This window comes from Lithobates pipiens, unplaced genomic scaffold, assembly GCF_037356315.1.
Source record: "Lithobates pipiens isolate NorthernLeopardFrog02 unplaced genomic scaffold, aLitPip1_a1.2 Scaffold_16, whole genome shotgun sequence".
Classification (NCBI taxonomy): Eukaryota; Metazoa; Chordata; class Amphibia; order Anura; family Ranidae; genus Lithobates; species Lithobates pipiens.
Genome location: NW_027507748.1, coordinates 291388542 through 291842206, shown reverse-complemented (window position 1 = coordinate 291842206; position 453665 = coordinate 291388542). Strand labels below are relative to the sequence as shown.

The 453665-nt window shown below is 43.5% G+C and overlaps 2 protein-coding genes across 4 annotated transcripts in view; one reads left to right on the top strand and one right to left on the bottom strand.

Moving 5' to 3' along the window:
* The window catches only part of LOC143982644 (putative helicase MOV-10), a 178313-nt gene extending 127955 nt beyond the window's left edge, over nucleotides 1-50358 (bottom strand). The window contains exons 1-6 of the mRNA XM_077481542.1: nucleotides 50103-50358; nucleotides 29580-29673; nucleotides 21773-21903; nucleotides 21437-21675; nucleotides 12946-13195; nucleotides 8466-8594 (exon numbers count right to left, since the gene is read on the bottom strand). Coding sequence (XP_077337668.1) covers nucleotides 8466-8594; nucleotides 12946-13195; nucleotides 21437-21675; nucleotides 21773-21903; nucleotides 29580-29673; nucleotides 50103-50233 — 974 coding nt within the window. The 5' untranslated portion in view covers nucleotides 50234-50358. The remainder of the gene's footprint in view (nucleotides 1-8465; nucleotides 8595-12945; nucleotides 13196-21436; nucleotides 21676-21772; nucleotides 21904-29579; nucleotides 29674-50102) is intronic.
* A 50983-nt stretch (nucleotides 50359-101341) lies between these two features.
* Nucleotides 101342-368237, top strand: ST7L (suppression of tumorigenicity 7 like). Of its 3 annotated transcripts, XR_013274492.1 has the most exons (18): nucleotides 101342-101535; nucleotides 129920-130002; nucleotides 162720-162882; nucleotides 167933-167987; nucleotides 198424-198539; nucleotides 201972-202050; nucleotides 215784-215938; nucleotides 225242-225339; nucleotides 230308-230422; nucleotides 241796-241868; nucleotides 242220-242322; nucleotides 280181-280331; nucleotides 284617-284709; nucleotides 314209-314348; nucleotides 336207-336562; nucleotides 337159-337315; nucleotides 338497-338554; nucleotides 367846-367901. XR_013274492.1 is itself a non-coding variant. In XM_077481540.1 (16 exons), the coding sequence occupies exons 1-16, from the start codon at nucleotides 101346-101348 to the stop codon at nucleotides 368049-368051; spliced, it is 1878 nt and encodes a 625-aa protein (XP_077337666.1). In that variant the 5' UTR covers nucleotides 101342-101345; the 3' UTR covers nucleotides 368052-368237. The 3 variants fall into 3 exon arrangements, 2 of the variants coding, with proteins under 2 accessions (XP_077337666.1, XP_077337667.1); XM_077481540.1 differs by lacking the exons at nucleotides 336207-336562; nucleotides 337159-337315 and having other exon boundaries at nucleotides 367846-368237; XM_077481541.1 differs by lacking the exons at nucleotides 336207-336562; nucleotides 337159-337315; nucleotides 338497-338554 and having other exon boundaries at nucleotides 367846-368237.
* Nucleotides 368238-453665: the final 85428 nt, after the last annotated feature.

Here is a 453665-nt window from a genome sequence, read left to right as displayed (position 1 = left end):
TTCTTTCCATCTCTATCCACCACCTTCTTTAACATTTGTTTTAGGGTTTTGTTGAATCTTTCAACCAACCCATCTGTTTGAGGGTGATACACAGATGTACGCAATTGCTTCACTTTGTACAACTTGCATAATTCTTTCATAACCCGGGACATAAAGGGTGTACCTTGGTCCGTAAGCAGTTCCTTACAAATACCCACGCGGCTAAAAACAAGGGATAGCTCTTTGGCTATGGTTTTGGCCGAGGTATTTCGGAGAGGAATTGCTTCCGGATAACGGGTGGCATAGTCCAATATAACCAAAATGTACTGATGCCCCCTAGCAGACTTCATTATCGGACCTACCAAATCCATTGCGATCCTCTCAAAGGGGACCTCAATGATAGGAAGAGGTACCAGTGGGTTACGGAAATGTGGCATAGGTGCCGACTTCTGACACACAGGGCAGGAGGAACAATACTTTTCTATTTCCTTCATGACCCCAGGCCAATGGAATCTCTGCAATACCCTCTCTCTGGTTTTCTCTGTCCCCAGATGACCTCCCAGAATGTGTCCATGAGCCAATTCTAACACCAACTTCCTGTAAGGTTTGGGCACTACAAGTTGCTCAATGGTTTCTTCTGCCCTTTGAGCCACTCGATATAGCAGGTCCTTTTCCATAGTGAAGTAAGGATAAGGGCAAGTCTTATCTGGGTTCACTAACTCGCCATCTATTTTCACCACATTTTCCCGTGCCTTTATTAGGGTGGGGTCTTTTAACTGTTCTGTGGCAAAATTTTCCCTGTGAACCTCAAGATCCGAAAACTCCACAGACGGCATGTTTTCATCTGAGGATGTGGGCTCCTCCCCAGTTTCTCGAGTTTCCCCCGCCAATACCGACAAGGGAAATTCAGGAGAGTCCTCACCACTCCCAGAGGAATTCTGGTCATCTTCCTGGTTTATAGGGGCACCAATGGGGGCCTCAGGACAAACCCAGAGTTCCCAGAATTTTGGAAAATCCCTTCCCACAATAGCATCATGTGGTAAGTGAGACACTAACCCCACCTGATGAGAGAGGTTACCTTTGGGGGTCTCAAAAAACACTGAAGTCACAGGATACTCTCGGGTGTCCCCATGCACACAAATAACAGCCACCCTGTTCTTCCCAGAGACCTCTATAGTAACTAATTCAGCTTTTATCAATGTTACCAGGCTACCTGAATCTAGCAACACATCAACATGTCTACCATTAATACACATTTTACATAAATGTTTCTCAGGTCCCCGAATGGCAGTGCATGCAACTGTCGCAAACAGCGACTGACGTCTCTCCCTTATAAAGTCACATTGCATAGGCTCATCCACAACTGGGCAATTGGCTGCAATATGTCCCTCTTGCCGGCAGCGGTAGCAAATAATCTTTTTCGCTGCCTCTTGCAGCCTGGGCTTCCTGGGCTGCTCCCGCCAGACCTTAGGTAGAACTCCCACCCTCTCACTCTCTCCACCCTCACCCCTTGGAGTCATCTTACCCGCCACTGGGGATGATCTGGTCTTAGGGGGGAAAGTCCGTGAGTCCCTGGAAGAGGTGGTCAAGTTCTCTGTAGCCAAGTACCTCTCAACCAGATCCACAAGTTTATCTGCATTTTCTGGGTCTCCATGGCTTACCCATTTTTGGATGGCAGTAGGAAGAGCTCTCAGGAAACGATCCATAACCACACATTCCACAATGTTTGGTGCGGTCAAAATCTCTGGCTGCAGCCACTTCCTGCTCAGGTGAATGAGATCATACATTTGAGACCTGGGAGGTTTTCCAACCTGAAAAGTCCAGTTATGCACACGCTGAGCCCGGACTGCCAGGGTGACACCCAGCCGTGCCAATATTTCTGCTTTTAGCACCACATAGTCTTTTGCTTGTTCAGGCTCTAGGTCATAATAAGCTTTCTGCGATTCCCCAGTTAACAGAGGGGCCACCAGTCCAGCCCACTGCTCCTTAGGCCACTTTTCCCTTTCAGCAGTCCTTTCAAATGTGGTCAAAAACACCTCCGGATCATCCTCTCCAGTCATTTTTGTCAGTAAACGGCTCACACCAAAGGATGCGGTATTATTGTAACCACTTGCTTCATTGGTCTGCGGACGTTGCTGTATCAATGTCTCTATTTGCTGTTGAAAGCTCTGCTCTTGCTTCTGCAACAGGTCTATGAAGCGGGCTTCAGATCGCTGCTGGGCTTGTTGCTGAGCTTCCAAACTCTGCTGCAAAGTTGCATTTATCTGCTGCTGATTTGCATTTGTCTGCTGCTGGGCTTGTTGCTGAGCTTCCATACTCTGCTGATGAGCTTTCCGCTGGGCTGCAAGGCTCTTTTGTAAAGCCGCATTTGTTTGCTGCTGATTTGCATTTGCTTGCTGCTGATTTGCATTTGCTAGAGCCAGCTGTCTCAGTATCTCCTCCATGCTGGCCCTTTAAAAAAATTGAAAAAAAACTGCCAAAATTCTCCACCAACTGTGAGGGGTTAGCTCGGTAGCGGGTGTGTGTGACCCCCTGGATGGGTTCACAACACAAAGTCAGGCACAGCAGACAGCGGTGTAGGTGCAAAAAAACAAAAGATCCGGTTTATTTAGGCTACATGCAGTGACATATAACAGCCAAACAAAATAAAACAAGAAAATAAATCCTGGTCAGCTTGACCTCTAACTACACACGTAGACTCCCTGTCTAACAACTGGGTGCAGCCTTGTGTTGCCCCAGTCCCTGTCTCTATTGTAGGGGTTTGCCACACAGGCGTTAACTCACCGCACAGAACAGATCTCAGACTCCCCAGTCTATACACACAAAACTGGTTCCAGGATGGAGCATCTCCCTATGCATGCTGGGGTTTTTTGTAGAGGTCTTAATGAGCCCACTTACTACAGCTGGGCTCATTAACTCTTCCCCTCTAATTGTAAAAGTCTGCATAAAGCCTGAATCTAGGACACACATATTTCCCATCCTGAATACAACCAGGTGATTTTACCTGCGTGCTGCCACAATATATATATATATATATATATATATATATATATATATATATATATATATATATATATATTAGTGTAGGGGGACAAATGTTTTGTTAACACAAGATCGTACACGGTCTCAGCGTCCAAGTGGGCGTGACCAAGCAGCTGTACGTCATCGCAGATGAGAGGGTTTGACTGTTTGCCCGGGACCTGCCGTGGACGCTGAGACCGTGTACGATCTTGTGTTCTCAGGACTGCGGTGAGACAAGCCTGATCGCACTGCGAATGACACTAATGATGATAATGATTTTACAATTTTAAATTGTGTACGTATGTTTTTATCAGCGCGTGAGAAATGTATTAAATAAAAAACGGTTTGCACTATGGAATATGTTTTTCATCTTTTCCTACATGTGAATTCGTGTTGAGTGGAGTACTGTAAATCCAAAGATATTGTTGTAAGGAGATCAAGGAACCTCTAACTATTGATGTTGGCAACCGTTTGGTATTGGTTATATTGAGAAGCATCTCTAGAAGGAATCCGAGGAACCAATAATAATAATTGTTTATGATGTGCCTGTAACCCTTTGAGTTCTGGTGAGTTTTTTACCATAAGGGGTGTCACCGATTGTGAAGCTTCTATGCACTGGTGTCTCTGGCTTGGCGATGGACTTTCTTCTCTTTTTCATCACCTTGTGAACACTGTAGTGGATAGCTCATATTCATGTTTTTGGGCTTCAAAAAAACTTTTTTGGTGGATTCCTTGAAAATTACGAACTGTCATCTTTTTTATGTATATTTGTTTTGAAATTTATTGGATATTTAGCGCTGTCAATATAGCATATTTTATATGATGAAGGGTTAACGGATGGTGTATACTATATGTCTATGTGATTTATGATTTTAATTTATGATAGCAGCTTACAATTGGATTCTGATAACTTCCTTTTATTTGAGCGCTGGGATCAGTGAGGAATATTTTTATATATTGTTCAGTGATAATAGTACCTGATAATTTATCACTGCTTAATAAACGGACATCTGTGTTTCAGTAAATTTCTGGTACTGTAATCTCATTATGTCTGACGAGATTCCAGTACCAGGAGCCGTTATCCACTGTTCAAAGCATTTGTAGATCGCTTCACTCCTCCAAAGGTGAAATGATCTACACCGCTTTATAATCTCCTCTGTGAATGCCAAAGAATGGAGCAGTAAAAAATGTTCGCTGCTTTATAAACAGACACCTTTGCCCCCCTGCTTGTGACTCGACAGTGAAGAAACAGCAGTTCACATTTCTATGCACCTTGCTCTTCCCTGCTGTCAGTCTTTTCCTTGTTGGTGCATGTGCATTACCATACCTGACTGGCTTCTAGTGCTGCAGCTTCCTGTCATAGTCTAAAGCAATTGGCCTGAGGCCCTAGATCCTAATGGCTCAGCCAATAGATTCTGATTATGATCCAATAGAAACCTCAAAGAGATAGTGGAAGCTTGAAATACCCTGAATTAATCCAGGCAGTGTGAGAAGAAGCTCTGGAGCAACTGCCAATCCTCAGAGCTAGGAAAATACTCATATCCCTGTTATTGTATTATGCGCGCAAGGCCATCACCATGAGCTGGAAACAATCGACTCCCTGACTCTCAACTTCTGAAAAACCTGGTGAACGCCAGTTTGCCCCTTTATAAAGCCACCTACTCGGGCAGGGGTTGCCCGCAAAAAATTTAAAAGGTGTGGACCTGCTGGTTAGACGATGACACTATGGCAACTGATGCAGTAAATAACCCCTAGTTTAACATTGTGATTTTGGTATGCTGATAGTTTGACCCAAATACTCTCATGTCACATTATCCTGTCATTATAACATTGAGCACAGAATCTCCTGAGCTAACCTCTGCCCACATTGGGGTATAGATAGGTAAGGTTAAGTTTGTGGTGTTCTGCCCTGTTGCAGTCTGTTGCTGCCTCAGAGGTGGACTGTTTGTTGTATGATGTGTCCTGTTGTGGCCCGTTGCCGCATCAGGAAATTTACCCCTGTGTGGGTAATGTTTTGGCCCCTATGTGGGTAAGTTTGTATGCTAATGAAAAACTCAATAAAAAAGATTTTACAAAAAAAAAGAAACCTGAAACCAGAACCTTATGCTGAGGTCGATTGATTATTGCAACTACTGATGACCCAGAGACAGAGCTCTTGAAAACCCAGGTGTTGCAAATTGTGCAGATGATGATGATGCTGCTTGTAGCCAGTATCACAGCCTCCAGATAATGAGAGTGTCTCAGAGCCCAAGCAGACTTCAAACCATACAGTCGCTCTTGCAGAGAAGTCCATCAAGAAGGGGGACAGAAAGACAGACTAACCACACTACTTATCGCAAATTCCCTGTTGTTCTAGTGGCATCTTCTCCTGGACACCCGGGCACAAGTTACCCTTCTGTACCGAGACTTCTACAACAAACATCTCAAACACTTGCCCTTGTAGAAGTTGGAGGAATTAGAAATATGGGGCATTGAGACCCAGAATTTCCCCTACGATGACCTATGACCTACCAGTCGAGTTAACCTTTGACCCCTCTTTGGCTGTAAAAACAGAGATCTTCGACACACTAGCTGTGGTATAAATGGTCCTCGCCCCCCGGAGCCAACAAGAGTTTTCTGATCATAGAAACCAATACTGATCTTGTCAGAAGACTGCTTACTCCTCTTGTATTTGAGCCTGATACTTCAACCAAGGGTATACACCACATGCTGGGATAAGCATACCAGCGCCTAGTCCAAGAACAACCCCAGCTAAAGGATTGGGATATGGCATTTAGATTGATGTGAGAAGGTACTACAACTTGGAGGAGTGGCATGGTTACACAGGAGTGGAGGTAATCACAGAATTGATATCGACTAGGGCTTTGCAACAAAGCCACGGGAAGATTTCAGTTAGGGTCCGCAATGTTACAGCCCCACCAGTGAACTTTCAGGCCCAAATGTTGCTAGGATAAGTGAACCCAGCCATTCCAGTCTCACTGTCTGATTTGGTGGGGGAGAGAAGTATGGGATTCTCACAGAGAAGTTCTATCCACAAGACACTCCACTCTCACCTGAGTGTAAAGAAAGTCAAAGCCCAGCTCTGGAGATGGCAGGATATGTTTTCAAAGAATGAGTTTGATGTGGGGTGTGCAAAAAGTTCAACACCGGTTCCGCCTTTAGGAAGACAAGCCATTCAGGAAAAGAGTCTGAAGGATCCCTTAGAAGAACCTAGAAGATTTATGGGAGCAGCTGGCAGAATTGAAGTGATCATACATCACCAGGGAGTCTAGGAGCCCTTATGCCTCCCCCATAGTCCAGAGACCGATCGGGTTCATGTCCCCCACTGTCTTCTCCACTAAAGTGCTGGTATACCTAGATGATATCATAGACTAAGGCAAAATCTTTGAAGAGCATTAAGAGCATCTGGAGAAGGTCCTGAAAAGACTCCATGATGAGGGGTTGAAGCTGTCCCTGGAAATGTCAGTGTTACCAGCCTTCAGTTAATTACCTTGGCCATGTTGTCTCCGCAGAAGGAGTGGCAATTGACCTCCAGAAGCTGTCACCTTTTGGCCAAGGTCTACCAATGTGACTGAGCTTAGGTCGTTTCTGGGGTTTTGCTCACTCTACAGGAGATCCGTTGAAGGATTTGCTAGAATAGCTTGCCCCTTAATGAGTTACTGAAGAATGACAATAAAGATGAGGATCCAGACCTAACAAAAACCATTAGACAAACCAGAGAGCCTAGGAAGCCTTGGGAATCAATCAGAGAGCAGTGTACTGACCAGTGTAGGCAAGCTTTCCATCAGTTGAAGTGGAGTTTAACGACTGCTACTGTCTTAACAGCCAAACCATATGAACTGCATGTTGATGCCAGACAAGATGGGGTAGGCAGGGTTTTGTATCAAGAACACAACATACACCTGCGGCCTGTCACCTATGTGAGCAGAAGTCTTACCTCTGCTCAGAACTACTACCCTACACACAAGTTGGAGTTCCTGGCCTTGAAGTAGGCGGTGGTGGATAAGCTGAAAGACTACTAATATGGTGCAGACATCATAGTTAAAACTGACAACAACCTACTCGCATATATACTCACCCCAGCCAAACTGCATGCCCCTGGGATTCTGCTTTAGCTTAACCACTCAAAGACTGCCCACCGCATATATACTGTGGCAGCTCTATTGCGCGAAACATTGCACCTGTACGTTGTTTCATGCAATAGATAGTGTGGGTGAGCATGCACCCGCTGCATGGAGGAGGAGCCGATGCGTGTGTCCGGTGGACCCAATGTCCGCCGGCCACCCGCGATCGCTTCAGAGAGAGGCAGAATGGGGATCTGTCTATGTAAACAAGGCAGAGCCCCGTTGTGACAGGGGACAACATGGAGATCTGCTGTTCCTAGTGGTTAGGAACAGCGATCTCTATGTTGTGCCTGTCAGCACTTCCCCCACACAGTAAGAAAGCACCAACAGGGAACACATTTAACCCTTTGATTGCCCCTGATGTTAACCCCTTCCCTGCCAGTGTCATTTATACAGTAATCAGTGCATTTTGTTTAGCACTGATCACAGTATTGGCGTCACTGGTTCCAAAAAAGTGTCACTTAGGGTCAAGATTTGTCCGCCGCAATGTCATAGTTCCGCTAAAAATTGCTGATCACCACCATTACTAGTAAAAAAAAATATATAATAATTAAAATTCCATAAACCTATCCCGTAGTTTGTAGACGCTATAACTTTTGTGCAAACCAATCAATATACACTTATTGTGATTTTTTTTTTTGTTAAAGCAAAAAATATTGTTGTTTTTTTCTAAATTATTGCTTTTTTGTTTATAGCGCAAAAAAATAAAACCTGCAGGGGTGATCAAAAAAAAGATTTAAAAAAAAGAAAAGAAAGCTCTATTTGTGTGGGGGGAAAAAAAAGATATAAAATAAATCTTGGTACAGAGAGTAGCGCAGTGTAGAATAACAAAAAATTGCCTGGTCATGAAATGGGGAAAACCTTCCGCAGGGCAAATGGATAATCTTTTACTGATCCATGGGCACATTGCTACCACTACGTAGTCAGATAGAGGATTTCTCTGTTACTTTGTTGGAGATGTGTACATAAACCCCAGCAAACAAATTGAAATGCTATTAAAAGAGACACTTGGTATTAAAATATATTCAAGAAATGGACCCGAGATTATCTGCAAACAGTAACCCAGAATACTGAAAGAAGATGGGACCAGAGGTAGTGGTTGTGTAGGGATGTTAGCAAACTGTTTATAGAGACATAGGTGCAACAACTAGTCTTCTATTATTACTAGTTCTGTCAATAGGTTATTTTAAAGCTTGCACAATGTAATGCTCATCCCAGTGGAACTACATGGTTATGATTCAATTTCCCGTTCACCATTAAAGCAATCAAGGCTAAGCCATGTGTCCAGCATCTTGACTTTCCAACATTTCTAACTCATGAAAACTCCCTTTAAAAACGTACCTTTGTGCTGTGGGATTCCTTTTCATTCTGTCTTTTGAGAACATTCCTGCACTTATGCTGTCCTGCAGATGTAAAGGTGGAAGGAAGTAACCAAGAGGAACTTCCCTTTCCAATTCATAACTTGAAGACCTAGACACAAATATATTTAAGTCAAAATATGTTTTTATTTGGATTTAGATTATATGGGTTTAAAATGTGTAAAAAGTATCTGAATCTCCAGCAGAGATTGCCATTGGTCATTAATCCCAGATACAGTAGGTTTTAAAAAAAACACAATGTCACATCATACCTAATATCAGGTCTCATATTTTCTGAGAAGCTCTTATATCAAAAAATAGCTCCTGATCAATTATCTGAGTTTTGCATTTTGCTCGACATAAAATGGCTAACAACAATAAACTATAATATAAAAGCAATTAAAGCATTGACACACATCTCAAGTCTCCTGCATTACGGCTGTGGCTCCCTGACAACCGCATGTGCCGCACGATTTCCTGGCTGCAGGGCCAATGTGCCCTGTCACACTCTGCCATGGGAGGAGCGGCATATGGAAGAACCGATGTGTCCATTTCTCTCCTGCCGCTACTGAATGCCCACTTCTCCTCCTGTCTCTCCTGCAGGCATCCAGCTGAATTTTTTAATGAATTCCAAATTTTCGGAACAATTAAAATTTGGATCGGTCTAAAAATGAGCGACCGACTCTAATTCTGTGTGAAGAATAGCGGGTTGTTAAAGAGCGAGCCAGGAAGCCGGCCGCTGCATCCTTCACCGATGACTCAGCTGTCAGCGGGCTTCCCCAATGAGAACTGAAATGTAAACAAAAGAATGCCGGTAAAAGAAAAGTCAGAAAAAAATAGCATGGGGTCCCCCCAAAATCCATACCAGCCCCCTATCCAAGCATACAGCACGGCAGGTCAGGAAACCATACCAGGCCACATGCCCTCAACAGGCCATGTACATGCCCATGTCAGATGGAGGAGCAGGTAGTCGGCAGGGAGGCTTTGACGAGGCTCAAGGTGTTTTTTTTATTTTTGCAGGTCCATGTGTGGTAGGCAGTGATTGAGGATGGATCTACATCAGGGGACATTGTTTATTATTTTTTAATAAAGTAATTGTCCAAAACGCATGTACGGTCTTTATTCACTTTTTACACTTTTTTGGTGAATGGGTAGGGGTTCTATACACCCCCTACTCATTAACATGGGGGGCTGGGATTTTTTTTTCCAGTTCCGTGTGTGGCGGGCAGTGATTGAGGATGGATCTACATCAGGGGACATTGTCCAAAACTCGTGTACTGTCTTCATTCACTTTTTGGTGAATGGCTAATATTCACACGGGGGGGAGGGATCTGAGGCCTGCTTGTTAAAGGGGGCTTCCAGATGCCGATAAGCCCCCTGCCTGCAGATCCCCACAACCACCGCCCAGGGTTGTGGGGAAGAGGCCCTTGTCCCCATCAACATGGTGACATGGTGGTTTGGGGTTGGTGGGCGGAGTCCTGCCTGCCCCAAAGAACTCCTTCTCCATGTTGAGAGCCTGTGGCCTAGTATGGTTCAGGAGGGGGTGCTCGCTCATTCACCCCCCTTTCCTGACCTACCAGGCTGCATGGTCGGATAAAGGGTCTGGTATGGAAAAATTACCAAAAAGGTATTGTTTTGATTGGTCAAAGGACAAGTCGCACTCATCTCAATCGGATCAAAATCGGATCCAGTACATTAACCTCTTCACACCTAAGGGTAAAACAAATCGAAATACCTAAGCTCAATTCTGCAACTTGGACATGTGTTAGTAAAACTGTACATATCGTCACAACTAGTGTATTCAGGTACCTAAAACACGGACACTGATACCAATTTCATTTTTTTTATTCTACCCAAAATATGCTGACCACGACCTTTGACCCTAACAATAACCCTGGCAACCTTGATCTTGTTGTTTTTTTCTTTATTTTGTAATTTATTATTTATTTTTAATTTATTAGAATTTTTTTTTGGGGGGGGGGGGGGGGTGTTTACAATTCCTCTGCTGCAAAAAGAAGAAGATACAATGTATCTTTCTCTTTACTCAGAAGAAGAGGAAACCCAGGGGCTTGTGCACAGTGACTGATTACTCTGATAGTCAATCAGGTGACCTGGAACGGACTGTGCTGGGAGCTGGCTGTGCGCCATGCTCCCAGCACAAAGGGAGGTACGCATATATGCGGCCCCAAGGAAAATAGTCCACTTCTGTGAGGCTGCATATATGTGTGCGGTCAGCCCAAAAGGGTTAAAGTTGCATGGAAGTCAGATCGATGTTGAACCGAAGTCGCAGGGCTTGATGTGTTTTAAAGGTTTCAATCTTGTCTCCCCTTTCCTTTCTTTCCTCCAGACTGTACATACTAAGTTCCTGAAGTCGCTCTCCATAGGTTTTATCTCCTAAACTTTTCACCATTTATGTTACCCATCTCTGGACTCATTCTATCTCATCAATATCTTTTTGAAAGTGAGATCTCCAGAACTGAACACAAGATTCGAAATGGGCTAGGTTCACACCTATGAAAATTGGATGTGGGTTTAATGCATCCAATTCGCATTACAGGAGAATGTGACCGCCTCTCTACGGAGCCGATTCACATATCTCCGGGGCAGCTGCGTCTTGTCTCAGTTTCAGTCCCTAAAAACGTTCCTGTGCGATGCATGGATGTTTTAGGTGTGAACCCAGCCTAAAGATCTATATAGGGGGGATCAGGACCGCCTTCCTCCTGAGGGTGACCCCTCTAGTGATGCATTCTACAATTCCATTTGCTTTTTCCCACTGCCTGGTCACACTTTATTTGCACAGTTCATTTGAAATAAGTACCCCAAAATCTTTTTCCTCTGTAGTGCTAGTCAACACTGTACCCCAAATGTCGTACTCTTTCAGGGGATTCTCCGCAGGTGCATTATTTTACATTCAGACAGACCATAAGCTCCTGCATTGTGGTGGTATTAGGCATTACAACTATGAAAAACAAATGTTATTGTTTTAGGTTAATTGGTATATACTTAAAGTGACACTAACACCCCTTTCACACCAGGGCGTTTTGCAGGCGCTATAGCGTTAGAAATAGCGCCTGCAATCCGCCCTAAAGAAGCTGCACCATTGTCTGTAGTGTAAAAGCCCGAGGGCTTTCACACTACAGCGGTGCACTGGCAGGACGTCAGAAAAAAGTCCTGCCAGCAGCTTCTTTGGAGGGGTGAAGGAGCGGTGTGTTTACCGCTCCTCCACCGCTGCTCCCCATTGAAATCAATGGGGCAGCGCTGTAATACCGCCGGCGAAAGGCCGCTATTGCCGGCGGTTTTAACCCTTTCGCGACCGCTAGCGGGGTAAAAGCGCCCCGCTAGCGGCCGAAATGCGCCGCAAATCCAGCGGTAAAACGCCGCTAAAAATAGTGTAGTTTTACCGCCGGCGCAATGGGCGGTGTGGTGTGAAAGGGGTCTTAAGGTTTGAATTTATTGTTTTAAATAAAAAAACATGTCATACTTACATCCACTGGGCAGCTCGTTTTGCACAGAGTGGCCCCGATCCTCATCTTCTGGGGTCCCTCTGCGGCTGTCTCAGTTCCTCCCCCCTTCTGCTAACCCCCTCTAGGAAGTGCTGTCCCAAGTGGGCTACCTTGCAGGCGCGCTCCTCCTAAGTCCTGTGTTCGGCGTCCATAACCGAAAACTACCGGACTCGGCCCCACCCCCCGGCTCTTGCATCATTGGAGTTGATTGACAATAGCGTGAGCCAATAGCGCTGTGCTGCAATCAATCTATCCAATGAAGAGCCGAGAAGACCGAGCAAAGGAAGATCGCGTTGGCGATGTGGGACTTTCCAGGGCTCAGGTAAGTAAAATGGGGGGGGGGGGGGGTCATTGTAAGATTTTTTTTTCCTTAATGCATAGGATGCATTAAGGTGAAAAGACATGAACCTTCACAACCCCTTTAAGCTCTTTACTTAAAGCAGTACTAAACCCAAAAATGTAATATATTGCAGCTTACCAATCCTTATATGTGATGGTTGCATTAGTTTTCTTTTTTTGACTCTTTCCCCTTCTGTTTTCACCTATTGATCTAGCCAGTAACACACCTCATGTATTAGAGTGCCTATACTCTGGAAGCAGACACAACAGAGATACCTTTGGACAACATCATTGATAATCCTGGGGAAGGGGAGTGTTAGATGCACTCTTTAAGCAGGTACTGCAACAGTGTTTGGTACTTTTGAGATATATATTTTATTAAAATAAAGAAAAGCTGGCCATTGTAAGCACCCCTGTCAGTGGTAGTTTGTCTCAGCTCTAATTGCTACATCTGCAGGGAAACTTGTTATGCTGAAAAACAACAGACTTACTGGCTGGTTATAAGTAACCCTAAAAAAGAAAAAGAAAATGGATGCAGCCACCACATCTAAGAACTTGTAAGCTGCAATAAAGGTTTGCTTCTATTTGCAGAAAAAGAGAAAAGTTCAATCAGGCACTGACCCATTTGGTGGTATGCCATCCACTTCTATCCTCTCTACTTCCTTGAGAAGATCTCTTTGATAAGGAACATATTTGGAAGTTGGAGCCAGATCTTCTGCTAATGTGCTGGTAGACACAGCAGATATAAACCTTACAATAAGAAAATCATCTCCAGTTTCACCATTTCCTTTCATGAATTCAAACGCAAGGGTTACAGGAAAATATCCATGGAAAGCTGTTAAGGCGCGAACCTCAATGTCATACACAGCTCCTGCAAGGAAGGAAAAAATAAAATAAAATACTTGATACAAACCAAATACACATTTACAGGATGCTTGTTCTGGATCTGTGGCGCAATAGTCATTAGGCCAGATACCATCATTTTCTGCTTGCTGTCCCTAATGCCGCGTACACACGATCGGAATTCTCATCGGAAAAAGCTCTGATGGTTTTCCCGTCGCAATTCCAATGGAATTTCGCTCGAACTGTCTCGCCTACACACGGTCACACCAAATTCCGACGGTCAATAACACTGCAACATACAACACATTCGACGGCGCTATCAAAGGGAAGTTTAATGCTTCCAAGCATGCGTCGAATTGTTTCCGAACATGCGTCGGAATTTTGTGTGTGGGAATTGCATACACATGATCGGAAAATCCGATAGAAAGGTTTTCCGTCTGAAAAATTAAGAACAGGCTCTCAATCTAAAGTCCGTCAGAAATGCCGACAGAAAAAGACAGATGAGCATACACATGGTCGGAAAATCCTTTGACAAGCTCCCATCAGACTGTTTCCATCAGAAATTCCAGCCGTGTGTACACGGCATTAAGGTTTGTAAGGAGCAGTTTTTTTAAAGCAAAACTTCACTCTTTCAATCAACATTGACATAACTCCCAACATTTTTAGATGGGAATGAGGTACACTACTAGAAAATGTATGTAGGCATAGGACACGCCCCTGCCACACCCCCTTAAAGGAGAATTAACACAAAAAAAGGTAATTAAATCCACAAGGGCTTTTTTTTTAATTATTATTATTATTATACAGGATTTATATTACGCCAACAGTTTACGCAGCGCCAGCACTACTATTCCTTTATTTTGGCTTTTAAAATTTACAAATGCAGCAGTTTAGAATTTGGATGAAAGCTTTAGCACTGGGAAACACTTTTTGAAAGTGCATTTTATATACAACTCTATAGATCAGACCAAAATGAGGGACAAATGAGGAGGAAAATAGGATTTTTATATACAGCTTACCTGTAAAATGCTTTTCTTGAGAGTACATCACGGGACACAGGAGCTTCATTACATAGTGGGTTATATAGGCACCTTCGGTAATTAGACACTGGCTAACGCCAATTAAGGAGAATTCCTCCCCTATATAACCCCTCCCATATGGGAGGCGCCTCAGTTTTGTAGCAAAGCAATAAGAAACCACGTAAAACCCAAGAAGAGCGGGAGCTCTGTGTCCCGTTATGTACTCTCAAGAAAAGGATTTTACAGGTAAGCTGTATATAAAAATCCTATTTTCTTGATCATACATCACGGGAAACAGGAGCTTCATTACATAGTAGGATGTCCCAAAGCAATGCTCAGTTTGAGGGGAGGGGGACACAGATCAGAATTATAGACCGCCATGGACCGGAGGAACTAAACTGCAGCCTGCAGTACACTGCGCCCAAAGGCGGTATCCTCTTGCCCTCTGACATCCACCTGATAAAATCTGGTGAATGTATGGACTGATGACCAAGTCGCAGCCTTACAGATCTGAGCCAGGGAGGCCTGGTGATGCACTGCCCAAGAAGCACCTACAGCCCTAGTTGAGTGCGCTTTCACTTGAAAAGGAGGACTCTTCCCAGTTACACTATAGGCCTGAAGAATAACTTGTCTAATCTATCTTGAGAGACTGGATTTTGATGCTGCCTGCCCTTTTTAGGGCCTTCTGGCAAAATAAATAAACAATCAGTCTTTCTTATCTGAGCTTATCTACCTCTGTAGGCGGTGCGCTCCATTTTTACGTACATTTGCGTTCCGGATATACGGAAGTGACGTTAGAACATCTGCCTCACTTCCGTCGGTGGATGACGGCCTTCCTGTTTATCGGCGCCGCATCTGGGCGCCGATTGGCTGGATGCATGTTGTACCCAATTCAATAATGCTTGCGCCAGCCCCTTTCTATTTCTATTGGGATTGGCCATGTTTGATGACTTAACCCGGAAGTGGTTTTTCCACTTTCCGGATAGAGCGTGGTTAGTTCGTGTAACCTTTAGATACGATTTACGCCAGATATGACAGAATGTCAAATTTTAAAAAAGGTCCAGCACTATTTTTTATTGGGGATCAATATATGATATAACAATAGCTGGATTAACCCCTCTTTTTCAAATAAATTATAATGAGGCATGGAACGCACGCCGGTGGCCATGTTGTGATACCGGAAGTAAGATGCGGTGACACGGATGGACTGAATCTATGCCTAATTGGGGGTCCAGCTATATAAGTAAGTGGGCTGCTGTGGAGTAGTACCCCAGATGACGTCTTCTATGACGAAACGCGTCGGGACTTCACTGAAGCCTTGTTTTAAACCGAAAAGCGCTTAATCCTCTGTACACATGTGAGTTTAATATTTTTTTTATTACATTTTTTATACGAAACGGAATTACACTATTGTGGTCCCTGCTTTTCTTTATATGTGCTCTACTATCCCTGTGGACCTGTATGGCTGGAGATAAATTACCTTTTATATGAATGGAGTAACCATATTTGAAATCCCTCTGGAAAACGCACTGTTGAAGGAGTCTGCATATATACATGAGCCTATGTGATCCTCCAAATATAAGTTTGAGTGGATCCACTAAATTCGGTAAGCGTCCATTTCGCTTGGTGGAGGGAACATCACGTGGTGATTGCACGATTCTCTACGAAGGAGGCGTAGGATCTTTTCTACACATTTGTGGATTATACACGGACACTATATATAAGAGACTTTGCTATTTCCACATTTGAATTTTTTTTCATATTTTTTTTCATTTCTTGATTTAATGTTTTCTTATCTTCATAGAATTAATTTTCAACTATATAGTTGTATATAGTAAGCAATACGTACATGAGATTTTGTATGGTGTGTGCACTATTTCTCACTGGAAATATTTACTGAATACACATATATCTTTATAAGGTTGGTGGAAAATACGCCACATTTTTGAAGCGCTACACTTTTATTTAATATTTATCTGAGCAGTTGCCTGGAGATAGATACTGATTGCCCTTACCACATCTAGAGTGTGCAAAGACTCTTCTTCTGCGGACTGTGGATCTGGAAAAAAGGATGGTAGGATTACATCTTGATTCAAATGAAATCCCGAAACCACCTTAGGCAGAAAAGACCTATTAGGATGGATCACTACTCGGTCCTTATGAATAATTAGATAAGGTTCCTTGCTTGAAAGAGCTGCCAGCTCTGACACTCTTCTAGCCGAGGATATGGCTATCAAGAAGACAAATTTTTTAGTCAAAAGAACTATCGAAGTCTGATGGTTCAAATGGTTGTTCCTGCAATGTGAGAGAACCAAATTCAGATCCCATGGGCATACTGGAGGTTTGACTGGCGGCCTTAACCGCATGGCCCCCTGAATGAAAGCCAAGACAAGAGAATGTGATGCAAGTGGCTTCTGGAAAAACACTGACAAGGCTGAAATCTGAACCTTGATAGTGCTTACGGCCAAATTCATTTCTAGGCCTGACTGGAGGAAAGCCAAGATCCTGCTAACGACATACTTTCTAGGATGCCATCCCCTGGGTTCACACCAAGAAACATATGCCTTCCAGATTTTGTAGTAAATAAGCCTGGAGGCTGGCTTTCTGGCATTGACCAGAGTAGAAAGGACTGACTCCGAGAGTCCACGGTCTTTCAGAATGTGGGTCTCAGCAGCCAAACTGTTAAATTCACACTGTGTAAAGCAGGATGGTAAATTGGACCCTGCGAGAGCAGATCTGTCCAGAGAGGAAGGAGCCAAGGCCTGCCTACTGCCATTTTTATGATCTCTGCGTACCAAGGTCGCCTGGGCCAAGCCAGGGCTACCAATAGAACCGACTATTTCCCTCTTGACTCTTCCCAGGAACCGTGACAGAAGCGGGTATGGCGGGAAGGCATAGATTAGATTGTACCGATCCCAGGGAATTGTCAGAGCATCTGACCCCTGAGCAAGTACGTCCCTTGTCCTTGACACAAACTTGTCCAGCTTCCTGTTGAATCTGGACGCAAACAGGTCTACGTCTGGAGTGCCCCATTTGTGACATATGGTCTGAAATATGTCGGGGTGTAGAGCCCATTCTCCTGGGCATAACTGTTGGAGGCTTAGAAAGTTCGCTTGCCAATTTTCCACTCCTGGAATGAAGACTGCAGAAAGGCATGGAACATGCCTCTCCACCCAAGCAAATATGCGATTCACCTCTCTTTGTGCATCCAGACTTTTGGTGCCACCCTGATGATTGATATAAGCCACAGCTGTGGCATTATCGGACTGTATTCGAACAGGGTGATCCTGTAGTCTGTAGGACCAGTCCATGAGGGCCATATAAACTGCCCGAATTTCCAGAATATTTATGGGCAGTAGCTTTTCGGTCGCAGACCATTTCCCCTGCCTGAATACCTCTTCCAACACTGCTCCCCAGCCTGTCAGGCTGGCATCTGTAGTTACAATCTTCCATGGAAGGGGAAGAAAAGTTTTGCCTTTCAGCAGATTGTTGGTCTATAACCACCAAATGAGACTCCTGCGTATCCCTGGGGATAAACACATAGGAAGATCCAAGGCCTGGGGCTTCTTGTTCCAAGCCGCAACTATGCATCTCTGCAAAGGCCTTGAGTGAAACTGGGCGAATGGAACGGCCTCGAAGGAGGCGACCATTTTCCCTAAGAGTCTCATACACAGCCGAATGGGGGGGAAGTCCTTCTGCTCAGTATTAGGCAAACCAGAGCCCCTATAGCCATGGCCTTTGGCCTTGGTAGAAACGCCCTGCCCTGGGCGGTGTCTATGATCATGCCCAGATACTCCAACCTGGTAGCAGGCAGCAGGGACGACGTTTCTAGGTTTATAATCCAACCTAGGTGTTTCAGGTGTTCTAATGTTTTGATAACACTGTGGTTCAAGAGCGCTACTGTCTGCTCTACGAGTAGCAAATCGTCTAGATAAGCTATCACGGTTATGCTCTGAGCTCTTTGCCAAGAGAGGGTCTAGAATCTTTGTGAAGACTCGAGGCGCTGTAGCGAGACCAAAAGGCAGGGCCACAAATTGAAAATGTCACTGACCTACCGTGAACCTTAGATATTTTTGGTGTGTGGGAAATATTGGCACGTGAAGATATGCATCCTTGATATCTATTGATGCCATAAGCTCCCCCCCCTTGCAGGGAAGATACCACAGAGCGTATTGACTGCATTCAGAAAGATCAAATGTGCAGAAACCGGTTCAAATCCTTTAGATCCAGGATAGGTCTGACATCTCCATTTGGCTTTGGAACGGTGAAGAGATTTGAGTAAAACCCTGAACCCTGTTCTTTTGGGTCCACTTCCACTATCACCCCCTGGGATAGTAAGTGATCTAAGGCCAGAAGTAGCGGTCTTTGCTTTACTGGATCCTTGACCTTAGGAAGCGAGATGGTGGAATCTCCTGGAACTCTAGTTTGTAGCCCAGAGATATTGAGGAGGTTACCCATTTGTCCCCAATCTCTTCCCGCCAGGCTTTTGCAAACTGCAGGAGCCTTCCCCCCACTTGGCCGAGTGGGGGCGCCCCTTCACAAGGAAGCTTTTGGGCTCTGCTTGGCAGGCTTTCGCCCCCAAGTCTTTTTCTGCCCCTGGGCGTGACCTTGGGCCTTTCCTCTAGAGGGAGGTTGGGAAGGCCTTCACCACTGCTTAGAGTTTGATGCTCCGGGAGAAAGAGAACACCTAAATGATGGACGTTTGTTCTTTTTGATTGGAAGGAGAGCAGAATTACCCCCTGTAATCTTTTGGACAAATTTATCCAAGTCCTCCCCAAATAAGCGTTCCCCTTTAATCGGGAACCCAGTCAAATATTTTTTACACGATAGCTCAGCTGCCCAATTTTTTAGCCACAGGGCACTTCGCATGTGTACCAACAGGAGAGACAAATAAGATGCTTGTTGGACAGAATCCGAAATCGCATCAATCATGAAACACAGAATTTGAGGAATTTCTGCATAATTCTCCACTTCCTCACTGGGAAAAAGGCCAAGCATCTGCTTAATCTGTTCCTTGAGGAACTGACACAACCCCACAGTTGCGACTGTAGGTTGCACTACAGCGCTAGCCATGGAAAAGGAGGCTTTCAATAACGTTTCCAGCTTCTTATCAGTTGGATCCTTAAATACCTGAGCATTATCCAAAGGACAGGTCAGGTTTTTATTCACACAAGAAACAGCCGCATCGACAGATGGGACCCACCCTTTTCTTGGTGAAACTTTCCTCCAGAGGATAAAGCATAGAAAACCTTTTAGGAGGAGAAAACAGTTTATCGGGATGTCCCCAATCCTCATACAACAATTTATCCATTAAGGGATGAATTGGAAAGGAAAAGGCAGTCTGTGGAATTCTCCTGACCCCCAGGGAAGAAACAGAGGATGTAGCGGCCTCAGCAGCGGGCATTCTGAAAGTGGTACGCACCAATTCAGTGTTGAACCTGCTTTCTGAGTGCCTGGGAGGAGGGGACTCTTTCCTCTTCCTCTAATTCATCCGACTGCTCTTGATCCCTATCCCATGATAGGGATCTCTCCTCATTGTCAGAGGTGTCATCTGAAAGAGGAATTTCAGCAGAGGGATGGGATCTACCCCTTTTTCTGCTATTTTTCAGGGAAAAATTATAGACTCATTATTTCTTTGTAAGTGGGCAAACTTATAAAATCTGCAGGGGATCAAATAATTATTATCTCCACAGTACTTCTCCTCTAAAAATAAAGGAGTTCTGTGGTCACAGTATACACTTTCATGTTATATCATCAGCATTGATAATCACAATACAAATAGTTATTTTTGACAATCCAATATAATGTTATTTGAAAAACCTCCTTTCATGTTGTGAGTTCTGTCTGTCTGCTGGCTATTACTTCCCACATCTTCCTGGATTCCCTGCATGATTTACAGCTTCCCTAGTTTACATTTCATTTCTAAGGATTTCCCATGGTACCTTACTGCCTGCAATCAGTGATTCCTGCACTGACTTCACCTCCTGAAACTCCTCCTCTCAGCACTTCTGTAGTTCAGAAGACCGACTCTGTGAAATGTGTGGCACAGCAGTGCCTATTTGCAAGGCATAGCGAATATGTGTCACAGAATTTAAGAAAGTAAAATGTGTGGTGATCTTCAATTTTTAATGTAATGTGGAAATAAAATGATTTTACATTTTGACTATAGATATAAGCTATTAAACTAATCGTGTTTTTTTTTAATTATACATAGTAAATGTCAAGTCATGTCATCACTGCTGCCAGAGTCACATATTTACAAGTTTCATTTACAACCCTGGGCATAATTGCGTATACATAGAAGGATAGATTACCACACTGTTTTGCAGATATAATCATACAAAGTCAGTATGACTGCAAATGCATTATCTTTATGATGGAAAAATCACTGCACAGAGTGTAATATTATATTTGGGGCCCTCACATGATGGACTTATGACTGTACTGTTTGGGCAAGGCAAATGTATACAGAATACTCAATTCTTGTTAGAGTTTTGAGAGGATTAATTAAATTATAAAGCATGGCTTAGTTTTACATATGTTGACAGAATGGGTGCTTCCAATACAAACATTTTCTGAGACTAATAAACTGTGAAAGATTATATTGAGTTGATGTGTAGGTAAAGTAGGGAGGGGCTAGAATGTCTGCCAGGTTTTGTATGGATAAGTCCCCACTGCCAAGTTTCCCCCTCATTTCCTACTTTAGTGACCACAATAAAGTAAGTGCAAGAACCCCAATAGCAGACTGCAAGAAAATACAAGATTTTGGTAAGAGTTTGGTACATGTAAAAAAGAAAATCCAGAATGTTGCACTCCTCAATGTCTTTATTGGAAATATCACATGCACATCACCCACAGTATGGGGACAATGAAAGTTAACACGTTTCACATTATAAACAGCACTTATGTATGGTTCTGAGTAAGTTCTGTTTATAGCACGAAACACGTTAACTTTCATCGTCCCCATACTGTGTGTGATGTGCATGTGATTTTTCAAGGAATATCATATTGCAACGAATTCCGGATTCTCTTTCTTACATGTATCCACAGACAGGCTGTGTTTAGCACACTCAGAATCTGCTCACAGTAAAGGAAATCTAGACATGTTCACCTGGAGCAGCACAGAACTTTGGGTTAGAGTTTGCATTTAGCTCCAGCACAACGCTACAGATATTTTAACAAACTTTTTCCTACATTTAATGGGTTAAGCCTTATATGAGTCTTTTATAAAACCATAGCACCGTTCTTACCTGGACTTAGAAGTAACGTTTTAGAAGCAGATACACTGCACTCATCATGGAAGGAAAAGACGCCCATCCCACGTAAACATTTGTACTGGACAAACGTCACTGACTCATTAGACATGTTCTTAATAGAAATAGGAAATATCTTTTCCTCATTTGATGGTAGAGGAAACCTTATTCGACCATCAGAGATGTCATGCTCTGATTTAATCTGTATGCCATTTTTGTCACAGATGAATTCTCGTCTAAAAATGAAAACATTACATATTGTCAATTTGCTATTTTATTTTCATGCTTTTTCTCGCTTTAAAAATAGAGTATTTCAAATGATAGGTCAATCACCTGTTACGCTTCAGCTGCTGAATAATTTCACGTGCCTGTGCTCTGGAATAGCTCTGCTCACCCTGAGCGGGGTTCTTGCCTCTGCGACTGGCTGACCACTGATCTGGTGGCACTGAATTTTGCCAGGCATTCTTTAAAAAAAAAAAAAAAACAAAGAAAAAAAAAAAAAACAGGTTAGCAAATATGTCAGAACTGTTCGATCTAACTTTTAATTAGCATTAATTAAATTGCCACCAAGAAAATATTAATGGTGGTTCTGTCATTCACTTGCCTATCAGGGAAGTTTTAAATTTTTTTTGCACAAGTGTTAAAATCTGAAATTTCTGCTGGGAATTACTTTTTTTTTCAAGTATTACTGGGAATTACTTTATCCCCCCCCCAAAAAAAGTATATATTTTCTGAAAGTAGAGACCATGGAGAATTTATCAAACACATATTTTCAGGAAAATGCATTAAAACAAATATTAGTGCAAACAATATTATATCCGATTTTTTGGTAAAATCAAGTAAATAGATACCAAACATGTCAAAGTCTTAAAGTGGTTGTAAAGGCACAAGGTTTTTTACCTTCATGCATTCTATGCATGAAAGTAAAAAATATTTTGTGTGTAGCAGCCCCCTAACACTTACCTGAGCCCCCTCTTGATCCATCGTTGTCCACGAGAGCCTTGCCTCTCCAGGGGCTCACACTCCTGATTGGCTTTTGGCAGCAGCAAGAGCCATTGGGGCTTGCTGCGGGGGCACCCGGCAGGAGGGAGGAGCCAAGAGCGCCGGTTGGGGACTTAAGAAGAGGAACCACTGCACAGAGCAGGTAAGTATAACATGTTTGTTATTAAAAAAAGGAATCACGTGTCAACAAACAGGCATCATGGACAGTTCAGTTCTCATTGCAGCAGAGTTTCTCTCTCCTTACATGCTGAATTAGTGTGAGCAGAGGAGAAATCCATGCCCATACAGTGCTCATCAGTGCCAACAAAGCTACATCAGTGCCCCCTACAGTGCCCTGCAGTGGCCATCAGTGAGTGCTTATCAATGCACATCAGTGAGGGCTTATCAGTACACATCAGTGCCCTACAGAGCACACCAGTGCTCATCAGTGCTACTACAGTGATCATCAGTGCCCTACGGTGCCACTACAGTGCTCATCAGTGCCTGCTGGTGCCACTACAGTCTTCATCAGTGCCACTACAGTGTTTATCAGTGCCGCACAGTGCTACTACAATACTCATCAGTGCCATTACAGTGTTCATAGGTGCCCTACGGTGCCACAATAGTGCTCATCAGTCCCCTACGGTGCCACTACCGTTCTCATCTGTGACCATTAGTGAGTGCTTATCAGTGCACATTAGTGAGAGCTTATCAGTGCCATTAGTGCCCTACATCACATATCAGTGCCCTCAGTGAGTGCTTATCAGTGCCCTACAATACCATGAGTGCCACTACAGTACCCTATTAGTGGTCATCAGTGCCACTACAGTGTCTTATTAGTGCTCATCAGTGCCCAATAGAGCACATAAGTGCCCATCAGTGCCACCCTATCAGTGAATCCCCATCAGCGCCTGTCAGTGCCATAAAAATGTGTTAAAAAAAAAAAAGCGTTTTCATTTTCTTTTCACATTTTCCAACTTGTGGGAAAAAAATTACATATTCAAAAGACTCATTATGCCTCATAGAATATACGTTGGGTTGTTTGCTTTCCAAAATGATGTAATTTTGTGGGTGTTCTCATTGTGCTGGTGCTCCAGGGCCTTCAAAAGTGTAATAGGTTGTCAAGAAGTTAGATGTGTAATTTATGCTCCTAGAACACCCGACGGTGCTCCCTGCATATTGGACCACTCGGCTGTGATATGCCATTGCCATACTCAGGAGGAGTAGCAGAACGTGTTTTGGGGTATAGTTGCAAGTATGCATATGCCATGTGAGAGAAATAACCTGTTAATGTGTTAACTATTAAAATTTTGTGGAAAAAAAATCTTAATTTTGCAAAGAATTGTGGGAAAAAATTACAACTTCAAAAAACTCACCATGCCTCTTACTAAATACCTTGGAATGTCTACTTTCCAAAAAAGGATTATTTTGGGGGTATTTGTAATTTCTTGGCCCCTTTTACACAGGCTGTCCGATCAGGTCCAACTGTCAGCTTTTCAAGCGGACCTGATCAGACCCTCCATTCAACCGTATTGTGTGGTGCTATCTGATCCAATCTGCCAAATCCAGGCAGATAGTGATCCTATTTTCCATCTGCCTAGCGGATCAAATTGGATGGGAACTCTGCACAGTAAGCCCCTGTACACACGGTCGGAGATTTCCACAACCAAATCCGTCGGATTTTGTCCGTCTGATCTTGTCCGAAACTGTTGCATACACACGGTCGGACAAAGTTGGCGAAAAATCCGATCTTTCAGAACATGATGACGTAATTTCGTTACGATGGGACTACATTCAGGCTAGTAGCCAATAGCTTTGATGTAGGAATTTGATCTGAGCATGCGTGGCACTTGGTCCGATCAAAATTCTCTACACATGATCGGAGTATGTCCGATCGGCCCAGTTGGTCGGGAATATTTCCAACATGTTGGAAAATTGGGTCCGACGGATATTCCGATGGAATCAGTCCGATGCATACCACACACAGTCGGATTATCCGACGACACGGTCCGATATGACACATTCCGACGGATTCTCCGACCGTGTGTACAAGGGCTAAGAGGAGATGGACCTGTCATCCGTCTGCTCAGTGGAGATCAGCGGAGAAATTCTTGCTGAGCAAGAGGAGTCCGTCAAACCAATCCACCCCATGTGAAAGGGGCCTTAGTGTCTCAAGAAATGAGATAGGCCATCAGTACATCACTTTTCAATGATTGCACAATTAACTTGTAGACTCTATAACCTTCACAAAGACCAAATAATATACCCTGATGTGGGTTATTTTTACCAAAAAAATGTAGCAGTATGAATTTTTGTTAAAATTTATGAAGAAAAGTTACTAATTTGCAAAATTTTATAACAGAAATGAAGAAAAATGTTTTTTTTTTAAACAAAATTTTAGGTCTTTTTTTTATTGATAGTGCAAAAAATAAATAAAAAAGCCAGTGGTAATTAAATACCTTAAAACAAAGCACTAGGGGCCCGTGCTCTCTGTCTTTTTTTTGTATTTTGGTGATTAAATACCACCAAAAGAAAGCTCTATTTGTGTGGAAAAATAGGACAAAAATGTCATATGGCTACAGTGTTGCATGACAGAGTAATGGTCATTCAAAGTGTGAGAACGTTGAAAGCTGAAAATTTGCATAGTTAGGAAGGGGGTGTACCGTAAGTGCCCAGTGAGCATGTGGTTAAGGTATAACTAAAAAAGGAAAAACTTTTTTTTTTCTTTAGTTTTGGGTAGAGCAGACAGAAATGAGAAAACCTGTCGTTTTTTGTTGCTGTTTGTTATTGCTTGTCCTGTTTACTGTTGTTATCATAAAGACTGAAATTAAAAGAAAATGACAAATTTTTGGTTGACATCAGAACACTAAGGCCGCGTACACACGCGGGGACTGTTCGCTCAACTTTGTCCGTCAAACAGTTTCGGCAAACAGTCCGCTCAAAATTAGCATGGACGGACTTGCCCACACACGACGAACGAACAGTCCGCTGAAACCGTGTGCGATGACGTGAACGGCACGTACGACGGGACGAAAAGTACGACGTCCTATACACTGCAATACAACTTTCGGCGTGTAAATCCTTTCTGAGCATGCGCGGAACTTAGTTTGACGAACAAGCCTACACACGAGGGGACTGTTCGCTGAAACAAAGTTTCAGCGGACAGTTTTTCGGATATTCCGAAAAACTTTGTTCAGCAGACTGTTCGCTGAAACTGTCCGCTGAAAGCCCACACACGAGCGGACTGTCCGCCGAAACACTGTTCAGCGGACAAAGTTGAGCGAACAGTCCCCGCGTGTGTATGCGGCCTAACAGAAGGGGAATCTTACAATGGGGACACTAGTTCTGGTGACCCCAGTAAAAACCTTCTGTGTGCAGCAGCCCCCCTAATACCTACCTGAGGTCCCTCTCTGTCCAGCGTTGTCCATATGTGTCTCAGCTGTCCGAGATTGTCCCTCCTGATTGGCTGAGACACCATTAGCTGCCACTGCGGCCAAGCAAATTCAGATATCCAATCGGGGAAGAAAACAGGCGGAGTCCGGCGGGGCTCTGTGTCTGAATGGAGACAGGGAGGTGTGACTTGGCTCAGGTGCCCCCATAGCAAGCTGCTTACTGTGGGGGCACTGAACAGATGGGAGGGACCGGGATCACAGAAGAGGGACCCAAGAAGAAGAGGATCTGGGCTGCTCTGTGCAAATCCCCTGCAACAGAGGGGGTAAGTATAACATGCTTGTTATTTAAAAAAAAAAAAGAGAGAGAGCTTACAATCACTTTAACTTTCATTAAACCCAGACAATGAAAAAATCTCATTACATGCATACTCACAAACCCACTAAAGAACGTTGGATGCAGATGTCATCTGCACAAAATGAAAGCTAGTGTCAATCATCTTTGACTTCACCTACACCATACATTTGATGTTCAATAAAGATTTATTGGGATATAAAAAAAATTTTTTTTATTTGTATAATTTTATTTGAATTGATTTTCTGAAACTGTTTTTTTTAGCCATGTGACTGCCACAACACCAATCAGGGCTGGCCAGACACAGACACACTGTAGAAAGCAAACAGCAGCAGATTAATAGGAGCCCCTCCCAAAGATCTTCCTCCTAGCAATCAATGATGTCACATGTCTGCCCTGCCCCCTGCTGCAAGCTTCTCCTCCAAGCTTTGGCTCCTTCCTGCCTGGCTAAGCTATAGGGACACATTGGTCAGGTAGACTGGGCACTCTGATGTACTCACTCTACCAATCTTTAGGTGTACTCTGATGGGGCAACTGATTCATGGGTTACATAGTTAATTTGGTTGAAAAAACAACACAAGTACATCCAGTTCAACCCACAGAAAAAACACACACACACACACATAACACAAATTGAAAGTCGGATCAGCATACAGACGAACGATTCTCCAGATAGGAATTGAGTCCGTCGGACAGATTTGAACCATGTTCTATTTCTAGGTCCGTCGGATTTTTATAACGAAAAAGGATCGGATTAGCCCACATGCGATCGGATTGTCCGACGAACTGATCCTGTCGGACCTAGTCTGCCGGAAAGTCCAGTCGTGTGTACACGGCATAAGGATCATTAACCACTACTCTCTGAATTCTGTCTTTTAGCCGGTTTTCTATCCAATTACAAACTGATTTTTTTCAAGCTTTTCCAAGACTTTACCTTACACATTAGCTGTGTGTGGGGAATAGTGTCAAACACTTTTGCAAAATATAGGGGTACTACATTCACAGCCACTCCTTTGTCTAGGATTTTGCTCACCTCCTCATAAAAAAAAAATCAAATTTGTTTGCTAACTTCTGTCTTTCATGAATACATGCCATCTGTTGCTTAAAATATGATTTTATAGCAAAAACTCAAATGGGGTCTTTTATCTCTCCAGTATCTTCCCAACTATATAAGTTAAACTAACAGGTCTATAGTTACTTGGTAAAGAATTTGATCCCTTTTTAAATATAGGCACCACATTGGCCTTACGTCAATCCAATGCTACTTTGCCAGTCCCTATAAATTGATCAATCCTGATATACTGACAGTACCAAATACCCCACAAATGCCCCCTTTTTAGAAATTAGACAGTTCAAAGTATTAGGTTAGAGGCATGGCAAGTCTTTTGAAATTGTAATTTTTTTTGTCACAATTTATTGAAAAAGAAGAAATTAAATAATATTTGGGGGGGTTTCCAACACTGTCCTTGCGCAGTGTAGCATCATCATATGGCTGGTGTGACTGTGACCAGGGATACTGACTGAAGACATTATGTTAAAAAAAAAATGTGTTTCTCTTTTTTTACATACTATCATAAGAGTAGTTCAGTGTCACTATAGTGACCATGGTGATACTACTTCTCTGGGGGTGATCAGAAATCTTTTTTTTTTTTTTTTTTTTACACCGATTGCTGTGATTTTGATTTCACTCTTAGTGATTCTAGTATCCCAGGAGGCTGCAGGATCAGGGACTTGTCATCTTGGCCCAAGCCAGAATAGCTGCGGGGGTGGAGTGTTAAATGAAAGTAACTGCCGTTTGAGAGTTAAGTTCCGCTTTAGGCTATGATCCAACATGGAAGTCACACGATTTCCGATTCAACTCTGCCATGCGACTTCATGTCCAACTTTAATTCAACTTCAATGAACGGATTCCGACTTGGATTCAACTTTGAGATGATTTTGGCTTGTACGTTGACCAATCAAAACAATTTATTTGCTTCTGGTATGGATGAAACCTAATGCAAATTTATAAAGAAAAAACAGTGTGGGGTCCCCCCCAGATCCATATTAGGTCTTTGAGTCTGGTATGGATCTGGAGGCGGAACCCCAAACTGCCCCAAAGCACCCCCCCCCATTGTAGAGGGTATGGTCCAGGAGGTAGGGGGGACCCTCGCTCGCCCCCCCCTTTTCCTGACCTCCCGGGCTGCATGCTCGGATAAGGGTCTGGTATGGATTCTGGGGGGCTTGCCATTTTTTTTTTTTGTTGGCGTGGGGTTTCCCCTTAAAATCCATACCAGACCGAAGAGTCTTGGGTGGGGCCCCATGCTGTTTTTTTTTTAATTTTGGTGTGGTGTTCCCCTTTAAGATCCTCAGAGCACAAGTTGCATGCCACAAGTCGTATCAGTTAAGATGATGATCCGATTTGGATGCGACTTTCATTCAAGTCAATGGGCTTAAATCATGCCCAAGTCAGACCAAAGTAGTACAGGCAACTTTTTCAAAGTCTAACCAGCTTAGACGGCTCTCATAGGGGACCATTGATTTTGACATGTCATGTGACGTGTCACATTCCATATTCCTGGGATATGAAATCTTGTTGAGATTGCCCTCATACATGTGTTGTTGACCTGTATGGCATACGGGTCCAGTAGCAAGGTGAGCACACATTTCACCAGGTGCTGGAGCACTGTGTTGTGGTGAAACACAGAACGGATTGATTACATGGGAGATAATGTTAGAAGATGCACTAAAAAAGCACTTTATTGGACACTTGGGACTCTAATATACTTTCTTATGTACCTGTTGCCACATATTTTACCCTTATATAGATCAATTTCACTTTTGGCACAATTATTTATATTTATGAATTTTTTAGCTATTTGTTATTTACTTTAGATATTTTTTTTTTATTTGCTATTTTTATGTATTGATGTATACATTTACATATATATTGTTTACGTGGGTACAATTATTCTGCAGCAGCACAATCACATGTTTATTTATTTATTTATAATTATTGTGGGAACCACAGTTAATGGTTGCAGCAGCTGATATCTAGGGGAGGAGGGTTTGCACTTATTGGCAGCGTGCAACATTTATATTATTTTATTTCCTAATTTTTACGGTTAATTTTGTTACAGCCCTGTAAACCTACTATAGCAGATTATGCAGCTGCTTTATATTGATCATCAAGTCCTGTTATTTCTGCTATAAACAGATAACCATGAGCTAGGAGTTCCCACAACACATTTGCACTGTACAATTGAACAGGTTCTGAAACACAATGTCAAGGCAGGAAATTACTGGTACAGTATATGTTAAGAATCACCCAAACAGTTTTTTAGGTTATTTAAATACCACAGGGATATTAAAAAATAGAATAAACACTCATTTCTAAACAACACAGAAGCAGACTGGTAGAAAACAGAACACATACCTTGAACAGCTCAATTGTGTTACCATATGCCAAAGCTTTCCTTTTCATTTTAAGTCCAAAGATTGCTTTGGAAAAAGCTGTTAAATCATTACGCCTAAGACAAAAGAAGAAAAAATATATATTTTGTTTTCACAGGAAACAGATTTTTCAACATTATAGAAGTAGAGATAGAAAGGATAGAAGGAAATACATGCCCATTTTTAATATCATTTGTATAACAAAATCCTCTTTTTCAGTTACACAACTATTAACTATTGACAGATAGGGATGAGGTTTGGGTTCGCCACTACCATGGGTTCCAACGATTCCTACGGGTTTGAGATTTTTGGTCACGGAAAATGCTTATGTAGATTTGCCTAGGAGAATTTTTTTAAACCATCATGCCCTGCTTTGGCTTTGAACTATATCCAGCTAGCTTAGAAGGACCAATAACAGGGATTTTGGATAAAGCACCCCCCTCACTATAAGGGAAGACACAAAGTAGCCATAGTTTCGGCAAACTCAAAGCTGTTGTAGGGAAAGTTGACTAACTGCATTCACTCACATTTAGCACATCCCCCTATCCCCAGAGATAAAATAAAAGTTAGACATACACCAATTAGGCCTATTTTTCCTTAATAAAACGGTCCTGCTGCTGCTTCATTTTATACTGCAGTTTCCTCTCCATTGTACAATTTCTTGTAGAAAAAGCCCCAGCCTGTGTTTTTTTAGCAATAGTAAATTTGGACATAGCCTTGCTATTTAAGTGTTCTTGCATAGCAAGACTACTTACTGTTATCTCACATATATATTATTATTATTATTATTATTATTAAAGCCAAATTTACCACCCTAACTCCTCCCACAGCTTTTACACTACATAGACAGTAATATACCAAAACGTGCAGATTGTTCCCGATTTCTGTGCTATTACTTTGTGGAACGTTTTGCCAAATGGTTCACAAAATATCGTCGCTTTTGCAGTGAAATTTGTCCCATAGGAATGAATGTCAAAATGTTCAAAACTAGAGTGGAAAGTAACAAAACCTGACAACCCCATGATCAGCCAAAACATTATGACCCCCCCCCCCCATGATCAGCCAAAACATTATGACCACTCCATGATCAGCCAAAACATTATGACTCCCCCATGATCAGCCAAATAATTTATGACCACCCCATTATCAGCCAAAACATTATGACCACCCTATGAAAAAAAAAATGTTGAAAAAAAAACATTTTTGAAAAATAAATCATATTTGAAAAAAATAACATTTTTGAAAAATAAAATCATATTTGAAAAAAAAAACATTTTTGAAAAAACAAATTTGGAAAAAATTATTTTTGAAAAAAAATGTTTTAACCACTTGAGATCCGCGCTATAGCCAAATGACGGCTACAGCGCGGATCTCCTTTTCCGGGACGACGTCAATAGACGTAGTCCCGTGTACGAGCGGCCTGCGCGCCCCCTGAGGGGCGCGCGCGGCACGCTCTGTGATCGGCGAGTCCATGAGACTCGCCTGATCACCGATCCGTGCAAGGGGTCGATCCCGACCCCTTATCACGTGATCAGCTGTCAGCCAAGGACAGCTGATCATGTGATATAACGGAGCCGGTAATCGGCTAGTATTCCTCCTCGCGCTGACAGCGCGAGGAGAAAAAAAAAAGCCGATCACCGGCGGCCGTGATCGGGACATCAGTCCCGATCACGGCCAGCAATGCAAGCGACCACCTGCCCCCTGCAGTGCCATCCTGAATAAAAGTAAGTGCCCCCCGTCAGTGCCACCCAGCAGTGCCCATAGTGCCACCCAGCAGTGCCCACAGTGCCACCCAGCAGTGCCACCCAGCAGTGCCACCCACAGTGCCCACAATCTGCCTCAAAGGTGCTGCACCCCAGTGCCGCCCATCAGTGCCCAGCAGTGCCGCCCATCAGTGCCCAGCAGTGCCCAGCAGTGCCACCTATCAGAGCCACCTATCAGTGCCACCTATCAGTGCCCATCAGTCCCACCTATCAGTGGTACCTATCAGTGCCCATCCGTGCCACTTATCCGTGCCACCCATCCGTGCCATCTTATCTGTGCCCATCTTTGCCCATCAGTGCCGCCTTATCTGTGCGCATCGGTGCCGCCTTATCTGTGCCTATTAGTGCCGCCTTAACTATGCCTATCAGTGCCCACCAGTGCAGCCTATCAGTGCCCACCAATGCAGCCCATTAGTGCCCACCAATGCAGCTCATCAGTGCCCACCAATGCAGCCTATCAGTGCCGCCTAATCAGCGCACTTCAATGAAGGAGAAAAATGACCCGTTTGCAAAATTTTATAACAAACTATTAAAACATGATTTTTTTTTTTTTTGCATCTTTTTTTGTTTGTTTAGCAAAAAATAAAACTCCGAGCTGTAACTAAATACCACCAAAAGAAAGCTCTATTTGTGGGAAAAAAATGATAAAAATTTCATTTGGGTACAGTGTTGTATGCCCGCGCAATTGTCATTCAAAGTGCATCAGCGCTGAAAGCTGAAAATTGGTCTGGGACTGAGGGGGGTTTAAGTGCCCAGTAAGCAAGTGGTTAAACAAAAATTTATTTTTGAAAAAAATGTTCAACTCTTTCAGCTAATGATGGGAATTCAACTTTCTTGTGTACTATTTATACTTTTTAAAATATTAAGCTTTTTAACACTTTTCACAGTTACTCCAGCCACACAACAGTTACTCAAGCCACTCCACCCAGTTACTCCGCCCACTCCAGTAGCTTTTCTAGTTAATATTATCCTCCTGTTGACCTATTTTACACTGATGTTTGATCTGCAATCCCTTAAAGCAGAACTTCACTCTCTGTCAACATTTGTAATCCTTATTTTGCTAGCATTATTAAATAGATGGGAAAGAATATTATATTTACTTATTTTAAACTTTTTTTCAGTTTTTTCAGTTACTTCCTGGTTTCCAGGCCTAGGTAAATGATGTCAAATGTCTCAGGGGTCTTCAGAAAGGGAGGAGCTTTCCCAGCTAAGCATACCCTCCTGCCTGCATATCTGAGCTAAGGGCAGATGGATTCCAGGAAGTAACTGCTACATGAATCATCTGCCCTTACCCAAGATGGGGACAGCCAGAATTTCTAGGGGGTATTTTTCAAAGTGATTTCTCAGCAAAATAAAGCATGGAGATATGGATGGATGGGTACATTTGCTTTAAATATTAAAAGAACGCAAAAGCGTTTTTGGTTTATGGTGCTCAGATGCAGAGTAGTTCTACTCAACCAGTTCCATTCCCGGGCCATAGACAAATGACGCCAGCAGGAACACATCCTCCGGGTGGACGTCATATGACATCACTTGCTGCTACTGCGGGCTCCGGGGTGATTTACTGTGACATTTACTGTGCCCAGTTTGCCCCCAGTGAAAAAAAGAGGACCTGTCAACAGATCATCCGAGTACCTGTCTGTGAGCTCATCAGAGTACCTATCATCCAATCTAAGTACCTGACTGTGCGATCGTCAGAGTATCTGTCATCCCGTCAGAGTACCTGTCATCCCATCAGGAGTACCTGTCCCGTGAGCCCATCAGGAGTACCTGTCCCGTGAGCCCATCAGGAGTACCTGTCCCGTGAGTCCATTAAAGTACCTGTCTGTAAGCCCAGCTGTGCCTGTCATGCAACCCAGCAGTACCTAACATGCAGCCAATTACTACCTGATGTGCAGCCCATTGCTACCTAACGTGCAGTCCAGCAGCAACTGACGTGCAACCCATCACTACCTGTCCTGCAGCCTATCAGTGTCACCTGTCATACAGCCACCATATCCAAAAAAGTTTACACTCCAGAAGAGGCATATCAAATCCTAAGCCAGCGGGGAGCTCTCTTAGCCCCAGTACAGTAAAGTACAGTTTTGATTCCAGTTCCGAATTCCAATTCAGCAGTACATCAACGCCCGAATTGGAGGGGGAAGCAGTCCGTCCTAACAGAAGATGGTCTGAAGACCAGGCAGCTACCAGCAGCGCCAGACACCCCAATGGCCAATCAGCAAATGCCAAAGGCGTGAGACCCCAGAAGGAAAAGCCCAATATAAGCTTTGGAATTTCATGCCAGACTCAAAAAATTAGCGAAAAACCCATCTTCCGGATGCCTTAGCAAACCCAATGTGGGTGCCTTCTAACACAGGGTCAGCCACAATCCCCCCCCCCCCCCCCCCTTCACAACACAGCAAGGTGTGCAAGCCAACATTGAAATTATTTCTGAAATAGATTTCTTTACTTTATTTTTCCCTAATAAGTTACTTCAGAGAAGACCAAATAAATCTTTTTGCCCTTCAATATATAGAGAACAACCTCAACTCAAGCTAAGCGCCCTTTCAAATGGAGACCCCTAACAGTGGAGGAGCTTAGATTGTTTTAAGGCCTTACTATTAACATGGGACTTACAAAAAAAAAAATGAAGTGCATGCATATTGATCTACCAACCCCATCCACCACATGCCAATTGTTTCAACTGTCATGTCCTAGTCCCGTTATGACATGATAATGCACTTTTTGTATTTCAGTGATAACTCGATAACCCCCATTCCCCCCCCCCCTGAAATCATCCCAACGTTGATAAAAAATTCACCCCTAATTGATTTTTTTCGAAGAGGTTTGCTGAACTTTATATCCCTGACCAGAACATCGCTGTTGACAAATCCCTGGTTCACAGGCCGGCTGGAATTCAAGCAGCATATGCCCAGTTAGAGGGCCAAGTACAGATTGAAGCTCAGCAAGCTCTGTGAAAGCTCCACTGGATACGTGCATGCCTTTCGCATGTACGATGGCAAAGATTCCCAGCTCCAGCCCCTTGAATGTCCAACCTACCTGGGAATAAGTGGGAAAATTGTCTGGGAGTTGGCATTCCCACTCTTCCAATTATCTTTACAGGACAATTACTATACCAGTTTGCCCCTTTTCCGCCTTTTCCGAGAAAACTTTGGCCTGCGGTACAGCATCCACCAGGTTACAAAGGGAGGAATTGGCAAGCCTGAGGAACGAGGAAGTGTTGGCTGTGAAGTAGAGGGATAGAAAAGATGTGTACATCTTGAATGTGGACATTTAAAGTGGTTGTAAATCCTTTACAACCACTTTAACCTACAGGTAAGCCTAGATTAAGGCTTACCTGTAGGTACAAGAAATATCTTCCAAACCTAAAAGGTTTAGGAGATATTTGCAGAAATAGTGGCACCGCTGTCTATTGCACACGAGTCATAGACAACGGCGTGCAGGCGCACTGAGCATGCCATTGCTAACGGCGATTATGCCATTAGTGGCGGCACCCCCGCACATGTGCGGGAGTGACATCATTGTGGCTCCGGCCAGTCACAGCAAGGGAGCCGCGATACCCGGAAGTCACTACGGGATAGATGGCAGCGTCGGAGGAGGGGAACGAGGACTGCTTTGGGGGCTTCGATCTCAGGTTAGTAATTCATAATGAGCTAGTATGCTATGCACACTAGCTCATTATGCCTTTGTCTTGCAGGGGTTATTTTTTTTATTTTTTATTTATGAGGCTTTACTTCCTCCTTTTATGATGATACACATTTATTTATCTCTAATTCTCCCTTTCCCGCCTTCTTTTTCTCCTCTTCTGGGATGCCATAGCATAGTATAATTTTCCTTTCCCATCTCCCTTTCCCCTTTCTTTTGTTTCTCCCTTTTTCCCTCCCTGGTATATTATGTAATTTGTTTTCTAATATTTCTACGATATGTAATGCTTTGTTCCTTCATTGATATCATTGTTTTTTTTTTAATATGTACACAAATGTATCTTTATGATTTTTTGACAACATTGTGCACCTACTTGCCATTTTTGCTCTCTCTGGTCATCTGTCCCACTTTGAAGGTCTGGGTTCCTGCCGCTACACCCCCGATATGATCCCGCTCTTCCTGTTGGGGGTCAGGGCCCATTTGCGGTCATATGGATGCCCAGGGCACTGAGGGGCATTGTTCCCCATTTGATGCCCGACTCGCACCATTGCCGCACGCTATTACCCCACCCCTTGGGGATTTCCCATCCTCTTGGTGTCCATCTCCCCATCTCTACACTGTGTTTCATCTTTTTGGGTATTTTTCCCTCCTTCCTCTTGTTCCCTCTTTTGCCTATGGGCTTTGCGGAGGGAGAGGGGGGTGGTCCTTTGGATGCAGTGTTCGGCTGGTCTCCTCCTCCCATATCTGCACCCGTGGCCGCACCCATTTCGACTTGCCCCGGGGCATTGTGCTTGTTGTAGTTTGAGGGACCAGGGCGGGACACTTGTGCATGCGCGGTGCTGTCATCACGTCCGCAATTGGTCTTTTTATTGTGTCCTCAAATGGAGAACACAATAAAGCCAGCTTCTCAGGCAGCACCATTGCCAGAGACGGAGGGCGACTGATGCAATACCCTGTGCTGCTTGAGGTGGGATCATTATTGACCTTACACTTATCTTTATTGTAGTTTCATCAACTATTTAGGTCTGTGTTCACTATTCGATTAATCAACTAATTCTTTTGTTGCTCTGTAGTTCTTTATTTACGATACAGTGCCATTATATTAGGCTTCCTTACTATATATTTCATACCTGGTCTTACTCCCTGTCCTTGTCCATATAACAAACATTTAGTTTGTTCATATTAATCCTTATTTCATTCCATTAGTATTATTGAGACAATTTTCCTGTGCATTCCATATTTTGAATGCACTCCTAACGTCGTTTTTATTATATAATATGACTTTCCACTTCATATATATCATTTCCAAATTAATTTAAATCTCCCCATATATCCCTTATTGTTTCTCTATAATTCCATTGACCCCTTTTAAATTTATCTATGTTCATAGGCCCTTACCTTAACAAATGTAACCGATACCTGTTTTCCATTTTTTCTCTTCCTTTTCCCTTTTTATTCTTACCTTTTCTATCTCTTTTTCCCTACCACAGCGTTATTCTATTTCTTTTATCACATTTCTTAGCTTGGTCCTTTTGTGTCCTCTGTGGTCACACAGGGCTCATTTCCCCTTTTGGTTGGTTGATACCTTCTGGCGGTGGCCCTTTTCAGGAGATTCGAGGTGGTAGGTTCCCCCTCCTTTGAGGAGAGCAATTGTTGTTAATTTTTCCTTTGTGCATAATGTTATATAACTTTTTTGATTTATTACACTCATTCTGTTTCTTTTGTGTATTTTTGTATAGTTCAGACATGCTGTGATTCGTATATCCCCTGATGAAGCTATTAGGCGAAACATGTCGGGTTAATATACGAATATGAATTTCCTGTTTCAATTTGAACATCTGCCTTATGACCACTTTCATCATGAAAAATTGAATACTATTGAACATTTGGGCTTGTTTGGTTTTTAATTGTAATCTTATTAAAATTATACCTTTTTTATAAATTGGTTTCCATTATTATTTGTAAACACTGTGATAATCCCTTCTTCCCTCCCCACTTGAAATATTTTAACTATTTTGGATGAGGTGTCAACTCTTCCGGTGTTTTTCCTTCAGTCGGACATTCATAGAATAAATGCGTACATCAGGGATATGCAATTAGCGGACCTCCAGCTGTTACAAAACTCCAAGTCCCATCATGCCTCTGCCTCTGGGTGTCATGATTGTGGTTGTCAGAGTCTCGCTATGCCTCATGGGACTTGTAGTTCTGCAACAGATGGAGGTCCGCTAATTGCATATCCCTGGTGTACATCATGTCCACCATCCACAATGACTCCTTGATGGAACTTCACAGAAGATGCGTTCTCGTTCAAAAGCTGAAGCCCTATCTAGCATCGCGAAAGTCCCTCTTCTGGTATAAAAAGTCGCAATTTACTTTCTCCATTTGGCCATTTATATGTCATCTATCAAAGAGCATCTTAGAATTGTTGCCTATACTCCATTTTATTTACAAGCTTGTTTTATCGGATTTGCTGAAAGTGTAGACACCCTTTTTTTTACCATTAAATGTCAAACAGTGTCAAACTATGTGCGGCTCATTTGTTTTTGATGCACACCATTTGATGCGATTCATCTCATGTTTTGAAGTCCATCATGGATACCTGACCATTCCCATTCAACATTGGGTGGAATCTTTCTTATCATTGTTCCAGTGGCAGGAGTTCCTGTTTGAGGTCATTCCCACAAGAGTGCCTGTTTGACCCACGTGCTATACGGTACGTGTGACTATCAAATCTGGTAAGCATGAACACTTTACCATTATGACTGTATTTTACAGATTCATCCCGGATTATCCAAGAAAGACCTTTTCACTTTATTTTAAACTTAAATGGACCTTCCATAGATATTTTTTATTCACTTTAGAATTTTATGTTTTGGTTTTGTTCACATTCATTTTTGCATTGCCTACCTCACCTTTTCAGATTTACACGCTATTTACTTGCTCCCTTAGCGCCACACTTTTTTTTTTTCTATTTCCATTTTTCACTGTATGTCTAGTGACATTTTGGCAGCTTATCTTGTTTTCTATGCACTATTTGTTTCCTTTTTCACAAATGTGAGGGGCTCCAGAATAGTGTTCTGAGTTGAAAAAAAAATAGGATTTTTGTAATAACTGTAAAATCCTTTTCTCTGAAGTTCATTGACAGACACAGTAGCTCTTCTTGACCTTAGGGTTATATTGTCCCTTTAGGAGAGGACTAGGCATAAAGTGTTAAAAACAGCAACACTTGCACAGTAGGGGGACGGTCCTGCTGGCTATAACCCCTCACACTGCATCCAGCAGCTCAGTTCGTCAAAAGCAGTACAAACAGAAATAAGAGGGGTGGGTGCTGTGTCCATCAATGAACTTCAGAGAAAGGGATTTTACGGTGAGTAGAAAAATCCTATTTTCTCTATCGTTCATTGACGGACACAGCAGCTCTTCTTGACCTTAGGGATGTCCCCAAGCAGTGTCAAAGAAATGAGAGGTGGGAACAGCAAACAGCAATAACTCCACCCAAAATAGCCAGAGCTCCTCAACGGAGGAGTTGCAACCTTAAACAGCCGCCTGCAAAACCTTGCGGTCGAAACAAGCATCTGAAGATGCACTCACATTATCCTTGTAAAATTTAGTAAAAGTGTGAACGGACGACCAGGTTGCCGCCTTACACACCTGAGAAACAGACGCTTGATGTCGGAAAGCCCAAGAGGCACCAATCGCCCTGGTAGAATGTGCTGTGACAGGAAAGAGCGAGCCCATCCCCTTATGGCATAAGCCTGAACTACAGTCTGTCTGATCCACCGAGAGATGGTGGCCAATGAGACCGCCAGTCTCTTCTTTAGACCAGCCACCGATACAAACAGCGAGTCCGACCTCTGAAAAGGAGCAGACAGATACACCCGCAGAGTCCGGACCACGTCCAGGGAATGCAAAGCCACCTCTTTAGGGTGGGGCAGCCGAGGACATAAGGATGGAAGCACAATGTCCTCATTTAGATGAAAGACCGAGCCAACCTTTGGAAGAAACGAAGGCTGCGGATGCAGCAATGCCTTATCCTTGTGGAGGATCAAGTAGGGAGACTTGCAAGACAAGGCCGCCAACTCAGAAAACCTCCTGGCAGATGTACTGGCCTTTAGAAAGACCACCTTCTGAGAGAGTGTCAGTAAGGGAATCTCCCTAATGTTTTCAAACGGCGGTTTCTGAAGCACCGAGAGGACCAGATTCAAATCGCACAGAGGTAGCGGTGGCCGGATCGGAGGGGCCACATGTCGAACCCACTGAACTCACCAATGAATGAGCCGCCAAGGGTCGCAGAAAAAAGACAGCCAAAGCTGATATCTGCCCCTTAAGGGTGCTTAATGCAAGTTTTTGATCCACTCATCGCTGCAAAAACAGCAGGATCCTGGAAAGTGAATATGTACACAGACGCCACCCCATCTCCTCACACATGGAGATGTAGGCCTTCCAGGTACGATGATAAATCTTCCGACTAGATGACTTCTGTGCCCTCAACATAGTGGATATTACCGAATCTGACAGACCGCGGTCCCTTAGCACCTGGCTTTCAACAGCCACGCCGTAAAAGCCAGTGACGGTAAAGCAGGATGAAATATTGGATCTTGTGACACAAGATCCTCTCACATCGGCAGTCGACAAGGAACATCTGCCACCATTCATACTATGTTGGTGTACCACGGACGCCAAGGCCAAGGGGCAATCAGAATCAGTGGAAGCCGAGGGGAAGCGAAGCAGACGTGGTAAAAGTTTGAGTGGGGGGAAGGCATAAATCAGCCGATAATGCCCCCTTGGAGCCACCAACGCATCTGCCGCGTCCGCCCAGGGATCCTTTGACCTGGCCACAAACCTCTGTACCTTACAATTGAGTCGAGAAGCCAGGAGATCCATATCTGGCATGCCCCACCTTAGGCAAAGGAGCCGAAATACATACGGATGTAGTGACCATTCCCCTTGGTCCAGCATCTGACAGCTTAGGTAGTCCGCTTGCAAGTTTTCATGCGCCGCTCTGCCCACCGCAGGATGTGAGTGACCTCCAGCGCTGCAGCCGAGCTCCTTGTTCCTTCTTGATGGTTGGTCCTATTTACCAGTTTCAAACTGCTATAAAATCTGCTGTCTCTTAAATCCTAATGAGAAATGATTAAACACTGACCAGCGGCAGGACCGTTTGCATCAGCAAGAACAAGGGCAGCCACAATGTATTACTGGCCAATATATATCAGCCAGTAAAAGTAAGTCTATTATAATTTGATGAAAATCACGTCACTGCTAAAGCTACCTAAAAAACACAGTTGCAGCGCAGTTGTGAAGCAGCCCCCTTCACATCTATGGAGTGTGTTGGTAGGGAGTATCACCTGCCAAAAGTGATATACCATCATTTTTTGGTTGCGCAGCAAAGGCAATGTGTATGGAGCCAACCATGCGGTCATTTGCAGGTTTTGACAGGCGGCTGAGGCACGTAAAAAAAAAAGTCCTTCAGCTGCCTAGTCTTGCTGCAGCGGCATTTCTATGTATAAAGGGCAGAAGCATGCTCTTTGATGTGGATATGCCAACAACATACTGAAGAGAGAAAATGATGACAGCCTGCCATTAGGGATGAGCTCGATGTTCGAATCGAATGTAAGTTTCACTCGAACATCGGGTGTTCGTCGAACAGCGAATATTATGGGGAATTCTTGGGAAATTTGACTACCAGGAAACGCCCCATAATGCACTGCAAGATCGCTCTATGATAATTGGCCAAAGCATGCACCTGACCTGCATGCTTTGGCCAATCACAGCGTGCTCTGCTGAGAGAGCCATAAATCATGGCTCAGGGGGACTAAGGGCGATAGATTAAGATAGATTAGGCAGGTAGGTTAATTAGTGGCAGTGTATTTGATATACATATACAGTCTAGTATATACATTATCTCACAAAAGTGAATATGCTCCTAACATTTTTGTAAATATTTTATTATATCTTTTCATGTGACAATGTGTATAATAGTGTAAATTTGCTGTCCCCTCAAAATAACTCAACACACAGCCATTAATGTCTAAACCACTGGCAACAAAAGTGAGCACATCCCAAGTGAAAATGTCCAAATTGGGTCCAATTAGTCATTTTCCCTCCCCGGTGTCATGTGACTCGTTAGAGTTACAAGGTCTCAGGTGTGAATGGGGAGCAGGTTTCTTAAATTTAGTGTTATCGCTCTCGCACTCTCATACTGGTGACTGGAAGTTCAACATGGCACCTCATGACAAAGAACTCTCTGAGGGTCTGAAAAAAAGAATTGCTGCTCTACATGAAGATGGCCTAGGCTATAAGAAGATTGCCAAGACCCTGAAACTGATCTACAGCACGGTGGCCAAGACCATACAGTGGTTTCAACTCAGAACAGGCCTCATAATTGGTCAACTAAAGAAGTTGAGTGTACGTGCTCAGCGTCATATCCAGAGGTTGTCTTTGGAAAAAGACTTATGCCAACATTGCTGCAGAGGTTCAAGGGGTGGGGGGGTCAGCCTGTCAATGCTCAGACCATACGCCGCACACTGCATCAAATTGGTCTGCATGGCTGTCCTCCCATAAGGAAGCCTCTTCTGAAGATGATGCACAAGACAGACTGTAAACAGTTTGCTAAAGACAAGCAGACTAAGGACATGGATTACTGGAACCATTTCCTGTGGTCTGATGAGACCAAAATAAATGTATTTGGTTCACATGGTGTCAAGCGTGTGTGGCGGCAACCAGGTGAGGAGTACAAAGACAAGTGTGTCTTGCCTACAGTCAAGCATGGTGGTGTGAGTGTCATGGTCTGGGGCTGCATGAGTGCTGCCGACACTGGGGTGCTACAGTTAATTGAGCCATGAACCATGAATGCCAACATGTACTGTGACATACTGAAGCTAAGCCTAATCCTCTCCCGTTGGAGACTGGGCCGCAGGGCAGTATTCCAACATGATAACGACCCCAAACACACCTCCAAGACGACCACTGCCTTGCTAAAGAAGTTGAGAGTAAAGGTGATGGACTGGCCAAGCATGTCTCTAGACCTAAACCCTATTGAGTATTCTCAAACAGGTGGGGGAGCGCAAGGTCTCTAACATCCACCAGCTCGATGATGTTGTCATGGAAGAGGACTCCAGTGGCAACCTGTGAAGCTCTGGTGAACTCCATGTCCAAGAGGGTTAAAGCAGTGCTGGAAAATAATGGCAGCCACACAAAATATTGACACTTTGGGCCCAATGTGGACATTTTCAGTTAGGGGTGTACTCACTTTTGTTGCTAGCAGTTTAGACATTATTGGTTGTCTGAGTTATAAATAACAGGCAGTTCGCCTGTTAATCCATGCTCTTAACCTTGGATACCTGAGATCGCATGCTCCAGCCAGTACACAGTAAGTTACCTGGGGAATTAATCTTACCTGAGTCTTGTTGCAGCACCTGTTTTTCTGGGTTACTGACCATAGACCTTCCTCACTTTTGGCATTGTTTCTTTCTTTCCCCCTTAGGTGACTATGGCACAGGTGGATAGGCTTAATTATGCCCCCACCACATGCCATCTGGCTGCAGCATTGCACATTGTGGGTGCAGGCTGACAGTTTTCCCTTCAGCCGCACCACTCCTCCTGGTATCCCTAAAAGTTATACATCTAAATTATCAGGTATCGTTATGTCCTTCACTTATTTTTAATTTCACTTTTTTCTCCCCCCTCATCAGGTTCTTCCCAACATGTTCTTTTTCAACTCACTCACTGCTGGTAATTTAAATGGTATATCCTCTTACGTTTTCACCATTTATCCTTATCTCACTGTTTGTTCCACCTTGCTCCACCATATCCTTCACAAATTATTTCACCTTTCACTGGTCCACTATTTTGTGGCTCTGAAAGTTTACACTACATCTACCTTTTGTCCCAATTTACCTTTCTAGATTTTGGTCCATCATGGTCTGTAGCTCCCCCAAGTCGCCGTGGGAGACCCCCTTTTTAGGGTTTTGCCCTGTGATCGGGTCCTGTTGGGACTAGGGTAAGCAGTCCTGCTCTTTTTCCCCCCTCTTATGCGTTAATTATTTGTTTAAATGTTATTTTACATTCCTTTTATTGTTTATGCCTGATGGCAATTATTTGTTAATTAATCCAAAGATACTCTCCTGATGAAGCGGCTATTGTCAGCGAAACTAGTCGAGTTTTATTCTGCGATGAATTGTGCCACTGTGATCCCCCAATCCGGGGTTAACTGTTTTGGTGACATATATGAATTATTGTCATGTTTTTATTTGTAATTGACCATTATTTCTGTATTAATAAAAATGTATTTTTTACAATTGTATATTTGCTACATATTTATATATCATTGTCTTACTGTAGTGTGATAGTCCAAATTGCCCATATGTCCTTTGTGGTGACCTGGCTGGGGACCATCTCAAGAAATCCTGGGCTGATGGTATAAGTCTACCTATTTCTATTTTTAGGAATCTAACTATAGAGACCACACAAATTCTTGTATACTGTAGCAAAGTGTAATTTCTTCAGTGTTGTCACATGAAAAGATATAATAAAAATGTAAGGGGTGTATTCACTTTGTGAGATACTGTTATATATATATTCTGCATTTAGCATAGACTAGATATTCAGTGTATACTCTATCTCTATATTCAGTTTATATAACACAGTGTATTGAAGTGGTTAAGGGGAAACCTGCAGCAACATTAAAAACAAAATGGCATGGGGGTCCCCCCTAAAATCCATACCAGGCCCTTTAGGTCTGGTATGGATTTTAACGGGAAGCCTGCACCAAAATGTTTTTAAAAATGGCGTGGGTGTCCCCCCCAAAACCCAGCATACAACCTGACAGGAAAAAATCCCACCCCTCATGTGAATAAGTATTGGGTACATTATCCCCCTACCCATTCACCAAAAACATTGTAAAAAAAAGTAAAAACGACAATTCCTTTATTAATAAATAAATAAAATGAAAAAAGTGTCCTGTGATGTAAATCCATCTTCAATCACGGCGCCGACAGTCCCGAGAAAAAAAAAAGAAAGGAAAAACTCCACCTCCATGGGAGGCTTCCCGCTGACTACAATCTTATGGGGACCCCAAAGCACCCACTCCATGTGGCCTGGTACGGTTCAGGAGGTGCTCTCTCACCCCCCCCTTTTACTGCCAGGTTGCATGCTCAAATAAAGGCCTGGTATGGATTTTGGGGGGATCCTCACGCCATTTTTTTAACATATTGGCGTGGAGTTCCCCTTAATATCCAAACCAGACCTGAAGGGCCTGGTATAGATTTGGGGGGCCACGCCATTTTTTTTTACATTTTGGCTTGGAGTACCCCTTAATATCCATACCAGACCCGAAGGGCCTGGTAATGTATTGGGGGGGGGGGGGGACAGGACTTGGAAGATTTCCCCTCTATTACTTTTCTATTGCTTTCACTTTTAATGATAATGGTAAACCGGACCAATAGAGACGGGTAATTCTCCCTAATGGGGACACAGCAATAAAAACTGACGGGTGTTCTAATCCATCTCCCCTCTATTCAATACCAAGGTTTTGCTTTTAGTTATACTTAAAGTGGAAGTAAACCCTGATGGGTTTACTTCCTCTTTGTCTCCCTGCAAAGGTAAAGCATAATGGACTACTATGCATCGCATAGTAGCCCATTATGTGTCACTTACCTGACACAGGAGCCAGCGAAGTCACCGCTGTCCCCTGTAGTCCAGAGCATCCATCTTCTTCCGGGTATCGCTGCTCTGGCCACTCACAGCGCCGGAGCAGCGATGACGTCACTCCCGCGCATACGCATGGGAGCCGCCACTAACGGCATATCGCCGTTAGCAGCGGCATGCTGCTAACGGCGATAGTGCGCCTGCGTGCCGCTGTCTACGGCGCATGCGCCGTAAACAACTGTCTAGGGCTGAAACAACTAATCGATTAATTGACAACTATTCAATTATGAAATTAATCGATTACTATTTTCATAATCGATTAATCGGCCAGTAGCATAATGGGGTTAAAAAAACTAAAATGAGCCCTTTCTAGTACAAAAATATAATCACTACTGTAAATATTACTTTCACTGTTCTACAGTAAAAAAAATGAACCCCTTCCAGTGGTGATTATCTGACTTTTTGTACTATAAAGGGCTCATTTTAGTCTTTTTAACCCCATTATGTTACTAAACATCTTAGGCCTGGTTCAAATATATATATTTATTGGTGCTTTTTGCAGAAACGCACTACAGTTCATTTTCATTGGTTTCCTATGGGACACGTTCATATCTGTGTGCTTTTTTCAGCCGCTGCATATTTGGAAAGGGTCGGGGACTTTTAACGGTGCTTTTATGGTTCAATATACTGCAATGGAAAATGTGCAGAAAAGTATGTAATGCGTTTTTGTAGCAATTTGTGTTTTTTAATCTGCCCAAAAAAAATGCAAAAAACGCAAATTGCAGTAAAATCACATGCGCAAAAATCAAAACGCACAGCAAAAAGCACTGCAGAAACAGATGAAAAACTGCATATTGCCTTATGCTGGCCACACGGATCAATTTTTCAGGTGAGAATATTCCGATGAAAAATCTTTGTACATTCGCTGAATGAAAGAATTTTGTTTGAAATTTTCACTTCATTTCTGAACAAAAACCACATACAGAAGATTCCTTTGACCAAGAAGTTTTCTATTATTTCCAAATTTTCCCGTCACTGTGGTTGAAAATGAACGTCAACTTGACCCACTTTTTTTTTTTTTTTTTTAAGAAACAATAATCGGCCAACTAATCAATTATGAAAATAATCGTTAGTTGCAGCCCTACAACTGTCACTGTCTTTTAGTAAATATCTCCTAAACCGTGTAGGTTTAGGAGATATCTCTTGGATCTACAGGTAAGCCTTAATCTAGGCTTACCTGTAGGTCAAAGTGGTTTATAAGGGTTTACAACCACTTTAAAGTATAACTAAAGGCAAAACTGTTTAGTGATGGATGGAGTAAAGGATTATAACACCTGTCAGGTTTTTATTGTTGTCTGTGCCCCTGTTATAGAAAAAAGCCCCAAAATACAAAAATTTGGGATTGTTACTAGAACAGTAATAGGGGGGAAATCTTCCAATAGTGACATTAGTTTTGATGACAACCTTCATTTTGGATTCATTCTCGTTGGAGACATCCCCTCTCGCACATCTTGTTTGGTCTTCTGGACAGTAATTGAAGAGAAATTTCTCCAGTGGGAGATGTAAAAAAAAAAAAAACGAAAACTGACAGAGGTTAAAAAGCCACTCACTATAAAAAAAAAAACATTGTTTGCCTTTGGTTCTAAAAGCGATGCTCTCGAAGCACGAGCGCTGCAATAACCACTTAAGGACTGTCTCACGCCGATATACGTCGGCAGAATGGCACGCTGGGCACAAGCACGTATAGGTATGTTGCCCTTTAAGTGCCCAGCCGTGGGTTGTGCACGCGCCGCCGGCGGCACACTCGTGACCTGGTCCTGAGCTCCATGACTGTGGCCGCGGGACCCGCAGACCCGATCGCTGCTGGTGTCCCGCGATCGGGTCACAGAGCTGAAGAACGGGGAGAGGTAAGTGTAAACAAACCTCTCCCCATGCTTCCTAGTGAGCCTGTCACTAATCGTCTGTTCCCTGTCATAGGGAACGACGACCAGTGATATCACACGCCAAGCCACGCCCCCTACAGTAAAAAAACACACACTCAACCCCTACACTGCCCCCTAGTGGTTAACCCCTTCACTGCCAGTGACATTTTTACAGTAATCAGTGCATTTTTAATCGCACTGATCGCTGTATTAATGACAGTGGTCCCAAAAATGTGTCAAAATTGTCCGACATGTCGCAGCCACAATAAAAATCGCTGATCGCCGCCATTACTAATAAAAAAATGTTTTAATAAAAATGCCATAAAACTATCCCCTATTTTGTAGACGCTATAACTTTTGCGAAAACCAATCAATAAACACTTATTGCAATTTTTTTTACCAAAAATATGTAGAAGAATATGTGTCCGCCTAAACTGAGGAATTTTTTTTTATATTTATAGATTTTTGGGGGATATTTATTATAGAAAAAAGTAAAAAATGTCGATTTTTTTTCAAAATTGTCGCTCTATTTTTGTTTATAACGCAAAAAATAAAAACCACAGGGGTGATCAAATACCACCAAAAGAAAACTCTATTTGTGGGGAAAAAAAGGACGCCCATTTTTGCACATGCGCAGTAATAGCATGTAGCAGCGCTGTAAACGCCCTGTTGTTATGGCAACCTAGCCCTGGGCACTGCCCACTGACTCCTGGGAAATGGTAACACACATCTTCTAGGAGCAGTAGCGAGCAGAGGAAAGTGACGTCAGGAGCCGCAGTGAGGAAGGGTAAGATTAGAAGGGACCACGTAGCAACAGGGAGTAAAAGGTAAGTAAAAAAAAAAATCTCCAAATGTCATTTGTTATGTTATTTGCACATTTATGTAAAATAATTTTTATGGGCGGAACTCTGTTGACTTATAATAGACGCTCACCTGTCCCATGGCCCAGCCTTGGTTCTCTCCCCCGCCTCTCCCCAGCATCACTAGTGTGGGTACCCTGCTGTGACAGCTTGTGGCTTCACACCCGGGTGTGCACTGCTCATGCGCGACCTGAATGGTCAGGCAATCTTCTGGAACCTGTGACTAGTCCCAGAAGATTGCAGGGAGAGGAGAACATCCGCTCGGGGCGCCGTGGCACTCCAAGCGGAAGTGGGAGCTGAGTACTGTACCTGTCAAAACTAGGTATCCCCCTAAAAAATGACATGCCAAATGTGGCATGTCAGGGGGTCAGGAGTCCTTAAAGTGGAAGTTCCACTTTTGGGTGGAACTCCACTTTAGGCAGCTAATGATAGGGCACCCGTCATTAGAAGTGATTTATTTTTACTGTGTAAATGTACTACAATCGCTTTTTGATATACTCCAGCTTTAGGTATTGCTTGTATAGAAAGCTGCATGTATGGCAATTACAGTTGCTCACAGTAGTTTGATGTAGGTACATATTAACAGTAAGGCCACATGCACACTGGCCATGTAGCCCTGGTTCATGAGGCTCCAATATTTAGCTGCGGGCAGAAGGCACAAGTGCACCATCCGGCAGCCTGTCAAACTCCCATGAGAGGCCGAAAGTTGCTGCCAATGGACGGTGCACCTATAAGTCCTTACATTTAAGGCAGTATGTGCCAGAGATGAATGCCCAGAATGCAGACCACCATCCACTTACACCTAAATGCCAAAGCCTCATGTATTGGTGTTGGAATACAGACTACAGACTTGTGTTATGTGCCATTCTTCAGCCAGTAGATGGCAGTGTTTATAAATTTGGAGCTACAGCTATGCATATGCTCTTTTCTCTGTAATAAAGTTTCCTATTAGCAGAGAAGCAGAAGAAAAGCGTGGACTATGCACTGTCTGTTCTGTAGGACTATATGCCCAGGGGTTGATTTACTAAAACTGGAGAGTGGAAAATCTGGTGCAGTTCTGCTTAAAAACCAATCAGCTTCCCGATTTTTTTATTTTTTTTGTCAAAGCTTAAAGGATAAGTTCACTTTTGTGAAAAAATAATCAATGCAGATTTTTTTGCAGGTAAAAAAAAAAGTGCATTTATTTATTTATTTGGAGCCTGTACAGGATTGCACCAGTAATCAGAAGATCACTGGTGCTATGCAGGTCTTCAGCAGATCTGCCAGTGTATCTGCTTCCCCATCACCATACATCCCGTACAGTTATGCAGGCCATACACGGTCGAATTTCGAACAAATTTTCTTTTCAAAATCAGAAAATTCGTTTTTTTTGTGATCCGATGATGCCACCATTGATTTTCGAAATTCGGCCGACCAAGCCTTCAATTTCACCTCATGTTGCTACAGAAAAGAATTTTCTTGGCTGGGAATCTTCTTTTCTCTCCGTAAATTTTCTTTTATCTCTGTACATTTTCTTTTCTTATTACGTTTCTCGCACGATTCTCCCATCATTGATTAGAAAATCGTTCGTTTTTCGAAAAATTTCCAACATGTCCGATTCCTCAAATTTTATTTCCGCACGAAAATCGGCTGTTCCTGCAGCCCACTAATGGTGTGAAATTCATACGAAAATTCTTAGATACGATTTTCGAAAGATAATTTTTTCGAAATTCGAACCGTGTATGGCCGGCATTAGGCAGATACAACCTGACAGAAAGCACAAATGAACTACCACGGTGCTACACCGCAAAGGTGCTGGACCTTGTTGTTTTCCATGGGCAGAGCCCTGTCAATTAGTGACGTGGCTGGGAAGGCAGAGCCCCGCTAGGCCACTTTTATTTTAAATTGTAACAGATACAACAAGAATAAAAGAGACACATTCACTTTTAATTGTTCTACATGATATAGGAAAATACATGCTTCGCTGAAACTGCATTGGGCCTATCTAACCTCTAGTGCCCATGTTTTTTGGGGCTGCTAGAAGATCCCCAAATTCCTTCACACACCAAGAAATTATTGCAATCATTATATTTTTATGTCAAAATTACAATTTTTCTTTTTACCTGCAAGTGATCCTCTGATCCTAGAGTTTGGAAAATGTGATTAACTGCCATTCCCCTATACAAAATAACATACTCCAATAGGAGATCGCCCAAAAATTTGGGGCCCATGGTCTCAGTAAGGGCTTACAACATAGACTGATGATGGTTGGAACCAGGCATGCCAGGAATCTGCCCTCCTGAAGGAAGATATAGTTGAATATATAGGTGAAGATGGATGCAGGCCTGCAGCGGGTATGCGATGCATACTAGCACATTATGCCTTTACTTTGCAGGAAGGAAGAAAGAAAGAAAAACCCACCAGGGTTTACTTCCTCTTTAAGAGAAATTAGTCCTATAATGTATGACATGATGGGGCTTATCCTTTTAAAAACTGCCATACGCTCGCTTTGATTACTGTTCTCTAAAATCATAGCGCTAGCATGTCAGACCTGTCTAGTTCTGCCCAAAAAAAATCACATGCAATTTAAAGTGAATTCAGTAACTATTAATGATACAACTAACTGCTCTTACTGCTGCTGGTGATAATAACAACAACAATAATGATAAAAATAATAAAATGCTCTTACGTCTTTCGTAATTCATTATAGATTTCTCTCAGTTCTTCTTTGTCTGTAATATTTAGCCTGTCTGTTTCTTCCAGATGTTGTAGAAATGTATTTCCAGATTGGACACCCGCTTTCAGACTTTTTCGTGGCATTTTTCTTCTTTGTAGTTGGTATGCTCCAGTGTAGTGGTGAAATTGTAGATAGTCTGTGTCCCTGAGAATCAATGGACAAAGAGATAATCTGCAGTTTATATATACAATGCAGGTGTGGTTTAGAGAGAAAAGGAGAGGCTTTATGGCAGCACTGTGCAAGAGAAATGAAAGTGAAACTTTTTGTAGCAGAGTCATTCTGTGTTCATGGTCATTGGGCTTGTGTTGATGCCTCATGCCAGGTCATGCCTCAAGCACACTGGGGCTCTTCCAATCGCTTTTCTACTGCCAGGAGAAAAGCAGCTGCAAAAAAGCCCCAAAGTCGTGTTTTTTTTTTATTTAAGAGCGTCAATCTCTTGGGCATTTATTTATTTTATTGGCCAAAATATTAAATGTATCCTGCCCTTTGAAATTAAAAAGCACTTACTGGTAACGCTTTAAGCGTTACCACTAAGCTTAGAGTAATTTACCCGCGTTTAAGCACATCAGGTGTTTTATGCTCAAATTTTCCTTTACTGAGTGCACAAGTGATTTTTTTTTGTTTGCCTCTAAACTCCTGTAAGGCTCCGTTCACATATATGCGTCTTGATCCGCAACGGATTTGCATAACATTTGAACTGGCAATCTCCTTAATGCAGCTGGTTTACACGTGTGTGGGGCGTCCATGGTGTGATTTTCAAAAGAGTCCTATGCATTTTCCAGCCCAGTTCAGATGCGATTTCAGGTAAAAATTTGCACCTGAACCAGTGAACAGAACCGCACTGGACTCCAATGCTGAAACCGCGGCCACATACTTATGAGCCCAGCATAAATAGTGTGCATGGACACATAGGTTAACATGGAGGGGCTTTCAGAGGCAGAGAAAAAAAAAGTTCAAATGCCTGTAAAGCCATTTATGGCTTCTCTCTGTTTTATTAAGGAAGAGCACAGCATACAACAAATATGATATGGAATGAATAAAGGGATGGTACTAAAAAAAGTTAATTTGGAAATGACATACAATGTCTGAGATATGTGGGATCTAGGTATCTACAGATATCTGTTGGTAATGATCATGCAGCTGGTGTTAAGCCGGTGTTCTGGTATATTCAGTCCGGCCATCGGATACTGTCCACCCCATACTGCGCAGGCGCAGCGCTTGCGCAGTACGGAGAAGAAGGATCTTTAGAAAATCTCCGAAGATGAACGGCGCCTGCGCTGTGAGTGGAGGTGGTAGCCCCACCATCCAAGTGAACATAGGGCTGCTGATATAAAGGGGCCCTCGCGGGCTCGCTTCGCTCACCACGCTTCGGGCATGGCCTTGCTGCCCTCGGCTCTTTTATATTCTATCTCTATGTTCACTTGGATGGTGGGGCTAGAACCTGGACTCACGGCGCAGGCGCCGTTCATCTTCGGCTATTTTCGGAATATGTGTGTGCTGTGTACTGCACATGCGCAGTACACAGCGGACACTTTTCGATGGGGGACACAATATGATAGGACACTGGCGATAGATAGTTCGAATCTTGGGCGGTTCAGCAGGAACCAGCCGAGATTTGAACCATGTATGAGTAGGCTGAATGTACCTAAGCAGGCTGAATGTACCAGGGCCCTATGAGCCATTGCTGTTCCTGCCTGAGAAGGTCTGCATCGTTGTGTGACATCAGTGGATTGTCTGTCCCTCCTGCTGGCGATCGGTGGACCGGGTGGCGGGTGCCAACCCGGACCTCTGAGTTCACATCCAACTGACCTACCACATCCATCCGTGCACTGGCTGGGGTACAGACCCTAAATCGCTTTCTATGTATGCCCACTACCTTCAGGATCTGGAGAGCGGGCTTATGTTCAAATTACCCTCTCATCAGTAACATACAGCACATGGACACTGCATGCAGATATCTTAACCTAGATTACAAAGGAACTTGCCACTTTTGCTATTCCCATTATTTGCTTGTTGACTGCTTGAACCTTCTCTCCTATTCTCTTCATGAGGATTTTCCTTCCTGCCTTCCATGTGCCATAGTGATCCATCCTTCCTGCCTTCCATGTACCATAGTGCTCCTTCCTTCCTTCCTGCCTTCCACGTGGCATAGTGATCCTTCCTACCTTCCATGTACTATAGTGATCCTTCCTGCCTTCCATGTGCCATAGTCTTCCAGCCTTTCATGCACCATAGTCTTCCTGCATTCCATGTCCAATAATCCTCCAGCCTTCCATGTGCTATAGTCTTCCAGCCTTTCATGTGCCATAGTGACCCTTCCTGCCTTCCGTGTGACATAGTGATCCTTCCTGCCTTCCAGGTGTCCTAATGATCCTTTCTGTCATCTGTGTGCCATAGTGATCCTTCCTTTATTCCATGTACCATAGTGATCCTTTTGCCTTCCATGTACCATAGAGATCCATCTATCCTTTCTTCCGTGTACCGTAGTGATCCCTCCTTCCTTTCTTCCATGTACCATAGTGATCCTTCCTGCCTTCCATGTACCATAGTGATCCTTCCTTCCATGTACCATAGTGATCACCCCTTCCTTACTTCCATGTACCATAGTGATCCTTCTTTCCTTTCTTCCATGTACCATAGTGATCCTTCCTTTTGGCCTTCCATATAACATAGTGATCCTTCCTGTCTTCCATGTACCATAGTGATCCCCCTTTTTTCTTTCATATACTATAGTGATCCTTCCCTCTCTCTCTCTCCCCCTAAGTGCCGGTTCACATAGGGGTGACCTGTCAGGTGACTTGTCAGCCTGACAAGTTGCACTCCACTCAGTACAATGGAACCATTCTAATAGGAGCGACCCAAGTCCGATTTAGAAAAAGGTTCCTGTAATACTTGGGGGTGACTTCAGAGCGGCTTGTATTAGCTTGTAAACAGAAGTCGTTTTGCAAGCCACCTGTGTACGGGGCGGCTTTAGAGTTGGACAAATTCAGGTGCCTTTGAAGCCACCCCAGTGTGAACCGGCACTAAGGTTTGGTTCATACTGCAGTACTTATTCTTGGATTCCATCCCATGTTCCTCAGGTCCTTCATAATCCTCTATAAGCTCTCTGTCTAATTTCAGTGTATACAAAGCCAGACGTATTGGAAGTATTTTCTAAATGATTGTGTTGAGATTTATATGCAGTGGTGGCCCGTCCATAGAGGGCATCGCCCCCCTTATCCATGCATCCCGCCCCTGATCTACATATCAAGGCACTGGACTATGGATTCCAATGGGGGAGGGTGTTTTTTTAAACACCTGATTAGAGCCAGAGGCTCTAATAGGCTTCAAAAAAGGGTGGGCTCAGGGCGCAGAGCATCCAGTTGTGTGACGATAGCAAAAAAATGTCACTGTTTACACACTAAAGTTCCTCGCCGCCAATCAGGAGGTAGGTCGTGAGACCTGTTTTCCAGTTGTGGAAAGCGTCAGGTGATCCTATTGGATGCCCAGCTCTTAGGAAAAACAGAGAGGAGACACACGACGGAAGAAGCCGCGGGAGGAGCGGACACCGGAGCCGCTCCCTGCACCATGGAACATGAGGAAAGGACACCAAAGCCCCCCGGGAGGCTGGTGGAGGGGTTGTCAGTCCTGCGGTGCCGGTCTTCCAGAGGAGGGGGCGGTGTCAGTGCTGCGCCACAGGTGCTCTCAGTTCTGCGTTGCCAGCCGCCCAGAGAGGGGGTGCTTGTTTGCCGCCCCCCAAAAGAAAAACCCACCAGCCGCCACTGTTTATATTTATCCCTGAGTAGAGATGAGCTTCGAGTTCGAGTCAAGCCCATGTTCGACTCGAACATCATCTGTTCGGCCGAATTCCGAACATTACGGGCCGTTCACGCAAAAATTCAAGTGGCATGCTCCAGGAGGATGCCCAGCATTTTGAAGGCTCTGATGATGGTACCCAGCTAGAGGAAGGCAGTAACGTGAGCCCAGGGAGAGGGGGTGCCCAAGAAGCACAGCAATCTGGCAGTCATGTTCCTCCAGCTGCAGCATACTGCCAGGCTTGCTCCAGTGATGAGGAGGGAGGGGATGATGAGGTCACTGACTCCACGTGGGTTCCTGATAGGAGAGAGGAGGAGGGGGCATATCTCCAACGAGGCAGGATGTCCTCCAGGGGCCATCTTAAGGGCAGCACACTGACTGCATCACACCGTAGAGCTCCGCATGTGCAGGACGCTGCTGTCTCTGCACCTTATTCCAAAACGTCTTTGGTGTGGGCCTTTTTTGAGATGAGTGCATCAGATCGCACCTCTGCTATTTGCAACATATGTCTCAAGCGTATTTCGCATGGCCAAAACATCAGCCGCTTGGACACCACATGCTTGACCAGACATATGTTGACCTGCCATGCAGTTCATTGGCAAGCGTACCTAAAAGACCCACACCAAAGAACAAAGCCGACGTCTCCTTGCTCCTCATCATCTGGGATCTCCAACCCTACTATACCTTCAGCCCTCTCTGAAACCTGTACTGTGAGGAATGAAGGTGTAGAATTAGGTGTGTCACAGTCAAGTACTTGCGGGCAAGCTGCTATCTGTACACCATTGTCAGATTGTACCAGGCAAATTTCCCTGCCCCAGCTGCTGCACCGCTGAAAGGAGTTCACTCCCAGCCATCCACATGCCCAGCGGTTGAATGCTAGCTTGGTTAAATTGCTAGCACTTCAACTGCTGCCTTTTCAGTTGGTAGACTCTACCCCCTTCTGTGAGTTTGTGGAATGTGCGGTTCCTCAGTGGCAGGTTCTCAAAAGCCACTTTTTCTCACGGAAGGCGATTCCGGCTCTCTGTGGAAGGCAATATCTTGGCATCGCTGGACAGGGCAGTCAGCAGTAAGGTGCATATTACCGCTGACTCATGGTCCAGCAGGCATGGACAGGAAAGTTACCTATCTTTCACTGCGCATTGGGTGGCTCTGCTGGCAGCTGGGAAGGATGCAGGACAAGATGCAGTAGTGTTGGAGGTTCTTCCGCCACCACGCCTCCAAAATGCTACTACTGGTGATTCTGACACACCTCTCTCCTCCACCCCCTCCTCTTCTTCTTTCTCCATGGCCTCTTCCTGTGCTTTTCCCTCGGAACCAGAGGTGCTCCGTAGGCATTCAAGGGGCTACGCAAGTATGCAGGAAAAAAGATGCCATGCGGTGCTTGCGCTGGTGTGCTTGGGTGACAGGAGCCACGCTGGGGCAGAGATTCTGTCATCTCTGCAGGGGCAAGCTGAGAGGTGATTAACGCCACGCCAGTTTAAGCCAGGAATGGTGGTTTGTGACAATGGCACCAACCTCCTCTCCGCTCTCCGACAGGGACAACTGACCCATGTGCCCTGTTTGGCCCTTAACTTGATGGTGCAGCAGTTCATGGGCAGGTACCCGGGCTGACAGGATGTCCTGAGGCAGGCCAGGAAGGTCTGTGTGCATTTCTGCCAGTCATATAATGCCAGTGCTCGGCTGGCTGACCTCCAAAAGGAATTTAACCTGCCCAAGAACCGCCTAATCTGTGACATGCCCACCAGGTGGAACTCAATGTTGGCCATGCTGCAGCGGCTGCACACGCAGCAGAGGGCCATCAATGAGTACCTGTGTGACTATGGCACCAGGACAGGGTGAGGGGAGCATGTTTTTTTTTCCCCATGCCAGTGGGCCATGATCAGGGATGCATGCACTGTCCTGTCACCATTTGAGGAGGCCATGAGGATGGTGAGCAGTGACAGTGCATGCATCAGTGACACTGTCCCTCTTGTCCACCTGTTGTAGCATACGCTGTGTGGAATAATGGACAGAGCACTTGAGGCAGAACAGAGGCAGGAAGAGGAGGACTTCCTTACCTCTCAAGGCCCCCTTTATCCAGACAGTGTTCCTGCTGGCTCGCCGATCACACAGGAAGAGGAGGAGGAGGATTGTGTCAGCATGGAGGTGGAGCCTAGCACTCAGAATCAGCAGCAGTCTTTAAGGGATCATTTACAGTCCCAAGAAACCCATGGACTTGTACGTGGCTGGGAGGAGGTGGCTGCAGATCATGTCGTCCTTAGTGATCCAGAGGACTCCGGACCAAATGCCTCAGCTAACCTACGCTGCATGGCCTCCCTGATCCTGCAAAGCCTGCGGAAGGATCCTTGTGTTCTTCGGATCAAGGAGAGGGACCATTACTGGCTGGCCACTCTCCTTGATCCACGGTACAAGGGTAAGGTTGCCGACCTTATCTTGCTGTCGCAGAGGGAGCAGAGGATGAAACATCTTCGGGAGGCCTTGCAGAAAGGTCTGTGCAATGCGTTCCCAGAGACTGGGCGGTTACAAATTCCTGGTCCTGGACAACGTGTTGCTGAGGCTTCGGTCAGTCACAGAAGGAGCCGTAAAGAGAAGGTGGCCGTCTAACTGATGCGTTCAGGCAATTTTTTCGTCCGCAGCCCCAAGGTATGATCGGTTCCAGCAACCATCGCCAGCGTCTTATTTACGCTAGGGGCAAGATCAGACATGGACACCTTTCCCACCGAAAATCCTCTGGGTTACTGGGTCTTGAGGATAGATCACTGACCAGAGCTTGCACAGTATATAATTGAGCTACTAGCCTGTCCTGCATCCAGCGATCTTTCGGAATGCACATTCAGTGCTGCTGGAGGCTTTGTAACCGATCACAGGGTGCGCCTGTCCACCGACTTGGCTGATCAACTGACCTTCATAAAAATGAATCAGTCTTGGATCACCACCAGCTACCAAGCAGCTGATGCTGATGTAACCGAATAATTTTTTTTTGAAATGTCAGATCCCTTTAAGACTGCCTATGCTGATGCTGAGTGACTATCCTGTTATGCTGAGTGACTATCCTCTTCCTCCTCAATGATCATGCTGATAGCTTGTAAGAACATTTTTGGTTCTGGGCGTCGCCACCAGTGGCTAAGGCCCAATTTTTCAGCCCGTTTAACAGGATCATGTAATTACAATTTTTGATGCAATACTTTGCAGCAGGGCTCATTCCTGCGCTCCAACTAGAGTATCTGTGAGGGGTTGCAGTGTTGTGGCACCAGCACCAGTGCCTACGGCCCAATTTTTCAGCCCCTGTTTAACAGGGGCGTGTAATAGCAATTTTTGATGCAATACTTACAGTGTTATGGCAACACCACCACCAAAGGCCCAATTTTTCTGCCCCTGTTCAACAGGTGCATGTAATTACAATTCTTGATATAATATTTCACAGCAGGGCCGTTCCAGTGCCCACCAAGAGTAACTGTGAGGACTTAGAGTGGCACCAGCACCACCACCACCAAAGGCCCAATTTTTATTTTTTCTTTATAATTTCTTTATTCTTCTTTTTACCATTTCAAACAAGGACAAGGATAGAAAAGCCTAAATAAACACTTGTTCCATTACTTAACAGTATATTCCTTAATATATATAACCCAGGATAAATCAATATATTATATTCTCTTTATATCTGAACTTCCATAAAGTTGTATCTAATCTGTTTTTTTAGTTACAGCTGAGTTAGTTAGTTTAAAAAAGAAGAAGGGTTGAGAGGGTGAAAACGAGGGGGTAATCTCCCTCTATGCTCCAACCCCCGTACTGTTTTAAATGCCTGACCCTAGGGTGACACTATCCCAAGATCTGGCCAAGATTTAACTACTATCTTCCACTATTCCACCTACCTCCTTAATACCCTTTTATTTATATTTCCCCTTTCCCTTCCCCTCTCTCATCCTCCCCCCTCCTCCCATCTCTCCTCTATATTACATCAATCTGCCTTTTTCCTTCCTCCGAAGAGATATAGCAATTAGGGCTGAAACAACTAATCGATTAATCGACAACTAATCGATTATGAAATTAATCAATTACTATTTTCATAATCAATTAATCGGCCAGTAACATAATGGGGTTAAAAAAAAACTAAAATGAGCCCTTTATAGTACAAAAATATAATCACTACTGTAAATATTACTTTCATTGTTCTACAGTAAAAAAAATAAACCCCTTTTTAACCCCATTATGTTACTAAACGTCTTAGGCCTGGTTCACATCTATATGTTTATTGGTGCTTTTTCGTACTACAGTTCATTTACATGGTTTGCTATGGGACACCTTCATATCTGTGCTTTTTTCAGCCACTGCATCTTTGGAAAAAGTCAGAAAAGTATGTAATGCGTTTTTGCAGCAATTTGTGTTTTTTAATCTGCCCCAAAAAAAATGCAAAAAACGCAAATTGCAGTAAAATCACATGCGCAAAAATCAAAACGAACAGCAAAAAGCACTGCAGAAACAGATCAAAAGCAAAAACTGCATAGGTGTGTACCGAGCCTTATGCTGGCCTCACGGATACATTTTCAGGTGAGAATATTCAGATGAAAAATCATTGTACGTTCGCTAAATGAAAGAATTTTGTTTGAAAATTCCTTTGACCGAGAAGTTTTCTATTATTTCCAAATTTTCCCGTCACTGTGGTTGAAAATGAACACCAATTTGACACACTTTTTTTTTAAGGTTATTAACCGATTAATCGATTAATCTAAACAATAATTGGCCAACTAATCGATTATGAAAATAATCGTTAGTTGCAGCCCTAATAGCAATTCCACGGTGTCCAAATTGCTAAGTAGATTTTTCTTTTTTTCCTAGCTGTTCATACTCATCCTGTTCACTCCCTCTACTTTCTTAAGCCACATACTCACCGTCGGTGGTTGTGTCTGTTTCCATTTAAGTGGTATGCAAGCCTTAGCTGCATTTACTAAATGACACAGGATAGAATTTCTATACGTTTTCCTCGGGATCTCTGACAGGTGTAAAAGAAATAACGCTGGGTCATTGCATATTTCTTTCTCACAAAATTATTACTTTATTCGATATCATAATGGTTACCCCCTTCATTTTAGAATCAGGGTTATTTGCATGGTACACCATTGGATAGCTCTTATTTCTTAACAAAGGAAGGTTTTTTTTTTTCCCTAAAATGTGTTTCTTGGATAAATGCTATATCTATTTGTAGTCTCTTTAGGTCTTGAAATAACATTTGCCCTTTTTCGGGGATATTTAATCCCTTTACATTAAAATACATTATTGTTAAGGTTTCCATCCTCTTTTAACCCCTTCCCGCCAAGCGTACGCAGATGTGCGTACTCGGCTTCCGGGGGGTTATACTGGGATGATGCCCACACCTGCAGGCATCATCCCAGTACTGATTTTTAGAGTGGACGATTGGCTTTATAGCCATAACAACGGATGCGTCTAAAAGCCGCTCGGCTGTTATGCCGGAGGAGCGGGAGGGGACGTCCCCCCTCCCGTCGCCTCCCGTCGCTCTTACTGGGGCACCCGTTCAATCGGGAGCACTGATGAACAATCCGATGCCTCTGGCGGCTAGGGAGGGACTGGAATGAAGCCATAAGCGGCTTCATTCCAGTCTCCTAATTGTAAACACAGAAGCGACGTCATGCCGTCACTTCCGGTTTACTCGGCTGCCAATGGCGCCGGATTTAAAAATATATACAGTATTCAGAATCGCCGAAAACGGCGATCTGAATACTTTGAAGTGTATGGAGGGATCGGGGGTCTAAAAGACCCCCGATCCCTCCTTTAAAGAGTACCTGTCACCACCTATTACAGTCACAAGGGATGTTTACATTCCTTGTGACAGCAATAAAAGTGATCAAAATTTTTTTTTTAAACTATTTATTAATTTTAAAATAAATAAGAAATTTTTTTTTTTAAAGCGCCCCCCCATCCCCACAAGCTCGCGCAGCAAAGTAAACGCATACGGAAGTCGCGCCCACATATGTAAACGGAGTTCAAATCAACATGTGAGGTGTCGTCACGATCGGCAGAGCGAGAGCAATAATTCTAGCACTAGACCTCCTCTGTAACTCTAACCTGCTAACCGGAAAAAAATTTAAAGCTTTGCCTATTGAGATTCTTAGGTACCGTAGTTTGTCGTCATTTCACGAGTGCGTGCAATTATAAAGTGTGACATGTTTGGTATCTATTTACTCGGCGTAACATTATTTTTCACATTATGCAAAAAAATTGGGCTAATTTTACGGTTTTGTTTTTTTAAAATTCATGAAAGTGTCCCTTTTCCCAAAAAGTTGCGTTTAAAACACCGCTGCGCAAATACTGTGTGACATAAAATATTGTAAGAATCGCCGTTTTATTCTCTAGAGTCTCTGCTAAAAAAAATATATATAAATAATGTTTGGGGGTTCCAAGTAATTTTCTAGCAAAAAATTTGGATTTTAACTTGTAAACACCAAATGTCAAAAATAGGCTTAGTCATGAAAGGGTTAATCCTTCTCTCAGTTTGCAATATTTGAACGCAATGGATAAATTCCCCCAAATCAGTACCTCCCCAACAAATAGAGTATGCAGGAGGAGAGTGGAAGAGGAGAGAGAAAGAAAGGAAGAACCCCCCCCTTATATCCTACCCCCACCCACTGTTCCCCCTATTGGTCCCTGGGCCAGTCGTTGTCTACAGACCTTGGCCTCCCAAGGTTCCCTAAAGCTACACTGCTTTTAAAGAGGAAGTAAACCCTGATGAGTTTACTTCCTCTTTGATTCCCTGCAAAGGTAAAGCATAATGGACTACTATGCATCGCATAGTAGTCCATTATGTGTCACTTACCTGACACAGGAGCCAGCGAAGTCACCGCTGTCCCCTGTAGTCCGAGGCATCCATCTTCTCGGTGGGTCTCGCTGCTCCGCCACTGTCATTTGGCGAAGCCGCGGTGGCGTCACCCCCGCGCATGCGCACGGGAGCCGCCACTCGTGGCATGCGCTGTAGACAGCGGTGCCTGTCTTTCGCCAAATATCTCCTAAACCGTGTAGGTTTAGGAGATATTTCTTGGACCTACAGGTAAGCCTTAAAGAGGAAGTAAACCCTGATGGGTTTACTTCCTCTTTTTTTCCTTGCAAAGGTAAAGCATAATGGACTACTATGCATCGCATAGTAGCTCATTATGTGTCACTTACCTGACACAGGAGCCAGCGAAGTCGCCGCTGTCCCCTGTAGTCCACCGCATCCATGTTGCTTGTGGCGTCTCGCAGCTCCGACGAATCACAGCGGCGCAACCGCGATGACGTCACTCCCGCGCATGCGCACGGGAGTCGCGCCTCGCAGCTCCGCCGCTGTCATACGGCGAAGCCGCGATGACGTCACTCCCGCGCATGCGCACGGGAGTCGACAAATTTGGCAAATCCATTCTTGGATTTGCCGCATTTAGTGCGCCTGCGCGCCGCTGTCTACGGCGCATGCGCCGTAGACAGCGGTGCCCATTTTCGGGCAAATATCTCCTAAACCATATAGGTTTAGGAGATATTGCTTGGACCTACAGGTAAGCCTTAATCTAGGCTTACCTATAGGTCCAAGTTGTTTGGAAGGGTTTACTTCCTCTTTAATCTAGGCTTACCTGTAGGTCAAAGTTGGTTGTAAGGGTTTACAACCACTTTAAGCACTCAAATTCTGGTTCTCCAGTTCTTTGAGTGTTTGGCCTATTCAGGGTTTGTAGTTGAGCTCAGCTGCCCCAGGCCGAGCTTCCCAAGCACATTCCGCCAGTCTATTGTAATGTCTTACTTCAGCATAACATATTTCACATATATTACATAAATTACAAACTATATACAATACGGGTCCCCAGAAAGAAAGAAGAAACAGAGAAAGACGGGCACTCCGTCTATATTATTATCCCATCTAGTACACCTATTCACACATTCCCCACATCTTCTCATCCCCCCCCCCCCCCCCCTACTATATATTTCTCCTCTTTATTCCATGGGGGACCACATCGTATATCTAAATTTCATTTGAATTTCAGTATATTCTTCATTTCCTTTCATTTCGATAATTCATTATAATCCATTATTCTCTTTCATAATACAATATCTTTATAATACAAAACAAATATTTCTAAAGCCGCGTACACACGTAGCCGTCTGTCCGACGTACTTAGTCTGGCGGACTTCCCGCCAGACTGTCCGTCGGACTTTCCGAATGGGCTACTTGCCCACACACGGCACTTTTTCAGCGGACTAATACGGCGTACTAAGTCCGCCGTACTATCCGCCCTACTTTTAAAATGAACGGACTCGCCCACACACGCGGAGGAAAGTCCGCTCATTTCGAGCGCGTCTCCAGGTAGGCGGGGCCCGCAAAGGATACGTCGCTGGACCCGCCGCCTGGTATGGACTTAAAGGGGAACCCCAACGCCGAAAAAAATCGAGTCCGAGCATGCTACCCGGCCGGCCAGGAAAGGGGGGACGAGCGAGCGCCCCCCCCCCCTCCTGAGCCGTACCAGGCCGTGTGCCCTCAACATGGGGGGTGCCTTGGGGAAGGGGGGGCCCCGCGGCCCCCCCACCCCAAAGCACCTTGTCCCCATATTGATGAGGACAAGGGCCTCTTCCCGACAGCCCTGGCCGTTGGTTGTCGGGGTCTGCGGGCGGGGGGCTTATCGGAATCCGGGAGCCCCCTTTAATAAGGGGGCCCCCGGATACCGGCCCACCACCCTATGTGAATGAGTATGGGGTACAATGTACCCCTACCCATTCACCTGTAAAATAAAGTACAAAAAAAACACAACACACAAGGGTTAAAATAGTTTATAGCACAGCTCCGGGGGTCTTCCGTCTTCGGGGGTCTTCTCGCCGGACTCCTCTGCTATCTTCTTGTAGCTCTTTTGCTAGCGGAGGAGCCCGGCTTTCTTCCGACTTCCGAAGGACAGAAGAACGGAAGGCGGCGGCAGAAGACCGGGCCACCGCCTGTAAAAGAGCTAGAAGAAGGCGCGGTGGCCCGGCAGAAGAACCGAAGAGGGGGACAAGACCCCCGAAGTCGGAAGAAGAGGCCGGCGGCGAGGAAGAAAGCCGGGCTCCTCCGCTAGCAAAAGAGCTACAAGAAGATAGCGGAGGAGTCCGGCGAGAAGAAGACCCCCGGAGCTGTGCAATAAACTATTTTAACCCTTGAGTGTTGTGTTTTTTTTTGTACTTTATTTTATAGGTGAACGGGTAGGGGTACATTGTACCCCATACTCATTCACATAGGGTGGGGGGCCGGTATCCAGGGGCCCCCTTATTAAAGGGGGCTCCCGGATTCCGATAAGCCCCCCGCCCGCAGACCCCGACAACCAACGGCCAGGGTTGTCGGGAAGAGGCCCTTGTCCTCATCAACATGGGGACAAGGTGCTTTGGGGTGGGGGGGCCGCGGGGCCCCCCCCTTCCCCAAGGCACCCCCCATGTTGAGGGCACGTGGCCTGGTACGGCTCAGGAGGGGGGGGGGGCGCTCGCTCGTCCCCCCTTTCCTGGCCGGCCGGGTAGCGTACTCGGACAAGGGTCTGATGTGGACTTGGGGGGAACCCCCCACGCCAATTTTTTTCGGCGTTGGGGTTCCCCTTTAAGTCCATACCAGGCAGCGGGTCCAGCGACGTATCCTTCGTGGGCCCCGCCTACCTGGAGACCCGCTCGAAATGAGCGGACTTTTCTCCGGGCGGGAAAAGTCCGTTAATTTCAAAAGTACGGCAGACTGGCACACACACGGCCGGATTGTCCGCCGAAATGCGAGTCCGGCGGGAAGATTGGAGTGTAAAACTACTTTCTAAGTCCGCCGTACTTTCGGGTCAAAAAAGTATGCCGGAGGCTACACACGGGGGGATTGTCCAGCGGACTTGAGTTTGCCGGACTTTTCCACCCGCTTGTTTGATCGTGTGTACGCTGCATTATACATCATTTCTTCAGATTTATTCGAAAGAGGGAGTTATAGCTTCCAAACCCACCCCATCTCAAAACTGCGTTTATATATTTGTGATTGGTGATTAATTATGTTTGGAAAAAAAAAGGAATGGGATATATTATTCCCAATTAGGGTGTTATGTTAACCACTTTCAGGCCAGACCATTTTACTGGCTTAAGACCAGACCACTTTTTGCGATTCGGCACTGAGTCGCTTTAACTGACAATTGCGCGGTCGTGTGGCGTGGCTCCCAAACAAAATTGATGTCATTTTTTTCCCACAAATAGAACTTTTTGGTGGTATCTGATCACCCCTGCGGTTTTTATTTTTTGCGCTATAAACAAAAATAGAGCGACAATTTTGAAAAAAACGCATTATTTTTTAATTTTTGTTATAATAAATATCCCCCAAAAATATATAAAACAACATTTTTTTCCCTCAGTTTAGGCAGATACGTATTCTTCTACATATTTTTGGTAAAAAAAAAAAAAAACGCAATAATCGATTATTGATTGTTTTGCGCACAAGTTATAGCGTTTACAAAATAGGGGATAGTTTTATGGCATTTTTATTAATTTTTTTTTTTACTAGTAATGGTGGCGATCAGCGATTTTTATTGTGACTGCGACATTATGGCGGACACATCGGACATTTTTGACACATTTTTGGGACCATTGTCATTTATACAGCGATCACTGCTATACAAAATGCAGATTCCTGTGTAAATGACACTGGCAGTGAAGGGGTTAACAAGTGGGTGGCAGTGTAGGGGTTAAGTGTTCCTAGGGGTGTGTTACTAACTGTGCGGGCCTGGGCTTTGTTTTAGTGAACACTGATCTCTGCTCCAATCACATGGAGCAGAGATCAGCGTCACTTGTTGCTAGGCAGAACGGGGAGATGCTGTTTACAACGGCATCTCTTTGTTCAGCCGCCCGTGAGACAATCGCGGGTATCCCCGCAGCGATGGAGTCCGCGGGACCCGCGACCGGACTCACGGGGGTACCGACCGGGACAGGGGGGGAACGCCGCCAGCTGCGCCCTCGTGATGGCAGGGTGGCATTAAAAACTGGACATACCTGCAGAGGCGTATCTAGTGAAAATGGCACCTATGGCAGGCACTGAAACTGCGCCCCTGTCAAAACGTTTAAAACCCATCTTTCAGATAACCTTAACAGAAAAGACAGCCAGACAATAAGTATTTCTAGACAGGGGTCAGGTCGTATTTCTAGACAGGGGTCAGGTCAGCCATGGCAGCCCTGTAACAGCAGAGAGCCATTTACTTTATATGACCAGCCCCCCTCCCCAGTATATGTGAGCATTTCCCCACCTCCATGGGACTACAAACTCCAGCATAGTAGGCTGTGCTCTTATTTCTCTGCTGCTCTCCAGTGCCCCACACACAGTGTGCCTGAGAATGACTGCACTAATATACAAAAGGACACTCTCTCTCCCTGCCTGCTGCACATACACAGCCACTGCCAGAGTCTGTGCCCCCACTCCCATCTTACCAGAGACCAGGGCCGCTGTTAGATATCATGGGACCCCCTACAGCCTACCTCATGGGGCCCATGACCCCACCCCTGGGGCCATCCCTGAACCTATCCTAACCTCAAAAATAATTCAGCTGTCTTCAAGTGATATTTATCATCCTTGTGATACCTTGGGTAGTGACATATCCTATGGAGAAAGTTGGTATCAGTCAGGTAAATGCAGAACTGATAGTGGAAGTGATGAAATCTTCATAACTTATGGCCTCAGTTGTCACAGAGGAGAGGGAGAAACTGACGTTCCTCCTTCTTTGTGCACTGCCAATCCGACCAGATGGCATAGGAGAGCCTGGGAGAATGGAGGGAGGGCTGTGGCTGAACACAGCAGGGATCATTTTTGCTATGCAAAATGCTTCATGACCACAGCATATATTATCCACCCTCGGCTGATTTGCAAAATAAGGGGAAGTAGTTGGGGATAGTAAAAAGACACACATGATGTTTTTACCACCCTCCCAAACACAAGTGTGAGGTCACATTCACACAGGGCACAGGCACCCAAGTCTCATGCAGAGACTTTTACCAGCACAGTGTTGTGTACATACTCATGCCGATGTTCCATTTCTCAAGACATATAGGGACACAGTCTGTGTCCATGCAGCCATGTGTCCCAAAATAAATGAATGGGACACTGACATGAGGATGCACACAACACTGCGCTGGTAAAAGTCTGTGCATGAGAGATGGATGTCTGTGCCTTGTGTGATTGAGCCCTAAATGAGTGCCAAGGATGCATTTCACTGTCCCATCATCATTACCATGAGAATTACACACACAGTACAGGTCATGTGGCTTAAAGCACATGTACTTTGTGACTATCATGATAATAATAATTGAAATATATAGCAGCCAAATGTGATTAACATGATCAATGAAGATGATCACATTTAGCTGTGTATAATTCAGTCATGGGCAACAAGCCATGGCATGGGTGAAGGGGGCTTGAGTCTTGACTGTACCTTTTGAGAGAAAAAAAAAATCCTCTGAGATGATGATGATGATTGATGATTATGATGATGATTGATGATGATGGCCACTACTGCTGATTCCCCCTCAATCCAAGCCCTGTCTTCTCAAACTTATTTGCTGGAGGAGTCAGGCAGTGAAGTGCTATTCTGATATCCCTCCGCCTGGCTGGAACTTTATTGCCATTAACTGCATACAAGAGGAGGAGTTGATATTCCAGCAAGCCGATTTAGAAAAAATAATCCCTCCATTCTACAGCCTCTTGGGCCCCTGTGATCGATCTCATGGGGCCCAAAAAATATGATTTAGACTACACAGGAACCATGGCCTGCAGGGAGAGGGGAATGCATGAACAAATTGCCTGCAGCTTCATCAAGAGGATCAGTGTCAGCATAACACACCAGTACACCCCTCCCTCCTGCTAGGCATGTGGCTGGGCTCTGCTTTTGCATTGATAGGCCCCCGAGCCAGAAGGCCTGCCAGAGACATCTCCTGACTCCACAGTCCAGGTGTCCTGTCGAGAAATACACCACCCGATGCCACTGCTATAGTCCTGGCTATAGCATTCCTGACAGCAGGCGGCGGAGTGATATTCAGCTGTCAGGGCTGCTGTAGCCGGAACTATAGAGGTAGCGTCGGAAAATGTGGCCACTTGCCTGCTCACTCTGCTACCAGTGACTGCACTCACAGGAGTAACACAGCCAAATGAGAAATAGTCCCACTCTCAGCGCTTCCATTGTCCATCAGCAAAGGTGCTGAAAAGGAGATCCTGCCTTGCTGCCCAGGCACTCACCAGCGCCCCCTTCATATGGCGCTCATGGCACTTGCCATGGCTGCCATACCCTAGATACGCCACTGCGTACCTGTACGCCAATATGCCTGCCCGTGCCATTCTACCGACGTACATAGGCGTGCCCCGGTCGGAAAGTGGTTAACCGTGTTCCACTTCCCTTCCCCCTACACCCTCCATACACCCCACATATTCCCTACCCTCTCCCTGGTTAAATAGACATTTTTATTTTTATTTATTTTTTATTGCATTTTAGTGTAAATATGAGATCTGAGGTGTTTTTGACCCCAGATCTCATATTTAAGAGGTCCTGTCATGCTTTTTTTTCTATTACAAGGGATGTTTACATTTTTTTTTTTTTTTTAAAACAGTGTAAAAATAAAAAATAAAAGGTAAAATAAATAAGAAAGAAACATAACATTTTAAACGCGCCCCTTCTCGCTGAGCTCGCATGCAGAAGCGAACGCATATGTGAGTAGCGCCCCCATATGAAAATGGTGTTCAAACCACACATGTGAGGTATTGCCGCGATTGGTAGAGTGAGAGCAATAATTCTAGCCCTAGACTTCCTCTGTAACTCAAAACATGCAACCTGTGGAATATTTTAAATGTCGCCTAGGGAGATTTTTATGGGTAAAGGTTTGTCTCCATTCCACGAGCGGGCGCAAATTTGAAGCCTGACGTGCTGGGTATCAATTTACTCTGTGTAACATTATCTTTCACAATATAAGTAAAATTGAGCTAACTTTACTGTTGTCTTATTTCTTAATTCAAAAAAGTGTATTTTTTCCACAAAAAAGTGCGCTTGTAAGACTGCTGTGCAAATACGGTGTGACACAAAATATTGCAATGACCGCCATTTTATTCTCTAGGGTATTAGAAAAAAATATAATGTTTGGGGGTTCTAAGTGCTTTTCTAACTTGTAAACAACAAATCTCAGAAAGAGGCTCGCTCCTTAAATAGTTAATGTACCAAATGTTTATACTAATGTTGAAATAAAAAGTTGATTCTTTTTTGCTGTTTGACTTTTGCAGACTGTAAGTACATATTTTATAAGTGAAAACTATTCATACCCCTTCAAATCTGTATTAAATCTAGTTGCATACAAAAGTATTTGGTTGTGTACACATGCAAGTCCTTGAGTAGAAAGTGTAATGTGGGGAGGGGGAAGAAGAAAAATCCCTGCTCCAAGGGACTAGGTAAACCATGAAATATGTCAACTAAATGTGAATTCTCTCTAAGCACCAAGTAAAAAAAAAATGAAATTGGCGCAGGGTCCCCCCCAAAATCCATACCAGGTTCTTTGGGTCTGGTGTAGACTTTAAGGGGAACTCCACACCAATTTTTTTATTTAAAAATGGAGTGGGGTCCCCCCTGAATCCATGCCAGGCCCTTTGGGTCTGGCATAGATTTTAAGGGGAACTCCATGCCAAAATTTAAAAGAAAATTGGTGTGGGGTCCCCCCAAAATCCATATCCCTTTTGGTTGAACTAGATGGACTTGTTTCTTTTTTCAACCTATGTAATTATGTTATCTGGAGAAAAAGGAACATTGGGGAAACCACATAGGTGCAGTGGTCCATGCCTAATAACAGCACAGTGAATGATGCCACCGTGTATTCCCCTTATAGACTGATGAAAGGGAAGCCCACTTGCCTGTTGACCTATCCTTTAGGAGTTCCATTGACCACACTTCTCTAACTTCTCATAAGAAGGCTTCCGGCTATCAAATTCTCCCTGAGGGAAGGACCGGTCCACTTAAAACATGGCATAAAAATCATCTGTTGCCAATTTCTGAAATCATTCTGTTACCCCAGCCTAATCTGCTTGGTCCCTTCAACTTGAGACCCAGAACACGTCAGGCACACCCAAGTGCCACCTTGAGGGTAGAGGAAGAAGAGCGTGATAAAGAAGGAATGACACTTGGCTGGCTGTGGGTTCCTCCTTCAGAAGATGTCAGTAGGACTCCTCAGCCTGAAGAAGTAGAGTATCCAACTTCATAATTAGAGGGCCCGTTTCACAACTTCCAAATGAAGCAGTAGAGACTAAGTCAGAAACAGCTGACATCCCTGTGGAGGAAGATTTCAAGGAAATTTTCATCCCCCCAGCCCATGATGCAGTAAGAGACACTGCCATTGAATGTTCAGAACCAGAACCTTGCTGCAACACCTCAGAGCTAACCTGCAAATCCAAGACCTCAGTTGCTGCGATCTCAAGACTGAGGCATGACATCCACCCACCCAAAAGACTGACCTAGAACACACTTGAAGAAAGTTCTGATGAACTCATACTGCTCAACGTTCAAGCCAAGTTCCAGACCCTCCCACCATATCTTTGGTGGAGGAAGAGCCTGAACTATCCTTTGACACTACTAGGTGGGCCACTAACATTTTACTGGCCTGTCACCAGAATGACTTAACCTTATCTGATGGTTTGTACAACTTGATGAAGAATCCTTCTTTAAGTCAATTATTTACTGACGCATGTTTTGGTTGAAGTTTTTCACAGCTAGTTAATATCAAAATATGTTTATTAATTAATTGGCACCCCCCTTCCAAGAACTTTATTCTAATGATTTTCAGTGGGGGAGGATGTAGCCAGCTGCAGGCTACCATAATATGAATGCAGTGGACATTACCTTCATTGCTGTATACTTTTCCAGTTTCCCCTCTAGTACTGCATTCAGACAGCTGGCAGCACATTTCTGAGGCAAGAAACAAAGGACTGTGGGACTTGTAGTCATGTGTTCAGCCATAACTGGATTCCTGTGTCTCTTTCAGACTATGTCGCCCAACAAGTTTCTAATTAGGAAGGAGATTGTGGGAAAGGCTATTTAAAGAGATGTTTCCAGCGGGGCCCCCTCTCTTCTCCCCAGACTTCATCAGTAACGCATCAGAGCTGCCGTCCAGCTTCTAGAATCGCAGCCTACCAGGACCCTGTGAGCCATTTCTGTACCTACCTGAGAGAGTCTGAATTGCTGTATGACAAGAGGGGATCATCTGTCCCTCCTGCTGCGACAACTCGAACCACTGAGTTCATATCCAGCTGACCTACCACATCCAGTGCAAGGTTATTTCTTTAGCAAAATTCCTGAAGCTTTAAAGCTGAAATGTTATGCTTGCAGAAGGTTCCCCTTCACACTACAAGGGTAACTACTTATTTTGGCTAGTGCATAAAAATTAAGGTAACATACTTTTAAACTTTGCTTCCTTGGCAGCCAGTGCTCTCCTCCACTGTCTGGGTTTTTTGGCAATCTCAAGTACAATGCCAAACTGTTGGTCCTGTATTGTATGGGATGACTCCAGAAAACTAGGATGAGTTAAGAAACATAGAGAAGCAGCATCAAGGGACAGTTCCTACAGCACAGAATAAGAACATAGAATAGGAATGAACATAGAATAAGGTATGTATATCCCCTTATTCATCATCCCCTAGGTAAAACAATCAGGTAAAGTAGTTATAAAGGCTCTTATTTTTTTTTAAAGAATAAAACATAGTATACGTACCTTCTCCGTGCAACGAACTTGCACAGAGCAGCTGATTACTTCCTTTTCTGGGTCTCCCACTGGCGCTGTCCACTCCTCTTTTACGAGTAAGCTGGGTGCCAAGAGGACACTTGTGTGGACGTGTTTTTCCAAGCCAAACTGTGTGCATCCAGAGACTCACACAGCACTGCTCAACCATACCCCTGCTCCCATCCCACAGGATTTGACGGACAGCAGCAGGGGCCAATGGGTGAGTCCTGGGTGGAGATAAAGAGAGAGCAGCAGTACAGCAGCCGGGCATAACTCTGGTTCGAGAAAAAACTTTAGAGAGGGAGGGGGAGGAACAAGTAGTGGGACATTTTTTACTTTAATGCAGAGAATGTATTACCATAAAAAATATCTGTTCAGATCCAAAAATAGGATTGCTAGGGATCGTATAGGAAAAAAAATTCTCCTGGTTGAAATGCATGTAATGTGGCTAAGATCTATGTATATAGCCCGTAAACTTATAATACAAAGATGGATATCAAACTCTCCGCCAACAATAGATCAATGGCCCAAAACGATTAATCTTAATATAAAATGAGAGTAATTGACATATAAACATAGGAGAGTCCCTAAAAATGTTTTGAAAATGTGGTCTCCAACTTGTCTGAGCAATCAGTTGAGCATACCAAAGATGCTGAGGAAAGTAATAATGAGATACAGTAGGTCTTTGGAGGGGGATAACTGTATATGCATATATATATCGTTAAGGCGTAGCAATTAAACTGAACATAAAGGTTAGTTTTATATTGTCGTTAACCTTATGTAGGAAGAATATAATTATTAAATTTGATGTGATAAAAGTAATTTTTTTTTCGTTGTTGTTTGGTGGGGTTGTTCGGTAGGAATGCTCCGTGTGTTTTGAGTTTTATTGTAAATTGGAAAATTTAATAAAAATTACTTGATTAAAGAAAAAAAAATGTCTGGACTTTAAACCCACTTAAACCCCACTTTTCAGATCACTAATGGCACCCACCAGGGCTGTCCCCTCCCCCCTTTGCTGTTTGCACTTTGTGTGGAGCCCTTGGCGGCGGCCACTAGGGGCAACCCGGACATCAGTGGGGTTTCAGTCAGGGGTAAGGAATTTAAAATATCCCTGTTCGCGGATGACATCATCCTGACACTGACCCAGGATCTCCTTACCTAACCTTCATGCCGAGCTAGACAGCTACGGGGCGCTCTCGGGGTATAAAACAAATGCGACAAAATCCACGGCCCTTCCACTGAACACCACTGAAGCAGGTCAAACACTTGCAGTCCACCTTCCCCTACAGATGGGAACATACCTCCCTTAAATACCTAGGGGTCTTTATCACCCCCTCTTTCAGCACCTTGTATCAAGCCAACTCCCCCCCCCCCCATGTATAAGTCGATTCGAGAGCTTATTCAAAAATGGAAGCCTCACCAGATCTCCCTCCTGGGACGGATTACTTCCATTAAGATGGTTATCCTCCCAAAGCTCTTCTACCTGTTCCAGACACTGCCCATCCCAATTCCCTATGTCCATCTTCGCAAACTCCAAAGCGACATCCTGAGATATGTCTGGAACTACAAAAAACACAGAGTACAAAGTTCCATCATGATAGCATCACGCGCAGGCATTCCCAAACTTAGTAAAGTACTACTAAGTGACCCAATTAAGGGTGCTAAACTCATGGTTCCCCCAGAGGTCCTATAATAAATGGACGGAGATAGAAAAAATATGGATAGCCCCGGTACACCCAAACAGCCTTCTTTGGAACAAGAATGTGGAGGTGTCTCCCGACTGAATGCTCGGACCAATGTCTCAGCTACGGCAGCTCTAGCGCAAATTATTCCGCTCCAGTGCACTCCAATCTGAATGCTCAGTGATGAACTCCTTCACCTGTAACCCCAAAATACTGTCCAGCCTTACCTACCAGATGTCCTGGCCTTGGACCTCATGGAATTTATTCCATTTTGGTCACCCGGTGAACCCCAGAACCCGCATGCTGTTGACATTCTCGGAGCTCCAGACCAAACACGATTTGCCACAACAGATGTTCTTCAGCTACCTACAGATTAGATATTTTGCCCAGACCATAGCCCCACACCTGCAATTTTCTCCACCCTCTCTGTTTGAACTGATCCATACTGGAGGGGCGAAACCGCAGGGGTCTGATATCGGACATATACCGGCTTCTAAATGCATACCCGATAAGTACGAAAGGCAAACATGCTTACATGATGAGATGGGAGAGAGAGTTGGGAGAGGAACTCCCAATGGAGGCATGGCAGGCAGTCTGGAGGCAGGCAGCCAAGAGTTCAATATGCACTCTCTATAAAGAAAACTCAAATAAGATCCTTTACTTTTGGTACCAGACCCGAGCAGTACTCCACAAAATTTACCCCTCCACCTCTGACCGATGCTGGCGATCTATTGGACATGTCCTCTAATACCCCCAAACTGGAATTCCATCCAGAAATTACTGACCCGTCTTCTTGAGACTCCTATACCCCTTACACCAAAATGTTTTTTATTTGGCCTCTCTCAACCAAAAATAGCCAAACCATGTAAAAAACTGTTTAGCCACATACAGCAGCTCGCTGCCAAATTGCCCTCAAATGGAAAAAAAACACTCCCCCATCCCAAGAGGCCTTGTATACCAGGATTAAAGACATTGAACTTATGGAAAAAATTACGGCCAGAATTAGGGATAAGCTGGACAAACACAATGCAATCTGGGACCGTTGGCATCTACGGAAGGACAAGCAGTGAGCGGGTAGGGGAGAGGGCGGTCTACCACCTGTAAGGATCAAGGTATGTGGAAACAAAATGGTTGACAGTATGTTATACTAAATACTTGTCTCTCTCTATCCTTCTCAGTAAAATAAGGACTCGTCATCATCTTTAGTCACGTACGCATAAGGAGAGGCCGCATCAGCCCTAAAAAGCAGTCTACGCCCAGAAGATTGTCTTATCAGCTGATAACACCCGGAGAATTGCCTTTTCTTTGCAAAATGTTGTTTTTTTACATTGCTGATGTTTGCCTTTTTCTGTCTATAAAAGAGATGTAATACAGAGCCTCAGAGTCAGAGTTAAGCACGGACTTCTGAGCAGAAATACTGAATACCTCCGTGTCTCTTTGCTTAGATAAGAACTCTAACTAACAATTGGGAAACGGTAACATAACCTGACAAATAGGTGACTTGTTGAGGTCACACCTAACATTTCTGGCGCTGCCGAACAGGGACCTGCAGAAAAAAAACTACAAGAGGCGAACGAACATAAGGACGGAACAAAAAGGCCGGGCACATCAAGAACCACAGACAAATCCTGCGCAGGTAAGAAAAGCTTTATTTTCTTATAAACTCTGTGCTTCTTAGATTTGTGCCCACCTGATCTGTCTGAATTGTTCTTCAGGTAAACACCAACCTCTGTAGTAAGCGGGTCTTGAACTTAATATTTTGGCTTATGTTACCGTTGTTTCTTGTCTGTCTACTTGTCATCTGTCTGTTGTGACTGAGATAAGCCCTGTTTGTATGGTGTGAATTGAAACATATATCATCCCAATGGGTAACGGAATGCGCCCTTAACTCGTGAGAGTACTTTGGGGGTCCGACACTTAAGTTTGATATACGCTTTTTGATTCATGAGCCTAAAAACGGGTTGAAAGTATAAGTCCTGACTGCCTCGATAAAGCAGGAATAAGAAACGAATGCTGAGAGATTCCATGGTAATGGGAAGGGAATAAAGGTCTCCACAAAGTCCCGGAGACCTAGTCATATGTGTTTGGCCACCAAAAGGGAATGCTTGTATATGTTGTAGCCGTCAGTCTGGTCATAATATTTGTCAGTTGGCTAGCATATAAAGTAATTCGATTTCAGAAATCTCATCTAGGAGAGGTTTTTTAGTATTTTGGCACCCTAGGAGGAGAAGGCAACGAGACACTTAATAAGTGATCCAAACGCCACCTAGGCAAGACTGTCAAAATGGGCCAGACACATGGTAAACCCCAGGAGGAATCTCAGAAATGTTATGCTGTTAAAGACATAATTACAATGTTGTATGGGAAGGATAAGGCACAGGGCACGAATAGGATTCTCAAGAAATTGGGGATGGATGGAGAAAATGGATTAAGTGTAGAAGGTTGGGAAGAAATAAAGAAAGACAGACAGGGAGAGATATTGCAGAACAGATGGGTATCACAAATACAATGTTTAATTAAGGTTTCCAACAGGGCTGAAGAGGAGGGATGGGAGTATTGTCAGGAAAAGGGTGGATGGGATATGAAGGTCCGACACAAAAGTCTTCCTTCTGCTCCCGGCGATAGGGTAAATACGGGAGATACTCCACCTCCTTATAACACCACCACACCAGGTAATGAAAGACCAAAACGTTATCCTTCCTTAAGAGGAAGAGGGTGGGTATGCCGAGTATGCGGTACCCAGAACCCAGACTGGGCACAGGAATGTGTGCATTGCGGCGCTCAAAGACCAGAGCCCGTAGCTCCAGTCCATAGTCGGACTAGGGTAATACAAGTAAATAATCCAAATGCGGGTCAAGCAGGACAGCCACCTACAGTGACCCGACAAGTCGTTCTGAGGACATGGACACCTTGGTCGGCTGACACTCTTATGGCATTAATACAGAATGCTCCTGATCCCGTAGCAAAACCTGCCGCATTCTGTAGATTCGTGACACAATTACTAGACACACATGAAGCAGCTTGGCAAGATGGGGAAGATATATGTAGACATAAAATGACACTAACGATGTTTAATCAATTTATGAATGAAATTGCTCCACATAGACCACAAGGGGATCCTACCACGGACCCGCCAGGAGTACACCCCCGTCATATAGACTCTAGACCCCTGTTTATTGCTCAGTTACGAGAATTTTGCCAAGGGAAACAGCAGGAAAGGGGTTCGACAGCGCCCATAAAACAGGCCCCAGGTCAGACTGTTACAGAATTTTACCTCAACATGGAAAGCATGATGGCTGACGAAGGTCTAGATTTAGCCTTACCCGTCACCATTAGGGCTTTCAATCGACAGTTTATGGAAGGACTAGTACCCCAAATAGGTGACAAACTGAAGGCATGTACTCCCGAATGGAGAGCCATACGGGACAGAGGAACATTGTTGCAGAAAGCACAAGGCATAGAGGCTGATTTAGCAGAAACTAAACCCAGAAGGACACCGGGAGTTAACACTGTTGCCCGGGTCAATGAAGGAGGGAATTCCTCCCGTAAACCTCTTACCTGTTATTACTGCAACAAGGTGGGACATATAAAAAGAGACTGTAGGAAAAGGATAAAAGACGAACAGGAAGGAAACACGGACAGAGACACGAGGGACTACAGACAGAGGCGTACCAATGATAGGGACGATCCGACCGCATGACTTGCCCCAGTCCTAGCTGAATCAGAGAACAAAATGCTCCACATGTTGATGAAGGTGGAAGGTAAACATATTCCTTGTTTGGTTGACACAGGAGCGTCACGCAGTCTGTTGTCTGATTCAGTAGTCCCTCCACACATGACGTCCCGTGACACCATACCCATAAGTGGTTACGACGGACTCCTGACTGATGCCCCGCTGACTAAACCTTAAAAAGTAAAAATAGGGGGAATGGCAACCGCCTGACACTTGTGTATTGTTGCAATATGTAGATGACCTATTGTTATGTTGTCCGGATAACGATACTTGTTTAAAAGCCACTCTATCATTGTTACAATTCCTGGCTGAAAAAGGGTGCAAGGTGAATAGAACTAAGTTACAGGTATGTCAGAAAAAGGTTGTCTTTTTGGGCCACTGTATATCCCAGGGTACTCGACACCTCACTGAAGAACGAGTCCAGGCCATAAGACAAATGAATGTCCCACGCAACTTTAAGCAACTTCGTATGTTTCTGGGAATGGTGTCATATTGTAGACAATGGATACCACATGCCAGTTCTCTGATGCAGCCATTATATGATTGCTTGAAAATAGTACCCTATGTACTCACAGAAGCAGGTCATGAATCTTTTAGCACCTTAAAAAGGTTACTAATTTCGGCACCTGCGATCGGGATCCCTGATTATACCAAAACATTTCATTTGTACATTGCTGAAATCACGGGACACGCAACAGGGGTGTTGACACAACAACACATCAAACAAAGGCCGGTAGCATACTTCTCGGCGGCTCTCGATCCTGTCTCTAGAGGATCACCGTCCTGTGTACGAGCAGTTGCAGCAGTGTCAATTATCATTGACAAATCCTCAGAAATTGTCTTAGACAATCCTGTAGTGGTACATACCACACATGACATACACGCCATCTTGTCACAGGTCCAGCCAAAACACATATCAATGGCAAGGCAGCTGCGTCTACAATGCACCTTGCTCCTACCCCCCAATGTTACCTTTCAGCGATGCACTTCTTTTAACTTAGCACAGCTTTTACCATTACAGACAGATTTGACAGGGGGGAGTAATGATGATAATGGTGTAGACACAGCACAAGATACTCAGGATTCTGACACACTTTCGTTTCAGGACATAACATCTGATGAACACGATTGTTTTCAACTTATGGAACAAGAAACCACGGGGTTCCCACATGTCACAGACATACCCATTGCAAATGCAGAACACACACTGTACATAGATGGTAGTAGATTTGCCGATGACAAAGGTAAATATCACACAGGTTATGCTGTGGTAACGGACACACAGGTAATTGAGGCAAAGTCACTACCAGCACACATGTCGGCACAAGAAGCGGAACTAACCGCTCTAGAGAAAGCCCTAGAACACTTAGAGGGACAAGAAGGGAACATTTACACTGATTCCGCATACGCCTACGGTGTGGCACATGATTATGGCCACATATGGAAAGCTAGAGGTTACCTTACAGCAGCAGGCACACCTGTTAAACATGGTGAAGGAATCAAAAGAGTCCTGAACAATCTTCAAAAGGTTATAAGAGTAGCCATCATGAAGATAGCGGCACACACGAGCGCAAAAACAACTGAGGCAAAAGGAAACGCATTTGCAGATTTAACTGCAAAGAAGGCAGCTCTAGGGGAAGTAAGCCCTGAGACCTTAGCCACGGTACAGGTGAGTATGCCCGAAACCACATGGCAGCAGCTAATCGAACTACAGGAACAAGCAGGGGCTATTGAGAAGGACCGTTGGGTTAAGGAGGGAGCTGCACCAGGCCTTGACAATGTATGGAGAGAAGGAGACAAAATATGTCTACCCGCTTCTCTATACCCCGCAATGGCAGCGGCTGTCCACTTACCCACTCATGTCAGCTCCAATTCTATGTATAGGATTGTAAGCCAAGGATGGCTAGCCCCTGGATTCAGTAGTACTGCAAGGAACTACTGTGCTGCATGCCAAATCTGTCTGATTAATAACCCAGGACAGAGAGTGAAAACCCCACGTAAACATCAGGTCCGGGCCCAATATCCCTTTCAGAGACTGCAGATTGACTACATACAAATGCCTAAGAGCGGCCCCTTTGAATTTGTTCTCGTGTGCATCTGCCTATTTTTAGGCTGGCCCGAAAGTTATCCTGTGAAATCAGCTACGGCAAAAGCCACCGCCAAGAAACTGATTACTGAGCTGATACCTAGGTTTGGTCTCCCAGAAACAATAGAATCAGATAGGGGGACACATTTCACGGGAGAAATAATGCACAATGTGATGGCAATGTTAGGGGTTCAACAAAGTTTTCATACTCCTTACCACCCACAGAGTTCAGGATCAGTAGAAAGAGTAAATGGTACAATCAAGCTGAAAATACAAAAGGCCATGCAGGAGTTGAACAAACCATGGCCTGAGTGCCTACCCTTAGCTTTGTTCTCTATTAGGTACACCCCAACAGGAAAAACCGGGTTATCCCCATATGAAATACTGTTTGGAAGTGCACCTAGATTAGGTTTATATTTTCCTCAAAGTATGCAATTGCAATGTGATAGGTTAACTACGTATGTAATACAGTTGCAACAGCGTCTGACTAAAATCCACAAGAGTGTGTATTCTTCTCTTCCAGACCCTAATTCTGTCACAGGTACTCACGATCTACAACCAGGAGACTATGTGTATGTAAAGAAACATACCAGAAAGACACTGGAACCAAGGTTTGAAGGTCCTTTCCAGGTGCTATTGATTACAGCAACCTCAGTGAAATTGGAAGGGAAACCTACCTGGATCCACGCTTCTCACTGTAAAAAGGAGCCAGTTGGCAAATGACAACATGTATCTTTTTATTCTTTTTGTTTCAGTAATCCTGGCTAATAGTTTGGTTACCTCACAGAATAAAATACACAAGGATGAAGGATTTTCTAAAAAAATGTTATTACTGAAGTTTAAATATGCTTATGCCCAGAAGTCAGGATATGAGAAATGTTGGATTTGTAGCAAATTACACCCCAGTACAGCAAGTATACCACTGATGGCAGTTCCTATAAACTATACTGATCTTGCTAACAGTAACATTAACATAATTAGAACAAATACCAGCGAGACAGTAATGTTTAAGTCAAATGGCCTCGCCTTTTCCCCTGATTGGTGTTTCAACCTAGGGAAAACAACGGGAGGAAATGGAGAATGCCAAGACAGCAAATTTAACTTGTCCATTTTCATACCAAAAGCTACTCCTGGGAAAAACACGGTCTTCTACCCTAGTATAACCCACACACACCAATCGTTAGCTGAGTTCCTCGGTAATATTTCAGACAACAACACCAGGTGTTTAGTGAGTAACCTATCTCTTTATGGATACACCTCCCTTTATAGAAATAATATCGGTAATAGATCAGTAGCACTGGGAAATAGTATATATATCTGTTGTGAGGATAAATGTTATACTTGGATACCTAGAAGAGCTCAGGGATGGTGCTATCTCGCAAGTTTAGTACCAGTAATGGGAGTAGTAGGTGATGAACGAGGTGATCACCTATTAGAAGCTAGCATGCACCCTAGATATCCCCTCAGGTATCGTAGTAAAAGAGAAATATTCCTGAAGAAGGACATGGCATGGGCTTGGTTCCCGTCCTGGACAGGATGGGGTATAGACTTAATGAAAAGACTAAATAACTATACAGGAATTATTAATGATGTTTTGGAGAAAAACTCTGATGACATTACTAAGTTAAATCTGGAGACCAGAGCCATCAGACAACAATTAGAATTACATGAATTAGCAATTGAAAGTATGAGTGCAGCACTGACAGGACTCTGTGAAACTACTGAGGACTATGAGTGCTGTACTTGGATACATAACACCAGCATTGAGGTACCTGACTATTATGACATCATTGCACAACACCGTACGGAAGTAAAGAATTTACAAGAGAAGGCCCGAAATATTGGTCGCGACTGGGATCCGTTTGGTGGAACTTTTAGTTTCTCAGGGTTATTCTCTTGGGTTAAGAAGGCAGCAATGACGATTATAGTGGTGCTCTTATTCGTATTTTTCTTTTATGCATGCTTTAAACTGCTCATGTGCTTTTGCAAGAAAGCCAAGGTAAATGATGCGGAAAAGATGTAACTTTTGTGAAGATAGGTGGATTTAGATCCTTGACATCACCCATCTGTCAGAAAAGCCACTCTTCCTGAATTTTAGATGTTGGTACTGTCCAGGGGGATGGGTGTATACCCCTCTGACAACTCGCGGTCAGGGAGAGTACTCTGGATATAGGCTGACTAGAACTTGTTCAGGTGGACCCAGGGCAAGAGGGAGGGGTGATGTCAAAGGGGGAAATGTAAGGATCAAGGTATGTGGAAACAAAATGGTTGACAGTATGTTATACTAAATACTTGTCTCTCTCTATCCTTCTCAGTAAAATAAGGACTCATCATCATCTTTAGTCACGTACGCATAAGGAGAGGCCGCATCAGCCCTAAAAAGCAGTCTACGCCCAGAAGATTGTCTTATCAGCTGATAACACCCGGAGAATTGCCTTTTCTTTGCAAAATGTTGTTTTTTTACATTGCTGATGTTTGCCTTTTTCTGTCTATAAAAGAGATGTAATACAGAGCCTCAGAGTCAGAGTTAAGCACGGACTTCTGAGCAGAAATACTGAATACCTCCGTGTCTCTTTGCTTAGATAAGAACTCTAACTAACAATTGGGAAACGGTAACATAACCTGACAAATAGGTGACTTGTTGAGGTCACACCTAACACACCTTATCTATCCCTCATTCTTCCCCCCCCTTTTTCTTTTCCTCCCCTCTTCTTTCTTTCTCTTCTCTCCTCGTGCCACATTCCCATCTTTCTCATTCTGCAGACTATCGCTGCAAGGTTATTTGTGACATTAGTTTTGGATATTGTTCATTGAGACATTGCTATAAAATACAGAATACAAGTGATAAGGATTACATGCATAGTTTGTTATGCTATTTCACTGAGTACAGACTGTGTACAATGTTCATCTTCAATCCTGATATTGTTGATTCTTGCACACCTGTGTATTGTTAACCTTTTGAGATGAGATTACTAATAAAAACTGTTAATTAAAATGAAAAAAAAAAAAAAACATTTAATCCCTTGAAATGCAGAGGGGGACCCACGCTTTACCTGTCCGGCAGCTGTCCATTCATGACTACTGTAGGGGGCAGTATGGTGCACGATTGTGTCAGCGCATCACATGGCTCCCTTTTTTTCTGACAGAACTTCATTCATGTCACTATACAGCAGAGTGATGCACTGCTGTACAATGACATACCATCCTGTACAATGCACTGTGCTAGGGAAGACTAGGAAATGGATTGTGACTTTGCAAACTATATGAGAAAACTATTAATGTCAAAGGAGGTTTTGTCTCCAAACTCTCTTACAGGTCAAGATATACCAACAAAACAGGACAAGCTAGTCCAACCAGGGGATTGGGTTTGGATCAAAATAATCAAGAGAAAGTAATGGTCAGATCCAAGGTGGGAAGGGTCATACCAGGTACTATTGTCTATACCCACAGCCGTTAAAATAGCAGAAAGAGTACTCTGGATACACCTCTCACATTGCAAAAAGGTAAAAAATCTAGGGTCAGACCAGGGAGCGCCCACAGAGTCTTGAGTGCAAGTCTGACTACAAAGGGGGGTGACTCCAATAGGGACCACTCGTCTCAAACCCGATGAAGATTAAATGGCCCAACATAGACTCAACTCATAGGGGCAGTAAAACAGTTCAGGGAAAGACAACAGTTAGAACCAGGGTACTTTAGCAAAACATGAACAGGCAGATTTCTAATAGGGATAATGACAGTGGGAAGTATTGTTGCATTGGTACTAATACTCTTGGATCTAAACATCAAGGCCCAAAAAACAGGACAAACCAGTACATAAGAGAGAGCTGACAAAAATGCCCAATGGTGACCTAGTTATCACCATAATTGAAGGACTCATCACAGCAGTCCGATTTGATATCTGTCAGGTAATAGAATGCCCACGTAACTGGGAACTTACATATAGTGATTACGAAAAGTATATGTGTGTAACTGCCACCTGTTCTTCGTGGTTTGAGGTACGGTGGACTACAGATTTGGATGGTTACTTAACCTCCTCAGCCCAGGTTCACCAACAAAAGAGATAAAGTTGCCACAGTTGAAGAAACAACATTTCCGAATAAAAAAGGAACGCATCGCAGGGATCGCTTGACAATCAAGTCTACATTGATTCCATTGGAGTACCATGAGGAGTCCCTAATGAATTCAAAGCACAATACCAGATATCCACCGGATTCACCTCCATCTTTTTGTGGATTCAACCTAACAAGAATGTCGATTGGATAAACTACATTTACTATAACCAGCAAAGGTTTGTGAACTATACCAGAGATGCCCTTAAAGGAGTAACCAGCCAACTGGATACAACCTCACTGACAGCCTGGCAGAATCGTATTGCTCTTGATATGCTGTTGGCAGAGAAGGGAGGGATGTGAAAGATGTTCGGCACCTATTGTTGCATTTTCATTCCTAACAATACAGCCCCCGATGGTAGCATAATGAAGGCCCTGCAAGGATTGCAGGGGCTGTCCGAAGAACCGGCAGGAAACTCTGGCATGGAAGATCCTCTGGCTGGACTCTTTGAGACACTGTCAGTAAATGGGGTGAACTGGTGAGAAATATGTTAATCTCAATAGTGATGGCAGCCACAGTACTGACCCCTGTGTGGTTGCTGTTGCATTCCCTGTGTCCGAGGATGCCTTCAACAGTTCATTGACACATCCTTGACAAAGACTATGTTTCTTGAACTCTATTATGGACTTCATTCTGAAACAGATGAGGACGAGTATAAGAACTTTACCCCTGACTCTCATGTGTGAACTATATGATGGATCTTGGTGAAATCCTGAAAGCTGAAGTACTGAAAGAACTGTCATAAATGAGTATAAACAGGGGGGGAAATGTTAGAAAAATTACATACTTATTTTATAATCATTTATAAATGCTTGTAAAATATTGCTTAGAAGTAGAATAATTTCAAGTTACACACAGTTGTTTCAAGTCCTTGAAATGCATATAAATCACAGAGATAAGATAGTTAATTTTTAGTTCACAAATTAGAAGAAGAGAAATAGTTTGACAGCAGTTGAGCTATAGCTTGATAAGATAAAACATCTTATACAGGTGGTTTAAAAATAATATGGGAAAGTTATGTACAGTACATTACGATTGACAGGGTCAAACAAAGATCTGCTTGTGCCCTCATTAAAACTGTTAAAATACATTGAATAAGATAACACTGATGTGTATGTATATATTAATAATTAGATAAAATGTAAATAATACAGTACTTTTACACATAGGACTGTATAGTGAAAAACAATAACACATAAGGTGGGGGTTATTGCAAGTTAATTTTCCCAAAGTCGTAAATCTGTTACCTTTGAGTTGGTAAAGTCTTATCAGGATAAGGAGGGTTTGATTCAACACAGCTTGGTGCCATATTGTCTCTACATAGGTATTTTAATTGGACAAAGCCAGTTATAAATCACTTTAATGAACATATCGGAATTCTGGGAATGAATAAATTTGTCTTTAGAACAGGTGTCAGATGTATGGTTAGTTACATTGACGTACCTCTTAGCAACCAATCATATCTAGGAGAGATGGCTAAGGCTTGTAAAGGCTTGTAATGGTATATAAATGCAAGTTTTACAATTGTTAGACAAGTCAGATAGGAGCCCATAATAATGAACTATATGTATGCTGCCCTATTGCACGGGTCATAGAGATCAGAACCAATGGGCAAATATCTGTCCTTTTGTTGTAACCTGTCTCCTCGTATGAGTCAAATAAAGAAAACGTCTTAACTTGATCCAGAGTCAGTTTAAGGTGAATTTCCCTCACATCCTCCAAGACAGACAAGGGGCGGACCCGACCAGAGGAGGCATGGCACCAGGTTGAAGGTCAATTGTGCAATCATATGACAGGTATGGAGGCAAAATACCGACTTGACCTTTGCCAAAGACATTGCTACATTTGCGGTACTCCTCTGGCAATAAGGAGAGTGAAGATGTGCACAAGTCCTTAACCACTTTCTGAAAACATGTTTAACTGTATTGTAGCGCTCAGGAAAGAACCTCAGCACAATGCCAATCAAAAGAGGGATGGTGCCTTTGTACCCAAGGATAACCAATGGCCACTGGGTAATGAGGTGAGGAAATGATTTGAAATTGGATTATCTCATGGTGAAGAGCCCTTACGTTCATGGTCAATGGAGCAGTCTCATGAATCACATGGGCAGGCTGTAAAGGTCTCCCATCAATAGCCTCAATGGTAAGTGGAGTGGCACAAAGCTGCAGTGAAATCAAGTGCTTAGACACAAAGGCACTATCTATGAACGGGCCTGCAGCCCCAGAATCAATTACAGCCTGTGTATCAATGGATGACTCAGACCAAGAAAGGGTAACTGGAACTAGAGGCTTATCCTTCAGGATAGCTGGGGATGCAAAAACGCCACCTAAGGTCTGTCCCCTACAGGTGTGGGCATTTCCTGGATGGGTAGGACAAAACTTCAGAGTGACCTGCCTGGCCACAGTAAAGGCACAATCTCTCCCTTCTCCTAAAGACACTCTCCTCCGCAGAGACATGTGAAGCCCAACTGAATGGGCTCTATTTCACTGGTGAACTTGGTACCAGGAGGTATGGGAGGTGAGGGAGGCAAGTGTGGGAATGCAAAGCTCGGAGCCAAACGTACAGGAGGCTTCCACAAGTGCTCCTTTAAGGAAGGCTCTCTCAGAGTCTGGAGTCAAGAATGGCAAACATGATTAACTTCTAGGTATGTCTCGGGCTGCTATCACATCTTAATGTTATCCAAGAGACCATGAGAAAAATAAACCATGAGGGCCTCATTGGCAGCAGAGGTTGCTTGGAACAGAGTACAGAATTCAATTAGGTAATCTGCAAAAGTTCTCGTACTCTGTTTTATAGACATGAGGCTCTTGGCAGCAGAAGTGGAGCGAGCGGGAACATCAAATAGCCTTTTAAAGGAAGCCACAAACTCAGAGTAACTCAGGACAATGGGTTTTTGTGTCTCCCATAGAGAGTTTGCCCAGGACAAGGCTATGTCGGAAAGCAAACAAAGGATGAAGCCTACTTTTCTTCTGGGGCACCATCTCAAAGTATATCCAAACCTTGTTGAGAAACCCTCTGCATTGAACTGGATCGCCCCCAAAACGATGGGGAAGTGGAGCTTAACCAGACATACCTCTTACAGAGGTAATCTTTGAGGCAGGTGCCCGCACAGAGACTGGAGCAGCAGCAGGGATGGCCTGCAACACTGGTTGTACCGGAACAGCCACAGTGGGAGGATCCAGTTCAGCAGCTACGTATCAGGAGCGTCTGTAATACTGTAATAAGGCAAACTGATCCATGCTGTGATCTTGCTCATTCGATCTAGAAAAAATATTACCACTAGGTGAAATGCCTTCATCTTCTGAAATTATGGCCTTCGCCTACTGACAGGAACCATGAATCAGACGGAGACAAAAAATGCAGTAAAAAAATCACACCTTTAATGCAATAGTAAAAATGGTACAGAGAAGTAAACATAGTCAAATCATAAGCCAGCAGTCAGAAGCCAAAGAGGGTAATTAGACAAGCCAGTAATCAGGAAACCAGAAATCAGCATAGCCAGAGGCAGAAGAACAGGATCAGGAACCAGAAGGGACATCAGCCAGGCAATGTCTTTCTCAGGAACACAACAGAGATACTCCAGATATGTTGACCAGGTGAAGGCACAAAAGGAATGAGCACGGCAGTTCAAATAGCCAGAAGGGGCTGGCTGTATGTGGGACTGACAAGCAGGTAATGATAACCAAGTGAGCCACTGTGGAAACAATGAGTGCTGAGAATTATCCAACAGCTGAGCAGCCTGAGCACAGACGAGCAGTGTGAGTGTATTTTACACTGCATTATATAACATTTAGTGCTGTATACCTCCCCCTTTTTTTTTGGTTGTTGCATGTTATTTCTTTTTTTTGTCCCGTGCCTGCCCCTTTTTTGAAAAATTGCGAGCCTCCATTTTTCTAACTGCAGTGCTGTTGTTCCCCTTTTTTTATACTTTTGACATTTCTGTCAGCGGCAGTTGTCAAGTTAAAGTGCACCAAACACCAGTTTCCATTGACTAGCATCCAATTACGCATTTCTACGTCTCTGTTACATTTCGGTAATAATCATGTCTGGGAGGCTAACAAGGAGAGGCAGACGTTCCCATGCCACTTGAGGAGGCCAGCAGCATATGTATCCACAGGCAAATGTGGATATGGTCCATTCCTCAGCCAGGGCACCATTTTCTCTGTTTAGTGATGTTGCCCATGCTATCCAGACACCGCAAGCAGAGGAGGTGATGGATTGGCTTACTAAACCATCCTCATCCTCCTTATCCTCTATCACTGAAGCAGAGACTAGTGTGCAGTCCACCACAGCTGCCAGGGTGTCTTATTCTGCCTTCTTGTCCACAGCTACTCCTGCCATTTCCCATCATGCATGGAGAAGTCAGCTGAGTTATTTGAACACAGTGTCAGCCACTTGCTCCTTGATGATGCACAGGCATTACTTGATTCTGATGTTGGTTCTGAGGTTTAGGAAGGTAGGAACATGAATCTACAGAGAGGGGAGAACACTTATAAAAAAACAAATTGGCAGTCATGTTCCCCCAGCCACAGTGTATTGCCAAGTTGGCTCCAGTGATAATTATGATTATGAGGTCACTGACGTGACTTGGGTGCCAGATAAATCAGAGGAGAAAAGTGAGGGTGAGTGACAACCCCAATGAGGCAGGATATCAACCAGAGGCAGACATCATGGAAGAGTAGAGAACAGCCAGCCTATTCTATCAAATTGTGGATCTGTTATCTCCTGGCCCACTTCCCACAGCTCAGCTGCCTTGGCCTTTTTAACATATGTGCAGCCGACTGCACTGTTGCAATTTGCAAACTTTGTCTCAAGCAGATTAAGCGTGGCAAAAACAGCAGCCATTTGGGTACTACATGTTTGACAAGGCATTTAACCTCCCACCACGCAGCCTGACACCTGAAAGCCACACAAAAGTGATGCAATTCTACTCCTCAACTTTCAGGTCTACCCCCCTAAAGCTCATGACCTCTCAGCAGCCTCCACTGACAGGAATGATGGTATAGGGAAGAGCGTCACAGATCCTTGCAGCACGTCTGCCAGCATCACACCACCAGTTGTAGAGTATAGCAGGCACATTTCTTTGCCCCAGGTGCTGCAGGAAAAAAATAAAAATACAATCCCTGCCACCCACATGCCCAATATCTAAATTCCAGCTTGTCCAAACTGCTGGCTTTACAACGCCTGCCTTTCCACAGGGCAAGGCAGTTGGTCAAGGCAGTCAGCCGCAAGGTCTATGTTACTGCTGACACATGGTCCAGCAAGCATGGTCAGGGACAATATATTTAGTTCACAGCACAAGGGGTAACTCTGCTTGCAACTAGGAAGGCAGGACAGGGCTCAGTGCTGGAGCTTATTTTGCCGCCACGTCTCCATACAGCTGGTGGTGATGAAGCAAGATTTGCCAGCTCCACCCCTTTCTCCTCCTCCTCCATGTCCTCCTCTGCTGAATTGTCCTATGAACCACCAATACCCCCTAAGCATTCAAGGGGTAATTTTACCAGTCAGGCTAAAAGATGCCATGCAGTGCTTCAGCTGGTCTGTCTAGGGGACAGGAGCCACACCAGAGCAGAGATTCTTTCAGCTCTGCAGGGGCAGGCCCAGAGGTGGTTCATGCCACACCAGCTTTATGGCTCCAACCCCCTGTCCGCCCTTGGACAGGAAAAATTGACACATGTGCCATACTTGGCACGTCTTCAATTTGGTGGTGCAGCTTTTCTTAAAGGGATGCCCAAGGTTGCAAGATCTTCTAAACCAGGCCAGAAGAGTCTGTAGCCATTTTAGGCAGTCATACAAAGCCAGAGTTTGGTTGGATGAAACTCAGCGGAAATTCCACCTGCCCTGCAGTTCTAGATATTGTAATTCTCGGTGACCCTGAGAACTGTTCTCATGCCTTTGCAAACTTGTGGTGCATGGGCTCACTTATTTTTCAAAGCCTGCGAAGGGACCCAAGAATTTGTATCATTATTGGTTAGCAACCCCCCTTGACCACCGTTAGTGGGACTTTAACCACTTGCCGCCTGCCCATTGTCAAATGACGGCGGCAAAGTGGTTTCAAAATCCTGACTGGACGTCATAGACCGTCCTCGGGATTTTGAGCCGCTGCGCAGCCCCAGGGGCGCGCATTGCAGCGATCATTGTTGCGGGTGTCAGTCTAACACCCCACAACTAGGATCTCGGTAAAGAGTCTCCGACTGAGACTCTTTACCATGTGATCAGCCATGTCCAATCATGGCTGATCACAGTGTAAATAAGAAGAGCCGGTGATCGGCTTTTCCTCACTCGCGTCTGTCAGACGCGAGTAGAGGAGAGCCGATCGGCTGCTCCTCTGACAGGGGGGGTCTGTGCTGATCGATTATCAGCACAGCCCCCCCGAGGATGCCCACACTGGACCACCAGGGACGCCAGACCACCAGGGATGCCCAGCACCAGGTATGCCACCTTAGACCACCAGGGATGCCAGCCAGTGCCCACAATGGATGCCAATCAGTGCCCACAATGGGCATCACTGATTGGCATGCATTGTTTGGCACTGATTGGCATCCATCAGTACAATACAATGCCGCCTATCAGTGCCCATCCGTGCCACCTATCAGTGCCCATCCGTGCCAACTATCAGTGCCCATCCAGGGACGCCAGACCACCAGGGATGCCCAGCACCAGGTATGCCACCCTAGACCACCAGGGATGCCAGTCAGTGCCCACAATGGATGCCAATCAGTGCCCACAATGGGAATCACTGATTGGCATGCATTGTTTGGCACTGATTGGCATCCATCAGTACAATACAATGCCGCCTATCAGTGCCCATCCGTGCCACCTATCAGTGCCCATCCGTGCCAACTATCAGTGCCCATCCATGCCACCCATCTGTGCTGCCTAGCCATGCCCATCTGTGCCACCTAGCCATGCCCATCTGTGCCACCTATCCATGCCCATTCGTGCCACCTATCCATGCCAATCCGTGCCAGCTATCCATGCCAATCCGGGTCACCTATCAGTGCCAATTTGTGCCTCCTATCAGTGTCCATCCGTGTCGCCCATCAATGCCACCTATCAGTGCCACCTATCAGTGCCCATCAATGCCACCTCATCAGTGCCACTTCATTGGTGCCACCTCATCAGTGCCGCCTTATCAGTGCCCATCAGTGAAAGAGAAAATGTACTTATTTACATTTTGAAACAAAAAAAAACTATTTTTTTTCAAAATTTTCTATCTTTTTTTTATTTGTTTAGCAAAAAATAAAAACCGAAGAGGTGATCAAATACCACCAACATAAAGCTCTATTTGTGGGGAAAAAAATGATAAAAATTTCATTTGGGTACAGTGTAGCATGACCGTACAATTGTCATTCAAAGTGCGACAGTGCTGAAAGCTCAAAATTGGTCTGGGCAGGAAGGTGTTTAAGTGCCTGGTATTGAGGTGGTTAAGGGAAAAGTCTCGGAAATCATACCGTCTCCACAGAGGGAGCAGAGGATGAAATAACTTGGACACTTTAAAGAGGAGATTATGTGACACCTTTCCAGACTCTAGTAGGATACAGTCTCATGGAAAGACTAGTTTTGAGGCTTCTGTTAGTCAATGGAGGAGTATTGGAGAAGGGGGCCACATCAGTGATCCTTGGCGCTCAGGGCTGTCAGCTTCCACATCCCATCGGCAGCGTCTGCACCATATGGTGGAAGATTATCCAGGGGCAAAAACAGACATGGAGAGCTTTCCAGTTGGCGATCCACTGGGTTACTGGGTCATGGGAATAGACCACTGGCCAGAACTTGCCCAATATGCAATTGAGATGCTAGGCTGCCCTTCATCCAGTGTGCTTTCTAAATGGGCATTTGGTGCTGCCAGAGGTTTTGTGACAGATAAAAGAGCGTGTTTGGCCACAGACTGGCTGACATTTATCAAAATGAATCATTCCTGGATTAGCAGCAGCTATCAAGCCCCTGATGTCGATGTCGCCGATTGAGTGTTTTTAGGATGTGGAATCTCTGCAAGACTGTCTAGGCTGCCTAACTTTGTGGGTGTTGAATTTATATGGAAGAATTGTTATATAGGTTTCATGGGCACAATTAACACCAAAGGACCAATTTTTCCACACCTATTTGACAGGTGTATATAATCATTTTTATTTTTTTTACAGCAATGGCAATTCTTACTTTCATCAAGAATACCTCTATAGGGTTATTGTGTGAAGGTACCACCAACACCCAAAGCCCAATTTTTCCGCACCTCTTATTTTTATCCAAAGTCACCAGAATTTAGCTAAAAAAACTCGACTGTTGTTCTGAGTGCACTAAATTGTTGCCTCGTTATACAGACTGGCTCCCCAAGACATTGTTTACTAAATTGAAAAAGCATGCAGGGAAATTGTCTTTTTTTCCCTTTATACAGTAAATATCAGTTTTGCTGCTGCAGGTTCTATACACGGTACAGATATGCCACTTTACAGGCAGACCACGGGGACCCCCCCAGGCACTATATTTAAAGCTTTTTTTCATTTTTATTGTTTTACTTTAAGCATCATTAAATCACTGTTAATTTAAAAACGATATTAAAAAAAAAAAACTTATTGCATTAATACATGTCCCCCAGGGCAGTATCTGGACCTCCATACCCTTTGTATGCCCAATAACTTGCATATAAGCCTTCAAAATGGGCATTTTTGATTTTTCCAGTTCGGGTTCCATAGACTTTAATGGGGTTCACAAACGCAAACCTTCACAGTAAATGTTCAGACTAGGAAGCCTCCTTAGATGTATGCAGAACTTAATACACTGAGATCAATATACAAAACTGTTTTTTTTTCCTCTTAACACTGCACTTTATCTATCTCTTACCTCTTAACAACATACATAATACAATCTGACCATACCTATTTTTTACAATCAACTATAAACTCACCACACACAAACTCTGAGGCCGCGTACACACGGGCGGACTGTTCGCCCAACTTAGTTTGTCAAACAATCCGACAAACAGTCCGCTCAAAATTTGCATGAGCGGACTTGACCACACACGATGAACGAACAGTCCGCTGAAAGCGTGCGCGATGACGTGAACGGCACGTACGACTAGAAAAACGACGTCCTATACACTGCAATGCAACCTTCGGCGTGTAAATCCTTTCTGAGCATGCGCGGAACTTAGTTTGACGAACAAGCCTACACACGAGCGGACTGTCCGCACTAACCAAGTTTCAGCGGACTGTCTTACGGGAATTCCGAAAAACTTTGTTCGTCAGACTGTCCGCTGAAACTGTCTGCTGAAGCCCACACACGAGCGGACTGTCCGCTGAAACACTGTTCAGCGGACAAAGTTGGGCGAACAGTCCGCCCGTGTGTACGCGGCCTTAGTGTGAAATCTCAATGTAGATGTGGTATTCCTCCCCGTTGAGCTTTATATTCTGACAGCGAGGAGACATTTGCCTGCCATCAGAATACACTGATCAGCATTACTGGCTATAGCCTGCAGTGCTGAACTAGTGGGGAAAAACAAACAGAAGTTGATCAATACATTGACTTCTGCACAACCTCCAGGCCCATACATGGATCGAGATAAGGCTGGTTCCTGCTGAGCCAGATGCATTTTGATCCATGTATGGGCAACATCTAAAGTTCATTATACAATGATTGTGTGATCAGATTGTTATGTGTATGGTTCTCTTAAAGCATTTACACTACACAGTACAGATGACAAATCTGCCGTACTAGCTATTGAATTTTGACAGCCAGTGCAGATGGTTGTCAGAATACCCAAAAAGCAACTGCATCTGATTGGATGCAGCTGCTGTTTGACTGTTTTCCACCTGGCTTCTTGAATTTTTAAATTTAAAGATGACAGGTGGGTGGGCGCCAACAAGGCCACCCACAAAGCAAATTTGCGCTGGTTCAGAAGAGACCTGGCAAAATTTGCTTAGTGTATGGTCAGTTTTTGATTTAACCACTTAAGGACCGCCGCCTGTACATATACATCGGCACGGACAGGCACATGCCTTCCAGAGGGTGGGAGGTCCAATCAGACCCGCCCTGTCGCGGTCCGTTTCACTTCAGGAGCGATCCGTGATGAGGAGGCGGCCATTGATTTCTGGCCACCCCCTCGTGATCGCTCCTGAAGAATGAGAAGCTTTCCCTGCCTGTGAACTGTAAACACAGGCAGGGGGAAGTGATGTCACTCTCCTCGTGTCCGTCTTTTTGACCGGAACGCCGAGGAGAGAAGACATCATAGTAAGTGTACAACACTACACTGACACCAGGTACACATAGGCACACTTTCCACCCCCCAGTCACCCACTGTCACAGTGTCACTGATTGCAGTGGTCATTTATTTACTGATCACTACATTTAGTGTCATTTGTGACTGTAAAAAGTGTCAGGGCAGTTAGCTTTAGGCCCCTTTAGGTCCAGGGTAGCCCCCTAGCCCCCCTAATAAAGGTTTAACCCTTTGATTGCCCCCCAGGTAACCCTTTCCCCCCCTTTTGCCAGTGTCACCAAGCAATCGTTTTTCTGATCGCTGCATTAGTGTCGCGGGTGCCGCTAGGTAGCCAGTTATTTTTTTAGGTTCTCCGCCAGGTTTTTATAGCGTTAGGTACCCCCATATACAACCTAATAAAGGTTTTAACCCCCTGATTGCCCCTAGAGTTAACTCTTTCGCCAGCGATCACCGTATAAGTGTCACTGGTGATGTTGGTTAGCCAGTTAGTTATTTAGGTTCCCCGTCAGGTTTTTATATAGCGTCAGATACCCCCATATATTACCTAATAAAGGTTTTAACTCCCTGATTGCCCCTTGTTAACCCTTTCACCAGTGATCACTGTATAAGTGTTACGGGTGACGCTGGTTAGTGTGGCTTCTGTAGATATATATATATATAGATATATATACATCCAAAGAGGTTGTTCTCCCCAATGGACGAACATATGCTCCGCTGGTACAAAAAAGTGTCTGTTTACTTATTTCAATTGGCTTTGCTGAATGCTCATATGCTATACAGAGCTTAAGGCGGGACTTATTTATCTTGACAGCAAAAGCGTTTGCTCCCACGATACATAAAGCCGTGACTCCAGTGCTGTAGGAGGTGATTTCACCACCACGTTTTTTTTGCGGGAGGCTGCCCCCATGCTTCGGCATATATATATTTAATGCACAGGTTGCGTTCAAAAATGTTTTATTTTTTACTTTTTTTTTTTGGTATTTGCTTTGTAGGTATGGTATGGTCTTACTGTTATACTGTAATGTTACTTTGTTTTAATGTTAACCATAATTTTCTTAGCAGGTACGCCATTCAGTTGCAGCGCGGATTTATTTATCTTGACAGCAACAGATCTTTGGAAAGATCTAGGGTCTAATAGACCTCAATTAAAAAAAATTTAAAAAAAGAAGAACACCTGTCACTACCTATTGCTATCATAGGGGATATTTACATTTCCTGAGATAACAATAGAAATTATAAGAAAAAAAAAAAAAAAAAAAAAAAAAAAAAAAAAAAAATGGAAGGAACAGTTTAAAAATGAAATAAAAAAGCAAAATAAATAATAATAATAATAAAAAAAAAATCACCCCCGTCTCCCCCTGCTCTTGCGTAAAGGCGAACGCAAACGTCGGTCTGGCGTCATATGTAAACAGCAATTGCACCATGCATGTGAGGTATCACCGCGAAGGTCAGATCGAGGGCAGTAATTTTAGCAGCAGACCTCCTCTGTAAATATAATGTGGTAACCTGTAAAGGCTTTTAAAAATGTATGTAGTTTGTTGCCACTGCGCGTTTGTGCGCAATTTTAAAGCATGTTGTGTTTGGTATCCATGTACTCAGCCTAAGATCATCTTTTTTTATTTCATCAAAAATTTGGGCAATATAGTGTGTTTAAGTGCATTCAAATTTTTTTTTAAAAAAGTGTTTTTTTCCCCAAAAAAATGTGTTTGAAAAATCGCTGCGCAAATACTGTATGGAAAAAAAATGCAACACTCACCATTTTAATCTGTAGGGCCTTTGCTTTAAAAAAAATATACATAATGTTGAGGGGTTCAACGTAATTTTCTTGCAAAAAAAAAAATGTTTTCATGTAAACAAAAAGTGTCAGAAAGGTCTTTGTCTTCAAGTGGTTAAAAGAGTAGGTGATGTATGACATAAGCTTCTAAATGTTGTGCATAAAATGCCAGAACATTTCAAAATGATCCCATTTTGGAAAGTAGACACCCCAAGCTATTTGCTGAGAGGCATGTCGAGTCCATGGAATATTTTATATTTTGACACAAGTTGCGGGAAAAATATTTTTTTTCTTTTTTGCACAAAGTTGTCACTAAATGATATATTGCTCAAGCATGCCATGGGAATATGTGGAATTACACCACACAATACATTCTGTTGCTTCCCCCGAGTATGGAGATACCACATGTGTGAGACTTTTTGGGAGCCTAGCCACGTACGGGACCCCAAAAACCAAAGCATCGCCTTCAGGCTTTCTAAGGGTGTACATTTTTTATTTCACTCCTCACTGCCAATCACAGTTTCGGAGGCCATGGATTTCCCAGATGGCACAAACCCCCCCAAAAGACCCCATTTTGGAAAGCAGACACCCCAAGCTATTTGCTGAGAGGTATGGTGAGTATTTTGCAAATCTCGCTTTTTGTCAAGTTTTGAAAATTGAAAACTTTCTTTCTTCATTTTCAAAAACAAATGAGAGCTGTAAAATACTCACCATGACTCTCAGCAAATAGCTTGGGGTGTCTAGTTTCCAAAATGGGGTCATTTGGGGGAGTTTTGTACTATCTTGGTATTTTATGGCCTTCAAAACTGTGATAGGTAGTGAGGAGTGAAATCAAAAATTTATGCCCTTAGAAATCTTGAAGGCGGTGCTTGGTTTTCAGGGTCCCGTATGCGGCTAGGCTCCCAAAAAGTCCCACACATGTGGTATCCCGTACTAAGGAGAAGCAGCAGAATGTATTTTGGGGTGTAATTTCACATATGCCCATGGCATGTGTGAGCAATATATCATTTAGTGACAACTTTGTGCAAAAATAAAAAGTTTGTAATATTCCCGCAACTTGTGGCAAAATATAAAATATTACATGGACTCAACATGCCTCTCAGCAAATAGCTTGGGGTGTCTACTTTCCAAAATGGGGTCATTTGGGGGGGGGGGGGGGGGTTGTGCTATCTTGGCATTTTATGTCCTTTGAAACTGTGATAGATAGTGAGAAGGGAAATCAAAAATTTGCACCCTTAGAAATCCTGAAGGCGGTGATTGGTTTTCAGGGTGCCGTATGCGGCTAGGCTCCCAAAAAGTCCCACACATGGTATCCCCGTACTCAGGAGAAGTAGTAAAATTTATTTTGGGGTGCAATTCCACATATAACCATGGCAGATTAAGGCTTACCTGTAGGTCCAAGAAATATCTCCTAAACCTACACAGTTTAGGAGATATTTACTAAAAGACAGCTGCATGCAAGCGCGCTATCGCCGTTAGCAGCGTCTCCCATGCGCGGGAGTGACGTCATCGCTGCTCCGGCACTGTGAGTGGGCAGAACAGCTATACCCAGAAGAAGATGGATGCTCCGGACTACAGGGGACATCGGAGACATCGCTGGCTCCTGTGTCAGGTAAGTGACACATAATGGGCTACTATGCGATGCATAGTAGTCCATTATGCTTTACCTTTGCAGGGAGACAAAGAGGAAGTAAACCCATCACAGACCCACTCTCCGATCAGTACGGGGTGGCTGCTGGCCCAGCATACTGTGACGCAGACATCAGTAGCCCGGTCATATGTGTGCCCTGGAGCAATTACTCCAGCAACCAGCAACCACCTCTGGAGCTGAGGCATGTCGTGGCCGACCCAGCGCGGAGCTCTGGTCTGCACACGCTTGCTGGCCAGGCTGAGGAGACTACAAGGATAAGAGTATCCAGCCTGTCACCCAGCCAGCTGTTGATAGCAGATCACAGGATCATTAATCTTGTGCAAAGAGCAAAGCTTCTGCCAAAAAATCCATGGACCTATGGGCCCGCAGGCAGGGGCGTACTAAGTGGGGGGGCGGGGGGCGTGCTGCCCTGGGTGCCACACACTGGGGGGGGGGGTGTCAGGCCAGCGCCCCCCCCCGCAACTGAAGTGTCAGACAGCGCCGTGCCTCGGGTTCGCAGCCCACACAGAGAGCCGTTCTGATCAGTCTCGGCAGCGGCTGTCACTCACAGCCGAGCAGAGTGAAGCCGCCTCCCCCTCCTCCATGCACAGCACTGTGTAGACATAAAGGAGGAGGGGGAGGCGGCTTCACTCTGCTCGGCTGTGAGTGACAGCCGCTGCCCGAGACTGATCAGAACGGCGCGGCGTGAGTCACGCGACCACAGAGAGAAGGGGATTATTGCGCCGGGTCCCGGATCACTGAGCCGACAGGTGACACTTCACTCGGGTGCTGCCCACACCTCCCCCCTGCAATGCCGCTGCCTTGGGCCCAAGGTACACTATGGGTCCTTAGGGGAGGCTGTGCACTGTAGGGGGGGTTCTTTACTGTGGTGGGTCCTGCACTGTAGGGGGGTCTGCACTGTAGGGGGGTCCTGCACTGTAGGGGGGTCCTGCACTGTAGAAGGGGTCCTGCACTGTAGGGGGGGGTCCTGCACTGTAGGGAGGTCCTGCACTTTAGAAGGGGTTCTGCACTGTAGGGGGGTCCTGCACTGTAGGGGGGGTCTGCACTGTAGGGGGGGTCCTGCACTGTAGGGGGGTCCTGCACTGTAGGGGGGTCCTGCACTGTAGGGGGGTCCTGCACTGTAGGGGGGGGTCCTGCACTGTAGGGGGTCTGCACTGTAGGGGGTCTGCACTGTAGGGGGTCTGCACTGTAGGGGGGGTCCTGCACTGTAGGGGGGTTCTGCACTGTAGGGGGGTCCTGCACTGTAGGGGGGTCCTGCACTGTAGAAGGGGTCCTGCACTGTAGGGGGGGTCTGTACTGTAGGGGAAGATTCGGCACTGTAGGGGGGTCTGTAGGGGATTCTGTACTGTAGGGGGGTCTGCGCTGTAGGGGGAGGGGTCTGTACTGTAGGAGGGTCTGCACTGTAGGGGGGGGGGGTCTGCGCTATAGGGTGGAGGGGTCTGTACTGTAGGGGAGGATTCTGTACTGTAGAGGGGTCTACACTGTAGATGGGGGTCTGTATGGTAGGGAGGGGGGTCTGCACTGTAGGGGATCTGTGTAACATGCAGAGGGTCCAGAGCTGTGAGGGGCTGTGTAATGTAAAGGGGTGCAGAGGTGCAGGGTGCTGTATAATGTAAAGGGGTCCAGAGGTACAAGCGCTGTGTAATGTAAAGGGGTCCAGAGGTTCAGGGTGCTGTGTAATGTAAAGAGATCCATAGGTACAAGGGCTGTGTAATGTAAAGGGGTCAGGAGGTTCAGGGTGCTATGTTATGTAAAGGGGTCCAGAGGTACAAGAGCTGTGTAATGTAAAGGGGTCCAGAGGTGCAGGCTGCTGTGTAATGTAAAGAGGTCCTTAGGTGCAAGGTCCTGTGTAATGTAAAGGGGTCCAGAGGTACAGGGTGCTGTGTAATGTAAAGGGGTGCAGGGCGCTGTGTAATGTAAAGGGGTCAGGAGGTTCAGGGTGCTATGTTATGTAAAGGGGTCCAGAGGTACAAGAGCTGTGTAATGTAAAGGGGTCCAGAGGTGCAGGCTGCTGTGTAATGTAAAGGGGTCCAGAGGTGCAGGCTGTTGTGTAATGTAAAGGGGTCCAGAGGTGCAGGTTGCTGTGTAATGTAAAGGGGTCCAGAGGTGTAGGCTGATGTGTAATGTAAAGGGGTCCAGAGGTGTAGGCTGCTGTGTAATGTAAAGAGGTCCTTAGGTGCAAGGTCCTGTGTAATGTAAAGGGGTTCAGAGGTGCAGGGTGCTGTGTAATTTAAAGGGGTCCAGAGGTGCAGTTGTGGAGAGGGGGGGTACACAGTAGTGACAAAAAGATATTGAAGGATGCAGAGGTATGCAGGGGACACGGTGGGTGTTTTTACATTTTATGGTGGGGGGGGGGGGGTGCCAGATATAGGATCCGCCCCGGGTGCCAAATGCTCTAGGTACGCCCCTGCCCGCAGGGTTCTTGATCCTTCTCCTTCACTAGATAGAAAAAAAAAACTGAAGCTGCAAGGCAGGCTGTGGGGTTGTTACCTAAGGGACCGCCCCTTGGGTGCAACAGGAAAGTTCTAGTTTTTATATTACATGTTATCATGTCATGCCTAGTCCTCTCCTAAAGGTGGTGTAACAAACCCAATGGTCTAAGAGAGGAGCAGTGTCAGTCGGTGAATATAAGAGAAAATAAAAATAGACAAGTGGTTAACCACTTCAACCCCGGAAGAATTTACCCCCTTCCTGACCAGGCCATTTTTTGCGATAAGTCACTACATCACTTTGACAATTGCGCGATGTTGTAACCAAACAAAATTTATGTCTTTTTCCCCCCACAAATAGAGCTTTCTTTTGGTGGTATTTGATCACCTCTGCCGTTTTTATTTTTTGCATCGCATAGTAGTCCATTATGTGTCACTTACCTGACACAGGAGCCAGCGAAGTCACCGCTGTCCCCTGTAGTCCGGCGCATCCATCTTCTCGGTGGGGCCGACGCTGTCATTCGGCTAAGCCGCGATGACGTCACTCCCGCGCGTGAGCCGCAGCTCGCGGCATATCGCCGTTGACTGCGGCGCACTCAGTGCGCCTGCGCGCCGTAGACAGCGGTGCCTGTCTTTCGGCAAATATCTCCTAAACCGTGTAGGTTTAGGAGATATTTCTTGGACCTACAGGTAAGCCTTAATCTAGGCTTACCTGTAGGTCAAAGTGTGTTGTAAGGGTTTACAACCACTTTAAAGTTATAGCATCTACAAAAAAGAAGGGATAGATTTATGGCATTTTTATTTTTTACTAGTAATGGTCTGCGATTTTTATTGGGACAGCAACATTGCGGCGGACAGATCAGACACTTTTTTTGAAACCATTGACATTTCTACAGGGATCAGAGCTATAAATGACCATTGATTACTGTATAAATGTCTCTGGAAGGGGTTAACACTAGAGGTTGATCAAGGGGTGTGTTCCCTGACTGTGTTCTAACTGTAGGGGGGTGGGACTGACTGGGAGAGGAGACCGATCGGTGTTCCTCTATACTAGAAACACACGATCGGTCTCCTCTCCGCTGACAGGATGTGAATCTGTGTGTTTACACACAGATCCACTTTCCTGCTCTGTCACGAGCGATGGTAGGTGCCCGTTGGACATCGTGGCCGCTGGGCACGCATATTGGCTCCTCAGTGACTTGGTGGGCACGTGCTCCCCTTTACCAGCAGGAAGCTGAGGATGTCATAAGACCACTCCCAGGATGGGAGATCCCATCTCCGGCATCATTTGACAATACGTGGGATATGAAGTGGTTAAAGAGACATTTTTTTTGCGCATATACACAATTTTTTAAAGCGTATGCAAGCTCTTGGATGGGAAGTAAAGGTGAACAGATGTTCAGACAAAAAAAAAAAAAAAAAAACACACCACACACTTCCTCTGTCACACATGTGTGGGCATTTCCAGTGACACCTACAAGGCCAAAAACCTTCAAAAAACAAAACACAACCCTCATGTACCTTTGCCAGCATAGAGCACAGCCTGCATTGAGATTAAAGGCATCCTTACTGCTTAAAGCTACTGCGCAGGCACAAAAACGCTCAGGTGTGTCCTTCTCACCGCAGACCCCTAGAGCGGCCAACGCTCTCCTGTCCTCCTCACCGCAGACCCCTAGAGCGGCCAACGCTCTCCTGTCCTCCTCACCGCAGACCCCTAGAGCGGCCAACGCTCTCCTGTCCTCCTCACCGCAGACCCCTAGAGCGGCCAACGCTCTCCTGTCCTCCTCACCGCAGACCCCTAGAGCGGCCAACGCTCTCCTGTCCTCCTCACCGCAGACCCCTAGAGCGGCCAACGCTCTCCTGTCCTCCTCACCGCAGACCCCTAGAGCGGCCAACGCTCTCCTGTCCTCCTCACCGCAGACCCCTAGAGCGGCCAACGCTCTCCTGTCCTCCTCACCGCAGACCCCTAGAGCGGCCAACGCTCTCCTGTCCTCCTCACCGCAGACCCCTAGAGCGGCCAACGCTCTCCTGTCCTCCTCACCGCAGACCCCTAGAGCGGCCAACGCTCTCCTGTCCTCCTCACCGCAGACCCCTAGAGCGGCCAACGCTCTCCTGTCCTCCTCACCGCAGACCCCTAGAGCGGCCAACGCTCTCCTGTCCTCCTCACCGCAGACCCCTAGAGCGGCCAACGCTCTCCTGTCCTCCTCACCGCAGACCCCTAGAGCGGCCAACGCTCTCCTGTCCTCCTCACCGCAGACCCCTAGAGCGGCCAACGCTCTCCTGTCCTCCTCACCGCAGACCCCTAGAGCGGCCAACGCTCTCCTGTCCTCCTCACCGCAGACCCCCTAGAGCGGCCAACGCTCTCCTGTCCTCCTCACCGCAGACCCCTAGAGCGGCCAACGCTCTCCTGTCCTCCTCACCGCAGACCCCTAGAGCGGCCAACGCTCTCCTGTCCTCCTCACCGCAGACCCCTAGAGTGGCCAACGCTCTCCTGTCCTCCTCACCGCAGACCCCTAGAGTGGCCAACGCTCTCCTGTCCTCCTCACCGCAGACACCTAGAGCGACCAATGCCTGTCCTCACCGCAAACAAATAGAGCGACCAACGCCTGTCCTCACCGCAAACACCTAGAGCGACCGACGCCTGTCCTCACCGCAAACACCTACAGCGACCGACGCCTGTCCGCCTTACCTCAGATACATAGAGCAACCAATTCCTACACCACAGATAGAGTGAACAATTATTTTATTCCCCCCCCCCCCGCACGAGGTGTAATCTGCCTCTCCAGAAAAAGCGACTCTACCTGTAGCAAGAACTAGAGTGCTGAAGATTTTAGCTGACTAACCAACCACCTTTCCTCAGTAATCCGTTACTAGCCGTCTGTTGCGTCAGCAGTATTAATATAGCCATGAAATGCCCGCCAGTCTGTCCCCACCAATCCCGTGCTCCGCTCCTCCCATTCCTCACACTGGCACATCCCAGCCCGTATGAGGTTGGGAAAGGAAACAACAAACATGGCGGAGCACTCCAGCCCGGTCGGCGCTTCCTTTGCCGTTCGGCTTAAAGTTTCCCTGCGCCGATACGGGTCCTACGTGTGGCTGTTGCTGCTGCTGGCGGGCCTGCTTCTTCTCTACCATTTCCGAGCGCCGCTCCGCCTGTACGAGACCGTGCTGGCCGGTGAGTGCACAGCCGCTTCGTCCAGGCCCAGGCCTTTGGCTCTGCTCGGTTGCCTAGCAACGGGGATTCAGGTGTGTCGGCTGCTGTTTTGCTGAGCAGCTGCGATACAAACCCATCATAGGCAATGCTCGGAGTGTTGTGGTACTATAAGCTGCATCCTGCCTAGATTGTGTGTCTACAGGGATACAATATGTAGACAATTCTACTTACACAGCGACACAAGGTTAAATACTTGAAGTGAAACTTGAGCCTGGGTTCACACTTGTGTGAACACAGACATTGTATGTAATTCGCACTGCATTGCTGTCCCGATCACATGCCATGTCTGTGCAATGCGAGTTCAGCCTTACGCTAGGTTCACACTGCTGCGGTGCGAATTTAGCGCCATTTTGATCTGATTGCGTTGCGAATTTGCATTGCAAATTCCTTATGCGTTGTTACGATTTTACTGCAGATTTTGCAGTCTATGGAGCTGCAAATCAACTGCGGGTTCCCGCATCGCACTCGACACGCACGGCAGTTCACACTGCCATATGCTAACTATTGGGGAGTGTCATTATATGTTAACGACACCCCCATTTCAGCTCACATATCACACTGCCAACTGACAGTTCGGATATAAATCAGATCGCATATGTGTGAACACACATGCGATCCGATTCTGGTCCGAACAGAAAAAAAGGGTCCTGTGCGTGTTTGGACCGAATGCGGTGCAATATCAGCCATACTATCTGTATGGCTGACATCGCACCCGCACAGACATCGCATGTAATGTGAACAGCAGTGCGCTGCGAATTACATGAGATGTCTGGCATCGCAAAAGTGTGAACCGGCATTGACAGGACAATTTTTAAGGCTAGGTTCACACTGCTGCGATGTCCGAGATCGGATGTGATTCGCATGCGATCTCTGTGCGATGCGATTTCAGGCATACAGATAGTATGGCTGAATTCGCCACGCATCCGGCCCAAACATGTACAGGACCCTTTTTTTGGTCCGCAGCAGAATCTGATCGGATGGGTGTTCACATGCGATCCAATTCCTGTATGAGTTTGTAGATTGCACTGCGATATGCAAACTGATTTGGAGGTGTCATTAACTTTTAATTGACACTCCCAGCAGTTCGCATAGGGCAATGTGAACTGCCGCCGGGAGGCATGCGATGCAGGAAACCGCAGTAGATTTGCAGCGTTCCCGCATCGCTGCAGTGTGAACCTAGCCTTACACAGCTTAGACTCACAATGCATTGATGTGAACGGCACTCATGGAAAACTATGTTATTAAAATGATTTGTGAATTTGAGTGATTGCAACGGCTCAAATTCACAATAGAATTTGCAGCAGTGTGAACCTAGCTTTAGTGCCGGTTCACACTAGTGCGATGCCAGACATCGCATATAATTCACAGCGCACGGCTGTTCACATTACATGCGATGTCTGTGCGGGTGCGATGTCAGCCATACAGATAGTATGGCTGATATCGCACCGCATTCGGTCCAAACACGCACAGGACTCTTTTTTTTTTCTGTTCGGACCAGAATCGGATCGTATGTGTGTTCACACATATGCGATCCGATTCATGTCCGAACTGTCAGTTCGCAGTGTGATATGCGAGCTGAAATGGGGGTGTCGTTAACATATAATGACACTCCCCATGAGATCTCATATGGCAGTGTGAACTGCCGTGCGTGTCAAGTGCAATGCGGGAATCCGCAGTTGATTCGCAGGGTTCTCTCGTCGCACTAGTGTGAACCGGCACTTACAGTTGTATGGCTGAACTTGCATTGGATTCGCATTACTTTTCCTGCACTGGATTCGATTCGCATGGGTGTTCTCACCTATGCGATCTGCTTCCTTTCCGAATCCACTTTTCGCACTGCGATCTGTGAACCAATCTGGGGGAGTCATTAACGTATTGACACCCGCAGCGGTTCACAGAGGGCAGTGTGAGCTCCCTATGGGAGAGATGTGATGCGGGAACTGGTGCTGGAATCGCACTGGTTCCCATATCGCTAACTTAGGCTTAGTCAGAAAATAAAGTCCTGCTAGATCACTTCAGGCTGGCCCCTTTTAGGTGTAGCTGTGTGAAACATTAAAAATGTCTAATACTGTTTAAAATCCAGTAATACCTCTCTGATGAGGGGAGGGCCCTCAACAGTGAAGATGAGCTGCAGCAGGTTCGCACACTCCACATGCAGAGCCTGCCAGGAAGTTGGCGCTGCACTATTCATCGGCAGTGAGACATGTCCCGATGCACAGCTGCAGAGATTAGGACATGTCTCACTGCCTGTGTTTAGCGCAGCACAATGCTGACTTCCTGGCGGGCTCTGCCCATATGTGGTGTGCGAACACGCCAGAGCTCATCCTTACTCAACAGAAGTATCTCAAAGACCGTGCGTAGGTTCCTACCTCTGTTGCCCTGAGCCATCGTTGCCTCACCCTGTACCTACCCGTTCCCCCCTCCTCCCCCTTCTATTCTGATTTCTCTATTCTATATTTTGTTCTCTCTTTTCTTCTCTGCTAATATTTAAGGAAAGTGGAAATTGAGCCCAGGCAGCCCCCCTTTTTTATTTGTATTTTTCAGTGATGATACCTTAGTCGCTACTGTGCCAATTGACATGAATGGGTACGCCACTATGCAATTCTATGTACCGATACTTACGTTTACTGTATATCTGTCCATTATATAACTGTTACACATGGGCTGTGTCCTGTGATTGAAATTTCAGTTACCCTTATGTCACTGCTGTAATGTTGGGTTTCGCCCCTTAAAAAAAGTAATACACTGTTTCACCCTGTTCTGCACATGTTGGTGTTGCTCTCCATTTTTTAGGCAATGCCGAATTTGTAGTGTTCGGTCTGCTTTGGCCCCTTTCATACTGTTTTTCAAGCGCTACAGCGCTAAAAATAGCGTATTAGTATTCACCGCTCCTACCCATTGAAATCAATGGGGTAGAGCGGCTGTACCGCAGGCAAAGCGGCACTCCATCTGCCCTTTGCAGGTGGTTTTAACCCTTTTTCAGCTGCTAGCGGGGGTTAAAACCTCCCTGCTAGTGGCCAAATATCGCCGCTAAAACTACGGTAAAGCGGCACTAAAAATAGTGCCGCTTTACCGCCGATACCCTCACCGCCCCAGTGTTAAAGGGGCCTTAAAGCGGAATCAAACCCTCCTATCCTTCACAGCCAAGGAAGCTGCTTCTGTTTGATCTGCAACTGTCAACCATTTGACAGTTTGGTTGAGGACACAAGCAAATGCGACAGTTAAGCCCCATACACACTATTAGATTTTCAGCTGATTTTTTTTTTTTTTCCTTCAGATTTACCAAAACCATATAATATGAGGTCAAACCTTAGGATTTTCAATTTATATGCAATCAGGCAGGCTCTTGCACTACATGGTTTTGGTAAAACCGAAGACAAATATCAGCAGAAAATCTGAAAGTGTGTATGGGGCTTTAGACTACTTTCACACTGGGGCATTGGGGGCGGGGGGGTAGGGTTGCCACCTCATCCCTTTAAACCTAAACATATTAATTACACAGGTTCTGTGGGTGATTAACCTATAGAGATCCGCGCTATAGCCAAATGACGGCTACAGCGCGGACCTCCTTTGCCGGGACTACGTCTATTGACGTTGTCCCGTGCACGAGCGGCCTGCGCGCCCCCTGTGATCGGCGAGTCTATGAGACTCGCCTGATCAGGGATCCGAGCAAGGGGTCGATCCCGACCCATTACCACGTGATCAGCTGTCAGCCAATGACAGCTGATCATGTGATACAACGGAGCCGGTAATCGGCTATTATTCCTCCTCGCGCTGACAGCGTGAGGAGAAAAAAAGAGCCGATCACTGGCAGCCGTGATCGGGACATCAGTCCCGATCACGGCCAGCCCTGCCAGTGCCCACCTGCCCCCTGCCAGTGCCACCCAGCGGTGCCCACAGTGCCACCCATCAGTGCCCACAATCTGCCTCAACAACTGTGCTGCACCCCAGTGCCACATATCCGTGCCCATCAGTGTCATCTACCAGTGCCCAGCAGTGCCACCTATCAGTGCCCATCAGTCCCATCTATCAGTGGCACCTATCAGTGCCCCTTAGTGCCACCCATCCGTGCCACCCATCCGTGCCATCTTATCTTTGCCCATCTGTGCCTATCGGTGCCACCTTATCTGTGCCTATCGGTGCCGCCTTAACTATGCCTATCAGTGCCCACCAGTGCAGCCTATCAGTCCCACCTCATCAGCGCACTTTAATGAAGGAGAAAAATGACCTGTTTGCAAAATTTTATAACAAACTATTAAACATGATTTTTTTTTATTTTTTATTTTACCCTTTTTTTATTTGTTTAGCAAAAAATAAAACTCCCAGCTGTAATTAAATACCACCAAAAGAAAGCTCTATTTGTGGGAAAAAAAATGATAACAATTTTATTTGGGTACAGTGTTGTATGCCCGCGCAATTGTCATTCAAAGTGCATCAGTGCTGAAAGCTGAAAATTGGTCTGGGCAGGAGGGGGGTTTAAGTGCCCAGTAAGCAAGTGGTTAAGGTGGTAATTAAACTCACTTGGTGCCTTATCAGCTTTTAATTAGCCTCAGAACCTGTGTAATTCATATGTGTTCGGGTTTAAAGGAATGATGTGGTGACCCTAGTCGGCGGTAAAGTGCTGCTATTTTTAGCGCCACTTTACCGTTGTTTTTGCTGAGGTTTTTGTCCGCTAGTGGGGCGCTTTTAACCCCCGCTAGCGGCCAAAAAAGCCTTAAAACTGGCCGCAAAGCCGGCGGTATTGCCCATTGATTTCAGTGGGCAGGGGCACTTTAGGAGTAGGGATGAGCTCCACCGTATTCACACACTCCACATGCAGAGGCCAACAGGAAGTTGGCACGTCGCTGCGTTAATCACAGGCAGTGAGACATTTTCTCGATGTGCAGCTGCAGAGATCGGGAAATGTCTCACTGCCTATGATTAGCGGAGCGCTGTGCCGACTTCCTGCCGGCCTCTGCATGTGTGTGAACACGCCAGAGCTCATCCCTATTTAGGAGTATACACCGCTCCTACAGTGCTGCAAAGATGCGGCTTGCAGGACTTTTTTTTTACCATCCTGCGAGCGCACCGCTCCAGTGTGAAAGCACTCAGGCTTTCACATTAAAGTGAGAGGAGAGGCTCTTTCAAGGGACTTAGCAGGTGCTTTTTTTTTTTTTTTTTTTTGTAAAGCACTTTAGTGTGAAAGTAGCCTTATCAATCCCGGCATTCCAGGAATGTAGCTGTTTTCTTTTAAACCATTAAATTGATGAATTTAGTTCTGCTTTATGATTTACTGCTGTTCAGGGGCTCTGGGCAAATTGGCAGCCTCCAGCAAGAAGAAACAGGAGCACAGCTGGAAGCAATTGACAGCACACACTCATTTTGGTGGCATGATTATTAATATAGAATAAATGTTCCTTGCTGAAGAACATTATTATTTATCAAGTTGTTGTGGATAAAGTTACGCTTTAACCACTTGCCGACCGCCGCACGACGATGTACGTCGACAGAATGGCACGGGCAGGCATATGGGCGTACCTGTACGTCCCTGCCTTCCCGCGTGCCAGCGGCGGTCGGTATCCGTTCAGGAGCGATCCGGGATGAGGGGGCGGCCATTCGTTCATGGCCACCCCCTCGCGATCGCTCCTGACGAATGGAAGTGAGGCGTGACATCACTTCCTCTCCTGTAATGTAAACACAGGCAGAGGAAGTGATGTAATCTCTCCTCCGTGTCGGTATTTTTCGTTCTGGCACCAAGGAGAGAGGATCGGTGAGTTGCACCAACACTACACTACACAGTAGAACATGCCAGGCACACTCTCACCCCCCCTTCACCCCCCGATCACCCCCCCAATCACCCCTGCCCCCCCAGTCACAGTGACACCAATTGCATTTTTAATTTTTTTTGCATTGGTGTCATTTGTGACTGTAATAACTGTTAGGGCAGTTAGGGTTAGCCCCCTTTAGTTCTAAGGTACCCCCCTAACCCCCCCAATAAAGGTTTAACCCCGTGATCACCCCCCGTCGCCAGTGTCACTAAGGCTGGGTTCACATTGCAGCGGTTTATGAGAACGAATGTGATTCGCACCGCACTGCAGTGTAAATCACATCCGATCTCTGTGCGATTCGAGTTTAGCCATACAGATAGTATGGCTGAATTCGCGTCGCACCCGCCGCAAACTCGCACGGGACCCTTTTTTTGGTCCGCAGCAGAATCGGATCGCATGGGTGTTCACACCATGCGATATGCGAACTGATCTGGGGGTGTCATTAACATTTCACTGACACTCCCAGCAGTTCGCATAGGGCAGTGTGAACTGCCGCCGGGAGGCATGCGATGCGGGAACCCGCCGCGGATTCGTGGCGTTCCCGCATCGCTCCAGTGTGAACCCAGCCTAATAAGCGATCATTTTTCTGATCGCTGTGTTAGTGTCACAGGTGACGCTAGTTAGGCAGGTAGGTATTTAGGTTCGCCGCAGCTTTTTATAGCACCAGGGACCCCCATATACTACCGCATAAAGCCCCCTGATTGCCCCCTAGTTAACCCTTTCACCAGTGATCACCATATAACTGTTACAGGTGACGCTGGTTGGTTAGTTATTTTTTTATAGTTTCAGGGCACCCGCCATTTATTACCTAATAAAGGTTTAACCCCCTGATCACCCGGCGGGTGATATAAGTTTGAGGGTCAGATAAGGTCTGCGTCGCCCCAGGCACCGTCAGGTTAGTGCCAGTACCGCTAACACCCACGCACAAAGCATACACCTCCCTTAGTAATATAGTATCTGATCAGATCTATATTAGCGTCGCCAGCAGTTTAGGTTTCCCAAAACGCATTGTTAGCGGGATCAGCCCAGATACCTGCTAGCACCTGCGTTTAGCCCCTCCGCCAAGCCCAGACCAGCCCACCCAAGTGCAGTATCGATCGATCACTGTCACTTACAAAACACAACACGCATAACTGCAGCGTTCGCAGAGTCAGGCCTGATCCCTGCGATCGCTAACAGTTTTTCTTGTAGCGTTTTGATACAGTCGCTGACAGCCTAGGTGCTTTTTTACCTGTGAGTCTCACTAGTGTACCCCTAATTTTAGGGGTGTCTACTTTCCAAAATGGGGTCATTTGGGGGGGGGGGGGGGGGGTTTGTGCCATCTTGGCATTTTATGGCCTTCAAAACTGTAATAGGTAGTGAGGAGTGAAGTCAAAAATTTACGCCCTTAGAAAGCCTGAAGGCGGTGCTTGGTTTTCGGGGCCCCGTACGCGGCTAGGCTCCCAAAAAGTCCCACATATGTGGTATCCCCGTACTCAGGAGAAGCAGCAGAATTTATTTTGGGGTGTCATTTCACATATGCCCATAGCATGTGTGAGCAATATATCATTTAGTGACAACTTTGTGAAAAAAAAATAAAAGTAAATAAAAGTTTGTAATTTTCCCGCAACTTGTGCCAAATATAAAATATTCTATGGACTCAACATGCCTCTCAGCAAATAGCTTGGGGTGTCTACTTTCTAAAATGGGGTCATTTGTGGGGGTTTTGTGCCATCTTGGCATTTTATGGCCTTCAAAACTGTAATAGGTAGTGAGGAGTGAAGTCAAAAATTTACGCCTTTAGAAAGCCTGAAGGCGGTGCTTGGTTTTCGGGGCCCCGTACGCGGCTAGGCTCCCAAAAAGTCCCACATATGTGGTATCCCCGTACTCAGGAGAAGCAGCAGAATTTATTTTGGGGTGTCATTTCACATATGCCCATGGCATGTGTGAGCAATATATCATTTAGTGACAACTTTGTGTAAAAAAAAAAAAAAAAAAAAAAAATATTTTTTTTTTTTGTCATTATTCAATCGCTTGAGGCAAAAAAATAAAATATTCAATGGGCTCAACATGCCTCTTATTAATTTCCTTAGGGTATCTACTTTCCAAAATGGGGTCATTTGGGGGGGGGTTTGTACTGCCCTGCCGTTTTAGCACCTCAAGAAATGAGATAGGCAGTCATAAACTAAAAGCTGCGTAAATTCCAGAAAACGTACCTTAGTTTGTAGATGTGACAACTTTTGTGCAAACCAATAAATATACAGTTATTGACTTTTTTTTTACCAAATACATTTTGGCCTAAATGTATGACTAAAATTGAGTTTATTGGATTTTTCTAATAACAAAAAGTAGAAAATATCATTTTTTTTCAAAATTTGCGGTCTTTTTACGTTTATATCGCAAAAAATAAAAATCGCAGAATCAGTCAAATACCTTTAAAAGAAAGCTCTATTTGTGGGAAAAAAAGGACGCAAATTTTGTTTGGGTACAACATTGCATGACCATGCAATTACCAGTTAAAGCAGCGCAGTGCCAAATTGTAAAAGACCTCTGGTCATTGACCAGCAAAATGGTCCGGTCTGAAAGTGGTTAAGGTGCCTTTCAGTTGGGACAGACTCTACCAGTTCAGCAGGGAATCTGTCTGCTGATCCCTGCTGAGCATAGTGGTCATAGACACAGCTCATTCCCCTCTATGGGCAGTCGATGTAAACGGACAGGCCGTCCGTTTTACACCTGACAACCATCCAATCTGATCCGCTAGATGAATGGGGAACTGATCCCCATTCTTCTGTTTTAAGCAAATCAGATCAGATGTTATTAGTTATTACACATGTTCCATGGAAGATAATGGAAGGTCCGATCCGGTCCACCTCGGAAACTGACAAGTGGACCTGATGGGTCTATCTGTGTGACAGGAGCCTTAAGAGGATCTGACTTTTAATAAAAGTAAACTTACCTGTCCAGGGATCCAGCGCTGTCCTCACCTGGACTGGTTCTTTGCTGGCCTTGGGGTCCCCGGTGCCAGCATGTTTACTTATACCGCATACACACGATTGGACTATACGGCTGACTTAGTCTGGCGGACAAACCGCCGGACTTTGTAGCGGAGGTCCGCTGGACTTTCTGAACAAGCGGACCTACCCATACACGACCGGACTTTTGAAATGAATGGACTTGCCCACACACGGAGAAAAGTCTGTTCATTTTGAACGTGACTCCAGGTAGCCATGACTAGTGAAGGAAGTCAATGTTGCCACCTTCATTGGCGAGATTGACACCTCACTGGCCCCATCACCTGGTATGGACTTAAAGGGGAAGGCCAGAGAGAACGTCGAGTCAACATCTCAAGGAGGAAGAAGAGAAGAAGGCGACGGCAGCGACAGAAAACCGGGCCACCGCTAGTAAAAGAGCTGGAAGAAGAAAGCTGAGGCCTGGCAAGAAGAACCAAAGAGAGGGACAAGACCCCTGAAGTCGGAAGAAGAGGCGGCGGCGACAGAAGACCGGGCCACCGCTAGTAAAAGAGCTATAAGAAGATAGTGAAGGCCCGGCAAGAAGAACCGAAGAGGGGGACAAGACCCTCGAAGTCGGAAGAAGCCCCCCGGACGGCAGCAGCGACGATGAAGAAGAAAGCCAGGCTCCTCCGCTAGTAAAAGAGCAGAAGATAGCGGAGGAGTCCGGCGAGAAGACCCCCCAAGACGGAAGACCACTGAAGCTGTCCAATAAATTATTTAAAAAACGTGTTTTGTTTTTTTTCTTTACATTTTTTTTTCACCAGGTGAATGAGTAGGGGTACATGGTACCCCAATACTCATTCATATAGGGTGGGCAGCCGGTATCTGGGGGTCCCCTTATTAAAGGGGGCTCCCGGATTCCGATAAGCCCCCCGCAGACCCCGACAACCAACGGCCAGGGTTGTCGGGAAGAGGCTCTTGTTCTCATCAACATGGGGACAAGGTGCTTTGGGGTGGGGGGGCCGCAGGGCGTCCCCTTCCCCAAAGCACCCCCCCCCATGTTGAGGGCACACGGCCTGGTACAGCTCAGGAGGGGGGGCCACCCACTCGTCCCCACCCCCTTTCCTGACCGGCCAGGCTGCGTGCTCAGATAAGGGCCTGATATGGACTTTGGGGGGGACCCCCCAGCAGTTTTTTCAGCGTAGGGCTTCCCCTTTAAGTCCATACCAGGTTACGTGGCCAGCAAGGTGTCAAGCTCACTGATGGAGGCGGTGACATTGACCTCCTTTGCTAGTCCCGTCTACCTAGAGCCGCGTTCAAAATGAACTGACTTTTCTCCGTGTGTGGGCAAGTCCGTTCGTTTCAAATGTTCGGCGGACTAGCACACAGACGGCCGGATTTTATTTATTTTTTTTAGTCAAAACTTCTTTCTAAGTCCGGTGGACTTTTTCTTTCCGGCGGACTCTGGTCTGCCGGATAGTCTGATTGTGTGTACGCGGCATAACGCAAACTAGCTGTGATGCCTTGTGGCTTCATAGCCAGCTTCCCACTGTGTCTCAGAAGGCTTTGGGCAGGAAAGGGTGGGGTGAAAACCTGTACTCAATCACCTAGGTGGTCAGAGCGCAAGTGGGAGAGGGTACTAAAACTAGGTACCCCCCTACAAAAAAAAAAACCTCCAAACGTGAGAGAACAGGGGGGGAAGGAGGTGTTAAAATGTAACTACCCTTTTGAAGGCCAGTTCACACCATAGAAACGCAGTCCGGATGCCTTCAAGATGCTTTTCTGAATGCGTTTTTGATGCGTTCCAGTGCGTTTTTCCCCTTTTTTTTTTTTTCTTAACCTTAACTAAGGACATGTATTCCAGTGTGTTTTTGATGTGTTTTACAGCATTCCAGTACAGTCCAGTGCAGAAAAAAATGCAGCATGTTCTACTTTTTTTTTTCTGGAACTAGAGTGCATTGGACCTGCAAGCACTGGTGTGAACTATGCCACGGAAAACCATAGAATCTACTTTCCATGCGTTTTTGATGGCGAAAAAAAAACACTGGACTGCATGTGGTGTAAACTGGCCCTTAGAGTGAATTTCTGCTTTAACCACAGACTTCTTTTGTGGTAATGCTAATATTGTTCTCTATCGCCTAGTGGTATTGAAAGCCCAGTAAAAATCCTCCCTTGAAGTGGGGCAGGTCCTGCCTATTTAGGTCTAGGGGGAGTGGAAAAGCAGTTTTACTCACCCAAGCCCCTGATCCCCACTAGATGGCACACCCCCATTCTTCAGTGGTGGACTGTTCCCCTGCATTTTTGATGTTAAGTGCATGGCTAGGGGCCCTGCATCGCTCTTGATGCAAAGGCCAGTCATGTAGCACTAATAAACCATTGGGAACAGAGGATCAGGTAGATAAATGTTTTTCCCGGTCCCGCGGAAGTAAACAAGAATTTAAAGGATAAGTCTACGTTCACACCATCAATAAAGTGCATCCATAAGTGATTACTGTGCAGCGAGCAGCACGTAGCTGCATCCACTGGAGACCTGTCATTATAGTGAATGGGGTTGGCTGCAGCAGGAATCTGATTTCTGCCGCTACTATTCACAGTGGCCCAAATCACCAGTGTGAATGTAGCCTAATGCCTCATACACATGATCAAACAATCCGGTGGAAAAGTCCATCGGACAATCCGCCCGCGTGTAGGCTCCGGCAGACTTTTTTTTCCCAAAAGTCCAGCGGACTAAGAAAGTATTTTTGCACTCCAATCTGTCCGCCGGACTCGCATTTCGGTGGACAGTACGGCCGTGTGTGTGCCAGTCCGCCGTACTTTTGAAATGAACGGACTTTTCCCGCCCGGAGAAAAGTCCGCTCATTTTGAGCGCGTCTCCAGGTAGCCGGGGCCAGTGAAGGAGGCTTCGCTGGCCCCGTCACCTGGTATGGACTTAAAGGGGAATCCCTGTGCCGAAAAATCGGCGTGGGGGTCCCCCCCCTAGGTCCCTAACAGATCCTTATCCGAGCACGCTACCCGTCCGGCCAGGAAAGGGGGTGGGGACGAGCAAACGCCTCCCATTTCTGAGCCGTACCAGGCCGCGTGCCCTCAGCATGGGGTGTCTTGGGGAAGGGGGGGCCGTGCGGCCCCCCCACCCCAAAGCACCTTGTCCCCATGTTGATGAGGACAAGGGCCTCTTCCCGACAACCCTGGCCATTGGTTGTCGGGGTGTGCCGGCGGGGGGCTTATTGGAATCCGTGAGCCCCCTTTAATAAGGGAGCCCCCGGATCCCGGCCCCCCACCCTGTGTGAATGAGTATGGGGTACAATGTACCCCAACCCATTCACCTGTGTAAAAAAAAAGTAAAAAAAAAACCACAACACGGGGTTAAAATAGTTTATTGCACAGCTCCGGGGGTCTTTCTTCGGGGGTCTTCTCGCCGGACACCTCCGCTATCTTCTGCTCTTTTGCTAGCTCTTTCACTAGTGGAGGAGCTCGGCTTTCTTCTTCGCCGCCACCCTCTTCTTCCGACCCTACTTCAGGGGTCTTGTCCCCCTCTTCGGTTCTTCTTGCCGGGCCACCGCGCCTTCTTCTAGCTCTTTTACAAGCGGTGACCCGGTCTTCTGTCGCCGCTGCCGCTGTCTTCTATTCTTCTGTTCTTCTGTTCTTCTCTTCTGGAGATGTTGCCTCGTCGCTGTCTCCGGTCACAATGACAGGCACGCGGCATGCAGCGACTTATATAGGGACATCACCGGATGATGTCCCCGCCCATTATGATGTCACAGTCCTAGAGGATGCGGAGACTGTGACATCGTAATGGGCGGGGACATGATCCAGTGATGCCCCTATATAAGTCGTGATTGTGACCGGAGACAGCGACGAGGCAACATCTCCAGAAGAGAAGAACAGAAGAATAGAAGACGGCGGCAGCAGCGACAGAAGACCGGGCCACCGCTTGTAAAAGAGCTAGAAGAAGGCGCGGTGGCCCGGCAAGAAGAACCGAAGAGGGGGACAAGACCCCTCAAGTCGGAAGAAGAGGGCAGCGGCAAAGAAGAAAGCCGGGCTCCTCCGCTAGTGAAAGAGCTAGCAAAAGAGCAGAAGATAGCGGATGAGTACGGCGAGAAGACCCCCGAAGACTGAAGAAGACCCCCAGAGCTGTGCAATAAACTATTTTAACCCTTGTGTGTTGTGTTTATTTTTATTTTTTTACTTTTTTTCACAGATGAATGGGTAGGGGTACATTGTACCCCATACTCATTCACATAGGGTGGGGGGCCGGGATCCAGGGGCCTCCCTTATTAAAGGGGGCTCACGGATTCCGATAAGCCCCCCGCCGGCAGACCCCGACAACCAACGGCCAGGGTTGTTGGGAAGAGGCCCTTGTCCTCATCAACATGGGGACAAGGTGCTTTGGGGTGGCACCCCCCCATGTTGAGGGCATGCGGCCTGGTACGGCTCAGGAGGGGGGGGGCACTTGCTTGTCCCCACTCCCTTTCCTTGCTGGCCGGGTAGCGTGCTCGGATAAGGGTCTGTTATGGACCTAGGGGTCGATTTTTCGGTGTAGGGATTCCCCTTTAAGTCCATACCAGGTGACAGTGCCAGCGACGCCTCCTTCGCTGGCCCTGGCTGCCTGGAGACAAGCTCAAAATGAGCGGACTTTTCTCCGTGTCTGTGGGCGAGTCCGTTCATTTCAAAAGTACGGCGGATAGTCCAGCGGACTTAGTACGCCGTATTAGTACGCCGCAAAAGTACCGTGTGTGGGCAGGTAGCTCGTTCAGAAAGTCCGCCAGACTAAGTCCGCCGGATAGTCTGCTACGTGTGTATGCAGCATTAGGCAGCCCATGTATTAGTCCTTTTTTTATTTTTTATTTTATCAGTGGGTTGAATGAAAAAAATTACCAAATTCCCTCATCCATACGTTTGAGGTGGATGGGGGAAATCGCTCCCACTCTACCTCTGTATTCTGACAGTGGGGAGATGTCCCTGTCATCAGAATATATTGTTCAGCGCTGCTAGCTATACCTGGCAGTGCTGATCATGTGGAAATTTCCCAACAGTCTGATTGTACAGAAGCTGACTTCTGTATAACCAGTCTGCCCATACATGGATCGAAATTCGTCCAGTCCAGTCCCTACTAAACCGGCTGAATTTCGATCCATGTATGGCTGGCTTAAATTCATGCTAAATGTTACACCCATATTTAAGGTGTGAAATGTTACTAGGCAGTGCCCTCCAATTTTGCGGTGTGACAGCAAGTGGGGGTTTCTCTTATATTCACTGACCAACACAGCTCCTCTCTTAGCCATTGGGTTGTATACCTTACCTCTAGGAGAATACTAGGCAAAGTTGTAATACAACACTCAGAACTTTCAGTTCCGTCCATGGGGGCGGTCCCTTAGGTATCAACCCTCCTGCCTGCTAGAAGAACTTTTTTTTTTTTGCCTAGTGAAGGAGAAAGACCTAGGAACTCTGCGGGCCCATAGGTCCGTGTGTTTTTATGCAGAAGCTTCGCTTTTTGCGCAAGATGAATGATCCTGTGATCTTCTATCAACAGTTGGCTGGGTGACAGGCTGGTTCACTTATCCTTGTAGTCTTCCCAGTCCTGCCATCGAGCGTGTGCAGGTCGCAGCTACGGCTCGGCAGGCCACAACATACCTCAGCTCCAGAGGTGGTTGGTGAGCTTTTATGCTGCGGGGCATACATATGACCAGGCTACTGATGTCTGCGTCACAGTATGCCGGGCCAGTAACCTTCACTGTACTGATCAGGAGTTGGCTACAATGGAATGTCTCCCAGCTCTTCAGGACTGGTAAGTACAGCTCTCCCTGTTCTGTCGGGGCTGAGCAGCTGGGCATTCCCTGAGAGGTCGATTTGGGGGCCCCCTCGCCTGCCTATCTTCTCTCCCCTGTCCCTATCTTCCCTCCCTCCCCCCTTCAGGGGAGAATGCTGCATGTGACTGCTGAGCGGTGTGTGTGCCGATATATAGGGGCTCTCTGTGGGCTCTCAGCTGACATGGGGGGGCCTGGCTGAATGACAGTGGTCCTGGGGCCTGTATGGTATGCCCCTGAAAGGTGCCTGTGAGGGTCTGCTGGGAATGGTGCAGCGCTGTGGCTTTGCAGGGGATTTTTTATTTCTACCTCATGGCGATGTTTGGTGGCCATTTTAGGTGTGGGCAGAGCAGGCTGACTGTTTGGGCTTCAGTGGCCATTTTCTATGGGATTCCTATTTAAGGCACTGGCGGACATTTTCAGGAAGCCTGAACATATTTCAGTGTTCCCTGACGGCAGCATGGCTCATGTGCTCTCACAGCCTTTTTCCTGTGTTTCTTGTCTGTGTACTGGACGCTGAGCGGCCATTTTATTGAAGCCTGAGCATTTTTTCTGATCGTTTTAGCGATCGTTCCAGCGGTTATCACAACTCAGTTTTTGGTTTTCTCTGTACCTGGGCGCACTCAGGGACTACAGGCACCACTCGTGGACAGCGCAGAACTCCCCAGGGTGGTGAGCCCGGCGGGAATGAGCCCCTCAGTCAGCAGCAGCAGGGAGGGTGGGACTCTCACTGTCCTAAGTCCCCTTCGGGTGGCAGACAGGATAGGGTCAGCATGGCTCAGAATCTAGTGTTTCTCCTCTCGTCTTCCAGGACAGCCTCTGAGACACAGGGCTCCTCCCTGTGCAGCCGCAAACCGGGAAATGTCTCACTGCCTGTGATTAGTCAGCTTCCTGGCGGGATCAAGCATGTGAGATTTCGAACACGCCGGGGCCCATCTCTAGTAAGGTGTCCTAAAACACGCCTAATCTGCTCTGCAAAAAAATAAAGTAGAATTCCAGGGACCACCTAACACGGGGATCTCCAAAATATGGCCCTCCAGCTGTTGTGGAACTACACGTCCCATGATGCTTTGTAAAACTCTGACATATATAGATATGATGGGAATTGTAGTTTCTGAACAACTGGAGGGCCGTAATTTGGAGACCCCTGACACCGGCTAGTCAAAATTGGTGTAAGGAGGGGGAAGGGAGCATTTTTAGGAATAGATGGTGGCTTGAATTCCACTTTAAGGCTAGGTTCACACTTCAACGTTTGGCTGAGAGTGGGGGAATTGCAGTAAAAACGCACTGCTTTCCTGAAATGTGCGGGAATCGCTTGGTCAAAAATACTTTGAAAAGGTGCATGGCAGCCCGTTCATTTTGATAAGCTGCCGTGCCCACGCAAATGCGGCATGCACAAAATGCATAGATGATACACGATGCAGCACCAATTCTGCTGTAAGGATAGAGACTTTAAAGTGATTGCAAACCCCTGATTGTCACTTTTACCTATAGGTAAGCCTAGAATAAGTCTTACCTACAGGTAGTGGAAATATCTCCTAAACAAACCATTTGGGAGAGATTTACCTTGTAGTGCGCCGATAACATAGTTGGCGCACGCGGTGTGAAGAAACCGTTTCTTCACTCACAAGTGCCATGACTGATGGCCCCGAAAGGAAGAAGGGCGAAGATGGATGCGGTCACCAACTGGGACAGCGTAGGCTTCATTTGCATGTAAGTGGCACATAATGGGCTGGTACGCAATGCATACTAGCCCATTATGCTTTTACTTTACAAGGGTGAAAAATAGGAAGTAAAACCCATCAGGATTTACTTCTTCTTTTATGCACTGTCACTTTGTAAAATGTGTTGCGGTGGAGGGCCATAAACTGTTTATTTTATTTTCATTACCTGATAAAAAGTTCAAATGCAGAAATTCTAGTGAACTCAAAGGGTGGCAGTTTTCAAGAATTGTGCCAAACTGTATTTGAAGTGTGTAATCTGCTTGTATATTGCTTAATTTCACACAGATGTGATACCATCTACTAAATGATTTCTGTGCAAATGTTTGTATGCTTTACAGCTGTAAAATGTTAAAGTATAACTTAGGTGAAGCTTTTTTTATTAAGTTTTTGGACAGAATAGAGAACTTTGTTTTTATTGCTGTCTGTGTCCCCTTTAAAGGAGTTCACCCTCTCTGTTTGTCCTGTTTACTGTTATCACTGAAAGTGGGGGAAAAAAGTTTAAAGTTTGGGTTGTCACCAGAACAGGAATAGAGGGAAATTCTTCCAAAATGGACACTAGTTTTGGTGTCAATCAGGGATTCCCTCCCTTCAGGGGAATTTCTTTGTGCTTCTGTTTCGACTATGGGACAGGAAGTGAAGGGAAATCTCCTCAATGGAGCAAAATGAAAAAAAATATATATATATATATATATATTGACGGGGCTTATAACCATCCGTTACCTCTGTCCAAAGAAAAGGTTTGCCTTTAGTTCTATTCTCTCAAAATTGCACACGTTCCCGATGCGGAAGGCAAATGCGCTGCTCTTTAGCAGACATGCAGGGGTGCCGATAATTCTTCATGGCACCCCCATGCATTGGCAAAACGCCTGCAAAATAATTATAGTTAGTAATAATTGTATTTTTAAAATTGCATAAAAAAAATTGCACAAATTGCAGTAGCTCAAGAACAAAATATAATTCTGATTGAGTGTAATCTGTACTGTAGAGTAAATGTGTTTTTATTAATATTGTACTTTTTTTACTTCTATGTTATGTTCCCAAGGCTTCATTCACAGCATGCAGGTGCATGCATGCTTTGGTGAATCAGGTTTAGCGCAGCCCATTCATTCATTTTAATAAGCTGTTCTTTGATGTGAAAATTACTCCAAAGATATGCAAGCACCTTTTTTTTTTTTTTACTTGTGCCACACCAAAACACATGGGGTTTGATTTATTAAAACTGGAGAGTGAAAAATCTGGTGCATCTCTGCATAGAAACAAGTTAGCTCGTAGATTTTATTGTCAAAGCAAAACCACCTCCCGCCTGCGCTATAGCCAGTTGACGGTAGCAATAGATGTCCTCTTGTGCATGAGCTGCCTACGCGCTCTGTGATCAGTGAGACGGTGAGACTTGGCTGATCACAGATCGGAGGATTACCTGGTCCCTCCCCACGTGATCAGCTGTCAGCCAATGACAGCTGATCATGTGATGTAAACAGAAGATCAGTAATTGGCTTCTGACAGAGGGACATCGGTCCCAAACAGGGAGAGACACTGCTACTATGCAGTGGCCCCTACAGGTGCATATCAGTGCCATCTGCAAGTGCCCACCAGTGCCACCTATCAGTGTCCATCAATGCTGCCAATCAGTGCTGCTCTTACTTGCCACCCATCAGTGCCACCTTATCATTGTCCATCAGTGAAGCCTATCAGTGCTGCCTCATAAGTGCACATGAATGAAGGAGAAAAATTACCTGTTTTCAAATTTTATAGCAAATTATGAAGCGTTTATTTATTTTTTTTCCAAAATGTTTGGCCCTTTTTTTTTTTTTTTTTGCAAAAAAATAAAAAACCCAGCAGTGATTAAAGAAACCAAAAGAAAGCTGCCCAGTAAGCAAGTGGTTAATTGAATAAGTTGAAATTAGAAGCTGATTGGCTACCATGCACAGCTGCACCAGTTTTAGTAAATCTCCCCCATGGCACTTTGACACCCCTTTCACACCAGGGCGTTTTGCAGGCGCTATAGCGTAAGAAATAGCACCTGCAATCTGCCCTAAAGAAGCTGCACCATTGTGTGTAGTGTGAAAGCCCCGAGGGCGTTCACACTACAGCGGTGCGCTGGCAGGACTTCAGAAAAAGTCCTGCCAGCAGCTTCTTTGGAGCGGTGAAGGAGTGGTGTGTTTACCTCTCCTCCACCGCTGCTCCCCATTGAAATCTATGGGGCAGCGCTGTAATACCGCCGGCAAAACGCCGCCATTGCCGGCGGTTTTAACCCTTTCGCGGCCGCTAGTGGGGGTAAAAGCACCCCGCTAGTGGCCAAAATGCGCCGCAAATCTTTTTTAAATTTTTAGCGGCGTTTTACCGCTGACGCAATGGGCGGTGTAGTGTGAAAGGTGTGGTCTTAAAGCATGCCTTTATATGAGAGTTCACACGCATGTTAGCAATGTGCGTTGAGTTGCCACTAGGAATTTATGACACTGTCATGCAGCTGCAAAAGCGATGCACATTTTTTTGTGCCTGGCGGAAATATGTGCAGTTGCATGTGTATCAACATCTATATCCATGGGCTTGTATTGTGTATTGTCTTTTTTTATTTATTTTTAATTTTTTTCAAATATCATTTTATTGATATTTTTAAAAGGTAATTGTACACAGCCCATGCATTGTATTTCACTTGCAGTATTATGGCAAACATTCAGCTGGTACATACGTAGTGTTATTTCAAAGCAATCTAGTTAGTGGTTATAGATGCTCGACAACTTGCTGAAAGTATTTGACATTGAGAATAGTCTGCCATCGACTGTCTCCAGTGCCAAAGAAAATCGGGGGGGCTGGTCGAGAAGAGAGGTTGACATATGAAATGGAGAGCAGGAAAAAAGAATAGAGAAGAAAGAGGGGGGGGAGGGGGCAGAGACGGGTGTCCGTCTCTCGGCTCAGGGCGGATCCTCATGGTGAAGCCACTCCCCCCAGACCATGTTGTGCATTTCCAACCTATCTTGCAGTCTGGCTGTCATCCTTTTCCATGTTTTCCAAATCTTTGATTCTTGCATACACGTCTTCCAGGGGGGGGGGGGGGGGGGGGGGCTGTTTGTCGCTTCCAGTGGAGCGCTATTAGGCATCTTGCCGCTGTAATTATGTGTCTCAGTAATTTTTTGGAGGGCTTAGAGATCCATAGGGGCGAGACTCCTAGTAGAAAAATTTTTTGGGGACGGGGATCTGGGTCCCCAGGAGACGTGTCAGCAGAAGCTGGTTGTCCTTCAAAAATGGTGCTATTTTGGGGCAATCCCAGTATATATGGAGGAGGGTACCTCTGTCACCACGGCAGCGCCAACATTTGTCTGAGCTAGTTTGATATATGGCATGTAGCACATCTGGGGTCATGTACTAAAAGTACAGAATTTTGTATGCATTTCCGGGATCTCCTCTCGCAGCGCCCTCACCCATCGGAGCATATATCCGTGTTTGCCCTGACTGGTTATAGAGTGGGCGTTGAGCAGCTGGTAGATATCAAATATCAAGCCTCGACGTGCTGTTCCTTCCATAACAATGCTCTCGAAGGGGGATGGCGCCGAGAACCGGAGGCCTGGAGTTATGGACTGGGCGTAGTGCCGTATTTGCAGATAGCCATAAAACACCTGGCGAGTTGTTTGGAGTTGGATGAAGGATAACAATTTACGGGATCTAGGGTCAATCAGGTGACCGAAGTGAAAGAGGCCCCGTGTGATCCAAGGAAGAGACATCTGACGCGTAAGGCCAGCTGGTAAGTCAGGATTATACAGAAAGGAGGTTAGAGGTGATTGCTCCGAGCCTAGCTTATAGGTCCGTGAGAGCTTGCGCCAGAGAGATTTAAGTAGGGACCTCGATCCCAGGAGTCTTTCTGGGTCTATCTCTGCCTTTGCACTCCAGAGCAAATTGTTTGGGTGTGTGGGAGCCAGCCAAATCTTCTCTAATTCCGTCCATTTATTAAACGATTTCTGGGGGAACCAAGAGGTCGGGGAACGCTAGTCCCCCGTCCTGGCGAGAGGCCACCATCGCCGAGCGAGGTATCCTATGCTTCTTATCGTTCCAGACAAAGCCCATCAGATACTGTCGCTATCCTGCCTAGAAGGCAAATATGGTGTGCTTTCCATCTATGTAAGAGGTCCCTTATGTGTTTGAAGGGGGGGGGGGGGAGTTAGGGACGAATACGACGGAGTGATTTGGACCCTTAGGTATTTAAGGGCTGTGGTCTTCCAGTGGTATGGGAAGCATTGCTGTAGGTGTTGTCTTTCTGCGTCAGGTAAGTTAAGAGCGCCTCTGATTTGGACGTATTGATTATATACCCAGATAGGACTTTGTATTTATCCAATTCAACATGCAGGTTGGGCAGTGATATTCTGGGCTGGGTGAGGGTAAGAATGATGTCGTCTACGAATCATGCCAATTTGAATTCCCGCCCCCTGACCATCACCACGCATATGTCAGGGTTCTGCAGATGGATGCCGCCAGTGGCTCCGCGCAGAGAGCAAATAGCAAAGGGGATAATGGGCACCCTTGACGGGTCCCATTGGTTACTGAAAAAATCCAGGAAAGGGCAAAGAGTCTTGACCTGGGTTGTGGGATTTGTGTACAGATGTTGAATGGCTCGCATAAAAGGACCCTGGAATCCGATGTGCCTTTTTTTTTAAATCAGAGAAAGTTTATTAAATAACAAAGTACAACTTGCAGCTTACATCTCAAGCATAGATTCTTGTCACAGCACATAAACTTATTCACCTCTACAAAAGAAATATTCAAGCTTTTTTTTCACAACTTCTCATGCCATATCGTCCCAACCACCTTAGATATTGACACCGTGTATCCTAGCTGTGCCTCGATTCATCCATACAAAATTGCCTACAGTGGGTGTCTTAACAGTTAGTGCCCCCCCCAACTCAAATCTCTCTTCCCATGCTTTTATCTCAGCAGTCTGTCCATGACCAGATCGACCAGAGAAAGGCCGGGAGTATCCAACCAGAGTCCCCAGAGTTTCTCAAACCCTCTTTGTCCCCCTCTATGTTGAAAAATATACTTTTCCATCCTAATGGTGTCCCCCATTTGGGCAATCCACTCCCCCAGTGCCGGAGGTTCGGTCGCTTTCCAATGCCAAAGAATCGTCTTTCGTGCTTGGAACAGGGCCCTGGCCATGGCCTGTCTACTATTGTTCCCCATGGAAACGTCGTCTAGGATCCCGAGTAGACACGGTTTCGGGTCTGAGGGTATGGTAGTCTGAAACACTCTGTTAATAGTGTCCAGTACCCCTGTCCAGAATAGGTGCAGTTTGGGGCATCTCCACAGCAGGTGGATCTAATCCCCGTAATCTCTCGCGTTTCTGGGTCAGCCTGAGTCCTGTCCCACCCCCATCCTAAACATTCTGTCAGGAGTATAGTGTACTCTGAGCACAATATATAATTGGGATAGCCGCTGGGCCACATTTACCGAACAATATTGTACTGCCTGTAGTGCCTCCTCCCATTGCTCATCCTCAAATGTACCAAAATCCCTCTTCCATTTAGTTAGTGCCGTCTGCGGAGAGCCTCCGAGGCAAGCAGTAAGGACCATAGAGTAAGTTCTAGAGATAAAGCCCTGGAACTGTGATACGTTAGCCATAGATCGGAAGATCGGGGTCGGTGAAAGAGTCCACGGGGTCCCCCCAGCCTGCGCCTTCACTGCATGTTGAAGTTGTAGGTAGTAGAAGAGCATGGACTGTGGGAGGTGAAATCTCTCCCTCAAATCGGGGAAGGGAGTAAGCCTCCCTGCTGTAAAGATTTGTCCCAAATGCGTAACCCCATATCTCTTCCACCGAGCGCCACAATCCAGCAATAGTAGCTCCTCACAGTGCCTATTCTCCCATATTGGGCTGTACTCAGTGAAGCTCTCCACCCCCTGCAGTTGTCGAAGTTTATTCCAGATTTTCTGCATAAGAGCGTAAGTGGGTAATCGTTTGTTTGATTTTTGCGTAAGCCAACGCCTCCATACCCGAGGGTACATCGCCATGGCCAGAAGCCAAGCACATCAGGGCGCTAATTGGTTCCAAGCAGATCACTTAATCACTCCTTGATTTTTTTTTCCTGCCTTGACTATCGCAACTCTCTCCTTAATGGCCTACCCTTACGCAGGCTATCCCCCCTTCAGTCTATTATAAATGCTGCTGCTGCTAGACTAATACACCTCACTAACCGATCTATGACTGCTGCCAATCCCTTCACTAGCTTCCCCTACCTCACCGTATAAAATTCAAAATACTAACCACAACATACAAGTCCATCCACAAAATTGCGTATAAACAAGGCCAATGACAATCGCCCCCAGCTAAATCACTGACCTCATCTGCAGATATCGCACAAATTGCCCCCTCCGCTCCTCCCAGGATCTCCTGCTCCCTTGTTACCTCCTCTCATGCTCGCCTTCAGGACTTCTCCAGAGCCTCTCCCATCCTCTGTAACTCCCTGCCCCAGTATATCCGATCAGCCCCTAACCTGCCCACCATTAGGAGATCCCTGAAAACTCACTTATTCAGGGAAGCCTATCCCACGCCCACCTAACAACTGTCCCCAAGCCACCCCCATCAAATCATTCCCTGCATCTATAACCTTTTATACCACCACCCCTCCCTTTTAGAATGTAAGTTGCATGAGCAGGGCCCTCCCGTCCCTTCTGTATTGAACTGTACTGTAATTGTGCTGTCCACCCCTCTACATTGTAAAGTGCTGCGTAAACTGTTGGCGCTATATGAATCGAGTATAATAATAATAAAAAATCACGGACTGCATTGATTCCCAAAAGTAGTTTCTGTACTACTTTTGGCGATTTTCAATAGAATCCACACAGATGTCTCTGAAATCGCCCCTGAAGTGGGACTGACATGTGGGAATGAAATGTTGCGAGTTCGGCTGTCAGTGTGAACCTAGGCTAAATGCTACATTGCAAGTAGCAATTCCAAAAGTGAAGGTTAGTAAGCCACTTAGGATACACTGTCCCAAACGAAACAAAAGATCTGACTGAAGTTTCACTTTAAATAAAATTCAGATTCTCGCTGTTTTATCTGACACTTGTGATTCAACTGTGCAAACCTGCTGGGGTAACTAAATTATGTGTTTAATTTTCTCTATGCAGATATATCATTTGGGTCCTATGTTAAACCAACATCATCAACAATTGTATTTCTTTTCCTATGAAGCTCACACAGAAGTAAACTACTTTGTTCATAAGTGAAAGGTTTTGAGCTTGGTACTACCCGGGGCTGTGCTGGCAAACCAGGAACTCTACTCATTGTTCAATGAGCTGAAGTGTTTAACCCTTTCACTGCCAAGTGCATACACCATAAAGACCTACAGAAGTGCCTGCAGGTGGCCAAGTCCATACGGCATACGTACGTCATTTCTCCCTGTGCTATAAGCTTATGGTCACTTCAATGACAATAAACTTACATCGGAATTGTACAGCAGACTCTGTTGAACAATTCTAAAAATCTGATCAGCCAATTACAACCGGCTGATCAAAGTTATTAACTCCTAATGTGACCGTCCCCTGCCACTCCCCGCTGCTCCCTTTCATCTTAAACTGCCTCCCTTTCCTCTCCTATCCCCTTCTTCCCCCCTCCCCCTCCACTGGATCCCCGCAGCGAACATCATTAGGCGGCATCCTTCCTCTGCTGCTCCGGCCGGCTTCAGGTGCTACATGGGGTTGGGGGGATCCAGATGTGTCCCCCTGCTGTTCAGATCACCCCCCCAACTGCCCCGCACCCCGATCCATGGCCTCTACAAACGGCATCTCTGTTTCCCCTCCCGTCATCTGCAGCTTTTCCCTGTACAGATCTCCATGAGCTGCCAGGCTGGGGAGAGGGGGGGGGGGGTGAAATTCGGGTTGGGAGGCGCTCCCCCCTACATTCAGTGTACCTTTACAAGGATGCACAGGTGTTCCCTGCGTCTGTGCAGGCAGCCCCATCGATGGAATGTAGCACCTGCACGAACAGAGCCATTGCTCCCAATTTTACATCCATGTAGGTCCGCATGCATGTCCCTGAGCTCACACTGCCTGTGTTTGGGGTTATGTACCCACACCCACATGGGTATCAGATTAACATCAATGGGACTGCCTGTACGGGGATGAATGGAACACCACTGCATCCCTGTGTGGGTAAACATGGACCTCTGTGGGCATACACTTTAGTATGCCACATGTGAATGATGCTTTAGTACCAATTTAGCAGGAATTTTGTTATGTTGTGTTTATGTGCACTATTAATGATTTTAGTGTATTTTTAGAGAAAATATTGTTTTGATAAACATTTGCGCAAATATCGTGCTGTCTTAAAAATCAGTAGCACCTTCTTTTTATTCTACTGGCCATATACTTTCAGAAAATGTATTGTTTGGGGGGTCCTTTACAAATTCTGAAATCTGTAAGTAAAAAAGGAAAACCCAGATTTTCTAAAACTTTTGCGTACCTCTGATTTTCACTATTTCTCAAAAAGGCGCAATTTAAAATTTACAAATAATTATTTATTAACTTAATACAGGTTAAGCTTTTATATTTAGTAGGGATTTAGTAGCAATTTTGTAAAATTATCTGTGTTTTTATCTGCTAATAATGGTTTTAGTGTATTTTTTACAAATATATTGGTTTGTAAAAAAAAAAAAAAATTGAATTGTAAAAAGAGCAAATGCCTGTAGTCTGCCTAAAAAGAAGCTCATCTACTTTTTTGAGTTTTTGGCATTTTTTCAAGCATTTTGCTTCAGGTGACAAAACGCTCACATGTGCACAGGTGCCATTGAAATGAAGGGGATTTTGCTTGTTGGGTGTTTTTCAGGCATTTTACAAGCCTTTTATAAACTGAAAATGCTCAGGTGTGAATGCAGTCTCAACGTATCCAGATCCCATGAAAGGCGCCTAAGCCTTTTATGGCACAGTGAAAGAAAAGGTAGTGCAGTGATGAACTCCTCTGTCACTCAGCTTTCCCTTCCTATCAGCATGTTTCTTATCAGAATGTGCACTGATTAGCTCTTTGTACTGCTCCTTCATTTGACACTTCAACTCTTCTATACAGGGACTGCCAAAAGCCTTATACCAGGTCAAATTTAGTACTTACACTGCTTATATTTTTAACAATGTATTTAATTATAATAATGATTATAGAGTCTCCAAAATGTGTAACTTTTTTCTTATCTGCCTAGATTAAGGGCCAACTCACATTATGTGTGATGACCAATGTTTTACTGCATTGTAAAATGCAGATCACTGCAAGGACACACAGAATAGTTTCATAGTTTCATAGTTAGTAAGGTTGAATAAAGACACCAGTCCATCCAGTTCAACCTGAGCGAGTGTCTACCCCTTTGCCTGTACATTGCACACTCACATTGGTGCCCACAATCTAAGGTCCCCATTTATATACTAGGGCCAATTTTGGACAGAAGCCAATTAACCTACCTGCATGTCTTTGGAGTGTGGGAGGAAGCCGGAGTACCCGGAGGAAACCCATGCAGGCACAGGGAGAACATGCAAACTCCAGGCAGGTAGTGTCGTGGTTGGGATTTGAACCAGCAACCCTTCTTACTGCTAGGTGAGAGTGCTACCCACTACACCACTGTGCCACCCAGAATATTATTATTGTCTTCTGTGTATCCTATTTACACGGCAAAGCAGCGCAGACATTTTATTGCAGCGTGCTGTACAGAATCGCAAGTCTGTATACAGCAGTGCATCGCACAGCTATACAGTAGCATGAATAAAGTGTACTTTCGTTAAAAGAAAAAAAAAAGAAAAAATGTGTGATGCACTAACTTATGCACAATACCGCCCCCTACTGCAGACAGGTAAAGAGCTGCGGCTTGCTCTTTGGCAGCTGTTCATGCAGTGTGAATGGGCCTTTATGTTAGGCAGCTTCAGACTGGTATAATTGTACGTTTACACCCCATTCACACTTGTGCGACAAATCGTATCCCATGTTTTCCAATGATAACCATTCATATATGTGCAACCTAAAGTTGCAGCAAAGTCAAAGTTGTTCATGCACTACTTTGGTCTGACTTTCATGCAATTCGAGGGTCATAGACTTCAATGTTAATCCTCAAAAGTTGCATGAAAGTCGTACCCAAATGTTTTACATGCAACAGTGGGTCCGACTTTGCAGTGGGACAACAAGCTACATTCAAGTCGCACCCATCCAAAGTTGTACCAAAGGTTAGAGGTCGACCGATATGGGTTTTTCTCTGGCCGATGCCGATATTTAGAAATCGTGGCGGCCGATATATGATGCCGATTTTCTTGGGCCGATATGTTAGGCCGATTTATTTATTTTTTCCTTTTTTTCCCCTTCATCTCATACAATGTAAGTTGGACACCTTTCACACTGGGGCGTTTTTCAGGCGATTTTGGGCTAAAAATAGCACCTGTAAATTGCCTTCTAAACGGCTCCCCTGCAGTCTGTGCGAAAGCCCGTGTGCTTTCACAATGAGGAGATGCACTGGCAGGACGTTTAAAAAAAATAAATAAAAAAATAAATAAATCCTGCAAGCAGCATCTTTGGAGCGGTGTAAACCGCTCCTCCACCACTCCTGCCCATTGCAGCCGAATAGCGGGGCTAAAATGACGGTAAATCGCTGGTAAAACTTGCAGCGTTTTACCGTCAACGCCTGCCCGATCCAGTGTGAAAGCAGCCTTAATAAGTGATGCAGAAACTTTTTTACACATTTATTAAACAAAACAAACCTCCAATCAGTTCACGTGTATGTATAATTTAGATTAAAAAAAAAACTATTTATTAAATACACAAAAACAGGTATTCAAAACTTTTATACAAAAAAAAAAAAAAAAAAGTGTTAACTTGCGTTTGAAAGACCTCTGCGCAAATACCGCCTCACATAAAATATTGCAACAACCGCTATTTTATTCCCTAGGGTTTCTGCTAAAAAAATATATATAATTTTTGGGGCTTCTGCGTGATTTTCTAGCAGAAAATACTGGATTTTTACTTGTAAGCAACAAGTGTCAGAAAAGATTTAGTCTTTAAATGGTTAAACTGAGAACTTCTACACAGGGAGTTCAGCCCAATGAAGAAGAAACATTTTATCTTTTCTTGGCAGCCTGCCCAGAGAGGAGGAAAGTCCTTCACTGATGTCTTCAGGCAACTTACATTGACTTCTATTACAGAAGTCTTTTGCAAGTTGTGCTGAACATGTAATCGGCTTTTTTATCAGCACAATCTGCCGATGCCGATTAATTAAAAAAATGCCAAATATCGGACGATATATCGGTCGACCTCTACCAAAGGTACACTCTAAAGTCCTGCAACTTTTGGAGCTGTACAAGTGTGAATGGTGCCTAAAGCCTTGTACACACGATCGGATTGTTGGCCAACAGAGCTTTAGACTTTTGTCCGAAGGGTGTGTGCCGGGAACTTTTCTTGCATACTAAAGGCACACAGTGGTCGGCCAACAAACATGAACAAAGTGACGTACTACGTGGAATTTCAGCTCTTGAGCGCCACCCTTTGGGCACCTTCTGCTAATGTCATGTTTGGTGAGCATTGATTCTGAACATGCGTGTTTGTACTTTGGACTTTGTGTGACTGACTTGTGTACAGACAATACGAAAATCTGACAACAGACCGTTGTCCGCCAAAAATTTACTAGCCTACCATCAAAAAGTTGTTCAACAATTGTCTGATGAAAAATATTAATGGTCAGATTTTAGGCAGTCTGTCATCACACAATTGCCAGATGAAAATCCGATCGTGTGTACGAGGCTTTACACTATGCTCCGAGGATCCACTTGATGCACTGTCCACAAATATACTTGGTTGATTTACTAAAATTGGAGAGTGCAAAATCGGATGCAGCTGTGCTTGGTAGCCAATAGGCTTCTAACTTCAAAAGCCTGTAAGCTGATTGGTTTCTATGCAGATCTGCCCCAGATTTTGCACTCTGGTTTTAGTCAACCCCTTGGAGTCCAGACATTTAACTGATTTGTTATCCGAATGTAAAATCTGTAATTGTTACTAATTAGATTGCTTTATATTGTTCTTCAACACTTCATTATATAAATAATGCCTATAAATGTGTCTTGTGTTTCTGTTTTAGTGTCTGCTTTTATCAGTACATTGACTCCAAAGTTCTATGTTGCTCTTACTGGCACATCATCCCTGATATCTGGACTAATACTGGTATGTATTGTAAGTTATTGTGTACAATATGGCCTGAGTTTAAAGTCGTACACTTGTACATATTTAAAAAAAATATAGTCCAATGAATATTCAAACATATGAAGAAAAAATTCAAGAGAAAAAAACGATATCCAACTTGAATCCACTTCAATCACCACTGTGAGATGTTATACGAAAGGTGAATCCACCACCCTTGTAGATGAGCCTCTTACCTCACTGCCAAGACACCTGTATTACCAGTAGGTCTCGCCACGCATTTTTCCCTCTCTGAGGATGAAGAAAACATGCCTAGGCACTAGGTCTGTGTGCTTTTACTTCCTGAATGCATGCTGTGGGGATTGGAAATCTATCAACCTATCTATCTATCCATCCGAATAAGAGGCAATGGAGACAGTAGCTGATGTGTGGTGAGACCTACTGGTAATGCAACGGTCATGGCAGTGAGGTGAGAGGCTCATCTACAAGGGCGGTGGATTCACGTTTTGTATAACATGTCACAGTGGTGATTGAAGTGGATTCAAGTTGGATAGCTTTTTTTCTTGATTTTTATTTTTTCATATGTTTAAATATTCATTGGACTATTTATTGCACGTATTTTTGTGTTTATATATTGTGTTCATTTCTTTGAGAGTTGCGCTACATTTTTTGGTATTTATTTAGTATAGTATTGGTATTTATTTAGTATAGTATGTTTATAATCATTTATGGGTGTCAGCCAGCAACTTTTCTAGCACAAATTTTAGCACTTATTTTTGTTGTGGTTCACATATTATTGGATTGCGCAGATTGAATTCTGAAACACTTGTACATACTACTTCCTCCTTCAGTTGCATTTTCTTGAACCCATTCAGCATTTATTTCCAACTAAACATAGACATGGATGAGACATTTTCTGATTATAGCTCATCACAGGTTGAACAAAATTATATTTAATCGAAATTTTCAACAAAGACAAAAATAGCCATTTCCGTCTCTCTGTCCCCCAATGCGTCTGCACTGAGAACCGAGCAATCGAACACTGATGATCACTTGGTTTTCAGAGATCCTTGAGCAGAGAGCTGCAGACTGTCAGTCACAGCTCTCTGCTCTTCCCTTCCTCGCTCACTAGAGCAATGGGCTGTGGAGGGGCAGGGGCAGCCAGCTCAGGCTCTCAGCGGTTCGCCAAGAGGCTGAGCGGGGTGTCAGTCCAGGCACCTGGCTGATCCAGACTTTATTTTCTGGGTGCCTGGACTGACATTTGTGACTTCAGCAGAGAGCGGACTCCAGCACGCTCTCTGGTGAAAAGGAGTCACAGTGCAAAATGAACTGCACTCCTGTCATCCACAGGAGAAGTACAGTCAAACTAGCTTTGGCTGGACTTCTCCTTTTAAGGGTCAAGTCTTTGCTCTTGCTATCATGTTTTAGAGACTGTTGACTTCTTATTCTTTGATTTAAGGATAAGTGCACTCCAAAACAACATTATACCTTTTCTTTTCCTACATCAGGGGACACAGAGCCATAGTAGTTACTATGTGGGTTAATAGGCCAACTTTAGGTGATGGACACTGGAACGCCCTAAGACCAGAAGTGCGCTCCCTATATAACCCCTCCCACTACTGGGAGTACCTCCAGTTTTTTTGGCCAGTGTCTAAGGTGTTGGTCACGAGTAAAGATGTGCTGTGCTTAGCTCCACTAACGCAGTCCTTGCTGGGGCTAGCCATGCTGAACGGATCTGGCCAGAGTGTCTTTTAGTGGGCCTAAGGAATGGTACCCGGCCTCGTGTCCGACGGTTTTGCTAGCGAATGCTTCTCTTTTTAGAGAGCTGGAACCTGGGATCCAGTACTTTTTGGTATTAGGTCCATAAAGTTTTTACTAACAGGGATAACTGCATCAGACACTGGCTACACGTGGAGGAAGTTTTTAAAAGAGCACTGTGTGTGTTGCTGCTGGCTGTGGAGGGACACATGAGCAGAGGTGGCTTACTTCAGGTTTGGTGACACAGGCATTCCCCTTTGACGCATTATTACTTTACCAGGCTAGGCATTAATAGCAGATTTGTAGTGCTGGACTATACCCTAGCAGTGTACATTCTTTTTGGTAGTGCGTCTGCTTTGGCTTCAGGCTATGAGTGGAAGAGGGACCAGGAACTCCTCAAAGGGTTCTAGGGGCTCAACAGTTTCACAACAAGCTAAATCCATCTCCAAAAGAATGTCATCCTCCTCTGAGAGTGATGTGTCAAGGGAGACTGATGTTGCAGCAGCACTTGACACTTCAGTCCCTATATATATCACACAGGAGGTTTTTTCTTCTACCATTTGTAATTTGGAAAAGAAGATTGATGCTATGATCACTCTATATAGTGGGTCTAAACGTAGCAGATCCCCCATCCAGTGCTCAGGACCCTCATATTGAGGTGCAAGGAGGAGGGTATCGGGAAGATCTTCGAAGAGATTTGGAAGATACTAATGTATCCTCTTCCGAGGAACCTAATATAGAGGGAGCAGCATCACAAGACAGGTTGCTGATACACTCTCTTAGTAAATTGGTTCGTTCAACCTTTTTGCTGCCCATTTTATCCTCCCAGAAAATGTTCTACACTATATCCTATGGAGGAAGAGTTCTATAAGAAATAGGGGGTTCCAGCAATTGATGCTGCAATCGCCTCAGTGAACAAGAGTCTCATCTGTCCGGTGGATAATGCACTGATGTTGGTAAAAGTTGGAACTTCTTTCTAAAAGCAATATGTCTTTAGCAAGTTCAGTAGCGCATCCGGTTCTTGTGGAAATTGGTGTATCTCAGTCCGTCAAGGAACAGTTTGTGGAGATACTTAAGATTCTGCCTGATCAGCAGGCCCAGCAATGGGCTGGTGTATCAGACACACTATGTTTCACAGTAGACACTATGAAGGATTCTAGTGCATTTTTGCAGAGTCCTGTGGCTGAAAAATTGGTCAGCCGAAGCACTGTGTAAGAAACTCTTGGCCAGTTTCCCCTTTCATGGTGAACGGCTATTTGGGGACGATTTGGATAAATACATCCAAATGATCTCTAATGGGAAAAGCTCTCTTTTACCAGTAAAGAAGAAGTTTAAACATTTCTCCTTTTAAGCGTGCTTCCTCACCTGTGCCAGGGGCATCAGCTTCTAGGCAGTCTCGATGGCCTCCACCATCAGGTTCAAGGGGAAGACCCCAAGGGCAGCACCAGGGTCAAAAGAGGTCTTGGGGCAGAAAGCGCACAAAACAGAATGCTAAAGCCTCCTTATGAAGGGGCACCCCAGATGGGTGGCTTCCTCAATTTCTCTGGGTTACAAACTAGAGTTCTGAGAGTTTCCATCTCCTCGTTTTTCTAAGATCAAACGTTCCCAGGGATCCAGAGAAAAATAAGTCTCTCTCTTTCTAGCTCTGGACCATCTTTTATCCCAGTTGGTGATATCAGAGGTTCCCTTGGAGGAACAGGGCACAGGTTTTTATTCAAACCTTTTCACGGTTCCAAAACCAAATGGAGAGGTAAGACCCATTCTAGATCTCAAAGATCTGAATTGCCACTTAAATATCCGGTCCTTTTGCATGGAATCAAACCGAGCGGTTGTTTCCATCTTTCAAGGAGGGGAGTTTTTAGCATTGATCAATATCAAGGTTGCATATCTCCACGTGCCAATATTTCCCCCTCACGAGAAATTTCTACGCTTCAAGATAGAAAATCCTAATTTTCAGTTTGTGGCCCTGCCATTCGGTCTAGCCCCCCCACTGCGGGTGTTCTCAAAAATTCTGACACCTCCTTTAGCCAGATTAAGGGCTCAGGGCATAACGGTCCTAGCCTATTTAGACAATCTACTTTTAATAGATCATTCAGTCTCTGGTCTAAATCAAAGTTTAATCACAGCTGTAAACTACCTGGAATCTCTGGGTTGGATACTCAACCTAGAAAAATCCTCCTTAAAACCATCAAGGAGATTACAGTACTTGGGGCTGGTCATAAATAATGTACAGAAAAAGGTATTCTGACCCCAGACAAGAATCAGTTCCATTATAGGACTAATTCAACTGGTCAAAGCAAAGAAAAATCCTTCCATTCGGCTGTGTATGAGATTGCTAGGGAAAATGGTGGCCTCCTTCGAGGCCATCCCTTACACGCAGTTTCACTCAAGACTGCTAAAAAACACCACCTTGTCTGTCTGGAACAAGAAAGCTCATGCTTTGAATTTTCCAATATGCTTATCCCCCCATGTACGTCAGAGCCTAAATTGGTGGTTGATATCCAGCAACCTACAAAAGGGGAAATCGTTTCTACCAGTGTCTTGGAAAATGGTGACAATGGATGCCAGCCTTCTAGGCTGAGGAGCAGTCCTGGAAGAGGATTCTGTCCAGGTGAGATGGTCCAAGTCAGAAAGGACCTTGCCCATCAACATTTTGGAGATTCGGGCAGTGCGTCGGGCCCTAGAGTCTTGGACGCTCAGGCTATGGGATTGTCCTGTCAGGATTCAATCCGATAATGTCACGGCTGTGGCTTACATCAATCACCAGGGGGGCATGAGAAGTTGTGCAGCCCAGAAAGAGGTGAATCATGTTCTAGCCTGGGAAGAAAACAACATTCCTTACCTATTGGCGATTTTTCATTCCAGGAATCGAAAATTGGCAGGCAGACTACTTGCGTCGCCAACAGTTATTTCCGGGGGATTTTTCTTCCAAGCAATATGACAGAGATGGGGTATTCTGGACGTGGATCTGTCCGCGTCCAGATTCAGCAACAAAGTCAACAACTTTGTGTCAAGAACAAGGAATCTGCTGGCATGAGGAACAGACTCATTAGTCTGCATTTCCTCCAGTTCTGCTACTTCCGCGCCTTCTCTGCGGGATCAAGCAGGAACGAAAGGAGGTGATTCTGGTGGCCCAGAAGATCTTGGTTTGCTGATATCGTAAAGATGGTGGTAGGAGTCCCTTAGACTCTGCCATTGTGGCCAGACCTTCTCGCACAAGGTCCGGTATTCCATCCTACCTTACAGACGCTAAATTTAATGGTTTGGCTATTGAAACCCACATTCTAAAGGACCGTGGGTTATCCCCTTCAGGAGTGTCTCCTTTGGTTAATGCCAGGAAGCCGGCTTCCAGAATCCTTTACTACAGTGTCTGGAAGGCATATGTTTCTTGGTGTGGATCCAGGGGTTGGCATTCCAGAAAGTATGTCATAGGTAGGATCCTTCATTTCCTGCGAATGGGATTATAAATGAAGCTGGCCTTGAGTACTATCAAGGGCCAGATCTCGGCCTTGTCAGTGTTTTTTTTTTTTTCAACGGGCTCTTGCTTCTCAGTCTCTGGTGCGTAGTTTTATTTAGAGGGTAACACGGATTAATCCCCCTATCAAGGCACCTCTAAATCCTTGTATGGGTACATTGTACCCCATACTCATTCACATAGGGTGGGGGGCCGGTATCCGGGGGCCCCCTTATTAAAGGGGGCTCCCGGATTCCGATAAGCCCCCCTCCCGCAGACCCCGACAACCAACGGCCAGGGTTGTCGGGAAGAGGCCCTTGTCCTCATAAACATGGGGACAAGGTGCTTTGGGGTGGGGGGGGGCCGCGCGGCCCCCCCTTCCCCAAGGCACCCCCCCATGTTGAGGGCACGCGGCCTGGTACGGCTCAGGAGGGGGGGGGGCGCACGCTCCTCCCCACCCCCTTTCCTGGCCGGCCAGGTAGCGTGCTCGGATAAGGGTCTGGTATGAATTTGGGGGGGGGCCCCACGCCGTTTTTTCGGCGTAGGGAGTTCCCCCTTGGAATTCATACCAGACCTAAGGGCCTGGTATGCTCTCGGAGGGGGAACCCACGCCAATTTTTTTTCATAAATTTGGCGTGGAGTGCCCTCTTGAGAGCTGATAATTCTGTCAGAGTCGCCTCCGTATAAACGGAGATCCGACTTGGAGGCGACCTCCATTGAAATCAATGGGTACCGGTCGCCTACAAGTCGGATTCAAGTAGTACAGGAACCTTTTCTGAAGTCGGAGCGACTTCAGTAGTTATTGCATTAGTGCATTAAGACGGCTCTCATTCACTTACATTGCTTTTTAAATGTTGTCCGACCTGAGGCGACTAGGGGCGACCTGAAGTCGGATCGGAGTTGCCCCTGTGTGAACGGACCCTTAGGGTGTGCCAGAGTCCATCACCTAAAGGGGGCCTATTAACCCACATGGTAACTACTATGGCTATGTGTCCCCTACTGTACATAAAAAAAAAATAAAAAAAAGGATTTTACAGGTAAGCTGTTTTAAAAATCCTGTTTTCCCCCCTTTGTCCTGATCTAACTGATCCCACCCTCCACAGATGCAGACTTACCAAGATCTGATCTGTTGTATCCCAGATTCGCAAGATTGCCACCTGTTGTCAGTTTATACTTGCTCCTTTTTTTTTTATGTTTACAGACTTTTATAAAATAGAGACATGACAAAGAAATGTCACAGCGTACTGTGAATGTACACAAAAATAGAATAGCAAAAACCATTAGGCCCCTTACACACTTGCAGGCTCCATTAGATTCCCTGCTGAGCAGGTAGACAGTTGGTCTGTGTCCACTCCGCTTATGCGTAGCGGACACAGACACAGCCCGCTTTTCTCTATGTAAACATACTGTTTGTCTGTTTATACCCAGCTGCCATCCGATCCTGTCCGCCAGATGGATGGGGGACCAGATCTCATCCATCAGTTTTTAGTGAATAGGATGTCGGCATGTTGTTGACATCTGCTGCTCTATAGAGGAGACTGGAGGTTGCAGTCAGGTTCACCTGAAAAAGTGATAGGCCGACCCAATTTGTCCGCCTGTGCGAAAAAGGCCCTTAAGGTCACATACAGTTTATAACAGCTGTGATAAATATAATAGAAATACAATTCCAAAGAGAAATACAACATGGGGGGGGGGGGGTGTTATTTACTAAAGGCAAATCCACTTTGCACTACAAGTGCACCTGGAAATGCAGTCGCTGTAGATCTGAGGGGGACATGCAAGGAAAATAAAAAAACAGCATTTTTGCTTGTACATGATTGGATAATAAAATCAGAAGAGCTTCCCCTCAGCTCTAAAGCGACTGCACTTCCAAATGCACATGCAGTGCAAAGTGGATTTGCCTTTACTAAATCAGCCCCAGAGGGTAACAATTTTCATCTCAAGTGAAGTGAGAATTGTCATATACTTACGAAATTCACATACAGACAAGAAGGCATACAATATAAAATGAACATTTGACCATCCTGCTGCAGAAATGATACATTTTTAGAATTTCAAAAAAGTTCTTGAAAAAGAAATTTGGAGTCATTAGGTGCATTAGCTAACATGACTGGTGGGCAAACATCCAGGGGTATTCCTTGTATCGGAAGGTTAGGGAGGGTAGGAGAAGGAGAGGGGTGTGTCTATATAGCAGGAATGATTTACGGGTAGAACAGCGGAATGACATCCGTGATGAGACAAGGGGGGAGGTGGAGTCCCTATGGGTGGAACTCCAAAGGGTGGAAGTAAGTGGGAAATTACTAGTGGGGGTTAGAGGCCCCCTAACCTGAGGGAAGAGGTGAAGTTGGATCTCCTTCCACAATTAGAAATGGCAGCAAGACAGGGAAATTTCATCAAAATTGGAATGCTTTAGGAATATATTAAATAGGGATGCACTGAAATTTCGTCCACCGAAACATATCGGCCAAAAATAATGCTTTTGGCATTGCCGATAATGGGGGCGCGCCCCCCCCAGTGCTACCCATCGTGGGGGCATCCTCCCTCCTCCTCTCCTCCCTCCCGATAGAGTGGCGATCTCTGTGAGTCACGGAGCTGAATTGCCTGGGTGGCTGCAGTAACAATGTCCCGCCTCCTGTGACAGACGGCACACTGATCCAATGGCGGGGCATTGAATCAGCGTGACATGATTACAGGAGGCGGGACTTTGTTACTGCAACCACCCAGGCAATTCAATTCACAGCTCCAGGAAACACGAAGATTGCCGTTCTAATCTGGGCACGGGTGAGGCTGCATCCAGACACTGGCAAGCTGCATATGACGAGCATTGGCAGGCTGCATCTGAGGGGAACTGGCAGGCTGCGTCTGAGGGGAACTGGCAGGCTGACTATCTCCTGTATCAGATGGTTAGAGACTAGGGACATGATACAAGAGATGGTTGGAGACTGCGCACTGAATTTTCTTGAACTTTTCTCGCACCAAAGGTTGCAATAATGGCCAGTGATGATTTCATATTAATTTAAATTGATGATATTAATTAAAAAGTCAAATATAATACAACTGTATATAAAAATATAAATATTTTTTTAAAAACGTTATTTTCTGCCTAGTGTATTTTTCATTTTCAGTATCGGTTTCTGCACAAAGGTTAAATCTGGGTGGCTGAGCCCAAAAGTAAAATGTCATATAAAGGACAAAAAAAATTGCCTTTATTAAGTAAAAGCGGAGGGGGTCAGTGTCAGCATTCAATCAATACAAGGAATTCAATGTGAGGTGTAAAAACGCAATTAGGGCGGCTAAAAAATAATATGAGAGACATAGTGGAGTAAAGCAAAAATAATCCCAAGAAGTTTTTAAAATATAAGGTGAGGATGGAACACATAGGCCCCATAAAGGGACGAGTGCCGTCCGATTACAAGCAGTGAGAATCTCCTGTTTACTTGGTGGCCTGTGTAATAGGAAGTCCCATCTCCTGGGAAGAGATCTGAGATTCTCACTGTATGTAATCTGTCGGTGCTCATCCCACCCCCCTCCCTGTCCCCTTTCGGCTGAAGATGGGCATCGATCAGACTGCACTGATGGCAATGATGAGGCTGCTGCACTGATGGCAATGTGGAGGCTGCTGCATTAATGACACTTGAGAGGCTGCAGATGGGCACTGACCCTTATTTGGCTTCAAAGTTCCTTATTTAAAATGTAAGTTTGTTTTTTTCCTGAAACTTCCCTCATAAAATTAATGTGCGTGTTATACGCCAATAAATACGGTATTTGAGGGGATGATAAGGGACCATATCCAGGAATTTTCTGATGAAAACAGTATCATTAGCAGTAATCAGCATGGGTTTACGAAAGGTCGCTCTTGCTAAACCAACCTATTAACATTCTACGAGGCAGTGAGCTGCCATCTGGACAAAGGTAGGCCGGTGAATGTGTTGTATCTGGATTTTGAAAAAGCATTTTATACAGTCCCCAACAAATTCTTAATCTACAAGTTGAGGTCTGTAGGCAAGAACCATAGGGTCTCTACCTGGATAGAAAATTGGCTATGAGGGTGGGTCCAAAGGGTTGCGATAAATAACATGTACTTAGAGTGGTTCCTGGGACCAATTCTGTTTTATTTATTTATAAATGATATAGAGGACAGGATAAATAGCTTGATCTCAGTGTTTGCTAACAACACAAAAATATCACATGGCAATAACAACACAGCAGGATATAGAAACTTTACAAGAGGACTTGTAGAGCCAGCAGAATATTAGCATGTATTAAAAAGGGAATTTACTCCAGAGATGCCACTTTATAAAACTCTGGTTCAGCCACATCTGGAGTATTCTGTCTAGTTCTGGTCACCAATCCTCAGAAAGGATGTGCTGGAGCAAGCCCAAAGAAGGGCTATTAAATTAATATGGGAACTGGAGGACCTCAATTATGAGGAATGTGGGGTATCCGGCGCTACCTAATATTAGAAATAAGTGCCACCCTTCTTTCCACTACACACAATATTACCACAAGACGGTAAATTATTCGTTATAAATTTGTTGAAAGCAATCAAATTTTTATCCCTATTGTGGGGTCACCAGTATGTTATTTGTATATTGAAATCATATCCCCTCTCAAGCGTCTCTTCTCCAGAGAAAATAAGTTCAGTGCCTGCAACCTTTCCTCATAAATAATATCCTCCAGACCCTTTATTAGCTTTGTTGCCCTTCTTTGTACTCGCTTCATTTTCAGTACATCCTTCCTGAGGACTGGTGCCCAGCACTGGACGGCATACACCAGGTGCGGCCGGACCATGGTCTTGTAGAGTGGGAGAATTATCGTTTTATCTATGGAGTTGATCCCCTATTTAATGCATGCCGATATTCTGTTTGCTTTGTTAGCCGCAGCTTGGCATTGCATGCCATTACTGAGCCTATCATCTACTAGAACCCCCAGGTCCTTTTCCATCCTTGATTCCCCCAGAGGTTCTCCCCCCATTGTATAGATTGCATTCATATTTTTGCCACCCAAATGCATTAGTTTACCTTTTTCTACATTGAATCTCATGTACCTTATTTTGTACATTAAACGTTTATGGGGAACTGTGTCAAATGCTTTTGCAAAATCCAGATACACCACGTCTACTGGCCTTCCTTTATCTAGATGGCAACTCACCTCCTCGTAGAAGGTTAGTAGATTGGTTTGGCAAGAACGAGTCTTCATGAATCCATGCTGATTACTGCTAATGATACTGTTCTCATTACTAAAATCTTAATCTTAATGTACACTATAGTCCCTGATCCCCTCCAAGAGTTTACATACTATTGATGTTAGGCTAACTGGTCTGTAATTCCCAGGGATGTATTTTGGGCCCTTTTTAAATATTGGTGCTACATTGGCTTTTCTCCAAGCAGCTGGTACCATTTCAGTCAGTAGACTGTCGGTAAAAATTAGGAACAATGATCTGGCAATTACTTGATCAAGTTCCCTAAGTACCCTTGGGTGCAAGCCATCTGGTTCCGGTGATGTATTAATGTTAAGTTTCCTAAGTCTAATTTTAATTCTGTCCTCTGTTAGGCTGCTTTCACACTGGGGCGGTATTCAGGCGTTACAGCGCTAAAAATAGCGCCTGTGTAGCGCCTGAAAAAAACCGGCCCCTTTCTCTCCAGTGTGAAAGCCGGAGGGCTTTCACACTGGAGCGATGCGCTGGCAGGACGGTGAAAAAAGTCCTGCTAGCCGCATCTTTGGAGCGGTGAAGGAGCGGTGTATTCACCGCTCCTATACCGCTCCTACCCATTGAAATCAATGGGACACCGCGGCAATACCGCCGGAAAAGCGCCGCTGCAGCGGCGCTTTGCGGGCGGGTTTAACCATTTTTCGGCCGCTAGTGGGGGTTAAAACCACCCTGCTAGCGCCTGCAGACCGCCGCTAAAACAACGGTAAAGCGCCGCTAAAAATAGCGGCACTTTACCGTCGACGCCGCTCCCGCTGCAGTGTGAAAGCAGCCTTAACCATGGAGGTGCTTCCTGTGATGTGTCATGAGGATAAACACTGCAGTTTTGTTTACTGAAGCTCTCCGATTCCCTTGTGAAGACTGAGGAGAAGATGGCAGATACCTCTGCCATCTCCCCATCCTTTGTAACCAGATGTCCTTCATATGGGGCCAATTTGGTCTTTCCCTTTTTTACTGTTTACATACTTAAAGAATTTCTTGGGATTTTTTTTGCTCTCCTCCGCTATGTGTCTTTCATGTTCTATCTTAGCCGTCCTTATTGCACCCTTACATATCTTGTTGTATTCTTAATAAATTCTGAATGCTGATGATGATTCTGCAACCTTGTATTTTTTGAAGGCCTTCTCCTTTGCTTTTATAGGCATTTTTACGTTGGAGTTAAGCCACCCAGGACTTTTGTTTTGAATGTATTACTCAATGGGATGCTAATGCTCTTAAAGCAAACCCATCTCTCCTCCGTGTTCTTTGTTCCTAAAATTTTATCCCAATTTATGCCTTCTATTAAGGTTTGTAGTTTAGGGAAGTTTGCTCTTTTGAAATTTAGCGTCTTTGTATTCCCTTTATGTTTCTTGCTTGTTTGATTTATACGGAAGGTTGAACACTGGATGGACTGTTGTCTTTATTCAACTTGCCAACTATGTTACATGCAAATTAGCAATAGTCACTTCATGACCTGTTATCAAACCCTTAAGAATAAAGAATCTGCTATCTTTATCAGGATAAACGCATTGTACTTCAAATGGTAGAGAGTGGTGGATAGAGATGGCACACCCCTACTTTTAGAGGCGTGTAGTGTGTTAAAAATATGATTACAGGGGGTTCCCAGGTTACAAACAAGGTAGGGACTGTAGGTTTGTTCTTAAGTTGAATCTGTTTGTAAGTCGGAACAGGTAAATTTTTTAAGTGTAGCTCCAGCCAAAAAATCTATTTTTAAGCTTTTTGGATAACATGGGAAGGGTTATCACCCCTGTAACATTTGTTTAGCTGTCTGTGCCCATGTACAGAAGATTTCACCCCACTTTCTGTCCCAATGATAATTAGATTTTGAAAATTTTGGGCTGTTACAGAAACAAGGATTGGTGAGAAAGCATCAATAGAGACACCTTTTTCCCCATATTAACTCTTCCTAGAGGTAGATTTCCTCTTACTTCCTGTTATCTCCCTCCGTTTGTAAGTAGGAGTCATTTGTAAGTCGGATGTTTGTAAGTAGGGGACCCCCTGTATATGATATATAAAAAAATTCTGACAATTGGTGCTAGCAAAATATGTTTCCTACAATAAATTTATTTTCGTACCAAGTGGTTATCTTGCAGTAAGACTTTTTTCCTTTTATATGGGAAAATAAATCCCTGAACGTTATGGTAAGTACATGTTGTAGCCATTTGTAGTTAATATTAGCAACAAGGGTGGAGAAGGGAAGAGATAAATAGGTGGAAGGAATAGATTGCTTCCTAAAAGCTACAAGTATTTTCAGGGGAGATGGGGCCATCCACAACCACCACACAACATGGTACCAAAAATATATAACGTTGACAGTTCAGTAGTAACCATAGAATTATCTGAGGTAAACGCTGGTATCCAATAGTTCCCATAAACATAAACAAGTCTTGGTAAAAAAGAATAGTAGAACATTTTGAAGAATCAACCATAAAGAAATAGTGACTGGATCAAAAACTCAAAGGTCCCAAAATCAAGCTCGGTTCACACTACCGCGACTTGGGATCTGACGTGTCAGACCTGAAGTCGCTTGACATCAGAAATTCCATTATAGTCAATGAGAGCCGTCTTAATGTACACTACTGAAGTCGCTCCAACTTCAGAAAAGGTTCCTGCACTACTTCAAGGCGACTTCTAGGTGACTTGTACCCATAGAATTCAATGGAAGTCGCCTCCAAGTCGGATCTCCATCTATATTCAAGCAACTTTACAGGAAAAGAAATTACACTACCTGCCCGCGAGAATGTGTTTCCAGCTCGATCCCATCACGCTGGTTCTTGGTGACAGGGTACTGTACATCTGTTGCTGGCTGCAATAGGAAAAACACATTTTTCTACTGCAGCGAGCACAAGAAAGAAGAGACAATGTCGCCTCTCTAATATAAAAAAAAAACGGCATGGGTTCCCCTCCTACCAGGCCCCCCTACACCGAAAAATTGCCTTGGGGTCCCCCAAAAATTCATACCAGACCCTTATCTGAGCGTGCAGCCTGGCCGGTCAGGAAAGGGGTTGGGGACGAGCGAGTGCCCCCCCCCCCCCCCGAACCGTACCAGGCCACATGCCCTCAACATGGGGGGTGGGTTCTTTGGGGAAGGGGGGGCGCAGGGCCCGGTATGCTCTTGGCGAAGTGTCAATCTCGCAGATAAAAGTGGCCAGATTGACACAATATCACGGTCTTAGAGGGAGGCAAACCCCTCCCTCCCAGAGAGCTGATTATTCTGTGATTGCCACAGCCAAATTCGCCTGGCCTGGGGGTGACTTGAAGTTGCGTTGTAAGTTGCTCAAAGTCGCGTTGAAGTCGCCTTGCAAAGTTGCGCTGTAATTTGTGTTGACCCAATGTGAACCGACCCTCAGTCTGTGTCTGACAAAAACAAAATTATAAAACAAACTTCTCAAGCATCAAAACTAGGCCCATGTGACTGTAATAATTGAACATAAATTTACCACTGAATGAGTGAGGGAACATTGCGTTGATGCAGAGGGACAGTGCCTGAAAGTGATATATTGTTCCCCATGCATGCCTGCGATAATTTTTAGGTATTCCCCCAGGACCAGAAAAGAGAAATCCTAAAAAAAATAGATGAATAAATAAATGCGGCGCTGCCTAAAAAATATATAAAGTGCAATAACTAAAAAAACTACAAGTGCAAGAGTGAATCTGTCTCACTACAGTAATAGAATATGCATCAATGAAACAATGAGTAAAGTGCATCTAATATGCAATATAATAAGTAATCATATACGTGCAGAAATAATCAAAATTAATAAGTGAAATAAATTCCAAGGTGTAAAATTACAAAATATAAAATGCCAAATAGATAATAATGTGCAAAATGCAATTATAAACAGTGATCATCAAAAGAAGTCCATGCATATAATTAGTGACCATAAATTAAAGTCCATGCAAAAAAACTTTTGAAGTGATTTCCAGTATGTGACAATCCACTGCAAACTTCGCGGCCGAGACCGGAAGTTCGTGTCTGCTACGAGTCTGCTGTCATTTTTTTACATGTAAGTGAGGATTATTGTTCTATTAAAGCTGTGTTTTAAATACTACACATGAGAGCCCCCCTTGTTTTTCTTCCATCCCATATGTACCACCAATTGTAACTGGATATATCTGGAGAAATTGGGAAAGCAATAACTGTATATATACAGCGGTATATAACTGAGGCTGGATGGATAAGGATGGAGTAACATCTGGGTATATACAGCGCTTTTTTGCCATATACTTGAGGTGAGAGGCTGGGGGAAACTGGTGGTGCACAAGTCGGGCACTGAAGTTTGCAGTGGATTGTCACATACTGGAAATCACTTCAAAAGTTTTTTTGCATGGACTTTAATTTATGGTCACTAATTATATGCATGGACTTCTTTTGATGATCACTGTTTATAATTGCATTTTGCACATTATTATCTATTTGGCATTTTATATTTTGTAATTTTACACCTTGGAATTTATTTCACTTATTAATTTTGATTATTTATGCACGTATATGATTACTTATTATATTGCATATTAGATGCACTTTACTCATTGTTTCATTGATGCATATTCTATTACTGTAGTGAGACAGATTCACTCTTGCACTTGTAGTTTTTTTAGTTATTGCACTTTATATATTTTTTAGGCAGCGCCGCATTTATTTATTCATTTTTTATATTCTATGCTGGTGTAGAGATCACCATTTCGTGCTGGCTGCCTCCTTAGTATATATCAATTTTTAGATATTTATTAATTAGTTAGGTGGAGCGCATTAGTATTTTCAGTTATACTAAAAAAAATAGAAATTCATTTTTAAATAGAATTGACAGTTCTGTTTTGTGATGAACTGCTTACTGTTCCCATGAAAAAGATAAGAGCAAGAGTTCAGTTACACTACTCCAAAAAGAGCACAATATTCAAGAGATGAATAATGTAGAAGCAGAGCTGAACAACGTTCAGAATTTTTAGAGTTAAAAAATATTCTTTAACATAAAGAGTAAATAAAAGTACAAAAGTCAACCAATTTCATGACAAATACTATAACCTTCTCTGCGAGGAGAAGGGGTGCTCCAGATATGGGTAGGACATGGAGTGGAAGGATGACGAGATAATGCTTTAGCTTCAAGGATTCCAAGCTTAATTAAAATGTCCCGACCTTCTGGGATGTTAGTGGTGACATAAGTGGAGCCATTATTATTAATTTTAATTTAATTGGAAATCCCCAGAAATATATGATATGTGATGCACAGTAATCCACCTATCTTGTCCCTATTCAGTAGTGACACAAGCAACTTCTTGTTCTCGGTCAGATGCATGTCTGGCCATTTTTCTGTGTTGCATCATAAATGCATGATCATTTTATGAAACAAACACATCTTTTCCAGCATGGTGAGCTCTCTTAATATAAATAATAAGGAAAGTCTGTGTAAAACAATTTAAAAAAAAAACTTTGACAAATAGGAATTAACCTCTAAAAGAGAACTGCCTGTCTTACAATTAAAGGCTTGGCAAATGACACAATATTAAAAGACACATTCCTCACATACAGTAGTCAATTAATAAATCATAAAATCATGTAAATACAAACTTGAATAAAATAAAGTGACCGGTGCTGAGTGATGGTCCCAAATTAAAGTGCAAATCACATATAACATGAATTCATATACAGTTCATCATGATCTTCAAATAGCGCATGCTTGTGATTTTCTATAAAAGTAACAGCAGTGAGGAAAAATGTGTGTGTGTGTGTATGTGTAATATATATATATATATATATATATATATATATATATATATATATATATATATATATATATATATATATATATATATATATATATATATATATATATATATATATATATATAAAATTAGTGGTGTCCCGGTGATAGAAATACACCCCAAATCCATGTTGACAAATGGGATCCCACCACACTTACCAGAAAGATGTTACCCCTTTTCTTAAAGGAGTTCAGACACACTTGAGGTAAGTGTATCTCCAGATGGGAACTGTAATTAATCCTCCTTTGATGATCTGAGTAGTTTAATGCATCAGAAGTGGCTCTCCTATATCCTTAGTAACTTGTAGGCAAGGGGAGACATAAATAACTCCCACATAGTGTAGTAGTTTAAAAGATTTATTCTAAAATGTTCAAAAGCGCACAATGTGATGGATAAAAAAACAGCATCAATAAAAACCCAGAATGCCGCCTTGCATTCCAACGAGCAGAAGTGACGTTCACCGGAAAGTCCCTCCTTATGTGTTTTGTCAGTAAACCGCTGACGTTATCAGGGGTCCTCTTACTTTTACCTGCACTAGATTGAGGGACGCAGGGATTGGGAGATATGTAGTTTATTTACAGGAAATGTTGATTTTTTTTTTATGCCGCGTACAGACGATCGGACATTCCGACAACAAGACCGTGGATTTTTTTCAGAAGTATGTTGGCTCAAACTTGTCTTTGCAAACACACAATCACATAAATGTCAGAAATTCCGAACGTCAAGAACGCAGTGACGTATAACACGTACGAAGAGCTGAGAAAAATGAAGTTCAATAGCAAGTGTGGCTCTTCTCCTTGATTCCTGTGTGGACTTTTTTTGTGTTGGAATTGTGTACATGCTCGGAATTTCCGACAACAAGTCTTCTTGTCATAAAATTTGAGAACCTGCTCTCAAACAGTTGCTGTCGGAAATTCCGGCAGCAAATGTTCAATGGAGTGCCTTGCTGCATGTCTCATGTTTCCTATAAACAGAAATTTTGATGATTTACTACACTATAGACTGTCCATACAGGCAAATACATAACACCATGAAACTCCATAATCGATACACTTCCTCTGGGGGTGAAAAAAACACAAGGTACAGGTAGGAAGGTTTATAAGGCCTTTAAAAATGATACAAGTAGCATTAATATAGTACATGCATTAACTGAATTCAAGATCATGTCGCGTGCAGTCAATTTGGGCACTGTTATGATGGGCCTCAAGATGGCGCCATGTAACTACTAATACGGTACCTACTTTGAAAAAGTGATTTTATTTTAACATTTGATGCTGTCATTGTGTATTTTCATGTTCTGTTGCCCATACATGTCAATCTGGTCATTCCATATTTCAAATTTGCAAGCAAATTAGCACATTTTTCATCACTTTCAATATTTTTCTGAGGTTGAGTTGAAAGAGAAGCAATCAAACAGACTGTACACATTTTGTCATTGAAGTGTTTGTGATATATGTAGCATTGCACCAGTTTTTCCTCTTCTTTTTTTTTTTTTTTATGTTATGTCAAATTTAAGATCTAATAATATTGATCAAAATTACAATTAGAATTTAGGTTGATCGTAAGACCCTTTTCACACTAGAGGCGTTTTCCAGGCGCTTTAGGGCTAAAAATAACATCTGTAAAGCGCCTGTATACACAGCTCCTAAAGCACCCCTACCCATTGAAATCAATGGGCAACCCCTCAGCAGCAGCGCTTTATGGGTGCTCTTAACCCTTTATTCGGCCACTAGCGGGGGGTTAAATGTGCCCCGCTAGTGGCCGGAAAGCACCTCTAAAACAACTGTTAACATGGCAGCGCTGTCAGTGTGAAAGGGCTCTAAGAAAAGAAAAAGTAGCATTGTGTGCTAATTGAAAAGGAAATACTTCTTCCTAAATGCAAAAAGAACAATCTATCCGTGATACTTTTTATTTGCACTAACATCCAAATTATCAGGACAAGCTTTCAGGGTGAGTCCCCTTCTTCAAGGTCCAAGCAGTACTAGTACAAAAAGTTTTAGTTGAATGTTGAGTAAGACAACCTTTGAGGGGAAAAACCTCCCCACAAATGCAGCTTTTCACAACTCTTCAGGCTGAGAACTGGCTGCTAACATACCATTTAAAGCAAGGCAAGGTCATTTGCGACAATGGGACTAACTGTCTGGCTGCCCTTCACTAGGTAGAATGCAAACGCATACCTTGCCTAGCACATTGTCAACCTGGTGGTACAGCCAGTACTGTGGCTTCTAGGAGGTCCTTGGTCGAGCCATAAGTGTTTGTCGCCCCTTTAGACAGCTATGCCCTGCCAGTGTTCGCCTGGCAGAAATGCAGCACCAACACAGGTGCCTGTATACCAACTAATCTGTGAAACCCCTAGGGGGTGAAACTCGGTGCTTGCCATGCAGCAGAGGCTGCACCAACAGCAGTGTACCACCAAACATTACCTGAGCAAGTATGGTAAGAGGACAGGCTCTGGGAGCTCTGTTTCTTTTCACAGCGTCAATGGCTCTGCAATGCATCGGCATTTAGGATGTGAACAGCATCTATGCGCCTTTCAAACAGGCAACCGGAATGGTGAGTCACAATGAGGTTGGAATTAGTGATATGATACCTCTTGTGTTCTTCCTGCAGCAGGCACTTCATGGCACTTCATGGCCTGATAGACCATGTGATGGAGGCAAAGCAGCAGAAAAAAAGGAGGGCATGCTGCAGTTTTTAGATTGGCAGGATCCTTTACCTACTACCTTCATCACTGTAAGGCACAGGCAGCAGGAGGGATATGAGGGGAATGAGAAGAGTTTAGGTTCTGGCATTGAGAATGAGGAGGTGGTAATGGGGCAGGATTTATAAGACATGTTAAACACTGCCAAACCCTAGGGATGAGATTTTTGAGGAAAATATTGTTCTCAGCGACACTGAGGGCCACATGTTCATTTTGGGGTGAAAGGGCTCATTTATGCTCAAATACCTATGTGGACCCCAAATTTTGGAACATGAATGACAGGGACCACTATTGGCCAATAAATGGAAACGTTGAGAATACCCACTGTGGCCAGTGTCACCAACTCATAGTATGATGCTGTCTTTCTAACCCTTCATCGTAAACAAAACAATATAGTATCACCACAGACAGTGACAGGAAGCTAGTGGTTAATGTAGGGACAACCATGGTTTTCACTAGTTTATTTAATCGTCTAGACAAATGCAGTCCAAAAAGAAACCAAAAAATTGGTAATAAATAATAACAACCCTAACCCTCCACTCACTTTAAAAATGATAACATTGTCATAGAAACACCTACCTTGATCCAGACCACATACCACCACTAAACCAGTGAGGCAGATATCTACTTATAGTAAAAATTGTAGGCCATCGGTGACAATGCCGAGGTCAGTGATAATCACTATAAAAAAATGTCCTGCAATGCTGTAATGGCCGTATTTACTTCTGATGGCAGGATACACTCTTATGACCAACATGCTTCAGCTTTAATTACTGAAAGAAGTAGCAGTTTATCTACTATAGTGGACAGGCCTGGCTGCAAGCAGCACTCTTGGGTAGCTCCTGAACCACATAATTGTCCCAATTATTACCATATTATGTTATACCTTGAGTACAGCAATAACATGGTACAAACGGTGGAGTTTGCCTTTTAAGCAGCTGGACCTTAGTTGCTAAGTTTCAAATGTTTGCCACAGGGTAAATACTGCTTTGTGTCTCAAATTTGTGGCCTATTCCATTAGTTAAGGACAGTAAAGGTGCCACACAGTGGGGTTAATTTACTAAAGGCAAATATACTGTGCACTGCACTCCAGTTCTTAGTAAATGAGTTAAAGCTTAACTTTGCAAAGAATACCCAATCACATGCAATGAAAATAAAAAAAATGCAGCATTTTTATTTGCATATGATTGGGTGATAGTAAAGGAGTAGAAGCTGTGCTGATTTCTAAGATCTAAAGCAGCTGCTTTCAATGCACATTATATTTGCCTTTAGTAAATCAACCCCAATATTTCTGCAGCTGGACCTTAACTACCAGTTTTCTAATGTTTGCTGCAGGGTAAATGATGCCGTAGTTTGTTACAGGGCCCTAGCACTCAAAGATGAAACCTGCCTCTTCTCCCCTTATACAGTACTGTAGCCCCAAAAAGCTGGCTGCATACTATTCAGTGACTATACAATATTTGTGGCTATTATTTGTGGCTATGGTCTTTCAAATAACACACTAATGTATATTGCAAGGTGAAACCTGCCTCATCTCTTAAAGTGCGACCTTAAGCTGATTATATACTTTCCAGAAATTGAACAGTATGTTTGTGGCTATTGTCAATGAATACACTCTGATGTGCTGTATACTTCAGCTCTGGAAGATTTTACCCCCCTAATGACCGAGCATTTTTTGCAATTCGGCACTGCGTTGCTTTAACTGACAGTTGCCCGGTCGTGCGATGTTGTACCCAAATAAAATTGACATCCTTTTTTTCCTCCCACAAATAGAGCTTTCTTTTGGTATTTGATCACCTCTGCACTTTTTTATTTTTTGTACTATAAACAAAAAAGTGCAACAATTTAGCAAAAAAAGCAATATTTTTTTACTTTTTGCTATAATAAATATCTCCACAAAATATATAAAAAATAAAAAAATTTCTTTCTCAGTTTAGGCCGATGTGTATTCTTCTACATATTTTTGGTAAAAAAAAAAATCGCAATAAGTGTATATTGTAATAATTAATAATATTGCAATACGTGTATATATCCTTCACGGTCCCCCCCCCCCCCCGTGACTTCACCATTACTATCAACAACACAATCATTGGTCCCTCCACACATGCCATGGTCCTGGGTGTAATCCTTGACTCTGACCTCTCCTTCAGCCCCCATATCCAGTCACTGGCTAAATCCTGCCGCCTTCACCTCTGCAACATCTCCAGAATTCGACCCTTCCTGACTAATAACACCACAAAGCAACTTATTCACTCCTTGATTATTTACCGCCTTGACTACTGCAACTCTCTCCTTAATGGCCTACCCTTAAGCAGGCTATCCCCTCTTCAGTCTATTATAAATTCTGCTGCTAGACTAATACACCTCACTAACCGGTCCATGACTGATGCTCCTCTCTGCCAATCCCTTAACTGGCTCCCCCTACCCCACCGTGTAAAATTCAAAATGCTAACCATAACATACAAGGCCATTCACATCGCCCCCATCTACATCACTGACCTCATCTGCAGATATCGCACAAATCATCCCCTCCGCTCCTCCCAGGACCTTCTCCTCTCTAGCTCCCTTGTTACCTCCTCCCATGCTCGCCTTTAAGACTTCTCCAGAGCCTCTCGCATCCTCTGAAACTCCCTGCCCCAGTATACCCAATCAGCCCCTACCCTGTCCACCTTTAGGAGATCCCTGAAAACTCATTTATTCAGGGAAGCCTATCCCACACCCACCTAACTGTCCCCGAGCCTCCCCCATCAAATCATTCTCTGCAGCTATTACCTTTTGTATCGCCCCCTCCTTTTTAGAATGTAAGCTCTACGAGCAGGGCCCTCCTGTACCTTTTTGTATTGCACTGTACTGTAATTTTGTTTTCCCCCTATACATTGTAAAGCGCTGCGTAAACTGTTGGCGCTATATAAATTGTGTATAATAATAATGATAGAAAATAATATTGATTGGTTTGTGCAAAAGTTATAGCGTCTACAAAATAGGAAATAGATTTATGGCATTTTAATTATTCTTATTTTATCAGTATTGACAGTGATCTGCAATTTTTATCGGAACTGCGACATTGCAGTGAACAGGTTGGACACTTGACACTATTTTGGGACCATTAACATTTATACAGCGATCAGTGCTAAAAATAGCCACTGATTAATGAGTAAATGTCACTGGCAGGGAAGGGGTTAAACACTAGGGAGCGATCAAGGGGTTAAATGTGTTCCCTCAGTGTGTTCTAACTGTAGGGGGGATGGGCGACCTAGGACATGACAGAGATCACTGCTTCCGATGACAGGGAGTGGTAGATCTTTGTCATGTCACTAGGCAGAACAGAAAAATGCCTTGTTTACATCGGCATCTCTTCGTTCAGCCTCTCCTCATTGTGGTCCACCGGGGCATGCTCCCACAGCAGCAGAATTTTGCATATGAAGTTTCAAAGAAGTTTTGTGAATGTGGGGTTGTAGTTTTGAAATGTTTTATGCACTTTGTTTTGACAGTTTATTAAACTTTTAGTATAATGCTAAGTGGTACTGCAAAAAAAAAAAAAAAAAAGAAAGATGCTCACAAACTATAATATTAAACTTGTGCCACTGGCCAATCTCTACAAGGTGAGAACTCTGTGCTTATGGAACACTGGAATTGTCAAATGCGATGGCTTTCTGGAAGCCTCTTGCCTTCTTTCTCAATCAGGTATACTTTTGGTATCTAAGTGTAGGGCACTTTTGTTAAAGTGCTGGCCTATCTATTTTGATATGCATTCCCTTTGAGGGGCAATATCTATTCAGACCAGCACTAGATGTTCTCAACAAGGGTGTTTGCTGGTCATTTCATCTCATCCTTTTTAAAAATTCTCATGATAAACTCCAGTGTTTTGGACTGGGGGAGTCTTGGCCACCTTGCTGGTGCAGGAGACTTAGTAATCAGGAGCATTGGGAAGCATCTCCCAATAAATGTCTTGGTGGTTCAGGAAATTTGGTTGTTCCTTTCAACACTAGACCAAATTGTTGGTGGGCCATCAAGATTCAATTTGAGAACGCCATGGCTGTTGTGTACTTCAACCATGCTGCTGCCAGAAAAGTAGAGTGTATCCTGCTCTGGGCAGAACTGCATGTTCTAGCCTTGTTTGTTGTGTACATCACAGGCTTAGATATTTAACAGGCAGATTACTTCAACCGGAACTTTCAAGCCCCGGAAGAGTGGTCTCTACACCTGAAAGTGTTTCAGGACCAGGTGTCACAGGTGGGGGTGTTGGATGTGAACCTCAAAACCTCTAGGTGCAACATCATACTGGAAAGGTTTGTATCCACTGGCAGAAGTCAGTATACTTCATGGGCGGACTGACAACTCATGGGGCCCCCGGGCAATAGGGGATCATGGGGCCCCCTTTGTCCCCACCCAAACACAAGCCACATCCTCACAAAGCACCACGTATATATTGCACTGGTGCATCATATGCATTGGTGACAGAATTTCTCTACTGTATGTTCAAAATAAAGGTTTAAAGAGTTAAGAAAATAAAGAAAAATAAACTCACATTAACCACGTACATTTACTGCCTGGCTGCGTCTCCTGTGAGCAGAATCACATACAGGTACTTGATTCTGCACTTGCGGGTCTGCGCGCTGTTTGATTGGACACACCAAGAGCTAATCAGCGGGTCCGGCGGGCCCCGACGATTGTTTCCAACAAAGGCAGAACGGGGGTCTTCCGATGTAAACAAGTCCCCAGAGAGCCCCCCTTTACATCAGGGTCCCCAGAGAGCACCCCCTTACATCAGGGTCCCCAGAGAGCACCCCCTTACATCAGGGTCCCCAGAGAGCCCCCTCCATACATCAGGGTCCCCACAGAGCCCCCTCCATACATCAGGGTCCCCACAGAGCCCCCTCCATACATCAGGGTCCCCACAGAGCCCCCTCCATACATCAGGGTCCCCACAGAGCCCCCTCCATACATCAGGGTCCCCAGAGAGCCCCCTCCATACATCAGGGTCCCCAGAGAGCCCCCTCCATACGTCAGGGTCCCCAGAGAGCCCCCTCCATACATCAGGGTCCCCAGAGAGCCCCCTCCATACATCAGGGTCCCCAGAGAGCCCCTTCCATACATCAGGGTCCCCAGAGGGCCCCTCCCCATACATCAGGGTCCCCAGACTTAACCCCCCCCCCCCCGAGGTTCCCCTGTACCTGGCTGTGCACCTCCAACCCCCAGCATGGGGAGGTGAGGGGGCGATCGGCAGCTCTATGGTGCCTGTGGACCGCGGAATCTCCCTGGGGTTTGTATTTCTCCTGAAACTGCTTCAAAAGATTGTGATGAAGGGCATTCTGGTGAGCTTCGGTGCGGTTTGTTTCAGGGAGCAGGTTCCCCCTTTCCTGGTTAGGCCCACTTTACTAGATCTGTGAGCTCCTCTTGGACTTTTTGGCATCAGGCAGCTATTTCCCAGATTTGAAAGGCTGCCAAGTGGTCTTCTGTTCATATTCACCAAGTTATAAAAGGGGGACATATCTGCTTCATCTGATGTTAGCTTTGGGCGTAAGGTCATTTAGGTGGATTTTTGAGCTAAAAGCAGTCCCCGGTTTTTGTTTATGCTGGGCTTGTTAACGTTCGTTAACAAACGAACACAGGTCCCTCCTCTCTGTGATTATGGTCATGCTCTTAGAACTACTTTATTACAAAACTGAGCTTTGCTGGTAGTAGGTGGGTTTGGCCTACAGTTTTTTGCCAGCGTCCAATCTGCCTGCAGACGGCAGTATAACTTGAAGATTTAGGACTTCCTGTGCCCTTCAATGTAAGGATTTTATGGTGTGTACAAAAAATCAATTTTCTTACCACACATGCCTTAGAATAATGTTTGCCCATTACTACGATGGCTGATCTTATGATTAATCTTAGTATTAGTATGAGTAATCTTATTACTAATATTACTATGATGACTGAAATTGCTCTGGACTCCTTTTCAAATCGCACTGCAGATGGCCTGCACTTATGTGAACAGGCTATTAAAATTCAATGAAACGCACATGAAAATGTATGTGAAGTGATGTCAGTTTTCATGTATTTATGGTGTGAACGAGCCCTAAAAAAGCTGTCACGTGACACTAAAAATAGGTAATTGGTACTGTAGATTACATAAGAAAAAGTATTGGTACCTCTACTCTGTCTTGATAAAAACTGGTATCGGTGCATCCTTACTTAATAGCCAATAGTAAGGTGGAGAGGATTGGAGTGAGCAACCGTAGAAGCTGATTAGTAGGTTCAATACAGGGAACCTATGGTAACTGGGGATTAGAGGTGGCATGCAGACACCCAGAAGAGTCTGGAACTTTACAGTTTTCTCTCTTATTTTTTACCACAGGGCTGCATCTAGTATAACAGCTCCTGAATAAAGTACGGTATGTATTTATATTTCACCACTAGAGGGAGTAGCTCACAAAGAAAAGTATGAGTGCAAGTAAATGTGCCTCAAATCCTAATCCTGTTGACTTTGTTTTACTGCATCTCCCTACCCTTGGTTTTGTGGGAATCTGCATTGATTTGCTGTGGTGGAATAATTAAGTCTGCAAAAGTTTGTTTAAAATTTGGTCACATCATTATGACCGTATAAGGGATGCCATTATATTTAAATGTTTAAGAGGATTATTAGGAGTTAAGATGATCGTAAAGAGAAAATACTGCATGCTTTCAATAATTCACAAAATTCGCTTTTAGGCCTCATCTATACAGGGTTTCTGTTTAGCTGCTCTGAACACCAGAACTCTTGGCAGGGCTAAACCTACTTAAAAAAAAAAAAAAAAAAAAAAAAAAGGTGCTGCCGTGTATTGCACATTTATTTAGATGCATTTTGGCCAGAATTTTAATTTATTCTGACCATTAGTATGTATTAATACTCAAGTGCTAGATGCATCTAGTGTTTAGGCATGTTAAGCATCTTTTTTCAGCTCCTCTCCTGAAATGCGCCTTCGGTGGGTTTTTTTTTTTCTTTCCTGCCTGCAAACGCCCCTCTTCTAATATGCCTGTAAAAAGCTATGTGTGCATTGAAACATAGGCTTACACACAGGTGCTTTTACAGGCTGAAAAAAAAATCCAAATGCCTTTTTTAAAGTGGATTTTTTTTTAAGCCCAATGTGCATGAGGCATTATTGAGAAATTACTGCTTTTCTCATTTGGAAAATCCTCTACATTTAGAACAACAGTAAATTAATTTACTATTGCTTTATATTTCAGATTAATGCTAGTAAAAACATCTCGATCTCTCGATCTCTCGATCTCTCGATCTCTCTCTCTCGATCTCTCGATCTCTCTCTCTCTCTCTCTCTCTCGACTTTTACTTTGCCCTTATTTGATAAGCATGTGAAGATATAAAGACAATGCAAATGTCAAAAATGAATGTTGTTTTTATCAGTAATTAGAGTTGACAAAAGGAAAAAGGTTAGCCTCAATGATTAAGCCTACTATGGGGCGAAACACATCTGAGGGTTATCTCCTGCAGGTTGAGAGCAGAGGTGAAGCCATCTTCAATTTCCTGATTTCGTTTTGGTCACAATGAGTCGGCACCCTGTGTGCAATCGGTTGCCATTTTTCTGTAGGACAAAGGTTAGGCTATCTTTTAATGTAATAGGGGAAGATTCTGTAAGGCTAATTAAAGTTACTGGCTAAAGCGGAGTTCCACCCAAAAGTGGAACTTCCGCTCATTTGTCTTCTCCCCGTTCCCACTTCCGGGAACCACAGCCGAGGCTGTTGCTGTTACGGCTAGGCTCCCTCCTCCTTCCCCTGCCGCCGGGCAGGTAGGACAGTGGAGGGGAGCCTCGTACAAGAGTAGGGGTGCACCGAATGGAAATTTTGGTGCCAAAACTGAAAGTGCAGGATGCACTTTGCCGAAAAACAAACAATGACAGTGTTTAAAAAATATTTATATTTTTATATATAATTGTATTGTATTCAACTTTTTAATTAATATCATCAATTTAAATTAATATGAATTTATTGTTGCCCATTATTGCCACCTTTTTTGTGCAAGAAAAATGCAGTCCACAGTCTCTAACCATCTCTTGTATTGTGTCCACAGTCTCTAACCATCTCTTGTATCGTGTCCGCAGTCTCTAACCATCTCTTGTATCGTGTCTGCAGTCTCTTACTTTAACGTTTAACACACTGCTAATAGTATTAGCAAAATTTCCATTTGGTGCACCTCTAGCAGACATGATACAGGAGATGGTCAGAGACTTCAGACCCGATACAAGAGATGAACTCAGCCTTGCCAGTGCCTGTGGGATGCAGCCTTGTCAGTGTCCCGATCAAAGTGGCGATCTCCCACTGTTTCACAGAACTGGATTTCACATCACACTGATTCAATGTCCCGGCATTGGATCAGTGTGCTGTCTATCACGGGAGTCGGGACATTGTTACTATGGCCACACAGACATTTCAGCTCTGTGACACGGGAGATCACCGCTCTGCAAGGAGAGGGAGGGAGGGGAGGACAGCACCTTGAGCCGCCAGGATGACATCACGCAATGGGCGGCACAGGGCAGGGCGGACCATGCTCCTTTTCAGCGCCATTATCTCCACCTCTTCTTCTTTAGGCCGCATGCTGAAAACTGTTTTCGGCCAATATGTTTCGGTGGCCAAAATTTCAGTGCACCAGTTTAGAGGTCAGTAGTAGGTAGAGCAGTGTACAGAAGTCAGTAAAATGTAGGGCAGTTTACAGAGCTCAGTAGGGCAGATGACAGGGATGAGCAGGAGAGAGACTAGCAAGGCATAGAACAGGGTGTCTTCAAGGCAAAAGGCAAGGGGACAGCAGGTTAGCAGGGCAAAGAAGAGGGGGGCAGCAAGGCATTCTAAAGGGAGAGGGATCAGAAGGGCCTGGTATAGGAGGATTTGGAGGGCATGGTACAGGGAGGTCTGGAGGGCACTTTCCAGGGATGTCTGGAGGTCATAGTACAGTGGCTCAGGAAGTCACAGTATAGAGGAGTCTAAAGGGGGAGGGGTCAGAAGGGCATGGTACAGGAGGGACTGGTGGGCACATCCCGGGGGGGGGGGACTGGGGGGCAGGGTACAGGGGGGGTCTGGAGGGCATGGTACAGGGGTATCTGGGCACCGTACCAGGGGTCTGGTGGGCACAGTGTAGGGGGTTCTGGAAGGCATGATGGTATGAGGGTCTGGAGATCACAGTACAGTGGGTCATAAGGGCCTGGTATAGGAGGGTCTGGAGGGCACAGCCCAGGGAGGTCTGGAGGTCATGGTACAGTGGGTCAGGAAGGCACAGTACAGAGGAGTCAGGAGGGCATGGTAGACACATCACGGGGGTCTGGAGGGCACAATGCAGGGGGATCTGGAGGGCATGGTACAAGCTGGACTGGTGGGCAAAGCACAGGAGGTTCTGGAGGACATGGTACAGGGGGGAGTCTGGAGGACATAGCAGAAGGGGTCTGGCAGGTAACTCGTTCTGTTTATGTAGCAGTGCTCTTATTTTATCTGCTTGGTTATCATAGCCACTTTATTTTATTCTGTAACTTATTTTCTAGACATGAAATAATATAAGAACTTTGTTTCCAAACTACGTGTAATGTTGGTTTAATAAAATGGATCTAGCATTTTAGTAATGAATACAAGTCAAACAAATATCACTTATAATATCACCTAATATCACCTTTCTATGGCAACCTACTAAAGTGTGACTGTTTGCACACAACTTTCATGGACTGTAGAAAATGTTTCCTTTCATTTGGAAATCAAGGTCCCAGAGTCCGGAGGAAGAGTGGAGAGGCCCTGAATCCAAGTTGCATGAGATCTAGTGTGAAGTTTCCACAGTCCGTAATGATTTGGGGAGCCATGTCATCTCCTGGTGTTGGTCCACTGTGATTTATCAAGTACAAAGTCAGCACAGCCCTCTACCAGGAAAAATCTAGAACATGTCATGCTGCCCTCTGCTGACCAGCTTTATGGAGATGCTGATTTCATTTTCCAGCAGAATTCAGAGATACTGAATTTTGGGTTTTCAGTAGCTGTAGGCCATAATAATCCAAATTAAAAGAAATGCTTGAAATATGAGTATCACTTTTTGAACTGAATTACTGAAATAAATGTATTTTTTGATGATATTCTAATTTTATGAGATGCACCTGTACATAATGCAGCAATTTTATTTACTGCATCCATAAGGGCAATAAGTCCATAAGGTCTCCAGGCATGACCTTTCCAGAAAACCCAAAAAGGCTCCTAAAGCAATTCCTCAGATCTACCACACATCTACATTGCAACAATTTGCGCCTGGCTGCCTCAGTTAAAGTGTATTTAAATGCACCTTGTAAAAAGAATCCAAGTTGCATGAGGTCCAGTGTGACGTTTCCATAGTCATTGATGATTTGGGGAACCATTTCATGTGCTGGTGTTGGTCCACTGTGTTTTATCAAGTCCAAAGTTAGCGCAGCCCTCTAGCAGGAAATTCTAGATCACTTCATCCTTCCTTCTGCTGACCGGCTTTATGGAGATGTGGATTTAATTTTGCAGCAGGACTTGGCACCTTCCCACGCTGCCAAAAGTACCAATACCTGGTTTATTGATCATGGTATTACTGTGCTTGATTGGCCAGCAAACTCGCCTATCCTAAACCCCATAGAGAATCTGTAGGGTATTGTCAAGAGGAAGATGAGACACCAGACCCAACACTGCAGATGAGCTGAAGGCCGCTATCAAAGCAACCTGGGCTTCCATAACACCTCAGCAGTGCCACAGGCTGATCACCTCCATGCCACACTGCATTGATGCCGTAATTCATGCAAAAGAAGCCCTGACCAAGTATTGCGTGCATACTATACTGTACATGGACATACTTTTCAGTAATCCAACATTTCTGCATTTTTATTGGTCTTATGTAATATTCAAATTTTCTGAGTTACTGAATTTGGGTTTTTTACTAGCCATAAGCCAAATCATCAAAATTAAAAGAAAAAATGCTTCAAATATATCACCCTATGTGTACCACATCTATATAAAACGAGTTTTACCTTTTTAAATTGAATTACTAAAATACATTTGATGATATTCTATTTTTATGAGATGCACCTGTATAATTTAATGGGACATAAAACACTCAAATCAGTAGAATTAGGGGTAGGTGTGGGGATCGCTAACCTCATGCACAGATGAAAAATAGTAATACGTTTAAATTGGGAGCATGCAGTGGGTGGGACAGGGTCGAATATCCAAAACATAAGGGCTTATGCACACAGGCATATTGGGGCATATAACAGTAAAAATTACTGTATTTTGGCACTCGGGCTCCACAGGTGTAGGATACAGTTGCCTGTGAAAATGTATTATAAGATATTGATGTATGCAGGTATGCACAGCTCTGAGGGTAGACAGGTACAGACGTAAGCTCCTGGGTACAGCTTTTTTTCATCCAGGTGCATACTGTATGTCCATACATCTACACGTTTATGCTTAGAACTGTGACTACCCTCAAACAACCGTATCCTGTAAATCAGTGGTTCTCAACTCCTGTCCTCAGGACCCACTAACAGGCCAGGATTGCAAAATAACTGAAATACATCACAGGTGATATCATTTGCTCAGTAATTGCAGTATTCTAGTCTGCATCTCCCCAAGGTAATACTTAAAATCTGGCCTGTTAGTGGGTCCTAAAGACAGGAGTTGAGAACAACTGCCGTAAATCATTTGCTTAGGTGGCTTTACACAACACCCATGACTCCCAGATGCAGAAATACAGATCTGTTTCATGTTATATGCCCATGTGCATGAGCCCTAAGAGATAATGTTTTTACACATTTTCTTTTTTACTACACTGATCATCTATAACCACTCACTATAACCGTTGAGGTAAGGAGTCCTCTAGATCTCTGAAGATTTGCTGTGGTATTTGCCATCAGTAGCAGATCCTTTAAGCCCTGTAAGTTGTGAGGTGGGGTCTCCATAGATTGGACATGTTTCCCTAGCACATCCCACAGATTCTAAAGTCAAATCTCAAATGCGTTGTTTTCCTCAAACCATTCTTGAATTCATCAGACCAGTCCACCTTCTTCCATTGCTCTGTTGTCCACTTCTGATCCTCACATGACCATTGTAGGCACTTTTAGCTGTGAACATGGGTCAATATGGACACCTTGACTGGTTTGCGTCTCCGCAGCACCATACACAACAAACTGCAAAGGACTGTGTTCCGATACATTTTTTTTCAGGACCGGCATTAACTTTTTTGAGCTACAGTAGCTCTTCTAATGGATCATACTACATGGGCCAGCCTTTGCTCCCCACATGCATCAATGAGCCTTGGCTGCACATGACTCTGCTGCTGATTTGCTGATTTTCCTTTCTTGGATCACTTTTGGTAGGTCCTGACCACTGCAAACCGGAAATATCCCACAAGAGCTGCAGTTTTGGAGATCCTCTGACCCAGTCTTCTAACCATTACAATTGGCTCTTACGTTTACCGACTGACACAGCTGCTTTCTTAGACCATTGGGTTGTTACGCCACCTTCAGGAGAGGAATAGGCAGAACATGTTATAACAAAACCAGAACTTTCTAGTTCCGCCCAAGGGGCGGTCTCTTAGGTAATAACCCCCCAGCCTGCTTCTTGCAGCCTCAGTGTTAACATCTCTGTGTCCTAAACCGACACATCCTAAAGAGATGGCTCTACATTCCCTGGACGTGGTCCGGGCTATAAGGGTATATCTGTCTGCCACGGCTGCCTTTCGGAAGTCAGACTCTGTTTCGGTAGCTGGTCCGAAAAAAGGCATGGCGCTCTCGTCGGCCACCATTTCCAGGTGGATCAGACAGATTGTGGCTCAGGCCTATGCCTTGAAGGGGCAGGTGCCCCCCTTTCCTGTCACGGCCCATTCCACCAGGGCAATTGGAACCTCTTGGGCTTTCCGACATCAAGCGTCAGTAGCTCAAGTGTGTAAAGCGGCGACTTGGCCGCCTGTTCACACCTTTTACAAAATTCTACAAGGTAGATGTCAGTGCATCGGCTGATGCCTGTTTTGGCTGCAAAATTTTGCAGGCAGCCGTGTAATTTGCAATTGCATTTAAATTTTTGCCTGGCTTTTTGGTAAAAAAAAACATTTACTTTTAAGTAAATGCACTGTTGCATTTGTTACCTCAAGTTTTTGAGGAGGTTTGTAAGGTAGTGACTCCCAGATTGAGGCACACTCTGTTTTTTTGTGGGTAAAAGTTCTATGCTGTTCCCACACTCTGAGTTTTGTGGGCGAAGTTTTATACTGTTTCCCACATGCCATTGTGGGTGAAGTTTTTGTGCTGTTTTCCCACTCATCTCTTATGTCGATGAACATAAGGAAAAATAGGATTTTTTGTACTCACCGTAAAATCCTTTTCTCTGTAGTTCACCAACTGACACAGCACCCTCCCCTCCTATTTTGTACGTTATACTGCTTGTTGACGTACTGAGGCTGCAGGAAGCGGGCTGGGGGGTTGTTACCTAAGGGACTGCCCCTTGGGCGGAATTAGAAAGTTCTGGTTTTGTTATAACATCTTAACATGTTCTGCCTAGTCCTCTCCTGAAGGTGGCGTAACAACCCGATGGTCTAAGAAAGGAGCTGTGTCAGTCGGTAAACTACAGAGAAAACGATTTTATAGTGAGTACAAAAAGTCCTATTTTTTTCTGCTTCTGATAATCTTCAGGGACAACATGTTCACCTGCTGTCTAATATAATACACCCCCTTACAGATACCATTGTAATGAGATAATCAATGATATTCACTTTACCTGTCAGTGATCATAATGTTATATCTGGTGTATATAATGCTACATTCAGTTGATGGGTAAACCAGAAATAAAAATAGTCAACTGTATTGTAAATTTTTGTTTACCTGTTTCTTATATTTTAGATTTTTGAGTGGTGTTACTTCCGCAAATATGGAACATCTTTCATTGAGCAAGTGTCGGTAAACCATTTACGGCCGCTGATGGGAGGAATCGATCCAGGAGTCTCTGCAGATGGTTTCTTTTCCAACACTACAGGCAGCGAAACCAGCAGGCAAGCTTTGTCAGGTGACTGATAGTGACTGGAAATAGCATAAGCATTTCCAAAATGATTACATACTGCACATGAATGGAACAGTTAGTGACAGGATCATGTGGCATCACTGAATGGATTGAAAATCCTCAGCAACATACACTGACTGGACCTAAAAAAAGCAGAAGTTCCACAGTCTGGTTTCCATTTGACTGACTCAGTTAGGGTCACGGGTGTTAGATGAACTTTAGTGACTCAGTGTAATGCTTAGTGAGTGCACATCATGTCAATGTTCTTCTAGACACAATGGAATTTGCAATTTCATTATGTGGCATAAAATATTTATTTCTATATTTTTCACTATAAATTCCTAGTATCCGAATAATGCTTTTTACCACTTAAGGACAGAGCCTCTTGAGATTTGTTGTTTTACAAGTTAAAAACGTTTTTTTTTTTTTTTGCTAGAAAATTACCCCAATTTTTTGTTTAATACTGTGAACGAAGAAATATGTTACTTTTATTCCTACTACAAGGAATGTAAACATCCCTTGTAATAGAAAAAAAATCTTGACAGGACCCCTTAAATATGAGATCTGGTCAAAAGACCTCAGATCTCATATTTACACTAAAATCCAATTAAAAAAAATAAAATAAATGTCATTTAAAAAAAGGCCCTTTAAGATCTATGGGCAGAAGTAACGTTTTGATGTCGCTTTCACCATGCAATGGTATGGAGATGGGTGGGGGCCATCTTCCCCTCACTCGTCACCATATCCAGCAAGGGACAACACCCAATCGCTGCCGGCGGCTCAGATAAGCAGCGGAGGGCATCATAGTGCAGTGGGAGGGGGTGAGGCGCTCTCTCCCGCCGCCGATAAAAGTGATCTTGCGCAGCGTAAACTGCTTTTATCTGAAAGCGGACTGCCAGCCGAAGAAGATGATACCAGGGTTAGGGCAGTTAGCTGCTCCCATAACAATGACATTCCTCTTCAAAGTTAGGACGTATATCGGAGTGCGACAGGATGGTAAGGGGTTAAAAACCTTAATAACATGTAGACATTATTTTCTTTATCATACATCACAGGACACAGAGCAGCCATAGTAATTACTATGTGGGTTATACACCACCTATAGGTGAATGGACGCTGGCACACCCAAAGACCGGATATTCCCCTCTATATAACCCCTCCCATACCAGAAGTACCTCAGTTTTTTCCGCCAGTGTCTTCAAGGTGATGGTCATGGATTACATGTGCTCTTGGAGCATACTTGGAAGTCTGGAGGATTCTATTAGGAATCATGGACTTCAATCGTATCCGTTTGAAAAAGCTGTCAGCCAGCAATGGATTCTACTCGAGCCTCATGGAAAGGAAAAGACTATTCCTTGAGGTTTTTGCCTGTAATACAGTCCAGAAGAACCTGGTATGCGGAGATCATAAGGCTGACAGTAGGGAAATCGTGGACTCTTCCATTCCGTTCAGACTTGCTTTTGCAAGGACCGGTGTTCCATAATGCCTTACATTCGCTAAATTTAACGGTTTGGCTCTTGAAACCCACATTTTAAAGGATTGGGGCACTCTGGCTCAGTGGTGACTACCCTGATTAATGCAAGAAAGCTGGCCTCATGGATCTGGAGGTCCTATGTTTCCTGGTAAGAAGCCAAGAGATGGCATCCTAGAAAAAATGTTATAGGGAGAGTTCTTGCCTTCCTACAATTGGGAGTACAAATGAAGCTAGCCTTGAGTACCATCAAGGGTCAGATCTCGGTTTTGGCAGTATTTTTTCAAAGACTGCTTGCTTCACATTCTTTGATTGGGCCTTTATACAAGGGCTAACTCGTATAACTCCGCCAGTTAGGCAGCCATTGTGCCCAAGGGATTTGAATCTAGTTTTATCGGTCTTGCAAAGACAGTCCTTTGAGCCTTTGCGCCATATTCCCTTGATCCTTTTGACAAGGCAGTTGATTTTGTTGGTTGCAGTAACTTTGGCAAGGAGAGTGTCAGATTTGGCAGCTTTTTCCTGTAAGGAGCCATACTTAATTATTCATAAGGACAAGGTGTTGTTATGTCCTCATCCAACCTTTTTGCCCAAGGTAGTGTCCAGTTTTCACTTGAACCAAGATGTTTCCTTGAATTCATTTTTCCCAGAACCGCGCTCTACGGAAGAAAAATTGTTGCATTCTCTCGACGTGGGGAGAGCTGTCAGGATCTATCTGAAGGTGACAGCTCAAATAAGAAAGACTGATGCTTTGTTTGTGCTGCCAGATGGGCACAGAAAAGGGCAGGCGGCATCGAAATTGACTATTTCCCAGTGAATTCATCAGGTTATAATTCTGGCTTGAAAAGAAGGATTCCACCTTTTCAAATTAGAGCGCACTCTACCAGGGGAGTAAGTGCTTCATGGGCAGTGCGTCACAAGGCCTCTATGGCTCAGGTTTGCAAGGCCGTGACTTTGTCATCAGTACATACATTTACAAAATTTTACCAGATGGATGTAAGGCAGCAGGAGGATGCCGCTTTTGGCCACAGTGTACTGCAGGCAGCAGTATAGGTTCTCATGATTGTCAAAATCGCATGCCAAATCGGTGGCTATTGCTAGCAAAAACACCTTCCGAATCGATGCAACGCTGACTTTGCGGCGCTGCACCGATTCCCAAAAGTAAGTTCTGTACTACTTTTGGTGACTTCGGGTGCGATTTCAATAGACATCTGTGCAGGAACCCACACAGATGTCGCTGAAATCGCCCCCAGAGTCAGATTGATGTGAGGGAATGAAATTGTGCGAGTTCAGCTGAACTCGCACGTTTTCAATTCCACAGCAGTGTGAACCTGGGTTAACAGCTATTAAAGGGGTTGTAAACCCTTGTGTTTTTTAATGTGTGTCTTTTAATGCATTCTATGCATTAAGGTGAAAAAACGTCTCACTGAGTAGCCCCCCAGACCCCCCGTTTTACTCACCTGAGCCGGTTTGTTCCCTTGCTGGAGACGTGCACACCCTCTCTGCCCATTGTCTCGGCTCTTGATTGGATAGATTGATAGCAGCGCAGCCATTGGCTCCCACTGCTATCAATCAAATCCAATATAGCAGGTGCCAGGGGGCAGGGCCAAGCCTGGCTTTCTATGTCTATGGACGCAAAAGCTGAACCCGCACAGGTACCCCCCCTGGAGAGCGCTTCTCCTAGGTGGTTTCCTGATGTGGGGAGGAGCTAGAAGTGCTGCTGGGGGACCCTAGAAGAGGAACATTGGGGCCACACTGTGCAAAATGAACTGCACAGTGGAGGTAAGTATGACATGTTTGTTATTTAAAAAAACAAACAAAAAACAAGGGTTTAGTAATCCTTTAAGCAGTTAGGCATTGAGTTTTTTGTGGCTAAGCTCTTCCTCCTCTAGGGGGGTCAATCAAAAAAACCTTTACATTTAGTGCAATAAAAATTTAGAGCATGTACTTAAAAGTGAAAGTTACATACAGTAAACATTACTTTAAATGACATACCAGTACAGTAAATAAACATATGCACTTTTTAACCACTTGCTTACTGGGCACTTAAACCCCTTTCCTGCCCAGGCCAATTTTCAGCTTTCAGCGCTGTCACATTTTGACAATTGCGCGGCCATGCAACACTGTACCCAAATTAAATTTTTATAATTTTTTTCCCACAAATAGAGCTTTCTTTTGGTGGTATTTATTCACTGCTGGGTTTTTTATTTTTTGCTTTTAAAAACGGGGGAAAAAATAAAACCAAAACTGTTTTATAATTTGTTAGAAAATTTTGAAAACGCGTAATTTCTCTTCATTAATGAGGCTGCACTGATGGGCACCGATAGGGGGCTCTGGTGGGTGGTGGGCACTGATGAAGCAGCACTGGTGGGCACTGTTGACATGGCACTGATGGGTGGCACAGATGGCTGGCACTGAAGGGCATTGATAGGTGGCACTGATAAGCACTGCTAGGTGACACTGAAGGGCAGTTACTGATAGGTAGCACTGATTGACAGCACTGATTGGCATTGATGGATGGCACTAGTGTGCACTGATTGCTATGCACTGGTGGGCACTAGCAGGCGGCACTGGTGGGCACAGATACTCAGGTGATGTCTCACCCTCTTTGGGACTGCTGTCCCTCTGACACAAGCCGGTGATCGCCTTTTTTTTTTTTTTTTCCTGCTCACACTGTCTGCACAAGCAGAAAAAAAGCCGATTTACCAATCATATGACGGCCTCCTGGTAATTAAAGAGGGATTCCACCAAAAAAAAAATATTAAAAGCCAACAGCTATAAATACTACAGCTGCTGACTTTTAATAAATGGACACTCACCTGTCCCGGGTTCCAGCGATGCCGGCAGCCGAGGCCGATCGATCGCTCGGCCCTCGGCTGCTGCCGCCACCATTCTAGGTGAGGGAATCAGGAAGTGAAGCGAATCGGCTTCACTTCCCGGTTCCCTACTGCGCATGCGCGAGTTGCGCCGCGCAATAGGAAATCTCTGCGCTGTCACTGGGACCCGTGTGTGTCCCAGCAGACAGCGCGGCAGGGCAGGAAATGGCGTAGACTCCCACGGGAGTCTATGCCCGGAAGTGGGTGTAAATACCTGTCTTTGACAGGTATCTCCACCCCCCTCCCCCCTGAAAGGTGTCAATTGTGACACCGGAGGGGGGGAGGGATCCGATCAGCGGAGGTTCCACTTTAGGGTGGAATCCCGCTTTAAGGCCCACGCTGTAGCCATCATTCAGTTGAAAAAAAGGCATGAAGAAGATAACTAAAATAAGTCCAGTTATACAGGTTTTATTTTACTGCCAATATTCATCTAAAAAAAAATCACTCAGGTTGTTATATCTTTTGAGTAGCTGAATTCACTAGAGGTAGATAACTAATAGCGTTTTTAGCTATGTGAATAAGAATATTGTATGCAGAAGCATATGTGAGCTTGTGGGTTGAAAACAAAACTGTTGTTTTGTGGTGCATCAAGCATGTCCTTGACTTCCCATCATACACTACTGAACTGTGCAACTCAATACCATTTTTTCAAGAAGTATGAAAACTTGTCCTTTACTATCAAATTTTACAACCAATAATTTTACCTTTTCAGAGTGCAAGGTGTGGCGCAACCCTTTAAATCTTTTCCGAGGAGCTGAGTACAACAGGTAATTATTATATTTAGTTTCACAATCGTATAGTTAATCCCCCAAGCAATAATATTTATACAGTCAATACAGGGTTGTGACATGTAATGAGAAATGTCCTTCATTTCGTAGTTTTTTTTTTTTGGATTATTGGTTTTCAGATCTTGGCATAAGAGTGTGAGCTTTCATTGTTAATAGTTGAGGTGTTGAGAAGTGCTCCGTTCTATTAGTTACTTTAGTGTTAGGGTTTGGGGACTATTTCTTTTGTAAGATATGTTTTATTAAGTATTTTTTTAACAATCATAACACATCAGGAAATGCAATTAAAAAAAAGAAAAAAAATAACATGGCTAAGGACTACAGTGATATATAGACATATACAGTCCAAGAATGTTTACATTTGGTATAAAATAGCAGTGTAGGGAGAAAACATTAAGTATTTTAACATTAAGGTCTGTATTCATATATCATTTTTTTTTTTTTTTTTTTTTTTTTTTTTTAGCACTTCATCCAGTGTAATTACATTTGTTCTGTGTGAATGGAGCAAAAATTATTTATTAGGCTGTTTTCTGTGTTGGATAAATGTTTTTCGTTGATAAGAAATACTGTTGTTGGTCACTAGATGGCTCTAAGTATTATAGGTTCATGTTAAAGTTGATCTCCAGGTTTACTGTCTCTTTAACTAGTTTGTTGTTTGGGCCAAGCCTAACCATTTGTGTATCATGCCATTTCTAAACGTACCTTGGTAGACAAGTGGTTTAAGCAGAACTCCAGCCTTACCTATAGTCTTGCATAAAGAGTAACCACTTACAAACCACCTGCCATCGTTATACATTGGTACTTTGAAAAGGGATGTCGTCGTTGTGGCAGCAGCTAGCTGCCATAACCACGCTATCCTCTTCTTCATTGGGCGATCCGCTTTCAAATAAAAGTGGTCTCTGTAGCGGATTTGCCGCAAGATCACTTTTATCGGTGGCGGGAGTGGACAGTCATTCCCCTCCCCCTTTGGTTATGCCCTGTACACACGGTCTGAAATTTTGACGGAAAAGGTCAGTTTGGATTATATTGTCGGAAAATCCGATCATGTGTGGGCTCTATTGTACTTTTTCTGCCGGATCTCAAATTTTCTGACAAAAAAATCCAATCTGACTTTTTCCGATCGTTTTGTAGAGAATTACGATTGGACAAAGTGCCACGAATGCTCAGATCAAATTACGAGACCAAAGCTATTGGCTACTAGCCTCAACGTCGCAACGAACGAACATCATTGTGTTCCGAACGATCAAATTTTCCGTCAACTTTGTCCGACCGTGTGTATGCAACACCAGTTTCGGACAAAATGCGTCCGAAAAAATCAGACGGATTTTGTGGTCAGAATGTCCAACCATGTGTACAGGGCATTCAAATCACCTCCCAGGGAACACAGTTAACCCCTCGAGCGCCCCCTAGCGTTGTCCCCTTCACTGCCAGTGACCTTTTTACAGAATCCATGCAATTTTATAGAATCGATCGCTGTATTCATGCCAATGGTCCCAAAAATGTGTCAAAATTGTCTGACGTGTCAGCCATAATGTTGCAGTCCCAATAAAAATCGCTGATTGCTGCCATTACTAGTAAAAAAAAAAATATTAATAAAAATGCCATAAAACTATCCCCTATTTTGTAGATGGTATAACTTTTGTGCAAACCAATCAATATACGCTTATTGCGATTTTCATTTTATTTTTTTATTTATTTTTTACCAAAAATATGTAGAAGAATACTTATCGGCCTAAACTGAGGAAAAAAAATGTTTTTTTAATATATTTTTTTGGGGATATTTATTATAGCAAAAAGTAAAAAATTTGTTTTTTTTTCAAAATTGTCGCTTTTTTTGTTTATAGCGCAAAAAATAAAAACCACAGAGGTGATCAAATAACACCAAAAGAAAGCTCTATTTGTGGGGAAAGAGCCACGTTGCGCAACCACGCAATTGTCAGTTAAACCGACACTGTGCAGAATTGCAAAAAGTGCTCTTGTCTTTGGCCAGCCAAATGGTCCGGGGCTTAAGTGATTAATAGATGGGAATTTGAAAAAAATGACTGAAGTTCCACTTTAAGACAGGACCACAATAATCTTTTTCCTCTCCTTTCATTCTAGTTCATTGAGGGCACAAATGATTCAGAGACAATTGTGTTATATGGAAAGATTTGGACAATGGCAAACATACAAAATAGTGACCAGCCTAGCATTACACACTCGGTTCTCGCTCTGTCGCGATGAATCGCGGGAGCCTGGAGGTTATCGCGCATGCCAGGCACTTGCATCGGCTGCGGGCACGCGCACCCCTAGTGGCCAAAAGGCGAAGCGATGTAAGGTAACCTCGCCCAGCCGAGCCATTCTGCCGCAGTTACACTACGGTGGCTGATCAGCAAGCGGTTAACTACCGTATTTATCGGCGTATAACTTAAAATCAGGGGAAAATCAAGGGTGCGTGTTATACGCCGATCCCCCACCGATCTGCGCTGTCTTTGGAGTGCCGCCGACATATGCCGAGCCGAGTGTACTGTGTACTCGGCTCCGCTCTCAGTCACGCCCAGTCCCGCCTCCTAGCCTTTGCGCCCCGCCATTGGCCCGGTGTTGTGTCCATCACAGGAGCCAGGACAAGGGGCGGGACGGGGGCGTTACTGCGAGCAGAGCCGAGTAGCCGAGTACACTCGGTTCGGTCTATGTCGGCAGCGGGAGGAGCAGAAGATCTTGGCGGCGGTAAATTTAAAACTAAACCATGCTGCAATTTTGAGGAAGGCTGCTGGGGGACAGTGCAAGGCTGCAGGGGGACAGTGGAAGGCTACATTGATGGGCATTTAAAATGTAAGGTTTTTTTTCCCTTAAACTTCCCTCCTAAACTTGAGGTGCGTGTTATACACAGGCACGTGTTATACGCCGATAAATACGGTAAATCTGAGCACAAAAACCAAAAACTCCATTTAATTTATTTTTAATATTGAAAACAAATGCACCCATTCATTCTCTGTGCTTTATTTTGTTGAGAAATCGCTTCGAAAAACACCCCTTAGCTAGTTGTGGCCATCTTCAGTAAGGCAGATGATTCATGTAATCTTTACTTTACTGTCTGCCCTTAGCTCAGGCATACACGGAGCAGGGTGTGCTTGGCTAAGAAAACCCCTCCTCCCAGATGGAAAAAAAAAAAATGCCCATGAAAACTCCTGAGATATATGGCATTTTGGCCTAGGCCAAAAACCAGGAAGCACCTGGCTAAATGTAAAATGTTAAATTGTATAATTTGAAAGCTTGTTACGCAGCAAGAATTGTGAGCTTTATTCTAAGCAAAACAATTGTGATTCTCATTTTTGCCAGAATCGTGCAGCTCTAAAAACAAGTAAACATCACATACCTTCATATCTGTTTACTAAGCCTAGTAGCATAGGGATTAAAAATGGTTAATGTTGATTGAGAGAGTAAAGTTCCACTTTAATAAAGCACTGGTGATTCCTTTTGACGAAGCGCCAGTATTTAAGGATCCCACAAATAAATGTTTAGAGATACTTTCTAAAACCTTGTTTTCTCTGGCAAGACCCTGCCTTGCAGCCTGCCATGGCTGTGATGTAATCTGTTAAACATTAGGGGAATGGACCAAACTCGTGAGAAGGGTTTCAGCTTCACTCTACACTGATCCTCTATCTGTGAAGTACTTACAGCTCATGCTGGCAGCCCTGAACTAATGTGTAGACTAGAGGCTGTCTCCCATCTTCTTTTCATTAGGAGTCGCCTATAAAATGTAGGTTCGTGGAGCAGGCATGTCCTTCAAGAGACAACATGGCTTTGGAGCTGACTTGGGCTCCCTCATCAAGAAGGTTACTTGGGGTAAGAGTACCCTTCATATACCCTAGCAGAAGAAGCCTATGCCTCAAGCTGTGGAGGACTCAAAGAAGAGTTCCCTTTGTTACTCCCAGGCTTCAGCTTCTAAGGCTTAACCTAAGGTGGGAACCTAGTTTCATTATAAACTTGGGACCCCAAAGTCCTCCACACCTACAGACAAGTTCTCTGACATTAAGGGATGCCCCCTGTTTATTAGCCTTTGTAAACACCTGGATAGATAGCATCTCAAATGCCTGGGTGTACAGGAGAGTTTCCACAGGCTTCAAGCTAGAGTTCTGCTACCAGCTCTCTCAATGTTTAATGTCTTTCTATGCCACAGCACTGATTAGCAGACCTTCATGCAGCACTTGTGGGTCTTCTGGAGCCAGGCGTTATTGCTAAAGGTCATGTGGCAGAAAGGAACCCTTTTGAAGCTTCAAAACCAAAAGGGCAACATCTTGAATCTCTCGGGCCTAAATGTCTTCATTCAAGCCCAACAACTCTGCATGCAATTCACCAGGTCTCTTATAGCCACCCTCCATCAGGGAGACATTCTGGCCTCTGTAGACATCAAGAACACATACTTGTGTGTTCCTGTTTCCCAAGCACTTCAGTGGTTCCTTTTCTTTGCTGTGGGTCCCTGATACTTTCCATTTGTAACCCTTTCTTTCAGCCTGATTTGTGCACTCCTTGTGTTCACGAGGTTCTAACCCATGTTCTTGTCTTATGCTTCCAGGGCATCCCTTGTTGGCTATTTAGATGCCATTTTTTGAGTAAGCAGTTGGTGCAAGTTTTTAATGACAAGAAAGCAAGGACAGTTCAGACCTTTGAAAAGGTTAGGTTGGATCCTGGACCTACATAAAACTGCATTGGAGTCAGCTCATTGTTGGAATATCTGAGTTTTATGCTAGACACAGCTAGAGGCAAAGTTTTCCTTCTACAGGAAAACCATCAGACTCTACACTGCCAGATTTAAGCTCTACAGTCCAGGAGTTGAGCGACTCTTCATTTCTAAATGTGAGTCCTGGGGTTGATAGTAGCCTCCTAAGAGACAATACTGTTTGTCCAGCTCCACAGTACACGCTTCAACTCATCATCTTATACTTCGGTTCAGTCTCTGGACAAACTGAATTGCTTGTTATTAAGGAGCATGGTATCTCTGCCCAGGTAGCTTAGGAATACAGTTCTGTATTTGGAAAGTCCATTCCTCTGATCTCTTAGGGGGTAGTGAATTAACATTCAAGGAGGTCAGATAACTAAAAAAAATTTTGGCTGAGGTCCGAATCACAAGTCTGTGCCATGAAAGATTTTACGCGTTTACTTTCCTTTTTTTGGTGCAAGCCCTGCTCTCTGGTGCTTTTCTTACTGTTTCCTCTACACACTCTAATGCTCTGTAAATGTCCCCAATAGTGTTCCCCCTTACATCAGGTGCCCCTACTACAGTAATTTATTACATTGGGTACTGACATCAGACTGCCCCCATAAATCAGGAGCCAGAATCAGAATACCCTCTTATATCAGGTGTCCCCATCAGCAAGCCCCCTTACATCAGTTATTCCCATCAGAGTGCCCTCTTACATCACGTTTCTTCATCAGAAGGCCCCCTTACATCTGGTGTCTCCCATCGGGGTGGCCCTTACATTATTTGTCCCCATCAGAGTGCCCCCTTATGTCAGGGCTTGACAAATTTGCTTGGAATCTAGGAGCCAGCTTAAAAAGTTAGGAGCCAGGTCGGTAACGGCGATCCGGACCTGTCCCTGGCCTGACATGGAGACGAGTGAGGGAAAGATAGCGCCGCAGCCCCCCCCCCCCCTTTTTTTCCTTAATTAAAATATATATATATTTTTTTTTTAGTTTTTACAAAAAAATATATATATATAATTAAATTAATAAATAAATTAATAATATATATATATATATATATATATATATATATATAATATAATGAGAAGCCATTTACCAGCCACCACACTCACCGTGTCACACTTCCTTCTCTTCACTTTGGGAAGGAAATGGGCGGGCAGTGAAAAACAGGCAGGGGAGCTTCACTCCATTAGGAATTAGCATTATTGGAATAGGGCGTAATATCTACATCCACCACAAGATGGCGCCAGACTACCGATAGATTTTAGAAGGCCGCAAAGCCGCGGCCTCAATTACTGGCCGGCGCGGCCCAAAGCAATTGCGCGGCGGAGTTCGGGGTCCAAATGGAGATGGGATACCCCAGCAGCGTTGCCCCAGTCGCCAGGACACGAATTCTAGGCGCAAATGCGACCAGGCGCCCGGGGTTTGTCGAGCCCTGCCTTATGTTATGTGCCATCATCAGAGTGCCCCTTTACATCAGGTGTCTCCATCATATCAAGTGTCCCCATCAGAGGTCCCCTTTACATCGGCTTCCCCCATCAGAGGGCCCCTTTACATCGGCTTCCCCCATCAGAGGACCCCTTTACATCGGCTTCCCCCATCAGAGGGCCCCTTTACATCGGCTTCCCCCATCAGAGGGCCCCTTTACATCGGCTTCCCCCATCAGAGGGCCCCTTTACATCGGCTTCCCCCATCAGAGGGCCCCTTTACATCGGCTTCCCCCATGGGAGTGTGCCTCTCTGCATCGGCTTCCCCCATGGGAGTGTGCCTCTCTGCATCGGCTTCCCCCATGGGAGTGTGCCTCTCTGCATCGGCTTCCCCCATGGGAGTGTGCCTCTCTGCATCGGCTTCCCCCATGGGAGTGTGCCTCTCTACATCAGGTGTCCCCATCAGCGTGCATCTTTAACATAAAATGTGCCCATCAGCGTGCCCCTTTAACAAAATGTGCCCATTAGTGTGCCCCTTATTTTATGCTAAGGGGCACTCTGTTGGGTACATTTATGTTAAAGAGCATGCTAATAAGCACATTTTGTTGTGCCCATCAGAGTGCCCCTTAACATAAAATGTGCCCATCAGAGTGCCCCTTAACATAAAATGTGCCCATCAGAGTGCCCCTTAACATAAAATGTGCCCATCAGAGTGCCCCTTAACATAAAATGTGCCCATCAGAGTGCCCCTTAACATTAAATGTGCCCATCATAAGGGGCATGCTGATTGGCACATTTTATGTTATGGGGCATTCTGATGGACATATTTCATGTTAAGGGGCACTCTGAAGAGCACATTTTATGTTAAGGGGCACGCTGATGGGCACAATTAAATATGCCCATCAGTGTGCCCCTTAACATAACATGTGCCCGTCAGAGTACCCCTTATGTTTCAATATTTTTTATTAAAGGTTTTCAGTACAATACAAACAAAAGTCTCATTAATGCGGTAAAGTATTACATCTAGCACAATGCACAATGGGGTAATGCACCGGTCAGTTCCTCAGACATGCTGGCGGCGGCGAAATAGGTTCCATAACTAAAAACCCCGGATCACACAGGATCCCATCTGCCGAAGCTGTTACCTCTTGAGTGTTATAAATATCCAATCGTGCAGCTAGCACCGCTAAATGAGAGATTTAAAGAAAACAAAGAACAGTAAGGAAGAGAGGAAAGACCCAATAGCAGGGGAAGAGAAAAGAATAGAGAATAGAAAAAAGTGGAGAAAAAGGGGGAATGGGGGAGAGCTGGGGGGGAGAGCTGGGAGGGAGGGGGGGGGAGCCGTAGTCCTGGATCCTCAAATTCTTGCTACCATGGTAGCGTTAAACAGCATGCGTCCCGGGATCATTAGTTAGATAGACAATCCATGGATCCCATATTCTTTAGAACATTTTCATCCTGTCTTGAGACAGTGCAGATAACCGTTCGTTTAGCATTAACCATGACATTTTATGTTTAAGCTGGGCTATCGGTAGTGCGGCTGATCTCCAGTTACGAGCTATGGTGATCTTAGCTGAAATAAATAGAAAGGTAAGGAGCCTCTGCTGAGGCCTGGAAGCCCCTGCCGCTGTGCCCCCCAAGAGGGCCAGCTTAGGTGATTTTCTCAGGTTCAGTCCTGTGATTGTGTAGACAAAATTAAACACTCTAATCCAAAACCTTCTGACCTTCGGGCATGACCACCAAATATGGTAGGTGGTCCCCACCTGGCCGCATCCCCTAAAACAATGGGACGTAGCTCCCGGAACAAAAGCGGCCAATCTGGCTGGGACCATGTACCACCTCAACAATACCTTGTAATTGGCCTCTATCACCGATGTGTTGGTGAGAGAGCGATATGCCGTCTCAGAGAGCTTGCACCAGTCATCTAATTCAAAGGATTCCTGAAGGTCCCGCTCCCACTGGATCATATAACTCAACTTCTTCCCTGGACCTCTAAGTATTGTGTAGATGGCTGATAAATGGCCTCTAATTTTCTTCCAATAATTTTTATTGAAGTTATATTTTTTCCATCAATAACAAGGGTTCACTTCTATACATATTTAGTGCACTTTCATAGTACAGTTGTGAATCTCAGATCCGTACGAGAGAAGCCATAAGTATTCATATTATAACACACATCAACAAACTGGCAAATTATAGAACAACCAACCTTCACCTGCCAGGACTATTCATTGAATATCAGAATCAGATATTAACAAAAGCCTTTGTGGCTTACCATAGAAAATTGTCGTGAGGTGGAGATCAGTTTAGCCAGATCTGAATTGTAGTAATCATGTAATAGTGAACGCTTGCTGTTGTAGACGCTCCATAAAGTCCACTTTTACACATTTGAAATCCAAACTATGGGAGCAAAGTGGCCCTTTTCGTAAAAGATAGAGTAAAAGAAGAAAAGAAACAAAGGAGAAAAGAAAAGAAAAAAAGTAGAGCGGAAGAAGAAGGGAAAAGAAAAAGGGAGTAAAAGGGGGAAAAAGAGAGAGTGTATAGACGATCCCCACGCTCCAGCCCACTAATCCCCCCCCCCCCCTCACGGTGAATGAAGATATTTAACCCAGGGATTCCATGTCTTTTCAAATCGGTTTTGTTGGTCTCGGAGAATACTAGTCAATTTTTCATTAATCATGATCCAGGAAATTTTATTTTTGACGAGCGCCAGGTTTATTTGAGGAGTTTTCCATGCACGCGCTATGGCAATCCTAGCTGCCAAAAAAATGTAAGAAATGAGGGATCTGAGGTGTTTAGACAGGTTACTTGAGAGGTCAGAAAATAGCACTGTTTTAACATTTTTAGGTATATTCACTCCGGTCACCGAATACACCAAATTAAAAATTCTTATCCAGAATCTATTAACTTTTGGACAGGACCACCATATGTGGAACATTATTCCCTCTTGACCGCACCCTCTGAAGCAGAGGGGCGAAGCCTCTGGGTGTATTTTGGCTATCCGCGCTGGAACCAGATACCAACGCGACAGTACTTTATAACCGGCCTCCACAAGGGAGGTGTTCAAAATTCCCCTGTGCACCCCGGCTGACCACTTGGACCAAACATCCCCGTCAATCGTCTCCCCCAAGTCCGCTTCCCAAGCTGTTTGATAAGGAAGCTTAGAGTTTCGGACTGTTAGCAAGGCGTACAACTCTGAGATGCTTCCCCGTGCCCCAGGTGCTTTAAGGCATTTATTTTCATAAAGTGTTCTAGCGTTAATATCTCCCTGACTTTGACCAAGTGATTGAATATAGTGAATAATTTGAGAGAATCGAAATGTCTCCGTCAAAGGCATTTCAAGGGTGTCCCGAAAATAAGAAAGTTTTTTGATGCCTCTATGGTCTATGAAATGTGCTATCCTGAACAGGCCTTTATTGGTCCACCAAGAAAACAGTTGCGGGTGTTGCCCTGGGGGAAAGTGCGGATTACCAAAAATAGGAGCCACTGGGATATGCGGTGACCGTAAAGGGTATATTTTGCACATCCTATTCCATAGGTCCAAAGAGTGGGAGAGGGAAGGGCTCAGGATGGCCCTACGCTCTCTAGAAGGTAACCAAATGGCCTCTAATTTTGTCATATTGCATACTCAACTGCTCCATGGGAGTCAGGGACCCCAGGTCTCCCCTACGGGTCATACTCTGTACGAAATGTCGTAATTGGGCACATCGAAACTTCTCCGAAGACGGCATATCAAATTTTTCTGTTAGAGCTTGTTCAGAAAGTATACCCCTATGGTCACATAGGTCAGCAATGCGCAATAGCCCTTTATTTGTTCACCAGCTGAACAGTGGAGGAGAGAGGCCCGGGGTGAACAGAGTACCCCTTAACATTAAATATGCCCATCAGTGTTTCCCTTAACATAAAATATACCTATCAGAATGACCCTTATTTTATGTTAAGGGGCACACTGATGGGCACAATTTATGTTTTGTTGTGCCCATCAGAGTAAACCTTATATTAAATGTGGTCATCAGCGTGCCCCTGTAAACACCCCACATACCTTGTGGCAGGCAGGGAACAGGAGGTAACAAGAGCTGCGTCGGGAGCCTTCCTGAAAGGACGTGCATAGCACTCCATACCTCGCGGCTCTCACTCAGCTATCACATCTGTGATAACAAACAGGAGGGGGGTGTGAATGACACGTCACAGCTTGCCTCACGGCTCTGGCCAGGAGCCTTGAGATGGTAAGCAGCGGGGGGCCGGGCCCACATGCAAGGCCATTGGTTGCAGGGCGCCCGCTGTCCCAGCAACCAATGACTGCTGAGTGGAGCAGTGGGGATGTGGCACTGTACACTGGTGGCGTGATGGTCTGGACAGGAGCGTTGCTCGGTCCATGTTCCGTTTTTTTCTGTTAAAAAATAAAAATAAAAAAATAAAAGTATATTTAGACAATTCAGCATTACAAAACTATCAGCATTAGTAAAACAGCAGTATACAGGTCAAAGGCTACAATAAATCGGCTTCCTGGAAAGAAAATTCCTCCCTGCCCCATCTCGCATCATCCAACCCGGATATATCAAATCACATCTTATCCTTGGTAAGCAGTCCTATCCACCATCAATGTGTCACATCCCCTACCCTTGAACAAAGCAGTTAGGTAAGGACGGATGGAGTGGCAGAATTGGAGGGCGGGGAGGGGAGGAAGGAGGGAACAAATGAGGGTGATCCATCTGTCGGTGCATAATAAAGATCTCAGAGTTTAACCACAAGCATCTATCCAGGTGGACCATACCTTATCAAATTTCCCCGGGCATTGTCTGCTTTCATAGGTGATCTATACAGGGGCAGCACTGAGTTAACTAAGCTTAGCCAGGAGGCATGAGTAGGAGGCTCCACCGACTTACATTTTAAAAGTATTTCCCTTCTGGTGTAGAACAGGGAGAAGGTCATGCATAGCTTAATGTATCTATCCCCTTCTATCTCTTCTGTGTGCCTCAATAAATGAACCTGAGGATCTAACTGTACCCTCGCCCCCCACACAGTTTACTCAGTGTAGAGGCTGTGCAGGACCAGACCATATGCCATATTCTTTGGTTACATCTTTGACAAGTCGGGTTGCATTAAGGGTACATGTGGGCCAATTTCTGTTGAGTATAGTAAGCCCTGTAGAGAAACTTAAGTTGTATAAATCTGTCTTTAGCAGCTATCAAAGAAGGAATGAATGTGGAAATCTTCCTATTCCTCTTCCCCTGGGGATGGAATATCTGTCCCCCATTTATCCCAAGATCTAGTCAGTTTGGCAATGTGAGCAACCATCAAGTATAAGTACAGAGAGGAGAGGGGCCTCCCCATCACGCAGGAGGTCAAGAGTCGCTCAATAGAGTCTGACTCAAGGACTAATGGTTCTGTAAGCTGAGCCCCAAAGGCATGTCACAACTGCCAATATCCAAGTTCAAAAGGGCCAGGTATTGAATACAGTTGTCTCTGTTCCTGAAAAGACATGAGTCTGCCATTCAATATTATGTGTTTCAAAGTGGTGATCCCCCCTTTTGCCCACAATGAAGGATCTGGGATGCTATTCAGGTGAGGTAGCATAGGATTACCCCAACAAAGCATATGTGGAGAAACATGAGCAGGTCTCATATAAACTATCCTAGTGGCCTGCCAAACCTTGACCATAGATCTAATGGAGGGATTGGCTTTAGTCCACGGAATGGCAGGTTACTCAAAGCTGCTTAAGAACACAGAATGGACTCTTCCAATGTGACCGCTGGCTTTTGTCTGGGATGGGAGAACCACCATCTCACAATGACAAGAACGGCTGCCCACTAGTGTAGTTGGAAGTTTGGGAGCGCCAGACCACCTAGAGGAAGATATAAAAGCTGCCTTGCCACTCTGGGGGTTCTCCCAGCCCAGACTAAGGCAATCAGTAACCCCTCTAACCGCCTGAAGAAAGCCTTAGGGAAATGTGATGGGGTTTTCTGGAAGAAGTACAGGAATTTTGGTAGGTATGTGTAAAGGCTGACCGCAGGGTAAGCCTGTATTTGTAGGAGGAGTCAGGCTGCATAAAGCCTGCCCTCCTCTGCCTCCTTCTCGTTGGACGTCGGGTCTCGTGTGGCTGACGTCACTTCCGGCGGGTCGGAGGAGGATGTCATTCTGTTGCTCTGGCGCACATGGACGGGGGTGCTTGTGGCCCCCCGCCGGCTCCGTTTATGGGCATCTGTGGGTGGGGGGAGTTCTCCCGCCGGCAGCTGCTGTCTGCACGGGGGAGCCTTCCTCCTGCCTACAACTATGCAAACGACGCTGCGGTGGTGCGTTTGCTACTACAGCGCCGATTCTCCTGGCAGGGGGAGGGGGAGGTTTTTGGCTGCGCCGGCTCCCCCTCCCCCCCTTACATATGCAGTGCACCCGCCCGCCCCTCCTCCCGTTGTTCACACCAGGGGGAGGGGGGTGTTTGGCCGCCGTCCGCTCCTCTCCTCGGGCTGTTTCCGGCTCCAGAGGGTGCTGCCCGTCCGCTCCTCCCGGTGTTCACGCCGGGGGGAGGGGGGTGTTCGGCCGCCCGTCTGTTTCTCTCCTCGGGCTGATCCGGCGCCATGAGGGGACTGCCGCTCCTCCCGGTGTTCACGCCAGGGGGAGGGAGTGTTTGGCTGCCCGTCCGCTCCTCTCCTTAAAAAAAAAAAAATAATTTATTTTTCTGCAAGTGCTTGTCCACTGGGGGGTTTGCACCCGCCGATTCTCCTGGCGGGGGGAGGGGGAGGTATTCGGCCGTGCCGGCTCCCCCCCCCCCCTCACATACGCAGTGCACCCGCTGTCTCTCCTGGGGGGGAGGGGGAGGTGATCGGCCACCTCTCCCGGGCCAGATCCGGCTGCAGGGGTGGGGGGGGCATCTGCATGCTCATCCAACTCCATGAGGGAGCCGCCGGCTGGTGCATTCAGTTCTGGTAGGGGGGGCTCCACGAGGGGGACACGCCGTTCTCCCGCTGGGAGAGGGGGGGGGGGTTTCGGCTGCCATCAACTTCCCTGTCCTGGCTCCACGTGGGGGAGCCCGCTCGCCCGCTTCTCCCGCTGTTCCGCCGGGAGAAGGGGGGGTGGGTTTGGCTGCCATCCGCTCCTCTGTCCTGGGGGGGGGTTTGGCTCCACGAGGGGGCCACCCACTTCTCCTGGTTTCCGCCGGGATGGGGGTGGGGGGTTCTTTCGGCTGCCGTCAGCTCCCCTGTCCAGGGTAGATCAAGCTCCACTTGGGGGCCACCCGCCTGTTTCTCCCGGTGTTCCGCCGGAAAAGGGGGGGTTTCGGCTGGCCACCGGCTCCCACTCTCCCCTCGCATCTTCTTGTCCACTCTAGTGCAGGGAGACTGTGTGTTTTTTGCACACACTTTGCCCACGGGGGGTGGTGAGTGAGTGTATGTTCGATGGGACAGAGAAAGCAGAGCATAAAAAAAAAATCTTGCACCACGCTGGAAGCTTTTCAGTGCCGGGGGGGGGGGGGGGGGGGTGGGGTGTTCATGCCCTTTGACATTCCCCACATTTTGTCATATCAGACAGCAATAGGAAAAAAAAAAAAAACCTGACTATGGTTCTATCTTTTCCCTCCAGCCGCACCGCCTGAGCTCGATCTCTGATATTGGGGCAGCTGGGGGGGGGGATCCCAGGGACAGGTCTGCTCTTGTCAATGAGGATCAGTAAGTGCGAGACTCAGCCTCACCGCCTGAGCTCCACGTGGCGTGCCCCGCCTGAGCTCCACGTGGCGTGCCCTTCCCCCGCCTGAGCTCCACGTGGCGTGCCCTTCCCCCGCCTGAGCTCCACGTGGCGTGCCCTTCCCCCGCCTGAGCTCCACGTGGCGTGCCCTTCCCCCGCCTGAGCTCCACGTGGCGTGCCCTTCCCCCGCCTGAGCTCCACGTGGCGTGCCCTTCCCCCGCCTGAGCTCCACGTGGCGTGCCCTTCCCCCGCCTGAGCTCCACGTGGCGTGCCCTTCCCCCGCTTGAGCTCCACGTGGCGTGCCCTTCCCCCGCCTGAGCTCCACGTGGCGTGCCCCCGCCCGAGCTCCACGTGGCGTGCCCCCGCTCGAGCGCAATGTGGCGTGTGTTCATGCATTTTGCGTTTCACGCGTTTGGCGTTTCATGCGTTTGGTGTTTCATGCATGTTGCAATGCATGCATTTGGCGTTCTCATGCAGTTATGTCCTTGTTTCATTTTCCGTTCTCATGCACTCATGTCCTCGTTTCATTTTACGTTCTCATGCAATCATGTTCTCGTTTCGTTTTACGTTTTCATGCATTTTATGTTCTCGTTTCGTTTTACGTTCTTGTGCGATCATGTATCATTCGATTTGACGTTCTCATGCTTTGTTTTCACGCACGGTTCTCACTCGTTTTACGGTTGCACTTGCAATTGCCGTTTCATGCATTTTGCGTTTTGCGTTTCATACGTTTTGCGTTTCATGCATTTTGCGTTCTCATGCAGTTATGTCCTTGTTTCATTTTTACGTTCTCATGCACTCATGTCCCGTTTCATTTTACGTTCTCATGCACTCATGTCCTCTTTTCGTTTGCGTTCTCATGCAATCATGTTCTCGTTTCGTTTTACGTTTTCATGCAATTATGTATCATTCGATTTGACGTTCTCATGCTTTGTTTCACGCACGGTTCTCACTCGTTTTACGGTTTCACATGCAATTGCCGTTTCTCATGCAATTCAGTTTATGCAATTCACGGTTTCCATGCGGTTGGTGTTTCAGGAAGTTACAATTCTTACGCAATTTTGTTTTTGTGCGATTTAGGTCTCTCGGGATTTACTTATGAAGTTGGTGTTTCTCATATTTTTAATTATTTTCCATGCAATTTTAGGGTTTCTCATACAAATTGCGTTCTCGTGCGTTTTTGCTGGCAGTCGACTTACAGTTCTTACGCTCTTATGGTTCTCATGAATTTATGGTTATCATGCAATTCACGTTTCAGAGGTAATGTTCATGGCTATTATTTACGTGATGAAACGTCAGAAACAAGGGAAACGCAAGAAGTTGCATCACGTAAATAATAGCCATGAACATTACCTCTGAAACGTGAATTGCATGATAACCATAAATTCATGAGAACCATAAGAGCGTAAGAACTGTAAGTCGACTGCCAGCAAAAACGCACGAGAACGCAATTTGTATGAGAAACCCTAAAATTGCATGGAAAATAATTAAAAAGGTTTTTCTAGCATTTTCCGGCGTATTTCCATGGTTTTGACGTATTCACGTGTTTTCTTACGCGTTGTCCTGTGTTTCCTTCCGTATTGCCCATGTGCCGCACGTTTCATGTCTTATGCCTTTCATGTCTTTACCCTTGTGTAATTTCATGATTCTCAGGCATTTTACGTTCCTCATGCTTGTTAGTGGCGGATGTATTGTACGTGTCTGATGCTATTTGCATGTCTCATGCATTTTCTCGCGTTTCCCATGTTTCTTTTGTTTTTTCTCGTGTTTTCTTGCCTCTTCTCGTGTTTCTTACATATTCCTATTTGCCGCACGTTTCGTGTCTTATGCTTTTCTTTTCTCTTGTGTACCCCCCAGGGTTTTCTCTTGTGTACCCCCCAGGGTTTTCTCTTGTGTTTTTATTGATTTGCGTTTCTCATGCAACCTGTATTTCCTAGGCAGGTCGTGTTTTATTAGCAGCCGCAGTTCTTATGCCGCTCACGGTGATCAGTTCACGCTACTCATGTTTTCGTTCAGTCACGTTTCCTTATCGCAGGTTTCGTTCTTGTCACAGGTATTTTTTGTCTGATCACGATTCTCTCGCTAGTTGTGTTCCTGATCAGTTGGGTGCCATTCCTCACTTTTTATTTTAATTTCCTAGCTGCGTCCGGCCAGGAGTTGCCCTGGGATATGGAAAGTTTGGTTAGTCAGTTTTCACTGATCCACAGTTTCTACTGGCTCAGGGACTTTCGTGGATCACGGGGCCCGGGCCAGTATCTGTAGGCTCGGGTCTCAGAAGCAGGTTCCAGTAACGCACTTTCTTTTCAGTTCCAGTTGTGGTAGTTTGGTTTTCCATTTGGTTGGCACTGCAGCCTTGATCATTGGGTTTTGTTTTAAATTCCAGGAAGGCCCATGACACTGCTTGGCATGTTTCCAGGTTAGGTTTCCAGTCCTGTTGGTGAAACATCTAGTTCCTTTTTGCTTTTCTGTTTTGTTTTAGTTTCCTTTTTTGCCTCCTCCAGCTTGTATCAGCCTTCAGCACTTTCTGGGCGTATCCAGTTAAGTCTCAGCATTTCATGCTGAATGATCTGTCAGGTTGTTTTATTTTCTGCTTTTCCGTTTGAAGCCATCCAGGTCTCTAGCGGTGGGGACTCCCTGCTGTGCTTAGCTGACTTTCCATTGTGGGTTCATTTTATGACGTTCACGTACTCTTAGGTTTTATCTTGCGTGGGTCGCTGGGTTGGGGCTCAAGGGGGTGCTATAGCTGGCTTTGTGGTTCCTGAAGCCAGGGGAGGGGCTACTGCCTTTCTTAGCGTTTCCTTCTCTGCGGCAAAGGCATAACTCATTTGCCGCCACTCCAGGTTAGACGTTATTCACTGGGTCATCTGGTTTGTTGAGCTTTCTTCCTACTGTTTTATTTTTTGCCCCCTTTTAGGCATACTGACCACGTGACCTTTGGCACACTTCAGGTCTTTGTTTCCTTGTTGCTCTTTGTTCCTTTCCTCACCATCCACAGAGTGACTCTGAGTACAAGTGTAAAGGCTGACCGCAGGGTAAGCCTGTATTTGTAGGAGGAGTCAGGCTGCATAAAGCCTGCCCTCCTCTGCCTCCTTCTCGTTGGACGTCGGGTCTCGTGTCCCACCCACCCATCCCCTTTTTCTTTTAATTTCATTCTTTACATTTCATATTTGGGTATGCCCCCTTTTAGGCATACTGACCACGTGACCTTTGGCACACTTCAGGTCTTTGTTTCCTTGTTGCTCTTTGTTCCTTTCCTCACCATCCACAGAGTGACTCTGAGTACAAATAATTAACAGGTTTAACTTGCCTACAGGTGTCAGAGCGAGAGAACGCCAGGCCGCACGCTTAGCCATCAGTTGTGACATAAGGGGCATAATGGTTTTTATTTCTATGTAATCTTCTCCTCTGCCACTAACCCTGATACCTAGGTAAGTGAACTTGCCTACCCGCTTCAGAAGTGTATGCGTATCCAAGCAAGGAACCAAGGGGTGTAGCAGAAGCAATACAGATTTGTCCCAATTAATGCATATGCCTGAGTAGCAACCAAACTGATTAAATAGGGTTATGCAGTTTGAAGGTATGACAAAGCATCTGCCAGGTAAAGTCATCCGCATATAGGGAGAGTTTTTCCTCAATCAGGCTCACCACTATACCCTGAACCTTCTTTTCTGCTCTGATCAGTATAGCGAGAGGTTCCATTGCCAGGACGAACAATCCCGGGGCAAGGGGGCACCCCTGACATGTTCCCCGACCCAGAGTGAACACCTCTGAGAGGCAACCATTAGTGTGGATCCTGGGTTGGCATATAACATTCGCAGCCACAACATAAACCGGGGGCCCAAAACTAGAGAGTACTTTCCACAGGTAGCCCAACTCAACGAAGTCGAAAGCCTTCTCCGCATCCCTGTCAGGGTTAACTGCCCAATAGCCAGCCAGTCCAGCCTTAAATTGAGTGTCCGCTGCTGTGTCCAGGACCCAGAACCTCGAGAGCCTCCACAATCTGTCTGAAGGGGCAAGAGAGAGATCCAGGCTCAGAAACAACGGTTCATGATCCGAAATGCCCCATGGCAATATTTTAATGTCCATGACTCTGGGCAGGACAGGCTTCCCTGCGAAAACCAAGTCCATATGGGAGAAAGTCCTGTAGGACACAGAGTGACATGTGAAAGCCCGGGACTAAGAATGTCTTCACCTCCATATGTCCGTCAAGCCGTTGGTTTCCGTCCAGGCAGCCAGCCCTGAACAAGAAGGACCTGCAGCCATTAGCCTGTTCATACCCTAGTCAGGAACCAAATTAGTTGCCCAAAATGACAACGTTATCAGAGGCGAACTTGCCATTTTGGTGGTTGTTTGATTCAACAACAGTAGGGATGCTGGTGGTGGCAGCTATAATCCAACAATAGTCCACGTTTAAGAGTGTATGCTGGCATTAATAATTACATATCTACTGTGCGGGTCCAGGGCCAGGTCCAGAAGCCTGAAGGGGAGTGTTTTGAGCACCAGTACACTAACACCCCTTGCAAAGCTGGAGTAGGTGGAGTGGTAGCCCACCAATGGCATTTTGAGGGCGAGAATCCTGCTACATATCAGGTGGGTTTCCTGGAGTAAACATACAGTATGTGCGGGTTATATGACTTGATAAACTGGAACACCAAGGATCGTTTGGTGGGAGAGTTCAGACCCCTGGTGTTCCATGACAGAATATTAAGAGAAGACATGGGTACTAGAGGAAACTTGGGGATTAGGATCATGAAATGTCATGGCCACTGGACTGAGCTGCCGGACCCAGTAGGAACATAAGAAGAGTCTGTGCAATGCTAAAACATCAAGTACACTAACATTGAAGCATAACCATACATAACTAAAAAACGGTCACAACGCTTATAAACAGCTTAGCCCTGGTAGGGCAATAACTCCCCATCCCACCTGTCCCCTTGAAACAGAGGAGGGTCTCCAACCCAAAATCCAAATCAGCAAACCGGCTGCGAAGGGGGGATCCGTGCCAGTAGCGAGCTTCACCTTCTGGAAAGTGTCTGGGGGGGTTCAAACAAGCCGATCAATTCTTAGCTCCATGGCTTTCGCTGGGACAATTAGTGAGCTGAAGGGGGCAGGAGTCAATCAGGGAAAAGTAGTCACAGGATTCCCCCTCCAGTAGCAGAAAATTGCTATCCAGAGCGTTATGTGCAGCTTAAGAGTAACCATCCAATCGCCACTCATTAAGAAAGGAAACTTCATAGGTCAGATTTCCTGACAATGTCAGGGGCACGTACTTATGTTATTGCAAAATTTTTAACACAGCACAAAGGTGCAAAATAGCCCATATGACAGCCAGCAGCCCCATTCATATAATCCCCTCAGGCTCACCACTGCATTCTCCTAAGCTCCAGAGCAGTGTTTCTCAACTCCAGTCCTCAAGGCGCCCCAACAGGTCAAGTTTTCAGGCCTACTATTATTTTGCACAGGTGATTTGATCAGTTTCCCTGCCTTAGCAATTACTACAGCCGTTTCATCTGAGGGAAATCCTGAAAACATGACCTGTTGGGGCGCCTTGAGGACTGGAGTTAAGAAACACTGCTCAAGAGAACCGCGCAGGAGTAAGAAATAAAACGAAATAGAGGAGAGGCCCAAGGATCACTGATCAGGGCAAGGGCCTTGTCTGGGGGCACAGGGGTGAAACACCGTAGGCACAATGGGCTTGAAAGAGACATCCAACCAGGCCACGGCGTGCGATAGAGTTAGGCCCCATAGCCTGGCTTCAGACAGGAATCAAAAGGCATCAACAGAACATAAAGGGCAAAGACAAGTAGAACTCACGATTCCACAATATCTGTGGATCAGCGAACATGTGCCACGGACTCCAGCCAAACAGACGCCTCTCTCGATGTGTTGAAGAATTGGGTTGATTTGCCATCTTAAACTCCCAGACGTGCAGGGAATAAGACACCATACCGGATATTTTGGGCCCTCATCGATGCCTTCACTTGGTCGAATGATTTCCGGAGATTCTGTGTCTCCACCGAGTAATCGGGAATATCAGTAGTTTGTTGTTCTGGAAACGGAGTTCCCCTAAAGCCCAAGAGGCACAGAGAATTTAATCTCTGTCCCAAAAGTTAAGTACCGAAGAATGAAGGGTTGTATACCTTTCCCTTTAGGAGACACTAGGCAAAGTTGTAACACAACACTCGGAGCTTTCAGTTCCGCCCAGGGGGCGGTCCCCTAGGTATCAACCCTCCACCCTGCCTTGCAGTAATCCGTTTTATTTTGCCTAGTGAAGGAGACAGACCTAGGAACCCTGTGGGTCCATAGGTCTGTGTTTTTGAATGATCCTGTGATCTTCTATCAACAGCCGGCTGGGTGACAGGCTGGTTAACTTATCCTTGTAGTCTCCCCAGTCCGTCCATCGAACGTGTGCAGGTCGCAGATACGGCTCGGCAGGCCACGACGAAACCTTGGCTCCAGAGGTGGTCGGTGAGCTTTTATGCTCCGGGGCATACATATGACCGGGCTACTGATGTCTGGATCACAGTATGCCGGGCCAGCAGCTACCCTGTAACTGTTCAGTGAGTAGATCTGCCATGGAATGTCTCCCAGCTTTTCAGGACTGGCAAGTACAGCTCTCCCTGATTCGGTGGGACTGAGCAGCGGGGCATTCCCTGGGAGGTCCATTCGGGGGTCCCCTCACCTCCCTCTCCTCTCTCCCTCGTCCCTATCTTCCCTCTCTCCCCCCTCCGGGGGAAATGCTGCATGTGGCTGCTGAGCGGTGTGTGTGACTATACAGGGGCTCCGTGGGCTCTCGCCTGATATGGGGGGGGGGGGGGGCTGGCTGATAGTAGTGGTCCTGGGTCCTGTGTGGTGTCCCCTGGAAGGTGCCTGTGAGGGTCTGCTGTGGCTTTGCAGAGTTTTTTTTTTTCTACCTCATGGCGATGTTTGGCCGCCATTTTAGGCGTGGACAGAGAATGCTGACTGTCTGGGCTTCAGCGGCCATTTTCTATGTGATTCCTATTTAAGGCACTGGCGGCCATTCTCTGGGAGCCTGCCACTTTTTCAGTGTTCTTTGGCAGCAGCATGGCTCATGTGCTCTCACAGCCATTTTCCCTGCGTTTCCTGTCTGTGTACTGGATGCTGGGCGGCCATTTTATTTAAGCCTGAGCATTTTTTGCTGATCGTTTAGCGATCATTCTAGCGGTTATCACCAACTCAGTTTTGTTTTCCTTTGCACCTTGGCGCACTCAGGGACTACAGGCACCACTCGTGGACAGTGCAGATCTCCCCAGGGTGGTGAGCATGGCGGGAATGAGCCCCTCAGTCAGAGGCAGCAGGGAGGGTGGGACTGTCACTGTCCTAAGTCCCCTTCGGGTGACAGACAGAATAGGGTCAGCATGGCTTCAGAAACTAGTGTTTCTTCCCCCAAAATCCAGGCAATGGCAATCGGGTCCCTGCAGACTGCACAGTGCCCACGGACACCCTGATGGCGGTCCTCAATTCTTTTGTTGCTAGATGGAGGCGGTGCGTGGGAAGATGGGTGCAATAAGATGGCCCCCCGTCCCCCGTCCCCCCGTCCTCTGGGGAGAGCTCTGACACAGACACAGGCTCTGCAGAGGCTGCTTTGTCTTGTCCAGGACCGTTCGGACAGTGAGGATGAGTCCCTGTCCGGGTCCGTGTGCGACAAAACGCTTGTTGGAGCACTTATCACAGCTGTGCGTGATACCCTGAAGATTCAGGAGCCAGCAGGTCCCCCTGCTGATGTACCGGTCCCTTTTGGGTCCCGCAAGCCAGCATGTTCACCTATGGTGTTCCCGTATCTGACTTATTTTCAAGTTCACTTAACAGGGAGTGGGGTCGCATGCAACTGACCTTTTTGGTCCCCAGACACATGGCGGTGTGTTACCCTTTTGAGGAAAGCCTTCTCACAAGTGGTCGGCTCCTCCGGTCGTGGACCTCCATTATCCAGGTTAAATAAGTAACCATGATCCCGGTAGTGGGAACTCCTGCATTTAAGGATCCCGCGGACAGGAAGGCCGAGGCAGTGGCTCGTTCCTTGTTTATGGTTGGGGGGTCCACTGTGCGACCAGTACTGGCTTCCGCACTTGTGTCACAGACACTGACTGAGCGGGCAAAACTTTTGCACCACGAATTGGGAGAGCAACAGGCTTCTCCTGTCTGCGCAAAATTAGCAGACCAACTAGTGCAAGGCCTTAAGTACGTTGTGACGCGGCCCTAGATAACCTCCATCTGTATCTAGGGCTTCAGTGTCAGCTGTGGTGCTGAGGCGCCTGATTTGCCTAATATGCTTGTCTGTTGACCAGGCATCTAAAAAAGCCCTGACGGATCTTCCCCTCCTTGGCGACCGGCTCTTTGGATGGCACGCCATAGGCAAGGGCCCCTTTTTCCGTTCACTAACGGAGCTTCAGTATAACGTCCCCAGCCCGACAGGAAGACCACGGGCGGACAAAAACGTCCCTGGAACCGCAAGCCTAACAAGCCTGCGAGTATAAGTGCTACCGCATGAAGGTTTGTCCCCACCCATGTCTCGGGTGGGGGGGTCGCCTTCAGGAGTTTGCAGCCTGGTGGTCCCCTCAGTTTTAGACCAATGGACCTGCGATCTGATTTCCTTAGGCTACAAGATAGAGTTTCACTCTTGGTCACCAAACAGATTCTTCCTCTCCAGCATACCCGTATCCCCGGCTTGCCTGGAGGCCCTCTTGAGGGCAGTAAGGGACCTGCTGAGTCGCAGGGTGGTTGTACCGGTTCCGGAATCGGAGCGTTTCCAGAAATTCTACTCAAATATGCTTGTAGTTCCCAAGAAGGAAGGGGTATGTCCAATCTTGGACCTAAAAGCACTCTATCACTTAAAGTGCAGAGGTTCAGAATGGAATTAGTTCGCCCAGTAGTTGCTGCACTCCATCAAGGGTACTCCCTGGCGCCCTTGGACTTCCAGGATGCGTACCTGCACATACCCATATGCCTGTGACAGCAGAAGTTTCTGCGATTTGCAGTCGGGGAAACCCACTACCAGTTTGTGGCTCCCTTTTGGTCTGGCATCGGCCCTCCCGAGTCTTTACCAAGGTTTTGGCTCCGGTTTTGGCATTGCTACGGCAACGTGGGGTCGCGATCCTGCGATATCTAGACGATTTCCTCCTGAGAACATATTACGCCTCAGAATTAGAGGAGGATGTGGCGATCACCATGCAGACTCTGCGAGAATTTGGGTGGCTGTTGAACCTGAAGAACTTGGTGATTGTACCGACTCAGCGTTTGGAGTACCTAGGCTTGCTGCTAGACTCAATGGAAGCGAGAGTTTTTCTCCCTTCAGACAAGCTGCAGACTCTTAGATCCACGGTAAAACTGCGGATGAACTGCAGGTGGTCGTCGCTTTACTTTTGCATTCGAGTTCTGTAGCTCATGGTGGCCTCCTTTGGGGCTGTACCGTTTGCCCAGTTCTACACCAGAGTCCTGCAGAAGGAGATCTTGTCAAAATGGGACAGATCTCAGTTGTCCCTGGATCATCCGATTCAGGTGAGCCAGTCAGTGAATCACTGATCTGGTGGCTGAGGTCCCTGGTGATTAAGGCCGGAAAGTCGTTCCTACTTCTAAAGTGGACAGTGATCACACAGGACGCCAGCCTTTTCGGCTGGGGTGGGGTAATGGGGGTTCAGTCAGCTCAGGGCCTCTGGTTGACGGAAGAATCTAAGTTGCCAATCGATCTGCTCGAACTGAGAGCGATCAGGCTGTACCTCTCCACATGGTCAATGAGACTGCAAGGACGTCCGATCAGGATCCAGTCGGACAATGCCACTGCAGTGGCATACTTCAATCACCAAGGGGGGACGAGTAGCTCAGCCGCGGCACGGGAGGTTGCTCACCTACTTCGGTGGGCAGAGCGACATGTACTGGTTTTGTCGGCCATTTACATTCCCTGAGTGGAGAACTGGCAGGCGGACTGTCTGAGTCACCAGATGCTGGACCCAGGAGAATGGGCGTTGTAGCCAGAGATATTCAGGTTACTGTGCCTTACCACCAGACGTGGATCTTCTGGCCCCCCGTCCCCGCCCCCCGTCTCTGATCTATGCCTTTCCTCCACTGAAGGTGTTACCACATTTGATTCGCAGAGTGGAAGCCGAGGGGATCCCAGTAATACTGGTGGTCCCAGATTTGACTCAGCATCCCTGGTATGCAGACCTGGTGCATCTGGTGGTAGACGCTCTTTGGCAACCGCCATTATGAGAGGACCTTCTGTCTCAAGGTCCAATTCTCCATCCTGCTTTACCATCGCCTACTTTAACGGCACGGCTATTGAGAGCCAGGTGTTGAGGAGCCGGGGTCTGTCGGACTCAGTGATCCCGACTATGTTGAAAGCACGGAAATTTTTCTTCTCTGAAGATATCATCGTTCCTGGATGGCCTACATCTCCATGTGTGCGGAGAAAGGTTGCCATCCGCGCTCCTTTTTCCGTATCCAGGATCCTGCTGTTTTTTTCAGCAAGGAGTAGACCAGAAAATAGCGTTAAGCACTATTAAGGGGCAAAAATTTCAGCTTTGGCTGTCTTTTTTTTTCAGTGACCCTGGCATCTCACTCATAGTGAGTACCTTTGTTCAGGGGGTTCATCATGTAGTCCCTCCGGTGCGTCCACCGTTACCCCCATGGGATTTGAACCTGGTGTTATCGCCGCTTCAAGACCCGCTGCTTGAAAATATCAGGGAGTTTCCCCTTTTGACTCTTTCCCAGAAAGTGGTCTTTCTAGTGGCCATCACCTCGGCCAGGAGGGTTTTGGAACTGGTGGCCTTGTCTTGCAAGTCGCCTTATCTGGTTATCCATAAGGATAAGGTGGTGTTGCGTTCACAACCGTCCTTTCTACTGAAGGAGGTCTCGGCTTTTCACATTAATGAGGACATTGTGTTACCATCTCTCTGTCCTAGGCCAAAACACCCTATGGAGGTGGCCCTTCACGCTCCTGGACGTGGTTTGGGCCCTGAAAGTGTATTTGTATTTGTCTACCACTGATCCCTTTCGGAAGTCAGACTCGATGTTTGTCTCAGTAGCTGGTCCCAAGAAAGGCATAGCGGTCTCATCTGCCACCATTTCCAGGTGAATCAGACAGATTGTAGTACAGGCCTATGCCTTAAAGGGGCAGGTGCACCTCTTTCCAGTTACGGCCCATTCCACAAAGGCAGTCGGAACATCTTGGGCCTTCCGACACCAAGCGTCTGTCGCTCAGGTGTGTAAGACGGCGACCTGGTCGTCTGTCCACACGTTTACCAAGTTCTACAAGGTAGACGTCAGTGCATAGGCTGATGCCTGTTTTGGCCGCAAAGTTTTTGCAGGCGGCTGTATAGTTGCAATTGAATATGCAATATTTTTTAGTTTTTTCTAGTTTTTCGATAAAAACACAGTACCTTTTAAGAATGCACTGTTGCATTACTTCCGCAGTTGTTTTTTTTTTTTTTTTTTGTGCTGTTGTGGGTAGTCACTCCTGTTGAGGGTACCCTGATTTTGTAGTGGTTTTACTAGTTCCAACTTGCCATGGTGGATGAGGTTTTTATGCTGTTTTTTCCACCTCTCGTTTGGCACTGCTTGGGGACGTCCCAATGTTCTAAGAGAGGAGCTGTGTCGGTTGGTGAATATAAGAGAAAATAGGATTTTTTGTACGCCCCTCCTTTTATCTTTACGTTATACTGCTTGTTGACGTACTGATTACTGCAAGGCAGGGTGGAGGGTTGATACCTAGGGGACCACCCCCTGGGCGGAACTGAAAGTTCTGAGTGCTTTTTTACAACTCTGCCTAGTGTTTCCTAAAGGGAAAGGTATACAACCCAATGGTCTAAGAGAGGAGCTGTGTCGGTCGGTGAATTACAGAGAAAAGGATTTTATGGTGAGTACAAAAAATCCTATTTTTGCACTTACTGTTAAATCCTTTTTCTTGGGGCTCATTGAGGGATACTGTCCTCTCCTGTCAGGCTGGTCACTTTTCCTTGTTTGCCAGTGTCCAAATCTTCTGTGGGCAGCAGTATATCCAATTTGTTTCCGAATCCTATGTTCCTCAATGAAGTCAGAGAAAATAATTTTATGGTGCAGAAATCGTTTTTCTCCATACAAGGGGAGGGGCTTCTATACTTTTGGGATAACTGGGAAGAGTGTAACGGATAAGACCCCTTTCACACCACGCCGCCCATAGCGTGGGCGGTAAAACGCCGCTATTTTTAGCAGCGTTTTACCATCGGATTTGTGGCGCATTTCGGCCGCTAGCGGGGTGCTTTTACCCCCGCTAGCGGCCGAGAAAGGGTTAAAACCGGTAGCAATATGCCGCAATAGCATCGTTTTGCTATTCGTTTGGCGATTTCAATGGGGAGCAGCGGTGGAGGAGCGGTAAACACACCGCTCCAAAGAATTTGCTGGCTGGACTTTTCCTGACGTCCTGCCAGCGCACCGCTGCAGTGTGAAAGCCCTTGGGACTTTCACACTACAGACAATGGTGCAGCTGTTTTAGGGTGGATTGCAGGCACTATTTCTAACGCTATAGCGCCTGCAAAACGCCCTTGGTGTGAAAGGGGTCTAAAAGCAAAGCACCGGCAGAGTACTCATCAGACAGATATGGCAAAAAGCTTTCAATTGTATATTCAACTGACCAAAGCAGACCAAATAAGATAATCTTTTACATACAATTTCAGTTATCTGTCAAGTTTTCAGTGCTTTCTGTGCCCCCCCCCCCCCCCCCCCCCCTAGCGAAATTCACTCTCACTTGCTGTGTCTCACAGCCATGGCATTTCTGTTGGTAGAATTTCTCTTTCACTTCTCCAAAGTGCATATGCTCTGGCTGTCTATAGGAGAGGGAATGAGGGGAAGTCTCTCCAGGAGGACATAAATTGCATTTAAAACCTGATAAAGGTTCTAAATCATAACTAGTTTAGTCTAAATCTTAAAAAAAGGTCTATGCTCAACAGAGCTTACAATCGAATACAACTGTATTCAAATATATCAATCCACCCTCTACAGTATCTAATCTATAACATATGAGTACTCCATATATTTTGTATGTATCAGATGAGTTGTGAGAGCTCTTGACAATGAAAAATTTGCCTGTTCTTATCTAGAATCTAAATCCTATTTGGCAGGGTTTAACTAAGTGCTGATCTGTTTAAGGAAAGGGTATTGCATGTTAGCATGGATTTCTTGTCCTTTGTTGCATATTAATAAATAAGAGTATGTAGAATCCTAAACATTCAAGCTGACAGATGTGAGAGCTAAGCTATTAATTTATTCCAGCTCTTGCTGTCTGGATATCACCAGCAACTCAATGGTGGACATGTAATAAGATATGATAAATCTCCCCATTGAGAGATAGCTCAGGAGGAACTTTTACACACTTTGATGAGACATCATAAAAAAAAATGTGAGGGTGGAGGAGGATGTTCTCATGGGGTGTGTTTTATCCCTACTATTAACACTTTAAATCCCATATGGAGAACTGAAAAAGCAGCATAGGGTCTTCTTGCAGTTGTACAATCTTTATTCACATGGCATGCATGTGAAGTACCTTATCGGAATGATAGTTTGGCCTGCCTCCATTATATCTACTGTATTTATTGGCGTATAACACGCACCTTCACTTTAACAGGGAAGTTTCAGCAAAAAAAAACTTTACACAGACCCCTGCACAACGCACAGCCCCCTTTCATTATAAAGACCCCCCCCTGCACTCCTAAGAGACCCCCAGTCTCCTGGGACAGTGCTGCCAGCATACTCTAAGGTTTAGAAAACTCCAGACTGTCAGCCCCTTCTCATACACTGCTTCTCCTGTGTTACTTCCATTGTAAATCAAAGCTTCTAAATACCTTCATTAACGCCGGACCTGGTCATCTGACTGCTTTCCTCTTTCATTGACTGCCATGTGACCGATCTCCTCCTACAATCAAAAGCTACACACGAGGAGGAGGCAGAGCGGGAGGAGGAGAGCGACCACAACAAGTGGCATTATTGAGGGATTCAGAGGCTTAGATTTAAATTGAGAGTGACACGGGAGGAGCAGAATATGACAAAGGGCAGGCAGTAATGTTTTCTGAACTTTAAAGTTTACTGGCAGCTCTTTCCCAGGGCCAGGAGAGGCGGGGCGGCCGACCCCATCCTCCCAATGGGTGGCACTCGGGGCAGACCACCCGATCTATAACACGCAGGCACGGTTTACCCTCTATTTTCAGGGTTAAAAAAAATGCATGTTATAAATACGGTGTATATGTATGTATGTATGTATGTGTATATATATATATATATATATATATATATATATATATATATATATATATATATATATACACAGTGTAGAAACAAACGTAACCTCTTCCTGCCCGTCCTATAGCAGAATGATGGCCGGGTGGTGGTTCAGTTATCCTGATTGGGCGTCATCGCGCGGTGTCATTTTGACACACTGCATCTCCGATCGTGGTATGGAGCCTCTGACGAAGGCTCCTTACCACGTGATTATCTGTGACCAATTGCAGCTGATCATCGCGTGAACCAGGAAGTGCCGGTAAATGGCATTCAAAGGTTAGCGCTGACAGGGACAGCTGATCGGTGGCTCTCCCAGTCAGAGAGGTTGGGTCTGTGCTGATAATCGTCATATTGATTATAAGCACAACCCCATCAGATGTGCCACCACAGCTGCCAAAAAGGTGCCCATCAGCTGCCAGTGAGTGCCCATCAGAAATGGCTGTAGGTGCCCATATTCGTGCCAATCAGTGCCCACCACAGTGCCAATGTTTGCCCATCACAGTGCCCTACAGTAACACCTGTCAGTGCCTCCTCATCAGTCCCGCCTGTCGATGCCCATCGCAGCCAACCTGTCGGTGCCCATCCCTGCCGCCTATTGGTGCCCATCAGTGCTGCATATCAGTGCCCATCAATTCTACATAACAGTTCCCATCAGTGAAGGAGAAAACAACATTTTTTAACCGAAACGAAGAAAAAATTTTTATTTCGGTCTTTTTTTAGATTGTTTAGCAAAAAATAAAAATAAACCTCAGTGGTGATCAAATACCACCAAAAGAAAGCTCTATTTTGTTGGAAAAAATAATAAAAATGTAGTTTGGGTACAGTGTTGCATGACCGCACAATTGTCATTCAAAGTGCGACAGCACTGAAAGCTGAAAATTGTCCTGGTCAGAAAGGGGATGAAAGTGCCTGGTATTGAAGTGGTTAAAGTGACATTTCCTGCTGGTGTGGTGCACTTTCTGAAAGCCCAGCAGAACTCCTGCATTCAGGAGTTTTGGTTTACTTTTAGAAAGCACACCAAAACCGCAGGTAATAACAGAAATGTATGGCTCAGTGCAGGTAACCTGCACGTGCACTGTGCTGTACCTGCAGATCATTTTGAAAGCAGCCCAGTAACCACTGCAGAACAGATATGCCCATATATACACTGTGATTTTAATATTAACCATTTCAATACCAGGTACTTTCCCTCTCTTCCTGCCCAGGACAATTTTTAGCTTTCAGCTCTGTCACACTTTCAATGACAACTGCAAAGTCATGCAACACTGTACCCAAACCAAATTATTATAATTTTCTGCCCACACATATAGATTTATTTTGGTGGTATTTGATCACCTCTGCGTTTTTTCATTTTTGTGCTATAAACAAAAAAAAGACTTACAATTGAAAAAAAAAAAAAAAACTGATGGGCACTGATAGGCGGCACTGATGACACTGATAGGCCGTATGGATGGGCACTGATAGGTGGCACGGGATAGGCAGTATTGATGTGGAGCTACTGACAGGCATTACTGAGTGGCACTTTGGGACACTGACAGCCAGGCATTACTGATGGGGCACTGATCTGCACTTTTATGGGCACTGACAGGAGTTTATAGAGGGGGACAGGCTGGCAGCTGATGGGAACCTTTTGATGGGGGCTGTGGTGAAAATCAGTGTGCTGATTATCAGCACAGACCCCCTCTCTGACAGGGAGAACCGCCGATCATCTCTCCCTGTCAGCGTGAAACAAGATAAGCTGTTTACCGGTACTTCCTGATTCATGCGATGATCAGCTCTGATTGGTCACAGCTAATCATGTGGTAAGAAGCCTCTGTCAGAGGCTTCATACCTTGATCTGAGTTGCGGTGTGTCAGACTGACACACAGCACCTTTGATCGCCGCACTGCGTATGGCGTCCAGTCAGGATAATGCAACCAGTTTGCCATCGTCATTTTGCTATACGGCAAGTGGCAATTTGTTAAACTTACCTTTTAATAACAATCTTCCATTCAAGTATCGCCAACTGTTGCTGTCCCAGGCAGAGTGCACTTGGTATCACTTCGCCCATGACAGGAGCCGGTGCTATACAGGAAGCATAGGCTTATGTGGCTATGCTCCGCAACCTCTTGCTTCCTCTACCGCCGGTTTCATTCACAACACTGATGCTCTGGATGTTGGGTTAGCAACCTGCGATCTGGGCTTTCCGACCTGCCATCCTAGAGCAGGAGGTTGCAGGCCACATTTAAAAAAAAAACAAAAAAAAGCATGGTGACATATTAATGACTACAGATCTCCATATTTGTTTTTTTTTGCCTAGAACTTTGCAAAAAATGCACTTCCATTTGTTTATTACTGTGCCATATTATATTTCTTCTTTTGTTGTACAGGTACACATGGGTAACTGGAAAGGAACCATTAACGTATTATGACATGAATTTGTCAGCACAGGATCATCAGACATTTTTCACTTGTGATACAGATACGTTACGGCCATCTGATGCTGGTAATGTTGTTTTTCTAGACTTTACTTACATAGCCAAGCAATTTACAAGAATTTGTAGAATGCCAGAAGTTGTTTTAAGCAAGGGGTGCCCAACCCTTTGAAGAGGGAGGGCCACTTAAGTGACCTGGTAACCGGTCATGGGCCACAATGAGTGGAGCGGGTGGATGATCAGTTCGTGTCCATTCTGCATATGCACAGTGGACACGGACACAGCCCCCTGTACTCTATGGGCCCTCTGATTGGAGGTAGGCGGATGTAAACAGACACAAGTTTGTTTACATCTGACGCTCCATAGAGGTGAAGGAAAGGTCCGATCGGGTCTGCCTGAAAAACATACAGGCAAACCCAATCGGACTGATCGTGTGAAAAGGGCCTAAGGCTGCTTTCACACTGAAGCGCTGTGTTTTACCCGCACCTATGGTTTTCCTGCGAGTTAGCTGCACTTTGCCATAGACTTCTATTGTATCCTGCAGGTGTGGTGCACTTTCTGCATCTGCAGATCAGTTTGAAAGCAGCTCAAAAACCACTGCAGAACAGAGATGCTCATACATACTGTTATTTTAGTATTAAACTGACCTTTAATAACAGTCTTCCATTCAGCTATCACCGGCTGTTGCTGTCTCAGGCTGAGTGCATTTGATATCACTCCACCCATGACAGGAGCCAGCACTATACAGGAAGCATCAGCTTGCGTGGCTCTGCTCCGCAGCCTCTTGCTTCCTTTTCCGCCGGCTCCATTTACAACGCTAGTATATGGGTTGCCTAAACTACAACTTGAATGGCAATACAATGCACTAAAGCAGAGAACATACAGCATATGTGTTGTTCGGAACTGTGCTGGGAAAAAGGTGCATGTCCATTTTCCCTGTGCTGCAGTGCATTGGCAGCCTATTCGTATTGATGGGCTGACTTAACACAATGCGCCACATTGCACTGCTGAGATTTAAACAGACCCTAATGAATGTCTGGTTTATGTTAAACATCTACTGGTACACCTGCAGTTTTATCTCTGTACCGATAAAATGTTTTAATAGCTACAGTATGTCGTAAGCTCCAGCTCTACATGTTTTCAGCTATGTTCTATGAGGTGGTCAGCTATTGAGTGGATTACCTGCCAGAATCTTATATTTTTAAGACTCCAATTCCTTGTTTGTCGCTTTCTCAAAAAAGGTCATAACAAAAGTATCATTATCATCTTGTCAAGATATTTGTGAACTGAGAATTCAGGTGGGCATAAATCACTTTTTAGAGACCCTGACCTAAGTGAGAAATATTCATTGGTCATTTGCTGGCAATTACACAAAACTAAAATGTAATTTCTTATGCAATTATCAAATAAAGAACAACTTTACACAAGCTGACCTTCAAGCAAGCTACTAAATACACAGGTCAAATACATATATAGGCTTAGTTTCTATCCTGAATTTCTATCCAGTGTTAAGCTGGGGGTAACATATGCAAACTAATGCATGTCCTCAGTTTGATTTGGTATATAATGCAACTGCTGCTGGGAGAGGGCAAAGCATCAGTAGGAACCAATCAGGTAAGCTGTACGTTAATTTTTCTAAGCTACCTTGTTGCTGAAGACAAAGACCCCCTTTAATATACTACAATCTTACATTTTCTTTTCAAAGGCCTTGCACATGCTCGCAGTGGTAAATTGAGAAGTCTGCCAGTCTGCTGTAAACAGAAGATGAAGGAATTTATTAAAAAACGTGCTGCATACGGCATCTGTCACCTTTTATACATTTTCTATTACACAAAGCTTTTTATAGCTCTGGAGGCTGTATATAAACAGATGATTGAGATTCTTATATATGTGAGAGAATGCCTTGACTATGGCTAGTGTTCATTTATTTCTTTTATTTGCATAATCAATCATTGAGCACATAATTCCATTTACCTGGGTATTGTTAAATTATGAGTTCATTTGTCAAGTCCAGGAAACGCTAGCTTTCAGCTAGAGGGTGACTTGTTACATTGGAGGAATGTGTCAGTGTTGCTCCAAAAGAGTATATTGTCTCCCATGTGAAGCCAAGACTAATATTTTGTCTCTGCAGGAAAACTCAAATATTTTCCACACAAGGCTTTCAGGAAGATTTATTCTACAAATCAAAAAGAAAAGCTATAAGTGATTTCATATATGATGTATGACCGATGCAGAAAAATGTATTGCGTGTGTATGCAGTGTGTGTATACTGTGTGTATATGTGTGTGTATATTATACTGTATATTGTACATTCACATCAGTCCCTGCCCTCAAAGAGCTCACAATCTAAGGTCCCTAACTCATACATACACATACTAGGAAAAATTTAGACAGGAGCCAATTTACTTACCAGCATGTCTTTGGAGCATGAGAGGAAACCGGAGTACCTGGAGAAAAACCCACACATGCACAGGTAGAACATGCAAACTCCAGGTAGGTAGTGTCGTGGGTGGGATTAAAAAAAATGACCCTAGTGCTGCTAAGCGGAAGTATAAACCTCATTTGCCGTAAAACTTCTGCATACAGTATTATGCAACCAACCTCTATGTAACATAAAAACAATACGTTTTCCTGTACAACTAAAATGTTGATATAATATAAACCCAAATGTAAAGCGGTTGTAAAGGCAGAATTTTTTTTATGTTAATGCATTCCCTGCATTAAAGTAAAAATATGTCCAAGTATTTGTATCCCCCCCCCCCCCCCCCGTAATTATTTGAGACCTCTCTCAATCCAGCAACATTCCCATCTGTGCCGGCACTGGTCTCTCTCTTTCTTTCACCTCAAAGGACACAGAGGCAGCAGTAGTAGCCATTGAGAGAGCAAGAGGGGGTGGAGCCAAGCTGCACTGTGTGCGTCTATAGATGGTGCGAGCGCTCTCCTCCGCAAATGGCTTGCTATGGTGGTGCACGCATGAGGCGGGGCCAAGAGCACCAGCGGGGGACCCCAGAAGAGGAGGTTTCCTCCATCCACACAAATGAGGAGAATGGAGAAATCCTTCCGTGCTATTGTATTCTGAGGGAACTCCACCTCTGTAAGGATACACTGACCAGTGCTGCAGCCCCTGGGCAAATTAAGTCCTGTTGGACAGAAGTCTGTTGAGAAGGAACAGCCAAAGATGGATTGAAATTCAGCTTGTTCCCGCTGAACCTTGAGAAGGTTTTTCTTGGAAACTGCTGCCTTTTGCAGTTATGTTACTAGGTGTCTTTTGGTTAACATGTTGTCAAAAAACTCATGAGCACTAGACTGTGCTTTCCAGACTTTCTCCATTTTCTCAGGCTATATGATCATATCTGTATTAATGACCTCAGCCTGAATTGGGTTATAAGTTATATGAAGGAAAATATATATGTAGTACACACCTTTATTTACCATGCTTGAATGGAACGCCTGATTTATTCATGTAGTATTAAGAATATTTTTTTATTTTGTTTATTTTCTAGTTATGCAGAAAGCTTGGAGAGAAAGAAGTCCTCAGTCAAGAGTAAAAGCTGCTTATCACGCTTTAGAAGCATCCAATGAGTAAGTAATTAACCACTTCCCCCACCCAATCTGCATCATTATGTTCCTCTTTAGGATGCCCCATTCTGTGGAAACAGTTTAAAGTATGACAGCTAGCAACCTACACTGTACAGCCACTAGCTGCCAGACCCAGATGCCAATGATTGCTAACAACTAGGAACCAATCAGAGTTGTTCCCAATCATCCCTCCATGTAGTTTTAAAGCTCACTCCCTCTACTTTATCTATGAAGAACAGTGTTATTGCCCTAGGAAGTGTGTTAAGACTACAAAACATTGCCTCATCTTCATAACATAGGGGGAGGTGTTTTTGTAATTGCAACACACTTACTGATAACACTGTTTGAAATAACACTGCAGAATGTCTTTCAATTTTAGGGAATTACAGAGGTCAAGAGAAAGGAAAAGAAGCAAAGGAAAATAGATTTAACCTCCACATGCGGAAAGGGATCTTCACAGTAAGATCTGTGAAAATGTGGAATAGACTCCCTCAAGAACTAGTTTTGGCCTGCTCTGTAGATTGCTTGAAAAAAGAGCTGGATGTATTACTAAATGCACAAAATATAATGGGATAGGCGTCAAGCTCAACCCACCACCAAGTAACAGTGAAAGATGAAGGAATGTTGATAAGGTGTCTTTTAGAATCATGTCAGCCCCTTATGATATTTCATGATCCATACATTTTAATAAGATTCTAATTAAACTTTTTATAATGCCTTGAAATAAATTAAATTACATTTTCCACTTTTTGTTGTTACAACCAAAGATGTAAATGTATTTTATTGGCATTTTATGTGGGTTTAGCACTGCGTGGGCATCCTTCAACATCCAGTGTGGGAAGGGAGGCTTTTAAAATAGACACCATTGTGTGTGTTCATGCTGCTGGAGAGATACAGAAGCAGAGGTGGTTCTTAAAAGGTTTGGTGACAAAGGCATTCCCTTTGACAAATTTACAGAATCATGCTGAGCATTAATAGCAGTGATTAAGCTGGACTATTGTTCATGCAGTTGATGCACTCCTTCTGGTAGTACCTCTGCTTTGTGCATCGGGCTTTAAGCGGAAGGGGGGTAAAAAACACCTCAAAAGGGGGCTCTAGTAAGACTACAACAGTCACACGGCAGCCTAGAAACATCTCAAAAAATGTCATCCCCTGAGAGTGATATGGCTGATCAGAGTGAGCCATCAGGAGGGGCAAATGTTGCAGCTGCTCTTGACACTGCAGCCCCTATGTATATTACCCAGGAGGTTTTTTCTTCAGCCATTTTAAGCTTGGAGAAAAAAATGTATTCTTTAATCCAGGGGTAGGGAACCTCGGCTCTCCAGCTGTTTTGAAACTACAAATCCCATCATGCCTCTGCCTCTAGGAGTCATGCCTGTGATTGTCAGGGTCTTGCAATGTCTCATGGGACTTGTAGTTTCAAAACAGCTGGAGAGCCGAGGTTCCCTACTCCTGCTTTAATCGCATCCCAGAGAGGGACTAAGCGTAGCAGGTCCCTGTCCATTGCTCAGGACCCTTATTCTGAAGAGCAAGGAGCAAGAGAAGAGGATTTTCCTTCTAAGGACCAGGAAGACTAGTCTCCTGGTACTGAAAATGGGCTCCCCAAAAAAATTCAATATCTCCACCGCGCCAAAGAAACAATAAAGTGAAAAAAAACAATCAGTGAAAACAGCTGCTACTTTCGTAAAACAGCATATACAAACAAAATTATACCTAAAAATGTGTACTGCAAATAATATTTAGAAAATAATTAAGTAGCGCTAAATACAATTAATCTGGTATCTGTATCAGGAAAAAAAAAATTAATATTCATCCAATCCTTCAATCTTCTACCAATGAAATCACACTCACCAGCTGATGTTGCCTCCCACTTTCATGTTTGGCAAAAGAGCAGATACCGGTAGACCACACCTGGGTCAATAACACATTAATTCCAGCCAGGCATATCCATATGTAAAAAATAAACAAAAAAGTGCTCCACATAGCGTGATACTATTTAACTGATTTATTAAAATTTATCACAACCACACTCCAATGTTTCCACTCACATGTTTAAAATTAGTGCCAGCAAATAAAACCTCTCACAACAAACTGTGCAACAAATTGTGGTGGTGCACTAAGGTCGCGGCGGATCCAAAGTGTTGCCTCAACTCTCACCCACTCCACGATCACTATTCGTGAGGAAGGTATACGAGTCCCAAGCAATATACCACCCACTCCGACCGTCTTCGAACCACTCCGACCAGTGACGTCCAATATCAATGAAATCTCTGTTCGTGTGGCAATGCCCCCAACATGTTTTGTCATACCGACTTCTTCCTAGGGATTGGCCACATGGACACTGAATCTCCCTTAAATGAATTTACTCCCGGAAGTCGTGGTTGGCTGAGATGCCACCCCTGCGCACACTACATCCACCCAATTACTTCCGTATATACTTTTTGCCCACACTAGTTGGCCCGTGCTTGAGCACAGCTCACAACGCGGCGTCCGTATAGCACCAACCTATGTCACGGGAAGATGCAATCCATATCCTCTCAATGATATTTTATAATGCACAGAAATTGCCACACTTAATAACCAATACTGCAATATTTTAGATTCTTTAAAATGAACATTATGAGCCTACTGTAAACCTAACTTCAACATAAAAACTGACAGTGGATGATCTGTCCATAAAAAACGTATATAATTATAATTCAATTCTAAAAAAAAAATCATTATTAGCGAATTCATATATCATTCAACATATAAACATGAATAGTAAATAGACTGGTCCCATCCCATAATTACTCATGACTGGCATTTTAAACCATTCTCCCAATGGGAATGGCAAAATCCACCCCTAAGCACATAGCATGGTAACCTTGTAGACCTTCAATTCCCCATAGCAACTGGAATAAAGATAACTAAAACACACCACATATATCCTAAATCGTCAACATGAATATATATAGCAATCCTTGTGTCCCTAGTGAAGTGTATTCTATCCAAATTTGTATGCCTGCTCTGCATATTCTAATAATCTCTTTGAAATTATTAAACAATTGAGGTCTACCTTAATGTTTAACCCTTTCGGAGTCAAACATTGCATCAAAAAAATCCAACGGGTCTCTCTTTGAGACAAATCTCTAATCCTATTGGACCCCCTCCAAGGTTGGTGAATAATATCGATCCCACAAAATTGTAACAATGAAGGATCACGATTACGTTTTCCCAAAGTCCACTATGGGTCTGAAAAGATTGATAGTGGTCTGAGGAATAAGTCAATTTTTAACCCCCAAAATCCAAGTAACCATTATATAGAGGTGTTTAAGAGTTTTGTATTGAAAGACATAGGGGAAATGGTCCCTAAGAGAGGGAATAATCCCAGGTACATTAAATCCCTTAAGGAGAGAAAGGACATCATCATACACCCCGCCGATAAGAGAACATTTATAGAAAACATTGGCACATTTTGTGCCGGGACAGACATCTAGGGCAAATAATGCAAGTTCAACCTAAATTTATCTATAGGCAGGCCCCAAATTTTGGGGATCGAATAGTTAAAAAAAATTCTGGAGCCTCCAGACCGACAGGTTTTGAAAATTTGACCTGAAAGGGTTCTATGCCTGCAAAAAGCCAGTCAACATTAGCAATAGGGGTAGAACTAGCTTTGCCAATGGGGACGGTGAATCAATTGATATTGATAAGTTCATTACCTATAACTCTTCATATGTTGTTTACCTCATTTTGTGCCCATGTGGACTGTTTTATGTGGGTAGAACAAAAAGACTTAAAAGCCTGCATAGCAGAACGCATGGGTAACATTAGGAGAGGGTTTCGGTTTCATAGCATTTCTCTGCCTTTTAGAGAGAAACATAATCGTGATCCTTCATTGTTACAATTTTGTGGGATCGATATTATTCACCAATCTTGGAGGGGGTCCAATAAGATTAGAGATTTGTCTCAAAGAGAGACCCATTGGATTTTTTTGATGCAATGTTTTACCCCGAAAGGGTTAAACATTGAGGTAGACCTCAATTGTTTAACCACTTGGCGCCCAAGCTACGTCATATGACATCATGGGCTTTGTGGTGGTATATCTGAATGATGCCTGAGGCCACAGACATCATTCAGATATCTGCATTTTCAGCCGGCGTTTCCCTGCACCATAAGAACGATCATAGCGGCTGTTCCGCCGCTTGATCGTTCTTATGGGCGGCGGGAGGTGCTTGTACCGACTCACCGCTTCAATCGGGGAGTCGGCCACAGAATCCGTCGGCCCCCGGATGATACCATCGAGATTTCCGGCGGACCAGATGGTCCCCGGAGTCTCTATGATCGTTCGGAGGCCGGGCGCGATGTTATGACGTCACGCCCGGCCTCTGCATTCAAATTAACGGTGCCGCTTTGGCTGGGAAGCCAGGCTCGGGTTTTTTTTTTTTTTGATTTTAGGCTTCCCAGCCTAGAGGTGAGGAGATATGGGGTCTTATTGACCCCATATCTCACTGTAAATAGGTCCGATCGTGCCATATTCCTATTACAAGGGATGTTTACATTCCTTGTAATAGGAATAAAAATAATAAAATTTTTATTTTATTTTTTAAAGTGCCAAACTAAAAAAGTTAAAATAAAATTAATAATAAAAAAAAAAAAAAATTGAAAGCGCCCCTGTCCCAGTGAGCTCGTTAGCAGAAGTGAACGCATACATAAGTCCCGCCCACATATGGAAACTGTGTTCAAACCGCACATGTGAGGTATCGCCGTGAACGTTAGAGCGAGAGCAATAATTCTAGCCCTTGACCTCCCCTGTAGCCAAAAACATGTAAACAGTAAAAAAATTTAAAGCGTCGCCTATGGGGATTTTTAAATACCAAAGTTTGGCGCCATTCCACGAGCGCGTGCAATTTTGAAGCGTGACATGTTGGGTATCTATTTACTCTGCGTATCTTCCTCTTTCACATTATGCAAAAAAATTGGGCTAACTTTACTGTTTTAAAAAATTTTTTTTTAACCATTTGCCGCCCACCCTATAGCAGATACACGGCGGCAAGGTGGTTCCAAAATCTTGACCGGACGTCATTTGGGGCGCGCATCGCGGTGATCGTTGTTGCGGGATGTCAGTCTGACACCCCGCAACTACGATCTCTGTAAAGAGTCTCCGACGGAGACTCTACCACGTGATCAGCCATGTCCAATCACGGCTGATCACAGTGTAAATAGGAAAAGCCGGTGATCGGCTTTTCCTCACTCGCGTCTGTCAGACGCAAGTAGAGGAGAGCTGATTGGCTGCTCCTCTGACAGGGGGGATCTGTGCTGATCAATTATCAGCGCAGCCCCCCCCCCCCCGAGGATGCCCACACTGGACCGCCAGGGACGCCACCAGACCACCAGGGATGCCCAGCACAAGGTAATCCTCCCTAGACCACCAGGGATGTCAATCAGTGCCCATAATGGATGCCAATCAGGGCCCACAATGAGCTTCACTGATTGGCATGCATTATTGTTTGGCACTGATTGGCATCCATTAGTACAGTATAATGTAATACAGTGCCGCCCATCTGTGCCGCCTATCCATGCCCATCTGTGCCGCCTATCCATGCCCATCTGTGCCGCCTATCCATGCCCATCTGTGCCGCCTATCCATGCCCATCTGTGCCGCCTATCCATGCCCATCTGTGCCGCCTATCCATGCCCATCTGTGCCGCCTATCCATGCCCATCTGTGCCGCCTATCCATGCCCATCTGTGCCAGCTATCAGTGCCAATTTGTGCCACTTATCAGTGCCACCCATCAATGCCACCTCATAAGTGCCACTTCATTGGTGCCACCTCATTGGTGCCCATCAGTGTAGCCCCATCAGTGAAGGAGAAAACTTACTTATTTACAAAGTTTTGAAACTGAAACAAAAAAAACATATTTTTTTCCCAAATTTTCGGTATTTTTTTATTTGTTTAGCAAAAAATAAAAACCGTAGAGGTGATCAAATACCACCAAAAGAAAGCTCTATTTGTGGGAAAAAAATGATAAAAATTTCATTTGGGTACAGTGTAGCACGACCACGCAATTTTCATTTAAAGTGCGACAGCGCTGAAAGCTCAAAAATGGTCTGTGCAGGAAGGTGTTTAAGTGCCCTGTATTGAAGTGGTTAAAGCATGAAACTGTTTTTTTTTTTCTGAAAAAAATGTGTTCGAAAAATTGCTGCGCAAATACCGTGCGAGTTAAAAAGTTGCAACAACCGCCATTGTATTCTCTAGGGTCTTTGCTAAAAAAAAAACATATATAATGTTTGGGGGTTCTATGTAATTTCCTAGCAAAAAAATTATGAATTTTTCATGTAGGAGAGAAATGTCAGAATTGGCCTGGATGCGAAGTGGTTCTAAGCGATTATTAGGATATGCAGAGCAGGCATACAAATTCGGATAGCATACACTTCACTAGGGGCACAAGGATTGCTATATATCAGTGATGGCGAACCTTGGCACCCCAGATGTTTTGGAACTACATTTCCCATGATGCTCAACTACACTGCAGAGTGCAAGAGCATCATGGGAAATGTAGTTCCAAAACATCTGGGGTGCCAAGGTTCACCATCACTGCTACCGTATTTGCCGGTGTGTAAGGCGACCCGGCATATAAGACGACCCCCTAATCTTACTGGACAAAAATGCTTTTAAATCTGTACTTGCCGTATAAGACGACCCGGATTCCGAGGCTTCATATTTCTTCCTTCTTCCTGCATTTGCTGGAGCCAATCACGGCGAGCAATGTATTCTATTAATGAATACAAAGCCTGCTTGGATTGGCAGAGGCTGTAACATCATCAGCCCGCGCCGCTCTGACTCTCCAAGCCAATCAGAGCAGGCTACAGAGTAGCCTGCTTGGATTGGCAGAGGTCGTTACTACAATCCGAGCAGGCTTTGTATTCATTTGAATACATCGCTCACCAGGATTGGCTCAGCGGTATATACTGTATGTAGCCGAAGCTACATACAGTATTACCGAACACCCAGCCGGCATCCGAGAAGCTGACCCAGCGTATAAGACGACCCCTGCTTTTTGGCCAATTTTTTTACGTGTAAAAGGTTGTGTTATACGCCGGAAAATACGGTATATATATTCATGTTGACGATTTAGGATATATGTGGTGTATTTTAGTTATCTTTTTTCCAGTTGCTATGGGGAATTGAAGGTCTAAAAGATTACCATGCTCTGTGCTTAGGGGTGGATTTTGCCATTCCCGTTGGGGGAATGGTTTAAAATGCCATTCATAAGAAATTATGGGATGGGACCAGTCTATTTACTATTCATGTTTATATGTTGAATGATATATGAATTTGCTAATTTGTTTTTTTTTTTTTTTTATGGATTCATGAATTATAATTATAGATATATATACGTTTTTTAGGACAGATCATCCACTGTCAGTTTTTATGTTGAAGTTAGGTTTACAGTAGGCTCATAATGTTCATTTTAAAGAATCTAAAATATCGCAGTATTGGTTATTAAGTGTGGCAATTACTGTGCATTATAAAATATCATTGAGGGGATATGGATTGCATCTTCCCGTGGCATAGGTTGCTGCTATGCGGTCGCGGCGGTGTGAGCTGTGTGTAAGCGCGGGCCAACTAGTGTGTACGGAAGTAATTGGGTGGATGTAGTGTGCGCAGGCGTGGCATCTCAGCCAACCACGACTTCCGGGAGTAAATGCATATAAGGGAGAGTCAGTGTCCGTGTGGCCAATCCCTAGGAAGAAGTCGGTATGACAAAACATGTCGGGGCGTGGCCACACGGACATAGATTTCATTGATATTGGACGTCACTGGTCAGAGTGGTTCAAAGCGGGTGGTATATTGCTCTGGACTCGTATACCTTCCTCAGAAAAAGTGATCACGGAGTGGGTGAGAGTTGAGGAACACTTTGGATCCGCCACAACCTTAGTGCACCACCAAAATTTGTTGCACACAGTTTGCTGTGAGGTTTCATTTGCTGGCAATAATTTTAAACGTGTGAGTGGAAACATTAGAGCGTGGTTGTGATAAATTTTAATAAATCAGTTAAATAGTATCACGCTATGTGGAGCACTTTTTTTGTTTATTTTTCACATATGGATATGCCTGGCTGGGATTAGTTGTGTTATTGACCCAGGTGTAGTCTATCTGCTCTTTTGCCAAACACGAAAGTGGGAGACAACATCAGCTGGTGAGTGCGATTTCATTGGGAGAGCAATCACTGACACATCGGTGTGGTGGAAGATTGAAAGATTGGATGAATGTTAATTTTTTATTTTTCCTGCACCTTTATCAATGGACTTTATTATATAGCACATTATCACTGGGTGTCATATTTATTGTGATTATCTTTATACAGATCACGTATTAATTGTATTTAGTGCTACTTAATTATTTCCTAAATATTATTTGCAGTACACATTTTTAGGTATAATTTATTTTGTTTGTATAAGGACTAGGAAGAGGCTAACATCTCTGCGTCTGAGGTACCTGATACAGAAATAGTAGGTCTGCAGGAAAGCTTGCTGGAACAACCTTTCACTGGGTTGGTCCACTCTACTTTTTCGCTGCCAGCAGCGCATTCAGTTGATGAGACCACGTCTGGTTTGGGTTCACTAAAGCCTCCCCAGTCTGATCATTCTTCTCCTATGCTTATGTATTTTGAATGGGAATCCCCAGATAAATATTTTTTCACTTCAGTTTTCTATACTTTATTCTATGGAGGAAGACTTTTTTTATTAAAAAATGGGGGATTCCAGCAATTGATGCAGCTATATCCTCTGTAAGTAAAAACCTGACTTGTCCAGTTCACAATGATCAGATGTTAAAGGATCCAACAGATACGAAGTTGGAATTCCTTTTTAAGAACTATGTTTATTTCTCTCGCAAGTTCAGTCGTTCAACTTGCACTATCAGCGATCGGAGTATCTCAGTCCTTAATGGACCAGTTTACAGATGTACTCAAAATTATTCCTGATCAGCAGGCCCAGGATTTGGCTAGTATGTCAGAAGCATTGTGTTTCACAGTAGATGCTATGAGAGATTCTATTCAGCAGGCCTCACGGCTTATGCTAGAGCTGGTACATGTGCGTAGAGTCCTATGGTTGAAAAATTGGTCAGCCAAAGCGCCATGTAAAAAGCTCTTGGCCAGTTACCCTTTTAATGGTGAATGATTGTTTGGAGACTATCTGGATAAGTATATCCAAAGAATTTCTAATGGGAAAAGTTCCCTTTTACCGGTCAAGAAAAAGTTTAAACATTTTACTTTTAAACATACTTCTTCTTCAGTGCCAGGGGCAGCTGACTCCAGGCAGTCTCGACGGCCTCCACTGTCAGATTCTAGAGGTAAACCTTCTCGGTCAGTCCCAGGGCCAAAAGTGGACCTCGGGAGGACCCTAGCCCACAAAACAAAATACTAAAGCTTCTTTATGAAGGGGCGCCCCCGCTCGCTTGGAAGGGGGGAAGGCTTCTTCAGTTTTCAAGAGTCTGGCAGGAACATTGTCAAGTCAGATGGGTGGCTTCCTCAATTTCTCTACGTTACAAACTAGGGTTCCGAGAGTTCCTGTCTCCTTGTTTTCTCAGATAAAACATTCCCAAAGATCCAATGAAAAAGAAGTCTCTCTTTCTAGCTCTGGATCATCTCAAGGGGTGATATCAGAGGTCCCTTTGGAAGAGCGAGGTTTGGGTTTTTATTCAAACCTGTTCATAGTTCCAAAATCAAACAGGAATATCAGGCCCATTTTAGATCTCAAGCATATAAACCGGTTTTTAAACATCCGTTCCTTTCGCATGGAGACAATCCGATCTGTAGTCTCCTTCCTACAAGGAGGAGATCTTCTGGCGTCAATCGACATCAAGGATGCTAATCTCCATGTGCCGATGTTCCCTGCTCATCAGAAATTTCTGCGCTTCCAGATAGGAAATCGTCACTTTAAGTTTGTAGCTCTACATTTTCGGACTGGCTACTGCGCCTCAAGTGTTTACAAAGATCCTGGCTCCTCTTTTAGCCAGGTTAAGGGCCAAAGGTATAACAATACTAGCCTACTTAGACGATCTACTCTTGATAGATCAATTGGTACAACAAGGAAATTGGGACTTTAGATGAAGCATTGGGATAGTGGAGGAAAAAATGAACCATGATACCAATGACAGCATGCCTAATATCAACCAATATATCCAGATGGTAAGTATATGTCCACTAAATACAGAAAGGTTTTTTATGTTGTAGTTAAAAGAATCAAATAATAATGAAATCAGTATGGTTCCAAATGAGGTGTAGCTGGGGCATCAAAATCAAAGCTTGGTGCGTTTCGTGGGTGTATCTCCACTCAACAGGAACTGATGCGACCATAGATTCCTATAGAATGTATATAGAAAAGTAATTAACCATACTATCCATGTAAAAGAGTATAATGGGTGAATGTGCATATAGATGGTTTGCCAGATACTCACCAAACCAGACAGCGAGCGCAATGCACAGTAGTGGGGCGCAAGGTAGACCAGGAGCATAATCTCTTCACGGGAGTTGAGGCGGCATATATATGGATGTAATATCGGGCATAATCTCTCCCGTGGAGAGATTATGCTCCTGGTCCACCTTGCGCCCCACTACCGTGCATTGTGCTCGTTGTTTGGTAAATCCTTTCTGCCAGTCACCTGAAAGGTGGTAACAACAGATGCCAGCTTTTTAGGCTGGGGAGCAGTCCTGGAAGAAGCATCTGTCCAGGGGAAATGGTGCATCTCAGAGAGGACCTTGCCCATAAATATTCTAGAAATTCAGGCAGTACGTCTGGTCCTAGAGGCCTGGACGCTCAGACTATCTAATTATCCTGTCAGAATTCAATCCTACAATGCCACAGCAGTGGCCTACATCAATAACCAAGGGGGCAGGAGAAGTCATGCAGCCCGGAGAGGTGAATCATATTCTTTCTTGGGTAGAAAGCAACATTCCTTGCCTATGAGCAATTTTCATTCCAGGGATAGAAAATTGGCAGTCGGACTACCTGAGTCACCAACAATTGTTCCCTGGAGAATGGTCCCTTCATCCCGACATCTTTCTGTCAATATGTCAAAAATGGGGAGCTCTGGACATGGATCTGTTTGCGTCCAGGTTCAACGAGATCGACAACTTTGTGTCAAGGACAAGGGATCCGATGGCATGCAGAACAGATGCCTTGGTCTTTCCTTGGGATCTGTTCTTGCTGATCTATGCGTTCCCTCCTGTTCTGCGGCTTCTTTACAGGATCAAGCAAGAAGGGAAGGAGGTGACTCTTGTGGCCCAGGAGATCTTTGTTTGCCGAGATCATAAAAATGGCCGTAGGGGACCCTTGGACCCTACCACTGTGGCCAGACCTTCTCTCGCAAGGTCCAGTATACCATCCTACCTTACAAATGCTAAGTTTGACTATTGAGACCTACATTCTAAAGTACCGTGGGCTGTCAACTTCAGTAGTTTCTACTATGGTTAATGCTAGGAAGCCGGCCTCCAGAATCATATACTATAAAGTCTGGAAGGCATATATCTCCTGGTGTGAATCCAGGGGTTGGCACCCCAGAAAATATGTCATAGCTAGGATCCTTGAATTCTTACAAATGGGATTGGAGATGAAGCTGGCCTTGAGTACTATCAAAGGCCAGGTGTCTGCCTTATCAGTGTTTTTTCAATGACCACTTGCGTCACATTCTCTGGTTCATAAATTTATTCAGTGAGTAACACGGATTAATCCCCCAATTAGATCCCCCTTGAATCCTTGGGACTTAAATCTAGTCCTATCTGTTTTACAAATGCAGCCTTTGGAGCCTATTCAAGATTTTCCGTTGGTCCTCTTGACATTGAAATTAGTTTTCTTGGTTGCCATATCTTCTTCTAGAAGAGTATTATTGTTGGCTGCTCTTTCTTGTAAAGAGCCATATTTGATTCTGCATAAAGATAAGGTTGTATTACAACGTCATCCTAAATTCCTACCAAAAGTAGTATCAGGTCTTCATTTAAACCAAGATATTGTTCTGCCTCTTTTTTTTTTTTTTTTTTTTTTTTTATACAGCCTCGTTCTGTGAAGGAAAAATCACTACATTCTCTTGATGTGGTGAGGGCAGTCAAGATCTATTTCAAAAGTGACTGCTCAGATTCGTAAAACAGATGTTTTGTTTGTGTTGCCAGACGGTCCTAAAAGAGACCAGGCAGCGTCAAACTCTACCATTTCTAAATGGATTTGTCAAGTGATTGTTCAAGCCTATGGTTTAAAACTCACTCCACTAGCGCTGTTAGTGCTTCTTGGGCAGTGCATCACCAAACCTCCTTGGCTCAGATCTGCAAGGCTTGGTCTTCAGTCCAAACATTTACCAAATTCTATCAAGTAGATGCGAGAGGTCATGAGGATAGCGTTTTCGGGCGCAGTGTACTGCAGGCTGCAGTATAAGTTCTCTGATCTCTTGGTGCCCTACTTTTGTTGTGTCTCCCTCCCTTCAGTTGGCATTGCTATGGGACATCCCACATATAAGTAGTATGGCTCTGTGTCCCATGGTGTAGGATAAGAAAATAGGTCCCTCCCTTCTTTGGTATACACGTGTATTGCTTTGCTACAAAACTGAGGTACTCCCACCAGTGGGAGAGGTTATATAGGGAGGGCACTTTTTAATTTAGGGTGTGCCAGTGTCCAACACCTGAAGGTGGCCTATTAAACCCACATAGTAAGTACTATGGCTCTGTTTACCGTGATGTACCTAAAAAAAAAAAAAAAAAAAGAAAAAAAAGATTTTTACAGGTAAGCTGTTTTAAAAATCCTATTTTTATAGATTTTTTGGGGGGATATTTATTACAGTAAAATAAAAAATATAGCTTTTTTTTTCAAAATTGTTCCTCTTTTTTTTTGTTTATACTGCAGATGTGATCAAATACCACCAAAAGAAATCTCTATTTGTGGGGAAAAAAAAGGACATAAATTTTGTTTGGGTACAATGTCACACGACTGCACATTTGTCAGTTAAAGCGACGCAGTGTTGTATCGCAAAAAGTGTTCTGGTCAGGAAGGGGCTGAAGTGGTTAAAGACCAAAAGGAAGCGAATAAGGGATGTTCATTGTTAGAATTCTAGTATTATGGGGAAGTGGTTCCAACAATTATAACATTGGAGAGTATCATCCCAGGAAATTCATATGAAATAAAAAAATGTTATGCGTGCAGTGGGACTTTAAATATACCTCCAATAAGTCTAACCACAAATAAGTAGAAATAATACAACAGTCAATATCTTTCAAAACATCAATATATTATTATGAGATGATATTTCTTATTGATGTTTTGAAAGATATTCACTGTTATCACATGATTGCCCATAGATGGATCAAAATTCAGCCGGTCTCTGCTGAACTGGTCGAATTTCCATCCATCTTTGGCCAGCTTTAGTCTTCATGTTTGGAACCCAGGTAAGTAGTAGCCCCACTACTTTTAGCCTGATTTGGAAGTCGCCCATTAGTGCGATCCCATCGCAGGACAAATCTCATCAGTGTAAACAGGGGCCAACTGGTGTAGAAGCTAGCTGAAATTTAGTTTTTTTTTTAAATTGTTCAGCCTTGAATCTATGTCCAATCAACAGAGTAGCTGTTATTGTTTTCTTTCATATTGTCTTTAGTTCATTAACTTATTGTCTAAAAAATAAAATCTATAACTGCTGCATTTGAATTCAATAACAATTTACAACAGTGCGTATATAATTTTCCCGCTGTAAAAAATGATTGTCTTACAGCTGTGCCACAGCTTATATCCTCCTAGCGGAAGAAGAAGCTACAACCATTTCTGATGCAGAAAAGTTCTTCCAACAAGCGCTGAAAGCAGCAGAAGGTGCTTACAAGAAATCTCAACAACAGCAGCACTTGAGTTCGCAACATGAAGCTCAGAATAGTGAGTAAATCATGCCCCGTTTCCCTGCTAAAATTACTATAGTCACTGTAATTCTGCAGTTTAGTAAAATACTGTGTATGTGTTCTTCATGCATGCAATTGTGGGCTTGTGTATGTGGGGGGTGCATTGAAGAGGTCATTTTAAAGATGATACATATTGAAGAATATGAGCAATTATCCAGTAAACTCTAGGCCTGCAATAGATTAAGCATGTTCTGTTCTGTCAACTACATTTAGTAGATGAGTACCCAGACCTCTTGTTGGTATCAGAGTTAGGCCTGTACTGCATGGACATGCAAAGGGGGAAAAAATATAAAGGCTTTCACTGCATTTGCAGATCACTTTTTAAATCTTATGCAGTCTTGCAGTTGTCTATAAAACTGCATTAACGAAGTTGTGCTTTTTACCAGTGTGTATCTCATGCCTCTTGCACAAGCCCATGCAACACCAATTCCCCAGCCCAGAGAGCCCAGGTGCTGCGTACAGCAGTTGATAGACATGAATGGATGACCATATTGATATACTCGAGTAGAAGATGGTGCTCAATAAAAATGAGTATAACAAAAAGCAGAATTCTATACATTTTTTGAATACGTCCACATGCTATATTCATTTTTATGATAGAACCAGCATACACAGATATGTACAGCTGCACACAGCCATTCATATCTGTGGGAAGCTGAAAGCAGCACCTGGATTTTCCGGGCTGGTGAAAAACACTTCAATATGTGTTGTTTGGGCTCAGGCACCCGCATGCAGGAGGTCTACTAGAAAAAAAGTTTATCTTCCACCATATTACTTGCATTACATTTCCAAACATATCTCCCACTGCAGATCGGAATATGATTGTTTGTCTTGAAGCTTTTCAGTTCTTAATAAACACACTCTGATACATTTTATTTAAACCTTTTGGAATCACAACCCATGTATAGTATATAATCTATTTTGCTTAGTTTCTTTCTTACACCTGATAGGAGACTGAAATGGTGAGGTTGGCCCCTCTTGTACTTCAGCCCAGACCTCTTTGAGAGTGAAACAGATAGTGCCAAGGGACAAGAGGAGCCTGAGTTCCAGTAGATGTTGATGGCAAGACTTAATGGCTGGAGATGCAGTCTCAGGAGGTCTGACAGGACATTGGGTCAGAAATGGAACCTTTGTGGGATGGACCAGTTAAGGTTAAAGAGGAACTCCACATGCAACACAAGTTACCTAAACTCCCAATGGGCTTGAGGCAGGAACACAGCAGTTCTTGGAGCAAATGTGGATGGCAGCCAGGGCAGGTACTTGGTAGTAACATAGAGCCAAATCAAAGAAGCATAGGCAGGATCCAAGTCGTAAGCAGAGTCGGGGTCAGGAATGAGCAGAATTATAGGCAGAATTTAGGATCAAGTCGGAGACAAGCCAGGTCAGAAGTCATACACAGGACCCAAGCAGGGCACAGGATACAGCTGAAGACCAGTCAGCACTGATACTGGATCAAGGCATTCTTTAAATAGGCCTTCTGGTGCCAACATTGATTGTGGGCGTACTCATGCGTCTGATCAAAGTTCTATCTGTAATATTATGTGCATGTCTCTGAGTTTGCTCACAGGAGTTTCCTCACAGTATCTCATGTTCAAAGAATATTTGTGACTACAAATATCACACTGTTTTCTTGACTAACATCGTTTTAACACTTTTCTGTTAATTGGCCGCAACTGGATTTAAAAATGAGAACACCTTGACCCTGTTAAAACCACTGGCAGTATGATGTAGTATTAGCACAGGTAGCACTGAATTCAAGCCTAATAAATGGAGTATCACCTTTTTAAATTTTCTAAATTGCATATTTTGTGCCTAAACAAACACCAACTCCATTCTAGGAGCTTCCATAACTTCTAAACATACGTGGCCATAAACACAACAATTTTCAGACATTTATCCAATTTCAACTAGCTGCCTATTGCAAAAACAAGCAAATAGATGATGACAACTAATCAACTGTAGTTTTGTTGCTTTTGCCATCAAAAGCTGGTGAAGCTGATGTAAACTGCCAGAAAATTTGCACTGTAAACAGTATAAATGTGAAATTCAGCTTCCATTTAGAAGCTCATTGCAAGAGCCTCTGTTGGCCACAGTGCCTCCTACATGGGGTTGTTGAAGATCCCTCACATTTGCCACCACTCAGCAATTCAGGAAGATTTAGGTTTAAAATGTTATGAAATGTTAATGTGGCGATTGAAAATGTTAACTAGCTGATGCATCTATTTTTCAGCATCTATATTAGCCTTTGAAATGTATCAGAATGCACTATCAGTTTAAATGGTCAGCTAGTTCATCCAAAAATAACATTTTCTTGTGGATGGAACTTGGTGGGCTAAGTCAGTGTTTCTTAACTCCAGTCCTCAAGGCGCCCCAACAGGTCATGTTTTCAGGACTTCCATTATTTTGCACAGGTGATTTGATCAGTTTCATTGCCTTAGTAATTACCATAGCTGTTTCATCTGAGGGAAATCCTGAAAACATGTCCTCACAGCACCCTGTTGGGGCGCCTTGAGGACTGGAGTTGAGAAACACTGGGCTAAGTCACGCACTGGTTTCTTATATGCCATAATCCAGTGGGGCATTATTCCCCCCACTGTCAGCAGGAGTGGGCCATAGTTACTGCCACTCTATTCCTCCCACTGACATCAATGATGGGGCACCATTCCTCCCACTGACACCAATGATAGGGCACTAATTTCTCCCCCTAATACCAAAGATGGGAGCTGTTCACTCCCACTGAAACCACGTCTTTTTCTACTCCCATTAGCCACAGTCTGCCCCCCTAAAGTTTGAAGGACAGTAAACAGGCCCCTTGTTTAGAAAATTTTGAGACTACTGCCATAATCCAACAATAATATCTTGTTGCAATAGTTCTAATTTCTATTACAGTCTATTTGTGAATTTTTGGTTAGCCAGCCACCCACCATCACGATCAACACATTTGCATGTTTTCCTTGACATAGAATAATGTCAACAAGGTGAGTGGGACCCCCTTTATAATGGCTGCAGCAGGTGTGCATACCCAGGGAACTCCAGCACAAATTCCGCGGTGAGTCCTGAGAGGTGTAAGAAATTCTTAGATGGTTTAGGTCCACCTAAAACAATATAAGTTTTGGGTAAAAAACAAAACAAAAAACTTTCTCTTATATTCACCGACTGACACAGCTCCTCTCTGTAACAAAATGGGTTGTCAGCCCTATCACTGGTACTGATACTAGGCAAGTTGTAATACAACACTTCAGAACTTTTAGTTCCGCCCATGGGGCGGTTCCTAGGCTACAACCCCACAGCCTGCTCAGGCAGAATTCAGTTTTTTCTTTTCTTGCCTAGTGAGGAGATAAGACCTAGGAACCCTGCGGCCCCATAGGTCCGTGTTTTTTTGATGCAGAAGCGTGGCTTTTTGCACAAGATGAATGATCCTGTGATCTTCTATCAACAGTCGGCTGGATGACAGGCTGGTTCACTTATCCTTGTAGTCTCCCCAGTCTGGCCATCGAGCGTGTGCAGGTCGCAGCAAAGGCTCGGCAGGCCACGACATACCTCAGCTCTAGAGGTGGTCGGTGAGCTTTATGCTCCGGGGGCGTACATATGACCGGGATACTGATGTCTGCGTCACAGTATGCCGAGGCCAGTAGTCTTCCCTGTACTGATCAGGAGTTGACTACCGTGGAATGTCTCCCAGCTTCAGGACTGGTAACTACAGCTCTCCCTGCCTGTCAGGGTGGAGCAGCTGGGCATTCCCTGGGAGGTCGATTCGGGGGCCCCCGCTCACCCCCCTCTCTTCTCTCCCCTGTCCCTAACTCTCTCCTTTCCCCCCCCCTCACGGGGGGAGGGGGCTGTACATGTGCTGAGCGGTGTGTGTGTGTCTGGGCTCTCACCTGGGGGTTTTAGCTGTGCTGGGTGCCTGGGTCCTGAAGCTTAGTCCCGCTGGATGCCTGTGTAGTCATGCCCCTGTGTTGGTGCAGTGCTGTACCTGCCACATGTTCTCTCTAGTCCCTCATAGTGCTGTTCGGTGGCCATTTTAAGTATGGGCAAGGGTCAGACTGACTTCTGGCTTCAGCCGGCCATTTTCCTGGTGATTCCCTATTGAGAACACCGGCAGCAATTTTCTAGTAGCCAAACCATGTTTTTGTGCTCTAGCAGCTGCCCCTGTGCCCTCTGCTTCCTGTTTGGTCATCACAGGGCGCTGAGAAGGTTATCCTGTGTTCTAAACATGTGTGTTTGATCACTCACTGATCGTTCGCTGATCGCGCGACCAGCCGGCCACGACACAGTTTTTTGCTATCTCTGTATCTGGGAGTGCTGGGGATCATCGGGCATTAATACATCGCGGAACGGCCCAGGGTGGTAAGTCCAGCGGGTTAGAGCCCCTCAGCCAGCGGCAGCAGGAGGGTGGGATTGTCGCTGTCCTAAGTCCCCTTCGGGTGGCAGACAGGGTAGGGTCAGCATGGCTTCAGAAACTGGTGTTTTTTCCCCTGAAATCCAGGTAATTGCAACCGGGTCACCTGCGGACTGCGTGGTCCCTATGGACACCCTTACGGCGCTCCTCAATTCGTTTGTTGCCAAGATAGAGGCGGTACGTGGGAAGAAAGGTGCTGAAAAGCGGCCCCTGCCCCCCCCCCCTCCTCTGGGGAGAGCTCTGACGCAGACTCGGGTCCTGCTGAGGCCAGTGACCCCTGCTCTGTCTTGTCAGATGATGCTGACCAGGACCGTTCGGACAGTGAGGATGAGTCCCCATCCGGGTCCGTGTGCGACAAAGCGCTAGTTGGAGCACTTATCACAGCTGTGCGTGATACCCTGAAGATTCAGGAGCCAGCGGATCCCTCTGCTGATATACCGGTCCCTTTTGGGTCCCGTAAGTCAGCACGTTCACCTAAGGTGTTCCCGTATTTGACTTATTATGATAAGTTTATTTACAAGGAATGGGGTCGCCCGCAACTGACCTTTTCAGTCCCCAAATACATGGCGGTGCGTTACCCTTTTGAGGAAAGCCTTCTCAAAAAATGGTCAGCTCCTCTGGTCGTGGACCCCCCAGTATCCATCTTAAACAAAGTAACCACGATCCCGGTTGAGGGGACTCCTGCATTCAAGGATCCCACGAACAGGAAGGCCGAGGCGGTGGCTCATTCCTTATTTACGGTTGTGGGGTCAGCCGTGCGACCTGTACTGGCATCCGCACTGGTGTCGTAGACACTGACTGAGTGGGCAAAAGTTCTGCACCGCGAATTGGGAGAGCAACAGGCCTTCCCTGTCTGTGTGGAAGTAGCAGACCAACTAGTGCAAGGCCTTAAGTACATCTGTGACGCGGCCCTGGATACTCTCCCTCTGTTATCCAGGGCTTCAGTGTCAGCTGTGGTGCTGAGGCGCTTGATTTGGCTGAAATTCTGGTCTGCTGACCAGGCATCCAAGAAAGCCCTGACAGATCTTCCCTTCCTTGGCGACCGGCTCTGTGGAGCCTCGTTAGATGACATTATTAAAAATGTCACTGGTGGTAAGAGTACTCTACTCCCACAGACCAGGAAGGCTAAGGAGCCACGCCATAGGTAAGGACCCTCTTTTTCCGCTCACAAGCGGCTTTTTCGTCCGTCCGGTGCTTTGACAAAACGTCCCCAGCCCGACAGGATGCCCACGGACGGTCAAGAGCGTCCCTGGATCCGCAAGCCTAATAAGCCTGCGAACAAAAGTGCTACCAAATGAAGGTTTGCCCCCACCCACTTTTCGGATGGGGGGGGCGAATTTGGGAGTTTGCAGCCCGGAGGTCCTCCCGGTTATCCGACCAATGGGTCTGCAATCTGATTTCCACAGGCTACAAGATAAAGTTTCTCTCTTGGCCGCCAAACAGATTCTTCCCCTCCAGCATACCCATATCCCCGATTCGCCGGGAGGCCCTGTTTGGGGCGGTAAGGGACTTGCTGAATCAGGGGGTGATTGTACCAGTTCCGGAATCGGAACGCTTCCAGGCATTCTACTCAAATCTGTTTGTGGTTCCCAAGATGGAAGGGGTACGTCCGATCTTGGACTTGAAAGCCCTCAATCACTTTGTAAAAGTGCAGAGGTTCAGAATGGAATCAGTTCACTCAGTAGTCGCTGCACTCCATCAAGGGGACTCCCTGGCATCCTTAGACATCCAGGATGCGTACCTGAACATACCCATATGCCTTTGGCATTAAAAATGTCTACGTTTGGCAGTCGGGGAAGCCCATTACCAATTTGTGGCTCTTCCCTTTGCATGACATCAGCCCCCCGAGTCTTTACCAAAGTACTGGCTCCAGTATTGGCGTTGCTGTGGCAAAGCGGGATCGCGATCGTGAGCTACCTGGATGATCTCCTCCTGAGAGCATCTTCTGCCTCAGAATTAGAGGAGGATGTGGCGATCACCATGCAGACCCTGCAGGAATTTGGGTGGCTGTTGAACCTAAAGAAGTCGGTGATTGTGCTGACCCAATGTCTGGAGTACCTAGGTTTGCTATTGGACTCCAGGGAAGCGAGAGTTTTTCTCCCTTCAGACAAATTGCAGACTCTCAGATCTGCGGTCAAACTACTGTTGTACCGCAAGTGGTCGTCGCTCCGCTTTTGCATGTGAGTACTGGGACTCATGGTAGCCTCCTTTGAGGCAGTACCTTATGCCCAGTTCCACACCAGAGTACTGTAGAAGGGGATCTTGTTGAAATGAGACAAATCTCAGTTGTCCCTGGATCAACAGATCCAGGTGAGCCAACCAGTCAGGGACTCTCTGATCTGGTAGTTGAGGTCCCCGGTGATTCAGTCCGGAAAATCGTTCCTTCCTCCCTGAAATGGACGGTGATCACTACAGACGCCAGTCTATCCGGATGGGGTGGAGTGATGGGGATTCAGTCGGCTCAGGGCCTCTGGTTGACGGAAGAATCCGAGTTGCCCATCAATCTGCTCGATTGAGAGCATTCAGGCTGTGCCTCCACACATGGTCATCAAGGGCGTCCAATCAGGATACAGTCGGACAACGCCACGGCTGTGGCATACATAAATCACCAAGGGGGAACAAGAAGCTCAGCCGCTGCTCAGGAGGTCGCTCACATACTTCGGTGGGCAGAGCAACACGTGCTGGCCCTGTCGGCCATTTACATCCTGGGAGTGGAAAATTGTCAGGTGGACTATCTGAGTCGACAGATGCTGGACTCAGGAGAATGGGCGTTGCTGCCGGATACATTCAGGCCGCTGTGCCTGAAGTGGGGCACACCAGATGTGGATCTATTCGCCTCCCATCTCAATCGGAAGGTGCCACGGTTTGTGTCCAGGACAAGAGATCCGTGGGCAGACCCGTCAGACACTCTGTGGGATCAGTACCAGCTGATCTACGCCTTTCCTCCACTAAAACTGTTGCCACGTCTGCTTCGCAGAGTGGAAGCTGAGGGGATTCCAGTAATCCTGGTTGCCCCAGATTGGCCTCAGCGGCCCTGGTACGCAGGTCTGGTGGCAGATGCTCCCTGGCGACTGCCGTTGCGAGAGGACCTCCTGTCTCGTGTCCGATCTTTCATCCTGCTTTGCCATCGTGGGCTTTAACACCATGGCTATTGAGAGGAACCGGGGTCTGTTGGACTCAGTGATTCCAACTATGTTGAGGGCTCGGAAATCTTCTTCTCTGAAGATATATAGTATTGTACCTGGAAGGCCTACATCTCCATGTGTGAGGAGAAAGGATGGCATCCACGCTCTTTTTCCATATCCAGGATCCTGCTGTTTCTCCAGCAAGGAGTTCACCAGAGATTGGCATTAAGCACCATCAAAGGGCAAATTTCAGCTTTGGCTGTCTTTTTTTCAATGACCCCTGGCATCGCACTCCTTAGTGAGTACCTTCGTTCAGGGGGTACGACATGTAGTCCCTCTGGTGCGTCCACTGTTACCCCCATGGGATTTGAACCTAGTGTTGGCGCTTCAAAAACCGCAGTTTGAAAACATCAGGGAGATTCCCTTGTTGACTCTTTCCCAGAAAGTGGTCTTTCTAGTGGCCATCACATCCGCCAGGAGGGTTTCGGAATTGGCAGCCTTGTCCTGCGAGTCGCCTTATCTGGTCATCCACAGGGATAAGGTGGTGTTGCGTCTGCAACCGTGCTTTCTACCGAAGGTGGTCTCGGCTTTTCATATCAATGAGGACATTGTATTACCATCGTTGTGTCCTAAGCCAAAGCACCCCAAAGAGGTGGCCCTTCACACTCTCGACGTGGTTAGGGCTCTGAAGGTGTATTTGTCTGCCACAGCTCCCTTTTGGAAGTCAGACTCACTGTTTTTCGGTGACTGGTCCAAAGAAGGGTATGGCAGTCTCATCAGCCACCATTTCCAGGTGGATCAGGCAGATTGTAGTACAAGCCTGCCTTGAAGGGGCAGGTGCCCCCCTTTCCAGTCACGGCCTACTCTACAAGGGCAATCGGAACATCTTGGGCTTTCCAACACTAAGCGTCAGTCGCTCAGGTGTGTAAGGCGGTGACCTGGTCGTCTGTCCATACGTTTACCAAGTTCTACAAGGTAGACGTCCGTGCATCGGCTGATGCCTGTTTTGGTCACAAAGTTTTGCAGGCGGCCGTGTAGTTGCAATTAAATATGCAATCTTTATTTTTTTCCTGGTTTTTCGATAAAAACGCAGTACTGTTATGTTAATGCACTGTTGCATTACTTCCGCAAAAGGTTGCGGTCTTGGGGATCACTCCTGTTGAGGATACCCGGTTATGTGTTGGTGTTTTTCCACACACTGCTGGTTTGTGAGTTTAGTTTCACTAGTTCCCACTTGCCATGGTGGATGAAGTTTTTATGCTGTTTTTCCCACCCCGTGTTTTGGCACTGCTTGGGGACGTCCCATTTTGTTAGAGAGGAGCTGTGTCGGTCGGTGAATATAAGAGAAAATAGGATTTTTTGTACTCGTCGTAAAATCCTTTTCTCTGTAATTCACCGACCGACACAGCTCCCGCCCCTCCTTTTTCTCTTTACGTTATACTGCTTGTTGACGTACTGTGTTCTGCCTGAGCAGGCTGTGGGATTGTAGCCTAGGGACCGCCCCATGGGCGGAACTAAAAGTTCTGAAGTGTTGTATTACAACTTGCCTAGTATCTCCAGTGATAGGGCTGACAACCCATTAGAGAAGAGCTGTGTCGGTCGGTGAATTACAGAGAGAAGGATTTTACGGTGAGTAGAAAAAATCCTATTTTTTTCACCCAAGATACTTTACAAAGAGTTCATGCGTAGACACTTTTTTAATGCTAGTACGGGTCAACATGGTGACTGAAAACACTTTTTTTTTTTTTCTGTCAAGAACGAGATATGAATGTCTTGGTTTATGTAAAGAGAAGGCTGGCAATGTGTGCTAGAAGATTAGGAAGAATACGGGAAGCTGTAAAAGTAATGAGAGATGTAAGTATTTGTGTACTTTGAGATTTTTATAGCTGTAAAAATATAATTACCGTATATACTCGAGTATAAGCCGAGATTTTCAGCCTCTTTTTTGAGGCTGAAAGTGCCCCCCTCGGCTTATACTCGAGTCATCGCTGTCTGCCCGCTCGATCAGCGTGTCGAGCAGACAGACAGCGGCCATTCTATTCAAAAGCCGCGCCTCCGGCTCCGCCTTCGCCTGTGATAGGCGGAACACTGAATTTCCCAGCAGCCTGTGTTCCGCCTATCACGGACATCGTATCATCCTCGTACTACGGACGAGGATGATACGACGTCTGTGATAGGCGGAACACAGGCTGCTGGGAAATTCAGTGTTCCGCCTATCACAGGCGAAGGCGGCGGCGCAGCTTTTGAATTTTACAATGGCCGCCGACGAAGAGGGCACGGGACGGAGGCAAGGCAAGGCACGGCACGGCACGGGACGGGACGAGACGGGGGCAAGGCAAGGCACGACACGGGACGGATGCAAGGCAAGGCACGGCACGGGACGGAGGCAAGGAGGCAAGGCACGGGACGGAGGCTCGGGACAAAGGTAGGCTGGACACACACACACACACACACACACACACACACACACACACACACACACACACACACACACACACGGATGGAGACACACACAGGGATGGATGGATGGAGACACACACACACAGGGATGGATGGCTGGATGGATGGAGACACACACACACAGGGATGGATGGATGGATGGATGGAGACACACACACACAGGGATGGATGGATGGATGGAGACACACACACACAGGGATGGATGGATGGATGGATGGAGACACACACACACAGGGATGGATGGATGGATGGACACACACACACACAGGGATGGATGGACGGACACACAGGGATGGACGGACACACAGGGATGGACGGACACACAGGGATGGACGGACACACATACAGGGATGGACAGGCATGTCTCACCCTCGGCTTATACACGAGTCAATAAGTTTGCCAGTTTTTTTGGGGGTAAATTGGGGGCCTCGGCTTATATTCGGGTCGGCCTATACTCGAGTATATACGGTATGTTTTCAAAGCAGAAATTATGTTCCAGTTTCTCATTCTGTATGGGAACGCAGAGCATTGGTGACTTCCTGTGTCATTCAGTTGGTGTTAAAAAGGGTGGGCAGCATACACCAAATGAAGATGGAGGAATGTCTGTGTCAGGCTGGTTATTATGTGGGAAATCTATCAAACAAAATAGCATTACAATTCAATGCAAATCAGACTGCCTCCCGTTTAACCACTTGCCGACTGCCAACTGTAAATGTATGTCATTACTTTACAGTTAAATACTGTTGTCATGGCAGCAGTATCTTCCTTTCCTCAGTTGGTCAGCTTTCTGATAAAAGTGATCCCAGCAGCGGAGTCACCACGGGATCACCTTTATATGCGGTGGGAGAGGTGCCCCCTTTCCTCCATGTGTCGGTCATTTCCAAAGCTTACCGGAGCCGTTAAGCCCAGAGCTGACCCAGTGCGGTCGATGGCTAGGTAAGAAGTCAAGTGATGGCAAGATAGCCCCCCATGGCTCTATGCCCTTGGAGAACTGGATCGACATCTGACTTCACTTCCTGGTCTTGGGCAGACAGACAGGATTGTTTTTCCTTTTTTTTTCCTCATATAAGCAAGAATGGAATTTTACATAAGCAGTCTGAGTATCATACATCGAATTTCCATATTCATACATAGTAAACAAAAAGAGCATAACAATTCATTCTATTCCCTTAGCCTCTTACTCCCTTTATAGTATAATATATAAGTCCAAAGAGAATGCAAGCTAAGTTAATGGTAATATATGGGGACAGCGTCATAGAAACTTCTCTCTCGGTCCTACATGCCCTATATCTGGTCCTGGGTTGGTACTATTCCCAGCCAGGCCAGAGTTTTATTGTTATCCTCTTATTTCTCGTCTCCCCCCCTTTTATTTCCACCCTTATTTTTCTCCCCCCCCCCCCCGAAAAAAAAAAAAATTCCCTTTCTCTTTCTTTTCCCTTTCTTTCTCTTTCATGCTTATTTCTATTACAAGGGATATTTACATTCCTTGTAATAGGAATAAAAGTGTTTGGGGAAAAAAAAGTGAGTGAAAGCAATAATTCTAGGGCAAAACCTCCTCTGTAACTCTAAATGGGTAACCTGTAAACATTTTTAAAGTGTTGCCTATAGAGATATTTAGGTACCATAGTTTGTCGCCATTCCACCAGTGTACGCAATTTTAAAGCATGACGTGTTTGGTATCTATTTACTCATCTTTCACATTATACAAAAGAAATTTGTGTTTCGTTTTTAGTGTTTTGTTTTCTTAAATTAATTCAAGTGTATTTTTTCCCCCCAAAAAATTGCGTTTGAAAGACCACTGAGCAAATACAGTGTAACATAAAATATTGCAACCACCACCATTTTATTCTCTAGGGTGTCTGCTACAAAAATATATATAATGTTTCTAAGTAAGTTTATGCAACAATTGCTTTGTGTATTTGTGCAGGGCAGCATTTTTAAGACAAATCGAGGCATGGAAGCTGCCATTAGTGACTTTCAATAGATTACAAGTTGCCTATCTGTTATTTAGAGACAATGTGGTTAATTTACTGAAGGCAAAAAGGGTGTTCACTTTTCAAGGGAAGCTTCACTGTGCAGGGATGTTTTCCCCATAGCATAGCTAAGGGCGTAGCTCTGCTGTCTTCCATCATCCAATCATGTGCAAGTAAAAATGCTGTTTTTTTATTTTTCTTACATGTAATTGGGTATTATCTGCAAAGTGAAATTTTACCACATTCACTTAGCTCTAGGCCAAATTGCCTTGCAAAGTGAAAAGTCTATTTGCCTTTGATAAATGACTTCCTAAAGTAATTACTCAGAGAAAGTATTCCGATAAGTGGAGTTATAATTTCCTGATCTGCATGCTTATTTTAGGTCAGTGAGTCAGAAGGTACTGAATCCATTGCATTACAATGGTAACCAGCTATCATCTTTAGAAAGAAGTCCGCAGGGGCTGCCTCCAAGTACAGTTTTCATTCAAATATTGTACATTGTATGTTACCCTTAACTTAATATTGAAATTAGGGGTTTGTCATTTTATGTATATGCTGTTTAATCTAGTCTTTTCTGTTTTTATTTTTGTTTTGATGGGAAAATACCTGGCAATCCTGCTCAGTTCCCCTTCTATTTCACAATGACCATGTAAGGCATAGAAGCAGATAAATGCATGTGTGGTCAGTTTACAGAGCTTTTTTTTTATATTTAAAGCAAACTCACACATCCATCCATGTTTCCATGCTTTATTTTGTTGAGAAATAACTCAAATATAACACCCCTAGCACTTCTAGCTTCGGCCATCTTGAGTAAGGCCAGATAATTAATGTAGCATTTACTTCCTGTAATCCACCTGTCCTTTCGCTACAGCATGCAGGAGGGCATGCTTAGCTGAAAAATCCCCTCCTCCTAAAGAGAAAAAAACACCCATGAAGACTTGTGCCTCGGCAAGGTGTCACAATGTGCTGCCTCACATACTTGGATGAATGTAACTACAAAGAAAAAATGTAAACTAACCCTTATTGTGTTGGTACATTGCACCATGGTGGCCTGAAAAGCATGAATACATGGCTTATTTACATAGCCTCCTAATGCTGTGTGCAGGCAATCAGTGGTACTCTATGGTGCTTCAGCAGCTATACGAACATAGCTGCTACTCATATTTTCATAGAGTGCAGGTTTATGGCCCCAAATGCTGACAAGTGTGCATTTGGGACCACTCACCTGCACACCTGTCAAATTAGAACCTGTGGTTGTCTGTACAGCCATTGTGTCTCTAGAAGATAACTACTGTTTTCAGTCTTGCACTAGTCGCATAAATAAATGTCTTTGTCTCTGTACAGGCCACATTACGTATATGAAGTCCTCAATCCCATACTCTGCAGCCGCAGTTGAACCTACTAAATGAATGAACAGGAATCAAAAGCTCCCTTTTCATTCACAAACTGAAACACTGTTAAATATGCTTCAGTTATGAATTATCACATATCCTGTAGGAATTCAAGAAATATCCAGAATAATCTAGCTGTCGCATTTTTTGATGAATGGTTGTGATCATTGGCTTGTCAGCTCCCGACAGAGCTGTTTTTTTATTCAGAAGTTCTGGGATGGTGGCTTCCCGATAACGTGACCACTGTAATTGGCTATTGTAGCAGTCACGTTATCGGGAGCCCCTACTGCTGGTTCTGGATCAGAAGTCATTACTGAAAGCTGTCAATGACAGCTCGTGAGTGTGCTGGGAGTGCACACTGAGCATGCTTTCAGCACACTTTATGCAGTAGGAAAGAGGTTAAATATTAGTATGTATATAGAGATATATATATGTGTATGTATATAGATATATAGAGATATATATGTGTATATATATATAATCTCTAAGGTCACTGTAACAGTTACAAAACGCTTAAGGTTCAGTTAGTCAGTGTCAACCAACTACTGTGTATATACGTTTGTATGCATACATTTTTTCTAAACATGAAACTACAATTAAAGTGATTAAAGAAATTCTAGGTGCCTGGTGGAATTATGGAAAAGATTCCACATCTTATTTGTGCTCCCACCCCCATCTGCCTCTGAAATGTTATAACAACAGTGCAACAGTAAGCGTAAAAGGAACGTAAAAGGAATATTGAATGTGGAACAATTTGTATGTGTTACACATTACAGGCCTGATTGATTGCCACACTGAAAAATGATATATCAGAACTACCCATTAATAACAAGCGAAGCATAAAATAAATCCAGCAAAGCTATGCAATTACTAATCAGACTGCAATGTACCTTAATTAGGTTCTATTCATTTGAATGCACCAGAAAATTTGAATAATTGCATGTGAATGTGAAAGTAATGATATATTTGTTTTAACTAATTGATGTATTTACTTGCAGTTAATGAAAGAGTTTCCTTTGCCCAGCATTGTAAATATCCATGAAAACCTGCTGGAGGCTCTTCTGGAATTGCAGGCATATGCGGATGTTCAGGCAGTGCTTGCTAAATATGACGGTGAGCTGAACTGTTATCACCTGGGTATTGCTAATGTAGTGTGTTAGCAACACTTTACCTTAAATGTTCTGTCTAAAAGTTATTATATAGTGGATTTTGCCTTGCATACCTGTAGTACCTGGTTAGTTATTCACTATATATATTAAAATGTGCACTGTTTCTTTAACAAATAAAACTCATGTTTATTCAATCCAAAGTGGATATAATCACACACAAATACAATTTGTGCAATCCTATAAAGTAGTAAATGACATACAAGTTACATAAGATGTCTCCATCACAAAAACTCCAATGCTTCTGTACTTCAACAGTGCCAAAACAAACTCCAGTGCTCCAACACCTCTACACAAGCCCACTTACCAGAAGCTTAGACCTCACTGCATAAGAGATCTAAGCCCTTGTACACACGGTCGGACATTCCGACAACAAAATCCGTCGGATTTTGTCCGACGGATTTTGTCCGACACTCGTGTTGCATACACACGGTCGGACAAAGTTGTCGGAAAATCCGATCGTACGTAACGTGATGACGTTATTTCGTTACAACAGGACTTCAGGGCTACTGGAAAATCCTCCTCACAGACGGTACAAAATTAGAAATCGCTTTTGCCACTCCAGAATGTTTCTGGCAGTATGTGCACACGCCATTTGGCTTGCAAGGGGCCACCGCAACCGTTCAAAGGGCTATGGATGAGATACTTTGTTCACACCAAAAGTATGACAGACCTAATCAAGGACACAGCGTCCATGTTTGATAGTGAGGGGCTTTGTAATGATACAGATGCCCTCTCCAGAACTTACGGTCTCCTGGGGGAAAGTGTTTGACTCCATGGATTTGAAAAGAAGGGTGAATAGGGTATGTGATAGTGTCTGGGCTAAAATTGAAGACAAGGTGATGGATGAGAGTAGGATATTTGTTGCCCAAAATGCAGATTGAGGCAGTCGTGGGCTTGAGGGAAGCCTGAGGAAAATGGGTCAGTTGTCCAGAGGTTTGTGTTTCTAAAAAAAACAACACATGGGGACAATGAAGTGGTAGTTGTGACACTGACTATTGACTTAGACACTGGACGATGACACCTGGCTCTGATGAGGTTTCTTGAAAAGTTTGACTGTGTTTTGGGTATTGATGGGAAAGCCCGTGGTTTGCTGGACGCCTGATTAATGCAGAAGCATAAAGTAAACTGAGGTATGGCCTAAAAATGGAAAACCGTACATGCTAGTAGTTTCCCCTGTTTTGTTATATATAAATTGAGGTCTAACAAATAAAGAATGTAATAGTGAAGGGTGAAAATCATGTTTCTTTTCATACAGGGTACAAAAATAGTCAACCTAAACACTATAAAGGAAGAAAAAAAGATTTCAACATTTTCACCATAACAATAAGTCATAATTTACCCACTGGTACATAAGATGCAGTTTTAATCACTTAAGGTCTGCCCTATAGCATTTCACTCTATAGCAGATGGCACCATTTCAGGGGAGGGGACGTGCATGTGCACTGCTGGCGGCTTGCTCCCGCTATAATTACAAACAGCGGAAGCAAATCCGTAGGTACCGCAGACTCGATTACTGCCATCATTCACAGATCATCCTGCAGAAAGACAGAACAGCGGTCTGCCTATGTAAACAAGGCACATTGCTGTTCTGACAGGAGGGAAAAGATGACATTTGTGTCCCTGCAAAGCAGGGAATAAATGTAATCTCTTCCCCTAGTAAAAGCACCTCCCACAGTGTAGTAAAACACTGGCTAGTTAACCCTTTTATCGCTCCTGATGTTAATTCCTTCCCAGCCAGTGTCATTAGTAGTAGTACAGTGACAGTGCATTTTTTTAGCACTGATCACTGTATTGGTGTCACTGGCCCCAAAAAGGGTCAGTGTCCAAATGTCTGCCGCAATATTGCAGTCCCATTTATAAGTTGCTGATCGGTGACATTACTAGTAAAAATAAATAAATACAAATATTCCATAGTTTGTAGACACTATAACTTTTGCACAAACCAATCAATATATGTTTATTGGGAATTTTTTACCAAAAGTATCTAGCAGAATACATATTTGCCTAAATTCATGAAGAAATTCAATTTATTTTTATTTTTTTTCATTGGATGTGTTTTAAAGCAGAAAGTAAAAAAAGTGCAGAGGTTAGCAAATACCACCAAAAAGAAAGCTCTATTTTGGGAAAAGGGGACATCAATTGTATTTTGGTACAGCATTGCACGACCGCGCAATTGTCAGCGATGATCATTACTTGACTAGAAACTGAGCTGTCCTTAAAGACGAAGCAAACTCTCCCACTCTGATGCTTCTTTTCATTTAGTCCATTATAATAAGTAATTATCAAACTATAGCCATTTTAATCCAGCTCAAATTGCATATTACATACTGTTTAAAGAAACTTTAAAAAACTTGTTTCCAGGGGTTAGGCAGCGCCATCTTGCGTATTGTTTTCTGAGTCCACAGTGGAGTGTAGTTCCGCCCTTACATTGAGCACTTCCTGTACTGTTAACCAAGCCTCCTTCTCAATCCAACCTTTCTATGGCAACCCTGCTTCCCTGTTCATAGCTGACTTGTTTTATTTCATAGTATTTACTTGTGCCGATTGTCTAATGTTTGCCTTTGTCAGTCTTATCAACTTCAAATAAGACTGCAGTAATGGTCAGGTTTACACTGTATGTGAGGTCATATGGTCACATGGTGTGTAGGAGGAAGCTCTGAATGATTCTGTAGCCTCCTGGGATATCAGTGATGTACCTTAGGAAGTGCTGATAACAGATAGATAAGCACATAGAGAGTGTGCTGCAAATCAGGGGAGATCTGGGCATGCTCAGTGACGTCATTCTAAAGAACAAAAAGGATTACAACAATACTAAGCAAGTAAGGAGATATCTACAAGCAGTGTTCATTAGGGTTTTTATGCTGATTTACATGGGACAAAGTTGTGGGAGAGCGTTTACAACCACTTTAAGGTAAATGTCTGAGACATTTAGACCTAACACGGTCAAGGTAACAAAGAATATTATAACAATTTCTCATGTTCACAAAAATATATAAATAAATAGCCATAGCACTTAAAGTTAGAACAATAAACTTTTGTGTCAATATATGGTAAATTGTGCCACACTACATAACCCTCAACAATAATATGAGCAATAATATCACATATGTAAATTACAATAGCTTCTTACTCAATGTTGCAAACCTAAATCTCACATGTGCACAAAACAAGAACATCATGAATCAAAAAGAAGCAGATTGTGAAGGACTTTGATGGTTGCACTGATAATCTCAAGAAGGATTATGAAGATGAGAGTACTCGTGTGTATAAAATTCTAAATGTATTACGTTCTTATTAAAATATCATAAAAACATAAAAAAAATAAAAAAAAAAATTGTAGTTTGTTCTATATAGATACAACATACTCCCATGTATCAAGTGGCTATTGTATAGCTGTACATAGAAACCTGTTCAAATGGCCCACAAACGTTAAGGAGATATAGGCATGCAAAAATCTTCCATGTGCAGGGCCAAATGACGGAATTGTGCAAACATCTTCTTCAAGGGGTCCTATTGCTAATGGGAGATGTGTCACAATTTAATGTATGATTACAAATATTTATATACAAATATACATAAAGATCATCAAAAGTCCATTTCTCATTGAACGTTAAACATATTCAAGTGACGCAATATTTTTCCATATTCTTAAATATTTGAGTACTCCTTAGTACATACCAAGGCCAAGATGAGAGACATGGAGTGCCCAAACCGCAGCCGGGGGAATGGGAGACATCAGGTGCAACTAGATCTAGAAGGATTATATATTGGATATAATGCATCCAAAGAAGACTCATCTTAACCACTTCCTGACTGGCGCACGACGATGTCCTTCGGCAGAGTGGCACGGGCAGGCAAATTGGCGTACAGGTACGTCCATTTGTATTTCCCACCCTGCCATATCGTACGTGCCTCTGGCGGCTGGGATCCCCGTGAGTCCGGGCGCGGGTCCCGCGATCGTCTCACGGGGAGGCTGAATGAGGAGATGTCGATGTAAACAGAATCTCCCCGTTACAGTTAGTAACACGCCCCTAGGACACACTTAACCCCTACACTGCCACCGCCTGGTTAACCCCTTCACTGCCAGTGTCATTTACACAGGAATCACTGCATTTGTATAGCACTGATTTCTGTATAAATGACAATGGTTCCAAAAATGTCTGATGTGTCCGCCATAATGTCGCAGTGACAATAAAAATCGCTGATCACCGCCAGTACTAGTAAAAAAAAAAAATTTATAAAAATGCCATAAAACGATCCCCCTATTTTGTATACGCTATACATTTTGTGCAAACCTATCAATAATCGCTTATTGCGATATTTTTGGTAAAAAAAAAAAAATGTAGAAGAATACGTATCGGCCTAAACTGAGGGAAATTTTTTTTTTTTTTTTTTTATATATATTTTTTGGGGATATTATAGCAAAAAGTAAAAAATTAGTTTAGGAGGAGAGTGTTTTCCTGTAACAAACAGGAAAACAAATGCAGCCACTGACATATTGTAATGAAGAAAATAGGGTTGATCATGCATACTTAAAATAGAGAAAACTCCTTGTACTCCTCGTATGTGCCCGTGCATGTATAAATATAATTTAGGAACTCACTTGCAAGTACAACTGTCAAATAGACTTCATATTTTGTGGTTAGACAGTGTGACAGTGTATACTATGCCACAAAGACATGTAAATCATTGGGGTTGATTTAATAAATCTGAAGGGTGCAAAAACTGGTGCAGTTGTGCACAGTAGCCAATCTGTCTCCAATTTCAGCTCGTTCAATTAAGCTTTACCAATAAAACCCGGAAGCTGATTGGTTTCACAGCTGCACCAGATTTTGCTATCTCCAGTTTTAATAAATAAGAGAAGAAAGGGGGGTTCAGGCAGAAGGAAGCAGAGAGCCATCTGCCAGTCAACCAGATCCTGCCCACCTTCCAGAGTATGCACTAAGGTTGACCTTATATGTGAGACTTTCTTTAGGTTGTGCCAATCCTGGCTCCAAAGATACAACATAAATCCGTCCGTGATCAATAGTGCAGTCCTTATTTACAAAATAAATGTTATCTCCCATAACCCACAACATAAATCAATCCATGATTAATAATGAAGTCCTTCTTCGCAGAATGGATTATGTCTCCCAAAAGAGTGTGAAGCATTAGCAGCTGGAAAATCTATGGACAGGTGTTCACCTTCCTATATGGACCTTGCTCTTTCACAAGTCAATCGATCATACTTCCCTTTTATCAGCCAGGATCAGCTACAAAGCCGGTTCACACACTCTCCACTCTCCTCAGCTCATCTCCAATACAATTAATCTGTCCATATGGTAGGACACAAAGAATAACGAATAGTTTTCTCCTTATAAAAAGAATAATCCCTTTATTCACAATAAAAACTCACATATTGCACATTTAACAAGAGGCTGCAATCAATCATTTATAAACTGGGATATAATAATCAAAGTTAAATAAAATGGAACACAAGGCCATAGTTCGGCCTTGAAGCTAATCGTAGACTGGTTATACAAGATGCTTATAAATGTGGATCAGCAATTGTGCTTAGTGCTACACAGTTTCGCACGGAGCAGGGTTGCCGACTGTTAGTAAATTTACGAACAGTTTGTAAAATCTGTAATTTTTGCATCTGTCCGTGAATGTCTGTTACAGACATGCAGACTGCATATCCCTAAAGGATGTTCCTTGACAGATGCAAAAATTATGTATTTTACAAACTCTTCATAAATTTACTGATAGTAAATAATGATAATACATGTCTCCCTTTAAAACAGAAACCTATGTCTTTATTTAAATTCCCTTTGTACAATCGTATAGATGGGGAAAATCAATGGGGGCACTTAGTAAGAAAACCACAGAATATCTGGTAGTTAACGATCCAGTTACTCTTGTGTTTCATAATCTACCTAAGATACATGACACAAGTTCCTGTACAGGAACATCCCATAGTTTACTTGGGTTACTCTGGATGTCACTGCCTTGTTTTCATCCATACCCCACTCACTAGTTAATGAAGCAATTAAGTATAGTTTACAGTAGGTATAGTAGAGAATCACCCCCCTAATTATATTGTGTTGCTTTGCAGGCTGAAATGAAGACCGGTGTATGTACAGCTTTATGCGCTGTATGTATGACCTATAACCTTTCCTCTTTGATGACACCTATTATTTACAGCTGTATGATGCATCAATGGGAGCAAACATATTTTTACCATCATTGGCAAATCTTTATACAGGGTGGTGGGAAGAATTTTTCATAATTACCCTTTTTTTAGTAAGTTGTTTTTGTATGAGAAATATATAGATGATTGTCACAGTTTTTGAATTATATCAATAGTAAGGATTTACATTTTAAATTTACTGTCAATTTCAACAATCAAATGATTGATTTTTGGATGTTACTCTTGAGGGTAGTCCCGATGTTCCTACTGTTATTATCAAGAGATATAGGAAGACTTGTGCAAGAAATGCTACTCTACTGGCAAGTAGCTGCCACCCTAATCATACGATCAAATCCATTCCAGGTGAATTTACAAGAGCCAGAAGGAATTGCTCTACAGAGGATTCCTTCGGTAATGAATGTGATGTGATTAGAGCGAGGCTCTGTTCCAAAGGATTTCCAGAGGATATCCATACTGGTCTATTGAGAGAGGATTTAGAATTGCAGCTTATAAACATAGATATGACCTTCTGTCAGGCAAGGATAGTATCAGATGTATATGAAAGAATGATTGTGTTATATTTGTAACCACTTATTCATTGGAGTATAACAAGATAATACATTTTAATAATTTTCTAATTCTTTCTTTACATGGGTTATTGCGTAAGATTCTGTCCAAAATTTGCAGTTTTTCCAGTCACCATGTTCATACTTTACTTTTCCATCCTTTTCCCCCAGTCATGTTAGATTTAATAATTGGGCTAAAACCTGTTTCTTACCCTGGCTCTTTTCGTTGTGGAACCAACACATGTAAATATTTTTTGGTACACAGCGTCAATAAAAAAATTACTTCTTTTGTCACTGGAGAGGAACATAGATATGTGTCTTCGGATATTGAGGCTCTATATTGTGGTGATTGAAATGTATTATGTTTTGTTGTAATGTTTTTATATTTTTTTATGTGTATGCTGTTTATCCCTCCCTTTTGATGCTCATGTGACGCAATTGTGATCTTGTGATTGTTCATTTATTATTTTAAAGGTATGTGACATTTTGGTAGTAGCCATACTTATGGCTTAATGGCCAAAACGCATTGGCTTTCTACTCCACTGCAACTTATCATTTTGTATTAAAGGATATCCATTTTTGCTGATTTACCCAAGTGCCATATTTTCCTTAGGGTCCATCTGATCTGTGCCTTTCTACCCCTTCAGATTCTCCCTTGTCCGATTTGCAGGATCGAGATGAGGGGCATTACAGTGATTGTCATTGTACCAAACTGGCCCAGGGAAACGGGGTACTTGGGCATACTTAGACTGTTGGCAAACTTTCTGTGGACCCTTGCAAATCGTGTAGACCTCCTGTCTCAAGGGCTGGTCACTTACTTTAAAGGCTTGTTGAAGTCCAGGTCTTAAGATGAGTCTATCAGATTTGGTCATCTTTGCCCTCTTAAAGGCTGAGAAGTCAACTCCTCGCTGAGTCTACCATTGTGCCTGGAAAGCCTATTTTGCATGGTGCGAGACTAGGAAATGTCATCCTAGGAAGTACTCGTGGGACACATCCTGTCCTTCCTTCAGTCTAGTCCAGAGCAACATCTAGCCTTGGGTACCTCTCATTAGCTCTTTGTTGCATTTGTTCAGGGTTTTGCACACATCTCTACCACTGTACATTCCGCTCTGACTCTCCTTAACCTGGTTCTGTCAATCCTTCAGACCTATTAGGCATATTACCTGAAAAAGTAAGTACCTCAGAGATGGGATTTTTTGGGCAAATTTTAAATACAACCGATATATATTCAAAAAAGTTTTATTAAGACAAACAACATCAACACAATACAAAATTCCCAGTTAGGGTAGTCCGATAGAAAAAACATGTACATGTATCATAATATTGCATAGTAATCATCTAAAAATGAGTAACTCCCCACTACACATAGTAAAACCATCCATACAAATCCCAAGTGATGGTGAGTAGTGGGTATGTTCAACACGTTTCGAAATGTGTATGAGTTATAATCTTCTTCAAGGACTAATACCACTTCTCAAAGTATGGAGTACAAATGCAATTTAGAAACCCAGTATACCATATAAACATTTTGAACAATTATAAAAAGTCAAGACTTGCACAGCCACTATATTATTAGAGAGAGCATTCCCTCAATCCCGATGAAAGGGATATATCTATGAGAATACACTCAAAATCTAAATTTGTGCTTAATGCTAGCCTCACAGGAGATCCCTGAATTCCCCCAGGAAAAACGGAGAAACACCAGGAGGCTAGGCCAAACAAAACAAAAATATGACCAATGATCAAAAAAAAACTTACTGGACGAAAACCTCCAGTGTATTCCACCACTCATCAGAATCATGTAGCAGCAGGGACCACAATGGCACTATTCCCTTCATCACCATGCCGGTTAGGGCTCCACAGTGTGAGTACTTCACGCTTTTTTGGGGGGCAAGTCACTGGCTGCCATCTACTTATGCTACATGATTCAGATGACTGGCGGAATACAATGGAGGTTTTCGTCCAGTAAGTATTTTTTGAACGTTGGTCATATTTTTTGTTTTGTTTTGTTTGGCCTATCCTTCTGGCATTCCTTGTTTTTTTTTTGTTTTTTTTTCTGGGGGAATTCGGTGATCTCCTGTGAGGCTAGCATTAAGCACAAATTTCGATTGGAGTGTATTCTCGTAGATATATTCCTTTTTGTTTGCTGTTTTTAGCTCTCACAGTCCAAATTTTTTCCTCCCCATCTTTTTTTGGATGCCTTTAAAGGATTTCTTCCAGTGGTCTCTACATGGTGAAAGGCTATGTCTCAGATCTTAATGATGATCATCGGGATTGAGGGAATGCTCTCTAATAATATAGTGGTTATGTAAGTCTTGACTTTTTATAATTGTTCAAAATGTTTATATGGTATTCTGGGTTTCTAAATTGCATTTGTACTCTATACTTTCAGAAGTGATCTTAGTCCCTGAAGAAGATCTGAATTCATACACATTTCGAAACACGTTTGAAATTCCCACTACTCCCCATCATTTGGAATTTGTATGGATGGTTTTACCACATGTAGTGGGGTGTTGCTACTTTTTAGATGATTACTATGGAATATTCTGATACATGTACATGTTTTTTCTATCGTACCACCCTAATTGGGGATTTTTTATCATGTTGATGTTGTTTGTCTTAATAAACCTCGGATGTATTTCCTTTTTCATATGTTCAGGGATGATGGCAAGTTACAAGCCATGCTGCATGAGTCTTTCAATACATTAGGCATATTACCTTACCTGTCTTTACTCACAAGGTGGTCTTACTTGTTGCTATCAACCTCTTAAGTAGAGGGTCTTTGAGTTAGCGGCCTTTATCCTATAAAGAGCCTTTCCTTGTGTTACACAAGGACAAGTTTGTCCTGAGATCTTTTATCATTAATGGTTTTATCATTGGTGGTTTCCCCCTTCCCCCTCAACCATAGCATTGTCTTTTTCTTATGCCCTGCTCTAAATCGTGATACAGAAATTTATGTCCACTGTCTTGAGGATGTGAGTACTTACCCCCTGTTTGTACTTCCTGAAGGTTCCCATAGGGGGTTCCCTGCATCTTGTTCCATCATTGCTAGGTGGATTACACAAGCCTCAATTTAGCCTGTGGTCTAAAGGATAGAGCACCTCCATTCCCTGTTAAGCCCTGTTCACACCAGTGTGACTTGTAATGCGATTTGACAATTCAAAACCACAGTGCAAGTCAGAGTTGCACAGATTTAAACAGTTCCATAGGCACAAATAGGGTGTGACTTGTCATGATTTGAAAAAGGTTCCAGCACTATTTTTGGTGATTTCATGTGCGACTTGCATTGACATCTGTGCATGAGATCACAGGCAAGCCACACATGAAATCGCATTGACAGGCAGCTTTGAAGTCACACTGACGTAGTGCAATTTCAAAGCCACATTCATTTGTGAACCAGAGCTAAAGGTCACATTACCAGATTTGTTAGTGCCTCTTGAGCTTTTCAGCATCAGGCGTAAGATGCTTCAAGCCGCTCTGATTCTGTAAAGACGTTTTTGTTAAAGTGGCTGCTAACTTAGATAACAAAAAGTAAACTGAACATTTTAGCTAACAGTCATTTATGCACAGTCTGGCAGAGACACGAGCAACCTGTCATTTGTAATCCTCTCCACTTTGCTAAAAAAAAAAAAAAAAGACGACGCGTGCAAAAAAAGGGTGTTGCAATGCCCCCCCCACTCCTTTGATGGCAGACATGCTGAGGAGGAGACTCATGCATGAGTGAAGAGTAAGTGCCTTCTGCTGCCCCAGCCTGAGTGGAAGTGTATTTCATTTCAAGTGGTTGTAAACCTTATATGCATCAGTTCTCAAAGTCATGCACCAATTTATAGTGCAGTGTTTTATAGTACTAGTTTGTGCAATAGAAATCCAAAGCGCTGTATTTTTGCTTCAATATTTTTATCTCTGTGCATGTCACAGTTTTCTAAAAATAAAAAATCTCTGGTCCATAGGTGGGTGAGTCATTACATCACTGACCCCACCTCCCAGCTGTGAATGACGTTGGCAAACTACTATCACCGTGCACACTGCCTAAAATGGCGCTAGTGTGTTGTCTGGGGGGAATGTGCAATTGGGAGATGATGTCATAACTCTGTCTCCCGAGCTCTGGTCAGTAGACATGCCCAGAGACTGGAGGTTTTCAGAAAGCTGTGACAGGCACATCGATTAAATACTGAGGTAAAAATACATTGCTTTGTATTTTTACAAGTCCTTGAGAATTGATGCATATGAGGTTTATATGAGGCCTGCTTTTGGATTGGACTGCTTTTGGATGTCCCATAGTTAAAGACTAAAGATCCAATGTCCCCTATTGAGTTAAAATCCATTTCTTGGCATACAGTACAGAACACAGGTCTCTCTACTGTTATTTATTATTTCCCCATTGTTTGATACAGAACTGTGAATAGCTGAGATTATATAGTGGTGTCCAAACGACATTCTTTTTGTGCTTTATCATTGAAAGGTAGCACATAAACTGTGGTTAAAGACTAACAGTCCTGCACTGTACTCTAAGAAATGGATTCCAAAAAATATTTATTTTCCCTTGATAAACAATGATATTATATTTTGTTTGTTTTTACAGATATTAGTCTTCCAAAGTCAGCAACAATATGTTATACAGCAGCATTAATAAAAGCCAGAGCAGTCTCTGACAGGTCAGTATTTTATATTTTTCTTTTAAAGGCTATTGCTTTTAATTTTGTTTCCCTGATTTAGACTGATATTATTAAGGCCCCATTCACACCTGAGCATTTTGTAGCTTGAAGCCTGAAGCTACAAAATGCTGGAGGGGAAAAAATCTATTATTCTCAATGGAGATGGTTCACGTCTCCACTCCAAGTCGCCTGAAGCTCAAACAAGTTCTGGACCCTTTTTTGTCACTCGAATCAGGCAGATTTGGGCATTTTGCTTTTTTTTTTTACATTGGTGACCTTTTGCCCTGCACAAAATCTCGGCAAAACGCGATAAAGTCGAGGTAAAACTGACTTTAGCCTTTTTTTCTGTAGGTTTTCACCTGAAACAGCTTTCAGAAGAGGACTCGGCACTGCAGAAATGAATGCTGTGGAAGCTATTCACCGTGCTGTAGAGTTTAACCCTCATGTACCAAAGGTAATGAAAAAAAAATTAACATGGTTTCAGATAGATATTTCTTATCTTATGTTATTCTAATCCTTTTACTGTTAATGTAATTGAGAGACAAATAAACAGACTTTTCAATGATGGGTACTAAGCCAACTAATCGTTCTCTCCCATACACTCATTTGTTGCACCCCTCTCCTCTTCCCTCTTCTCTCCCTTTCTTCCCTTTTTGTTTCTCTCACTTGTACTAGTGGTCTTCTAGTATCCCAAGGTTCCACTGCTGTTTTTGTAGCTCTTTTTGTGTTCAGATTTCCAGGCTGTGGGCAGTCAATCTGTATAAGCTCGGCATGTCTCACTTTGAGGTATCACAATACATACAGATATGAGACCAATGTGTATTGATCTTGTTGTACAACGAGGCCGAAAGCTGGCTATACATGGATCGAAATTTGATCTGCTCAGCAGGAACCAGCTGGATTTCAATCTACGCATGACTGTTTCATGAGAAGTCGATCTATTTGATCTAAGTTTAAGGAAAATGTCACCAGCGGGAATTCAGACAGTAGTATAAAATGTGACAGATAAACACTTTCCCAAAATATTAATGAAAAACTTGTGCCTACTTTAGGAAAAGTCAAACGAGTGAGCATTAGCAATTGCTATCAATCTATCAATCTGTTAACGTGCTCAATAGATCATCTTGTTTTACTTATCAACTATCCATTCTATCAGACTATAATCAAAGGTAATTATTTGGCCCAATTTGTGATTAGGCTTCTCTCATGACTCAAGTTGTGTTTGATCTATTTTGGCAGCAGCTGAACTGAGGCATAACCAACAAGAAATATAAAAATAATTTAATTTGTACTAAGTAGTAAATAAAATTACTTTAAACTATTTTATCCAACAGTTTGACTAAATTGTGCCTGTTGGTGCAAAGAAAGAAATCGGGTTGGAGTAAGACACTTCTGGGGGACATGCTGTAACAGTGTACTCATTCATGCTGAGGAAAAATGTTCACACATTAATAAAAATCAAAAACAAAATCTATAAAGCATTGTTAGCAATATACGTATTTAAAATAAAACTACTTATTTTCTAGTATTTCAAATAAATGTTAACAGTATTTAAATATTAAATCGCATGAATGCTATTGGACTCATAAGCTGGACAAACAGTCTGGAAGGGGGTTTAAAGAAAGTGATCTAGTGGAAATCAATCCTAAGTTTGTACAGTGTGGCTGTTGGCTCACAGTGTGGACTTTGGGTGTCAGGGATGCTGTTATAAAGTGGGATTTAAATGTAAACCGGTATAAAGAGGGGTACATGTTTGCAGTGATCGACCATGCACGCTCTGTGCAATTTTATATTGCAATGTGTTGTTGCTGTTATCATTATCATCTACATACATATGTGCACTTTGTCAAATAAAACATTACACAGTGTGATACATAGAATTCATACATACCATCCCTTAACTTTCGTTACTTTATACATAACAAGAAAAAGGCAGCAGTATAATATACTGTGTTCTATAATCATGCAGATGCTTTTTAACCATTTTCTATTGATACAATAAATTTATGTTGGATAATGGGCAGTGTGGTCAGGACAACTCCAGTCCTAGAGGGCAGCAAGGCACCTTAAGCATTATTCATTTGGTTCGAGGCAGTATAGCCACTATAGAGATTGTTCACTCATGCGCAGACGTGTGCTACTGTCAGTGTTTTTTAGGCAGGATTAAAAAAAAAATGTTAAAATTTGTATCCGTGCCAGTCAGTGTGTTTTAGTTAGAATAAAAAAGGCAAAATGTGGGCCCTATTACATGTAAGATAAGCAATATATGACTGTGATCACTGCAGAGCCAAAGGCTCCTGCTGCCATCAGTCAAGCTCCTGTGAGCAGGAGCATGGCTTGCCTATGCTATTTGTGTCTATGGGTGCCCGCAGCCTGGCTTAGGACTGTGCAGGCATGGGTGCCTTCTTAGAACCTGGCCTGCTAAGGGAGGCACAAGAAAAGGAGGAAAGTGACCCCTCTGTGCAATATTGTTACACAGAGCAGGTACATATAACCTCTTTTTCTTTAAAAAAAAAAAAAACTTTCCATTTTAATAACACTTTAAACCTTCTTCACATAGGCTTACACTGTATAAGAGCAGTGTGCACAGCAATTTCTGAAAAGCATTTGCAAAGCTTTTGGCAAGCTTCAGATTGTGTCCCTGGGGGACACGAGTCCTGGCCATTGTATGTTACAGGAGAGTCTTGTGCTACGAGAGGAAGAATTCTACAAAGGTTCCTCCGAATGCTGCTGTGGGTGCTTCTTCAAAAGTAATTCCATAACCTTTGTCTGTTTTTGACAATATCTACACTTATTGTAATACGTGTGAAACCATTATTTAAATGTTGTATAATGCAATGTATAGCCGTAACCCTACTTGTCACATTGGATGTTTTGTGCAGTCTTTGCTTGTATATAGTTCTGTGTAGATGATGCTCAGCCTATTGTCACTCCAGGCGGTGTGTAATCTATAGTCTCCCAGATAAGTGGACCAGCATAATGTACAGAGCAGACATTGTGTTTCCCTCATCGCATACATCAAACAAATCCGCCCTTTCTATATCTGCTAAAAATATCTTCTCAGATTTCAAGACCGCAGTGACAGAAGTTTTGAAGTCTGCATCACCAGCCCAAATGCTTATCTCTGCCCAGACTTGTTATGAAATGTATATTTTTGGCGTAAGCTTGGACAAGCACCCAGGGCCAAGAGAAAACAGCTTCTGTATTGTAAAGCAAAAAGATAAATAAATCTACTGATCATGTGTTATTAACAAGAAATTCATTGTCATTTTTGCAATAAATAGGCTACTGATGGTGATAAAACTGCAGTTTAAGATTATTTATTATCCTTAATTATAACAAAATGAAGAATGTACCATCAGACGAATTTATAAAAGCACCACACCCCCTCTAATTGGTTATTATTATAACTGAGGTTCATTTCCTCTCTTCTTTATAGTACAATTGCTGGCATTTTCTAGCTATTATGTATTTGAGTTTGTTCTGTAAAAGGAACAATGCTAAATGAATACTTAAATAAACCATAACAGTCAGTTTTATGTCAGATTAGTATAAAAAAAATTGATTGCCTACTATGGATACTGCACTTCCTGTTTTACTAAATAGTTTGGTGTATTTGTCTGCTTAAAGAGGAAGTAAACTTCCCTCTAATGTTTGTACCTATTATATTATAGACTTACCTATAGGTATTAGACATGTGCAGAGTAAAATATTTCGTTTCGGAATTTTGTTTTCGTCCGAAAAATTAATTAATTTAGTTACTCCCGAAATTCGTTTTTATTTATTTAGTTTTTCGTTCAAAAATTGCATTTGTCCGAAAATCCACATGAATTACGGTCGAATCTGTCTTTGAAGGCTTATGGTGTCTGTCGAATGTATAAAGAAGATTAGACGGAGCTAGTATATAGCATACTTCGTGTGAACTTTAGAACCCTATTAAAGTCTATGGGACTCCAATGTTCAAAATCTAAAGTGCTCATTTTAAAGGCTTTTATGCAAGTTACTGTCCTAAAAAGTGTTTGGGGACCCGGGTCCTGTCCCAGGAGACATGTATCAATGCAAAAAAAAGTTTTAAAGCGGCAGTTTTTTCGGGAGCAGTGATTTCAACAATGATTAAAGTGAAACAATAAAAGTGTAATATTCCTTTAAATTTCGTATGGGGGGGGTGTCTATAGTAGGCCTGTGAAGGGGCGCATGTTTCTGGTGCTTAGAACTGTCCCTGCACAAAGTGTCATTTATGCAGGAAAAAAAGTCCTTTAAAATCACTCACAACTATTATGAATTGTCGGCTCCGTAATACAGAGAACACTCATTGAAAGTCATTGATAAAAAAAAAAAAAAGTGTGGGGGTCCCCCAAATTCAATTACCAGGCCATTCAGGTCTGGTATGGATATTAAGGGGAACCCTGCGTCAAATTTAAAAAAAATTTGACGTGGGGGTCCCCCTAAAAATCCATACCAGACCCTTTATCCGAGCACGCAACCTGGCAGGCCGCAGGAAAAGAGGGGGGGGGACGAGAGAGCGCCCCCCTCCCTCCTGAACCGTACCAGGCCACATGCCCTCAACGTTGGGAGGATGCTTTGGGGGTCTGGGACCCCCAAAGCCCCCCGCTTGCAGACCCCCACAACCACCGGCCAGGGTTGTGGGGACGAGGCCCTTCTCCGCATCAACATGGGGACAATGTGCTTTGAGGGGTCACAGACCCCCAAAGCATCCTCCCAATGTTGAGGGCATGTGGCCTGGTACGGTTCAGGAGGGAGGGGGGCTGCTCTCTCATCCCCCCCCTCTTTTCCTGCGGCCTGCCAGGTTGCATGCTCGGATAAAGGGTCTGGTATGGATTTTTAGAGGGACCCCCACATCAATTTTTTTTTAAATTTGACGCGGGGTTCCCCTTAATATCCATACCAGACCTGAAGGGCCTGGTAATTGAATTTTGGGGGACCCCCACGCTTTTTTTTTTTAATTTTTTTTTTTTATCAATGACTTTCAATGAGTGTTCTCTGTATTGCGGAGACGACAATTCATAATAGCTGCGAGTGATTTTAAAGGACTTTTTTTTTTGACACTTTATGCAGGGACAGTTCTAAGCACCAGAAACATGCACCCCTTCACAGGCATACTATAGACACCCCCCCCCCCCCCCGTACGAAATTTAAAGGAATATTACACTTTTATTGTTTCACTTTAATCATTATTAAAATCGCTGCTCCCGAAAAAACTGCCGTTTTTAAAACTTTTTTTTGCATTGATACATGTCCCCTGGGGCAGGACCAGGGTCCCCAAACACTTTTTAGGACAGTAACTTGCAGAATCTTTTCTCTCTGTCAAATCTTTTTTCTCTGTCGAAGATTTTCTCTATATAATCTTGGACTAATAGAAGTAAGGTTAGGCACATTCAACCACAGGTTCTATAGACACAGATTATTGTCAGAGTCACGTCGAATCTCCTGTTCTATATCGAACTGTTGGATCTTTCGTTTTTCGGATTCTGTGCTTTTGTTCTAGTTTGTCAAAACGAAAATGGCTGAAATTCGGACGAAAATGCATTCGGACGAAAACGAATGCACATGTCTAATAGGTATGATAAATATCTCTTAAACTTGCACCGTTTAGGAGATATTTACTGCATACTGCACCGATTATGTCATCGGCGCATGCACTCTGAAGCAACGGCCAACCCTACATTTCTTCAGAGCCTTGTGCTGTGACTGGAGGCTTCTGCGCGGGAGTGACGTCTCGCGGCTCCAGTCAGTCTCACAACCGGAGTCCGCGGACCTGGAGGGGAGTCGGGCAAAGATGGATGCAACCTCCAGCGGGGATGATGAGGGATTGTGGAAACACCAGGGTGGTCCAGATGTGCTGACGCAATTATGTTGACCTTCTGAACGGGCGTTCGCATGCCGGCCGGCATTTCATGCTTTTTTACTGCTATGTTTGTGAGTATATTTTGCTTATTTAAATACAAATATCCTGCCTGGTTTACGCTATGGGAGGCTTTCTTTGTGTTTTCCGAGTTACCATCTAAACCATTGCCTGCTTATGTGGAAATCTCCATGGTCCATTCGAAACTGTTTCTGCAATAGGAGTCAAGATTGGTGCAGTTCGGGTGACAAATTCAATGAGCGTTTACATACCGTTTTCTGGTAAGCGTGCATTCCCACTGTTGACTCAGGGGTTTCTGGCTTGGTGAAGGTGGATCGCACAGCTGACTGGCACCCTCCTTAAAGAGTTATCTCTTCCATTATAAAGACTTTTTGTTTGGACTCATTGGTTGTGGTTCACTGGTTCACCTTTTTTATGGCTATAATTTTTTATTAATTTGTCACTGGGTTTTTATCTTATTTAATTATAATTAATAATCACTGTATTTATTTATAATTATTTATTGATAATTAATTTAAATTAGTTTACTTATAGTCAATAATTAATGAATTTATTGATTTATAATTATTTATTCACGTTTTGAATATAATCAATTGTTGTTAATCACTATATTTAATCATATTTAATTTTTAGGCATTTAGCACTTCATTTTGATTGTATATGAATTGTTCTAGCTGATTCCACTTAATCTATTGGAATTATTTGATTTTCATTTCTTTGCCCAAACAGTAATAGCCTCAGTAGGGGTAGGTAGCGCAGCTAATTTTGTTCTTTATATGCATTGTATTTTGGATGTGTATCACATCCTGGTAGCTGCAGCTGTAGCTGGGTTTTTGTTTTTTAATCTTTTAGATTAGGAGCGCAGTAATTTTTTTTCTCTTATTAAAACAGAATCATTGTGTCAGCAAATAGCATTCACTTCCAGTACCCAATGATGTCAGCAGGCAAAAATTTGTACTTTTGTTATTTTGAGCGCAACACAGGTAAGTAAACTTGTAGTAAAATCATGTACATAAAAGCAATAAGTCTTTTAATAGGCTTTGTCCTTTTTGATTGCTGTACTACTTGCTTCTAGACACAGTCTTTTTTTTTTCTGTACTATGGCACCGTGTTAAATATGCCAAGACTTCCTGAAGCCACTCATTTTAAGTGGTAGAGAGTACCTTTACAAAACTATAGAATTCTTCTCTTGGCCTTGAGCCCTAACACTTTCAGAAAGAACACCATTAGAGAACATGTTACAAGATGTAATAGAAGTCTATGGCTCAGTGCAGCTACCCCGCAGGGGCACTGTGCTGCTCCCTGCGGTGCGGCTAGACAGTAGTTCATCAATGTGAAAGGGCTTTCTAGGTGGCTCAGGACGGTAAGGGCTCATTTACATTTTCGGTTTAGGGGGGGTGGTAAAACCCATAGTTCTTTGTGGCCTGCGACTGGGTACCAAATCACTTAAGTGGCCCTCGCTCTTCAAAAGGTTGAGCACCCCTTGTATATGCAGTTTGGTGGATATAATGGGTTGAATTTCTTTCAAAGATTTTTATTTGTTTAATATAAAACATGAAATACACTATTTCCAGTGAAGCAATGAAAAACCGTAAAACCAGATGTCAAGACAATCAACCATGGTTTGGCATCATAATCCCTGACAAGCCCTCGCGCATTTTGGTTAGTGTAGCAGGATCTTTTCGGGAAGCACTCCCAGAACCCCATATGGGAACTTACTGTGCCCCAACAATCCATGAAGAAGCGATGAGCCTTGTGGAGGGTAGATAAGCACTAGAACCAAACCTTCGAGCCTAGTGAAAAGGACCGCTTGTCATACTTTCATTTAGGTAACAAACCCGTGAGTTGCCTTTTGTATGTTTGGATGGACTATAGTGCAGGAGAGGAGAAAAGTTGGTCATGAGAAGAGAAAGGAAACAGAGGAAGAGCCAATCAACAAGAAGAGCGGTATTAGCTAAACGATAGCACCTATTTCTTAGACCTGGATTCCAGGTATGAAAGAGATGCCTACGTGCAGGGCCCAAGGTTCCCAGATAGTTTTCAAATGTCAAAACTTTTAACTGTTATCCGTTTATACTATTAGGATGCTAGCCAATTTCTCCTGGGACTTAATCTACAAGATCTTACATTTGGTTGCTACGAAGGATGCCTTGGGTTGTTTCCATGCTTTGGCTATGGTCAGCTTGGCCCCTAGCAGCATAAAATGGATCAATTTGCGGTTGGCTTTGGAAGGTTCGAATTCAGGAGAGCGATGGCTGGGGTTCTTGGGAGCTGTTAACTTGTCACTTTTTGGATTGCGGCAAACATCCTGTTCCAACACGACCTACACTACCACCAAATGTGGGCCATGGTGCCTATGAGTTGGCAGCCGCAATAGCACTGGCGGTTTGACGTTGTTTTCCCAAGCCAACATAGAAGGTGATTTGCAAGATGGGTGAGCAAGCGACTGGTAGATGGAGATTCCACACCTCTGATCCGTGGCCTGTCCACACCATAGTTTGTAAGGTGTGAATCTGGGAGGGGCAGGTTTCCCCTTCCAGATCTTACATAAAAAGTGTTGTATTTGTTGAAGTCTGTATTGCACCAAGGTCGATTGCAAGCTTCTGAGCACAGTAGCTCTGGGAAATTGGTCCCGAGGGAGTGAAGAATTGGCCAATGCAATACAACCCCTTGCCCAACCAGCATTTAAAGGATTCAATTACTTTACCAGGGATAAAGTCTGGATTGGGAAAGATATGGTCACAGGGCCGACATTCAGAGGTCCGTGAGGTCTCAGATCTCATTTTGTCCCAGAGAGAGTCAGGGTTTCTGATAGGATGGGTGATAATATTGGGGGGGGGGGGGGTGATCCTTTTAGTTGACCCATAGGAGATAATCTAAGGTGTTGGTGGGGGCTGCTTGTGTCTCTATTTGAACCCAGTCAGGTTTTTCAATGAGTAAAAGTGTTCTTTTTTGGCCATGAGAGTGATCCCCAAGTACTTAATAGAGGAGTCGCTCCACTCAAACTCGAAAGAGTTTGTAGTAGCTGTAGCTATTTTAAGACAACTGTTTAGATCGTGTAATTTAGAGTAGTTTACCCGGAGGCCAGAGACAGCTGTAAATTCTCTCAATATTTTGCAGAGATTGGGATGGGTTGTAATCGGTGAAGTAATAAATAGCAGCATGTCGTCAGCGAATAAGCCGCATTCATGGGTTTGAGAGCTGCAAGTTACCCCTTGGATGTTGGGGTTGGAGTGTATTGCGATCACCAAGGACTCGATCGCCATAGCAAAAATTAAGGGGGATGGTGGGCAGCCCTGTCTAGTGCCCTAGCTATACTAAAGGTTTTTGAGTAATGTCTGTAAGGGCTTACCTTGGTTGGAGTCCATATTAGAGATGTATGCTCACCCTTGCAAATACACACAGCTCTCGATAACAAGGTAAGAAACTACCTGAGCTGTGAATCTGTACACAGGGAGCGTAACAAGAATTTTCCAAGGGATAGTTGAGGTACAGCCGTAGTCAGGGATTCCAGAAGTCAGGATAAACGGTGAACAGAGCCAGGGTTTGAAGTCAGGGGCAGTCGTGGAACACTGCAACAGAAAACAGGAACACTTGGCAAAACATGAGACAATGAACTGACAAAGTGAGGCAGTGTTATATACCCAGCTAATTGGGTAACCTGCCTCAGCTGATCTGGGAGTGACAAGTACTGATTGCAAGGAAAGATCCAGAGTATGACCTTAGTATTTCATGCAGAGCTAGGCAAGCTGCAAAGCAGGCTGAATAAGGAACTGAGGTGTGGCTCAGAGGCAAAGAAACAGGAGCACAAAACAGGCAGTCATGAGTTCAATACCTCCTTGAGGCGTGACCACTCCTGGCCATCTGCAGGGCACGGTAGGGTCTGTGACAATGTCCCTGGAGGCATATCAGAGCCTTCGGGGAGGAGTAGAGGGAGTGGAGAACCCCCATGAAGCACCAAATCCCCAGCGCTCCATGAGGGTGAAAATATAATGGCAGGCCACCGAGTCAAAAGCCTTAAGTAAATCGAGGGATAGTAGTATTCCTTCTTGTTTGGGGCCCTTATCCCAGCTAGATTGTAGTAGGGAAATTATGTCTATTGCCCTTCTGACTTGGTCTGCCTAGAATAAATCCCACCTAGTCCTTGTGGACGTACTGACTAATGATGGAAGCTAGGCGATTGGCAAGAATTTTTGTTAGAATCTTTAGGTCACTGTTTATGAAGGAGATGGGTCTATAGTTCCCCACCTCTTCTTGGTTTTTGTCTGGTTTGGGTATTACTGTTATGTAGGCAGTTTTATAAAGCAAGATGGAGGAATAAAAAAATGGATGAATATTCAAACAAATTTGGAAGGGGAAAAAGAGGTAACAAACCTCCGGGTTTTTTAAGGTGTTTAGTACAGAGATTGAAACTCATTGAATAGCATTAAAAATCAATTTTTATTTTGAAGGATAAAAAACAAGAACAAGAATTCATTCATATCAAAAATTGATTACGCTATACAGGCATATTAAGGCAAGGCACTACCACTCTCAACATGTTTCACTTGATAGAGCTTCCTCAGGAGATCCTGGTGTGGCAGTTTATATGCTATAGATAATAGAAAAAATGAAATAAGTGTCTCATGTTGAAAATGCATTGATACAGTAACATGAAAAACATGCATATTGACATATATATATATATATATATATATATATATATATATATATATATATATATATATGTCTAGTTTGAGAGCATGGTAGTTTTCAAATGCTTTCCTTCATTTCTGGGGGAGTTTAGTCCCTGAGAATTATGTTTAGCTATCCTGAAATTTGTCCTTGTTAGGTTAGAGTTAGCCACAGGAGAACAGAGGGGTGGAATGCTGTCGAAGCTACCGTCACTTACCCAATGCTGTCTTCTTCCGTTGGAAATGGATCTGTGTATATGGTGGGTTTTGTTCAGGGGCTGGAACCGAGCACATCACAACCTGTAGATTGGCTAGAAAAGGATGAAGAGTTAGAGATAGAGAAAAAGAGGAAAGTAGACAAAATAAGGAAAAGCGTCTTCTAGGAAGACCAATCGGGTTTGGCATGGAACACTCCTGCCAATCTCCTACAGAAAAAAAAATGGCTGCCCCGTAATGAGGGCCAACAACCCATTGCACAGAAACAGGGAAGCTGCTACTATGGGATAGTTGGAGGTGCGAGGGGGCCACCCCGGACCCCAATTTCTATGTGAAACAGTAACAAAAAATAAACACAATATATCTATAGAACATTTGGGTGAAAAAATAAGAAAAAAATCCCCAGGACTCCAGCTGGGGTGTCTCACTCCCCTCCCCACGAAACACGTTCAAGGCAGACTGCCCGTTTAGGGCCCAGAATGCATGAAAAATTACTATCCCCCAGGCCACAGAAGAACCCGAATTCCCGGCGCCCCTGGAGCTGAGCTCAAAGGGGTCAGAAGACTCCAGAGAAGAACTCTGAACTTCTTGATAACTAGGGCCCTGGAGGTAGCATATAATCATTGACAACACTTAGAACTGTGTTTTTTATAGAAAATAAAGAGGCACTTGTTGTCTTGTCCTGTAATTTGCTTGTAACAATCAACGGGAGTAGAACTTGGAGCGCATAAACGGGGGGGGGGGGGGGAACAGTTTGGCCACGTAGGTTAGAAGCGAATAGCTCCATCAACAGGTACAACCACTATCGTGGGAGGGGAGAACAAATGAGAGTAGGGTATATGTTGACTCGAGTCGAGACTGGGCTTGCTGGGGGAGGATGCTTGGTAGAGCCTGTGTGGATGAGGTGGTAAAGTCCATGGATGCTTCCTGCGAGATGAGCTTGAGGTTTAGGAAGAGCTTCTTGGCATCCGGCAATTTTGAGAAAGAGCGAGTCTTGCCCTTCAGTGTAAATTTCACAGCAAATGGGAAGGCCCATTGATATTTAATGTCCTATTGTGCGAGGACTGTCAGGAACAGTTTGAGAACTCTCCGCTTTTGAATTGTTGAGGGGAGAGATCTGCAATGATTTGTATTTGATGGCCCTGGCATATCACCTTTGGCTTGGTGTGCGATTGTCGCATGACTTCTTCCTTTATGATTTAAAAGTGTGGATTCACGATTACGTCCCTAGGGGATCCTTCGTTTCTGGGGGGTCCCAGGGCCCTGTGAGCTCTGTCCAACTCCAGGAGGTGAAGGGTGTTATTGGGGATTAGATCCTTGATAAGCTCTTTGACTGCAGAGGAAATGTCTGTGATGATCTCAGGAAGGCCCGGATTCTGAAGTTATAGCTTCTGGACCTGTTTTCCAAGTCATTAATTCTGGAAAAGGGCTATTTCCACCTTGTCCTGGAGGACCTGAATGTGGGCTGAATTCTGATGGATCTGGACACTGTAATGTCCAGTTTGTATTTTATGACCTCCATTCTGGATCCCAGGTTTTGAAAATCAGATTTAATGTCCCTGGTGATTTTTAGCTGCCGTGTTGGCTAGCCCCCTCTCTAGGAGTTCAGAGAGCTTGAGAAATAGGTCCGCTGGCATTGTAGCTGGGTCCTAGCTTGGGGATGGGGTCACAAGCAGATGGGTTTGGGGAGGCCCGACCGAAGAAAGAGTGTATTCCTTCATGGTGCGGCCCAGCATAGACTCTGTGGAGGCTCCAGAGGGAGCCAGGGGGAGCTGGGTACTCCCATAGATCACCTGGGAGTAGGTGGGGGTTGCTGGGGCTAAGACTTTCCTCTGATCCTGGGATCCCACTATATAGGCTACGTATGGCTGTGCTGCTGCAGTAGCCATCTTGGTACACTCACCCCATGCTGATGTATTGAATTGTGGACCGAGATCTCATCTGTCAGCTGGTCTGGACATCCGGGGTTGTTCACAGGGGTCTCGAGCTGGGGTGTCTTGTTGGTGACTGTCGTGGGTGGCTGTGAAAGGAGCTGTGTGCGCCGTAAATCTGGGGTGATGCAGAACTCCTGCCTTAGGCGGCTATCTTTTTAGCTCCCGCACATGCACGATAATGGGTTGATTTTGAACCAAATCTGGGACGGATTACCTTTTAATAAAAATAATTTCCCCCAGAATCGATCCCCTGTCATGCAGCCTTATTGCTGTGTGCTACAAACCAGTTTGTTTTCATTATGGGATTAGTTCAGCTCTTGCTGTACCTTCTGGCCACTTCAGATGTTAACAATGCAGGCCTAAGCCCTTGTACACACGGTCAGACATTCCGACAACAAAATCCATCGGATTTTGTCCGAAACTGGTGTTGCATACACATGGTCGGACAAAGTTGTCGGAAAATCCGATCATTCGTAACGTGATGACGTAATTTAGTTACGACGGGACTACATTCAGGCTAGTAGCCAATAGCTTTGGTCTAGGAATTTGATCTGAGGATGCGTGGCACTTTGTCCGATTGGATAATGTTGTCGGAAAATGTTATAGCCCAGCTCTAAAACTTGGTCCATCGGATATTCTGACGGAAACAGTCCGATGGAGCCCACACACTGTCGTAATATCCAACAACACGGTCCGATCTGGCATTTTCCATCGGAATATCGACCGCGTGTACAAGGGCTAAGGATGACTTAGTCCTATTTTCTCTTTCCCTGTCTGATATTTACCTGTGACCCCTGGAGGGCAGTCTGTGATGTATATTTTTTGAACAGTTAGATTTTTATTGAGGGATGCTGTTTACATAAAATAACATACACACTTCAGCATACATAAAAGGTAAAAAATATGCAAAAAGGAATAAAAAGAAAACCGTGTGATAAACATTGAAGTTTCCATAAAGATTATCAATGATAAACATGTAGTTTAAAACTGCGTTTAAGCAAGAAAGTCAGGGTTATTATTTAAGGACATCAGTGGTCGAGGGGAGGTGAAGATCACTTCATGGAAAACCTGCAGCGTGGCTCCAATCAGTGGATGGCGTTTACCATCTAATGGACATGTTGACCGTGTAATCCAGGGTGTGTAGGATAATGGTGTCACACTAGAGATTTCTTCCAAACGTACCCAGTCTTTATTGACACCATTGGCAGTGCGAGCCAGATGCGTAGCGAAATAATAATTCAAAAAGTTTGTTTGTTTGTCAGGTAACGTAAACGAATGCAGGGTTTCTTTCCCATCCAAAGAAATTTCCGTATTATAGCATTTAGTTGTTTGAAGAAACTAGAGGTCACCACAACAGGTAGTATGTGAAAATGATAAACACCCTGGGGAGGATGGTCATTTTAATTATGGCAGCACGACCGAACCACAGTGACTTAAGGGTCCATTTGAACAGGTCACCTTCTATTTGACGCAGTAAGGGTTTATAGTGCATCGTAAAGGTTTTTTAAATATCTCCAGTAAGCCAAATGTCTAGATACTTCAGTGAGCATGGGACACATCTAAAATAATTATTTTGTTAGGCCAGAGTCAGGGTGGTCAGTGGAAGGGTAAGATTTAAAGCTTTTGATTTGTTGTAATTAATTAAATCAGAAATGTAGCCATAGTGGCCGAAGGCTTGAACTAGGTTAGAGATCGATATGTGGGGCTGTGTAAGGAAACATATAGTTGACAAACGTTGCTATTTTATATTATCTGTTCCAGTGGTCTCAAACTGGCAGCCCTCCAGCTGTTGCGAAGCTACAAGTCCCATAAGGCATTGCAAGGCTGACAGTTACATGCATGACTCCCACAGGTAGAGGTGTGATGGGACTTGTAGTTTCGCAACAGCTGGAGGGCCATCAGTTTGAGACCCCTGCGAGTCTATTCCCTAGAGTAAAGCCCTGGGTAGAAATTAGTTGGTTAACCGTGCGTATAAACGGTTCTAAGGACAGGATAAATAGTAGGGTTGACAGTGGGCAGCCGTGTCTAGTCCTATTGGTGATTCATGCAGGATCTGATAATGTGCCATTGATTTTTAGTTGGGCCAAAGGTGGGCTGTGATGTATATTGCTCACAAATAAATTGATCTGACCTAAGGGCTGCATCCCATACATACATATAGTGCATACCCAACTGATGTTTCTTTTATGGATTTTGGTTCTGTGTCTGTGGTTCCTTGTGTGGTATATCTTACCTGGGACAATGTTTCTGGCTGATGCTGTTTGTAGTATTTATACACCAGCCCTTTTCACTCCTGTGGAAGCGCAATATGCAAAACATTTTGAGCCTCTTTTGAAGGAGTGGTGGAACCCTCTACTATATCACTATCATTTGGATTTCTTAGTTGCATATTATTATGTTGGGTGACTAGATTTGGGCCACCACCCCCATATTCTAGGGTGCAGAATACTACTGTATTTTTAAATGTTTTTAAGACTCTTTTATATAATAAGTTTTATATTTTAATTTTACTTTGGTTTGGTTGTGTCTATAAAGCCCATGAACCGCTGTTCAATCCTCCCTTTTGGCCTTTTGTATAAACCTGATTTCAAGGACATAGGAGTAACCCTGCATGACAGTGCAAAAGGAATGTTTTGCCATTGGGAAATTGTTATGGTAATTGTGCATACAGTTGGTGGTATATTCATTTGTAGTCACCAGGAAAAAATCGGCAGCTTATTACTGCTGGTCATATAGTATAGCAAGAGTAGGTTAAAGCTGGCGTTTAGATATGGATGTCTTTGCATATTTACATTGGTCCAGGGTGGACCATTATACAGTAAGTGTGCATGTGCAATCAATACCTGGAGGTCGCTCGCTCGGCACTGGTGCCATTCAGAGAACACTTTGCATTTTCCCAATGAATGCAAGCATTACCTGAAAAAAACTTTGACCAAGCTTAACTGGTCTGTTACCACGTAGATTTTTAAGGGCTAGTACTCATGGCTGAAGTGTGTGATCCTAAGGCATCAATCCATAGAAGAAATTAGCTGGCAACCCAGTAAACATTCCAAGCTCCCAATTCTTTATTAGGCTACATTAAAGCGGAGGTCCACCCTAAAGTGGACCTTCCGCTCATTGGAATCCTCCCCCCCTCCGGCGCCACAATTGGCACCTTTCAGGGGGGAGGGGGGTGCAGATACCTGTACTGTACACTTCCGGGATAGCTCTCTGCGGAAAGAGGCGTAGATTATGCCCCTTTCCGAAAGTCCCCCGCTGCCTGCTCGGAAACACACAGATCCCAGAGGCAGCGGGTCCATCCTTATTGTGCAGCGTGACTCGCGCATGCGCAGTAGGAAACCGGGAAATGAAGCCGAAAGGCTCCACTTCCTGATTCCCATACCCAAGATGGCGGCGGCAGCACCCGAGAGACGATCGAGAGATCGGCTTCGGGTGCCGACATCGCGGGCGCGCTGGACAGGTAAGTGTCACTATTTTAAAAGTCAGCAGCTGCAGTATTTGTAGCTGCTGGCTTTAAAAAAAAAAAAAAACGCGGACTCCCGGCGGACTCCCTCTTTAAAAGCGACACAAAATAGCTAACATGTTTCGACCATGACGGCCTTCTTCAAAGTATATTTTGTTAGCTATTTTGTGTAGCCTAATAAAGGATTAGGAACTTGGAATGTATTGTGTTGTTGGCTAATTACTTGGATGGATCAAAGCGTTCTCTGATTGGACAAGGTGGCAATGTCTAGAGATGTAAAATTTCCGGAAATTTTGAAGCTCGGAAAATAATTTGGAAAATATTTGAACACCCTGTCTTAAAATATTTTATTCATCGAGTTAAAATAAAATATTCCACAATTTTTTTTTTTTAATTTTCCAAATTTTTAGGAAAAAAATTTGGCCGAATTGTTCCATTTTTTTTCTTTCTGGGCCTTCACATCTCTAGCAATGTCACAATCTCTACTTTGTCCAGTCAGGGAACCCTTTGCTTTCATATAGAAGATGCAAAGTGTTCTTTGAATGGCGTCCGTGCTAAGTGAGCGATCTCCTGTGTTCACTAAGCAGCCGCTTGGCAAGAGACCCAGAAGATAACAACTATCATTGTAGTAGCGGCGCCTACTACAGGGATTTCCATCTTTCATGGAGATCGACCAGGAATGACACATGCACACTTACATTGATCCAAGCTGGACAAATGTAACTATGCAAAAATATCCTTACCCTAGCGTCAGCCTTAAGAAGTGTTTTTTGATCAAGTGAGACTATGCTAAAAGGCAAATGTTTTATAGCTCTCAAGTAGAAGATTTCCGTGTCCATTTGGTGTAACTATCTGGACTAGAAGATAAGTAAAGTCAAGACAGCATTTAAAACTTTCACTGACACAGATAACCATAGCCATTGTAATTAATCTTGAAGTGGGGTTTTAACCAATGTCTACGTGCCTGTTTATTTTATTAAAAACATTACAACATTCAGAAAGATAGTTAATTGCTGTATGAAATTGTTTTTGCATGAATGATCAAGGCAAGGGCAATTTTGTAGCAGACAGTCTCAGACACACATAGTCTTTGTTCACTGGCATTCAAGAGAGATGGGCTAAAATGAGCAGTTATAGTTATACAAGCGGATTTATTTAAAAAAAAACACAAAGCCAAATTATGTTGTGTTATTATGATTAAGAGATGTTTCTAGACATTATTACCTTATTTTAATCCATACGTTAAAAAAAAAAAAAAAAGGCAACAGTATTATCAAGATTTAGGAGAGATGTTACCTGAACTAAAAGATGCTGCTTGTGAAACAAGGTATTACTGTATGTAATCATTTATACCCCTTTCTGTCATTGCTTTAGTGCTTCATGCTAGCAAGCACAAGTGTGCTCTATCCGACTGCAGATAAAGCCGGAGGTGTGTCAGATCTGTACCGATCACTGGGTGCACTGGGTCTAAATCTAGTACCTATTATACTTCACGGTCATATTTAGATACATTGCCCAACTTTGCTAACCGGAAAGTGGAGATAAGATTATGAAAGTAGTTATATCTTACTAAATATTCCTTTGACTTCATTTGGTATTTAAAACAAAGTATTCAAGTGTTTAATTGTCAGCCTCATGATCAGAATTTTTATATTCAGTTACCATCAGTCTTTTCTCTAATACAAAAGCTTGTCACAAATACTGTATGTTCATAAGCCTATATCAAAGGTTTAGAAAATGAATGACGGTGCCCTAGTGGACATTCACCGCAAGCAGTACAGTAGAAATATGATTGATTAAACTTGATCAGGACTGAATGTGGTAAGCATCAATGTTGAAATATCCTAAATTTCTAATTATTATGGAGGCAAGGCACCTGTTGTGTGTCTCATACAGTATGCCCACCCTATACTTGAAGAGTTAGTTGGTTCTAGACTAAATGTTTCAAACATGGGTGGGCTGTAAATCACAGTGACTTTATATGTGTTGCATAGCTTCCGTTGAAGAAATCTCCTTTCTGACTTCACTTCCTAAACCTAAATGAAGTCTGACCACTTTTGCCAGTCCCATCCCTCCGGATGAAGTACTGTTATATGTGTATTATTAGGTCACCATAATCTACAACAGCCAGTGTGCTTTTATTGCCAGAATCAAATTCTCTGTTTAATATATGTTGTTCAAGTATGATTATTATGAACATTTTTGTCATGCTGCACGTTTCAAACTTACAGGAGGCATACAGTCAAAACATCAGGTCAGATTTCGAGTAAAAGCAATTTAAAAAGTGACTGGCTGTAATACATTTGTATTGCTTTCACTTTTGTCAACTTTTTCTTGTTAACCCATTTTATGGAGCAGTGGTTTCCAACTTTCAGATCTCATGGACCACTAAACTCACAATTTTGAATACTGTGAACTACTAACATGAATTTTACATGCCTTGTACACACAACGCTCTGGCTCTCTGACTCCTACCCCGCCCCCCCCCCCCCGGCATTCTGCATCACACTGCTACCTTACACAGACTCGTCATTGGATCTCACCTCTTTATCCAGCCATGTGCTCGTGCTACGTGCTCCATCCTACAGTCTGTGACCAGCGCTGCCATTGGAAGTCCCCTACTTCTTCACCTTTCACTCTCTGCACTACTCCCTGTGCCTCCCTCTTAGTTCACAGAAGCCGGAACTACAGAAGAGCCACGGGGTATCAATATGCACAGACAGTATTGACTGTCAGCGCGCATTGAGAACAACACTGGGCGGTATACATCCGCCACATTGATATGCGGCAGAACCCCCTGGGACCACCACATTTTTCTTGTGGACCATCAGTGGTCGGCGACCACTATTATAGAGAAATAGCTAAACCAGTAAACTGTATGAAGATTGCCACAAATACTGTATGAGGTAATAATCTACACAAGAATAAACATGTACACCTGGGAAATCTAAGCATGCATATTTATACTCCTGCCTTCGTGATAAGAAGATGGATCAGAGTTTGTAAGGAGACAAAAAACTAAAATAGTTTGAATTTCTTGCAACTGAAATTTGTTGGATAACATAAAAATGTTGTCCTCAACCTTGGTGGCGTCCCTGTCTTACTCTTAAAAGAAAAGAAAAAAAGCCCAGTGGAATTAATCAGATGATGTCACCACCCATGTAAGTCCAAGAAAACGGATGATACTTTCATGAAAAATCTGCTGTTCTCCCATGCTGGGAGAGAGTGCTGTAATTTAGTATATAAAATATAGGTTTAGGCAGTAAATCAGGAAAGTAACCTGAACTATTGAACTTTGCACACACATTCTCCATCTCCCAACCTTTATTTTATGACTTTAGTGTTTGTCAGCCCACATATGTCAATGGATTATGCAATATTACCTGTTATTTTCCTAGACGACTATTAAAAAGGGGGATGTTAAAATGATGGAGGTTTGCAGAGCAACATGAGTTTTTTGTGATTACAGCATAGTGAATGTTATGTGTGTATTTGTTGCTTAAGTTTATAATGTCCAACAAGTGCCATTTTACTTTTTATTTAACAGCAATTTCTTTAAATATAACGGCCATTAAGCAGTAATGGGTATTGATAGAGCATGAAAGAGTGAGTCTGTTTTATAAACAATGCTGTTGTACTGCCCTTCCATTTAGCTGGCGAATGTGCTTCTGGGGGTCTGTAGAAACGAAACTGCCTGATCGCTTCCGTCTAAAAGTCAACAGTAGGACATCCCACTGCTGTCAAAGTGTGACAAATTCTGGTGGTAGTGAAATGGTTAAAACATATTTCTCTTTCGTTCATTGACGGACACAGCTCTTTTAATTCCTGGCCTTAGGGTTATCATGCCACCTTCAGGAGAGGACTAGGCAGAACATGTAAAAACAGCAAGACTGCACAGCACCGCCCAGGGGGTGGTCCCTCTGGCTATAACCCCTAACCCTGTTTCCTGAAGCTCATTTTTTTTCTGCCTAGTGTAGAAGGACCTGGCTCCCTGAGGGGACCATTGGTCCTGGGATTTTTTTCATTTTTTTTACAATTTTTGATCCTGTGATCTACAATCAACAGCCGACTGGGTGGCAGGCTGGATAATAGATCCTTTTAGTCTCCCCAGCCTGGCCATCGAGTGTGAGCAGACCTTAGCTACACGCTGGTTTGGCCATGACATGCCCCTTCTGCTTCAAAGGCAGCTGGTGAGCTATATGCTCTGGGGCACACTTATAACCAGGCTACTGCTGTCTGTGTCAGTGTGCCGTGGCCAACCGCCACCCCGTACTTCTCGACTGATAGGTCTGTGGTAGAATGCATCCACCAATCCTGACAGGAAGGGTAAGTAAGGCTATCCCCTTCCTTGGCAGGATAGAGCAGCTGGGCATTTCCTGGGAGGTCGCCTAGGGTGTCTCTCACGCTCCCTTTCCTCTCTCCCTATACCTGATTCCCTCCTCCCCCTGCTGGTGGCCACTGTGTGACTGGGCATGAGGTGCGGTGTATGTAACTAGGCCGGGAGTCCTCCGGGTGGGCTCTGAGCTTTGGCAGGGCTGCGCTGGCTGTTGGGCTCCGTTTTTTGCTTTTCTGCCCCTTTTTTCTGTGCTGTGAGGTGCCTGAGTAAATTAACCTCAGGAGAGGCCACCGCCATTTTGCTGAGGCCACAACTATTTTCCTATAGTTTTATTTTCTAGAAGGTTCGGCGGCCATTTTCTTGCTGATTTTTGTGTTCTTGTAGCCGTTTTTACCTCTAATGCTGGGTCTGTGTTCCTCAGAACAGCACAGTTTTCACTCTTTCACTTTGTGACTGAAGCAGAGCGGTCAGCGGCAGCACAGCGCAGCACTCGGTCAGGTGGTGAGTCCTGCGGAGGGGCCCCTCAGTCTGTGAGCAGCTAGGAGGGTGGGATTTGTGTACCTTACCTTAAGTAAGTTGTGTCAGGCGAGTGAGAGTCAGCATGGTGTAAGAAGCTGGCGCTTCTTCCCCAGACATCCCTGCTATTGCAACTGGCTCACCTGCAAAAAATGCGGTGCCTATGAACGCTTTGTCGGCGGTCCTGGAGACCTTTGTTGCCAGGGTGGAAGTGGCGTGCGGGCGCAAGGGGGGTAAAAAATGCCCCCCTGCCTCCCCACCCATTTTCTGGGGAGAGCTCTGATTCAGACTCGGTCCCACAGTGACTGGTGGCCCCTGTTCTGAGGCGTCGGAGGATGCGGACCAGGACCGTTTGGACAGTGAGAATGACTCTGTGTCCGGATTAGCGCATGAAAAAGCGCTAGTAGGAGCACTTATCACTGCGGTGCGGGATACCTTGAAGATACAAGATGCAGCAGGAACCTCTGCTGAGGCGCCGGTCCCTTTTGGGTCCCGCAAACTGGCCCGCTCGCCTAAGGTGTTTCCGTATTTGACTTATTTTGATAAGTTAATCTACAAAGAACGGGGAAGTCCGCAGCGGTGTCAGTACTAAAATCCCTTTAGGACCCAGCACAGCTCACCTGACACAGTCTTTGTCTGGGAAACAACAGTGATTGGCCAGCTCACCTTTAAATCACCTGTATCAGCATTCAGTCAGTGTTCGTGTTAGAGTTTACATTTGTGTTTGATCTAGCTGATATCTGCTCTGTGTCTTTCGTGTATGACCCGGCTTGTTTGACCCTCCTTGCTCGCTTCTGATTCGGTACCGTTTGGACTCTGATCTACCTGTGTATGACCCAGCTTGCCTAGACTACACTTTGCCTGATTCTACTGTAGTACCCTCATCTGCAGCAGTGAACTACAAGGTCCAGCAATCATCTACCCTTACCTGCAGCAGTGAACTACAAGGTCCAGCAATCATCTACCTTCATCTGCAGCGGTGAACTACAAGGTCCAGCAATCATCTACCCTTACCTGCAGCAGTGAACTACAAGGTCCAGCAATCATCTACCCTCACCTGCAGCAGTGAACTACAAGGTCCAGCAATCATCTACCTTCATCTGCAGCGGTGAACTAAAAGTCCCAGCTGACCTGCTCTGCTTAGACCTGCTCATGGTATGTGCTCTTGTTTTTTGAACTCTTTGTATAATCAGCACACCTGAACTGATACCTGTTAGCTGCTCCTAGCCTGACAAGCGGTCCTTTTCAGTCCCAAGAAGAATGGTGGTGCGTTACCCTTTTGAGGAGAGCCTCCTGAAAAAATGGACATCTCCTCCGGGTGTTGACCCCCCGGGTATCCAGGTTAAATAAAGTAACCACGATTCTGATAGAAGGAACTCCTGCCTTCAAGAACCCTGCCAACAGGAGGGCTAAGGCAGTGGTCCATGTTTACGGTAGTGGGGTCAGCTTTACAACCTCTGCTGGCCACGGCCTTGGTGTCGCAGACCCTTACTGAATGGGCAAAGTTGTTGCACTGTGAATTGGAGAAGCAACAGTCTCCCCTGGTCTGCGTAAAGCTGGCAGACCAGTTGGTGCATGGCCTTGAGTATGTCTGTGATGCTGCCCTGGGTAAGGTCCCACTGCTCTCTAGAGCATCTGTATCAGCAGTGGTGCTTCGGTGCCTGATTTGGCTGAAATGCTGGTCTGTGGACCAGGCATCTAAAAAAGCACTAGCGGATTCGCTCTTCCAAGGTGAAAGGCTTTTTGGAGCTTCGCTAGATGACATTATTAAAAATGTTACCGGTGGGAAGAGCACGTTGCTCCCGCAGTCCAGGAAGGGTAAGTAGCCATGCCGTAGTCAAGGGCCCTCTTTTTCCGCTCAGAAATGGCTTTTTTGCCCGCCCAGGTTGGCAGGTAGGCGTTCCCAGTCCGACAAGGCGCATCCCTGGTTTTGCAAGCCAGACAAGTCTGCGAGCAAAAAATTTTACCGCATGAAGGTTTGTCCCCGCCTAACTCTCGGGTGGGGGGTTGCCTTCGGGAGTTTGCAGCTCGGTGGACCTCTCTACTGTCTGACCAATGGGTCTGCGAAACTGGTTTAATCGGGATACAAGATGGTTTCTTTCTTGTCCACCAAACAGATAATTTTTTCCCTCCAACCTACCTCTACTTCCGGCTCATCGGGAAGCCCTGTTCGGGGCAGTACAGGACCTGCTACTGCGCAGGATAATAGTACCTGTAACGACGCTGGAAAGGTATCAGGGATTCTACTCCAATCTGTTTGTTATCCCCAAAAAGGGGTACGTCCAATCCTGGACATGAAGGCTCTCAACAGCTTTGTGAAAGTGCAAAGATTCAGGATGGAATCAGTTCGCTCCGTGGCCGCTGCACTCCATCAGGTGGACTTCCTGGCGTCCCTGGATATAGAGGACGCGTACTTACATGTACCCATATGCCTCAGGCATCAGAGGTTTCTGCGATTTGAAGTCGGGGAAGAACACTACCAGTTTGTGGCTCTCTGTTTTGGCCTGGTGTCACCCCCCCCCCCCCCCCGAGTCTTTACCAAAGTGTTAGCTCCAATTCTGGCGCTCTTAAGGCTTCCGCCTCAGAATTACAGGGGGATGTAGCGATCACCATGCAGACTCTCTGGGAGTTAGGTTGGGTGCTGAACCTAAAGAAGCCTGTGTTGTCCTGACTCAACGCCTGGAGTTACCTGGGCTTACTGTTGGACTCCTCAGAAGCAAGAGTTTTTCTCCCTTCAGACAATTTGCAGACTCTTCAAGCTGCGGTGAAGTTATTGGTGAACCACAGGTGGTCGTCGCTGCTCTTCTGCATGCGAGTTCTGGGCTTCATGGTAGCCACTTTTGAAGCGGTACCGTACACTCAATTTCACACTCTAGGCCTACAAAAGGAGATTTGGGACAAATCCCCGTTATTCCTGGATTGTCAAATTTGGGTGGGCCAGCTAGTCTGGGATTCCCTTCTCTGGTCTCCAAACCTTCGGTCCAGGAAGTCGTTCCTTCCTCTCTATTGGACAGTGATTACAACGGACACCAGCCTGACCAGTTGGGGAGGAGTTCTGGGAGTGCAGTCGGGCCCAGGGCCTTTGGTTGCGGGAAAAATCCCAACTGCCGATCAGTGAGCTCGAGCTTCGGGCGATCAGGCTGTGCCTCTCCACTTGGTCAATGAGGCTATAAGGGCGTCCGATCAGGATCCAGTCGGACAGCCATCAAGGAGGAATAAAGAGCTCAGCTGCATCACGGGAGGTCGCTCACATCCTCCAGTGGGCAGAGCAACATGTGCAGGCCATATACATCCCGGGCGTAGAAAACTGGCAGGCGGACTACCTAAGTCCTCAGATGCTGGACCCAGGGGAATGGTCGCTGCATCAGGAGGTATTCCGGTTCCTTTGCCTAAGGTGGGGTACACCAGATGTGGACCTCCTGGCCTCTCGGCTCAATCAGAAGGTGCAGAGGTTTGTATCCAGGACAAGAGACCCCTGGGCGGACGTGTCAGATGCGTTGGTGGCTCCATGGGGGCATTATCGGCTGATTTATGCCTCCCTCCCCACTCAAACTTCTACCACATCTGCTGCGCAGAGTGGAGGCCGAGGGGATTCCAGTAATTCTGATTGCCTCAGTGTCCTTGGTACGCCGACCTAGTATGACTGGTGGCGGACGTTCCTGGCAGCTACCCCTGCGAGAGGACCTTCTATCGCAAGGTCCAATACTTCATCCTGTTTTACCGTCGCTAGTTTTAACGGCATGGCTGTTCTTTTCGGAAGATTTACCATTGTACGTGGAAGGCTTACATCTCCATATGTGAGGAGATAGGGTAGCGTCCGCGCACTTTTTCAGTTTCCAGGAACCTGCTGTTTTTGCAGCGAGGAGTGGATCAGAAACTTGCCTTAAGCACCATCAAGGAACAGATATCAGCCTTGGCTGTCCTTTTTCCAACTTCCCTTTGTGACCCACTCATTGGTGGGTACTTTTTTGCAGGGGGTTCGACCTCCACTATCTTCGTGGGATCTGAAGCTGGTGCTATCGGTGCTCCAAAATCCTCCGTTTGAAAACATTAGGGAGATTCCCTTGCCGACTCTTTCTCAGCTGTGTAAGGTTGCAAATTATACTTTCATAAGTTGCAAGTTTTGTTGTAAACGCATCTTTTGATGCATAAGTTGGCCGCAGGTTCTGATGGCGGCTATTTAAGATGACTCCTCTATTGAGGTGTTCCTTTTGTTGTGGGTGAAGTTATGTTTTTCTGTTTCCATCCCTCATTTTTTGACACTGCTTGAGGACGTCCCTAAGGTCAAAAATTAAAGGAGCTGTGTCTGTCAATGAACGAAAGAGAAAATTGGATTTTTGTACTCCCTGTAAAATCCTTTTCTGTGAAGTTCATTGACGGACACAGCACCCACCCCTCTTATTTATGTTTGTACTGCTTTTTGACAAACTGAGTTGCTTGAAGCAGGGTGAGGGGTTATAGCCAGAAGGACTGCCTGGGCGGTGCTGTGCAGTCTTGCTGTTTACATGTGTTTCATAGTCTGCCTAGTCCTCTCCTGAAGGTGGCGTGATAACCCTAAGGTCAAGAATTAAAGGAGCTGTGTCCGTCAATGAACTTCAGAGAAAAGGATTTTACGGTGAGTACAAAAATCCCATTTTTAAAGCAGAGAAAATGTGTATGTGTATATATATTTTTTCTCTCTGTAATACAAATGCATTTCCTAATTTTACAACTGTTTATGTGCCAGAAATATACAAGGAAGTTTATTTTCTCCAAAAATCTGGAGTTACTCAGCTAATTCACTGTCAATTAAAGCGAGTGTAAACATCTGACATGAAATATGAACAAGGCACATCCCACTATAGTGTTCACTTGTCTCACTTTAAAGAACAGAGTCTGATTTCTCTCTGCTTTCTTGTTCTTCTGTCATCTGCATAACTAACTGCTGACAGGTTTAACTGTCTCAAAGGGATGGGGGAGGACAGCCTCATCTGCACATGTTTCCTGCGTGTGTCGTGTGGGAGGGGGGGTTGTGTCTCTTCCCTCCAGTCAGCTGTCAGAGCTCTCCTTTCTAAACTGTGCAGTGTGTAATTTCGGATCCCACCTCTACTTTCTGAAAGATCAGTCAAGCTGTGCAAATTCTGAACTTTGAACAGATGCAGAGAAGAGTTTGTTTCATCTATGTTTATCACCTGAGGCTATTCACTTCAGTGAGTACATGTAGGAGTTTGCAACCACTTTAACCAGTTGCCGAGCAGGCCATAGCCGAATGACGGCTACAGCATGGTCAGATAATTTTTGGAGGTTGTCAGAGGATGTCCTCCCAGAATCACGCACTAGAGAATGTCCATGACCGTTGGGTCCTCCGGACCCGGCGCGTCACGGAACGGGGTAAAGGACCAATTACAGAGGCCCTTTACCACGTGATTGCTCCCTCCAATGACAGAGCATTCAGTTGTCAACTGACCAGAGCATGCATGGTTCAGCTCCTCTCACTGATCAGTACAGTGTGCGAGGAGAGGAGGGGGCTGGATGCAGCAGCACTGTGGGCTGGATCTGAAGTGCCCACAGTGCTGATCTGTAACCATCCGTGGCTCTTTCATCCATCCTCATTCATGCTCCTTACATCATCCATGCCCAGCCATGCTCATCCTTGCACATCCATGCCCAGCCATGCTCATCCGTGCCTATCCATGCCTCATTTATGGCCCATTCATGCTCCTCCGTGCCACATCTGTGCTCCTCCGTGCCACATCTGTGCTCCTCCATGCCACATCTGTGCTCCTCTGTGCCACATCTGTGCTCCTCTGTGCCACATCCATGCCACTTCAGTGCTTATTCATGCCACTTCAGTGCTTATCCATGCCACATCAGTGCTCATCCATGCCACATCCGTGCTCATCCCTGTCACATCCGTGCTCATCCGTGCCACATTCATGCCACATCAGTTCTCATACATGCCACATCCATGCCACTACAATGCCCATCAGTGTCTTACAAAAGTGTAATAGGTAGTCAAATTAGATGTGTAATTTATGCCCCTAGAAAACCTGATGGTGCTCCCTGCATGTTGGGCCTCTGTATGTGGCCAGGCTGTGTAAATGGTATCACCATACTCGGGAGGAGTAGCGGAATGTATTTTGGGGTGTAATTTGTGTTATGTACATGCTATGTGATAGACTTATCTTATAAATGGACAACTTTGTGTAAAAAAAAATGCATTTTCATTTTCTTTCCACAATTTCCAAAAACTTGTGGAAAAAAAATCACATGTTCAAAAGACTCATTATGGCTCATAGATTATACGTCTGGGTGTTTCGTTTATTTTCCAAAATTGGATCATTTATTGGGCGTTTCCATTGTCCAGGTGCTGCAGGATCTTCAAAAGTGTAATAGGTAGTCAAGAAATTAACAGTGCTCCCCGCATGTTGAACCTCTCTATATGGCCAGGCTGTGAAAGTCTCACATGTGGTATCGCCATACTCAGGATTAGCAGAATGTGTTTTGGGGTGTAGTTTGTGGTATTCATATGCTGTGTGTGAGCAATAACTTTTTGTTATGACAATTTTGTGGGGGGGGGGGGGGGGGATCTTAATTTTGCAAAGAATTGTGGCAAAAAATTACAACTTCATAAAACTCACCATGCCTCTTACTAAATACTTTGAACTACTTTCCAAAAGGGGTGATTTGGGGGTTATCTGTACTTTCCTGGCTGGTTAGTGTCTCAAGAAAATGAGATCGGCCATCCGTACATCAGGTGTGATCAATTAGGATAGGAGGGGAGGAATCCCCCAGTCAGGCAGTCACTTGCACTGGCAGGGCAGGCATAGAGGAAGCGGCTCCCTTCCTTGTATCAGTGCCAGTAGCTTGACAGGGGGGTGATAGGCAGACAGTTTTCACCCCATGTGCAACATTTAGGGGGGGGGGGTACTGCAGCTTATTGCCTCCCCCAGACCCCTACACCTCCTGTAAGGCATTCGGGCATTCCTCTGCAGCACCCAATTTCAGCTCTCCCTGCCCCAGGACTACTTTGGTACAGTCTGTTCCTCTGGCAAATGCTATGCAACCTGTGGCACAGCGGAGGGGGAGGAGCCATGCTTGGAGCAGATCATGACCATGTGAGAGGTGCAGTGGCTGTTGGCTGACCTCCCGGCGGCAAGAGATTGGCACCATATTTTGTCTACTATATAACTTTCACAAGATCATATAATATACACTTATTTTGGTTATTTTTACCAAAGATATGTAGCAGTATAAATTTTGGCCAAAATGTATGAAGAAAAATTACTAATTTTACAAAATTTTCAGTCTTCTTTCATTTATAGTACAAAAAAAACCCAGCGGTGATCAAATCTACCAAAAGAAAACTCTATTTGTGTGAAAAAAAAGATAACAATGTCCTATGGGTACAGTGTTGCATGACTGAGTAAATGTCATTCAAAATGTGACAGAGCTGAAAGATGAAAATTGGTCTGGTTAGGAAAGGGGCTTAAGTGCCCAGTGAGCAAGTGGTTAAATAAGAATTCCAGGCATGGTATATTTTACATAGTTGCATGTAAAGCCAACAGGCTGGTTGTACACAAGTTGATCAATAGGTGTGCAACCACAATTAAATTTTGATCCATGTACGGTTGGCTTAATAATGGAAGAATATATAGTGCATTCATTCAAATGTATGTTTTAAGCAAAAAGGTAACCTAAACTGAATAAATCACACTTTACATCGCCATAGTTGTAACTGAGCCATATTATGTGTACATTTTTTACATAAATTGTTAAATTGATGTGTATACCCTTTGTACAAATGAACTATTATACTATAAGCTCTAGCATTTCTAAATCTGTTTCCTATGTTTTGTTTTTAGACTCATACCAAAGTTAGAATTGGATTTATTTGATCATTTTATTAACTGCTTTCCTTAACACATACTTTCTGAATACCTGAACTTATACAGAACAAATCCGTAGATTATTTACTTATCTGAAAAGTATCTTAACTTTCCCTTATCTTTAGGTAACACTTATGAGTTTGGGTTCTGGTCAAGCAAAGCGTGTTTGCTGCATGAGTGATTCTTTCTATGCTTGCTCTAGGCAATCCTGCTGGAGGGTGATATGTCAGCTAATCCTCTGTAATCCTCTTTGTTTAACACACCAATGATGGTCTGCATGGATCCTCTGTGGGAAAACCTCTCATGTACCCAATGACATTTCACCTCATGGGTTTAACTTGCCCTTTGTTAAGTCCCTCCAACATAGCCATATCTTGTCACGCAAATATGGAATTTAATTTGTGAGATCCCATATAGGATGCTTTAACAGCTTTTGAATGAAAGGGTTTTTGGCAAATCTATTGGGCTACTTTAATACATATGAGAAAGGCAATCATAAATGTGTCTTTAAATTGCTCTAAATACAAGATGGTAGTCAGATGTGCATGCATAATCTGTACGCCATACATCTCTTTATTAAAAGACCATAGCATATGTTTACATCCTTTTCATATGGGCATGCATGTCTTAGCACTTAGAAGCTAAAGTCTTGGGTGGAAGGGGGGGGGGGGGGGTAGCCAGCAGCTGTGCACACGTTTTAGACAGGCATGAAGAAATGCTGTAACCTAAGAATGCTTTAAAAAATGTATATTTTAATTGCTTATTTTTCATCAGTTTACAAAATGCAAAGTGAGCGAACAAAAGAAAAATGAAATCCATATTTCGTGTGACTACCCTTTGGCTTCAAACCCACATCAATTCTTACACTTAAATAAAGGCAGGGACTTTGTAGGATTAGAGTCATGTGTATGATTAACCAATTATACCAAGCAGGTGCTAATGATCAGCAATTTTCATATGCATGTTGAAACAGTCATTAACTGAAACAGCTGTGTAAGAGGCTTAATACTGGGTGAGGAAGATCCAGACTCTGCTACTAAGGCGAAGTGGTTGAAGCCAGTTTTGATATCACAGGTCATACACCATAGCAAGACTGAGCACAGCAACAAGACAGTTATACTACATGAGCAAGGTCTCTCCCAGGCAAAGATTTGAAAGCAGACTGGGGTTTCAAGATGTGCTGTTCACGCTCTTTTGAAAAAGCACAAAGAAACAGGCTGCATTGAGGACTGCAGGCATAGTAGTTGGCCAAGTAAACTTAATGCAGCAGATGAGACACCTCATTTTTACTTCCCTTTCGTCATCTGAATATGTCATCAGCACAGAACTGGCCGAAGCCAGTACGACCCAGGTGCACCTATTTACTGTCTGGAGAAGTCTGGCCAGAAGTGGTCTTCATGGAAGAATTGTGGGCAAAAAGCCATACCTCCGACATGGAAACAAGGCTAAGCGACTCAACTATGCACAAAAACATAGGAACTGGGGTACAGAAAAATGGCAGCAGGTGTTCTTGGCTGATGAATCAAAAATTGAGATATTTGAGGTTAGCAGGTGGCACTTTGTTCGCTGATACAATGAGTGTCCGCAGTCAATAGTGAAGCATGGTAAAGGTTGCTTGCAAACTTGGGGCTGCATTTCTGCAAATTGAGTTGGATATTTGGTCAGGATCAATGGATTCTGCAGCAGGGCAATGACCCCAAACATGCAGCCAATGTCTTCAGCTTAAAGAACAAGAACCAGAGTCCTGATCACGTCATCAAGTCTGTCTTGGATTACATGAAAACACAAAGATTTGAGGTAGCCTACAACAACAGAAGATCTGTGGTTAGTTCTTCAAGATGTTAGTTCTTCAACATACCTGCCAAGTTACTTCAAAAACTGTACAAGTGTACCTAGAATTGTTGCTGGAGTGAAGGTGAATATTGAATTAATTTGGATTCCTCTTCTGTTAATTTAATTTCCATTTTGTTAATTGATAAATATAAACTATTAGCACTTCTATTTCAGAAAGTGTTCTTAATTTACAGCATTTTTCATACCTGTCTAATGCTTTTGCATAGTAGTATACATCTAGCCATTCCCTTTCTTTTTATTTACTATTAAAAGTAAACCTATTTGTCAGTTGAGATGGTATACCAATGAAAAAAAGTGTAACAGCAATTTATAGTTGCTAGAAAACTTTATAATAGAGTCCTAGTCATAGCAGCCAGAAGAAGAGGAGAAAGAGATAAGTAGTACAAAAGCCTTAAGCTGACTACCTTGTATCGATCTGATCATACAATCATTCAGTCAATGGTTGAATTGAATGGAATCCTAATATCCTCCATTTAATTGATTTAGTGAGATCTTGATTTAGTGAGATCTTGATTAATTGTAGCTGATTCAAAATGATCAACTGTGGCTGTATTTTGTCGATTGCTACTGATTGATCTAAGAAATATCTGCATGCGTTGGGGAAATTTATCACAATTCTGGTCAATTAACCGCTTTTGGAGCAGCCGCCGCAGTTATACTGCAGCAGGTTGGCTCCCCTGTGCGAGCCATCGTAGCTGTAAGTCAGTGTCAGGGCTGGCTTAGCCCTTCCTTCTCTGGGCTGGCTGCTCAGCTGTCGGCTAATTGCCAGCTCTCATCTCTCTCCACAGTTACCAGCTGTTCCTGATCATGCTAGTCTGACCTGCCTACTTAAAGCTGTCCAACTCACTTCACATCTGCCTTCGCCTTGGTCACATCACAAGAAACCATCTCCTGCGGTTCTGTTTAAAGACTGGATTGCTGACATCCCTTCTGGCTCCTTATCCTGCTTGCTGTTGCTCTACTTGGATCCCTGACTTCTGGCCTGGCTGACTAACCGATCTGGTTATTGAACTCTGGTCTGGCTGACTACTCACCGCATAGATCAGTTTGCCATGGCGTTCCAAACCCTCCTGAGTAGCACGGCTCACCTAGAATCCCCCACGGTGGATGCTCCGGTACAACCTGAGTCTCAGGCCGCCCCTGCTGCTACGCCAGTCTCTGTGCAGGCAGCCACCTCAAGTATTGCCTCTATAAGAGGTATGTCTGGTTCCACTCTGCTCCCCCAGCGATTTGGGGGTGATCCAGTTGAATGCAGAGGGTTTCTCAATCAACTTGATATACTTCAAGATGCTGCCCCAGGCTTTTTTCCATGGACAGAAGAAAAGTAGGTTTCGTGATATCTTTGCTTTCTGAGAGCGCCTTGGCCTGGGCTAACCCTCTATGGGAGACGCAAAAACCTGTTGTCTTGAATTACCCTCAGTTTGTGGCTTCCTTTAAAAGGGTATTTGACGTTCCCGCACGCTCCGCTTCTTCTGCCAAGTGCCTCATGTCCATCAGAGTACGAGAACTGTTGCCGACTACACCATTGAATTCTGTACTCTGGCAGCAGAGGTTGCTTGGAACAATGAGGCCCTCATGGCTGCTTTTTCTCATGGTCTCTCAGATTCCATCAAGGATGAGATAGCAGCCCGAGATATACCGTATATACTCGAGTATAAGCAGAGATTTTCAGCCTCTTTTTTGAGGCTGAAAGTGCCCCCCTCGGCTTATACTCGAGTCATCGCCGTCTGCCTGCCCGATCAGCGTGTCGAGCAGACAGACGGCGGCCATTCTACTATTCAAAAGCCGCGCCTCACTGTCTGTGATAGGCGGAACACTCAATTTCCCAGCAGTCAGTGTTCCGCCTATCACGGACATCCGCTCATTCTCATACTACGGACGAGGATGAGAGGATGTCCGTGATAGGCGGAACACTGACTGCTGGGAAATTGAGTGTTCCGCCTATCACAGACAGGGAGGCGCGGCTTTTGAACAGAGGAATGGCCGCCGTCTGTCAGACGAGGAGAGCATGGCACACAGAGGCTGCAGATTGGCACAGGTAGGCAGCGACGGACGGGACACAGCGACGGACGGGACACAGCGACGGACGGGACACAGCGACGGACGGGACACAGCGACGGACGGGACACAGCGACGGACGGGACACATGGGACACAGGGATGGACACAGGGACGGACGGGACACAGGGATGGTCACAGGGACGGACGGGACACAGGAATGGACACAGGGATGGACACAGGGATGTCTCACCCTCGGCTTATACACGAGTCAATAAGTTTCCCAGTTTTTTTGTGGTAAATTGGGGGCCTCGGCTTATATTCGGGTCGACCTATACTCGAGTATATACGGTACCCACTGAGCTGGAGAGCTTGATCTCGTTTGCCATCCTCATTGACTCCAGACTCAGAGAAAGACTTTCTCTTAAGGAGCGCTTGCGGAAGCCTCCTGTATGTTTGCTTCCGAGCTTTGTAGCCCCACCCATGCCTCCCTCACCTCCCATGCCTCCTGGTACCGAGTCGGTCAGTGAAGATGAACCCATGCACCTGGGCTTCACACGTCTCTCTGCGGATGAGAGAGCCTTTAGGAGGAGGGAGAGATTGTGCCTTTATTGTGGCCAGGCAGGTCACTTTTTAAAGTCTTGTCCTACCCGTCCAGGGAACGCCCCAACCTTCAAGTCCTGTCATGGACAGACCTTAGGTGGCGTTGTTTCGTTCCCAGTTATCCAGAAGGATAAGCCCCTGGTTTCGGTCACCCTTTCTTGGGCTGAGTCGTCCATCGAGATACAGGCTCTAATCGACTCTGGGGCTGCAGGCCTGTTAATTGATGCTGCATTTGTTTTGCAGCATTCGATTCCGCTGCAGCTGCGTGACACTCCACTTGCCATTGAGGCTCTTGACAGGAGACCTTTACAGCTTGCCCATGTGACTCATGAGACAGTTCCATTGTCCATGGCCATAGGGGCTCTTCACCATGAGATAAACCAATTCCAAGTTATTTCCTCATCCAGGTTTCCGCTGGTTATTGGTTATCCTTGGTTACAGAGGCACAACCCCTCTTTTGATTGGCTCCATGCTGAGGTTCTCTCCTGGTCACCACAATGCAGTGAGACATGCTTCCTGAAGGTATCCAAGGTCCTATGCACCTCTTCACTTCCCTCCCTGCCGGATGAGTACCACGGTTTTAGCAATGTCTTTGATAAAGGTCAAGCCGGTAGTTTGCCTCCACACCGGTCTTATGATTGCGCAATTGACCTTCAACCTGGTGCCATACCTCCTCGTGGCCAAGTTTACCCTTTGTCGGTCTTGGAGGATAAGTCCATGGAGGAGTCTGTTGCTGATGCACTTTCTCGAGGTTTCATCTGCAACTCGTCGCCTCCTGCTGGGTCTGGTTTCTTCTTTGTGAAGAAGAGCGGTGAACTGAGACCTTGTATAGATTATAGGGGTCTCAATCGTGTCACGATTAAGAATGCCTACCCGATTACATTGATTACAGAGTTATTTGACCGCCTCAAGGGAGCAAAGCTTGACCTGAGAGGGGCATACAATCTAGTGCGCATTAAGGAGGGCGACGAGTGGAAGACTGCGTTTAATACCAGAACAGGCCATTATGAATACCTGGTAATGCCCTTTGGCCTTTGTAACGCCCCGGCAGTTTTCCAGGAATTTATTAACGATTTCCTCCGAGGTTTGTTGCAGTTATGTGTGGTGGTTTATCTCGATGATATCCTCATATTTTCCAAGTCCCCGGAGAGCCACCACACATGTCTGTCGTGTGCTTCAGAAACTAAGAGAGAACAATCTCTATTGTAAACTGGAGAAGTGCGAGTTCCATCGTGAACAGGTTACATTCCTGGGCTATGTAATTTCCACTGCTGGTTTTTGGATGGACCCAGAGAAACTTTCGGCAGTCCTACAGTGCCTCGACCCGTGGGTTTACTTCCTCTGCAGCGTTTCCTGGGTTTTGCCAACTATTATCGGAAGTTTATTTGTACCTTCTCGTCTCTGGTCAAGCCCCTGACTGATATGACCAGAAAGGATGGTAACCCACAGAGTTGGTGTCCAGAGTCCATTAAGGCATTTGAGACTCTCAAGGCTGTCTTTGTTTCTGCTTCTGTGTTGGCACATCCTGATCCTACATTGCCTTTTATTCTAGAAGTTGATGCTTCTGAGACTGGAGTTTGCGCCTTTCTGTCTCAACGTCCTAACTCTAAGAGTGCTATGCATCCGTGTGGCTACTTTTCCAAGAAATTGTCACCTGCTGAGTGCAATTATGAGATTGGTGGCAGAGAGCTGTTGGCGATCATTTTAGCCCTGAAAGAATGGAGACATCTCCTTGAAGGTACAACTGTGCCTGTTCTTATTCTTACTGACCATAAGAATCTTACATTCTTGTCTGAGGGCTCTTTTCTTGTCGAGCTTTAATTACATTGTCTCATTCTTACCCGGTACTAAGAATGTAAGGGCTGATGCCTTGTCACCACAATTTTCCTCCACTTCCAAGTCAGAGTCGGTTCCGGTTCCTATGATTTCTCCTGATCGTATCTTGGCTACGGTTCGCACCAGTCTTACTTCTCCTTTGGGTGACAAAATTCTTGCTGCTCAGGTTCATGCTCCCACTGAGAAACCTTGTGACTGCTGCTTTGTCCCAGAGTGTCTCTGTACTGCTGTGCTCCAGACTTACCATTCTCCCAAGGCAGCTGGCCATCCTGGGAAGAATCAACTCATTTGGGCCATTTCCCAACAATTTTGGTGGCCTTGTCTACGGGCTGATGTTACTGCCTTCATAGCCGCCTGTCCCGTGTGTGCTCAGAGTAAAACTCCACGACACCTTCCAGTGGGCCTCCTACAACCCATACCCAAAGGAGAGAGGCCCTGGACTCCCCTGTCAATGGATTTCATTGTGGACTTGCCCAACTCCCAAGGCAACACTGTTATCCTTATGGTGGTTGACCGGTTCTCAAAGATGTCATTGTATTCCACTTAAGAAGTTGCCTACCTCTAAGGAACTGGCTTCCACTTTTGCTTGGGAGATCTTTTGCTTACATGGGCTACCCAAGGTGATTGTCGTGGACAGGGGCAGTCAGTTTGTTTCCCGGTTCTGGCAAGCCTTTTGTGCACAGTTGGGAATCCAGCTTGCGTTCTCTTCTGCGTATCACCCACAGTATAATGGGGGAGCAGAACGAGCCAATTAGTCCTTGGAGCAATTCCTACGTTGCTATATTTCTGACCACCATAACAGCTGGTCCGACCTATTACCATGGGCAGAGTTTGCTCACAACAGTGCCTTGAATTCTGCCTCCCCATTGTCTCCATTTATGGCGAATTATGGTTTCCAACCTTCCTTGTTGCCTGACTCGTTTGATCCACAAAGTATACCTGCATTAGAGGAGCATCTACGTGGTCTTCGTTCCACTTGGGTACAAGTCCAGGAGGCTTTGCGTCATGCTAATAATAGGTACAGACTCCATGCTGACTGCAGACGCCTGCCTGTGCCTGTCAGGGCTGGCTTAGCCCTTCCTTCTCTGGTCTGGCTGCTCAGCTGTTGGCTAATTGCCAGCTCTCATCTCTCAGCTTTTCCTGATCATGCTCATCTGACCTGCCTACTTAAAGCTGTCCAGCTCACTTCACATCTGCCTTCACCTTGGTCACATCACAAGAAACCATCTCCTGCGGTTCTGTTTAAAGACTGGATTGCTGACATCCCTTCTGGCTCCTTACCCTGCTTGCTGTTGCTCTACTTGGATCCCTGCCTTCTGGCCAGGCTGACTACCCGATCTGGTTATTGAACTCTGGCCTGGCTGACTATCCGGTTATGCTTTGACTATGCTTTTTCTATTTACCTTTTTATTTAATAAAGAAGTGTGATTTAATTGTACTTCTGTCTCGGTCTGATTCATGGTTTCTGACAGTCAGCTCTTTAAGACTCCCGCAGCTTGTCCCCGGAGTTGATGTGAGTGCCCGGCGGGGGCGCGATGACCTTGGAGCACCCACGATTGCTCAATACAGAAAAAGAACAGGGGTGTGTGTGTGTGTGTGTGTGTGTGTGTGTGTGTGTGTGTGTGTGTGTGTGTGTGTAAACACACAAATCCTTGTTCTCTCAGTTAGAACACACCTGGGGAACACAGTTAACCCCTTGACCCCCCCCCCCCCCCCCAGTGATAACTCTTTCCCTGCCAGAGTCATTAATAGAGTAATCGGTGCATTTTTATAGCACTGATCACTGTATAAATGTCACTGGTCCCAAAAATTTGTCAAAGGTGTCAGATTTGTCTACCGCAATATCGCAGTTCCAATAGAAACTGCAGATCACCGCCATTACTAGTAAAAAAAAAAAACAATATACGGTTATTTTTTATTTCTTTTTTTTGACCGATAATTTGTAGAAGAATACATATCGGCCTAAACTGAGAAATTGTTTGTTTTTTTTTGTTTGGGTGCAACGTCGCATGAACGCGCAGTTGTCAGTTAAATTGACTCAGTACCAAATCGCAAAAAGTGCTCTGGTCAGGAAGGGGGTAAATCCATCCGGGGCTGAAGTGATTCAATTTGGGATATTATAACAAAAAGTAAAAGATATTGTGTTTTTTTTTTTTTCTTCTTCTTTTGTTTATAGCGCAAAAAAAAAAACCCTGCAGAGGTGATCAAATATCACCAAAAGAAAGCTTTATTTGTGGGAAAAAAGAATGTAACTTTTGTTTGGGTATAGCGTTGCACGACCGCGCAATTGTCAGTTAAATTGACGCAGTGCCGTATCGCAAAAAAAGGACTGGTTAATGAGCAGCCAAATCTTCCGGGCTGAAGTGGTTAATTTATCCTTTTAAAATAGATTATTTATATGTATAACTGATATATGATAAATTTGATTAATATTTTCAATTAACCCTACATAGCAGAACAATATTGTGTGTGTTGCTTTGTTTTTGATGATGAATCGCTTGCGATCATTCGTACTTAAATCAATTACAAATTACTGTGTGCATAGCCACCTTCAGACTTAGCAGGAAAGCTCCCTATATTGGGACTGTACATAATTCTATTATTTGAGGTTTTTGTATGTGTACTGTGCATTTGTGCCTCCTCACCTAATATACACAGGACACTAATTCTTTTAATTTATACAAATGAATATAGTGGTATTTAGGGTGTTTTCAATTAAAGTCACCCCAAAAACTTTTAAATAACTTTGCAAGTACTTTTATACATGTTCAATATATGTTTTAGGCATTTATTTTAATTATCGGCTGTAATTCGTTTAGGTTTTTACACTTTATCACTATTGTCCCACTTCTTTTATTTTTGCTATTGTTTTTGCTAATAAGCATTTTTTTTTTTTTTTTTTTAATGGGGTATCACATTTGATCAATTTAGCTTTAGTAGTGGTAATTTAGTTTTCCTCTAAGAAGAAACGGAGAGTGGGAAAAGGAATTAGACCATCAATAGCTCTTTACATAAACCTATTAGGCCTTTTCCCAGAAGTGTTGATTTAGACATTGTTTCATTTAGAGACTTTAGTTATTTAATAAAAAAAAATGTGATGTTATACCTAACGTATCCTGTGTTTTATTCTAGTATTTGCTAGAAATGAAAAGCTTGATCATGCCACCAGAGCATATCTTGAAACGTGGAGACAGTGAGGCTGTAGCATATGCCTTTTTCCATCTTCAACACTGGAAACGAGTAGAGGGTGCATTGAATTTACTGCACTGCACATGGGAGGGCAGTAAGTATGGCTTGTTATTATACTGTACCGTTTGTTGCTTCATTGCTTAGGTTCATAACCTGCCCATCTTAATTAAATTGTCAGCACCAGTGGAATGCTCTGCTGCCTGTATTAATTTCAAAGGGGCCCCTACCACTTGTGCTATTGTTTGAAGTGGGAATACTAATTTAGTTATGTCAGTGCACCATTCAGCAGAGATCAAAGAGCTCATGCTATCTTCATCTGTCCCAGTAGGATCTGGGTAATGAAGGTTTGTTTTTAAAATTAGACATACATGTAACTTTTTTTTATATTTTGTTTTCACATGAAATTATGATTTTCATAGTTTAGTTATTGCTCAACATAAACACTGTGGCATTCAAACCGTGCTTGTATTTCAATCAACAGAAAATGTGTTGTCTATTGTGTGCATAATTTCACTATTAAGAACATCACATTCAGTTTTACTTAGGTTCTTATAAGTAATAAAACTATAAAAAAAAACTATACGTTTTATACCTTGATCTTATTTGAGGATTTAAAAACTCAGTTTTAGATGAAATTCAAACAAGCTTTACAGAATGTACAGTGGTTTTGTATACATTTATTTTTGTTTATTATAGCCAGGCCAAAACATTTTTTAAATTATACAGTTACTTTTTTTTAAGTATCTATAGATAAAAAAAAAAAAAAAAACCTGAAAAACATTTTTGTCAGTTAAAGGATAAGTTCACCTATTTAAAAAAGAAATTAAATAAATGCAGTCAAAAAAGGTGCATTTGTTATTTTTATTTTTTTACTTTGTGCCTGGAAAGCATTGCACCCACGATCAGCAGATTGCGGTGCCATGCTGGACTCCTGCAGACTTCTCAGTGTATCTGTCTGCTTGTACCTCGTACGGGCAGACAGATATAAGCTGATAGGAAGAATGAATGAACTACCAGAGCGCTCAACAGCTATGTGGTCATTCATTGAAACTACAAGCCAACAGCCACAAAAGCTGTCAGGTCTTGTAGTTTCCCACTCACAGGGGACTGTAAATGATTGACCTGGCTGGGTGGGCAGAGGCCCGCACAGCCTTTTTATTTTCAAAGCGTGACAACGGGCATATGGAGAAAGATGCCAACCTGCTGTCATGGGGGGCGGGGGGCGGAAGCTGCTGGAACACGTTGCATGTTCCACCCTAAATACGGAAAGTTCAGTTCAATGTTTCAAACAGAGCCTCAAAACAAGTGTTCATTGATTTTATTTAAAAAAAATTTATCCAACCCACGGTGCTCTGGGAACCCTTTGTCATGTATGCATATATTAAAAGTGTATTTGTAAAGCATAAAGAAATTCTTAAAATTAACAGATAACACCATAATATTTTCACTTTAAAATATATTTACATTTACAGTATGTTTATTTAAATAAATCTGTTTATCTCAGTCTGACATTTCTGTTTGAATTTCGGGTGTTAAAGGTCGCCTAAAGTTCTAAAAATGCTGTACTGTTAACTTTTTAATTCCATATACTGTTTCCCAGGTCCTAAATGTTCATATAAGTGCCAAATTACAGAGTCACATAGCTTTTTAAATTCTTCTTTACAGGAGACTCTATTATCTGATATGTCATTCTCAGGGGTCGAGACAACGGAGGTTACTTACTATAACTGGAGAGTGCAAAATCCTGTGTGGCTGCGCATGGTAACCAATCGGCTGACAGTTTTTGGGTTTTTTTTTTTTGTTAAAGTTTAATTGAACCAGTTGCAGTTAAAAGCTACCATACGCAGCTGCACCAGATTCTGAGTGCATCAGTTTTAGTAAATCTCTCCCAATGTGTGAGGTCATTCAGTTAACTGGTTGCTGAGGAAGGTTCTTCACAATAGTTATGCCCCGTACACACGTTCCGATTATCGGACCACAAAAGTCGCTTTCGGACGGATCGGTCGATAATCTGATCGTTAGTACGCAGCTTTCGACAGCCGATCACGACAGTCCGTCCAACCAAATCCGAAGGGACAAACAGGAAAACTTTGGTCGAACGACAGCCCATCGTACGACAATCGTGTAGTCAGTACAGTATGCGTCCGATAAAAGTCGTTCGACAAACACCACGCATGATCAGAAACACAAAAATAAACCAGATGGACACACGAGTCACACGTATTTGACATCATTTAAAATACGTAGCTACGCACGACGGAAGATTTTGCCAGAATCGTACGACAGAAATCTTACACACATTTTGCACTGTTGTATTCGATCTTAGTTGTATGCAACAAAATACGAACGATCGGTCTTACGATAATCGGAACGTGTGTACGGGGCATTACTCCTAAAGCTCTACCTATTTTTTATTTTTTTTATTTTTTTTTAGCAAGGACATCCATACATGTTACTAAAGCATTTTTGAACTTTATGTGGTCAATAGACATTGACTGGAACTTTATATGGTTTATATAGGTGGACATTTTAGAATCTTCCTGACTGCTCATCTTAGCACTGCCTGCTTCAAAGTCTGTTTGAAAGAAGTGAATACTATCAGCTAGTGCTCCAAGGTTGTACACAGATGCTTGAAATTGGACTTGTGCAATTTATTTACATCAACCTTAATTTTAAAGCATATGTATCTATCTAGTTCTCAAAGACAGTTGTGCAGAGGTCAGCTTTGGTTGCAAACATGAAAGTGGTGCTAGTAAGAGCCATCAGAGGGACTCTAAATGTAATTTTCACAGGTACTTAGGTGAAGTGCCTAATTTATTTATTTTTTTGCACCAGGGTTGCCATATGCAGAAAGGTCAGGCCTGAGCGCTTGTTCACACCTGAGTAGTTGAGCATACCGATGCAGTACATGATAACGGTTGGTCTGTTTTACTCAGTAGCTTACTCCAATGGAAATTGGAGCTTTCTTGCCTTACATGTAATGGCTGCATTGATTTTCTTTTTCTCTGACTTTAGTTTTTCATTATTTTCTATTCTAGTATGACAACAGCTACAACAGTTATTCATTGTACTGTATCAATGGAGGAACAGTGTTTCGTAGTTCACAAAGGCAAAGATGGCTGATAACAACATTTCATGCGATTTTAATACAAGCTCACTGGATTTCTGGCTGGATTAACAGCTATTTTTTGCACATTGAACAGATATAACAAACACTTGTAGTGTGACGCCAAAATAGGAAGCAAAAGACAAGTCATTTGCTTGGGTTTACATACAATGTAAGGCGTTGTCAGTGCACCACATTAGCATCATCTTTTTATAATATAAAATTTATTCATGTTGGAGAAGCTTTATCTTTAAGCATTTCTTCAGTTACTTTCTTCCTTCTTCGGGCTTGTGTCATGAGAAGTATTTATATAGTGTATCATATTCCCATCTTCTCTTCCTAAAAAGCAATACGTGTCTTTAAAATTCTGTAGGAAAGACTGACAGCATAAACATTGGGGGTGATTTACAAAAGACAAATCCACTCTGCACTACCATGGCACTGCAAATGCACTTGGAAGTTCAGTCACTGTAGAGCTGAGGGGGAAGATCTGAAATGAGGGGAATCTCTGCTGTTTTAATCATCCAATAATGTGCAAGAAAAAATGCTATTTTTTTTTTTTTCTTGCATGTTCCCCTCAGATCTACAGAGACTGCACTTGGAAGGGCACAGTGGATTTGCCTTTAGTAAATAACCCCCTACATGTATTATAAAAATCCACTTTATTTGACGTGTGGAAGATCTGAGAGTAACTCATTATAAAAATACTACTTAAACATAACAATTATTCACGTGTACACATGTGCCTAATCTGAGAATTGTATTCAGCTATATGACTGCACATCTACAGTTGAGCATATCGTAAAGTTACAACGTTGATCTGCTGCAGCCTATGTTCTTGGTTTTCCCAGTTACCACCTCAGCAGGATCGTGTCAGAACCTGCAGCAATGCCATATCACAAGCTACTGCAAACCCAACACACATGTATAGCAAGACAGCAGCTGGTATCTTTCTTTTCACGTGTATCCAGCTTTATGGAGCACTTTGATCCAAGATACTATGGGGGCTATGTTTAAAAAGAAATCGCTGTGTGGATGTCTTAGGCATTCATACAGGCACAACTAATGATTGCTGTATTGTTTTTGTAATACATGATTGTCTATGATTGTCGGCTCCCCCATGTTTTTTTTTTTTTAAACATAGATCTTTAGGTGTAAGAATAATGAGAAATACATATTTTACGTATTTTACATATTTTTTATATTTGTTTTGTTTATAACGTTTATTAACTGATAAAAACTAACTTTTTTATTTTTTTGTCTCCAAAAAAAGCATTTAGGATTCTCCCATATCCCCTAGAAAAGGGACACCTTTTTTATCCATACCCCGGGTGTACAGAAAATGCTGACAGAGAACTCTTGCCAGGTATGTAGTGTAAAGGCTCATATAGACATATATTCTGTCTGATATACAAATATTTAGATTGTGCTACCAGGTTTGTCTCGTGGTTGTGTTAAGACACAATTTATGAAAGCTTATAACTGGATTTTCCATAATCTAGGTTTTATAACAAAACAGACTCGCATTTGGCCATCCTGTGTGCATAGTCTGGCTATTTAAAAAAACAAAAAAAAAAAAACAGTTGTTCTGACTTATTTTCAGGTGAACTTGCATGTTTTGCTTATAGAGTCCTGATAGGGAGTTCTGCATCACAGGTCTGTCCTAGAAACAAACCTTTGACTTGGTTGATTAAAACCTTTGCAGTTGGTCGATTCTTCCAACGTGCTGACCTCGATATGGTACATTAGAAAAGGTGTACAGACATTTGAGCATTCCCGAATCCAACTGTAAAGAACCAGATCTGATGAATTTTCTCTTACGCTTGTAAGGCACTTCTAGATGTAAAACAGGTCTGATAAGATCTGTTATACATTTTTACTCATCAAGGGTATTTGGAAAACTTATAACAAGAGGTCTAATTTCTGATTACTACAGTTTGAATAAGTTTGAGCAGTCAGGGAGAATAAAGCACCAATGACCAATAAAGAGTTCTTTAGAAGATGTTTAACCACTTCAGCTCCGGACCAATAAACACCTTAAGGACCAGAGGTCTTTTTGCAATTTCGCACTGCGCTGCTTTAACTGGTAATTGCGCGGTCATGCAATATTGCACCCAAACGAAATTTGCGTCCTTTTCTTCCCACAAATAGAGCTTTCTTTTGATGGTATTTGATTGCCTCTGCAATTTTTTTTTTTTGCGATTTAAATGGAAAAAGAGCAAAAATTTTGAAAAAAAAGATATTTTCTTCTTTTTGTTATAAGAAAAATCGAATAAACTAAATTTTAGTCATACATTGAGGGCAAAATTTATTCAGCCACATGTCTTCAGTAAAAAAAATGTCAATAAGCGTATATTTTTTGGTTTGCGCAAAAGTTATAGCGTCTACAAACTAGAGTATATTTTCTAGAATTTACACAGCTTTTAATTTATGACTGCCTATCTCATTTCTTGAGGTGCTAAAATGGCAGGGCAGTACAAATCCCCCCCCAAATGACCCAATTTTGGAAAGTAGACACCCCAAGGAAATTGCTGATGGGTATGTTGAGCCCATTGAATATTTATTTTTTTTGTCCTAAGGGATTGAATAATGACAAAAAAAAAAAAAAAAAAATTTTTTTACAAAAAGTTGTCACTAAATGATATATTGCTCACACATGCCATGGTTATATGTGGAATTGCACCCCAAAATATATTCCGCTACTTCTCCCGAGTATGGGGATACCACATGTGTGGGACTTTTTGGGAGTCTAGTCGCGCACGGCACCCCGAAAACCAATCACCACCTTCAGGATTTCTAAGGGTGCAAATTTTTGATTTAACTCCTCACTACCTATCACAGTTTCGAAGGCCATAAAATGCCAAAATAGCACAAAACCCCCCCAAATGACCCCATTTTGGAAAGTAGACACCCCAAGCTATTTACTGAGAGGCATGTTGAGTCCATGGAATATTTTATATTTTGCCAAAAGTTGCGGGAATATTACAAACTTTTTTTTTTTTTGCACAAAGTTGTCACTAAATGATATATTGCTCACACATGCTATGGGCAGAAGTCAAATTACACCCCAAAATAAATTCTGCTGCTTCTCCCGAGTACGGGGATACCACATGTGGGGGACTTTTTGGGAGCCTAGCCACGTACGGGACCCCGAAAACCAAGCACTGCCTTCCGGATTTAAATATAAAATGCTACCAAAAAACCTGTTAGCGATGGCAGGGATCAGGACTGACTCTGCGATCGTTGCAGTTATGTGTTTAGTGTTTTGTAAGTGACAGTGATCGATCGATACTGCACTTGGGTGGGCTGGGCAGAGGGGCAAAACGCAGGTGCTAGCAGGTATCTGGGCTGATCCCGCTAACAATGCGTTTTTTTGGAACCCTAAACTGCTGGGGACGCTAGTATAGATCTGATCAGATCAGATATTGATCTGTTCAGATTCTATAGCACTACGGGAGGTGTATGCTTTGCGTGTGGGTGTTAGCGGTACTGGCACTAACCTAGTGCTGCCTGGGGCGACGCAGACCCTGACCCTAAAACCTAATTGATATCACCTGCCGGGTGATCAGGGGGTTAAACCTTTATTGGGTAATAAATGGTGGGTGCCCTGATGCTATAAAAAACAAACTAACCAGAGTCACCCGTAACACTTATACGGTGATCAGTGGTGAAAGGGTTAACTAGGGGCAATCAGGGGGTTCAAATTTTTATTAGGTAGTATATGGGGGTCCCTGGCGCTATATAAAAACCTGACGGGGAACCTAAATAACTAACTGGCTAACCAGCGTCACCAGTGACACTTATACTGTGATCGCTGGTGAAAGGGGGTGAAAGGGTTAATTAGCAGCAATCAGGGGGTTAAAACCATTATTGGGTAGTATATCGGGGTACCTAGCGCTATAAAAACCTGGCGGTGAACCTAAAAAAATAACTAGCTACCTAGCGACACTGATGCAGCGATCAGAAAAATTATCGCTTAGTGACACTGGCAAAAGGGGGTGAAAGGGTTAACTAGCGGCAATCAGGGGGTTAAAACCATTATTGGGTAGTATATCGGGGTACCTAGCGCTATAAAAACCTGGCGGTGAACCTAAAAAAATAACTACCTAGCGACTGTAGCGACACTAATGCAGCGATCAGAAAAACGATCGCTTAGTGACACTGGCAAAAGGGGTGAAAGGGTTAACTAGCGGAAATCAGGGGGTTAAAACCATTATTGGGTAGTATATCGGGGTACCTAGCGATATAAAAACCTGGCGGTGAACCTAAAAAAATAACTAGCTACCTAGCGACACTAGCGACACTGATGCAGCGATCAGAAAAATGATCGCTTAGTGACACTGGCAAAAGGGGGTGAAAGGGTTAACTAGCGGCAATCAGGGGGTTAAAACCATTATTGGGTAGTATATCGGGGTACCTAGCGCTATAAAAACCTGGCGGTGAACCTAAAAAAATAACTAGCTACCTAGCGACTGTAGCGACACTAATGCAGCGATCAGAAAAACGATCGCTTAGTGACACTGGCAAAAGGGGTGAAAGGGTTAACTAGCGGCAATCAGGGGGTTAAAACCATTATTGGGTAGTATATCGGGGTACCTAGCGATATAAAAACCTGGCGGTGAACCTAAAAAAATAACTAGCTACCTAGCGACACATGCAGCGATCAGAAAAATTATCGCTTAGTGACACTGGCAAAAGGGGGTGAAAGGGTTAACTCTAGGGGCAATCAGGGGGTTAAATCTTTATTGGGGGGTGATAGGGGGCTACCCTGGACCTAACACTAACTGTCCTGACAGTTTTTACTGTCACAACTGACACTGAATGCATTGATCAGTAAAGAAATGATCAATGCAATCAGTGACACTGTGACTGGGGGGGCGGGGGGGCGATCGGGGGGGGGGGGGGTTTGTGTGCCTGTGTGTACCTACATGTCAGTGTAGTGTTGGTGCACACTTACTATTAGTCTTCTCCTCGTAGTCCGGTCAAAAAGACCGCCCCGAGGAGAATGACATCACTTCCTCCTTCCTGTGTAAACAATACACAGTGGGAGGAAGCTTCTCATTGGCCAGGAGTGATCCAGAGGGGGTGGCCGAAAACCAACGGCCATCCCCTCATCACGGAGCGCTCCTGGAGCGAACCGGACCGTCGTATCCAACGGGAGGGGGTCCGATCGGACCCCCCACCCGCTGGAAGGCAGGCACGTACATTTACGTGATTGTGCCTGCCTGTGCCATTGTGTTGACGTACATTGGCAATACGGCGGTCCTTAAGTGGTTAAAGACAGTCTTCCTGATTTGGAAGTTTGGGCCCCATTCAACCCAGAATGTGGTGTGGAAATCTGTGCGCATTTCCTTCACTGCATTCAAAACGCACTGCAGTTGCGATCTGCAGCGGGTGTCAACGTAAACCACTTCTCAGCCAATGTGTATATATGGCCATGTGGGTTCTCTCCAGTTGCGGAAAGACGCTTATGCATGCTCCCTGGGAGACAGCTGCACGATCTGTCATCTGCTGTGTCACATGATACAGGGTCAATTACACCTGTGTTCCTGATCACTGCCACAGCAGTCAGTGTCCCTGATCACTGCCACCGCAGCAACTGTGTCACCTCAATGACTTTTTCACATGTGTGATACTCTCTGAAGAGCCATCCATGTTCGGATCACTCGTCTGAGAGCATTTGACAAGCAGTGAGGAAGCACTGTATCGCCTCCTCACTACCTGCTTTAACTCCCTGAACCCCACACAAGTAACCCCATTCACTTGAACTTATATTATGGTAGTGCCAAGAACTTTATGGAAAAAGACACTCTGCCCACATCCCTAATTAAAGGACAAAATGGAGAATTTTTTCCTCTATGGGACTTTAAAAGGCAGAGCGTCTTAGAAACAGTGAAGTTGTATCAAAATTATATATTTATTAGAATAAGTTTAACTTATTCTAATACAAGCATCGTAGCCATGGCAGGTGTACACCCCCAGCCGCTGGGGTTAAAAGGGGTAGTGGTTGAGGGGTGTTTTTATGACCCCCCCAAGTTTATATGTATATGAGCCCCAATAGTGCAGACAGTCATAGTTCTCCAATCACCACCACACCAGCCACAATTTTGCCAGACCAGTGTAGCTAAAATTAGTGTTCCTGATTTACCATGTCTCTGCCTGTGCCTAAACTTGCCTATCTGTACGTCCAACTGACTATGTTCCTGCAAGACCCCAGTCCCAGCCACCCTCTGCGGATAACTGCTATTTTATTACTTTTTTATTTACTTTGTAAATAAAATTATTTTCATTTCCATTCTGCATTTTCTCGTGAAAACTTTGTGGCAAAAAATTAAATCTTCAAAAGACTCGCCCATGCCTCTTAGAAAATACCTTGAAATGTTTACTTTCCAAACTGTGGTATTTTTTTCTGGGTGTTTCCACTGTCCTGGTGCTCCAGGGCCTCCAGAAATACTGTACAATACTGTAGGTAGTCAGGAAATTGGATGCATCATTTATGCCCCTAGAAAGCCTGAAGGAGCTGCTTGGATTTTGGGGCCCTCTGTGTGACTAGCCTGCAAAAAATCTCACACATGTGATATTCCCATACTCAGGAAGAGTATCGGAATGTGCTTTTAGGGTGTAATTCTAAGCATGCCAAAGTATGGTAGAAATATCTTATTAACCGCTTTCAGATGGAACCATTTTGCTGACTTAAGACCAGACCACTTTTTGCGATTCGGCACTGCGTCGCTTTAACTGACAATTGGACGGTCGTGCGACGTGGCTCCCAAACAAAATTGACATCCTTGTTTTCCCACAAATAGAGCTTTCTTTTGGTGGTATTTGATCACCCCTGCGGTTTTTATTTTTTTGCGCTATAAACAAAAAAAAGAGCGACAATTTTTAAAAAAGCGCATTATTTTTTACTTTTTGCTATAATAAATAACCCCCAAAAATATTTAAAAAAAACATTTATTTTCCTCAGTTTAGGCCGATATGTATACTTCTACATATTTTTGCTAAAAAAAAACCCCAATAAGCGATTATTGATTGGTTTGCTCAAAATTTATAGCGTTTACAAAATAGGGGATAATCTTATGACATTTTTATAAAAAATTTTTTACTAGTAATGGCAATCAGCGATTTTTATTGTGACTGCATCATTATGGCGGACACATCGGACATTTTTGACACCATTGTCATTTATACAGCAATCAGTGCTATACAAATGCACTGATTCCTGTGTAAATGACACTGGCAGTTAAGGGGTTAACCAGGGGGTGGCAGTGTAGGGGTTAAGTGTGTCCTAGGGGTGTGTTACTAACTGTGAGGGGCTGGGCTGTGTGTTAGTGAACACTGATCTCTGCTCCAATCACAGGGAGCAGAGATCAGTGTCACTTGTAGCTAGGCAGAACGGGGAGATGCTGTTTACATCGGCATCACCCCGTTCAGCCTCCCCGTGAGACGATCGCGGGTATCCCTGCGGCGATCGAATCCGCGGGACCCGCGACCGGACTCACAGGGGTCCTGACCGACGCGCACGCGATGGTAGCGGCGTGCACGCGATGGTAGGGCGGAAATTTCAACTGGATGTATCTGTACGCCAGTTTGCCTGCCCGTGCCATTCTGCCGATGTACATCGGTCGAGAACTGGTTAATTGAAAACTTGTGTAAAAAGAAAAAAATAGGATTTTTATAACAGCTTACCTGTAAAATTCTTTTCTTTTGAGGTACATCACAGGACACAGAGTCTCAGTAATTACTGATGGGTTATAGGGTATCACTAGGTGATTGGACACTGGCTCACCCTAGACAGGAAGTTAAACTCCCTACATAACCCCTCCCCTTACTGGGAGTACCTCAATTTTGTAGCAAAGCAATATAAGTGTATTAGAAGAGGGGAAGGACCTCTGTGTCCCATGATTTACCTCAAAAGAAAAGGATTTTACAGGTAAACTGTTATACAAATCCTATTTTCTTTCTTGTACATCATGGGACAAATTACTGATGGGAGGTCCCAGAGCAATGCTATCTGAGGGGAAGGGAACCACACAAAGTAGGGTGTAATCAGACCTGAGGACCTTGTACCAGTGCCTGCAGCACACTGCACCCAAAGGCGATATCATGCCTTCTCATATCCACCTGATAAAATTTGGTGAATGTATGGACCGACGACCAGGTTGCGGCCTTGCAGATTTGAGCCATGGAGGCCTGGTGATGCACTGCCCACGAAGCACTAATAGCCCTAGTGGCGTGCGCCTTGATCTAAAAAAGGTTGAACTTTCTGCTTCAAACCATAAGCTTGAACAATTACTTGTCAAATCCACTTCGCAATGGTAGATTTTGACACTGTCTGTGTTCTATTAGGACCTTCTGGCAATACAAACAAAACATCAATTTTGCGAACCTGAGCTGTCGCTTCCAGAATATAGTGACCTTCTTCCATAGAACAGGGATTTGGAAAAAAGGGAAGGCAGAACAATATCTTGGTTTAGATAAAAACTTGAAACCACCTTCAGTAGAAAATTAGGATGAGGGCGTAACACCACTCTATCCTCGTGCATTATTAGATATGGCTCTTTACAAGAAAGGACCGCTAATTCTGATACTCTTCTGGCAGAAGAAATGGCCACCAGAAAAATGTATTTAGTTGTCAACAGAACTAAAGGAATTAGACTTATCGGTTCAAAACTGTATGCACGAAAATGGTGTATACACTGCGCCCTAAAATATCACCACTTTGTGCCTTATGGATGAATCTCCTGAGGCTTATAAATATCCAAATAAAGTAGCAGCTACTATTTTTTTTATAAAAATCATTTAAGAAAGACAATAAAAAAGAGGTCATATACTAAAAAGTCCTCTAAAATATTGCAACAGCACTTGTTTCTGTCCACAGATCACTGTAGACCCTCAAATAAATTAAATTAAATAAATATAGTCCCATAAAGTCTCAGAAAAACAAGAGAGGTAAAAAAGTGGCTTAGTAAGAAAGTCCTTGCTGCCCTCTGTCTGAAGCTTCCACCAAATTCCACCACGTGAAGCACCGAAGCTCCCCCAATGGGGATACACTCACCAGACAGATAAAATTCAGGCCTTTCAATCCAAGGATTTTTTCTTTATCCACTTTTTCCTCTGCTTTTCCTGATTCTCTCCACCAGATGTCAGCAGTGTGTGAGAAGGGTTCCCAAAATATACAAAAAGCAAAGGAACATCCGCATAGTGTAATCCTGTTCAATTTATTAATTCAAAAATAAACCCCACACATCCAGTTATGCATACCATAAAAACATTAATTTAAGAGCATAGAAATCAAAGTGCACTGTGCCTTAGATATTCCGGCCGCCAGAAGAGACGGTTCATCTGCTGTATACACCGGCAGATGGCTTCCTGGATAACTAGCTGGCTGGAACGCTTGTGCTGAGGTGCAGTCATCAGATCCGGTAGGTCTACAGTGATCTGTGGACAGAAAACAAGCGCTGCTGCAGTATCGGTTCAAAAGGCTGCTTCTGTAAAGCTGACAGAACTAAATTCAGGTCCCAGGGGTTTAGAGGCGCCTTAACTAGAGGATTAAGGCTCGTTACCCCCTGTATAAGGCTTCGGACTAAAGAATGCGAAGCAAGGGACGTTTAAAACAGAACTGATAAGGCCGAGACCTGGCCCTTGATGGTACTCAAGGCCAGCTTCATCTCTAACCCCATTTGCAGAAAGTCAAGGATTCTGCTTATGACACATTTTCTGGGATTCCAACCCCTGGATTCACATCAATAGACATATGCTTTCCAGACAAATCATTCTGGAAGCTGGCTTCCTTACATTAATCAAGGAAGAAATCACGGGGCCTGAAAGCCCACGACTCTTCAGAACGTGTGTTTCAATAGCCAAACTGTTAAATTTAGCGTTTGTAAGGCAGGATGGAATACTGGTCCCTGGGATAGCAGGTCTGGATGTGATGGTAGGGTCCAAGGGGAGCCTACCACCATCTTCACTATTTCTGCATACAAAGCTCTTCTGGGCCACGCTGGAACAACCAGAAGCACCGACTTCTTTTCCTGCTTGATCCGGCAAAGAAGTCGTGGCAGCAGCAGAATAGGAGAAAATGCATAAATCAGAACCAATGCCACGGAGTCACCAATGCATCTGTCCCGCATGCAAGTGGATCCCTTGTTCTTGACACAAAGCTGTCGATCTTGTTGAACGTGGACGCAAAGAGATCTACATCCAGAACTCCCCATCTTTGGCATATGGCCAAGAGGATGTCAGTGTGAAGAGACCATTCCCCTTGGACTAACTGCCGGCAACTTAGGTAGTCCGCCTGCCAGTTCTCTACCCCCGGAATGAAGATTGCTGATCTGCACGGCACATGCTTTTCTGCCCAGATTAAGATCAGGTTTACTTCTTCCTGAGCTGTATGACTTCTGGTTCCTCCTTGGTGATTGATGTAAGCCACTTCTGTGGCATTGTCAGACTGGATCCTGACAGGGCAACCTTGTAGCCTGAGCGTCCAGGCTTTTAGGGCTAGATATGCGGCACGGATATCCAAAATGTTGATGGGTAAGGTCCTCTCGGACTTGGACCACCTCCCCTGGACAGTCCACTGTTCCAGAACTGCTCCCTAACCTGAAATACTGGCATCTGTTTTTACCACTGTCCAGGTAACTGATAAAAAGGATTTTCCTTTTTGCAGATTCATGGGTCAACCACCAATTGAGGCTCTGACGCACCGTAGGAGACAGGCGCATCGGAAAATCTAATGCCTGGACCTTTTAGTTCCAGGCAGACAGGATACTGTTTTGGAGCAGTCTCTAATGAAACTGAGCATAGGGACCTGCTTCGAATGAAGCCACCATCTTCTCCAGCATCCTCATAGGTGAATAGAAGGACCGTTCTTTGCCCTGACTACCTGAATCAGTCTCTTTATGGCACTGATTTTTGCCTGGGGTAAATATACCCCGTTCTGAGCTGTATCTATGACCAGACCCAAATACTCTAATCTTCTTACTGATTTAATGAAGACTTCTCTAGGTTGAGGATCCAACCTAGGTATTCCAGGTAGTTGATTGTGGTGACCAAGTTTTGATTCAAGCGGGCTACCGACCAATCTATCAAGAGCAGGTCGTCTTGGTACCCTATTAGCGTTATACCCTGGGATCTTAATCTGGCTAGAGGAGGAGCCAAGATCTTTGTAAATAACCAAGGTGCAGTGGCTAGCCTAAAAGGCAGAGCTACACCTGAAAATGGCAGTTTACTACTAAGAAACGCAGATATTTTTGATGAGCAGGGATAATAGGTACATGCAGGTACACATCCTTGATGTCTATTGATGCCAGAAGTTCTCCTTGTAGGATGGAGATTACCGATCGGATTGAATCCATGTGAAAGAACCATACTTTTAGGAATCTGTTTAAATCTTTGAGATCTAGAATGGGTCTGACATCTCCATTTGGCTTTGGTACCGTGAAAAGGTTTGAATAAAACCAAAATCCCTGCTCTTGCATGGGAACTACCACTATAACTTTTTGCGACAAAAGTCGCTCCAATGCTAGAAAGAGAGACTTCTTTTTCTGTGGGTCTTTGGGGACATTTGATCTGAGGAAACAAGGAGAGGGGAATTCTTGGAACTCTAGTTTGTAACCTAAAGTTATTGTGGAGACCACCCATTTGTCCTGAAAATCCTCCTGCCAGACCCTTGAGAACTTTAGCAGTCTTCCCCCCACTCGAGCGAGTGGGGGCACCCATTCATAAGGAGGCTTTAGCGTTTTGTTTTGTTGACTTCCTCCCCCAGGATTTCTTGAATCCCTGGGGTTGACTCTGAGATTTAACCTTTGAGCCTGACGGAGGAGGCCATCGTGACTGCCTGGAGGCTGATGCCCCTGGCAATGGAGAAAGAGCCAGTTTAAAGGAGGGACATTTACTCCTTTTCTTAACTGGCAAAAGGGTGCTTTTCCCACTAGAGATCCTTTGAATATAATTGTCCAAAGATTCTACGCATATGTACCAACCCAAGCGTAAGGCGAGAGGTCTGGAGGATAGAATTTCTGATTGCGTCAACAGCAAAACGCAAAGCCGCTGGTAGGTTGGCCAGCCCCCGGGCTTGCTGTTCAGGTAAAACTTTGAGCACCTGTTTAACATGGACTCTCAAGTATTGACAAACTCCAATTGCTGCCACTGCAGGTTGAGCCACTGAACCTGCCAAGGAGAAAACTCTTTTTTAATAGGAATTCCAATTTTTTATCAGTTGGATCCCTAAGCATCTGAGCGTTGTCAACAGGAAAAGTCAGACTTTTATTTACGGAGGATATGGCAGCGTCAATCGACGGTATACCCCACATCTTAGTACATTTTTCCTCCATAGGATAAAGTGTTGAAAACTTTTTAGGAGGAAAAAAATGTTTATCTGGGTGATCCCACTCAGAATAAATAAGCTTTTCCAGTAAACTATAAACAGAAAAGGCATGTGCAGTTTGAGGAGGCTTCAGTGAACCCAAACAAGAGGAGGGTTCTTTAACTGATATGGGCAACTTAAATGTGGAGCGGACCAATCCAGCAAGAATTTGCACCAACACCTTCTCATCCTGAGAAGCTGAAGAGGGCCCTTCTCCACTCGATTCCTCAGAAGTGGAATCATCAGTCTCATCCCGATCCCCTGAGGGGGACTTCTATCCTTTTTCCCCAGAGGTCGTCTGTTTGAGGGTCCTGGGTGGCAGAGGGGGACCTAGTGCATTTTCTTCCATTGAGTGAAGATGTGATAAAGGCCACTAAGCTTTCCTCTAATCCATTTATAGTTGAGGAAAAAACCTCCTGCGTAATGCCCCTGACCCCGACTGCTCACCCTGGCCAGCTTCCCTAGGTCCTTTAGGGAGAGAAGGTGCTGCATGGGGGGGGGGGGTCCTCCGAGCTTGAGTGGGATACCTTTGAGCCCCTACTTCTCAGGGTATTTATACCTCTTCTGCCCATATTGCCAAGCAACAAAGGGTAGAGGTATCACAAAAAATGCACTGACTGCTGAGCAATGTAGTTCAGCAACTGCCGCTGCTACCAAGACTCAGTCTGGTGTTTAAGTAAACGCTGCCTGGGAATGCCTGTGTCCCCCACACTCACATGTGCCATCTCCTCTGTGTCCCTCCATGTGCACCAAAAAAAGAGTGCACTTTATAGCTTGAGCAGCCAGCAATGTGGTCGTCTAACCACGCCGACATTGCATTAACACTCCACCCCCCTACAGAATGGACACTGAGACAGACATATCAGGCATGAAAGGTATGTGCTCTTGACAGCCCCGGTGGTGACTTTAGACATATACATTTTTTTAAAGGAGAAATCCAATAGAATTAGAAAAATTCTTGAGGAGTCTCCCTTACCTTATTCAGCTGCAGGGTTCTGTGTAACAGACCCAATCTTCACCTCTCACGGTGGGCTCCATTTAAAGAAAAACCTTCAGAGACTGGGGCCCCCTTGAATAGGGGGATCCGCAGTTCTGGGCCTGTAAAGCACCCCACCAGGAATATGGGTGAAAAAAAACAAATACTGGATCCCGGGGTCCAGCTCTCTGAAAAGGAGAAGCGTTGCAGGTAAAACCTAATTTCTTCAGACACGAGGCCCGGGTACCATCCAATTTGGCCTGGAAAAGACACCTTTAATGGATCCGGTTGCATGGCTAGCCCCAGTGAGGATATTCCAGCGGATCTCGGCACAGCACATCTTTACTCTTGACCAACACCTAAGACACTGGTGAAAAAACTAGGTACTCCCAGTAAGGGGAGGAGTTATATAGGGGGTTGCACTTCCTGTCTAGGGTGTGCCAGTGTCCAATCACCTAGTGATACCCTATAACCCATCAGTAACTACTGTGTCCCATGATGTACAAGAAAGAAAATACAGGTACATTTTAATTGTCTATCCTGTACTTTCCAAAAACTTGTGGCAAAAAAATACACTTTCAAAAGAATCATTATACACCTTAGAAAATACAGTGGAGTGTTTGCTTTCCACTGTCCTAGTACTCCAGGGCCTCTAAAATGTGATGGGGAGCCAGGAAATTAGATGCGTAATTTAAGTGTAATTTATGCACCTTGAAAGTCCAAAGATGCTTTTTGGATTTTGGGCCTTTCTATGCGTCTAGGCTTTGAAAAAGTCTCAAGAACATTCCTCCCCATACTCAGGAGGAATTACAGAATGTGTTTTGGGGTGTCATTTTAAGAATGTCTATGCTGTGTGTGAGAAATAACTTGTAAAATTACAAGTTTATTTCATTTTTTTTTCATTTTCCAAACAATTGTGACAAAAAAAAAATACAGCAAAGTCACCATTCATCTTACTAATTGCCTTTTTCTATATACTTTCCAAAAGGGTCATTTAGTGGATATTATCTCTGTCCTAGCATTTTAGGGAATCAAGAAATTAGATAGGTAGTCAGTACGTCAGGGTTGACAAATTTTCAAATGTATAAACCATAATTTGTAGACTCTAAAGCTTTCACACACAGACTAAATAATATACACTGATTTAGGTTATTTTTAACAAATTAATGAAGCAGAATACATTTTAGCCTAAATGTATGAAAAAAGTAATTTATTTGCAAAACAGAATCTAAGAAAAAGCATTTTTTTGGTATTTTGAACAGAAAAAAATAACACCTAGTGGTGATTAAATACCACCAAAAGAATGCGCTATCTGTCTCAGAAAATTATAAAAATGTATTTTGGGTACAGTGTTGCATGACTCAGTAATTGTCATTCAAAGTGTGACAGTACTGAAAACGTAAAAAAAGCCTGGGCAGGAAGGGGGTAAAAGTGTGGGGTATTGAGGTGGTTAACAACACTCCAAATGCATGGTGCAAACACAGGGCATTTGCCTGCACTGGATCGCATGGTACTCAAGTACTATGCAAACCGGTTGCAGTGCATTTCCAACAGTAGTACATGCTCTACTTTTGGTTTGATGCAGTGCAATTTGAGCCCACTCAGAACGAATGGGTTAACCACTTGCCGACCATCTACCGCAGTTACTCTGCAGCAGATCGGTATGGCTGCACAAATTGGCGTAGCTATACGTCGGCTCTTTAAGACACTATAGCAGGCACACGCGCGCCAGCAGCATATTCCCCGGAGCTGACGCTCGTGCCTGGCGATTGCTCATTACAGACCGAGAACGGGGATGTGTGTGTGTGTGTGTGTAAATGCACAAATCTGGGTCTCTCAGGGAAGAGGAGACCGCTCGTGTGCTCCTACTAAGTAGCAACACTGATCGTCTCCTCCCCTGATCACTGTCAGTGGTCCCAAAATAGTGTCAAAAGTGTCAAATCTGTCCACCACAATCTCTCAGTCCCGATAAAAATCATAGATCGCTGTATTACTAGTAAAAAAAAAAAAGAATAATAAAAATTCCATAAATATATTCCCTATTTTGTAGACGCTATAACTTTTGTGCAAACCAGTCAATATACATATTATAATAGCATTATTCCTCTTCTTCAGGGGTGAGTGGTTATGGGTAAAACAATAAGATCTTTAATTAACAGATACAGAAATCTGCCATTAGGAAATATGCAAAGATATTTACAATAGCAAAATTGTAAACAAAAATATAGATCTACACTGTCCATATGCATATAATATCCTAAACAACTGCATCAGTTGAAAAGGACATTTGCCACCATGTATCCGCCAAGAGTCCAGAGGGTGAGGGGCAGGGAGGTCCAGCCCAAACCAAGCCCCAGAAAAGGACACCACACCACGGTTAAGGAATGATTTTTCTCAATTCAAGAGATTTGTATTAAAGTGGTTGTATAGTCATTTTTTAAACTTTTACCTACAGGTAAGCCTATAATAATGCTTACCTGTAGGCAAAAAGAATACAGGTTTAGGAGATATTACCCTTGCAATGAGCCGCTGAATTCAGCGGCGCATGCGCTCCGGTGATTCTCGGCTGAAAGTCCGGAAGACGCTGGACCTTGTCGGAAAGAAGTGCCGTGCGCATGCATGGGAGTGACGACATCGCGGCTCCGGCCACTCACAGTGCCAGAGCCACAATACCTGGAAGACACGCCAAGGGAAAATGTCAGCTCCCTTGGCGTGGAACGGGTGAGATACCAACGTCTCGTTCTAAGGTAAGTATTTCATAATGAGCTAGTATGCGGTGCATACTAGCTCATTATGCCTTTTCCCTTACAGGTGTAGAAAGAAAAAAAAGCCAGAGGGTTTACTACCACTTTAAATACGTAGACATGGCCAGTCTTCAACAGAGAATAAACCATTATATTCTATCTGTTGGATATTGACAGTCCATCTGATGTCTATTTAGTATATATATGCCTGCAGAGAAAAAAGCTTGGAGTCATCTTTTCAGCCATGCTGTATCATGTGAGCCTGGAGACTCGCAGGGGCAGCACGTAATGAGCTCCCCAGGTATAGCAGACTTTATAGCACTTGAGGTGGGCAGGGAGGGTTAATAGGCCATCAAGCTGTGGGGAAAGGGAGGGGCTGGGCAAGGAGAGTGCCCCCCGAGCTGCCAGCAATGGCAGCGCTGCACGCCCGTGAATCGGCATACTGACATCACTGGCCTACCAGAGTGGCCACGTGTGTCAGCGTGGTGACGAGGACCCGTGTCAGCGGCCTGACGATGTGTAATGGCACCATGGCAACCGGGAAATAACCCAGCCGCTTGACACCTAATAGCAAAGGCCGACATATCGTTGTGATGACGTCCCTAAGTGACCTTTGTGCACTATGTGAGTGACAACAAGCCAGCTCAGTGCACCGCACCCTACCCAGATGACATCATGGGTAATAGCAAGCGGCAAAGAGCAAAAAAGGCATACATTTACATACTTATTACCATGAAGATAAATATTGGTGAAAATCCAGTAAATACAACATCTACATTTATAGTATGGGTGAACAAATCGAAAAAATCAAAAAAGCTGATTTTGCAAAATACAACAAAAAAAATAGAACAAAAACATGAAACCTACAACTAAAAAAGAATGAAAGGAAAAAGGGGAAAATATACCCAATGGATCCAGTGGCCCCTCCCATCGCCTGTAAGAACGATCAAGTGGAAGAACTGCCGCTATGATCATTCTTACGGTGCACAGAATCAGCAGCTCTAAAAGATGATATCTGAATGATGCCTGTAGCTGCAGGTATCATTCAGATATCACCACTGAAAGTCAAAGACGTCACATGACAGCCTTGGGCTGGAAATTAAACACCCGTTCTGCTGTGTGACAATCGGAGCAAAATTACACGGCATTTGGGGTGCCATTCACGATGGCACCCAAATGCATGGTTTGCCATTATCTGGAATCACCCAAACGTGAATGGGGCCTAATACAAAATCCACTAACTGAATATAACTGCATATTCTTATTTTTATGTTATCCACTGCTCATGTAATATACAGCCCGCCTGATTTGTATCCATGTGTGTTTACATGCAAAGCCACATAGTGCTAAATGGTCACACAATAATGGGCCTTATTTTTAAATAGTTACATTCTCTTACTAATGCAGATTTAAAGTGGAAGTTAACTGCATCTGAGCACCACAAACCAAAAAAGCTATTAAATTAATTTTAATATTCAAAGCAAACTCATCAATCCATCCATGTCTCCTTGCTTTATTTTGTTGAGAAATCACTTTGAAAAATGCCCCTCTCCCTAGCTTTTTTATCTGCAGCCATGTTGAGTAAGGGCAGATTATTTGTGTAGCTTTTACTTCCTGAAATGCATCTGCCCTCAGCTACGGCATGCAGGCAGGATGGCATTGCTTAGGAAGCAACTAAAGAAATGACAAAAATAAATCAAGTAAATATTATATACCTTCCTGTTTATTAAGGCTGGCAGCAAAAACGTTACCTTGCTTTCCATATACAGGAACTTTCTTGTTCAGTCTCTGCATAACAGATTCCATACAGTTATACTGTATGTGATACAATTTTGATTAATCGTTTTTTTTAATTAAAATTATTTGATTTTTATTTTATGCCTTACAATCTCTAGACGGTCAGCAGGCCTCTTGTTTTCATAATGCTTGCAAATTCCCATTATTCAGTTTGTTGCTACTTTACTTTAAATTTAAAATGTTATTGGAAAATACCTATAAAAACTGAATAGTAAGCAACTTCACTGCAAATTTTGCCAAGTAAGCATGTAATCAGACAATTACTTGTGAAACCCACAGCTCTCCTGCCCATTACAGTGTTGAGTTGCTGAAGTGTCCTCATGGGGCACATCTGTCTTCAGTAACCAAACATTTTCAACTTGTTTGCATTAAAACATGTTCGCAGTCAGATGTATTTTAAACATACAGCTAACGAAACCACAGCTTGAATTATTTTTTTCTGTTCTTTTGTCGATTGTAATGAGCAGTAAAAACAGATCTTATGCAACAATTTATTTTACTTTTTAATTATCATTTCTTTTCTTTCTTTTTTGACCCTTTTTTAGTTGTCCTTTGAATGTTAATAAAGTGTGTGTGTGTGTGTGTGTGTGTGTGTGTGTGTATGTATGTATGTATGTATGTATGTGTGTGTATGTATATATATAATATATATATTGATGTGGATTTCAGTGCACTTGAGCAAGACCAACATTTCCTGAGTGTTAGTGTGCCTTTTTTTGTTAAATTTCAGTTACCATATTTCAATTGATGCTGGACACCAAAAAAGTCGTTTTCTGAATAAGTATCTCTATAACAGTCAGGAAAATAAGAAAACGATTGTGGGGCCCCCAGCCCCCTCGTTTTACTTACCTGACCCTTCAAAAGTCCCGAGCTCGCCCCCGACGTCCTCCGCCACTCAGCCTGGCCGCTGATTGGATGGATTGAAAGCAGCGCAGCCATTAGCTTGCGCTGCTGTCAATCGCATCCAATGACGCGGCGCGCCGGGGGCGGGGCCGTGTGATACAGTGAGCGGCTAGAGCCGCCGGCTGTATCACGGGAGCGTGCCCGCAGGTGCTTCTCACCATGCGAGGGAGCTCACATGAGCGTGAGACGTACCTGCGGGAGGAAGCGGAGACAGCTGCTGAGGGACCCCAGAAAACCAGAAAACCAAGCTGCACAGTGGAGGTAAGTATAACATGTTTGTTATTTAAAAAAAAAAAAAAATACCTTTACAATCCCTTTAAGGAGGTAATACAATGTAAAGAAAACAGGATTTTTTACTTGCCTCTAAAATCCTTTTGCATGAACTACTTCACAGGACACAAAGCCTTCTAATCATTACCAGTGGGTTATGTTCTGCCACCTACAGGGGAATGGAGCTTGCTTTCTCTGAGCCACATACCACCTCCCAGTCCTGCAGGCTTACAGTTTAGTGGCAATTAATGGGGGGAACAGACAACAGGGAGGGATCCCTGTGCCCTTTTGATATACTTGAGGATTTTACAGGCAAGTCAAAAATCCTCTTCTCTTTATTGTACACTCAATGACACAGGATTTTCTAAACATTACTGTTGGGACGTCCCCAAATAATATTATGATGGCTGGGAACAGGGCTGCCTGAAGGACCTTGCGTCCAAACATGTATCAGACACAGCTTGAACATCCACGTCATAGAAATTTGTAAAGGTATGTACCAAAGAACAGGTAGCTTCATTACAGACCTGAGAAGCTGAGGCTTGATGGTGAAATACCCAAGAAGCACTTATGCCCCTCGTAGAATGCACTTTTGCCCCTCGTAGAATGCACTTTTACCAGAAAGGGAGGAACTTCCCTTTGCAGGTTATAAGCCAGAACAGGCCTGATCCATCTACAATACTAAAGTAAAAGGCTGATTGACCCTTATAGCTGCTTATAACAGTTAAGTCTATGTCTTGATTAATGTAAAATTATGAAGAATGTGTAGCATTAAAAATGACAAAACAAGGCTGCCAGTTCCCATATTCTTCGGGCCAAAGTAAAGGCCACCAGAAAGCCAATTTTCCTGATAAGATCAGAGAAAGAGAGAAATGCTGTTTACAAGTTTAAAAGGAGAATGTTGGAGAGCTGACAACACCAGGTTCACGTCCCATGGTGCAAATGTGTTACTTACAGCAGGAGCTATTTACTCCAATCCCTGCACAGACTTCTGTACTAGTGAATGCAAAGCCAACAGCTTCTGGAAAAGTATAGCTAAAGCAGAAAAAGTACTCAGAGCCAAATCTCTGATTGGTACAATCCTAAAATATGCTTCACTGCATATCTTCTAGAATGTAATTCTCTTCACACCTTACAAAATATGCTGTACACATGCTATGGTAAACCCTGGGAGAAGACCACACTGTAGCCTTAAAACTAGTCAGTCACAACAGCTACCCCTTCAAAACCAGCAACTGTAAAGTACAGTAGGATTGAATACTGAGCCCTGTGCAATTAGGCCCATCTGTGATGGAAGAAAACTTTTGGGATCTACTTTACAATTTAGGGTAGTTTCTGTAGTCCCGCCACTGCAAATACAGCATAGTGTCCAAAACTCACATGGCAGTTTTCAGCCATTGACATCCAGAATGTGATCCCTTGATTCTGAGGACTACAATATTCCCACCAAATTATACTTATATGGCATCCTTGTGCATGGAATAAATAGCCGAACGTACTGTTGGGTGCAGATTCTACTATGCTATTGTAGAAATTACTCATCAAAGGAAAAATTACCATTATCATTTTTGTTTTATTTTGTTGTCAGTAAATTCCAGCTAAAATATGTAATTAAAAGTTATACCTCATATAAATACCTTGTTAGTTGGGTGGGCCTAGAGTTCTAAATGGGGTCAATTTGGGGTAGTTTCTGAAGTCCACTGTAAGTACAGTACAGTGCACAAAAAAAAAAAAACTATCATGGCAGTTTTTAGTTCTTGACAGCCAAAATGGGATCCTTTGTTTCTGGGTCCACGGGCAGCACAGTGGGGTAGTGGTTAGCACTCTCACCTAGCAGTAAGAAGGGTTGCTGGTTCAAATCCCAACCACGACACTACCTGCCTGGAGTTTGCATGTTCTCCCTGTGCCTGCGTGGGTTTACTCCGGGTACTCTGGTTTCCTCCCACAATCCAAAGACATGCAGGTAGGTTAATTGGCTTCTGTCCAAAATTGGCCCTAGTATATGAATGGGGACCTTGGATTGTGGGCTTCTTGAGGGTAGGGACCGATTTGAGTATGCAATGTACAGGGATAGGGACAATTGTAGAAACCCAGGTTGAACTGGATGGACTAGTGTCTTTATTCAACCTATTTTGCTACATATTTTTGTTAAAAGAAAATCCCAATAAGTGTATATTGATTGGTTTGCGCAAAAGTTCTAGTGTCTGCTGTGGGATATATTTATGGAATTTTTATAATTGTTTAGTTATAGCGGGGGGCTGCGATATTGCGGCGGACAAATTGGACAACTGACACTTTTGACACTTTTTTGGGGACCAGTGACAACATTAAGTCGCTGTTGCTGTAATAATGGCATTGGCTGGGAATGGGTTAATGGGCGATAAAAGGGTTACATGCAGGCCTAGCTAGTGTTTCAGTGTAGTGGGGGAGGTGCTTTTACTAGCAGAGGGCATGGATCGGAGTGCCAGCTTTACAGGAGCACAGGATCCATGCCTTCTGTACTGGCAGAAGAGCAATCTGCCTTGTTTACATAGGCAGACTGCCGTTCTGCCTGTATGCTGAATGATCAGCGGGTGCCAGCAGACAGTGGGTTCACAAGGAACTCCTGATCAGCTCCCGCTGCGTATATATACGTGATCATGTGCAGTGTGGCTGCTCTGTAGCAGTAAATGTGCTATAGGGCGGTCGGCAAGCAGTTAAAGACTAAATGTCTTTTTGTTTTCCTTTTATAAATTGCTTTTAAGGTTTAAAATCAAGAAACGCCTCCTTTTCCTGATAGTTTTTATGATTTTATTTTCACATTTCTAATAATAAAAAATAATGTAAAGTCTATCATTTAACCGCTAGCCGACCAGCTGTGGCAGTTGTACTGCAGCAGTATGGCTCGGCTGCGCGAATCGCCGTTATGCTAGGGGGCGCTTGTGAGCCGCCGGGGGGGTACACATACCCCAAGCTCGCTCCCTGAGCCAATGCGAGTGCCTGGCGGTCTCGATCACCGCCAGGCTCCCGAGATTGCTCGGGGCACACGCAGAACCGGGAGCTGTGTGTGTAAACACACAGTTTCCAGTTCTCTGAGCAATGAACTGACAGATTGTCTGTTCATACAGAGTATGAACAGCGATCTGTTAGTTTCCCTGCACATTCCCATCCCCCTTCAGTTAGAACACTCCCTAGGATACATATTAACCCCTTCACTGCCCCCTAGTGTTAACCCCTTCACTGCCAGTGACATTTTTACAGTAATCAATGCAATTTTAATCGCACTGATCGCTGTATTTATGCCAATGGTCCCAAAAATATGTCAGAATTGTCCGACGTGTCCACCATAATGTCGCAGTCATGATAAAAATCACTGATCGCTGCCATTGCTAGCAAAAAGAAAAAATTAATAAAAAATGCCATAAAACTATCCCCTATTTTGTAGCTGCTATAACTTTTGTGTAAACCAATCAATATACGCTTATTGCCAAAAATATGTAGAAGATTATGTATCAGCCTAAACTGAGGAATTTATATATATATATATATATATATATATATATATATATATATATATATATATATATATATATATATATATATAAAAATTCCTTTGGGGATATTTATTTCTGAATAATATTTATATATATATATATATATATATATATATATATAAAAATTCCTTTGGGGATATTTATTTATATATATTTGGGGATATTTATTATAGCAAAAAGTTAAAAAATATTTTTTATTTTTTTTTTTTCAAAATTGTCTCTTTTTTTTTTGTTTATAGCGCAAAAAATTAAAACCACAGAGGTGATCAAATATCACCAAAAGAGAGCTCTATTTGAGGGGAAAAAGACATCTATTTTGTTTGAGAGCCACCACGTTGCACAACCGCGCAATTTTCAGTTAAAGCGATGCAGTGCCGAATCACAAAAAGTGGTCTAGTCTTTGGTCAGCCAAATGGACCGGGGCTTAAATAGTTAAAATATGGTATTATGGAAAGTACCATCTGCACTCAAAAGCAATACCAAGATTGGTTAGGCTTGCTGTAGAACAAAGCAACAATTGTTGGACAATCTATCACATATCCAAAACCTGAACAAAACCTGAGCTTTAAGGGGGTTTATATAGGTGTAAGGTGCTGGGACACTAGTGGTTAAAAAAACTCCAGTTCTAACATTGCTTTTTCTCGTATTATCTATTTTTCATACACACAGAGATGTTGGACCATTTGCGCTGTACTTTCCTCATTGCAGTGTGTGTGGTCAGTATTGTGCAATTCAGCCTGATATTATGACCAAGCTGTCTTTTAAGACCTGGAACCTGAAGTCTGGAAGTAATTTTCATTATGGAATGACAGTTACCACCATTTCAGGAACAGTGTTTTCTACAACTCATCATCAGGTTGTGTAATATACTGGTATATATTTGTGATTCTTTTATTTAGGGACCTTATGTTATCCCCATCTGACCCAAATAGATGAGTCTGCATCTCAGGCACACCTGTTTTATATATTTGGCACCATAAACAAAAATGCGTCTTACAAAAATTCCCAGGCCTTGTAACACCTGCAATTATTAACTTTGTGCTTCGTGGTGCAAATCGGAATTGTAAAAATATTATGTTGCCCACTGCACATTTCTGTGCTGTTGGCTTTTAATGGGCTGTAATATTAAAATGCCTTTCCTACCTTTACACATTTCTACTAGCATAAGTCAGAGTGAATATTATAAAACTATTATTTGAGTCTTCTACAATAAAACATATATATTGAGATATATATATATATATATATATATATATATATATATATATATATATATATATATGCTGTGGTCTAATTGAACAGCAGTGTAAAAAAAAGGGAACTTAAAGCAACTCCATGGAACCACAAAAATGTACTTTAACCACTTGCTTACTGGGCACTTAAACCCCCCTCCTGCCCAGACCAATTTTAAGCTTTCAGCGCTGACGCACTTTGAATGACAATTGCGCGGTCATACAACACTGTACCCAAATGAAATTTTTATAATTTTTTCCCCCGCAAATAGAGCTTTCTTTTGGTGGTATTTAATCACAGCTGGGGTTTTTATTTATTGCTAAACAAATAAAATGGAAAATTAAAAAAAAAAAACATGTTTAATAGTTTGTTAAAATTTTTTGCAAACAGGTCATTTTTCTACTTCATTGTTATGCGCTGATGAGGCGGCACTGGTGGGCACTAATAGGCTGCACTGGTGGGCACTAATAGGCTGCACTGGTGGGCACTGATAGGCTGCACTGGTGGGCACTGATAGGCTGCACTGATAGGCTGCACTGGTGGGCACTGATAGGCTGCACTGGTGGGCACTGATGGGGTCAGATGAGTCGGTACTGATGGCCACTGATGGGCCCTGATGGGTGGCACGGATGGGCACTGATAGGTATCACTGATAGATGGCACTGATGGGCACTGGTAGGTGACACTGATGTGCAGCAGCACTGTCCAGGCACTGATTGTGGGCAATGATAGGTGGCGCTGGTGGACACTGGTAGGCGGCGCTTGTAGGGGGCACAGGTGGGCACTGAAGATCTGGGCACATCACAGTGATCGGGACTGATGTCCTGCTCACTGCCGCCGGTGATCAGCTTTTTTTTTCTCATGAGGAGAAAAATAGCCGATTACCAGCTGGGTTGACATCACGTGATCAGCTGTCATTGGCTGACAGCTGATCACGTGGTAAGGGGTCAGGATCGACCCCTTACTCTGATCTGTGATCCAGCAAGTCTCAGACTCACTGATCACAGCGCAACGTGCACGCCCTTCAGGGGGCACGCAGGCTGCTCGTGCATGGGAACGCAATGCAGGTCCACGCTGTAGCCGTCGCTCGGCTATAGCGTGGATCTCTAGAGGTTAACCTTTTCCTACTTTGCTTGCTAAAGGGGAGAACATGTCTGTACAAACTCTGCAACAATGCTATATTATTAAATCATAACCAAAGCCAAACCACTAAATACTAATGATGAGTTTGGGCGTGTTAGGATCCTAGTTTGAAACCACCTAAGTGAGCCCACCAGGGGCAGGAAGCAGTCTCCAGTACCGGGCCAATCAGCTCGGGGCATGCCGTGCCCCACAGCTGCACATATACAATACATGTGTATTGTATACATGCAGCTGTTGGGCAGAGAATGCCACGGCTGCTTGTGATTGGCTCGGCACTGTGACAGCTTCCTGGTGGGCTTGCTTTGGTGAGTTCAGACTAGGATCCAGACACAAAAAGATGGTAGCCACCCCAATTTATAACTAGCCTTATAACTAGCCTTTGTTGTCTCCAAGTTGGCGCATATATAGCAGTGGATAGCTGGTAAGTGTGCTACGATCCAGACACACCTGAGCTCATCCTTACACAAAGGTTGAAATACATACTGTGTATGGGAACTGTTTACCTGCCTTAGAATGTGTATTTATGTGCAGGAAGTTTTGTCATTAAAGCACCTCTGCCAGACAGAACAGCTAGGGGGTCTCCAGACTATGGCCCTCCAGTTGTTCAGGAACTACACTTCCCATCATGCCTGTGAATGTCAGAGTTGTACAATGCCTCATAGGACATGTAGCTCTGCAACAGCTGGTGGGTCATAGTTTGGAGATCCCTGCTAGATCCTCAACCTCCATTGTTGCACAGCTTGCTAAATGAGCAGTGGTTAAAACACAGACCAACCTGCTGATCAAACAATTAAGTAAAAGCAACAGACTGATGGGATTGATCATCTGCCACCTGTCATTGTGTTTGCTACCAGCATGACTTGTGACTGCTTATGCAGGCCACCCCTTTTACAGCGAGTGCTGTTGTGCAGAGTTTTACAAAGGGCTTACATATATAAAATCCAGGCAGATACTGATTAAACATAAAAATACCAACTATTACAGGTGAAAAAAAAATAAATAAAAAAAAATATATATATATATATATATATAATATGATTTATTTATTTTTTTCACCTGTAATAATTGGTATTTTTATGTTTAATCAGTATCTGCCTAGAGTTTTGCTTTAACAGAACTTAAAAAATAAAAGATAGTTGGCTGCTATTGCATTTATAGGGTTGTGTTTTCATAATATAATAGTAATAGGAAACGTGGCTTCCCGCGTTTAGGTGCGTTTTCGTCTAGTAGTGTTTTTAAAGGAAAACATTTTATTTATTACTTTTGAGCCTGGAAAATGCTAAAAACGCAGCAAAAACTCAATTATCACTGTATGCAAGCTTGATATACCATGTGATATTCCCCTCCTCAGCCAATTATGCTGTATAATACACAACTTGCTTTACTTGACGCTGATGTTGAGAGTCACCAACAGATGTTCCTCATGTTGGTGTCCATGCCAACTAGACGGGGGTCTAACTTTTTCCAAGAGAACATCAAAGGTGGCAATATACATGCATGTGTAAAATTAAAGAAATTCTCTGGGTAATTATGCAGCTGAACATAAATATTTGCAAAGCATCCTGTGGACATATACGTTGAACCATCAATGGATGTGTCCAGTAGAGACGAACTCTGGTCCTATCACACAGCTGCTAATGCCAGAGGCTTTAGAGACACACTGCTGCCACTCTGGCAATAGTGTGAAAGCTACACTAATCGAAACTAGGAATATGTATCTGTCCTATGCCAACTACGAGGAGGTTTATTGCCAGTGGTGCAGGTTGAGAGAAGGTACTTATATTCAAGGGCTGAGTTCTCCCCATGGGTCTCCTGCCTAAGAAAGGGATGTGAAGGCTCAGGCTATTGAAGTCTCTTAGGTCTGCTGCCTAAGGGGGTTGACCATGTGGCTGGACCAAGGCCTGAGTCTGAGGCCTAGCTTGTGTAATCTGGAGATTGAGGAACCATAGAGGAACTCGGATATTATGGGAGGAAACGTGAACCTTACTGGAGTAAGTATGGTACTTCTGCCCAGGGTATTGGCAGCTAAATTGGCCAGTGCTTTACAGTTAGCAGCTACTGTCAGAATGTTCCATCTGTGAAGGCTGTAAGTACTTTGTTCCTTTTTCTGTCCATGGGTGTCCTGTGCCCCTCTCTCCATGGAATATTGAGTGAAACTCAAACTCTTTTTTTTTGCATCTAAAAATGACCGTCACCTATGTGTACACAGAATGGCAAATGGGCAGTGCTAAGTGCTCAAGATAATGAGACCTATGACAGCCACAGGGCACTTTTATGCAATAAACAAAATGCAGAGCTGCAGTGGTCACAGGAGCTCATGGCTCTTTACAAAAATGACAAAATTATACATTGTACAGTACAATCATTGTTATGCTGCCCACAATGGCATATCCTTTTGTATGTACTTTTGAAAAAAAGGTTTTAGAATTTATATATGAAATTACATTATCACTCACATGTGCCTTTGACAACATAAACACTAATTCTGACCCTGAGTGAGGACTTTCTTTAATTTGTAGATTTATACTTTATTGCCATTTGTTTGGCATAAATGATTTATGTTTAAACCATTTGTCTCAGTCTTAAACAGCCAACACAAATACACGAAATTCTTTTTATTTTCACTGTTTTAATTATTTTTGTTGTATAATTGAGAATGACGCACTCCAACCTAAACACACCAAGATGGTTGTAGAGACTGCCAAGTACTGATGCTTTGGGAGTGTTATCTGGTATCACACTTGATACAGTCACATAGTGATTGATGGTACATGTATTTGCGTCTGACGGGACATTTTTCCAAACTAGAAAGCTCTGCAAAATTATAAAGTTGAGAGGAGTAGCTGGATTGTTCATTGCCACAACTGTCCATCCATCTGTCCTTTTCAATTTATAACTTTTAACAGCGTTCCTTTGTAACTTAATCAAATATTCATTGGCAGTGGTGTCCCAAAAATTATTCCTTTTCTGGTTGATAAAATTATGTATTTTTTTGTTTTGTTTTACTTTTTGCATTTTTTTGAGGTGGAGAGTAATTAACAATTAAGCCCTGACCAATTTTGATGGCCAAAGACCAGAGCACTTTTTGTAATTTGGCACTGCGTCGCTTTAACTGATAATTGCGAGGTCGTGCGCCATGGCTCCCAAACAAAATTGAGGACCTTTTTTTTCCCCCCACAAATAGAGATTTCTTTTGGTGGTATTTGATCACCTCTGCGGTTTTTATTTTTTGCACTACAAACAAAAAGAGCGACAATTTTGTAAAAAACACATTATGTTTTACTTTTTGCTATAATAAATATCCCCAAAAAATATATAATTTTTTTTTATATATATATATATTTATATTTTTTCCCTTCGTTTAGGCTGATACGTATTCTTCGACACATTTTTGGTAAAAAAAAAATCGCAATAAGCACTTATTAGCGTCTACAAAATAGGGGATAGATTTATGCCATTTTTCTTCTTCTTTTTTTATTTTTATTTTGTTTTACTAGTAATGGCGGTGATCAGCGATTTTTATCGTGACTGCGACATTAGGGCAGACACATGGGACAATTTTTACACATTTTTGGGACCATTGGCATTAATACAGCGATCAATGCTTTAAAATTGCATTGATTACTGTAAAAATGTCACTGGCAGTGAAGGGGTTGGGGGAGGGGTTAAGTGTGTCCTGGGGAATGATTCTAACTGTCTGGGGGATGGGCTAGCAGCGACATGACACTAATCGCTGCTCCCGATGACAGAGAACAGACGATCAGTGTCTTGTCACTAGGCAGAATGGGGAGATGCTGTGTTTACATCGGCATCTCCTCGTTCTTCAGCTCCGTGACACGATCTCGGGTATCGTGGGCACGGTCAGAGAGCTCGCGGCAGGCACGCACGTGCATGGCGGGAAATTCACTAGGCCTGTTGAATGTGAAGGTTGAATGTGTCTAAGAGTTCCGTTCGGCCCACCGCAGCAAGTGGGGCTGTATTACATCACTGCTTCCTGGAGAAAGAGCTACAGAAGGGATGTGCTAAGTTCAGTGGCTGGGGAAATAGGAGGCATAGCAGCTACCAGTCTTACAAACAAAGAGAATTAACAGTTTGATTTGAAAATGAATAGGCTTTTTCAGAGCAACCACTGAGTGAACCAGAAGATAGATGACATATTCAGTGAAGGTTGGAAAGCGGCAATAAGGACATGCAAAGAAGTTTTTGGCTGGAGTTCTGCTTTAAATTGCTTCGTTATGCTGCTGATGAACCTTGATTTATTTATTTATTTTGTTTTTAGCTGGTCCAATAAAACTTTTATATGCTGTACACAATATTATAGATATCTGCCTGTTTATGCTGAATGATTGTAATCCAGAGGCATTTTAATCCAAGCTGCATTCAGCTGTTTCAGGTTTGTTGGTGAAGTGTATGGGGACCATGGGTTCTTTGGATTAGGGCTTGAGGACCAATGGGACAGTATAATCAGGCAGTTTACAGGGAGGCGGATTAAATTAAGTCCTTCTTTACACCAGTGCAAAGCACGTTAAAAGCCTTGTTTAGAAAGTGCACGTCCTGTTAGAATTTTCTCTTCTTGATTCACTTGTGGGTGTGGATTCTTGCCATACACTGAGACAGCTGATTGGAGGAAAGGCACACGCCCACCTCCACATAGGCAGAGACTTGTAGAGCTGTACTGTGAATAGACCATCTCTCTGCTAATTTATTTATAGAACCCTCCCTGACACAAAATTCAGGCTGGTTTTATTTTGTGTGTTGGAGAAATTGTTAGAAGTTATCATGCTGATAAGAGGAACGAAGCAGGAGAAAGCCACGGGACTTAGGTCTTTGAAGAGAGATAAGAAAACACTGCAGATATATATGCTCAGATTTCATGAATCGGGTTAACATCCACTTGAATTTTAGGATTATTGGCAGAGCCAGGCAAATCATGAAGAATAAAACCCTTATATTTTGTGATTGTGAAAGAAAATTTAATATGAAGATAGCTCTTATTTAACAGTTTGTTGCCTGCCCACCGTCAAATGACAGAGGAGCGGTGTGACTTTCATTCTGGGGCGACGTCTCGTTCTAGGACGACCGGGGACGCGCTGCATTGCTAGGACACGGCGCCACCGTGGTCTCTCTAAAGAGCTGCGGCTCTTTAACCATGTGATCAGCTGTGTCTAATCACAGCTGGTCACATGAAAACACAGAAATGCAGGTAATCGGCTCTCCTTGCCTCACACTGACAGAGTGTGTGGCGAGGAGAACCAATCAGCGGAATCTCCTTATAGGGGATATCAAGGGCACTGATCACAATAAAGCGCCACCAGTGCCAGCAATCAGTGACCATTAGTGATGACAGTCAGTGCTGCACTTCATTGGTGCCCATCAGTGCTGCCTGTCAGTGCCCATAAGTGCCGCCTCATCAGTACAGCCTATCAGTGCTACCTCATCAGTGAAGGAGAAAAATTACTTATTTACAAACTTTACTGACAAACTTAGAAAAACTTTTATTTCTTTTCAAAATGTTGGGTCTTTTGTAAAAAAAAAAAAAAAAAAATACCAAACCAAGCAGTGATTAAATACCACCAAAGGAAAGCTATGTTTATGTGAAGAAAATTTCTAAAAATTTCACATGGTTAAAGTGTAGCATGTCCGCACAGTTGTCATTCAAAGTGTGGCAGTGCTGAAAGCTGAAAATTGGCCTGGGCAGGAAGGGGGTGAAGGTGCCCTGTAGGCAAGTAATTAAAGAAGACTCTACTAGGAATCACATTGGTTCATTGGATGATGTTTTGATTTCTTTGCCTTACCTAGCCATAATCTAGTTATACTATTGCAAGCATGTGGAAATGGTACACATTACTACTTTAAAAGCACATTAAATTCTTATACATTGTTCTGTTACCCATTACAGCTTTCCATGAAGTTTCTGTTTACCCAAAGAAGGAGCTGCCTTTCTTTATTCACTTCACAGCTGGTCTGTGCTCCTTTACTGCGATGTTGGCACTTCTTACACATCAATTTCCAGATCTCATGGGAGTTTTTGCAAAAACGGTAAGTGGGTAATAGTTTATTATATTAATATTCCATTCTATTGTCACATATTCACTTGAAGACATTGTTTCTCTGTGCTTCTCTGCTTGTTATACTATACTAGCATGTGTATCATTGCGGATAATGAAAAACAAAGATATGCCAACTATACTTTTTTGACTTTTATTTTTAGATGGCACTCACCCTTTTTTGGGGTTAGGTTAGGAATGTTCATTTGTCAAGATCAGGTATTTGATTAGGGTATGGTGTGCCTTAAATTGAAAACTCAAATGCAATGCTTCAAGCCATGTGTAGCATTTATAGAGTTTCCTCAGGTTGAAAGAGATCAACCTGATGTAAATTGTGCTTAATATTTAACAGATCCTATTTTTGGGATAGTTCACAATTATTTATGTAGGTAGAATATCCATTTTGGTCTGTTACATATTAAAGGAATTGTAAAGGCAGAAGGTTTTTTATCTTCGTTTATCTTCGTTTTATCTTCAGATAAAAAAAAACCTTCTGTGTGTCCCCCCAGCTACCTGAGCCCCTTCTCTCTCCAGAGATGTGCACGATCACCTCTGTCATCCAGGACACTCCTCCTGATTGGCTGAGATAGAGCAGTGGCACCATTGGCTCCTACAGCTGTCAGTCAGCCAATCAGGGGAGAGAGGGGGCGGGGCCAGGTCTGGGCTCCGTGTCTGAATGGATACATGTTTAGCGGTGGCTCCTAAAGAGCACGCGCTATGCCTTTTTCAAAGTTAAGGTTATACCTAAACTGCAGTTTGGTTTGGGTACAATTGTCTAAATTTGGACTTCACCATCAGTCTGCCTGGACTATGAGATGTTCCTCCTGGCCACAGGGGGCACTGTCTCATCTGGCAGTTATGGAACTATGGTCTGGTTGGGTGCTTAAGTTACTCTCTCTCAGAGCCTGCCCAGTGGGAGTGGCGCTCGTGCTGTGCTTTCTGGGAGAGGGTATTTAAGATGCGGACATCACGTGGTTCAGGGTTCCGGTCCAGAAGGATGTACTGACTTCATGGTCCTGGTCCTCCTGACCAGCCCCCAGGAAGGCTATGGCCTGGGGTGCGGATCCACCCGATCTTGATGTCTCGGAGCTGGCTACCCCAAGGCAAGGAAACTAAAGGAGGATTCTGAGCTGGTTGGGTGCCGTCTCCGATTTGGGAGAGACCCAGTGACTTCAAGCATTCCAGGGGAGGATTCTTCAGAAGAAGACCACGTACGGGTTGGTTTCTTAGCAAGAGCCTGGAAGGGCTGAAGTACCCAAGAGAATCCAGACTCGTGGATATCGCCAAGCTGGCTGAAAGATCCAGGTATCCAACGAGTGTTCTTCAAGTTTACTTTTCCTACGTGTTCTACAACAACGTCTGTGGCAGAGACATATCTTGTACGATCTACAACACCGTTTATGGTAGAGACTTGTTCTTGAGTAAGCACCTTGTTGGCTGCTAGGCCTTGTGAAGAGAGGGACTGTCCAACTTGAGTGAACATCCAGTTGCGAATGGCTATTCTCTGGATGCAGTCAAAGTAAGCAAGTTCTTCAACATTTGACTTTGACACTAAAGGGTACCTGAACTTCCTTTCCAACCCTTTGATCCCAATTTAAGAGACTGTTCATTGTCTACGTTTTGCACATAAAATCCATTCAAGTGGATCTGTTGTCAGTCTCTCGAGTTATTGGGCCATCTACCATGGGACACCCCAAGATGTGAAGTGAGGAGAAAAGAAGGTAACGGTAAGCCCAAATCTAACCAGCAGCTCCTTCGGGGGTAGTGCTAAACATGTAACTGTCACTCGGCTTGGGTGACACCTGTAGCTAGCTGCTGGCTGAGGGGCACTTAAAGGAGGGAGGGGCTAGGAGCAGCAAAAAGAGGAGGATCAGGGCTGCTCTGTGCAAAACCAAAGAGGAGGTAAGTATAACATGTTTGTTTGTTTTTTTTGTTTTTGTTTTTACACGAGCCTTTACAATCACTTTAAGTCTCTGCTCCCTGTTCTTCAGTGCTATACACTAGTTTTGCTTTCTAGCTCTTTCTCACATTGCAGGTCTAGGAGTCGATTCACTCACTGAAATCCATGCTAATCGACACTGTTGTCAAAAATGGTATTCTGATTGGTGTATGTGGTTATTACATGCAGTGTTTAGTAATTTTTTTTTATCTTTATTTTTGCCATTATTTATATTTTTCCCACATGCCTTCCAAGTGAACGCGGACAGAGATATGAGTTTCTCTTTCGTTCATTGGAGAGCACAGCTCTCATTTTGATTGTTACTGTTGGGTATTGTGCCATCTGCAGAAGTAGGATACAAGGCTCAACTAAAAAAACAAAAGACAACCTAGGGACAGACCTGCATATGACCAGTGGGCTTCTGACCTGCTTGTCACAGTACTCCTTTTTCAGGGCTGGCAGGGCACTGGATCATCATTCTCGAGGCCATATGTCTTCCCCCTAGGTATGTAGGCTGTAAAGGCACTAACTTTTTTTTGGGCAGAGGGAATGTGGAGGACAGTATGGTGCTTCATATAGCGTTTTTTATATTGTTGCATGTGTTTTTTTTTTTTTTTGTGTGTTTTTTTTTTTTTTTTTTACTGGGGACGCCAGTGGATGTTTTATGGGGTTTCCAACTTTTGGGGGAGTTTAAAGTGCAGCTGCCATTTTGATGTTTAGCATTCTGTGTGTTACTACTTTGCCTTTGTCACTTCCTGTTCCATGTACAGTAAGTTCCTCTGGGTACATAAAGTAGGAAGTTCTTCCTCTCTGAACAACATGCTGTATGTGTAGTGCTTTCTTGCTCCTCCACATTTCGTCTACATGACCGTTGCTTTGCCATGATGTACAGTTCCCTAACCACCTATAGTCAGTCGGTAAACTGATGCCTGAACTGACTGCTCTCCACAAATAGAAGCCTGCTGCTCTTTGCTTCTTAAAGGGCTCTTACTTTATTGTGTTACCTTGTGCATATTACACCTGCTTGTACAAAAGTAAAGGCACAGACATTAAAGTCCAAACAATGGCCATGTTGGAAACAAATTGTGTTAGTAATATTCCAGAGTTTGTCTGAAAAATGTATTAGTACAAAAAATCTCATAAAATACATCCTAATTACCAAATAAATTATACCACTAACTACCCTCCAACACTTAGTCCATTAAAGCAAGCCACCGTGCAATATTTGTTACAGTCCAGCAGCAGTAACTTTAGAGTAAACAATAAACCGCTGCGAAGCATAAGAGTAGATGAATGGAACAAAAAAGCTGGCCATGCAGACAGATTTCTCAAGAAATGGTGCAAGCAAAGATCTCATTTGTTGACTGAATCCAGTAAATCATTCAGTTTCAAATCACCTTGCTTGGTGTAATGCCTGTAGTTAATATGAAATCACACAACCAAAGCCAGATGCAGATGCACCTGCTTCAACACTTAAACTTGCATCTCTGAGCTAGCCAGGTTACTAAGTTTTCCACATCTCCTAAGGGTAAATTATAGTAGCTGTACTTAGCCATACAGAGGTATTCACTGGCCTGTTTGCCACATCATCCACCCGTCAGTTACAGCTCTTGACCTTTTACCATCACTCGGACATTCTATCATGGCTGGGAGGCATGGCCCCAATGACATCAAAACGCTCTCACGTTCACCAAAGATGTGTAGCTAGCTTTGTCAAGACATATGAGGCTGCCACATTCTGCTTGCATTTTTCAGTACTCAATTAGCATAATGGGCAGCCCCCCCCCCAAAAATAAAACATACCTGAGCCCGATCTCAATCCAGTGATGTGCACGAGAGCCCCAGCTTTCTACCTCCTCAGTGGCTGAGACACAAAAAGGCCAATGTCAATCACAGTCGGGAGGGACTGGTGGGCAGGGCCGAGACCCATTCTGTGTGTTTATGGATACACAGAGTGGGGCTCAGGAGCGAGCACACACTAGTGCCCCCATAGCAAGTGGTGAAGGAGTGCCGGTTGGGGATAAGAAAAGTGAACTGGGGGCTGCTCTGTTCAAAACCATTGCACAGAGCAGGTAAGTAAAACACGTTTGTTATTATTAAAAAAATGGAGCCTTTAGTACCACTTTAATTTAGCCTCCATCTTAAAACCATCCAAATTCGTGCAATTTCTATGTATTTGGAGGAACTGTCTTGGTGGAATTCCATCAATCAAAGATTTTGGGTGATGACTATCTGCTCTTAAAAGGGTATTTGCTGCTGGTTTCTTTTCCAAGTATGTATGTTTTTCTAGCCTACAATTCTCTTAGTTCATAGATTTAGAAAGGAAATTTGTTTCACATAACTTTTGAAGGGGACCAGTTGTCTAACTGTGTTAGCTCTATCTACTCAAGGGTATTCCTATACTTGTGCCACTGGTTTTGGGCTAGATGGAATTTTTAGTAACCCCCTCTGCAGTCTTTGCAAACTGTGTGGGGGCTGTAGCACCCCACAGTTACTGCCATAAAAAATGTCTGTTGCACTTCATCAGAAAATAATTTAGAAAATAATTTAGGATTGTGCATTAAAAGATTATCCCGTTTGCCCCTTTTAAGGTGATCTAATGCATCTCACCCCCCCTCCACGTCCCTTTCAGAGATAAATATACAGATCCTAATCCAAGGCCATGGCTCCCAGGGATTGCTTGTATCCTGCGCCTCAAATTCTGTGTCTTTTGCTGGAGGATGCACTTTGTGTTGCACAGGTGAAAAGCAGTATTTTTGGTCCATCCATCTAGGTGTAAAGTGCTGAAAAGAGGTAAAGCCCAACCTAAGACTTGTGATTCAGCCCCTGTTTGCCATGTCCTAATGCAGCCTTGGAAAAAGGCTTTTATTCTTGGAGTGTTGGACCCTTTTTGATGACATCACTGTCCTCTTCGCCCTCTTCTTCCTCCAGCATTGGGCAGCCTTAATATGGTAAAATTGTCCAACGTTGCGATTACTTTTCCAAGGCAGCATGCATAAAATATAACTTTGCTGTGATAGAGGTTAAAAGGTTAAATGATAGAGGCTCTCTTGTTCCTCCAGCATTGGGCAGATCTTTAATGCTGCACAATGTAATGAGGAGGAGCTGCTGAGCCCAGAGTGGAGGCCGGAGCTTTAATGCTCTGAGCTTACAGGAAGTGGGTTGAATATGATGGTGGGAATTCAGCCCTCAAGAAGAGAGGTGGCTGAGAGTCAGAGCAGTAATTTTGCAGGACACAGTGCATGAGATCAGGTGTATAAAGCAGCCAAAATAGTTTTTTTTTTGTTTTTGTTTTTTGCTATGTGGAGTCCAGTTAATCTTGGTTGTCACCAGTACAAGTGCATCTATTGCAAGATTTTCATTCTATTGCTGTTGTGATAACAATTCAGAATTTTGGATTTTCTCTCCTTCTCTGTCCTAGTGAGAATAATCTACAGTAGTGTGAATCTCCCTGTACCACCCACTGACCCAGAAAAAGGGTGCAAATAAGGAGTTCTAAACTCACACTGGCTGCCTGCTTCTAGGGTCCGTGATTTAGAAAGTATTTAAGCTAGAGACAGCTAGGCAAGGCAGCTAACATTTCAAAGATGATCGGCTGTGGCAGCTTACATATTCCTGTCAGCGCAGATTTCCCATGAAGCCGCATAGTGTACAGAAATGTACCCAACTGAGATCTATATTCCCACCTTGCTGTAATTTTTGGATGGATGTACCATTTTATTGCACATAGAAGATCAAAACATGTATGATGCCATTGTGAAAATGAAAGCCATAGCTGAGCTGTTGAAATCAGCTAACTATAGCAGCAAGTAGACTGTTTTATAAAGTCTGTATGTCTTTTACAAGCCTGTTTTATTAACTTCATGCACAGTATTTAAGAGAACTTTTTTAAACACAATTTTTTATGCAATAAAGCTATTTAAAAGCCTAGTAAAGATTAACCACAGCTTTTAAATATCGTTTTGCACCTGGAGGGGTTAAATTAACAAAACATATTTCTTCCTGGATCTGTGTACTAATTTTTGTCAAAGCAGTTGCAGGCCTGGCAGAGGGGCCTCCTTTCTCCAAACTTCTGCTATGCGTTAAGTGAAAAAATGCAGTTGGACATGGCTGTGATTAATTCCTCTGCAGTCCCTTGCTGGCTGAATTGTAAGCATGGGCTTAGCTATCTTCTCCATCAGTTCCTCTAGGACTACGCGTACTTTCAGATGTGCGTAAAATAAAGGTTCAGAGACCCGCAGTTCTGTTATCTGGCACAGCCATTCAGAGCATGCCTGATGCACCCATGGTCTATGTGGTTACTTTGTACAGGCAGAGTGGGGCTCATTTGTAACCCTAATTTTGATCAACAATTTGCCATTAGCTTTGGCTAATAGCACAGCACTCATCTAAGCAAAATAAAAAATTAAAATATATACTACTTTTATTACATTAAGTCACATACTCGGGTGGTGGAGAAGAGGTTAAGAGCATGACAATTAGAATTAAATGTAAAAACATTCTTGAGAAATAGGTAGCATGGGATATAAACATATATCAAACAGAGCAAAATTCCTTACATATACTATTGCCAAGATAAACTGGTAGTTTCCAAGCCCCCTAAACAAACCCTGCTTACAATCAATTTAGTTTTCTCTATAAACACTGTCTTTTGTCTGTCTGAGTGGGAAAGGCACATGGACAGGCTCACAGCTGCGGCCATATCTGTACATGCAGTGATTAGATGTCTGTCTTGTCTTGTGTTATGTCTTCCATTTGCAGGTTAGGAGTGCAAATGTACTGATGAATTTTTTCCTTATCGGTTGTATCGGCTAATTTCATGTATTTAAAGCACAAGTAATGTAGACCACTCTGGTAACTGATACCTTTCCTTTGTACTGTGTTCAATTTTTCTATAGAACTGGTCACATTTGTTACACTGCTTTAGGACATGTAACCTAAGTCTTATGTGGTTTCATTTTAACAGCTCTGCTTTTACTTAACTACCCTGCAATTTCTGAATAAAAATCATATAGCATTTCAAAAATGGTAATAAAATATAAAAAAAGCCCCAAATACGCAGAAGCGGTCAATGGTAAATTCTTATTTAATGCATATTTTATGCATTTAGAAGGTTAGTCCACCCACGCCTGGTATTTCAGTTTTTGATAGGTGCTGGAGAGGTAAACAACTCATCAATTTTTGATATCTCTCAGAGACTCTGTTGGTAAGATCTGCTTGAGTTCTTAGGTCTGCACATGTTCTGTGTCATTATCAGGGGAACTACCCTGTTGGATTTGTTATGTGTTTTATATAATCTATATGGACAATGCAGCAGGAGGTGCTAGAACATGCTTTGTTCCCAGGAACAACTTACACTTTTACTGTATTTACAGTAAAACATAACTAAGAAATCATGGTAGGGAGATTTTGCTGAGAAACATTAGTGGACAAAGTTTGGCTTGACCCACCAGGATCCAACAATTACTAAAATGTAACGCTGAGTGGACTGACCCTTTTAAAGCTTTAATTACTGGACCAAAAGTATCATTTAATTTTAAATAAATCAAGGAAGGGTTAAAGCCTCCTCTGGGTTTTTACTGTTGTCAGAACAAGTAGTGATGGGAAATATTTCAAACGGGTGCAGACACGCACTTGAAGGTATTGAAGCTTTGCCTACAGCTGACCTTTCCCCATTACCGACTTACCATTTTTTTGTTCTGCGCTATGTGTAAGGTAGCAATGCCTTAGATATTATATTGAAGATATACAACTGTAGTCACATGAGTACCCTCGTATATCCGGATGTGCACCACTATTTTCTAGTAAATGTTTCAGGGTACTGCTTGGGCACAGATAACAACATTTCTAAATGTCTTATAACATAGTATAGTACACCTTCATTTTTTGAGTTCTGGTCTGTTTTGAATTGACAAAGCCCTTTTAAACATACTATTGGGTACAATACAAAAAAATCCCTGTGCACTTAAAGGCAGAGTTTTTTTTTTATGTTTATACATTCTGTGCATTAAGATAAAAAGCCCTCTGTGTTCAGCAGCCTCCCCAGCACCCCTAATACTTACCTGAGCCCCATCTCTGTCCAGCGATGTCCACGAGTCCCTCGGCTGTCCCATACTCTCTCCCCTAATTGGCTGAGACACAGCAGAGGCGCCATTGGGTCCTGTGGCTGTCAAAGTCAGTTCTCCAATCAGAGGAGGGAGAGAGCGGAAAGGCAGCTCCGTGTCTGAATGGACACACAGGGTTGCAGCTGGGCTCGGTTGCCCCCATAGCAGCCTGCTTGCTGTGGGGCCCTCGATGAAAGGAAGTGGCCAGGAGAGCCGAAGAGGGACCCGAGAAGATTAGGATCTGGGCTGCTCTGTGCAAATCCACTGCACAGAGCAGGCAAGTATAACATGTTTGTTTTTTTAAAAACGAGAATTTACAATCACTTTAAACAAAATAACAGAAATCACAGTTTTTTTGGGATTCATTTGCAACTGTACTGTATATAATTCCACACTGTCACATCAAGCACCTGTGCAAGGTGTAATCCTATATATATATATATATATATATATATATATATATATATATATATATATATATATATATATATATATATATATATATATATAGCCATGGCCAAAAGTTTTGAGTATGACACAAATAATAATTTTCACAAAGTTACTATGGGAGTTCTCAATGGTATTGGCGTCTGTGGAGTTTCCTGGCCATAGACCCAAAATTTTGATGTTTTGTTCTCCAAGCCCCTTGGTTATCATGTTTGCCTTATGGCAAGGTGCTCCATCATGCTGGAAACCTGTTCTTGGATGTTTGGGAGAAGTTGATCTCGGAGGATGTTTTTGTACCAATCTTTATTCATGGCTGTGCTCTTAGGCTAAATTGTGAGTGAGCCCACTTACCTTGAATGAGAAGCAGCAGAACTGTTGGCATGACACAGGACTGATGGTAGCGCTCACCTTATCTTCTCCGGACAAGGTTTTTTTCAGATGCCCCAAACAATCGGAAAGGTGATTAATCAGAGAAAATTATTTTACCCATGTCCTCAGCAGTCCAATCCCTGTACCTTTTGCAGAATATCAGTCTGTCCCTGATGTTTTTCCTGGAGAGAAGTGGCTTCTTTACTGCCCTTTTTTACACCAGGCCATCCTCCAAAAGTCTTCTGCTCACTTCTTCACAAATGCATTGGAAACCGGAAAATTGTATACTTACCTTCCCGTAATTTTCCTTTCCTGTCGCATCTTCATGGCAGCATACACTCTGGGTTGTGACTCCGCCCCCACAACCTGATAGGACCACATAGCTATAAGATGAAGATACGCCCCCCGCCCCGGTATTCTCTGTATATATGAATCACCTTTGTGGGTGGGATATTGTATGCTGCCATGAAGATGCGACAGGAAAGGAAAATTACGGGAAGGTAAGTATACAATTTTCCGGTTTCCTGTCGCATCATGGCAGCATACACTCTGGGGATTAACTCGCAGACTGGGTGGGAGATGCAAAGGTAAACGTTTATTAGCAAGGAATAGAAGAGTTGGCTTGAATAATGGACTTTCCAAATTCTACTGTTGATAGCCGAGCTGAGTCCACCTTGTAATGAGAGATAAAGGTGTTCCTGGAGGACCAAGTGGCCGCTCTGCAGATGGTTTCCGCTGAGACCCTACAATACGCTGCCCAGGAGGTGGCCACTGCTCTGGTGGAATGAGCCCTCAGGTCTTCAGGAATTTGCAGCTCACTCAGCAAGTAGGCTTTTTTAATGGTCTTCACCAACCAGGAGGCAATGGTTCGGGCCGATGCTGCTTGACCTCTCCTAAGGCCGTAGGGAATGATGAAGAGGTTTTCCGATCTTCTAAAGGATTCGGACATGGAAAGATATTTTATGATGTTGCCCCTTACATCCAGAGGATGAGGGTCGCCGTGGTCTGTGTTAAGAGCTGGCAAGTTGATTTCCTGGTTGAAGTGAAAAGAAGATGCCACCTTTGGGATAAAGCGATCCGAGGGTCTTAGAACTACCCTGTCCGGATGGATGATCAGATACGGCTCCCTAGTCAGTAATGCTTGCATCTCTGAAACTCTCTTCGCTGATGTGATTGCGACCAGGAAGGCAACTTTTAGTGTCAGGTGCCAGAGGGAGATGTTTTCCAGCGGAAAAAAGGGTTCTTTGGATAGTACCTCTAAGACGACTGATAGGTCCCATGTTGGAAAGGAGGGCTTCCTAGGTGGTCTTAGTTTAAGACAGGCCTTCTGAAATTGCATAACAAGGGGATCATGAGCCCATTTTACCCCTGTCAGGGCGGATAGAGCTGACACCTGAACTTTCAGAGTACTAGAGCCAAGACCTTTGTCTAAGCCTGATTGCAGGAACTCTAGGATCAGAGGAGCCGAAAGGGAGGATAGATCCCGGCCAAGGTCCTGAGAGAAGGAAACAAACCTCTCCCAGACCCTGCGGTAGGTGCAGTTGGTGGTAGGTTTTCTGGCCTGGAGCAGGGTATCAACTACCTTCTGGGAACAGCCCTGACCTAGATACCTAGCCCTCTCAGCCTCCAAGCCATCAAGTGTAGCCTCCCCGGATCTGGATGTAGTAGCTGGCCCTGGGAGAGCAAGTCGGCTGACAGGGGGAGAGCAAGAGGGCATGCTGTGCTCAGTTGTAGGAGGGTGGTGAACCATGGCCTCCTGGGCCAAAAAGGAATCACTGCTATCACCAATGCTGTTGATCTCTTGAGCCTTAAGAGAAATCTCGCTATCAGGGGAGTCGGAGGGAAGATATACCCGAGATGGAAATTCCAGGGATGCTGGAGGCAATCTGTCCCCTCCGCTGAGTGAAAGGGAAACCTCGACAGGAACCTTCGGCACTTGGAGTTTGCCGGAGTCGCAGCAAGGTCTATGTCTGGTTGACCCCAGGTCTGGCAGATGAGGGAGAAGGCCTGAGGGCTCAGGGACCACTCGTTGTTGGAGGCGAACTCCCTGCTTAGCGTGTCGGCTAAGATGTTTTCGACCCCCCGGGATGTAAGTCGCCCTCAGGTCCGACAGGTTCAACTGTGCCCATTCCATCACAGGGAGAACTTCCTGCATCATGGAGGGACTCCTGGTCCCCCCCTGTCTGTTTATGTAGGCGACAGCAACCTTGTTGTCCATCCTTAAGAGGACCTGCTTCCCCCTTAAAAGGGAGCTGAAAGCCAGGAGAGCCTGGAGGGCCGCCCTCATCTCCAGCACGTTCGATACCAAGTCCCGTACTTCGAAAGGCCAACGGCCCTGCACTACATGGGACTGGTAGTGGGCTCCCCAACCTTCTAGACTGGCATCCGTGGTCACTACCTCCTGAGGAGGGATGACTATGTGTTTGTAATTGTTTAAGTTGTGGGGACGAGTCCACCAACGCAATGAGCGCCTGACTGTCTCTGAGATCCTGATCGTCTGGGTCATGGATGAACCATCCCACTGATGTAGGAAGGAGTTCTGCAGAGGTCTGGTGTGCCACTGCGCCCAACGGACCATAGGAATGGTCGCTGATAGGGAGCCTAGAAGGCTGAGGCATACTCTGGCCGACAGGGATCTTGCTAAAATGGCCTTCTTCACCTTCCGAACCAACAGGGAAGACTTCTCCGGAGGCAGCTGCACTGTATTCAACTGGGTATCTAGTTGGGCTCCTAAGAAGATCATTCTCTGGGTGGGCCGAATCTGGCTTTTCCCCCAGTTTATCAGCCATCCCAGATTCTGCAGAGTGGAGATGAGGATCTCCCGACGTTGTAACAGCGACTCCCGGCTGTCTGAGAGGAGGAGAATATCGTCCAGATAATGGTGGACTCGCAGCCCCCTCTCCCTCAGATGCGCGATAACGGGAAGAAGGACCTTTGTAAAGGTCCTGGGAGCCGTAGAAATTCCAAACGGAAGACTTCGGAACTGAAAGTGTCTGTGGTTTAGCGAAAAGCGGAGGAACTTTTGGAGTTCTGAATGGATAGGGATATGGAGGTAGGCGTCCTGTAGATCTATGGAGAGCATCCAGTCCCCCAGATTTATAGCCTGGAGGATAGACTGGAGGCTCTCCATTTTGAAAGCTTCTACCCGGATAGAGCAGTTTAATTTTTTTAGATCCAGGACCGGACGTAGGTCCCCCGATTTCTTTTTTACTAGAAATAGAGGGGAATAGTACCCCTGACCTCTTTGGGATAGGGGCACCTCCATAATTGCTTCCTTTTGGAGCAGATCCTGAACGTATTGAGCCAAGGCTAACCTCTTTTGCCGGGATGACGGGAGGTTTGTTGGGCAAAAATAGTCCCCCGGGGGAAGTCCCCTGAATGACCATCTGTGCCTGAAGTGAATGGTGGCTAACGTCCAGGGGTCGCTTATCATTTCCGCCCAGACCAGCGTGAACTTTGACAGTCTGGCCCCCACCACTGCTGGCTGGGCGGACGCACCTTCAAAAGGACTTCTGGTCAGTAGATGCCGGGGTCCTGGGCTTCTGGAACTTCAGGAAGGATGTTTGAGGGGCCTTCCAGTTCCTTCTGTACTCCCTACCAGGCCTGTAGGACTTGGCATCCCTGTACCTGTCCGGGAGGTTACGCTTAAAGGGAGGAGGCCTCTGAAGCTTTGGCTTTCTATCCGAGGGGATAAGCCCTGATTTTCCGCCAGTAACCTTAGAAATAGCAGAGTCCAATTTGGCGCCGAAAAGATTCTCGCCATCATATGGGATGTGGCACCAATTGGACTTGGAAGCAGGATCTGCCACCCAGGGTTTGAGCCAGAGAGCCCGTCTGGCCATTACCGAGGACAACATAGCCCTGGATGCAGACTTAATAGCATCCACAGATGCCTCTGCCACAAAATCCCCTGCAAGGCTTAGTTCTTGCAGGGCCCTAACTATCTGGTCCTGATCAGCGCCTTCACATACAAGCTTTTCTGTGCTTGCTGACCAACTGGCAATCGCCTTACCCACAGCTGCAAGAACCACTGCTGGCCTGCATACGCCTCCTGCTGCTAGGTAAGCTCTTTTGAGATCAGTATCAATCTTCCTATCTAGGACGTCCTTGAATGACACGGCGTTCTCGATAGGGAGCGTAACGTGCCTGGCCAGGCGCATGAGGGATGCATCCACCACTGGCGGTGACACAAGAGATTTAATTTTAGCCTCCTTTAGAGGATATAGTTTGGCAAGCCGATTGTTAAGACTTGCTTTCTTCTCGGGTCTCTGCCACTCATCTCTGATAAGTTCCTCCAACTCATCAATGAAGGGGAAGGCTTCGGGTTCTCTCTTCAGGTACGGGAAATATTTTTTCTTTTTGGGTTGGGCCTCCTGGGGTTCCTCCCAGCTAATGGCCTCCTTCACTGACCTCACAAAAGGCTCTATTAGGGAGAAATCAAAGCCAGCTGAAGCCTCTAGTTCTTCCTCATCTGAAGGAAAATCATACTCTCTGGAAGTACTTGGGGGAGCCGGCGAAGCACCCCGTGGAGATAACTCCATGTCCCGAGCGACACGTGGGGCAGAAGACTCCGTGAGCTCTCTGTGTTCTTGCCCTTTTTCTCTGGTGGCTTCTTCAAAGCACCTGCGGCATGCCAACCTGTCTGGAAGGGCTATGGCCCCGCATACCCAGCAGGTATTTTCAGAAGGATGGGAGTGGTGTGCTGGTGAATGGCGCCTCCGGTCAGGGGATCTTCTTTGGCGGGAATGGCTGCGCCTTGAACGAGACCTGGAGCGACTCCTCATGCGACTCCTTTTCCCTGAGCGACTTCCTCCACCCGAATGGCTCCGCCTTTGGCCAGAGCGGCTTCTTCTATGCGAGGAATCTCTGCGAGATGATCTTGCGGACCTGATGGGGCTAACCATTTAGGTAGCATTAGTGCGTCCTGCTCTCTTTTTCGATCTTCTCTACTTACCAAACTCCTCCCCTCTTACCTATTATGCTGGAGGTGATATGCTGGAGCAGTGGTCTCCATGGATAGGGAACAGAGGAAGCCTGAAGACACAGGTAACACAAAAAGGGTAAGGAAGATAAAGCCACAATAGAAACAAGAGGGGAATAGAGAGAAGAAAAAATACAGGGAAGATACTTACCAAACAGAGAGGCAACACTGGGGCAGAAAAACCAGAAAAGCAGCAGTCATGAAATTCAGCTGAGCACAAAAACAGGCAAAAAAGGCATCTGCATTAAAAAAAGGCATCTTCCCCTTTTAAAATTGGAGCCAGGTTCACGACCTGCCCGCACATGCTCAGTAGCGCCATGCGGCCGCCGGCGCCATCTTGGAAAAGGGAAAAGACATAGATAGACATACACAGGCTGCCCAAAGTGCACAGTGAGCATGTGCAAAGCGGCAGAGTGACCAGGAAGAATGCTGATGCTACTATGGTACTACAGAGCTCAGGAAAAGGTAAAATATGGCAGAGAGACAACACTGGGGAAAGGCACCAGGCAACTTAAGGTGACAAGAGATACTGAAGGCAGAGAGTATGCTGTCAAGCTGCAGACAGAGTGACACCAGGGAGGAAGAGGAAACCGGAGACCACCGCAGGTACTAAGCCTGTTTAAGGCTTAAAGACCAATCTTTTTGTTATATGCCTTCCGCCTGTTTAAGGCTTACTTCCAACGGCTATAGAGGCAATGCTCTGTTTGCAGAGAAAAAGTATTCATACCCCTGAGATCACCAGAGTGGGGTTCCTTCCATTTAGCTTCCTTTAGAGGCTGTACCGGTAAGGACTTCCACCCAGGAGAGGCTAGAACCTGGCTGGGGCGGAGCGGTAAGAGGGTGATGATCCGTGCGGTCCCAACAGGTGAGGAAAAATAAGAGAATACCGGGGCGGGGGGCGTATCTTCATCTTATAGCTATGTGGTCCTATCAGGTTGTGGGGGCGGAGTCACAACCCAGAGTGTATGCTGCCATGATGCGACAGGAAAGGTTTTTTTATCTGATTAAGTTAATTTTCGTGGCAAATAGGTACTTTGCAATTGCAATTTATCTGATCACTCTTGATAACATTCTGGAGTGTATGCAAATTACCATCATAAACACTGAAGTGAAGCAGCAGAATTTGTGAAAATTAATATTTGTATCATTCTCAAAACTTTTGGCCATGGCTGTATGTATATACAGTGTCTCACACAAGTGAGTACACCCCTCACATTTTTGTAAATATTTTATTATATCTTTTCATGTGACAACACTGAAGAAATTACACTTTTCTACAGTGTAAAGTAGGGAGTGTACAGCTTGTATAACAGTGTAAATTTGCTGTCCCCTCAAAATAACTCAACACACAGCCATTAATGTCTAAATCGCTGAGTACACCACTAAGTGAAAATAGTGTAATCACTAAGTGTCCATCACCTTTACCCTCAGCTTCTTTAACAAGGCACTGGTGGTCTTGGAGGTGTGTCTTCAGCAAATTGTTTGCGGGCTTCCTTGTGCATCATTTTAGTAGAGGTTTCCTTCTGGGACGTCGGCCATGCAGACCAATTTGATGCAGTGTGCGGCTTATGATCTGAGCATGGATGGCTGACTTACCACACCTTCAACCCCTGCAGCAATGTTGGCAGCACTCCTATATCTATTTCACAAGGACAACCGTTGGATATGATGCTGAGCATGTGCACTCAACTTCTTTGGTCGACCATGGTGAGGCCAGTTCTGAGTGAAGCCTGTCCTGTTAAACTGCTGTATGGTCTTGGCCACTGTGCTGCAGCTTGGTTTCAGGGTCTTGGCAATCTTCTTATAGCCTAGGCCACCTTTATGTAGAGCAACAATAATTTTTTCAGATCGTCAGAAAGTTCTTTCCCATGAGGTGGCATGTTGAACTTCCAGTGACCAGTATGAGAGAGCGAGAACACCAAATTTAACACACCTGCTCCTCATTCACACCTGAGATCTTGTAACACTAACGAGTCACATGACATTGGGGAGGGAAATGGCTAATTGGGCCCAGTTTGGACATTTTCACTTAGGGGTGTACTCACTTTTGTTTCCAGCGGTTCAGACATCAATGAATGTGTGTTGTTATTTTGAGGGGACAGCAAATTTACACTGTTATACAAGCTGTACACTCACTACTTTACATTGTAGCAAAGTGCTATTTCTTCAGTGTTTTCACATGAAAATATAAAATATTTACAAAAAATTTAGGGGTGTACTCAATTTGTGATACTGTATAAGCAATTGTGAGAAGGTATGCCTTGGAGGTAATCCCTTCCTTAAAAGTACAGGGCCACACCAGAAGCCCAGACTCACCGAAAGGCAGCTGAAGCCCTCAATTTTGTATCTGCAACAAATCCCAGAAGCAAAGTGTGATGAATTAGGAGCGAAAAGAGAGAGCACATGGAGGCAAATCACCCAGAACCCAATGTGGAAACGTTTATTAGAGAACTTGGGTACACAGAAGGGGTGGCAATAGAGCACAACAGCAAGAAATATTCCACAGGGCAGCAACATAGCACAGCAGGGATTAATGATACACAAAGTAGCAGTATTGCACAGCAAAGGGAGATAGTCCACAAGCCAGCAATATGGCATAGCATGGATAAAAGTTCACTGGAGTAGCACCTGGGCACAGCAAAAGGAAATGGGCAGTAATATGATGCAGCAAAGGTAGAATACTGGAGAGTTCAAGAACTTACACTAAAGAAACCTCATGATCCCAGGTAGCCTGTAAGATGGTCTGGGAGATAGAGTGCTTGTCCAGTAAGGTCCATAAAGCTAGATCCCAACCTTAGTCATGGGTCCTCCCAGGCATACCTATCCAGGGGGACTGGCAGAGAGGGGTTCTAACTCGGTTTCCCCAGCCGAGGTAGATATACCTGAGTTGGGATTGATCACGCGGCCCTGGAAACCCTGATTTACAACTTTCTAAGGCAACTCGCCCACTTATTGGATAATGGTTATAATATTTACATAGTAAGGTTAAATAAAGACACCAGTCCATCCAGGTCAACCTGAGTGAGTGTGCGTGTCTACAATTACCCCTATACATTGCATCTCATTAAGATGCTCATCTATTATAATATTTATTTTAATGTACCCATATAGCACCATCAATTTACACATATATATCGCACATTCACATCAGTCCCTACCCTCAAGGAGCCCACAATCCAAAGTCCCCAACCCACATTCATACAGTAGGGACAATTAACCTACCAGCATGTCTTTGGAGTGTGGGAGGAAACCAGAGTACCGGGAGGAAACCCACACAGGCACAGGGAGAACATGAAAACTTCAGGCAGGTAGTGCCGTGGTTGGGATTCGAACCAGTGACCCTTTTTACTGCTTGGTGACAGTGCTAACCTCTACACCACTGTGCCGCCCCTTAATGTTGACTCATTATACACTGAGCAGACTGGAGGTGGGGAGGTGACATTTGAAGATGCAAAACTAAACTAGCAAGTGTCACGTGTATCTTTGCAGTTGGGTAAAGCTGTTTAATTCATAAGAATTCTTTAACCGCCTCGTGTCCGGTCAATGTACATGTACAGCTTGATGGGAGCAGTGCCAATGCAGGTAAACCTACCAGTAAAAACTCCCACATCCATTGGCCACTCATGCTTGATCACAGCCCAGGGGAACCAGGCTGCTGTGATTGGTCCTGGTACAATGTGATCATTGAGACCAATCACAGTGATCACAGTTACAGTAGTAAACAATGGTTGTCATTCCGAGATCACTGTGTGATCACTGATTGGTCACGGCAATCTCAGGGTACCAGGGCCAGTCACAGCAGCCCTGTATTATGTGATAGCTGTGAACAAGTAAACAAAGGCATCATGAATGAAAGCCTTTGAACAGTTTTCGCCATTACTTACACAGTGATCAATACTATGTAAGCAATTACAGTGTTAAAAAAAGAAATAGAAATCCTGATCACCATCCCAGAGCAGTACAGTGTCACTATGGTGACACTGCACTGTTCTGATAACAGTATGCAAAAAATAAATGACATCCTGTTACTATAGTGGCATTGTACTGCTGTGGCGGCAATCATATACAATGGGTGGCTTCTCTAATATCACTATTTGTCAGTGCATCCAACCATTGTTTCTGATCACCACCACAGCAGTACAATGTCACCAGGTCGCACCTGTCAGTGTTCCTGGTCACTGCCACGCTAGTCATAGTGTCCCTGATCACTGCCACACCAATACCACTGTCCCTTTATCACTGCCACACATGCCCCAGTGTCCCTGATGACGGTCACACCAGTCACAATATCCCTGATCACATCAGTCATAGTGCCACCATGAGGACTAATTCACACGTGCAATGCTCTCATTGAGCAAATCCTGTTTGTATTGCTCTGCAGAAAGCATTTGACAAGCAATGAGGAGGTGTTGTATTGCTCCCTCTCCACCTGCATTAAACCCTGCTTTAATCCCTTGGTTCCCTCACAAGCACCACCTTTCACTTGAACGGATTGACTGCCAATGTTCCTGTGAGACACAAGTCCCAGCCATCCCCTTCGGGCAACTGCACTCCTGGAACTGCAGGAATGTTTTTTTTTGTTCATCTCTACTGCTGCCTTCTGTATTTCCTGGCAGCCGGTGAACAGGTTGTTCCTGGGTGCAACCATGTATATAAGTAGGCTAGGCTTGCTCGGCTTATGGGAACAGAAACTGCTATTGGGGACACTGCATTAACCACTTAAATGACAGATTTACCCCCTTAATGACCAGGCCATTTTTTGCAATACGGCACTGCGTCGTTTAACTGACAATTTCGGCGGTCGTGCGACATTGTGCCCAAACAAAATGTATGTCCTTCTTTCCACACAAATAGAGCTTTCTTTTTGTGATATATGATCACCTCTGCGGTCTTTATTTTTTGCGCTGTAAACAAAAAAAGAACGTAAATTTTGGGGGGAAAAAAGCAATATTTTTACATTTTTGCTATAATAAATATCCTAAAAAAATTCTTCCTCGCTTTAGGCCAGTATGTATTCTTCTATATAATTTTAGTAAAAAAAAATAATAAAATCACAATAAGCATATATTGATTGGTTTGCGCAAAAGTTATAGCGTCTACAAAATAGGGGATACATGTATGGCATTTTTTATTTTTTTTTATTTTTTTCTTGTTCGGTGATCAGTGATATTTAGTGGGATTGCGGCAGATCGGACACTTTTGACACTTTTTTTTTTTTAGACATGTGACATTTATATAAAAATGCACTGATTACTGTATAAATGACACTGGCAGGGAAGGGGTTAACACTAGTGGTGATCAAGGGTTTAAATGTGTTCCAAGGGAGGTGTTTCTAACTGTGGGGGGAGTGTATTCACTGAAAGAGGAGGATAGCAATCGCTGTTACTGATCACTAACAGATGATCTCTCTCTACTCCCCTGTCAAAATGGGGATCTGTTTGTTTACATTGATAGATCCCTGCTCTTTGTATAGTGATCGTGGGTGGCCAGCGGACATCGTGACTGCCGGTCATGCGCATCGGCACCGTGCCTCGTGCGCCCACTATATAGAGCCAACCTGCTGCAATATAGTGACGGCGGCTGGTCGGCAAGTGGTTAAGCTATACTCGCTGATTACTCATACAGAGGCTACCATTACACATTGATTTTGATACAATTGGTTGATGTGTGTGATACACAAGATACCATGTCCATACATAATCAGTACAAACAGTAAAAAACTAAGTCTCACGCTTGTGGTACCGCCATACTCAGAAGGAATAGCAGATTGTGTTTTGGGTTGCAATTCTAAAGCCCCGTACACACGATTGGAATTTCTGACAGGAAATGTTCGATGTGAGCTTGTTGTCGGAAATTCCGACTGTGTGTATGATCCATCGAACATTTGCTGTCGGAATTTCCCCACGCAAATGTTTGAGAGCAGGTTCTCAAATTTTCCAACAACAAAACTTTGTCGGAAAGTCCGATTGTGTGTACACAAGTCCGACGCACAAAAGTCCATGTATGCTCCAGAATCAAGTATGAGACGCAATCGCCCGGTCTTGTAAAACTAGCGTTCGTAATGGCCATAGCACATTCATCACGCAGCAAATGTTTAAATCTTTCAATGCAGCACATTCTCTTCTTCTTTATCATGTTAGAATAATAAAGTTGCTTTTTCTGCTGATATTCACATAGAGTTCTGACAAACGGATTATTTATTATTTCTTGTGATCTCATGACTTCATGAATAATCTTTGATCTCCAGAATAAAAGCTTTTTTTTTTTTTTTTCTAGTGATCTCCATAATATTTTTTGTCCTTTTTGTGTGTCAATTTACTACAACACCATTATTATCTTGTATTTTTTTTTTACCTCAAAGAGGTTGGTTAGTGTCCCTTGTTAATTTTACATTGCAATTTTGAAACATACCTACCTACAAACAAACTGTCCTGTTTGAAGTAAAACACATAGCCAAGCATTTGTCAAAAGACAGACATCAGTTATTTGACTGTCAAAATTGGTAACCTGAGGAGTCCATTTAGTAGGGAGCACAATACGGTCCATGACTTCCGAGAGATCGGGAGCAGCGGCAGATGACTTGTATGTCCCGATGCTGTGGTCTTACAACAACATGCTTCTTTTGGCAGACCACACCAATCCCTGGCTATCACTCTCCACACTTCCTTCCACGCTTCCTTCCAGGCTGCTGTGGTGTTGCTGAAGGTGGTGGAGGAGTAATATGGTCCAACTCGCACCCGAGGATTTTAGTTGTGAGTTGGCCCCTCATCCCCTTGTTTAGAGAAGTATTACCTCCTCACAGATGAAACGTTGGCCCTCCTCCATTTGTTCCAGTTACTGGCTGTCAGACATCCATATGACTCAGGGCCACCAGGGATTGTTGTGAGGATCGCAGTAGCCTGCCGAATCAAAATAGTCGATGACTCCTCCAGGTTCTTCGCCTTCCTGGTCCTTTTTGTTGGAAGGCGGAGGGGATGAACCTGGGATTCGGTCAGGCTGCTGGTCATGGCCACCTCCTGGCTGCTACTTTCCATGGCCTCCTCCTGGCTGAGACTTTCCTGTGTATGAAAAGGGACATAGTTTTAGTTTTTGGGTCAATCATCAATCACACAATTTTTAGTTCATGATGGTTGCAAATTGAATGTTAACAAATAGAAAAGACTATCATTCTGATCCCAGCATTTTTCATTCTTAGCCCAATCACTTTTGGCTACTATTGTCTATTGATATGTAAACCACTTTGTGATATCCGAAATTAGTGATCAATAATAGCATCTAGTTAACATCATTCAATTTTTAATTAGAAATATGTTGAACAATGCTATACCTGGGTCAAGCTAGGCTCCTCCACATTTTCTTCCTGGGTGGAAGGCCCAGGTTGGACTTCTGAAGCCTCATCTGATGTGGAAGGAAGTGTGTAAGGAGGGTAGATAATGATGGCCTGGGTTCACACTGGTCTGACAAAAAACGCAGTCTGCCATAGTACCACAGCCTGGGTACATATACGTCATCTGCTGCTGCTCCTGATCTCATGGAATCCTGGACCTTTTTGCGCTCACTATTATATGTGCTCCTCAGGCCACCGATTTTGGCCTTCAAATAAGTGATGTCTGCCGTCTGAGTCACTGGCTTCACTAATTCCAACCGTCGCTTCAGTGCAGCCTTCCTCTTTAGCTTGTTGGAGTATTTTCTGTGTTTGACTTGCCAGAGACATGGCAGCTCCCTGTACATGTCTATAAAGTTTGGCAGGAAGTCTGGGTCTGTAACTTTATCCATTTTATCTGCAAGACACAACACAAGACAAATCCTAATGTCAGGCTAAACTCTCCTAATCTTGTCCCAATATAGGCCTCAATCTATAAAAGCAGTATATGCCACTAATCACTGATGCCCCAAGTTAAAATTGTACCTTTGTTTGCACGATCAGCGCTTACACTACTCCATCCTCCGCTCACTGTTATGCTTTATATACACTGTGCATGCTTTAAACTCTGCCCCTGACTTTTCTAGTGTATTCCCCTTTCGGCGCAGTGTGAGAGCACATGGCGGAGACAGAGCAGGTGCATGCAGAAAGCAGCAACGAGGAGGACGAGGAAAGCCCAGGGCAAGGCAGTTCCACATCCAGGACGGAGATATAAGTCCTCAAATAGGTCCTATGTAGAGATGGTGGACATCTTTAAGAGGGCTGACTATGATGGGAAGCATGGACCGTACAGAAACCCTAATGTGAGAAAGGCCAAGATCATGACTAAAGTTGTGGAATTTTGGGGTACAACGATCCAAGGAGCAATTGAGGAAACGCTGGTCAGACCTGAAATTGGGAGAGCATGACCGGTACAGAAGGATCAGGAAACTGCTTACAAAAAGTAAGTTTTTATTGTGTGTTCCTATTATTATTATTATTATTATTATTATTATTATTATTACTTTAGTGCTGATCCATGTACTTTTCTTTACTGTTGTACAGCTTAAAATGGCAAGTTTGAGGTTCGTGGGCACAGGAATCGTTCGCATTAAACAGTGTTCGTTCGACCACTAATACAATATTTTTGATGCATGCAGGTTAACTACATTTCTTCATGCCTATTTGTATGAAAAGAAGTTTAGTACATTGTTGTCTAGATTTGTTTGTAACTGAAATGCAAACTTGATTCAGTGCAAGGAGAGGACACTCAGCAGCTGTTTACACATATGGATGAAGGAGCATTAGTGTGGGACACCAGAACACCCTTTTTATGGTGTCCCACGCAAGTGCTCCAATGGATAATAGGGGTCTCTCCATGTGTGAAACTTGCACAAAACAGGTAAGTATTCCAGCTTTGGAAAGGGAAAAAAATCATGTCCTCCGCTTGTAACTCTGCCAAAACTGACAATTGTGTAACACTTCCAAGCAATGTTTCATATTACTATTTCTTGCTTCAAATATCTGTGTGCTAAGTATACTTTTTTTGTATTCACATAGGGGAGAAAAGAATCGGACATCTGAGGACACCAGAAACCCCACTACTTATGAAGAAGGTGAAATCCCCACACGTCATGAAGAAGATGTGGATTCCGAGGTACATGAAGTGGGCAAAATGGTGGCCACAACAGGTCACTGTCTGAGACCACAGCTTCAGGTAATAGATGTATGCCTGCATATTTATAATACATGGTGTGTTTTTTTTTATTTTTAGGTGATGTGGATGTTGTGGAAGAAGAAACTCACTTCAGCAATGATGTTGAAGAAAGACTCACCAACATCATTGATGTTTTATCCAAAATCTAACCCCCCAAAAATTTTATTTTAATTTTTAAAATAATTTGAAAGCCAAATTTTGAAGATGCACACAATGTGTCAACATGTGCTATCTGCCATCATGGGATATCAATGTACGCGTTTTGTGATTTCCCATGATGGCAAATAGCACATTTTAGGCATGGGATCATGATGGAAATCCAAATTTTTGAGTCCCAATTTGTGTGCATCTTCAAAATTTGGCTTTTACAGGGGTGACATTACCCTATCTGATGAAGGCAAAATCAACAGAGTTTTGACATACTAATGTCTCCTATTGCCTTCACTTTATCAAAGTTGAACTTTGTAAGTTCCTGAGTTTTGTATGTTATGTTTTTAAACATGCCTGTTTAGCCACAATAAGGCTATATACTGTCACACAATAATTTTATACACCAAAGATGTTGGTTTGTTAAAAAAAACCTTTTATAATGCACATGTGAATGCACTTGGAGTAAAATGTTTTATACTCAACAATATGTGGCTTCTACTTTCAATGCTCAGTACCAGTTTTTGGAGTAAGTTGGTGTAGTTACAATGACAATCAGGGTCATTTACTAAAGGCAAATCTGTGCACTTGCAGTGCAAAGTGGATTTGCCTTTAGTAAATAACCCCCCCCCCCCCAATGGTGATCTAAAATTTGCCCCAATCAGGCCATTTTAGGGACGGCAAGCAATTTATGGAGTTGAAAAGGATGATTAATGTTATCATTAATGCATTACATACATTAACAACAAAAACAAGGTGTGTGTATGTAGCAGACCCATAGCACAACATAATAGCTGAAGAAGAGATTGTCACCTCATGTATCAAAGAAGGTACATTTGCACTATTGAAGAAAATGGCCAAAAATAAAAGGCCATTGGAGAACCTAGGAGACAGCTAAAAGAAACAAGCAGTAAATAAAATGAAATATGAGTTCAGTTTTTAACAAACAATTTATTTAAAACAGGTTACACATTCTCTGGCATATCAATGCCCCCCAACTGAAGTACTCTAGTTATCTTTGCTGTACTTCACAGGCACTTTGGGAGGTCAAGCCAGGATTGCCAGTTTCAAGAGCCGTCAGCGATGTATCCGGTAAGCCGGCCTCAGTCGCAACTGTGGCCACATAGTTGGCTGCATTTTTGCATTGTGTATAGTTGTGTAAAATACAGTATGAAAGAATTATGTGATTTTGTTTATATTCTGCCATATTAATAGCAGTGAGGAATAGGCAGAACTGGCTGGCCATTATGCCAAAGGCATTTTCCACCACTCTTCTGGCTCTGGCCAGCCAGTAATTAAAAACCCTATGGTCCGGGGTGAGGGTCCTCATCGGAAATGGCCGCATAAGATGGTCCCCCAGCACAAATGCTTCACCCACGATGAAGACGAATGGGAGTCCCACCACATTGTCTTCTGGAGGTGGCAAGCCGAAGCTGCCATTCTGGAACCATCTGTAAAACTTTGTCTGGGTGATGACTCCACCATCTGACATCCGGCCATTCTTCCCCACATCCACATACAAAAACTCGTAAGTCGCTGACACCGCCAACAAATCATGCTATACTGCTATACCCTAATTATAATAGTATGACCCGGAGTTGGGGGGTGGGATGATGTGGAAGCATTTCCCATCTATTGCCCACCGCAGTTGGGGAAGTCCCACTGCTGGGCCAACTGGGAGGCCACAGTCTGCCATTCCTGTGGCCTCTTGTGCTCTGCCTGAATTTAAGGACAACAATAACATTTGTACACATTTTAGAGGGGGGTTTAGGTTAAGCATTACAATGGAGCTGACAAGATACATTAAGTGACTAGGCTAGGTGTGTATGGGCCCAGGATAGCATGCTTAGGAGGTTAGTGAAGGCAAATATGCATGAAGGACAAAAAAGGAGCATTAAAAACTTACAGCATGCATGAGGACAAAGAGGACATTCACAGCATATTACAATCATGGTAATTATGCACTAAAAATCAGAAAGGACCTGAGAAGAACCATCAGAAAATTGGAAATGAGTGGACAGGAATGCACTGAAAAACAGAAGCAAACTATTAAATAGAACGCCCTGAAAGACAGGAACGAACTGACAACAAGCACTGAAGCACTGAAGAACAGATACGAACCCACAAGCACAAACTGACAAGCAGAAACAAACTGAAAAGTGCAAATCGTCTCTCACCAAACTTCTACTAACAGGAGATAAATATGAGATTAGCAGAAGGAGCCCAAAGGGTGGTGCACTGGCTATTGAACTTCCTTTTATAGTTCCGTCATACACGTTGTACGTCACCGCGTTCTTGACGTTTGGAATTTTGGCCAACATTTCTGTGACCGTGTATATGCAAGACAAGTTTGAGCCAACATCCTTCGTAAAAAAAAAAATCCACGGTTTTGTGTCATGTGTACATATAAGTATGCCCACACTGTGTGTGAGAGAAATCTTTTTAAATTGAAAACTTTTTGTAAAAAAAACTGTGACAAAAAAAATGAAGTCTTCAAAAAACTCACAATGCCTCTTAAAAAAATACCTTGAGGTATTTATTTTCCAAAATGTGCCCATTTTGTAGATGTTTCTACTGTCCTGGTGCTCCAGGGCCTCCAAAAATGTCATGGGTAGTCAGGAAATTAGATGTGTAATTTATGCCCCTGGAATGCCAGAAGATGCTCTTTGGATTTTGGGCCTCTATGTGGCCTAGTTTGTCACAAATGCAGTAGTAATTAAATATGACCAAAATTAAGTTCTATCTGTCTACAAAAAATGATATACAATTCATTTGGGTACAGTTTTGCATGGCTGAGTAATTGTCACCTGGAAGTGGGTGAAACATTCTGGATTTGAAGGGGTTAAAAGAGCTGTAGATAATTTGGAAGATAAAATGTTTGCAACTTTTTTTTTTCAAATAGTTTTGTAAATAAATAAAAGAAAGTGAACACTATTAACCACTTCACGACTGCCCTGTAGCAGATTTACTGCTACAGGGTGGCCGTTATGTGCAGAATTACGTACATATATGTGATTCTGCAGTTCCGCATAGATTAGTCACAGCAGAAGCCGATCAGCAGGTGTCGGCCAATGGTGTCAGATTGCCACAATATCACAGTCCCATTATAAGTCACTGATCGCTCCCAATACTAGTATAGAGAAAAATAAATAAAAATTCCATTATATATACCATAGTTTGTAGACTATAACTTATGTGCAAAGCAATCAATATACGCTTATTAGGATTTTTTACCAAAAATATGTAGCAGAATACATGTTGGCCTTCATTTATGAAGAAATTCGATTTTTTTAGAATTTTTTTTTGTTTATAGCGCCAAAAAAAAAAACAGTGCTGATCAAATGCCCCCATAAGAAAGCTCTATTTGTGGGAGAAAAATTACTATGTACAGTGTTTCATGAGCGCACAATTGTCAGCTAAAATAACTCAGTGCCGTATAGCAAAAAATGGCCTGGCCATGAAGAGGGTAAATCTTCTGGAGGTAAATTGCTTAATACACCAATCACTTATTAATGTAGCACTTTTATGAAAGGGGGCAGTATACTACTTGATCATTTTTGCAGCAAATGTATCACAAACAGCATTTGAGGGAATGTAAGTCTGAATTATGATTAATCTTTCTAAAAATATGAAACATGTCTTCCATTTTAACCATACTGCTGTTAATTTACCTGAATAATTGTCATGTTGCATGACCCCGCTTCTCATCTGACTTTTCAAACACCAGCAGAATCCCTGATGTGGTGCTGTTGAATTTCTTAATAAAAATGAAAATTGGTCCCTCAAGTACTGCAAACTTTTCAGGCAGGTGTGTCTTGGTCAGCTCATCACCCCTTCCCTGGCTTGTGCTGCAGTTTACAAAGGCACCATAATCTCCAGTCTGGCAGCTCACACCACAAACCTCCCTGCGCAAGTTTTGCTGATAAGAATGCATCTGGAGTTGCATCTGACAGCTCCTCATGGCACCACTCACCACTATGGCTGTGACCACTCCCTTCACCACTACGGTGCTAGCCCCCCAACATCATCAATATGTCTGCACCACCTGTCTCAACACCATGCCTAAAACCTCCCCAGCACTGCACCTTTACACCAACCCCACTCTATGCTTTTATAACCACAGCTGACCAACATCCTCCTTTACCCTCACCAAACCTGTACACAAACCCCTGAACTCACCATTGTGCTTGACCTCCATCCCCCTTAACCCCACTTTCATCACTTCTGCATGCCCCCACTGCCCCAATGCCTGCATCTGCACTCACTGCCACTGCACCAACACATGCTTTACCAATATGAACTTCTGTGCTCTCTGCCCCTGCAGTAATGTGTCCTTCTGTATTAAAGCTTTTGAATGGGCACACTTTTGCTAGCATATACATTTTGTAGTAGAAAAATTCTTCACCAACATGTTTTAAGAGCTCTATAATCACAAAACCCTTTACAAAAATAAGTCCAGTTTTTTTTTTTTTTTTTTTTATATGCAGATGTTATAATCTCCATCTGCTATTTTACGGCGTGAAATGGTATCGGCATTTACAGCAGAAAGATAAAACTGCTTAAGATGGTGAAGCAGAAAATTGATGGATTATGCCGTGGTGTCTGAACGCTGAGATCTGAGACCACACACACACACTTAGGCTTTGAAAGATGACACAAAAGCACGAAATGCTGTAGGTGAGCAGCTACTGCACATAGTGTTTTTATTCTTTTTGATTTATAAATAGACCTTTTTTTAACAGAATCTAGTGCAACTGTACTTAAAATCTTGGTAGGCGAGTTCAAATTAAACAAAGCAAAAAGTTTTTTTTCTCACTTAGCTTCAGTAGAGTACAATTATGTCTTCAAATTACTTTTCACGTCCCAAAACTGAAAATCCATTGTAAGCATGAGATTTGCAGGGTTTTTTTTTTTTTCTTTAAGTGGAAAATATTTTGGCACAAGCGCATCTTTCTCTGGACACTGGCCATGCTGTACATTGCCATGTAAGACTGAAATATATTTAGTACAGGAATGGCTGTGACATACAGCAGCAGACACACTGTGGAAGTTCCTGTCCGGAGAAATAATGCGTGACCCTTTACACATAATTTTTGTACTAAAAATATGTGCCTGTTTGCCAGGATGCCACCTAACATATTTCTTCTGTACCAGCAGCTCTATTGGAACTCTGGAGGCCTTTGCTTACAACAAACTTCAAACCTCCAACTTCTGCCCTGTTCACATCAGTCAAGTGTCTAATGTTTGTCACTTCATCTTTTGCACTGTCACTGGCAGTGATAAAGAAAGGTCATTATACCCCCTCAGAATTTAAGGATGTAGGTTCTCTTCAAAGTATGAAACTTGGCCTCTTCCACCAGTAGTTCAATGTATGTGTTGCTTCCCATTCCTGCGGTAAAGGGCTCTTTTTAATAGCCTGTAGCCCATGTGTACCAGAACTATAATGTTGTCTCAAAGAATAACTAAACATGTTGACATTCATGGTTCCTTCAATGAAGTATAGCTCCCCAGTGCCGGCAGCACTCATACAGCCCCAGACCCTGGCACTCCCACCACCGTGCTTGACTGTAGGCAAGATACACTTGTCTTTGTACTTCTCACCTGGTTGCCACCACACACGCTTGACACCATCTGAACCAAATAAGTTTATCTTGGTCTCATCAGACCACAGGACATGGTTCCAGTAATCCATGCCCTTAGTGTGCTTGTCTTCCGCAAAGTGCAGGCTTTCTTGTGCATCATCTTTAGAAGAGGCTTCCTTCTGGGATGACAGCCATGCATACCAATTTGATGCAGTGTGCAGCGTATGGTCTGAGCACTGACAGGCTGACCCCCCACCCCTTCAACCTCATCTTTTTTTTTTTTTTTACCAAAGACAACCTTTGGATATGATACTGAGCATGTGCATTCAACTTGTTTGGTCAACCATGGCGAGGCTTGTTCTGAGTGGAACCTGTCCTGTTAAACCGCTGTATGGTCTTGGCCACCGTGGTGCAGCTCAGTTTCAGGGTCTTGACAATCTTCTTATAGCCTAGGCCATCTTTATGTAGAGCAACAATTCTTTTTTTCAGATCCTTATGCTGCGTACACACGACCGGATTTTCCATCAGAATAAACTCTGACGGTCTTTCCGATGGAGTTCCGCTGAAACAGACTTGCCTACACACGATAGTCCGTTCGGTTAGAATGCAATTACGTATGATGGGACTAGAAAAGGAAGTTCAGTAGCCAATAGCTACGTATTTGGTCCGTCGGAATGGCATACAGACTAATGGTTTGACCGATAGGAATTGATCCCGTCGGAAAGATTTAAAACGTGTTCTATTTCTAGGTCCGTCAGAATTTTTGAAAAAAAAAGTCAGATGAAGCCCACACACGATCGAAATATCTGATGAAATTATTCCGTCTGACCTTTTCTGCCAGAAAGTCCGGTCGTGTGTACGTGGTATTAAAAAGTTCTTTGCCATGAGGTGCCATGTTGAACTTCCAGTGACCAGTATCAGAGCGTGAGAGCGACAATAGCACCAAATTTAACACACCTGCTCCCTATTCACACCTGAGACCTTGTAACACTATCGAGTCACATGACACTGGGGAGGCAAAACGGCTAATTGGGCCCAATTTGGACATTTTTACTTAGGGGTGTACTCACTTTTGTTGCCAGCGGTTTAGACATTAATGGCTGTATGTGGAGTTATTTTGAGGGGACAGGAAATTTACACTGTTATACAAGCTGTACACTCACTACTTTACATTGTAGCAAAGTGTCATTTCTTCAGTGTTGTCACATGAAAAGATATAATAAAATATTTACACAAATGTGAGGGGTGTACCCACTTTTGTGAGATACTGCGTGTGTGTGTGTGTGTGTGTGTGTGTATATATATATATATATATATATATATATATATATATATATATATATATATATATATAATAGAGAGAGCGAGAGATAGAGCATTGACCCCCCGTTGGCACAGTGAAAGAGGCGCAGAAGCACTCATCTTATGGCAGAGCTGGTGAGATGGATATCTTTACCATCTCCCTGCCAGCACACAGAGTGATCATGCTATTGCACACTGGGTTATTAGGGTGTGCCCAGGCATATCTGGCATGCGCACGCCTATGGTTGTATCTATGTGCCCTGCGTACTTTGCAAGTGTTCCCTGTGTGCTTGGTGAGACTCAGACTGTGCATGCCTTGTGTGGTGTGTGTATTCTGACTGTGCATGCCTTGTGTGCAGTGTGTATATTCAGATTGTGCAAGTGCTGTGTGCTATGTGCATTCAGTCTATAAGCTTTGTCTAAGTACTCGGAGCATATGAACTCATAGTGTGTGACGTTTTTCAATGATATAGATAGGGGCTGCTCGTTGTCATGTTAATACCTATGAAATTAAAGAGTTGGTGGCGAACCGCACACCCTTGAGGTATGTTATACAATAAAGTGCAATAATGTTAACAACCACCGGGTGTCCCCAATAAGTACTCGTGGCAATTATACTATACAAACAATTTTATAGTGCAAATAATGAACATAGAAATGACCACCCAATCTTCAGGTGGATGGCAAAATTTGTGCAATGTCCAAAAATAAGTGTTTAAATAAAATCCAAAAATCAAATGATTCCAATGGTGCAGTGATCTCGTGGATCCCAAATTACTGTAAATGTTCCACCACCACCATCGGTCACTAAGTCTACTCACCAGATATTAATGACCCCCATTACAGAAGTCATATACATAAAGGTGCAAGATATTCCCATGATCTGGCACAGTACCCCACAATGGAGCCTCCAATCGATCATCAAAGGAAAGGACACCTGCTGACTCTCCAGACAGGATCAAAAAACGTGTGCAACATTGAAGGTCCCAATGAGCACAGAGGCCTCCATCATCTAAAAATTGAAGAAGCTTGGAACCACCAGGACTCTTCCTAGAGCAGGCCACCCGGCCAAACTGTGCGACCGGGGGAGAAGGGTCTTAGTCAGGTAGGTGACCAAGAACCCAATGGTCACTCTGACAGAGCTCCAGCATTTCTCTGTGGAGAGAGGAGAACCTTCCAGAAGAATTGTTGGGGACCATCTGTCCCTTGGAAATCTCTATTTTCAAATTCCGGTGCCGGTGGATCTGGCTCCCCGATCACATGGAGAAGCTGATAGAAGCGCCGGAGTGTGGCAGGAGTGGGGGTAGCGTCCCCTCCCTCCGCCAGTAAGAACAATCAAGCGGCTGAACTTACGGTGCAGGGAATCGCCAGCCGAAAAAGATGATATCTGGATTAGCCTGTAGCTGCAGGCATCATTCAAATATCCCTACTCAAAGTCCAGAACGTCATATGCCATACCTTGGGCAGGAAGTGATTAAAGTGGAAGTCCAGCCTAATACTTACATTTCTCCCCTGCAATCATTAATGTGAGCTAAGTTCAGCCTTGTGCTCCAAAATGAAAAAAATCTAAATTTTTCCACCTTTATTTTGCAGAATCCAGTGCCGTCACATGACTTTGAATCTACTTCCTTCTGAGACTCAAATCAGCCAGTAGGTGTGGTTCTTGAAAGCTAGTGACATCACTTCCTGGGAGGGACACTGTTCCTGTGTAGCCAGTGGGCATATACAGGATGGGAGAAGCTGATCATAGGTACCTGCCCAGTGTTCTCTCATTGTACATCCTAATTCATGAAAAAATTAAGAAATAAAAAGCCCCATCGCCACAGGACCCAGGAGAGGTGCAGTGCACATATACAGTATAGCTGTGCACAGGAGAAGGGATCTGGACGCGGGGACGGGATGGGGGTTCAGTGTAGCTGGAAGTGCTCTGGTCTACAATGATCATAGTACAGGCAACCACACTAAGGCCCTGTTTCCACTAGTGTGTGACTTGTCATGTGACTTTGGACAGTGTGACATTGGGGTGATTAGCTCAATTGGTAGATGCATTTTTTAGTCCACATCAGTCAGGCGTGTATGGTTAAGGGCCTGGTAGCCCACGTTTATTAGAAGAAAACAAAATATTAGTCCATCCAGTAATCCCACGCAGGGGTCCAAGCTTAAATACAGCAAAATCAGAACGAAAATGCTAGCCCACCTGGCTACTCTTCAACAGTAGTGCTGCTATAGGTACTTGCCCCTTCCAACAAACTGCTTGGACGCACACAGCTTCAAACCCTTCGACACACAGCACACAGCTCCTTGGACGCACACAGCTTCCAGTCCTTCACACAGCTTTGGACATGCACAGCTTCAAGCAGCAAGCTGCTCACACACCCCACCATCCTACACAAATCCCCTCGTTATATGGGCTGTGTGCAGCTGGGCACACACCCTGCTCGCTAGCCTCAAGACCCGGACACAGGGTTGGAGATCCCGTCCCACCCATAACTCTCAGGGATCTCCAAACTACAGAATCCCATCTGGAGCTAGCAAAACCTGGAGAAAACTGACAGAGCAGTTTTCTCCATTTAAACTCTACACTCTGTAGTCCTGCAGTCCGCAGATATGCAAACTCTGTGTCTCCTTTACCTCTAATTTCATAGGGACAGAGCCTCGCTCTGTCACAACAGTCGCATGCTAAGTCACAGCCCATTGACTTCAATGGTACCCGTTCCCATCTATGCGACTTTGAAAATCAGCAGCTTTGAAAAGGTGCCTGCAATGCTTTAATGCGACTTTTATCCAGAGAGTGTAAAGTTGGATCAAAGCTGCACTTAATCACATCAAAGTCGCACTCTAAATCATGCAAACTTGGGGCCGCAATAGTGGAAACATAGACTAAGGCTCTGCTTCCACTGTGTCCAAAGTTGCATGACAAGTCACAGCCCATTGATTTCAATGGCACCCGTTCCGATCTATGTGACTTTGAAAAGGTAATAAAATATATAAAAAAGAGTAGTCCAGCACTCCCTATATAGTGAGAATTGACAGTCCTATCAATTAAATATAGTAAATAGTGATGTGGCTAAACCCAATAAATGTGATAGACAAAAAGTCTGAAAAGCGACAAAGAAAATACTAAGTCCCCTTACAGAGTGCTAAACTCCTTAGTTGCTACAATTTACATGTGTCATAAGTGTACCAAATATTAACAATGTGTTAATCCATGATATTCATACAGTGCCAGAAGTAACACTTAAGCCGCGTACACACGGGCGGACTGTATGGCCTACTTAGTCCGTCGAAACACATTTCAGCGGACAGTCCGCTCGTGTGTGGGCTTCAGCGGACTTTTTCAGCGTGCAGTCTGGCGTACTAAGTATTTCGGAATTTCCGTAATACTGTCCGTCATACTTTGGTTTCAGCGGACAATCCGCTCGTCAGTAGGCTAGTTCGACGGACTAAGCATGCTCAGAAAGGATTTACACGGCGAAATGTTGCATTGCTGTGTATTGGACTTCCTATTTCTAGTCCCGTCGTACGTGCTGTACACGTCATCGCGCAAGCTTTCGACGGACTGTTTGTGCATCCGTGTGTGGTCAAGTCCGTTCATTCGAAAGTATGACGGACTGTCCATCGGATTGTATGACGGACTAAGTAGGCCATACAATCCGCCCGTGTGTACGCGGCTTAATAAATCGCAGAAAAAATGAGTAGATAAATTATGAAATATATGCAAATGTGAAATAAATAAATGAACCAAGTCCAGATTATAATGTCCAAAACCATGCAATGCTGGCAAAACCAAAGTCTTTGGTGATTATAAAGTGCTCAGTGACTTCCTATTACAGTGAACACAGGAAAATATCCAGGTGACTTTTGGTGCTCCCCCTTGTGGTTCTCACTCACCAGCTGCAGTAACCCCTGCAGGGGTATTACGCATGTAAGGAGGGTTGGTGCCCAGATGATGTTATAATCCTAAGCATCCGATATTCAGCTGTTCTAGATCATCCAAGGGTATTTCACTCCTGGATCCGTTAGGATACACCTGATGTGCTCGGGGGGGCAGATCTCCCTGCTATAATATCCAACTCCTTGCTCTCACCACTCTCCGATGCAGCTTGGATATTCTAGAGCCTAGGGGCTATTTACTATATTTAATTGATAGGGAGCGCCGGATTACTCTTTTATATATTTTTTTTACAGTTTAGTCCCTTTGGGGGGACCTAGCAGGGTAGGCTGCATAGCTATTGCCCTTTTTTGCCTAAGCGCAGTTGTTTATTTATATATATATATATATATATATATATGTATATGACTTTGAAAAGGTACATGCAATGCTTTGAAGCAACTTTTGATGTGACTTTGATTCAGAGAGTGTAAAGTTGGATCAAAACTGCACTCAAAGTTGCATCAAAGTCACACTCCAAAGTCGCATTCTAGCCTTAGGCTAGTTTTCTACTATTGCGACGCCAAAGCGGTGCGATTTAGAGTGCAGCTTTGATCCAACTTTACACTCTGGATCAAAGTCGCATTAAAAAGTCGCATGCACCTTTTCAAAGTCGCATAGATGGGAACGTTTGTCATTGAACTCAATGGGCTGTGACTTGTCATGCGAATTTGTGTCCAAAATCGCATTACAAGTCGCACTAGTGGAAACGGAGCCTTACGCCCCATACACACTATTAGATGATATATTATGAGGTCAAACCTTAATAGTTTCAATTTGTATGCAATCAGGCAGGCTATATGGTTTTGGTAAATCTGAAGAATCTGCAGAAAATCTAATAGTGTGTATGGGGTCTTAAGCTCATTACTCACATGTATCTCCCTCAGCTGGGTGTGTGTCACACCATGTACACAGTGGCATGCAGAAACAACCACGTGATTGCACACTGTAGAAAATCTGCAGATTGTTGCATTGTAATCTAACAAACAGAACATGCTTCCAAAGCCTTTTACATATACTTAATATGAACATTTTCATTTTTGACTGGACTTCCACTTTAAGCTTCTTTTACACTAAAGTTGTTGTTTTTTTTTTTTTGTTTAGCTGTAACAGATTCGCTTAAAACATTTACTTTACTAAGATAGAAGTGTCCCCTTAGATACATAAAACACAGTTTAAGAAGCTACTAATAGTATTTATATCAACCAAGGCAGAGGATTGGCAAGTATACAATTTTAAAGCTAAATTCCAACATTCTTTTCACTAGAACTGAATGGAATGATCATTCCCAACATAGATCATACCTCTGTACCATGTTGCTCTGTTGTTTGCAGATCCCCTGATGTTCTGGGTTTGGTTGTGGCTTTGTATCATGTGACACTCTGTATATCTTGCTGGTAGACCCTGTCACGGATTACACTGCTGATCACAAATTGAGGTAAAGAGCCAATCAGCGGCTCTTTACCACGTGATCAGCTGTGCCCAGTAACAGCTGATCACGGATGTAAATAGAAGTCGGTTATTGGCACTCCTTTCATTATGCTGAGAGCATAAGGAGAGGAGAACAGAGCCAATAACCAGCTTCTCTAAAAGGGACATCTGCGTTGATAATCGGGGCACTGATTATATGTGTCCTGATTATCAGTGCAGTCCATACAGTGCCCACCAGTGCTACCAGTAAGTGCCCATCATTGTAGCTTATCAGTGCCAACATTGCAGCCTATCAGTGCCCATCATTGCAGTCTCATCAGCGCACCTCATTTCAAGGAGAAAAATTACCTGTTTCCAAAATGTTATAAGAAACTATGAAACCGGTTTTTATTTTTTTTTCAAAATGTTTGGTCTTTATTAAAAAATAAAATAAAAAACCCAGTGGCGATTAAATACTACCAAAAGTAAGCTATTTGTGTTAAAAAAAGAAAAAAAAGATAAATATTTGGCTTGGGTACAGTGTTGCATAACGCAATTGTCTTTCAAAGTGCAGCATTCCTGAAAGCTGAACATTGGCCTGGTCAAGAAGGGGGTAAAAGTGCCCAATAGGCAAGTGGTTAAAGGAAGTGAAACATTTTACTTTCTAGATGTTTTACTTTGGTGATTTGCCTATTCCGCTGCCTCTACTACATTAAAGTGATTGTAAAGGCTTGTTTTTTTTGTTTTGTTTTTTAAATGACAAACATATCATACTTCCCTCTACTGTGCAGCTCATTTAGCACACAGTGGCCCCAAGGAGAAGCTCTCTCCCCTGGGGGGGGGGGTTACCTTGCGGGCGCACTCCCGAATCCAGCATGTGCGTCCATAGACACAAATGCTGGACTCGGCCGCGTCATTGGATTTGATTGACAGCAGCGGGAGCTAATGGTTGCACTGCTATCAATCTATCCAATCAAGAGTCGGGAGCCTGTGGACAGAGGGACAGCACGTCCTCACCGAGGGAAATACGAGGCTCGGGTAAGTAAAACGGGGGGCTGGTCACTGCAAGTTGTTTTTTCACCCTAATGCATCGGTGGTATTAAGGTGAAAAAACACACGGATTTACAACCCCTTTAGATGTAATGCATCTTTTATGCAAGGTTGCTGTAGGAGTCCAGAATGTCAGTTATCACAGGCTAAAAGTCACATTCTTATGCTGAATTATATATATATTTGCTCAGAAGAAAATTATTCCATACATCACTTATTTTATTTTTTTTATTATTTTTTTTATTTTTTACTAGGTCTGCTTGCTATTAAGAATGATCTTGTATTCCTATCACTTATGTGACTTTGACACTCGGGTGTCACATACAGAGTAAGAATGTATTTTTCCATAAGAGACAGCTCGGCTCCCATCCCTTCGCCATAGAGATCACTAGAAAGCTGGACCCTTCCTGTGGCTTACATCAAAGTCATGCCTTAGTCTGTGTTGACATTAACAATCACCTTGGTGCTACACACAGCTTTGCCAGGGACTTTTGAAAAGAGAATACATGTCATCCTCAGGTGGTGTCGGCAACAGAAGTCTATGGTTGAACAGTTGAGTAGGAGATCACTTGCTTGCAAGGGTCAGACTGTGATCTCATCCTGTCTGACTGTGCGCTTGCATTAGGAGAGGATATATTGGGATTTAAAAAACTGTGATGCAGATCAAAGTGGAAGCAGATGTATCCTTACCAGGATTCGTCTAAAAGGCATTAGGGTGACATTTAGAAAATGTATCACGTCTGCTCATGATACGTCTGTGTCTCCATTCAAGGAGAGGGCACTGTGAATCGAAGCATAGTAAAACCTATAGCTGCGTTAGTAACAAGTTATATTTATACATTAAACATAACAAAGGTTGGCTTCTTTATTATATCACTTTTATTATAATAGAATAGAATTACATCTCTCTGTGATGAATAGATTGAGCCTACTTTAAATAATGTTCATGGCCACATATACATTTTTAAGTAACTGCATGTTTAATTCATCACGTTACATTAACTTATAGAATTTGCACTGCTCATTTATTTATTGCAATCTCATAATAGAATATTGTCTGATTTGGTGGTTCCCAATATCAGTTATGTTTGACTTGTTTATTATCATTTGTAATTTAGCTTTACGTTAAAACAATTAAAATGTACCTATACTTTGCCTAACCAAAGCAATGGAATCACTTTTAAAATTGCTGCAGTTTATGCTTTCTTTCCCTTCTCTTCCCGGCTACTATAAGTTGATCCTTGTTCAAGATCCCACGCGGCTGAGAAATCTCTCCCTACTCCATGTGATGGCACTGGCAAGCTTCAGCGTTTTCACATGGTAGAAGGAAAATGAGATCACGTGCCTCCTTAAAACTGCAAGTAGTTCCCTTTGCTTCTGGCAGAGAAGCAAAGTGAAGGGCAATATAAAATGCTGCAGTGGGCCAGCATTAAAGCAAACCTGTTGCTTTGCTCTGCATGGGGAAAGCACAGTCCCCTAAGGCTGGATTCACACCTATGCAGTTTTAGTGCTTTTTGCATTTTGCAGATTTGTACTATAGTCCATTCACCATGGTTATCTATGGAACATGTTCTGTTGTGCAAATCTGCAAAATGCAAAAAGCACTAAAAATACATAGGTGGGAATCCAGCCTAATGGGGCATTTGATGTCAGTAGGACAACAGTAAATATCTGGCAGAGGTTCCATCTAGAGATGCACCAATACGAGTTTTTTTAAGACTGAGTAGAAGTACTGATACTTTTTCCACCAAGTAGTCGCTGATACCAATTATTGATACCTATTTTAAGCATCACACTTGGTTCACATATATGCAAATTGGATTTGTTTTTGAACCGCACCTGATTCGCATGATATATGAACCAAAATACTTTTCTATATAGCAAGTTCACATATGTGTAAGTTGGCCACAAGGCAGTTTTAAAAAGAGTCCAGGGCGCTGCTCAGCTCGGGTTCAGGTACAATTTTTAATGCCATACACTTTAACAATTCGCACTGGAATTGCGCCAAAAAACGCTGAATCAAATCGCACTGGACTCTCTTACAAATCGCACTAGAAACTAGTCCCGCACATGTATAAACTTGAAAGTATCGGTTTTAGTATTGGAGCATTTGCACAAATACAAGTACTTGTGCAAATGCTTAGTACCGGCGTTGGTGGTATCAGTAAACACTAGTTCTAACCCTCCTCCAACCTTCTCAATACTAAATTTTTTTTTTAGAATGCTTTTATGCTTCATACATTTACAGCTAATTTCAAAGCCTTTACTCGTTTTATTAACGTGCCCAGTGTTTGGACCTAGCTGATAAATGAAGGGTGGTTTTAGTGTATTAAACTCAAAACCAAAAATGTATAATATCGCAGCTTACCAGTCATTAGATGCGGTGGCTGCATCTGTTTTATTTTTTTTATTTTTTTTATTTTTTTTATCTTTCCTCCCTCTGTTTTCACCTGGTGATCTGGCTATTAACATACCTCCTGTATAAGTGAGGATCGACTCTGGAGAAATGAGGAGGCACAGCAGGGAACAGGAGAACAGAAACAGGAGGCACAGCAGGGAACAGTACTGTCAGTCGGCGGGGGGGTCAAATGTATTTGCATATTTAGATACACTAACAAATGAAAGCCAAACTCCAGCTTACACTTTATAATCTGTTACAGCAAACAGTTTTTCCTTTTTGAGATAAAAGTTTTGCATGAATAATTAAAAATCTATCATTTTAATTACCTCTGCCAGTGTTAAATGGTTTGTCTCATCCATGTAAACTAATACATTCTGCTGGAGAGCTTGAGTCTGTGAAAAACAGACTTGCTGGCTGGATCACCAAATGAAAATAGAAGAAGGAAAGCCTAAAAGAGATAATGAATGCAGCCATCACATCTAAGAATTGGTAAACTGCAATAACATAAATGTTCGCTTTTGGATTAATACTGCTTTAATGAACTGGAATATGCAAAATTATGGATTCGCTTCTATGAATTTTTTATGTCTCTGTATCAGTGCACTTTTGTAGAAAAATAAATAATTGGAAATATCTTGTTTTTATGAGAATTACTATGTGATCAAGCAGTTGTACAGTTAGCCTGGGTTCACACTTGCATTGCAATTGCACGAAAATGCTGCAGGAACCTTTTTTCCCCCACACTGGAATTGAATCACATGGGTGTTCACACCCTTGTGATCCGATTCCTGTCCGAATTCACAGTTCACACTGCGCTTTGTGAACCGACATGGGGGTTTGTACTTTGTATTGACTTTCAGGTGCGATGCGGGAACCCGCACTGGATTTTCAGGTTTCCCGCATCGCACCAGTGTGAACCGAGCCTTATACTAAATCAGCCTGACACATTTTTTAAAAACCTCTTTCCACAAGCTGTTATTCTGTTTTAACAGTCACTATCTTTTGTATATTACTTGTCCTAGATATAGATTAGAATATACAGTGCCTTGCGAAAGTATTCGGCCCCCTTGAACTTTTCAACCTTTTGACACGTTTCAGGCTTCAAACATAAAGATATAAAATTTTAAATATTTGTGAAGAATCACCAACAAGTGCGACACAATTGTGAAGTGGAACGAAATCTATTGGATAATTTAAACTTTTTTAGCAAATAAAAAACTGAAAAGTGGTGCGTGCAAAATTATTCGGCCCCTTTACTTTCAGTGCAGCAAACTCACTCCAGAAGTTCAGCGAGGATCTCTGAATGATCCAATGTTGTCCTAAATGACTGGTGGTGATAAATAGAATCCACCTGTGTGTAATCAAGTCTCTGTATAAATGCACCTGCTCTGTGATAGTCTCAGGGTTCTGTTGAAAGCGCAGAGAGCATCATGAAGACCAAGGAACACACCAGGCAGGTCCGTAATACTGTTGTGGAGAAGTTTAAAGCCGGATTTGGATACAAAAAGATTTCCCAAGCTTTAAACATCCCAAGGAGCACTGTGCAAGCGATCATTTTGAAATGGAAGGAGTATCAGACCACTGCAAATCTACCAAGACCTGGCCGTCCCTCTAAACTTTCAGCTCAGACAAGGAGAAGACTGATCAGAGATGCAGCCAAGAGGCCCATGATCACTCTGGATGAACTGCAGAGAACTACAGCTGGATGGGAGAGTCTGTCCATAGGACAACAATCAGTCGTACACTGCACAAATCTGGCCTTTATGGAAGAGTGGCAAGAAGAAAGCCGTTTCTCAAAGATATCCATAAAAAGTCTCGTCTAAAGTTTGCCACAAGCCACCTGGGAGACACACCAAACATGTGGAAGAAGGTGCTCTGGTCAGATGAAACCAAAATCGAACTTTTTGCCCACAATGCAAAACGATATGTTTGGCATAAAAGCAACACAGCTCATCACCCTCAACACACAATCCCCACTGTCAAACATGGTGGTGGCAGCATCATGGTTTTGGCCTGCTTTTCTTCAGCAGGGACAGGGAGGATGGTTAAAATTGAGGGGAGGATGGATGCAGCCAAATACAGGACCTTTCTGGATGAAAACCTGTTGGAGTCTGCAAAAGACCTGAAACTGGGACGGAGATTTATCTTCCAACAAGACAATGATCCCAAACATACAGCAAAATCTACAAAGGAATGGTTCACAAATAAACGTTTCCAGGTGTTAGAATGGCCAAGTCAAAGTCCAGACCTGAATCCAATCGAGAATCTGTGGAAAGAGCTGAAAACTGCTGTTCACAAACGCTCTCCATCCAACCTCACTGAGCTCGAGCTGTTTTGCAAGGAAGAATGGGCAAGAATTTCAGTCTCTCGATGTGCAAAACTGATAGAGACATACCCCAAGCGACTTGCAGCTGTAATCGCAGCAAAAGGTGGCTCTACAAAGTATTAACGCAAGGGGGCCGAATAATTTTGCACGCCCCACTTTTCATTTTTTTATTAGTTAAAAAAGTTTCAAAAATCCAATAGATTTCGTTCCACTTCACAATTGTGTCCCACTTGTTGGTGATTCTTCACAAAAAATAAAAATTTTATATCTTTATGTTTGAAGCCTGAAATGTGGCAAAAGGTTGAAAAGTTCAAGGGGGCCGAATACTTTCGCAAGGCACTGTATAATCTGATAGAATGGTAATATGGCTCTGTTTTTGGTGCCAATTTTGGTTCGACCAACATGGCTTTAGTAACTTGACTCTGATAATATACCATGGGACTGGCACTGTCACTATATTTCTTGTTTTGGAAAGCTGGTTGAGGCTTTCCAAAACAAGAAAGTAAGGTTTTGATTCTGTCTTTGATAACTTCACTCACTTGTGGCATTATACTCAATGTCTGTTTTTTGGCAAACATGGTATTTGTTCTGGCAACGTGATTCAGATCTTCATTTGAACAGCTTTTAAATGAAAACTGCACAATGTGACAAAGTGTTTGGCTCTTGAATGCAGCTCAGAGGTGCATTGTGCGGCTCAGATCCTAGTGGTAATTGTACTACTATGTCACTTACATACAATATTTAACTGCAATATTGTAATCTATTTTTTCATTTTGGCTTCCAATTTTTTTTTTTATAAGTTTTACAGTTTATAGAACCTTCATACTTTTCTTGCTCTATTAAAGGGGCCATTTGAGAAATGGGAGCTGCTATTGTGGAGCTGGCTTTAAAATGCAGTCTTTTGGGGTGCCATGCTGTTTCTGGCATTTCTACTTGAGTCAGAGTCACTGACCTGGAATCAAGAATACAAGTTGTGAGTTCAGATTCTTCAGGCTTCACTGCATCAAAGTATATTCTAAATCTTTCACCCACTAGGTAGAATAGCCAGGATGAAGTTGACAGCCCTGGTGCGTGTATTTTGTTAGCTCATATATTTCTATCATTATGGGTTCACGTTTGGTATTCAACTGGTATTACTGGTAAGTTAAAGTGATTGTAAACGATCACCTTGTGAAACACCTTATTCATTTAAAAAAATGAAATGAAAGGCAAATCATGATTGTATATAGGATTGCACCAATAACACTTTTTTAAAATCAAGAACAAGATTACTGATACTTTTTTTTTTTTTTTTATGTCATGTGACATGGACACTGGTAGGTGGCACTGATGCGTTGTGGACTGTGTCAGTAGTTTTACAATTCTATTTTTTTATTATTATTTTTGTACAGTTTATATATTTTGTGTTATTTTTTTTACAATGCTTTCTTTTTTTTTTTTGGGGGGGGGGGGGGGGGGAGTGTCAGTGTTTTTTTTTAATTTTATCTTTTATTATTTTTACAATTTTACTTTTAAATATTTATTACGATTTTTCCTTAATTATGCACCCTGTTGAGGGGACGGGTTGGTGAGATATCAGGGGTCTAAATAGACCCCTAACATCTCCCCTTTGAGACAGGGAAAGGGACAGAGTACACACATTCCCCAGCCTCTCTCTGCAGCCTCAGCTCCACTAAAGATAAATAGGAGACAGAGGCTCCTTTCCATTCATAAACTGAAGTTTACGATGCTCAGTTGTGAATGGACAGAGTCATTGACTGTGCATTCAGAAAAGGAAGGAGGCAGTAAATTACATATTTACCGGCTCAGATCGGGGGGACTGGAGGAGGACATATTGGAGGAGCGGGAGAAGGACACAGAGGGCGGAGCGGAAGAGGACATGGAGTGGGAGCAGAGGGGGAGTGGAGGAGGACACGGAGTGGGAGCGGGGAAGGAGCAGAGGGAGAGTGGAGGAGGACACGGAGTGAGGGTGGAAGGAGCAGAGGGAGGCTAGAGGAGAACATGGAGGGGGAGCAGAGGACGACGTGGAGGGGGAGCAGAGAAGGTCACACAGGGGGAGTGCAGAGGGAGCAGACAAGTACACGGAGGGGGACCTTGGGAGCACAGAGGAGGACACAGGGGACAGTCAGGAGATGATCGATGCGGCGGTGGGTGCGTTACAAGCACCGATCTCCCTGTATAGAGTTCAATAAAGCAGCTGAAAGCCCGGGAGGGGGAGATTAGGAGAAGTGGCTGTCGCCGCACCGACCATCCCCTGACTGCCCAGGTATTGGATTAGGCATCGGAGCATTTGCACGAGTACAAGTACTCATGCAAATGCTCGGTATCGGCACTGATACCGATACTAGTATCGGTGCATGTTAAAAAAAAAAAGTGATCACATTCCCTCTGTTCTCAGCTGCATAAGAGCTGGGGGCAGAGAAGCAGCAGCACACTGAGCTAAAATGGCTGTGCAGGGGGTATGTGTCGGACATGTCTGATCATTGGAGGAGAGCAGCCTTGGTTCCCAGCATAGCTAGAGAACTGACAATGGTGTGTATTTTCAATCGAAAAGCAAGGGGGCTAGCAGGATCACCAAGGATTTTACACAAATGATGCAATACAAAGATAACTGGATACTTTCTCATACAAGTACCTGGTACAGCAGGCACATTTCAGGAATATGAAATGTTGGGGTAACAAACGCTTTAAATATTGGGCCTTTCAAAGGCTTAGTAACACCTTTTTCTTTCAAACTTGCATGTCTTTTTTTGGACACTTAACCTAAAAACTTCGGGCAAACTGTTTAATACACAGTCAATATGTAAAAACAATCTACACTTTTTGGTTGTTGCGAATAGGCAAATCCCACAGTGCAGTTTCTGCTATCTCAAACACCACTCATTAGGGTCAGGCCAATGCCATCCATAAGAAAGGTATTTGCAGGCAGTGGCAGTTCATAGGGAGGTGCAGATAGTATAAAATCATGCAAGTAAAGGTATATGCCAAGCTTAAATTCTCAGCTTTTTTTGGGGAAAATAATTCAGAACTGCACATTTACTTATGCCGCATACACACGACCGGACTTTTCGACGGACTAGGTCCGGCGGACTTTCAGCGGAGTTCCAATGGACTTTCCGAATGAACTGACTTGGCCACACACAAGCACACCAAAGTCCGACTGATTCAAATGTGATGACGACCAGACTAGAATAAGGAAGTTCATAGCCAGTAGCCAATAGCTGCCCTAGTGTCGGTTTTCGTCCGTCGGACTAGCATACAGACAAACTGATTTTTCGACCGGACTCGAGTCCATCGGAAAAATGTGAAACATGTTTTTTTTCTAAAGTCCGTCTGATTTTTGGACAGCAAAGGTCCAATGTAACCCACACATGATCGAATTGTCTGATGGATTTGTTCCATCGGACCTTTGCTGTCAAAAAGCTGCTTGTGTATGCACTGCAGCTGCATTATTGCGTTTATTTTGCTTTCTTGGAGAAATGCAGAAATAGTTATAACACATGTGAACAAGCCTATTTTGCATAGAACATTTGTTGCTATGTGGCATGGGACAATATAAAATGTAAGAAGTATTAAGCTTCAGAAATGTTGAGAAATTTGCTGACTTGTTTGAAAAGATCAAATTTTTACATTTTGTTACATGGTGCTAAAATTTGAAGACCCAGGATTCAGGTATGAAAACAACAACGTGTTTCAATTGAAATTAACTCTGACCATATGGTAATAAGACAGCACATTTTCTACCTTCGCTTAACACTGACTGCATCCTGTCTTTCTGTTTTACTGCCTTCATATAAGATGAAGGCATTGTTCTCACCTCTGTACAGATGAAGGAGATTTAAGAATCTTTATCCACTTTGATGCTAGCAAGAAACTTCAGAGCCAACACTGCTTCAGCTCAGGCCATAGCTGAAGTTTTTGATTCTCTGATCCCTTTGGTCTGTGGGAATTCAGGATTTTCTTTCAATAAAACCCTGACTGTGAAGGATTTTCTTATTAAATGCTGTGTCTGATGTATTTTCCTCTCTCCTTGTCTGCTCTTTTTTGTTAAACATCTTTTGAAAGGCTTCACAGTGAAGTCTGATCATGACTTTCTAAAAAGCTTTCACTCATCCTCTCACTTTCCAAATCTATATTAGAGTGGCAGTGAAGTGTAATCACTTGGCAAGTAACACTTTCAGTGCCATCACTTAAAATACCAAGCTCTTGTCGTGACCCAAGCTACCGCCTACATTTTTTTTTGTGCACATATGTATTCTGATTTTGTAAAAGACAAAAATAATATCATACACAAAAGGTCCACACTGCTCACAAGTGAGCCGGCTCCAGCAGCATGATCTCCTCACTGCAGGGTGCTCGCCCAGTCACAGCTGAAGCAATAACGAAAGGAAAATCCGGATGGCTGCACACCAAACTGAGATCCAAATGCCTTTATTTGCATAAAACCATGAAGAACATGAAGAGCACTACATGTTCAAGCAAGGGAGTTTTTCAGGCGGACCTGAACGGATGCTCCATAGAGGTCTATGGAGCATCGGATGTCAGCGGTGACATGTCCACTGACATCCGATCTGAAAAAGTGTGACGGAGGAAAAACCTACTTTTCCATCCATCATTGGGTGACGACGAACACTGCGGTCCGTCGTCATCTGATCTCCCATAGGGGAGAGCGGCGCTCTGACGGGTAGTGTGCAGAGAGGGACCTGTCCTCTGCCTGCTCAGCGGTGATCAAGGCATGAAGGCATGTTTTTTTTTTTTTTCATGTCTGAGTTACAACCACTTTAGGAACCTCTTGCAATCTAACTTTAACAGCTAGGATAAACCCCATAGTTCCTGGCTCAACACTAAGTAAACCTAACCCTAAACTGTACCTGATTCCATAATCTCTGTGCCAAAAGCAATGGCCTTGGCTTAAGCAAGAAAAGGTTTGCTTTAATGCAAACTGAGCTTTATTTAAGCACTTCCAGCCTAAGGACGTCATATGATGCCTTTGATTTCAGTGGGGATATCATCTTTTAGAGCCAGCGATTCTGTGCACCGTAAAAGAACAATCACAGGTGGGGGGAGGAGACATCCCCCCCCCCCCCCGCTGCCCTCTAGTGCTTCTCTGAGTTTGCCCGTGCCATCGGCAACCCAGCGAAAGAATCCACCACCATATGATGATCATAGAGATTTCCAGTTACCAGATGGTCCCCAGTCATCTCTATGACCCGTCGGAGGCTCTGGAGCGACTTTGTGACGTCACGTCTGGCCAGCAGAAGTAAACAAATCTCGACTGGAAAGAAAAAGATTGGTCTTTTTTATTTTTATTTCAATCTTTCCAGCCTGGAGGAGCCTGGATAAGACCCCACATCTCTCCATAAAGAGGATATATATGTGGGGGTTGGGGTAGACGTGGACTCACAAATACTCCTGCAGAGGCACCATCCCCTAAGAATATGCAACTGTGTTTACATAAAAGAGTTAAGAACAGAGTGGGACTTTGTGCCTCAGAGGAGTATAATAAAAAATATACACATACTTGAATTTATAGAAAAATATACAAACTTTATTCATGTGCCATACGGCAGTAACTTTTGAGAATAAACAAGTTAAAATTAGTTACAGTCTTGGAATTTCGAGGTCAGGGTGTGCCTGTCCCAGACAGAAATAGAGAAGATATGGCCTACGCGTTTCGTGGGAAGTTCCGCTTCGCCAAGGCCTTGAGAGTAGCAGCACAGTGGATATCATGAATTCTAAAAATGTGAATGAACGATGTAGAAGTGACATAATTTAGCATAGGGAATTTACAGATCGATAAAAAGAAGAAAAAAAAAAGGAAATGATGATACACTTATTTCATACAAAGATATATCATATAAAGCAACTGTTTGATACAGCTTATATTTTATATGTTACCAGAAATCCAACCATGTATATGCACAGTTACATTGCATAGAGATTCATGAACAGCGGCATTTTCACATGTATGGAGTATTCAGGTTCAACTGCTCATATAAATACGAGTTGAAAAACGTATAAAGGGTGTATTTACATGCAGAAGTTTGATTCTCACCACATGTCGACTGTAGACAATTTTAATCTCGAATAAATATATATCTCGACCTACCCATAAACTGTGGATGGAAGACAACGGCTCAGAGGGACATGGGTTTGGCCTTTGTGCTCCACCGCACCCCAACAGGGGAAAAATGGCGGAGGGAGAACCCGCTGTATGTAAATGAGGGGGGCTAGTGAATCTAGTGAACTGGATGTAGAGGGTGGGGGGGGAGAGAAAGTGAGGGAAAAGGGAGATTAAAATAGTGAAGGATGGTAGAGTGGAAAGAATGGGATGGGGAGGGGATAGAAGGAAAGAAAGGGGGGTAAAAGAAGAGAAACGGGGGGGGGGGTGTGGAGGTGTGGGAGGAAAAGAAGATAGAGGTAGGAAAAGGAGGACCCCGCCCCTTGTCCCTATATAAGTCGCCGTGCACCGCGTCCCTGGCATTGCGGCCAGAGAGAGCGTCGAGTCAACATCTCCAGAAGAAGAAGAACGGAAGGCGGCAGCGGCGACAGAAGACCGGGCCACCGGTAGTAAAAGAGCTGGAAGAAGAAGCGGTGGCCCGGCAAGAAGAACCGAAGAGGGGGACAAGACCCCCGAAGTCGGAAGAAGAGGGGGGTGACGAAGAAGAAAGTCGGGCTCCTCCGCTAGTAAAAGAGCTCGCAGAAGATAGCGGAGGAGTCCGGCAAGAAGACCCCCGGAGCTGTGCAATAAACTATTTTATTTTAACCCTGTGTTGTTTTTTTTTTTCACAGGTGAATTGGTAGGGGTACATTGTACCCCATACTCATTCACATAGGGTGGGGGGCCGTATCCGGGGCCCCCTTATTAAAGGTGGCTCCCGGATTCCGATAAGCCCCCCCGCCCGCAGACCCCGACAATCAATGGCCAGGGTTGTCGGGAAGAGGCCCTTGTCCTCATCAACATGGGGACAAGGTGCTTTGGGGTGGGGGGGGCGCGCGGCCCCCCACTTCCCCAATGCACCCCCCATGTTGAGGGCACGCGGCCTGGTATGGCTCAGGAGGGGGGGGTCGCTCGCTCATCCTCACCCCCTTTCCTGTTCGGCTGGGTAGTGTGCTCGGATAAGGGTCTGGTATGGATCTGGGGGGACCCCACGCCGTTTTTTCGGCGTAGGGGGTTCCCCTTAGAATCCATACCAGACCTAAGGGCCTGGTATGCTCTCGGAGGGGGAACCCACGCCAAACTTTTTTCATAAATTTGGCGTGGACTTCCCTCTTGACAGCTGATAATTCCGTATAGACGGAGATCCGACTTGTAGGCGACCTCCATTGAAATCAATGGGTACCAGTCGCCTACAAGTCGGATTGAAGTAGTACAGGAACCTTTTCTGAAGTCGGAGCGACTTCAGTAGCGTGCATTAAGACGGCTCTCATTCACTTACATTGATTTTTACATGTCCGACCTGAGGCGACTAGGGGCGACCTGAAGTTGGATCTCAGTCGCCCCTGAGTGTGAACCGGCTCTTAGGGCAGCAACATACAGTATGAAGAGCTTCTCATTTGTAGGAAAAAAACAAAACAACTCGAACACGTTATTTTATGCTTCTTCACATTAAATGCAACCTTTGGAGGGACTAAAACTATTACAGATATTAACTTGCCTGGATACATTTAGCTGTTTTTTATATGATTGGTAGGGGTTATCGGTATACTTTTTTTCCACCCTAGCAATAGCAGAAGTATAGATATTTTTCAGAGAGCAATAGAAACTACCTCTTTAAATGTTATCATGCGAAGAGAGATTCCTTTAAAAGCTGCTGTCATCACTGGAAGCTAAAATAAAATCATAAGGGATGATTTGCCTGTATGGATCATGTTGAAAACAATGCTGAAGACAGGTGCCAAACTATTTTGCATGCAATTTCATTCCCTAGCATGGGAAGGGAAACTGTAATGCTGGAAACCACACCGTAAAGTAAAGAAAAAAAAAAGTAAAGTTTGCTGATATTCATAAGGGACCCCAGTCTGGCTTTGTAACAGGAATCTGTCGTTTAAACATGTCTATAATGTCAGCACGTTCACAGTGGGCCACATCTTTGAAAAAAGTGTTGAGTAAAATGTGCTTTTGTATTTCTGAACCTTGCATGTGTTATCTTGTGACATATATTCTATTACTCATACTGGCTTATTGAATAAGGCATCGCAAAGAGTAATGTTGTGCAGAGTACAAGTACAGGAAAAAGATCAGGGAAACAGTTCTGAGAGAATGCTATTGTGTATTACATGTTGAACGTGCTGTTTGTTTTATTAATTAATTTGGAACTGCAGCCAAAGCTTTTTTTTATTTTTGGCGGGGAGGGGTGTATACAATACATTCTATACTCCCCAGCTAAAGTATAGACTGGCCAGTTACTGCATCTTCCCATGTTTTCACACAACTGCTACTGTCATCTGCATCAACTTGGCAGGTAGCGCTGGCTATGCACTAGTAAAATTTCTCTATTTTTTGAGAATGTTCACTAAATTTTCTAATCATTAGTGGGGTCAAACTGATGCTTGTTTTGACCACAGGAGCAGGATGGAAATTGTTCACGAACAAACACATTTCTTAGTGAAATTACATTCAATACAAAATTGAACATTAAAAGCAAACAAAAATGTAATGCATAAATAATTTTTCGTATGAAAATCTAACGTATAGACTGTATTAGGCTTGTGATAAATATCTGCATCTTCATTTTTATCATGGGGGTGTGCAACCAAGTCTATGTTAGAACACATTTCTCAATCCCAACCTTGATCTGGTCACATACCCCAGACTTGAAGTTAACCAGTGCTTTGCCAGGATCAAGCATATAGTTGCCTTCCATTTTCTTTCATGCCACATACATTACACACAAATTATTAAAGTCATAGCTTATAGAAAGCTAAGGACTCTTTTTTGGCAGTGTTGATTGGTTCGGCATTGTCACATGATTCTCCACACCTGGCAATTTTAGTAGGACATTATTAATTGGCCAAGAAAACCTTCTTACTTGAACTGATCCTGGTAAGAAATGGAGTGCAAGCTAATTATGGGGGAAGCAGAGGAGTACTCTAGGGTAGGCAGAAGGTCAGCTCATCCTGGACTTGGGGTGCCAGAACACTGGGGGTGGATCAGTAGTTATACAAGAGGAAAGAAGGAAGCTGAATGTTACAATGCAAGGAGATGAGCTATAACAGAACCTACAACATTGTAAGAGAATGCAGAGCTGACCCCATATTTGTGAGGAAAGGAAAAAGTGGTACAATGTGAACTGATCGAGGACTAGCATCCCAGTCAGAAATACTGCCTTCTCTGACCTGCAACTTCCACAATGTAAATCACCATTTTCCTCAAGTTAAGCCTCTGCCTTCCCATAGGTCTTTCCTACCAGACTGTCGAATTCGGCAAAATTCCCCATGGGCAGTCCCCCTCATAATTATATGCCCACAGCCAACATCATGTTTCAAAATGATCTAATGCCACCCCCTCATTATTATTATATTATATAGGATTTCTATAGCGCCAACAGTTTGCACAGCACTTTACAACATGAGGGCAAACAATACAGTTACAATACAATTCAATACAGGAGGAATCAGAGGGCCCTGCTCGTTGGAGCTTACAATCTAGGATCATGTGTATCCCCAGTTATATGGTATTACCATAGCTAGCAGTCCTCAAATCTGACCTTGCCAACTTTCTAATGAACATGCTTCCTCAGATACAGTGAATACTCCTCCTAAACATTCCCATTCTGTCATATTTTTACCCAGTCCCCTTGTTTTCCGATCCTGCCCTATTTCAGCTCACCTGATATACAGACGTTTTCCTTTCAGCCCTCACTAGGCACTCTCATATTTATCCACCACTGGCACTGGTTCAGCTACCACAAGGTTCTCGAAATGTACAACTGCTCATACTCTTCCACCCCCAATGTCCAGTCCCCTCATATTAATCACTTCTTTCATCTTTTTCCTGAACCAGCCTCCCAGTGTGCAGCCCCTGTCAAATTTAGAGTCCATAATCATCCTTCATACCCAATTTCTATAATGTAAAGCTGTTCTTAAATTCTGTAACAATCGGTTTTCCCCCTGTGGTCCATTTTTATATTCTGCTCTAGCATCCTAATTGGAAGCTCTTTTACCAGTCAACTTTTTTTTTTTTGCCTCAAATAAACTCCCAAAGCCTTGCGCTTACCTACTGTGTGCAATGATGTGGATCTATGTCAGCATTGAGGACACACAAGCTTTCACCAAGGAAATAGAGAAGGCACAAAAAAGCCAAACAGTACTGATAGGGGCATACAGTACTATATGTCAGTGCTGAAGAGGAAGCAACATAGAGCATGTCCCTTCTTTCTATACAGTGTGCTAAATACTTAAAGCATATGTTACCCTAAAAAAATATGGATCCTGTTCCCTTAAAGCATGCATAACAGCACAATGCTTGTGCTGTGTAATTTTTCCTCTTGCATAACCTAAATTACCTGGCAGATCCTGCCTGGTTCTGTCCTCCCCCTGTAAACTGTCCACAGTTTATATTGGTTGCTGAGCCCTGACACCGTGGTCAGTTTATGTGCCTCCATCCTCCCCTCCCTGCCTGTCAGCTTGTGACAATGGTGCTCTGCTTCCCTCCTGCTGCAATAATAACTATAGTATATTCATGCCATCCCCTCTGTTAAATAACAATATGTGTCCCAGGGTCTGTGCTATATAAAAAAGATACAGAATTCTACCTTGTATCAAAGTGTCTCCTGGCGCTCACATGACCGCTCAGCTCTCTCACCTTTCTCCTCCCTGGCTGACGTCAGTGGGAGTTCTCTGACTCTCCCATTGTAGCTGTCAGTCTGGAAGAGGAGAGAGACAAGAAGTCACGTGAGCGTCGGGAGATGCTCTAAGGTAGAAATCTGCATTTTTTTTATATAGCACCGACACTGGGACACATACCGTTATTTAACAGAGGGGATGGCATGAATATACTATAGTGGCTTAACAACCACTTTAAGACACACACACAGTGGGTGTCTGGTGTCTTCCTCAAACTGCAGGAAACCCAAGATACTTGACTTTGTTGACTTGTCCTAGTGAGGCCACTATTTAGGTGTGATGGGTTGACGTAATATGAGATTTCCTTTTGCAAACAGTAGCTTTTTATTTTTTTAAGGCTTTGGCTATTTTAGTAGTTGGGCACCAGGCATCGTTTCTGCTTTAACACTTTTATAGCAAAATCAGAGCAAAAGGAGACTTTATATTGTGTAAAATAACAGTTAGATAGTTTTGAGTTAGATATGTGCATCTACTATATATTTCCACTTTATACTTGTAAGGGGACTGCAATTCCCATTGCCACTTTAAAGGCAGAAATGCCAAACTTTTCTGCTGTCTTCTCAACAAGTTAAGTTATGCAGAAAAACCCAAGTACCCTGATGCCCTTTTTGGGACAACACAGCGGTCAATAGGCCTGGTGTATATTAGCAATGTGCTGATCGTTTAAGGGGAGCTTTTTTTACGGCCCTTCCTCTTAAAATGTGTCAGTTGAAGACATACAGCCAGTTGTCTGTATAGCAGGATTGAGCTGAGAATTGGGCCAGAGAATTGGTAACAATAAGCTAGTAAAATGTGTTATTCATGTCAGACATTGCTTCCCAGAAACATTATAGTCATAACTCAGACAGGATTATTTTGTTTAAAAAGAATAAAGTGTAGAAAACATTGGAAACAAAGGTGGGATTGTTACAGTAGTGACCAATGATTTCTTTGCTAAATTTTCCCAAGGAATCATTTTAAACTTGAGTGGTCACTGTGGTATAAAACTGCATAATGCTATATTTTTCTTTAAAATAAAACCAGAACAGAGATAAATATGGAGGCTCGGACTGCTGTTTGCTTGCCTCTGACTCTGAAATATGTTCTAGCAGAAAACAATGAAACCTTTGGATCAACATAACAGCTAGACAACTTGGTAAATTCCTCAATACCTGCCTACGTATTTTCTCAGTTATTAAAATTTCTGCATCTTCAAGTGCACGCTTTTGTGCTACTTAATGCCATTGACTTTTGATAGGTCTACTTTGGGCTTTGATCTGCAATTGCTCGTTATGAGCATAAAACCATTGTTCCACAAAAAAACCCCTTGGGAATAAATAAGTAAGAAATCTTGATTATTAGCTTTTCTACCAAACTGTGTATCTGGAAACAAAATGCACTCAAACAATTGAGTCTTGTAGCTTATTTATCACTGTATTTTTTTTTCTCTCTCTATATTTGGTTTACCCTCAGTCACACCCTTTATCATCAGAACAAGTGTGTCCACTGTAGTTATTGAAATCCAGTAGTGATTCTAATTTTTTTTTCTTGCAGTGTTTTTTGACGATGCTGGCTCCCTTCAGTTTTATACTGGAAAAAATGGAAAACATCATGCCATCCAGTTTATGGCACCATTTGAGTCGCATGTAATCTTCACCAGAAGTAACAGAAGACAACGAGTACAAACATTTGTTGCTGTACTAAAAAACAACAACAAAAAAAAAAAAAACTCTGTAGGAAAACTGGAGCAAAGTTTGTAGCTATTGGTCTGCTTCAGTGTTTTCAGATAAAAAAAATAATCTGGGAATTGCTTGCTCCTGTTGGGCTCCAGTATTGAAAATCAACCCACATTTGGTTTTTCTTTTGTTAATCAGTTTTGTCTAGTAACCCTAACCTCAATATTTCTAAAATACAAACACAATAAAAAAAATTGTTTTAAAAAGTAACCATTGTTTGCTTACTCTTATTTTGAGTGTATTACGTCTGACTTGAAGGCAAATACAAAGATAATTCAATATTCTATGCTTACTGTTTAATCAGTTTCCACTAATATCTTGCTTTCCTATAAAGCAGGAAGCCAGGTGTGTATGTTGTGTTATTTCTTATTTTACAATAATATGTGTGTTGCCAATGTTTGTGTGTTTATTGTAAAAATAAAAAATTAAGTAGCCTATGCATCTCAGGTGAATATTGTGCGAATCTTGGGTCAAAACTGATAAATAGACCCCATTGCGTGGTATTTTGTCTCTTAATGATTATTGTTTTAAGGTTTGTGTAAGAGTTAGTCAGTCGCTTTGGTTATGTAAATCTTGTGATGCACTAGGTGATTAGAATGGTTTTAATAATTTTCAATAGAATTGTCGTGGGGGCTTATGTAGTACTTCCATTAAAAAACAAAACAAAAGTGCTGTATAGCCTAACCGCTTCATGACTGCAATGCGACCTTATAGATCCAAATGTAAGATCTCTTTGCATAAGAATGCTAATTGACCTCATAGCAGACAACTTGGAATGCACAACTGTGTATGCTCCTGGTTCTCAGATCAAAAATTCTCAGACCCAAAAATTTAATAATTATAGTTAATGAAGTTAACTGATGCTGCTAAACTTGGTTTGGGCATGTAAACTTCAAAAAATATTGGTCGAAAAAATTAAAAGATAAGTTAAATTACACTAAGTGGACCTCCACTGAAGTCAACGTGTCCCAAGTATGAGATCCAATAGTGAGAAGGGCAAGCCTTACAGCAAAGATTAGAGGAGTTCCATTTTAGATTTGCTTTGTTATGGAAAGACTGAGATGAGGAGAAGACTCTGAGAACAGTAAGATCAACAAAGCTATAGTTAGAACAACACAAATAATTGAATGTTTTGGGTAATGTTATGTTTTTTTTTTTTTTTTTTTTGGCTTTGAATAGATACCTTTACTTTTCTTAACAGCTTGCTGGCAAATGATCAGAGAAAAGTACATTGCTGATATTGTGTTTAACAAGGCTCTGGGTAAAAGCCTGTAAATGCCAGCATTCTATAAACTGTTTTCTCAAAAGAGAGTTCTATTATATTGCAAAGCTTTTTTTGTAAATAACTGGGTCTTTCCTAAAGATCTCAGCACCCCTTCTACATTCAGATACGGCGCTTAGCATATGTAAAATCAGTGTTTGTTCCTCTAAGATGGAAAAATTCATAAAATATCTATTAGTGTAGCTTTAAAGTGTCCAAGTATTGCAGTGAAGTGTGATGTTTGTACCAATGCACATTAGTAGAGGAATGGACAATATATTAAAACAGGACGATGGGAACAGATAGTTTGGAAATCTTTTGTAACCTCTGAGCCACAACCATCCTTTCCAGCACTGAATCAGCTGCCAGACAAGAGATTCTTCCAGTAGTCAGAGTGTTTCCTGGACTATACCCAGTTACCAGACATAAAAACACTGAGGGGGAGGTGTGATTAGCTGCTAGGTAAAACATCAATTAAACAGATATGTCGTGAACAACTCATTAAAGTTATTTATTGCTTAAGTTTTTGAGGAAAATTTTTTTTAACCTTCCCAAAAACTGCACCAATATTTTTGCATGTGCATCATTATTTAGAAGTAAAATTGCATTTGAAAAGTGGGTTTTATTTTGAAATGTGATACAGAGGAAAAAAATGTCCCTAGTGTTCTAACAAATTTACACGGTATGGTTTATTGCTTTACAATTTCATAATAGATCTGAATTGAATGAATGCAGTTGGTGACATTCTAAAATGGGCCACAAACCTACACTATGAAAGTTTATGAACCAATGAGAAGGCACTGATGGGCACTCATAGGTGGCACTGATGGGTGGCATTTCCCTGGTGGTCTAGGGTGGTATATCTGTTGGTCCAGTGTGGTGGCTGCGCTGATAAACAACTAGCACAACCCCCCCATTAGGAGAGCAGCAGATCGGCTCTCCTCTACTCATGTCTGTCAGATGCGAGTGAGGAAAAGCCGATCAACAGCTCTTCCTGTTTACATTGTGATCAGCCGTGATTACACATGGCTGATCATGTGGTAAAGAGTCTCTGTCGGAGACTTTACCTAGATCGGAGTTGCGGTGTGTCAGACTGACATGCCGCAACAGCGGCTTGATATCCTGACCACATCATATAACGTTCGGTCAGGATATCGCAACCATTTTGCCGACCTCATTTTGCTATATGGCTGATGGCAAGTGGTTAAGAGGGACCCTATCATAAAAATACAAGCAAACAAAAAAAACTGTTTGTGGTCCCAAATGTCATACAATAGTTCGCCCCCCTCCTGAACCATACCAGGCCACATGGCCTTAACATGGAGGGATACCTTCCCAGGCAGGGGGGCTTAACTGAATCTGGAAGCCCCCTTTAAACTGGTTTCAGATACTGGTTTCCCCCTACGTGAATGAGTGACAGGTACACAAAACCCCTACTCATTCACAAAATGGAAAAAATCAATAGTAAATAAACACACACTATTTAACTTAACTTTAAGTCCTTAATATAAAAAGATAACTCACAATGTAAATCCACCATCAATCAAATCACCCAGAGTTGTACATCAATCACAATGTTTTATAGGAATTAAGGAATTGTGATATGCAATTTAAATCTTTGTCATACCTGAGGAGTTCTGTCTGTTTTAGGTGGGGGGGCTCATGATTCTCATTTTCTGCCAAAACCCAGCTAGCAGAAGGAATGATCCTCATTTTATGACAAAATCCAGTTAGCAGAAGAAATACTCATTGTGCTGTAAGTCCCCTTTATTTTTAATACTGCTTATGGATGACAGGGATGAGCAAGTTTGGGGTGGAGGAACTTGACTGGCCTGCACAGAGTCCTGACCTCAACCTGATAGAACACCTTTGGGGTGAATTAGAGCAGAGACTGTGAGCCAGGCCTTCTCTCTAACATCAGTGGCTGACCACACAAATGCGCTTCTGGAAGAATGGTCAAACATTCCTATAGACCATTGTTTCTCAACTCCAGTCCTCAAGGCGCCCCAACAGGTCATGTTTTCAGGATTTCCCTCAGATGAAATGGCTGTGATAATTACTAAGTCAGTGAAACTGATCAAATTACCTGTGCAAAATAATGGAGAGCCTGAAACATGACCTGTCGGGACGCCTTGAGGACTGGAGTTGAGAAACACTGCCATAGACGCACTCCAAAACCTTGTGGACAGCCTTTCCAGAAGGGTTGAAGCTGTTATAGCTGCAAAGAGTGGGCCAACTCAATATTGAACCCTATGGACTAAGACTGACTATGACCAATTATTTTGGTAATATAGTGTGTGTGTGTGTGTGTATATATATATATATATATATATATATATATATATATATATATATATATATAAAGCTGTAAACATCTGTTTATTGTAGCTTTCACTTTAAAAAGACCAAACACACATTGAAGACACATATACGTACACCAATTAAAAACATGAATTCCCACTAAGGTCCCTTATATACAGGGCAAGCTCTATTGGAGTCAGACAGACATAGCCCCCTCTAATCTATTGGCGATCATATGTAAACGATCTGCCTGTCCGTTTACACCCGACTGCCATCTGCTTTGATCTGCCCCACAGATGGGTAACGGACCCCTATACATCTGGTTATAGCATATCGGATCGAATGTTGGCGGGTGTCAATGGACACATGTCCTTGGACACCCGCCACTTCATAGAGGAGACTGGAGGGTCTGATCGGGTCTGCCATTGTGAAAGGACCCTAACTGATTCATAATAAATAAGTAAATATAAACATCCTAAACAAAAGATATTAATAGAGTTATGATTGATAACTCAAATACATACTGTATTTCCTGTAAATTGTAAATCAAAGGATGTATTAAATACACAAAATATATAAAGAGATAGCGGTGCTTTCTTAAGATTTCTTAAATTTGATAGGCAGCTGTTTTCATATACTGTGTATATTTTTCCCTATTTACTTGTTTATTAATTAAGGTATGTTAAATTTTCTATTTTGAGTTTTTATATTGATATGACTTCTGTAGTAGCCCTTCAAAGTAGATAATTATACAAGGTTGGTAATTTATGTTTTTTCCACTGTGTGCTCCCCTTATAAAAAAGAATAATTAGTTTTGTTTGAAAAATGTTGGTTCTTGGTTTGGAGGCCTGTTCAAGCTTTTGTTTCTGTGACATGTGTCATCATGGAGGTCCCCTGACTTTCTATCTCCATGACAATGGTCAGCGGGACAAATAGCAATGCTGAATCTCCCCACCAGTGACACTGACAACAATAAAAACATGACGAAGATCTAATCCGTTCACATTTTATTCAAAATTAGGAATCACATTTTTTTTTTTTTTTTTTTTTTTTTAGCTGGAGTTCTACTTTCAGTGGGATATCAATGAAAAAATGAAATATATTGATGATCTGTGTTGGATATTGTGTTTATCACCTTTATCTGCAAAAAAAATGTCTAACTTTCCGTGCATATATTTACGAATGCCTTAATTTAAAAAATGTTTTTTACTTTTCCTAGCAAGTTTTTCTCCTGAATTTTTTTGCATCTTCGTTGCGTCCTATTATCCACTTCAGATATCTCTAGCCATCTCATAATTGTTCTGTGCTCAGTCCCAGTGTACCTTGTTCTCTTCACTGTGCTGACAGAGTTAGATAAACAGATAATCCTCCTCCATTGCCTGGGAGACCACTTTAAGCGGATTAATTGCAGAAGGGTCTTAATAGAATTGTATTGTCAAGTGATCTAAGCAGGAACCATCATGCTGAGAGGCATTCTGTAAATACTTATTAGCTTATACTGAGAGCCTCTTGGGTCCTAATCATCTCAGTTCACTGTGCAGCACTCCCATAGACTAGTATATTTGAGTCTGTGTGCTTTGTTCCTTATCTTTATTTTCTGTTTTGGTCTTTAAGGGATAGATTTCATACTGTATAAGAGGTTATAACTGGAGTAATAAGATATTTTGTTATCCCTAAAGGCAAATAATGTGGAAGGCCACATATATACAAGTAGGTCAGATGACATTTGAATTGCCCAAATTTTCAGTAAACTGGACACACTCTAAATGGTTAATGGGAAACATATTTCTCACACAAGCTCTTTAGTTATTAGCATGGGTTATATGAAGCTACTTTCAGGTGACTGGACACTTGCAAAAAGTGAAAACTGCAGGGACAACCCCTATATAACCCTTCTCGCTTTCTTATGGGGGGGAGGCGAGGGGTTCTTTCATTAAGTTACAGCTGCACTATACCAACTGTGAATCCTTTTGCAGCTTTTGGATCAGTTGACTCCTTGTCTGTGCCTTGGGGCACTGAATTTGGAACCCACCAGATTGAAGAAGCAGGGCCGGCCTGTAATGTTGCTAGAATGTACTTGATCCTACTGTAGGCAATCTCTTGGCCTGTAGTGTAAAGGCATGGAATGAGCCACAGGTTGGTTTACAGGTCCAGGGCTGTGGTCTGCTGGGGCCCTGCCCCTTAAGATGCCTAATCCTGCCAGCATACAAGCTTCAGATTTGAATAGATTGGAGGCCTTTTAACCTTTCATGTCCAGGTTTCCAATAATGTATTTAGCATTCTGGGGTGTATATTCTTGGTGGTTGCATCTTGGAGCTGGGAGTGCCTTTTTTAAATTAAATTTGATGCTGTTTTACTATACAAGCATATTTGCTTGGTGCTATTGCGCCTGCATGAGCTTCCCACTACAGTGCCCTAGTGCACCTAAACTGCCTTAGCACACACTTCACCTACACCGTCTCATTCTCATGTGAGTTACTGAGTCTACACACCCAGCTTCTTCCTCCTGGGCATTTATTATAAACAGCAACAGCGCCTTCCCCTCATCCATTGGCACAGCACATCTGACTCACTGTGATACCAGGGTTCATAGCAGCCTAAGGTAAAGGGAAGGCCTTTTCTTACCTCTTCACAGCAGTTGAGGTCATGAATACAACTCTAGGGACAATTCACAGATCAAGATAAAATGATCAGTTGCTTTTGCTAAGAAATACTTGACACATTGCTCCAACAAGGACTGTAGTAAATCTACACAGGGTTCTAGTACCCATTATTTTGATAGTTCTAATAGTTTACTCCACACCTTCTTCTGGCCCTTCTGCCACACAAGTCTCCTTTTTTCTTTTTCTTTTTTTCCAGAGAGGAATTTTCTGCCACAATGTCAGATTTAATGGGGATAATCACCGCCCTTATAGAGGCCATTGATAGCAGGGGTCACAACAATGTTCCATCAGCCTCCCCTTCAATATTGGTCTTTGAAATTGCCCTTGAGCCAGGCACAATATCTGAGGATGATCCTCTCCTTCAGAAGAATCAGATGGGATGGAATACCTGGGCAAAAGATTTCACCCAAGCTTTAGGATACCACTGATGAATCAGACCATGGATCAGCCACGGGAAAAGGATTCTTTTTATGGGGATTTCTGTCTATTTATTATATTTATTTTTTGTGTTGGTTAAACTAGATGAACTTGTGTTTTTTTTTTCAACCTGACTAATTACGTAACCATTGATACCCTTAATGATGTTGTATGCACCTGTTTAGCATTAGAACAGCCTGAGTCTGCACACTTCAAGGTCTCTTAAATTGCCAAAACAGTTAAGACTTTCCTGATTCACTCTCTGGTGGAGCCTGTCATATGCTGTGAAATTGGGCTCATTCAGAGAAGATTTTTATATTCTAAATACTTCTCTCAGGAATACCCTACAGAGTGGAGTTTTCAGCAAATTTTGTCAGGTCCTGTGGTAGACCCTGCCATTTCTTGTCTTAACAAGCTCCTTACAGCCCCCATGGAGGATAATTTTCTGTTCAGGAACCCATTAGAGAATAGGTTAGGTGCCTCCCTTTTCCATTAATGAGCCACACCATGTATGCTTGCTTCTATGGCAGTCTGCCAGACCAGTCTGGACTGAATGCATGGCTCCAGATCCAGTTCTATACTAACAGATGCCTTAGTCCACAATCAGACCTTTTATCTGTGGCCTAACACTAATGCATGAAGGGCTTGGTGGACACTCTTCGTTGGATATCCAGAATGAGTCTCCTCTATCCATTTGTGCAAGATATTTTGGCTTAAGTACTGGTCAGTTGAATTTCCATTCAAGAAACATTCTGAGCAGTTACCTTTTGAAGGCAAGAGCTTGTTTGGTACCTTCTTAGATAAGTAGATCAAGTAGATTACGGAAAGTAAGAGTACTATCCTCCCTTAGAGATAGAGGACTTACACCCCCACCAGTAAGCGTTCTACTCCTGAGGTTAGGAAAATGTATTTTAACCCCCTCATTCTTCACATCTTGGGCAAGAATAAACACTTTTGTTAGAAGCCATGACCCTCCACACCACCTAAGACTGGGTCCAAAGATTCTTCCCATTGAATGGGAATGTCTGTTGGCCTTCTGGTCTCAGAAAATCTTCAACACTTGGGTCTAAAGCATCATATCCAGAAGCTGCTAACTGGAGTTTCACATTCTGCCTGCTCCATGCTCCATGCTTTCAACTTAGCCTGTTTCCCAAACAATGAGTAGATCTTCTTGCTGATATCTAGCAAATCTTGTCTCAATGGACCAATACCCCTGTATCAACAGAAATTGAAACACATAATCCCCTTATGGCGGACTTTAAAGGCACAAAATCTTTCTAAAAATTAGAAAGTATATTTCAAGTTTTTAATTAGTGAGTATAGTATATAAAAAGCATATATAAAAAATACATAACATATTTGAACATGTTTACAATGTATTCACCATTGTTGCATAATTGTACAAACTGTAAAATATAGTGATTCTTGCACCCAACGCGTTTCAGAGTGCACGTGTGCCTCCTTTTTCAGGGGCATATTTAAGCAAGAATACTTTAAGCTCTAGAATAGAGTATTTAAGAGGAGTAAATAAATATGCAGACATACAACATTTGAACAATATTCATAGGTATACATAGAATCAGACAGGAATAATAGAATTTCATTTACATGTACTAAGAAGGTAAACCTTTCAATATGTTCTAATTAAAAACATACGAGGGCAAGATGTTGTCTCTAGATTTTGGATTGCTTATCTGGAGGTTGATAATGCTGTTCGAACACAGTTGCTTGCGTACTGGAGCAATTACTCGGCAGTGGAAGCAGGTGTGGGATGCCTTTTTTGCGCAAAGGTCAATGTCAAACTATCATTGGCCAAGTACGGCGTAGAATGAGGGTCACATTAAGTGAGGCAGAAGACAAGGCTATTAGTTTAGAACAACAGTATGTTTCCACTAAAGATCCCCAGGACTACTACATCACTATGAAAAAGCTTCTACAACAGTCGCAGAGAATTTTGTGAGCAGGGTGAATGCACAGGTAAACGTTTGGCTTGGTTGGCTCGTGAACAGTCTCCGGCCATGAGCGCCCCCTGTATTATGTCCCTGTCAGGGACAATCCTTTTGGATTTGACCCCTATTACCAAATGTTTTGCCGATTATTATGCTAGTCTGTATAAATCAAGGGTTAGCTACACTCCTGCCGAGCTGTCCACATATCTTACAGAGATCGACTTTCCGGTCCTGACTGATGAGTATAGAGCCAGTTTGGACTCCCCAATCACCCTTGAAGTCCAAACAACCATTTCTTCCTTGCAACCAGGGAAAACCCTGGGACCGGATGGTATTCCTGTGGAATTTTGCAAGACCAACATGGATGAATTAGCACCCTGCTTTCACACTATGCTTGTCAATAGCTTTGTTTATAGAAATAGCAGGCAAGAGAGGGACACAAAAATAAGTCAATAAGTGGTAATTTTATCAAGGTCCAGTCAGTTTATGTACACTTTTCTTTAACTGCTTCAGCTCTAGCACCTGTTTATAGACCAGAGCATTTTTTAAATTTCTGCTTAGTGATTGAATGACTACTTTCTTATTACTTGAATAATATTTTTTGGACAAAATGGACAAAACTTAAAATTAAAAATATATATTTTTTATTTTTGTTACTTTGGCCAGTGTTCATTTTGGAAACAACTAGGTTGATCAGGCTTAGCAACCAAAAAGCTATCTACTCTGGATCACTGGGCACCTTTAAGCAATTCAGTTCTATAAATGTTTACCCCCCTTCGTGACCAGATCATTTTTTGCGATACGGCACTGTGTTACTTTAACTGATAATTTTGCAGTTGTGCGCCTCTGTACCCACAAATAGAGCTTTCTTTTGGTGGTATTTGATCACCTCTGCAGAGTTTTTCTTCCGCTATAAACAAAATAAGACCAACAATTTTGAAAAAAAAAAAACAATATTTTTTACTTTCTGCTATAAAACATACCCGATAAAAAATTAAAAATATCTAATTTCTTCATCAATTTAATCCAATATGTATTCTGCTACATATTTTTGTTTAAAAAAAATCACAATAAGCTTATATTGATTGGTTTGCGCAAAAGTTATTGTGTCTACAAACTATGGGATTTTTTTTCTACTAGGATTGGCGGTGATCAGCGAATTATAGCGAGACTGCGATATTTCGGCGGACCAATCGTACACCTGACACTTTTGATCCTTTTTGGGGACCAGTGACACTAATACAGTGATCTTTGATAAAAAAAATATGCCTAAGTTGTGCTTACTCACTGTGAGGGAGGTGCTTTGACTAGGGGAAGGAAAAGATCCGTGTTCCTGCTGAGCAGAAACACAGGATCAATACCTTCCCCTCTGACAGAACGGCAATCTGCCTTGTTTACAGAAGCAGATTGTCATTCTGCTTCTGTACTGGTGCCGGCAGACATCGCGTTAACGGTATCAGCCACTGGCTACCCACTGTGTATAATCACATTGGCATTGGGTCAGTAAATGTAAGGTGGGCGTTCCATAAGCTGTTAAAGTTCCCACTATCTGTGAGTTTCAGCCATGGAGGAGGTTAACAGCTATGCCTACTTGGGATAAGCTGACCATACTGGAGCTTGGTTTGAGGAATGACTAAAGTCCGGTTGCTAAATCCAAAGGCCATTAAAGTCCATGGGGGTCCATGACAAATGTTAAAAAACAGTAATGGCCATTTTCCAAGCTAATAGGCATGGGATTGTCAAACAAATAACATGGGGGACTGTGTACTTGTACCAAAGCAAAACAATATAAAAAAAAACTGTTTGCTGGAAGCAATTTTAATAACACTGCAACATTAACATTATAAGTGCAAAATTAATTTAAATAACACAATGGGGTTTCCCTTAACCTGCATGTGAAGTGGCACATCTGTACAATGTATACAACCTACTACAGCAAAACTGACATCTACTGTACAAAGAAGGGGTGTACTCCCTTTTGTTGCCAGCGGTTTAATGGCTGTGTAGCAAAGTGTAATTTCTTCAGTGTTGTCACATGAAAAGATATAATAAAATATTTACAAAAATGTGAGGGATGTACTCACTTTTGTGAGATACTGTACGTACATACCTACATTTACACACTGGTAAACATGCTGTTATATATCATTTTAATGAAAGCATTATATCCCAATAGTATTTTGATTACGATTAAGAAATCCCTGAATCATGAATTCTTCTATGTAAACTGAACATCAGGTACTCAGTATTGTTCCTGTGCCAAATAAATATAAACCGCAAGTACATTTTCTGACCATGAAATTGTTTCAGTGATTAATAGATATGTGGTAGGCTTCTCTTTTCAGCCCAGTTTCCTCAGGGGCTCATGTGGTGTGTAGTCCACTGTAATGCTTTTTAGACTTGAACACCTTCCAGAAAATCGTGTGGAGTTATAACTGTGGGGGCTGCTTGTATGCATACAGCTGCGGCTTTTTTTCCCCTTGTCAAAATGGACGCAGAAATAATATCTTCTATCCATACTGATAGTTACACTGGGGTTGATTTACTAAAACTGGAGAGTGCAAAATCTGGTACAGCTGGGCATGGTAGTCACTCAGCTTCTAACTTCAACTTGTTCAATTAAGCTTTGACAAAAAAATAATCTGAAAGCTGTTTGGTTTCTATGCAGAGATGCACCAGAGTTCCAGAGTTTGCACTCTCTAGTTTTAGTAAATCCACCCCACTGATTCAATAGGCACGAGGATAAACCAGAAGATGTCCTAGGAGCCAGCCATTAGCAGACAAGCAGAAAGGGCGACAACGAAAACTTTTTTTTTTTTTTTGCTAAACTCTGGGATGGTTAAAAAAAGAAATGTAGCTCCCTGCCTCATCCAGCATATGCAAAATAGAATGCCCATTTTGTTTAGGAGGATCTAATAGAGAGCAATACTTAGACGTCTTTCACACCAAGCCGCCCATATAAAATGACGCTATTTTTAGCAGTGTTTTACCGTCTGATTTGCAGTGCATTTCTGCATTTTTGCGGCACTTCTACCCCCCGCTAGCAGCCGAGAAAGGGTTAAAACCGCCCGCAATATGCCGCATTAGCGGCATTTTGCCGGAAGTATTGCAGCACTGATCCATTGAGTTCAATAGGGAGCAGCGGTGGAGGAGCGGTAAACACACCGCTCCAAAGAAGCTGCTGGCAGGACTTTTCCTGACGTCCTGCCAGCGCACTGCTCCTGTGTGAAAGCCATCGGGCTTTCACACTGCAGACAACAGAGCAGCAGTTTAAGGGCAGATTGCAGGCACTATTTCTAACGCTAAAGTGCCTGCAAAACGCCCTTGGTGTGAAAGGGGTCTTAACCTATTCCACTTTGATCTTATTTCTAGGATCCAAAATGCTGAAAATTTGGACAGGCCCTCAACATTATCATGTACATTGCCGGAACCAGCAGTTGGCATTGATCCGGTATTGTACCTAATGAGGCTCACAGGAGTGGTGACGACACAGTTAACCACTTTCAGACCAGACCATTTTGCTGGTCAAAGACCAGACCACTTTTTGCGATTCGGCACTGTGTTGCTTTAACTGACAATTGCGCGGTCGTGCGACGTGGCTCCCAAACAAAATTGACGTTCTTTTTTTCCCCACAAATAGAGCTTTCTTTTGGTGGTATTTGATCACCCCTGCGGTTTTTATTTTTTGCGATATAAACAAAAATAGAGCGACGATTTTGAAAAAAACGCATTCTTTTTTACTTTTTGTTATAATACATATCCCCCAAAAATATATATAAAAAAAATTTTTTCCCTCAGTTTAGGCAGAGACGTATTCTTCTACATATTTTTGTTAAAAAAATCGCAATAAGCGATTATTGATTGGTTTGCGCAAAAGTTATAGCGTTTACAAAATAGGGATAGTTTTATAGCATTTTTATTAATAATTTTTTATTATTTTTTTTTACTAGTAATGGCGGCGATCAGCGATTTTTATTGTGACTGCGACATTTTGAGGGGGCCCATCGGACATTTTTGACACATTTTTGGGACCATTGTCATTTATACAGTAATCACTGCTATATAAATGCAGTGATTCCTGTGTAAATGACACTGGCAGTGAAGGGGTTAACCAGTGGGTGGCAGTGTAGGGGTTAAGTGTTCCTAGGGGTGTGTTACTAACTGTGGGGGGGGTTGGGCTTTCATTTAGTGAACACTGATCTCTGCTCCAATCACATGGAGCAGAGATCAGCGTCACTAGTTGCTAGGCAGAATGGAGAAATGCTGTTTACACTGGCATTTCCCCATTCAGCTGTCCCGTGAGACGATCGCGGGGATGCCCGCGGCGATCGAGTCCGCGGGTCCCGCGACCGGACTCACGGGGGTCCCGGGCGGCGCGCTCCCGATGGCAGGGCGGCATTGAATATTGGACGTACCTGTACGCCAATATGCCTGCCCGTGCCATTCTGTCGACGTACATCGTCGTGCGCTGGTCGGGAACCGGTTAACCACTTCCCGAGCAGCGCACGACGATGTACGTCGACAGAATGGCACGGGCAGGCATATTGGCGTAAAGTCCAATATTCATTGCCGCCCTGCCATCGGGAGCGCGCCGCCGGTGCAAGTGGTTAAAGACCAGCAAAAACAGATGCTTGGGGGGACCAGTTGCTCTTAATCTTATCTCTGGAAATTAAAGAAGATCTACTCCTGCAGTGGGACCTTCTGCAGATAAGTACTCCTTATGTCAAAGAGGTAAAGGAATAGACAGAATTACTTACCCTATCCCCCAATCCAGCCAGCTCTGGCAGTCCCTTAGCATCATCCCATAAGATATTGTATTGTATGTGGCAAGAGAGTGCATAGCTCCCAAATGATTTTGAGGGACGGTCCCTGATTTGGAACAAAGGCCCTCAAAGGCCCACCAAAGGAAGCTGTAAGCTTCAAGCGAAACTCTGCTCAGGTGTGAACAGGCACATTGAGAACTATGGGATTTTGAATGTGATGTGAACCCAGATAGCAAGGATAACTTGCCACAAATTTGTGGCATTATTGAATTGTAAGTCTGTTAACTTGCTGCCCATTTTTTACTGGCAAGTTGTACCATTGCAGAGCACTTGAAACACAAGTTCTAGTTGGCACTTTTCCAATTTTTAGCAAATTTGTGTGGCAAGTCTCTAGCAAGAGCATAGTTGCAGTGATGAGTCTATAGCAAGAGCTCTGCAGATCTACAGCATGAAAATTCAGCCACAGTGCCCCCTCTGTGGTGGGATGACTATTGCACAACATAACTGAACCAGAACTTGCAGCAAACTTGCAGAATGTTTGGAAATAAAGTTGATCTGGAGTCATTCAATGCAGACTGCAATTGTGCAACAATTGTGCAACAAACTTGTGAAGCCTGGCAAGTCATTTTCAAACTTGCAGCTCAATTGCTTGCTATCTGGACTGAGGCCTAAAAGTATCTGTAAGTACCCCTTCTCTTTTCCCCTCTTTTCCACTCTTTTCTTCCTCTTTCACTAGGAGTCCCCCTGTGACTCATGTTCTTATTTTCTATGCGAGTTCTAATGTTTGGTTGATAACTTTTATGCAATAGTTAAGTTATCTTGATACAAACAGGAAAGAACACGGTTACCAGAAAGACAGACAGAAACTACAAGATCAGGAAGCAAAATAGCCGTGTAAGATAAGAAAGAAAGCTATTGTTATGTTTTGACGACTAAACAATGCATTTAAAATGTACAAAACATTAAATAAAACTGTTATTGAAAATAAATAAATAAGAATAAGTAACCCAGAGGGTTCAGGGGTGAGGAGTAAGTAACACCCAGAGCGCAGAGTCAAGACTTCAAATGTTATTAAACCCAAACCCAAAAATGTAATATATTGCAGTTTACCAATCAGTAGATGTGGTTTTCACCTGGTGATCTGACCAGTAACACAACTACTGTATGAGGCTGGGTTCAGATCTTTGTTCCAATTCACCGGAACCGGTTCACACATCTCTGCTGCAGCTCAGGTGCGAATTTGCAGAGCAGCCCTGTGCAACTTTTGGTCCATTTCAGGCCAGAATTCAGCCAATAATTGGGCTGAAATCAGACTTGAAATGGTGAACCAGGACGCAACCGGACCCCTGCTGGGGCAATGGTGTGAACCCAGCCTTAGAGTGCCCCCACTCTGGATGAAGGAGAATAGGAGGCACAGCAGCATTGTCGGGGGGTTAGTGTATTTAAATCTGCTAGTACATCTAACAAATTGAAGCTGAGCTTCAGCTCATACTTTATAATCAGTTACGCTAAAGAGTTTTCTTCCTTTTGGGATAAAGATTTTACATAAATAAAAGCTGATCATTGTCACCTCTGCCAGTGTTAAATAGTTTGTCCCATCCCTGTAAACTGATACACCTGGAAGAGAGCTTGTTCTTTTGAAAAACAGACTTACTGGCTGGATCACTGGATGAAAATAGAAGAAAGCCTAAAAAAGGTTGGAATACAGCCATCACATGTAAAAACTGATAAGCTGCAGTATAATAAATGTTTGCTTTTGGGTTTAATACCCCTTTCAGTGGTTAGGTCAGTAGCAAAAAACTCACAGATTGCGCCTTTTGTTCTGATGATCCCCAGCATTGTCCTGGGGAGCCGAGCAGTGTGGTGTAAACATTGCAATGTGCAGACTTCAACTCTAGTTGCAGTGCGCACATGTTGATCCAAAATAGGGCAACCTGCTTGTGCACAGTGACATGGATCACCAGGAATGCGCAGGCCTCTTTACTGTGCCATTTTGACACTTACAGATTCGTGTTGAAGCCATACTCTATCATACCTGTCTCATGGAAATTAATCTGAGGATGCCTGTAATCGATGGGGATGACTAGTAACCTTAAGCTGGCTATAGATGGAATAAAAGTTTAGTTGAGCAGGGCCCAGCCAAGTTTTGATCTATCTATAGCTGTTCCTGCTCAACAATAGTTGATTTAATGATCAGCTTATGTCAAATTCCATCAGCAGCTGCAGTATTGATCAGGGTATTCTGACAGTGGAGGATTCCTCGCTGTCAGAATACAATAACACAGCAAGGAGGAGTCCTCCATCCACCTTACTTGTGTGAATCTGAGAAGCTGTTAATTTTTATTTTTTTTCCCCCAAATAGCCCACTGGCTGATTAACCACTGGCTTACTGGACACTTATACCCCGTTCTTGCCCAGGCCAATTTTCAGCTTTCAGCACTGTCATACTTTGAATGACAATTGCGCCGTCATGCAACACTGTACCAATATGACTTTTTTATCTTTTTTTTTTCACACACATAGAATTTCCTTTTGGTGGTATTAAATCACCACTGGGTTTTTTGCTAAACAAAAACAAGACCAAAAACTGGAAAAAAAAATCAAAACTTTTTTTTATATTTTGTTATAAAAGTTTACAAACGTGTAATTTTTCTTCTTCACTAATGGGCACTGATAGGCTGCACTGATGAGGCAGCACTAATAGGTTAATAGGTGGTGCTGAGGGGCACTGATAGGTGGCACTGATGGACACTGGTAGGTGGCACTGATAGGCAGCACTGATAAGCGACACTGATAGGTGGCACTGGTTCCCAGCACTGGTGGGCACTAAGAGGAGCGATGTCCCTCTAAAAGAAACCAGATAACGGCTTTATTTTCTTCACGCTGATAGAGTGGGGGAAAAAACGATAACCGGCTTCTGTTTACTTCTTTTTTTTTAATCGTTTACTTCTATGATCAGCTGTCATTGGCTGACAGCTGATCATGTGGTAAAGGGCCTACTGTGGTTATCCCTTTACCCAATCTGTGATCAGCCAAGCCCCAAGGAATGGGAGGATGTCCATGTACACCAGGGGTCTCAAACTGGTGGCCCTCCAGCTGTTGCAAAACTACAAGTCCCATCATGCCTCTGCCTGTGGCAGTCATGCTTGTAACTGTCAGCCTTGCAATGCATCATGGGACTTGTAGTTTAGCAACAGCTGGAGGGCCGCCAGTTTGAGACCCCTGATGTACACCCTCCCAGCATTTTAAGCCCATGCTATAGCCATCTTTTGGCTATAGCGTGGGTGCCAAGTAGTGGCAAGTAGTTAAAAAAAACAAATCCATTTATGCCTAGCCTTAACCGGTTCCCGACCTGCTCCTGTACTTATACGTCGGCAGAATGGCACAGCTGGGCAAAGTAGCGTACCCGTATATTACTTTGAATTTCCCACCGTGAGCACGGTGACCATGCCCGGGATACCCGCGATCCCCTATTTTGTAGACGCTATAACTTTTGCGCAAACCAATCAATAAACGCAGTGCCTAATCACAAAAAACTTTCTGGTCAGGAAGGGGGTAAATCCTTCCCGGGGCTGAAGTGGTTAAGCTAGTGCCATTTAGACACCAAGAGGTTTGCACAGGACAGCTCAGACTTTGATAGGTCCAACAGGCATTTTGTTGCACTTATCAGACAGATATAACAAAACGCTTTCATTGGTATGCTGTATTTAACCGACCAACCTTAGAAAATTAGCAAATAAGAGGCAATCGGAATGTACATATACTTTCCTTGTTGTCAAATGACAACTGGAGTTTCTAGTTTAACCCTCATCACCAATGCTTGCATCTACCAGAATTTTCCTTTATTCTCCTGTAGCTCTCTTTTAGGGGGATTATGAGAAATGGCCCTGCCCAAACACATTATTGTTTGGAAGGAAATAGGCAAACCCATGCTTCCATTTAGCAAAGGTTCTGGTTCTTTAATAAAGTTGTCAGTGCTTCCATCCAGAACAGGGTCTCCGTGAGCAGAGGGGATTTTCTTTCTGGGAAATTAACCAGTAATCTAATCAAGTAACCAGCAATATAACATTAATCATAAGTATATAGATACACACCAGTATGGAAACAATACAAGCTTTATATAAGAAAATAAATATTACTGATTTGTACATTGGATGTATTTACTTTTTTTTAACGGCAAAGGGCCCAACAAGAGTCCTGGTGGAATTGTGCACATACAGTGGATATAAAAAGTCTACACACACCTGTTTAAATGTCAAGTTTCTGTGATGTAAAAAAAAATGAGACAAAGATAAATCAGTTTAGACCTTGTTCCACCTTTTAATGTAACCTGCAAACTGTATAACTCAGTTGAACAACAAACTGAAATCTTTTAGTTGGAGGGAATTAAAAATAAAAAAATTAAATAATATGGTTGCATAAGTGTGCACACCTGTAACTACTTGCCGACCAGCCGCCATGCATTTACTGTGGCAGTGTGATGCTATTGCGCGAAGTGACGTTCCTGTATGTCGTTTCGTTCAATAGCTACTAGATGATGCCATCCCGCCATTATTGGCTAGCGGGAATGTCAATTAACACGATTATCCCCGAGAGAGACGGGAACCTGGATTTCTGTCTTCCCCCAATAATTGGAACCCCCCACAGTTAGTATACACCCTCAGGCCCACACTTAACCCTTTGATTGCCCCTGATATTAACCCCTTCCCTGCCAATGTCATTAGCACAGTGCCAGTGCATTTTTCTTTTAGCACTGATCACTGTATTGGTGTCATTGGTCCCAAAAAGTGTCAGTTAAATGTCCAATTTGTCCATCGCAATGTCTCAGTCCCACTAAAAATCGCAGATCGCTGCCATTACTAGTAAAAAAAAAATGTAAACAAATAAAAATTCCATAAAAATATTGCATTGTTTGTACTCTAAATTTTAAACAAACCAATCAACATACAGTGGTGTGAAAAAGTGTTTGCCCCCTTCCTCATTTCCTGTTCCTTTGCATGTTTGTCACACTTAAATGTTTCGGAACATCAAACCAATTTAAACAATAGTCAAGGACAACACAAGTAAACACAAAATGCAATTTGTAAATGAAGGTGTTTATTATTAAAGGTGAAAAAAAATCCAAACCATCATGGCCCTGTGTGAAAAAGTGATTGCCCCCTAAACCTAATAACTGGTTGGGCCACCCTTAGCAGCAACAACTGCAACCAAGCGTTTGCGATAACGTGCAATGAGGCTTTTACAGCGTCCTGGAGGAATTTTGGCCCACTCATCTTTGCAGAATTGTCCTAATTCAGTTACATTAGAGGGTTTTCGAGCATGAACGGCTTTTTTAAGGTCATACCACAACATCTCAATAGGATTCAGGTCAGGACTTTGGCTAGGCCACTCCAAAGTCTTCATTTTGTTTTTCTTCAGCCATTCGGTGGTGGACTTGCTGGTGTGTTTAGGATCATTGTCCTGCTGCAGAACCCAAGTTCGTTTCAGCTTGAGTACACGAACAGATGGTCGGACATTCTCCTTCAGGATCTCTTGGTAGACAGCAGAATTCATAGTTCCTTTTATCACGGCAAGTCTTCCAGGTCCTGAAGCAGCAAAACAGCCCCAGACCATCACACTACCACCACCATATTTTACTGTTGGTATAATGTTCTTTTTATGAAATGCAGTGTTCCTTCTACGCCAGATATACTTGGACACACACCTTCCAAAGAGTTCCACTTTTGTCTCATCGGTCCACAGAATGTTGTCCCAAAAGTCTTGGGGATCATCAAGATGTGTTGTGGAGAAATTGAGACGAGCTTTGATGTTCTTTTTGCTCAGCAGTGGTTTTCTCCTTGGAACTCTGCCATGCAGGCCATTTTTGCCCAGTCTTTTCCTGATGGTGGAGGCATGAACGCTGACCTTAACTGAGGCAAGTGAGGCCTGCAGTTCCTTGGACGTTGTTGTGGGGTCTTTTGTGACCTCTTGGATGAGTCGTCGCTGCGCTCTTGAGGTAATTTTGGGCGGCCGGCCACTCCTGGGAAGGTTCACCACTGTTCCATGTCTTCGCCATTTGTGGATAATGGCTCTCACTGTGGTTCGCTGGATTCCCAAAGCTTTGGAAATGGCTTTATAACCCTTTCCAGACTGATAGATCTCAATTACTTTCTTTCTCAATTGTTCCTGAATTTCTTTGGGTCTCGGCATGATGTGTAGCTTTTAAGGATCTTCTGGTGGACCTTACTGTGTCAAGAAGCTCCTATTTAAGTGATGCCTTGATTGTGAACAGGTGTGGCAATAATCAGGCCTGGGTGTGGCTAGAGAAATTGAACTCAGGTGTGGACAACCACAGTTATAGTATGTTTTAACAAGGGGGGCAATCACTTTTTCACACAGGGCCATGATGGTTTGGATTTTTTTTCACCTTTAATAATAAACACCTTCATTTACAAATTGCATTTTGTGTTTACTTGTGTTGTCCTTGACTATTGTTTAAATTGGTTTGATGTTCTGAAACACTTAGGTGTGACAAACATGCAAAGGAACAGGAAATGAGGAAGGGGGCAAACACTTTTTCACACCACTGTACACTTATTGGGATTTTTTTGACCAAAAATATGTAGCAGAATACGTATTGGCCTAAATTGATTAAAAAAAAATCGATTTTTTAAATTTTGTTTGTTTAATAACAGAAAGTAAAAAATATTGTTTGTTTTTTTCAAAATTGTTGCTCTTTTTTTTGTTCAAATGATCAAATACCACCAAAGAAAAAGCTCTATTTGTGGGGAAAAAAGGGCATACATTTTCTCTGAGTACAGCGTTGCGCAACTACCAAATTGTCAGTTAAAGTAACGCAGTGCCGTGTCACAAAAAATGGCCTGGTCAGGAAGGGGGTAAAACCTTTCTGGTCCAGAAGTGGTTAAACTAATACTTTGTTGAAGCACCTTTTGATTTTATTACAACACTCAGTCTTTTTGGGTATGAGTCTATCAGCATGACGCATCTTGACTTGCCAGTGTTTGCTCACTCTTCTTTGCAAAAACAAATCTGTCAGATTGCGAAAAAATCTCCTGTGCACAGCCCTCTTCGGATCCCCCCCACAGATTTTAAATCCGATTCAGGTCTGAGCTCTGGCTGGCCATTCCAAAACTTTAATCTTCTTCTGGTGAAGCCATTGTTTGTTGATTTGGATGTATACTTTTGGTCATTGTCATGCTGAAACATGAAGTTCCTCTTCATGTTCAGCTTTCTAGCAGAGGTCCCGAGGGATTGTTCATACGTCCCTCTACCTTGACTAAGGCCCCTGTTCCAGCTGCCACCACTATGCTTCACTGTGGGTATGGTGCTCTTTTGGTGATGTGCAGTGTTGTTTTTGTGCCAAACATATCTTTTAGAATTATGGAGAGATCCTCCAGCTGTTATCCAACCAGCCTGGAACACAGTTTCTCGGCAGCAGAAACTGTAGTGTGGCACTGGAACTCAGAGTTGCCTATCTACTCTGCTTGTTAGTACCTAGTAGTTTCAAATCTGTCATGCAACTGGACCTCTAACTACTAAAAGTGTATGCTGGATGCCTATCCTGGGTTTGAGCCTAAGCTTAAACTAACTATACAATCTTAGACCAGAAGAGACAGGGTCAGTGGCGACTGGTGCTAAAATATTTTGGGGGGGAGCAAACAAACTGAAAAAAATTAGAAAAAAAAAATCAAATGCAGCCAATTTGCCATCAAACGCAGCCACTGTGCCATCAAATGCTGTGAGTGTGGCCATCAAACGCTTCCACTGTGCCAAATGCTGCCAGCGTGCCGTAAAATGCTGCCAGTGTGCCCAATGCTGCCAATGTGCCCATTGCTGCCAGTGTGACAGTGTGCCCCCCTGCTCGCCTTCTGCCCAGCACTTACTCTGTCTTGTGGGGCAGTGGGTGATGGCGAGGAGCGGGGTCCTTCATGCATCTCATGCACTTCTTCTCCCGTCCTCTCCTCCCGTCAGGTGTCCAAAAGCAGCGCCTGTTGTTTCAGCCAATCAGGTGACAGGTAACCAGACCTGAGCAACCTGATTGGCTGAGAGGCAGGGTCAGTGTTAGGGAAGCGATGTATTCGCTTTCCTAACACACCAATGAGTAATCAGCGAACGCACAGCAGTGTACCCGCTGTTTGCAAAGAAACCCCACCACTGTAATTCATATGCCTGGTGCCCAACAAGGGGTCGGGCACATGAATGGGGGGGGGGTAGCAGTGGCGACCATAGTTTCATGCAATGCATGAATCTATCTATGTCAGAGAGCAAGTGACAGGAGAGGAGGGGGCGGCGTTCATGCGCCCTTTATGGATGCACCGCCACTGGACAGGGTTAAATAAAATAACAGCAGCTGTATATAAACTCTATCACAATGAACAGGTTCACCTAGTAATATGCTGAAAGGTGACCACTACATACATACAGTCAGGGCTGCTGTTAGAAATCACAGGGCTCCATACAGCTCGCAATACAGGTCCAACCCCCCCATCCTCACTGATAATATAAAAACAATATTTTTTCTAGAATACACTAAAAGCCTTATCATCTGACACACATTCAACATAAACAAAATCCCTGCTAGATCTAAAAGATACAACTATATAGAGTTAATTAATAAAGGTCTATGTGTAAATGAGGACTAAGGGTCCATTCGCATGGGTGCTGTGGCCTATACAGTGTGAATCAGTGTGTGTGTGGCTGGAGCTGTGTGTAGGCAGGCTATGTTACACCACGGGGACCCTGTACGAATAAACCTGCAGGTCATACATTGACAGGCATGTGGATGGAGGTGTATGATCCTAAACAATCGATGTACATTTGGGGCCACTCGCCCACACCTGTCAAATTAGAACCTGTGGCTGTGTTTGAATAGTCACTTCATCCCTATAGAATAACAGGTTGCCCCATATGCATAAACTGCTTAATCACGCTGTGTGGACAAGAGAACCCATGCCCTTCATTTTTTTTTTTTTTCATACTGCTGGGCATGGGGATTTGGTGAAAATATGAGGGATCTAAACAGACCCATGATGTCTCACATTTTAGACCAAGAAAGAGACTGATGACTTTCTCTGTAGCCTCAGCTGCACTGGACAGTGAATGAACAGAAAGCACTCTGTACAGAGGCACCTGTTCTCCATCCAGAAAAGATCCCCCTGTGTGCCCGCAACAGCAAGCAGGGATGAGAGGAGGGAAGCCAGCAGTGCTGCGGGGATAGAGGCATGCAGGGGGGGCCCAGGCAGTTGGGAGAATCAGACTGTGGAAAGGAGGGGTGAATTGTGAGGCAGAGAGGAAAATTACAGGAACCAATAACCTGCGTAGCTCTCTCTGCAGCAGCTGAAAGCCAGTGGGAGGGAGAGGAGGAAAATCCAGCTTTCAGCTGCTGCAGGCGAAAACTACAGAGGGTCAGTTCCAGTACATGGCTCCTCTCTCCACTTTCTCCTTCTTGGGTTTTTCAAAAGCCAGCCTCCCACAGACAGGGAGTGCTAAAACATAATTATACAGAACACTGATATTAGCAGTGAACAGTAGAGGGAAACTACACTACACTCAAGCAGGAAATGATTAGAGCACATGTGTCAAAGACAAGGCCCGCAGGCCATTTCATGTGGCCCCCGCACCTCTTCTGCAGCTGCAGGTAAGATCTAACCCTCCCAGGGTCCTTCTCCAGACCCTGCAACTTTATGCTTCCCAGCTTATTCCCAGCAGTAACGCAAGGTAGAGTGGCCACACTGTGATCTAAGGGAGGATGGGGGACTATTGGCTTCTGATGTAAGGGGGGGGGTGGTGTGCTCTGGACATCTAGTCTTAAAGGTACAACTTGCCCTTTGAGGGCAACCTTAATGCTGATGCGACCCACAATGAAATTGCGTTTGACACCCCTGGAGTAGAACTTACATTCTATATTTTTAGGAATCAGCTGATCTGTGGCTCCGAATTGGGTTGCTGGACCTTCAAACTCTGCCTCTTCAGTGTCCTGCATATTTATACATAGGTATTTTAATCCTTGAGTTGTACCATGTGCATTAAAAATTTTCAATACTGACAAGAGCATGCTAAAATAATGATGTTTTGTATCCTGGATGAACGCAATTGATTAACTGGCCAAATAAATGTAATAACATAAATATATACAACGCTGTTTTTAGATTCTTTTCCTGAGGTTAATTGAGGACACACAAATAGACCACACATCTTTCATCCACACAGTGCAAGTGACATGCTGTGGTCTGTATGTTTATATGAGTCTTGGTTTTCTAAGCCACTTTGCAGTAGAATGTATACAAGTGTTTGTCACAGAACAGCTCATTTAAAGTAAACCTTATTTTTAATTAAAAAAAATGCTACCAGTGCTTAGTTTAAAGTGATTGTAAATCCTCCCAGTTTTTTTTTTTTACAAAAATAATAAACATGTAACACTTACCTGCTCTGTGCAATGGTTTTGCACAATCTTCCTCTTCTCGGGTCCCCAGCTGATGCTCCTGGCTCCTCCCCCAGCCAAGTGCCCCCATAGTAAACCGCTTCCTCTGTGTGCACTCGTGCCGGCTTTCTCCCGAACCCAGCTGTTTTCATCTATTCAGACACACAGCTTGGCTCAGCCCCATCCCCCCCCACTCTCTGCTCACATGTTTTGAATGACAGCAGTGGGAACCAATGGCTTTCAGCCAGAGTGGTGACCGGGTGGAAGAGCTACTGCAGACATGCACACAGCAGCTATGACACCAGCAATTTGAGGGCTTAGAGCTGTTGAGAGCAGATATAAGCACATTGGTGTGACAGTTACTGCCAGAGGCATGGGCTGGTTGCCACCACAAAAACACACTCTAAATTCATTCTGGATGCACTTCTGCATGCACATTTTTAATGCATTTTTTGTACTGGGGTCCGGTGTGTTTTTGATGCGTTCCAGTGTGTTTTTGATGTGTTTTACTATGTTCCAGTACAGTCCATTGCAGAAAAAATGTTCTACTTTTTTTTTTCTGGAACTGGAAAGCCACTTAAACTGACCATACTGGTGTGAACTATGCCATTGGAAACCATATAACCTCCTTTTCATGTGTTTTTGATGCAGAAAAAAAACACACTGGACTGCATGTAGTGTGAACTGGTCTTGAATGTAGCAATTACTGCACAAATGCTGCAGAATGAAATAAAAACACAGCAGAAAACAACATTTGTATGTTTGAATAAAGATTTATTAAAATATATATTGAACAACTTTAACCTGACATTTCTTGTGGGAAACAGTTAAAGTGGTTGTAAAGGTAAAGGTTTTTTTTTTTTTTTACCTTAAAGCGGTAGTAAAATCTCTAAAAGATACCCTATTTAAACAACATTGTAATGTAAATATCGATTTTCAATCAAATGGGCACTAAGAGTATGCCTAAAAATTGTTCTTACTGTTTTTTTTTTCTTTTATATTCTAAACACTCCTCATATATATTAGCCGCCACCATAGGAATTCTAGGTATTCTATTTTACTTCCACCCGCAGTAGCTATTATTGTCTCTAATCCTGTGCATGCGCATTAATAGCGCTATCAAAGGTGTCCAGGATCCTCTTCACATTGCAGAAGTACAAACAAGTCCTGTGTGATGTTGGGGCTGTCGTCCACACTTGGAAATGACGCAGCCCTGCATTTTTCCAGCAGGGTCTCTGCTTGACGGAAAAATAGGAAATAAGGCGCATGCGCGGGTGACGTCAGAAGTGAAAAATATACAGAATACAGGAAAGGCAAACTGGTAAGAAGACTTTCATATAGCGCAACTTGTTTTAAAACCTGCAATTGTCCATTTATATAAAGTCATCTGAATGGGTATACAACCAATTTAATGCATTCTCTACTCCCCCCCGCAGCCACCCCTAAATACTTACCTGACCCCGATCTCGGTCCATCACTGTGCACGTCTGCAGCAGCTCTTCTCCTGGGTCCCCGCTCTCAAAGGCTTGGCTGAGAGCAGTGGCAGCGACGCTCAGCAAACCAACTCCTATTAATTTCAATGACCCCTGTTCACATCTGAGTGTTTCTAAGTATCATATATAATATAAAAATATAAATATATATATATATACATACATATAATCTCAAATAAAAAAAGTAGTTCTGTTCACTGTTTAGGTGTGAATGCAATCTAAATGATGAAACTGTTGTGGACAGAATTGTTTCCAAACAAGTACTGTTTTCAGGAAACTCCAGCCATGGAAATTACGTGTATGTATCACACCTTAGACTAGTGTGCTGAATACAAACTGACTTTAATAAAATGGTCATTAACTACAGGGAGCCACCAGTTATATATTAGATGTTGTTGAAAAAACAGGCACTATGAGGTCTGATTACAGTCTGAGCCAGTTGCACACATTTAAAGTGATGGTAAAGTCACGTTTTTTGTTATACTCACCTGTTCTGTGTAGTGGATTTGCACAGAGCAGCCCCAATCCTCCTCTTTTCAGATCACTCTTTGGTGCTCCTGACCCCTCCCTCATGTTGAGTTCCCCCACAGCAAGCAGTTTACTATGGGGGCCCCCAAGCCGAGTCACAGCTCCCTGTGTCCATTTAAACACTAAGCTGCAGTTCAGCCCCACCCCCCCTCCCCTATTTGGCTAACTGACTCTGATTGACAGCAGCGGGAGCCAATGGCACCGCTGCTGTGTTTGAGCCAATCAGGAGGGAGAGTCCCGAATGGCTGAGGGACTCATGGACATCACTGGACAGAGATGGGCTCAGGTAAGTATTAGAGGGGCTGCTGCACATGCGTCACACTGCAAATTTTGAAATCTCTCAATGCAGCGCATTCTGTTCTTCTTTATAATGCTAAAATAATGAATGTTTGTGTTGCTGCTGATATTCACAGAGTTCTGACAAACAGATTTTTAATTATTTCTCGTGATCTCCTGAATAATCTTTGTTTTTTTTTTCTAGTGATCTCCAGAATAATAATTTCATTTTTTTCTATTGATCTCCATATTTTATTTTTGTTTTTTCTCATGATCTCCAGAATATTTTTTGTCGTTTTGTGTGTCAAGTTACTACAACATCATTATTATCTTGTATATTTTAACCTCAAAGATACAACTATTCTGGTGTCCATTGTTAATTTGACATTGAATTTTTGAAATGTACCTGTCTACTCACAAACAAACTGTCCTTTTTTAAGTAAAACACAAAGTATTTGTCCAAAAAAAAATAAAAAATAGATATTTAATAGGGTTCCTAGCAAAACAAAGAGGAAGGCAAAGCTGGAGAAACAGTTGGAATTGGTGAAACCTTTGTACCCCAGGACAGACATCAATTTTTTGACTGTCAAAATTGGTAACCTGAGGAGTCTATTTAATAGGGAGCACAATACGGTCTAGGACTCAGAGAGATCAGGAGCAGCAGCAGGTGACATATATGTCCCGAGGCTGTGGTCTTACAACAGCCTGCGTCTTTTGCCAGACCACAGCAAACCCAGGCCATCACTCTCAACACTTCCTTCCATATTTCCTTCCCTGCTGCTGTGGGGGGTTGGGTGGCTGTGGTGTTGCTGGAGATGACTGAGGAGTAGTATTGTACAACTCACACAGGTGGCTTTGATTTGTGAGTTGGCCCCTCATTCCCTTGTTTAGGGCCTGAAGAATGATCTCCTCACAGAGGAGGCATTGGCTCTACTCCATGCATTCCAGTTTACTGGCTGTCACACAGCCAAATGACTCTGGGCCACCAGGAATCATGGTAAGTACCACAGTAGCCTGGCGAATTAAAGAAGTTGCGGTCTCCTCCAGGTTCCTTGCCTTCCTGATCCTTTTGGTTGGAAGGCAGAGGGGAGGAACCCCGGATTCCGTCATGCTCCTTTCAACAGCCTCCTCCTGGCTGAGACTTTCCTGTGTATGAAAATGGTACATAGTTTTAGTTTTTTTGGCATCAATCACACCCAATCTTGAGCTTATGACTGTTTCAAATTAAATGTTAACAAATAGAAAAGACTATCATTCTGACCCCAGCATTTTTCATTCTTGTCCCAATCATTTTTGGCCATTACTGTCTATTGATATGTAAACCACTTTGTTAAATCTGAAATTATTGATCAATAACGTCTAGTTAACATCATTTACATTTTTGACAAGAAATATGTTCAACAATGCTATACGTGGCTTAAGCTGTGCTCCTCCACATCCTCCTTGGTGGAAGGCCCAGGTTGGACTTCAGGAGCCTCATCAGACAGTGATGGCCTGGGTTCAGTCTGGTCTGACAAAAAACGCAGTCTGTCGTAGTACCACAGCCTGGGGAATTATACGTCAGCTGCTGCTGGTCCTGATCTCATGGAATCCTGGACCTTGTTATGCTCCCTATTATATGTGCTCCTCAGGCTACCAATTTTGGCCTTTAAATAGTTGATGTCTCCCGTGAGAGTCACCGGCTTCACCAATTCCAACAGTTTCTCCAGCAATACCTTCCCCTTTTCCTCTTTAGCTTGTTGGAGTATTGCCTGTTTTGGACTTTTGAACCAGAGACATGGCAGCTCCCCGTACATGTCCAGGAATCTGGGTAGGAAGTCTGGGTCAGTAAATCTATCCACCATTTTCTCTGCAAGACACAACACAAGACAAACCCTAATGTCAGGCCAAACTCTCCTAATCTTGTCCCAATATAGGCCTCATTCTATAAGCAGTATAGGCCACTAACCACTGATGTCCCAAGTTAAAATTGTACCTTCGTTTGCACGATCTGCGCTTACGATCCTCAATCCTCCACTCGCAGATCATACATAGACTCCCACGTGTTCCCCACCTCTTCTCTTTCGGAGCAGTGGGAGAGCACATGGCGGAGAGACAGCAGGTGCGTGCAGAGAGCAGCAACGAGGGGGAAAGCCCAAAGCAAGGCAGTTCAACATCCAGGAGGAGATATAAGGCCTCAAATATGTCCTTTGTAGAGTTGGTGGAGATGGTGGACATCTTGAAGAGGGTAGACTATGATGGGAAGTATGAAACATACCCAAATCCAAATGTGAGAAAGGCCAAGATCATGACTAAAGTTGTGAGAAGTCTGCACAGGAATTTTGGGATACGACGATCCAAGGAGCAACTGAGGAAACGCTGGTCAGACCTGAAATTGAGGGAGCACGATCAGTATAGAAGGATCGGGAAAGTGCTTAAAAAAAGTATGTTTTTGTCATGTGTTCCTATTATTATTGTACAGTTTAAAATGGCAAGTTTGAGGTTCGTGGGCACATTAATCGTTCATATTAAATCATTGTTCGTTCAACCACTAATACAGCGTTTTTGGCAGATGCAGGGTAGCTACATTTATTCATGCCTATTTGTATTAAAAGAAATGTAGAATATTGTTGTTTAGCTGTGTTTGTAACTATAATGAAATGCAAACTTGATTCAGTGTAAGGAGAGGAGTTGTTTACACATCTGGACGCAGGCGCACTAGTGTGGAACAGAAGAACAACTTTTTTTATGGTGTCCCACACAGGTGCTCCAGTGGATACTAGGAGTCTCTCCATGTGTGAAACTTGCACAAAACAGGTAAGTATTCCAGCTTTTGAAAGGGAAAAATTAATGTCTTAAGCTTGGAACTTTGCCAAAGCCGAGAATCGGAGGACACTTCCAAGAAATGTTTCATATTACTATTTCTCACCTCAAATATCTGTGTGCTAAGTATACTTTTTGTATTCACATAGGGGAGAAAAGAGTCGGGACATATGAGGTCACCTCGAACCCCTCACCAAATGAAGAAGGTGAACAACTCAGCACACAACATGAGGATGTTGATTCTGAGGTTCAGGAAGTGGTCGAAATGATGACCACAACAGGTCAGTGTCTGAGACCACAGCTTCAGGTAATAGATGTATGCCTGCAAATTTATAAAACATGGTGTGTTTTTTAATTTTTAGGTGAATGTTGCGGAAGAAGAAACTCACTTCAACAGGGCAAGTGCACAAGTCCTTATCAGCAAAATAATGGTGTGCAATCGGGATTTAGAGAAAGTCCAGGAAAACATCAATGATGTTGAAAAAAGACTGACCAACATCATTGATGTTTTAGCCAAAATCAAAAAAAAAATCAATGTTGTCGTTATTGTTTGTCTTTTTATAAAAAAATTTAATTAATTGGAAAGCCAAATTTTGAACATGCACACAGTGTGTCAACATGTGCTAGCTCCCATCATGGGGGATCAATGGACGTGTTTCAGGGGTGCAGCCCCTTCCTCTCATCTACTTTAGTTGTGAGGGAGGGGTTGCACCCATAAAACGTGTACATTGATATCCCATGATGGCAGATAGCACACGTTGACACATTGTGTGTCTTTTCCCTATTTTGATAGATGTAGGGAAAAGACACACATTTTAGGCATGATGGAAATCCACATTTTGACTCCCAGTTTGTGTGCATCTTCAAAATTTGGCTTTTACAGGGGTGAGATCACCCCATCTGATGGAGGCAAAATCACCACAGTTTTGACACATCTCATATTGCCTTCACTTTATCATGCCTTCACTTTATCAAAGTTGAACTTTGTAAGTTCCTGAGTTGTGTATGTTATGGTTTTAAACATGCCTGCTAAAGGCAAATCCACTTTGCACTATAAGGGCACTTTCAGTGCAGTTTCAGTTCACTTGTAGTGCAAAGTGGATTTGCCTTTAGTAAATAACTTCCACAGTGCTCTAAAATTTGCCCCAATAAGGCCATTTTAGGGATTCCAAGCAATTCATGGATTTGAAAAGGATGATTATTTTTAGCATTAATGAATTAAATTCATTAACAACAAAAGCATTGTGTGTGTGTAGCAGACTCACAACAGAACAGAATAGTTAGCTGAAGAAGACACTGTCACCTCATGTATCAAATAAGTTACGTTTGCACTATTAAAGAAAATGGCCAAAAATAAAAGGCCATTGGAGAACCTAGGAGACAGATAAAAGAAACACAAGTAAATCAAATGAAATATGAGTTCAGGTTTTACAAAGAAATGTATTTTCAAGAAGTTTTAAACATTATCTGGCATATCAATTGCCCCCCTACCCGCAAAGTTCTCCTGATAGCTTTGCTGTACTTCTGCGGGCGCTTTGGGGGGGGGGGGGGGCAAGCCAGGACTGCCAGGTTCAAGTGCCATCATGTATTGCTCCATTGAGCTGGCCTCAGTCGCAACTGAGGCCAAATAGTTGGCTAAATTTTTTCCTAAAAAATTGGGCAAAATGCAGCAGCACAGAACAATATGGTTTAGTTTATATTCCGTCATATTTATTGAAGACAAGAATAGCCGGAACTGGCTGGAAATTATGCCAAAGGCATTTTACACCACTCTTCTGGCTCTGGCCAGCCGGTAGTTAAAAACCCTCTGGTCCGGGGTCAGGGTCCTCATTGGGAACGACCGCATCAGAGGGTCCCCCAGCGCAAATGCTTCATTTGCTACAAACACGAATGGAAGGCCCGCTACATTGTCTGCTGGGGTAGGCAAGCCCAAGCAGCCATCTGTAGAATTCCATCTGGGCGATGAATCCACCATCCGCCCATTCTTCCCTATGTCCACATAGAGAAATTCGTAAGATGCTGACACCATCGCCAACAACACAATACTACTATACCCCTTGTAGTTAAAGTAGTACGACCCCGAGTTGGGGGTGGGACGATGTGGACATGTTTCCCATCTATTGCCCCACTGCAGTTGGGAAAGTCCCACTGCTGGGAAAATTAGGAGGCCACAGTCTGGCATTCCTGTGAGTTGGAAGAAAACTGTGGAGTCAAACAAGAAAACAAAAATTAGTACTTTTGCACATAACATTGTAAGCAGATCAGACACAAACATTCTTAGCCAACATAAGTATAGCATTTATTTAAATGAGCATTTAAAGTCAAAAGTATAAAGTCCACTTATCAGATTCCTCACCCCCTCTGATGGCACATTGTAAAAATTTGAGGGTGGGGGTAGATGTTTTGGACAGGTACCCGTCTCCACTTCATTGAGAGCTGAATGCATAAATAATGTGTGTTACTTTGGCCAGCCCCTTGTTACTTACACTAATGGCAGCCCACTGGACAGGTGAGAAGTGTCATAATCCAAAAATATGAATGCACACTGTCCAAATTGAAGCACATTTTTACATTCTGCAATTACAAGCTAATAGGAGAACCAAACTTTAAACCGTACCATTTGGAAATATTCAGGCAGGCCCTTGCACTACATGCTTTGGTGAATTCATCCATAAATATGACCAAAAAAAGTGGTAAGTATCGTGTGTATGGGTTGGGAAAAGTCAGCAGATTGGTATCGGTTCGCTTAGCGGTTGGGGAGGAGGGAGGGTTCCAAATGCGTTTTAGCCCCCAAAAAAGCCTCTTGTACTCTGCCTGAATTTAAGGACAACAATAACATTTGGATACATTTTAGGGGGTGTTTAGGGTAAGCACTACAATGGAGCTGACAAAAGACATTATTAAGTGAAAAGGCTAGGTGTGTATGGGCCCAGGATAGCATGCTGGGGAGGTTAGTGAAGGCAAATATGCATGAAGGACAAAAAAGGGAGCATTAAAAGCTTACAGCATGCATGAGGACAAAGAGGACATTCACAGCATATTATAATCATGGTATTTAGGGAATGATGAAATAAATACAATACATTAGCAAACATTAAATACATAGAATGGGATGTTAAAGGATAAAACTTACCTTAATATAGTCCTTCTGCAGGACTTGAAGTATGGCAGAACAGGTCTTTCCAAGATCCCAGTCGTAAATGTAATATCCTGGAGACTTCTCCCCGTCGCCAAGCACCGCAAGGTGGCGACGAGCCTTTGCTCGGGAGTGATGGCTTGCTGCATGCAGGTGTCCAGTGTCCTTCTTGGTAATATAGGGGGTAAGCAAAGCCAACAGACGGTGAAAAACGGGGTCTGTCATCTGAAATCATCAGGATTATTCTCCTGGATCTCCCACAGCAAAGGCACGTGAGAGAATTGGTCACGCTGGAGCAACCAATTTTTGGTCCATGAACTCCTCCTCACCCTGTTAATGGACTGGACTTGGGTCAAAGCAAGGACTCCAACACCAAGCCCAACAATGGCATGAGCTCTCTGATAAGAATGTAACCTAAACATGGCTAGAAAACAGCTGGCTGGTCAGAACGAACTAACAGAATGCACTGAAAATCAGGACCTGAGAAGAACAAGCTGAAAATCAGAAACGAGCGGACAACAACGCACTAAAAAACAGAAGCGAACTATAAATAGAATGCACTGAAAGACAGGAACATACTGACAACACACACTGAAGAACAGATAAGAACCTACAAGCACAAACTGACAAGCAGAAATGAACTGAAAAGCATGAGGCTGAAAAATGTGAATTGTCTCTCACCAAACTTCTACTAATATGAGATAAACACGAGATTAGCCGAAGGAGCCCAAAGGGTGGTGCACTGGCTATTGAACTTAATTTTTATAGTCCTGTCATATGTGTTGTATTTCACCATGTTCTCACGTTCTGAATTTTTGGCCAACATTTGTGTGATCATGTGTATGCAAGACAAGTTTGAACCAACATCCTTCGAACAAAAATCCACAGTTTTGTTGTCGGAAAATCCAATCGCGTGTATGCGGCACTAGACACAGTCCTGGATAGTAGTAAAAAACCTGAGCTTTAAAATCAGCCACACTAAAGTGTTAGTCAAAAATACATTTTTACGCCAAACGTTTAATAGGTGGAACAGCCAATGTGTTTCGAGGGCCACGCATTATCCCCTTCATCAGTTTCCACTGTTAGGAACTTAAAATATTAATTTCAACTCTTTATTGTGAGTGCTTTAGCACATTAATAATTAAGAAAAAAACTTAGCAATTAATTGTTGAGGTTAAATATACTCTTGTATTTACAGTATATTAGCAAGTTAGTAATCTTTTAGAGGTTTTAAATTCTGTACCAAATGTACATTATGTAACCAGTTTTATTTTGCTTAAGTTCATGTTCTCTAGTTTGCTTCCAGAGCCTTCACTGTCTGGCACTTATTTACTTAAGAGATGACTAAATTTTGATAAAACTGTGTTGAAGCAGTACACCCCCTTCAATATCCAAAGACAGTTATTACTACTAGCAATGGAAATAAGAAAATAATACAAAAATCTTGTAAAACAGAAACATCAGTTTGAATGGATTTAAACAAAAATGTCAGATTTGTGATGGTGCCAATGTGAGAGAGGGAGGAAGGACAATGAATAACAGATAGCAAGCACAATTAGCCACATTTAAACAGCCGTTTTTATTAATATCAAGTTAACAATAAAAGAAGGTTGAACCAATGCTTGTAAATAAAATGCAAAGGATTAACCACTTCAGCTCAAGAAGGTTTTACCTCTGACAAATAGAGCTTTCTTTTGGTGGTATTTTATCATCTCTGCTTTTTTTTTTTTTTTTGCACTATAAACAAAAAAAGACTGACAATTTTGAATTTTTTTTTTTTTTTTATTTCTGCTATAAAACTTTACCAATAAAAAAAATTATATTTCTTCATCAATTTAGTCCAATATGTATTTTGCTACATATTTTTGGTAAAATCCAACAAGCGTATATTGATTGGTTTGCATAAAAGCAATAGCATCTACAAACTATGAGATAGATTTAGGGACTTTATTTATATTATTTTATATTTTTTACTAGTAATGGCAATTTTTTTACTAGTAATGGCAGCGATTTTTAGCAGAACTGCAACATTGTGGCAGACAAATCTAACACTAAGTGGCACTTCTTGGGGACCAGTGACATCAATACAGTGATCAGTGCTAAAAAAAAATGCACTGTCACTGTATAAATTAAACTGACAAGGAAGGGGTTAAGTGTGAGACACTATGAGTGCTTTCTAAAGCTTCGTACACACGATCGGATTGTGTAGTGACAGGAAAATCCGACCGTTTGTACGCTCCATCGGACAATTGTTGTCGGATTTTCCGCGGACAAACGTTGGACGGCAGGCGTTAAAATTTTCTGAGGACAAATGTCTGTTGTCAGATTTTCACAAAAGTCCAAAGTACAAACACGCATGCTCGGAAGCAAGGGCAAGCTGGAAGCGGTCGGTCTTGTAAACTAGCATTCGTAATGGAGAATTAACATTCGTGATGCGGAAAATTCTAATACTCGAGATGTAGCGCATATTCTCTTCTTCTTTAATGGGATAATAATGAAGATGCTTTGCTGGTGATACTGATGGAGTTATGGCAAACAAATTTTCAAAGGCGTTTTTTTTCTAGTGATATCAAGAATAATATTATGCTTGTTATTTTTTTTATTTTGATGCAAGTTATCCCATCATTTTTAAGATCAAAGATACAGCTATGTTGGGGTCCCTAGTTAAAGGGGTTGTAAAGGTTTGTTTTTTATTTTCTAAATAGGTTCCTTTAAGCTAGTGCATTGTTGGTTCATTTACCTTTTCCTCCAATTTCCCTTCTAAATGTTTTTTTTCTTTGTTTTCTGTGTCTGAATTTCTCATTTCCTGTTCCTCCTCAGTAAGCTGTTCAGTAAGCTGTTCTGGCTGACTAAACACCTCTCGGATGATGGTGTGAAGTTTACTGAGGATAAACAGGAAGTGAGGAAGAACAGGGAGGAAATTTAGACAAAGAAAAAAAACATTTGGAAGGGAAATCGAAGGAAAAGGTAAGTGAACCAACAATGCACTAGCTTAAAGGAACCTATTTAGAAAATAAAAAACAAAGCTTTACAACCCCTTTAATTTTACATTGTATTTTTTAAAATGTAACTGCCTACTTCCAAACTGTCATTTGAAGTAAAACACATAGCCAAGTATTATTCTCCACAATTTTTTTATTGTGCATTAAAAAAAGAAAGCAAAAAAACTTAGACATGCTATCTGCCCATAGAACTTAATCAAAAAGTGCATGCTATGCATCAAAAAAAAAAAAATACCAAATCAAATCATTATTCAACCAAAAAATAAAATAAAAGCCTCATGAATGTGTCCAGGTTCTTAATATAGGGGATTAACAATGCCAAGAGTTGGTGAAAGCAGGGGTCCGTCACCCAGAGATATTTCTGAAAATCATCTGGATTATTCTCCTGGAGCTCCCGCAGCAATAGCATATGACATAGTTGGTCACGATTAATAAAGCATCCAATTTTTGGTCCAAGAAATCCTCCTCCTCCTGTTCCTGGACTGGACTTGGGTCAAAGCAATAACTCCAAGGCCAATAATAAATAAAACATTATCTCCTCTGATTCTGAAAAGCAAAATGAAAACTGCAAAATGAAAAGCACAAATCAACTCTCGCCAAACTTCTGGCAGATATAGCAGCAGAGGAGAAGGAGGAAGAAGAAAGTGCTTTAGCCAGCAGTATGAGAAAACTGTCTGTTCTGCTCTTGGAGGGAGAAGACAAGAAAGGCTTTTTGATGCCACTCAGCTACCTCCTCTGCAGGGGAAGCAGGTAAACAACAACTACAGTCAGGGGCGGACTGCCAACTCATGGGGCCCCCGGGCAATCGGACATTATGGGGCCACACAGTATACACAAACACACACACACAGTATACAATCACACAGTATAAATATACATGTTTCTATTGACTGAGAAGGTACTGGAGAGACAGATGTAAAAAAAAAAAAAAAAGATTTTTACATACTTTCAGTGGTTTTACTGAGGCTGGCAACCCTGATGGGGCCCCCTAGTGGCACGGGGCCCTCGGGCAGTGCCCGAGTGACCCAATGGTCAGTCCGCCCCTGACTACAGTTGTTTCTGACACACAAAAAAGGTAGTTCTCATAAGTACTGTTGTGTCTTTGCACTGTGACAACAGGATGTAGTAATAATATGTTGTCCACCACACTGCAATTCACAGAAATGTAGCACAATAGAGCAATGAGTAGCAGCATGCACCCCTCCCTGTAAATTTTTAATTTACAGCACTGTATATAGCACTGTATGGAGCAGCTATCTCTCGCTAACACACAACATGCTCCAACACATAATGCCAAATGACTGCCGGTAACACATTATAATGAGTGGGCTTGCAAGTCATCATTTTTGGTCATTCTAATGCCACGTACACATGACCAAACCGGAACTCCGTCAGGAAGACCGTCTGAGCTTTTCTGTTGGAAAGTCCAGTCATGTGTACGTGGCATAAGCCACCTGACAGAAATTGAAAGTTGAGAGGCCAGGAAGTTCAATATTGGTAGTGGGTTGCTATAGCAGTGAACAGCCGCATTAGTATGTCATGTCCACAAATCCCCGTAATCATTTTTATACCAAAGGCCCATTGTACCCGAGGAGCTTGAAAAAGAATGTACACCATTTAAAATATTGTTTGATAGAAATATACCTCCTTTTTTCACCACAAGTGTTAAAATCTCAGTAGCAAAAAAATCAAATGTGTTAGTATATACTTTCCCATACTGTGGCTCTGTCTTCATTCTCTATACAAATGTAAAGGTGCCTACAGACAAAAGGTAAAGCCTTCCTGATCGAACCACTTACAATTTCCTCATGGGATGTTGGTATGTCTGTAGGCCTCTCCTTAATGTGTCAACAGGTCTATAAAAAAGGAAAATGTCTTTATTGCTGTCTTTATTCTAAGGAAGACCTGTTACAGGAACAAGAAGTGATATGATGCAGAAAATATCATGGAGAACCTAAACTTTCCCTACATCCAAAACACCCCCAAAAAATTTTTTACCTGGATAATATAACCACACTTGAGTGCTCTCAAACCCTGAAAAATGTTTTCAGACATAAGAAGGAAACAAGAAAATAATACGTTTGTCTATATTTTTGGGTTTAAATAATTGGGGATTTTGGAAAAGCCACTCACAGAGTAGAGCTCTATCAGAAACATTTTACTGTTGAAGTTCCCAAGAGAAGGCATGAGGTTCAGGTTCAGGTTTGTTCTGAAAACATTCAAAAATACTGGCTATGTTTGGCCAGTTCACCCGCCTGAATCTCTTCCTGATGTAGATGGAAGTCTGTCATATATCGGTGATACAGTACTGCATCTATATGACAGATCCCCAATGACGTCTGTTTATAAATAAGCCAGCAGGTATACTAGGTGATGTCACTGACTAAATATGGTCATGACAATATTTGGACAATGATGTTTCTCAGATTCTGTGGCATTGTGCTTACATTCCATAATGGAAGTAGTAGTAGGTTAGCATTGTGGTGGCAGCTGGTCATTGTGATGGTAGGTCTACATTGTTATGCATCACTCATCATGATTGACTTGGATCTACACTGATAGACGTGATGGATGTTCAATTTACAACAGTACATCAGGAGACTTTTTTCTTTTTTTTTTAAATAACATTCTGTATTATGGGTGTTTTTATCTCATGTGCCCTTTTTTTTTTAATCAGTATCAAAGGGTACTATATACCTCATAGTCAAGTGAGGGGCAAATACAGTATCTGGGTGGCTTGAAAAAGAGGGAGGCTTGGCCACACGCTTTAAATGTGCAATCCAAATATTGTGGCATGTAACCTTGTAGGGTTCAGGAGGAGGGGGCTACATGCTCACTACTCCTCCTTTCTTGGTCACCTAGACTGCATGTCTAGATAAGGATCTGGTTTGAACTTTTGCCTTAAAGGGACAGCCAAGCCTTCCCATGTTGATGGGGACAAGGGCCTCGTCCCTGCATCCTGTCCCTCAAAAAGGATGTGAGGGTCTGCAGGGGGCGGGGGGGTTATCAGAATCTGAAATCCTACTTTAGAATAAGGTGGCCCCATATATCTGCCCCCCCATTTGAATAAACAATGTCCCCTGATGTAAATCCAATAACAATCATGTCGCCTACATATGTATTGATATCGCTCCTCAGGCTGGGTTTACATCTGTGTAGGTGGTGCCACTGCGGGACCCACACAAATACTAGCATTTCTCTCTCCCACCCACAGAGAGAAATGCAACACCCCCGGGCGGGTGCCATTAATCCTTAAGTAAAAGCCAGTAAATTATCTAACACACCAGTATCCATCCACAGTTTAAAGGGGTTGTAAAGGTTTGTTATTTTCTAAGTAGGTTCCTTTAAGCTAGTGCATTGTTGGTTCACTTACCTTTTCCTTCGATTTCCCTTCTAAATGTTTTTTTTCTTTGTTTTCTTTGTCTGAATTTCTCACTTCCTGTTCCTCCTCAGTAAGGTGTTCAGTAAGCTGTTCTGGCTGACTAAACACTGCTCGGATGATGGTGTGAAGTTTACTGAGGAGAAACAGGAAGTGAGAAATTCAGACAAAGAAAAAAAACATTTAGAAGGGAAATCAAAGGAAAAGGTAAGTGAACCAACAATGCACTAGCTTAAAGGAACCTATTTGGAAAATAAAAAACAAAGCTTTACAACCCCTTTAAATATCTTAAAATTGCAAATTAGGGTTTAAAATGCATGTTGCTGCAATAGATGCTGCTGGGTGTGCAGAGTTTTTTGTTTTTTTTATCCAGGCTTAGCCATATGTATAGCACTTCTCTAATGACACATTGGCTTGATATTTACAGTATGTGATCTCGTACTCTGGAAACAGTTTTCTTTAGTGTGTCAATGAGGGTGGACACTCCTAATCCATTCATTTCAGTATTCTTACTTAGAAAATATGTAACAGAAAAAACTACAATACTCAACGGAAGGACGTGTAGATGCTTTTATGAGATGGTCTGCAATGGATTATGCAAAACTCAAATTCAGGTAAATTATGTACAAAGCCTATCTTAACCACAACATAAAAATTTCCTGAATAGTATTTGAATTAGTATATTTCACTTCTTGTTTGGAGCTGCTCTATAAAGTGTACATGAGACCATAAAGTGGTTATTGTAAAATAGGAAAAGCAGTCAATAATTGCTACCTTTTCAATATTATAGTAAGGAGGTACATTATATCTTAGTTTTCACAGCCCACAACCTGTAGTTTAACATTCCTTAACATAATGCTGTGTGCTAAGAGGAGGTTGATCTACTTTACTGTAAGCTCTAATGAGCAGGGCCCTCTGATTCCTCCTGTATTGAGTTGTATTGTAAATGTACTGTCTGCCCTCATATTGTAAAGCACTGTGCAAACTGTTGGCGAGATATAAATTATGTATTCTAATAATAATAATTATTAACAACTATGAATGTAAAGGTGTACATGCTTTTAGCTCGGAGACAGCACTGTCACTTGCAGCTCCTAGATTCCACTAATTACCAAGAACCAATTAGGTTGCATTCACACCTGAGAGTAGGGGGAACCCATGTTTTTTGGGCCTTTCAACTCGTCATACATAGGGAAGCCTATTCACTTTAATGGGAGGGCCTATGTTTGACAAAAGTCCCAAAGAAGCTCTAGATTTTTTTTTTAAATGGGGCGTGGTGTATTTTTTCACCGCACATTTCCTTCTTTTTGTAGCGCATTTGTCATGCTTAGCATGCCATTAATATTAATTGCACCACAAGTGTGATGCGTGTTTGTAGCATGTTTCCAAAATGCATGGCAAAACACATGTTTTCTGTTGGCTTTGTCGACCGTTCCAGGAACACTAGGTGTCAGTGGTGCCTTCGTGTGGTTCCTATTTGTGTGATTGCCAGATCAGCTGTAACATTGTGATCACATGAGGTTTTAAATATACAAACGGGCTGAATCTCTGAGTAAATCGCTTTTTCTGTGAAGAAAGGAATAAATGTAAAAAAAGACGATAGTACAATGAATGTAATGAAATGTATGAAAGTTTAAACAGTTTGAAAATATCCAAAATAATGTTTTTAAATTTTTCTGACTTTTGTTAGCCAAAAAAATATTCTGGGCAGGGTAATTTTTAAAACCTTGTGTCAAATAAAATTTTTACATGTAAAGGTAAACTATTAGCAATAGAGGTATTGTCAAATCAACTGACTGTTGAACATCAACATACTGTCATTTCTAACATTTCTCAAGGTGCATATCAAAATGAAATTTTAAGGCTTATTCTGTAAGACTACAAGGGGCAAAGCAATAACATGGAAGGGGCAGTACCCATAGAAATAAATCAGAATACATGATATTTTGGACACAGATCGGTATAGTAGATTCTAAAGCCTCGTACACACGATCGGATTTTTGACCAACAAAACCGTGGAATTTTGTCTGAAGGGCGTTGTTCCAAACTTGTCTTGCATGCACACGGTCACACAATTGCTGGCCAACAATTAAGAATGTAGTGACATACTACATGGTTTTTCATCTCTTTAGTGCCACCCTTTGGGCTCCTTCTGCTAATTTTGTGTTAGTAAAAGTTTGGTGAGTTGATTTGCGCTTTTCTTTTTGTGTTTATCATTTATCATTTCTCAGTTTGAGCTTTTCATTTCGTGATTTTCAGTTCCTTTCTGAATGGCCGTTCATCAACCAGACATGTTGCGGATTTGGAGGAGATAACGTGTGTGGCAGCAGGCAGGTAAAGTCACCTGGTTGTATCCAGGATGGTAAATATGTGTGTCCTAGATTCAAGCTTTATGCAGACTTTTACAATTAGAGGGGAAGAGTTAATGAGCCCAGCTGAATTAAGTGGGCTCATTAAGGCCTCTACAAAAAACCCCAGCATGCATAGGGAGATGCTCCATCCTGGAACCAGTTTTGTGTGTATAGACTGGGGAGTCTGAGATCTGTTCTGTGCGGTGAGTTAACGCCTGTGTGGCAAACCCCTACAATAGAGACAGGGACTGGGGCAGCACAAGGCTGCACCCAGTTGTTAGACAGGGAGTCTACGTGTGTAGTTAGAGGTCAAGCTGACCAGGATTTATTTTCTTGTTTTATTTTGTTTGGCTGTTATATGTATCACTGCATGTAGCCTAAATAAACCGGATCTTTTGTTTTTTGCACCTACACCGCTGTCTGCTGTGCCTGACTTTGTGTTGTGAACCCATCCAGGGGGTCACACACACCCGCTACCGAGCGAACCCCCTCACACGTGTTATTTATTATTGGCCTTGGGGTTATTGCTTTGACATTTTTTTGGTTGAATAATGATTTGATTTGGTATATTTTCTATATTTTTGGATGTATAGAATGCACTTTTTGGTTAAGTTCTGTCGGCAGATTGCATGTCTAATTTTATTTGTTTTCTTTTTTAATGCACAATAAAAAAATGTGTAGAATAATACTTGTGTTTTACTTCAAATAACAGTTTGGGAGTAGGCAGTTAACATTTAAAAAAATACAATGTAAAGGGACAAGGGACACCAACATAGTTGTATCTTTGATCTTAAAAACTACAGTATAAGGGTGTTGTAGTAACTTGCCCAAATAAAAAAAAAGCATAATAATATTATTCTTGATATCACTAGAAAAAAAAAAGCCTTTGAAAATTTGTTTGCAATAACTCCATCAGTATCACCAGCAAAGCAGCTTCATTATCCCATTAAAGAAGAAGAGAATTGCGCTGCATTTGAAGATTTCATAATTTGCCATGTCACGAATGTTAATTCTTCATTACGAATGCTAGTTTACAAGACCTTTTTACTTTGGACTTTTGTCTGACGGACTTGTGTACACACGCTCGGAAAATCCGAGAACACACATTTGTCCTCAGAAAATTAGAAAACCTGCTAGCCAACATTTGTTGGTGGAAAGTCCAACAACAATTGTCCGATGGAGCACACACACAGTCAGATTTACTGCCAACAGCCTGTCATCGAACATTTCCCATCGTGGCTTTAGGCTCCGTTCACATCTAAGTTTTTTTGGGCGATTTGCTGCTCTAAACCTTAGCTCTAAAAATGCCCAAAAAGTCAAATCCCTTTCATTTCAATGGCTCCTGTTCACATCTGAGCATTCTGTTGCCTGAAGCAAAACACCCGTTACGCAAAAAAAGTACATTTGGCAGATTACAGGCATTTTAATACTTTTCATTGGTGACTTGACAACTTCAAAATGCCTGTACAAAAATTCTGCAAAAAGAACTCCTGAAAAAACACCCGAAAAACACCCGTAAATTGTAATGCCTAGATCTAAACAGAGCCTAAATGTTTGATAGGGATTACTGTAGTTTTCAGTAAATAAAATAAACTTGAATATTTGTAACACTCTAAGCCCTTGTACACATGGTCGGACATTCTCACAATAAAATCCGTCTGATTTTTTCTGACGGATTTTGTCCGAAACTGGTGTTGCATACACACGGTCGGACAAAGTTGTTGGAAAATCCGATTGTTCATAAGGTGATGACATTCATTCATTGCGACGGAACTATGTTGCGGCTAGTAGCCAATAGCCAATAACAAACCATTGGACAAAGTCCGATCGGATTAAGTTGTCGGAAAATTTTATATCCAGCTCTCAAACTTTGTTGGTCAGACATTCCGACGGAAAAAGTCCGATGTAGCCCACACACGATCTGATTATCCGACAACACGGTCCGATCGGACATTTTCTGTCGGAATGTCCGACCGTGTGTACAAGGGCTAATAGTTTGACTAATCCATATTTAACCACTTGACCACTGAGCACTTACACACCCTTAATAACTTGACCAATTTTCAGCTTTCGGTGCTCTCACATTTTGATTGACAATTACTCAGTTATGCAACACTATACCCATATGAAATTTTTGTCCTTTTTTTCTCACAAATAGAGCTTTCTTTTGGTGGTATTTAATCACTGCTGGGTTTTTTATTGTAAAAGAAAAACGACCGAAAATTTTGTAAAAAAAATGAACTTTTCTTCGTTTGTTATAAAATTGAGCAGATTAGTCATTTTTCTTCATAAATTTTGGCCAAAATTTATACTACTACATATCTTTGGTAAAAACAAGTACAAATTGGTGTATATTATTTGGTCTTTGTGAAAATTATAGAGTCCACAAGCTATGGTGCCAATATCTGAAAATTGATCACAGCTGAAGTACTGACTTTCTTGAGACCCTAACATGCCAGAAATGTACAAATAATCCCCAAAATGACCTCTTTTTGGAAAGAAGACATTCCATGGTATTTAGTAAGAGGCATGATGAGTTTTTTGAAGTTGTCATTTTTTCCCATAATTCTTTGCAAAATCAAGATATTTTTTTTCTTTTTTTTTTTTACAAAATTGTCATATTATCAGGTTATTTCTCACACACAGCATTATGCATACCACAAATTACACCCCAAAACACATTCTGCTATTACTCCCGAGTATGGCGATATCACATGTGTGAGACTTTTACACAGCCCGGCCACATACAGAGGCCCCACATGCAGGGAGTACCTACAGACGTTCTGGAGCACCCAGGCCAATTCTGACATTTCTCTCCTACATGTAAAAATCATCATTTATTTGCTAGAAAATTGCATAGAACCCCAAAAAATTATATATATATATTTTTTTGCAACGACCCTAGAGAATACAATGGTGGTCGTTGCAACTTTTTATCTCGCACGGTATTTGCGCAGCAATTTTTCGAACGCGTTTTAGTTTTGGATAAAAACTGTTTTGTGCTTAAAAAAAAAAAACAGTAAAGTTAGCCCAATGTTTTTGCATAATGTGAAAGATGAAGTTACGCCGAGTAAATAGATACCTAACATGTCACCCTTCAAAATTGCACACGCTTGTGGAATGGCACCAAACTTCGCTTCTTACAAATCCCCATAGGCGAAGCTTTACATTTTTTTACTGGTTACATGTTTTGCGTTAGTGGAGGTCTAGGGCCAAAATTATTGCTCTCGCTCTAACGTTTGCAGCGATACCTCACATGTGTGGTTTAAACACCGTTTTCATATGTGGCTTACATATGCGTTCGCTTCTGCATGCGAGCACATGGGGACAGGAGCACATAACATTTTTATTTATTTTTTATTGTTCATTTTACTTTATTTATTTTAGTTTGACATTTTTTCCCCCCCAAATTTTTTTTGATCACTTTTATTCCTATTACAAGGAATGTAAACATCCCTTGTAATAGGAATATGGCATGACAGGTCCTCTTTAAAGTGAGATATGGGGTCAATAAGACCCCACATCTCACCTCTAGGCTGGGAAGCCTGAAATAAAAATAAAAATAAAATTCTGGCTTTGATCGTATTGGCGAGTCGATAGAAGCACCGGAGGGTGGCGGGAAGGGGGGACATCCCCTATCGCCTCCTGTAAGAACGATCAAGCAGCTGAACAGCCGCTACGATCATTCTTCTTGTGTAGGGAATTGCCGGCTGAAAAAGCTGATATCTGAATGATGCCTGTAGCTACAGGCATCATTCAGATATCTTCGCACAAATTCAAGGATGTCATATGACGGCCGGCGGGCGGGAAGTGGTTAAAATGCTTTTTTTTTAACACAAAGTTGTCCATTTATACAACATCTCTAACACATAGCATGTACATAGCAAAAATGACACCCAAAAATAGATTCTCCTACTCCTCCTGAGTATGGGGATACCACATGTGTGAGACTTCCACAGCCTGGTCACATACAGAGGCTGAGTACAGCCAAGCATGGCCGAGCATGGCTGGGTATTACCGACTATGGCTGAGTATCACTGAGTATGGCTGGGTATTGCAGGGTATCACTGAGTATGGCTGCATATTGCAGGGTATCACTGAGTATGGCTGGGTATTGCAGGGTATCAGAGTACGGCTGAGCATGGCCGAGTATGGCTGGGTATTGCAGGGTATCACAGAGTATGGCTGAGCATGGCCGAATATGGCTGGGTATTGCAGGGTATCACAGAGTATGGCTGAGCATGGCCGAATATGGCTGGGTATTGCAGAGTATCACCGGGTATGGCTGGGTATTGCAAGGTAACACAAAGTATGGTTGGGTATTGCAGGGTATCACCGAGTATGGCTGGGTATTGCAGGGTATCACCGAGTATGGCTGGGTATCACTAAGTATGGCTGGGTATGGCAATTTATGTCAGAGTATTGGCAGGGTATTGCAGAGTATTTCTGGGTATTGCAGATTATTGCTGGGTATTGCACAGTATTGGCAGGGCATTGCTGGGTATTGCAGAGTATTGTCAGGGCATTGCAGAGTATTGGCAGGGTATAGCAGAGTATTGGCAGGGCATTGCTGGGTGTTGCAGAGTATTGGCAGGGTATTGCAGAGTATTGGCAGGGCATTGCAGGGTATTGCAGAGTATTGGCAGGGAATTGCAGAGTATTGGCAGGGTATTTCAGAGTATTGGTAAGGAATTGCTGATTATTGCAGAGTATTGGCAGGGCATTGCAGGGAATTGCAGAGTATTGGCAGGGCATTGCAGGGAATTGCAGAGTATTGGCAGAGTATTGCAGAGTATTGGCAGGGCATTGCTGGGTATTGCAGAGTATTGGCAGGGTATTGCAGAGTATTGGCAGGGAATTGCAGAGTATTGGCAGGGTATTTCAGAGTATTGGTAAGGCATTGCTGGGTATTGCAGAGTATTGGCAGAGTATTGCAGAGTATTGGCAGGGCATTACTGGGTATTGCAGAGTATTGGCAGGGCATTTCAGGGAATTGCAGAGTATTGCCAGGGTATTACAGACCATTGGCAGGGAATTGCAGAGTATTGGCAGGGAATTGAGGGGTTAATTGTCGGTGATCAGCGCCGTGGGCACTGCAGATCCAGCCCACAGCGCTGCTGACACCGATCTCTCCCCTTTCACTGTACTGATCGGTACAGAGAGGGGAGGGAGAAACCGGCATCATAACATCATTTGACGGAACCCAGGGGGCGTGTGAGAGCAGAATTCTGGGAGGACATCATATGATGGCCTCCCAGAGTTAAGCAACCGCCCTGTAGCTATGGGCCGGTTGTTAAGTGGTTAAAGCAAATCTTCTTTTTTTTTTTCATTTTGGATAGCATAAGGGGGGGAGTTATAACCTCCGTCAGCTTTTTTTTGCCATCTGTGCAGTTTTTGGGAGATTTCGCTTCTCTTCCTGTCTTATAGTCAAAACAGGAAATGATAAGAAATCCCTCCAAAATTAGGGAATCCTGGTGTGTCACCAGAGTCACAAGAACTATTGTCCTCATTGGAAGATTCCCCCTCTATTAGTGCCTAATGTCAACCCAAAATTTGGTATTTTCTTTTACTTTCACTTTCGATGATAATGATAAACAGGGCAAATAGAAAGCATGAATCTTGGAAAAGAAAGAAAGCATGAATCTTGGAAAAGAAAGAAAGCATGAATCTATCTAACTGGGGCAATAAAAACTGACAGGTGTTCTAATCTCTCTCCAATCTATCCAAAACTGAAATATTTTTTTGCCTTGAGTTACACTTTAAGTGTGGCCCTAGAATAGCAGGTGATTAAGTTTCCAGCATTATACTAGCACAGTTTAAGGTCATTATATGCAACACCTAAGCGTACTTTTTTCCAGCTTTCCAATCTATATATACAGCATGTGCCATTAACCATTCTGTTGCCAGTGATGTCATCACTTACAGTGTAACACATTATAAATCCACATTTAAAATAGATTTTCATACATTCATTACACATGTCTAAAAAAATATAAATATCTGGGTGAAATTCCTGTCTTTCCCTTTAGGAAATAGCAGAATTGCTGTTCAGACTGGTGTTTATTCCATGGAACACCATTACCAATACTTCTTATAAGAATGTTGCACAACACCTTCCTTTCTGCATGGATGACGGAATGATAGTTGTTGAGATCAATCACTACTTTTCATAGCAGGCTGAAATGTGTAACTCTAAACAGTGATAGTTAATGTTTCTCATATCTAAACCTGGCCTCTTAGACATAAACCAGCACATTTCTGGACCTTCCTTCCCCATAGTAGAATCTCAGCACTTTCTATCATAGCCACAAGAGTACATTTGTACACAATTTATCCCATTCATTTATATTTATTGTTCATCGGATTTAGTCTCTTACCCTCGAAATTCCGTTTGTTCGAAACTGCATGAAGAACCTTATTTAATTTAAAGTTGAATTTACAAACACATTCCATGCCTCTCACTTTCTACTATACTTATCCCTACTGAACTATTCAATATTGCAAAACACAGCTTTTCTCATTCACTTTTGTTTATTGTTCATCTGTTTTAGTGTTCTTCTTACCTCTAAAATTCCATTTCCTTGAAACTGCATGAAGAACCTTATTGAATTTAAAGTAGAATTTACAAACACATTCCATGGCTCTCTACTATGCCTTCCTTACATATATTGAAAACTGCAAAACAGAATCTAGGTTGCAAATATCTGCTTTCAATCCAGTTCTTGTTTACACTATGTAATTTTTTTTTCATATACTGATGTAACTGCTGGTAAATACGGCTTCCTTCACCATTTCCAGTGGTGACCCACCTTGAGGATGGACCAGATAAATAGGTTTTTCATTAAACTTGCATTAAGCGCTTAAGAAAAGTGGTGGTTAATAGGGGGGGCAGGACTCAAATACAGTGGTTCGATAACAGAGCTACAACACAATGGCAAAGAGAGATACATAATGTTGTCATTAATTTTCCTTTATTGCCAGTGGGCCTTGTGAAATCATAATAGGTGAGTAGCGAACAACACTGCTAAAAAACAACAGCAGTCAATACAAACACAATAAATCAGAGTGAGAGAAATATGGTTAACTGAGGCAAAACTGCTTTATTTATACCCTAGCTAACTCTGGCCAGTGCATACATTTGCACACAGTCTTCTGGTCGTGGGGCCAACAAGAAAGTATTTGTAATCCACAGGCAAAAGCGTATTTTTGCAAAATGCCCTAAAACAATTAACAGTGAAAGGTTGTAGAGGTCCTGTTGAAGAAAATTCAACCCTTAATCATTGGTATCTGCGACAAGTGCATTTACAATTTATCTCACAGACAGGGAGGCCAACCACTCACTACACTGATGTCTGATGGATGGCCTTTTGCGTGCAGTCTGACTTTAGGTGGCCGCTTCTTCGGACAGGACAAAGGTGGATGAAGAATAAGCAAGGCCATCTCATGCAGGATGATGGTGGGTGACTCTGTCTCTAGAGGATCTCCAGCTGAAACATTAATCTCTTGGCTACGTGAGATTGAGCAGCTCTGTCCTTTTTTTCTCCTCAGGCCTCACTCTATTTGATGGTATAGTTGAGCTCCTGGGGCCTAGGAAGCTCCATTGAAGCCTTATGGGTGTCCTCTTCCCTGCTGACAGACAACTCTGCTTCCTGTCTCCAGGGTTCTGGTCACCTTTCCCTGCACACCACACGGCCCTGCTCCTTGTCTCCTGAGCTTTCTCTCCTCCCGGATGCTGGCAGCTCAAATTGGATTTCCCTCCACTCTGGTGAAGCAGGGCTGTATTACAGAGGCCACCAATGCAGCCAATCACAGGGCTGCTCACTCCCCTCACCTGGAGGCCTTTTCATTTATGATAGAGGGAGGAAAGGAAGGAAATCTAGTGGCATGACATTGATGATGCACTGGACTGTGTAGCTCCTGCTGCTAAATAATTTGCCAGCCAGTGCACCACAGGTAACGCCAATAAGCTAATAAAGCACTTATAATTTTGTTTTTATTTTAACTGCTTCAGCCCCGGAAGATTTTACCCCCTTCCTGACCAGAGCACTTTTTGCGATTCGCCACTGTGTCGATTTAACTAACAATTGCGTGGTCATTCGACGTGGCTCCCAAACAACATTGATGTCCTTTTTTTCCCACAAATAGAGTTTTCTTTTAGTGGTATTTGATCACCCCTGCGGTTTTTATTTTTTGCACTATAAACAAAAAGAGAGCGACAATTTTGAAAAAAAACACATTATTTTTTACATTTTGCTATAATAAATATCCCCCAAAAATATGTAAAAAAATATTTTTTCCTCAGTTTAGGGCGATACGTATTCTTCTACATATTTTTGGTAAAATAAAAAGTGTTTATTGATTGTTTTGTGCAAAAGTTATAGCGTTTACAAAATAGGGGATAGTTTTATGGCATTTTTATTAATATTTTTTTTTTTACTAGTAATGTTGGTGATCAGTGATTTTTATCATGACTGCGAGATTATGGCGGACACATCGGACATTTTTGACACATTTTTGGGACCAATAGCATTTATACAGCAATCCTGTGTGGATTCCTGTGTAAATGACACTGGCACTGAATGGGTTAACCACTAGGGGCAAGGGAAGGGTTAAGTATGTCCTGAGGAGTGACTCTAACTGTGGTGGGGCGTGGCTAGCTTGACACGTCACTGATCTCTGCTCCCGATCACATGGAGCAGAGATCAGTGACACTGTCACTAGGAAGAACGGGGAGATGCTTGTTTACATTAGCATCTCCCCATTCTTCCTCTCCATGAGGAGATCGCGGGTATCCCCATGGCAATCGAGTCTGCGGGACCCGCGACCCGACTCACGGAGGTCCCGGCCAGCGGCGGCAGACACGTGATGGCATGCCCGCAAATTTAATGGGATGTACAGGTACGCCCATTTGCCCAGCTGTGCCATTCTGCCAACGTACATCAGTGTGCGCCGGTTGGGAACCGGTTAATTGTTCAAAATGTTATATTGTTTTCTATTAAAAGTAGTTTTTAGGATGTCCATGTATGTCCAACTATTCCAGTAAACTGTTTTAAACAATTTTGATTATAAAATCATTCACCTAAAACTATTAAAACAGTATACAGCTTTATTGAATGCTCAAATCAAACAACCATGATCTGAGAGAAAACTTTAGGATAAGACAGAAAAGTAATTCATGCAGTTTCCACACCATACCTACGTAGCCATCAAAACATATAAAGCCATAAAGAGAATCACTCTCTAATTAAGTTTAAACAACATACAGTGCATCCGGAAAGTATTCACAGTGCTTCACTTTTTCCACATTTGGTTATGTCACAGGCTTATGGATTAAATTATTTATTTTCCTAAAAATTCTACAAACAATACCCCATAATGACAACGTGAGAAATAAGTTTGTTTGAAATCTTTGCAAATTTATAAAAAATTGCCAAAATTGAGCTCTGGTGCATCCTTTTTCCACTGATCATCCCTGAGATATTTCTACAACTTAATTGGAGTCCTCTTGTGGTAAATTCAGTTGATTGCATGTGATTTGGAAATGCACACACCTGTCTATATAAGGTCCCACAATTACCAGTGCATGTCAGAGCTCAAGCCAAGCCATGATGTCCAAGGAATTGTCTGTGGACCTCCGAGACAGGATTGTATGAAGGCACAGATCTGGGGAAGGGCACAGAAAAATGTCTGCAGCATTGAAGCTCCCAATGTGCACAGTTGCCTCCATCATCCGTAAATGGAAGAAGTTTGGAGCCACCAGGACTCTTTCTAGAGAAGGATAAACAGAGCTATCAGGGGAGAAGGGCCTTAGGGAGGTGATCAAAAACCCGATGGTCACTTTGTGGAGAGAGGAGAAACTTTCAGGAGAACAACTATCTCTGCAGCACTGCACCAATCAGGTCTGTATGGTAGAGTGGCCAGATGGAAGCCACTCCTTAGTAAAAGGCACATGATAGCCCACCTGGAGTTTGCCAAAAAGCACTTGAAGGATTTTTTAGATCATGAGAAACTATTTTTCTGGTCTGATGAAACAAAGATTGAACTCTTTGGCCTGAATAGCGAGCCTCATGTCTGGAGGAAACCAGGCACTGCTCATCACCTGGCCAATACCATCCCTACAATGAAGCATGGTGGCAGCATCATGTTGTGGGGATGTTTTTTATCTGGGAGGGCTGGGAGACTAATCAGGTGATTAGTCATGATTGAGGGAAAGATAAATGCAGCAATGTACAGAGACATCCAGAGCGCTCTGGACCTCAGACTGGTGAAGTTCATCTTTCAACAGGACAACGAAAATAGATACTTATCCATTCGTATTCAGAGAGTGAATTGGTAGTCGTATATTGAAGAAATCAATGTTGCAAGATCAAGATCCAAATGCAGTTTTGGGGCAAACAAAGGTGCATCATTGACATGTTTAGCCACTAGGCATATTTAGAGGGGCTTGCATTTGCTACTTGCATATAGAAAAGGGAAGACCTGATTGAAAGTTCCTCCTCCCCCATGGTCTGACCCACATTCTGGTCCTGTCTTCTAGCTTTGAAAGGCTGGAACAGGCCTGAGCCATGACAAAAAAGATTTGTTGTGGGAACTGCATGAATTACCAACCTGTCTCAGATCTTGACTATTATATATAAGTAATCAGTAAATCTGTATAATATTTAAAAACTTTAGGTGGATAAATATATAAAACCTTTTTTTATTTTTATTTTTTTATTATTCCCTACAAATATTTTGCTGCTACTGTGATATCCATGTTGAAAGCACATAATACTTTAGTAAGAACTTTTCAAAGTTTAGGAATCCCCACTGAGATGTTGATTTGATGAAGGTTTTAACTTAGTGGGATTAGGAAAGCTTTTGTAAAAGTGATCCTTGTGTCACAACATTTTGTATAATCCAAGTTTCCTACTGAGCGAGCTCAACAATATCATAATATTGCTGTTTTTGTGTGCAGTCCAGGCTAAGAGATAACAAAAGCTTTTCAAGTAATAGTTAAGTTTAAAACCAATGCCCTGGGGGTCATTTAAATTCTTCAAAGCACACTGATTAACAGAGATAGTCCTAAAGGCTTCCTGATTTCATTGGCTTTATAGACTGCATTCAATAGATTTACTCTGAGAGATAAGCTAATGTCTAGGCACTGATTTTTATATATATATATATATATATATATATATATATATATATATATATTGTGACAGAGCGAGGCTCTGTCCCTGTGAAATTGGAGGAAAGAGGGATCTCCAACCCTGTGTCCAGGTCTTGGTGATAACGAGCAGGGTGTGTGCCCAGCTGCACACAGCCATATAACAAAGGGGCTGTTGGGAGTAGAGTGGAGGGATGGTGGAGTGGAGTAGCTTGAAGCTGTGTGCATGTCCAAAGAGCCCAAAGCTGTGTGCGTTGAAGGGTTGAAGCTGTGTGCGTCCAAGGAGTCCAAAGCTGTGTGTTAAAGGGCTTGAAGCTGTGTGCGTCCACGGAGCCTAAGACTGTGTGCGTCCAAGCAGTTTGGTGGACGGAGCAAGTACCTATAGCAGCACTACTGCTGAAGAGTAGCCAGGTGGGCTAGCATTTTCATTTGGATTTTTTTTGTGTATTTAATGTAAGCTTGGACCCCTGCGTGGGATTACTGGATGGGCTAATATTTTGTTTTTCTTATAATAAACGTGGGCTACCAGGCCCTTAACCATAAACGCCTGCCTGATGTGAACTAAAAAATGCATCTACCAATTGAGCTAAACACCCCAATGTTACAATATATACATATATATATATATATTGTAAAGTTTGGGGATACTCCCCTGCGTGGGTAATGTTTGGCCCCTGCGTGGGCAATTCTGTATGTCAATGAAAAACTCAATAAAAAAGATTTTACAAAAAAAAAAAGTTTGGGGATACTAGCTCCGCGGGACCAAGTGCATAAACCGGTATAAGGTGAAACCTTAATACTTTTATTTATAATTAAATCAAAAATAAGGCTTTTCTTCAGCATACAAAAACGTAAATTAATGTCCACTTATCTTCAGCACAAATAATAAGAAAAGAAAGCACCTACAGTTCTGTAGTCAGGTCTTCACTCAAAAGTTTTTAGAGTCCTTACAGAGATCTTTTGCAGCCTCCAAAGCAGCAAGACAGCAACACAGCCAGGCAGCTCCTCCGACAGGTGTTCATCATCTCCACCGCCTCTCTACTACTTCCTGTCTTATGGGCTGTCTTCTTGGAGGCCGTTAACCCCCTGTGGGCCGAATCCCTGTGGTCAGGGAGGGAGTCTCTTTCCCACCCAAATGTCACTTCAGAGCCCCCCAAATTCCGGGTCCCAACTATCTCTCAATATAGAGAGGACCGCGAGTCAGTCCTCTCCTAAAACTATCCCCGGAATTTGTCACCCATTTTTGGGTGACCCCCTGAGGCCTACCAGGATTCCCTTAAAGGGACCACAACCCGAATATAGGTGCTACATAGCACCCGTCCAGGACCCAACCTTGGCGTCCTGTACATACCCCCCCCTGCCTCAACGCGGAAGTGTTGGAGGCACCACTTGACACCATACAGTGGACCTGGGAGAGGACATCAGCATTCTGATGTAGTCTCCTAGATCTGTGCTCTACCACAAAATTGAACTAGTGGAGAGACAGGAACCACCTCGTTACCCTGGCATTAGTGTGCTTATTTTGCCTCATCCAGGTCAGTGGGGCGTGGTCGGATTCCAGGCGAAACCTTCTGCCAAGGAGGAAATGCTGCAAGGAGTCCAAGGCCCACTTAATGGCAAGACACTCCCGCTCCACCACCGTGTAGTTTTTCTTTGCTGCTGTCAGCTTTCTACTTAGCAAAACTAATGGGTGCTCTTCCCCGTTGATTACCTGCGACAGGACTGCTCCCAACCCTTCATTTGAAGCATCTGTCTGTACTACAAAATCCTTAGTAAAGTCCGGAGCAACGAGCACCGGATCCTGGCACAATGCCGTCTTAAGCTTCTGAAAAGCTTTTTCGGCATCGTCATTCCATTTTACCATCACCGGCTTTCTGCCTTTGGCCAGGTCAGTCAAGGGTGCAGCAATGGTGGCAAAGTTGGGGATAAACCTCCGGTAGTAGCCAACTATGCCCAAAAACGCTCTGATCTGCTTCTTGGTTAGGGGACGGGGCCAGTCCTCTATGGCTTTCACTTTACTCATTTGGGGCTTTACCAGCCCTCTACCCACAATGTACCCTAGGTACTTGGCTTCCTCCACCCCAACTGCACATTTTTCTGCATTAATGGCGAATCCTGATCTTCTCAAGCACCCCAGATGATGACCTGTAGGTCGAAACGTGTCGGGAGGATTCCGCCACTGCCTAATTTCCCTGATATGTTTTATTGACTACTATGGAAATGTGAGTTTAAATTTTTTTTATTAAAGTTATTTTTTACAAAAACGTTATTATGCTATGTCGGCTCCATTTCTCCATTTTCCATGCCTGAATTGTTGTCGGAGCTGTCCATATATATGAAAACGGTGATTACATGCAGTTGTCCATATGAACCGTGTGTGGTGCGATTGGAACGTTGAATCCAGGATTGCATTAGCCGGGATTACAAGCCATTATTGACCCCTGAGGCATAAGTCTACTTGGGTCATGTTCATCTGGTAAGCCTGCGCTTCTTAAGGTGGTGGGAGCTTCACAGGGTGGAACAATATCTGGTCACAATAACGCGGGACCTTTGTGGACACTGAAGTTCATTGGGACTTACACTTTGCACGTTTCAATCCCATTATTCAATGGACTCTATCATTTTTATTATTTATATTCTTATTTGTATACATTGATGTTTTCTTTTATATATTTTGTTGTCACTTCCTAGGTTTTGGGTCGCATTAGGACTTAGTGTAACCTTTTTACCTACTTATTTTTTCACTGAGACATATATTCATATGTCTAGTTGTATTGATATATAGGTTTTGATTGTCACTACAGTTGTATTGATATATAGGTTTTGATTGTCACTATACTCACTACCTGGTTTTTTAATCATATGTTATCATCATCTTTACTTTTTGGGTCACGCTCCACCCCAACTGCACATTTTTCTGCATTGATGGCGAATCCTGATCTTCTCAAGGAGTCTATGACTGCCTGAACTCGGGGGAAGATGTGACTCCCAATCAGGGCTGAAGATGACGATGTCATCCAAATAAACCGAAGAGTACCGATGATATGAACGCAAAGTTTTGTCCATGGCCCTTTGGAACGTAGCGGGGGCAGAGTGTAAACCAAATGGCATTCTTTTGTATTGGAAGTGGCCTTCCAGGGTAGAGAAGGCCGTTTTCTCCCTAGCTTCCTTGGTCAGGGGAATCTGCCAGTACCCTTTAGTGAGGTCCAGCGTGGTAATATACCTGGCAGGACCCAACCTCTCAATTAGCTCATCTACCCGTGGCATGGGATAAGCATCAAACTTGGATATTTCATTACATTTTCTAAAGTCATTGCAGAAGCGAAGAGTGCCATTGGGTTTGGGTACCAACACGATTGGACTTGACCACTCGCTCTGCGACTCCTCAATGACATCAAGCTTGAGAATTCTTTTGACTTCTTCAGACACTGCCACTCTATGAGCTTCTGGGATACGGTAAGGCTTTAACCGAATTCTTACATTGGGTTCAGTTACAATGTCATGCTCAATGACATTGGTGAGTCCCAGCAACCCTGAAAACATGTCCCTATTTCTTTGGAGGAACTCTTTTGCTTGCTGGGTTTGGGGCCTAGTTAAGGTAGCAGCCACCTGCACCAGGTCGATCCCTGCATGGTCTCCTGACTGTACCGCTACCACCGCAGATACCTGGTCTCTGTCTCTCCAGGGTTTCAACAAATTCACGTGGTAGATCTGGTATGGTTTTCTTTTCCCTGGCTGGTGTACCTTGTAGTTTACCTCCCCCACTTTTTCCACTATCTCAAACGGACCTTGCCACTTGGCCAAGAACTTGCTCTCCTCTGTGGGTATTAGGACAGCCACCCGGTCTCCTACTTGAAACTGTCTGACTTTCGCAGATCGGTTATACACCCTTCTTTGGGCTTCCTGAGCCCCTGAGCCTTCTGCATGTGCTCCCTCACCAGCGGCATCACCTTAGCCACCCTCTCTCGCATTTAAGAGATATGCTCCACTACGGTTTTGTGTGGTGAGGACTCGCTTTCCCATGTTTCTTTTACCAGATCCAGCAACCCCCGGGGCCGTCGCCCATACACTAGCTCAAACGGTGAGAAGCCCGTGGACGCTTGTGGAACCTCCCGGATGGCAAACAAGAGGGCAGGGAGTAACATATCCCAATCCTTCCCGTCTTTCTGGACCACTCTTTTTAGCATGGACTTTAGGGTTTTATTAAACCTCTCAACTAGGCCTTCGGTCTGCGGGTGATAAACGGACGTCCACAACTGCTTAATCTGAAACAGTTTGCACAAGTCTGCCATCACCTTTGACATAAAAGGGGTGCCCTGATCAGTTAGTATCTCCTTGGGAAATCCAATTCGTGAAAACATTTGAAATAGTTCCTGGGCAATGGCTTTAGAGGAAGTTTTCCTCAAAGGGACTGCTTCTGAATACCTGGTTGCGTAGTCCAGGATGACTAATATATATTGGTGCCCCCTTGCCGACTTTACCAGGGGTCCCATGAGATCCATAGCGATCCACTCAAATGGAACCTCGATAATTGGCAAGGGTACCAGAGGGCTTCTATAGTGGGGCACTGGGGCAGTTAACTGGCAAACGGGACAAGATGCACAATATCTTTTAACCTCAACCTTCACCCCTGGCCAGTAAAACCGGTCAGTTATCCTGGCCTCTGTTTTCTCTGCCCCCAAGTGTCCTCTCAGTGCGTTGTTTTGGGGTAGATCAAGTAACATCCACCTATACGGCTGGGGAACCAGCAACTGCTCTATAGTTTCCCCATGGCTTTTAGCCACTCAATAGAGCAAGTCCCCCTTCAATGCAAAATAAGGAAACCTTTGATCTGCCCCTGGCATTTGTGAGACCCCATCCACAACAGAAACCTGCTCTCGGGCATTGATCAAGGTAGGATCCCGCAACTGGGCGGTGCCAAACGCACCCCTGGGTACATCTAGGTCTGGGTGCACCGGCCTTGAGGATGTTTCCCCTTCACCCTCCTCAACCAGGAACTGCAATGGGGAGAGCTCCTCGTCATCCTCCCCCAGCATAACCTGTAACGGGAAGACTTCCCCCCCCCCCCAAGAGTTTAACTTGGTTTTGCAATCTGAAACAGACATATCCTTCAACTTAATATTCTCTATAGTAACATTATCAGTAATTGGTATCTCCGTATCAGTGGGGTGTGTTGTGGGGGTTTCAGGCCCAGGTCCCTCAGACTCAGTCTCTTCCAGGGTCAGTGTCCCCAGTTCTCCTGGCTGTCCTGGCAGCCCCATCTGTACCTGGCTCCATAGTTTGAAAAATAGTGGACAGTCCCGCCCCACTATAATGTCATGTATTAGGCTTCTCACTACCCCGACCTCTTGGGTCACTGAGGTATGGCCATAGGACACAGTCACCGAAACCAAGGGGTACTCCTTGTTGTCCCCATAGATGCACGCTACCAGTAGGGTTTTCCTTACAGGACCAAGTCTCGCAATCACCCTGGCATGTACTAGTGTTACCATGCTACCAGAGTCCAGTAGTGCCCTGGCAGGAAGGTGGTTCACCCACACTTCACACTCGAACTGTCCTGCAATTGGATCCAGGTGAGTGGTGCAGACTCTTTGCACGTAGAAGGAGCTTCTCCGACCACTCCCGCAGTCCATAGGCTCCTCCTGAAGTGGGAATTGCGCCCGGGTATGTCCCCAGGACCGACATCGCCAACACTGTAGGTCTCCTGTTCTTGGGACAGGAACCACCCTTCACACTCGAACTGTCCATGGGTATTAGATGATTATCTCTAAAATAAAGATTGTATATAAATAAATAAATAATAATGCAATAATTTTAAAATGATCTTGGTTTCCTTTAAACACTGAGAAGAGTAAATACCATGGCTTGAGTGTTTTCTTGTTAGTGTGGTCTTACATTGCCCAATTAAAGTGAAACATGGGACTTAGTGGTATAGTTTCTGACAATCTGGATCCTGTTGGGTATGTCTGTGTCAGAAACCATGAACCAGACCGAGACAGAAGTACAATTAAATCACACTTGTTTATTAATAAAAAATAAAAAGGTAAATAGAGTAAGCGTAGTCAAAGCATAGCCAGAGTCCAGTAACCAGATCGAGTAGTCAGCCAGTCCAGAGTTCAATAACCAAATCGGGTAATCAGCCAGGCCAGAAGTCAGGGATCCAAGTGCTGCAAGCCAGTCTTTAAACAGAACCGCAGGAGATGGTTTCTTGTGATGTGACCAAGGCGAAGGCAGAGATGAAGTGAGCTGGACAGCTTTAAGTAGACAGGTCAGACGAGTAGGATCAGGAACAGCTGGCTGACTGTGGAGAGAGATGAGAGCTGGCAATTAGCTGTCAGCTGAGCAGCCAGCCCAGAGAAGGAAGGGCTAAGTCAGCCCTGACAGTCTGATCATCTGTAGCAAGCTCATTCAACATTCTGACTGCAATTTATAAATTCTTTTCTTTTACATCACTGCTTGCCATGGCATATTTGATGCAGGAAGAGCTAGCAGGCCCCATCATCACCCTTTATTGTCAGTAAAGTCCACCTTTTGGCAGACCATATACATAGGAAGACAGTTACCAGATCCAACCATTTTTTAAAGGGATTGTGTCTGTGGTTAAACCATATGGGTTCAACTACATCACTGTGCATTTCCTAATGTGTTCCCTGATTGACATGAACTTTTGAAAGAATTGTATGGTCAATGTGCTTGGCGCCTGTAAACCAAACTTCATGAGGAAGCCTATTGGTGAAATGCATAGAGGCATAGAGGCAGACTTGATGGGCTCTGATGTTACTAGTGGATTGCCAAAAGCCAAGCAGAATTACTGTGGAAAGCTGGCCAACTCTTGTGACAAGTGGAGCAGCTGTGATCCTTGCACTTTACCAAGCCTGACAGTCTGTGCCGCTAAGTTTACCACCACCAAAAAAGGTGAGCGCAGTTGTTTTATAATAATAATAATAAGCTTGAGCTCATTTACTAAGCTCTGAAGCAACTTCACTTGCAAAAGTGCACAATCTGTTTGCCTTAGTCAACCCCATTGTGGTTACATTGCACTTTATAAGTACATATAGGTTTAGGTAGCAGCGCTGCCTTACTTACGCTGTTTGTTCATGTGTGTGCATTCATGTGAAAAAAAAGGGGTAGCAGCTTGGTGAGGTAGTTGTTATATAAATTGGGTGTAGCACTGTCTGTGTCTTTTTATTAGGTTCTACTGAAACCAATAGATTTTCTTTTGTTTGTGGATTTTACTTGCACTGGAAAATCCATGACAATACACAAGCCCTATATCACTCTTAAATGCAGTGTAGGTACATCTCAAGAAATTTGAATATCATCAAAAAGTTCATTTATTTCAGTAATTCAATTCAAAAAGTGAAACTTGTATATTATATAGATTCATTGCACACAGAGTGATATATTTTAAGCATTTCTTTCTTTTAATTTTGATGGTTATGGCTTACATCTAGTGAAAACCCAAAATTCAATATCTCAAAAAATGTGAATATTTACATAAGACCAATAAAAAAAAGGATTTTTAATACAGAAATGTTGGCTTACTGAAAAGTATGTCCATGTACAGTATAGTATGCACTCAATACTTGGTCGGTGCTCCTTTTGCATGAATTACTGCATCAATGCAGCGTGGCACAGAGGCGATCAGCCTGTGGCATTGCTGAGGTGTTATGGGAGCCCAGGTTGCTTTGATAGTGGCCTTTAGCTCATCTGCATTGTTGAGTCTGGAGTCATTCATTTTCCTCTTGACAATACCCCACAGATTCTCTATGGGGTTTAGGTCAGGCAAATTTGCTGGCCAATCAAGCACAGTGCTACCATGATCATTAAACCAGGTATTGGTACTTTTGTCAGGTGCCAAGTCCTGCTAGAAAATGAAATCAGCATCTCTTATGAAGCTGGTCAGCAGAGGGAAGCATGAACTGCTCTATAATTTTCAAGTAGAGGGCTGTTCTGAATTTGGACTTGGATAAAACACAGTGGACCAACACCAGCAGATAAAATGGCTACCCAAATCATCACTGTGGGCACTTTACACCTCATGCTACTTGAATTCTTTGTGTTAATCAGCTGATTAGAGAATCTATATAGTATATTCCTGAAAGCTGCAGGGACACCTATGTGATTCAGAGTGGCGAGGAAAGGCACCTCTACCATATTGTAGGGTATGGGTCTGGCTTTACCTGCAAAGCCCTTGTAACCAGGAACAGTGAATGCCTTTTTGTGAGATCTTTTCTCCTTGTGAGGGGTGCTAACCCCCTTTGATATATATACCATATGTGTATCACTCTAAAGAGACAAATATTACACTTCGTACATCTAGCTCTGGTTATCGATTATAACTTCATGGCTCTTTCATTTCCGGTTTGTGCCTTACACATTGTTTATACAAGGAACACTTATTAGACCCCTGTGGAACTGTGATCTTTGAGGCTGCATATGCCTCTCTGTCCATCTCTTAATACAAAGGAATTGTTTATATACATGTAGCACTGACTCCCGACGGAGCTGCTGGTTTTATTGGGCTTACTGTTGCCTTCTTCACCTCGTCTCTGTCTAGGGTTTCCCGTGGTAGATGGCCCACAGAAATGCAGAAATAGACAATGGATATTCTTTTGGGTTATTTATTTAGAAGATAACACAGTCTCTTAATGAAGGGTAGAGGGTTATCAGGAAGTCCAGGTACTTTTGGACTGCAAAAATAGAAAGTCTCTTATAGAAGAAATCCAGAGAATAACCGTTTCACAGCTGGATTCTCACCACCCCCGGATAGACCTCCTCTCACTAGGCCTAGCAGCCGGTAGGGTGTTAAGTAAAGTCTCTGCCACAGAGTTGAATGTAGAATACTTGAGAAAAGTCTCTGCCACAGAGTTGAATGTAGAATACTTGAGAAAAGTCTCTGCCACAGACTTGAATGTGAAATACTTGAGCGTAACAGAGGGTCATAGACTAATTTAGAGAACTATCATTTGGTACTAGTATTTCTCAGCCGGTCCAGCGATACCGTGAGAATGTAAGTCCATGAAGTGTCCTTCAACTGAGCCTCCAGGCTCCTTCAGAGAAACCAGCCTTGTGCATGGCCTTCTCCTGAAGAGTCCTCCCCCTGGATGCTTCTCCAGTTGCTGGCCCTCTCCTTAGATGAGACGGCACCAGACCACCCTTGAATCCTCAGTCCTCGATATCCATTCAGGCCTGTCCCTGCAGTTACTTTGCCTCTGGCTATCCAGCTCCGAGACTTGGAATTGCATGGATCTGCACCCCAGGCCAGGAGGGCCATGGGTGCTGGTCAGGAGGACCAGGACCAAACAGACAGAAAATATCTTCTGGACCGGAACCATGTAACACGTGATGTCAGTACCTTAAGTACCACCTACCAGAGTGCACAGCAGGAGAACACTTCCACTGGGCTGGTTCCGAGAAAACGTGGCACTCAATACACCCAGCTAAACTGCGTTCTACCACTTGCGGTGACATTGACACCTGCGGCCAAGGAGAACTCAGTGCAATCCAGCCAGACTGGTACGGAAACCATAATTTAGCAAAATTAGCCCTAAAACCCAACTGTGGTTTCAGGAATATAAATTTTCAAAAATATATATTGCATGCTTGTCACGAGTCGGCGCTACATACTGAGCATTTGAACCTGATCACCGGCAGGATTGTTTAGAGTCATAGTCTGCGTTATGTGGTGTGCCCCCCCCATGTTTGGATCCAAGGCCCATCAGCACCTACCTAGTATGTTCTGAGGAAGCTATTAAATTGCTTTGACAAGCAAGCGTGAAGGCAATGTTGGATCATAACTTTCTATACAGATAAAATCATATATAAATGCTTTTTCATGAGTACTTACTCACATATGATAAGATCCAACGATTACGTCTGCTGTATTGGGTTCATATGAAATACGGATTTTCGTTAGGTTCGTTAACTTTTCATAACAATTCCGAACGTTCGTTATGATGAATTTAAAAAGCAAAAAGTACCTTTCTCAATATGGCAGTTGTCGACTCATTATGCTCATTATGAGGGGCTCCCACCATCCCTGTGCTGTGCTGACTTCCTCCTGTGGCTGTACCCTTGCTGTGCTCATTATGGGAGGCTCCAACCATCCCGGTGCTGTGCTCATTATGAGGGGCTCCCACCATCCCTGTGCTGTGCTGACTTCCTGAGTTTTTAACTTCATCATAACAAATAATCGTAATTATTATGACAATAATAAATCAATAATAATGAACATTCTTATTTTGTCCGATTCTGAATCTCCAATCGACTACCAGTACCAATCTCCCACTCCCATATTAAAAAAGGTAATTCTGCACTCAGCAGCAGAAGAAAACCTCTGATTGGTCAACAAAACACCGGTCACGTTTCCGTTGTAAGGGAATTTTGGATCCGAAATTCGTATTTCGTATACAATTCGGAAACATAGAAATTCGTATTTCGGATGCTTCCGAATGTACGAATTTTCAGAAATTCGTACGAATTTTTGATTCGTGCAAAATGAACCACACATGTCTAGTATGTATGCATCAATAAAATACTATAGATATTATAATCTCACATGTAATGTCTAGGGGGTCCATTAAGTTTTGTGTGTGCATTAATGCATGCATTTTGTGCCATTAAAGCAGGGATAAATGTAGCCACACTATTTTTGCCAACACAGGTCACCACAATTCACAGTTCACCGCATGCATTGTGATTATTTTATGTATTTTGGGCATTTATACAGCCTTGTCAATTTATGCAGCTCTTTAAATACTGCACATTTACATTAGTTAAGCAGGTCTATTATGAATGCTGCTGCTAGACTAATACACCTCACTAATCAATCCGTGACTGCATGCCCTCTCTGACAATCCCTTCACTGGCTTCCCCTACTCCACCATATAAAATTCAAAATGCTAACTACAACATATAAGGCCACCCACAACATCGCCCCCAGCTACATCACCAACCTCATCTGCAAATATTGCCCAAATCGTCCCCTTCGCTCCTCCCAAGACCTCCTGCTGTCTTTATCCCTTGTTACCTCCTCTCATGCTCACCTTCAGGACTTCTCCAGAGCCTCTCCCATCCTCTACAACTCCCTGCTCTGGTATATTCAATCAGCCCCTAACCTGTCCCTGAAACCTCACTTCTTCAGGGAAGGCTATCACACACCCACCTGTCCCTGAGCCACCCCCATCAAATCATTCCTTGCGTCCATTACCTTTTGTACCACCAACCCCTCCCTTTAGAATGTAAGCTCTACGAGCAGGGCCCTCCTGTACCTTCTGTATTGAACTGTACTGTAATTGTGCTGTAATCTACATTGTAAAGGGCTGCATAAACTGTTGGCGCTATATGAATCCTGTATTATAATAATAATAATTAGTTCCTGCTCTCAATTACAGTCTTTGGTCCGTATCCCACATACACACTCACATTCTAAGCCCACGTACACACGGTCGGAGATTTTGGCAACCAAATCCGTCGGATTTTGTCCGTCAGATTTAGTCTGATGGATTGTGTCCGAAACTGTTGCATACACACGGTCGGACTAAGTTGTCGAAAAATCCGATCTTTCAGAACGTGATGGTGTAATTTCGTTATGATGGGACTAGATTCAGGCTAGTAGCCAATATCTTTGATGTAGGAATTTGATCTGAGAATGCTTGGCACTTGGTCCGATCAAAATTCTCTACACATGATCAGATTACGTCCAACCGGCCCAGTTGGTCGGGAAATATTTCCAACATGTTGGAAAATTGGGTCCGACGGAGATTCGGACGGAATCAGTCCGATGCATACCACACACAGTCGGATTATTTGACGTCACGGTCCGATAAGATGCATTCCGACGGATTCTCCGACCGTGTGTACGCGGCATTAGACCAATTCAAACAGCAGTTGGTTGATCTCCCAGCATGTGTTTGGAGTGTGGAAGGAAAGCCATGCAATTACAGGTTAACTCCACCCAAATAGTGTCCTGGCTGGACACTCAGTTCTGAAAGGCAAAAATGTGAGCCACTAAACCAGTGTGACTTAAAGTGACACCAAACAATAGCCTTATTCTTCAAACATAATCTTTACATATCCACTATTTGATAGCCCTGTAATCTATAATCTAATATTTTTTCACTTTGTTTTTCTGACTCCTTGTAGCATCCTCCATGAGCTCCCTAACCTCTCCATTCCCTCCTCAATTCCTTTTGTTTGGAATGAGACGTACACATTAATTGCAGCCATATGCTCTGTTCTATGCACACTAGAAATCCTATAGTCCAAAAAAGTCACCCAAAAAATTGGAATTTAGTTAAGACCAATAGACGGTACTTTTTTTTTTTTTTTAGTTAAGGCTACTTTCACACTGAGGCGCTGGGCACGCTGGTGGTAATGTGGCACTATATTTAGCAGCGCTTTACCATCGTTTTAGCTGCGCTTTTCAGCCGCTAGCGGGGCAGTTTTAACCCCCGCTAGTGGGCAAAAAACGGCGCTTTGCAGGCGGGTTTGGAGCGCTGCCCCATTGTTTTCAATGGGAAGGGGCGCTTTAGCAGCGGTAAATACACCGCTCCTTCAGCGCTTCAAAGATGCAGCCTGCAGGACATTTTTCAGCATCCTGCAAGCGCACCGCTCCAGTGTGAAAGCCCTCGGGTTTTCACACTGGAGAGACAGCAGCGGCTGTTTGAGGGCGCTTTGCAGGCGCTATTTTTAGCACTCTAGCGCCTGCAAAGCGCCTCAGTGTGAAAGGGGCCTTAGAATCCATACTTGAATAGATTATCTTTTAAACCGGAAATTAGTATTGCATTAATGTATATGTGTGTCAAGTGTCATTCAAAGTGAAGGTCAGCTCTCTGCAATGCACATATTTTATGATCATACATTTATGTGCAATAATGTGAATTCACAGTGTTGCAAACCTCTTTCCATGCTGTAGGACTTTTGGTTCACATCAAAGGCAATTTAAAATTCATTACACTAGCAGTCAGGTTGCTAATCTAGGTTTGAATATACTGTATAGGTAGCAGTCATCTAAAGGATATTCCCAGAAGCAAATGTTACACAAATAATTCTTAAAATAAGCCCATGTGTCTATCCCACAAGAGACAGACCCTCAGCTCCCTGTCTCTAAAATTGTAGGGGTTATCGGTAGAAAAGGAAGCCATATGTCTGGTATTGTTTAAGGAAGGTAGAATACACTAATAACTAATATTTCAAAGGAAATATCAACAAACTGCATAGTTTTTAACAATTTACCCGCACAACCTCCATGCACAGTGCTGAAACAGACAACCAGGTGTGAGACTGCAAGAGCTCCTTATCTTCATGTATGGCTGCAATGTCTTGATTTTTTACAAGAAACCTATTATTTACAGGGAGGTCTACTCAACTCTGCATGAGTGAATTTACTGAACCTTCAAACTGAACATTTGTAATTGGAACTCCAGGCAGATTTTAAAAAGCACCAAGTAATACAGTTAAGCCATACAGTACATGGATCGAAATGTGGCCGGTTCAGCAAGGACTGGCTGAATTTGGATACATGTATGGGCACCTTGGTTGTAAACAAGGCAATCTATCAATCGACTTGTGCTCTAAAAGCCTGCCAGGTTTTTTCTAAACAATTAGTGCCACTGGATATTGCCTGTAACTCTACTCATTGTGTTCCACTGGCAGGGAAGGCTCTGCGGGAGGGATTTCACATCAACACTGACTGTGCTATTTTTTTCCCTCCACTCGTGGTGGAAGGAAAGATAATTGCATAATCTATTCCCTGCCTTAAGCTGGCCATAAATGGTTTGAATCCCTGCTGAACTGGGTAAGATTTGATCCAAGTATTGGCAGGTTGATTGTACCCAAGTTGATCAATCAATCGACTTGGGTACAACCAGCATATCGGTTTTCTAGCATGCAATTATTGCCAGCAGCTATAGCTGCTGGCAATAATTACGATATTCTCCAGGCAGGGACAGCTCCCCATGCCATCCTGCTGGGAGAACGCAAAAGCTCCGCAGGAGGGGTTCCCCCATCAACACAGTCAGCAATTTTCTTACCTGCAACCCGAGGTTGTAGGAAAGGAAAATCACATCACCTATGGCCTTAGGCATCATCTTAGGCATTTATTAAATAATTGTTCAAACTAATATAACATGCAACTAGTGTAAACACCTAAATTTGCATTGATATCTCCCTCCTGTAATACCTGCAATAATACTCAAAACAGAAAAGGAATGGCCCTATAATCAATCAGGTTTTGCAAGTTGATCAATTATAGATGAGTTCTTGTTGGAAAAAAATATTTTAAGCAACAAACAGCATGGATTCATGAAAGACAGAAGTTGTCAAACATACCTGATTTCTTTTTATGAGGAGGTAAGTAAAACCTTGGACAGAGGGTGGCTGTGGACATGGTATACCAAGACTTTGCAAAAGCGTTTGATGCAGTTCCCCACACATGGCTCATGTATAAGGTAAAGTCTACAGGCTTGGAAAGATCAATTTGTAAATGGATAGAAAACTGGCTAAAAGACAGAATTCAGAAAGTAGTAGTTAATGACGGTGACCCCGCCCCTTATGACAGCACAGTCCCAGCATGCCCCAGAACTTGACGTCATAAGGGGCGGGATCACCGTGTGACATCACCCGGTGACCACGCCCCATACCTATATAAGTCTCCGCGCACGTTGAGCATTGTGTCAACATCGGGAGAAGAAAGAAGAGAGAAGAGGGAAGAAGGATGGAGGAGACCGGGCTCCTCCGCTAGTAAAAGAGATGCAAGAAGATAGTGGAGGAGCCCGGGAGAAGAGGCCGGACACTGGGAGAAGAGGCCAAACAGAGCAGAGAAGTCAGAAGAAGATCCCCGGAGCTGGTTAATAAATAATTTTAAAAACCTGTGTTTTTTTTTTATTGACACTTTTTTCCCCAGGTGAATGGGTAGGACTACGATGTACACCTTACTCATTCACATAGGGTGGGGGGCCGGGATCTGGGGGCCCCCTTATTAAAGGGATCTCCCAGATTCCGATAAGCCCCCCGCCTGTAGACCCTGACAACCAACGGCCAGGGTTGTCGGGAAGAGACCCTTGTCCTCATCAACATGGGGACAAGGTGCTTTGGGGTGGGGGTACTGCAGGACGCCCCCCTTCCCCAAAGCACCCACCCCCCATGTTGAGGGCACGCAGCCCGGTACGGCTCAGGAGGGGGGGGGGGCACTCGCTCGTCCACACCCCCTTTCCTGACTGGCCAGGCTGCGTGCTCTGATAAGGTTCTGGTATGAATTTTGGGTGTACCCCCTCGCTGTTTTTTCAGCGTAGGGGGTTCCCTCAAAATCCATACCAGACCTAAGGGCCTGGTATGCTCCCGAAAGGGGAACCCATGCAGTTTTTTATTTAAATTTTGGCGTGGAGTTCCCCCTCAAGAGCTGATTATTCTCTAATTGGCCACGGCCAAAGTCTTAAAGTCGTGTTGTAAGTCGCTCCAAGTCGTGTTGAAGTCACTCCAAGTCGCGCTGTTATTCATACAAGTCGTGTCCAAGTTGCCTCCAAAAGTCACGCTGGAAGTCGTGTTGCCCCTGTGTGAATGGACTCTAACTATGTAACTTCAGCCCCCATAAGGATTTGATCCCTTAATGACCAGTAGAAATGTGCATTCATTTTCATCGGAATGCATTTTCATCGAGTTTCTGTGATTTTTGTGTTTGTTTTGACAAAACGATAATGAACGCACAGAATCCAAAATCTGAAAGATCCGACATAAAAAAATGCTTTATTTTCATGTCCAATATATTTTCGTATTGTGCGACAACAGTTCGATATAGATGATAGATAGAAGATTCGACATGACAGTGATAAACAATAGTGATCTGTGTCTATCGAATCTGTGGTCGAATGTGCCTAACCTAACTATTAGTCCAAGATTATTCGACATAGACAGAAAAGATTCGACATTATAGAGACAATAGTAAAAAAGAGCTGTTATTGGTCACTGCTGAAATGGGTGGGGGAAGTAAAATAATGATGATTATGATGAATGTTATTGGCTGATTGTAACCAAAGAGGAGGAGCAGTAAAAAAGCTAGAGCTAAGGACACATGTACAGCCAACTTACTTTCACTTACGATTGCTAACAGAGAGAGACACACACACTGAATCATTTCAGACAGTCAATCTTAGCTGGTCTGTTTGTTAACAGAGAACCTGAATTATTAAGCAATCAAGCATAAGAACAGCAGCAGAACCGATAGTGAAGCAAGCTATAGTTCAACTTAGCTTTTTCATTTCATCTGCTATTAATCTGCTATTGTGTTAGTTTTGTGTTGAACTTGATACTTATACTAGTGTTGTTATTGTTGTGATAGCTTCAGAGGCTGTCCGTGTTGTGGGGGGATTTATTATTTATTATAGATTATATATTATAGATTATATATAGATTCTATATACCCTAATTTGTTACCTGCATGCAGGTAATTTTGCCAACTCTGGCATATTTGTTGTTTTTGTTCTATTTCTTGAATCTATTTTTCATTTGATTTTACACTGTTACCTGCTTGCGGGTCTGATCACTATCACCAGTCCATTTTCAGTTTGAACTAAATATACAGCAATGTACCGTTCTAATGGAAATGTGAAGGCAGGTAGAGGTCGTGGTGGATGCCTTGCTGAAAAAAAGTGGCAAGGGCTCTTCCTTAGGTACTGCTGACACTTCTGTTGCCACAAACATGTCACCCACAACAGTGGGTGTCAAGACCACTGCCACCAGCAGCTAGTTCCACCACCACCAGTTCTACCAGATTTCCTGCCAGACCACCAACATCTGCTGCCACTTTCAGTGCCAGAACAGCTCTGTCTATTTCTACAGGTGCCATGGCTTCTTATTTTTATGGCATAGGCAAGAAAACTAGTATTAAACAAGTGGAGTTGCCTTTACACTCAACACCACCAATGGCACTGCCAGTGCCACTGCCCAGCCCCCCAAAGAAGCAATTGCAGGAGACAGCAGCAGAGACTGAGAGTGAGACTTTTTTTTCCATTGCCTCAAGAGAAAAGTTTTACTGAGGTACACGACTCCATGCAACAAGTTTCAGCAATAACTGGTTTTGGTGGTGATGATGATTTTGAATGTGATTCTCCTCTTTGCCCAACCACTGCAGGCATATTATACATTCTTACCCCATAACTTAGTATGACAGTATGACATAGAGGAAGTGCAAGAGGGATATTCTGTAAAGGAGTTGGGCAGGTAGCAGTTCACTTTTTTCATCTGCAGCTAACTCCCTTTCTCCCTTTGTCATTATGGAGGAAGAATCCTGTGATGATAACACCAACCTCCCCAGCGCCCCTGCCATTAGCACTAGCTCACCTGCCATTAGCACTAGCTCACCTGCCATTAGCACTAGCTCACCAAATGGAACTGTAGTGGCAACAGCTTCCACCACTGATATGCTACCTGCAGCAGCTACATCAGTCCTAAATAATACTAGAGATAAACAGGGCCAAGGGGCTGCAATCAGGCTCCTCATCCTCCCAAGGACATCATCAGCCTACCCTAGTGTCAGGGAAGACAGGCTTTCCATGTAAGATCCTGGCGTGCACGCATGGGTACTAGCACTTTAAGACACACACCTGTCACTAATACTGAAGTCAGGCAAGCTATTTAAACAGGGCTCCTACAGAGGTTCATTGCTCTTTGGTCTGCAGCTTCTGTGTTGTATCCTGTTTCCTGTGTGACCTCTGAATCTGATCCAGCTTGTCGTTACCTGTGAATGCCTGCTGCCTGTTCTGATCCTGGCTTCCCTTTGACTCTGATCTTACCTGCTGATTCTGTCTGCTGATCTTCCGGTACTACTCGGCTTGTGACCTGACCTCTCTTCTGCCTACCGTCTATGCCTGATCTGTCTGATTATTACCGACCCGGCCTGTCTGACCCTGCATCTCGCTCATCCAGCCTGCTTCTGCTCCCAGCCCTGCAAGCCTGCATCTGGTACTGCTCTGTAGTTCATCTCAGCCTGCCACCAGTCAAGCATCGTGTGAGCTCATCCACTACCTGCCTGCTGATCACCGCTACTACAGGGACTATTGAACTGTTTACAGGCACTCATACCCCACCGTGCTCCTGTGTCTTCTGTATCACTACCAGTGGTCCGCGAGCCGTAGTTGTACGAGAGGCCTTCCTCTGCACGTCAGGCTCACATCCCAGGTAGGTAACACCTAGATAGCTTTGTTGGCTTTAGTTCCAAGGACAGGCCAACAAGATCACCCACCTCATTGGCCAATTCATTTCTGTTGGAGGAGCCTTTTTTGGCATGATTGCAGGGGAGCCATTTAAACAGTTCATGCATGCCCTTGCTCCTCAATATGTTGTTCCTGCATGAACAAATTTCAGCAAAAAGATTGCTCCAGCAACTATACCATTCATGCATTGCAGAATTGAAGGAAAAAATTGCCAAAGCTGAGGGTCAGACAATTCATTTGACAACTGATTTGTGGACAGCTCCCAGCGGTCAACACGCTTTCCTGTCTTTGACTGCACACTGGTGGCAGACCACTGTGCCTGTTGGTGGTGGCACTAGTGTAAGAGGTCAAACTTCATCAGGAAGCAGGGTTATCAAGCTTTTCTGCTCCACACAGAAGTCCTTCATGATAAACACAGCTCTGCCAACATATTGCAGGCAATTTGATGTTGGCCAATTGGTTTGGAGAGCAGCAGTCACCAATGTTTCTGTTGGGTTCATAGTGACAGACGGAGGTTAAAACATGGTGAAAGTGCTCCAAGGTGGATCTTTTGTTGGTGTGCGCTGTTCTGCATACATACTGCATTTAGTGGTCAAGGGTGCAATCCCAGTGGAGAAAAAACAACAAGATTGCTCAAATCTTGAACCTTTGCAGGAAGATTGCAGGGCATTTCCACCACAGTGTAGGGACTAGTCAACTGTTGAGGGAGGAGCAAGAACAATCAGGGCTCCCCATACATTGCCTGAAACAAGATGTCAGCACCGGTGGAACTATACCCTGGATAAACGCATTTTGGAGCAAAAGATGGCCACGCCCAATGTATTATCCCGCCACAGCATTGGGATTGATTCCACACTGGGACATGATGACTGGTGTATAAATCCCCTTTGGCTTTTGGGGGTTATACTGGGGTGATGCCCGCAGCTGCATGTATCATCTCAGTACCATTTTTTAGAGCAGGCGATCAGCTTTCCAGGGATAATAACTGATGCAGCTAAAAGCCGCTCGATTGTTATCCCGGAGGATCGGGAGGGGACGTCCCCCCCCCTCCCGCCGCTCTTCCCGGGCCTCCCGATTGTCAGGTTAATCATTGCCCTCGTGTCACGGTCGCGACGTGTTTGCTCGGGCTGGTGGAGGAGTTGGCACCTCGAAAGGCGCAGAGGACTCTGATTTCTCTGGCGTTATTTTATGCACGAAAAGCTATCCTGTTATGCTGGAAGAAACCTGCACCTCCAACGATTTCCTACTGGAAGGGTTTAATTTATAAAGCTTTGCCGTTATACAAAGCCACTTATCTCAGTAGAGGGTGTCCTACTAAGTTTGAGAGGGTGTGGAGATGCTGGCTTGATGCTGCAGATACTGTGAATTAATTCCTAGGTGGGAGGTGCACCCCCTGAGGGGTGGGGGAGGGGCGGGGCGGGTGATGCTATATTTGGGTTGGTCTATATCTTCATTCTGGGTTTTCAAATCATCAGTTATGGTATGAGTCATTTTTGTTGTATGGGAGATACGGTTGTGTTCATAAAATGAGCTAAGAAATTGAGCGGAGGGCTGCACAAGGAGGAGTTTGTTGGGTGGGGGGTGGGGGTTTGGGGTTTTGTTTTGGGGTCCCTTTTTGTACGTTGTATGTTATATGCGTGTAAAAAATCTTCAATAAACATAAATTTTCAAAAAAAAAATCATTGCCCTCGTGATTGCAAGCCTGCAACCTTTACCCTGTGAACTGTTGAGGACTGTATCGTTAACCCCTGCTGTAACTATCTGGTGTGTATTCTGGTGGGGGCAAGTTGAACGATGTGACTGGACACAATATACAATGGGATTACCCTTTACACATTGAAATAGTGTAAAGAGAAATCTCTTACATTTTCTCAGTTCAGCCTAATGGTTGAATGTAGAAAATCTACAATTGTAAGGCCTCTAGTAAGTTAGTAACAATAAATGGACTAGTATGTTTAGATAAATATCACATAATAAACCTAGCAAGGAAAGCAAAACTCAAGAAAACAATTAGTTCTGAACAAAAACATTGTTATTTTGAACATAAATAAAAATAAAATTAAAATTAGGAAAGCTGATTCTCCCCAATCCTGGTTAGCAGTAGCTGTAGGGACCTATTGATCCCAGGCATCTGGGATCAATAGGACCTACAAGCCTCCAGCTGCCTCCCAAAGCTACATTGGTACCTCTCCAAAACCACATTGTGACGGTGCTGCTGACGATTTTGGAGGGCCACAGAGCAAAATAGCCTCCTTGTTACAGCATATTGTCACTCTTGGACCTCCACAATGCGCCGTAGATACACATTCACATTTGGCTCTAGAGGGGGGATGTGCACTAGAGCGGGTGGAGAATCCTCACCAGGACGCACTGGGAAGGAGGCACCAATGGGTGGGACCAGGTAGGGGGATAATGGAGGGTTGTGGAGAACCTGTGCCGAAGAAACCACTGGGGAGGAAAGAGTGAGCCGAACCAAGTGTGGACAGGTACAGGACTTCGTCCAACGGGCAGAGGTGAAGGATGAAGACTTCACCTTTGAAGAAAAAAAAATACATTAGATAATACAGTACACATAGCTGTTTCACCCTAACATTATATAAAGCCAATTATCTCCCAGCCCTTATAGACAATCATGTAACATTTTGAGATGTTTTCACTTCTACATACCAGTTTTTCATTTTTGATATTCAGTGGGATGCACCTAATCAATTTGTGTGTCGATTCGCTGCATCATCCCAAGTTTGCAGAGCTGCGCAGGAAGGTGTAGTACTTTACTGGAGCTGAGTGTCCACCAAGGCCAGAGTACAAAGAGATTCCCTTCTACACATCGAGCAGTGTAATGGGGAATCTCCCAAAGATTTTATCCACTCGGTTGCATGGCCAGCTGGAGAAAATCTTTAGGTGTAATGGACGCCTAAGTGCTGACCACTAACTAATTTACCTCATCCAGACTGACTGACCGACGCTAATCTGGAAGATCAGTTGCACTTGCAAGTAGAAACATACCAGCTATTAAAATTACACTCACCAAAGAGAAGCCATTCAAGCATTAGGGGTGACTTAATAAAAAGTTGTTTTATAAAATATAGCAGGTTACTTTTTAGAGTTGATCATTTTGTATGGCCACTGTATAAGCCCCACTCCTGTTCTAGGCTAGGTAGGTTACTCACTCCTGGTATATCACAGAGAATATACAATTATTGATCCTCCGATCTCCTGGCAGCCAGTGCTTCATCTACTCCCCTCTTCTACTGCGGTGGTCTTTCCCTGGGCCTTCAACACCTATGCAGGTCTTAATAACTTCAGAAGCCTAGACCATTTAAGTAGAGGAGAGAGAGGGTGCAGGCAAATGTGTCCGACTACTGGGCGATCCAAGAATCAGTATGTCTAAAACTTCTAAAACCAAAAACACTAGAAAAAAAGGAGCAGATAAAGAAGAGCTCCCGGATACATGTAAAATATCTCAGTAAATAGGCTTGCCGATGTGCAAGATGAGGCCCAAGAGGAGGCACCAGACATCATGAGGAAAGTGTTAATGCATGCAGGAGGGGCATGCCAGAGATTGAACATGTCCAGGGACCGTGACCAGGGAAGTGACATTGAGGAAATAACAAGCACAGGTCACGCTAACAGGAAGACAGAGGCAGGAGACTGGAATCAGCTGCAGAGAGGGACTAATAATTCCAGCTAAACCGAAGCCTTGCAGAAAAAAATCACAACCATTTATAGACTAGGTATGCCATCAGCATTTCATATTTAAAATACAATTTTTGCCTGGAAAATACAAAAAAGTTGTACTTACTCCCTGGATTTGCCGTGTCTGGCTGTTGCTCACCATCTTCCCCAGCAGCCTCTACAAGGCAGGTCTCCTCCACCTCCTGCTCAGCCTCAGCAGCTGTTGATTAATATAGAAAATAACATTACAGTCTGCAGTGTACAACAATCTCACACATTAGTACAAGAACACTGAAACAAGTATGATCAGCAGATACAAGCAAGATTATACTAACTTACACGTGGGAGTTGCCACCTAGGCCGCCTCCCCTGACTGGATGACACCTATTTAATATAAAGGAGAAATGCTGAACAATACAATGTTCAAGCTTCAAATTACTATAAGGCCCCTTTCACACATGCGGACAGTATGTCCGTATTTCATCCATGCGTTTTCGGATTAAATACGGACATACATGCATCCTTATGGGATAGTGGGTAAACATCCGCTGACACCCAAAATCATCCGTCTCCGCTATGGTCCGATTCTGCAGACAGAAGTGGATGCTCATGGAGCGGATCATCACGGATCTGTCCCGTGTGAAAGGGGCCTAAATAAATACAGAGCCTCCCCTGCCATTTAGGAAGAAAAAAAAATCAGTAAAAATAGAAAAAGAACGAGGCACTTACCTGTCCTGATTCCAGCGGCGAGTACTAAGAGCAGCGCCGCTGATTCAGTGCCTTAGTCCCAATAGAGCAGTGGCGTTCTGTCAGATTACGCAAGTTACACAAGCAATTGCGTTACCTGACAGAACGTCGCCGAGGCTCTATCTGTCACTGCTTCAGCGAGAAGCAGTGACGCTAGAAGCCACAGTGGAAGGCTGGAAAAATAGAAAAGGACCCACTGTATTAGTGTCACTACTACAGTACTTACTGCATGATGATGAAGTGGAGGACTCCTGCTCCTCCACCTCTGGCGGCACTGGGCCTGGATATGATCTTTAAATAAAATCAAACACAACATGGTAAATTACATGCTTAACAAAGAAAACAAAAAAAATGTCCTGCACAATGCAATGCTGACACCAACCTTAATGAGCCAGGAGCTAGGTGATCTAGTCCTCCCCTACACCCGCTAGGAGCTCCAACTCATGGGGGAGGAGAGGCACCTGCTTCCCTCTGCGCCCCGCCTGCCTGCGTTTATGCGCTTTGGCACTGCAAAACAAAAGAGACGAGAGGCGGGTTCCATAATTAAACTACAATTGTAATCTGAAAATGACATCAATACATGAAACAAATGTAGAATGAACCTGTAGAATGAAACAATGCAAATGTAATTTTTGGATTAGACGCATTTTTTTATGTAGCACAAGATTTGCAGATTTACATATTTTTATTGACCAAATATATTTTTGGAAAAATGAAAAACTTATGCTTTTTGGTGTGCAATACAATGTAAAAGACAGGATTGTGCTGAGTAAATAGATATCCAGTCCACCTTTCTAATTACACGCTTGTGTGAACTGTGTATGGTGTAAATTTCCTTTCTTTTTTCCTTTGCAAAGCATTAACCACTTGCGAATGCGGACCCACTCATAGTGAACATGCGGCGGGGTCCAGCCGCGGTAACACAATTATTTTTTTTTTTTTTTTAAGTATTTAACTCTGTTTTTGTGTTTCAATAACAAAAAAATTAAAACCCAATGGTGATCTAATACCACCAAAAAAAAGCGTGTGGTGGCAAAAGTGCGTACATTTAATTTGGGTAGTACATCGCAGGAGTGTGCAATTGTCAGTTAAAGCTAAAGCACGCTAAATAGCAAAATATGGTCTGGTCAGAAAGGGGGCATAAGCTACAGGTGGTCAAGTGGAACTTAAAAGCACTTACTGCTCATCAGTTTAGTGATAAGAACAAATAACAGCCATGGAAATATTCCTCTCACAACGATCGTTAATTTCCATTTTATGTTGCTGATATTTTTACGACAGGCAGATGGGTCGCGGTGATGGCGCTGCATCTCCTCTACTTTTCGGGAGATCTTCTCCCACTTCTCCCGCTTCCACTCCGAAGTGGTCTCCCTGGAGCGGCAAGGAAGCGCTTCCCTTACAAGGACCTGGGACTCAATGTGAGTCCTCGTAAGGTTACGCTTCCTGATGGTTGCAGGTTGCGTCCCCCTCCTGTACTTTTGTGGTGATGGGGGTGGTGCTGCTGCTGCCTCCATAGAAGGGTCAGGAACCTCCATGGGGTCGAACTGCTTGGAGCCACCGTCGGATGCTGCCATTGCACTTGAACCAGAACCGTTAGGAGCGCAGAGTGAACAGGAAGGAAGTTATATGCTTGAATTTCAATACAGCGCATTTCTATTGGCTGACTGTTGGGGTAGACCATTCGATATGAACAGAAACAAACAAGCATCGTATCATTGAATATGATCAAAAATATGTATAGTACCGTTTGACATGAAGATTCGACAAAGCAGCTAAAAACATACCATAGCCATGAGCGGACATTTACGGTCAAATGCTCCACCCATAGGCTATAGAAGAATTCTAATGTGGTTTGACTAGTAATAATATTTAATAATCATAATATTACTAGTCAAACAACATTAGAATTCTACTATAGATTGTGGACAGAGCATTGAACCGGAAATGTATGATCGCAGCATCATACAGTTTACATTAGCTGCTTCGTCGACTCTTCAGTGTGCACATGTCTAACGAGCAGGCCATTTTTTTGTGATACGGCATTGCCTTGCTTTAAATTACAATTGTCGTGCGGTGCTTTACCCAAACAAAGTTGACGTTCCCCAAAAATAGAGCTTTCTTTTGGTGGTATTTGATCACCTCTGTGGTTTTTATTTTTTGCGCTATAAACAAAGAGTGACAATTTTGAAAAACTTTTTTTTACTTTTTGCTATAATACATAACCAAAAAAAATATAAAAAAACAAATTTATTCATCAGTTTAGGCTGATATATATTCCTCGACATATTTTTGGCCAAAAAACCCGCAATAGGCGTATATTGATTGTATTGCACAAAACTTATCGTATCTACATACTATGAGATAGATTTAGGGACTTTTATTGTTTTTATTAGTAATGGCAGTGATTTGCGATTTTTAGCGGTTCTGCAATATTGCAGCGGACAAATCTGACCCAAAATTACAACCCTTTTGGGCTCAGGGTTCAAATTTTTCCCTCATTTGATAATATTGATTCCAGTTTAAAAACTATCTGGGAGGACAACTTGAAGGTGTGTTCCAAAAAAATTATGTCATTTCTTGATCGATATGATATCATAAACGCATGATTGACTTGGATGTCTAATTAGAGAAATTACAAAATCAGATGCTACCTCTACAGACACATGCACTTTATATAGAGTTTGAAGTAAAACTAAAGAGTCATTTGGAACCATATAATAAAAATATTCTGATCAAAAAGGATAAAAAGCTCCAACGTGATAGAAGGGCTTTTGAATACGGTAAAGCCTACAAATGGCTATCAAACCAAAATAATAATTATTCCAAAATTCCAAACAAAAATAAACATATACATATTTGCGAGCCACCTGTACATTCACCTACTTCTTCCTCTCTCCATTTTTCCACTCAGCACGAAGGTTGGAGATGAAAAAACTGTCACTGTCAAGGCGATGAGTCACATGATGAATCTTTCCACTTGGAGGGTTCACCCCCACGGTCAGGTAACCGCCATAATAGTCACTCTCGTCATAACATCAACAGTGACACATCAGATACACACACTCCAGCTAGTCACTCTGGTTCATCTTTGAACATGTCATCCACTACATTAACTACTTCATATTCACACCAGCCACCTTTAGGTACTTTTTTAGAACGAATAAGTGGTCGAACACAGACTCATCAAAGAAAATCTCAAGCACATCTTCCCAAGATACACAAATCCAATACACACAAATTACATTGAATGTTGTAAATTTGTCCCCACATCCCTTAGATCAGAATGAAATGGCTGTTCTTGTGCGTGTACTTACTTTTTGCCCTGACTCCAGTCTTGACAAATTTGAGGCCATCAAGGACATCCATCTCTTTATACGTGGGCTCCTTGAGGGTAGGGACCAATGTGAGTGTGCAATGTACAGGGATAGGGACAATTGTAGACAATCACAGGTTGAAATGGATGGACTGGTGTCTTTATTCAACCTTAGTAACTATGTAACTACCGTATTTATCGGCGTATAGCACTCACTGGCGTATAACACGCACATTCATTTTAAGAGGGAAGTTTCAGGAAAAAAATGAAATTTTAAATATGGAACTTTGAAGCAAAATAAGGCTCAGTGCCCATCTGCAGCCTCACCTTTGCCATCAATGCAGCCTCATCAGTCCACATCAATGCAGCCTCACCATTGCCATCAATGCAGCAGCCTCGCCATTGCCATCAATGCAGCAGCCTTGCCATTTCTATCAGTGCAGCAGCCTCTACATTGCCATCAATGCAGCAGCCTCTCCATTTCCATCAATGCAGCAGCCTCTCCATTGCTATCAATGCAGCAGTCTCTCCATTGCCATCAATGCAGCAGCCTCTCCATTGCCATCAATGCAGCAGCCTCACCATTGCCATCAATGCAACAGCTTCACTGTTGCCATCAGTGCAGCCTGATTGATGCCCATCTGCAGCCTAGAGGGGACAGGGAGGGGGGCGGGACGAGTGCCGACAGATTACATACAGTGAGAATCTCCTATGATAGACAGAACAGTGGTCCAATGGCGGCCCAGGAGATGGCACCAAATAAACAGGAGATTCTCACTTTATGTAATCTGACGGCGCTCATCCCGCCCCTCCTCCCTGTCCCCTCCGAGGTAGCTAGAATTGAAGTATTGGCCTATAACATGCACATGCTATTTGCACCCAATTTTCATGGTGAAAATGTGAGTGTTATACACCAATAAATACAGTATGTAACTATGTAATGTTTTATTAAAAAGCTTATATTCCAAGAAACATGTCTTGGAACCTAGGTTAACCAATCAGGATACACAAGCTCTGGATAACTTAATATCACTGTTGGAAGAAAATCAGTCGGAAAATTTAATTGACTCAATTGATATAGAAGCCCTTCTTGCAGCTGTGGATAATACATCCACTGCACAGGCAAATACACATGCCATTGACCCATCTGTAAAAAAGAAATCTACCATGTACCCTCCACAGAGCTCTAATCATAATGCAGCAGTTTTTCCTAAACTGGTATCTGCTGACATCTGGAAAATGAAAAACTTTTCTGGATCTCATGCTAACCTCGATCAATGTGAAAAGAAGGCACTTGATTTGTTGGCTAATAACCACAACATTGTCATTAAATCCTCTGATAAGGGTGGCAATGTCATGGTTATGAACAACACTCATTACATAGAAATGTGCATGAAGATACTCAGTAATTCTGAATGGTATCGACTTATACATATATCGTTACTAGATATAGTTGCTCAAGATTTTTATCTGATGGTGGATGCGGTATTTTACCATAATGTCATATCCAAGCAAGTTTGGGAGTTCATAAGGGTGGGCTTCCTGCGAGAGGCCACCTTTTATGCCCTTCCCAAACTGCATAAGCACTATACTAATCCCCCAGGTAGACCCATCATATCTGGATGTGGTAACCTAACTGAAAATCTCAGTTGTGTAGTAGACAGTCATCCTAAATCTTTTGTAACTTGTTTGTCATCTCATGTATGTGACACCAACATCGTAGGAATTCATACTCCCCCATAATGCCTTTTGTTTGATGGTTCCCACTACCTCCAGGTACAAGGGGTGGCGATGGGGAAATGTTGTGCCCTATCATATGCCAACCTGTACCTGGGGGAGTGGGAACATTCACTGCTTACCAATGACGCGCTATCTGTGTATATGGGCCATGTACTTGCATGGTAACGTTACATTGATTACGTGTTTCTCATCTGGGACGGACCTGATGATCTTTTGCATGAATTTATGGCCTGTATAAACAAAAATTATTTTAATTTGAGTTTTACTATGTCACATAGTACAACTGAAATTTAATTTTTAGATGTACTTATCAGAAAACAGCCAATGGTGACCTCTCTAGTGAACTATACCATAAACCCACAGCAGGGAACTCATTATTACATGCATCAAGTTTTCACCCTAAACCCCTACTTGCATCAATCCCTTATAGCGAGTACTTAAGGGCACATTGTAACTGCTCAGATGATGCTAGCTTCAAAAATGAAGCTGACACTCTGAGAAATAGACTTTTAGAAAGGGTATATTCCAACACATGCCTTAAGACTATCCTGTCATGATCTACTGAATGTGGAAAAACAATCCTCAAATGACGATACAACTAGAAACATCACTACTTATTCCACACAACACAAACAAGTCAGACGTATTCTAAACAAATACTCGCACTTACTGACGATGGACCCATTGCTTACTCCCTTTATTTGCAACTCACCAGCTCTTACCTACAGGAGGGCTACCTCTGTGGCTGACAAACTGTTAGCAAGCAAATACAAATCACATAAGGGTGATATATGTAAAACTTTGGGATCCTTTGCGTGTGGTGGATGTTCATATTGTCAATATATGGATAGGCGTACACATATTGATCTGACTAATGGACGTACATTTGGTCCAAAACATCATGTAAACTGTAGGACTCTGGGTATAGTATACCTACTCACATGTGAATGTGGGTGCTACTATGTCGGGAAGACCATAAACTAATTTTGGAAACAAATATATCAACATCAATGCACCATACGCAAACGGGATCCTGATGTACCTATTGGTCATCATATGGCATTACTTCACCCAGAATCTATCCCCAAAATACACTTCTTGGCAATAGATTGTGTACATTTCCACTCTAGAGGAGGCGACTTTAATTAGCGAATCCTCCATTGCAAATTGAGATGGATATTGAATCTACAGGCCACTCTTTTTTCCCTGGCTTTGTTTCACTGAATCTATAGCCCCTCTCCTTTTTCTTGTCTTTTTCCCTTTTTGACAAATTTTTTATGCACTATCCTTAGCCATGTTTATTTCATGCAGATAATTTTTTTTGGGCTATTATATGATCAGATCCCAATAAGGCACTGGATTATAAATTCTTCAATTCTTCTCTATAAAGTCCCCCTTTTTTCTCTTTGTTAAGGGAATGTGTACACTATATATAATCCTATTAACTGTTCATGAATATATCTTTATTGGCATACAGTCATGATCACTATTTTCATTGTTATGTAGACAATCTAGCCATTTGTTAATTATGTCTATCTGATATTCAACTGCCATGTGTATATATATATATATATATATATAAAGTGTTTCATTATTCATTTTTTCTTTTCTTTTTTTTCTTTGTCGCTTTTGTTATGGTATTAAGTTTGTTCTATTTTTGTCATATGTTCTTCCCTTTACTCCCATTGTTTTTGTTCATGTCTAATCCTTTTTGTAAATATGTTGGCTGCTATTGCTCTATTTGGCCACTAGGTGCATAGTGTGCTCCTGGGGCTGTGCTATGCATCGCAGATGCCCGGCGGGTGGGCGGGGTAATGGAGGTCTTTCCGGATCCCTGCCCGGGCCTTTGTGCAAGGGGAGCCCCTACATTTCCCCTCTGCATGTATTCCTATTGCACGGGGACTTGATTTCTGCCTGTGACGCAGCGGGGCATGATGTCATCACGCCCCTCGGGCGGGGCTACGCCGCGTCTTCTTGTCAGAGAGACACTCTGAGTTCCTGCCCCATCTGTTTTGATTTACAGCTGATTGGGCGGAACCACCAGCAATATGCAATCAGCTTGTGCTGATTGGTTTTCTCACACATTCATCCATTATTTAAAGCGCTTATTCACAGTTGGCATTCTCTAAGTCTGAGGACTGCTGCTCTGATGTCTGCACTGCATATTTACCATCATAAGTGAAAGGTAAAACTTACTTCAATCTTATTTAGGCAACTCAGGGCAATATTTGTACCTGACTTGCTATGCCAGCACAGTTTCTGTGCTTTTATATTACAAACTCTATATAGAAGTTTAACAAAACCTTCCTTAACAAAACCTTTACCTAGGGCCTTTTAGATAATGCCTCTTGCTGGTTATATACCAGGGAGTCTCTTGTGTGTGTGAAGTATTGGCCGCCTCTGGATTGCGCAGCTGCACACCTGCTGGTCTTTCTGAGCTGTCCCAGCCAACGTGGACTATATGTCACTGTTTTTGTATCTCTTCCTTGTTATTCCAATGAAGTCTGTATGAAAGTACCTTCTGATTCTAAATATTATGTAAATTTACAATATAACATTACTTGCCTCCACATATTACTGCACATATATTATGTCTTATATTTATGTTGCAGATAAAGATAAAGTCACCCAAAGTAAATCTCCCCTGATGAAAGAAAATATGTACCAATAAAATTTCCCAAAAACATGTTGGGATGCATGCTACAAATCTGTATAGACTGACGTCAGCTTGACTCTGGCAGTGCCTAGATTATCAGCCTTGGGTTTGCTATATATATTTATCTACTGTATTTTCCGGCGTATAAGACGACTTTTTAACAAAGGAAAATCTTCTCAAAAGTCGGGGGTCGTCTTATACTCCAGGTGTCGTCTTATAGGGCGGATTGGAGAATCTGTGGTCGCCTTGGAGGGAGCTCAAAAACAGCTGCGGCCGCATCCCCGCTGTATGCAAGCAACAAGTGAATTACCGTAACGTGGTCCCAATGACTAGGTGAGGAGCGCCTCACCGGGAATGTGCAAGTGAAGGGCAGAGCAAGCTGCAGGCTTCTGGGATGTCCGGAAAAAAAATAGATAGAGTGGCCCAGAAAAACACGCCTCCTTCACCCGTCTGGCCCGCCTTGTATCCTATTACCATACCTCCTTCTCTGACTCTCAGAGCTTTCTCTCCTGAGGACTGCAGTGAAGCGGGCATGTGCAAGATCTGAGAGGCAGAGAAGGAGGTATGGTACAGTAATAGGATACAAAGGCGGGCCAGACGGGTGAAAGGGGCGTGTTTGCGCTACCGCTCTGATAGTCTTGGAGACAGGGAGGGCTGGGCAGGCAGGGAGAGCTGACCAATCCAAGCATGATTTGTTTACATTAACCAGCAAATCGCCAGTAAGGTGGCTGGTATACTGGTATACTGGGTACCACATACAGTACAGCACCAGTATCTGTACCTGTTCATACAGTATAGCACCAGTACCAGTACATACAGTACAGTATACAAATGTCCAACAGTCAAAACCCCACCATGGCTCCACCAGCAAGAAGAAAGAAATATGAATCCAGTTTCAAACTGAAAGTTGTAAACTTTGCCATGGAATAATAACTGTGCTGCTAGACAATATGGAGTAACAGGAAAGATGGTTCAGGACTGGAAAGCAAATGAAAAAGCATTAAAGAGTATGCCAAGGGATAAGTGTGCATTAAGAAGAGGCACCCCACATTGGCCAGAACTCGAAAAACATGTAGCAGACATGGTGAATGAGCATCGCCAAAAAGGTTATGTAGTGACACAAAATAAAATACGTTTGTTTACACTTCAGTAGGCCAAATCGAACCCAGATCACAGCAACAGATTTAAGGTCACTGTATCCTGGTGTACTAGATTCATGGGGAGGCATAATATGGTACTGAGGCAAAAGACAAAAATTGCCCAAAAATTGCCTGCAGATCTTGATAGCAAAGTAAATAGTTTCCATCGATACATAATAAAACACGGCTATGCGTTAAGTAGTATTGGAAATATGGATGAAACTATGGATGAAACTCCAATGAATTTTGATATAGTTGGAAATAAAACTGTCCATCAAAAAGGTGAAAAAACTATTTTAATTAAAACAACAGGACATGAGAAGTCCAGTTTTACAGTGGTACTAGGATGCACAGCCGATGGCGCCAAACTGAGACCAATGATTATAAAAATAAAAAATAAACAATGCCGAAACTCAAATTCCCTGTTGGTTGTTTTGCACATGTGAATGAAAAAGGCTGGATGGATGAAGAAGGGGTAAAGCTATGGCTTGATAATGTATGAAGCAGGCGACCAGGGGGACTTATTCAAAAATGTAGTCTACTGGTGTGGGATATGTTCAGGGCTCATTTAACACCCAGCACCAAGCAAAGGCTTGCAAGACTAAACAGAGATGCGGCAGTTATTCCTGGAGGATTGACATTGTTGGTTTAGGATGTGTGCCTAAACAAGGCATTTAAAGACCGCAATCGAGAACAGTGGAATGAATGGATGGTTAGGGGCAAAAAGTCATTAACAAAAGGAGGAAACATGCGTACTCCACAGTTGGATGTTTTGTGCAAGTTTGTCATAAAAGTCTGGAATGATATTGATGCAGAAACAGTAATCAAGTCTTTCAAGAAGTGTGGCATATCAAATTCATTAGATGGTATGGAGGAAGACTACTTGTGGCAAGATGAGGAAGAGGAAGCCGAAGAAGAGGAAGCCGAAGCTGAGACCACACCATCTGATACAGAATTCGATCCATATGATGACTGCCTTACAAATGTATCACAAGATGTCAATGATGTACTTATGATATCAGATGGCGAACAGGAGGATTTTGAAGGCTTTTAAAGGGAAACTGTCACGCCAGCAAAACCTGTAAAAATACGGTAGCTTGAAGTTATGATGGGCGTTGCTAACTCGCCAGAGACTTGCCCAACACTTGCTTTCTCTCTAGTGTTTGTTATCTTCCTCCTATCATCAGTTCCAGTTTGGTTGACAGCTTAGAAAACAAACAGCATGGCAGCTCCCATGGGTTTATTGTCTTGTCTGAATTAGGAAAAGTTTAATCCACTTGCACTGTTTTATGTTTACATGTTTTATGACAAACAGCCTTATGTTTATAAGTGACAATTTCCCTGCTAAGTACCTGCATGTCATAAGCATTTGAATTAAAATGACCATATTGAAATCAAACCTGATGTTTTTTTAATTTTTATTTGATGTGCGTTGGAAGAGGGGTAGTCTATCCTGAACTCTATATTTTAACCGGAAAAGTTGGGGGTCGTCTTATACGCCCAGTCGTCTTATACGTCGGATTGGTGTACTTTGCATATACTTTTTAACAAATTACTGTTTTTTAATGGTAAAAAAGACCTTTTTGTATTTAAATAAAAGTGGCACTTGGTTGCCTTTTATATACTTCTCTACTCATTTCTGTCTTTAAAATCCAAGGGGGCAGCTCCTATTGCACCAGTTGCATATTCTCTCTGACCTCAAATTACGCTTTTTGGGGACCAGTGACATTATTACATTGATCAGTGCTATAAAAAATGCAGTGATCAATGTAAAAATGACACTGGTAGGGAAGGGGTTAACAGTAGGGGTTAAGCGCGTTCTAATTGTAGGGGGATGGGCTGGCAGGGACATGACAGAGATCACTGTTCTCGATGATTGGGAACAGTAGATCTCTGTCATGTCATCTGTCAGAATGGCTCTGCTTCTGCCTCTGTACATTGCGGGACACTTTTTTTTTAATAAAGTAATTGTCAGGAACTGTCTCCTGTTGTTGTTTTTTACTTTTTTTTACACTTTTTTGGTGAATGGGTAGGGGTACAATGTACTGATACCCATTCACATGGTAGGGGGGCAGGATTTGGGGTCCCCATGTTAAAGGGGGCTTTCAGATTCTGATAAGCCCCCTGCCCGCAGACCCCCACAACCACCAGGCAAGGGTTGTGAGAATGAGGCCCTTGTCCCCATCAACATGGGGACAAGGTGCTTTGGGGGAAACCCCAAAGCACCCTCCCCATGTTAAGGGCAAGCAGCCTTGTATCGTTGATC

What these genes read in the sequence shown, in the direction of transcription:
- ST7L (XM_077481540.1), top strand. Translation starts at nt 101,346, where the DNA reads ATGAGGTTGGGAAAGGAAACAACAAACATGGCGGAGCACTCCAGCCCG. An exon ending in GCAACATGAAGCTCAGAATA is followed by an intron (nt 215,939 to 225,241) that starts GTGAGTAAATCA and finishes TTTTCTGTCAAG; the next exon opens with AACGAGATATGAATGTCTTG. An exon ending in TTAACCCTCATGTACCAAAG is followed by an intron (nt 242,323 to 280,180) that starts GTAATGAAAAAA and finishes GTTTTATTCTAG; the next exon opens with TATTTGCTAGAAATGAAAAG.